Source organism: Pantherophis guttatus, chromosome 5 (assembly GCF_059756535.1).
Source record: "Pantherophis guttatus breed Tessera chromosome 5, ASM5975653v1, whole genome shotgun sequence".
Taxonomy (NCBI): domain Eukaryota; kingdom Metazoa; phylum Chordata; class Lepidosauria; order Squamata; family Colubridae; genus Pantherophis; species Pantherophis guttatus.
This window is the reverse complement of record NC_142067.1, coordinates 93,344,079-93,840,521: the sequence shown is the minus strand read 5'-3', so window position 1 is coordinate 93,840,521 and position 496,443 is coordinate 93,344,079. Positions and strand designations below refer to the sequence as shown.

The 496,443-nt window shown below is 38.2% G+C and overlaps 2 protein-coding genes and 2 long non-coding RNA genes across 7 annotated transcripts; 1 reads left to right on the top strand and 3 right to left on the bottom strand.

Moving 5' to 3' along the window:
* Window positions 1-151,785: 151,785 nt before the first annotated feature.
* LOC148113524 (uncharacterized) lies at window positions 151,786-155,577 on the bottom strand. The gene is made up of 3 exons (XR_015728312.1): window positions 155,240-155,577; window positions 153,962-154,119; window positions 151,786-151,909 (listed from the first exon to the last, which is right to left on the bottom strand). It is a non-coding gene; the product is annotated as an uncharacterized LOC148113524 (long non-coding RNA).
* A 93,452-nt stretch (window positions 155,578-249,029) lies between these two features.
* GABRB3 (gamma-aminobutyric acid type A receptor subunit beta3) lies at window positions 249,030-481,413 on the bottom strand. 2 transcript variants are annotated; one of them, XM_034431367.3, is made up of 10 exons: window positions 481,298-481,413; window positions 385,230-385,277; window positions 371,572-371,663; window positions 371,336-371,403; window positions 288,058-288,278; window positions 274,936-275,018; window positions 271,340-271,477; window positions 269,714-269,866; window positions 264,861-265,105; window positions 249,030-251,669 (listed from the first exon to the last, which is right to left on the bottom strand). In XM_034431367.3, exons 1-10 carry the CDS (start codon window positions 481,396-481,398, stop codon window positions 251,319-251,321), a joined length of 1,500 nt encoding a protein of 499 aa, XP_034287258.2. In that variant the 5' UTR covers window positions 481,399-481,413; the 3' UTR covers window positions 249,030-251,318. The 2 variants fall into 2 exon arrangements, with proteins under 2 accessions (XP_034287258.2, XP_034287259.1); XM_034431368.3 differs by lacking the exons at window positions 385,230-385,277; window positions 481,298-481,413 and adding an exon at window positions 372,053-372,512.
* On the top strand, window positions 412,269-493,758 carry GABRA5 (gamma-aminobutyric acid type A receptor subunit alpha5). 3 transcript variants are annotated; one of them, XM_034431370.3, is made up of 10 exons: window positions 412,269-412,800; window positions 414,653-414,807; window positions 428,788-428,909; window positions 437,525-437,592; window positions 437,690-437,910; window positions 451,493-451,575; window positions 478,382-478,525; window positions 485,707-485,859; window positions 488,608-488,819; window positions 489,768-493,758. In XM_034431370.3, exons 2-10 carry the CDS (start codon window positions 414,722-414,724, stop codon window positions 490,065-490,067), a joined length of 1,389 nt encoding a protein of 462 aa, XP_034287261.1. In that variant the 5' UTR covers window positions 412,269-412,800; window positions 414,653-414,721; the 3' UTR covers window positions 490,068-493,758. The 3 variants fall into 3 exon arrangements, with proteins under 3 accessions (XP_034287261.1, XP_034287260.1, XP_034287262.1); XM_034431369.3 differs by lacking the exon at window positions 412,269-412,800 and adding an exon at window positions 412,903-413,076; XM_034431371.3 differs by lacking the exon at window positions 412,269-412,800 and adding an exon at window positions 413,080-413,535.
* On the bottom strand, window positions 487,548-492,975 carry LOC148113523 (uncharacterized). The gene is made up of 2 exons (XR_015734529.1): window positions 489,847-492,975; window positions 487,548-488,451 (listed from the first exon to the last, which is right to left on the bottom strand). It is a non-coding gene; the product is annotated as an uncharacterized LOC148113523 (long non-coding RNA).
* Window positions 493,759-496,443: the final 2,685 nt, after the last annotated feature.

Genomic DNA, 496,443 nt, shown 5'->3' with positions numbered 1-496,443 from the left:
TTGAAGATTATGAATCTACTATCTGGTTTACTGTGGGTTGGTAGACAGATTTAAAATGTATCTACCAATCTGCATTTTACCAGCATTGTGCTTGTATAAATATCAATGAAAATTATGATTTAGATAATGCCATCTTTGTGATAAGCCATCTCTCTCTCTCCCACTCCCTCTCCCTCTCCCCCCTCTCACACACACGTTTAAGCTTTTTCTTCCTATTTCTGAAATACTAGATTGTTGGTCTTGGCAGGCAGCTGTTAATGTAGTGCTCTCTAGATACACGAGTATTACAGTATTCTTTGGATGGATTCTACCCAAAGATGATACTGTGTATATAGAACAGAATAATAGAGTTGGAATGGACCTTGGAGGTCTTCTAGTCCAATCCCGTGCTTGAGCAGGAGATCCTATACCAGTGATGGCTAACCTTTTTGCCGTCACGTGCCAAAAACGGGGGGAGTGCAGGGGGTCACGTGTGTGTGTACCCACACCCATAACCCAATGCGCCCCCCTCATGCATGCGTGCACGACCTCCCGCACTCTCCCCACTTTTGGCACGCGATGGCAGGGTGGGCCCCAGCTACAGACCCCAAAGAACACAGCACACAGGTCGCTGACAGGCCACAACAGCCCGGTAGGCCCATTTTTTGCCCTCCCCAGGCTCCAGAGGCTTTCTTGGAGCCTGGGGAGGGAAAAAACAGCCTCCCCCCTCTCCCTGAGGCCCTGCGGAGGCCGGAAATGTCCTTTTTGCTGACTTCGGTGGGACAGGAAGGCCCAAAAATCAGACATGTGCGCCGGAGCTGAGCTAGGGCAACACTTGCGTGCCCACTGATATGGCTCCGTGTGCCACCTGTGGCACGCGTGCCATAGGTTCGCCATCACGGTCCTATACCATATAAATTATTTTCCAGTCTCTTCTTAAAAACCTCCAGTGATGGGGTACCCAAATTTCTGAAGGCAAGACATTCCACTGATTAATTGCTTTCACTGTTAGGAAATTTCTCCTTAGTTCTAGATTGCTTCTCTCCTTGGTTAGTTTCCATCCATTGTTCCTCATCTTGCCTTTTGGTGCTTGGAAAATAGTTTGATCCTCCCTCGTCTTTGTAGGAGCCCCTCAAATATTGGAACATTGCAACATGTCTCTCGTAGTCCTTCTTTTCATTAGACTAAAATGAACAAAACAGCACAAGTAACTTCTCATAACCTGATCCTGGAAAAAAAATCAGAGAAAACATTGAAATATCTCACCAACTGACTCCCAGGACTCAGGAGATGTGGTTTGTGTAATTAGGTGTTAATCCAATCAAAAATGTGTTTCCAGATAATGAACTCATCAAGCTAAGGTCAAATACTTTTGAATAATACTTTTTTTCCCACTTATCCCACAATGTTCTCTTCCAGGATGCCTCTTTGTTTAAAATGCTAAAGCCAATCAAGCTAGTTCTTCTTCCTCTAAATGTTTTTATCCCAATATTTTTCAAGTGAACATGTGTGCTTAAACATGTGGAAATTGCTCCAAGAAGTTTCTGAAGTGGCGACGAGAACTTTAGAAATAATCTCCCTGCTCTAACAATTTGAAAAAGGTACATTATGACACTCTTTTGAATGCCCAAGTGGCTGCTGATAACAGAGGATTATTGAGTCTGTCATTTATACTTTTATAACTGTCTGGTTTGGTACAGCAAGTAAACAGGACAGGCACATACTTCAACAGATAGTTAGAACTGCAGAAAAAACAATTGCAACCAGCCTGCCTTCCATTGAGGACCTGTATACTGCACCAGCCAGAAAGAGGGCTGAGAAAATAGCTATAGACTCCTCACATCGTGGACATAAACTGTTCAACTTCTCCCCTCAGGACACCACTACAGGGCATTGCATGCCAAAACAACTACACATAAAGACAATTTTTACCCCCATGCCATCTCTCTGCTAAACACATAATTCCCACAGCACTGTCTTATGCCTAAGGATATCTAACCATGTATTACTATTATCTTTCTCATCTTTCCTATTACCTACTCCTATCGGCATCTTAAGACTATGACTTTGTTGGTTGTATCTTATGATTTATGATTGTATCTTATGATGTATTTTATCACTTTGTTGCTTGTATGTACACTGAGAGCTTATGCACTAAAGATAAATGCTTTGTGTCCAATCACACTTGGCCAATAAAGAATATTCCATTCCATTCCATTCTATGACTGTTTGAACATTCAGGCCAGATCATTATCCCATGAATTGTCTGGGAGGTTTGAACCCTGGAGTTCTCCAGATATATCACCACCAAACATGCAAATGTAAGAGGCTATGTACAAAGAACTATAATAATTTATTGAAGTGCTTTAGGTCAGTGGTTCTTAAACTTTTGATTCTTAAATTACTCTTTATTACAGAAGCTTCTGTTTTGGATCCCACCAAGACAGAAACAAGGAGAACATTGAAACGGTTGCATACTGGTAATCTGTGTAGAGTTGTAACATGCTAATTGCATAGTGCACATTATTTCTGCTGCTGTATTTTCTACCAGCTTTAATCATCACCACAAAGCCCCCAATCTCCTCTCAAATTTATCTCCCTCAGAGAGATTGGTTCCGTCCTCTAAAGCAGTGGTTCTCAAACTGTGGACCCCAGGAGAGCCATGATGTTGTCACAGAGGGTCCGCGAAGGCTTGAAGAAATGTTATGATTTAAATCTTGAGGGGTCCATGTCCCTAAATGTGGGTCTGTGGTAAAGAAAAGGTTGATAACTACTGCTCTACAGGCTGAATTTTGTTACTTTTACTTAAGCAGTTACATGAAAATACCTCCATATTCTGCTGCCTTCTTTCTGCTTAAATCCCAAAACAAGAATAGAACAAGGCTGCATATGGCTTGATTTCTCCTTAACATTTCACCAAGAGTGAGTTTCACCCTCCCAAAATGATTAACTGATGATGCTGATGAAGCAGCTATCTTTTCTACTGCACAAATGCCTGAGCCAGGAGATTCTTCAAACCTTAGCATCCTATTGAGATAAGGAAAAGCGACTCCAAAATTAAGATTGCTTTCCCCCCCCCATTTTTTCCAAAGGGAGTCCTGTGCCATAAATTTCTTGGCAAATGAATAAAAATTTAATGGAGCAAGGCAGATCTTCAAAATAACTTTCCATTCCTCTGGTTCGTGGAGGGAACAAATTAGGACAGCCATTGAAAAGCTGACAGAAACTCATAGATTGTACCCAAGAAGGCTGTTAGTGACTATTAAGATCTTCAAATGTGAAATAATTTCCGAGATGCTACAGAGGTCCCAGTGTGCATCTACAAAAAGCTAAATTCAATGGCAACCTCCCAATCCAGTAAGAGCTTTATTTAAGTCCCATGCTGTGTCTCTATACATCTGCACAACTTGAATCTGGGTTAGACTCCCTTACAGTTAGTGCTTGTATTTCCTAATTCAATAAATTGGCATAAAATATTTTATAAGAAATTATTTGCTTGCTCTACTATGCTGCAATACTTTGATTTCAGTCTGGAAAATCCAACTACAGGCTAGAAGTCAATTTCACTTTCCAAGGCAATATGTTTCTGGACTTGTTAGGGCAAAACTGAAATTTAAAAAAAGTGATCTAGATATAGATCTCCCCAAAATATCAGGGAGCCTTTATTAAACTGTGTGAATTGGGGATTAACTAAAAGCTGCATATGCTAACAAATTTCCTATTTGATATTATGTATTTAAGCCATTACAGAGCTTTCTTCCTAGTTCATTTTAATGCTCTACATCAGTGGTGCTAGAAGGAAAATATAGTAATATCCTCTTCTAAGAGCTATATGAAATTGAAGCCTCTAATGTATGAACCTTTTGTATGTCCTCTTTATAGGATTCTCACTTTGCAGCCCGTCTTCTATTTAATGGTCTTTCTAGAACAGAAGAGCTTTGCATCCAGCTTCAGTACCTTTCCATGGAGATTTTGAGGTACCATAAATAATAATCCTGTGCTTTTTGAGGAAAAATATTTGTTATTATATTCTTTCTAATCTTCAGTAAAGTTTGGGTTTTTTTGAGATTGATCTGTCTCCCCAAGGCAGGCCTAGCTCTTCTAGCCACACATTTCTACATTATGTAGCCACATTATGCAGCATTGCAGAAATGGGTTTACTATTACTTTTTTTTCCCTTTCTCAATCAATAATAAGGCAATAAGGTTGCAAGGTCCCTTTCTTTTCCAGATACTGGAGTTAGGAAAGAAATTACTGGGTGAAGCATTGTATAGAAGATGCTACCAGAAATATGTATAGAAGATACTGCTATCCCCAAGCATGAGTCAGAGCCAAGATGTTAAAATCCAGATGGTTTCCAGGAGAGAAGACTTCAGATTTCCACTTTTTCAGATCTTCAGTAAAACAAAGAGACATTCCTAGTCCTCATTAGGCTGTTGACAGAATAACAGAACAGAATAGAATAACAGAGTTGGAAGGGACCTTGGAGGTCTTCTAATCCAACTCCCTGCTCAGGAAACCTGCTGTCTCACAGCTCAGGAAACCTTATACCAGTGATGGCTAACCTTTTTGCCATCGCGTGTCAAAAATGGGGAGAGTGCGGGGGGGTGTGCCCACACCCATAATTCTATGCGCCCTGCCCTGCCGTGCATGCACGCGCAACCCCCCCACATGACCCCTGCTTTTGCCACGTGATGGAATGGTGGGCCTGTTTTTCACCCTCCCCAGGCTCCAGAGGCTTTCTAGAAGCCTTGGGAGGGCAAAAACAGCCTTCCTCACCCCCCGGAGGCCCTCCAGAGGCCGGAAATGGCCCGTTTGCCAACTTCCGGTGGGCCTAGAAGGCCCAAAACTCAGCTGGCCAGCACGCGCATGCACGCCTGAGCTGAGCTCACATGCCCACCAATAAGGCTCCGTGCCATAGGTTCGCCATCCAGGCCCTATACCATTTCAGACAAATGGTTGTCCAATCTCTTCTTAAAACTTCCAGTGTCAGCGCATTCACAACTTCTGGAGGCAAGTTATTCCACTGATTAATTGTTCTAACTGTTAGGAAATTTCTTCTTAGTTCTAGGTTGCTTCTCTCCTTGATTAGTTTCCATCCATTCCTTCTTGTCCTGCCTTTGGGTGCTTTGGAGAATAAGTTTACTCCCTCTTCTTTGTGGCAACTCCTGAGATTACAAATAAATGTGTGCTGAATTAAAAAAATGAGCAATGGCTATAGAAGACATATCTTGAGATCATTGTGTCCTATAGGAGGAGCCCTGATGGTGCAGTGGTTAGAATGCAGTATTGCAGGCTAATTCTGCACATAGCCAGGAGTTCAATCCTGACCGGCTCAAGCTTTCCATCCTTGCAAAGTTGTAAAATGAGGACCCAGATTGTTGGGGGAAATATACTGACATCTGTAAACTGCTCATAGAGTGATGTAAGGCACTATGGAGTGATTCATAAGTCTAAGTGCTATTGCTATTGAGAGAATAAGGATGGTATCTCAAATTTTATATATGAAGGAAGAATCAGTAGGTTGAGAGGAAAAGAAAACCTGAGAAAGTTGTGGTTGGAAAAGATTTTTAAAACATAGCAGTGACGATACGGAATAAATGGCAGTGTATGAAGCAGCATGTGGGTGTGGTAAATGTAAAGATGGGTAACAAAGATTGAAAGGCTTTGAGACATATAGTGAAAGCTGTTAGCATACTGTAATATAACACTTTCCTTCCTTGTTCTGATTCCATGCTTTTAATTTGTGGAGCTATTTCTTTTCTCTCCCCCCCCCCCAATGCTCTGAATAATATGACTTACCCCAAAAGAGAACAGCGTGATGGGTCTGTATGTATATATTTATCAGTCCACTAGATTTATATTTGCCACGGTCACAATGTAGTGCAGCATTGTTTGTTTCAGCACAAAAGGAAGTTCTACTTAACTATATTAATTTATAGCCATGCCCCCTTAAGCCACTTGCACTACTAGCTATAAATTTATCTGTATGAATTAGCTTTCGTAGACCTTTCAGATTCAATCAATATTTAAAAATGGTAAGCAAAGGAGTCAGAATTGGTCAGATTGTTGCTGCAGAGGATTATCCTTGGGCAGGGCGATCCAGAGCTCACAGAAGAAAACTCTTGTGGCCAGAACAAAGCCTAACTCTGATTAAATCTATTTTATAATTAAATGAGATGCAACAAATATAGTCAATATAAATACTCTTACGAATTCAATCTACATTTAATAATAATAATAATAATAATAATAATAATAATAATAATAATAATAATAATAATAATAATAATAAAAAAACACCTTACTCGGAACAGCTTACATCCTCCAAAGATATCTTAACAGTTCCTAGGTCCTTGGTTAGGACTCGAGCTGCTGAACTATTAACCAGCCTCAAAGGCTGTGAATCTCACTAATGATTAAATAATAATAATAATAATAATGATGATGATGATGATGATGATGATGATGTGGGGACTTAGGGAAGAAGCTGCAGAAGCTTCACGAACTTTTCACAAACTTGAAATTCTCCTATTTTCTCTGTTACATAATCCCAACCAATTTTATAATCCAACTATAAAAGTTCCTGATATTTTAAGCTTTTAGATATATATATATATATATTAATTCCATCTTTATCATGTTTATAAATAACTCCAGATTATGAAGAATGGTAAAAAGGCGCCGGGCCCCGCCTTCCCCTTTTAAAGCAGCCGATAAAACCGACGCACGTAAAAGGCAGATCTGGAAGTCGTCAGAAGACGGGCGGTGACGAAGAAAAGGATTGGGTGGGCGTGCAAAAAAATAAAGGAGGGGATGAGAATGCTGCCTTTGCACAGGCTTGGAGTGTCGGCGAGTAGAGGCTCGAGGATCGTAAAACGAGGAGTAGTGGAAGAGGGTCGGTCACAGCATCGAGAGCCCAAGAAGGGACAGAATGGTCGCGAGCAGGGAAAAGTGCCAGCGGGTCAGAGCAGGACAGGGACGGAAGAGGAGTAGTAGCAACAGCAGCAGCGGCATTTTCCCTCTTCAGCATCAGTAGTCGCTGCGACAAAGCCACCCTTTTGTCGCAGCGACTGCAGAGCGACCCCAGGAGCAAAGCAAAGGCGGCCCTGCGGCAGCCAGATGCGGGAGGCCAGCGGTAACAGCTTCCGCAGCAGCCATTCCCACACACACACACACACCCACACCCATTGTTAATGCCGGACAGAGTTGGCTGAAAATGTCTGGTGGGGCAAAAATATGATCTTTCCGCCTCTTCCCGCCCCTCCCCCCTCCGTCTCCAAAGGATTTGGGGGGGGGGAGAGAAAAGGGATGACAATCAGAGCTCCCCCCCCCAAAAAAGTCAGTCCTTGCTTATGAAACGATATCGTACAAGTAATTGGAATCTGTTTTACCGTGTTTTTCAAACTTGGCAACTTGAAGATGGGTGGAGCTCTTAAGAATTCTGGGAATTGATGTCCACCTAGCTTCAAGGTGCCAAAGTTTGGAAAACACTGGGCATGGCATTACCAAAACAATTCCAAAGATTTATAAAATAAGAAAAAAAAAAAAGAGATACATAGGAATAGCACTGTAGAATTAAATTTCCCAGATGGGTGAGCTATGAATACAGTAATGGATTGAGTAAGAAAAGTAGGAGAACAAGGAACGCATTGAAAAACCTACGATAACAGTTTATAGAAAACACCCACGTAACAAGCAAATGTATTCTATAAAGAAACACTTATTTGGGTATTTAAATAATAAAACTCAGTGTCAAAAGTATTTCCACATTCTCTTGGGGGCGTACTGCCATTCCCTGAAAGCTTGTACAATAAGTTGTAATTCTAAGAGATGCCAATTCTGGAGTAGTGATCCACCATTGTTTTTTGTCCCACTGTTGAAGCACAAATAATTTCTACCCTTCAGTTACTACTGGTCCTGCAAGATTGCAGGTTTTTTACATTTCGCATTTATTATTTTCATTTCATTTCATTTCATTTCATTTATTGGATTTGTATACCGCCCTACTCCCGAAGGACTCAAGGCGGTGAACAGCCACAGAATAAAACACATAAATACAAAATTTAAAAACATTATTATGAAAATAGTCAGAAGGGACACATTTGTACAGGATGCAAATACAGAGTTATCTTTAAACAGAGATATTTTTAAACTGAAACTTGTAAGCATAGGCTCAACGTCACTTGATAGCGAGATGGGTGGCATATAAATGTAATAATAAATAAAAAACAATGCCAAAAGCACTTGCATCATCACACACTTGGTACATAATAACCTTTGCCACAATAATGTCTAGGATGTGTTGGATTTCAATACCCATGGTCCTCTGTTTAAAAATAATAGTAATAAGAGTTGGAAGGGACCTTGGAGGTCATCTAGTCCAACCCCCTACTCACGCAGGAGACCTGTACTAGGGATTTGGACCGCCGAACTGCCGACCTTTCTGATCGACAAGCTCAGTGCCTTAGCCACTGAGCCACCTAGTCAGGATAATGTCTGATTTGTGCTATTAATACGACTGGCACAAGGAGCTTGCTTATTCTGATAAAGTCTGTGGTGCTGGGTGTGGCCTGTCAAAAAATATCCATTTATTAGCAAATTCATTTTTGTTCCTTGCTGCTTCTTTTTGGGATCAAGGGAGATGGTAAGGAGTTGAGCAACTGCCAAGAAAGGTGTCGGTGATCACATCAGTATCATGCTGCCAGCCCCTGACTTAGCTTTAACATATCAATCCAACCCAACCATTATTGCTTAGTGTTCTGTACTAATGAGCATTTACAGCTTGTTCAGTAACCATGGTGAAAATCAGTATTGGCAGGCTTAATGCATTAGTGCTTTCTTTGGGTGCAGAATCACTGTGACTCTTAGAGACACGATCCTTGTTATGTCAGTTGCAGTTCATCACAATTCATTCATGAACTAAGGCATCTTTTGTTCATGCCAAGTTTTTTTTTATCATTATGATGGATGAAGGCATTAATATTAATTACAATGATCTGCAGGATATAGGACTAGCATTAGCAAGAGCACTTAAGCTTATTTACTGCCCCATAGTGCCTTATAGCAGTCTCTGAGTGGTTTACAGTGTCAGCATATTGCCCCCAACAATCTGGACCCTCATTTTATTGATCTTGGAAGGATGGAAGGCTGTGTCAACTATGAACTGGTCAGGATTGAACTCCTGGCTTTGGGCTGTTAGCCTGCATTCTAACCATGCACCACCACTGCTCTTTGAGTGATTCAAGGATACTGTATCTTTGAGTGAGCCTGTTTATGTGTGTATGTGTATGTGTATGTATGTGCACACACTCTTCACTTGCCCTCAAATACAAATCTTAGAAGTTTGTTCTATGCATTCTTTAGATGCATATTTTTAATGTATACTGTATTATTTGATATGGTTTTAATGCAACGTTGATTGCCTGTTCATTGTACCACACTTGCATAGGAAGCAGTATCAAATATATCAGAGAAATTTCAACTCATGTACTCACTCATTCTCTATCAAATGCTCTCCTATTATTCTTATAGGGCAGAATAATATAATATAATATATAATATATAATAATATAAAATATAATAATATTCTTATTATTCCTGAGACAGCAAAGCTGTCTCAGGAATTCTGGGAGTTGAAGTCCACAGGTTGTAAAAGAGCCGCATTTGCCCACCCTTGGCCCAGGATAACACAGTCCTCCCCATTCAGGGCTCCAATATTTTCTTTTTTCTAACCTTGGATAGAGATGCAGCTTCAAGAAAAAGGTACTGATTAATCCCTATTAAATCCTACCTGCTAGAGGAATAATGTCCATCCTTTCTCCTGGAAACCAACTTTGGGAATTTCCAAAACTAGTTTGGAGGATTAAGGGAATCTCTTGGACAGACTTGGGGGAAGTGAGAAAACTACTGAGATGGAATAGAAATTCTGCTTCATCACAAGGAGACTATATGTATGGCCTTGGATTTTATTCCAATATATGAAATTTCCAATTGAAAAAACTTTACTTTTAAATGAAATATTATTTTCCAGTTTACGGTAAGATACAGGTCTTATTTTTAAAAACCATATACCAATCACATGAAACTAAGGATGCATTCTGAATATATATTACAAGCATCTATCATCTTAGTGGGGTTTTTTGTTGTTGTTATTTAGAAATCTTAATATTCAGGTACTGATTAGTTCTATAGAGAGCTGTTGCTGCAGGATTGAATTCATACACGGTCTCCAGTTTTTTAACCATTTCATTAATTTGAGGGCTTTATGCTCTTTTCAATACAAGATTATTGGGGTTTTTAAAAATCTCTTGAGAATTCATGTACATCAATAAATGTCAAAGGCCTCACCAGAAACACCTCTCCTCCAGCAATTTAGATCCCAATACTATAAGCTTTTCAGCTTAGAAGAATGATCCTGGATTTGATTTCACTGATGTTTTCCTTTAATTAATTGTACCCAGCCATTCCTTTCATACTGATCATTCTTACTTCAAAGTAAATGGATGAAAGAAACATCTTTTTGAAGCAGTCGATTTGTACAAAAGGGCTGCTTTAATTTCCTTTCAAGGGAGTATGTATCTGAACTATTGTAACAGCATCAAATTGTAAAGACTTAAAACTATATGAAATTGAACCCAAATTAGTCTATCTGATATTAACGAAGAGAACTCTACTAGCACTTGTGAGGGAAGCCAGAACCTATTAAAAAAACCTTTTCTAATCAACCTTTCCCATTTTGATATGAATAGGTGGTGGACATGGGTTCAAAAGACAAGTGATGACTGACCAACGTTCTACTTGTTTTTTATGTGTGTCACACAAAAAATGAAGTATGAGAAATCATGGGGAAAAGTGAGGCATGAGCAAGGAGAGGTACAGAAAAAAAGAATAGAGTATGTAAGAATAGTTCAAGGGAATAAGTATGTGATGATAAACTGAAAAATAAATAAGTGTTGCTTGGATTAAAAAAATAACCACATACAGAAAACTCTTTCCCCCGTCCTCTAAAGAAAAGAGAAGAAAAATCCTGGCTAACAATGAATTGTGATTTCAGTGACTGCAATTTTATATATGTCACTTATTTGCTTCCATTTTCTTTCATCTTTCCCTACTATTTTGCTACTAGTTCAAATGGCTATAAATAGACCAGACTGATCATAAGAATACTCTGATTTTAGTACAGTCCTATTGATCCCTGAATCCAGTATTCCCTGTTCCAAAATGTGCCAAAAGATGAGGCCAAAAAGCCCTCCTTAAAAACATGATCAAAAAGTCAACTTAGTTTACAATTTAATCATTTAATTAGTTTTTCTTTAATTTTTTTTTATTACAACTTGGTAAGATACAATAATCAGTTCTCTATCTCCTGGGCTGGAGTTCATTTTATTTTATACTAAGAAAAAAAATTGATAATGTTTTAGTTCTGTTGTAACCTTTGGCAATGGATAATAGAACTACTACTCATTTAGGATAGTTAATTGGTTCGATATTCTTGTCCATAGTGAAACGGATGGTATATACAGTATTAATTATAAACTAAAATCTGCCTCCTCATTTTCTAAATGTGTTTTTCTTGGGAAAGATAATGTATTTTTTAATCTCATTCTCAGGGTGCTTCAGAAGGTTTAGTCCCTGTGTCTTTCTGCATCCCCTGAGCTGCTCATTCTTTGTCTATTATAAAGGCCTTGGAATATAAATTCCCTAATTAGTAATTTAATTGGAAAGTACAGAGAAGTGAGATGATAGTACAGTAGAAGACAGGATACTGAGACAATATTACAGAGGGTGGTGAGCACAGCACATAACATCATGGGCTGTCCCCTGATACTACTAGATGACATTGTTAGGGTTTGCTGCCTTAGAAGAGTGAGGAAAATCCTCAGGGATGACTCACACCCTGGTCACGCTTCTTATTCTGCTGCTGTTGGGAAGGAGATATAGAAGCATTAGAAGCCACACAAACAGGCTGAAGAACAGTTTTTATCTATGGCAGTGGTGAAATGTAAAATTTGTTACTACCAGTTCTGTGGGCGGGGCTTGGTGGGGGGGTGTAATATGACTGAGTGGGCATGGCCAACTTTTTTTTTTTAACTTTTAAAACCATTTTTTCTACAACCTCTTTGGCTGAAGAGGTTGTAAAAATATGCTTTTAAAAGCCTCTGATGATCCCAGCTGACTTGCCTGATTGGCAGAGCTTTTTCTTTTTTTTTTAAGCCTCTGACGATCCCAGCTGACTTGCCTGATAGGTGGAGCTTTTTCTTTTTCTTTTTAAGTCTTTGACGATCCCAGCTGATTTGCCTGATTGGCAGAACTTTTTCTTTTTTTTTTAAGCCTCTGACGATCCCAGCTGACTTGCCTGATCGGCAGAGGCTTTGTTTTTACTTTTAAAAGCATTTTTTCGGCCGAAGAGGTTGTAGAAAAAATGCTTTTAAAAATAAAATAAAAAGCCTCTGATGATTGCGTGGCTCAGCTGGGCATGTGGGTGGGGAGGGATTTTTGCTACCGGTTCTCTGAATCACTAGCCGCCATAGCTACCAGATCAGGTGATCCGGTCCAAACCGGGAGCATTTCACCCCTGATCTATGGGCTGCCAGACTCCTGAATGAAAAATAACCACAACAACATAGTACGATTGACTTGCGGGGCCAGCGTGACGTGCAATAAGTTCACATAGTGCAATAGGATTGTGTGTTTGTTAGCAGGATTCACTGGGATAGGGATTTTCTGTCTACCACTGTGAGTTGTATTGTGTTGGGCAGGGGGCAGGTACACGAAGGGAGGCTCAGCCAATCTCATAGTTCACATGAGATAAAGGACAATAAAGGATTGAATTGAACTGAATTGAACTCCACCCACTTGGACTATTCTCTGAGTGCTAGAATCCTGCTTTCACTCAACATAATTTTATTTGAGGGTAAAAAAAAAAAAAGAAGAAGAATCTAATAATGTTTTCCTTAATAAAGTAAATCAAAATGGTTGAAAATAAATGCAAAAGATATTTTGGGCATCTATAGCTATATCACCTATATCTGTATCTCTTTTATTAGTTGCCACCTTTTTTACCTAAAAGTAACTGCTGTGGTTCAGATATGCAGATGATACTAATGGCAGAAAGGGAAGAGGAACCAAAGAGCCTCTGGAGGAGGGTGAAAGGGGAGTTGGCTTGAGACTCAACATTAAAAAATTAAGATCACAATATCCAATCCCATCATTTCCTGGCAAATAAAAGGGGAAGAAATGGAAGCTGTGACAGATTTTATTTTCCTGGGCTCCAAGAGCTCTGCAGATAGTGACTGCAGCCATGAATTTAAAAGATGATTGCTCTTTGGAGGAAAGCTATGAGAAACCTAGACAGCATAGTAAAAACCAGCAACATAACCTTGCCAACAAAGGTCCATATAGCCAAAGCTATGGTTTTCCCAGTAGTAATGTATGGTTGTGAGAGTTGGACCATAAGAAAGGCTGAGTTCCGAACAAGTGTTGTTTTCAAATTGTGGTGCTGAAGAAGACTCTTGAGAATCCCTTGGATTGCAAATCAGTCAATCCTAAAGGAAATCAACCCTGACTGTTCTTTGGAAGGAGAGATACTGAAGATGAAGCTCAAATACTTTGGCCATCTAATGAGAAGAGAGGGCTCACTGGAAAAGACGCAGATGTTAGGAAAGACTGAAGGCAAAAGGAGAAGGGGATGGCAGAGAATGATATCAGAGGTGGGTTTCAGCAGGTTCTGATCAGTTCTGGAGAACCGGTAGTGGAAATTTTGAGTAGTTTGGAGAACTGGTAGTAAAAATTCTGACTGGCCCCGCCCCCATATATTCTCTGCCTCCCAAGTCCCAGCTGATTGGGAGGAAATGGGGATTTTGCAGTAACTTTTCCCTGGAGTGGGGTGGGAATGGAGATTTTACAGTATCCTTCCCTTGCCATGCCCACCAAGCCATGCCCACCAAGCCATGCCATGCCCACCAAGCCACACCCACAGAACCAGTAGTAAAAATTTTTGAAACCCACCACTGGATGATATGGTTAGATAGTGTAATTGCATGATGAATTTGGGCAAAGTCTGGGACACAGTGATGGGCAGGGGGGCCTGGTATTCTAGGAGTCCATGGGGTTGTGAAATGTTGGACACGCCTTAGTTACTAAACAACAACCAGTATAATAGTGTTTTTCAATGGGGTTGACATTCTCATAGTCAATTTTCTACCCCACAGTACAGCCATGCTATTTTGTTAACTTTAGTTTACTTGTTAACTTGTGTTGAATGAAAAATTGCTGTGGACAGAAATTGGCTTGCCCTTTAAAAACAAACAATTCTCATGCAAAAAAAATAATAAAATTTTTCTTTAAGATGAGAGTAGTTAAGAGCAAAACATACATACCTCTGAGCTAAAGGTTTATAATCCTTAATCTGTGAGGTTTAGAAAACTATTTATTTGGTTAAGCAGTGGAGAATTTATGTGCATTTGTAACCTGTCAGTACAATGTCCAATACGACTCCTAGATTAACAAAGCAATTTAAAGATGTCAGAATGTTCTATTGCAAGATGCTTTACATTTTCACCAAATACTTCACTGAGTAACTTTTCAGGTCTTTTAGATCTACTGTATGTATGTAACTTGCAACTGTCCTGCATGGCATGAAGCTGCGCTACCCAGCAGTGCTATTCAGCAGGTTCTGACAGGTTCTGGAGAACTGGAAGCGGAAATTTTGAGTAGAACCGGCAAATACCACCTCTGGCTGGCCCCAGGAGTGGGGAGGGAATGGGGATTTTGCAGTATCCTTCCCCTGCCATGTCCACCAAGCCACGCCCACAGAACCAGTAGTAAAAAAAATTGAATTACACCACTGGCACTACCTATGGAACCATCTTCATCCCATTACATCAGCCGATTACAACTGGTCAGGCAGGGAATGTTGCAGACCCCATCAGTTAAAGAATTCTGATTGGTGAAGCCTAGCAAGAGAGCCTTCTCTGCTGCTGCCCCCACTTTATAGAATATTCTTTTCCCAGAGGTGAGACAGGCCTCCACTCTTCTGAACTCTCTGGGCCCTGCATATGGAGCCCGGGGCAGCAGACAACTCTGGGTCTGTTTAGCCCTACGAAAGCCCTCCCTTGCCTTTTAACTAATATGACTGATTAATTGATTGATTGATTGATCGATTGATCAAACTTCTATGCTGCCCATCTTGCCCAAGGTGATGCTAGGTTAGGCTTAATTTTAATCTCTTGCTGGCTCCTAAAATTTTTAATTTTTACAAATACTTTTAATATTCTATTTCATTGTACATTGGCCAGTGACCAGAGTCCTCCTTTGAGGGAGATTGGTGGTACAGAAATGTGAAAAATAAAATAAAATAAATAAAATATAAATAAAATAAAATAAAAGGCATGAGTTATTTATCTAGATGAAGCTTAAAATAGAGTGAACACATCCAAAATGGGTCTGTGAGTTGCATAGCAAGATTTGGTTTGAGCTTCTACCTTCTACCCTTGAAGTGAGAAGCATGTCAATTACATTTATACTGATAGAAGAGAATATCAGGGTCGAACTGTTGCTGAGTTTGAGGTGAAGTGTGAGGAGATCTTTGTTGATTCGGTCTAGGAGGAATCTTTTTGTGTGAAGTTCATTTCTGATTGTTGCTCAAACTCAGCAACAAGATCCACCCTGCACTTTGGGACAAATCCAAACAACTCACCGTCTGAAGAGCCGAAATACAGACCACCCTCAAGACAGACACACACACCAACAAACTCCGAAGACTACAAGAATGCCAGAAACAAACCCCTCCCCCCCCCACAGCCACACATGAAACAAACAGTGCATAACATCTCAGATAGGATCCTCACCAAAGCTGAAACCAATGTCCTTTCCAAAGGATTCAACTTTGCAGTCGCTCCCAAACACATCCCCACTGAAACCATTATATGCGGAGTTGAAACCAGCCTGACCAAAATCAACTCCCATGACGCTAACAGAATCAGACTCGAAATCACCAACACCCTTTGCACCAGCAAGCCAGCCAAAAGCAACTTACCTAAAGAGGAACAGACAGCACTACTTAATCTGAAAGAAGACACCAGCATAATAATCCTACCAGCAGACAAGGGCAACACCACGGTGGTTATGAACACATCTGACTACCAAACCAAATTAACCAACCTACTCCAAGACTCCACATACAAACCCCTAAACACAGACCCCACCATCTACCTGGAAAAAAACCACTAGATCCAAAATAAAAGCCTCCCCCATCAGCGAAGAGATCCAGCAAAGAATCATTCCCAGAGAGAAATCATCCAGATGCCCTAAGCTCTATGGTCTCCCCAAGATACACAAAGAAGGAACCCCACTTAGACCCATAGTCAGCTCCATAGGCTCACCTCTACAAAACCTAGTCAAATTTCTCACCAAACAACTACAGCCCTATGAAGAATCCATCACCTCACACATAACAAACTCATTCCAGTTCATAGACATCATAAAGAAACAAAACTTACAGCCCAGCGACCTACTCATGAGCTTCAATGTCATATTCCTCTTCACCCAAGTGCCAATCAAAGAAGCCTTGACAGCTATCCAAAAGAAATAAGCACATCCTAGATCTAACCAACCACTGCCTATCCAACACATACTTCATCTATAACGGACAAATATACAAACAAATAGAAGGAGCACCCATGGGATCACCCTCTCACCTGTCATTGCAAACCTCTATTTATTTATTTATTTTATTTATTTATTTATTAGATTTTTATACTGCCCCCTCTCCCGAAGGACTCGGGGCGGTAAACAGCCAAAGTTAAAAACATACAATATAAACAATTAAAATACGTTTAAAACAGAATTAAATCTAAAATGGCTCCCCAATTTAAAATGCCTTACCCATACCCCTATAAAAAGACGAATTTAAAATTTAAAAATTTAAAATTTCCACATTTAAAAAGGGGGAAGATTTAGGCCAGGCCAGCTTGATAAAATAGAAAAGTCTTAAGCGCGCGGCGGAAGGTGCGCAGATCCGGGATCCTACGTATCTCCGGGGGGAGCTCGTTCCAAATCGTAGGTGCCCCCACAGAGAAGGCTCTCCCCCTAGGGGCCGACAGCCGACATTGTTTGGCCGACGGCACCCGGAGGAGCCCCTCTCTATGGGAGCGTACTGGCCGGTGGGAGGCTATTGGTGGTAGCAGGCGGTCCCGTAAATAACCAGGTCCTAAGCCATGGAGCGCTTTGAAGGTGATAACCAGAACCTTGAAGTGCACTCGGAAGACCACCGGGAGCCAGTGCAGCTCGCGCAGGAGAGGTGTCACATGGGAACTCCATGTCGCTCCCATCACCACCCGCGCGGCCGCACTCTGCGCCAGTTGGAGCCTCCGAGTGCACCTCAAGGGGAGCCCCATGTAGAGAGCGTTGCAGTAATCCAGACGAGAAGTAACGAGGGCATGAGTGACTGTGTGTAGGGAGTCCCGATCTAGATAGGGACGCAACTGGCGGATCAGGCGAACCTGATGAAAAATCCTCCCGGACACGGCCGTCACATGCTCTTCTAACGACAGCCGTGAATCCAGGAGGACACCCAAGTTGCGAGCCCTATCCGTGGGGGCCAATGATTCGCCCCCAATAGTCAGCGATGGCATTAGCTGACTATATCAGGACGTCGGAAACCACAGCCACTCGGTCTTGGATGGGTTGAGCCTGAGCCTGTTCCTCCCCATCCAGATCCGTACGGCCTCCAGGCACTGGGACATCACTTCAAGGGCATCGTTGGGGTGGTCCGGGGTGGAGATGTACAGCTGGGTGTCATCCGCGTACTGATGGTACTTCACCCCAAAACCACGGATGATCTCGCCCAGCGGCTTTACATAAATGTTGAACAAAAGGGGCGAGAGGATCGATCCCTGCGGCACCCCATATATGAGGGGCCTCGGGGTCGACCTCTGCCCCCCTGTCAACACAGACTGCGACCGGTCGGAGAGAAAGGAGGAGAACCACCTTAGTACGGTGCCTCCCACCCCCAACTCTTCCAACCGGTGCAGCATGATACCATGGTCGATGGTATCAAAAGCCGCTGAGAGATCTAACAGGACCAGGACAGAGGAGCAGCCCCTGTCCCGAGCCCTCCGGAGATCATCAACCAACGCGACCAATGCCGTTTCCGTGCTGTATCCAGGCCTGAAACCCGACTGGAACGGATCCAGATACGACGCTTCATCCAGGTACTGGGGAAGCTGTCCCGCAACCACACTCTCAACAACCTTCGCCACAAAACGAAGGTTGGAGACTGGACGATAATTAGCCAATATTGCCGGGTCCAGGGAAGGCTTCTTGAGGAGGGGCCTCACCACCGCCTCCTTAAGGGCGGCGGGGAAGACACCCTCACCCAATGAAGCATTTATAATCCCCTGGAGCCAGCCTCGCATCACCTCCAGGGAAGCCAGCACTAACCAGGAGGGACACGGGTCCAACAAACATGTGGTCACGTTCAATCTACCCAGAATCCTGTCCACGTCATCTGGGGTCACAGGATCAAACTCATCCCAGATAACAGTCTCAAGACCTGCCTCCGTCACTCTCGCTGGATCTACCCAGTCAGAGTCCAGACCTTCCCGAATCTGAGTGATTTTGTCATACAGATACTGAACAAAGTCCTCGGCTCTTCCCTCCAAGGGGTCCTCCCGCGCTTCCTGGTGGAGCAGGGAGCGGGTCACCCTAAACAGGGCGGCCGGGCGATTATCTGATGACGCAATAAGAGCAGCAAAATGCTCTTATTGGAACACTTTGAAACCCAAGCTCTAGAAAAATCTGATCACAGACCCAAACTCTGGCTCAGATACGTAGACGACACCTTCATAATCTGCCACACGGGAAAGAAAAACTGGACAACTTCCTCACACACCTCAACAGCCTACACCCCAAAATACAGTTCACCATGGAAATAGAAGCAACTTCCCTTCCTGGATGTCTTAGTCTACAAGAAATCCAATGGCTCCCTAGGACACACCATCTACCAGAACAAAACACACACAAACCGCTATCTGCATGCACTCTCACACCACCACCCAGCACAGATCAACTCCGTAGCCAAGACACTCATCTCCAGAACAAAATGCTTAGCTGACGAACAACACCTAAAAACCGAACTACACACTCTCACATCCAATGGATTCCAAAGAAATAAGATTACCAACCTAATCCAAAAAGAAACCCCCACTAAAATCCAAGACAGAGAACAAGAAAACGGCAAAGCCCTCCTCCCATACATAAAAGGCATCACAGACAGAATCAGCAAGATCCTCCACAAACACAACATCAAAACAGCATTCTGCACAAACCGAAAAATATCCACCATCCTAAGAAACCCCAAAGACAAAATTGAGTTTGAAAATCAAGGAGTATATGAAATCCCATGCACCGCCTGCTCCACCACATACATCGGACAAACCAACAGAAGAATAAGTGCATGCATTGAAGAACACAAGAACTCAGTTAGAAAAAAGGAACCAACTTCTTCCCTGGTCCAACACCTTAAAGCCACAGGACATGAAATTGACTTTAAAAAGACCAGAACTATCGCCAAAACTGAACACTTTAACAACAGAATAATCAGAGAAGCCATCGAGATAGAAAAACGCCCACACAGCATGAATAAACGAGATGATACTTCCCGCCTACCAGCCATTTGGAACCCCGTCCTTATTGACAAACGAGTCCTTAACACAAAGAATGACACCAGACCCACACTCACAAAAACCAAACAGGATGTCACCACCACACATCCACGCAAAAAGCAAACTTAAACCCACACCAATAATGAGGCACAACCACAAACCAGAAGCCAGACCACAGCTGCATCATTAGCCACTTTAAACCCCTCCAATCCATACACGAAGTAAACTGACACCCACCATGAAGATGTGGCACAACCATGAACGCGAAGCCAAACAACAGCAACGCAGCTCACCAGCTCAAATCCCCCTGCAACTCAGACTAACCCGAGCACAACCAAGCCCCCACCCAAACAGAACACACCCCCAACCAATCAAAGCACAGCCAACCCCCCATCCAATCAGAGCACAGCCAAGCCCCCAACCAATCAGAACACACCTCCACCCAATCAGAACACAGCCAAGCTCCCACCCAATCAGTTCACACCCCCACTGGGAGTTAAAAGGAAGAAACAGCTGCGATCACACATTGCTCCTAGAAGCACGAAGTCGAAAACACCAGCCTGAAGATGACGGATGAGACTTTGTCAAAACATCGCCAAGACACTTGCAATTTTACGTTGGAGAAAACCCAAATAACCAAAGACCTACATACAAACACCCGTGAAAACCTCAGAAAACCACACACACACACACACACACACACAAACACACACACACACACAATATTACTTTTATTAATATTTTATATGTAATATTATTTTTGGTAATGCAATATCTGCAAGAAAACATTCAAGCTCAGAAACTAGCAAGAACACTACAATTATGTTCATTTGAAGAACTGGGAAATTGTTAACATTACAGCTTTTGATACCTTATTTCATCTTCTTATATGAAACTCAGTACCAATTTTCAGATGCATTTTCTAGATTCTTAAATTTAGAACTGTTGGGGTGATCTGTAGTCATATGCATCATGCTTTGTAAACTCAGTGTTAATTTACTTAGCTGGCTAAACCACTGCTTCTACATGTGTAAAACTAAAGATTATTGTTGCATACCAATAAGAAAAATCTAATAATGTTAAAGGAAAAATACAAGAGAACACTTCTAAAGAGGTTTGCAATCATTAGTGTTCACTAGCATTGATCACAAACTCTGTTCTTTACTTTGTGATCTATTTGGAAATTTGGAGATTAGCCCATTTCCTAGGAAATTAAATGCTGAAGTAATAACTTAGATTTTAGTTATCATATATTGCATGAATAAAAAAGAATTCTTCAGTGACAATCCCTCCACCCTCAAAATCAGCATTAGATCAATGCAGACAGTATGCAGATCAGGTAGGGCCAACTATAGGCTTTTGCTACAGCAAAATTCCATAAAAATGCTATTTTGGTGCTCATTATTTATATATGAGCCTTCCCTGGATCCAGCAGAATTAAAGAACTTTCGTCCAGTCTCCAACCTACCCTTTGTGGGAAAGGTTGTAGAGAAAGTGGTGGCACTTCAGCTCCTGCGGTCATTGGAGGAAACAGATTATCTAGACCTTTTCAGTCTGGCTTCAGGCCTGGCTACAGCATGGAAACTGCTTTGGTCACGCTGATGGATGATCTCTGGCGAGCCCGAGATGGGGGTCATTCCTCCATCTTGGTACTACTTGACCTCTCAGCGGCTTTCAATACCATTGACCATGGTATCCTTCTGGGACGACTAAGGGAGCTGGGAGTGGGAGGCACCGTGTTATGGTGGTTCTCCTCCTATCTCTCTGGTCGGTCACAGTCGGTGTTGGTAGGACGACAGAGGTCAACCCCTAGGCCCCTCGTTTGTGGGGTGCCTCAGGGCTTGGTCCTCTCTCCCCTCCTATTTAACATCTACATGAAGCCGCTGGGTGAGATCATCCGATGACACGGGGTGAGCTATCAGCAATATGTGGATGATACCCAGCTGTATATCTCTACGCCGCGTCAATTCAGTGATGCGGTGGATGTGATGTGCCAGTGCCTGGAGGCTGTTAGAGTCTGGATGGGAGTCAACAGGCTCAGACTTAACCCAGACAAGACCGAGTGGCTGTGGGTATTACCTCCTAAAGACTATGTTGATTGTCCATCCTTGGTTCTGGTGGGGGGAGAAATTGTCCCTCTCAGAACAGGCTCGCAATTTCGGTGTCCTCCTAGACTCACAGCTAAGATTAGAGCAACATCTGACAGCTGTGGTGAGGGGGACCTTTGCACAGGTTCACCTAGTGCACCAATAGCGACCCTATTTGGATCAGGAGGCTCTCCTCACAGTTACTCATGCCCTTGTCACCTCACGGTTAGATTATTGCAACGCGCTCTACATGGGGCTACCCTTGAAAAGTGTTCGGAGACTACAGTTGGTCCAGAACGCAGCTGCGTGAGCTGTCGGTGCACCTAGTTACACCCACATTACACCAATTCTCCGCGAGCTGCACTGGCTCCCTATTGGTCTCCGGTCACAATTCAAGGTGTTGGTTATTACCTTTAAAGCCCTACATGGCTCAGGGCCAGGTTATCTTCGAGACCGCCTTCTGCCGCATAGTTCCCAGCGACGGTTAAGATCCCATAGAGTTGGTCTCCTCCGGATCCCGTCAGCTAAACAATGCCGGCTGGCGGGCCCATAGGGAGGGCCTTCTCTGTGGCAGCCCCAGTTCTCTGGAACCAGTTACCTCCTGAGGTCCAGACCATCCCTACCCTATTGGCCTTCTGAAAAGTGGTGAAGACCTGGCTTTTCTGGCAGGCCTGGGGCCGTTGATCTCACTCTTGTGATTGGGCGAGATCTGGTCATGAATGGTGTGAATGAGTTTTTAATGTTTTTAATGTTTTTAATTTTTAAATGTTTTTTATAATAATTTTTTAAAATGTATTGTGAGCCGCCCTGAGTCTTCGGAGAGGGGCAGCATATAAATTGAATTAATTAATTTAAATTAAATTAAATATTAATTATACTCTGATTGAATGCATTCATTAAATAAAATATATGAAATTGATGCATCCTGAATCTTTCCAACTAACTTATCTGATAGCCTTTTAGAGAAGTATCCATGGTCTGTATTTTTATTTATATTATTATTGCCAGAAGATACATCTACAAAATATGTATTTTCATTTATATCATACTATTTTTAGTCCATGGTTAGCTAATTTCAATAAAATGTGTACAAATAAAGGCAAGGTGGAAATATTGCAAAAAATATGTTGATAGTTATGGACCCCAAATTCTGATTACAGAAGTCAAGTAATGATTAGTCATTTCGATAACCACTGTTCCTAGCTATATAATTTTGGTTATAATCTTTCATTTAGACTGCAAGAGATATGTATTTGTATAGGCTGTTTAAAACCTTCTTCTAGAACAGGGGTGTCAAACTGGGGGCCCGCAGGCCGGATGCATCACGCGCAGGCCACGCCTATCCCAGCTCCGTGAAGGGAAAAATGTCACGATACGTCACATGATGGCAACATGTTTGACACCCGTGTTCTAGAACCTCTTAATCTGGCTTTCCCTGTAGAGCTTCCATGCCAAGGTAGGTTGCTTAAAAGTCCTCCTAATAAATTTAAATGCCTACCACAAGCTAGAATACTTTCTCAAAAGTTCTTTCCCCATTATGTCTGTTTAATGCCATTTAGATGCTTAAAAATGAGCCATTGCTCTCCATAGGAAACAGGCAATTTCTTTTGGATACGGCTTTCTAAAAGGTTACAGCACTTTTAAAGTTGAACTGTTCTCTTTATACCACATTTAATTAAAGAACAGAAAGTACATATTGTTCAGCATCTTAATAGGGGTATCTATTATTCTAAAGAAAAATAAATGGAATCCAGACTTCATCAGAAAAGATTGCAGGGGGAAATCCAGTTTCATATCTTTAAGTAAGCAGTTTGATTCTTTTCACCCCGCAAATATGTTTTAACTTGCTATGCTTCCTTTATTTCCATTTTGGCAAGATTAATTCTGGCAAACTGGCACTAGTGAATACATTTCCCTGCTAATGTAAACATTTGTTAGAGCTGTCCTGTATATACATATTCTAGCAACAACATAATATTTAGTAAGCATTTTTCAGCCCTTGTGTAGTAACTTGAGCCAAAGTCATTTAACTGACTTTTTTACCACCAATGTAGAAAATCTACTCTAGAAGAGTCATGGATATAGCAATTATTTGTTTGAACATATTTATTTATAAGATGTTGCAATTTAAATGTTCTGTATTTTTTTTTACAGAAATGCTCATTCCTCTAATTGTGATTATACAAATTAATCCATATTAAAGCAAAATAAAAACCAAAACTATTCTTTCAAACCTTCGTTTTTAGAGGTTTTTTGCCAGTTAAATTTTAAGCTGCAGCAAATAACTTAGAAACAGTGGATAAGAAAGTGTAAGTTCCTCTGTCTTACACAGAGGGGGGTATACAAAAACAAGGGGGGGGGGAAATCCTTAGAAGATAAATCAGTATAGTTGAGTTGTTGAGGATCAACCAAATAAATTGATACTTTGAAAGCTTTTCTATAGGTTCCATTACAAAATAGTTGTATTACCTCTTTAAGAAGGCAAGACAGTAAATGAAGGAAGCTGTTAATTTATTATAACTTTTCATAAACAAGATAACAATGTTGCTTGTTCTCAAAAAACTTGGCAAATCTGCGAAAGTGAATTCTTATGATAATATTATTATCTTCAATTATGCCAGGATAATAAATACACCATGTGGAGCATTTTCTATAGAATTGAAAATACATGCTGTGATGTTTCTGGAAGGATAATTTTGATTAGTCATCTTTCAATGTTTGCTTCACACATGCTCATCAGCTGCTACTGCCTTCAAAATCAGTTTAATGAGAAAGTTAGTAAAAAAAAATCATGGAATATGAAAACCAAATTTGATCACGTCTAATTTGCCATCTGTTTCTGTGAAACCATCTGTTCAGTGTAATATTAAGATAAGATCATATTTGTGCTTTGTTTTGGTCCTAGAAGTTATAATTCTGCTCCCACATTCATTTTTTTCCCCTCAATGCTCGGAGACTACCTGGAGAAATCCTTGCAGTGTAGTTCAAGGTAAAGAAGAGTATTTTAAAGGGTATTCCATATTAAGCTTTCTAAGAATCAGTCAAATCTAGTGCCAACCCAACCCCCAACCCCCAAATCCAAATGCAGGAAAAATATTGCAGCCCTACTTTGTAATAATTGGACTCAATGGCAATAGTAACAGGTAGTCATCATTCAATTACCACAATTAAGGGCGATCAAACTGGTCAGTCCTAGAGGAGATCAATCCTGACTGCTCTTTAGAAGGCCAGGTCCTGAAGATGAAACTCAAATACTTTGGCTACCTAATGAGAAGGAAGGAATCACTGGAGAATAGCCTAATGCTGGGAAAGATTGAGGGCAAAAGAAGAAGGAGACAGCAGAGAATAAGGTGGCTGGATGGAGTCACTGAAGCAGTAGGTGTGAGCTTAAATGGACTCCAGAGGATGGTAGAGGACAGGGAAGCCTGGAGGAACGTTGTCCATGGGGTCGTGATGGGTCAGACATGACTTTGCAACTAACAACAACATAAAGCAGGGGTGTCAAACTCACGTTGTGAAGGTGGTGTCACGTTACGTATCGGGACTTTCCCCCCCTTCGCTAAACCAGACATTGGCGTGGGCAGCGCTTGACACATCCGGCCCACGGGCCAGAGGTTTGACAGCCCTGCTATAAGGCAATCACTAGGTTGATACATTGAATCTATTGCAGGATTAAACCTTCCAGTCTATGAATAAATATAAGTTAGATTACATGTGAAAATTATGCCCCAATTCAAAGTTCACTGTTAAGTACAGTATACATTAATATGTATTTCATGTGTTACTCTGTATTCCATGTATTTCTGACCTTTACTTGATAAGGAAATTCAAAACATATGATAGATTTTAAAGGTCAGAGTGAATATCCCACAACTTCAGCTATATTCACTAACCTAAAAAAAAAAAAGCAAAAAAAAAAAGCAGAGTTTTTGTGATAAATAACCTTTCATCCGAGGCAGAGTTTCAGCTCAACTTTCTCCAAACCACCATATGAATAGAAGATTATATCTGTTACCAGCATTATAAACTAACTGGTATTTCTTTCAGTAATACAAGCAGTTTTCACATTCCCACAGTCATTGGGTTAATCACTTTCACTATAGGGAAGGGACCTATGAATTTGGGTCCAAACTTCATGCTAGGTAACCTCAATCTTAGGTACTTGGTACCTAATATCTTATCTCCTATTTGGAAAGGTAGTTAGAGAGACTGGCGTTTGTCGGCCTGGGCCTTATATTTTTCCACTGATTCAGCTAAAGCTTTCTTAGTATTCTCCCAACCCCTTTTCAATGCGGTCATCCACATGGAAGTGGGCGGCTCTCTAAGCAACTCAGGCATTGGCACAAAATCCATGCCCATAGTTATCTGAAAAGGAGTCAACCCAGTACTGCTGTGTACTGCATTATTATAAGCCACTTCTGCGAACGGTAGTAAGTCAGCCCAGTTTTTTTGTTGATAATTTACATAACATCTAATGTATTGTTCCACCATTGAGTTTTTTCAGCTGATCCGTTAGTCGATGGGTGGAAAGCTGAACTAAGCCCCTGGGACGACCCAATGGACCATAGGAACTCTTTCCAGAATTTAGCGGTAAACTGGACCCCACAATCTGATATTATTCTCCTTGGAACCCCAGGTAGTCTGTAGATATGTTTCACAAAAAGCTTTGCCAGTTTCTTGGCTGATGGTCGTCCGTTGCAGGCAGTGAAGTGTGCTTGCTTGGAGAATAAATCAATGACAGTCCAAATCACCTTGTTCCCTCCACTGTCAGGGAGCTCAACTATGAAGTCCATTGCAATCTCCTCCCAGGGCTTGGTGGGTTCGGCCACAGTCTGGAGAAGCCCAGGGGGCTTCCCTGGTCTGGACTTCATGGTGGCCCAGGTGGCACAGCTTTTCACATAGTCTTCCACATCAGCTTTCATCTTTGGCCACCAGAATTGTCTCCTAGTCAAATGGAGGGTTTTTAAAAATCCAAAGTGGCCCCCTAGTCGAGAATCATGACTCCTCTTTAGCACCAGGAGTCACATGCTGTGGGGCACATAAACCTTACTCCCCTTCCACGCCAACCCCTCTCTTAGGGTTAGGTCCGTCTGGTTTTCCTTGAACCAGGAATCAGTTGAGAGCGCCGCTTTTAGCTCTGCTGTCAACTTGTCTTCGGGAAGGTTGGAACCATGGTGTGTTTGCGCTCTGGTGCGGGCTTGGGCAGCTGGCTGAGTTTCCGAGATCATGGCATGAACTATCTCTTCCCGTCAGTTGTCATACTGGGGCTTACGGGAGAGAACATCAGTTAACAGGTTCCCCCCCCCCGGGAATGTATTTCAGGTTAAAGTTAAAGTGTTTGAAATACTGAGCCCAGTGAATCTGCTTAGACGAATAAGTGTGCGTTTAGAAGAACATAAAAATGCAGTGAAAAAGGAAGAGCAAACTTCTTCTTTGGTACAACACATGAAGGCCACGGGACATAATATAGATTTCAACAAGGCTAGAACAGGGGTAAAAGAGGAACATCTTAATAAGAGAATAATTAGGGAGGCTATCGAAATTGAAAAGAGGCTGCAGAATATGAATAGACGAGATGACGCCTCTAGGTTATCAAGTATTTGGAAACCTGCACTGAGGGAAACTTGAATTTTAACATCAGAGGATAGGCAGAGAACCCAACAGGCAACCAGTGGTGTTGTAATGCATGCAAGAACACTTTCCTCTTTGCAGTTGATAGCTAGCAATAGGGAGAGAGAGAGAACCAAGCCAGAAGATATGCTAAGATCTCAACAGGCAACCAGTGGTGCTGTGATGCCTATTAGAATTCTTACCTCTTTGCAGTTGACAGTTGGTAATAGGGAACCAGAGAAAACTGGACCGTTAAAACGCATTCAGGCTGCAGCTAGTATAATGAAGCATGACCCACAGCTTCTAAACTGATAATAAAGGCCCGAAAATGACAAGGTAGAGAGCTTGTTGAAACGTTGCCTAACCTTTAAAGTGTTAGTTAGGATTTCAGCCAGAGTTTTTGAAAGACCTTACAAAGGGTTTTTGTTTGGGAATTTAGAGGATTCTGAGCTAGGATCTTAGCCAGGATTTTAAACATTTTCACTAACAAACTTATAATGACGCGGGAAAACATTCCAGATTTTAACTTTTTACATACGGGTGTTTGTATGTAGGTCTTTGGTTATTCGGGTTTTCTCCTGCGTAAAATTGGAAGTGTCTTGGCGACATTTCGACAAAGTCTCATTCGTCATCTTCAGGCTGGTATTTTCGGCTTCGTGCTTCTAGGAGCATTGTGTGATCGCAGCTGTTTCTTCCTTTTAATTTCCCAGAGAGAAATCATCCAGATGCCCTAAGCTCTATGGTCTCCCCAAGATACACAAAGAAGGAACCCCACTTAGACCCATAGTCGTCAGCTGCATAGGCTCACCTCTACAAAACCTAGCCAAATTTCTCACCAAACAACTACAGCCCAATGAAGAATCCATCACCTCATATGTAAAAAACTCATTCCAGTTCATAGAGATCATAAAGAAACAAAACTTACAGCCCAGCGACCTACTCGTGAGCTTCGATGTCATATCCCTCTTCACCCAAGTGCCAATCAAAGAAGCCTTGACAGCTATCCAAAAGAAATATACTCCCCCCAAGCACATCCTAAATCTGACCAACCACTGCCTATCCAACATATACTTCATCTATAACGGACAAAAATACAAACAAATAGAAGGAGCACCCAGGGGAACCCCTCTCACCTGTCATTGCAAACCTCTACATGGAACACTTTGAAACTCAAGCTCTAGAAAAATCTGATCACAAACCCAAACTCTGGCTCAGATACGTAGACGACACCTTCATAATCTGGCCACACGGGAAAGAAAAACTGGACAACTTCCTCACACACCTCAACAGCCTACACCCCAAAATACAGTTCACCATGGAAACAGAAGCTAACAACCAACTTCCATTCCTGGATGTCTTAGTCTACAAGAAATCCAATGGCTCCCTAGGACACACCATCTACCAGAAGAAAACACACACAAACCGCTATCTGCATGCACTCTCACACCACCACCCAGCACAGATCATACGGAGTTGATCCATAGCCAAGACACTCATCTCCAGAACAAAACGCTTAGCTGACGAACAACACCTAAAAACTGAACTACACACTCTCACTAACGTACTAACATCCAACGGATTCCAAAGAAATAAGATTACCAACCTAATCCAAAAAGAAACCCCCATTCATGACAAACCATTTTATACCAATTTTATATTTCACTGAAAAAGAAATAAAGGGAGACTAGTATAGATCAAGCTATTTAGCTCTCATCAGCCAGCCATACCCTTGGATTCGAACTTGGGCTGCCTGCATGTTAGGCAGTTCTATTAACCTCTGAGCCACAAGTTCTCCTCCCTTCATCAGAAATATAAATTTGGTATAAAATGATTTGTCGTGAATGCGACTGCTTGAGGGCTCCTGGATTGGAGCTAAAAGGCAAAAGGGAAGCAGAATACTCCTTCCCACATGCTGGGGTAGACCAGGTGTCTCGATAGAAAAACACTTAATCTCTTCCCTCAAGCTGATGAAGGGAGGAGAACTTGTGGCTCAGAGGTTAATACAACTGTCTAACATGCAGGCAGCCCAAGTTCGAATTCAAAGAAGGGTATGGCTAGCTGATGAGAGCTAAATAGCTTGAAATAGATCTATACTAGTCTCCTTTATTTCTTTAATCAGCGAAATATAAATTATATATATATATAAAAAGCATATATATACAAGCAAAACTTTTACTGTTGTTTGCTCTTATTACATGTATAATATATGTATGTACACTGAGAGCGTATGCACCAAGACAAATTCCTTGTGTGTCCAATCACACTTGGCCAATAAAGAATTCTATTCTATTCTATTCGTTCGCACCGGTTCTATAGAACCGGTAATAAAACCGGCGGGAGGCACCGCCCACCGACCCTGACGTCACCAAAACGCTTCTGCGCATGCAAAGAAGAGCGCGCACGCGGCCCCAATGGAAACCGGTAGTAAAGGTAAGTAGAACCCACCTCTGATGTATATGTATATATATATACATACATACATTCATACACACACATACTATACACACACACACATACTGTACATACATACAGATATTATACATGTAATATTCAGATAAGAGCAAAACAACAATAAAACGTTTGCTTGTGGAGAAGATAATAATTGAATCTTTTCAAGCAATGCTTAGTCATAACGTGACTTAATTCAGGCAAAGCACCTCAATGTACCACCATCTAGTGGCAGCACAGAGTTGTTGCAGCCAGGCATCAAAGGTATATGTTACAGGGAAAGTCATTTCTAAATGGTCAACACAAGGGAAATATAATACCTGAACATTGTGCCAGGTCTGCCCATTAAACAAATTTGATTTCTGTTTGTCTTACTGACTCTTCTGTTGATGAAGGTTCGGCAACTTTGGGTGACCCTTGCATTCTACCAGCCGGAAAATCTGAGCTGCCTGTGGGGATATTTGTATGTATAAGCACATAGGTGCAAAGGTACTTCAATAGCTGTTTCAAAAACGATGCATCTTCATCAGGCTGAGTCATTTTGTAGGAGGAAAACTGAGGAAGTTAATCACAATGCTTTGACAGAAAGAAGACCTGGTGCTGATCAAACCGAGCTCAGTGTTGGACTTCTGCTAGAGAAAAATACAGTAGCAATTTAGGGCTGGGGAACAAAGTATTTGTTAAAATTAAATTAAATTAAATTGCTGTTTATTTTTGTGCTCACTTCTTTTCAGCAAATGGCCATTCCATGTTCCTGCAAAATAAATGCCATGTCATGGGGTAATTAAAAAGAACGGAATATGGGAGGCTCCAATTGTATTCCTATTCAGCTGTAAAAGATCCCAGTGACATGAGTTGGGCTTACATGTTCATTCATATAGTTGTATAAATTCCTTCCCAATAGTCCCTAATGTACACTGAGACTCTCACGCTGTCCTACCACTGATAAATTAGCACATCCTCCATAATTCATCTCGTCTCATGTCCCTCTGTTTCTTCCCTTCCCTTTAGTGTGTATTTATTTGTATCATGAATATGCAGCAATGTTTTGCCCAGATGCTCATTCAAATGAATATGGAGAAATGCTTTAGAGCAGGGGTCTCCAACCTTGGCCACTTTAAGCCTGGAGGACTTCAACTCCCAGAATTCCCCAGCCAGCAAAGCTGCTTTAGGGACCCCTGCTTTAGAGAGTATACAGATAATCTATAATTTGTTTTGTCTGGGCCAGGGCTGCATTGAGCAATTGTATGGTGTAGTAGATTAGAAACACAATTACTATAAATGTGAGGGGGGTGGGATGCAGAAAAAAGATCAGCATTTTTGGTGACCTTGGTTTATTAACATTCTATGACAGTCTCTAATTTCACGTTAGATTTCCATAAATTCTCACATTTTCCCATAGCCCAGGCTATAAAGCTAACAAATCTACCAGAGAAAGACATAGCTTTGGAAGCTATTAATTTTTTCATTCATCTTCCCAAGTGAGTAAATTAGTAGCAAGTAAATTAATTAGGTCACTAAAAATATCAGAAGGAGTGTGCAGGAGGATTTGGCAAAATAGCCCTCAATTTCATCAGTAACCAGCCAGCTGCATAAAAAACTGTCCAAGCAGGACAGAAAGAAAGATCCCAATTGTTTCCATACAATAGTTCTGATCCTTAATGTCGCTATATTAAAAAGTTCCATTTTTATTATTGTAGCCAGTATCTACTGCTCTTGAATTGATCTATTAATTCTAACATTATAATTTACCTGTTAGTAAATGAATACAACCGATTTGCTCAAAATAGCAAATGATTTTATTTATTTGTAGAATGTAGAAGCTGGTTCTCATTATCTCTAAAGAATGTAATTAAAAACCAAAGAACACAATGAAATTCCATTGGTTCCAGAGAAACCCAGAAGAGAAACAGAAGGCTAGGAGAGCAAATGCAGATTCAACTAAGGCATTTGATTTATGCCCAATGCATAAAACAGATGTGCCTTCAGCTGGTGCCAAAGTTTACAAGAGTTGGCATTAGGCATAATGGAGGAGGAGGAGGAGGAGGAGAATTCCAGTCGAAGTGCCACATTTAGAAAGTCTCAATGAGTGATATTGGTAGCTGTAACAACATGTCCTGTTTGTTATTTTGTTTGGTTTATTACAACTAAGTTTAATTCATTCAATCTGCATTAAGTTGGCAGGGAAGTCATCAACTTTCAGAGAACTACTTGTTACATTCAGAGGAGACCTCCTTCTGCATGATTTAGAAGCTATGAAATGTATGTCTTTTCAAATTGTAATGTCTCCCCTGACTTTCCTCTTGAAAATAGATCTTCATCCAGCTTTTGAGTTGCCTTAATAATATTGTGTTTTAATTCATTATATTTCATCTTCCAGTCTTATTTGCTTTGAGTACTATGTGGGTGAGAAAATTGTCTGGTAACTAAGATTCATAATTTGGTGTAGACTTATGGATTGATAAACCATACTAATTAGTCAATTTAGTTGTGGGTGGTTTTTTTTTTTTTTAAATTGGAATGTCAGCATTGGCCAATAATTATTTTAAGTAATAGAAGTTAATGCTGACATCACAAACCATTGTTTTTCAACCTTGGCCACTTAAAGATGTTTAGCCTTCAACTCTCAGAATTCCCCAGCTATTGGGAGTTAAAGTCCACATATCTTCAAGTGGTCAAGGTTGAAAAAGACTGTCCCAAACAGACCTGCATGGCTCTCCTTGCAATTGGGGACAACTTCTCTTTTCACTATTGGACGGAATATGATCTAGGATTTTAGGACCACCTTTGGAGCTCTTGCATCTCCAATCCTATTTCTGAGATAGGTACAATTGCCATCACTTGTACACAGTAATTTTCAGCAATTAGTCATCCAGATCTCCCAAGAAAGGGTGGCATTGCTAGTAAGGAATTGGCCCTTGCTCTGGATGATTTCCTGACCTTTAGGAATTCTACATCCTAGAGATTGAATTGATTCTAGGGAGATGAATAATTAGTTCAGGCTTTAGATGTCTATTAGAATCTATAGATTATTCTACCAAGCTCTAACTCTTTTTGGGAATAAATGGCATTGAAATGATCAGAGGATATTTTCTGCCTTCGGATATTATCTCCTAAAGCACAAATGGAGAAAAAAAATGTGAGAAAGGAGGAAATAAAGCAACAACAGTGGAAAATTGTTGTGGCAGTTTGAGGGCTAATCAGGATAGGTACAGGTTCAAAGAGATGAGGCTTCAAAAGCAATTTTTAGCAGAACAGTAAAATAGGGCTGCTTTGTTTCTTTTCCAGTTGGTTCTGTATCAGCTGGCTCCCAAGTTTCAGATAAATGAATTAAATTTGAGAAAAATATAATTTGTTCAATATTAAATGAATGGAGATGTTTGCCAACTACAGGCCTTTTTCACAAATTTATACAATTCGGCGCTGCAGGCTGTATGAGTTTATAAAAATAATGCTAGAAAAGGCCTGTCAGTAAAAATATTCAAAAATGAAAAAAAGTCGCAAACTTAATAGTCTGTTGAACAATTCTTCCAACCTTTAAATTTTCTGTTTCTTCCAGTGGTGAAGTGTGCATAATCAAACATAGTGATGTATTCATCTGTACTGTGCCACTCACAAACTCCAGAGTGCTTTGCAAAATTACAAACTATATACACTTCATTTATAATGGAAATTCAAGGACCTCTGGGTTAGAATCTGACAACCATGTAATAGCACTAGCAGCACAATCTATCAGGCTTAGATGATGGAGGGATGAGGAATACATTATCTGGAGATTTTTAACCAATGCATAAAAAATGTAATTGTCAGTGCTGGCAAATAGCCAGAATACTTGGGTTAGTATCTTATTAGAAAAAAGAAAAAGAAATGTAGGTCTTTCAGTGAATGCAATTAATAATACTTTATTCATAAAGGCTAGTTTAATATAGTTGCTCCAATCTAAGCCCTTTCTGCAGTAAATGATCACATCAAGAACTAACTGAAAAAATAACCTTCTGAAGATTGCAATTCTTTAAAAGCAAAAGGTGAAAAGGAAGAAGCCAGGGAAGAAATTAATGGTGTTTAGAACTGCAACCTAAATGAGAAAGACTTATTTGTATTAAGGAATAAGCAGCTCCATTAAATTTGATGGCACCTGTGTAAGTAGACAGGAATGGATGCTATTTGGAAAGGTCTTAACTGAAAAATAAATTACAGAAACAGAATGAGAAGGTCCAGGCTGAAAGATATGAGAAACATTGTCTGAAAATACTCATTGGGTTTAATAAAAGGCACACAAAAATACAGCTTTGCATAGATGCCATTAGTTTGCGAACCTGGGTTGAAGAAAAGAATACTCAAACGTTTTATCTTTTTTCTAAAAATGTACTGACTCATTTTTGCAAGTTGGATCATGCAAAGCCTTGCAGCTATCTGTATCTAAGGCAGAACTTTTAATGAACTATGGGTTCATTAAACTTACAAAACCAAAGCAAGTACACCCAATCTGGCTTGGCCTGCAGAAAAACAACCACGGTCACTAGTCCTTCTAAACTTCAGCATCTGCAATAGAAATCCTGATTCTACATGAATCATTAACCTGAATACTTCTACGGATGAAAAATTAAACAGCATAGTGCCATCCCCATTGTTGAAAATCTATTTATAGCATATGTTTCTTTCTAGTCTCCTTGGTTTTATTCACTATTACAAAGCGCTGGAAGGAACATGCTTATCCTACCAGATTACACAATTCGTAGGCAGAATCTCTGATCCTTTTCCAAAACCTCAAGGCTGCCACAAGTTAAGAAACTGCAGAAAATGAGTCCTCAACATGGTAGCTCATAAACCAACGTTGTATTTCTCCCCACACTCATTCTTTGATGGCTGTTGTATTTACCTGATGCATCTACCTGGAAGAAAGAATATTATAAGGGTAGTCCTTGAAATGGTATTTTAAATAGCAAATAGATTTTGCATGCTGGGTGGATGGTTTTGCAGGCGTTTAATATATGCCACAAGATCAAGAACCACTCCCAAAGATATACACAAAGTGGTACTGCTTAGACTGTGCTCAACTGTGTAGCCCAGGTCTTGATAACTGCCAGTCAAACAGTGTGACTTATGTAAGTAGTGTAATTTTGCAAAACAGAACATTTTTTCTGTTTGGATATTTTCTCTGAAAATTTGCCACCTTGACAAATTTTAGGCAAGGGGGAGCAACCAGAGTCCATAGCAAACACCTCCCATCCCATTTTTCATTCAGAGTGGGTCTGGCTGAGAATTAGTGCCATTTTGTTTTTGAGGAACAGGGGACTTTAGGGGATAAAATGTATGCATTATGCCTCTCAGTTTTAAAGCATGCATTCTACTCCTTAAGTACTTCCGAATGTACATATAAAGCATATATATTTTAAGGGGGAAAAAGGGCTACTGCCTTAAGATAAAGACAGTCCCAGGTGATATGGAACAGACATGGTGACCATCTCATATGTTGTTATGTACATATATATTTATTTATATTTCACATTTCTAAACCACCATCTCCCTCAAAGTGGGGCTATTTATTAGTTATTAATCTCAAAGTGTTGTGCATAATGCTCCCTTCTCCTATTTTCTCTATTACAACAACCAGGGAGTTGGGCTGAGAGAGAGCGAGAGGACTGGCTCAAAATCACTCAGTTGGCTTTCAAACTTTAATTAATTTAATTTAATTTAATTTAATTTAATTTAATTTAATTTAATTTAATTTAATTTAATTTAATTTAATTTAATTTAATTTAATTTAATTTAATTTAATTTATATGCCGCCCCTCTCCGAAGACTCAGGGCGGCTCACAATACATTTTAAAAAATCATTATAAAAAAACATTTAAAAATTAAAAACATTAAAAACATTAAAAACTCATGGCCAGATCTCGCCAGATCACAAGAGCGAGATCAACGGCCTCAGGCCTGCTGGAAAAGCCAGGTCTTCATCACTTTTCAGAAGGCCAATAGGGTGGGGATGGTCCGGACCTCAGGAGGTAACTGGTTCTAGAGAGCTGGGGCAGCCACAGAGAAGGCCCTCCCCTGCGGGCCCACCAGCCGGCATTGTTTAGCTGACGGGAAACCTAAGAGAAGACTAGAATTCTCAGTCTCCTAGTTTCTAGCCAGCACCCTAGCTGGCTAGCACTTGGTGGTCAGATTTGTTCAGCTGCTCTGAAATTTGGTGTTCCATAACTAGTGTCTAAATGAGTTCCCTCCTAGTCAGGTCAACATCTGCAGATGGAAAGCATTGAGGGGGGGGAGGGGGGAAAGTGCCATCTTGCAAATATACAATATTGGCTTTTGTCCAGTATGGCTAAGATGAGGGCTGAGCCAGTACCTGCAGTCTTGAGTATTACTGTACAGCAGCATTTCTTAACTCAGCAACGTTACGATGTGGGCATCAACACCCAGAATTTCCCAATCAGCATGCTTCTTAAAGTTGCAGAGATTGAGAAACACTGCTTCTGGAGTGTCAGTTGTCAAGATGTTTGTTTCAGACCAGAGACAAGCAACCTGAAGTTCACTAACTTTACAGGATTGTTGTTATAGGGGAAAAAGGAATAGAGGATTGTTGGCATGCTCCTTTGACTTCTTTGAAGAAAGAGGGCATAGCAATGCAGCATATAAAGAAACCAGGAAGAACGAGTGGCCTGAGAGGAAAATAAAACCATAGAGCTGAAGGGACGATTGTAATTCTTTATTTTGACAAACTGGGCATGCCAGTGTAGCTGATCAGCTGCAGATGTAAAGGATTAGATTTGTCCAAGGCAAGATCCTTCTTCATGAATTCCATTAGGAAGGAAAAAAGTAGAGAAACATAACTGGGAAAATATGTTCAAAGATGGCTACTATTAAGTAGGCGGGTGTAGCATTTTTCTAAATGTATACAGAGTTATTTGATATGTTAATGATCTTCCATACTGACTGGGAAATTCTGGGAGCTGAAGTGTTGAAGTTGAGAAGCACTGCAGTATCTCCTATAAGTATGACTGTTTCCATCTGTTCCAAATATTTTTGCCAGAAGAAAAGTTGTGTGACTGGAAAGAAGTTACAGAGCCAGGAAAAGACTAACTAACCTATTAATGCAAACCAAATTCTGTTACAAGAGAAATGATACAAATATCTTTGAATTACGTTCAAATCATGGTGATTCCATGCCAGTGTAGTTTTCTTTGGCATTAAAGAAGTGCTTTGCCATTCCCTTCTTTGTGGGTGGTTTCCCCTCCCACAATATAATCTACAATCTGTCTTGGTGACCCTCCATCCAAGCCAAGGTCAACTGAGGGCTACTATAGCAGTGCTTAAAAGTTTGTGAACCCTTTTAAATTTTCAGTATTTCTGGATCAACATGACCAAAGTAGTGACTTGTTCTCGAAGTCCTAAAACTAGATACAGACAAACCCGATTACATAAATGAATCAAAAACATGCTGGGTTGCTTCCTTTCAAGATGGCTGCTGCTTAGTAAGGTTTTCTTTTTCTCTTACCAATGATGTGCTGATTTACTGCTAAAGCTGATTCTTTGGCAGTGCTGCTCCCTGGTTTTGAATAGGAGCATTTAGGAGTGACCCAAGATGATTTTTGGATGATCATGGACCCAGTGGGGAAGGGGGGAGGAGTCTTGAAGATTCCAATTCCCCCTGGAAGTGATTGAAAAATCACTGGGTGTATCAACTTTCCTATCAAGCAACTTTGTTTTCTAAGCATGCTGGAATTTTAATTTTAATTTTTTGACTTATTGTTTTGCTTTTTGCTTTAAAAATTGAACAGTGGTTGAATGTTGATTTATTTCAATCCCTTGCTGGACTCTAATTGCTTTTTCTCATTTTTTCCTTTTGATATATGTCGTTTTGGATAATCTCTGTCTTTTCCATATGGAAAGCATGGCAACATTGGGGTGGTGGTGAAGAGACATTAGACTCTCAACATCTGATTTTGTATTTTTTGAATTTGCAAATTACCTGGAGTTTAATTCTACTGGATTTTTGTTATAATTTTGGATTGAAATTTAGAGGATTTTTTTTTGTTCTTGGTTCCCTGATTAAGTTCCACAGAATTAAAATGGCTGAACAGTGTCTGAAATCTAAGAAAGAAGGGTGGGAAAATACCTACTTTTACTTGGTTTTCTCTTACATAAACTTAATCAAACTTTAATGATTCTTCAAAGAATGTTACAACCTGAAGCTTTATCTTTGGATAAGGATACACAAAGGGACTTTGATCCAATTCCAGATCAAAGAGATAGAGGCTGAAGAACCAGTGAGGTGGATTTCATTTGTTGTTCAGAAGTTTTAAGTTTAAGTCTTTATACTTCTCCAATATTATGGTGTCAGCTGGAAGAAAGGGAGACAAATTCCTTTCCTCTATGAAGGAGTCTCTTTTATGTCTTCTTGGATTCTTATTGAGTTTTCTATTTTCTATTTTAACTTTGTTCTGAATAAAAAAATATTTAAAAAACCATGTTGGGTTGATCTCTTCCATTTCCTAGAGTCCTTGTTTTCACAGTTTTCACACTATCCTGCCAAACATAAAGCAAAGTTGTGTGGGCTTATGCTGAAGCTGGCTGTGGTACTTTATACATGGGCTAAAGAAGACATGGCATTGTAAGGCAGAGTTACTCTACCACAGCTGGACATTTTCCTTCTAACAGAACCAAGCAAAACACTTGAGTGAAGCTAGTTTTGCCTAGCCTGTTCCAACTATAGGGGTCTTTTAGAAGAGATGGGCTGCTTTGATTGGTACCCTTGAAGCTGCTGTCTCTCTCCCCGTTTCCCTCTTTAGCCTAGTGAATCCTTGGCTCACATACAGCAATATTCCTCTCTCATCCAAGCCTTGCCAAACTGGGCTCCACAGCTATGCATTCACTATTTGCAAGTGCATCAGCCAGCTGTGGCTGATCTTGCTTTAGTTGGAAAATCACTGTGGGTCATATTCTGTTTATTTTTCCCCAGTCAATTCCTGTATCCGTATCAGAGCAAGAACACACACCAGCTAACAAAAATAGAGCTTGATTATGTTTATTAAGGATTAGCAAACATCAAAAGCTTTTAAGTGGGGAAAAATCAAGACAAAAGGCAGGCAAATCAGAAAAAGCAACTATTTACATTATATATCTATTTAAATATAAAAATGTTCCAGTGTCATTGGAAACAATACTGTGGGTAAGTACCAGGGACTGTGGGTAAGTAAAGGGAGTGGTCTTTATTATTCCAGTTTTAACTCTTCATGTATACATGGGCAGCAGAACAGAGATATAAAGTAGCATGCCAACTGATCTATCTTGTTTTCTGCAGGTATGAAGAAAACAATTTAGAAGATGGGGATGAGGTCAAAACTTCTGATAATGGACATTTAAATCTTGGCTGCTTTTTCTTAAATTTATGGGTGACTTCTCCATCTCTGGAGGCCTTTATTCTCTGGTTGTTCAAAATTCTTTGATCTTGACAACAAATAAATATTGATACAATATTTCTTGCTTTCTTGCTGGAACTGAACATTTACTAGAACTTTTTACAACTAAGCCCACCAATTATTATATTGTTTTTTGAGAAATCACATATACCATATTTTTTGCACTATAAGATGCACTTCCCCCCAAAAAAAGTGAGTGGAAATGTCTGCGTGTCTTATAGAGTGAATATTGCAGTGGGGGGTTGGTGTGCCGCCTGTCACCGCTGCTGCCGTTCGTCAGCGCCAGGGACCACCGGAGCCTTTGCTGCCAAGCAGCTAATTGGTGGTTGAATCAGCCTCCTGGAATACCGCCAATCAGCTATTCTAGGTGACGGGGATTGCTGCCGCCGCTTGCTGCTGCTCATGGCCGCTCGCCGCCACCGCCACCACCACATGGTGATGGCGTCAATTACCATTGTCGTTGATCATCATCAATCATTGTCAATCAGCAGTGGTGGCGATGATTGGCGGCAAGTGGCAGTGGCGATTGCGGTAGTGGTGATTGGTGAGCGTTGGCAGCGGTGGCAGTGAATGGCAGTGATAGGCGGTGGCGATTTCTGCCACTGCCAATCCAACTGCCAATCAGTTGCACTGCAGCGAAGGCTCCAGCGTTTCCTGGTGGCGGCAGCATCAGCTCAGCTCAGTTGACCAGTGATGGACGCTACTGTTCTGTCCCCGTCTCTCACACACACACAAACAGACAGACGGGGGGTTAAATAAACTGGCAGACAACCAATTCTTCCGATAAGATGCTTGGCAGCAACCCAGTAGCTGCTTGCCAAGAACTTTTACTCAATAAACAAAATACCCACAGTCAAGAATTGTCCAGTTCGTACAATAAATCCAAGGCCGATAATGTTGTTTCCAAAGGTGCAATGTGACTCGATAGTAGTTAGTTTTGTCCGTCACAGAGTCTGAATGGCCACCTCACCCCCTTTTATACCCTGTGGGGTGTGGTCCAGTGACTCAGCCTAATCTCTGGCACGCCTTTTCTTCTGTTGCGCGCGCTTATCTCTGCGATGCTGCCGAGGATCCAGCCAAGACTCATTACCCTCATCACTGTCCACCTGTGACTGCGTGGACGTGCTTGACCCCGGCCCTATCTCTTGCCCTTCAGCGGACACCGAAGGCATTGCCAGAGAGGAGGGTCCTGGAGAGGGAGGCCTTGCCAACTCCTCTCCTTCACTCTCGGAGTCCTCTCCTGCCAATGACACAGGCTCAGGTAACAGAGCCACAATAGCAATGGAGCAGAGCTCTGATGAGCCACATGCTGGGGCTGAAGCTGACCAGGCTGTTTGCTGTTTGCTGCAAGGACACTAGCCAGATGAATACCAGATGGATGGTGGGAGGCAGAGGCAGATTTTTTTTTTCTTGTTTTCCTCTCTAAAGCTAATATGCATCTTATGGTCCGGTGCATCTTATAATGCGAAAAAAAATTGTAGTTTGTCTTATAATCAACCTACCTGCTAGCCAGTAAAGAAATCAAAAGGTGTTTTTCTCAATTGCCAAATTGTTTCCATGGAATTGTCCTTCTAAAACTAACCATTTACTGTTTTTCTCTGATTGAGCATTTAATATTTAAATATACATTTAAATATAAACCCACAGCTGGGAAGGTGCTGCTATATCCTAGCTAGATTTTACCTAGCAGGTAAATAGAGCTGCCCATTGTCGTGGTCAACAGTCCTGCAGATCATCCTGAGACTTTATTATTGCTCCTGCTGCTGTTCCATTAAACAAACGCTTTTTGTGGCTGCAGGATCCTAGGCAGACATACAACGTGTGCTACTTCCCTTCCCTATTAAAATAGTCCTCAGCACAGTATGTTCTTTTTCGACAGAGCACTGATCATTTGTTGCTCCGACTGCAGAAAAGACGTTAAAACAATGAAGCAACTCCTGGTTTTTAAGATGGTTTGCTTCTCCTTCTGCTATTTCCCCAGGCAAACATAGTCAGGTCATTGCCTTGTGCTCTTCTTTTAACCAAGGTGTCTTAATTCACCTTCAAGGTACAAAAAGAACCCAAAGGCTATTGAAGTAAGATATGACACAATTTGTACAGATCCCGTACTCTTTTTAACAAAAACATCAGTCAATCACACAACAGCTTGTTTCATGGGACTGAAAGTGAAAAGTGACTGGTTTAGAAATTCTCTTATTTATAATGAATTATATTTTTGTTTCCTGTCTTCCTTCTATGATCTCAGACTGCAAAACACGTGAAGATCACAAAGCCCAGAATGGAGTGGACAGAATAAGGACACTGCATCTCCATGGCATGGTATTCCCATGGTTGATAATGCTTCAGATCACATTGAGAAACAATAAACTATCAATATATTTGTTCACTGATGTCAATGTATCTTATTCATTGATCATAGAAAAGAAATTTAGAAGTTGACTTCAAAAGATGCATCACAAGTGTAAATGGCCATAGTGATTTTTTTTTTTTTTGCTGGTGTAACTTTAAGCTCCCAATCATTGCTTGAGAGAAGGGGAAGGTAAAGTGCATGCAGATCTGATGTTTTTCAACCATACATGCAATTTTCTACTAAACTCGAAGGATAAAAATAGGACTATATAAATGCTGCTATTTGGAGGAAAAGAAACATACTGGTTAACTAACAGAAGCAATAACTGATATTAGAAGTTAGCTACTTTGCCTTGGGAACATTGCAGTAGCAGTCTTTTAATGGGAAGGCCATTCTATAATTTTGCTAGCAATTATGTCATCAGGTGACTTGATTTCCCCCCTTTTGCTTTCTAGTTCTTATACTTCTATTCTAGTAATAATAATGTACATAATTTATGAATTATATACACAAAAAATGTAAGGTCACAGCTGCCAGTTCTTTAGGTGGTGTTGGTCTTTATACACACTGAGTTCTTCTCAAGAACCTAGAAAGTTATACATGTATCAACATAGTACTGTATGCGAATCCAAGCAATCTGGCCTTTTGTAATTGACAGATGGACAATGGACAATTTCATCAATGTGGAAATTTTCTAAGTGCTGTTTTTTGGTATGGTACCCTGTATGCAGAAAACCACTGGGTCCATCATGGCTGGTTTATGCCATAATCTTTCAATTTCATTTTTTAGATCTTGATATGTTGTAATCTTTTCCAATTCTACGGTATTATTGTTAGTATTATTTTAGGACAAACTAAAGCAAGCTAAAGGGTGAAAATGCTTCTTCATCCGCTGGAAATTTGGTTAAAAATTTCTTTGGCCTAGCACCCTCTTCCCAATATCCCTGGATAATCAGGTCAGTTTGAAGTCCTTCATCTCCACGCTTTCTTTTCTGGAGGCAGTCAACTGGCTGACTTGCTTATGTATTTTTATTTATTTATTTATTTATTTATTTATTTATTTATTTATTTATTTATTTATTTATTTATTTATTTATTTATTTATTTATTTATTCGCATTTCTATGCCGCCCAACTCCCAAGGGACTTTAATAAACATTGATAACAAATGGGCATTTTCTTTTTAGATACATTTAATTCTGCAACATGTCTGATTAAGATGTGGAACTAAGAGAAAGGGAACTTGGAACAATTCAGGTAATCTAAATTTCTCATGTCATACTTCTTAATCTAAGAATTCTCAGGGTTTTTATTCTGCAATGATGCTCAGCTCTTTTTTTATGGCCAGGATTTAACACTTGCAGCTGTACTATAAACATTAGAGAGTTGGGCCCTCTGTTATGACAGTAATAGCTGCTCTGGAAGTAGCTCAGATAAGGGAAAATGATAGAAATTAATCAACTATTATTCAATTTCTATTGGTTGAAATCAGTGGTGGAATTCAAATTTTTTTACTACCTGTTCTGTGGACATGGCTTGGTGGGCATGACTTGGCTTGGTGGGTGTGGCTTGGTGGGCATGGCAGGGGAAGGATATTGCAAAATCTTCATTCCCACCCCACTCCAGGGGGAAGGATACTGCAAAATCTCCATTCCCACCCCACTCCAGGGGAAGGATACTGCAAAATCCCCATTCCCTCCCCACTCCTGTGGGAAGGATATTGCAAAATCTCCATTCCCACCCCACTCTGGGGCCAGCCAGAGGTGGTATTTACTGGTTCTCTGAACTACTCAAAATTTCTGTTACTGGTTCTCCAGAACCTGTCAGAACCTGCTGAATAGCACCCCTGGTTGAAATACATTTCCCTCCCTTCCTCCCTTCTGGCTGAATTACAACAGGACGTAATTTTACTCTTACAGTCCACCCTGGTTTTATAGTTGACACTACCCCTTCTGACGCCCCTCCATCTCATGCTTTCTGCAGTTCGGCCCCAAACATTTCAGAATCTCATCTTTTCAGACTAACATGTGATTTTGGGGCCAGGCACTTTGCTGTGGAGAAAATAGAAGAAATAAATATTTGGTATGTTTGCCACCTTTGGTCATTTATAATTTATAATAACCCATTTATATAATATATAATTTATATTATAAATGTAATTTATAAATTTAAATTACAAATTTCTAATTTATAATATTAATTGATTTAATAAAGGCATGATAAAAATAAGTAACTGAGTAAGTTCTTAAAAGACATAAGCTTCATGAATTATGTCCACCAATGGGAAACCCAGAAGGGAAACTTTTCACATTCTCACCTTAAAATGATTGTCACTTCTGGCAGTTTTCTGCTCAATTCCTCTGATTTACTAGAGGATATATTATATAGTAGCCTTAAATGTACCCCAAACATTCTGAGTTCCGGAGAGAACCCAATCTCATAGATTAAAACTGTAGATGTATCATAGATCTCCAGCAGCTCTAGAAATTATAATTATGAATTTTCCCTTCTCTTAATATTCAGAGCCTGCCAGAACCTTTGGTTATTTACAACTGAGATACAGCATCACTGAATTTTCAATTTTTTTAAAAAATACTCATTTGTGCATCAGTCACCCATGCATGGTCATGCTACAGCCCTTCAGATTTATCTGTGAATGCTTTAAAGAAGGCTGGCTGTTTCATATTCAATAACCGCACTAAATGGTTTTAATTAATATGTTGATTACTTCAGTGGTGCTGCTGTAGGCACTACAGATTCTTTTGTCCTGACTCAAAGTGAAGAATGGAATGGGGTAGAGAGATGGGAAATGGGAAGGCATTGAATTTATACCAATGATGGTGTCAAGCTTTTGGCTATTACCTTAAACCAAAATTAATTCCTCTTCCAAGCTTGAGTCTTAGCAAAATTTATTAAGAAAAAAGGAATGAAGTTAAAAGAATGCTGGCAAATGAACTATTTTCCAATATCCACCAATTAATCTATGACATATATTAGGAAGAATCTTTCTTATTGTCCTTTTTACTGCTTGGTAGATCTCTTCACTGATCAAACAAGAGTTTGAAGATGGTTTCTAAAAATATCTCCTGAATCATTAGCCTGGGACCTGGCAAAAGACATGAGCTATTGATGCAAATTCCATCAGGACTGATATCCAGTTCTAGGAAGTAAGAGCAATCTCATTATTTCAGGATTTGTAAGTCAAGAAGGAGATACTGTAGTTGCAAATTCCTGTGATTCCAGGAATAAGAGACAATGCAATACTTTTCTTAAGATCAATCTTATAACAGAGAAGTATTAGATCATTGAAACCAATGCTCTGATTGAGACCCAGTGCAATAATTAGTCATTAATCTGTAAGAGGTCTCTTCTTTCAGAATCCAGAAGTAGTAGTCAAATTAGAAAACTTTAGTTTGGCCCAAGACCAGCCAAGAGTGTATGTTAACTTTTGTTATGTCCTTATAAGGACATCCGCCCTGATTGGCTGCTAGCCATCGGGCGGGAGATTTGAATCCCTGTCAAGGGGCGGTGCGTCTGCCGGGAGCGAATATAAGGAGAGCTCCGGCAGCGCGCCAGCAGTCTTGACTCGTTACTTTGTACTTAATAAAGTTATTAATGTATCGAGCTGGTCCAGTCCTCTTTTCCCTGCGCCTGATCTAACACTGGCGACGAAGGACTAGAGAGAAGAACCCGAACAAGACTCTTGGCACGATCGCCCACCGAGCTGAAGTCACTACACCACAGCGACTTCCAGAATGGCTACCCCGCAAGCCCCGATGACCGCGCTGAACCCATTCAACCCATCCCGGGAGAAGTGGAGGTTATACATGGTCCGATTCCGGCAGTTCCTGCGAGGCAATGGATACCAGAACCTCGACGATGAGAGGAAAAGAGCCCTCTTCCTGGCTCATTGCGGATCGGACGTCCTAGAGATGGCGATTGACCTCGTGGCACCCAGGGACATTGAGGAGATGTCCTGGAACGACCTGCAGGAAGTCCTACAGGAGCATTACGCACCTACAGGCACCCCCATCGCGAACAGGTTCACCTTCCAGCAAAGAAACCAGCGGGAAGGTGAATCCGTCAAGGAATTCGTGGCAGCGCTTCGCCAAATCGCTGCCAACTGCGAGTTCGATAACGTGGACAATGCCATCCGAGACCGCGTTGTTTTTGGCATGAGAGATGTGGGGCTGCAGAAAAAGTTCCTCAGCCGGAAGAGGATCCCGCTCAAAGACGTCCTCGACGAAGCAACAGCGGCTGAAACATCTGAGCAAGCAGCCGCCGCAATGGTAAAAGCAAGAGGGATCCATAAGATCCACAAGTCGGGCCTGACCTCATCAGACGAGGCAACCACGCAATCCGAGTCTGATGAGGAAATGGCCGTCCACAAGGTTTCCCGCCCCCCCAGGCGGGAAAACCCACAGCATGGCGACCGGGGAGAACGATGCGGCAGCTGCAGAGGCGACCACCCCAGGGCAAACTGCAGATGGAGGGACGCGACCTGCCGCCGATGCCTGAAGAGGGGGCACATCGCCGAGGCCTGCAGAGCCACAGATCCAGCCCCGGAACCGCCCAGACCACGATTCCGGGAGAATCGCAAAGACAATCAGAGGACATCCAAACAGTCCTCAACCCAGTCCCGGCGCGGGGAGGAGGAATATCCCCGCAACAGAACGGTGCACCAGATCACCATCATTGCTCACACAAGCGACGAGGGGTCCACCAAATTCCACGTGACGCTGCTGGCAGAGGGGTCACCGTGCAAGATGGAGGTAGACTCCGGATCCGCCTACTCCATCATGGACTGGCAGCACCTAAAGCAGCTGAAGCCATCCTACAAAAAGGCCCAGCTGAAAACCCCAAAGTCGAGGCTTGTGGACTTTAACGGGAACCCCATTGGAATCCTGGGCAGAGCCACCATCCACATCAAGTACAACGAGTTCAACGGAGAGCTGCCCATCACTATCGTGGAGCACAGTCGACCGAACCTGTTAGGTGTGGAGTGGTTTAAGCCGCTGGGGCTTTCCATCGAGGGCATCCACGAAATCCACAGGGACGAACTCGACACCATCATCGAAGAGTTCAAGGAAGTCTTCGATGGTAAGCTGGGGAGATTTGTGGGGAGGCCAATCTCGTTTAATCTGGATAAGGGAATCACCCCAATTAGGCTTAAGCCCCGCCGAGTTCCGTTCGCCCTGCGGCCTAAAGTAGACGAACAGCTGGATAAGCTGATCGCCCAGGGCATCCTGGAACCGATCGATCATGCCTCATGGGAGACTCCCATTGTGACCCCACTGAAGCATGATGGGTCTGTGCGCATCTGCACCGACTACCGTTGTACCATCAACAAGGCGTTGGCACAAAGCGCATACCCAGTCCCAGTGGTGCAACACCTGTTGCATTCCCTGGGGTCTGGCTCAATTTTCGCGAAACTGGACCTGGCCCAGGCTTACCAGCAACTGCCAGTGGATGAAAAAACGGTGGAGGCACAAACAATTGTCACGTACAGGGGGGCATTCAAATGTAACCGCCTCCAATTTGGAGTCAGCGCTGCCCCCGGCATCTTCCAATCTATGATGGAACGCCTTCTCCAAGGCGTTCCAGGGGTGGTGCCTTACTTCGATGATGTGCTCATCTCCGGTGACTCAAGAGCTCAGCTCCTTGAAAGGCTCAGGCTTGTCCTGCAGCGATTCAAGGCCAAGGGCTTGAGGGTCAGACGGGACAAGTGCATCATAGGAGTACAGGAAGTCGAGTTCCTGGGCTATCTCATTGATAGCACTGGCATTCACCCCACCAAATCAAAAGTGGAAGCAATCCATGAAGCTCCAAGCCCAAAAAACAAAACGGAGCTTCAGGCTTTCCTTGGGTTGCTCAACTTCTACGCCATTTTCTTAAAACAGAAAGCCACAGTTGCTGAGCCACTCCACCGCCTGCTGGGGAAATCGGCTTCCTGGAAGTGGGGCCAGGAAGAGGAAGCAGCGTTCCGGGCCATCAAGGGACTATTGACGTCCAAAAGCGTCCTCATTCAATACAGTGAGACGCTGCCCATCAAGCTGACCTGTGATGCGTCGCCGTATGGGGTGGGGGCAGTCCTCAGCCACGAACTGCCCAATGGCACGGAAGCCCCCATTGCCTACTTCTCAAAGACCATGTCCGGCGCAGAACGGAACTACAGTCAGCTGGACAAAGAAGCCCTGGCCATCGTGGCTGGAGTGAAGCACTTCCACGAATACCTCTACGGAAGACGCTTCACCATAGTCACCGACCACAAGCCACTCCTGGGACTCCTTGCAGGCGACCAACCCACCCCGACCTTCATGTCTCCACGGATGACGAGATGGGCCATCTTCCTAGCCGGCTACTCCTACCGGCTCGTGCACCAGCCAGGCACAGCCATAGGAAACGCCGACGCACTCAGCAGATGTCCGTCGAAAAATCCAGTCAAAGACCCAGCCCCCACGCTCCACCTATTCCATATTGACGACGACGCCAGCTGTCCGGTGTCATCCGCAGATGTGGCCGTTCACACCCAAAAGGACCCCAAACTCCGCCAAGTGAAGTCCTGGATCCTCAGAGGGTGGCCATCGGAAAAGCCAGAGGAAAAGTTCAGCCCGTTTGCCAGGAAACAGAAGGAGCTGTCCACCATAAAGGGCTGTCTGCTATGGGGAGACAGGGTGCTGATCCCAAGCACTCTGCAACGGCGGACGTTAGAGACTCTGCACAAAGGGCACCCGGGCATCGTCCGCATGAAGGCCCTGGCACGGAGTTACGTCTGGTGGCCCTCCATGGACAAAGACATTGAGCAATGGGTCTCCAGATGTGACCCGTGCCAAGAAGTTCGCCCAGCACCGCCGCAATCCGAAGTCGCAAAGTGGGAGACCCCCAGCAACCCCTGGTCGAGGATCCACATCGACTTCGCGGGTCCGATGCAGGGGCGACACCTCCTCATCGTGGTAGATGCCTTCTCCAAGTGGCTCGAGGTGGTACCCATGGCATCTACCACAACAGAAGCGACGATCCGAGCCTTGCGCCGCCTGTTCGCCACACATGGACTACCGGACGTGCTGGTCTCGGACAATGGCCCCCAGCTCACATCCTTGGCCATGGAGTCCTTCCTGGCAGGACTGGGCATCCGCCACGCCCTGTCCGCCCCTTACAGGCCGGCCGGAAACGGACAAGCCGAACGCATGGTCAGACTGACCAAAGAAGCCCTCACCAAGATGGGCCCGGGAGACTGGCAAGAATGCATAGACAACTTCCTCCTCACCCAGCACATCACGCCACATGCCACCACCCACAAGAGCCCGGCCGAAATGCTGATGGGCAGAAGGTTGAGGTCACCCTTGGACCGGCTGCACCCCCAATACAGCCCGGAAGTGACCGCAACCGCCAGCCGCCCGCTTCGCGCCTTCAGCAACGGAGACTCAGTTTTCGCGCTGAATTTCAACGGCTCTCCTAAGTGGCTGAAGGGGAAGATTGCCAGCACAACCGGCCCCAAATCCTACATCGTCGAGTTGGAAGATGGACAGGTCTGTAGACGTCACATCGACCAACTCCGGAAAAGGTGGGGGGGAGCACACGCAAACCAGCCTGACGAGGGAGGCCTACAACACCCAGACGAGGTAGGCCTACAACACCCCGGCGAGGTAGACCTACCACACCCAGACGAGGTAGGCCTACAACACCCCGGCGAGGTAGGCCTACAACACCCAGACGAGGTAGGCCTACCACACCCCTGCGAAGCAGAGCAACGCCATCCCGACAAGGTCGGCCCGGCACACTACCAGGTACTGTCACATCGGCAGTCCAGCGAGGTAGACCGGGGCCAACCGCACGGGGGATGGCAACACCAACCCAGCCAGGTGGGCACCTGGCACAACAGGGCCAGGGACTACCAACCCAGCCCGCAAGTAGACCGGGACCTGCCCAGAGAAGGAGCAGCGCACCCCACCAGTGACGACAGCCGACGCCAGCCCAGCCAGGGAGACCGCAGTCCCAGGCGAGTAGACCGGGACCCAGCCAAGACGGGCAACCCACTACCCATGGGCGAGGGTGGCATACGACTCCCCGGCGAGAGGGACCCCCGCCCATCGCAGAAGACAGCCAGGAAACAACAACCCGACCCGGATGACCCCAGGCACCACCCGACGGTAGACCAGGGACTAGGGGGAAGGGAAAGCCAACAACAACCCAGCCAGGGAGACCTACACCACCCCGGCAGGGGAGACCTCCGCCGCTCCGCAGAGGTAGTCCCGCAACAACGTCCCGACCAGGTCGACCACCACCAACTAGACGGGGTAGACCAACACCAGCCCAACCGAGGGGACCAATGCCACCCCTGCGAGGTCGGACAGCACAACGACAACCAGCACCACCCACAGCTGGTGGACCGGACCCGAGGGCACCGAGCGGAACCACCACCCAACCGGCAGCAGGCCGGACCGCGACCGAACCGCAGCGCCCGGGAGACCAGGGAGGAGCAAGCGACAGACTTACCGAGACTCAGACGCTCTTCCCGGGTCGGAACCGAGCAACCGAGACGAGGCGATAGATCCACAGGCCAGGAGGGAGACCAACAGAACCAGCCATCCAAGGTCTGCGGTCCGGCCGGAGGCGCTGGGGGTGACCCCGCTCACTCGACAGCCGAACCGAGCCCGGTTCCGGAGAGGGAACCAGGAGACGAAGGAGCCCCATCCATCCAGGCCGGAGACGGAGAAGAAGTGAGACTGCGCAGGTCAGCTAGGGTGCCGAGGCGTCCTACATACCTGCGCGATTACGTGACTTTTGTGGACGAGATTTGACAGTTCGGACTAAGGGGGGAGGAGTGTTATGTCCTTATAAGGACATCCGCCCTGATTGGCTGCTAGCCATCGGGCGGGAGATTTGAATCCCTGTCAAGGGGCGGTGCGTCTGCCAGGAGCGAATATAAGGAGAGCTCCGGCAGCGCGCCAGCAGTCTTGACTCGTTACTTTGTACTTAATAAAGTTATTAATGTATCGAGCTGGTCCAGTCCTCTTTTCCCTGCGTCTGATCTAACAACTTTTATCACCTATGCAACAGGGTGAGGGTGTCTTCCCATCCGCCTTGAAAGAGGCGGTGGTGAGGCCCCTCCTCAAGAAGCCTTCCCTGGACCCGGCTGTATTAGCTAATTACCTTCCTGTCTCCAATTTCCGCTTTGCGGCGAAGGTCGTTGAGAGTGTGGTGGTGCGACAACTTCCTTGATTCCTGGATGAAGCTGTCATCTAGATCCGTGCCAGTCGGGCTTCAGGATGGGTTACAGCACGGAAACGGCATTGGTTGCATTGGTTGATGATCTCTGGAGGGCCCGGGACAGGGGTTGTTCCTCTGTCCTGGTCCTCCTGGACCTCTCAGCGGCTTTTGATACCATCGATCATGGTATCATGCTGCGTTGGCTGGAGGAGATGGGAGTGGGGAGCACTGTGTTGCAGTGATTCTCCTCCTTCCTCTTTGACCGTATGCAGTCTGTGTTGATGGGGGACAGAGGTCAACCTCGAGGCCCCTCACTTGTGGGGTGCCATAAGGGTCAGTCCTCTCGCCTCTCCTGTTCAACATTTATGTGAAGCCGCTGGGTGAGATCATCCGGGCCTTTGGAGTGAAGTGTCAACTGTATGCCGATGACACGCAGTTGTACATTTCAACCCCAGGCCACCCCAATGATGCCCTTGACGTGATGTCCCATTGCCTGGAGGCCGTGTGGAACTGGATGGGGAGGAACAGGCTCAGATTCAACCCCTCCAAGACTGAGTGGCTGTGGTTTCCGACGTCCCGATATAGCCAGCTAGAACCATCACTGGCTATTGGGGATGAGATCTTATCCCCCTCAGAGAGGGCTCACAACTTGGGCGTCCTCCTGGACTCACGGCTGTCGTTGGATGATCATATGATGGCCGTAGCCAGAGGGGCTTTTTATCAGGTTCGCCTGATCTCCCAGTTGCGTCCCTTTCTGGATCGGGACGCCTTGCGCACAGTCACCCATGCCCTCGTCACTTCCAGTCTGGACTATTGCAATGCTCTCTACATGGGGCTCCCCTTGAGAGGCACCTGGAGGCTCCAACTGGTCCAGAATGCGGCCGCGCGAGTGATAATGGGGGCGACCCATCGCTCCCATGTAGCACCTCTCTTGCGCGAGCTGCACTGGCTCCCGGTGGTCTTCCGGGTGCATTTCAAGGTGTTGTTTACCACCTTTAAAGCGCTCCATGGCTTAGGGTCTGGATATTTACAGGACTGCCTGCTGCCACTGACTGCCTCCCACCGTCCGATACGCTGCCACAGAGAGGGCCTCCTCAGGGTGCGGTCGGCCAAACAATGTTGACTGGCGACTCCCAGGGGGAGAGCCTTCTTTGTGGGGGCTCCTGCCCTATGGAACGAATTGCCCCCGGATATACGAAGGATCCCCGACCTCCGTGCCTTCCGTCGTGCGCTGAAGACCCTGTTATTCCAGCAAACTGGTCTGATGGGACAATAATTTTAATTGGGTTTTAAATATGGGTTTTTAACATGGTTTTATAAGGGTTTTAGAATGGGAATTTTAAATTCGGCCAAAAATTGAATTATTTTAATATGGTTTTTAAATTTGTCTTGTATATTGTTTTATTATGGCTGTTCACTGCCCTGAGTCCTTCGGGAGAAGGGCGATATAAAAATATAATCAAATCAAATCAAAATCAAATCAAACAGGAGAGGACTAACAGGAGTTATGGTAGCTTGTCATGATATGCATAAATATTTTTGCAATGTTCATTCATTTGGTCATTCATAGCAATAGCATTTAGACTTACAGATGGCCCCATTGTGCTTTACAGCACTCTCTGTGTGGTTTACAATGTCAGCATATTAGCCACAACAATTTATATGGCCACTATCTGATCATGGTGACTTAGGGTAGCTAAAATCAGTGAAAATAAAAACAACAGCAAAGAGCAATAAACAACAATTAAAATAATCTCTTTATTTTATGCATTCAGATAATTTTGGGGAAGGCTATCAGAATTAAGGCCAATCTAATCTCCAGGGCAATGATGAGCCCAAGAATAGGTGCCATAAGAGAAAAGGCTCAGTTCCTGGAAAGATAAAAATATCCCATCAGATGAAATATCCCATAGAGAAGATTTTGGACTGTGCGGAAGCAGATAGATTGACAAAAAAATTGAAAGATAGAGACCAAACGCAAACATGTTTATCCTGGAAAAAATGGTATACTTGGCTATCGAAAAGAAAATCAAAATCAAAATCAGAATAACATAAATAGCATTGTATTTATCGAAAATATTTTATTATACACGTAAAGTGAGGTCGGATAAACCTGATTGATTTACAAATTTAAAATAGGTTGTTCTGTCTCCCCCAGAATGTAGTATGGATTTATTGTATAGATTTGTACTAAATATTAAGGTATTAAGGTATTACTTATATGCATATATGTTCTTTGTTTTGTCATTTTGTTTTGTTATTTATCTGGTGTGCTGTCTTCTTTTTTAATTCTAAATGTAAATAAAGATTTTTTTTTTTTAAAAGAGAAAAGGCTCAGTTCCAAGGTCCTGTAAGATGATACTCCTGATGGGATCCTGTCTTCTTCAGGAACACATACCCTTTCTGCAACAGAAAAGTTTCCCAAATGTGTGTAAAGATCAGTGAAGTCATTCTGTTCATGTAAATAGTACATATGAATGACCTTGTAGGAGGGAAGAAGGAGGAACAGCAGCGGTAACAGTCTAGGTCAGTGATGGCTAACCTTTTCCAGACCGAGTGCCCAAAGCACGTGCTGTCCCCGCACATGCTCCACCCCACCCGTGCATGCGCGTGCCTCCCACATGCATCCCAATCTTCCACACAAGCATGCACAGGGCCCCCGCATGCCCCCCGCCCCCCACGTATGTGTGGCAGAGACCCTAAGACCAGCTGGCTGGTGGAAGGTGCGCACACATGCACTGTGGAGCTGAACTGGGGTGATGGCTCGCGTGCCATCAGAGAGGGTGCTGTGTGCCACCTCTGGCACGCGTGCCATAGGTTCGCCATCACAGGTCTAGGCAATAGCCAGATAAGAAGCAGCTTAGCCTACAGGAAAAATGGGGACATGGTAAACATTTTGCAAGGAACCCTGGCAAATGGGGGAGGAGAGATGTAGTTGGGGCTTCTTGTCTTGACTACTTCTAGGGGCTGAGAATCCATCTGTTTTGCACAGAGGAAATATAGGTAAGAAGACTGCTTTTATCTCTGATATCTTGTCCTGTCACCAGCTTACCATCCCCAGTGATAGCATTAACAGGTCAACCTCAGTGTCTTAACAATGAGGAGTTTCCTACCAAGTCATTTTTTTAAATTTTTCAACCATCTGTTCCTGCTAGATTAAAATGTCTCCAAAGTCCTTGACAAACCCTAAATCACTACTGCAAATATCTTTTTTTTCTGCTGAGACTTTACTATTAATTACCCAGCTGCCTTATTGGGAAGCAGCTGAAGAAGCACACTAACTATATTTTACTGTCATAGTCTGCCTCACCCTTTGAAACGAAGCGGATTTCTAAGCTTTTTTCAGGATAAATTCTTCCCCTACTCAGTCCTCATGGCAAGTAGCAACCTGCTTACACATTAAAAACATATTTCTGATTACGAACAGCGTATTTTGGTATCATACATCAACATCAACTAAGCTTAGCTAGCATTTGAACATTTAGGCAAATCTTAATATTCCAGAAATTAAGAAAGGATCAATTTACTATAACAGATTAATAAAAATAAAAGGAGGACCATAAGAAGTACCATCTTGGTTTAGGTAACCGCCATTTTATTTGTCACTGTTGCCAATGGCTAGCCTTCACAATTAATTTGTGAATAGATTTAAATCAAGCATACAAACAATTTTAAATAAACAAAATAAACAAAATCGCAGGATGAAGGTGAATTAAGAGTAATGAAAAGGATGAAAAATAGGACAGGGATGTAGGATCCAGCTGACATGTAAAGGATTCAGCTACTTCCTATGCAAGGGATGAATGTGTGAATGCATTTGGGGTTGTGTATGTTTCAAAAATGATTAAGAAGAAATGCTTTTATCGTGTACGAGGATGAACGTAGTTTATGTCAGTTGTTTTTTTAAAGCAGTTTTGTTAGCCTGGTGAGCCTTAAAAATATGCCATTGTGTTAAAGACTCAATGTAATTAGCACAACACTTAAAGCAGGATTTCCTTTTTTTCCCCTAGTCATACATGGAAGCCTAAAAAGGAAGTGCATATATTTGCATACACAGACCTACCCATCCATTAAAAAGCAGCTGATTTGGACTATAAAGTCCCGCTTGGATCAAGAATTGCAATGTAACAGTTGATTTCTTATTGACACAGTAGAAACCCAGGAGACCATTGTAAGAGCAACCAGCTATAAAAACCTCCATTTTCAGGGGCAAGACCTGCCATTTCGCAGGATGGCAATTATAAAGAAAATAAAGAGTCCTGGTCCTAATACATTTTGAAATATATTTCGGAAGCAAATTAATAATTCAGTTGCAGAATATTTGTAAACCCAGTTCTTCTCAGTAATTCTGAATAAAGTGATAATATAATATATGCTTGGAGGAAAAAAATCACTTTTGACAAAGAGCCTGGCATGTAGGGCCATCTTCAATATTACAGGTTCATCTCCTCCAGAAAGTCCATGCAGTTCACAGATGACTGAGCCTCATATATAAGAAGTGATGCTATTTACTGGAATCTCCCATCCTACCCCAACCCCCAAGATATCCCTGCTGGTACTAACTTTGGCATCTCTCCAGAAAATTGTTGTTCTTTTGAAATTAGTGTGTTGAGGGATGAGTTAATGTAATGATTATTTGTAATGATGATTTTTAATTATCTTATTTATTATATTGGTACTTTCTTCCTGCATTCATGACTTACTGGACATTGATATAAGTCACCAGATTGGCTGATATATATATATAATGAATAAATCCCTAAATTCAAATTTTCAATTCAGAATAGACCTGGAAGGGACCTTGAAGATCTTCTAGTCCAACCCTCTGCTCAAGCAGGAGGCCCTATATGTAGACAAGTGGCTGTCCAGTCTTCTCTTACAACCTCCAGTGATGAAGCACAACTTCTGAAGGCAAGCTGTTCCACTGGTTAATTGTTCTCACTGTTAGGATGTTTCTTCTGAATTCCAGGTTGCTTCTCTCCTTGATTAATTTACATACATTGATTCTTGTCCTGCCCTCTGGTGCTTTGGAAAATAGTTTGACCCCCTCTTCTTTGTGGCAGCTCCTTAAATACTGGAATACTGCTATCATGTCACCGCAGTCCTTCTTTCTCTAGACTAGCCATACCCAAATCCTGTAACCGTTCTTCATATGTTTTAGTCTCCAGGTCTTTAATCATCTTAGTTGCTCTTCCCTGCACCTTTTCCAAAGCCACAGCAATAAATAACAGCAATCTATATAAATAAAAATGTAAATGTCCGTTTGTACATAACCTCACATCTCCAAAAGTTCTTCACCGTTTGCTTTCAAATTTTGACACAACGTTGCATTCGACTATGTGTTTTTGCATTTGACTACAGTGTTTTTATATACCTATATTATATACATGTCACACCTGTGACAGGTAAAAACATGAAAAACATTGGAAAACATTGAAGACATTGAGAAACATTGAAAAACAGCGCCATCTGCTGGACGTAAAACCAACATGGCAGCCTCCCAGCCCTGATTACGCTCAACAGATTTCTGCTCCTTATATTTAGACTTTCCATATTGCTTCCAAGAAACTGCGCATTTGGAAGGCAGAGACGCCCGAGGGCCATATCCTGCCACCAGGCTCGGGAGGTAGGCAGCCGGCTCCCCGCCGGGAAGCTCTCTCAGCCAGTGCTTCTAGGGCTGGACGGGGCCCGCCGGAGCCTGGCTCTGACCTCCCCCTCCCCCAGCCACTCCGTCTCACCTGCCACTGCTCCCCATCCCCCTCGCCAGCCGCTCTCGTGGCTCCCTCCAAAGAACACCTGGCAATGAGGCTGCCTGGGTCCGCTGAGCAGGAACCCTCCGTCCCTCGCCTGGCCTGAATCGCGCCTGGCCCAGTGCTACCATGGGCCCTGAGGTCAAAAAGACCAGCCACTAACCGGCGCTATGCAAATCTGGTCAGTAAGCGGGAGATGGAGGCAACTGGAGGCTCGGGGTCGCCTTTGAGCAGTGCTGCCTTTGATTCCCAGGTGGGCGCTCTGGCAGTTCACGGAGCCTACATGAAAATTTCGGCCTCTGGCAGAAAAGGGGCTCCGGGAAGGCTTGGGGGGGGGGCAAAAACGGGCAGGAGGATGGCCGGCCCTCCTCCGTTTTGCCTGGAAGAGCAGGGGATTTAATCATTCCCCTGCCCTTGGCAGGTGTGGGGGGGGGGTGAGAACTGCGCAGCCACACCCCCAGTGGGGTGTGCATGGCTCCTGGCTTTGCCACTTTCTTCCTTCGGGCGGGAAGTCGCAAACCAGCCTCAAACCCCTGCCGCTCCCCCTCCTTTCCCTTCCCTTCCCTGCTATGCGTCTCCCCATCGAGCCCCCAGAGAACATCTGTGTAGGGAGGACAGAGGGGCCCCCCAACTTTCTGCTGTGGTGCGGAGAGCTGCGAAGGCCTGGCCTGAAAAGGTAAGGGCAGTGGCGGGGGATGCAGAAGAGGCCGGGCCAGAGACATAGATAAACAGAGAGAGAGGGAGAGAGAGACATAGAGAAATACAGAGAGACGGGGCGGGGGGGGAGAGAGACACATACAGAGATACAGAGAGAGAGGGTGGGAGAGAGAGACAGAGAGATAGGGGGGAGGGAGAGAGACATAGAGATACAGAGAGGGGGAAATAGAGACACATAGAGAGATACAGAGGGCGGGAGAGAGAGAGACACATAGAGATACAGACGGGGGAGAGAGAGACATAGAGAGATACAAAGACACAGGGGGAGACAGAGAGAGAGGATTTTGTGGTTCCCATTGTTTTTTAGCAACCGGTTCTCTGCCCTAATCATCAGCTGCGTAGGTGTGGCTCGGGAGCTGTCATGTGACTGATGAAAGTGAGTGAAGTCGAGTTGGCCACGCCCACCAAATGTTTGTGGACAGTTTGGAACTTCAGCCTCGCTCTTTTAGCCCAGCAGAAGCACCAGACTGGGCCACAGCAACACATGGCCGGGTACAGCTAGTAAATAAATAAAAAATGATTAAATATAGTATGGTATAGGGGAAAAAATTCTTGGGTACAGCAGGAAGTAGAGACCCAATAAAGTTAGGGCACATTTAGTACTCAGAATCAGCCATTGGTTTAGAACAACAATAGCATTTAGTAAACTTCAATTTTACTTCAGTTCACTGGAGTAAAAGGAAACCAGGCAATCTTCTCAATCCAACTTCTAACTATTGTCCTGCATCCAATGGGGCCATGATTGTGGTTTTGGTGGGGTCTAAAAAATTGCATTCTTTTTTTTTTTTAAATTAAAATTATTTTAAAAAGTAAGTATAGATAATAGGGATAGATTCAAGTAAAGGGGCTAGGCAAAAAGGGATTATATGAGGATTAATAAAATATGGCTTTCTCCAATTTACCATACTCCAAAATGTTGGATTATGATTCCCAATATTTCCTGCCATATAAGTAACTCATTTCCAAGAAAAAAAGTTATTTTATTACCAATTGTTACTGTTTAGATAATAATTTTACATAAGTAACATACTTTTACATACAGTTTAAAATATAGTTAGTAATGACAAGTCTGGTATTTTTCCATTTTGAAAGACACAAATGACTTAATTTTTAAGCAACCAATTTATGTAAGAAGCTGATATCTGAATTTCACCCATCTCTTTCTACAATTTTGTTATCTTTTCTTCTTTTAAATAACTTTCCAGAATTGGAAACTGCATTTGGAGATTAAAAGAAATTATACCGTGGTTTATCATTACAGTGTTTTGCCAGAGGACCCATCTTAGGGATCGATGAAACTAATAATTTAGCTTTAATCAGATTCTCATTTTAACAAAGGTTCATTTTATTTTCAGTACATTTTTTCTAAAATCCACTTTAATGCATTCTTCACGGTCTATGTATGTTCTGTTAATGATCATCTCCATATAATCCATGTGTATGCATTTTTGTGTACATGTTTAGCTCAGACCATAAAACCTACAAACTACAAAACCCATGTCTTGTAGAGTTTTCAAATAAGAAGACATTTTGTTTATGTCAGTTACTGTTTGGAACTTATGAATTGGTTCCTATTATTTCTATATGGTATTACATCCCTGCAGAAGTCCTATCATGGATCAAGTGAATCATTCACTAATTTTGTTGTAATTTTATACAGCTGCAAGAACTAAGACTGGAATCAATTTACTCAACTGAAGTTTATCATGTCTGGAAGCAAATCTCCAATAGGTTTTTGTTTTTGCTTAAACTCTAATATTTTGCCATAAAGGCTTATGCAAAATCCATGAATATATTTTTGTTTCCCCATTAGCCTAGATCAGGGAAATGTTAACGAGGCAAAGTCCCTATCTAATTTCTATCAGTTTTATAAAGGATAGTTGTACAGTCATCCCAAGTGATTAGAAGAGAACAATGATGGTGATGATGATTCTCACCATATATAGTTTTAAGAAGTTTTGCTATTTTATTCCTCTATTATTACTGCCATATTTATTCTATACATTCATAAGGTCTCCATATTTTGTGAATAAGGTTTCATTCTCTCTATTAATGTACACCAAAAATATAGATCACGAATGTAGGATTCTAGCATTCTTACTATAGCGCTGTTTTTAAAAACTTGAATGTAGTTGGTCCCTCTCTCTCTCTCTCTCTCTCTCTCCCTCCCTCCCCCCTCCCTCCCTCCTCCCTCCCCTTCTCCCTTTTCAGTAATGGAAAAGAATGTGAAAATTAATCTGCTGCAAAGGGTATCACTGCAGGAATAACCTTGTAAGTAAAGATCACTTGGCCCAATTAATGACCAGACTTCATTTTGCAGCACTTTTTTTCTGCTTTAAGTGCAGAAAAATGCTACTTGTTATAACCAGTGTGAAATCATACACCTTGGGGATGCTTCTTGCAGTTTTCATTGTTGTTAGCTTTATCTTTTAAAATAAAGTTCAGCTAAATGTTTCAGGATAATTTCCACCATCCTCCACACATAACAATAGGTCACATTCCCTGAACAACCTTAAACAACCTTGAAGAGGTTTGTTAAAAATCCTAACTAACTAACTAACCTTGCGAATTTTTTTTCAGAAAACGATGAAGCTTGCAATTCAAATCAGCATGCCTTAAACTTACAAACCAGCATACCTAACAAAGGTCACAGTCATGCAGATCAAACAAGATAAAAGTTTGCAAAAGCAGGACATCTCTGTCTTTCCTCTATCTTTTCTCTTGAGCAGGAAAAAGGCATTACATCCAATGTACACAATGTTGTGGCCCAAACAATTTGGATCTAATGTCTTGCATTTGAAGTGGAGGTCTGTGATCTCTGAAGAAAGGTCACAGTTTACCTACATGGCATCTTTGTTCTCTTGCCATAGCAAATCCAGGCCTGCTCACTAGATTAAGGAAGTAGTTTTGAAGATGTTGTCCCAGAAATCTCAGATCCTTTTACTTGGTGTGCAGGCCCAATGAAGACACATTGGGCCTGCACACCGATACATGGAAAGGAAAAGAAATTGTTTATTTGCAGTAAAAAATTGCCCAGAAGCAAATTTCAAATGGACACACCTTTGCTTGGAGTGGATCCCTTTTGTACAATTTTGAAAAGGATACATTTCATTGAACCAATCAAGGAAACACACACCGTTATAAACCAATCATTAAGACCAACAACCTGCAAATGTCTTCAGGGGTCATAATAATACTGTTCAGCTAAAGGTTACAAGTTAAAGATTACAATAGCTAAGGTAGGCTAAGCCCTTTATCTTATCAGTTACATTCCTCCTTCTTATTAAAAACTTTCCTAAGCAACTTGGTAACATGGTTTTGCCCAGCACTATTATGGTCCGGCATTTCTAAGCAGGAGATAGTTGGTTTGCTCTACCATTAAGTAGAATGATATCATTTCTACTTAACAAAGCAGTTCAAACAATGGCTAACCACACCAATAGATGCAAAGTACCACCTCTAAAAGCTATTGCTATATACTAAATAATAATGTGCTAAATAATAAGCAATAGCTAAAAACATGAATTACGAATAGTTTATCAATACATAAATACACTTGGGTTAAGGCTAAATGAATTGGGCTATCTTGTGTTATTGGTATGCCATCCTAATGGGCCAGTTACTGGATGTCAGCTGTATACTACCATGTTTCCCCAAAAATAGGCCCTATCCCAAAAATAAGCCCTAGCTTTATTTTTGAATTTTTACACATGCACCCAATATAAGCCCTACACCCAAAATAAGCCCCTGCCTACTCCATTGCACCTGGTTGCACAAAGTGGGGCATGGTGCATGGGTAAAAATCAAGCTAGGCAGGAATGGCGTGATGGTGCTGTCCTACATGCCCTGCACCCACTTACTTAGGACAGTTGAAGCCAGGCCTCCCATGCCCCGACATCTGCATTGCCTTGCTGGCCTACTTCTTCTATGTCTTCTTGCCGCCGTTTGCAGATGGTGCCCTCGTCCTCCGTTTTGCCATCAGAAGCCTTCCGGAAAGACCTTTGCAGCTGAGAAACGAGTTGCAGATTGATGTGCATGGCATTCCCCCCCCACCCCCCCTCCCAGCTTCCCTTTAGCCATCAGGGATGCTGCACATGTCAATCCAGAACTCATTTCTCAGCTGCAGAGGACTTTCCTAAAGGCCTTTGATGGTGAAATGGAACCAGGGGCACCGTCTGCCAGCAGCGGCAAGAGGCCACAGAAGAGGTGGGATGGCCTCACAGGCTCCTGCTGGGTGGGGCTGTCAGTGCCACCACCACAAAGTGAGACAGTGGAAAAGACATCCCCTGAACATAAGTTCTAATGCCTCTTTTGGAGGCAAAAAAGGTCTTATTTTTGGGTAAAAATACAGTAATTACCGTACTTGGCCATTCTCTGCATCAGTTGGACAGCAGTCCCCAGCATCCTGTCCTCAAAATCCCAAATCCCCAAAAGACTGAAAATAGTTAGAGCAACTTGGAACAATATCTAGTAAGGTATTATTTGGAATCAGAAGAGTTTTGGGATGGCAAAGTTGCTTGTCTGGAAGTTCAGCTGTCCTTCCTATCTGCAGCCTTCTGGAGAACCACAATTTCAGGAGAAGCATCTAGATCAATGAACTTGAGAAAGAAGAGGGGTGGACATGTAGCTTTTTTTTTTTTTTTATAGAAACTTTATTGAGGTTTTTTACAAAACAGAAAAAATTAAAAAAATTTAAAAAAAAAGAGAAAAAGGAAAAACAAACATTCAAACAGAAACATAAAACACATAAGTATAATAACACTTTCAATTTGTATCGGATGTGCAGTGTTTTAACTATTTACATAAATAGTACTTGGTGACATTTCAACTCACTTTTAACCAATATTTAACACACCTTTAGATCTTTCTTTCATTTTGTCATGCAACCACTTGTACCACCTTTCCCATACCGTCTCGTTTGTTCATGTTGTGTGGGCGTTTTTCTATCTCGATGGCTTCTCTGATTATTCTGTTGTTAAACTGAACACTTTAACAACAGAATAATCAGAGAAGCCATCGAGATAGAAAAACGCCCACACAGCATGAACAAACGAGACGATACCTCCCGCCTACCAGCCATTTGGAAACCCGCCCTTATTGACAAACGAATCCCTAACACGACGAATGACACCAGACCCACACTCACGAGAGCCACACAGGATGTCACCACCACACATCCACGCAGAAAGCAGACTCAAACCCACACTGATAATGAGCCACGACCAAGGACCAGAAGCCAGACCGCAGCTGCATCATTAGCCACTTTAAACCCCTCCAATCCATACATGAAGCAGACTGACACCCACCATGAAGAGCTCGCACGGCCACAAACACGAAGCCAAACAACAACAACGCAGCTCACCAGACTAAGCTGAGCACAACCAAGCCCCCACCCAAACAGAACACATCCCCATCCAATCAGAGCACAACCAACCCCCCATCCAATCAGAGCACAGCCAAGCCCCTAACCAATCAGAACACACCTCCACCCAATCAGAACACAGCCAAGTTCCCATCCAATCAGCTCACACCCCCACCAGCAGTTAAAAGGAAGAGACAGCTGCGATCTCACATTGCTCCTGGAAGCACAAAGCCGAGAACACCAGCCTGAAGATGACGAATGAGACTTCGTCGAAACGTCGCCAAGACACTTCCAATTTTACATGGGAGAAGACCCGAATAACCAAAGACCTACATACAAACACCCGCGAAAACCTGAGAAAACAAATATATATATATATATATATATATATATATATATATATATATATATATATATATATATATATATATATATATATATATATATATATATATATATATAAATATATAGCACAAAAAACAGAAACTAAACAATTTTTGTGGAAAAATTGCTTTTCAAAATTTATGAGTGGTAGAAAATTTGATTTCAAAATTGTTTAAAATTTCTGATGTTTACATTTTTAAAAAGTACCATACATACAACTTGTGTTCCAATATGTGCATTAATGCAGCATACAGAATATAATACAGTTTTCTCATTTACATTTTTGCACTATATACTGTGTTTTCCCGAAAATAAGACCCTGTCTTATATTTTTTTGAACCCTGAAATAAGTGCTTGGCCTTATTGCCATGCGCTCAAAAGCCTGATTGGGTTTATTATCAGGGGATGTCTTATTTTGGGAGAAAAAGGGTATGCATTATTTTAATTGATGTGTTCATTATGAATATAGTCATATAACTCTACTTAGAGGGTGTCTGTAATTTTGTATTAAAATGCAAACTGAAAAAAAATCATCCTCTGAATTATTACATTCACTTCAGCTGTTTTTATTGATCTTATTTTTTTCTTAGCATTCTACTTTGCAATACTTAGCACAAAATGATATTTAATTATCACTGATAGTAATTAATGGTCTACTCCTGCATGAAAGTATGCTAAATTAGCACTAATTTTCATTTAATGTATCTAAATGATAGTTGAATATTATTGTCTCATCTATCTTGCTTGTCTTCTTCCACTACTATAAATTTAAATGTTTAACTGAACACTAAAGACAAATTGACCTCTGTGGAATGTAAGTATACCCAGAAATCCATAACAGATATAATAATTAGAAACTTGACCTAGGATTGTGGAAATCTGGGGTGAAATTTCATCCATGACTAAACCTATGACCAGATACAGTATCTAAATCATTTAGCCATTGGACAGCAGTGCCCTCAAGATGATACATTTCATGCAGGAATCCAGGAAATCTTCTTAGGGGCATTCTGTTGCAATACGATGTAAAATTTGTGAACATTCACAGAGTTACACAGAGTTGGGATTAGCAACCAACCTCCAATTAAACTGATTCGTTGCTAAACAAACTATGTACAGGAAACTTTTCAGGTAATGGTTAGCAGCTGCTTGGAATTAGATAAGGGCACAAGAATTCAAGAGTTGATTGGACTTAGTCCACTTGTGGCTACGTAGAGATTCTAGGCTGATCCCTTTTTTAACTCTGGCCCCTGATTCTGCCATTCCTTCTCCTCCAATTTGGATTTTAAAGCTAAACTAGCTCAGTTTGAACTTCCTAACCACAGAATCACTAGGTCTAGTGTGGTTCCACATCCCTGCAATCTATGAAGGTTGCGTACATCCTTACATCCTCATAAAATTTAAAGTACTGCCGTTCTTAAACTGAAAAGACACCCACTTAAAGAAAATATTCTTGCTAGTTTATCTTTGCTGATTTATTTAATCTCCACTGGGGTGTGACTCTGATACCACTGAACAAGTGTGTCCTCGTTGCTTAGATTCTGAAGCTGCATTTCCCATAAATCTTCCTGTTGTGACTTGCATTTAATAGTTCGTCAGAAGAGGGACAAGTTATGTCCCACCGAGCACAATTTGCTGTTTTTGGAAGCAGGCTAACTAATCATACAATTCATCACTGACTTTCCCACTTCTGTAAAATGGCTTCCTATTCTTTCAGTGAATAATTCTATTACAATGACAATTTATCACTTGGACACTTTGGCTAACAGGAGGGCTGCGCAGTTTAGAAGCAAAGGTACTTACCACAATATGACAGAATTTTAAAAGTAGATACTGAATGGCTAGAATAGTAGCAGATGTCTGAAACAGACTACTTAACTTATCATCATCATCATCATCATCATCATCATCATCATCATCATCATCTTGTAAGATACCATCTAATTTCTACAGGTAAGAGCAACATATCCCATTCAGATTGAACCAGAGTTCCAATCAAATATTTCTAACTAATAAATTTGATAAGAGTAATGAAACATGGGCAATCTTTCAGTGAACAATGGTTGCATTTTTGTAATCATCATCATCATCATCATCATCATCATCATCATCATCATCACCACCACCACCACCACCACCACCATCATCATCAATAGCTTAGGGATTTCTGTGAGCAGGGCAATGATAGCACCAGGGGAAATGGAGACAGGATTTCCTTATGGGTGATTTCGTTATTGTTTGTAGATGCCAAGAATGTTGAAAATCTGATTGATTGATGATTATGTGTCAGCAAGTTTTTGATCCCTAGTAGCCACATAGATAAAATTTCCCCAATGAAGAGCTCTCCTTAAGCTGTGCATTCTTCTCTACTATAAATGAGTCTATCCATTTTGCTGCTGGTCATCCCCTTCTTCTCTTTCCTTCCACCTTTTCCACCTTTATAGCCTTGTCCAAAATAGAATAATTTGAGCCTGATCATTTATGCCTTGAGTGAGAACATTGAGTTCATTTGTTCAATGATCCATTGGTTTGTTTCCTTGGCTATCCATGATATTCTCAAGGATCTTTTCCAACACCTGAGAGTCCAAAGGAATCAATACTCTTTCAGCTTTCATTTACATAAGAATCTAATTTTGACTTATTCACCAACCACTATATTTTTGTAGGATGTGAGACACTGGGGTTTTTTTTTGTGCTTGGAGTGGGGAGAGCTGGTCCTTTGGAATTTATAAAGTCTTCTCCAGATTAGTGCCCTTTAAATCTCTTAGGCCTTTAGTTCCCAGGGGAAATTATGTTTGCTGCATCTGAGGTAGCTTTGGGGAATGTGATCACAGCATGACTGAATGGAATAGAGATAGACTAAGAATATGAGCGACAATGTTATACAAAAAAAATCCATGCAAAAGCAGCCTTAATATATGTTTTTCAGCTAATGGTACGATGATATTAGTCTATTGCTCTTCAGCCTGAAATTAAAGCCTTGGTTTGACTCACCAGTCGTCCTTTGATCATTTGTGATACAAATTATAATCAGCTTCAATGCACAGCCTTTTTATACTGCTGACTCTATTTAGTATATGCTTTTTTTCTTGTAAATCTATTGGGGTTTAACCCAGATTTATTTTAATTTAGCCAGAGTCTCACACACTTGCTGGAAACCTTTTTATATTTCAGGTAGTCCTTGACTTACTATTCATTTAATGATAGTTTGAAGTTACAATGGAGCTGAACAAATGACTTCATTAACTCCTCCTCGATGTTATGACCATTGTACCATTCCCTCAGTCACATGATTGTGATTTGGGCAGCTGGCAATTGGCTTGCATTTATGATAGATGCAGCATCCTGGGGTCATGTGATCAAAATTGCCACCTTCCGAGCTGGTTTCTGGCAAGGATTTTATTCCACCAAGCCGGCCTAACCTAAATGGTTCTTAATTGGGATTTTAAATTTTATGGATTTGGGGGTTTTAAATTGGGAAGCTAATGATTTAATTCTTTTTTAATTATCTTAACTTTTGTATTTGTATGTTTTTTAATTTTGGCTGTTCACCGCCCTGAGTCCCCTCTGGGAGAAGGGCAGTATACAAATTAAATAAATAAATAAATAAACAAACAAATAAACAAACAAATAAATAAATAAATAAATAAATAAATAAATAAATAAATAAATAAATAAGGATTTAATGGGAGAAGCCAGTTTCATTTAATGATTACATGATTCACTTAATATCTGTGGCAAAAAAGGTAATCAAATTGGGTATTTGTTTATTTATTTGTTTATTTATTTATTATTTTTCATATTTCTTAATGGCCCATCTCCTTCAGAAAGGGGCTCTGGGCAATGGTCATATAATGCCTCACTTAACAACCACATTACTTAACAATGAATTTTCTGATCCAAATTGTGGTCATAAGTTGAGGACTACCTATACTGAGATACAATCAGCAACTATCCTATTAGTAAGTGTACCATGACTTGAAATAATGTTTTAGTTACATTTCGATCAAGGGCAATATTTATTACAGCCATTGGAAAAGAAAAAGAGCACACATTTAACTTTTGTAGCTCCCTCAAGATCTGAGTCTTATCTGTTAAGTGTTATAAATAGTTCTTGGAGAGTTATTATAAAAGTCTCATAGCTTCAAAAGAAATATTTGTGTTCCCTAACATGCACTTTTTCCTTTATATTTTCCAATCTTCCTTTTTCTCATTCCAGAACAATTTATTTTATAGACGTTGTTTCCCTGATGGGGAACTTTGGTATTGTGATGGCATGGCTGTTTCCAGCAGACTGGAAACAGGATTGAAATGAAGCTTCCTAATCACAAGCACCCAATACAGATAGTCCTCAACTTACAACAGTTCATTTAGTGACCATTCAAAGTTACAACAGCACTGAAAAAAGTGCCTTATGGCCATTTTTCACAGTTACAACCTTTGTAGCATTCCCGTCAGGGGTGGGTTCTACTTACCTTTACTATCAGTTCGCAACGGGATCGCGCACGCTTTGCTTCTGCATATGGGCAGAAGCTTCTGTGCATGCGCAGATCACCAATGACGACATCCGGGGCAGTGGGTAGGGCCTCCCGCCGGTTTTACTACCAGTTCTTGCGAACTAGTCCGAACCAGGGGCAACCCACCACTGATTCCCGCGAATCATGTGATCAAAATTCAGATGCTTGACAGCAATGATCATTAGTATGAGCCAGTTGTGCTCCAAGGTCATGTACTTTTTGCAATCTTTTGGCAGGCAAAGTGAATGGGGAAGCCAGATTAATTTAATCTGGGATACTAATTTATCAACGGCAGTGATTCACTTAGTAACTGTGGCAAGAAAGATCATAAAATGGAACAAAACTCACTTAACAAATGTGTCACTTAAGAAGAGAAATTTTGGGCTCAATTGTGATCATGAGTCGAGGCTACCTGTAACAACATATATTCTAATATTCAACAATATTTTGGCTGTTTTTTTTTAAAAAAAAACAATAAACTGGTACTATGTGTCTCTCATGCAAATTCCATTCAGCAGAATCCTTTCAAATGTTAATTAAAAGCTTCCTATTTTGAACTTCAATCCTGTTTACTGGTTACTGGCTCAGCATGCTGAGGGAGCTGTGTTGATTGAATGGTCCTTTAATTGCAGCTAATAAGTTTTTTGCCCTTCTTGATTAGAACGGTTTTGCGTCAGTGGAAAGAAAGTAATATTTAACCCCTTGCCGCTTGGGACTTAGCAGCAGACAAAAGTGCAATTCAGCACACCTTCCAGCTTCTCCAAGTTTGAAATTAACTAGAGTCCCCCTTCCCCAATAGGTTTTAGTCTAAAAAGAAACGTTCAGCCTAAAAATAGCACTTTGCGTCTTCAGATAATGTCAGAATTGGATTCTCAAAGCCGCAGGAAAAATGAGGATGAAGAAACACAATTGGCTGCAACTGTCCTGTGAGAGTCTTGCATAAAAGGTGATGGTATTGTGAGCGCAAGAGACTCAGCTGGAGATAACTGAAATCTTTCTAGAAATAGCTTCTCTTCACACTATCAGGCCACTTTCTGTCATCTTATTTCTCTCACCTTCCATTTGCCATTTTCAATTCAAGATCATTTTTTTCCCCTCTGTGATACGCTGATTGTAAGCCCTTTGGACCGAGAATCTTGTACTGTTTTCTAAAACCCTTAGTGGCTTTATGTAAAGCTATTGTGCCTGCAGTATTTATCCAAAGCCCCATAGACGTATAAAACTTAATCATGCGGCTTCTGAATCCTATATCAAAGGCATATTTTATGTTAGTCTTTTTTTGGTTGAGTTTTTCCGCCAGACAAAACTGAAAATAATCAATGTTTAATAGGGCACAACCTTACTAATTTACACTAATGATCTATTGCAAACTATGACATGAAATAGATAAACAGTAATGAATCTAGAGAGCCTCAGGAGATATTTTCCGCATTTATTTTATCCTGTTCAAATCACAGTAGCCTAGACTGTAGACGATACTCAAATGAATGGCTTAATGTCTTTTTCGTATATAAAAAAAGAAATCTTCCTTTTGGTATAAAAAAGAAATCTGTATAAAAATGACAAAATCTATTCCCTCTATTATTGAACAAGTCATGGATCTTCTGTGAGTATGCTTCTAAACATTTTCAACCAAAATAAATTTAAAATCTTTTTTGTACATAGCTACTTTTCTTCTGTGGTTTTAATGGGAAGTATTAAGTTATTCTGATTTCAATATTTAGTATTAAATTGAAGAATTAAGAATTCTTTTATTTAATATTAAAATGTATTATAAAAGGCACAATTGGCCAAGCCCATATCCCATGCCATAAATAGTGATTATATAGTATTTTTTAATACAGAAATTATCCTTTGAAAACAACAAATTATTAAGTTCCAGCAAAGGTTAAAATACAAAAAGGGGAAAAAAGGAGGAGTTAGGGAAAAGAAATGTTAATAAAGAAGCAAAATCAGGAGTACAACAGCAAAGTAAAAAAAAGAAGAGGGAGAAAGAGAATAACTTTCAATTTTCTTCACTGCAGACATAAAATAACTTAAAGTCTTACTCTAAAATCAACAATAATATGCATTCTGTCTACAATCATATGCAGTTCTAATCTAGAAATTAATTTTTCATTTCATCCTAATTTAACTTGGTCAGGTTTTATGCCAAAGTAATAAAATAAAAGGTAGGAATCACTGTTAACCGTACCAAATTGCAGAAAGATGTTTTATAAAATGTTCCTTTAAATTATCATGTCCCTTTTCAAATTGTAATCAAAAGTTGAAAAGAGAGAGGCTATTAAAAAATACACTGCTTAGATGGTGCTAAACAAAGTAGGAAAAGTCAACTTTGTGCATATAGAAACTTTAAAGTTATCAATTCCATTAAAAAAATTAAATGTTTGTTATAGCAGCTTTAGAAATGAGAATTAACAGGTCGTAGGTATTTTCTCTCCTCTACATTAGATTTGAAATACATACTCCTGTGTGTTTATTCAGATAAAATGCTTTTCTATGAAAGAGAAGAATGGGGACAGTGAGGGGCCTATGAGTTGCATGTGTATTAGAAAAACACATTTGTAAACATTCCTTATGATGATGGGTTTGATATGCAAGAGCCGAGGTGGCGCAGTGGTTAGAGTGCAGCACTGCAGGCTACTTCAGCTGACTGCTAGCTGCAGTTCAGCAGTTCAAATCTCACCAGCTCAAGGTTGACTCAGCCTTCCATCCTTCCAAGATGGATAAAATGAGGAGCCAGATTATTGGGGGCAATATGCTGACTCTGTAAACCACTTAGAGAGGGCTATAAAAACACTATGAAGTGGTATATAAGTCTAAGTGCTATTGCTATTCATCCATTTCATGTTATTGTCTCATTGCTTATACAGATAGTCCTCAATTTACAACTGAGTCCAAAATCTATGTTGCTAAGTGAGAAATGTGTTAAGTGAGTTTTGCTCCACTTTACAACTTTTTTGCCACATTTATTCAGTGAATCACTACAGTTCTTAAATTAGTAAAACGGTTGTTAACTGAATCTGGTTTCCCTATTACTTTGCTTGTCAGAAGATCGTAAATGAAAGGGGATCACATGATTCCAGGACACTGCAACCATCATAAATGTGAGTCAGTTGTCAAGCAACCATTTGTAAATCACATGACCATGGGGATGCTGCAATTATCATAAGTGTGAAAAATGGTCATAAATCACTTTTTCGGTGGCGTTGTGACTTTGAACAGTGTTGTGGCCCGCCAGCGGCCTGCATGGATCATGGCTGATCCCGATGATGAGACTGGTGTGGTGTCGCACCAGCAGCCTGCGCAGCCGGAGCTCACGTCAGACAGCGAGGAGGCCAAAGAGGATGTGATGCCAGAGGCAGAGACTCAGCCAGGGCCTTCAGAACCTCCACAGGCTCCTTCCAGTGGAGAGAGCGAAGTGGAGGAGCCTCTCCTCAATGCTCGGGCATGCAGGGCTGCCAAAAGGCAAGAGTGGCTACTCAGGAGGAGAAGGTCTACTCAAGAGTAGGGCTTGAGGATAATTGGCCACTCCCTTAGCCTATTTAAGTCGCACGCAGCTAGTGCTTTCTTGCTAGAAACAACGTCTCATTACTATAGAGCATCTTGGAGAGCGAGTGACTTTTCATATCTGGTTTTCTGGGCTGGTTGCCAACCTTTGTCGAACTTCGTTCTTAATAACTTTGATAAGGATCCTTTGCACGGGAAGTCTGCATTCTTGAAAGGGGTTTGTTTGGAATTAAACAGTGTTTACGAAGCTTGGTGTGTGTCACATTCTCTGGGAATCCGAAGAAGAAACAGTCACTAAATGAATTTTTATAAATTGAGGACTACCTAAACATGCTGCAGGCAACAGTGTCAGAAAAATGGGCAATGAAGCACAAGTACAACGAACGATACATACATACATGATGGAACCACATTAAGATAATTTGAATAATCTCTGGTCATCTGTGCCTTGAGTGAGAACTCTTGAGTTGATTTGTTCATCCATCAGTTGGTTTCCTTGCTGTCCACAATATTCTCAGGAGACTAACACTCTCTCTCTCTCTCTCTCTCTCTCTCTCTCTCTCTCTCTCTCTCTCTCTCTCCCCCTTCAGTACATAATTTTAATATATTTGTATATAAATAACAATTCTTCAACATAGAAAACTCTGGATATGGCATTTGTGTTCTGGAATGTTGGCTTCTCAGCAAAAGACATTCTTAAATTTAAGTTGCTAAATACTGCATGGTGATTGTAGGCCCTCTTTCTCTGTTGCCCCTACTGGGCAACATTCCAATTCAAACATATTAAATGAAGGGCTTCAAATTACTCATGGGAAATTGAGGGCAATAGAGGTAGCTGATAATCTCCTCTCATTTCTGGTACCATATTGGTTTCATATTTCACTGTGTAACCCTGTAATCTTTTTGTACTGGATTATAGAGTTGGCCATTAAAAGTAGCCAAATGATTTGTTGTTTTTAATTACATCTTCATACATTTATCAACACTTCTGTTTAGACTAGAATTTTTTTTTGTCTTGTTTAAAAAGTGATGGATTTAACTTCATTTTAAAAAACCAGGTGAAGGCTTCTGTAATATTAAAACTGAATCCTCTGGAGCATTCCAGCAGCAAAGGTCAAAGTGATTTCAAGTAAATAGATCTGTTCCTAGAGTTGAGATGGAGATCTTTTCATGCGAAAGCTAAAGTTTTGAGGTTGTCTCTTTATGAGACATTGAAAATATTACTCTTAGCTATTCATGGAAGATGGTATTTCCACAAAATGTTTTATGCAATATATGAAAAGGGATTTGCATTCTGAGAGTTATGTTCTTTTCATTCTCTAGGAATGAAAGTTCTGTTCTGCTTGTCTTTTCCAACTGATGTATCATTTAAATTAACTCTAATTTGTGAACACAGTAATCATGGCTTGTAAAAAGGTCAGAAAAGCCACTAAGCAGGATTCTTGGTTAATTTCTGGATAGTGCCCCTTCTTATATTTAGCTATTGTGTCATTTTTCTTCTGTGTATGGATTAGAGTTCTGAAAGAGCTTTAAAATCAAATCAGAAAAAAATCAAGAAATGTCTCTGCATTTCCTCATATGTCACAATAAACCCCCCAAAAAAACAATATTATGGATCTGTGGATCAAAGAGAATCCTGTTCTTTTCTTTTCTTTTCTTTTCTTTTCTTTTCTTTTCTTTTCTTTTCTTTTCTTTTCTTTTCTTTTCTTTTCTTTTCTTTTCTTTTCTTTTCTTTTACTACTATTCTCTGGCAAGGGAGGATTCCTATAAATTTTCCTTTAAGGCAAGAAGCAGATTTGAGATGACCTTTACATTTTCAGAAATTGCTTCCTGGTTCAGCATGCTGAATGTTATTTGAGAGCTGTGACATTCTGCAGATTCCAAGCCATTTTGGCCACAGTTCATGTAATCTGAGATTTTAGTCCCAGTTAGGAATGCAACATATCTGCCTGATCTGCAATCACCATCTTCAAACCAAGTTTGTCAAGTCCAACATAACTGCAACATTTGGCTTAAAATAAACTAAAATTCTTCTTTTAGAAATTCTCTCTTTCATAAAGCCCTACACAGGCTAGGTAATTTGAGGGATCCCACTCCTGATTATATCTACCCATTCCATCAGGTCCAGTAGAACATGCATTCTATGGGCTCTGTCTTTTAACGGAGAGGAGAGCCATTTCTACTGCAGCACCCACCAAAGATTATCACACCCACACCCACACACCCGGAGGTTAGATTGGGCCTAACCTTGCTGGCTTTTCAGAAGGGCATGAAGCAGTGGTGGGTTGCCCCCGGTTAGGACCAGTTCGCAAGAACAGTAGTAAAACCGGCGTGAGGCTCCGCCCACTGATCTGGACGTCATCATAGGCAATCTGCGCATGCGCAGAAGAGCGCACGCGTGCGCATGATACGAACCGGTAGTAAAGGTAAGTAGAACCCACCCCTGGCCTGAAGATCTGGTAGTGGTGGCGTGGAGCCTGCTAAATGTCTGGAAGTTTAGTCATGGCAATTGGACTTATTTTTCTATTTGGTTTGAAACATTTCACTGCTTATCCCAGTAACTTTTTCAATTTCTTCTACTTGGATAAGCAGCAAAATATTTCAAACCAAATAGAAAAATAAGTCCAGTTGCCATGACTCAATTTCCAGACAACTCTACCTGAATGACCGAAAGTCTTCATCAACGCACAGCCTGCTCAATGGTGATAGTGTTAGCACATTGTATTGCAATCTTGCATGATATGTTGTCTATGTTTTTAATAATTTTTGTGAGACCCCCCCCTGGAGTCAGGTGAGATGGGTGGTTGTATAAATTGAACAAGCAAATGAATATGAATGATTCTGTGGAATTCAAAAATCTCATGTGACTTCTTGATTGGTTTCATTAATATATTGCTTAATTATAATTTTGATTCTATTGGTACCTAATCTTTCTAGTCAAATGAGTATGCAAAGTGAATAACAATAATTAAAATATCGAACAAAAAGTTTTTTTTAAAAAAAAATCAAAATGCTAATATATTAATTTAGAATTTTGAAAGAGTGTAGCAGAAAAATAACTGTTATTCCCATGATGCAAAGCCCTGTTGCTGCACTAGGAACTTGCAAGAATAAACACACAGTGAACATGTATACTGCATTAGCAATTTTAAACGACTTAAAGTGTGATCATTTTTATGGACAGAAATAATCTATATAAAAAGTGGCCTTTAGGCTAATCTTACATGCAATGTAATTGGGCCATGGTTAAAGGCTTCATTTTAAAAGGACCCCGAGTTGCTGTTCCATTATTTTAGAAGAGGTCAAATATGCTTTACTGTTACAAAATGTGGGGTATAACTATTAGTTTTAATTGTTAATTAATCACAGTGATTTTTTAAAAAAGAAAACAACAACAACCACCAACAGGAAGCAGAAAAACTACGAATAATTAATTCCTATTAATGGAATAGGAAGTGGAAAATATGAATAAAAAGTGGAAACTTTTTTTTACTCCCCATCCCCACCCCCCCATTGGCAGCAACTTACGCATCATCTCTCACACCTGAATGGCACAGGATACCTTTTCAGGCAGGCTTTTCTTGCACAGAGCAGCTAATTGTAATATCACTTTATCTCACTTAAATCCACAGTAGGTATAGCAGAAACCAGGGGGAAGCTGGAAAATATTTATCCTTCTTGTGTTTCTGCTTCAGTGCCAAAGTGGAAATTGTCAGACATTTCTCAGAGCATTGCAGTTTTAAAAGATCTATATTTTTCACTATCCAACTCCCAGATCTTCCCAGTCTGAAAAGATTAATGTAATCTGTCGAAGATCAAGGGTTTCTGCACTTTGTACTGATACTACAAAAAAAGGAAAAAAACCCCACAGGTGTAAATTATGTATCTTAGCTGATGCAATATTGCAATATGCCTACATTAAAAAATGTAAACATTTGGGACTGACCTAGTCTCTCTAGTCAGAGTCCAGTATATTAGCACTTTGGTCCTGATAAATTGATTAAATTATTTTCAGTAGAAAGATAGTCTACTCTGGAGGATATATAAATTAGTTTAACAATATTTTATGAAAAAGATGAAAGAGCAGATAAAATGAGCTAAAATGTCAATAATGCATGCAACATTAAAATCAAAATAAAAAAAATAAAAAAATGTTTCTAGAATATTGTACTATTACTTGATATTTTAAAATTCCTAGGAAAAATAGACTCATATGATACCAAAAAGTCCAGTGAATAGACACTGGATGGGAAGAGTATTTCATAGTGTCACTATCTAAAAAGAAATGCTCTTTCATTTTGTAGATTTCCATGTTACATTGCCATTTGGTTTGCTTTCTCTAAAAAAATGCCCATTCTGAAAAAAGATCTGATCAAAGCTCTATGGCTTCCCTAAACACTTGATGGGCTATTCTGCTCTTTTGAATGCCTTTAATTCAAGCAAATTAACCTTAATTTATACCCAGGTAGTCCTTTTTTCCAGAAAAACTTACAATTTCTGAGCCAGTTCTGCGGATCAATAGGCCTATCCCAAGAGAAAAACAATAAATCTTTTTCTTAATATATTAGATCTCTTCCTCCATATTAATCATATAGTGTTTAAATTTTATGTTTCTAGGTGAAACTTGAAAAATTAGAATATCGTGCAAAAGTTCATTTATTTCAGTAATGCAACTTAAAAGGTGAAACTAATATATGAGATAGACTCATTACATGCAAAGCAAGATAGTTCAAGCCTTGATTTGTCATAATTTTGATGATTATGGCTTATAGCTCATGAAAACCCCAAATTCACAATCTCAGAAAATTAGAATATTACATGAAATCAATAAAACAAGGATTGTACACAGAAAATATCAGACCTCTGAAAAGTATAAGCATGCATATGTACTCAGTAGTTGGTTTGGGCCCCTTTTGCATCAATTACTGCCTCAATACGGCGTGGCATGGATGCTATCAGCCTGTGGCACTGCTGAGGTGTTATGGAAGACCAGGATGCTTCAATAGCGGCCTTCAGCTCTTCTGCATTGTTCGGTCTCATGTCTCTCATCTTTCTCTTGACAATGCCCCATAGATTCCCTATGGGGTTCAGGTCAAGTTACATGCAAAGCGAGATAGTTTGCTGGCCAATCAAGCACAGTAATCCCATGGTCATTGAACCAGGTTTTGGTAATTTTGGCAGTGTGGGCAGGTGCCAAGTCCTGCTGGAAAATGAAATCAGCATCCCCATAAAGCTTGTCTGCGGAAGGAAGCATGAAGTGCTCCAAAATCTCCTGGTAGATGGCTGCATTGACCCTGGACTTAATGAAGCACAGTGGACCAACACCAGCAGATGACATGGCTCCCCAAATCAACACAGACTGTGGAAACTTCACACTGGACTTCAAGCATTTTGCAGTGTGTGCCTCTCCATTCTTCCTCCAGACTCTGAGTCCTTGGTTTCCAAATGAGATGCAAAAGTTGCTCTCATCAGAAAAGAGGACTTTGGACCACTGAGCAACAGACCAGTTCTTTTTTTCTTTAGCCCAGGTAAGACGCTTCTGACATTGTTTGTTGTTCAGGAGCGGCTTGACAAGAGGAATACGACATTTGAAGCCCATGTCCAGGATCCGTCTGTGTGTGGTGGCTCTTGATGCACTGACTCCAGCCTCAGTCCACTCCTTGTGAAAGTCCCCAACACTTTTGAATGGCCTTTTTCTGACAATCCTTTCTAGGCTGCGGTCATCCCTGCTGCTTGTGCACCTTTTTCTTCCACACTTTTCCATTCCACATAACTTTCTATTAATGTGCTTTAATACAGCACTTTGGGAACATCCAGCTTCTTTTGCAATTACCTTTTGAGGCTTTCCCTCCTTATGGAGGGTGTCAATGATGGTTTTCTGCACAACTGTCAGGTCAGCAGTCTTTCCCATGATTGTGATTCCTACTGAACCAGACTGAGAGACCATTTAAAGGCTCAGGAACCCTGTGCAGGTGTTATGGCTTACTTAGCTGATTAGAGTGGGACACTTTGAGCCTAGAATATTGAACCTTTTCACAATATTCTAATTTTCTGAGATTGTGAATTTGGGGTTTTCATGAGCTGTAAGCCATAATCATCAAAATTATGACAAATCAAAGCTTGAACTATCTCAATTTGCATGTAATGAGTCTATCTCATATATTAGTTTCACCTTTTAAGTTGCATTACTGAAATAAATGAACTTTTGCACGATATTCTAATTTTTCGAGTTTCACCTGTATGTCCAGGATGTGAGGGCTTTGTAGATATTTTCTCAGCCCTCTTTCTGACCCATGTAATAGAAAGGTGCTCAGTGGAAGAAAGGCTGTTTGCAATTTTTTTTTCAGTCCTAACTATTCATTGAAGTCTGCATCTGTCCTATTTGGTTGCTGTACCAAACCAGACAGTTACAAAAGTACAAATAATTCCTCTGTAGAACTATATTGACTGGAGCAGTCTGAACTGTCTGAGTTGATGCAGGAAGAACATTCTTTGTTGTGCCTTTTAATGATGGTTCTGATGTTAGTTGTCCATTTCAAATCGTGGGAGAATCCAAAAACTTGAAAGACTCTATTATTGATACTGTGTTGTTTAATATAGTAAGACGTGGTAGAATAGGTGGGCTCTTCCTAAAATCCACTCTCAACTCTATAGTTTTAAGTGTGTTAAGCTCCAGATTGTTCTGGGTGCACCACAGGGCCTGTTGTTCAATCTCCTGGCTATATGCAGACAGGGGTGCATTCTACTTACTTTTACTACTGGTTCCCAACTGGAGCACATGCGTGCTCTTCTGCGCATGCACAGATAATCCATTATGATGTCCGGGCGGGTGGGCGGAGCCTCCCACCACTTTTACTACCAGTTCGCAAGAACCAGACAGAACCGAGAGCAACATACCACTGATGCAGACTCATTACCCTCTTGAATGAGACCAATGACTGATGTATCATTTGCAAACTTTAACAGAGGGATCGTGAGAAATGCAGTCATTGGTATAGAGAAAAAAGAGTGCTGGACAGAGTACATAGCTCTAGGGGCGCTTATGCTAATTGTTCGGGTATTCTGTGTGATTTTCCCAAGCTTCACCTGTTGCTTCCTATTTCTCAGAAAATAGGAAAATACTTTCGAGATATATATAGAGAAATGTGTTTTATACAAACAAAACACAAATTGCGCTCCCCTTGGAAAAGTTTTATTAAAGAGTCAGCTTTATATAGCTCTCCCTCTATGAGGGAACTAGGCAGTTTAAATGAATAAATAAATAATTGCAGATTCTGTCAGAAATGGGCTTTCTGAGGCACATTTTTTTAAAAAGCAAAACTTAGATACAACTCAGACATTTGCTCTATTACATCATGAGTAGGAAATCAATATTTCATAGTCAAATTGAAGCTGAAGCATTTTTGCAGCATACATCAACTATGGAGAATACCAGACTCTGGTCTTCCTTTGTGTCGAGAATATGATTTATGGGGAAAAGCAACAAAGTCCAGTTTATATTAATTTAGGATACCTTTAGGCAGCTTACTGGAGGATCCATTGATTAATGGTAATGCATCATGATTGCTAATTGGAATCTTTATATAAAGAGGGAGCAAATCTCCAAATATAAATTGCTCCTTCCAGTTTATGAGGAGATCCCAGAATTACCATCCTTGTGGCTTTTGCAAAACAGTTGGCCTCTGGGTCTAAGCATATGGCCTCAAGCACTTATGTTACAAGTTGCATTCTAAAAGTAATAATTATAGAAGGTGGAAAGTATACATGGGTTTTAGATCAGATTTTTGAACACAAAGCTGCCTCCTTTGGGCATTACTTTATGCATCCATAGCTCATGCTTGTGTGGTTCTTTTATTATGCTCTGAACTGTGTCCTGAGCTTGAATTGAGAACAATCTGAATGTAACAAAGATGAACAAAGGACAAGGAGAAGGAGAAACATTTCTCAATAGCCCAAGGTCTTCCTGACCTTTTCTTCTGTTCAATCCCCATTTTAGAGTCAGTCTCTAAAATAACTCTTTTTCTGTCAGTTAAAATATCTCCAGCACCAGATGTGGCCCACCACCACTACTGCAGAGGTAGAATCTCTTGTCTCCACCAGATCTTCTCTTCTGTAGACTGGCCATTTTAATTTCCCACAATATTTTAAATATTGAGCCATTTCTGGTTATAGTAGTAAATTACAAAGCTGATCCTCACTTGAAAGTCGGTTGTGTGTCAGAGATATCATTTTAAGCTTAAACATAAGTGAAATAATGGCTTGAGTCTGGGTTACCTGAGGGACCATCTTTTCCCATTTGGCTCTATCCATTCAATCTGGTCTGGAAGGATAGGCATGCTTTGGGTGATGTTAATCAGAGAATGTCATCTGGCAGAGACTAGCAGATGTTCCTTCTGGAACATTCTCCTTCCAGAAATTAGGATGGCCCCAATCTTATTGACCTTTTGTAAGGCCTTAAAGAACTAGTTATATCTTTGTATGATGTCTTCAATTGCATCAATTGACACCTTTGCCTAGAGTGAGCTTTTCATTGTTTAAACAAATGGAGATGAATGAAACTGGTCAGAAGAAATATATTCAGAGCAATAGTAAGTTTGGGAAAGATTATAAGATGTCCAAATTTTTTCCAGTTACAAGTTTTTTTTTCTTTCCCCTGTCTTTCTTACTACTTCTGTCAGTTTCATCTCCTTCCTTATTCATTTTAACAAGGAGATAAGGCATCTAAAGTTGAATAAAGGGAATGATTATATATGCAGGAAACCTTTTCCTTTCTTTGGTATTTTCCAAACTATAAACAAGCTCTAATCTATGTTGATAAATTTTACATTGTAGAATAGTATGATTAAGAAAGGAAACCAGGGTTGAAAGAGAATAACAAGAAAGAACAGGGGCGAGGTCGAAGACACAAAGAGAAATGAGACTAAGGAAAGGAACTAAGGCCACCATTAGAAGATAACATTCTAACACCATTAGAAGAGATCAAACTAATTTTGATCAACATAAATGGTTTAAACTGTCTGGCCAAAAGGAGGCAGGTACTATCTAGATTTCAAAAATACAAGATGGACATTGCATGTTTGCAAGAGGTCCACATTAAAAGAGAACAAGGATACTTATTAGAAGCCCCAAAACTAGGAAAATTTTATTCAGCTCTTGCATCACAAAGAAAGAGAGGAGGAGGAGTTTATATCAAAGATTGGTTACACTCAAGACAAATTTTTGCTGATGAGGAAGAAGAATTTTATTAATTGAAATAAAAATAAGTCAAAAAAAGATTTTATTGGCAGCTATTTATGCACCGAATACCAAACAAGGGAAATTTATCATAATTTACATAAAAAAATAATAGAATTGGAGAGCGAAAATGTGTGTTTACCGGGAGATTTTAACGTGGTCGTAGATTCAAAACAAGACTATCGGGGGGGGGGGAAATAAGAAAAAGAGGAAAATACTACTGGCTACTTTTTTTTGACATGATGCAAGAGTTGAATATAAAAGATATCTGGAGAGAACAAAATCCACATAACAAACAGTATACTTTTTATTCTAACCCACATGATTCATGGTCTAGGATAGATATGATTTGGATGGATTCGGAATTAAGCAAAAATATAGATGAGATAGAAATATTTATTTATTGTTTATTTATTTATTTATTTATTGGTTCGATTTATATGCTGCCCTTCTCTCGAGACTCAGGGTGGCTTACAATGCGTTAAGCAATAGCCTTCATACTTTTGTATATACCTGCTTAGCAGGGCTTTTGGCCCCCCCCTAAGTGGTGTTCTTTTTTATACAAAGTCAGCTTATTGCCCCCATAATCCGGGTCCTCATTTTACCTACCTTGGAAGGATGGAAGGCTGAGTCAACCTTGAGCCTGGTGAGATTCGAACTTGCAGTAATTGCAGGCAGCTGGCAGCTAAGTGCTATTTAACAGCGCTTTAGTCCACTGCTCCATCAGGCTCCTTGTATAGCACCTAATTCATGGGCAGATCATAGCCCATTGATATTAAAGTGGAAAGGGAGAGCAAAAACAAGGGGAAGATGGACCATGAATCAAAGGGTGATAAAAGAGAAAAAGTATACACAATGGATGGAAAAAGAACTAGACTTCTTCTTGAAGGAAAACTCAAATGAAGATATGACTTTGCAGAATCTTTGGGACACAACTAAGGCCTACATTAGAAGTTTAACAATAGCATATGGGGCGAGGAGGAACAAAGAAAAAAGGAAACAGCAATTGAAATTACAAGAGAAATTGGAAGAATTAGAGCGTAAGATGCAAGATTCCCCAGATAAGAAAATTAGAGAGGAAAAATATTTGGTCAAACATAAAATAAATTTGCTTGCCCAGGAGGAAATGGCCCAAAAGCTTAGAGCAGCGAAACAGGTACATTTTGAGCATGCCAATAAGCCAGGGAGATGGCTGGCGTATAAATTAAAAAAGGACAAAGAAAAAAGATTAATAACACATCTGCAGGATGAAGAGGGGAATATCCATCATTGAATGGATGAAAAAAAGAGAATAGCCCAAAATTATTTTGGAAAACTATATAGTCAGGAGAAAATAGAAGAGGAAGAAATAAAGAACTACTTAAGGGATAGAAATCTCCCGATAATAACAGATGAAATGAATGAGATGTTAAATAACAAAATTACAATGATGGAGATGAAAGTGGCTATTCAGAAGCAAAAAAATAAAAAAAACCCCAGGACTTGATGGTATCCCTTTTGAGTTCTACAAAGAGATACAGGGACCTGTGGAAACGCTACTCTTGAACATATACAATGAAGCTTTAGGGCAATCCAAACTACCAAAGACATGGATGGAGGCACTGATATCACTCATCCCAAAAGACCCCACAAATACACAGCAAATCAAAAACTATAGGCCAATCTCACTACTTAATGTGGACTACAAAGTATTCGTAACTATAATTGTTGAAAGAACAAAAAAAAAATATTAAATGAAATTATTGATTCGGACCAGAATGGATTTTTTGCCAAACAGACATATAAGGAACAATACAAGAATTATCATGAATTCATTAGAATACTATGAGGCCCACCCGGATAAGCAGCTGGCATTAATGTTTGTGGATGCTCAAAAAGCATTTGATAATCTAAACTGGAACTTTCTTATTAATCAATTGGAAATTATGAATTTTGGGGAGAAATTTACAAATATGATTAGAGCAATTTATTCAAAACAATCAGCTAAAATAATCATAAAAGGGGAAACAATGGAGAGGATTAGTATAACTAAGGGGGTAAGAAAGGGATGTCCCCTGTCACCCCTCTTATTTATACTATCACTGGAAATATTATTAATACAAATTAGACAAAACCAAATGATAAAAGGGTTGAAAATTAAACAGGAGGAATATAAAGTTCAAGCTTTTGCAGATGATCTGGTTTTTATTATAGAAGATCCTTTGGAGATGGGAACCATCTTGATTCATGAAGTAGAAGAATTTGGTAAAGTGGCTGGATTTAAAATAAATAAGGAAAAAACTAAGATATTAATCAAGAATTGTACCAAAAGGCAAGATGAGGGATTGGAAGAGAAATTGGGGATTCAAATTGTTAAAAAGGTAAAATATCTGGGAATTTGGCTAATGGCAAAATGTTCTACATTAAAAGACTATAATTATAAATTATAAATTGGTACAACAAATACAAAAAGATTTAGACATTTGGGCAAAAGTACAGATATCTTTATTTGGTAGAATTGCCGTAATAAAAATGAATATACTACCAAAATTGCTATATTTATTTCAAACAATCCCAATAAGATTAGGGAAAGTATTTTTCGATCAATTGAATAGAATAATAGGTAAATTTGTTTTGTTGGGGAAAAAAAGCCCGAATAGAACACAGGTTCTAGTTACCTTTACTACCGGTTCGCAACGGGGCCATGTGCGCGCTTGCTTCGCACACAGAAGCATTTTGATGATGTCCCCCGCTGGTTTTACTACCAGTTCTATAGAACCGGTGTGAACCAGGGGCAACCCACCACTGGATGGCAAGCATTTTTATGGGAAGGAAAAAACAAGACCCACACATACTTCCAGAGATATCTAGTGCGAAATGCTTTGTTAAATATTTGGGACAATATAAGAAAAAATCACTATATGAAAGTTCCAGTTTAGATTTCAACAATGGAAGCCATAATCTATCTCGATGTGTTGGACATAAACAAAGTAGTGAGATACTCGGAACTTTTAGATGAATTTGGAAACTTAAAATCAGAGCAGGACTTAAGAAATCAGGGGATAAAATTTGATTGGTGGACATACCTGCAAATTAGAACAAAATACAAAAAAAACCTGGGAACAATATGGTATCTAAACAGAACAATTGGAACTTGATAAGATATTATTAGGAACGGGGAAAAATGATTATAAAAATGTATAATTTTTTGTTAAAATTCAAAACAGAAGAAGAAACGGTGAAAGAGACAATGATTAGTTGGGCAAGAAATTTTGGTCATAATATTCAATTAGAGCAATGGGATAGATTGTGGGAGAGAAACTACAAACTAATGATGTCAGCTGCTTACAAGGAGAACCTCTATAAAATGTTTTATCAATGGCATCTGCCACCAGCGAGATTGGCCAAGATGTTCTTGAACAGATCCCCGGAATGCTGGAGGTGCGGTCATAAACAGGGAACATTCTACCACATGTGGTGGACCTGCCCTAAAATCCGAAAATACTGGTGTAAGATAAGAAAGTGGCTGGAGGAGATCACAGAACAGAAAATAGAGATGAAGCTGGAACTTTTTCTCTTGGGCATTCTTGAAGGGAAAACGGAGAAAAAATTACAGTATATAATAATACACATATTAACTGCAAGTAGAATTGTTCTAGCATAGAACTGGAAACAACCAGATATTCCTCCAGACCAAATTATAATTTAAAAAATCTATCATTGTGCAGAAATGGACAGATTGTCCATGGAAATGAAGGAGAGAGAGGAAACCGAGTACTATCCAAATTGGAACAGATGGTATTCCTGGCTTGAAAGGAGATGGAAAAAAATAAGAGATATCTTGTTAAGTATAATATATAGAAGGTAAAACTGTTGAAGAAATATAGTATATGAAATTGATTTATGAATAGAAATAATTGTAAATATAAATCAGGATGTAATTTAAGCTAGAGATATATAGAATTAGAAATTTTGTAAATATGTATGTTATGATAGAGATACCGATATAGAAAAGCTGTTATTAGTGGAAATTTTTTGTTATGTTATTTTTTCTATGTTTTTTTCATTTTTTTCATTTTGTGTCATATTTTTGTATTGTGTTTTTAAATGTTGGAATTTCAATAAATATTATATTTTTTAAAAAGAAAGGAAACCATCATACTGTTATATAATTGGATAGGACCATAAGAATCCACAACAGTCCCCAACCTTTCTGGATTCCCGGACCAGCAGGGGTAGAAGAGATGGTTCCTTGTGAGTGGCGGGTGAAGATGTTCGTATGCATCTCCATTTGCACAAGCATGCCGGTTCTGAATGGGCTACGGCCCAGGGGTTGGGGATCCCTGCTCTACAATGGGCAGGAAAACCAATTAAACCATCTGTGAGAGATGGTGTCCCACCTCTCTTTAAAAATTGCCCAATCCTAGGTAGACCGTAGGGGATGTGGTGGTTCAGTGGCTAAGATGCTGAGCTTGTCAATTGAAAGGTTGGCAGTTCAGCGGTTTGAATCCCTAGTGCCTGTTCGGTGAGTTCCCATTACTTGTCCCAGTTTCTGCCAACCTAGCAGTTTAAAAGCATGTAAAAAAATGCAAGTAGAAAAATAGGGAACACCTTTGGTGGGAAGGTAACAGCATTCCGTGCGCCTTTGGCGTTTAGTCATGCTGGCCACATGACCACGGAGATGGCTCTTTGGCTTTGAAACAGAGATGAGCACTAGACTCGTGAACGACTAGCACATATGTGTGAGGGGAACCTTTACCTTTACCTTTAGATAGACAATTCTATTCTTTTACAGATCTTACCATCACATAAAGTGTCTATTTATGTTTAAATGCAATGTAGATGAGTGAAACTCTACCCACTGTTTGTCTCCCTTATTTCTGTAGGCAGGGCCGGATTTAGATGAAAAGAGGCCCTAGGCTATTCCACTTATGAGGCCCTTTCACCTATAGTGAAAGTGTAATTTTAATTTTGCTAACAATTTGAATGTAGGCCCCTCTTGATCTTGAGGCCCTAGGCTGAAGCCTAGTTAGCCTATAGGAAAATCCGGTCCTGGTCTGTAGGCAATGAAAATAATTTGTAATGTTTTTTTATGGATTCTTATATATTTCTCAAGGTGGTCTACTTGCATTGACCACTAGGTGGCACTACATGGGGATTCATGCAAGTCTGATGTAATTCAATGGGATTCAAATCCTCTATCAGGTCTTTATAAGAAATGGATTTAAGCATTTTAGTTTACTTTCTACAGTGCCTTAAGCTTTAAGAGATACCTAGGTTCAGATACTTAGTGCTTGCAGAAAGAGATTACAGACGTTCTCAGAATAGCCTTACAGTCTCCCTTCTTTTAAGCTCTCAGAGCAGAGGGATACAGAGATTACATTAGGTTTATCCACAAATATGGGTCATATGGTATCTCTTAGTGGTCAATCTAGCAAAAATACCACACATTTTATTTAGTATAATGTGCACTGTATAAAACTAAAGAAATTTACCACCACTACCATCACCACCACCACTTCAAGAAGGGAGACCGAAACACTGGTGTGCTGGAGCTGGTTTGTGAGAACTGATTGTTAAATTTTCCAAAATGTTGTAAACTAGATGAGCGCAGAGCTGAGCCACAGTGGCTGGGGTGCCGATCCACCATTTGGTAACATGCTGTGCCTGCAATGGCTCCAGCAGTGTCTATGAGGAAACTATTTGGGGAAGGATGGAAGGAGCTGGTTGTTAAGCATTTACCAGCGCACCACTGAGTGAAAGTCATGTAAAACCCCAAACATGACAGAGAGTATCTGAAATTAGAAATTGAAAGTATGGATTAGAACTATGCAGATTTCAAAAAGCAATCCATTTTGGATAAACCCCTCCAGCATCATGATCAATGCCAGTTTCTTTTATGTGGAAGGGGCATATTTAGTTGGACATCTGATGTTAACTGTTAAATGCTCTTAACATAAGAAGAGGGAGGGAAAAAAAACCCCAAACCTTTCAACCAGGAATTCAGAAAACAAAAGCCTGAACATTCTTTTTCATTTCAAAGTACTCAAGTTTTATAAGCTCTTTATATTTTTTTAATGAGAGAAAGAGTGGGAGAAACATGTAGGCTTCAATGTTCTCTCATACTGTTATTTCTTTTGGGGTTTTTTTTTGTTCCAAATTAAAATAGCAGACATTAAAATTTCATGATTCACTTTGAAGAAAAGTGGAATAATTAAAAGCTTGTATGATCGATGCAGCAAGAAGCTGTGGAAACTGGAAATAGGAATTAGTTAGGAAAAATTGTTTGCCTTCTCAACCAGTTGGGATCCTCACTCAAGAGACTTACTGAAATTTAGTATTCGGGAGAACTGGCAACTATTCCACCTGGTCAAACTCTATGAGGATTTTTACTATAAACTACTGCAGAAGCAGAGAACTGCCATGAATGAGCTACAAGGCTGGTTTTAAATTCAAATGAAATAAAGCTTATTTTTTATATTCTAGAGGTGCCTACTTTAAAGAAGCTGCACCAAGGAATGCAGTTTTCATAATAATAGGTTTCCTTTCACACAATGTCACCATTAGCTTCTCATAAACACATTCCTAATAAATATGTTCGGGTACATCATGAGTATGGGGGAAGTTACAGTTTGGGAAAAGCTAATTTAGATAAAAATATGGTCTACAAAGTCCTATTCAGCTTGGCATTGAAGTATCTTTAGAGGTTACCACTAATTCTACGTTCTTCAACTAGAATGTACCTCCAATGTTCATTTGATAGCTAGGGATTTTGGGGTGGTCCAGACCAGTGGTGGGTTTCAATTTTTTTTACTACCGGTTCTATGGGTGTGGCTTGGTGGGCGTGGCATGACATGGCTTCGTGGGCATAGCAGGGGAAGGATACTGTAAAATCTCCATTTCCACCCCACTCCAGGGGAAGAATACTGTAAAATCTCCATTCCTTCCCCACTCCAGGGGAAGGTTACTGCAAAATCCCCATTTCCTCCCGATCAGCTGGGATTCGGGAGGCAGAGAATAGATGGGGGCGGGGCCAGTCAGAGGTGGTATTTACCGGTTCTTTGAACTACTCAAAATTTCTGCTACCGGTTCTCCAGAACTGGTCAGAACCTGCTGAAACCCACCTCTGGTCCAGACCACGTGAGACTCAGTAAAGGAAGTTGGGAACTATATTTTTCAGCATATCCTCCATCCTTATCAAACACATTATCACTAAAATTCATATTTTACCACTAAAATTCAGATTTATTGATTTGATATTTTTATCTTGCTTTTACTTTATAAATAAGTCAAGGAGATGAACGTACATAATACTCCTTTCTCTTCCTATTTTCCTCACAGCAACAAACCCAGTGAAGTGTGTTGGGTTGAGAGAGTGAGTGGTCCAAAGTCACCCAGGCAGCTTTCATGTCTAAGTCTCTGATGACCATATAAAACTATTGCAAAGAGCAATTTTGTTTTCAAATTGGATTAAAAAGATATTATTTTTATTATTGATTTAGCTTAATAGTTAAACCTATCTTTATTAAGGAATACATTGATCAAGAGTACTGAAGCTACATTGCCTTGAAATAAATCAAAATAGTTGCTAAATTTGACTGTTATGATCATCTGCCCCACCCAATAATCATATCTGCCAAAAGCATATGCTTATCTGCCCCTAATTATAAATACATAGTGAAATATTCAACCATGATAGGGCAAACATTTATTCTACACTTTTTTATGTGGACGGGGGCATAGGAAAATGGAATTTATTCATCAATTTGATTTGAAGAAATTGCCTTGCATTTTTTTCTTCCTCAAAATATTTTAGCAAAATCATTTTGGATGGGACGGTTTCCTTGTAAGTACTGTGTTCTTGCACTCACGGTAGGTGCAAGAGGGCAAGGGGTGTGTCTTTCCTGGATTAAGTATACATTAGTTTCAATTTGGAAAATAATGGAATCCTTTGCTGAATTTTCCAAAATGTTGGAAAAGTGGTGATCAGATTTTTGATGGAGTATTTGGCCTGGAATAGGTGACAAAATCAATATAGTTGCTAAATTAATGGCCAGTCATCTTCTGCCTGCCTGCCTGCAGATCTATCTCTATCTATCTATCTATCTATCTATCTATCTATCTATCTATCTATCTATCTATCTATCTATCTATCTAATGTATGCATTTCATTAGTTCAGATTGGGATATGTAAAACTCACTTGTATTGAAGAGAAATGCTAATGAAGAAGAAGCCCAGACTGCCTAAACAGAAGAGGAAATCCTGAGGCATCAGGCTGGCTGAAGGTCCTGTAGTCTAGAACAAAACCAGAATGGCAGGAAACATTTTTGAAGAGGAATCTGAAGAAAAAGGTAGCTAGCTGGTTGGCAGGTGATAGGGCAAAAGGCTTTGTTCAGTTTAGCATGTGGCTCTTCAAACATTTCTATAAGTCCATCAGTTTTCTGAGGCTGCATTGAAAGAGAACCTTTTTACTTTCACCTGGATTCTGCTCAAGTAAGTTGCTTACCTGCAACTTACAGGCTTAAGTAAATTGGCTTCCCTGAGTCAAAGCTTGCAAGCAATACTTGCCAAAGTTGAGTTCTGTCTCTTTAATACAGGATACACCAAGCTCTGTTTCTAGAATGAACGTACCCATATTTTTCAGTGTATAAGACGCACCTTTCCCCCCCCAAAAGGGGGAAAAATTTAGGTGCGTCTTATACACCGAATGTAGCCCTGCCCACCTGCTGGCCCCCACCCTTTGGCCTCTGCCTCCCAGCAGTTTACCTCCTTGCAGCAAGCAGCAAGAAGAAACAGCTCATTTCAGCTTCAGCACATTCTAATTAGCACAAGTTGATTGTCCATTGGATTGGCCTCTCGACCCTCAGCTGTTTTGCTCTCAGTTGTTTTGCGTGGGCCTCTGCTGCTTGCTGCAAGGAGGTAAATTGCTGGCAGCAGATTTTTTTTTTCTTGTGCTAATCAAGCTATGCTGAAAATGAAAATGAAAGTAAAGCAGGCTATTTGTTGTTTGCTGCAATGAGGCAAAATTGCTGGAAGGCAGAGGCAGAGGCAGATTTCTTTTTCTTGTTTTCCTCACCAAAAAAAGGAAGGTGCGTCTTATAGTCCAGAGCGTTTTATACTCCGAAAAATATGGTACTTTATGAGAGGTGCTTTTGTTTGGGGAGGACTGAAGCTTTAGGAAGATGATTGTATAATTACTAATATCCCTATCTCCAAGATTTAAAGGGACAGGTGAAAATAAAACCATCTTCAAATCTAGTGTCAGCTCTTCAAGTTAGACCAGGCTAGGAAACCAGAGTATGAATGCCAATATTACTTTTATTATAAGGTTACAATAACAGAATCTTCCAAGTCTGAATGCACTTCTCTTGTTCCCTTTCTGTTCATAAGTAGGGAGGGTCATTTTTGAGACTTTCTCAAATTACATTTCTGCTCTGGACTCAGATTCTATTTATCTGACTGTTGCCTTGGTTGCAGCTCTTCTTCCTGTTCCTCAAATCATATTCCATTTACTTCTCCTCTGATATCATTAAAGAAGTCTTGTTTCTACAGCTTAAACTGCACTCAGGTGCTTCCCACATCACTGAATGTTTGTTCCCTGTCCATTTCATGCAACAGCTCCTCCCAGTTCAGTAGTTGTCAGAAGTAAGTCTTCTAATTGGAAATAGCTTCAGGTGCCCAGAACGTGGGGCTATGGGCACCACTGAGAGAAAGTTTGGGAGGGAGAACAGAATATTCCAGAATTCTTTAGAACAACCAGTTCCTGAAGCAATGAAGTTTTACACATATCTGCTATAGAGAAAAAAGAGTAAAGTTGTACAAATCCATATATATATACACAGAAACATGGATAAAGCATCTCATTTTTAAATTTCAAAAGAAACCAGATTTTTTCCCCAATTTTCAGGGGCACTTAGTAGCTTTTGGCTGTCTCTGCATGCATATTGCCTGCACAGCTTGCTTTCAAATACATATACCTGAAAACAGTTGGGGGCAGTTTCCAAGGAAGCTGAATCAGCCAGGACAAAGGCACAGTTACTTTAATTATTTGAAAGGAGAGGCTCTACATGTATTACTTTGCGTTCTAAAGAATTCCACATCCTGAAATCTTCTAAATGTGTTCTAATTCTGAGACAGCTTAGCCAAATAAGTTGTAGTGGTAAAGTTCAAGGAAGGCACCCAGTTAGGGGAGGCCACTAAGTCAAGAAGCAGGCATGTGATACACTTGAAGTTGTTGAACAGAATATCCTTCTTCTGATAAATTTAATTGTAAACTATATGGACCAATGGGTTTCTCTTCTTAATTAATCTTACAAGGTATCTGAATCAACAGGAAGAATTTACTGAAATATTAAAGAGACAAAACAGATATGGAATCAATTTTGTGGATAACAACAGGATAGTGACATAACTAAAGCGAACAAGAATGACTTAATTCTCTTCAGTTGGAGAGAGAAATACATCGAGAGTAACAATATTATGTTACAAAATTTAATTAGAGAATGAGTTGCATACTGGAGAGTTTTCCTGATTAATTGGGAGATTTATTATGTTCCTCCTGCCTCTAGTTGTGGAAATTAGCCTGTGTCATTATGACTTACTATTATAACGCAAATTTGATTGACATTATTACAATATACATAAGGATATATTGTAATACAATAGGGCTTTTTCCAACACCCTATTCATGTCAAAATAAGTTAACAATGTATACATTAATTAATAAACCATGTATCAGTATACTGTATTAATGACAGTATATTATGACCAGCATATTTAATGCAAATCATATGCTAATTGTAATGTTAATCATGGTACTATGATAATATGTAGTTGTACATTATGTATTAGTACGAATAAACTTGGATGAAAAATAAGTATATGAGATACTTCAAAAGGGGCCTCAAAGAAAGAAATGTTTGTCTAGGAAGCTCTTATGCAGCATATGGAAAATGACACCTTCAAAGAATTTGCAACAAGATCCAGGAGATGCAGTTTATATCTCCTGAAAAGCCTACTTCCTAAAACACCAGGTGATTCCTATGTGATCAGAATGAGGCAAAGGCATTCTGGTGGAAAAGTTGCAAGAAATGTGAGGAAAGTGTCAAGGTAGGACTATGAAAGTTTGATGGACTGGAAAAATCTTCTTCAATAGTTCTATATACAGGTAGTCCTTGACTTACGACCACAACTGAGCCCAAAATTTCTGTTGTTAAGTGAAACATTTGTTAAGTGAGTTTTGCCTCATTTTACGACCTTTCTTGCCATGGATGTTAAGTGAATCACTGAAGTTGATAAGTTAGTAACATTAAGGGTTGTTAAGGGAATCTGGCTTCTCCATTGATTTTGCTTGTCAAAAGTTTGCAAAAGGTGATCACATGACTTTGGGACATAGCAACAGTCATAAGTATGAACCAATTGCCAAGCACTTGAATTTTGATCACATGATCATGTGGATGTGCAAAGGTCATAAGTATGAAAAAATGGTCATAAGTCACTTTTTTTCAGTGCCATTGTAACTTTGAATGGTTACTAAATGAATTGTTGTAAATTGAGGATTACGTGTATTGCATAGAATGAGACACCCAGTGTATCCTTCAAAAATTTAAAGTAATCTTAGCAACTAGATTTTGCTAAGAGTATGCACAGGAATATGAAGAAATGGGCCTTATAGTTCAGAAAGCGAACAATAGAAGCTGTCTATCTTGCATTTATTTCCATGTGTCTATGTAAAGCAACAAGTACCGGTAGTACCATGGGCCAGGCTAGAAACTGGGAGGTCTGCTTTAGGCAAAAGCAGGGGTGAAATCCAGCAGGTTCTGACAGGTTCTGGAGAACCAGTAGCGGAAATTTTGAGTAGTTTGGAGAACTGGCAAATACCACCTCTGGCTGGCCCCAGAGTGGGGTGGGAATGGGGATTTTGCAGTATCCTTCCCCTGGAGTGGGGAGGGAATGGAGATTTTGCAGTATCCTTCCCCTGCCATGCCCACCAAGCCACGCCACCAAGCCACGCCCACAGAACCGGTAGGAAAAAAAATGGATTTCACCACTAGGCAAAAGGCTAGTCACTTCTCTCAGTACTAGAAAGAAGGCAATGGCAAACCATTTTCAAAATCTTGCTAAGCAAATAGGAGTAAACACTAATTTAAAGCATGCATGCATATGCACATACACACGTGCCTGAGTCAGACATGATTGGGCAGCGATATAAATGGATCTAAAAAATAAAGAGTAAAAATTATAGTGGCCTTCCGTCTACTCACCTCAGAGGTATTTAGTAGTCTTCGTATGAAAAAAGAAGAAAAGCAAACAGGCAGATGTTTTACTATGAGCAATCTATCAACCTTTAAAAAAAAAAGATACATGATTACTAATTATTTTTTTAAAAATAAATTATTTGGGTTTTTTCCAGATCAGAATTTAAAAATATTGATTGAAAACCAGCCGTCCCTACTGATATTGTTAGAGAAATCTGTACAAAAGTAGTTAATCATTACAATTCAGTAAGTTATGTCTGCTTTCTTGTATAATTGCAAATGGTAATATATGTGCCATGTGAACAGAGCCTTAAGTCTTCTTTTCTATGGAAAATTTATGACACTTGCTGCATAATTGCCAGAAGCAGTCCTCTATGTAACTGCAAGATCTGCATCTTCCCTTGAAATATATTGAAATAGTTTATGGCTAATTTATTTATATCTCACTTGAGGGAAATGTAATTGATAAACTATTTCCAATACTTAAAAACGGAAGTGTCTTATTAAGCGCCTGACTGGGAAAGATCTTTTGTTATTTCTTTGAATTTATCCATTTCTTCCAAGCTACTGTATAACTCCTATAAGAAAAAAAAAATACAGAGATGTAAATTTTTGTGCAAATTATTGTTCCATTAAGCATACTTAAACAAATTGTTCCGAATTAGCTTCCAGATATAAATATCTATGCAGACGTGCCCCTCCCAATCTATCCCCCTTAAGCCCCTCAACTATTAAATACACTAAATATCCAGTTAAAATGAAAGAGACGCATATGGACTTAGATTTTCTAATTACTTTACTTAATGATGGGTTGGCAAACACAACCCATTGACTTAGAGCTCTGATAAGAGAACCTCCTCCTTCTCCAAAATCCTGTTGCTGGAGAGAAAGAGAGAGAGAGGAAAAAAATGGTTTCAGAAAAACATTCAAAGAAAGAAAGGGTCAAATCCTTGGGGGAAAAATACATGCCCCATTGCCACATTTATGTTAATGCAATATTCTGAAAGTTACAGAATATAAATCTTGTGTATGTACAGCTGCTTTCTATTATTTTTCACCATCTAAATTGCAGATGGAGAATCAGCAGTTACATTCATTACCATGAGGCCTTTAAGGAACAATTTGTTTGGAAGAAGGAGCTTTCTTCCCCAGGATCATCTTCTAGGTGGAAAGAGAAATTGTCAGGGAAAAAAAGGAACAAAGAAAGTGGATTAAAAGAGAGAGAGAGAGAGAGAGAGAGAGAGAGAGAGAGAGAGAGAGAGAGAGAGAGAGAGAGAGAGGCATTTGGATTATTACAGCTCTTTTACTAGACTGCCCGAGTTCCCAATTCAGTCTTTGAAGATGAAATTTGGGATCTTGCACATGTCATACCCTCTCGATCTATAGTTACACCCATAATAATCAAAATTCTTTCTTAGAAGACTGATAGGGCATAAGTAAATTTCACAGAAAACACTCAAAACCCCTTTGAGTTACTACTTGAAGATATAACATGGAAAATTTCAAAGGGAGAAATAGTTGATAGGCTGGAAAGGTAAGATTCTTATTCTGAGGCAAATTTTATTTTATTATTCTTTAAATTATCCATTTATCTACTTTGATCATGAGAAGCACTTAGCTTCTGATTATCTGACTGGAGTAAGATTGAAGGGGTGGGCGGGAAAGAACCAAATTATCCAAATATAATTAAGGTGAAAAATTTAATCTTTGATTGTCAAGCCAGAGAAATTTACTGATTCTTTTTAGGTACTAATGCTCTACTTATGTTTTTCTAATTGTTCCATTATACAAAATTAAGCCACTGAAATTCATGTTAAACTATATCGAGGATTTCGATTCAAACCATCAAGACTTTAAGAATCACTACAGGGCACAAATATATCCATGTATTATCTATGTTGCAGTGTGACAGAGAAAATCAAGAGTCGAAAGCTGCAAGATGATCATCATTAACTGCATCATATTTTCTCCAATATGGACTGCGTGTCCAATAGTCCATTATCACTACTGCGAGAACAATCATAGGCACTATGAGACCAGGTTGTCATCATATTGACAAGCAGGAGTGGCTATGGAAAAAGCAAGTACAGCAAAAAGTATGGCAAAAGAAGGTGGCCTACAAGAATTGTCAAATGAGGAAAACTATCAAAACCTGGCAAAATTAATCGTTGCAAGAAGAGTACAAAGAAAGCTGTTGCAGAGGCCAAGGAAAATCACTATTGGGACTTATACCAACAACTGGACACAAAAGAAGGTGAGAAAGAAAGAAAGAAAGAAAGAAAGAAAGAAAGAAAGAAAGAAAGAAAGAAAGAAAGAAAGAAAGAAGTCATGACAGTCGGCTTTTCTCAGTCGTCTAGGTCATGGTTGTCCCAAAGGTGCTTTTTCAGGAAGCAACTGGACTTTCTTGTTTTTTCTTTTGAAGACATTTTGCTTATCATCCAAGAAGCTTCTTCAGCTCTGACTGGAAGGTGGGGAATGGAAGTATTTACATTCCTTGCAGACAGCTTTCTTCCCTGTGTCCCATCCTGCAGCCAAGAAGGTTCCACTCCCATTTGTACTACTCAGGTGACCCTGAGGACACAGATAAACCTCCAAGTGGCCTCAATGATTCTCTAAAAAGAATGCAAATGACCAGCTGTCTGCAAGGAATATAAATCCTTCCATTCCTCACCATCCAGTCAGAGCTGAAGAAGCTTGTTGGATGAGAAGTGAAACATCTTCAAAAAAAAAAATAAGAAAGTCTAGTTGCCTCCTGAAAAAGCACCTTTGGGATGACTAGGAAAAGCTTTTGACTATTTTTTGCATCAACTGATAAGGCAAGCAATATATGACCTTGGAATGAGGGGTCCTTGGTGCTCTCTGAGCTAGCTTGTTTTCTTGAAGTTTCATTACCCAAACTAGGTAACATCATCAGTATTAGCACTGATGATGTTAGTTAGTTTGGGTAATGAAACGTCTGCAAGAAAACAAGCAAGCTCAGAAAGCTCCAAGGACCCCTTGTATCAATCCTGAGCTACAAATATTCTCCTTTATTAGTGAGTTTAGTATGGCCAAGCAACACATAAAATGGAACCAGATGCTCTATGATAATACCGAGTAAAGCTGAGTAAGATGTGGTGCTGGCCGTTCTGACAGCTTTCGTGTGAAAATTGGTATGCCCTAAGGCACAGCATTATTACCACTGCTGTTCATTCTCATCATGGATACCATCATGTGAGATCAGCATCACAGTGTCCCCTGGTCCTTGCTCTATGCTGATGATGTCCTACTCGCAGCTACCACCAGGGAAGAACTGCAGTGCTGTGTTCAGGCAAGGAACAACTGCTTTCGCCAATTCTGTTTGCAGCTCAATATCAAGAAGACCGATATCTAGAAGCCAGCTGAGCATTTTCACTATCCAGTCAATGGTGAAGACCTAGTGAAGACAAACTCCATCCATTATGTAGGATCCCTATCATGGGTGGGTTCTAAAAATTTTTACTATTGGTTTTGTGGGCGTGGCTTATTTTGTGGGTGTGGCTTGATGGTCATGTGACAATTCTTTAGGATTTAGCAGAGGTACTGGTTTACTAGGCTTTTAACTGCTTGCAGAGCTGTATTGGTCTACCCATTTATTTTTGCAGGCACCAGTCTACTCATTTGTTTTTGGAGGCACCGATCTACTCATTTGTTTTTGGAGGCACCGGTCTACCACCAAACTGCCTTTTACCACTGATCAGCTGTAGCGCGGCCCTTTGAAGCCCTGCGGCAAGAGTTTAAACAGTTTTTTTCCTTCTAGCTGATCAGCTGGGACTCAGGAGGCAGCAATAAATTGGGGGTGGGGCCAAATAAAAGGCAAGAATAATGCGGAGGGGGGAGGGCAGAGCTGGTGACATCATATCATCACTGCTACCAGCTTGACGGAACTGGGAGGAACCCACCACTGATCCCTATGCAAAGTGATGGCAACATTAATGGAAAAATATGCATGAGGGTGAATACAACATGGCTGCAGTAGAAAATTACTGAAGTGCTGTGCGTCAACACATGCCAATTCACTTAAAATCAGAAATGTATAGCATAATGGTTCACCCCATAGCACTGCATTGTGTTGCTGCTGGCCAACCACCAAAAATGCTGAATGGAGGTGCATCTGATCATTAGACCTCTCCCCTTTTGACCTACATCAGCAATGAAAGAGTTTGGCAACAGATGGGTGTTGCACAGATAACAGATAACATGTGGGAAAATTGTCTATACTATATGGCCCACACCGTCATCTTCACTACCTATCACTTTTACACCAATAGTTGTACAGAAGACCAAAGCAAAGGTGGTAGAACACAACTGACACAGACACAAAGTGCGCACAGTTGCACCTGGTTGCTGCATTCCATTGTATGAAATGGTGTTTATTTATCTGAAAAGTGGAACCTGCATCTACTGGAAAATGCTAGGAAGAAGACCAACTATGCTAGATTATTATAGCCAGCAGAGTCAGCAGTAAACTGCATTGACACAAGAAGACATGGGTGGAACATTCTCATCAAGTAGATGCTGTCATTAGGTTTCTTGCATCTCAATAATTTGACCTAAATAATGAAATGTATATGATACTTTCATTATGCAGATTATCTGATGACAGCTCGAATCAAATGGCTCTTAACTTTTCATATCTTAGGTCCCTTAAATCATCCTATGAAAGAACTTGGGTCCGTCCAGAATACGAAAAAACACACACATATGCATGTATGTTTGTTTATAGGCAGTCTGTATTACCTGTATCAGTTGTGATAGTTTTAAGGATGTAAGAGACTTAACCAGGGGTAAAATCCAGCAGGTTCTAACAGGTTCTGGAGAACCAGTAGCGGGAGTTTTGAGTACTTTGGAGAACCAGCAAATACCACCTCTGGCTGGCCCCGGAGTGAGGAGGGAATGGGGATTTTGCAGTATCCTTCCCCTGGAGTGGGGTGGGAATGGAGATTTTGCAGTATCCTTCCCCTGCCACGCCCACCAAGCCACACCCACAGAACCAGTAGGGAAAAAATTTGGATTTCACCCCTGGACTTAACCCTGTTAATAATTTTTACTGGTACAACTAAAATAATGATTGAGAAGTAGTGTTTTCTCCTATGGTCAAACTGAAGAATATAACCAATAAAAATATTGAACTAAAAAAATGCTACTTTATTCCACCTCCAAAATCCAAATCTTTCAGAGATTGCTTCAATTATAGATTCCAGAAAACATTGCCACGATGCTGTTGCCTTTGCTATGACATTTTCAATGGGAAACTAGAAGCCCTGATCTTCTTTTGCCCCTCTCCTTCCTTGTGGGCTCTTTCCTGATTTGGGATGGAGAATCTGCTCCCATGTTGTCTATGTGTATCATCACACATTTTCAGCTGGTTTGGTCAACCACCTTTCCTAAAAGTCATTTCTGAAGCTGGAATAGAAATGCTGACAAATGCAAAGTAGGTTTTCAGGGATCTAGTGATCCTATTTTGGAGAGAAAGTATTACTGCTGTAGCTTTTCCCACACCTTAGAAATGTCCATTTCTATTTCTATTTCTTTTTTTTTCCCCAGCAGAGTCCTATGCTTTACAGTAGTAGGAGGAGTACATAGCAGTCTTAAGTTTTTAGTAGTAGGAGGACCAAGGGAACAATAGTCAGAGGGAAAATAAAGCTGTCTCATGTCATATAAAAGTGAATAAACACAAAATTCCAATTTTGCAACTCTGACAAGCAAATGTTGATGGCTCACCAGAGCAAAACTGGTAGATTCAAACTCAATGTAATTCACTCTAATCTTGATTGTAGGAAATATGACTTCTGCAATAGAGTAGTAAATGTCTGGAACACTCTACCTGATCCTGTTTTAGTCTCTCTAACCCCCATACCCTTTACCTTAAACTGTCTACCGTGGACCTTTCACGTTTCTTAAGAGGTCCCTAGGGGGGCGTGCATAAGCGCACCAGCGTGCCTACCACCCCTGTCCTACTGTCCCCATTTATATGTACTCATTCTATGTGTTTATGGCTATGTTTTGGTTATTTATATTCTTTTATTTGTGCCAAAAATTTATTCATGTGTCCATGTCCATGTCTATACTGTTACTTGTTTCCTTGAACTTGTTGATAAATAAATAAATAAATAAATAAATAAATAAATAAATAAATAAATAAATAAATAAATAAATAAATATAAGATGTCCTCCAAGTACACCTCACTGCAACCTATAGTTGAATTCTATAGCCATAGAATATGGTTAAATAGAACCATATAACCAAGGAGCAATAGCCATAAACTATGATCAAAACTTTGATTTGTGAACTTTGAAAGAGAATTAAAGCCCACTGAAACCAGTGGGACTTACATACAAGTATCTCTGCAAAGACTCTCCCTTCTTATAGTGCATCCCAAAGTAAAAAAGAACAAATCTGTGTTCAAACATAAAGATTATCAAATCCATTTTACTATTATTTATTACACTATTTCTTCCAGGAAATTTGATTGAGCAAATGTACAATTTAAAGGAGAAAATGTATTTTAGGTCTATCCTATCTGGGCTGCCAAACTCCAGGTGATATGAAATGGCAGCAAAGAGATACAGGAAACGCCTGTCCTGCAATCTACTGGATGTACAACTTCCTTCAGAAGTTGATTCCCAAGTGTAAAAAGCAGATGTATACTATTGATATACTCACTTCAGTGTCCAATGACACTATTCCAAGCTAACTTTGAAACATTTCCCCTCTTTTTCCTTCTCCTGCTGTGCATTTCTAAGTTGTCCTTAAAAGGAAAAAACATCCCCATTATTTATTAATCTCACAATCTCAATTTTAGCTTTTTTTTAAAAAAAAGCTAAACAATTTACAAAGCATGCATACCACTTGGCTGCAGTCATCTTTCAGAAAATTGTCCCTTTTATATTCTCAGACCTTTTGTAAATGTCTTTTGATTAATATCAACATCAATTCACAAACAAAGAAGAGGGTAGATTTTATACACATTTTTTCCTAGCATGCATTTTTTGCAAGCCTTTATATCAATTACTAAGGATTTGTCTATTTCCATATCTAATTTTCCTTAATAAGCATATTTTAATCACACTTTTTGAGCTGTGAATTTTATCACAAAAGCCTAAAAAAATGAAGCTTGGCAGACAAATATATTGTAGTATGTTTAGACAGGTAAACTTGGATAAATTAGGTTCTAAACCAGTATCTTTTTTGTTCTTATTTATCAGTATGGATATTTATTCAAGTGTCCCAGTGTTTTGAATAGATACCAGTTGTTACATTTGCAAAATGGTTTCTAGAGTGGAATTGAGTCAAATTCCAGATAGGCAGGCAGTTAAATTAAGCAGAGATGCCATTCCTTATTTCTGTGCTCCAGTCTTTAACAAACAAGATCCAATTCCATTATCTTTACCCTTTTTCTTGTTCCTCTTGACATTCTGCTTGAAAGACAGAAAGCAGTTCCCAGCGTGCATTGAAAACTTCCATTCTACTCAAGAGAGATGCTGGATTTAATATTCTGTTTTGTTTCTCTTTGAAAACTGAATACAAGGAATAGAGGGGAAAGGATTAAGTCGGCATTTGATCTTAAAATACAGCATGTTGCCCTGAGCACATGGACCAATTTTCATTCTGATATCTTGAAGCTTGATGGAGTTATAATGCTACCAATTAGCTCCTGAATAAACTTAGAAATTAAATTCTCCTCAATGGACAGTTAATGCAAAGGCCAAGTGTGCTCTCCAGCAATACTCAAAATATCCCTGTTAAGTAGGTCAGCTTCAGTCCTATTTTAGAGGTGGGGTACTAATTTTTGGAGACAGTTACTTGCCAGAACCATCTAATCCATATTAATTTGGGCCTTGAAGGAACATATCTCAACGAGAATAATATGTATAAAAATGTAGAAGAGCATTTACATTTGACTTGCCTCTGTTTCTATTACTGTCTTTATAAAAATAATCAACTTGCTTAAGAGAATTATAAGAAAATATTTCTAGAGACTTTTTGCAAAAATGAATCCATCACAAGGATGTTTTGCTCTTGTTGCATTTTGGATTGAATTAGGAACAGGGGTAAGTCTGTGAGCAATTAATGTTAATTTGAACTGAAATTAGAATGATAGAAAAAGATATAAAGTGCCATCTATTCTAAAAGACTCCTGAAACAGATCATCCTCCATAATCTAGACCAGGGCTGTCAAACTCCCGGCCCACGGGTCAGAAGCATCATGTGCTGGCCATGCCCACACCTGGTTTAGCGAAGGGGGAAAAAGTCCCGATATGTCACGTGATGCTGCCATGATGATATGAGTTTGACATCCCTGATCTAGACTAAAGGATAACATAAGAGACAGAAAATCTGCTGCAGATTATATTATTTTCTATTGAATTCTGAGAAACTAATCAAGCTTCCTATGCAAAAAGGGTCCAAAAACATATTCTAGACATATTACAATTACTGTGCTAACCTTTTAGCAAAGAAAGGAAGGGAGATTGTCTCTACTTTGCTTTTCTGATGAAGCAGCAGAAACATTCATTTATTTGGTCTCCCTGTCTCCTTATCTCATAAGATATTCTTGCAAACCCATTCTTGTATCTTTTTGTATATCTATGTGCCTCATGTTTCCAAAGAATTCTGGATTGAATTCTATGAAGCTATGTCAGGGGATCATTTCAACAAACTCTGCATTCCCTATACCAGTGATGGCTAACCTTTTTGCCGTCGTGTGCCAAAACAGGGGGAGCACAGGGGGGCCGCGCATGCGTGTGCCCACACCCATAATTCAATGTGTGTGTGACACCCCCCCACACTTCCCCTGCTTTTGGCACACGATGGCACGGTGGGCCCAGTAGGCCGTTTTTCACCCTTCCAAGGCTCCAGAGGCTTTCTTGGAGCCTGGGGAGGGCAAAAACAGCCTTCCCAATACCCCCGGAGGCCCTTCGGAAGTCAGAAACAGCCTGTTTCCCAACTTCTGGTGGAACCGGAAGGCCCAAAAATCAGCTGGCCAGCACGCACATGCATGCTGGAGCTGAGTTAGGGCAATGCTCGTGTGCCCACAGATATGGCTCCACATGCCACCTGTGGCACCTGTGCCATAGGTTCGCCATCGCGGCCCTATACTTTCTCCCCCCCTTCTTCCTAGCAAGTACTGAATCCACTTGTTTTGGATCAGATGCATTTGTTGTGACAGGAATTGACCAACTGGCTTGTTGTCCAAGCTGACATTGTGGACAGAGAGAAAGTAACTGTCCCAAAGTCACCTAGCTGGCTCTCATGCCTAAAGTGGGACTAGAATTCACAGGCTCCTGGTTTCTAGCTTTAACCACTAGAGCAAAATATTTAGCAGACACTTGGTGATGGTAAGACAGAAATAAAAAGACGACAGAGTCAATAGGATCCTGGAATGGTTTAGTCACTCAAAAAAATAAAAAATCTATGATTTCTATACCTACCTTTTCAAGAAAACCACCACCTCCTCCTCCTCTCTCCTCCTCCTCCTCCCATTAATAAAATTTACCCTCTCAAAAATAAAATATATTTGTTCCATTTCCAGATGATTGCATATTATCATGGTTGGTTGTATAGTCAGCCAGAAGTTAGTTAGTTAGTTTATTTAAAACATTATTTTTTATTTATTTTTATCTCACCTTTATTATTTTTTATAAATAACTCAAGGCAGTGAACATGCCTAATACTCCTCCTTCTGTTTGAACAAAAGGATTTACCGGGATGTAACTATGAATAAATATCTAGGGGTTCAATATGACCCCCGGTTAGTCCTTCTTTGTGGTTGTCTTTATGTGTTGTGTTGTGTACCTATATATAATTTATCTCTGTTTGAAAATTACATTATATGTTTTTTTATTTGTAAATAATTAATAAAGATCTATTTAAAAAAAATACTCCTCCTTCCTTATGTTTTCCCTACAACAATTCTGTAAGATGAGTTGGGCTGAGAGGGAGCAACTAGTCCAAGGTCATCCATCCAGCTTTCATAGTTGCCCATCTTATAATCAACTCTGGGCAATTCCCAATCAAAAGTTAAAACAGCATAAAAGCCACATTAAAATTGTAAAACTAAACACATTTACAAAACAACAAAACTGTCAAACTTCAGATATGCAATCACTTAATCTCATCCCAACACTTAGGAGAAAGTCAAGTCTTCAGTGTTTTACAGAAGGGTAGAGGGTAGAGGCCTGCCAAACTTCAGGATGCCAATTGTTTCATAGGGAAGGGACTGCCGCAGAAAAGGCCTATGGAAACATTTAGATTGGATTTGCATTTTTGTCCCCCTATCGAGTCCTTCTCAGAGACCTGGTATAAGCATATTTATTTTATTTATTTATTTTAAATTTATATACCGCCCTTCTCCCTGAGGACTCAGGGCGGTGTACAGCCAGAATTAAAAAACATAAAATACAAATATTAAAAAACAATTAAAATATATATAAATTTGGCCCAAAATTAAAAATACAAACCAATTAAAACATTTAAAATTTCTTCTTAAGCCAGCCCGGCTTGCTGGAAAAAGTGGGTTTTAAGGGCACGGCGGAAGGCACTAAGGTCTTGGATTCTCCTTATCTCTGGGGGCAACTGATTCCAGAGGGTAGGTGCCCCCACAGAGAAGGCCCTCCCCCTGGGGGTCACCAGCCTACATTGATTGGCTGATGGCACCCTGAGGAGGCCCTCTCTGTGGGAGTGCACGGGACGATGGGAGGTCGTTGGTAGCAGCAGGCGGTCTCGAAGATAGCTAGGCCCGATGCCATGGAGCGCTTTAAAGGTGATAACCAGCACCTTGAAGCGCACCTGGAAGACCACTGGGAGCCAGTGCAGCTCGCGCATATGTTGTTTGATGGTGTTATTATGGCAGGATTTAACCTGGTTTTAACCCACTTCACCCTCTCTGGATGATATTGAACAGAATTAGGTGTGATACTGGAAGAAGTGCTTCTGCCTTGTATCAGTGGGGATTATTTTACAATTGCTAAAGAAAAAGAAGGGGAGGGGGGAATTACCATTTTCAAGTGAAGTAAAATAAAATGGTCATTGGAACAGATATACATATTTCTATATAGTATATTAACTTTGCTTTTTAATATTCACATGACTGAATGATGCCAATTGATTTCTTTTTTTTTTTGGTCAATCATCTTGAAGAAAATTTGGGGGGACGAGCTTGTCCTGAACTGCTATCCACACCTTTACTTCTATATCAACTTTGCTAGGCTGGAGAGTAGATTAATGACAGAGGGCAATAAATAAAACCTGAAACAAAAGAGAGACCATTTATGACTTTGCACAACTTGTGCCTTGTAGTTCCATGGCTGTGAACTTCTAGATACATAATCAATTAATTACAGCCGATTGCTGCTGGCAATGAACAGTTGTTTGCAAGAAAGAGTGCCAGTTTTGGAAACCTTTAAATCAATGTTTCTCTAATTACGTTGCCAGAAAAAGTGCAAAATGAAAATATATCCTGGGGGACTAACTGATTCCTAACTAAGTCTGCAGAGGTCTGGATTGTAAGGCTATGGAAACAACTCTTCTGTTTCAGATGCATCTAAACAATAGGTACAATAAAAAGACAGTTCAGAAGCATAATTTCACATATACGCATAATAAACCTCCCATGGTTGCTTGCATATGTGAAACAACCATCAGAGAGCAATATCATGGAGGAACTTCCGATCCTACCTAAATCACTGCAGTATAGTATTTTTCAAAGGAAGGAATTCATGTAATAATGAATGAAAATTTAATGCTCATTAAATGTTATTATTGTTACTATGAATCTTCTTGCATTTGTTTTCTCCCTGCCCATATATGCAGTTCTGCTTGCCTTTTTAAGCCCCACATTTATAGCCCACATTTATTATTTATATATATTACAGGTAGTTCTCAACTTACAACCACAATTGAGTCCAACATTTCTGTTGATAAGTGAGACGTTTGTTAAGTTTCCCATTTTATGACTTTTCTTGCCACAGTTGTTAAGTGAATCACTGCAGTTTTTAAGTTAGTAACATAGTTGTTAAGTGAATCTGGCTTCCCCCTTGACTTTGCTTGTCAGAAACTTGCAAAAGGTGATGACATGACCCTGGAACACTGCAATCATCATAAGCAGTGGTGGGATTCAGCCGGTTCACACTGGCTCACAAGAACTGGTAGCTAACATTTTGTGCAGTTCGGCAAACTGGCTGAATGCCATGCCTGGCCCCTCCCCCTCCCAGCCACTCCTCATCTGGCCTCGCCTGACCTGAGAATGTAAGGCTAATGGCGGGGGAGGGAGACCCGCTTCGGGTCTGCTGAGCTCGGCCGAAGGGCCACTGGGGGGGACATGGAGAGTCTTGGCTGCCTTTCAGGCTGGACTCTAGGCTTCCACGGGAGGCCCAAGAGAAAGCACCTGATCCGGGCACATAGCCCTCCACAATGGAGTCCTTCCTGGTGAGCAAAGCCTTGGATGACCTGATCTGTCCTGAAGGCCTCAAGGGACTCCAGAGTTTCCATGTGTCTCCACCAGCCTGAGCTGCATGCCCTTCAGATCCCAATGGGGCCAGCACCCAGTGGCAGCAAATCTGGCAGGTAGGCAGATGTCCTGGGGCTGCATGCATGCACCGTACTGTATCCAGTGGAGCAGCAGCCTGGAAGCAGCATGTCACCCTGTCATGGGGTGGATGCAGGAACCTGAGGCAGAGGGGAGGGAGAGCAGGTGGTGGCCACCTGGACTCCCTGTGGAAGCCAAGAGCTGGGTCTGAAAGGTGGCCAAGTCTTGCTCTATCCCCCCCCCCCAAGGTGGCCCTTCAGTCAAGTACAGCAGGCCCAGAGTGGGTCTCCCTTCCCTGCCGTCAGCCTTACCGTCACACATTACAAGGTGTGCGGCCAGGAGGCCAGGCACTCCACACTCAGCCCTGACTGGGAGGGCAAGGGAGGGCCGGCTGTCACAGGGGCGATGTGGGTGGTGCAGCATTGCGGTCCTTGGCTGCCCCCCTGCCCACTGGCAGCCATGACAGGTAAAGCCCAGCAGCTGCGGAGAGATGGAGGTCAAGATGCAGGTGGGGGAAGGAGGCTGAGCAGTGGCAGCTCAGCCCTGGATTGCCTTCCTCTCTGCCACTAGCCGTGGGAGGAAGGGAAGGGCAGGGGATTGGGGTTCATGGCCAGCTGTGACAGCCAAACTGCTGCCCAGCCCAGAGCTGCTGGCAGGGGTGGACGAGGCAGGGGCTGCAGGGCACACCTGGCTTGAAATTCCCAGCTCTTTCTTTGTAAATCTGCCCAAGAGAGGAGGCAAGGAAGTCGTGGAGTTCTTGCCCACCAGGGGTGACGCAGGGCCGGGTGCAATCTTCCCTTCACATGCGGTTCCTGGGAGACTGCCCAGGAGCACCTGGTGGGCTCGGGCTAGGCTGGCTGGCTCGTGAGGTGGCAGTGGCCAGGGCTGGGATAGCCACTCGGGAGATGCAGCCAGGCCTGAATGTGGTGGGCTGACCTCGCCCGGGCAGCTCCAAAGTTAAATGTTTCCTTTTCTTGCAAGTACTTCCAAACATCATTAAAGGGAGAAATGATGAATGAAGGAGAAGAGCATACTTCCCACTGTTCTGTAATCAGAAAAGCTGAGAATGAAAACAATGTATTCTAGTTAAATTAGAAGTGGTTGTTTGTGAAGGATCTGTGAAATTTTTGGAATATTGCAACAAAGCTCAAGGAAAAAAAAATATAAAGCAGAAAGATTTAATTAAAAGAGAAAACAAAGAGTGGTAAGACATCCACTAATTGACTGCTTTGAAAATGCCTTTCAAATATGTTTTCATTTACAATGGATTGGAAATATTTGCTTGACTATATACTTTAATGTTCAAAAAGAACAATCTTTATCAGTATATTCAGTATATTCTTCAAGCTTTAGCGCATTTTGCAAAAATCATTGTAGTAAACTGAGTACCACTGTAGAACCTCATTTCTAACCAAAAATGCAATTTAATGGAGACTAAAGTAAGTTTTTACACTTAAGCAAGAAAAAACCCAAATGCACAGGTATAGAACAGGTGGTGCCTGGCTCAACAGAAGTAACTGTGAGATGGATCTAGGAGTCCTATTGGAGCAACCTTTTAAGTATGAGTCATAGGTGTACTGCAACTGCCAAAAAAGTCAATGCAGTCCTTGACTGCATCAACAGAGGAATAATGGCAAGATCACATGAGGTATTAGTACTACTATAAACTGATTTATAAAATCACACTTGGCATCTTGAATCCAATTTGGGTCACCCCGATACAAAACAGATATCAAGATTTTAGAAAGAATATAGAGACATCAAGTTGGTCACGCCCATCCAGTCACATGACCACTCAGCCACACCTACCCAGCTGGTCATTAGAGAACCTGTTGTTCAATTATTTGAATTCCACCACTGGTCATAAGTATGAGTCGGTTGCTAAGAGTCTGAATTTTGATCACATGGAGACCATGGGGATGTTGCAACAATCATAAGTGTGAAAAATGGTAATAAGTCAGTTTTTCCAGTGCCGTTGTAACTTTGAATGGTCACTAAATGAACTGTTGTAAGTCGAGGACTACCTGTACAGAAGGCGGCAAACATATCCAATGCACTTTTCTCCTAATATTTTCCCCATAACAGCAATCCTGTGCGGTGGGTTGGGCTGAGAGACAGCGACTGGCCCAAAGTTACCCAGCACACAGAATTGCCCCCTCTTTTTTTTATTCCTTTCTGTGTTTACATTTTAGGCAGGAGATTTACCAAGGTGTGCATGTGTGAATGGACCATTTCAAACAGGTTATAATGATCAGATAATCATTTTATCTCTTATAGCCAACACTCCAAAAGAAATCACTTTACAGTATTTGACAAATTCACTTTGTCAAATTCAGTGCCTTAATACATAGATATCATGTATTCTGTGGTTGCAGGTAAGGGAAGGCATTTGTTAGAAACCATCACATTGAAGCCAGGTCTCTGAGTGATCCTTCAACTTTCATGAGTCTTTCCAAAGAAGATGATCATTTTAAATACTGACTTTGCTTTCCCTCCTGCCAGAATGTTACTTCACAATAAAAAGCTGAAGGGTGACCCTCTGGCCCTCAGAACAAGAGCAGACTTCCTGGGAGAATGACTTCTGTTGCAGAAGCAAACAGCATGTTCTTGCTGGATACCATCCATTGTTTTCCTGTTAGTAGTAGCTGATGGAAAACACTAGAACAGGGCATCCTATGAAATGGGAACAGCCAACTTTGGACACGTTTGTGCCAAAATAATTTTGTTTTCCTTGGGATAGGCTTCATCTGAACTCATCTGTTCTATAAACTTGAAGATGGCACATGGAAAAATTCAAACATGGCCTGGCCAATTCAGCACCACAAATGTTAGAATTCTCTCTAAGGTTTTGCTTGCATTAAGGTTGGTAGCCATTTGACATGGCAATCGAATTCTGGATAAGAGATTGCCTGGGTCCATTTCTTATGTTGAACACTGTGAAGGAAAGAGAGAGTGGCATATGGGTAGTAAATATAATGAATTCCTCTTATTTAAATAAAATATCCATTCATTTATTTCAATGTTTAACAAAGAACTAAATTCTGCCCAGTTTCTTTGAATATGTAAGAGTTGCTAACCCTAATTGATTTTTAAAACATTTCTGACTGGAGGGTATAATATATGTGATGATATATATGGGCCTTCACTTATTTTATAGCTGCCAATACAAATATACATAATTCATGTGTTCCAGCACTATCAAAGAAAATAAACAAGTGACATTCAGGAGCAAATAGCACATAGCATGTTTCCCATTTATAAGTCACAACAGGCCATGTGGGAAATGACACTGCATTCTCCAAACACAACAGAACAAACGGCATAACAATGGTGCAGAGATCATATTTAAATCTTAGGTGAAACGTTATAAGAATGATAAATTTAGAAAAAAATGCTTTCAAAACTCTTTTTGATTACTGTTTCTGATGTTCAGGTACTGAAACAAAGAATTCCTACAAATGCCCTTTCTGAAGTTTTAACTAAAGTTTTAAAAGGCTACGTTATAAATTTAAAACTTCTGGTAAACTTTCCAAAATAGCATAATTATAGACCTATCAGGCAGGAGACCAACTCAAAATTTAATACATTGTAAACTCTAGATAGGAACTCTGTAGCACCTGCACTGCTAATAAGGCCCTATGGGGCAACAGGAAGGAAAGACACTGGGTTATATACCAATAGTATTCAAGGAATGTTGTGATGAATACAATGCAGTTATATAATATACAGTAGTGGCCAAAATTGTGGAAACCTTTTGGAAAAGTGTATTTTCTAAAACTAGCTAATAACACCACTTTTTTTTGGAGCAGTACCATAAAATTATATATCAATGGAAGGATAATTTAATCAAGAATGTAATGCAATAACTTTTATGAAGTATTTGCTATTAGAATAACAGTAACAGTATAAAGAAGAAAAGTGAAACACGTAGAAAAAATGAGATATACAAAAATTATCACCATAGAAAAAATGAGATATACAAAAATTATCACATCAGCTAATATTTAGTTGGGTAACCTTTAGCATGAATTACAGCCTTACAACGTCTTCTCATGGAGTGAACGAAGTCTTTTAGTTCTGCAGCTGTTATAATGTGAAACCAAGATTGAATGATTGCTTCTATTAACTGGGTTTTATTGCTGGGTCGCTTCTGACTAACAAGTTTCTTTAGTCAGCTCCATAGATTTTCAATTGGGTTAAGGTCTGGGCTATTTCCAGGCCATTCCAGCAGTGGAATATGATTATCTTGACACTCCAAAAAAAAAAAAAAAAGTAGTGTTATTAGCCATCAAACATCAAAAACACACTTTTCCCAAAAGGTTTCCACAATTTTGGCTACTACTGTATGCAATTCCTAACTGCAGCCTGCAAATAGGTCCAATGGATCCATTTAGAATTACTGTGGTACCTTGCTACTCAACTGCTTTAAACCTTATCTAATTTGGTACTAATTTGATATGCATTTTGACATTAAATTTTTTTCTGGTACTCATAGTTTGTTTGGTACTCAAATTCTAGCAAAATTCTAGCAAAAAAAAGCTTTCTCTGTGGGTGGTCCCACCTTCTGGAACCAATTTCCTCTGGGGCTCTGGTTGGCCCCTGACCTCAGCACCTTCCACCGCAACTTAAAGACATGGTTGTTCAGCCTGGACTGGGGGGGTTAACATGTATTTTAACATGCTTTTATTCAGTTATTTTATTGTTGTGAGCCGCCCTGAGTCCTGTGGAGATAGGGCGGCATATAAATCAAATCAAATAATAAATAAATAAATAAAATAAATAAAATGCAACTTCCTTAAAATTGGATTTCTTGATTCATTTCTATGGATAATTTTCATTTCAGCTTCATTGAGACTGTCTTTTCTATACAGTTCTTTGGAGTAACTTGATGTGAAACAAAGGGGAAAGACAACCACTAGAAAAATCAGGAACATTGCTAATTATGGGACAGTAGGAGACACAACTCCTAAGTTTCCTGCCAGAAGTGGCATCTTTTTGATGTGACCACAAAAGAAGCACTTGCAAAAGGAATACATTTTGAGGCTGATACTTGGCAGGTTACACTAGCTAATATTAAGAGACGCTTTATTTTAATGGATTATTTATCAGCTCCTTTCAAATGAGAAACTCAGGCATAATGTAATAATGAAAAAATGCCACATTTTTTCACAGTATAGTTCATACTGCAAATGACATACTTGAATCAGGAAAAATTCTTCCACTCTGACAGTGAAATGGCAATGCAAATTCCTTGAAGCATAAAAATATGATTTGGATGTGTCTCAGTGAGACAAACTTAATTATTTATATTTAAACTTGGGGAAAATATTTATATTTAAATTATTATTTAAATTATTTATATTTAAACTTGGAAAAAAGACAATACATAAATGGAATAACTGTAATGGAAATACTGCTTTTGCATAGTTTTAAACTCTAAAGCCTTAATCAAGCACTTAATAAAATTGGAGATCTGTTCAAAAGGTGTCCGTGCTGTATTCTTGAAAAAAATCCTTATCATAGGTGATTCCTAATTTCTTGCTGCTTTTATCAAACATCCTGTTAATCATATCGTATATGGAGGCATTCAAAACTCTGAAAGACATCACATTGTATTCCCACAACTCAAAAACCTAGAGATCTTCAATATTTGCAAAATAAAGTGGGATTGGTTTGTGCCATAACAGCCTTCGTTTTGCCTTTCTCAACCAATTTTTAACAGAGTTAATTATTCTTGCCTCCAAGTATGTATGTTTATGTGTTAAGTGTATGTGTGTAGATACACACACACACACAGAAGAGGAATAGAATACAACTTGAAGGGACCTTGAATGTCTTGCATATACATCATACATACATACATACATACATACATACATACATACATACATACATACATACATACGGTTGCGGTGGCTCAGTGGCTAAGACACTGAGCTTCTTGATCAAAAGGTCAGCAGTTCAGCGGTTAGAATCCCTAGTTCTGCGTAATATGGTGAGCTCCCATTACTTGTCCCAGCTTCTGCTAACCTAGCAGTTCAAAAGCCCATAAAAAATGCAACTAGAAAAATAGGGACCACCTTTGTTGGGAAGGTAACAGTGTTCCATGCACCTTTGGCATTTAGTCATGCTGGCCACATGACCATGGAGACGTCTTTGGACAGCGCTGGCTCTTCGGCTTTGAAACGGAGATGAGCACCGCCCCGTAGAGTCAGAAACGACTAGCACATATGTGCGAACCTTTATCTTTATATGTATGTGTGTGTGTGTGTGTGTGTGTGTGTGTGTGTGTGTGTGTATGCAGTGGTTAGAGCGCAGTACTGCAGGCTACTTCTGCTGCCTGCCAGCTGCTTTAAATTTGGCAGTTCAAATTTCACCAGGCTCAAGGTTGACTCAGTCTTCCATCCTTTTGAAGTGGGCAAAATGAGGACCAGATTGTTGGGGGCAATATGCTATATAGTGTTTATATATATATATATCTACGAAAACATCTATCTATCTATCTATCTATCTGTCTGTCTGTCTGTCTGTCTGTCTGTCTGTCTGTCTGTCTGTCTGTCTGTCTATCTATCTATCTATCTATCTATCTATCTATCTATCTATCTATCTATCTATCTATCTATCTATCTAATCTATCTATACAAATATAAACAAGATATATATAAATAAGCAATAATATGACATGTACCAGATCTGAAAGAGGCCACAAAATACTGTACTTTTCAGAGAATATGATGCACTTCCCCCCACCCCACCCAAAAAGCGGGTGGAAATGTCTGTGCATCTTATACAGCAAATGTTGCCGAAGCCCCACGCACCCGCCTTCAGCCTCTGCCTCCCAGCAATTTACCTCCTTGCAGCGAACAGTGTGGTCAGTTTCAGCACAGCCTGATTTAGCATGAGCAGCTGATTGGCGGTTGGACCGGCTTCCAGAATACCACCTATCAGCTGTTCCAGGCTGCAGAGATTGATGCCACCCATTGGCACTGGCATTGCCCATCGCCACTGTCACCTATTGCTGCCTCCATGTGCCCCATTTTCAGCCTCTGTGCATCCTGTTTTTGGCCTCCATGCATCCCATTTTCAGCCCGTTCTAAGCGGTGAGGATAGGTGGCAGTGGCAATCCCCACCACCTGGAACAGGCCAAAAATGGGTGCATGGAGGTGGAAATAGATGACAGAGATGATGGGCGGCAATGGCACTGATGGACGGTGCTGATACCCGCAGCCTGGAAGAGCTGATAGGAGGTATTACGGGAGGCAGATCCAACCGCCAATCAGCTGCTGATGCCAAATTAGGCTGTGCTGAAGCTGACCACGCTGTTTGCTGCAAGGAGGCAAATTGCTGGGAGGCAGATTTTTTTTCTTGTTTTCCTCTCCAAAAGCTAGGTGCGTCTTATACTTCGGAGTGTCTTATAGTCTGAAAAATACGGTAATCACTAACAGTAAGTGGCAACAGAGTGTAAAATATAACCTCTGTTTTTACCACTGGATATCAGTTCGTACAGGCAGAGATGGAAGAGTAACCAGAAAGTGAAGTTATTTTTAAGTCCCATTTTGGAGTTTCTTTTGCTTTAAAAGTGCAGCTTGTTTTTGCATGTATCTGTGTTTTAAGGCTCAAGGATATGTATATTTGTTATCTGATTAATATTTATCTCAGTACATTTAGAAGCATTATAAATATTTCTTTGAATTTCATATAAACAAGTCTTCTAGCCATATGTTGCAATTGTCAAATATTTAGCTTTTTCACACTACAGCTGGTATTAACCTAAATGCCAATGATACCTAGAGTTTATCCAGATATGAACATTATATTCACATATAAAACAGTCCTTCCAGTAGGGGGATGTAGAATGCTAGTTTCAAATGTTGCAGAAGCTTTCTGGCATAGAAAAATATATATATATAGAAATTCAGCCATTTAATATGCCCAAAGACAAGGTGGGTGAGAGAAGACCAGACAATGTGAAGAATTACAGTGCCTGTGTGGCTGTAAAATGGTTTCTCTGCTTGCAGCCTGAATAAATTAGGGCACTGGAGACTGTGAAGCTAAATGGCTGATGAATGCCCAGAAAACATTCTAGAAAAGATTCCATGAATCTATTTAAGTAAAAATTTCATGCAATTAAAATTGACTTCGGAAAGCATGGAACAATATTTTGCCCTAAGTCATCAAGAATCAGTTTCTGCATACCATGCTCTGTAGCTTCTGATTATCAGAAGTTATCCCAAATGCAAAAAGCATTTGATTGAAGCTAGCATGCTTCAACATAATGAAATTAGAACTCCAGCACATTTAAATCTGTGTTGGTTTGTGGCCACTTAGCTGTGCTTTCAAAAGCCGATCACAGCACAAAGAGAAATGCTGATATATCAGAGAGCTGCTGATTAGAAGGGATTCTTTTGAAGAACTAAATCTGTCTTTCCCCCTCAAACCCTCCAAAAAATACCATAAAAACAAGACTCAGATTTACTCACTGGGAGGGAACACTGCCTAACAATTCAAAATGAAAACTTGCTGTTACCTCTAATAAAGATGGTTTTGTCATTGTTCCAATCATTGTATCAAATCACCCATTTCTCCTTCTTCCCCCTCTCTAAAGGGGGAGAGATTCAAGATCATGTGAAGTGTTAATGCTACTTTATAATGGCATTATAATGCCTTGGTAAGACCATACTTAGAATATTGCATCCATTTGGACGTCAGGATGTAAAAAAGATGTTGAGACTCTAGAAAGCATACAGAGAAGAGCAACAAAAATGATTAGGGGACTAGAGGCTAAAATATATAAAGAACGGTTGCTGGAATTGGGTATGTCTAGTTTAATGAAAAGAAGGACTAGGGGTGACATAATAGTAGAGTTCCAATATCGAAGGGGTTGCCACAAAGAAGAGGGAGTCAACCTATTCTCCAAAGCACCGGAAGGCAGGACAAGAAATGATGGATAGAAACTAATCAAGAAGAGAAGCAACCTAGGAGAAATTTCTTGAAAGTGAGAACAATTAACCAATGGAACAACTGCCTCAAGAAGTTGTGGGTACTCCAATACGGGAACTTTTTAAGAAGAGTTTGGACAACCATTTGTTGAAATGGTATAGCGTTGCCTGCCTGAGCAGGGGGTTGGACTAGAAGACCTCCAAGGTCCTTTCCAAGGTCCCTGCCATTATTCCGTTATTCTTTCTGGAAACGCTAGTAAAATTGGCTCCAAATGTATGTGTATAAGTTTGCGTGATTGCTAAATGCTTCGTGGAGAGATGGCCATCAAACAAATTTAATAAATAAAAATAAAATAAATGTTGCCATAATGTTTTAAATTCTGGTGAAGTCACTTCCAGATCAGATTTGATTACAGGCCTTGCTGGAAGGAGAATCAGAAAGGTGAAGATTAAAGAATTTCACTCTCTTGCAAGCATGCCTGATCCAAAGCTGCTTCATATGACCGAGAACTGCCACAAAATTAAGATGCTTTAATTTCTTGCCTTTTCTAACAGAGTTATCTGTTCAGTATTCACCTTTGTCTTCAGGCTAGTAGGAGTTATTTCCTGCAGTCACTTATTAGTCTTCCGTGAGTATTAAGGCAACCCAGCAGTGCTGACTTCTAACTGATCCAACACAACTGCTGGATGTAAGGCTGCACAGAATCTCCTTAACTAGTTCTGTGTTACTTTGAGGAGTCTCATCTTTTCAAAGCCTTCTTTTATTTCCTTAGCAGGAGCTTTGCCTCTCAATATTACATCCCTTTTCAGTCTTTTGTAGGTACTCTTATCTTGTGCCAGATTCAGGAAGGGAGAGCAGATGCTATCATTGCACTAAAAGACACCTAAAAATACTGATACTTTGATCATAAAAAAGCTGTAATAAGAAATGGCACTCATCATTAGAGGTCCTTAAGCTGCTTTTCCTGGTGTTTCAAATGAAAAGATATTAACTCTGAACATCCTGAAATAACAGAAGACTCAGACAAGAAGAGATAGTTTGTTGTGCCTCAAAATCAAACTATTTATATTTATTTATTTATTTGTCAAGAAAGTATTAGGTAATAAGTATAAATATGGATTGGATAGATAAAGTAGATACAAATAGAGGAAACATTAGGACAGGGACGGTAGGCACGCTGGTGCGCTTATGCACGCCCCTTACAGACCTCTTAGGAATGGGGTGAGGTCAACAGTAGCCAGTCTTAGGTTAAAATTTTGGGGGTTTTGGGATGAAACCGCAGAGTCAGGTAGTGCATTCCCGGCATTGACCACTCTGTTGCTGTAGTCATCTGCATGTTGTTACATGGTACCTATGTTTAAGGGACTAAGGATGCCTGATCAGCCTGTCTTTCCAGATGGCTCATAACATGTCTCCACCTAATTGGTCTACAACAGACAAGCCCTGACTAGCTGCATGGCCACCAACCTGTCCTATTGTTTGCATGCTCACTCTTCCTCTTATGCACGGGTGTCAAACTTGCAATGTCATGTTGCCATCACGTGACATCCTTTGTGGAGTTGGGGTGGGCATAGCCTACGCATGACACATTCAGCCAGCGGGCCACCAGTTTGACCCCCATGTCCTTATGCCTCATAATCATGGCAACTGCATTGCCATGATTTAGGGAATTAGATGGAAGTAGCTCTGCTCAGTTATCTTTTCAGCTATGGATTACAGTAGAGTTCTTACCTCTCACATTATTGGATAGCTAAACATGGCCTTACATTTGGGAAACAAGTGAAAGGACTGCATTAAAAGTTGACAACCTTTGTGGCAGTGGTGGGTTTCAAATTTTTTTACTACCGGTTCTGTGGGTGTGGCTTGGTGGGCGTAGCATGGCTTGGTGGGTGTGGCTTGGTGGGAAGGCAGGGGAAGGATACTGTAAAATGTCCATTCCCTCCCCAATTCAGGGAAAGGTTACTGCAAAATCCCCATTTCCTCCCAATCAACTGGGACTTGGGAGGCAGAGAATAGATGGGGGTAGGGCCAGTCAGAATTTTTACTACCGGTTCTCCAAGTTACTCAAAATTTCCGCTACTGGTTCTCCATTCCCAACATTTGTGACGCAGCTGAGATTGGTTGAGTAGAAGGCTAGAAAACCCCTGCTACTTCACTAGTTTGCCTCTTTCTGATTCATCAAAGAAGTGAATCTGCCAAATTTCTAGAAGCATTCTACAAAATGCTCTGCTTTTAAAATATGTATATAAAAATATTTTCACAGAGATAATTCTTTTGCCATTAAACTTTGCATAAACAAGACCTTCTAAAAAAAAAAAAAAAGGAATCAGCTCCAAGTCTGATAACTGAAGAAAAACTTGGAAAATTGGGATGTCTCAACAAGAGTTGCACCAAATTTGTCCACAAATTGGAGCTTTTCTTTAGCTTGCTATTTGCACTGAAGACAGTGATGAAATTCCTGCTTTTTCAGTTCATAATATGCTGTCTACCTGTTCGGTATTAATAATATTAACAATTATTTCCCACCAAATAAATACGTTCAATTTCAAAGTTTCTAAGCTCTATCAAGGGGCTATTCTAAAATAGTTACTGGTTAATAAAAATTATCAGAAGAGTAAGTTTCAAAAATCTGCTTCTATGGCCATCGTTGTTTAAAGGACAGCCAAATGATAGGCAATGCTATCCCGGATCAATGAAGAGAGCTGTGGAGAGCAGGCTAGCAGAAAAGAATGTCCTAGTTTATAAATTAAGGTATAGCCTTATGACTTAATTGTCCATTGAGTTACATCATAAGATATTTTATTGATTTCAACAAGGTTCCTGGGACTGAAAATTACTCATTTGGGGTCTGAGTTTCCTTAGAAACCAGGAACACATTAATTCTTGGTAGGGGAGTGTGAATAATGGGTCAGCAGCATCCCTACAAAAACGTAGCTTCACAGGATGTTTCCACATTTGCTTTCAAAGCTCTCTAGTATTTAATTTGTATCTAGGTTAGGGTACTTCAGTTCCCTGTGCCATCCTATTATAGGTTATCTTGAACATCCATTGGTGGAAAAAAATCTCATAATCTTCCTTCAATAAATTTATAATGAATGCTTATGGTGATGTTAGAGTGTGTTTGTGTTTGAATACATATATGCTTTTGTATGCAGGGATGCCATGCTGAGGCTCAGAATCTGAAGTGCTGCACTGCACTATTAACCTACTATCCAAGTGTGCTGTGAACTACAAATTTGATAGCCTAAAGGATGGAAAAGAAGGAATGCTTATTAATAAAGTTGTTGAATAGCACTTTGCTAAAAGCCAGGCCTTAGGGGACCCCACAAAATCAGGTTGTAGTGACATCTAGCCCACATTTATCTTTCCTAGTCACAAACATATCATGAGAAATCTTGACAAATGTATAACAAAGAATGTTTTTCTTTGTTTCTTCTAAAAAGAAAGCTATACTATAGTGGAGCATTCCTTTGATCTATAAAACTAGTCATTCTATCATTAAAATGTATGTTGGTATTAGACTTGTACAAATAAGTTCTGATTTGATTCATAACTGGTGAACTGAGTTCTGAAGAGGCATAATTTGAGTTTCTGATTTAAGGTTTGAGAACAATCCTATTTGATTTATGCTGCTTTGAGATTTGAAATTCTATTGAAAACAAATATCCATCCATAGTGTCAAGTTCTTAATTGTCCATCTCTACAGAAAGCAAGATTTCACAATTTCACAATTTCTTTAACAAGATTTAAGGGAAAGATGAAGTTATAGAAACTTTAGAAACTGGATTGTTTTTCCTTTGGTATTCTGTTTATTTCCTAAAGGAGAGATTTTCTCAACTGCTTACTCACAATGCTTGTGTGAAGTGATGAGGAGGCTACTTGTTTATTTCACTAGATTTTAGATGCTGCTCAACTCCAAAGCAACTCTGAGTGGCCCATATTTAAAACAAAGACAATATGCAAAATATAACAGAATATAAAATATTTTTTTAAAAAAAGAGGAGTACAATGGTCTAGAGGTGAAGATGTTTGCCTCCCATTCAGAAAGTTGAGAGTTTAAGCCTAGGCAGCAACAGATGTTTCTCTATCAGGGCGTAAAGGGAAAACATATATTGTGACCTCTGCATAAGTGTCAGGAAGGGTATCTGGCCAGTAAATGTTCAGCTCCATTAACTCGCCCTGACTCCACCCTGAAGCAAGGAATTAGAGGGTCATAAAAAGAAAAAATAAACAAACATCCATTTGGACAATATGATCTGAATAAAAACAACAAACAAAAAGCAATTTAGCAAAAGGACCACATCAATCACATCCCAACACCTGGGAGAACAACCGGGTTTTCAAGGCCTTCTGCAATACCCTAAGGATAGGAGCAACACCAATCTCTGGATAACAACAACAACAACAACAAAGGCATACTTCCCAAATCCCCAAAGATGCTACTGTTATATCAAAAGGATCTATATTATGTCAACACTATCAGTTCTACTTCTAGCTATATACTGTAAACTCATTACGTGAATTTGGCTTACTCCTCAGCTCAACAGGATTGTTGTTATGGGAAAATATTGAAAAGACATTCCATATATGCTAACTTGAATTATTGAAGGAAAATAGGGTAGAAATCTTAACAATTAAATTAAGTTTGTAAACACTTCACATGAGTATGAAATGCTTCAGAGCCATCTGACATTTCCGGAGTAGGTCTCTACTACAGAATTGCCTGCAATGATAAAATTTGAAATCTTATCAAACAGAAGCACTATTTTATGCTAGAGCTACACAACCCTAATGTTGTGTACAATCAGTGGTGGGATTCAGCAAGTTTGCACCACTTCGGGAGAACCGGTTGTTAACTTTCTGAGCAGTTTGGCAAAGTGGTTGTTGGAAGAAATCATTAGGGCAGAGAACCGGTTGTTAAATTACTTGAATCCCATCACTGTGTACAATACCTATAACACCCAATTGTACAGAAATGTGGTAGTCCTTCAGGTTTGAAGAAGACATGCTGTTGTGCAATTGATTTGTAGACATGGAGGTGTTGCTGCAGTCTTTATGGTAGCACAGAATCTAGCACAATGGAGGCACTGGAAGTCCATTGTTATAATAATTATGAATGTTATTTTGTGATGCTGCTCATAGTTTTCTATGAGCTTTTGGCAACATCAGTCTTCAAAACTGGTGAAGACGTCATACCACAGCGCTTGCCTTCTGACTCTGGAGTCAATTTTGTTGTCCAAAGATCCATTGCTTGAGATAACGGTAGCCAAGTTTTTGAAGCCGTTTACATTTGTCACTGGATGTTGTGAACACTGATTTTTGGTTCTGCAAATTTTGTATTTGGCATGGGCTGGTAAAGTACTTTAGTCTTTTTCAGACTGATAGGTCAAAGAGCAGAGCAGCATCTGAGAATTTGTTCACTGTCTTTGCATGCCAGGAGCACACATTAATCAGCAAAGAGGGTTTCCTGAATGACTGATGGGGGCACTTTGTCTGGGTGTGAAAGTGGTGAAAGTCAAAGAGAGAGCCATCAAATTGGTACCTGAGTACACTTCCTCCTTCAGACCTTGGGCAACTGAGACAACATGCAAGCGAAGAACAGACTGAGTAAGACTAGGGCTAGCACACAACCCTGTTTTACCCCTTTGGCAAATGAAGCTGTCAACGTATTAATGTTGTAAAGAACCTGTCCTATCATTCTGTCATGGAGTAGCTAAAGCAATTTCATACATTTCTTTGGGGATCCATAATGTCTTAGGGTGATCCAGAGAGTCTCTCTATTTACAATGTCAAATGCTTTTGTTGGGTCAATGAAGATAGTGTAAAGAGATTTGTTCTGTCGTATGCACTTCTCCTGGACTTGACTCACAGTGAACATCATATCTGCTTTGCTCTGTTTTGTCCAAAAACCACACTGTGCCTCTTTTCAAGACAGTGATAAGTCTATTCAAGAAAATGTGGGCAAAGGTCTGCAGTGGATAGCAATATGATACGTCTGTAATTTCTGCAATCTGATTTGCATTCCTAGTTTTATAGAGTCTGTGAGCCAATATCTTCCAAGACATCTTGGAACAGCTGCAATGTGTTTGGATCTTTGTAGATTTCCACACTGCCCTGTTACTTTATTTATCTGTGACATCACTTTCTTGATCTCATCAGTAGGGGGTGGAAGGTTTAAAGCAACCAAGGCAGCTGATGAATCTGCTGTAAGATATCAACTGTGGAAAGCTTATTGAGTAGGTTGGAAAAGTGTTTATCCCAGCGGGTTTTCAGTCTGTCTTGACTTTGAACAGATTTGACCCATCAGATAATAGCAAACGGGAGTATTCTGATTTAGAAAGACCAAAAACTGACTTTATGGCACTGAAAAACTCTCTGATGGCATGCATGTCTGCATAGTGTTCCACCTGCTCATCCTTCTTCTGCCACTGCTCATCCTGGATTTCTCGTAATTCCATTTGTATTTTGGACTGCAGGTGCTTAAACTTGTCTTTCTTTGTGATAGATCATAGATTGTTCTGCCAGTCTGCATAGGCTTTATTCTTATCCTAGAGGGCTACTGAAATGGTCTTGTGGCTTTGATTAACCAGTACAAATAGTACAGATAAGGACAGCTTATATCACAAATTTTCCGTAGTGATTAATTATTTCTATAGCCTAGTCAGAACAGATGCCCTAGGAACTCTACCTCCTCAAGGACTACATGATACTTTTCAAAGGAAGTAGTAGAATTAGTAGAATTTAATTTTGTGTGGAAAGATAAGAATGGGCATTTAGTTGGGAATATTCCCTAAAATCTTACTGGAATAAAGCTAAACAAAAGAGAAACCTGAAATATAAAACAATCTGAAGTAGCTGGTGTCAAGAGATAGGATCTGATTAAGGTCATCTGATGGCCTAAGAACAACTCAACAGTGGTTGCCCTTGTTGGAAGTGAAACTCTCACTCCATGATATGGAAACAAATATGATATCTGACCAAAGTTTACTCATTTCATCATTCCAAAGAAATCATTTAAAAAAAATGCGGTTCAAAATTGAATGCGGCAGATAAGAACACTGAAAAAAAAATAACCAAAGCTGAGTGTGGCAGTTAAAGAGTTCAGAGTATGGGAAAAAGCTCTGTGGAATTTTCCCAGTTTAGTCTGGATTATATTTTTTATATGTGAATATGTTGAATCAATGACCTAATCTTAAAATTTAGACTCTTAGTTGTGAGTTAGAACTTCAAGGATGGTTCACTCCAGTGTATAAAGTAGAATTTTACACAATTTATGATGCTGGGAATATTTTTCAAAACTCATGTCCAATTCTCAGAGACTGTCTGGACAAATCCCTGCAGTTTTCTTGGCAATGTTTTTCAAAAGTATTTTGCCCTTGCCTCCTTTCTAAAGCTGCTAGAAAGTGACTAGCCCAAAGCCAACCATCTGGCTTTGTGCCTAAAATAGGACTAGAACTCACAGTCTTCTGGTTTCTAACCTAACTTAACAATCACTACATCAAATTGGCTCTAGTATCCAATTATCATTGTCCTAATGTTTGGAATAGAATTGTGTTGTTTGTTGTATATAGAGATCATTTACAGTTTGTAATCTTTTGTCATTTCAACAAGGCATGCCTTATTGGCAATAGCAATCTATGTGGGGTTTTTTTTCTAGTATTTCGCCTTGCACAAAACCAGGTGCAAGCATGCTTTCATATTTCATCTGGAAGAATTCCTCAATAAAATCATTTTACAATTAGAAAAAAAAAACAACTGTTTACCTTATAATCTTCCAGTTGCAGAATATATTTAGGAATGTTGCTATTTTTTCAAATTCTTGAAGGGACACAGATAATACTTGATGAATCCCAGAACCTAAGCAGTGTTTGAAGACATTAAGTTATGTGTGTACTTTGGGTTTGTGTGTAATTTTTGGAGCTTAACTAGTTTTTGGGCCATCCTCTGTGGCTATCAAAAGTGCCTAAGTACCCAATGAGTACCCACTCAGTCTCACTTAATTCTTGGACTGTTACTTTTGTACATTAACTCCTCTTCAACATTTAAGTGAATAACATTTTATGTAAAATACATAATTCCTTTGTAATTCAAACTGTCATTAAGCCTGATTATTCCACTACATTATTAGCTTAGTCAGATGCAGAAAGGAAAAACACATTGTCCTTGACAAGAAAGGGAGAGAGAGGGAGCAAAGAAGAGATTGCATAAGAAAAGGCAATATTAATTCCACTTCTGCTTGTCTGTATTTATCATTGTCATGTCCTGCACTTTGTTGAAGTTACTCTCACTGTTGTTTCTGCAACTAAGGGCATGATATGGCCTACTCCTCTATGCAGCCAATCTGCATCAGATGTTGTTATAGCAACCATAGCTTGCACAAGGAGGCAAAGAAAAGGCAGGAACTGTTGCATTTATCAGATTTGAAGAAATGAAAGCACATATAGTAGTCTCTCATTGTCACAGGTTCAATTGGGGATGATGAGTTTGGGGTGGAAATTTCACCCAGTGGAGGAAGGCTAATGAAAAAGAATTTTATTTATTTATTTTTGCTAAATCTTTGACATTTGGATATTTACTCCAGAGGGTAAAATAGGAGGACTGAGTTGACTATCTGTCCTGATTCCAAGATGGGAGGGAAAGATTGGATCCCTTGACATTTTATGGGCAATTTTTATGATTTTTCTTCCTTATTTTTAGTTTATGACATCTCATAGGCTGATGACAGCAGGTGGGTTGTAATAGAGCCCCATCTGTTTCTTTATCTAAGGCAGCAATCCTATGCACATTTGCCTGGGAACACACCTATTTTAATATAATGAATTACTTCGGAGTAAACATGCATAAGGCTTAACCTACCTACCCTCCCTCCCTCCCTCCCTCCCTCCCTCCCTCCCTCCCTCCCTTCCTTCCTTCCTTCCTTCCTTCCTTCCTTCCTTCCTTCCTTCCTTCCTTCCTTCCTTCACAACTGCCTTCCACACAAATAAATCATTCTGTTTAATACAAGTGGCAAAAATAAAAGTAGATATCTAAAAACTTCACTATCAGTCATTATTGTGGATAAGCCACCTATTTATTAATTTTCATGGCTACCTAGACCAGGGGTCTCCAACCTTGGCAACTTTAAGCCTGGAGGACTTCAACTCCCAGAATTCCCCAGCCAGCATTTTTCCTCCTTCCCATGAAAGTCCTCTGCTGTCTGAATCTGAACTTCTTATGTATTTACAAAGCTGAGGGGCAAAACATCAAAATAAATTACATATTCAATTTGCCTGTGATAGATTTTCTGACGTAGGCATAGCTAGCATTTGGCAGTTATTACACCGCTATAGGCTGTCTGAAGGAAGGATCCAGCAAGCATAAAGAAGATAATGTTTGGCTGAGAGACTCAGATTCAAGTCTTTGCCCTGAAGAATGGAGCGTCTAAGATTTTGATCTTACAACTTACTCTTGTACCAGACTGCTAAGTATGGCATGTGACAGATTGCATTTGTACATGACATTCTTACAGAAAAAGGAGGAAGATGACAGGAATAGAAGGGTTTTATTTCTGCCAGGACTTGCTAGAGCCAATTCCTGCCATCTGCTTTCACTGCCAAGACTTGTCCTAATAAAAAATGAAGTAAGAATGGATGAAAGGATCTCTGAGCAATTAGGGATGCATTTTTTTATTTACCGTTGAGTAAAGAAGAGAATTTTTTTAGAATAATTTAATGGAAGGTTTGGATCTGAAAAGATAAATGTGAAAGTAGGAGATATATATTGTAACATGGTATTTGTTAGGAATATGGATCTGCACCAGAGGTGATATTCAGCAGGTTCTGACCAGTTCTGGAGAACCGGTAGCTGAAATTTTGAGTAGTTCAGAGAACCGGTAAATACCACCTCCGATTGGCCCCGCCGCATCTATTCTCTGCCTCCCGAGTCCCAGCTGATGGGGAGCAAATGGGGATTTTGCAGTAACCTTCCCCTGGAGCGGGGTGGGAATGGAGATTTTACAGCATCCTTCCCCTGCCACACCCACCAAGCCATACCCACCAAGCCATGCCACGCCCACAGAACTGGTAATAAAATTTTTTTGAATCCCACCACTGATCTGATATGAAGATATCCAACACAATTTACATAGTTTTTTTCCTCAGAGCCCTTGGCAAAACTTCAGAGCCTATGACCATCAATTCTCCTTCAGTAGTTAGGCCTGTTTGTAAAACTTCAACTTTCAACTTCAACAGGAACATTGCATTCTACTGGTTTTCGAATGAAATAATCAATGTGCAATGTGCACATCAGATCCTTGATGGAGGGTTCCTTCTGCACTGGGATGATAGTAAAGTGTTTGAAGCAAGAAGGAACATAACACATCACTAGTAATTTATTAAACATGCTGGTTAAGATGGGGGCCAGTTGGTCAGCACAAGCTTTCAAGCAAGGAGGAAGTTACCTTATCTGGGCCTGGTGCTTTTCCAGGCTTTTGTCTCTGAAATAGATCTTGCACATCTTTTTTCTGTGATCACCAGAGGTGGAGGGCCCAAAGGGATGGGGTCAGTTTTAGGAGGTTTAACTGTATCTGAGATGGAAATGGTGACAATAGTTGACAGTGGTTTCCTCTCAAACCTACAGTTAAACACATTCAGGTCATCTGCCAGTTGCCTTCAGCATGGAAAGGAGGTTTGCTGTAACCAGCGATATTTTAAAGAAAGCAATTATATATATGTATATGTTAAAATGTCTATATTGTAATGCCTGTATTTGGTGTAGTGATTAAGGTATCAGGTTAGAAATCAGATTGTGAGTTCTAATCCCACTGTGGGTATAAAGCCAGCTGGGTGACCGTGGATGAGTCACCTTTTCTCCCAGAAAGGATGCAACTTCTTGACAAGAAAGATGCAGAGACTTGTCCAACAATGTCTGAGAATTGGACAGGATTAAATATACAAGTATATATAAAATATCCCACTTTATACACTACTAAATGATCTCCCTCATCTGAATAAATCTGAAAAACATACAGGTCTGGGCAACAAAATAAAACAGTAAAAAACCATTCACTCATGCTGCTCAGTAGCTGGCACCTAAAGAGAATTAACTGCTAGTTCAGAAGACAATCTGCCACATGAAAATCAGTAGGCAGTGATTATCTGTCTGCATCTCCTATTTTAAGCTGTCATGTGTGTGAACAATTAGTCAGGGAATTCTGGGTTGCAAGTCTGATTTTTCATTATATGTGTAACCTGTAACTGAACAATCGCTAAGTAAAATAATAATGATAAGCTATGATTTGATGGTATGAATGATGCAATTGGATGAGAATTGAAGAAAAGAGCAGGAATTGTAGTCCTTGTGATGGTGAATCAACTAGAGATTTCCATTACATTTGGATGTTAGGAGACCATTACAGATTTTTTAAAAAATAATTGGATTGTGCAAAAGCCAAAAAATGGTTCATGTCAGATTTCTGACAATTGTTATCAGTTAAAGTCACTTTCAAAGGAAGAAGTTGATAAGAAAAAACATCCTGGTTGACTTCTAGCAACATAGATGCAAGTAAATAAATAACTTTATTCTTATAACAGTATATTGGAAATATACTACTATCCAATAAAGAAAAGGAGCCTTATCTAATCTAATGATTCAATAGTATCCCTTATTCTTTGCAGAGGTAATGTTGTGGCTAGATATGTTGTTTGAATCTGAATAATGTTTGTAGGATATATTTTATTCAAAAGATATTCAAGTAGTTGAATGTCAAGTGGTTGAGATTGTCTGGAGATTGTAAAAGGGAACCATAGCTATCACATAGAGTAGTCTTTGACACTCCTAACTGATATCATTGTCCATTTCTACTATCCTGGTGATCAATGGGATGATAGATGCTATAGACATATCAGTATCACTATAGCATCTATACCAGTAACACAATACAACTGACTCACCCACAATGTAAAAGCAGTTGCGCTTGACCCAAAATGGCCCCTGCAACAAGCAGGAACCTCACACAGCCACAAAAGCCCAAAAACCAACTTTCACACTTTACACACACACAACACAACACAACACAACTGACTCACCCACAATGTAAAAGCAGCTGTGCTTGACCCAAAATGGCCCCTGCAACAAGCAGGAACCTCACACAGCCACAAAAAGCCCAAAAAACAACTTTCACACTTTTTCCACACAAAATGCCACATACAGCTTTATGAGATTGTGTGTTTGTGTAGTTAGAGTGAAACACCACAAATCTCAGAAAGCTGCACAAATATTTTATTTTATTATTTCATTTTTATTTTTAGATAAAAGCAGTTAAATTTAAAACTTCCTAATCTTTAAATGGGTATGTCTAAAAAAAATACTCCTAAAAACCCCCCCAATTAACTATTTTTTTTAAAGCTCCCAAAGGGGAAAAAAAACCCCAGTTACTTACCCAATTGAAGGGACAAGGCAGACAGATTGAGTTGCTCACCGATGAGTTTGATTGCAGGCAGGCAGATTCAGTTGCTTGCTGATGCAATCGATTGCAGGGATTGCAGCAAGCAAAGCAAGGTAGGCGTTGAGACCAGCGGCTCGGGATTTGGTCCAAAGAGTGAAGGTAAGCAAGCTGGAGGCTGGGGGGGAGGGGAAGGTGGATGGTTAGCTAGACAGCTTAGCCAGGCCAGGCAGGCAAGCACGGGGATCCAGGGACCAGGAGGTAGCACAAGGCCCGCAAATGATCCCAGCAACTGCATGAACTATGTGAGCCCAGGGATTGGGGGGGGGGGCATGCTAGGTCGCAACTGGCAATGCTTACCTTTTTGAGTGAGCAGCAATCAGCAAGGCATCCGAGTGAGGCGAGGAGAAGCGAGGCGAGGTGAGGAGAGGTCCAAGCAGCCAGATGAACTTCTGGGAGAAGTAGCTGGGCCACGTAGAAAGGGGAACTTATATAGGCCAGGGGTGGGGTGGGTGGGCCGGAAGCGCCGAATGGCTGGAAAAGCGAATGGCGGAAGCGGAAGCGTCAAGTGGCGGGAAAAGTGAATGGTGGAAGTGGAAGCACCAAGTGGTGGGAAAAGTGAGCAAGCCTGAAAGAAGCGACAAATGACCAAGTGGGCAAGCAGGCGACCGGGCAATTGGGTGGGCATGAGCGGGGAGGCCAGGGATTTTTGCTGCCGGTTCTCTGAACTACCCGCTGCCATCGCTACTGCATCTCCTGATCCGGTCCGAACTGGGAGCATTTCACTCCTGCATATCACCCTTACATCCAATGCCACAGGCTGATTAAACTCCATATGAGCATAAAAACAGTATACATGTAGTCCTCTTTTAGTGATTGCCTGGTTGATCAACTGTTCACATTTATGAGGATGATAAAAAAGTAATTTTATGACCAATCCTCACATTTATGACTTTCACAGGTCTGTAAAGCAAAAGAAATCCAAAGTAAGAAGCACACTCCTGGTTTCACTTAGTCATCACTTAATCACTGAGTTGTTGGTTCATACTACTGTATATTTCTAATGAAGGTTGTGTTGTATAACCACTCAAATGTTTCTTACTTTATCTTCCAAATTTTTTATGATTCAGTTTGATTTATCTTTTTTTTTTGTCAGAAAGTCAATCATCTAGTCATAAACATATGACTTAAAAGATGCCCACACTGTATAATTTTTTACATTTGCAAAATTTGTATTTTGGAAAACAACAGCAGCCTCCTGAAACACTTGTTTCATCTGCTTTATAAAATGTGAGCCTTTTAATATTTAAATACCATTTTGGAATAACAGTGTTTTCCCATTAAAATAAATGATAATGGAAGTGAATAGTGCATGGTCACAGCCTGTAAAATTACAATCAATTCAAAATTGGACACCTAATTTGTGATTTCTTAAATCCCCAAGAACTGGGATTAATATAAAACCTTTCTCAGAGGCAGAAGGGGTTTCCTGAATTATAAGACTGAAGAGTAGGAGGTAAATTCATTTTCTGACAATAACAGAATAACAGAGTTGAAAGGGATCTTGGAGGTCTTCTAGTCCAACCCCCTACTCATGCAGGAAGCCCTGTACCACTTCAGACAAATGGCTATCCAAACTCTTCTTAAAAACTTCCAGTATTGGAGCATCTACAACCTCTGGAGGCAGTTGTTCTATTGGTTAATTGTTCTCACTTTCAGGAAATTTCTCCTTGGTTCTAGGTTGGTTCTCTCCTTGATTAGTTTCCATCCATTGTTTCTTGTCTTGCCTTCTGGTGCTTTGGAGAATAGCTTGACTCCCTCTTCTGTGTGGCAACCCCCTAGATGTTGGAATACTGCTATCATGTCACTCCTAATCCTTCTTTTCATTAAACTAGACAATTCCCTTCAACCATTCTTTATATGTTTTAGCCTCCAATCCCCTAATCACCTTTGTTGTTCTTGTCTGCACTCTTTCTAGAGTCCCAACATCAATTTTATATTGTGGCAACCAAAATTGGATGTGTCTTAGGATCCATATGTCTTAGGATTCATATGTCACTACAGCAGTTGAGAAGACAAAATAAATAGTTATATATTTGTCTGATGCAATAGTCTAAAATTAGGAGACAACTTCAAAAACTGAAGAAGGAATTACAACTGTAGAACCATTTCTCATTGTCATGAAAAACTGAAATCCAGAATGGCATCAGATATGAGCAGAGGTTGTTTACGAGATCAAAAACAGTAGGGACAACTGAATGTACAAAAAAAAGCATTGGTCTGGAATTAATTCTTTAGTCATTTACAACAACCAAGTATTGAAAAGATAGGGGATTCTAAAAGTAGAGAAAGATAAAACAGATATTTGTCTCAAGGGGATTGAAAATCAATACCGTATAAAGCAGCTCATGTCCTGCCACAATTGCTACTGATTCGATATTGATTAGTCACAGATAACTGTCTTACTGATTATAATGGCTTGATAAGTAACTGTTGGCTAGGTTCAGCCATTTATTTTACCCTCTTAGACAAACTTTTCATGAATCTTTTCAGAGAGGATGGGAAATTGGCACGATTGTAGTTCATGCAATCTCCCTTCTTCTCTTGAGACTAATTAACTATATACTGTACAACTTTGTGAATTTCAATATCAATGAACTGATGTGTGAATGGGTTGATCATGGCAGGTGCTGGGAAATGTATGGGCTTAGAAAACAATATTCTACAAAGTTAAGGCTCGGTTGATATGGTCTTGAACTTTCAAGGACTAATTTGGTAGCCTCTCACCACAAACATAGATATTGGAAACAAAATCTGAATTTGTTCTGTTTCTTGAACTTTTTCTTAACCATTGCATTACAGTTAATTCTTCACATTTCTTGGTGTATTAAAAAGTAAATTCTAATAATCCTTCCTTAATTCGATACACATCAATTAGATTTCATGATGTATTATGAAAACATTCTGGACAGAACACTGAAATAAGTAAACCATATCATAATGGTCAAGTTTACATGAGTTTGTTTCAGCAGAACAATTGAAGCAAATCTTAATAGTTGACAACACACCGGGGATCTGATATAATAAGGCTGTTCTTACTGATTGGTTGGATTATTTAAATTAAGGCAAATCCAGGAATCAAAACATCAAAAATCTGCAGTTTTTGGCAATATGGCAAAAGAAAAAAATCCCTGTTGTTTGAGTACAAGTTTTCTTATCAACAGTTTAGAACTGAAAAAATAAACACTCTATTCATATTTTGAGTATGAAATATGTATTCAGCATGTATTTAAGGATGCATTTGTAAGAAGTATCATTTAAAACAGACTTCCTTTCATTCTTTAGGTAGATTGTGGCTATAATTGTCTGCAGCAAAATTCCCACCAAAAATAAAGATTTTTGCCCTGCAGGCTGGCAATACTGTCATCCAGTAAATCTAGAAGCCATTACTCAGGCAAGCTTAATTCAAGGTTACCAGATGTAGTATGCTATAAATTCATTCCATGCTTTTGAACATATGGAATGGAAGGTTGATATCCAGGAAATCTAAAAGACCCCACATTGAGCAATGTTCACCTAAATTTTAATATAGATCTTGGTTTTGCAGGCATAAATATTTGTGTTCTTCATTTAGGTATGAGCAAGAGGTCTGGATAGATATCAGAAAAATGGCCCTTATAAAATAAAACCTAACTTTTGTATTTTTCAAATATGGCCAAAGAAACCAGTACTATAATGGAAACCCAAAGAAATAGATCATTTGTTAAAATGTAACACTTAACTCATGGTTAGCCTACAAATTACTACTGAAAGCTTCAAGTCTTTTATATAAAATGTCAGAGTTGATACTCCAATTGTTCTTTCATCCATTTTCTGATTTGGATTCTCTTTAATGAATGCTTTTGTGAATGCTCCAGTGGTATTGTAACAGAGGTGGGTTTTAGCAGGTTCTGACCAGTTCTGGAGAACCAGTAGCAGAAATTTTGAGTAGTTCGGAGAACCGTTAGTAAAAATTCTGACTGGCCCCACCCCCATCTATTCTCTGCCTCCCAAGTCCCAGCTGATTGGGAGGAAATGGAGATTTTGCAGTAACCTTCCCCTGGATTGGGGAGGAAATGGAGATTTTACAGTATCCTTCCCCTGGAGTAGGGTGGGAATGGAGATTTTACAGTATCCTTCCCCTGCCATGCCCACCAAGCCATGCCACACCCACCAAGCCACGCCCACAGAACCGGTAGTAAAAAAATTTGAAACCCACCACTGTACTGTAAGGTACCTATGTATATAATGCAATATGCATTGTCCATTCCATTGCCTTTCTAATTGCTATGAGCATATATCTCTATGAGATTAGAATGTTAACCTGGCTGTTCCACCAATTTTTTTCTTAAGCAATAAGAAAAAATTGATATGTAGGAAAAATCTATGCACAAATTTCTATGGAAATAATTAGCATGTTAGCAAGAATGCACCCTGAAATTTTAGCATTTATTTCCAGGACTGAATTTTTTTATATATATATATTCAGAAAAATCTTGGAAGTTATAATTTCAAGGTGGACACTGCTACCAAAGAGACTGAAGAAATATGGTAGAAGGAGAATTGGAGTCAATAGCCTGATTGATAATTCTGTAATACTAAAGATTCCTTAGTGAGACCCAGACCTAAGTGTCAGTGCAAATATTGAGGTCTTGATACTATATATGAAATTCATACACACAAGGTGTTTCCTTGTCCTTTTTTAGGCATGGTTTCCTCTAAACAAAGATCAGAAAGACCTTGTGACATTCTTGTAATAATTTTCAATAACATGAAACCTTGAAAGTCCGTCCGGTGCTCAGTAAGCAAAACGTCTGATTAATTCTCCAAAGGCTTTTCCATAAAAGCCATTTATTCTTATAGTGCAAATAACAATTAGCCCTTTCTCAAGCTTTTCATTGGCCCATTTGAAGGTTATGGTGTTTAATTAGAAACATCAATACTTTTCTCAGCAGGGAGCATGCTTACAACTTGTCCCTTTGATGCTACTTGTGGCAAAGAGAAAGTACCAATATCATTAAGGTTAATAACCTAGCAGTTTACCAGAAAAGCTCTGTGTCTTAATTTGAATTGATTATCTGAGTAGATTCATTTGGGAAAGGAGGCTAACTGCACCCAACTCATTGGTTTACAGTGTCTAAGATGAATGTATTTCCTGCTCATTGCTGATCATGCACATATTTACAAACTAGTTTGCTATTACTAGAGTAGAATCAGGCTTTCTCCATAAATCCTCTTATTACTGAGTATCTACAGAATCCTCATCATGCAACATTTGATGATAAATTTTTGTATTCAAAAATATTTGTTGTGCAAGCAATCTGAGGAAAATAACCTTTTTCCTATGAGGATGCTTTTGTTGCAGTTGGTAACTCAAGAGTCATCCCCATTTCAATAAATATTGGGTTGAAATCTGTCTTCTGGTTCCCACAAAGTTTTTTTTCTCTGAAAAAAAAAAAAGCATTGACTTTTCATCATTCCCAGAATGCTTCTGAATCTCTTCCTTTTCCCACTTTTCTAATCAACCTGCTTCCTAATTTTCTTCTTTATTGAAGTGTAGGAAAACAAAGAAGCTACAGACAATGGATTAATAATTGTTGGGTGAAAGACAAGGCAGTCTTAGCCACTTTGTAATAAACAAGAGCAAGAACTGCCTAACCCAGGAGGATTAAACTGAAATTGTTTCCTCTTTTGAAAAAAAAAATCCTCTCAAATTCATGTAAATTGTTGAAAAATGCTAATCAACATTTCTACCCAGTCTTCATTTTAATCACATTCTTCTAACCCTTGGAGCAGAAACCTTGTTCTGCAGGTGTTACCACAAGATAATGCTTATCTCCAAGTTGTGAATATGTTTCATCTGATGATTTCTATGATAATATAGTGCTAAAAGCCTGCCAAATTTGCCCACCCTCATCTAATCTGTTGACATGTCCACGCAATGACAGATTTAAAAAAAACCCCAGTAAAAAGGGTGCTAGACTTATTTTAAAGACATATTAATATTTGGAAAGCAGGACCGCGTAGATCAGGAAACAACTTTGTAATTCAGAGAAAAGATTCAATTAAAGAGTGGGCATCTTTTTTTATGGAACAGGATCATAGTGGGAATAAATTAGAGGGTGGCAAAGGAAACAGCTAAATTTTAAAACCAGCATTTGGGATTATTGCTTTGTCTTTAGCCAAACTGGCTGGGTTTGATGTAAATATCCAATGCTGGTGTGAATCACTCATTGAATATTATGATCTAGTAAATTCATTCGTTCTCAGATAAAGGGTCTATCTCAAAGCCTGTCTCTATCACTGAACTGTGGCCTATGGATTTATTAAGAGTTTCCATATTTTTTGGTATATTTCCCAGCAATATATTATGTTCTCTGGCTTGATCCTCCTTATCTCCTATGAGACAGCATAGAAATCATCCTGTGCTGATTTTGGACCTCCCAGAACAAATGAGAATTGTAATTATCTGTTGAAAAGAGTATTGGAACTCATTTATATATTCATTAATGTGAGCATTTTTCCTCTTTTTTTTCCTTTTGCGTGCTTTTTTCTGTCATTCTTTTTTGTCTTTTCATTTATCTTTTATTCTATGGAAAAATTCTTAATAAATATAAATAATAATAATAAAAAAAAACCCAAACAAATGGGAATTATCAAAGTGAGATAGGGAGATAGATATTCACATATGCTGCCCTGAGCAACTTGAAGGAAGACCAAGATACACATATAAAAATATTATTGTTATAGAACTTAGTGCCAGAGCCTCACTTTTATTTGATATCATATGTGCTTAATAATAATATTTCCTCAGCTTCCAATTGCTTTGGTAGAGTTTAAAAGGCTGCTCAGTGACTTGCTTTTTATGAATTTAAATTATACCAATTAAAATGTCCTACTTACTGGATAAAGTCCTGTGTTGTTGCAGCTCTTAATATTATTCCTGAGATTTACAAGGTACCTGCCAGCATTATTGGCCCCTAATTATCAAACAAAAGTGTGGGTGGTGCTAAGGCAACTCTTGCTGTTTTTCAGTAGATTGTTTCCATGTAATATCTTTTAAAAATCACTTAAAATACAATTTTAATACTTTATGATTTTATGCATATTTTGGGGGTTGTGTGCAATTTTGAAAAAGAAAATTACACCATGAATTTAAATTTTCTTCCTTCTAAGTTTACATCTGGAGTGAAATGGCCAATTAAGCATTGTCACATATTACGAGAGCTTTTGTCCAATTTTAGACTGACACAACTTTTTGCATTCTGTTATTACACATCCTCAAACTAGTCATACATTGAATAATTTTATATTGGCCTTACACAATCCAGAAGCTTTTTAAAAGCATGGGTGCACATTATTGGCTATCAAATTACATGAAAGAATAAACAAGTTCTTGCTTTTAGCTTAATACAGTTTCAAGTACAAAAGAATTATGCTACTACTACTTCAAAGGAAAATTAACTGGAATATTCCATTACACAAAAACCTGTTGAAATGGATGGAAGCTATGCCAGCACATTTTTGGAAAACTGGTGCTTTAGCCTATTCTCATTCATTTCAATGGGATTTTACAGATTCTCTTTAATATTATTTATGAATGTTAGGAAAAGAGATCTGTGAGAGAACAAATCAGTTTAAATAACAGTAGCTGGAAAGAGTGAATGGAAGAAGAGAGATATAGTGGTAAACATTAGAAGTTAGAAGGAGACACAAGGGCCGGCTATTTTTGATTTGCCATTATAGCTAAAACTTAATTAACAAATAATTTATTATCTGTCATCTATCTATCTGCCTGCTTGCCTGCCTATCTATCTATCTATCTATCTATCTATCTATCTATCTATCTATCTATCTATCTATCTATCTATCTATCAATCTATCATTTATCTATCTCTATCAAATTTATATAGCTTCCCATCTCCCTCAAAGGGACTCTGGGTGGTGTACAACAATAAATAAAACAATCAATATGAAACTGATAAAAAAGACACAGGATTAATAGCATTAAAACAAAAATACTAACTCTGGGCAAAGAGAAGATTAAAATGGCTTCCTTAGCAATGGAGCCATTAGGAGAGAAATAACAGGAATGTGGGGGAAAGTGAGCATGTAATGGAAGTTTAGGGTTTAAGGGATCTAAAACTGAATCAAATACATACCTTGCTACTCAAGAAAGTTGATTTGAAGAAACTCAGAGCAATGGCAGTTGTATTTCATGTCAAGAGACGTCCTGAGAAAGGAGCTCAAGAAGGGTGGAAAATCATTTTTAAAAATAGCTACCGAAAACATAACTGCAACATTTCTAGTAAAGATAAAGAAATGAAACAGCAAAAACAGCCTTTTTGGTTGTTCAAACAGCATCCTGAAAATCTGAAAAGAATATCTTTAGAGGCTACAAAAAAAGGATAGGTTCTTAAGGACAGATAGCCCAGAACTAAAGAGTTGATTAAAGATACAGGTTTCCCTGTCCAGTTGTGTCCAACTCTGGAGTGCAGTGCTCATCTCCATTTATTGATCGAGGGAGCCAGCATTGTCTGAAGACATTTTCCGTGGTCATGTGGCCAGCATGGCTACATGCCAAATGTGCACGCAATGATGTTACCTTCCCACCAATGTGGTACCTATTAATCTACTTGCATTGCATGCTTTTGAACTATTTTGAACCCCAGGAGCTGGGGCAAGAAATGGGAGCTCATCCCATTTTGGGGGGCAAGAAATGGGAGCTCAGCACTTGGGTCTTGAGCCCAGGCCATCAGCTTTACAAGCTCAACATCTTTAACTGCTGAGCCATCATGCCCCCTCAAAGAGATGATCAAAGAAAGGCTAATAATACTCAAAATGAACTAAGGTTTGGGATGAATATCAGTAAGAGTTTCTTCAGATAGGTTCAAAATAAAACAAATAAACAGAACATCACCTACTTTGTGAGCATGCAAGAATATTCTTTGGGAACAAAGAAAAGGTTGAAATATTCAACATATGTTTTGACTGATTCATTTTCAACAGTAAAGTTCCACCAGATTTACGTGAACAGCAAACTGGTAAAATTAGACCATAATTCAGATTGACAGAAACTTGGTCAAGGAAATTTGGGTAAGTTACTTTATTTTAGCCCTGCTAAAGAAACAATAATAAAAATTTTCTGGTCCCTGTTCTGCATAAATGATGAATTTACAACGGAATCAACATTAAAATTATTGTGTCCCTTTCTGCCATTCATGTAATAAAATGCACTAGAAGCCTATTTGTTTGAAGTGGGAGAATGTCTACCTGTGACTTATTTTGGTAGTAGTCTTATCTGGTATCGGGCTGTTTTGCTGTGAGTGTCAAAGAAGTGTCTCCCACACAAAAGCACTCTTTTTTCTCATTCAGTAAGAATTGGAGGAATCACAGACTGGTCTGTTTAGAGCATAACCCAATAAGGTCAGTCTGTAATTCCTTGTAAACAAAATTGCAATTATTAAAAGTCAGTATTACATCTCCAAGAACAAATCTTTTTGGACTAATTTTATTTCAAGTTTTAGTTGAGTAATTTATTTAATAGGTATAACAATGCTGTGGACATAAGATAACTTGATTTTACTATAGCAATGTATCCGGAGTGAAATTCAGCAGGTTCTAGAGAATCGGTAGCGGAAATTTTGAATAGTTTGAAGAACCGGCAAATACCATCTCTGGCTGGCCCCAGAGTGGGGGGGGGAATGGAGATTTTGCAATATCCTTTCCCCAGGAGTGGGGAGAGAATGGGGATTTTGCAGTATCCTTCCTCTGCCACACTCACCAAGCTACGCCCACTAAGCAACACCATGCCCACCAAGCCATGCCCACAGAACTGATAGTAAAAAAAATTGAATTCCACCACTGAATGTATCCCAGGATATTCTGAACAGCAAGAAGTGCATTGAATGGATTCAGAGCTGCTTCAAAAATCATACTAAAAAGTATTTGTCAATAGATTCCTACCAAACTAGAGAGAGATGTTGAATAGAATTTCCGGTTTTTGTCCTGGGTCACATATTCTTAAGCATTTTCCTAATGATTTAGAGCAGTGTTTCTCAACCTTGGTAGCTTGAAGATGGGTGGACTTCAACTCCCAGAATCCCCCAGCCAGCAGCTGAAGCAGTTGAAGTCCACCCATCTTCAAGCTTCCAAGGTTGAGAAACACTGATTTAGAGGAAAAGGTGATTTTCAACTCTTCAGATAACAGAATAAACTAGAATAATAATAATAATAAACCCAATCCCTAAAGGTCAAAGAAATAACAGAATGAAATGCTATGAGATAAATACTAAATTGGTCAATAAGGAAATTTAAATCAAATGCACAAGCATGGAATAGGGATCACTTGTCTTGGCAGCATTTATGGAACTATAGCTGATCACAAATATACATGAGTCAGCATTGTGATTTAAATTAAAAAACAGTTTTATGATACGTCAAAGAAGTATAATTTCCACATGATTGGAAGTAATAATTATCCTGCTTATGGTCTCTGCCAGCCATAAACACTAATACCCGCTGACTGCAAGAAAGTAGGAAGTCCAGCAGTCACTGAAGCCAAGAAATCAAACACAAATACAATTCTTAAAGTCAAGTTCAGGAATATAGACTCCTTAAATAAAAAGAAGAACTGGCCAATGGAGATATCAATTCCATGCGGCATTAAACAGCTGTAAAAGCTTATCTGCTGAGATCTGAAGCATTTTTCATACTGACACAGCTAATTCCAATTTATGACAATGTTGGGTGATTTCTGGGTCTCAAAGTTTCTGCTTTTAGTGAGCAGTGCACTCTATTAGATTGCAAAGATTGCACCTTTAGGAGTATTCCTAAGGAAAGTGAATTCAACATTAGTAGCTATATTTTCCTATAATACTATTTGGCCTGGGGGATTACAGATTTCTCCTGGGCTGGATCTTTTGCCCTGCTCCTTTAGATAAGGCACAGCAGTTGTTATCTCGTCTGCATTGCTCAATTCCTCTCCTCAAGCCTTGCATTCTAGGCTCTAACAACAAGGTTAAAGTAAAGAAAGTTCACCAATGAAATTTGTAATTTAGGGAAACCATAAACTCCCCTTCAGAAATGTGGTGAAGAGAGAACTGAACAACCATGTGTCAGGCATATTTTAATTTGGAGTACTGCTTTAAACAGGGGATTGAGCAGAACAGACTTCATGTCTCTACCTACTCACCCTGTAATTGTATGAACTATGTATGGCTATATGGAGAATAAAGTGTTGGGCTTAGATACTTGGAGATTGGCAGGAACCAAGTGTTAGATAACAAGGTTTAGAGGAGCTTGGAGGACTGGGTGCCCCAAGACACTAGTTTCCCAGTTAGCAATAGCAACACCAATAGCACCAGTGGTGGGATTCAATTTTTTTATTACCGGTTCTGTTGGCGTGGCTTAGTGGGTGTGGCATGGCTTGGTGGGCATGGCAGGGGAAGGTTACTGCAAAATCCTCATTTCCTCCAATCAGCTGGGACTCGGGAGGCAGAGAATAGATGGGGGCGGGACCAGTCAGAGGTGGTATTTACCGGTTCTACGAACTACTCAAAATTTCCGCTACCGGTTCTCCAGAACTGGTCAGAACCTGCTGAATACCACCTCTGAATAACACTTAGATTTATATACCACTTCACAGTGCTTTACAGCCTTGTCTAAGTGGTTTACAGACTCAGCATATTGCCCCCAACAGTCTGGGTCCTCATCTTACCAACTTTGGAAGGCTGAGTCAACCTTGAGCCGAACTGCTGGCAGTCGGCAGCCAGCAGAATTAGCCTGCAATATTGCATTTTAACCATTGAACCCCCACCGTTCTTTGACTTGCACAACAATTAGAATAAGTTACAGTCACCAACTAGCAATCTACGTGATGAAACTACTCGTCCCTATGTCAGAACATGCATTGGGAGGCTTAATTAACCAAACACAGTTTGGATTGTAAACATTTAAGCTGCTCTCACTTCCATTCCAGAGCTATATTCTTACTTTTCAGTTTTCCTCTGAAAAACATCCTGGAAAACCAAAGGCCTCCTTTGCAAGGGAAGAGAACGGGATTCAGAGATTACAAATCTGAGTACTCTAGATAGAAGAGCCTTGGTAGTACAGTGGTTTAAAGCACCCTGTTATTAAGACCAGCTGCCTGCAATTACTGCAGGTTCGAATCTCGCCAGGCTCAAGGTTGACTCAGCCTTCCATCCTTTCTAAGGTAGGTAAAATGAGGATCCAGTTTGTGGGGGCAATAAACTGACTTTGTATAAATATACAAAAGGATGAAGGCTATTGCTTAACGCATTGTAAGCCGCCCTGAGTCTCTGGAGAAGGGCGGCATATAAATCAAATAAAAAAAAAAAGGCTGTATGGGTGTGGGCTGTATGGGTGTACATAACAGAGCTTGAAGACAGGCTTGGAATGCAGCAGTTAAGTATGTTAATGTTTTAATTGTAAAAATAAGATAAATGTAGAGTCAAAAATTCCTCTGTAAAGTTTTCTGATCAATGACCTTTTTCTTTTTTTTGTTTAAGTCATCTTTGTGGCTTAAAATCCCTTCTTGATGTGGACTTGATGTTATTTGCCCTGGGCAAATAACTGTTGTGCAAGTTAACGTTTCAAGTGATTTAGAAATGTTAGCCCAAGCTTTTGCATGTTTACTGGGAATTCTGGAAATTGCATAAGTCATAGTTGCAAGAAGCGTGGAGAATACTTGAGGGAAGAAGGCTTGTCTATAGCTACTGTACCTTACCTATTGTATGCTCCTGGCCATTCAGTCAGGAACATTAACTTTGATGGCATCTCTATTTCTTAAATACTGTATTAATTATTCAATCAACTGTAATCTATTGGATGAAGGATATGTATAAACATTTCAATCATAATTGCACATGCATGCTGCTTTCACACAACTCAGCAATGCTCAAAATCTATATTCAGTGAAATATAAAAATAACATAAATAACACAACCCAGGAATTTCTGTCAGCTTTAAGATAATCTGCCATGAATCACAGATATAAACATTACCTAAAAAGCAGAATGAGAAGGTTGACTCAAGAGAAGGGACTGATCTAAGCCTTCTATTTTTTATGCACCGAGCAGAAAAAGTGTCATTTAAGCATTTCTATGCAGTTTGGTGATTAAGGTTGCAGTCCTATGTAGAAACTAGGAGTAAATCCTAATGGATAAACACAGTGGGATGTATTCCTGGGTAAATGTGCATGGTAAAGTTCTACTGAAAATCCTCTGCTTAGCTGGGAATCTCACCAAACTCAGCCAAATCGCACTGTAGGAGTCTGCTCCTAATTGTATAATTTTTGCTTATCCTTTACTGCAGGGGTCTCCAACCTTGGCAACTTTAAGCCTGGGGAATTCTGGGAGTTGAAGTCCGCCAGGCTTAAAGTTGCCACGGTTGGAGACCCCTGCTTTACTGTGTGCAGACAAACCTAAAATCTAATAATATGAAAAATAATGTATATTTAAATCCTATGCGAGTAGGCATCTGTTTAAATTGATGAGAATCAAGGTAGCAAGGGTGTCCATATGGTGTGATTAAAAAAAAAATTAAGATGGTGGCCACAGTACTTCAACCAAAGCTCCACCTGTTTTTTAATGTCCTTTAAAGAAGATAAACAGAAAATAATACATCAAATCCCCACTTTCCCTGCTCTATTGCTCAGGGGAAAGGGGGGAGGAGGAGGAGGAGGAGAGAGAGAGAGAGAGAGAGAGAGAGAGAGAGAGAGAGAGAGAGAGAGCGAGAGAGCACCTCTTAACTCTTTACTGCCATCTATTGGTATCACAGGTAACACATTCATTCAAGCATTCCAAGAAAGTCATAAATAGCCAGCACTCAGAAAATACCAATTGATGGTAGATTGAAACTCATTGCAAAAGGACGGCAGGCAATCCATTTCTTTTTTTCCCAGTCTACCTTTACAATTGCCTAGGTTTTCAATTTGCTGAAGGCTTGCCAGGCTGCTATGTTTGCATTTTCTTTATTCCTAGAGCCCTTGCGCACAGGGCTTTAGAGAGAAGAAGAGAACAGAAATATTCCACCTAAAATTCAACACAGAAAATTACAGGGAAGCCATCTAGTGCCTGGATAATTTTAGAGGGCTCTAAAAGAAAATGGGTTTGTTCTACCATGACATTTATAGAAGTGAGGATTTGAGCTAGTACAACTTAACAAGCATTCTGTTAGGTTGAGTTGGGATATATTTGTTAAAATGAGCTCTTCTTTCTTGTATGAGCTGAAAGAAGTCCCTTGCTGTAGACATCTTCCTTCTAATGTTGGTCAGAATTTTCAAAACTCAATTTACACTCCAGAAATATATTGGAACTGCTCATGTGTTTCAAATTGTTTGGTACTAATTGCACAATATAGATTTTCCTTCAGTAAGGTAGCATATGAATAAACAGCGACAGGTAAATAAGTACTATTGTACAGTCTTTTATTTGCTGAGCATGCTTCATAATTCAAAGAAAAAATATGGCTACACCATTATATACTTGGAGGCATATGAGTAATTTTGGTAACCTGATCATGGTCAGACTTACTTGGCTATGCTGTTAAGTGAGCATTTTGCATTTCTTGGAGTATGCAGTTGCAACAGGGAAATGGACAGTGCTGGAGAAATGTATGCTGCCATAATTTCTTATGAAGCTCCTGTTATTAGTAATAGTCATAGAAGGTTGTAATATTTAGCTGTCCCAAACAAAACTGAGAAAAGCTAAAGTGGCTTAGACCTTGTTTGTTCTTAAAGATTCTTAGGAAATCTTAGGAAATTTCATATTGTTGCTAAGTAATGACGTGGATGTCACCATGAGCTGAGCTTTTATCTTCCATTACAATTCTAAATTGGCTCTTAAATTAGCTCACCATATCCAGAATGCAGTATCTTCTAATTTGTAAAATATAAATGCAATCCAATAAAGGTTGTGTTGGTTTTGTCATTAAAAGTTGCAGAAAAGAGCTGTACTATTTGCTGAAATGGAGGCCTGTGATTTGAGAAAGCAATAAAAAAGTAAATAATGAGGACAGAGTTTTACAAGGTACAGTGAAGCTCATGTAAAAGGGGTTCAGTGCTTGCTAGTTAAAAAATCATCTCCATCTAGGAATTTCTAAAAGAAATATTCATGGAAATATACCAAAAAGTAAGGGAGTAAAACAAACGCCCGAACCAAGACCTTCAAAATATCAAGGCCACCAAACTAAAGTAACTTTCCTTAATAGCTTGTTTAGACCCTTGCCGATGCTGGGTCATGAGTTATCTTAAATCAGCACTTGTAATTTTAAATGGAAACTAGGAAGTAACTAACACAAAGAGTGACCTTTGCTGAGCTCCATTTTATTTACTGTCTATTTTCACTATAAGCAGAAAAGCTAACCCATGTTATCAAAACTAAGGTGATTGGCATTTGACATTAATGCTAATCAGCATTTAATATGCAACTTTATAAAGCTTGTTTGTACCCTTAAGTGGCAGATCCTTGTAATCTGTTCCCCAGCGCTATTCAAGTAAACTTGGTTCAAGCAGATTGCATAGTTTCCATTTGTAAATTGGGTCATGGAAAATTTTCCCCTTCAAAAGGAATGACTACATTGTATAATCAGGAATTTAAAAACTCAGAAGATTAAAAAACCTCGCGTTAGTTGTGGATTGCAGATATTTACGTTTCTATCAAAACTGAGAATTTCTTTTAGTACCCAAAATTAAAGCCACCAATAGGACTACCAAATGAGGAAGAAAGGTGAACTCTGCACATGCATTTATGTGTCAATGGACAGCTGCTTGTCTGAAAAATAATGTTTAAAATCAGCTAGTTTTTCACAAACTGTTATACTGCTTAATCCCTGAGATGTGATTCTAGGTGTTGCTGTGAAATTGTAAAATATTTGGGATCAGAAAGATCTCATTCTAAAAGGTTGCTATTGGGCACAATTTCTTGCAGGGTCACTTGCATGTTTATATTTATATACAGTATCTCATAATTAGGTTTATTTTTCAGGGGGAAAGATCAACTAAAACTAAGGGGTTTGAGTGTTATGTGTTCATCCAAACTACATGGAGGGAATTATGGGATGTGTAGCTCTCCATATCTGATGATGCCAGGTTGGGGAATATGGGGAACAGTGTTATTTATGAGAATATATATTCTGGCCATCCCTGCTTTATAATGCTCATGGGAACAGCTAATGTTGTATAGCATCTGCAGTATTTGCATCTTTTTTTAAAGTATTAGGACATTTATTAGGATGCTTGGAAAACAAAATTATACTAAGACAACACAGCTGCCAGTTTTCATTCCTAGCCAGCATAGTCTCTGGTGAGAAATTTTAGAAGTTGCATCTCGATAATATTATGGAACCGAATGTCCTTTTTCCTCATCCACACCGGTTGTTTATCTCTTTTCTCACTTTCAAACAAGAGTTTCCTTGCCAAATACTGGCCCTATGACATTTCTACTCACAAAGCATGAGATTCAACTCATCTTAATTTTATATGTTGTCTGACAGTGCTGTTATGTTCTGAATATATCATAGATGCATCAAAGTTCATCAAGGAAATTATATGCAATGATGAAAAAAAAAAGACAAAACCTGTTGTACATCAGGACATAAACCTGGTCTTTGGTACTCATGTTCTGACTTCAGAAACTAGTATGTGAACCATGTGGCTTGTGACAAAGCCTTGAGATATGAGTTCATTATTTTCCCCATTTTTCTTGGCTGCCACCTTGTGATTATCTGGATTTTAGAAGCCAAGGCCTGGTAGTTATGGTGTAATTTTCTTCCTCCATAGCTGTTCTAACAATGGGTGTATAAATAAAAGGGGGAAAAATCCTAAAATAGTTCTTCTAAATAGATTAAATAATATTCTAAACACACACTCATGATAGAGAAGCTGAAAGGAAGAAATCCCAAGACAGTTTGTAGCTGTTGTTGTAGGGCATGCTTTTAGAAGGTGGCCTGGTTTTTTTTGTGTGTATGTGTGTGTTTGTTAAACACTCCTTATATAGCCTGGGGGTTAATTGTAGTAGGCTAGAGATAGCATTTACACCCCGCTAGAGAGTCATGATTATCACAGCAGCAAGAAAGAACCAGCAATAGCTGTCTTATATAAGAACTGAACTTTTATCTATCAAACCACATCTTTTTAAAAGTCTTTCTGTATTTTTAAAAATTATTTCTCCATTTTGATGAATGCAAACTTTTTTTAGGTACATATTATAACACAGGCAATTTTTAACTTAGAACTGCATTCATTTTACAAGGGAACTCTTCAAGTAAAGGTGTGTTTACTGCAGGGTAAAGGTTAATTGGAGGATTTCATGCCACCTCATTGATCATGTAATTATACCAATCAAAGGCACTGCATGGTTTTTCAAAGGAGACTAGAAAATGAAGAATTGCCAATAAACATACACTGACAATACCTATGTATTTTGAGTTTATTTTTATGACTGGACAATTATATATGGCACTGTATATAAAGAAATAGGAAATGTAGCAGCCTCTTGTAGAATTTAAAGTGATTATTACTGTTTTTCTTCTTTCTGAGTCAGGACTAAGGATTCTCATATTTTGTGGTGCCTTGATCCCTTGAATAATCAACAAAATTATGTGATATTTCCATTAGCCATTAATACAACTACCAGCCCATATTCAGAACAGGCTGCTTTTCTACTTGGACAAGCTATCTGTTTGTGTAATCTTGGACAAGCAGCCAGGGTAATCTGAAACCCCTAAAATCAAATTTTATTTGATTGATGCACTCTTTTCAAGCTCTCCAATCACCTTGGCCTGGGTCATCAGGCCAATTGTTCTCCAGCAGGACAGAGAATAAGAGTGACATTCAGGCTACCTGAATGGGACATGAAGGCTGAGTGACAAGTTCAGTCTCCCAGGGAGAAGCCCAGGAACAACTGCCCTCTGAAGAGTCGAAGATGATAGCAGGCAACCAGTTGTGGGTTGCCCCTGGTTCGGTCTGGTTCTTGCGAACCGGATGTCGTCATAGATGATCTGCGCATGTGCAGAAGTGATCCCATTGCAAACCAGTAGTAAAGGTAAGTAGAACCCACCCCTGCAGACAACTCTACCTCAATCCTGGCCAGAATCATATTGGACAATGATCACAAGTTGAATAAGATTGTTGAAATAGGCACTACTTTGAATACACAAATGTTGTCCTAAAGAGCATCTGGATTGAAGTGGGCAGGAGTGAATGTGACCCCATCAAATTTGTGATGTGGGGGCTATCACCACTCACAATTTGGGATCCTTTGTCCTATAGTTGTTGTGCTCATAATGAGGATGCCAGATGCAAGTCCCAATCCCCCCCAATGTTGCTCGGGTGGGGCTGGAGGATGGAATACTTTCATGGGAAAAAACCCCCCAAAATACTAGTATTTACAAAATGACTCTGAAAAATGGAGAGTGTTGGAAAGTGAATCTGTGGGAAATGCTCTACAAAATGTTCCAGTAATTATAAATTCATATCTGTCTCCCAATCAGCAACTATTTGACATCCTTGAAGTCTACTTATACTTCAAACATTAGACAACAGCCTCCTTTGCAGGCACATGTCTGAGACTGGATTCACACATCATGCTAAACCTTATGCTGAGATGAGGCTTGCAAAAAATGATCATAATCTAACATGGCCTAACCTCCCTTTTAAATTGTTTTTAAATTTTTTTTAAATTTTTTAAATTTTAAATTTGTCTTATGAATTTGGGGTGTTTTAAATTTCATTTTCCGGGCCAATTATTTAATTGTATTTTAATGGTTTTTTAACATTTGTATTATATGTATTTTATTTGGCTGTTCACTGCCCTGAGTCCTTTGGGAGTAGGGCAGTATACAAATTCAATAAATAATAATAATAAATAATAATTTTTTGAGGGAGGAGTAGATTAGGAAAAGGCTTTTACACAAAACTTGTAGAGTGCTCTAAAATGTAATGGGGGAGGGGGAGAGGGAGAGGGAGAAGGAGAGAGTACGAGAGAGAGAGAGAGTTTCTGGGGTGCATGACTTTTTGATATGAAAGGCACAGCTCAATTTCTGTGGCATAGGAAAAGCAGCATTCCAAAAATAAGCAGACCCATTTCCAAGTTTCAGGAATTTAAAAACAGAAATGATTTCTTGATTTCTTTTTCAAGATGTACGACCGTAATTTAGTTCCTATAAATAGCTCAAACTATGGTGTCCACAAGATCTCATTGCTTTCATCAGAATAACAAAAGAAGCACCATGGCATAGAGATCCTTGGGGGCGGCGTGCATGCCATGTCATGATATATGCAAAAAAAAAAAGGTGGGACTAAGCATTCCAGTGCCACAACATTGTGTTCATTGGCCTGATACTACTAAGCCTTCTTGGATGCTACTGTACCCACATTCCTCTAATTTTTTTTTAACTTTAATTGCTCACATTTTAGACGTAAAAAATTGGGAAAACACACAGACACAAATCCAGTCCCACAACGTTACCTTTGCTTGCGCTTCACAATGGATTTACTAAATTGATATTTAACACATCCTTCCACAAATATAATCACAGTAAGATTCTGGAATTTTTGATTTAGACAACTCAACTAAAAGGGAGAGGGAAATACTAGTATACAGTGATCTCTCTGGTGTCAGTGCAACATGAGTAATGCCACACTAAAGCCACAATTAGTATAATTACATTCATGAATATTTAACACAGGCTTGAACAAAGAGTTTCTTGAAGCGAGCAGCAAGACATGGTTAATTATACTAATTAATAATCTAATTCCAAATGACACTTGCTTGAAGTATTGTCCACTTATCTATTAGTCTGAAGTGCTTGTGCTAAAAATAACAGATGCTTTTAACTTGCCATGGTTTGTTCAATTACCAGTATATAGGCCAACTTTAGATTCTAAAAACACATCTGGGGGGGGGAATCAAAGGCAGATTACTGTTGGCACGAGGGTGAGATTAATTTTGCCCTGTAACACTGACAACAGTGTTTCTAAATGCAATTACTGGAACTAAAGAAAGATAGGCAGATTTCCTAAGGGTGTTTTCAATATGTTGCTGAACTACATCTCCCAGATTTCCCTGCCAAAATGGCCCCTGACTAATGGCGGGAAATTCTGGGAATTACACTCCCAAGCCTGGAAGGCACCAGCTAAAGGATGCTTTCTACGTCTGGCTTTAATACAGGAAGTCCTTGAGTTACCACAATTGAGCCCAAAATTTCTGTTGTTAAGTAAGACATTTTTAAGTGAATTTTGCCCCATTTTCCATTTCTTGACATAATTGTTAACTGAATTACTGCAGTTGGTAAGTTAGTAACATTGTTATTAAGTGAATTTGGCCTCATTGACTTTGCTGTCAGAAGATAACAAAAGGTGATCACATGATCCTTGGACACAGCAGTCATAAATACGAACCAGTTCCCAAGCATCTGAATTTTGATCACATGATTGTGGGAATGCTGCAAAGGTCGTAACTTTGAAAATGGTCCTAAGTCACATTTTTCAGTGCTGTTGTAACTTTGAACGATGATCAAATAAACTGTTGTAAGTTGAGGACTATCTGTAACAGGTTCATAGATGAATCATCCTCTGCCACTTCAAAAGAGATGTTACATTCCCTTCTCACCTAATTTTTAAAATCTAGTATAGCTGAAAGTATGCAATCTTTTTTGAGATGAGCACTATTTTAATACCATTAAAATTAGATGCAAATTCAGGCACTCCTGAATTTATGACTGTAATTGAGCCCAGAATTACAGTCGTAAGTTGTGCTGGTCATTAAGCGGGTCACCCATGTGACTGTTCCTGATTTTACAATCTTTTTGTGATAGTCATTAACTGAATCACTGCTATCATTAATTAAAACCATGTTTGTTAAGTGAATGCATTTTTCACAATGGGTATAAACAGAAAGGAAACACTGGTTTCTGGAAAAAATAATAAATTGAAGTCATGTGATCACAGATCACTGTAAACAGCCATTTTTGAGTTCCTGAACGCTCAAAATGTGATCATGGGGAAGGCCATCATAACTTTGAACAGTCATTAAGCAACCAGTTATGAGTTAAGGTCTACCTGTATCATTAGGGTTTATAAATATAGTAAATAGTTCCTTTGTATTTAATGATTTTCTTTCTGTCACATTTAGAGGCACTTCTGGAAGCTTTGTTGAGCAACACGTAGAATCTTATATGTAAAAGTTTCATACCTCTACTTCAGCAATTGGCTGAAACTGCATGATTCACCAAAATGAAATTCACAGCAGCGTGAATCAGCTCATAATACATAGAATCTGCTGAAATCTTTCTTGCAACAGTTTTCTGCATGTGAACTGCATCTTTTGCATAGAAAAAAAAATGCCAAATGAAACAAAGCTAAGTAGAAACTCACATACATTGTGGAAAATTGCATACAGCAATGATTACACATTGATTTATTTTTATCCTTGGAGAATTTGATGTAAGGATTAATATTTGCTGTACTAATATGACCTGGCTTTCTATCATCCATCACCAGTATTTGAACAAACCCCAACAGTGGCTCTCTTTACCAACAGAGTTTTGAAAACTGTACTGCTCTACTAAGGCACAGTTAAGTTCCATATGTTATGATGGAATCTTGGATGAAGTGATCAGCTGCAGCTTGTTGCTTCTGCATGAAATGGCAACCAGGTAGTCTCCATCCAATCTTATCTTGAAATTGGGGGATGGAAATCTTTGAATGGGATTTGAACATGGCTAGCTTATGATGGCAAAGCTATGACATAGTTCTGTGCCTGGAGCATGAATTATGAAAAAGTGTTGGACTGGATGACTAGGAATCCCAATCCTACCTATCAATTTAGGGCCAGTCACTTTTTCTCAGCCCTAGGAAGGAGGCAATGGCAAACCACTCCTGAAAAACCTTGCCAAGAAAACTACAGGAACTTCTCCAATCAATCAAGTCTCCAGGAACTGGACATGCTTGAATGGAAGAAAAAATATTTTATTAAAAGTTTTGATTATAGTAGTAAGATCTAATTTAAACTAAACTTAAAGAAAGCATTAAAAAGGAAAAGGGAAAAAAAGTTTAAAAGGAGAAGAAAGAGAAACAATTCTGGAGAAGTTCTGAACAGCCAGTCTACTTACCAGTTCTTCATTCTTTGCTGTGGTTATTGCCTCCACTTTCATGGAGATGTCTTAGATTAACCATTCCACCATTGGAAGCCATGAGCTGGTAACTGAATCCTATCAGAAATGTGATATTAGACTGCACATTTTTCACCTTCTGTGAATGGGTCACTCCAATACTTGGGTTTACATGGAAAACATTTCCAGGAATTTTTTCAAGAATCTTTATCTTTGATCTTATCTTTGATGTGTAGGGAGAAGAGAAATAATCTGGACCTCAAACATAAATATTGTGCATCTCTGAAAAGTTAATAGTTGAATGGAACAAGCTCAAAACAGGGTTGGTGAGAGCTTTGTTTGTCAGCCATTGCTTATTATTTATCATCCCTTCTAATTTTGCCCTAAGTGGTTTTTGAAAATACTACATTGTTCTCTGGTCTTTAATTCTTTTTTGTAAGCATTCATATTTAAATGCATATTTCATTCAGAATGACTGGAAGCCATTAAATGATATTAGCAATAATGCTAATAGAAGCAGTGTTAGCTTCACGTAACAATGGCATATTGATTAATTTTACATTAACCTCACTGATTTTTTTTTTCTCTCTGATTAAACTCCACCCTGAACTTCCTTGATTCACTTCAATGGACAAAAAGGTGCTGTACACATAACTTAAGAAATGGATAATCTTTTCTTTGGAAGAATGAATAAGGTCCATGCATGAATTTAACAAGGCTAATCAGGAAATTTAACAAGAATCAGGAAAACATGAGATGGAGATTTTAAGAAATAATGGGGAAATGAACTGTATCTCCAAGTCCTCCTGATCTCAAAAGGGCAGTAAATTCATCTATATATCTAACATACAATGATGGGTAGGACCGCAATCTAAATGTATTGAAAAGAACCAGAATAGAAAATTCTTTTCTACACAGGATGACATTTATCTCTTTTTCAAGGCACTGATTCATATATTTTAATAAACATTATTGGCTCTGTATCTTTTTGTCCTATTGCCAGGTTTCTTAATGTGCTGGAAACACTCTCTCTGTCACTGTGATTTTCCATAACAGAAAATCAGAAGCTTCCAAAGTATAAAATTGACTATTTCTTTCTCATTTGCACCTCCCAGAACTTGGCAGCCACATTTTTCTTCCATATTTAGATAGTATGAAGTTTGCTGAGTTGAACTCCTCCTCCTCCTCCTCCTCTTTTTCTCTAGGGTGCATGTTTGTGGATATATAAGTCTTTTATTAGAGCATGCATTAATTGCAAATGGAGTGCTTATTAGGTTTAATTTTGGAAATTCCTGTCTAGGCCACAATGTTCCTTCCTGCATCTATGGTGCCTTCAGGACCAATTTGTCAAGAGATGTAACTGTGCTTCAGTTTTATCTGTAAGCAAAACCCATATGGATTTCAGGATCCTCTATTCCCACTGATGTCATATGGTCTTGTCCTTATAGTGATTATTCTCTGGAGAGAAATCTTTCAGGCAACAAAATGAGTCTACATTAGGGCATGCAAATGCTTAAATTATAATGCAGGTCAATAACAAGAAAAAGGCCATCTATTTCTGGAAACTTGGGAAAGATTTATTGTTATTAACCAAGATGAATGCAAGGTGAAGTCTCCTTTATGAGTTGCTCCACAAATGCATTAGCTCATCTGTGAATGTAAAAAAATCAACTTTCAGGCAGTTGGGGAACAACATTCTGGCTTCATCCTTCAAAATGTATTCCAGTTTTATTGCAGAACAACATTTGTTTAACTTTTCAAGAATGTTTTGTTCCATCACCCCTAGTGATTATTAAATCATATAATTTTCTCAGTATAGTTGGCTGATGTTGCTTTAGACATGATTGCTCCCCCCCTTTTCATAAAGTAGAGGAACAAGCTATTTGCATCTATTTTCTCTGTAAATTATAAAAAAAACCCAATGATTCCTTTTAGGCAGGGGGTATTATCTCTACAACACATCTGCTCATCCACACAGAGACAAATTACTGTTAGGTTTCAGATTAGGCTTTATGAGGTGTTACTCATATCAGCTCATCAGTATGCTACCACATCATTTAACTCCAGCCTGCTGGTTTCCAGGTGGATCGGACTGTAAATTTCATCATATTTCTTTTCAGTAGCATTCTGTTTTAAGTCCCTTTTCTCTAAGAAAACTGCTGGATGAATATTATCCCAGGATATTTATTTATTAATTAAATTTCTATGCCACCCATCTTACTAAAAGAGTGACTCTGGTTGACTTACAATATAATAATAATAAAGTTAAAAAGTACTAAAAAAAATCAAAATGAGAAAAATTGCATTAAAAAAGTTAAAGTAAAAAGTTAAAATATATTAAGTTCTGCATGAGACCATGGTTCCATTCATGCAAGCAAACTGCATTTAGGGCTTTTTCATAGTCAGTCTTCAGCTGTTGCATAAAAGACCTAGAAATGGGTTTGCCTGAACAAACTCCTGTCTGGATTTCAAACCCTTCCTTCACTATGGCCATACTATAGCAAAGATTTCTGTCCAGTCTGCTGGTAAAACATGGTTCTCAACTGGTGAATTTCTGTGTTTCTCTTCCTCTCCCTCCCATGCTGAAAAAACAGGAACCAATTGTTTTATTTATTTATTTATTTATTTATTTATTTATTTATTTATTTATTTATTTATTTATTTATTTATTAGTTTGATTTATATGCCGCCCTTCTCAGGAGACTCAGGGCGGCTTACAATGCGTTAAGCAACAGCCTTCATACTTTTGTATATACCTGCTTAGTAGGGCTTTCGCCCCTTCCCCCCAAGCGGTGTTCTTTTTTATACAAAGTCAGCTTATTGCCCCCACAATCCAGGTCCTCATTTTACCTACCTCGAAAGAATGGAAGGCTGAATCAACCTTGAGCCTGGTGAGATTTGAAGTTGCAGTAATTGGAGGCAGCTGGTATTACTTAACAGTGCTTTAGTCTGCTATGCCACCAAGGCTCTTTCTGTGGCTGGTTCTTGAGGAATGGTAGAAAAAAAATTCAACACTTTTACAACTCTTCCTACCATTTGGCAGAACTATTGTTAATTTCATCCATTTCTTTTTTTCCCCCTTTATTTAATAAATATATATGAAGTCCCAGTTTGTGCAATTCTGGGACGGTTAAAAAAATACATCAACAAAAATTATAGTAAAAACTCAGAATACATCATCAAACATCCAACAAGAACAAGAGTCATAGGAAAACAAACATACCAATCACATCACAAAAGGTGTCTCTCATCCACTCTGAGGACTTGGAGAGGGTTAGAATAAATTTTTCAGGGTTTGTTTAGAGACGGCCATGATGTTGCCTGTAGAAATCTCAGGGGAATGTCAACTAAGAGGGCAGGTGTCATGACAGAGAAGTAAAAAAACCAAGAAAAGTTAGCATCTCACCACTTTGCTGAAGAACACATTAAAAACAAATGGCCAACATTTTGCAACAACAACAACGACAACAACAACAATTATTATTATTATTATTTCAATTTATATGCCGCCTTTCTCTGGAGACTCAGGGCGGCTTACAATGCATTTAAAAAAAAACATTATAAAAACATTTAAAAATTAAAACATTAAAACCCATTCATACCATTCATGGCCGGATTTCACAAGATCGCAACAGCGAGATCAATGGCCCCAGGCCTGCCGGAAAAGCCAGGTCTTCACCATTTTTCAGAAGGCCAATAGGGTGGGGATGGTCCAGACCTCAGGAGGTAACTGGTTCCAGAGAGCTGGGGCAGCCACAGAGAAGGCCCTCCCCCGCGGCCCCGCCAGCCGGCATTGTTTAGCTGACAGGACCCGGAGGAGACCAACTCTGTGGGATCTTACCGGTCGCTGGGAGCTATGCGGCAGAAGGCCATCTCGAAGATAACCTGGCCCTGAGCCATTTAGGGCTTTAAAGGTAATAACCAACACCTTGAATTGTGCCCGGAGACCAATAGGGAGCCAGTGCAGCTCACGGAGAATTGGTATAATGTGGGTGTATCTAGGTGCACCCACGATAGCTCGCGTGGCTGCATTCTGCACCAACTGTAGTCTCCAAACACTTTTCAAGGGCAGCCCCATGTAGAGCGCATTGCAATAATCTAACCATGAGGTGACAAGGGCATGAGTGACTGTGAGGAGAGCCTCCCAATCCAAGTAGGGTCGCAATTGGTGCACCAGGCGAACTTGTGCAAAGGTCCCCCTAGCCACAGCTGTCAGATGTTGAACCTTTTTTTAAAAAAAAGTTCTACCTTTTCATGGAAGTCAATCTTTCAGCTTAATATGAAAAGCTGAAGGACTGTTTCTTCCCGGTAACATCCATCCAACGCACTAAAGTGAGGAGACAGGGAAAAATGAGGGTCCCATCTTCTAAGGAGGTACATCTGGTGGGACCCAGAAGAAGGGTCTTCTCTGTGGTGGCTCCCTCTCTTTGGAACATCATCTCCACAGAGATTACACTGGCCCCCACTCTTTAGCAAGAACTGGTTTTGCCCATGGAATGGCAAACGATGCAGCCCATCATTTGACTGCTTGTTGTTGCCATGGGGTGAGCAGTTATTTACTCTTTTTATATTGGGTTTATTGTTTGTAAACCATCCAGAGTCACTGAGAATGAGTGGATGGCCATATAAATCTTCTAAATAAATAAATAAAAAGCAAAGGGTGGGGAGAGCCCTCACCAGCCAATTGTAACAGAGACATTTGTGTAGCATCTAGTGAAGCACAGTTGGTGGGAAAACTACATTCGATGAAAGCTGGAAAATTCAGATGAAGATTGGTGAGAGAATGGTGTCATTTGTTCCTGCCCTCCTCAAAATGATAGGTAAAGAGGGAGTAATCAGCTCTTATTTACACCTGCATTATCTTACTAATTAATAGGACAGGGCAATGTTATTTAGTTTTTCTGGATCTGCCTTCTGGAAAAGGTGGCTACTCAGGTTGCTTTAGGTTAAAAAATGCTAATGGTGAAAAGAAACCTGTAACTTGTTAGTATTACACAAAAGCACAATAATAGCTTTCTTGCTTAAAAGTTCTGTCATTCCCAAACAATATGGCCATTCATCAGCATAATGAACAGCTATAGTTCAATTCATTTTGAGGTTTCAAGATGGGAAAGCCAGTTCTGTAAGAAACTGCATCTACTTCAGAATTAATTTTGTAAGTGGATCACTAAATACAATGCACCTAAGAATTACCCTGTGGTAAGATGGGTGGCCAATATATTTTACAAATAAATAAAATATAAATTAGAAATATCTTTTGTAATCAAAAGGACACTACATCACCATGTAAAATTTTGTTCACTCACATACCCTTGTCATTTTTCTCTAATGATGATATTTGCCACCCTCTATGAAAGGGCACTGTTTTTTCCTCTGCTGTTAGGTTAACGTCTTAGTACCTTTTTGCTGACTTTTCATTCCAGGGTCTTGGGTTCAGCATTTTCAGGGAAAACTTCATGTTAGGCACAAAGTGCTGATGCCCAGAATTCTTTAATTAATGATTCAAGTCTCTCTTGAGTTGCTTCTGTGGCAGAAGCAACATCTTGCCCAAGACAACCTTCAAGAGAGAAAAAGGAATTCTGAAATCAGACCTAGACAATGATAGGTTATATATGGAGCATTTCCTAAGCAAAGTCTGAATAGTCTGGGGACAGGACTTCTACATAACCATTTTCAGTCCAAAAACATTTGGAAGCAGCTAAAGGTGATTTGTGATGGATTTTGTGCCTGCTAATGTAAAATGCTGAAGACAAGGAGGGAAACTCTCTGCCTGCCTGCCCTTAGCAGTGCTCCTTAAATCCATTCAGAAGAGAAAAGACAGAAAAAAAACACCATCCAGAACATTGGATGCTGGCATGTTTCATGCCAGGGAGACAAACTGCCTAGAATAGAATAGAATAGAATAGAATAGAATAGAATAGAATAGAGTAGAGTAGAGTAGAGTAGAGTAGAGTAGAGTAGAGTAGAGTAGAATAGAATAGAATAGAATAGAATAGAATAGAATAGAATATAGATTAGAGTAGAGTAGAATAAAATAGAATAGAATGGAATGGAATGGAATGGAATGGAAAATAGAGTAGAGGAGAGTAGAATAGAAAATAGAGTAGAATAGAAAATATAGTAGAGTAGAATAGAATAGAATATAGAGTAGAGTAGAGTAGAGTAGAGTAGAGTAGAGTAGAGTAGAATAGAATAGAATAGAATAGAATAGAATAGAATAGAATAGAATAGAATAGAATATAGAGTAGAGTAGAGTAGAATAAAATAGAATAGAATGGAATGGAATGGAAAATAGAGTAGAGGAGAGTAGAATAGAAAATAGAGTAGAATAGAAAATATAGTAGAGTAGAATAGAATAGAATATAGAGTAGAGTAGAGTAGAGTAGAGTAGAGTAGAGTAGAGTAGAGTAGAGTAGAGTAGAGTAGAGTAGAGTAGAGTAGAACAGAACAGAACAGAACAGAACAGAACAGAACAGAACAGAATAGAATAGAAAATAGAGTAGAGTAGAGTAGAATTCTTTATTGGACAAGTGTGATTGGACACACAAGGAATATATCTCTGGTGCTGAAGCTCTCAGTTTACATACAAACAACAAAGTGATAGGTCATAAGTCATAAATCATAGTTACAACCATTAATCATAAGATACAAACAACAAATGATAAATTATAACTTACCAATAGGACAAGGTAGTATGAAAGATGAGACGATGAGAAGGATAATAGTAATACAGTCTACTACATGGGTAAATTTCTTTAGGCCTAAGACAGTGCTGTGGGAATTAGTTGTTCAGTTCTCAGCCCTCTTTCTGGCTTGTGCAGTTACAGATTCTCAATGAAAGGCGAGCTGATTGCAATGTTTTTTTCTGCATTCCTAACTATAGTTGAGAGAGGGAGATCCTAGAGGAGAGGGGAAGTATAAGAGACCCATCTCTCAAACCTGTTCAGCTAGGTCTTCCTCTCCCTTTCCTTCTCCTCCCATTGTAATGACAAAAAGATGTGTTGCAGTGTCACAATGAAAGCATTGCCCTTTTGCAACTCAGGTACCTAAGGGCTGTAATTTACATTGTGATGCATGTTACTTTATTTGATGGTTTATTTATTCAATTTATAGAGCTGCTGACTCAGCCCACAATTGCTAAAGCACTTGTTAATTTTATTCCTCCCTCTGGGCTATGGAAGGGGACTTGCAAAGCCATCATACTAGCATTTCCTTTTCAGAGCCTAAAAATTAGGAGCTGGAACAGGGTTGAGTCAGAAGTTATTTCTAAGTATAAATAGAATCATACTATCCGAACAAACACCTAGCTTTTCAGAATTTTTAATCCCACTGTAGCACTGAACTGGAAATAAATCAATTTGTTCTTCAACACAGCTAACATCATGAGATCGAGAAGAGTTGGGATTGCTTTCTCTTTCATGAAGAAATCCAGTTGTGGTAGTTGTGGAATCCATGGTAGGCCTACCTTTCTCTGGTGTTGCTACTGCATATAGAATTCTTTCATGATACATAAGTCAATTCTCATTCAGACTAGCTATGACCATCTGAGAAAAGAGACAATTTTCAACTTACAGTAAATGAAATGTCCCAAAAGACCTTTTTCAAAAGGCAACTAGACTTGCTTTGTTTTTTCTTGAAGATGTTTCACTTCTCATCCAAGAAGCTTCTTCAGTTCTTCAGTTCTCCATAGACAGTAAAGGAAATGCTCAAAAATATACTGGACAATTTGGGAAAGTGGATGTCCTCCAAACTATCCAAGTCAGATAGATTCTGGTTTTATTTTTAATAATGTTATCAAGGCTGTCCTTTTTCTTCTAGCCATATAGCTTTCAGAAGACAAGTAAAAGGAATTTATGAGTATTTCAGATTAGTAAGGTTAAAAATAAATTTATTCAAAATAAAGTTATAAATTGTTCAATCTCAAAGTTCTGGGCCATTTACAAAAACATTGTAATATAGTACAATGGTAAAATTAAGAAAACATGAAAGCTTGACTGAAAAGCTATGTTTTGAGCCCATTCCTAAACCATAATTAGTAGAGGCAGACAAAGGCTCTTTCTCTCAGGCTTGATTTGAGGTGACTACAGGATCACATCAATCAAGTTCTCTTGGAAATGAAATTTTATTAAGATACAGGAAGACTATGTATCCAGGGATAAACTCTTCCATAGAAAGGGAACCATCACAGAGAATGGTCATTCCATAGTCACAGTAGATGGCATTGCCTCAGAGAAAGGACCATCAGTTAAGTCTTCTCTTGCTAATCTCAGTGGGTCGGCAGATTCAATCCAGAGACAGAAATATGTGTAGGTTATTTGTCATTATCTTTACTATGGTGGTTTTTTTTTTTACTTTACAGTTTAGCCTACAGTTCGGGATCTTCTTGGCCCATTCATAGAATCATGGTGCTGAAATGGACTTTAGATGTCTTCTAGTCCACTCCACTGCCTCATACTATCCTGGTCAATTTTTTTTCAGTCTATTTTTGAAGATCTCCAGTGATGGAGCACCTATAACCAGGGTGTAAACTAATCCATTGATTAATCGTTCTACTGCCAGAAAATTTCGCCTTACTTTTAGGTTGGACTGACTCAGGGGTGAAATGTAAAATTTGTTACTACTGGTTCTGTGGGTGTGGCTTGGTGGTGGTGGGGTAATGTGACTGGGTGGGCGTGGCCAACCTTTTTTAAAAAAAAAAAAAACTTTTCAAAGCATTTTTTCTGCAAATGCAAAAAAATGCTTTGAAAAGGTTCTGCCGATCAGGCAACACAGCTGTCCTGCCCTATAGTGCCCTAGAAAATAAACCAATCTCTTCTTCTTGGTTACAGCCCTGCAAGTATTGGAAAACAGTTATCATGTCCTCCACAATCTAAATTCCACCAATAATTTGATCCTTAATACAGGTCCCGATGCAAAAATGGGGTTAATTACATTTTGTTAGAATGTTTGCATTGTAGGACCAACAAAAGGTGTCCTATTAGTAAGCATGCACCATATAGCAGTAAGTGCTCCTGCAGGAACTTCGGATATAGTTTCCTAAAGCTTTGAAAAGCACAAGGAGAATTTTGAATTGTGACCAGAAAGAGCAATTGGCAATTAATATTGCTATTTCAGCAATAAAGTCAGTGCTCTCCTAACATCACTAAACTCTGAGCCAGATACAATACCTGGGTCACTTTCTTACAATATGCTTCACTGGTATACAGTTTTTCTTCCCCAAAAAGGATTCTGCCCCATCCAGGAAAATTCTCAAGACTACAAACCAGTGGTGGGTTGCCCCCGGTTCGCACCGGTTCTATAGTAAAACCGGCAGGAGACTCCGCCCACTGACCCTGACATCATGAAAATGCTTCTGCGCATGCGCAGAAGAGCGCATGCGCGGCCCTGTTGCAAACCAGTAGTAAAGGTAAGTAGAACCCACCCCTGCTACAAACTGATCCTTCAAGTAAAACACAATCCCATACAGGACAGGTCTGTTTTCTGGTCTCTTAAATCCAGCTCACAGAACGAGTAACAATTTTATTTTCTCTAGATTTAGTATTAGACTTTATCTGAATCCAACTTATTGTATGTATTCTTTGTAGCCAACAGGTACGTATCGGCTCTTGTGATGTCCAAGCCTGGATTGCAAAAAAAAAAAAGAAGAAGAGAAAATAAAATAAAAGAAACAATCTATTTGAAGATTACAGAAAAGGAAGCTGAAGATCATCAGCACCTTTATGCAACTCATTTCAAACCTATGGAAAAGTGAACATGGAAGTCAGGATGGAGTATTGCAGGATTCCCCCAATAGCATTCCCAAAGATCCAAGCAATAGTTTACCATTACCATTTTATAGGTAATCTCCATAGAGACATATGTGGAATTATTACATATTCCCAACCAGGGGTGAAATCCAGCAGGTTCTGACAGGTTCTGGAGAACTGGTAGCGGAAATTTTGAGTAGTTCGGAGAACCGGCAAATACCATCTCTGGCTGTTCCCAGAGTGGGGTGGGAGTGGAGATTTTGCAATATCCTTCCCATGGAGTGGGGAGGGAATGGAGAGTTTGCAGTATCCTTCCCCTGCCATGCCCACCAAGCCATGCCCACCAAGCCACACCCACAGAACCAGTAGTAAAAAAAAATTGGATTTCACTACTGTTCCCAATCCTTCAAGCATTGCAACAGGATACAGTGATCAATCTAAAGGCACAGGAAACTACCAGAGTATATCAACAAGATCACACATAATTTAGTGCTTAAAGTGCCAAACTGAGCCCCAGGACGTTCTGTCCTAATCCACCCTGAGCCACAGAAGTTGATTAGGTGACTTTGAGCTAGTCAAACTCTCTCTGCCCATTCTATTTGAAAGAGTTGTTGTTGTAGGGAAAAACCAGAGAGGAGAGATCTGGTATGCCTGACCTCCTGAACAAAAATCAGGATATAAATCTAACAAATAAAATAAATGCAGATCCTTTATTAGGATGATCATAATTATTTTCATCTGAAATGCAGTTCTAATCTTTGCATTGGAAAGATGTATAAATAATTTGTTTCCTTACAGACTATGATGTTAAACCAGCATCCTGTCATATTGGCTAAATATGGAATATTGGAGAGGGCCAATAGTTTACTTGCACAAATATTTCTTAGAGACATCTGTATGAGGAATGTTATTTCCTTAAAAGCTAGCCTCCATGCCATATTCCTCCTTCTTCTCCCAAAATAACATCTCTGCCTAACAGAAACATCCATGCATATCTCTGTCTGAACAATTGGTAACATTTATACAATATGGTCCATTTCCATATTAATGTCCAGAAATGTGTGTAATTTTTAAAAATACGCTTACCTTTCAGGTTTGCATGTGCCAAGCACCATGAACCAATCTCACAAAGCTTTGGTAAGTTAGGTTTTCAAAAGTGGGAAGCAAATATAATTATGTCCCCCAAACTCTCCAAGAACAGGATATAAAAAATGCCAGTATCTTTCTGTAACTTCCACCTGCTGGTTTGCATCTGGTAGGACACTGAAGACTGTTGTTTGTGAAAACAACTACGGGCATCTTAGTAATAATGTTCACACATACTGTTTTTTTTACTACAAAAGAAGAAAAAATGGAGTGTGTTGTGTAGGATTTGTTTTGCTCTTGTTTTATTTGAATGGAATTTCTTCCATATTTTGAAACAGAATCAGTTTTTATGTCTTATTAATCGAGATAGCAAATCTTTGTGCATTCAATTTCCAATTCTATTTTCCCATCTCCTATAGTAGGAGGAGAGTTAACATCCAAATCTCATTCATATTTTTAACCTTAGATGGAAACACTGTTTGTTTGTTTGTTTGTTTGTTTGTTTATAAAAAGTCCAGCTTTGATTTTATTCAATTGCAAAGAAATGCCCTGGTCCCTCTGAGCTAGGGAACTCAATGCAGCTGGTTGTCTTCCATATCTTCTAGAAGCCACTGACCAAAGAAGGTTAGATGGACTGGTGCAGTATCTAGACACTTACTCATAGGGTCAGGAGCTGGATTCGCACATATCTAAGCAATAAGCAATATGGTTTGGAAAAATACAGAACTGGCCCATGTACTACTTTAGATTAAAAGGTAAAAAGTGTTGTGTATATTTAAATCAAAATATATTTGATTCTTTATACTGTTTCCATCTTCTCTTAAAATATTAACAGAATCCACATTGGACTGAAAATCAGTGTCTCCACTATGGAAGATAATTGATTTGTTGTTAGTTACAAAGTCATGTCCAACCCATCACGACCCCATGGACGATGTTCCTCCAGGCCCTCCTGTCCTCTATCATCCTCTGGAGTACATTTAAGTTCACGCCTACTGCTTCAGTGACTCCATTCAGCCATCTCATTCTCTGTCATCCCTTTCTTCTTTTGCTCTCAATCTTTCCCAGCATTAGGCTCTTCTCCAGTGAGTCCTTCCTTCTCATTAGGTGGCCAGAGTATTTGAGTTTCATCTTCAGGACCTAGCTTCTAAAGAGCAATCAGGGTTGATCTCCTCTAGGACTGACTGGTTTGATCGCCTTGCAGGAGTCTTCTCCAGCACCATCAAAGGCCTCAGTTCTTTGGCGCTCAGCCTTTCTTATGGTCCAACTTTCACAGCCATACATTGCAACTGGGAAAACCATAGCCTTGACTATACACACTTTTGTTGGCAGGGTGATTCCTCTGCTTATAGTCAAGCTAAAACTAAATTAATCAAGTAAAAATAGCAAATGGGAAAATCTTTTATTCAAACTTCCTCTAAACCCCAAATAATCAAAGGATAAGGTCTGTAAATACAAACAGAGTTAATTAAATTAATTCTCCCAGCGGAACTGCATGTTCACAAGAATAATCACTATAGACATACCTACACACACACACACACACACACACCTCAAGTATCATGCTAGAATCAGCATGTAGACACTTCCACAAGCTCCCCTATTTAATTGGATTGCTGTGCCCATTTCTCTACAGATGCCCATAAAAGCAAACTCCTTGCTTTTAGGAATAAGTATTTCTTCTTTCCTCGTAGCTGCCTGGATCTAATTTTTATTTGTTCTTGTGCAAACCCGGCTCGAGTTGGAACCCCAAATTATTCTTCTGACAGTGTTATGTTGAAAGCAGATGAGGTGTGTGTCCTGATGATATGTATCCAAATCACTAGAGGATTGGGTCCACTATTTCACTGTAGTGATTGTTAGATCGTGGGAGGCAATGAAGAGGCACGAGGACAGACAGTAACTTCAGCTCTTTATTTAAGTAAGTGACTTCTGCAAAGGCTTAACCGGCAGCACTCCCTTTTAAAGGGAGCAGTCCCACCAATTCGGCCACTGATAACGCTTTACATTTCCCTCCGTTTGAATCCACCAATCAGTGGCGGGCCCCATTTGAATCCACCAATCAGTAGTGGGCATGCAAATGTCCAGCTAAACCTGGACCTGAGTGAAGCCTACATCCCTGGCTTCACTTGTTGGCCGGTCTCCCGCAATAAGTCCCAGTAGCGGTTTATGATTGGTGACCACAACAAAGTCCCTTCCATACAAATATTCATGGAAACACTTAACCGCTGCTACTATGGCTAGTGCTTCCTTATCTAATTGACCATAGCTCCTTTCTGCTGCTGACAGTGTCTTTGAGTGGAACGCAATAGGTACTTCTGTTCCGTTTGGCATCTTATGGCTGAGCACTGCCCCTACTCCAAATGGTGATGCATCACATGTTAGTATTAGGGGCAGTGTTTCATTATACTGAATGAGAAAACTCTGTGCTGATAATAAGTTCTTTACTGCTGTGAAAGCGGTGGTTTCCTTCCATCCCCACTTCCAACTGGCTTTCTTATCTAACAGTCTATGCAATGGTTCGGCCACCGTCACGTTCTGTGGCAAGGAAATACTGTAAAAATTTAAAAGTCCAAGGAACGCTTGCAACTCCATCTGATTTTGTGGTGTGGGAGCTTCCTTAATAGCTTTTATCTTACTTTGAGTGGGGCGTATCACTGACCTATCAATGAGATATCCTATGAATTTAACCTTAGGCATGCTATTTTACATTTTTCCTTATTTACCTTCAACCCAGTTTCTTTAAACTGCCTTAAGGTTTCCCTTACCCTCTGTAATAATTCTTCTTTGCTGTCCCTTGATATGAGGACATCATCGAAGTATAGAACTACTCTGGGAATGCCTTGTAACAAGCATTCCATTATATTTTGGAATAGCCCGAGGGCCACACTTACCCCAAATTGTAATCAGTGGCATTTGAATGCCCCGCGGTGAGTTACAATTGTTCGCACTTCTGCCATAGCATTATCTACTGGCAGCTACTGATATGCTTGTGCCAAATCAAGCTTTGCAAAAAATTTTCCCTGGTCCCAGCGAGTGTAACAGATGTTGAACCACTGGGACTGGGTATGCATGTTGTTGTAGGGCTTTATTAAGGGTACATTTATAGTCAGCGCAGACACGGACAGACCCATCTGGTTTCATGGCGGTGACTATCAGGGTCTCCCATTTAGTGTGATCTATTGGTTCTAAGATCTTTTGCACAATTAGCTTGTCTAATTGGGCATCTATCTTGGGCCGGAGAGCAAGGGGAACCCTCCTAGGCTTCATTCTAATAGGAGCTACATTTGGGTCAAGGTTAAAAGATATGGGTTTCCCCATGTACTTGCACAAAGTCTCATCGAACACCTCTGTGAACTTCATTAAGGTGGACTTCATTAAGGGACTTCATTAAGTCCTCGATGTCATCATCGTGGATGGCATGGATGCCCGTCACGCCCAGGCCCAGGGCCTCGAACCACTCCAACCCTAGCAGGCTCAGTAGGTCATTGTCCATGATGGTCATCTGCAACTGGCCAGAGAATTCTTTGAAGCTGATTTTGAAAGAGCTGCTTCCCAGCACAGGAATCCAGTTCACTTGGTAGTCTTTTAAGATCATCCTTTGAGGTTTTAGCTGTGTCTTTCTCACCCTGGGGACTGCTTCCTTGATTGTTAGCCAGGATACGATGGTCAGGTACAATCCCGTGTCCACTTCCATCTTGCATGGGTGTCCTTTGATGCATACCTTGACGTGGATTTTTTTTTCCTTTGTTGCCGCTGGAATGGCTGATAGTTGTCTGATCGGCTTCCTTGGTGTCTCCAGTTCTCTCTTTTTGGTGGCTGCTCCTTTGGAACTATGCTCTCCTGGGTCTGTCTGGGTTCTCAGTCTGCCACATGGTCTGTCGAGGTCTGTACATGGCTGGATGGCTGGCTCGACATGCTCTGGCGATGTGCCCTTTCCTTTCGCATATCTGGCAAATAGCATCCCGGAACCTGCAAGTAGATCTGGGATGATTCTCTCCACCCTGCGCACATCTGCGGTCTATCCCTTGTCTCGGTCTTTGCAGGTCTCTTCTCAGACTGCATCCGATGTATGTCCTTGTCATTATTGGTAGAGTCATCAGTTTCCCAGCGCTCCTGGTTCACACTGGTGGTTTTCAGCTGCCCGTTGGTGCTTCCTGTGTTCTGGATTGCCACTGCCATTCGATCTGTGGCTTCAGCTGCCCGTGCTTCTTCTAAAACGATTTTGAATGTGAGGTTCAGCCTGGATAGTAATCGCCTTTGCAATTGCAGGTCTCTGAGTCCGAAAACCAATTTATCCATCATGGCCTCCTCTATGTTGCTGAATTCACAGAGCGCTGCAGTCTTCCTTAGGGTTGCAACATATTGATGGTCTCACCTTCCCCTTGGTTCCGATGGTAAAACTCATGCTTGTAAACCATCGGAGAGGGTACGGGAGCATAGTGAGCCCGGGGTGCTTCTTGCAACGTCAGCCATGGCATGGTCTGCAGGTCAACGGGTTCTGAAACAGCTTCGGCCATGTTGAGGACTTCGGGTCCACAGTAGCTCAGGAAAAGTGCCCTTTTTCAGTTGTCTGAGAGTCCTAGCAGGTTGTTGGCTTCCAGGAAACAATGGAATCAAAGCATGTATTTCTTCCATGTTTCCTTAGCCAGATTGAATGGAGCTGGTGGAGCGTAAGACGTCATCCTGGAATCGATGCAGTGGTTCAACTGCTGGATAATGGTGGATGCCACATGTTTCTCCTTCTGTTCAGCCTGAGTCCTTCGTCCTCTTCGATCCCACTTTCGTTGCCAGTGTTAGATCGTGGGAGGCAATGAAGAGGCAGGAGGACAGACAGTAACTTCATCTCTTTATTTAAGTAAGTGACTTCTGCAAAGGCTTAGCCGGCAGCACTCCCTTTTAAAGGGAGCAGTCCCACCAATTCAGCCACTGACAACGCTTTACATTTCCCTCCGTTTGAATCCACCAATCAGTGGCGGGCCCCGTTTGAATCCACCAATCATGGTGGGCATGCAAATGTCCAGCTAAACCTGGACCTGAGTGAAACCTACATCCCTGGCTTCACTTGCTATTTACATATGTAACAGTAATGTTGAAACATTAGGCAATGGGTTAACAGTAAATCTCAAGATGGAAGGATTCATATCATATACTTGCCTTTCCCAAATACTTGGACTTTAAATCTCAGTATTTCCCATCCAGTGGTTGAAAAACCTGGGAGTAGATAGACATGTCTGGGCACACCCAAATAAGGGAAGATTGCTGGATGCCATGCTAAACTTTCTGTTTGGTATCAAGAAACATTGTGTATTATCTCAACTAGAGCTGGAGTGGAATTAGTTTCTTCTTTTCCCTCTGCATTCAATACCTTTCTTTAGTGCTGTTGCTGAAAGTTAATTTTGTTCCTATTGTTATTGCTGTTTGCCCTGAGCCTTTTAGATGGGCATATAAATCAAGCTAAGTAGATAAGACTTCCTCTTTTCTTATAAAGGAAAGACCCAGGAACTGTGCTACAACTGAAAAGTGCAGTCAGTGCAATCTATTCATTGCTTTCAACATACAACAATGCACACGGAACTAAATGATTCTCATTGCCTATTGATGAATATGCTAGCAATGTTCCCTCTTCCTTAGTCTCGGATCAGAATGTGAGCAGTGGAGCAGCAATGAAACACAAGGTGCACAGGAGAAATCTTGACGGCTTTTAAAAATTCAGAATGAAATTGAGCTGAAATTATTGGCTCACTATTTCTTAATAAATATTCATGCTTCAGTAGCAGGCTATTACAATTTTCCCATAAATGCATCATGCTCACGACTTAGCTTTAGTGTGTCTTTTTTTTTTTTCAAGAACTGCTCAACGTCCATTTTAGCCATAAGGCACATAAATATTTAACATGCATTTATTTAATAACAACAGAGAAGAGAGAGAGACAGACAGAATGCAGCATCAATAAGGCAATGGAGAGGGCGGGAGAGGGGGAGGAGGAAAGCATGAAGTTAACCAGACCAGTAAATAAAACTGGGGAACATAACATGTTCTATAAATTGGTTTGCAATGGGCAGTTATTGCACTATTCTATTATAAACATTCTCTCCATTTGCAACTAGGCCAATTCTGGATCCAGACTCACTTAATAACTATCGTCCTGTCTCCAACCTTCGCTTCATCATGAAGGTTGTTGAGACTGTAGTGGTGCAACAGCTCCCACAATTCCTGGAGGAAACGGAATACCTTGACCCATACCAATCGGGCTTCTGACACGGACACAGCACGGAAACGGCATTGGTCGCTCTGGTGAATGATCTCTGGCGGGCTCGGGATGGTGGTTGTTCCTCCATCCTGGTCCTACTTGACCTCTCAGCGGCTTTTGATACCATCGACCATGGTATCCTACTGCAGCGACTTGTGGGGTTGGGGGTGGGAGGCACTGTCTTACAGTGGTTCTCCTCCTACCTCTCTGGTCGCTTTCAGTTTGTATGGGCGGGAGGGCAGAGATCCACTCCGAGGCGCCTAAATTGTGGGGTGCCTCAGGGGTCGGTTCCCTCCTCCCTACTCTTTAACATCTATATGAAGCCACTGGGTGAGATCATTCGTGGCTTTGGGGTGAGATATCATCAATATGCTGATGATACCCAATTATACAACTCCACCCCAGACCACCCCAGAGATGCCCTTTCCATGATGTCCCATTGCCTGGAGGCAGTACAGGCCTGGATGGGCAGAAACAGACTCAAACTCAATCCCTCCAAGACTGAGTGGCTGTGGATGCCGGCATCTCGGGTTTCAGAGGCCCTATCACTTTTGATAGATGGGGAAAAACTTGCCCCCATTGATAGGTATCGCAGCTTGGGTGTCCTCCTGGATGCTCGGCTGTCCCTAGGAGACCATCTAACGGCCGTGACCAGGGGGGCCTTCGCACAGGTTCTCCTGGTGTGCCAGTTGCGCCCTTTCCTGGACCGAGATGACCTTCGCACAGTCACTCATGCCCTGGTTACTTCCCGCTTGAATTACTGCAATTCCCTCTACATGGGCCTGCCTCTGAGATGCACCCAGAGACTCCAGCTGATCCAGAATGCAGCCACACGGGTTGTTACGGGAGCCCCTCGTTACTCCCATATAACACCCCTCCTGCGTGAGCTGCACTGGTTACCAGTGGTTCTCCGGGTCCGCTTCAAGGTGCTAGTTCTCACCTATAAGGCCCTACATGACTTAGGTCTGGGATATTTGCAGGACCTTCTCCTGCCTGCCTCTTACCGTCCTGTTCGCTTACATAGGGCCGCTCTCCTCAGGGTTCCGACAGTGAGCCAATGTCATCTTGCTGTGCCCAGGGGTAGGGCATTCTCTGTGGGTGCTCCCACCCTCCGGAATGAATTACCTACCGAGTTCCGGATGGCTCCTGATCTCTGTTCCTTCCATCGGGACCTGAAGACTTGGCTGTTCAAACAAATAGGCTGACTCTGATTCCGGGTTTTATTATTTACTATTAATTAGTTATTTGGTTTAAAATGGGATTTTATTGTACTTGTTTCTTAACTTGTGTTCACCGCCCTGAGTCCTTCGGGAGAATGGCGGCATATATATACATGTAATAAATAAATACATGTAATAAATTCTGTACCATGTGGCAACTCCAGCCATATTTGGAAATATGAATACTAGCTTCAAGCTCAAGACATTTATTATCAGATTAAGTTGTTGCTTACAGAATTGTGGCTAGTTTAAAGGTTTGAGAATGACCAGCTGTGGTAGCAAAAGCTCAGAATGACAATACAGACTCTGTTCTATTAGCATAGCCATCTACAAAGTTATTGCTCCAGCTTTAACTGCTGAGTGGATCAGAAATGTAAAATGGTGATGAATGATAAAGAAGAAGAAGATAAAGAGGAGTAAGATCTGAAGACTTATCAGTTGGCATAAAATGAAACAAAGAATTTAGGAGAGCTTCCCTTGACCTTCTGGCAGCAATTTTGTAAGCCAATCCAATCCTCTAAAGAGGCTCAAAATTCCTCTTAAAGAATATGTGATGGGGTGTAAACAAGGTGTGGCAGGAAGAATCAACCAAAATTGGGATTATTTTATTTATTTATTTATTTATCAAATGTATACAGCTGCCCATCTCACGAAAAGTAACTCTGGGTGGCGTACCAATAGTTAATTAAAAAAATAATACATATATAAGAACTGATATTACAAAAAGAAAAGTCAGCGTTAGAAATGAAGATGAATATATATATATATATATATATATATATATATATATATATATATATATATATATATATATATATATATATATATATATATATATATATATATATATATATATATATATATATATATATATATATATATATATATATATATATATATATATATATATGCTGTATATATATAAACCACAAGTAGAGAGCAAGTGAGCATGTCCACTTCAGTGGTGGAACCATCTAAAGAAGTCTTCAATTCCCTGGGATCCCCCAGGCTGGATGGCATAAGTAGGTGTTAAGAAACTTCTGGAACATCAGAATGGATGGATTTAACCTAATGTCCAGAGGGAAAATGTTTGATAAGGTGGGCACCACAGCAAAGAAAGCCCATCAATTGAGATATGCCAAATGCTACCTTGAATATGGTATCCACAGCATGTCCTGTCTGCTAGATCTAATGGACTGTGCTAATGGAACAATTGGTCCTTAACTCATGCCATGAAGGACTTTAAAGATTAAAACCAGCACTCTGAATCTAGTAATGAACTGAAAAATGCATAAAATGGTAATAAATGGATGAATGTATACTAGGCATACAAACTGAAACATACTATTTGTAGTGTGCAACACAGATATACTGTTTTACCATATGCATAGCAAGGAATTATGCATAAAGTGCATTTTAAATAAATAAAAAGCATATATTTTTGTGAGTTTATGTGTACTGAATGAGCAATAGCTTCCAAATATAAACAAATATTCTTGCAGAATATTTTTTTTTTTTTTGGAGGGGGCAAAATCATAAATGGAATAGGCCTGAACAATTCAGTAATAATGCCAGTATATTGAAATGCCAATTAAATAAAAATAATGGAACCATCCCATCTGTTCATCATATGATTCTTGCAGACTCACATATTGATTTCCAGGTGTAAACAATGAGAACATACTGGATGAAAGGCAATTTTTGGCACCATGACCAGAATTAGCAAAGGAATATACAACCAATTAAAAAAATCAGTAATAAAATTTCCCAAGAACAATTTTGGTTTATGTGTAAAAAATGTGCACATTTACATAATTGGGACCTTAATTTCAAAAGCTAGGCATGGATTATTGAGCACTCAGATGTAGAAAAATCAAATGAGGTTCATAGATGAGTCAGTCAAGTGTTGGCTTGTTCAGAAATTCTATTTCTATCCATGGACTATTCAAAAAATTATACATATAATGTTGCTCTTGATAGGCATTAGAACATAAAAATACTTCATTCAACAGATGTTTCCTTGAACATATACAAGATCAACGAACTAAAAAAGGTGCTTGAAATGTGATATTTACCAGAAAGACCTGCACCATCAGGAATCAGACCGAGTTCAGGCAAATGATTTTTATTATTAAAAAAAAGTGACAAATTAAAATTTAGTACATTTGGGATCCGTAGACTAGATGTAACCCAGATGTTCCATTTGAGATTTGTTTTAACTTCTATTTCAAGTTTAGTTCCAGGACAAGTTAGGAAGAAATGATATTTAAAGCAGTGGAAAGTTTTAAATGTTCTTACTTTTAATAGCAGAATAACAGTTGGAAGGGACCTTGGAGGTCTTCTAGTCCAACCCTCTGCTCAAACATACCATTCTAGACATGTGGCTGTCCAATATCTTCTTAAAAACTTGTAGTGTCCGAGCACTCACAACTTCTGGAAGCCTGATTTTGGCACCTTTCAACAGTGATTTCTTTCTACAACAGAGTCCCTAGGGAGTTGGGTGGCGTAGAAATGCGACTAATAAATAAAATAAATAAATAAATAAACTTTCCTCACATGAATTACATTACACTGAGATGTTATAATATACAATTGACAGCTTGAAAGTAAAAATATTATGATGGCTAGTGAAATATCATAGATACAAAAAAGCTAGAAAATCAATTGATGCTTATGAAGGCTATATCCCATGGCTAAGAGAAAGGCTCTTTGCTAGCTATTATAAAATGACATAATGTTGAACAGTTTCTTACTTTAAATGTAACTAGCATACCATCAATTAATCGCATACAAGTGTATTTTATAAGAATATCAACATTCAAAATGGGAAATCCAAAAATAACAACTCCCAAACAATCCCCAACTCCTAACCACTTCAAATCCAGAAGAACTTCTAAAAGTAATAAGAATGTCTTTGTAACTGAGTAACATGTAAGACCCACCAAAGTAGGAGTACCCCTGGTTGTCTTCATTAAATTTGGGGGGGGGGGGGGTTTCTGGGATTTTGCTGCAAAAAATAAGGGCAGGGATGTTTTATGTCCCTGCTGGGAAGCTGCAATGCTGACACTTGTAAGCTGAATCATTCTACCTGCTGTTTCCTAAGCACTATAATGTGGCTGAACATTCAATTAAAACCATATTACTGACTTACAAAGAACGATGTAAGAGAGCAGCGTTCTAAGTACTGAATTTTTTTTTCTCTTTATCCTGGTTTATTCTATTAGTATGTTTAGCACAGTGTGCAGAGCTTAGGGCTTGGTTTTACTTACTCTTCAGTCAATTTGAAGTCAATCTCATTAATGATCTAATTAGAAAAATGTACCATTTTTGGATGGTAAATCTCAAGATTTATTCACATTTTAGGAGTAATCAACATTTTATTGTACTGTGTTGGATGCAGTTACTTGCACTATGCGCACAGTCCTGTACTTCTGTTCTATTTGTTTGTCATAGATCAGTGATAGATCCAAGTTAATGCACCAGAAACTTTATTATTATACAACCTTTCTTTTCTTGTATGTGCTTGTATTTTATGACATTTATTATGCACTGGGCATATGTTATATCTCCCGACATTTTTAAGCACCTTTGTTTTGTGTAATGTATCTTTAGCAATAAGCGGTCTAATTTTAACCATACAACAATAAAGATACTGACAATCTATATACCAAGATCTTACATTCAGTACTGAATAACCCCCCTGTTCTCCTGCTACAAATGTTGACATAAATCTTATCAACAATATGCATTAGGATGACTCCTTTAGACTGAATCCTAAAATCTGTAGGACAGTTTTAAAAAAAGAAACCCTGTTAATGAGCAAATGCATTTTTACTCAAGAGTAAGCTCCACTGATGAGTGCATAGTGATATGTCTTCCAAGAATCAGGTCCCAATGAATTCAGTGGAACTTACTCCTGTGTAGGAATTAATTTGAACATTTTATCTTATTAAGTGCCCATCAACTGTGGGCCATAAACTTCAACCTAATAACTAGATATGAATACAGTATGCATTTGCTGAATGCTGATATACATAATCAATATGCATCATGTTTATTAAAGCTGGATCATTAACAATAAAATTTAAGCAAAGGTTTTATCTTGCATGCAAAATGATATTTATATTCTTCCGCTATAGTCACAAAAGATTAACAGACAACATATATTGTGACTATGTGTGCTGTCCTTCAATCAAGACTCCAAACCAGCCAGATGAAGCAAGACTAGGACTTATATTTCCAGCAAGACTTCATCCCAGTTCTATCATCTCATGTCTATATATACTAACATACCAACCTCAGCAACCAATTACAACAGTGTGTTGTATTTTTAAATACAGATGGAGACCAACAGCACATACATGGACATGTTTATCATCATAATATATAATTCAAGAGATCAAACCAAATTTTCGAGGTTAAAACAACAGGAGAAGCTCACCTTCTATTAGGAAAATGCCATTCACTATTGGCAGTGGAAGTTACTCTGCTCCTTATTCTCCTTTCTCTACTGTGTTGTGTTGTGTAGCTTCCAGCACACCATGCAACCCAGCCAGAGTAGTGCCTGTGTCCTGGCATCATCAATCCTGCCATATGCAACTGGGAGTCAGGAAGGCAAAAACAGCATAGGATTATATTCTGTAAGAAAGATGGAAACTGAAAGAAAATCTCCATTTCCTCCTATGAATGTATTATGCATCTTAGGTCCTTGAAAAAGAGACAAGGCTCTTTTTAAACAAGGTGTCATTAAGCATCTCTCCAAAAATTGCTTCTTCTTTGGACAGACCCTTCCAGGTTGGGGTGAAAATGCTCTATAAATGTTCCTGTTCAAGAAGCATATCAAATGGAGGATTTGGAGGTGGAGAACTGAGAGTTCTTGATCCACAGTTGTGCTTTTAACAGACACCCCATCATTCATTCTTTCTCTGATTGAAAAAAGCTAACTTGCCTTCCAGTACACTTGATCTTAGCTAGAAGCATAGCTAAGGCATTCTCATGGTACATCAGCTTTATTTGCAGGTGTATAATAAAATCTAATAATCTTCCAATAGAAGATAATATTTGTGGCTCAGTGTTGAACTATGGAGTTTTTGGTGCTGGCACACATTTTATTATCCAACTAGGTAACATTATCAGTACTAACATTTTGATGTTACCTACTTGGGCAATGAAATAAGTAAGCTCAGAAAGCACCAAGAACTCCACAATCTTGTAATAGTTTTCTGAAAATGGAACACTGAGTATTCTGAGTTCCTGAAAACAAGATCTGTCTATGGGAACCATCCGAGAGCGCCAGGTAACAACTGTCCTGGTTGCCTTTGCTGATTAAAATCATTCTCTGTTAGTCAACAAGTATCTACAGTATATACTCAGCAGTTCCTTGTGGCTCAGGGGATCCCTTTGGTTTCAGAAGTCAAAGTAAGATCCCATGAATATGTAAATTATTTTCTGGGTACTAGAAAATGGATTAGGAGTCAGTCGCTTAAACTCAGCAGTGTCCCAATTCTGCATGAGGGCTAGTTGTTCAAAACAGATAAAAGTGCTTTCTATCTACCACCAAAATCATATGCCTCTCGGCAAGTTACAATCATAAAAACAATGGAATCCAATGAGAAGTTGACCTACATGTTTTATGCCTAGATTTTATTAAGGATATGATTATTTTGCAAATAGATAGCTTCATATACAAATCCAGAAACCACACAATGAATAAGTAGGGCTGTAAACAATTAAATGGGCTATGTATTAAAAATGCATGTAAAAAGCCGAAAACCCATTTCCCATTTAGAATGAGCAAATATAAATGTCACAGCATACTTGTGAGCCACTCCTCTATTCTTTCTTGTTAGTCATTTATATTAATACTTAAGTTGTGTGAAACATTAGGTGCAAAAGCAGAATATATCACTTACTGTGAAACAGAGGAAAAATCAATTTGCATGGAACTGACCTCTTTTTTTCCTCCAAATCAGAAACTCATTTCTCATAACCAGTGTCATTTGTTTCTATTATTAGCAAGATTAAAGCACATTTAGGTGAGCTGCAGCCCAGCTATTAGATGCAGATAAACATTCTAGGTGGTGTCATACTTATTATGCAGAACTAATTAAAAAATGAAGTGATGAATTACCATGGCACCATAATCTTCTCCAAATAATATTAACCTATTATTCCACTACTGATTTAAAGTTGGAGATGGGTGACTAGGTGTTTTAAATTTGATTGCATTATGCTTACTTATTGTGTTAAATATACACTAAGGAAATAACTGAATTATAATTCATTTTTATTATTTTTTTCAAAGTACGAATAGATTCTAAGCAATGAATGTCTTGGGGGAAAGTGTCCTTTGGTTCAGACATTGGTTCAGGGAGTTTCTGGATTAGATTGAAAAAAATATGCAGATTAATGTAGTTTAAGCCATACCAATTCTGCATTTGCTCATATATTCAACATTCTATCCAATTTTTCAGCAAATCTTTAATAAACATCTGTGGAAAATCTGCAGTTCCTGTTGTAGCATTTTAAATATATCTTTCTGCACTGAATTAGTTTTTCTATCAACATTCCTAACTATTAGAGGGTACAGGGAATGAGACAGAAGGAGAGAGAGAGAGAGGGAGGGAGGGAGAAAGAGTGAGAGAGAGGGGGAGAGAAAGAAGTTTATATGACATGAGATCTTGGTATCTGTGAAGATACAAAGATATGTAACAGAGTCTTCAAACTTGGCAAGTTTAAGATTTGTGGACCTCAACTCCCAGAATTCTTCAGCCAATGGTGCTCACTGGGGAATTCTGGGATTGAAATCTACAAATCTTAAACTTGCCAAGTTTGAAGACCCCTGATTTAGAAGGTTCTATTGGGGAATGGTTTATCCTACAAAACAAAGGTAGCTATTAATCTCAGGGTATTCTGGAGATTGGTAAAATTTATTTGTAGAGATTGAACAGTGATTAAGCTACTATTTCCAGAAAAGAAGTGCACAATTGATATTGTTTTCATTGTATTATTATTATTGTTACCCTCCTTATCCAGACTGATGATGTCAGTTAATGAGACAGGACTTTGACAACATTACTAAAGTGGCTCAAGACTGGGATGTAAATTTGCTTAGATCCTTATGGAAGTAAAGTGTGTATGTATATACACACTCATATATATATATGAGTGAAAGAGAGAGATAGAGTGTTTCCATGCAGCTTACTGCTATATACATTTTTTCTAAATTGTCTTTAACAACTTCAAATTACTACTGATTTTGGGGTAATTTTTTTAACTGCATACCAGTTTTCATATGCAATGTTTCCTGATAGACACTGATTTGTATAAATATGTCCAGATTGGGGGACATCCATTCTATGATGGAGACTCATTTTGTAGGTCAATTATATTTTATAGATAAAATAAATTCATGATGGATTTCATTTGTAGCCTCAGTTAGAAGCCAAGCTTTTATGCATGGATTGCTTACATTCCTTTGGAGCAACTTTGCAGGGTGCAACATTCCGGGACTACTGTATAATCACAGATGAATGAGAGGCCTTATTCTTTATCTATAGATGCTTAATAGGCCTCTGCAAATGATAATGCTATAAGGCAGGGGTGGGCAAATGTGGCCCTTTTACAACCTGTGGACTTCAACTCCCAGAATTCCTGAGACAGCCAAGCTGCCCAGGAATTCTGGGAGTTGAAGTCCACAGGTCATAAAGGGGCCATATTTGCCCACTCCTGCTATAAGGTATTTACATACCGTATTATAAGACAATCATATACAGCACTTAAAAACTACACTCCCCAAAGTACTTCCGGCCAATGATGTCAATCTGGCTAAGTGAACCATAATGCTGACTGCAAGGGGAAAAAATTAAATTAACACAATCAGAAAATACTGCCATTCAAGAAATGAGCAATTCCATATTCACAAATATTGGAATATCACGATGTGATCTGCTGAATCTTTTATTCAGTGAGTATCTCATCTGATGTGATTAAAGTGTTACAGCGGCACCTTATTTTAAGATTCTTTTATTAACTTTTACCATAACTACAAGGAGAATTATGCCTTTGGGGAATGTCTGTCCACATGAACAAAAGAAGCAATTGAATTATTAACTTGTTCTTTGTTTTTTTCTGAACCATCAACCGCCTCCCCCATCCTCACTCTATAGAGGATTCATTACACTTTTGCATTGATTTTATGTCAATCAACATATATATATAAACAAAGATTGGGAGAATTCCTAAAATTACATGGAAATGTAGATTCAAGATCATGGCCTTTGCTTTCCCTTACTACCAGAATTATAGCTTGCACCTTGCCATATAGGGTGGACATGACTACCAGTCTCTGGAAAGATAGCTTAATCTTATGCAGTGAGCAGCAGAAGAATTGAGATTCAGCAACAATAAAGCTTTATTGATTTCAATGTTTTTTAAAAATACAAACATACATTATTCACTCATACCTACTGACATATTTCCTGCTGAGAGTTGAGCTCAGCCTGGTTTCAGGGAAGACAACTGTGTGAGGGTCCAAATGTCTCTTCCAAAAGAGAAAATATATTGTCTTTGCCAGCAGGGTCTATTGTATATTCCGTTCCACATCATCTTTTGTTGAGCCACTATGTTACTGTTATTTACTGCGCCAAATATTACTTGCTACATAGAGGTTAGTTATTAACTTATTTATAGGTGGTTGCTATACTCTGGTCTTTGATCTTGATGAATCATCCACACTTTCTGGCAGTTCCCATCAGACAGAGGCAATGATATCTCCAGTATGGCTCCCACTAATGTTATTTAAACAAGACTTAAAACCTGATTCTTACCCTAGGCTTTAGGCTACAGTGAGAGATATACTCCTTGTGGGATGATGTAGTTGTTAGAACTTGTGCTATTTTTCCAGACATCTGTTTTCTGGGGGTGGTGAAGGTGGTGGTGAAGGTGGTGGTATTGTTTTGTATTTCATTATTTTAAATTATGTCATATTGTATGCTGCCCAGAATCATAACTGAGTTTGATGGTTAAATAAATAAGATGTAAATCTTATTTACATCTCATGGATGATCTCAGTAACTCTGCAGTTACTCAGCTGCAGAGACCATTTCCAGGCAGTTGCTAATGTTGTTTTCTTCTCACATCCCATGTGCCTATTAGTTTTAACTATCAGTAGTGACTGATTGCTCGCTATCACTCAACATTTTGAAAAAGATCAAATAAAGTTGTTTTCTACAAACGTATAATGCTGACTGAATATATTCTCAAGGGTTTGAAGCAAAATGCAACTGTAATAACAATCCTATGTACATTTAGGGATAAATTCATCATCTGTCCTTCCTGCCATTTTGTTTTGAACAACAATCTTAATTATTTTTGATCATTACCACAGCTTGTTTAAAGTCCCCTCTTTATTGGGGAATCGCTGAGAGTTGAAAAGGTTTTGGATCTGAGGAGCTGGATTAAAATTTCTCAAACTTGGCCACTTTAAGTTGCATGGACTTAATCTCCATGGCTTGCTGGAGAATTCTGGGAGATGATGTCTACCCATCTTGTGGCTGAATTGAGAAGTGATGATCTAGACCCACGAATGTTTCACATTTTTCTATTTCTCCCACCATTAAACTATTTGTATCTAGAACATTTTATGTGGCTCACCTGGCTGGGAATAAATCCCATTGAACATGATTTGTTTGCCTTTGCAGTAAAATAGTCAAAGGATTGTACAGTAAAACCTGAACTGATATTTGAGCATCCAGAGATTCTGGAAAACAGTTTAACAATGCAATGCACGTAGGAGGTTGGGTGGGGTGTGGGAGAAAAGATTTGTCACTATTCCTTGAAATCATTAAGATACTCGATCACAGGCATTAACAAAGGAAAGATGAGTTTGCCTCCTGTTTGGCCATCTGGATAGGGATGAAAAAGTAGTAAATCAAAAAAGTGAAAATTCTAGAAGATGAGGGTCATCAATTTTCAGAGTGTTAATAACAGAAGTAAATTTAGATGCCAGAATGAAACCTTGCTTGCAATCTATACCACTCTTTCTCTCCAAACTGTTAGTGCATTTGAGAAAATGCTTTTAAACCTAAATTCAAAAGCTCTGAAATCTAATACCAGTGTAGCTATTTATGCTCCATTAATGAATTAGTAGAGCTTTATTTTTATTCTGCAGACTAAAATAATGCCTAGGCTTCAGAAACTGTTTGAATAGATCCAAAATAAGGATGGAACACAGCTAAATCTTATGTATATTTACTTAGAAGAAAATCCTACTGATTTTAATCATAATTATTCCAGTGTAATTTAGTTTAGGAATGAACTCTTCAACTACCCACTTGTTGATTAAAAATAGAGGAGTAAGACTTTTCAACATATACCATATATAAAGTCAATCAGGATTATTCAATGAGTTTAATCCAGTCTTTCTCAATTTGATGCCTTAGAGGTGCCGGACTATAAATTCAATACCATAGCCTTGCAAAGGGCTCATCAGGAATCATGGGAATTTTACTTTAATTAAAGTAAGCTTACAAGTGTTAGAATGCTGTGCAATCAAGAAATGATCCACTTTTAGTAGTTCTTATTGCCTACTAATATCTACTTGTGTGACACATTGGGTTCATAGGAAATCCCTCTCTCTAGGGACAGAAGACACTAGGGTTAGATTTTCTTCTTACCCAATCAATCACCTCCATCTTACTGTTCTTCAGCAGGAAACAATCTTTCAAGATGTGCCCAATAGCTAAGATTGTGTAAGCACATAGCAGCTAGATTGATGGTCACCCCAGGAACATCAGCACACTCTGCTCATCACACAGCAGCCACCTGCTTAACATCTGTTTATCCTACATCATGCTGACTTTGATATCCCATGTCTTCCACTAGCTGACAAGAAAGCAAGGAAAACAGGACAGTCCTCCTGCCCTGTATCTTGGTGTCAAAATGTTTGTCTAACAGTCTCTCCTGGTTGAGCTTGCCTTTTTTTTTGGCTGGTTCATTCTGTTTGTCCCAATTAATATTCAGCGCAGTATAAATTCATGGTTCAAAGAACCCATTTGAGAAAAGGCATACTACATAATCCTAGGGGATCTTACGAACTCAGGTAGAGTAATGGGACCTGTTTCTTTCTTGAAGCATCCTTATATCAGGTTGCATCTTCCAGATCAAAGAAAGAATTGTGGTCCTTCCTGAATATGTTTTATTTGCTCATTAACTGGCTATATACTATTCAGTATTTGATTCAGTATTTCCCAACTATAGGCTGTTTGTGTGTTATTTATTGATGGTATTTTAATATGTCCAACAATGAATTAATTTTTAAGTTGATGTCAAGAGGTATAAATCATTCAATGACACTTAAAACAAAACAGTAAAAAGCAACAGAATGTATCACCAGTATAGAAGAAAAATGGCAAAGTAAAATATTACCGGTACAAAAAGATAGCTTCACCTGTATGTACTTGTCCAGTAGCCTCAAGCTTTGTTGTTGTTGTTGTTTTCAATTCCAAGTCTCTTAGTTTCAGTGAACATTTAATAAAAGAAAAACTGACCCCAGGATGTTATTGCAAAAATGAATCTGTCCTCAAATATTTGGTGCTGACCTGTAGAACAAGCACAAGGCACAAAGCCTGCCAAGTCTTCAAGTCCTAATAATTCATACAGTAAAACACTGTTGAAATTATTAATAAAGCAAATATAACAGTTCTAAAGGGGGAAAAAAATCATTTATTTACCCTCATGCATGATAAAACTCCTGCAATTTCTTGGCTAACTTTATATTTCCACTGAATAATTCATGATAAAAGTACTTGTTTAATAAAGTAAGAAACACCAATAGTAATGAGCCTAACAAAGAGCTGTATAATATAGTACTGTATAGTTAGTATAGCTTCCATACTAACTTGCTCACTAATTAAATGACTTACCTTAAAAATGCCAAGCCAAACAAAGAATCAGATAATTCCAGGGAGATGAGGATGACATGATTTCCATGGGATGGGGGTGGGGGACCACTTTGAAGTCATGAGAAACAGACTTGAAAGACTAATAAACGTGGTAATTTAAGTGCAGAATAGAAATCAGTTTGCTTTGATTCTTTTGCAGAATCAGTTAAATATCTGCTAAAACAGGAGAATATGGAACATTAAAATTGAAACTGTATCTACCACATTAATGAATTAGCATTTTACATGACTTAGATAAAGAAAGCTCAAGATGAAATAAATTGAAATAAATGAAATGAGATAAATTCCTAAATAAATTGTAATAATTTCCCAATATCCAAAAGAATTCAGCAACTTCCAGACATGATTTTGGCTTTCAGTGCATTGATTATGATTGTTGGTTGTTGTTGGTGTTGATTTTGGTTTCTTTTTATTATTTATTTGTACTTAATACGGATTGGAAACAGTACTGAAACCTGGAGATTTCCAAGGATTGGTCATATGTTTTCCACCTGAAATAGAAATTTTAGAAATTGGATGGAAATTTTCTGAGAAAAATGTCTGAAATGTTTCTTTTCCATTTTTCTGGAAAAAAATCTTACATATTTATTTTTCAGAATACTAATAACCTTTTCTCTTCTTGTGCCTGTTCTTCCTCATTTTTATGGTAATGATAAAGCTTTAAACCAGTTGTTCTCAGAGTTTTGATACTGTAATCAACAACCCCATGAATAAAAGTAGTGATTTCACTGGAGTAGTGCTGTGCAAGAAACAAATACTTCAATAGTAAATTCTCATCTGTCATAGCTCCCTCCCTCCCTTCCCCCCCCCTCCAGCCAGCTAGCCAGACATCTTAGGTTTACTTAGGTTTAATTTTATCAGCATTGGTAATAAGTTTTTCTCTTGCAATCTCCTTCCCACCCACTCCCTCAAAATCTGTTTCCATTTTAAAAGGCTACAAATTGAAAGTAAAGGATAAAAATACATAATTTTACTAACACCCATAAAAAGAACATATATTACATGTCTTGCCAGAACTTACAAATGAGCAGGAAAACATTTGCCAATTGCAGACCTGCTCTAATTGATTGATAGTTTTGACAGATGGTTAGATTCATAGGTTTAGCCAACTCTCAGAACTTATTCCTACTCCCTGTTTTGCCTGGGCAAGCCTGTAAATTTTATCAGGCAAAACAGAAGCAACTTTTAGTAGCAGTCTCACGTTGTCACTACAAGCCCGATCACCTTGTTGGACTGTTTACTCCTGCTGTAAAAATGTAGTGAAATAACTTGACAATGTAATTAAAAGAGAAAGGGACAAGAAGAAAATGGAATAGTATAAAGGGAAACAGGGGAGAATGTAAATACGAGAAGATGACCACCATGAAATAGTTGTAAAAAAGTGTGTGTGTGTGTGTGTGTGTGTGTGTGTATGTATAGATAGATAGATAGATAGATAGATAGATAGATAGATAGATAGATAGATAGATAGATAGATATATTTGTTTTCTTTCCTTTTCGTAGGCTTTATGTGTATTTCTCTTTAGCCAGGTTCTTCCTACGTAAACCAAGATTTTTATGCAGCCCTAGTTCAGTGAAATCACAATCCACTAGTTTCTAGGCTTTTTTTTTTTTCTTTCTGGCAGCAGCAAACAATCTGCTGCTTAGTCTCCCAATGGGCAGCAGAGTGTTTGCTGGCTGCCAGAAAAAAAAAAGCCTAGAAACTAGTGGATTGTGATTTCACTGAACTAGGGCTGCATAAAAATCTTGGTTTATGTAGGAAGAACCTGGCTAAAGAGAAATACACATAAAGGCCTATGAAAAAAAAAGAAAACATACATACATACATACATAAAAATAAAGGGAACACAAGCAGAAGACAGCCGAGATCTAAATGAATGAAATAGCCTTATTAAATACTTTGTTCTTTACATACAGTAGTTTATATACTGCTCAAACAACTAAAGGGAACACAAAACTACTGTATGTAACGAACAAAGTATTTAATAAGGCTATTTCATTCATTCAGATCTTGGATGTCTTCTGCTCGTGTTCCTTTTATTTTTTTTTGAGCAGTGTATGTGTGTGTGTGTGTATATATATATATATATATATATATATATATATATATATATATATATTCTCAGGTTTTCGCGGGTGTTTGTATGTAGGTCTTTGGTTATTCGGGTCTTCTCCCACGTAAAATTGGAAGTGTCTTGGCGACGTTTCGACGAAGTCTCATTCGTCATCTTCAGGCTGGTGTTCTCGGCTTCGTGCTTCCAGGAGCAATGTGAGATCACAGCTGTCTCTTCCTTTTAACTGTTAGACATCGAGATAGAAAAACGCCCACACAGCATGAACAAACAAGACAATACCTCCCGCCTACCAGCCATTTGGAAACCCGCCCTTATTGACAAACGAGTCCCTAACACGACGAATGACACCAGACCCACACTCACGAGAGCCACACAGGATGTCACCACCACACATCCACGCAGAAAGCAAACTCAAACCCACACTGATAATGAGCCACGACCAAGGACCAGAAGCCAGACCGCAGCTGCATCATTAGCCACTTTAAACCCCTCCAATCCATACATGAAGCAGACTGACACCCACCATGAAGAGCTCGCACGGCCACAAACATGAAGCCAAACAACAACAACGCAGCTCACCAGCTCAAATCCCCCTGCAGACTAAGCTGAGCACAACCAAGCCCCCACCCAAACAGAACACACCCCCAGCCAATCAGAGCACAACCAACCCCCCATCCAATCAGAGCACAGCCAAGCCCCTAACCAATCAGAACACACCTCCACCCAATCAGAACACAGCCAAGTTCCCACCCAATCAGCTCACACCCCCACTAGCAGTTAAAAGGAAGAGACAGCTGCGATCTCACATTGCTCCTGGAAGCACGAAGCCGAGAACACCAGCCTGAAGATGACGAATGAGACTTCGTCGAAACGTCGCCAAGACACTTCCAATTTTACGTGGGAGAAGACCCGAATAACCAAAGACCTACACACACACACACACACACACACACACACACACACACACACACACACACATATATATATATATGTTGTGTTTTGTGTATGTCATATTGTGTTATAATAAAAATATTTTTTTAATAATAATAAAAAAGAAATAACTTGACAAAACAGCATTTTCTTAGAACCATTATAAAACAATTCAGTCATTGTACTTCTCTGGCCTATTCCATTGCAAACGTTATCTCTAATGAACATCACATCAGTGTCTCTATGTGTTGCTAAAACTTTGGCTAAACTTTCCTGTGGGAAAGTTCAGTCTTCCAGAGTCAAAAGAACAGCTAGGAAATAATAGGAAGATCAAAATCAAAGACAGCGGTCTGTGGTGTTGGCAGTGAGAAAGATGGATCAAAACCGAAGATGGGCTTGAGATGCAAGTGCTATACCTTTTGTGTATACTTGTTAATGATGTCACATGTACGTACAAAAGGGAGAACTTGCATTGTAATACTGTGTCTTGACAGAAGAGATCATTTGTAGCTCAGAGTTGGGAACTGTAGGGTCCTTGGTGCTCTCTGAACTTGGTTGTTTTCTTGCAGACATTTCATTACCAAATTTGGTAACATCATCAGAGCTAGTAAGGAGTGGGTTTTGCTCTCATTTTATATTGTAGTGAATTGTCCTGTCAAAGTTGATGGGAGTGGACTTTGTGGTTCCTTGATTAGGCTGCTATTTACTGTGACTTTGGTTGTCTGAGTTGGTGGTTCCTTGATTGGGTTATTATTTACTTCTTGATTGTTGGTTAATGTTAATCCTGGTGTTAATCTCTGCTCAAGTGGGTGTTGATTGCTAGTAAGAATGAGTTTTGGGCTTTTTAATTGTCTCTTTAGAATGGCATATAGATGTTGTTCAATTCTATATGTCTGAGGATGGCTGATTCATCAGCCAGGCTTCCAGGAATTCTGTGGTGTTTTTGGTCTTGGTTTGGTGTAGGATGCTCAGTTTCCTAGTTGAGACTATAGTTATGTATATCTGTGTTATGTGCTATGAAATTAAAGAGCTTTCATCATGTCTTCTGACTGCTAGTTGGTGTTTATAGATGCACTCTTCTAATCTTCTGCTTTTTTGTCCTATATAGTGGTTGTTACAGTCTATGTTGTAGATGACTCCTGTTTTTTCTTCTGGATCTTCTGGGTCTTTTGGTTTACTTGGGATGTTTTGAAGAACTTTAGTTGGTGCTCTCTGAACTTGGTTGTGCAGACATTTCATTACCAAACTAGATAACATCATCAGTGCTAGTAAGGAATGCGATTTGCTCTCATTTTATATGCTAGTGAATTGTCCTGTCCCTTGCTTTACAAAATACATTAAATGCACTTCAAATTTTTCACAGAAATGAGCACTACTTTAGGAGACAAAAGACATTTTCACTGAACTCCTGGCTCCCATGAGCCACGAAACACCTTATATAATAGGATATATAAGTACAATTCATTCTTCCTTCTCTTATGATTAGAATTGTGATCATCTCATTATGCAGTTCAGTGAAGCCAGAAGAAGTTCTCCATTCCTTTGTGAAAGACCCTTGCTTCAATAACTTAAAAAGGGAATTGCTTTGGTTTTTAATGAACTGCAATTGTAAGGGCTAAGGGTGCAGGCTGAGGCTAGGGAGACATGAACCAGCAGTTCTCAGTCTGGAGAAAATGTAGACATATCTCAGTTGCTTCCTAAATCCAACAAGCAACTTGCCAAGTATCCATTAATTTGAACAGGTAGGAGGAGAAAGCCTTCTGTTTGAACTCTGGAGAATAATATGAGAAAGAAAGAGGGAGAGACAGAGAGGAAGAGAGAGTGTCCCAGCAATCAACTGCTGTGTTTGAGGCTTCATTCTTGTCTATGATAAAGATGTCATTCTAGCTGAGACATTCTTCAAATCCAGCTAGCAGCTGAATTTAGGATTAAGTGTCTAGAGACCTGTGATTTACTGCTGATTCCTGGTGTGAAGCCTGACACTATGTTTAGCAATCTGAACATATTAATAAAGCTTTACCTTGTATCACACTAATATTTACCCAGATTCCCTACCCACTTCCAACCTCTTCCTCATGTTCCCTTAGATGAGTTGTTCAGAGTTAGTATAGGATTTTTCATGGACTTTAGATTACTTTGGATTTTAAAAGCAAACAAAACTAGACACATTTCCTTAAAAACATAGGTCATGTTTTACCTGCTAAAATATAGTAGGCAGACTGCCTTAATATTATCTTAAACAGTAACTTTGTGAAGTACTACTGTTGAAAACATTATTCAAAACAAACCAAAGATGAACAAGATTTAAAAAGGAAATCCTCTCAAAGTGTGATTTGGTGCTCATGCTGAATTCACCTAGGGAAGACACAATCAAATATCCATCTATGGCTTCTCTTCCTCTGGGTTACACTGCTGAAAATAGCATAGACTTTTCTTCTGGAACATATTATGATGACCCGTTTGGAGTAATGGTAAGAGCACCAGACTGGGAGACTGGGAGTTCTAGTCCCATCTTAGGCACAAAGCCAGATCGGTGGCTTTGGGCCAGTCACTCTATCTCAGCCTTGGGAAGCCAGCAATGGCAAACACTTCTGAAAACTTGCCAAGAAAACTAAGTTAATTTAAGGGAGAGATGCTGATTTTTTTAACATCCCAGGTTCATTTAGTTGAAATCACCATCTCCCCACCAATTGCTTTTTAAGATCTCCAGGAAAACGCCTTGGAAGAGGCCTCAGTTGCCTCACTAGATTGCAAGATGACAGGTTCTGTTTTTATGTTTCCAGGCTAAGATGCTTTTGTGAGAGCTGCTTTTCCTATTTTCTTAGCATTTAAGAACTCTGTAGAGATGCCCCTCTTTCACCAAACTTTTAATTGTAACATGATTTTATTGTCTATTTTAGCATAGTTATAAAGTGGTTTTAATTATTTTGCCCACAAGCCATCTTGAATTTTTGCCGGGGTATAAATGTCACATATAAGTCATGCACAGGCATCTTACAGTTAAAGGCTAAACATCGTGACATCCATGTTATTTTGGCAGATGTGTTTTTTTCATGCTTATATTGATTTAAATTATATTTTAGCTTTGTCTTGAAGTTTTCTAACATGCTGTACTCTGTCATCCTATATTCCTTCCCCTAGATTGTGCATGCATTTAAAGCAGTAACACCTCAACTTCGTAGAAATAACTCTGACATTTTATGCCTTGGCACCAAGTTTAATTATATTTAGTGATGTAGATGTCATCCTTCATTAACTGGTAAAAAGAAAGGGAGAAATCTTTCTTTGAGAGTTTCTTGGTGAAAAGGCAAGATATAAATAGAATAAAGATGAAATAAAAATGCAAATTTCTATGCTACTTGGCAAGATAAAAATCTCAAACTTTCTCTAACTTCCTCGTCAAAATTTCTCATGTGCAGTCAGAAGAAAGTTGATTGAAAAATCTATTACTTATTCTAATTATTGAAAAGTATCCCACTAGAATAGAAATCAGAGTACACCTTTTTGCTTATTTCCCTAGAAAATATGTTCCATGAGGCTTGCTTCCTATTACGTGATTAGCAAATAATTAAAATTGGTCCAGGATCAGCACTGCTTTATCACTAGCTCAACATTACACTTAATGCTTCAGTTTTGGTTTTTAAATGAGCAGAGGTTTAATCTAAATGAGCCTTTCTAATTTGTTGGTTCAGGTCCAGAACCAAAATAAAACAAGTTTGATCATTCCTCTTATTTCAGCTGATTTAAAATTCCCTCATGTATTTTTTTTTTATTACATTTTGTTGAACTGCCATACTTGACTGGATCATGGCATGACTAAACCCAGATAGCAGCAGTATAACTCTCATGTTACCTCATCTTATCCTTTTAAGAAGTTCAAAACATTCTTAAAGATCCATCTCATCCTGGGCACCCTTTTTTGAACTTTTACCATCTGGCAGACTGTACAAAACAACTAAAACAAATAGGCTGAAAAACAGTTTCTACCCCAGAGCAGTAACTATATTGAATTCTACTGTATAGTGCAATACAGTGGTGGGTTTCAAAAATTTTTACTACCGGTTCTGTGGGTGTGGCTAGGTGGGAGTGGCTTGGTGAGCATGGCAGGGGAAGGATACTCTAAAATCTCCATTCCCACCCCACTCCAGGGGAAGGATACTGTAACATCTCCATTTCCTCCCAATCAGCTGGGACTTGGGAGGCAGAGAATAGATGGCGGCAGGGCCAGTCAGAATTTTTACTACCAGTTCTCCAAACTACTTAAAATTTCCATTACCAGTTCTCCCGAACTGGTCAGAACCTGCTGAAACCCACCTCTGGTGCAATATTAATGCAATATCAGGGGTTTTCAATACAATTGTATAGAATGTGAAGGATGTGTGTTTGTGTTTTATTTTTATAGTTATAATGTACACTGAAGATGGCATTTAATTTCATTGTATGAGGTGCAATGACAATAAAGTAAACCAAATAACTAATGTTGGTGTGGGATTTTGGAAGTGGCTAATGGAGAAAAGAACACCCACTCCTCTCTATGCACACTTTGGGCTCTCCCTCTCCATCTTGTTTAGCTATACTTTAATTGATGAAAGTATAATTTTATACTTCCAAATCTCTATGATAATGTTTTTTCAATGTTAAAACAAGAATAAAAAGAAAGAAAAGCAACCGTAATATAATATTTAATTCTGACTTTCCCCCTTCTTTGTACTCCAACTAATGTGCAATATCTATTGGCCTAAACTTTAGAAACCACATCCTGTGTGTTCTTACCTTGCTGCAAAAGATATAATATATATGGAAGCCATTCTGATCTGGGCTATGTTTTCACTTTGGGGCGGTGGGGGGTGGAACCCATAATAGTTTTATCAGAGTCTTCAGGACGATGTGAAATTGGATTGAGTGCTTGCAAGGTAATTTTGTATTTGATACTGCATCTTATTTGACAACAGGTGAAGTGCTTTGCCACTGAATTCTTGCTAGCTCCTCAGATTAAACTAAAGGGGGAAAAATGTGCTGCTGCATTATTTGGAATTGTTACTATGAATGATATTTATTTGCTTCTTGCCAAGCTCTATTTTCACATTCCTGAACATTTTCTTTCAAATAGAATGTCTTATAGAAAGACAGGGAGAAAATCCATCTGGTGGACAGATAATTCAAAATAAGATTGCCAAAGCAGCTGGGTTTTTAAAAATAATGCCTGTCAGAAGCCCATAAAAAAGGAAGACCCAGAAGGACACATATGGAATAGGTAGGATGTTTATGATCCTTCCTCATTCTCATCTCCTTGCTGAGTTTCATTTTACTGAACCCATCTCAGGGGAATGCCATTAAATCCATAAAAATTGGTTCTTACTAGCTCTAAAGCAAGTTTATTATTGAAAATAATATGCTCCACTTCCCCTCTATTAAACAATCTCATGAGATGGGATTCAAAAGATGCTACTGCTCCTTTCCAGTAGAACAGCATACTGTACTTTGCAAGATCTAGATGGCCTTGACTTCACCAGCCTTTGCAAAGCACTAATGGCACTGGCTGTTCCCTTGGATTTTGGGCCAGAATGCTAAGTGAACCCAACTTTAACAGTTAGGTTGAAAGATACAGACTCAAGTACAGTGTGTTTTATAGATTTTTGATATTATATGTGTTACTTTTGATTCCAATGTTAGCTACCCAGAATAGCAGTGGTGGTTCCTCCCGGTTTCTCCCGGTTCTGCTGAGCCGGTAGTGGTGACAATATGACATCACCGGACCGGTTCTGCCTCCCCCACCTCCCCAGCCCCCAGCCCCCCACGTTATTCTTACCTTTTATTTGGCCCCATCCCCAATCTATTGCTGCTTCCTGAGTTCCAGCTGATGGGCTATAAGGAAAGAAACTGTTTAAACTCTTGCCGCGGGGCTTCAAAGGGCCGCCCTACAGCTGATCAGTGGTAAAAAGCAGTTTGGTGATAGACCGGTGCCTCCAAAAACAAATGAGTAGACCGGTGCCTGCAAAAATAAATGGGTAGACCAGTGCCTGCAAAAATACATGAGTAGACCGGTGCCTGCAAAAATAAATGGGTAGACCAGTGCCTGCAAAAATACATTAGTAGACCAGTGCCTGCAAGCAGTTAAAAGCCTGGTAGATCAGTACCTCTGCTAAATCCTAAAGAATTGTCACATGACCATCAAGCCATGTCCACAAAATAAGCCACGCCCACAGAACCAGTAGTAAAAATTTCTAGAACCCACCCCTGCAGAATAGGCCACATTAAACAAACAAACAAACAAACAACTACTACTACTACCCTGTTTCCCCCAAAATAAGACATCCCCTGATAATAAGCCCAATTGAGCTTTTGAGCGCATGGCAATAAGGCCAAGCGCTTATTTCAGGGTTCAAAAAAATATAAGACAGAGTCTTATTTTTGGGGAAACATACTACTACTACTACTACTACTACTACTACTTTTTCTTCTTCTCCTCCCCCTCCTCCTCCTCCTCCTCCTCCTCCTCCTCCTCCTCCTCCTCCTCCTAGTGTGTGAATGGGGCTAGTTAAATTTCATTTTAAAACTAGGCTCTATTTCTCTTCAAAAATGATTGTTAAATGCACCTGTATTTAGTCACATTTTAAGATATTATAGGCAAACCTGAGACCTGCATTATAGCCAAGAGAAAGTGTAGCATTTAAGAAAAGCTATGCCAGTATACATTGCTTTAGGTTAATTGAAAGACAGAACATAGACTTATTCAGGTGTAATGAGAACACTCTTCCAAACTAGGAATGCACTGCTAAATATGTGACTTAGTTTCAAATCAGTATTTGTAGTCAACCTATACAGTCATAGTTTGGTGTCTCTGGAAGTCAATCCTTCTGTCTCAACCAGCTTTGTTGTCTCTTTTCTGTTCTGTAGCCAGAAAACCCTCAAACAGATTTGTGTAAGGCTTTCCATTCAAATGAACTTTTCCTTTCTATATTATTTGTCAATGTGTAGGCACCAAAAAGCACACTCACTTTTAGTCTGATAGACCAGAAGTAGCAACAAATTACATCTTGTTTTCAGAGACTGGTAGAGACCTTAGATGCCTGATTTAAAGGTCAGGAATAACTCCCATTCTAATTTCTTGGCTGGCAGAAACTGTTGATTGTGAGACTCCCTGCCACGATAATGTATTTAATGCCTTGTATGAAAGAGTCCAAGGCTGAAATTACAAAGTCCATAGGACTAAGATGATGATATTTCTTCTATTAAGTCTTGTTCAAAAGATACGATTTTGCCCCCTGACTAGAAGTAATAATTATAAAATAGAAGCACTTTAAAACCAGTCAAAGTTTCATTTTTTTCATCACAAGCACAAAATCTAGAAGTGATACCCAAATAAAAACCATAATTAAATATATTCTCCTCTTTGAATTAAAAAAAATCAATTTAACAATTTTTGCCTTATCTTTCTTGCTGTAGAAATAATATGTATTTCTATTTGCACTTAATAATATTTCTAAACTGTCACTATTTATATCAACAATATTCACTGTATTCTTTCAGATTTTTTTAACCTTAAAGGGAAAAATACTTTTTAAATCCATTTTAAAATACTATACTTTTCTTTAAAAACATTTCTAAAATCAAAACATTCTAGTACATATTTTTTAAACTTTCTCTCAACATACATACTTTAAAATTCACTTTCACCTCAATAAAATTCCAACTAATTCCAATTAACTCATTAAATTTAGATCATTTCCTCCAGGTTACCTTTATAGAATAATTTTTTCTTCTTGTGTACACCCTTTTTAAAACTCTAAACTTTTCTTTAAGCTAATACATTTTTTCTTTAATTTTCTGTTAACATAGATACTTTCAAATACACTTTCAATAATATTTTGCAAACTTTAGGAATTTTTTAAGCATTATATATATAAAGGAAAAATACATTTTCAAACTGTAGATTAAGACTTTCTTTCAATTACAAATATCAGACTGATAAAATCCATCCTAATTCCAATTGACTCATTAAGTTTGAGTCACTTCTTCCAGCTTGTCTTCATGGGATAAGATCTTTTTCTTCTTTGGAATGTTTATCAAGTAGTTATAAGCTTCTCTTTTTCTCAAGGATTTCTCAACCTTGTTAATGTCCATGAAGAAAAAGTTCCAAACTTGTCTTGGTGGCTTGGTAACTTTCTACACATATTTGCATCTCTGAAGTAGTTTGAGAAGGTCTATTTCCTTGGAGCATAGCTGATCTATGAACATGGATTTTATTTGAAGATTTTTCAAATACATCTTTAATAATTTGCTCCTCCATCTTCTCCTCTTTAATCAAACAATAGCTTTTTTGTAAGTCACTTTAGAATTGCTGGCCAATCAGGAATCATAAATATTGGAAAGTTTTAGTCACCCACAGCAAAGCAGGTCAAGCTAGAAATTACTAAAAATAATAAACTAGGACCACGACTTTCTGTCTTTATATTTCTCCAGCAACTTTTTTAAAGAAAATACTCCACATTTCCTTGTTTTAGCTTGTCTCAGCATTCTTCTTCCTTGTTGTTTAACAATGTAGAAATCCCCCAAATGATGCAGATCTTCAAAAAGAAATAACAGGCTGTAGCTAAAGAGAGACTCTTTCAGCTTAATAAAGATTTAGTCCTTAAAAATGATTAAGAAATGAAAGTCACAATATACTCTATATTTGAAAAATATATTCCAAAACAGCTGCTTCTTCAATAATGAACTGATTGCAGCCCCATCCCCCCAGCCTTTGGGATGCAGGCTGCTTTGAAACACAGCCCCTGAAGCTCCTGCGAGATCTTCGGTGTATCAGAGGATCTTGTGGGATAATTCTAGGACTTTCCCTAACTCAGGAGAGTCATATAAACTAAAGGAATTCTAGTACCTTCTGTTGAAAAAGTTACTCCAGGGGAAAACCCCTTCAGGGATCCTTTCCCGGGCGCATCATTAGTTGGCCATCTTTTCACTGGACATGAAGATCTTGATTGAAGGCTCTGCTCTTGAGGTGCTTGAAAGAAAAATAGGCACATACTGAAAAATTGAGTCTTTCTCTTGTCGTTGAACCTGCTGTTCTGTTTGACAGATGTGAAATCACCTCTTCTTACTCCAAATATAGAGACAGATGAGTTGTATGGTTTACAAATTGACAAATTGATCTCTTAATAGCACAGTTGTGCAGGCAGTTATGAAGAAGAAAGCTCTTTTTTATCACTAGTTCTACAAATGGCTTCGCCAAACTTTACTGTCTACAAACATTTTGATAACAAACCTCATTATTCCTAGTAATCAATCATCGAAAACAAAGTTGATGCAAACTGTAATCAGAAACTTGATTATGGTGTCACCTTCCTACCCCGCATATACCATTTTGTATTCATTTTACATCTATTGAATTCCTATACAACTTTTTTTTTCCATCTGTTACTTGTTGGAATAAACTGGAAGGGAAGCATCATATTTACCATTTTATTGTATTTACAAAACCGTGTCTGACACGTTATTTGATTGATTAAATGAAAATTATACTGCTTGCCATTATTAGACTTCATTGTCATGGTTACTTTTAACAAAACTGTTTCAAAAGATCAATATTTCCCCTGCATGAGGTCCCTAGTAAGAAAAGATGTGTTACATTTCCATGACACTTTTTTCCTATATAGATATCAGTGTTTTTCAACCTCAGCAACTTTAAGACCTGTGGATTTCAATTCCCAGAATTTCCTAACCGGAGTGCTGGCTGGAAAATTCTGGGAATTGAAGTCTACACTTCTTAAAATTGCTGAGGTTCAGAAACCTGCTATAGATATATTAGTATACAGATAATCCTTGACTGACAATCCCAACTGAGTACAACCTTTCCATTGCTAAGTAAGATAATTGTTAAGTGAATTTTGCCCCATTTTACAACCATTTTGCCACAGCTGTTAAGTGAATCACTGCAGTTAATAAGTTAGTAACAAGGCTGTTAAATGAATCTAGCTTCCCTATTGACTTTCCTTGTCAGAAGATCGCAAAAGATGATCACGTGATCCCAGGACACTCCAACCATCATAAATAAATGCCAGTTGTCAAGCATTTGAATTTTGATCATGTTATCATGGGAATGCTGCAATGGTCATAAGCCTGAAAAATAGTCATAAGTAATTTGTTCCAGTGCTGTTGTAACTTCAAACGGTCACTAAACAAATGTTTGTAAATTGAGGACTATCTGTACCATGTTTCCCCAAAAATAAGACCCTGTCTTATATTTTTTTGAACCCTGAAATAAGCGCTTGGCCTTATTTTCAGGGAGGTCTTATTATTTTGGGGCGCATGGAGGAAACCAGAGGAAATGGCAGGGACTGGATGTGCATGTGTTTAAATATTTTCAGGGAGGGCTTATTTTCGGAGGGGGCTTATTTTAGTGCATGCACTCAAAAGCCCAATTGGGCTTATTATCAGGGGATGTCTTATTTTAGGGGAAACAGGGTATATATACCCATAGTTACAAATCCTAACTTTGCCTTATGGGAAATGCATTTGTAAGAAAAAACAACTTTTTTGTGAGAATCAGCTTAAGAAGCAGTGAACTCTAAACTGAAGTAACTACTTTCCCGGTAAAAGAGGCATTAAGCTTTGATAGCAAGTTACCAGCAACTGATATTTCATGCCTTCCACGAGTGAACAGCCGCTCTTGAGGAAAGAGCCATGAGAAAAGAAACAAAGCTTGAAACCACCAATTATTTCCTTTGGCTTGTCCTGCACTAAATCTGTAAGAAAAGTGCCATTCATGGCCTTGTTATTGTGGAAGGATAGGACTTTTTTTTTTTTGAATTTTTTTTTATTTTAAACAAAACATAAAACATAAATCCATCATCCATTACAATTGCAAACAGTGTGTCGGTCGGTTACAAGTCTTTTGTGCTTCCTCCCCATATTCATAATTAACTAATTATCTGATTTAACTATGGCTTTATCATTTCATAAAAATTATTTTCAAATATTATATTATAAAATTCATTTTATATTTCATATTTCATTTCCATGTTTTATTATCTAGCCATTGGCTTAGGACCTGGTTATTTATGGGACCGCCTGCTACCACCAATAGCCTCCCACCGACCAGTACGCTCCCATAGAGAGGGGCTCCTCCGGGTGCCGTCGGCCAAACAATGTCGACTGGCGGCCCCCAGGGGGAGAGCCTTCTCTGTGGGGGCACCTACTATCTGGAACGAGCTCCCCCGGAGATATGGAGGATTCCGGATCTGCGTACCTTCCATCGCGCGCTCAAGACGTTCTTGTTTCATCAAGCTGGCCTGACCTAAGTTTTTTCCCCCTTTTAAATGGAAATTTTAAATTTGGTTTTAAATTACTGAGGTTTTAAATTTTCAGCCAAATTATTTAATTCGTTTTACTCTGTTTTAAATTTTGTATTTATATGTTTTATACTATGGCTGTTCACCGCCCTGAGTCCTTCGGGAGTAGGGCGGTATACAAATTAAATAATAAATAAATAAATAAATAAATAATAAAATAAATCCCATATCTTATTGATGGAAGGAGCAAATGTTATACCAGCTCGGCCCTTTTTCTGTGATCTGGGCACTATCTGCACTTGTTTTTGTGGTCGCTGCTTTTGAGCCAGTGTTGATTCCTGGCAACTGCCTAGACATACTATATTTCTGCAGTTTTCTTTGCAAGATTTTTTTTACAAATAGCTCACCATTGCCTACTTCCAAAGGCTCAAAGAGAGAGGGGGGGGGGAGGCATTGGCTCAGGGTCACACAGCTGGTTTTCTGCCTAAGGTGGAACTAAAATTTACAGTCTCCCAGTTTCTAGGTTGGTACCTCAGCCACTACACCAAGCTGGCTTTCTGTGGAGGCACATAACCTTTTTTTCTGGGATAGTATAGAAAGTGAACAATGACTCACGGTTGGGAGTAGCCAGTATGCCTAACAGAGGATGAAGGCTCTTTGAATATGGAGACAGCCTTCAAATCAAGGCTTCCTTTCTTAGGGTAGCTGAGCCTTTTTTGTATGAATATTATATTATCCATTACTTGATGGTTCAGAAGTTTTAGCAACACTCTTGCATATCACGCTAAATGTGTTTGGTGAGGATATTGATTCATAAGCCATCTTTCCTTAATATACAGAATTCTTCTTGCTTTGGTTAGAAAGTGCAGAGACAATCCCTCCTCCCCCCGCAGTGTATGGTTATTTTGGGAAAATGGGAAGGTGAAGTTCAAAGGCTCCTGCATTATGGGACTGATTTATAAACTGAAACACAAAGAGCCCAATTTACTAAAGAGCTATTTAATTTGTCCCTTTGGCAAACTGAAGGTGTGCCTTTTCTTTGAGGCTGAGGGTAGCAAGATGATAATGGGAAGGCAACATCCTAAAGCCGGCAACATGAAAAGGGAAACAGTTCAAAGCCGTAATGAATGGTACATGAAAAAGAATAGCAATGACTCAGAAGAATGAGTCATGGCATGAGAGGCCTCTGAAAGAAGAATCCTCCTTTCTCTTTGCCTTGTTAGAAAAGAGAAATAATCTGCGAGGGATGGGAAGGATTGATCGAAGTGTCTCTGGAATATTTGAAAGAAAGCCACAACTAGACCTCAGCACTTTACACTGAAACAGAACTAGCATTAACAATGAAATATGTAACCATAGAAATCATTTTAGATTGGATACCCAATTCAGGAATTTAATGTTTTAATGCATTATTATTATTATTATTATTATTATTATTATTATTATTATTATTATTATTATTATTATTATTATTATTATTATTATTATTATTATTATTATTTAAAAAAGCACTGCTACTTAGCAATTTCATGCACACAGTCTTCTTCTTGCCCAAACAAGCAAACACAAACAGAATAATTAAGCATACATTCATCCCATTTTTATTTTTACATTTAGCACAGTTATTAACCGCTTACGTTAAAACCTGAGCACCGTATAGCAATAATAAAAAAATAAGAGACAAGCAGAAAGAGTGGGAAAAAAAAGTTTAAATGGCCAGCAAAAAAAAATAAAAAATAAAAAATAAATGGGGCTTTATACCCAGCAAAAATGAACATGAATTACAAGTTTGAATATTATATCCAGATTATTCACTTTTATATGTACTAACATTTCTGAATATGAATATATTAATCTTGTGGCTCTCTACATATGTCTCTTTACCATATTAGTCTTAGGAACAGCAAAGGTCATGGTGCTAATTCAAAGAAAATCCATACTTTTACCTTTTTCCTTAAAACATTCTTCCTATTTTATGACCCTCTTCAGTGTACAGTCAAGTCGGTGGGATGGAGCTGAGCATTTACTGGCCAGATGCCCTTCCTGATGCCTATGCAGAGTTCACAGCAAATATTTTTCTTTGTGCCTTAGGAGAGAAATATCTGTCACTATCTCTTGACCTTCTGAGTGGGATTGAACGCTCAACCTTCTGAGTGGGAGGCAAGCGTCTTCACCACATACATCTTCAGGTATTCTTGAAATTGGCAGATACAGTAACCTTCCCTAATCAGATGATTCCCAGATATATTTAACCTCTAGTTAAATAACAACTAACCAGTTGTTACTGGTTCTAGCTTTTTGAGTTGGAATACAATAGATCTAAAAGCCTAAGATTGGGGAAAGGTGAAATATAATTGTAATGCCAGGTGCTACTATGTACTTTTGCAGTTTCAAAATGACTGGGAGCTAAACCGGTAGAGTCATAATGTGGAAAATCCTTCTGATTGTGCCACTATGAGAAATGGAAAGAATCTGGCATTATGTGATTAATTTTTCATATAAAATCCTTAATAATTCAGATCCATTTGGATATAATACTTAAAGGAATGCTTAACAAAACAATCGTAAGCTATTCTGTTATAAGGAGGTAACCAGAAATAGTTCCTGCTGCAGTATATAACATAGTCACTTTTCCCATTGAATATTAGAACTTGAAGCTCAAGTATCTGAAGTTCTGTTAAATTCTTAACTATTTAAGAATTAATATTTCTCTTTTAAGCAGCCCAGTGTTGTACTCAGTGCTAATGCAAGATTTACTCATGAACCCAGAAAAATAATTTAAAACATTCCTTCATAATCCCATTCCATCCTCCCCGTGGCAGGCACAGAAGACAACTGAAAACATGCAAATATAATGTACTTATCAGAAAGAGAAAAATATCTATTTTTGAAAAAGCTGTAAATAACTATTATTGTTTTTAATTGGTTGATAAAAAAATACAACCTTTTTTTCATCACTGTAAGAGAAAACTTTTTCTTCTACAGCTTTCTCATGTTTTCATCCATTTGAATTCTATTGTTTTCTTCTATTTGGTTTGTGCCTTATGCAGTCTAACCAGTAGCTGTACACTGAAAGCTAATAAAGAAGCAATATTAGGAGTAATATTTGCAATAGATTAATATTAGTAGTAATATTTAAATTGACCCGGTTTGATGTGGTGATTAAGACACCAGTGCCAGGGTTCCAAGTAACACCCCCAACCAAATAAGACTCCGAGGCAAGCAGTTCCTCAAAGTTCCATTTTATTAGAGATGTCATATTGGCACATCTGGGAAAACTTGAATCTGAAAGCTCCTGGGTTTTCCCCACCCAAAGGAAAGTCAAAGTCCTTCCCCTGCACCCACATGTCCATCACATGGTCCAATCAATCCACTGTCCCAACTGGAGATGTCCCCCAGTCATGCCTCTACAGGTGCAGGCAGAACGTCCTTGATTCCCAAAGAAAAGAATGTTGTTATGGCTATATATCTCTATCCACTCCATACAACCCCCCCTCCCACATTCCCACAGCACTAAGTGTGGCAGCCCTGAAAACCCAAAGAAAAAGAAAAGAAAAAGGCCTCCAGGGCTGACAACCAGGGTAGAAAATTGGAGACTATAAATTGTAGTACCACTTCAGGCACAAAACCAGGTGGGTGACCTTGGGCCAATCACTCTCTCTCAGCTTTAGGAAAGAGGCAATGGCAAACCACTTCTGGAAAACCTTGACGAGAAAACTGCAGAGACTAGTCCAGTCTGAGAATCAGACGGGACAAAAGGGACATAATATTTATTATGTATTGACCACCCAATGCCAGTGAACTCTTCTATTCAGGTTGGTTTATTCCAGGATAGAGCAGCACCTTTCAGGGAAGTCTGAAAAGTTCCAGGAACAGACCATGCATACCATTTTTTAAAATATTTATAATCAGTTGGTTACATTGATTTTGAATTCAACACCTATTAACCTTTACTGTGTACGTTGAAGAAAAAAACCTGAGTAGTAGCATAGTAAGAATAACAGAAGAAGTCAGAGTAACTTCACCAGTTCACTCACTTTCAGTTTCTTGGGTGGCTACCATAGCTTCAATAAAAATGGCTGCAGAGGTTTAATTACATCTTTCCCTCAGAACAGCCTTCAACTTCTTTGATCAGATCTTGATTTTTAAAAGCCAAAATTGGGAGCCAACTGAGAGCCAGCTGGATGTAGTGGCCTAAGTAGAAACTAGGAAATTGTGATTTCTAGTTTTCACTTATGTATGAAGCAGCGGTGAAATCCAATTTTTTTTTACTACCGGTTCTATGGACATGGCTTGGTGGGCATGGTGTGGCTTGGTGGAAGTGGCAGGGGAAGGATACTGCAAAATCTCAATTCCCACCCCACTCCAGGGGAAGGATACTGCAAAATCCCATTCCCTTCCCACTCCTGGGGGAAGGATATTGCAAAATCTCCATTCCCAGCCAGAGGTGGTATTTGCCGGTTCTCCGAACTATTCAAAATTTCCACTACCGGTTCTCCAGAACCTGTCAGAACCTGCTGAATTTCACCCCTGGCATGAAGACTAGTTGGTGGCTTGGGGCCAGTCACTCTAAATCAGTCCAACCCATCTCACAATTGATTAACAATCACAATTGTGATTAATAACTGGGCTGTTTGGGAAAAAGAGAAGATGAAGACATTCTATACCAGAGTTGTATAAAAATTAAGGTGGACTTAAATCTAATAAATAAACTATTTTTGTTCTGAAGCCTAGGATGCTTGGAAGCCAGAATGTAGGCTCCAGAAAGTACAGAAATCATGAAAATATATTTTGTAATTCCTACTTGCATGATGTCACAAGTGGATTTATCCATGCATCATTAGTCTAGTACTCAGTACTCAGAGGGTCAGATTAGGTAATAATATCTCTTCAGTCCTTATTCTTAACACTGGTACAACACAGGGTTGCGCGTTGAGTCCCTTACTCTATACTCTTTATGTGCATGACTGCATTCCCACTCATGCTAGTAATACTATTACTAAATTTGCAGATGATACAACAGTGGTGGGACTCATCTCCGGAGTCGGGGGGGATGAGTCTGCCTATTGAGATGAGGTGGATTGGTTGCTTTCATGGTGTGGAGACAATAACTTGGTCCTTAACAGCAATAAGACCAAAGTGTTGTGGTCTGCCAGCAGCCTGAGGAGCTGGCAGCAGAGTTGGACAGCGATGAGGCTGAGGAAGAACATGGGTCAGTCCTGGAGGCTGGGGAAGGCTCTGTGTAGGAGGCAGAGATGGGGCCAGGGCCATCAGGGAGTGATGTGCGGACTCCGGAGCCTCCAGAGCTGACAGTAGAGAGGCAGAGGAACAGGAGGAGCCTGTTCCTAGTGCACGTATGAGAAGAGCTGCCAGAAGGCAAGAGCAGCTACAGCAAAGAGGACGACTTGGGAGTAGGGCCAAGGGATGATTGGCTCCTCCCATAAGGCTTAAAAGACCAGCAACAGTTCTTTGTTGGAAAACAACGTTGACAGACTTGTTCTTGTCTTGCTGCACTTATCTCTGGTCGGCATCTTCTGCTTCTGAACTTTTGCCAAGAGAAGCCTTTGGCAGTTTGCCTAATTATACCATTGATGATTAGACTGAAGAATTTGTGTTAAGAAGAATTTGTTTTAATTTAATTTGGACTACGCTGAGAATGAGTTAATTCTCAGCTGTTCTAATAAAGTCTGTTTGTTTTGGAACTGTTTGCATCTAATACTACCTACTTGGCCTGGGTCACAACATAAGGAGCTTATAGTGGACTATAGAAGGAATAGATCAGACATCCAGCCCTTGCTTATCAATGGAGATGGAGTGGCGCAAGTGGCCAGTTTTAAGTTTCTGGGTATTATCATAAAAGAGGACCTGACCTGGGGCACTCACATTGCAGGACTGGTCAAAAGGGCCCAGCAGAGATTATTCTAACTGAGACTTCTCAGGAAACAACAACTGAATGAAAAACTGCTGGTGACCATCTATCGCTGCACCTTAGAGAGTATGTTAACTTACTGCATCTGTGTATCGTTTGCCAATTGCACAGTGAAAGATAGGACAGCACTCCAGAAGGTTAATGTCATTGCCCGGAGGATCATTGGTTGCCCTCTCCCCTCTTTGGAAGAGCTTTATAGCTCCAGCTGCCTTAAGAAAGTTCAAAACATTCTTAAAGATCCATTTCATCCTGGGCACCCCTTTTTTTTTTTAACTTTTACCATCTGGCAGACAGTACAAGACAATAAAAACAAGGACAAATAGGCTGAAAAACAGCTTCTACCCCAAAGCAGTAACTATATTGAATTCTACTGTATAGTACAATACTAATGCAATATCGGGTTTTCAATTCAATGGTATATAATGTGAAGGATGTGTGTTTGTGTCTTATTTTTATAGTTATAATGTACACTGAAGATGACATTTAATTTTGTTGCACGAAGTGCAATGACAATAAAGTAACTTAACTTAACTGGGGTCTCCAACCTTGGCAATTTTAATACCTGAGAACTTCAACTTCATGCTGTCTCAGAAATTCTGGGAATTGAAGTCCACAGGTTGTCAAGGTTGGATATCCCTGGTCTAGTATACATCTATGCATAATGCTAAACTGTGGAATTAAAAAAAAGGAATGTGCCGATTGAGGCAAAAATGGTGAGTGGACATACTGAAGGAATCAGATATCAGAAGTGAGGCTGGCCGAAAGAGAAGGTCTAAGCATCAGCTTTGAGCATGAAACAGGCTTCAATATTAAACCATTAATATGTATTCACTGCATTAAGCTACCCTTCCTTCCTGTAAGAGTTCAAGGTATGTTACTGGTACTTGTGTTTTGTTTAACTGTCAGATAAGTTAAGATGAGAAATTGTGGCTATATGAAAGGTATACCTTTGGAGAAGTTTTTACAAAACAACTAGGCTATATGAAAACTAAATGGAAGAACCTCTTCATGGTATGCTTCCATATCATGTTACGTATTCATACAATTGTAATCAAGTTGTTTATGCAAAGATTTACATAGAATAGAAAAGGCATTAAATTGGCCAGACATACAGTATTTTGTTCTCTGCTTCTATTTTATGAGGGAGGTTTTAAAGAACCCTGACAAGCTTCTCAGATCTTTTTTGCCATGGATTGCCCTATGAAGATTGTTCCATATCACAAAAATCCCATTAAAATGTGCTTTGAATCAAATTATTGAAATATTGCAGAAGATTAATAAATTAGATGGCTATGAAAGGCTTTCAAATTCAATGAATAAGTTTCATCACCTCCTGAAGCACAATGAAGTAATGTCCAAATGAATTTCATCCTGAATTAACACTAAAGGGTATTAAGCTCCTTTCCATTAAGCAACTAATCATTTTTGTTGATTAATCAGTTGGATATTGGCCTATAAACAGTAACCAATATAGGAAAGCCAAAAATTATATGAATTGATTCTTACTATTCTCTTCCTTAAAACCCTGCTCATAAAGACACAAGGTATAAATCTTTTGTCATCTGTTTGGCTCAGTCCTTCTCAAGAATATAGGTAGCTCAGAGCAAAACAAAACAAAAAACAAAGAAAACGTGGATTGACACTTGTGAGAAGTGACCTCTATAACCTCTACAGACAGCTCAATAGTGAAAGCTTATTGTTCCCTTGTGAGATTAATTTCACTGTCTAATTAGTTGTAGATCACTGGTTGATAAGGACACCAAGATTTAGAAGAACCTTTCCCAACTTGGGAAAAGGTATTTAAAGCAGGGGTCCCCAAACTTGGCAGCTTTAACACTTGTGGACTTCAACTCCCAGAATTCTCCAGCCAGCCAGCTGCCAAGTTTGAAGACCTCTGATTTAAAGGGTCATTTCCCCCCACCCCCTCAAGAGTTTGGCAAGTCCTTCGAAGCAGAAACAGACAAATGGCTTGATGATAACAGCTAAGTACCACCATGCACTTGTCATTATTAGGCTTGTTTCAGCCTTCCCAATTTCTCTAACAATTTCTACCAGGTAATAATTTTCAGAGCTATTCAAAGTCTCCAAAAGCATGCAATGAATCCAAATTAATGCCTGCAAGAGTAGGCAATACAGTATCCTCAACAATTCTGGAGGATAATTTTTACATTTGTTGTCCATGCTGGGAGCAGTTGACAAGATCTACCCACCCATCAACCTACCTACCTACCTATGCAGAAATCTATATCTAAAAGGATCCCCTACAGGCATGCTTACATTCTCTTATTCATAAAGGAACCACCAAATTCAACGAGGCTTGCTTTTCCATAGGAATAGGACTGTATTGTTAGTATTTTCATTAATGATGAAGCCAAAATCCTTGCCAGCAGAAACCTGAAAGCAATTTAGGCACTAATTCAATTTACATTGATTGGAGATTGAATAAACCAGTATAGAATTATATCGCTTATCTAGCAAAAGGGAATATTCTAATGTAGTCACTCTTCATTTTTCTGTTTGATGTTTTTTTACCCAGTCAGAAGTTCCAATAGAATAGAATAGAATAGAATAGAATAGAATAGAATAGAGTAGAGTAGAGTAGAGTAGAGTAGAGTAGAGTAGAGTAGAGTAGAGTAGAGTAGAGAAGAGTAGACCAGACCAGACCAGACCAGACCAGACCAGACCAGACCAGACATTGGAGGTTTTCTAGTCCAACCCCATGCTCAAGCAGGAGACTCTATACCATTTCAGACAATTGGCTGTCCAGTCTCTTAGATGGTGTGAACAACCTTATGGACAAATGTGCTGAGCACGAGGTTCATGGTGATGGCAGAGTGGGTGTGCTGCCCTTTGGAATACCTGATCTGCTAATTTCCAATGTGTTTTTCAATGGAAATTGGAACTATTCCACTATGATTTGGGAACTCTTGCATTTAGTATTTCAAACCCCACATGGATAGATCTCTTCTAGTGCTAGAGTAACATCCCTTATTTTATCATGCTTTACCTGTCCCATAACGTTCTCTTCCCCTTGAGAAATACAAGGCTTTTTGTTTGGCTTCATGATATTTGTACAGTTAGCAATCAAAAGCTTGATAGCCCTTCAACTAAGAGGATTGGAGCTAAATCTCCCAAAGCTTTGAGAGAGAAGAGCATACCTTTATTTCACAGAAATTGCTGGCAACTGCAGAAGCAAGTGAAGCTAGCAGAAAAACAGCCCACTCTGTTCCCTGTTCCATTTTGGGTCCTTCTGAGAAGTAAATAAAATGCACCAGCCACTGCCATCATTACATCAGCCTGATAGATTCAATCTGTTTCAAATTGTGTCCTCAGCATGGTGCTTCTTCCCCTTGGAGAAAATACAAAGCTAGGGAAAGAAAAGGGCACTGTTCTCCTTTACCTGCTGCAAATCACATGTGCATTTTGGTTTATGTGAACGAGGCTTTTACCTGATATAAGCATCCTCTTTATCATTTGCCATGTTTGTTAAAATTAAAAAAAGAGCTTCCTTATGCCGGAGGTTTTGAATATGTCTCTAAAATATTTTAATTAACTGAAGACATTTATAGACTTGCTTCTTTGTGCTCTCCAAAATGCATCTGTGTGAACAAGAATGGAACGGGCTCTCCAGATGATTGCATCACAATTTGTGGATACCATCATCAGAACTCATTTTGGCTCTGAAATGAGGAATAGGCGTGCCAATGGGAGCAATTGCAGCTGTTGCCACTGCCTGAGAAGTAACAGTTAGTTAGGTTTAACACTCTTCAAAAATGATATACTTGCAATGACAGATGAAATATACATGTATAAAGTGCTAAGGCAACAGTTGCATGAGCTATGTAAGTTAGAGCTACCTAGATTTTATTTAAATATAACTTAAAAAATTGTGATGGTAAGATTTGTATAATAGTGGACCAGTCTACTTATGGATCTTGTGGGTTCTCCATCTCTGCATTTTATTTTATTTATTTATTTATTTATTTAAATAATTAATACAGTCATCCATTTCACAAAAGTGACTGGATGGCATACAAGGTTTCAAAACAAGAACAACACTTGAACAGCATCCATAATGCTCAAGGTGACAAACACAACCCCACTCATTAAAAAAAAAAAAAACACCACAGTATTAACCAGCAGAACTTGACTAATAATCTTGTCCAAACTCCTGGTTTTCAAGGATGCTAACAGAGTCAGAGACATCTGGATGTCTAGAGGGATGGTATTCCACAGGGCATGCGCTGTCACAGAGAAGCCAAGATGCTGGGCTCCAAGAAGATGATATTGATGAATAGAACATGTTTCTCAATGTTGGCAAATTTCAGAAGTGTGGGAATTTAACTATCGGTAAACACTTGAAGGAACTTCTTCTTTTTTTTTAAAAAAAAGGTTTTTTATTTTTTAGACAAACAAACATTTAATACATGAGTTTTCTCTTCCCTGTGACATCTCGGTGTTATCTTCCAAAGTTCTTTCTTTTTCTGTATAGTTATCCAATCCACAATATCAATTCATCACTAACATAATATTCAACTCATCACATATTTTACATACTTATATAATTAATCATTTATATCTTTTCTCCAACCAATAATAAAAATCATTCCATATTTTAAAATATTCTGAGTCTTCTCTATCTTTAATCATCAAAGTTAATCTATTCATTTCTGCACAATCTAAGATTTTTTTTTATTACTTCTTCTTCCAAAGGTATTTTCTCCGCTTTCCAATTTTGCGCATTTTTGACAATCCTTGCAGCTGTTATTACATGTATTATCAGATAAACTTTTTCCTTGCTAATTTTTTCAGGTAGAATACCCAGTAGGAACAGCTCTAGTTTAAATTCAATACGTTGATTTATCATTTCCTCCAACCAAGTCTTAAATTTAATCCAATAGTTTTTAGCTTCTGGACATGTCCATCACATATGATAATATGATCCTGGTAATTGATGACACTTTCAACATTTAGCTGATTTTTCTTTAAACATTTTTGCTAATTTCTTAGGTGGCATATGCCACCTATAAAACATTTTATATTGATTTTCCTTATATGCAGTGGACACTGTTAATTTGTAATTCCTTTCCCATAGTTGTTGCCATTTTTCCAAATCAATTGGATATCCAAAGTTTCTTCCCCAAGCTATCCTTGTTTCTTTTACTTGCTCCTCTTCTAATTCAATACTAAGCAAAAAAATATATTTTTTAAAAAAATTATCGTCTGTTCCCATGAGTATCCTATCCAACCCAGTCTTTTCCATATAAAAACCATATAATTTAGCATCTTTCTCATATCTTGTTTGTATCTGCATATACATATACCAGTCTGTCTCAATCCCCTGTCCTTCTAGTTCCTGTTTCCCTTTCAATTCTCCCTCATCTGTTAGTAAGTCTTTATATCTAACAATATTGCCAAAGTTAAAAACATTGAGTGTATTAATGCTTCCATAGTCGATAATCATGTTGGTATTTTCACATAGTATTTGTCTCTTACTTTCTCCCAGACCAATAACAATGCATTTCTTACATAGTGTCTATGAAAATATGTGTGTATCTTATTTCTACCATACCACAAGAAAGCATGCCATCCCAGTTGCAAGTCATACCCTTCCAATGTTAACAACCTTATATTTCTTAACTCCACCCATTCCTTCAACCATGTCAGAGTGCTGCCTGGTAATATAGTTCCCAATTTGGTAACCCAAATTCACCTCTTAATCTTGTATCTTGCATCATTCTTATGCTTATTTTTGTCTTTTTCCCTTGCCATATATATTTCCTTATTATCTTATTGAGATATTGAAAGTAGGTCTTTTTAATTTTTATCGGCATAGTCTGAAATAGAAACAATAATCTTGGTAATATATTCATCTTTATCAGTGCAAACCGTCCCATGAGTGATAGTTGAAGATTCTTCCATTTTTCCAAATCTCTTTCAATTTGCTGTTTTAATTTATAATAATTATCTTCATTTATTGTTACACATCTTGAGGTTAAATATACTCCAAGGTACTTAACTTTTTTCACTACTTGTATATTCAAAGTTTCTTCCATCTCTCTTTTTTGTTTTTCTGTCATATTTTTAGCCAAAATGTTTGTTTTGTCTTTATTTATTTTCAAGCTGGAGACTTTCCCATATTGAAGGAACTTCTAATGGCCTTAGTCATTCAATAATGGGTCAGTGTGGCTCAGAAGGCAGTAGGCTGTTAAGATTTTTAAGTAGTGATTAGATGGCAAGCTAGCAGGCATATTATGGTGATACATTTCCTGCATCAACCAAGGAATAGATTAGGTAACTTCAGAGGCATTCCCAACTTTAGCTGACAATCTACTTTTTCCTGGTTGAATCTGGTCATCCATTTAGATTAGCTACAGAAGTACTTTATATATATCAAAAGGAACGTGTCTCCTATAGCCTGACCTAGCTTGGATCCAGGTTATCTTGAAGACCATATCTGCCAGTTAGATCTGCCTATCCTGATTTAGTCATCACCTACAGAATCCTCTCTCTGACACCAGTCAGGAGAAGAGGAGCCTAGAGCCATGTTTTCTCTAGGGCAGTCTTGACCTTGGGCAATGATGTCATCCAGAAGATATTTCAATAGTAGATATTTAGAAAAAAATCTGTTTGTTTAAATTATGTTTAAATTATGACATCATTGTGGTTGTTTGGATTTGAGGTATATTAGCCGCTTCAAAATGTTTCAAAGTGGATCAGAGAAAGATATAGTAAATATAGTACTTTAATATATGGCTGTAAACCTCTTTGATCACACATTGATGATATATTGCTATTGTTTGAAACCATTTTTGTTTATTCCAGCAGATTTGTTAGTGAATCATGAATCTCCATCAGCTTGCTATATGATAAATTGTGTCCATATGCAATATTTATGCAGTCACACAAAGCCCAAAAGACCAATAACACTGGTATATCAAAGTTGTCTTCAAGAAAGTCTGTATACAGAGTTATGATAATGTTGGTGTTTTTATGCCTTCATTCACCCGATCAAGTTTTTAAATCTAGTAGAGTATTAGGCTGCAATAGCCTTCTCCAGCCAGATATGGCTAGATACATTAGAATTCAAGTTCTACATTGAGTATGGAATTGAAGCTCCAAAGCATTTCAGAAACACTAGATTGGGAAAGTTTGCAGATTATGCTGCAATTTTCTCTATCAGTGGGATTATGCTGCAATCTTCTCTATCAGTGGGATTCTTGGAAATATTACAGAAGGAATATACATGCTTCCTTTCCCTCTCTTCCAGCTTCATTTCAAGATTACAGTGAAGATGAGAAATTCTTTGCAAATCACCAGGAATGCTGACATGCATGACAGAAAATGTCTAATAAAGAACACTTTTTTTTCTCATGGAAATGTCTTCTGTTATGTACCATATAAGGAGTGAGCCATAGGCTTCACTCAGGTCCTCCAAAACAGCGGGAAAATACTTGAAGCTCATTGGTTAAGCTGTCTGGCAGCCCTCTATAAAAGGAGACGTTGCCAGACAAGCAGGTTGTTGGCATGAACTGGTCTACTAATAAAGAGCTGTTGTCACTGAAAGAGCTGTGTCTGTCTCTTCCATCATCAAATCCAACATCTTTAATCCATTTATTGAGGGAAATATGTTGTATCACATCTGGAGGCTCATAAGAAATTTGAGATGAATTGAACAAAATGGAGAAAAAGTCCTTTCTAGTTCAGAATTCTGCTGTTTATTTCATGGCCACGTAGATGCTAACGGAAAGCCTATAAGCATGGTATGAATACAAGAGCCTCTGTGCCTTTGTATTCTGCAGTAATTGAAGTTTGAGTTGTATTTTCTGATACTAGAAACAATTTATAGCTGTGGTGACTAGTAACCAAGACCCAAAATCTTAAATGCCTTGCTGCTATAACAGTCCAGCTGTTATTGGCTGTTTTGTCATGCTAGGAAAGTAAAAGCAAAGTGGCTATACATACCCACACTTGTGAAGACAGCTGGGAGCTTCTTCTAAAACAGCTGCATGAGCTTGGAAAAAGTCGTAATTACTTGTATGATTTGAAAAGCACCTTTTGTTTTGAAGGCAAAACCTGTTTTGAAGCCTTTGTATGGCCCTATTGCTTTTCAAATTTGAGAGCAGATTTTGGAAGGGAAAGAGTTAATTAAATTAATTAAGGTATATGAAAACAGCTCCGGTTTAAATTCTATTTTTTGTTGCGTAATGTTTTTATTAGGAATATTAGACTCGCGAACGGAAAAGAACTTGCACTATATAGTACTACATATATTAATGGTGGCTGGGATTGCCCTCGTGCAAGATTGGAAACAGAGTAATACGCCATCAGAGGAAATAGTGATCCGAAAGATACTTGAATGTGCAGAAATGGACAAAATGACTATGGAAATAAAGGAAAGAGAAGATTCGGACTTTTACAAAGTATGGAATAGAATGTATAAGTGGCTAGAAAACAGAAACCTAAATAAGAAATAGGAGTTTGAAATAAATATTGACTAGATAATAATTAAAGTTATCAATTACTGTTAAAGTTAAACTACAGATTATGTAAGTAATGTAAATACAGTATATGGAACTAGTATGGTTAAAATGACTTATAGTTGTTATAAAGGATAGAAAGGTAAAGTAGAAGAGCAAATTACAAAAGCAGAATACACATGCCGACACTGAAGGCTGTAAAAATGTGATATATTGTTATGTTTTGTCTTGTTTTTTATTGGTTTTTTCCTGTTTTTTCCTGTTTTTAAAGGCGAAAAATGTTTAATAAAAACTATTTTTTTAAAAAAGGTATATGAACTCTACCCAAATGAACTCCAATATTTTACCATGGTGCCTCTCTTCATTTACAAAAATCCAATATTTGCCTGACAGATATTCAAAAGACCTTTCATTTTTGCACATGAACCATCAATCTGTTCTGGCACACACATAAGGATCACATAATCTTAACAATTTCATGCATATTGTCAACATGCTTTCCCTTTAAAAAGGGAAAGTTTTTAAAAAAGTTTTGAAATATTCCAGATTGAACTTTTGCCTGAGATGAGGTTGTGAATCACCCCTGTAATTCCATTCACAATTTAAAGCAACACGTAGGCAGGAATAAGGAACTCTGGTCTGAAAGAGCCCATGTAAGATAAAGGCATTTGTGATCTTTTCCTAGCAGTTCATCTCAACTGTTTGTGTTTAATGCTGAACTACTGTTCAACTGCTACTTCAAATGGCAGCTCAGCCTTGGCCCTGTCATTATTTGCCCAGCTGCTGCATTCAGTGGAGCAAAATGCTCTGCAACATGTTCTCTTATTAAATTAATTTGTCAGTGGAGTGACAGGAAGTTGAGCTGATGTCAAAAATCAGTTGTTAGTCATTGGTACCAAGTCAGAGTAATTAGTCTCAATGCTCTCTGTGTTCTGGTTCATTTTAAAAAAAAATAAAAAATAAAAGTTGCTTTCAGGTAAAGGAAAACAAAGAGGGCTGATGTCTGTATTTGGAATGGGAAATTAGGAAGACCCTACAAGTAAGAACTTCACTATTTTCTGACAAAGCAATCATGATTTGTCACCCACTCATGAACACCATTTTGAGCAAAGGCGAGACCTCCGTGGGCAGTATGATTTACAGATAAATTCAAAGGCCATATCTTGGCTATAGTGAAAAGCAAACAGCAATTCAGCCACCCACACAGACAAACTTTTTTTTAAAAAAGTGCATTTCTATAGCTCATAAACTCCTGAGAAATGTAATCATAAATGTGGTGGGAGAAATATTGGTGCCATCAGAGTAGGAGTTCAAAGCAGAAATCCAGGGTCTTGTTGGAGAATTCATAGAATGCATTTACCTCCAAATGCAGTGGGACTTTTTGAGGTAAATGCAGTATTAGGTTGAGGTCTGTTTCTTTTTAGAATCTGGTTAACCACAATAGGAACAGAATGCCAGATTAAAGGGTTTTAGGATTGATGTATGTTTCTTCCTATGTTTTTCTATTTCTACTGTACGTACAGGTCTACCACTTTAAAATGTCTAATATTCAAAATTAAGAGTTACCTAATAGGATCTCCTAATGGCATTGTCCTTATTAGTTCTGTATTAAAATTTCCCCTCAAACTCAAATTCTGACATTCAGTTAAATAACAATATATATTATCTTTCTTGGGTTGATCTAGTTTATTTGTTAAATTTTCCTAGGATTTTTTTTATCGCTATTCAAACATTGCCATATTAGCCCGTTTTTCAAGAAAGCATTATGAGTCATCGACACATGTTCCATTCAGGAATCAGATATTACATAAATATTTATTATTTTTCATACATGCATACACGCACACACACATACACAAGAGACAATGCTCGGTTTTCAATACATACAATGAAATATTTGATTGTCACACAATTCTGAATTTTGCAAAACAATTCTCTAATTTAAGAAACAAAAACAAAACAAGATTCATCCAGGTGAGTATATTTGCTGCTTACTTTGCACAAATTCAGACCATGTCTAAGCTGTTCATATTGATTAAGTCAACCTGTTATTTATATTTCTGAATGTTCTTTATACTAAATAGAAGCAATGCAACCAATTGGGTCATTTATTAAATTAGTTTGTGGGCTCAAAAAGGGTCTTTCTTCTAGTTTTTTTTTTTTTTTTTTTTTTTTTTTGGTGCCAGGCAGTGATAGTTACTGTGGAATAAAATATCAGAATTAATGCCATTCAAACATATGGGTGCCATTGGGAAGTGGCAACAATCAAAAACTTTCTTCTTTGTTTTGTTTTGATGATGTCACAGCTTTGGACAATTCTCTAGATATATAATCAATATTCAAAACCCCAAAATAATTACAAAACAGTTAACATAAGGAGAAGAATATAGCTTCCAGATAATGCACTCAGTGAAATATCTTGATTTGCATTTGACAGGTAACATTCAGAAAATATATCAAAACAATATGTCAAATTATGGCAAGAAATTAAAAGAGAACTTGAACAGTGGAAAATTTTTAAAACCTTCATAGTTAGAACCAATTATAATAATTAAAATGAATATATTATGCAAGACAGATTATCTGTTTCAAAAGGCACCATTCAGCAGAACCTTTACAAGAATGTCAAAAAATTGTTAGCAAATTGATAAGGAAAGTGTGTGTGGGGGGAGGGGGAGAGTTAAACTCAAACTTTTTCAAGTCTCAAAAGTGGTTCTCTGGCTCTTCCGAAACTTATACTTTATTACAGAGCAATACATTTTTTGTGGTTAATAGATTGGATAAAATTCCTGAACAGTAGAATATCAAGACTGAAAGGAGACAGGGACTTTCAGTGGGGAAATGATAGATTGAAGAGCATTTTAGAGGGAAGTTCACCAACATCTATTTTTTTTAAAGGCCCAGATTGGCTTTTCATATAAGAACTGGATAAAGTTAGGGGAATGAAGTGGAGTTGTTTGTCTACAACTTGATAGAATCTCCACTAAAACAATTAGAGTTAACCAACCAAAGTTCTTTTTTGAGTTGATGGATTATTAATGGATTCTTGGAGACATAAGAATGGAAATTCTAGAGGCTATACTTTTATCTCAGAAAGATATTAATTTTTTTCAAGAATTGATATGATATAGGTTTCAAAGTGTTTGGCAAATAATCCAATCAATTTAATAATTAAGAAGAAAATTGCATCTTTTATATGGAGACTAAATGATGCAATATTACAAAAAGGAAAGATGGTAGAGGACTATAAAAAGAAGTTACACGAACCTTTTGACAATAAATTGAATAAAGGCACAAAATTATGATATGGGATGCCAGTAAGGCTGTAGTGAGAGGGTATTTTATTTAATATAATCATAAAATGAAAAAGAAATCTCAAGAAAATATGCAGAATGTAGTATGTGAATTTAAAAGAAAACAAGCACCAACATAATCTGTTATTTTATATCAAATTAAATTTTTACATAAATAATTATGCTGACTGTGTTAGAAATAGAGACTCAATTAAAATATGCAAAACTGAAACATTTTGAATTTGCAAATAAACCAAGGAAGTGCTTGGTGTATAAACCAGGGGTGAAATGCTACCAGTTCATTCCAGTTCAGGCGAAGCAGTAGTGATAAAAACTACCTGTTCAGGCTAATCGGTAGTAAAAAAAAAGCTACCGATATGGGCAAACCGGTAATTTAAAAAGCTACCGGTTCGTCCGAACTGGTATTTCCAATGATCAGCTGTGCCGTGCGGTTTAGCTACACTAGAAAGCAGGAATCCTGCTTTCTAGCAAAGCTAAATTGCGCAGCACAGCTGTTCCCCCCCTCGCTGTTCTACTTACCTAGTGAAGTCTTCTTTTTCTGCGTGAAGCGTGCATTTAGTGTGGACTGAGCATGCACGTGCAGTGTGCTTTTGGCATGCACTGCTTATTATTATTATTATTATTATTATTATTATTATTATTATTATTATTATCAGACTTATATGCCGCCCTTTCTCCACAAGGACTCAGGGCGGCTCACAGCAATAAACAACAACAAGTCCAATTAAAATTCAACAATAAAAACTAAAATTCCCATTAAAACCCCATTCAGTCCAGGCCAGCGAAACAGCCATGTTTTAAGGTCACGGCAGAAGGAACGAAGGTCGGGGGCTACCTGGAGCTCCAAGGGGAGCTGATTCCAGAGGGTAGGTATGCCCACAGAGAAGGCTCGCTCCCTAGGGGCTGTCAGCCGACATTGTTTGGCCGACGGGACCCCAAGTAGGCCTTCTCTATGTGAGCACACGGGGCAATGGGGAGCTGTTGCTGGCCACAGGTGATCTGCCAAATACCCCGGGCCTAAGCCATGTAGGACTTTATAGGTAATCACCAGCACCTTGAACCTCACCCAGAGGGCAACCAGTAACCAATGCAAGTCATGCAGGAGGGATGTAACATGGGAGCATTGGGACACTCCCATCACTACCCGCGCGGCTGCATTCTGCACCAGCTGAAGCCTCTGAGTGGTTTTCAAGGGCAACCCCATGTAGAGAGTGTTGCAATAGTCGATCCAGGAGATGAAGAGTGCATGGGTGACCGTGCGTAGAGCATCTCGGTCCAGGTAGGGGGGCAACTGGCGCACCAGATGAATCTGGGCAAATGCCCCCCTGGTCACAGTCATGACATAGTCTTCTAAAGTCAACCGTGCATCCAGGAGGACACCTAAGTTGTGCGCCCTATCCACAGGGGGCAATACCTCTCCCCCTATGACAAAGATGGAATATTCTCTTGGAACTGAGACGCCGGTACCCACAGCCACTCCGTCTTGGCAGGGTTGAGTCGGAGCCTGTTCCTCCCCATCCAGAGCTGCACCACCTCCAGGCATCGGGATATCACGTCGAGGGCATCACTGGGCTGGTTCAGGGTGGATATAAAAAGTTGGGTATCATCAGCATATTGATGATACCCCACCCCAAAACCACGGATGATCTCCCCCAGCAGCTTCATATAGATGTTAAACAGCAGGGGAGAGAGAACCAACCCCTGAGGAACCGCACATGTGAGGGGCCTCGGGGTCGACCTCTGCCCCCCACCAATACCGCTTGCAAGTGTCCCGAGAAGTAGGAGGAGAACCACCATAAAACAGTGCCTCCCACTCCCAACCCCTCGAGGCACTGCAAGATACCATGGTCGATGGTATCAAAAGCCGCCGAGAGATCCACAGGACCAGGGCAGAGGAATATCCTCTGTCCCTAGCCCTCCAGAGATCATCCACCAGTGCGACCAATGCTGTCTCCATGCTGTACCCGGGCCTGAAACCCGACTGGTACGTGCCAAATGCACATGCACAGTGCGCATTTGGCACATACGTGTATGCACAGGCAGCGAACCAATGGCGATTCAAGAGGATTTCACCACTGGTATAAACCAAGAAAGGAAAAAGAAAGGAACATGATTTGAAAGATTCAGGAGGTGATGCAGTTTTAATAGATAATGTGAAAATTCAGAAATCTTTCCATTATTTTTTACTCAAATTTATGTAAGAAAAAAAATTCTTTTGGAAAAAATCATGAGTATTTGGGGTGGGAGAGAAAGAAGTTATCAAAGCTCTCATGATATCAGAAAAAAATTATGAACAGCCTTATAACAACTTTTGAAATATCAGACACCATGAAAAAAGATTAATATAGGTGAAGTACTGGGTCCAGATATATTATCAACTTTATACTATAAATGCTTCGAAGATCAGCTTTTGTTGCCACTTAAAAGTGTGATGAATTCTATTTTGCAATGCTGTGCTATTCCAGAATCTTGGAAAGAGGCCAAGATTGCTTTATTGCCAAAGGAAGGATAAGACCTAACTTTAGCTAAGAATTATAGACCAATTTCCTTGTTGAATAATGACTATAAAATATTTGCAGCAATATTGGCTGACAGACTAAGGAAGATGTTACACATTTTTTTCCCCACAAGGATCGCTGTGTGTTTTTACGCAAAAGACAATTGAGAGATAATATGAGAATTGTATTGGATCTGATAGAATATCTACAAGGCATTGATCCTTCTAGGTGTAGAGAAAGCTTTTGATAATTTGAATTGGTCTTTTATGTTTAAAGTTGTGAAAAAAATATGGATTTGAGGGTGAATTTTATACAAGGGATTAAATCAATATATGCATCCCAGAAGGCACATATTATGTAAATGATGAGTTAACTAAGCCATGCAAAAGTATACAGTACAAGTGGACAAGACAAGGATATGTCCCAACTGTTTTTTATTTTAGTTCTAAAAATGTTGAACAGAGATTTTAGGCAGGATGAGAAAATAGTGAGTTTGAAAATTAGAAAAGATACTTATAAACTGGGGGCTTTATCTAATTTTGATTCTACAAAAGTCTAACAATGGCATTTTTTTTCATTTATTTACATATCATATTTGGAAACTGCCCAGCTCCCCCATAGGTTGTGTACAAATAGACATAACACCCCCCCCCCACAGACACACACACACACTGTAGCAGAATGGGCCTTCTGCAGATCCCATCAGCCAAAGAGTTCAGGATGGGCTTTTTCCATGGAGGCCCCTGCTCTATGGAACATCCTCCCTTTGGAGAACAGAATGGCTCCAACTCTGTTAGCCTTTTGTAAGGCCCTAAAAACCTGGCTATTGGGCAAGACAGTTCCTCCCATGAAATTAAGACTCTACTTCTGAGGCTAACCTCTGTGAGCATCCCCGCTCTCACTTCTGTGAGAAATCGAACTACGTTGTATCCCCAGCTTCTCCTCACCAGTAAAACTAATGCAAAGCATTTGTTTCTGTTTATATTTAAACAACCAGTAAGCAGATATGGCTGAATGCAGGCTGTCTACTTAGGTGATAATGCTGTCTGTCTCAGTTTTCACCTCCATACTTACAGGAAACCCTACTGTCACATTGAGGCCAATGGTCAGCATTCATTCATTCATTCATCATTCATTCATTCATTCATTCATTCATTCATTCATTCATTCATTCTTTCTTTCTATAGCCTCCCATCTCAGCCAATGACTCTGGGGAGCTTACAATTCAGAAAATACTAAAAACATTTTAAAACAATAAAAATACTAAAAATGTATCAGTTAAAGATACTTCAACCAACAGCACATGCTAAGGATCAAACCAAAGACTTTCCTGTGTGCAAAACACATCCTCTTTTGTTGTGCTGAACATTTAAAAACTCAGTTGTGGCTGCCACACTGGATCCCTCATCTTCCATTCCATGGCACTGAAAGATTACCTGTGCTGCCAATGGTCACATTCTGTTGCCACATTCCTGGCATACTGGCAATCTGCACATGCTCATTTTCATCATAAACCAGCCACTTATGACAGCTAGCAACTCTAAATCTCAAAAGGGTGCTTGACTCAACACTGCCATTCTGCACTCAATCTGCAGTGCAAAGAATATTATAGCAGCTCAAAAGCAATAGACTGTATGTTGAAAACCACATCAAGTTAAGTTATTAACATCATAGTTAAGTCAGATTTTTCATTGTTACTTTTCAATAAGTATAATTTAATAGCAGAGAGAGTATTATTTCTACTAATGCACCAACAAAAAGTGCAAAATGTTGCTTTACTTTCAGAGAGCATTCTGATTCTAAGTAGATTCAGCTGCAGATGCTGCTTCATTCTAAAACTAAGCTATTCAAGAACTGCTCAAGTTCCCCTAGTGTGCTATTAACATTAATTAAGCGAAGTCTTCTCCTCCTTCCTTCTCTGTTAAAGCTCATATAGATAATGGAGTAGAGACAAAAATAGAGAGGATCTATAGGATTGTAAAGAAAATTGGCTCTTACATCAATTAAGAGAACTCCACATCTGGTTCCAACAATGACATATGTACATTTTTGGATCATCCACTGTTAAGATGTTGGTGGCACTCAGCCCAAAAGGGTGGATAATCGAGGGAGCTAAAAGTTCCATCACTGATTATGAATTAGTGGGTGGCTAATTACCGCACATAAGCCATTATTTCATGCTTTACGAACTTATTATATATACCTTTGTGAAGTATGTTTCTGAATTATTTTAATGAGGAATTAAGAGGTGATGAAGCAAATCCACAAAACTAACAGAAAGTAGCTGGTATTTAGATAACTAACAAAGTTAAACAATAGTTAGTTATATTAGAAATGGAAGAACTCCAAAAGAAGATAAAATACTTCAACATCGTTTTGAAAATGCAAATAAACCAGCAATAGTTTCAGAATCAACTCGGGAAGGAGAAGGAAAAAAGGACAATAACAGCAATAAAGGGGATTAATTGCTGTATATGAAAACCACAGAAGAACACTCAGAATCTTTTAAGCAAAAAAATGAACAAAGAATGTTTGAAAACATACTTTGGAGACTCAGAGTTTAAAGAATTTACCCATACCATGCATACATACAAATATTAAGCAAGCATATAACAATCCAAGAGACCAAAGAAGCAATGGAAAAAATTTAAACTGAAAAGAGCCAGGCCCAGCTAAGGGCTACAGAAAGTTATAGGAAGAATTGTTGGAACCATTATTACGGACGATAAACAAAATCCAAGCCACAAAAATAATTCCAAAGATATGGGAAGAAGCTAATATAATGTTGATTATAAGTCTTACCTTGGGAAAAATAGGGTAAATACAAAAAACACTGACATTTTGGGCACCAGGGACCATTTCCGTGGTTTTTCCGTGGACCAGAGGGGGCATAGTTTTGCATGCTGCCTGCATCCCATGGATGGGGCTTCGCTTGTTTGCGCAGCCTGGTTTCTGGCATGCCACAGCCCAGTGCCGGTCAATAGACCAGGGATTGGGGATCCCTGCAGTAAGATATTCACCATAATATTAGTTGAATTTCTAAGGAAGTGCAATGTAAATGAAAACTATCACACTTTATTAAGATACATACTGACAGCTGCAAGAATAAATCTTGATAGAACATAGACACAATGATAGAAAAATAAAACTTTGCTGACAATACAAGACTGGGATATCAACATTACAGAATATGTAGCAATGACAAAACTGACAGTACATATTTGTAATAGAAACCTACCTAAATTCAAGCAGGAATGGCTGCCTTATATTTACAGATTACACAGCAAGAAAAATTCAGACATTTGAAATATGAATTTAAGAGAAAGTATTAAGAGACCAGTAACAAGCAACAGATGAACGAGGTAAGGTGAGGTCTTCTATCAGTTTGGGGTATCATCAATGAACCATTAGTTCTTAGGCTACCAGGCTAGAAACCTAGAGATCATGTGTTCTAGTCCCACCTTAGGCACAATGCCAGCTGGATGATTTTGGGCAAGTTACTCAGTCTCAGCCCTATGAAGAAGGCTGCAGTGGAAAACCACTACTGAAATCTTGCCAAAGAAACTACAGGGACTAACTCAAAGGCACAAAGAAATATGTGGATGATATTCAATTATATATTTCAGCATTAGATTATCATAGTGAAATTGTCTAAGAGTTGACCCAGTATCTGGAGACTGTATGAACCTGGATGGGGAGGTTCTATTGGGGCAAGATCAGTCTGATTCTTTCAGTGTAAATTATGAGCACTGAGATGCTTGATGGGGCTTGGTATCATCTTACTGCACAGTGATGATTTTGCAGTCTAGGCAGATTGGAAATTCCAAAGTCTCTCCATCCTGAAAACACTTTAGAGATGAATTAAGCAGCATGGTGAAAGATCCAGCCAAAGACTAGGTGGGTTCAAGTGTGATTCATGATTTATATTAAGATATAATAATTTTCTTCCCAGGACAACTTTTACATTTTAATCATGGTACCTTAATGAAGGACCATGATAGTACCTCAGATTCTGTGGCTCTGTTGAAGAATTTTTGGAAAATAATTTAAATATAGGCAGTGATTTAAGAATGGTTTGGTATGCAAGTAAAGTCTTTATTAGAGGTTACTTGATACAATATAATTCTCAATTTAAGAGGAAAATGCAAGAGAAAAGATAAAATATTTCTGAATAGATTAAAAAAGAAAAGAAGAACTAAAGAAAGGATTAGAAGTATTTCTTAACAAATAAAGATTTTACAGCAACAGCTATCCAAATTAATGATAAAAGAAATAAAAGTAAAATTGAATTATGTGAAACAAAGAAATTTTGAATTTGTGAATAAACCAGGGAGACGGTAGGCTTATAAATTATGAAGAGAAAGAGAAAAGAAAATGATACTGAATTTACAAAAGGGACATATGATATTAATGAATGATGTGACTACAAAAAATATAAATATTATTCTAAATTGTAGAAGACATGACATTTCAGTGGAGAAAACAGAGAAATGTCTCAGAAAACAAAATCTGCTGAAGATACAGAAAAAATAAAAGCAAATTATGGATGGACGTGTAATAACAAAAGAAATTTCAGAAGCTCTTAAATAGAGTAAATCAGGAAAGGTACCTGGACCAGATAAGTTATATTTAACAGAATAACAGGGTTGGAAAGGGCCTTGTCAGTCTTCTAGTCCAACCCCCTACTGAAGCAGGAGACCCTATACCATTTTTGAAAAATGGTTGTCCACTCTCTTCTTAAAACCCACAACTTTGAAAGGCAAATTGTTCCACTGGTTGGTTGTTCTTGTGCTGTCAGGAAATTTTTCCTTAGTTTTAAGTTGCTTCATTAAACTTCGTTGAGTTTCTACCTATTGCTTCTTGTCTTGCCTTCTGATGCTTTGGAAAATAGATTGACCCTCTCTTCTTTGCGGCAGCCCCTCAATTATTGGAACACTACTATCATTTTACCCCTAGTTCTTCTTTTCACTAGAGTAGACATACCCAATTCCTGCAAACGCTCTTCATATGTTTTAGCCTTCAAACCCCCCACCCCCAATCATTTTTGTCGCTCTTCTCTGCACTCTTTGTATAACACGGATGTCAAACTTGTGCCGTCATGTTGCCGTCACCGTGATGTTTTGCGGTGTGGGATGGGCATGGCCTGCACATGACTCATTTGGCCCGTGGGCCACCAGTTTGACACCTCTGTACTAGAGTCTCAAAATCTTTTTTATATTGTGATGACAAAAATTGGATGCAGTATTCCAAGTGTGGTCTTATCAAGATATTATAAAGTGGTAGCATCACTTCTTGTGATCTTGATTCTATAGGTCTGTTAATACAGTCTAGGATTGTATTTGATTTGCTGGCACATTGCTGGCTCATATTTAAGTGATTGTCCACTAGAACTCCAAGGTTCCTGCCGCAATTACTGCTATTGAGCCAAGTTTCAACCTTACCTTTTCATACATTGAATTTTATTTTGTTAGATAGGGTCCAGTGTTCAAGTCTATCAAGATCCATCTGGACCTTAAGCCTATCTTCTGGAATGTAGACTATTCCTGCTAGTTTGGTGTCATCTGCAAATTTGATGAGTTTTCCTTCTATTCCCTCAACTAAATTGTTTGTGAAGATATTAAAGAGTATTGGGCCCAAAACAAAACCTTGTGGCACCCCATGCCATATTTGTTTGCAATATAAGAGGTTTGAGGATAAATCTTTACATCTTCCAAGTATGATCAATTCTTCTTAACAGGGAGAAAAGGTACCAGAATTTGGAAAGATGCTCATATACCATTAATGCCCAAGGAGGCACAAGATTAGCAAGAAACTGCAGACCAGTATCATTACTGAATAATGATTGTTAATTTGTTTACAATTATTTTAGCTAAAAGACTGAAAATATTTTTGCAAGAATTTATTGATGAGAATCAATGTGGGTTTTTACATAAAAGACAGTTAACGGACAATGGATCTGTGTTGGATATTTTAGAATATCTGGACCAACATAATGAAAAACAAGCCACACTGATCTTTTTAGATGCAGAGAAGATTTTTGACAGTTTGAACTGGATGTTCTTGTTAAAAGTTCTAGAAGATACGATTCTTGGAGAGAATTTTATAAAATGCTTGAAATTGTTTTATACTTTACAGACAGAATAAATAATAATTAATGGAGATTTAACTATGCGGGATACAAAAAGAAACAAGATTAGGTTGTCCAGTTTCCTCTCTTCTCTTTATTTTAATTCTTGAAACTTTGGATAGAGACATAAGAGAAGAGGAAAGGATTGTGACAGGTTTAATAAGATTTATATAAGTTAAACGTTTTTGTGCATTGAATTTACTTTTAATTAGTAAATTAAGAAATTTGAGGGCATTAGCAGTTAGATGTTATCGAAGATCAAACAGAATTAATAAATAAACTGGGTTTTAATATTGAAAATAAGGTAAAATACTTGCGTATTAATGTGACAAATACGAATTGTATATTATTTCAAAATAACTATGTTAACACATGAAATGAGATTAAAAATGTTAAGATGGGATAAAGTACAACTGACACTGCTGAAGAAAATTTCTGCGATTAAGGTGAATGTTTTACTTAGAACATAATTTTTGTTTCAGACAATAACTGTTTTGACAACACATTTACAATTTAAACACTGGTAGTAGGAAATAACTTGTATAGCGGAGGGGGGTGGAACTTTGAGGTTAATATAAGTATGACACAATGCAAAGAAAAGAGGACAATTGGGTCTACCAGGTTTGAAATTATACTTTGCGGTCTGCTGTTTAATTGGGATTAAAGAGTGGGGCTTGCTAAAAAAAAAAATAGAAGGGGCTGTTGGAGTTAGAAGGACACAATTTGAGATTTGGGTCTCATAGTAGTGGGAGAGATGGCTAAATTGATTTTCTTAGATTAAAGACCATTTCTATGTTTATGGCTAACAGGAAAGCAATTTTTTTCAATGAAACAGAAAAAATTGCACTTATGAATTAGTGATTTTGGTGCTTAGAAAAAAGTATATAATAGAAAAAAGTGAGATTATTTGTGTAATCATAAAGTAAAAGATAACTATAATGATACTGATATTTTATGAAAACGAAAAAGAAAGATTCCTCTTTCTATTTTTTATTTTTCTTTCTGTACTTCTTTTCTCTTCTTTGTTTTTTTTTATTATGTGTTAGCTTTATCTTTAAAACTTTTTATACATATTTATAGAGAGAAAGACAGAGTAGACAGGTGGATGATCTCTGGAGGGCTCGGGATAGGGGTTGTTCCTCTATCCTGGTCCTGTTAGATCTCTCAGTGGCTTTTGATACCATCGGCCATGGTATCATGTTGCACCAGTTGAAGGGGCTGGGGGTGGGGGGCACCGTTCAGCGGTGGTTCTCCTCCTACCTCTCTGACCGGTCGCAATCTGTGTTGACAGGGGGGCAGTGGTCAACCCTGAGGCACCTTGCTTGTGGGGTGCCACAAGGTTCGGTCCTCTCACCCCTTCTGTTCAACATCTATGTAAAGCCGCTGGGTGAGATCATTCGTGGCTTTGGGGTGGAGTTCCATCAGTACCCTGATGACACTCAGCTGTACATCTCCACCCCAGGCCACCCCAACGATGCCCTTGAAGTGATGTCCCAGTGCCTGGAGGCCGTGCGGGCCTGGATGGGGAGAAACAGGCTCTGACTCAACCCTTCCAAGACTGAGTGGCTGTGGCTTCCGGCGTCCCGATATAGCCAGTTGGTGCCATCGCTGGCTATTGGGAGTGAATCACTGGCCCCCACAGAGAGGGCTCGCAACTTAGGCGTCCTCCTGGATGCATGGCTGTCTTTAGAAGAGCACATGACGGCTGTGGCCAGGGGGGCTTTTTATCAGGTTCGCCCCTTTCTGGATTGGGACTCCCTACGCACGGTCACTCAAGCACTCATCACTTCCCGCCTGGACTACTGCAATGCTCTCTACATGGGACTCCCCTTGGGGTGCACCCGGAGGCTGCAGTTAGTCCAGAATGCGGCCGCGTGGGGGATTATGGGAGCGATGGGGCACTCACATATGACACCTCTCCTGCACGAGCTGCACTGGCTTCCTGTGGTCTTCCGGGTGCACTTCAAGGTGTTGGTGACCACCTTTAAAGTGCTCCATGGCTTAGGGCTGGGGTATCTGCAAGACTGCCTTCTGCTGCCAATAGCCTCCCACCGACTGGTTCGCTCACACAGAGAGGGCCTCCTCAGGGTGCCGTCGGCCAGACAGTGCCGGCTGGTGACCCCCAGGGGGAGAGCCTTCTCTGTGGCAGCACCTGCCCTCTGGAATGACCTACCCCCTGAGATACGCACGATATCAGACCTCCGGACTTTTCGTCAGGCCCTGAAAACACACCTATTCCATCTAGCCAGGCTGGCTTGATCCCATCCTCTCAGTTTTAATTGAATTCGGTTTTAATTGGGTTGTTTTAAATCTGGGCCAAAATTATTTAATTGTTTTTTAAACTGTTTTTAAATTTTATATGCAATGTTTTATCTTGGCTGTACACTGCCCTGAGTTCCGCAGGTGAAGGGTGGTATAGAAATAAAATAAAATAAAATAAATAAATAAATAAGTAGCACAGGAGACCCAAAAGAAACTTCTGTGTAATATTTGATAATATGATTGATACTTTAAAAAGTTTGTAAATGTAAATATGGAAGCATTTGTTTTTTGCTGAATAATTTTTCTTTTGATTATCAAGAATATATAACATAAAGAAGCTTTGCTTTATTCCCTCTCCCAACACTTGGCAGGAGAGTTTCTAGAATATGTTCTCTTGGGAAAAACACATTCTAACTTTTTACACAGCTATTTTTCATTTTCCCCAAGTTATACATTTTGCACTTGCTCACTGGAATACTGAAACATTAATTAACACTTGCAGCACATGTGGAAGATTGAAAAAATGCTATAAAAAGTGTTGAGGATTATAAATAAAAGAGTGGCTTTATAGGGATAGAAAATATACAACTTAAAATGTTAGGGTTGCACATAATCTTCAAAATCCTTGGATATATCCCGTAGAGCCCCTCCACAATATAGCCACAAAAAGATAAGTTTTAATGTGACAAAATTACTGGGACATTACTGGATTCATGGGGAATTAACTTATTTAATTCACTTAATTTAAATTACATTAAACTCAGTAAAAATAATAATTTTTGTCTTGACCTTGTCACTATTGGAATGCAGCCTGTCCTATACCCTTAAATGCCAAGTATGCTTCCAAATGGTAACTTAGCTCTGTTGTTGGCTTCAAAATGTTGTACTATCTGAATATTTATGCTTCTGGATTATCTTGGTTTTAGAAAAACCTGAAAATATCCACAAAAGCAGTATTGTAGATTGATATTATGTTGTGCTGATTTCTTAAGCTCTGGGAGCAGGCAGCAAGTGTAGGGGAGTTTGCTGAAGTAATGCTTAGGTTTGACTAGGGTAGGCTAGCACCATAATTAAAATGGTGCTGTACATTCTCCAATCATCACAAAGTATGTCAGTAGGACCATGGGAGTGTCTTTTCTTGGCAATGGGAAAAGACTAGGAGGATTGAGTAGATAACCTAAAAGTTGTCCTCCTAAAAGTTGAACTGAGACCTCTGAGTGGGGCAGGTAAAATTAGAATTCCTTAGCAAGTGGAACTTTCTTTGAGCAACTCAAAAGAGCCAAGGAATTTCTTTCCTCTTGTTCTTTGACCATTATTCAGGGATGTAAGGAATATAGTTAATACCAAGTATGCCTGATTTCTCTTCCCAGCATTCTGTGAATGTGTGTGTGTGTGTGTTCTCTAATATGCTTTCAGGAATATTGTGCACTTCCACAATAACCTGTTGCTGTCCACCAACTCTCCAAAGGGGCTGAGAAACCTTTCCTCATCCATTCAGTGATGTCACTGACCACATTGCCTGTGGCCCCTAGGAAGTCCTTCTCCTCCAAAAAATGAAAATGATTCCCAGTCACAAGATAATTCATGTCTATTTATGCTTTAGACAAATCACCTCAATGCAGTTGTGATAAACTGGGCTCCATCTCCTCTTCACATTGTTTCCTATTGGTAATCATTTGTACACTGCAGTGGTGAAAGCAGGTTTAATCACTGAAGTGCAATAAATAACTAGCAATGAAACTAAATCAATAAGCTTTCTCCAATTTGTTTTTTTTTCTTTTTAATGTTAAATACTAATATATGAATATCAAGGAAACTTCTCTCTAGGGATTTGCTAAAAATTAAATGCTTTCCCCTTATTAAATATCTTCAAATCATTCAATTGTTTTGATTGGTATATTTGTTTACATGTAGAAGCTAATGTTCATGGTTTGTGGACTTTATTTCCAAACATGATATGGTAATGATTGGAATGCATTGCCTTACAGACAACAAATAATTAAGCTGAAATGTTACCCTCAAGCAGCATTCTTAAGAGTCATGCCCTCTGCCAATCTGCTAAAACGTACAGAAGACGAAATAAAGAAAAACCCAAAGGAAAGCTTGTATTTAGCTATCATAGAGAATGAATTAAAATACTTTTAAAATGTTTTTAATTATGAGATGGGAGGAAGAAGTACTAACAGAAAAAGTGAGAAGTAGGCCACAGAAGAAAACATAGTTGATCTTAAGTGCTCATTCTCTTCCTTTTAGCATATGGGATTAGAAATAAATATGAGCTGGGCCTCTGAGCAACTCTTAAGAATCTCAGAGGGAGGGGAGAAGGCATGCAAGAAGATGAAGGAATCCTGCTGTGTGATTCAAATGATAGATGTTCAGAAAATCAGTTCTTTGTCCCTAAACTGAAGAATATTTTCTTGATTTATGTTGACCAACTGATTTAGCAAATAGAGCTGAGCTAGACCTGTCTGATAGAGCTGGGCAAATACTTTGACAGAAAAAAAAGTATTTGGAATCAGGAGATTTTATGAAGCACCTCTTTGCAACCACAAAAACCATCATATCTTTTTTATGGCTGGTTTGGAAGCTGGTCCCAGTTAATTTCACATCAACAGGAGAGTCATCATTCTAACCTTTTCTTCTTCTTCATGGTCTTCAGTGTATAGTCTCTTCAGCATATGTAATGAAAGGAAGGAAGTTATGAGAAGGGAGGGAGGGAGGGAGGAAATGAAAACTTTGAAAAAAAAAACCTAATTGAAGGAGGTTCACCTGGTTATGAAGATGGTGAAAAATAACTTTCTTGGTCTCAATCACAATTCGCGAGAGAGAACATCATCACACAGAACCATTTGAGATGAGACTCTGGAGAACACTGAATCCCGCTTGTAAGCAAAAGAGGCTATTTATCTCTTTCTCTCTCCACTTCACAAAATTTCAAAGGTCTGTAACTAGGACAACCAATAATGACCTGATTGCAAGGGTCACTATTATCTGTGGACAGCACTATCAGTCACTACGCATAATATTTTCTTTTTCTTCCCTTCCCTTCTCCACAAGCCATTTTATATGAACAAGTGTCAGAAGGGGGTGTATTTTGCTTCTTTTAGACAGTTGCTGTAGCAACTTCCCTTGTGCTGTAGATGACACTCACAAGCTACAGAGAGGATGTAGAGCTTTATAGAGTTGCTTTAAAGGGGATGGGCATGTTAAAAAGTAAAGGTAAAGGTCCTCTCGCATGTATGTGCTAGTCATTCCCAACTCTAGGGGGCGGTGCTCATCTCTGTTTCAAAGCCAAAGAGCCAGTGCTGTCAGAAGATGTCTCTGTGGTAATGTGGCTGGCATGACTAACTGCCAAAGGCACACGGAACGCTGTTACCTTCCCAGCAAAGGTGGTCCCTATTTTTCTACTTGCATTTTTACATGCTTTTGAACTGCTAGGTTGGCAGAAGCTGGGGCAAGTAATGGGAGCTCAACCCAGTATGCGGTGCTAGGGATTCGAGACGCTGAACTGCTGACCTTTCTAATCAACAAGTTCAGCATTTTAGCTGAGCTAAACTGCATCCCTTGGGCATGTTAGGGATATGTATATTTCTTTGTGGAATTATAACATGTCCTAAATTGTCCCAGGGATATGGGCTTTTACTTAAACCAGAGTATAGTTATAGTAAGTCATTACAGGGATCAGACGTCCTTCTAACAAATATTCTGTAGTGTGGGGAATAGCAAATAAACTGGCAGGACACTATCACTATGAACTGCCAATGGAAGAAGATGCAGTCTTGCTGCTGCTGGACTGTTGAAAGCATCTATCAAATCTCCTTTTACAAATTATGAATTTATCCAAAGGGACTGTGTGCACTGATGTGTATGCATAATTCTGTTCCACTTGATAGGAATAGAGTTTCTCTTTGTGAAAAATATCTCTACATATGTACAGATGGCTTCTGGTGAGAAACAGAGCTAGTCCATGAGATAGCAAAAGACCTTCATATGTTCTTTTAGGTCATTAATACGAGAATACAGTATTTTGTTCCATGCCATTATGTATTTATCAATGGCCATTTTGTCATTACTGTCTTAAAGAATCTTCATAGGGTCTCCAGAACATTCAATATAATAATATAAAACCTATCTTCATTGTGATTTTGGCACAATCAGGAAGGACCTTATATCACTAGGAAAATGACCAGTACATGTTTAAAGAGCCATGATTAAAATGATAAGAACAGACCAATGTTTAACCATGTAAAAATAATAAATCCATTGGACAGGTTGCACCCAATGACATGTCAATGGAACTACTTGTATAAACAAATTTGTTAAGAAAAAATATGTAATGTTGTAGTATATGTAATGTATTCCTGTAATCAGAACAGGAAAACAATGTGGCGACTCCTAATAAAGCATTTATTCTTTTTGGCTCAATAGTTTTTCTTGAAAGATGAGCTTTCTTCTGAAGTTCTTCTGTCAGGTGTAGCTCTGCACTCTCAGTGTTGTTGCCTGCAGTATATTGGCAATGCTCCAAAGCTAACATACCATTGACATGTAACCCTGTCTATTTAGGGTTTTGATAATGTATTAAAAACTCAGTGCAAAAGAAAGCTCTGTATCTTTAAACCTTGGCTTGAAAGTATTGCCAGCAGATAAAGTTCAATTACAAAATAAACCCTGCATTTTCAGAGGTTTCTTAACATCATTCCAAAACAACATTGAAACAGGAATAGATTGTCCACTATTCCAAAAGAGACATTGACAAAGACTGATACAGAAGACTGGGGGGGGGGATGTGAGGTTGTGGGAGGAGCCAAGATGGCAACAAACCAGCAGCATCCCAGTTTACAATTGTTTACAGAACAATTAAAACTCGGACCACACATTTTCTGAATAGTTTTTATCCCAGAGCTATAATTGCACTCAACAATGAACTAAAGGGCCACCATTAGTGAGCTGTTGGACAGTATTACTTGGTCTGTTGTGTGAATGTTTGGGTGGTTTAGGGGTGGAGAATTGTGGTGGATGGGAGTGTTTTTGGGGATTGTTATGTGTGTTGGACCTGGTCTTTGGGTATTAAGTGAATTTCGTTGTATGGGTATACTGTGTATACACGTACAACGACAATAAAGTTATTTATTTACAACAGGCCTTACCACTTCTGCCTTTACACTCCCAAATACAATCCAAGGGCAAGAAAAGAACCTGGACTAGCCCATCAACATTACTAGAACTCATAAAACTAATAAGACAGAAAAATAAAAGAGGAGCAACTCTTATCTCTTATCCCAGAGACAACTAAAAATATGAATAATGAATTTACAGCCACAGGATCCCTTTCACTTCTAATGATTATAATAATGCAGCACTGGTCAGAATATTGGCCACCTCTTCAACTGACCAAAGATTCTGCTTCAATCATCTCCTCAAACAAGGAGACAGCCTCCTGGAACTAGCTCTAGGTATTCCCCTAACAACTATATCACTATAGTTGTTTCCAGTAGGCTTGCCGTCTATCTGCAGAAATAGAACATAGAATAACAGGGCTGAAGTTCTTTTAATCCAATCCCCTGCTGAAGCAGGAAGTCATATACAATTCCAGACAAATGACTGTCCACTCTCTTTTTGAAAACCATCAGTGATGGAACATCCACAACTTCTAGAGATAAGCTGCTCCACTGATTAATTGTTCTTACTGTCTGGAAATTTCTCCTTAGTTCTAGGTTGGATCTCTCTTTAATGATCTTCCCTTCTTGTTAGTGGTTTGGTGAATAGGTTGACCCCCATCTTCAATGTTAATGTCAATGACAGTCCTTCAATGTTTATGGAGATTCTCAATAATCCAGGTCATGTGAGCTGAGGTGGCGCAGTGGTTAGAGTGCAGTACTGCAGCTACTTCAGCTGACTGCTAGTTCAGCAGATCAGTGGATCAAATCTCACTGGCTCAAGGTTGACTCAGCCTTCCATTTATTTTATTTTATTTTTATTTAATATAACTTATATGCCGCCCTATCTCCACAGGACTCAGGGCGGCTCACAACAATTAAAAAGCCAATAAAAACATAAAATACATACATAAACAAATATTTTAAAACCTGTTAAAATAATCAAAAAACCCCTCAGTCCAGGCTAGGTGCCGCAAACAGCCATGTTTTTAATTCGCAGCGGAAGGTGCAGAGGTCAGGAGCCAGCCGGAGCCCCAGGGGGAGTTGATTCCAAAGTGTGGGCGTGCCCACAGAGAAAGCTCTACCCGTGGGAGCTGCCAGCCAATATTGTCTAGCTGACGGTACCCGGAGCAGGCCCTCCCTGTGGGAACGCACTGGGTGTTGCTGGTTGCAGATGGTCCACCAAGTATCCTGGGCCTGAGCTATGTAGGGCTTTATAGGTTATTACCAGCACCTTGAATCTCACCCGGATGGCAACCGGCAACCAATGCAAGCAGCGCAGGAGAGGTGTTACATGGGAGTATCGGGATTTTCCCATCACAACCTACGCGGCTGCATTCTGTACCAGCTGAAGCCTCCGAGTGGTCCTCAAGGGCAGCCCAATGTAGAGAGCATTACAGTGGTCAATACAGGAGGTGACTAGCACATTAGTAACTGTGCGTAGGGCATCTTGGTCCAAATAGGGGCGCAACTGGCGCAAGAGACGAATCTGGGCATATGCCCCCCTGGTCACGGTTGTTATATGATCTTCTAGACTAAACCGCGAATCCAGGAGGACACCCAAGTTGTGTGCCCTGTCTATGGGGGGTAAAACTTCACCCCCTATAGCCAACGATGGAACCTCTCCTTCGGACCGAGATGCCGGTATCCACAGCCATTCAGTCTTGGCAGGGTTGAACCGAAGCCTATTCCTCCCCATCCAGAGCCGCACCGCTTCCAGGCACCAGGACATCACATCGAGGGCATCACTGGGTTGGTTCGGGGTGGATATAAAAAGCTGAGTATCGTCAGCATACTGATAGTACCTCACCCTGAAACCACAGATGATCTCCCCCAGAGGTTTCATATAAATGTTCCATCCTTGTGGGTGGGTAAAATGAGGACCCAGATTGTTGGGAGCAATATGCTATTTAGTATACTGTCTTTGATGTAAGCCACCCAGAGTCCTCGGAGAGTGGACGGCATAGAAATATGACTAATAAAATAATAAATAATAAATAAATGATTGTCCCAAAGGTGCTTTTCCAAAAAACAACTGGACTGTCTTGTTTTTTTTTTCTTTCAAAACATTTCACTTCTCATGCAAGAAGCTTCTTCAGTTAAGAACTGAAGAAACTTCTTGGATGACAAGCAAAACGTTTTCAAGGAAAAAAAACAAGAAAGTCTTTTTGAAAAAGCACCTTTGGGACAGCTGCTCAAGTACTGGAAGACTGCTATAAAATCTCACCAGTCCTTCTCTTCATTAGACTAGATTGTGTTATCTGTACAGTAGGTCACATGGTCATTCTGGAGGGAAAGGTGTTTTTTTTTTTTTTTTTACAAAAAAGAGTCTTCTATCTCTGCATAGTTTGCTTCTCTTGCAATCTCCCTTTCCAAATCAAAATTGAAATTGTTCTTTTCTTTCAAAATAGACTAACTGAATGTGGTAGGCGAGCTTGCTTTTAATTGCTTCAAGCCTGTTTATTATGCAACTCTACTCTTTTATTTTTTGAAAGGATGTCAGTTAATCTTATTCCTCAGGTCCTTGCTTCAAGAGTATGTGGGAAAAATAAAATAAATAATCAAATATAATAGTCTTTTATCAAAACAGTTTCTGAAAAACAGTTTAATTTTCTGATTCCCCATCACTGCTTTTGAGCATCTGTGAAAGATTTAACTTGACAGCTACCATTTTATTGTAGACAGACAATTCTGTGCTTGACAACTAGAATTTGCATGGCATTTGCACAACACTATTTTATTGATCTGCCTTAGTCCATTAATGAGCAAGTATGAAGCCAGCCTCTTTTTGAATGTAATAGTGATATTCTGTAATAGTGAGAACAAAAACCAGAAATGGATCCAGAAGAAGGAAAAATGATCTGGTACATTCTTAGAATGGAAATCTAAGCAAGACCAATTTTGGGCATATTTATATTTTCCAGCTCTTTTGAATATAAATTAAATTTGTTCCATACTTCAATCTGGTATGACACAATTTTGTAGATTCAGCAACAGCTATTTCTTTCTTTCTTTCTTTCTTTCTTTCTTTCTTTCTTTCTTTCTTTCTTTATTTATTTATTTATTTATTTATTATTTATTAGTTCAATTTATATGCCACACTTCTCCGGAGACTCAGGGTGTCTTACAATGCATTAAGCAATAGCCTTCATACTTTTGTATATACCTGCTTAGTAGGGCTTTTTGCCCCCCCCAAGCGGTGTTCTATTTTATACAAAGTCAGCTTATTGCCCCCACAAACTGGGTCCTCATTTTACCTACCTCGAAAGGACGGAAGGCTGAGTCAACCTTGAGCCTGGTGAGAATTGAACTCGCAGTAATTGCAGGCAGCTGGCAGCTAAGTGCTACTTTAACAGCAGCAGTTTAGTCTGCTGCGCCACCAAGTCTCCTTGGTGTTTAGGGGAAAGAGTCAATAGAAATAACAGCGATAGCACTTAGACTTATATACCACTTCACAGTGCTTTACAGTCCTCTCTAAGCAGTTTATAGAGTCAGCACATTGCCCCCAACAATCTGAGTCCTATATCAACCTATAGAAGCTGTGAGTTCTTCATTGCTGAAGCTTTCTAAGAAGCTGGCAAATGGTTGAATTGGTTTTCCTGCATATTGCAAAGAGTTAAAGTTGATTATGCTTTTGGTTCCTTCCAACTCAACAATTTATGTTAATTATATGATTTTCTTGGAATAGAATTAAGTAAAGAAGAAAGACACTTCTACCTGAGATTATTTAGGCCAAATTCACTGCGGAAAGTATTTCCTGTATAGTGTTGAATTCTAAATGTACCATCCTCTTTAGCCGCAGCACAATAAAGGTTGAAACTAGGGCCTGGATGTGGACATATTTTTTTTATCAAAAGGTTTCAATTTCTTAATTGTTACCTTTTGGGGCCTCAGGCAGTTGGGGCCTCATATATTGGCCCCAATTTATGGATTCCAAAGGTTCAAAAGGAAGCTGGGGGGTTTCATTAAGGATTTGGTGGGGAATTTGGTCAAGGTCTTAATCATAACTTAGAATAGTGAATGGCAGAGGCTTTGGACTGCATTGCCTCCTTATGGCCTCTCCTTGTGCATTTTGATTTTCCAAGTTGCTCCAGAAGGTGAAGCACCAAAAGAGATGCCAGAAGCATAGTTAGAAGAAGATAAAGAAGTAAACTGACCAATTTGGGCATATTTGTTCCTTAAAAAATCCTTGGAAGGGTACTAAATTGGACCTTCCAAACATAACTCTGCCACTCAGAGTTGTTTTGAATCTGGTGGTGTGCAAGTTTAAATTATGACTATGATTGTGATTCAGAGTCACATAGACGATTAGCCCTGAATCTGCCGTAACTCTTAGAATCTGTACGTCTAAAAGAGCTTTAGAAAATTCCATGAAACAAAGTCCTGCATGCCGGATGATGCAATGATATTTCAGTGAGCTACAGATGTCTATGAATATCTGGAGGCAAGTAACCAGCATCCTAATGCCCAGAAAACCACGAACTTATTTGGGTTCTAAACAGGATTATAAATGAGATGAATACCACATTAATGTATGTTTGAGCTTGTTATGGAGAGTCCTAGTTTAGTAATGACAGTCTGTATAAAATCAGCCTGGGTGTCATATTTAAAAAGGTTGCTACTTTGGGGTGGTGCATTATGCAATTTTGTGTGCATGTGTGCCTTTGAGTCAGTCATGATGCCTAAAAAGTACATGAACTTGCTTTCCCGGTAACATTTTTTGGAAGTGGTTTCCCCCTGCTCCCTTATTAGGGTTAAGAGACAGTGACTTGAACCATGTTTCATGGGCAAGATTGGAAAAAGTAGAGAGGGAGGAGCTCCATCTCTTTGAATCAGCAAGGAATAAGAAGCCATTTATTCAGTGAAAAGAATCTTATGTACAAAATATGAACACATTTCTGCAAGAATCTCTGGCTGAAGGATTATAATCATAGTCTATCTGAAACAGTAAATGGTTTTCTCATCAGTGACTCTTTATTAAACTAACTGCTTCTCAGATAAGTGTCTGGTTTGTCTTATTTTGGAATGTGGCTCAATTTATTCAAAAAGAGTTTCATCTGTCCTGGCCTCTACATTCTAACAATGCTGTCTTCTGCTGTTGATGCTGAACTGCTGTGACATCTCACAAGGAACCAGGACCTTGTATGGATCTATAAACATGCTCATAGGGAGCAATTACGTCTTGACTGTGAATGATGGAATCGATACATATATACACATTCTGAAGAGCCTTAGCTTGCATGCCTACTAGGTGGTGAAGACTATTTGTGGAGAAATCAATTTGCTTGTCAAGATGGAATTTTCTGAGTAACCTGAGGCCTTGAAACCTGGAATGAAACATGTGGGCGTATAAAAAAAGATCAAATATGGAGGTCACCGAGTTCAAATTATATTGGTTTTTTACCATTGCTTTTATCCCTATATAATGCTATTTATTTATAATCTAATGAAAATATTTACATGTAGAATGGGGAACTAGTAGTTTTCCAGACCATTTAATTTCTGAGCAGATTATCTGAGGGATGAAAGAGCCAGGCTTACTAATCAGTCCTGCAATGCTTTGAATTTTACTCACTTTCAATAGCAACCACCAATTTTCTGTATATTGACATATTATCATAACAAAAAGTTTCCCTTCAATGTTTACCAATATCCCTTTGAAAGTAATCACCTAGAAGAGAATAGATGAGAAAAGTTTTTCTACATAAACACAATTAAATGTATGATTACAATGAATGATTTCTAGATTGTAGCTTTATTATGGATTAAGACCATTATAAATATGGAAATTATAATTGTATAAATCTTAGGATTTACATAAAAGAGCAAGAATTTTAATCAAACAAGCGAAGGAGGAAAGTGACTAGAGGTTCTGGCCTTCTTTTGTCCATGAAATATAGAACAATCTCAAAGAATTTTTTTAAAAATATAAAACTTTACAAAAGAAAAAAAGAAGAGAAGAAATATATATCATTTATTTTTAAGTTTAAAATCTTAAAATTCTAAATATGTAGGAAATAAAGCAAAGATCTGCACAGTTTACAAACTTATTAAATGGAAAAAGAAATCCAAATGGCACTAATTTATTTCATTTTCCCCCTGACTCCAGAACTTACCAGAATTTTTCAGAAAAAAAATATCTGAATTGATTTGAAAGGAAACAATTAGCTTCATGAAAATTTGAAATATACATAAAAACTGAAGTGTATGCAATCACTGAGTTTGTATAGAATTATAAAGATTATAATTATTTTTTATAAATATAAAAATTATTTCACATCCTGAAATAAAATCATTTGCTTTTTCCCCCCTGAACTTCATTGAGCTCTTGAAATTTTTTTAGAATTTTATCTAAACTATTGGGAAGATGGTACCTTCCAACTAGGCACAACAACTTCTTTTTCTGTCTTTCATTTTAAAAGAACAAAACATTTTCCTATCAATAGGTGATAAGACAAAAACCTTGTCTCCCTTAATGTTGATTTTGATCAAAGTTAGGGAATGCTTATTCCTAGTCTAGGAAAGTAGCTGCCATTCTTGTGAATGCAGGTTGGGACATTTCGTTGGATGAAACCAATTAGCTTTTGTTATTCCACTTCATTTAGGAAGACATCTTAGATTTGGGATAGAAAGATTAAACCAAGGAGTGTGCAATATGCCCTGATTCTCTATGGCCGTGATGGTGAACCTATGGCACAGGTGACACACGGAGCCATATTGGTGGGCACACGAGTATTGCCCTAGCTCAGCTCCGGTGCACGCATCTGATTTTTGGGCCTTCCAGGCCCACCGGAAGTTGGCAAACAGGCTGTTTCCAGCCTCTGGAGGGCCTCCGGGGGGGGGGAGCCCATTTTCGCCCTCCACAGGCTCCTAGAAAGCCTCTGGAGCCCGGGGAGGGTGAAAAATGGGACTTCTGGTCCCACCAGAAGTCAGCAAATGGGCCGTTTCCGGCCTCTTGGGGGGTGGGGAAGGCCGTTTACACCCTCCCCAGGCTCCAAAAAAGCCTCTGGAGCCTGGGGAGGGCGAAAAACTGGTCTACCGGGCTCACCGTGCCATTGCATGCCAAAAGCAGGAGAGGCATGCGGGCATGCATGGGGGTGGGTGGGCACATTGAATTATGGGTATGGGCACACTACCCCCTGTGCTCCCCCTGCTTTTGGCACGCAATGGCAAAAAGGTTAGCCATCACTGCTCTATGGTGTAGCTCATTGTGTGTTCCTATAAGTCGTTTCATCCCCTTTTCATTGACTGAAATCTGTTAAACTCATTTTGGCCCTAATTTTGGCAAATCTATGTAGTCTTTTCCATAAAGTTCTGACTTTTACAATTAAATTCAGTTATGAATGCTGGACCTTGCAAAACTAGGTTCTTTGCTGAGTCTGGCCAACAGAGCTTTAATCTTTCTTCCACATAGCCAAGTTTCTATCTTATAATCTTTTTGACTCATTCATTCTTTAAGACTATTTTCTTTATAAATTGTCCCCATTATATATAGATAATATAATATATTTATATGAATATATTGTCCCCTATTGATTTCCTATCAAAAGTTCACAGTGTAATAGAATTGCTGTAGTCTAATGGTTCAGGCATTTGATTAAGATCAGGAAGACGGCAGACCATCCAGACTAGCAAGTTTTATCGAAATAACTGAATAAATTTCCTTGAATCAGTTAAAACAACTAGTTTAACGATACGTTTAAAGTTTTTTATTATTTTTTTTTTTGAATATTGAGCAAAAGATCGATTATTTTATTGGATTTGGAAAGTTTTACATGGGTTAAGAACTCAAATGGGCTTGATTTAAGACTTTCAGCTTGATTGAAAATATCCTCTCCATGGGAAAATCCTTTGTTTACATAATAAGACTTTGAAGATTAGACACTTCAGAGCACCAGATGGCTACTTAAAAGAAACATTTGATTTATGATGACAGGAGCTTTTTGAACTATTTAACTCTTTCATAGAATCTACTGGTGTTATTGCAGAGGAGCAAGCCCCAATGAATAAAACTGAAACTGATTTACAGATGAAATTAGAAATTACAGTTTAGAAGGAGATGAAAATAATGCATTTACAAATAAAAAATGGTGACTTAAAAACTGATAAAGAAATAAATCAGATGAACCACCTTGATCACTTCCTTATATTGAATTTACAAGAGAAATTTGTTGGAGTTGCTATGTTAAAAGTACAAAGGGAGCTTGATAAAGATGACAAGAATTTAGAGATGAGAAAAATGGAGCATGAAAAGACAAATGTCAGAACTTTGAGGATTTTAAAGATCCTCTGTTTACAGAGAGAAGAAAGAATACAAAATTGGTTTATTCAATTAAGGTTAAAATAATGGATTATTATTTGGGGGGATGTTTAATGCCTTCTTGTTTGGAACTGGATAACTATGGTTATTTCTGGTAATTGTTAATTGTTCTGGTAAATGTTTAATTGTTTTTTGAATTTGAGTGGAGTGATTTGTTTAAAAGGAAAGGAAAGATTCAGACTGCGTATAGTAGATATAATTTGTAATATGTATATTGTTATTTCTGATAACCCATACTGGACTTTTGCTGTTTAATAGGGGGTGATGAGGTTCTAGGGATACACCCACACACCCACACACACACACACACATACACACACACATATACATACATACATATACATGTATGTGTGTGTGTGTGTGTATTAGTGTCTGCGTGTACACACATACACAAACACACACAAATTTAACTTATGCCAACTATAACTTGCCACACCATTCTTTTTTTAACTTATCAATTCCATCTAGGAAAGTCCTTTTCTCTCAATCCATTTATCTCCCTGATTCAGTTCTCATCCATTCTCAGTTACAGCCAAACCAATTCAATGTATTTCTTTTGTAGTCATCATTTCCTTTTTATTTTCAAAATCCAGTAGAAGTCCTACATTCATTCAACACCCATTCACTGTTAACCTTCTATTTTCTAGTTTTGCCATATATACTCAAGTTTTCTGTTCTCATTGCATTCAGCTTACTTTTATTTTTCTTGTGATATTCCCACCTCTCCCTTTCATAGGTCATATGGAGAATCAAAAAGGCTCATACAACTACCTTGAACTTTCATCCAGTGATTTCCCCTCTCATACGGTCTCACATTTATCATTAATGACTCAGGTTTTCAGCCAACACTATGACATCAAACTCAAAGAGGAGGAAAATTAATTACTTAGATTTAACATTAAAAAGAAAGACAAAAACAAAAACAAAAACTTACACAAGTCTTTTGCCCAACTTTAATTTACTCATTGTACATTAAGATTGCCCAAGAAATAAATTCAATATCCTGTTTGTCTGACCATACATCTTTCAGAAGACCTGTCTAAGGTCATTGGGCCTCAATCATATTATTTTAAACTTATTTTTAACTAGAAAACTTAGTATAGTTGAATACTTCCTTAATGTTACCATATATGTATTTTAAGTATTTTTTTTTCATAAATGAGTTCAATAAACAGGTACATGCACACATGACAAGCCATTTATTAAAAACATCATTGGTTGCAAGATTGAATCTAGGTCGGTCACCAGGATTTACTCTTCTGAGCTTTAGGACTCATGCTGGAGACCAACTTTGGGGGGAGTCCTCTCTACTGGAATATGTGCTTTGGACTATTCTGTGAATTGTATTTATGCAGTGCCTTCCTATTGGTTGATTGGTATGTTGATGGCTGATGATTGACTGTTGTTTCCTTGTGATGCCAAGCAGAGGTGGAATTCAAAATTTTAGCAATCGGTTCCCTGCCCGGTTGCTGGGTGGCTGTGGCCATGGTGGGTGTTGCCTACTCTGCCTCCTGCACCATGGCGGGGTGTGTGTGTTTTCACCCTCCCCAGGCTCCAGAGGTTTTCTTTGAGCCTCTGGGAGGGCAAAAACAGCCTCCGACGACCTCCGGAGAAAAACGGGCCTATTTCCAGACTACTGGAATTTCTGGGAGGCTTGTTTTTCACCCTCCCAGAGCCTCCATGTGGGCCCTTCACTTACCTGGCATCCAAAATGGGCCACGTGGAGACTCCTGGGAGGGGAGGGGTGCAGCGGACGCAGCCAGTCAGTCCTTGCAACTACCGGTTTGGTGAACCAGATGTAAAATTAGCATCAGGTTCACCCGAACCAGTCTGAACCAGCTGAATCCCACCCCTGATGCCAAGCCCACAGGTCCTAAATACTTGATAAGCTGGTGGTAAATCAACACTCCTGTTAAGGCGCCCATTTCCCAGGCTTCAATCATTTCCCTGCCTATCTTTGTACCTGGATGGCCAACGATCTTAGTAATATTGGTTGTTCTAGCATTGTAAGATATGTTTTTCTTGTAAGAGTTATTTAAACTTTTGGCTTAGGCAAATATTTACTAAATCATTCTTTCATTAGGAGCTGCGGTGGCGCAGTGATTAGAATGCAGTATTGCAGACTAATTCTGCTGACTGCCAAGGGTTTGATCCTGAGCGGCTCAAGGTTGACTCAGCCTTCCATCCTTCCGAGGTCTGTAAAATGAGGACCCAGATTGTTGGGGGCAATATGCTGACTCTGTAAACTGCTTAGAGAGGGCTGTAAGGCTAAGTGCTAAGTGCTACTGCTATTGCTATTCATTAAGTTATCAGCAGAAAGACCAATAGTACAATTAGAATTTTTCTTAGATTTTTCTGAACATTTGAAAAAATTAAAGCACTGGATGTGTTATACCTGAACTGGAACAGAAAGTGGCAAACAGCAGAAGACTGCATCAATGAGCCAGATTACAGGCTCTTTATTATTGCTTGGGCTTATTTATTACCAAGTTCAGGCATTTGATATGAACTGGACTATAAAATGTACTTCAGGGAAGCTCCTGGATATGGAAAAAAAATCACATTAAAATGTTCCACCTCAAAGAAGAGGCTTACCCATGGGATGTGGTTATACTGCTGCATGAGAATAGAAACCAGGAATTGGCTTGTACATGCATCATTATATTGAACACGCTTCTCGGTTGAGTGGAAACAGAATTGGGCTTTCACACCAGCTTGGCTGCAGCTCCCATCCACCTCCCCTCCTTACATCTGCTCTTTTGCATCTTGTAAATAGTTGGCATGATTTCCCAGTGTGGTGGAATGGGGAAACAAACATCTTGGCATGGCTTCTCTGTGGGGAAAAAAACAATCTGTGGCTAAAAGTCTCAGAGGTACAAGATATTGCATTCAATTCCTGCATAACTAATCAGGCTGAAAAACTGGAAACCTGGAGAGTTGCTGTCAGTCAGTGTAAAAAATACTGAGTTAAATGGCCCAGACACTTCATCTAATATAAATGAGCACCTAATGTTTATATGACAGGTCTAATCACCACTGAGCCAAAGGAAAAAAAAAAACAGAAGGACTTCAAATTACAATTAGAGCTAGCCAAAATCAGAGCTCTCTGGAACATCCTGGGAACATGTTCAAATCCATCTTATCAGCACAAGGAAAGAAGACCGTGCAAGGTCTCCTTTTACAAAGGTCCCTTGTACAACTCATACTCGTACTTGCTTTCGTTTGGAGGAGTCACCATTTCTTTGTCATTTTCTTCTTGGCTGCGGCCAATCTTGGCTTTGGTATATATGAGTAATAAAAATGCATTCTTATGCTGCGGGGAAGAAAATCATGCTGGCATATGCTCTGTTTCAAAACATGGATCAGTAAACCTAAGAACAAACTAAGGGCAATTTGTTCCCATCCACTCTCTGCTTACAAGAGTGGTGTTCTCTTGTACCAATGCCGTTAAGATGTTTGTTTTTGCCAATTTTACCCTAAGGGCTATGTAAGTACAACAAATTTTGTCAGAAGCAGAATGGAGTGCATTATTCTCATTCTCTCTTCAGATCCCTCTGGTAACAATAAACTTAAAATTTTATGAGCAAATTTCATCTGTTTAGCTGAGCTGGTTAAAAAAATGTGCTTGAAGCAGTCATGAGGACGATTACCACCAACCATCATCCTTATGGGGCATTCTGTACATTAAAAAAACAACAACTAATGATCTAAAATTTGGCTGCAGTCAGAATTCATCCATTTTTATCAGTTTCAGTGACAGACCATTGGATGTACTATTAGTAATCTTCATTAGGAACCACCACTTGTGACATCGTATCATATCACATCACATCATTATTTTAAAAATAATTTTCAGCTTTAAAAACAGAAGGAGAAGTCTCCCCTGTGCTGGCTGATGATAATTGATTTTTATGTTTTAGAAAGAGACCCTACAGAAGAAACATCAATACATCAGACTTACTCAGTTGAACAACTCACCTCTAGCCACTGCTGTTTCTACTATTGGACACGTTATTCAAAAGAAACTGTGGAAAAGATTATAGGGCCTAACAAAATCTAGCATAAGGATCATCAGCCTTGCACATCAAGGTACACATAAGTTGAAAAGGCTGTTTGCATTCCACTGGAAGGACAAGAGTATGGATTTTCCTCAGTTTAAATGTATTTTAGCATATAGAGATGCTACATATCTACATATAGGATGGACTTTTTGCCTTAGCTTGGCTGCACAATATTGAAATGATTTATTCCTTAATAATAGCCTATTGAACATTCTTGAATTTGAGTTATAGTGTTTTCTGTTATCTGGAAATATATTTGGTGCCAGGTGTAAAGTTTTAAATTTATTAGAATACCCATTCATTCTAAAGCATATATAGGAAATTTGGTTTTTATTTTCTAATGTAATAGCCATGGAAAATTGACATGCAAATGGTTTAGCATACAGTACCATTGATCCACTGCTTAATCAAATTATTTCTTTTTAAATGATTTTCAATTAGTAGAATATTTCCAAATCTTAGATTAAAACTCAGGAACATTCTTCTCTTTCTCCTTTTCTCCCTCTCCTCCTCCTTTCTCCTACCCCCCAAAACACAGATTCAGATCAAAAGATTATTGATTCTGATACACGGTGGGTTTTGGGGAGGGGGTTGGAGGAGAAAAGCCTAACATTTGTCATGGTTTGTAAAGTCATGTGGCAGTTGACTTGGAGATTGTTCTGCCCCAGCTCCAGATTTCCGAGGATATTGACACACACCAACGGTCCTTATCAAATTTATTAAGTAGCAAGAATAAACAAGACCAGCAAAGGTTGGCAATCAGCCCAGAAAGAAAAGATATGATAAACCAAAATACTCTGATTATAAATACCAGTTGTTTCCAGCAAAAAAGCACTAGCTGCGTGCAACTTAAATAGGCTAAGGGAGTGGCCAATTATCCTCAAGCCCTACTCTCGAGTAGACCTCCTCCTCCTGAGTAGCCACTCCTGCCTTTTGGCAGCCCTGCGTGCTCAAGCATTGAGGAGAGGCTCCTCCACTTCGCTCTCTCCACTTGAAGGAACCTCTGGAGGTTCTGAAGGCCCTGGCTGAGTCTCTGCCTCTGGCACCACATCCTCTTCAGCCTCCTCGCTGTCCGACGCGAGCGCTGGCTGTGCAGGCTGCTGGCACGACACCACACCAGCCTTCTCTTCATCGGGATCAGCCACGATCCGTGCAGGCTGCTGGCAGGCCATAACAGATATGCAATGTACATACTGTAGTTCTTTCCTGCCCTTTTCGTGAGAACTTTACTGAACCACTGTATATTACTGATAAATATTCCCCTTATATCGTATGTACAAGTACAAGTAGACATGATTTAGTACTGAAGTGCTATCTTGTAAAATTGCAGTGCCAGGGTAGAGCAGAACATGGTCAAGAACTTTCTTGTTCTTGAAAACAAGTGCTTGTTGTCAAGAGCAACAAAATTGCATTCTCCTCTCTCCTATCTTAGGCAGTGGAACATTGTTTATCTGGCACTACAAGGGGTCTTCATTTAGTGACCACAATGCTTTATAGATCTGCAAAGGAAATAAATATGATTGATTGCAAAGTTATTTTTCATCACTTTTATAACTTTGAATGGTCACTAAATGAGACAGTCACTAAATAAGGACTAGCTGAATTAAATCTAACTGGCCTTGTGAGTTCATGATGTTATCATGTTAGGTGTGTTACCGCTAAGTGGTTTTATTCATGTAATGAAGGAAAAAAAACTTTAAAATAGTGCAGGAATATATAGTGATATTTTGTGACTATAATTGGGTAGCATAAATGTTGTATGGAATCTCTGCTTGTCTAAATAAAAAGTAAAAGACACCCTTCCAAAAATCCCTCCAATATAGGGATTTTAGAAATATTATTTGCACTTTTTGAAATGTCATTTTTTTCACCCAGGAAGTAACCTGATCAATACCCACAACAGCTGTTCTATGCAATCCATAATACTGTCCTTTTTACAAGATACTAGAATCCTGAGCAAATTTTTGAAATTCTTTTCATCCCTTTCATCACTCAAGTGATGTATAAATATGAAGTAATATTTTATTTCCTATCTTAAAAATCAGTTCTACCTGATTTTTAGGTAGAAACCAGAATGTATTCCAATTCCAGTGCATTCTTTGACATAAATTCTTCCAACATAGTACAACTAAGATATATTTTAGATCTTAAGAATATAATGTATAGTGTAAATGATATATCATTTCCAGCTATTCCATTTTTACTGTTGAACACAAATGAGCAAGCTCTAATGAATTAGCCATTCCAGCAATAATAATTTCGAGACAAAACGTTGGATCATCATTTAGCTCCAAAGTATAATACTGCCGCCACCATGCTTTACTGTGGATATGGTATGCTTTTGGTGATATGCAGTTTTGTTTGTGCACCAAGCATACTGTTGGAAGAAACTTCCTTCTGGGTTCTGCTCCAAGTGGGGAAAACAGACACTGGAAACATGGAGACTGCTTGGAAAGATGGTTTAATGGTGGACAGGATCACATGGCTTGAGTTCCTGAACAGAAAAAGGGCAGATACAGTAAAATCCTCGGGTTTTTATGCTCTCTCTGGCTCTGCATTCCTTGGGGCCCCAAAAGAGTACCCTGATTGGTTGTCAGACTCCCAGGGGGTGGGGGCCTTGCTGGCTGATGGTCAGATGTGCTTCCCAGGTCACATGTGGTGAGTTTCTACTGCTATTGTGTAGAGGGCTAATCCTATCTTTCGCAATTCCTACTATGGCTCTGCCTGAAGGAGGTAGATCTTTGTTATGTAGAATAGACTGGCCCAAGCCTTAATGGCCCATTGACAAAGGGTGGGGGGCAGGAAGGTGGGAGCTGCTTTGTCTGTAAAATATGCTTCTCATATTTCTGCCTTTTTCATATTTCCTAAAATATTTCACTCTTCCAGGAAAGGGGTGGGTGCTAACTTCCTACAATCCCTACTCTTTTTTTTTTTTCAAAACGTGAGTTTTGAAACAAGTTCTTGGCAAAAGATTAAAATTGATCAGATCAGGGAGCCTTAATGGGTGCTTTTAATTGCTCTAATGCAAAGGGGAGGCATTGATAGAGGCAACAGAAAAGGATTCCTTCAGTGGCTTCCAAAAGCTTTCAACCATGAAGGTCTAGCAGCCAGGAAAAAATTTCTGGTAAGAATTTTACAGTATCCAATTTTCCATGCCAATTAATTTCAGACTTCAGATATTACTTTCTGTGAGCTTCCAGTCAGGTTTCAAGCAAACATATGTCCCAAAATTTTTCACAGCCATGATTTTCCTTTAAATTGCAGGCTGCCCATTTCCAAGGGTTGGTTACTGAACCTGCCCTAGCTCTTACTGTGGTGCATCCAGGATTTGTGAGTCCAAATTGAGGTTAGCCAGTGTACAATATCCATTCTTTTTTTTTTCTTTTTTTTTGGTGTTACACATGAGCCCTGGGATTTCTACTCATGAGACCACTAGTGCAATATATCTTCCTTTACTGGGCAACTGGGCAGCATCATTTGAGTCACAGTCAGGGCTTGGGTTTTGGAGATCACTTTTCTGCTATCTCTTCAAGTGAGGGAATTGCCTGAGGGGTATTGCTTCCTTCCCCATCGAATTAGCAGGGAGATAAGACTCCTTGGGCTTTTAGTGCCACAGAGCAAAAATCAACCTAGGAGAAGCTTTGTGTGGAGGTAAGTGAAGGGAATAGTTTCAATCTAATTCTGAATAGTGTGTGTCTCTCTGTGTGTGCATGTGTATGCAGCTACTTTTACAATACAGGCAATACAAACATTTTGGACATATTTCTCCTCTCCACCAGACAGAAATCTAGAGTGTACATAACTTGCTGTGGCAGTCACTCCCAAATACAATTTTTACAATAAACTGATTACAATATAAATGAGACAAGAAAGAAAACCTTACAATGAATTTCCACCCTCCCCCATAGTCTTTCCAGCTGTCTTCTGGGAATTGAAAAGAATCTTTTGGTCTTTACTTGTACATCTCAGGGTCTTTTCTTTCATGTCTGCTGGGTAGCATGCTTGGTGGTAAGGCTGGTCAGTCAGGCTTGGAAAGGTCTGCTCCACTCTGGTTGCTGTGCTGACTTTCAGTGGAGGCTGGATTCAAACCCAATTCCTGGTTCAAACAGATGGAGGGTCTCCTTTGGAGGCAGCATCTGGATCCATGTGCTCTGCTTCCACAGGTTGCAGAGTCCTTTGTGCAGGGCTGAAAGACATTAGAACAGGGTCCCCTCCCCCCTTTTGTGGGTAATCTTCCCAGGAAAGGCAATGTAACAGGATTAGAGATGGGGGGGTAGATAGCTTGCAGGCAGAGTTTGAAAAGAAACAAAACACAACAGTATTGCAGTTACTAAACAGATGATACAGTTCCAACAAAATGGAGACACAACAGATAAGAAAACTGGATTCACATGCCTCAGGAAAGAGATGAACAGGTAAACCTATTTAAACACATACAGTAAATGCAAGACTGATTTTTTTCTTGTAAACAAACTTAAAACGTTTCCTCATAAACTTGAGTTGTTACTTTAAGATACAGAGAGAAGGAGAAAAAAAAACCAGAAATGAAATGAAATGCTCTCTTTAATCTGTGTTTGTTGGCCAGACAAACACAGGGCAAAGGCTCTTTCTTTCTTTTTTCTCTCTCTCCCCCATTTTCATTGCTTCAACCTTTTTTTTTTTCCTAACAATTTAAAATTCTTGTCTCTAGAGATCAGATACATTTTACAGTTACAATTACCTCGAGGGCGCACAAAGACTTAGACACACACACATAAAACAAGGAAAACAAAGAGAAGAAAACAGAACTCTGAGATTTCACACACACTGATCATTCCCACATAAATCTCAGTTAAATTAGGGAAGGCACAAATCTTAAACATACCACGTGGTTGCATAGAAGACAGAGAGACAAACAAACAAACAAAACAAACAAACAAAACAAACAAAATCCCCAACATTCCTATTTATATATTTCCCTTTTCTTTTAAGTACCTTTATTTAGCCAAATTTGTCTCCCGGTGTTGTCTCTTAGCAAAGCCCACTTTTGACACAATTTTCCCGCTCGTTTCCGATCCATGCCATTTAAAATGGCATCCGCCTGGCGTCCCAGGCCTCGAGCACTTTTTCCAATCGGGGTTCCTGCCACCCGCGAACTACCGCTACCCATGACCCTGTCTTTTCACCTGAAGGATCACTTCGGCTTAGCCGGGTGGCCCGCCTCAAGTTTGCAGAGAAAAAGCTCTGGGAAGGACTTCGATTCCCTTACGAAGTACGGGCCCCTTCCATAGGGAACTCGCCACAGTTTTCAGATCCAAAAAGGGGATCCGGGAGGACCTGCTGACCCCAGCAGTGAGTACTGGCCCCTCCTCACACTATCTCCGTGTCTGGGCTGGACACACCGGGATTCCCTTTTACAGTTTTATTACCCCCCCTTCACACGCTTGGCTTTCGCTCGGCTTCCATTCCTTTTAAACACAAAGTTCCACATTTGGTGACCCCCCCTTGCTTTCTCTATCCTACCGGTCATGGCTCGGTGGAGCTAGCAGTAGGCAGAGGTGCGGCTAGAGGTCACTCAAAGAGGTGAAATCAGACTGTTTTCCAGGTGGAATCCCACACACACACACTTCCTCCTTCCCTAACAGAAGGTCCTGTGCTCTGGCAAAACCCCCATGCTCTCCAGACTGTTAGTCTTTCTGCGGCTAGGAAATGCACAGAGGAAGCAAGATCCAGATGTAATTGGGAGAAGGGCCTTCACTCACACACATGCAAGCATACACAAATTTCCCATGCTTTTCCATACTTCAAAATTAAAATTTAGAGGTACTCACCTTCTTTCCAAGCAGCCTTTGAGCACAAACTCAAAACCCCTTTAAAACCTAGTTCCAAATGGCCAAGGTCCATGAAAACATACCCACAGACTCAATGGGTCTGCTGCTAGCAAGGGAGGCTTACCTGGGCCTGGTCCATTGGTTAGGTTAGCTTGGAGTCCCTTCGTGGTCGCCAATTGTTGGAAGAAACTTCCTTCTGGGTTCTGCTCCAAGTGGGGAAAACAGACACTGGAAACATGGAGACTGCTTGGAAAGATGGTTTAATGGTGGACAGGATCACATGGCTTGAGTTCCTGAACAGAAAAAGGGCAGATACAGTAAAATCCTCGGGTTTTTATGCTCTCTCTGGCTCTGCATTCCTTGGGGCCCCAAAAGAGTACCCTGATTGGTTGTCAGACTCCCAGGGGGTGGGGGCCTTGCTGGCTGATGGTCAGATGTGCTTCCCAGGTCACATGTGGTGAGTTTCTACTGCTATTGTGTAGAGGGCTAATCCTATCTTTCGCAATTCCTACTATGGCTCTGCCTGAAGGAGGTAGATCTTTGTTATGTAGAATAGACTGGCCCAAGCCTTAATGGCCCATTGACAAAGGGTGGGGGGCAGGAAGGTGGGAGCTGCTTTGTCTGTAAAATATGCTTCTCATATTTCTGCCTTTTTCATATTTCCTAAAATATTTCACTCTTCCAGGAAAGGGGTGGGTGCTAACTTCCTACAATACTTTTGGAATTATGGCCAGAACATTCAACCTTGGTCTCATTAACACATTTTCCACATGCTTTTGTCAGACTTGATATAGGTGTTTGCATAATGTTGCAGTTTTTCTTTGTAAAAAAAGGCTTCCAACTTGCCACTTTGCTACACCCCAGGTATATGAAGAATATAGGAGATTGTTGTCACATGTAGAACACGAAGAGTACTTGCCAGCAATTCCTGCAGCTCCTTTAATGTTGCTGTAGGCGTTTTGGACCAGTTTTCTTGTTGTTTTTTCATCAATTTTGGAGGGACATCCAATTCTTGTTAATGTCACTGTTGTGTCATATTTTCTTCACTTGTTGATGATTGTCTTCACTATGTTCCATGTTATATCCAATGATATAATATATAATAAATAATATAATAAATATGTCATAAGATCCATAACTTTGTATTGCTTTTTCTATGCAAAATTATATCATATACATATAAAAGAAGTCTTGCTGATTCCTTGACTAACTTAAAAATAGAATAGACTTTAAAATTTGGGTAAATGTATTAGAACAATGGAAGGATAGGTCTAAACTGAAGGAAATTACAATGAAGTCCTTGAGTTGTTTTAGTACTTCTTGCTAATATTTATGAATATTATTTTTGATGGAAGAGTGAAGTTTTTGTTCTAAAATATTTTTCTGGTGTTGATGCATGCTTCTTACCTTTCTTAGGGTCTTTTATTGAGGATCAACACAGCTGCTAAGTTCATATATAAACTCAATTTCAATTTCCTAATTGAAACTGATGACCAAGGTGGTGAAAAACCATCTTGGAAGGCAGAAGGGGAGAGCTTATGCTCAAGCTCTCCAACTGTATCTGTCTTCCAATATTGCCATAGGAGGTGTTCTGGCAATGTGGTGAGGCCCAGTGGTGGGCTGCAAATTTTTTAACAACAGCTTCTCTGCCCTAATGACTGGCTGGGTGGGCGTGGCCAACTCGATGTCTGTTATGTCGAGCTTTGCCTCACCCGCCCTCTCATAACCGTGGGGATGCTGCAACAGTCATAAGTGTGAAAAACGGTTACAAGTCACTTTTTTCAGTGCCCTTATAACTTTGAATGGTCACTAAATGAACTGTTGTAAATCAAGAATTACCTGTACAAAAATACAAAAAGCTTCTTTGCTTTCAAAAAGCTGCCCTAAATACCAGTCATTAGATTAGAAATGGGGGAATACACACTGAAGATCAATGAGTCACAGCTATCATGGAAACCTAAACCATTTTGTCTGAATACCTTCCTTTTCCTCAGCAATACCTGCAACCCGGAGTTACAAATCAGGCAAGTTGCCAGAGCACATTGAAGAATTAAAATAGTTAAAATATAAGGATAACTATCAGCAGCCAAGTTACTCTTGCTCATAAAGTGAAACCCTTTAGCAAAGAGGTTATTTAAGCTCTCCAGAAAGTGGGTGGGCATATTTAGGCTACAAAATGCCAAGCTAAAGAGACAGATTAACAAATTAACATCTTGAGTGAGGGCTAATCCCATTCTGCCTTTGTTCAGCTCTTGCTGCAGGGAATTTTTGCCTATGAATGTAGCTATCTATCTTTTTATCTCTTAAGTGCTGACATCTTCTGTGGGCTATTAAGGAAGGCGAAGGCTGCTTTCTCCCTCTAAGAAAATGTTTTTCCATTTCTCATTCAGGAAATATATTCTTCCTTTTTAATATTTCTCAAAATATTTCATTCTTCTAGGCGAGGGGTGGGTGCTAACTTTCTACAATTGGTGCCATGTTACTATGCCATATTATCATGAGAGAAAACAAGCAAATTGGAAGGAGGATCCACTTATTATCAGTGAGCAATCATGTGCCTTGCCCACTCCAAAGCAATGCAAGAGACTCCTGTCTCAAAGGTACATTTTTCAAGAGGCAACTGGACTTTTGGGAAACCAAGAAAGTCCAGTTGCCTCTTGAAAAAAGCACCTTTGGGACAAACATGACCTGGATAACTGAAGAATCCCCATAGACAAGGACTCCTGTGCCTAGTGAACTGACAAAGCACAGTTTCCCACCCAGGAAAAGCAATCATTAGATCCATTTGCCCACTGAAAGATACCAGCTGGTCTCACTCACTCACAAGATATCCTTAGGTAATCATCCAGATTTAAGGAAAGATCACATGCCCCCAGAAAGGCAGTAAAAAAATCAGACAGAATGCCAAGCTTGTATCCTGCCTCTCAGCCATTTCTTCTATGGCTATGCCAACCCTTCTGTAAATTAGCTGTTCCAGCAGTGTTGGGAAGTATACTCCAAAAAGCTTAAAACAATCCTTTAACAATCTTTAAGAAAGTCAAGCCCCAGGAATAAAAGTACCACAAAAAACTCTGTGTAGGGGGGACTCCAGAGAAGCTCAGTCTACAGAAAAAAAGTCTGGGCGTAAGGTTTACAATGTAGCAAGCTTAAACCAGAGGCAGTTTCTGAAAACACTTAAAGCAGCAGGGCAATTAAGATAAGGATTAGGCTAGAAATACAGGCATACCAGAATGTTTTCTTCCTGCCTCCCTTGTAGGATTAGCCCTGTAAAGTGGGAAAAGATTTCTTCCAACAACCTGTTCTCTGAAATGCTCAGAAAATTAACCTCCGGTTCGGGAGAATCAGTGTGAACCAGTAGCAGCCAACCTCTGGTGAGGCCATTTGAAAGGTTTCAGCCTGTCTTTCCAGTTCTTGAGAAGGGGTTAAAGGTGGGGGCATGAGCCTTTTCTAGAATCCTCAAATATTTTATTACATTTTAAACTTTACATATTTTACTTTACATTTTAAACATTTAGAGCAATATACGTGCTATAGGTTACAGTTCTGTTTCTTCAGCAGGCTGATTTGGACTGCAGTTTGAATGATCAAAGTTTTATATCATCTATGTATTTAATGTACAAGTACTTGTTTGTTAAATTAAAATACTAGCACTTCACTGAATATTCTTAGTTTGAGAAAATCTAATAGATTTTGAAAGATGTTTTAATGCCAGTATTGGCATATAGCAAAATGAATAAGAACATTAACAATCTTTTTGAAACAGTTTTAATTTATAAGTATTCATCCAAGAAAGCCATCTTTGCCCCCCAGTCTAGATACTAGCTCATCTTTTATCTTACCGTCAAAATCAAAAGTATATCATCTGAAAACAATAAAATGGTATGATTTTGAATCACACCCAAATTTATTCTTTTTGACGCAGTAAAAAAAATCTAGTACATCACTGGACAAGTTCTTAAAATATTTATTTCTTCAGTGTTGCTTTTTACTAAAAAGATGACTGTTTACCAAAAAGATTTAAAATGAAAACCAAAAGTGGATAACTTAGTCAGCCACAACATAACCTTTGGGTGATATCCAATTAAGTTTCCCACTACTGGAATGGCAAGACAATGCCCACTGCAGCTCTATTTTCAAAATCTCTAAAGTATTGAGAAGAGGGAAATGGTATATCCTATACACATGGTGTATCCTATACACAACCTTCACTAGTTGTTGGATTTTCTCCCTTTCTTAGAAGATATTATGAGATAGTGACATGCAGAAACATTTACGTAACATGATACATGCTATTCCAATTGTAGAGTAGGCAATATAAAAATTGGTTCTTTTCATCCACACATATAAATCTATTAAAGTTCCATATGAACTTACACACCATTTTCACAGTCCAAGTTGCTGTTGTAAAATTCACAGGAATCAGAGTTTGATGGACTGTAACCAAAAACTTCACATTTCTCTGCAGTTTTCTCTAAACCTGTATGCTAATTTTACAGCACTGAAACATTTGTGCTCTAATTCCAGAAACTGTTAGTAGGAAAAAGTTTGGAACTGATGAAAATATGAATAAGAAGAAAAACAAAAATGGTAACGTTTTGCCAAAGTAAAATAATAATGCATCACACTTAAAAAAAATACATTTGTTCCTTATTATTTATGTTTTGTGAATGTAGCACATCAGCTATATTATCAGTTCCAGTGTATATACAAAATAGATCTGAAAATGTTCTGTTATTGAATCTATACATTAGAAATCTTCTATTGACTTAATTCTAAAGAAAAAAAATCTTATAACTTCACAGAAACAAAATGATATAGCATGCTATCACAATAGAAAGCACTAAAAATTAAATAACGTATATATATATATATATATGTGCATATTGTGCAAATATATTTTACATTGATCTTGTTTAAATAATTTTGATAATATGAATGTATTTTTCTGTCTGTTAAAAAACAAAATTATTTTCTAAATTATCTTTGGAATACTGTTTTTTATAAAACTTTGAGCTAGAATTACCAGATCATCTCTTGGTTAGCATCATGGATTTTTTTTTTAAAGCTGCATAGTAGCAAGAAGCTTAGAAAGAACTAATTTCATCTATTCTCATATATTTTTTCTAATCCATAGACCTGCTGCCTTTCAAAATCTCCTGTAATCTAGCTATCTCCTGGAAATTTGAAAATGTTGAACAAGTACATAAAGCTGCCTTTCAAAATCTCCTGTAATCTAGCTATCTCCTGGAAATTTGAAAATGTTGAACAAGTACATAAAGCACATGAGAGTTAAACTGGCCATACAATAAAACCTTGACTTGATAGATCATGCAGAAGGAAAGTTATTCTCATTAAATCTGAATGTTCATAATTTGGATCAATTTTCATTATTGAGGTACATATATTGTATAAAAACTAGAGGTAATGAACAAACCCTCCTTGATTTCATCAATTTTAGTTTCATAAATGGAGATTGGATTGAATTGATTGAGACTTCATTGGCTGAAGTCTGTCCAATAGATTTACTGCAGTTTAATCAAAAAGAATCTCCACACATAGTATCTCCTAATTTTGAATAGATTATTAAATAATCCCATATTTTTTAAAAAATCCTGAAAATGTAAGCAGTTGTTCAATTTCAAATAACATATTATAGCAATATCTAAGAATGTTCCAAGGACAAGTAAAAGTGATCAAGAAAATGCAAAATTAAAATATTCCATTGTGAACAAAATATATTAACACAGTAAAAGTGTCTCTGAGCCTTTCAAGTTGATATGAAACAATTCAATTGGTCAGTATTAAACAAATGAAACTAAAACCTGTCTTACATAACGGACAGTGTAAATGACAGTAATTAAAATAAGGTTTTGCAAACAATAGGACAGAATTTTGATGATTTAAATAAAGATTTGGTAATCTTACAGAACTATATTTCTCAAAGCATACTGCTTCAAAAAGCTGCCTCTCTCATTTGAAAAGTTTATTTTAAAAGGCATTTTGTGTACAACATTACATAGTGTGTGTATGCATGTTTATGCACAATGAGTATAATACATATTCTTTCACAATATATGTACACATAGGATTTATATATATATATATATGTATATGTAAGTATGTATATATTTTATATAGTGTAAAAGGTCTTCTGTACATATACAAAATAACAGGCAAAATAGTATTTGCTTGTTACAGTCTTTTTGTTTAAAAAAAAAAAACGAAGTAAAAGTCAATTTAGTTGACATAGTATAGCCAGTAGATTAAGTTGAAAAGAGAAAATGTGAAAGGAAACACTATCCTTGACCATCTGTCAATTGCATTCACATCTGTTAGATCAGGAATTTTTATTTTTAGTTGAGAAGATCTTCTCCGCAAATGACTCTTCTTAGTGTGAGTGCCAGTTCTGTCTAATGTACGTCTCCCAAGAGTTTCTCGGCGGGAACTCTGCTTTCTGTACTGGATTCCTGAGTTATCAAAGGATACTGCTGAATTCTGTGGATCAGTGACACTTCTTGTGACTTCATTGCTTGCAACTTCATTGTGAATTTCAAGGGATGTTAACAATATGTTCCCATGCATGTCCACCTAGTTAGAAGCAAATTGATAGTTAATTAATAATTAATTTAATAAATCAAAAGTAATATATCATATTCAGAATTTTTTATATTCATATAAATACACACAGAAATAAAGTGGTCTATTTTAAAAGAGCATAAAAATAAAACAAACTGAAACAAATGCAGTATTTTTCCATCTTATATCAGAAACCATCCCCCTTCCTTTTTTGCTCTCCTTCATGCCACTAAACTTGCTATGGTACTTGATTACAAAAGATCTGAGTCATTGTTACATTATTATCTTTGTTGCTTTAATTTTACATTTGCATACTAGGGGTGGGGTATGAATTCATGCCTTTTATTGCTCAGTAGCACTGTTTAAAGCAAACTGAATTACCTGAATTCATGAAAGTACGATTGCTTTAATTAACATATTTCACAGAAATTATTACTGTATTTTTCAGAATATAAGATGCACCGGACTATAAAACGCACCTTAGATTTTGAGGAGGGAAATAAAAAAAGCTGATTGGCAGGTGGATCGGCCTCCCGGAATACCCCATCAACTCTTCCCAGAGGTGAATTTTAGCAACAAGTTCCTTGGTTGTGAGTTCTGTGCCATGCTTTTTTTTTTTGCTTTTTTTTTTTTCTGCCTCTGAAACTTCTGAAACTCTGTTTCAGAAAAAACTTTTTCCTGCCTCTGAAAGCCTCCGAAGCAGCTTCAGAAAAAAAGCCTCTGAAGCTCTGTTTGGGGGTTTCTTTTCTGAAGCTTTGTTTCTGATGCTTTTTTCAGGCTCTGAAACCTCCATTTGAGAAGCTGGGCAGGGCTACATTCGAAGTATAAGATGCACCCAGATTTTCACCCTTTTTTCACCCTATAAGACGCATAAAAGATGTGTTTTATACTCCAAAAAATGCGGTACTTGTGCAAATATATTGGTCTGAAAATAGAGAAAACAGAGAATGAAATCTGGAGGATGAGGTTGTATCTTATGTTAATATTTTTGTGAAATGATATAGTTATGAAGACTGTGATTGAATTGTATTTTTGATTTGTGTTTTTCTAGTTTATAAATGAAATAGTTTCTTTCTCAGTTTTAGTTATCAAGACACTGAAGTTACATATTTTAAAAACTTTAAGTACCTACTTATATTTTAAAAGGGGTGTCAAACTTGATTTCATTGAGGGCACGATCAGCATTGTGGTGGTCCTCCAGGGGCTGGAGGGGGGAGGAGCATGGCTGGGATGGCCGCAGCTGACTGGACATGGCCCGGAGCTTTGAGTCTGACACCCCTGATCTATAGCAAGAGGCAATCCACATCCAAAGTGCTATGGCTACCTTGCAAAAAATGACAATTTTTTAAGCTTTAGTGATTGGTTTGGTAGCTTCCTAGAGACCTTTGTGTGGCACAGGTGTAGGTCACAAAGGTGGAGGAGCAGGTGCCCTCTGATAGGAGGAGAAGGGAGGCCTTCATCCCTGCAGGCTAAAGGGTCGGTTACTGTCAGTTATCTGTTATCAAAGAGAAGATGCCTTCCTAGAGATAAGCTGCCCTTCAGTGGGGCTCCTGGACTCTGGGGAAGCTTCCCACATTTTACAACCCCCTCTTAGAGGGTGAGTGACAGTCTCGGTTAGATTTAAGGTGGGGGCGAGGGTGAGAGGGTGAGAGACAGGATGAAGGGGAGGGTGAGAGGGTCAGGATCAAGAGAGTGGGCAGGGAGGGGGATGGGAGAAAGAGAGAGTAAAAAGGGGATGGGGAGGCGAGGGGAGGCAAGGGGGAAAGGAAGATGGGGAAAACAAGGGGGGCAAAGAGGTTTTTTAAAAAAACACTTTTCTGGAAAATATCACATTAGGAATTCCAGAAACTGCTCTTCCGTAAATTTGCCTCCTCCATTTCAGAGGCCTGAATGCGAACAGCTGATTTCCAAATGGGCATGAACTTGCTGTGCCCCACAAGCCAACCCCTCCCCCCTTGGGGCTTCCAGATGGCTCCCTCTTGTCCTCCCCCACCTCACACGGACATGTGGGAAAAACCCGGCTGTTGGAGGGAGCTGGAGCCCAGGGCGAACTGAGCGAAGCACCCATCAGCCAGTCCTGCTGCCCTGTGCGAAGCCCTCTACCACCTACCTGTGCAGCTCCTTCACCAGCCCCCGCAGCTCTGAGAGCAGCTGGTAGTGCTGCATCTGCTGCCATGCCAGACGGTCTCCACTCAATCCACCTCCTCCGGGTGGGGTTCCACCCACCTCACCCTTTGGGAAAGCGAAAGCAGCCCTGAAGCACTCTATGGATGGCAGGGGCAGGGGGAGGGGAACACAGGTGTTGGAGGGCAGCTTCTCGCATGAACCTGCAGGTGCCCCTTGCCCTTGCCCCACCCCCTCCACAGAACCAAGATGGAAGGGGGCTTCCTCTGCCTTGTGGGGCTCACCAAGAAGGATCCCCCCCAGTGCTGCTTTCTCCTCTCTTAGCTGCTGCTCCTCCGGCGCCACAGCCAGAAGCAGCCTTGGGGCTACCCAGTGGCCACAGCATCCCCCACCTCTCCCTCTCCCTGAGCAGGAGGCTGCCACCACTGCCAGGTGCAGAACAGGCAGGTGAAAGCGAGAATCATGGGATAGCAGTCAGAGAGGGGGGCCCAGCCATCCAGGTGGATGGTTGGCATGATGGGGGCAATGAAGAGGGGGGGACCATGAGTCTGCCTTCTCCTCCTGGAGGGGAAAGGGCTGCTGACAGTGGCAGCAGTGGCAGCAGCAGCAGCTGCGTCCCCCTGATCCATGAGGAAGAGGAGGAGGCAGCGGCAATGGTGGCTGAGGGGCAAGCAATGGATGAGGCAATGCTGGCACACTGCCTCCCGTCTGTACGCATGCACACCAGGATGGGGTGGGCTGGGCCTGTGTGAGCATGTGCCTACTGCCTCCTGCACACATGCACACATGCTAGGATAGCTTGGACTGGGCCAAAGCAACATGGGCCAGCCCTTACAATTTCCAGGACTGCTGCACAGGCCGAATCCAACCATGTTGCGGGCCAGATGCAGCCCACAGGCCTTGAGTTTGGCACCCCTGTTTTAAAATATTTGAAAGAGATATGTTTTTTTTTAATGTTCCTATCCCACCTCATTACTAATATCTGCAGTAAGACTGACCTCATTGCTGTGATTAGATTAAATGTGTTATTCCAGTTCTTTTCAAGAGAAAAACATGAAAGTGTGAATTGTACTTTCACTAATGGGCAAATCTTATTCAACCTCATTAACAATTCCAAATTGTACTGTCTTTATGGTTCTAACACAGATTGATTTCCTTGGTGCTGGTTAATGAACACATAAAGTTTTTCAGAGTTTCAATGTTTTTAACACAGGACCAATTAGGAAAGCAACTGGTTATACCTTAAACTTAATTTCATCTTCTCATTAAACAGCTCATAATATTGAGAAAGAACAACTACCACCCTCTCTCTTTTTACCCAAGTGATGTAGGCTTGGTGTATCTGAGGCCTGAGATGTGTTATTTTTCCTTCAAGAAAGTACCTGATCCATATCAAAAAATACGCTTGTTTAACTGACAGGTCACATGAGCAGAGAATCTCCATTCCCCCAACCTCACATTTGGACTAATCATAGAATCATAGGATTGGAAGGGGGTCTTGGAGGTCTTCTAGGCCAGCCCTCTGAATGGAAAAGCAAATCCCTTGTCAATTTTTCCCCAGCTCCTTTAATTTGGGCTCCTACGCACCCTGGGCAAAATAAATTAGAATGGGCAACAGACATGACAGACAATGATATGGAATTAATTAAGATTCCAGAAATATGAAGATAATAAATTTAGCATCTGATTTATCTCAAACCAGTAAGTATTGTAGTGGTTGTTGTCATTGTCAGAACCCAGAAATATCTACTAAAGTATACCAAGATGGTTATGAATAGGCAAAATGGTATCACACAAGAAATAAAAAGAAAAAATGTATAGCTTTGTGAAACTCTTTCACAGTAAAAGCAGTGGAAAGCCCATGACTCATGCATTTTGAGAACAACTAGCAAGAAAACTATTTTCCTAGATCTTTTGTACAAGATTAGTTCTTTCTAATAAAGTCTGTTTTCTGAACACAGATCTAGCACTTCTCCAAAAAAACACAAAGCCTGAATACGTAGAATCCCATATAATGCTGATTATCAACTGCTCCCTTATGCTTGCTTGTTCTTTGCTGCTGTGAACTGTGGGGAGGGGGGAATGAAGGAGGGAATGCTTAGGGAAACTAAAGTAAGTGCTGTATCTCCTTAAGACACTGCCTCAGGGTCACTCAGCTGGAAGAAGGAGGGAGACACATACCAAACTACCATGCTTGACCAACTGTTATGAAAACCTCTAGCCTGATTGGTTGGGGGGGGGGCAATGAGAGACAGCTAGGAGAGGGAAGAGGGGTTTTGGCATGCGATTCTCGGTTCTGACTTAGCATTACTGCAATACACTTGACTTCTAATAAAATTATACCTTTCTTAACCAATGAACCAAGGATTGTTTCTATTCAGAGGTTTAAGTTGTGGCAGGGCTGACATTGATTCACACTTTGAAATCAGGCATTATGTGAACAGATGCCTCAGGAAAGGAGACCACTTAGAGCCCCTTCTTGATGGAAATGGGAAGTCTAAATACATGAAATGCAAATAAGTAGATAAATGGATCAGGTCTCTGCTGCAGCTGAAAGCAAATGGCTACGTATAGCAAAAACCAATAATTGGAAGGAACATCTCCACAATAGCCTGATATGGCCAATAAATCCTGGGTGTTTCCTACCTTTGACCTCATCAACAACTCATTACTGAGGAAATATGATAAATCAAGCTCATGGCAAAAATTGTATCATAAGAGGGAAAATACTACTTAAAACAGGAACATCTAAACACAACTTTAAATTTTCTCTCCTATGTTTTGAGATGATATAAAGGTAACATTGTTCATGATTTATCAACTTCTAAGCTGCTTCAGTCACTGAAGTAATTCTAAGAAACTTATATATTATTATTGCAAATGACAAAATGGAAATAATAATATTTTTTTATCCATATATATATATATATCAGGGAAAACTCAATCAGGGAATACTCAAAACTATGCCTATAACTGTGTTTCAACCAGTCGTACAATAGCTTTCTGGCAGCTTTCAATAATAGAGTGCGCTATAATTGTCTCCATGAGAAGACATTTCATTTTTTCTAATTCTGTAATTGAAGGTGCATTATCTATTCAGTGGTGGGATTCAAGTAATTTAAAACCGGTTCTCTGCCCTTATGATTTCTTCCAACAACCAGTTTGCCAAACTGCTCAGAAAGTTAACAACCGGTTCTCCCAAAGTGGTGCGAACCGGCTGAATCCCACCACTGGATCTATTCAAGTCTTTCAAAACTGACCTTCTGTTTCGTGAGTTCTTAAGAGATGGCTTTCCAATTTCTGTCTGAATACATCCAGCAAAGGAGATTGGTTACATTGTTGAATGTTTTTTACTATTAGAAAGTAATATAGGAATAGGAATAACTTTCCTATTATATTCAAGTGAAACCTGTATTTTACTGTAACTTAAATCAATTATTTCATGTCCTAAACTTTGAAATGCTGGAAATGGATGCTGACTTTCTTTCTATATTATTCTCTCAAGTATGCTAATCATATTTCCTTATAGAATGTATACCCTCAAGTTGGAAAAGACTGAGACGTAATAAGAGTTGAACAGCCTCAACTGTTAGCCTTCTCTTGTCTTCCGTGAGCAGCTGGTATCTGCTTTTCTCTTTTATTTGGAACATATATTAAGAATAGCCTTTGAAAGGGAAGCTTCAAAGGGTGCAGAAGTATATATAAAATGTTTTTTTCTAATTATTAAAGAATCAATATCTTTGGCAAGGTTTGCAGAGCTATTTTGAAAGTTGTCAGCTGTACACTTCAGCTTTACTGGAAATTAAAAAAGGATTCTTAAAAATTTTTCAATTGCCATTCAAGTGAAAAATTGACTTGCTCTTTGTTACTTAAGAATATGATAACTAACAACATTTAAAACTAACACCATTTATATCTTGCTGAAGCTTTACTGTATATTGATCTTGATTTGTTCTAGAAAGCTACCATAACACTGTGGTATTAATGAAGTAGATATTAGTAACACTTTATCTCACCAAAGACAATAACAAAATTGCCATTGTCCCCCCCCCCCCCCGGAAGGATTAGATATCAAAAGCCTTTTCTTGCACACTTAGCAAGCCTTAATATCATACTTTTTATGGTCTTGCATACTAGGAAATAATTCATATTGCCTAAAATATTTTATTCCCTTTTTATTCTGTATTTAATACTAAGAATCATTTCAAAGATTCTAAAACAATTTTATTAAAAATATAGTGCATATATTTTATATAATATTAAATATAATTTTAAAAAATCAATCCACCTGGCATTGATTTAAGAGATCTAATACAATAACATGGAGATGACTTTACTTTTTACTTTATAGAGCTCTGCTTTTCATCCAATTGATGCTTTTGAATGAGCTATACTTAACTACCGTATTTTCCGGCATATAAGATGACTGGGCGTATAAGACGACCCCCGATTTTTCCTGTTAAAATATAGGGTTTGGGCTATACTCGCCATATAAGACTACCACTCTTCCACCGCACACCAAATAAAAATTAAAAAACATCAACTGGCTCACCCACAATGTAAAAGCAGCTGTGCTAGACCCAAAATGGCCCCTGCAACAAGCAGGAAACTCACACAGCCACAAAAATCCCCAAAAACAACTTTCACACTTTATACACACACAACACAACACAACTGGCTCACCCACAATGTAAAAGCAGCTGTGCTAGACCCAAAATGGCCCCTGCAACAAGCAGGAAACTCACAGCCACAAAAAGCCCAAAAACCCAACTTTCACACTTTACACACACAAAATTCCACATACAGCTTTGTGAGATTTTGTGTGTTTGTGTAGTTAGAGTGAAACACTACAGAAACACACTAAATCTCAGAAAGCTGCACAAATATTATTTTATTTTATTTTATTTTTATTTTTATATGAAAGCTAAATTTAAATGGCTAGGTCTAAAAAAGAACAACTAAAAAAAACCCCAATTAACTATTTTTTTTAAAGCTCCCAAAGGGGGGAAAAACTTACCCAATAGAACAGGGGTCTCCAACCTTGGCAACTTTAAGACTTGTAGACTTCAACTCCCAGAATTCCTCAGCCAGCTTTGCTTTGCTGGCTGAGGAATTCTGGGAGTTGAAGTCCACAACTCCCTGCCTGCTTGATTGCAGGCAGGGAGTTGCTTGCTGATGGAATGGATTCAGGCAAGCGAAGCAAGGCAAGTGTTGCGACTAGCAGCTAAGGTAAGCAAGCTGGAGGGGGAAAACTTTTTTTCTTTTAAATGGCTCTGGCGATCCCAGCTGAGTTGCCTGCTAATCAGGCAACTCAGCTGGGATGGCCAGAGCTTGGCTCGTCAGAGCCTTTTGGGCTGGTCTGCCTGGTCACAGGAGAACGACACCCAGCGTATAAGACGACCTCCAACTTTTAAGAAGATTTTCATGGGTTAAAAAATCGTTTTATATGCCGGAAAATACGGTATTCACTGAGTCAATTTAAGCACATTAGCCAATTCTGAAGCCCAGGATCTAGGTGCAAATGAAATATGGCAATTCTTGCAAAACCTTGCAAATATTAATCATCTGCCATACTGTCATAGCTTGAAACAGCAAAGATTTGCAGCTTGTTTGTGTAAATGGTGTAACCATTTACAAATCTACTATCAAATGCCAATGTGATAAAAATTTTGGACCAGCTATATTTATCAATCAATCTACTCTATTTTGGCAAAGAATTTCTAGAAGGCATTTAGTTCATTATCTAATTGATGTTATTAGTGAAGGATTAATGGCTTAGGTACTACAGAATCACAACCTATGTTACTTTTCAATAACTTAAAATGTAGCAATCACTGATGTACTGATTACTTTAGAATATGTTTCTGAATTTCAACAACACACCATTATATAAATTTGCTCAGTGATAAATTGTCTTCATTTAATGAATCTCATAAAACTCTATATATTCTAGATGTTACAGAAATTTGGCTTTTCACCCACTTCAGCTTGTGCTCACTTGTGATTACCATTTGGCTTTTATCTAGCAGAATTTTGTTAATGAACATTTTCTAATTAAAGTTCCTGTTACAGATTGATGCTGAGTACAATACAAAAGATCCTGCTCAGGAAAATCTGAGCACAGATAAACATTGCAAAGAAACACCATGTATTTATTTATTGATGAGATTTCCAGATACGTGCCAGTTTTTTAAAACCTTTCATTTCTAGAAAGCCAATCCCAAATTTTAATTTTAATCTTATACTCTTCATTGCATCATACAATCTGTTTAACATTTGGTGCAATTTATTCATGAACTCAACCTATACAATGATCCCCAAATACATTAAACAACAGTACACTGTAAAATGAACAGGCCAGAACAGAATAATAGAATTGGAAGGAACCTTTGAGGTCTTCTAGTTCAACCTCCTGCTCAAGCAGGAGACCCTGTACCATTTCAGAAAAATGGCTGTCCAGTCTCTTCCTAAAAGCCTCCAGTGATGGAGCCACCCATAACTTCTGAAGGCAAGCCTTTCACTTATTAATTGTTTTCACTGTCGGGAAATTTCTCCTTAGCACTAGGCTGCTAGGTTGCTACTCTCCTTGATAAGTTTCCATCCATTGCTTCCATTGCAATCAATAGTAAAAATTCTATTTACAGTAATAGAAAATGCCTAAATGGTTTCCCATTTATCCCCTCGTCCAAGTCATTGATGAAGATGTTGAGTACTGGGCCTAAAACAGAGGCTTGGGGTACTCCACTGCATACTTCCCTCCATGTAGATGCAATTCCATTGAGGACTACACGTTGAGTGTGGTTAGTAAGCCAGTTACAAATGCATCTGGTGGTGATGCTGTCTATCCCACATTTTTCTACTGGTAGATTATGGTCTACTTTATCAAATGCCTTACTGAAGTTCAAGTAAATTATATCGACAGTATTCCTCTGGTCCACTAATTTTGTCACTTTGTCAAAGAATGCAATAAGATTAGTCTGGTATGATCTGTTTTTGACAAACCCATGTTGGCTTTTGGTTATTATTTTGTTTGCTTCTAGGTGTTCGCGGATTGCCATCTCTAATTTCTTTAGATGAATGCATAGGCTATCTGAATCCTGAGAAATATTAATACCTATATTAATGACCTATACAAATGAAAAAGAAATCACATTAAAAATGCAAAGTAGGAAAAAGGAAAAAAAAGCCTCCAATTTAAAATGTAAACAGCCTCCTATATTAATTAACCAAAGGAAACCAATTTTTGTTAGGGTAAGCCAAGACATCTCTCCACAACTAATGAACAAAGAAGTATTGAAACACTTTCCCAGTTTTAATTTTCATACATCTTGCAGCAGTGGTGAAATGTAAAATTTGTTACTACCTGTTCTGTGGGCGTGGCTTGGTGGAGGGGGGGGGGTAATGTGACTGGGTGGACGTGGCCAACTTTTTTTTTTAACTTTTAAAACAATTTTTTCTGCAACCTCTTCGGCTGAAGAAGTTGTAAAAAAAATGCTTTTAAAAGCCTCTGATGATCCCAGCTGAGCCGTGGGATCATCAGAGGCTTTTAAAAAAACTTTTAAAAGCATTTTTTCGGCCGAAAAGGTTGTAGAAAAAATGCTTTTAAAAATTTTAAAAAAAGCTTCTGATGATTGTGTAGCTCAACTGGGCATGGGGTGGTAGGCAGGGATGTTTTCTACTGGTTCTCCGAACCACCTGCTGCCTTTACTACCGGATTGGGCGATCCGGTCCGAACCAGGAGCATTTCACTCCTGTCTTGCACCATCTGTTTCATGTAGTATTTCTTTCCCTTTTACAAATGTGGCTACTTTCCTTGAAACACATGTAGACCCAAAACAATCAGGAGACAATAGAAAGGGAAAAAATGTTAACAGTAAAATATAAAATGAATCCTGTTGGATATAAGTCCAATGATCAATCTTCCACAATGACCAAGTAGCTACAAGAGAAGTCCTTCTCATTTGCTTCTTAGCAGGTCCTGGAAATAGCATAGAGCTTTCAAGACTAATAGCTATTAATACACACACACACACACACACCACGATGGACCGAAGCCTTATCATGGGCTGACTCCCTGAGGTCAGTCATATTATTTGCCAGTCTTGAACTAGTGATTTATCTTGGTTGACAAATACATCCCACAACAGTAATTTGAATTGATTTATATTTCAGAGCTCTTAATTAAAGAACCCGGGGGCTCAAAAATTACATAAAATTATGAAGATATGAAGATATTAGAGATCTAACAATCTAGTTTCAAATTATGAATCTAGTTCCAAATTCATTCAAATTAGAGACGAAGTCTGAAATTAGATGTGTCTTTAACGCCTTACATTGGAATATGTTTCTTATGTTAAAAAGTAAGATAGAGTATCATCTTCTTCACTGAAATCAAGTACCATGAAACAAGCTGTCTATAATGAGACACTAGGAAAGAGAGAGCAAGGTTTATATAAATACAAGATCTCTTGATTCCACTTTACTGTGTGTAAGAGACGGGGGGGGAGACAAACAATTCTAGGGATTGTGAGAATAACCTCTCCCCCACTCCTTATCCTGGCATGTTCCAAAGGGCCCCCTCTCTCCAGGGTTAAAGAAGGCTCATCTGCCAACCATCCTTGCTTCCAGCCAAACCTATTTCACCAACAGGCATCCCAGTCCCGCCCTTGTCCTTCCCTCACCACCCAGTGCGATTAAGAGATTTCAAATTTCAGCCTTGGTTCCAAAGCAACTAATCTTCACTTATCTGTTGGGCCCTTGTGGTGTAGGGGCCAGAGAGAGAGGCAGGAAAGAGGATGGGGGAAGGGCCCTCTGATCTTCCCTTGTACCACACAAACTATGGATTTCTGGAAAGTGTAGTCAGAAGGCTTGATGATACTTAAGTGGCTACAACTTTACCAAATGTCATTCCCGCATTCTGTAAATTAGCCCATTTGATTCAATAATCGTTGCCCTATAGCTTCCAATTTTGCCTAATTGAAGATTACAAACAGACATGAGAATTTTAGTAGTACACTGTATATGGTGTGCAAATAAGTGATTGTATGTGTGCATATGCATAAGTGCATTTCCAATTTTAAATTAGAAAATTTGTAGCTCTGGAAATTGTAAAGCTCATTCGTACACCAAATACTGTATTTTTCAGAGTATAAGATGCACCTTTTTCCACCTAAAAGAGGCTGAAAATTTGGGTGCATCTTATACTCTGAATGTAGCTTTTTCGAAGCTTTTTTTTCAGCCCCTAACGAGGTGCTAACAAGGCACTAGCAAGATCTTCCCAGCTTTGCCTGCTCCCTCGACTCTCTGCTGTGCTTTAACGAGGCGCTAGCGAGTGAAGCGATCTCCATGCTTTGCTCCGACTCTCAGCTGTTCTTTAGAAGCTTTTTTGATCTCCTTCCATGCTTTGCCTGCTTTTCTCATTGCTGCTTCCTCTCAGTTGTGCCTTAGAAGCTGTTTTTTATCCCCAAGCAGGGGATGAAAACCAGCAAACTAATGTGCTGAAGCTCACCAGACTAAGGACGCTAGCCAGATGAATACTTGGTAGGCAGATTCCCCCCCCTCTATTTTCCTCCCCAAAAACTAAGCTGCGTCTTCTACTCCAGTGTGTCTTCTACTCCGAAAAATACGGTATATGTTTTTTTACTGCATATGTTTTGGATGGAAGTGTCTCCAATTTCCCATTTTCTTATACTCAAATTCTTTACATCTTTTTTTACCAATTTAGTACATAAATGAATGTATTACTGTATGAATTAATACTGAATGTATTAGCTAACATTATTGAATCAATTAAAATTATTATTATGTAAAACTTTTAATTTCATATATGTCCTCACTTTTAAAAAACGAGCTCATTTTTGTCTACATTAAATTGCATCTTTTAAGTCATGTTGCCGATCTCCTAATATAATCATTTCTGTATATATTTTTCTTAATATATACATTGTAAATATTTTTTCTTAAAATGCAAATTATGCAATAAGTATAATTTTAGTACTATATTCAAATATATGTTTTAATTGGAGAAATATTATTTTTTAATAATATATGTAAGGTTTAGTTTGCATTAATTTCAACTATTAAAATGCATATTAAATATTCCTACTTTTAGAGCTGTCCTTTCCTGTTAATGTAATTATAGTAGTACTTATAAATGCAATTGCAAAAACAAAATATCAACAAATTCTACTGTTTATTATTCTGCTGTGCTAAGTAATGTAAGACAAGTAGGACTAGTCTTTCTGACATATTTTTCTTCTTTTTGATAAAATAAGTTTCAATTACTTCAGAAAATATAGACCTTAAGGGAAAAATCCTTAAGATTTGCTATCTTGATCACATATTATTTCTTTTTCTTTTTCTTTTTCTTTTTCTTTCTTTCTTTCTTTCTTTCTTTCTTTCTTTCTTTCTTTCTTTCTTTCTTTCTTTTTTTTTTGATTTATATGCCGCCCTTTTCCAGAGACTCAGGGCGACTTACAATGCGTTAAGCAATAGCCTTCATCCTTTTGTATATTTATACAAAGTCAGCTTATTGCCCCGACAAACTGGGTCCTCAATTTACCTACCTTAGAAAGGATGGAAGGCTGAGTCAACCTTGAGCCTGGTGAGATTCGAACTTACAGTAATTGCAGACAGCTGGTGTTAATCACAATGCTTTTAGTCTGCTGAGCTACCAGGCCCACTGTGATCAACCCAGAATTGCGGAAGGAAGGAAGGAAGGAAGGAAGGAAGGAAGGAAGGAAGGAAGGAAGGAAGGAAGGAAGGAAGGAAGGAAAACTATACTAACACCAATGATGAAAAGACAAATTCCTGTGCCTATTTTTCACTATTGTGATTTTATGAGTTTGTCAAATTTGTACACTGTTTTTAGGAAATGTTGTCCTTACTGCATTCTGGTATATGCTATATATTTTATATTGATAAACTGTAATAAATATAAAGTGGTGCTAATGACTATGCTTTCTGTATAATCTAATATGCAATCCAATTAGCAAGGTAATAGTACTTAATTTCATTGATTGGAACTATCCCTTGAAGCTGAAAATAAGACAGACTTGTAGAAGATATGAAAAATCCTACCCGGTTGCTTTCAAACTTAGAACGATCATTGTTTGCTTTGGCTGTCTTTTCTGCAAGTTTCTTCTGCCTTTGAGGGCCCTTTCCAAAGAAGATATAGTTGACAAAGGCATATTCAAGTAAGGCCAAGAAGACAAATACAAAGCAGCCCATAAGATACATATCAATGGCTTTGACATATGGAATCTTAGGCAAAGTCTCTCTGAGATGAGTGTTGATAGTTGTCATAGTAAGCACAGTTGTAATACCTAAAAAGAAAGAAAAACAAAAATCAGTAACTTTTTTGCATTATTTTTCTAATTTACTTCTGTAGTTAATTTCCAGGAGTTTTCCAGTAATATATAAAAAAAACCTAAGTAAAATTGCAAGAGAGACAACATTCTATCTAATAGAAGAAAATATATGTAGCTCAGTTGAACTGTGGAGTCCTTGGTGCTCTCTGATCTTAGTTGCTTGCTTGCAGATGGTTCATTACCCAACTAGATAACATCATCAGTATTGTAAGTGTGAGATGCCTGGCAGTGTTGATGGGCTGTGGTTGAATCTGTTCATATGTTGTGAGATTAAGAACTTTTGTTATGTGTTCTAATTGCTAGTTGATGTCACTGTTTATGGATATGCTCTGCTAGTCTTCTTCCTGTCTATTCCTACATAGTCTTTTAGCTTATACAGTTTTTACCTTTTATGATTGTAAGCTTTCTCTCCCCCCCTCCCCCTCATTCTCTTTCTCTCTCTCCCCTTTCTCTCTCTCCCACCCACTCTTTCTCTCTTTCTCTCTCCCCCTCTTTCTCTCTCCCCTCTTTCTCTCTTTCTCTCCCGCACACACACTCTCTCTCATTCTGATTCTCTCATTCTGATTCTCTCTTTCTCTGATTCTCTTTCATTTTGTCTCTCTCTCTCTCATTCTCTCTCTGATTCTCTGATTCTCTCTTTCATTCTCTGTCTCATTCTCCCTCTCATTCTCTCTCTTTCATTTTGTCTTTCTCTCTTTCATTCTTTGTCTCTTTCTCTGTCTCATTCTAATTCTCTCTTTCTCTCTTTCATTCTTTGTCTCTTTCTCTCTCTGTCTCATTCTGATTCTCTTTCTCTTTCTCTCTCTCTCTCTCTCTCCTCTCTCTCTCTCTCTCTCTCTCTCTCTCTCTCTCTCTCTCTCTCTCTCTCTCTCTCTCTCATTGTCTCTCTTTCTCATCTCATGGGCCAGCCAGTGTCTTGGGGCTGAGAGGAAGTCAAGCATCTTCCTGAGAGACAGACATGCGCGGAGCACCAACAGGGCTGGAAGAAGTGTGGGAGCAAAGCACTACTTGAACTTGCATGACATGAGCATTCGCCTTGATATATTTGTGCCAGCCGGTGGTGCAAGGCAGCTCTCATCTCCTGCCGCTTGGGACTCATAGCGGTAAATGGTGACTTGTTTGGTGAGCAGCCGGATTTTGCTCTCCATTGCAGATGCCAGATTGGCCCCCTGAAAGCTCTCATCTCTCGCGGAGCCCTCCCTGAAGCAGCGCTGGAAACTTTGGTCGGGCTCCTCGAGAGATGAGAGCTTGCAGGGGGCCGATCTTGAGTCTGCAATGAAGAGCAAAATCCGGCTTCTTCTCTCCACTGTAAGTGCAGCATCAGGATTCCACCTTGGTATATTTTCGGCGCAAGGCAGCCCTCATCTCCTGCCGCTTGGGACTTGGAGCCACAACAGCACTATTCATTCCAGACGGCGAGGGCTGCACTCCTTTTTCCATATTGCACCACCTGCAAAAATACGAAAATTTCTCTGCGGACCACCAAAATTTTCTCATGGACCACCAGTGGTCTGTGGACCACCGGTTGGTGACCACTGTTGTAGATGACTCCTCTTCTTGAGCTGCTGGATCTTATGGTTTAATTAAGATGTTTTGGAGGGATTTAGTTGATTTGTGTGCTACAGTAATGCAGTAATGTAGCTAGTAGTCTGTTGATTGTTTCTGAGATGTTTTTAATGTATGGTAGTGTTATCTTTTTCATAGCTTATGTTGGTTGTGCTGTAGGGTTGAATGGTCAGGTACTTTTTGATAAAATTGAGTGAGTATCCGTTTTGTTGGAAGTTATTGGATAGGTGGTCTGTTTCCTATTTCATGTGTTCCGGGTTGCTGCAATACATTTGTGCTCATCTGAATAATGTTCTTACACATGTTATAGTAGTGGAGCATTTGGTTGGTGTGGGTGGTTTTTTAATAGAATTGTATTTTGTATTTCGTTTTCTCTGCTGATATCCAAGAAGAGTAGTGTGGTGTTGTTTTCATTTCCTTATGACTTTTATTCTTTTGAAGAAGTTGATTGTTTAATAAGTCTTCTCTACTATCATCCCAGTGTCAAAGAAACCCTCCATCAAAGAACTGAATGACTACAGAGCGGTTGCTCTGACATCCATAGTTATGAAAACCTTTGAAAGGTTAGTGCTGGTCCACCTGAAAACCATCATGGATTCACTGTTAGACGTCTTGCAAACAGATTGGCAGATGATGTTGTTAATATGGCTCTGTACTACATCCTACAACATCTTGAATCTCCAAGAACCTATGCAAGAGTCCTTTTTGTAGACTTCAGCTCAGCATTCAATACCATCATTCCAGATATTCTTCTAACTAAACTAAAACAGCCAGCTATGCTTGACCACACTTGTAAGTGGATCATACACTTTCTAACAGATAGGAAGAAGCAAGTGAAGCTAGGCGAAATCTCATCAGATACCTATACAATTAGCACAGCCCCCCCCCCCCCCCCGGATGTGTGCTTTCTCTTCTCTTCTCTCTATATACCAATGACTGCATCTCAAAAGATCCCTCTGTTAAAGTACTAAAGTTTGCAGATGACACAACAGTGATTGGTCACATTTCGAGACAATGACAAATCTACATACAGACTGGAGGTTGAACAATTAGCCTTGTGCTGTGCAGTGGAAAAATCTTGAACTAAACACACTCAAAACTGTAGAAATGATAGTAGATTTTAGGAAAAACCCTGCTATACTATCACCTCTTACGATACTAGACAACACAGTATCAACAGTAGAGACCTTCAAGTTTCTAGGTTCTATAATATTTCAAGACTTAAAATGGACACCTAACATCAAAAATGTCATCAAAAAAGCACAACAAAGAATGTTCTTCCTGTGCCAACTCAGAAAGCTCAGATTGCCCAAGGAACTGCTGATACAGTTCTACAGAGGAATTATTGAGTCTGTCATTTACACCTTTATAACTGTGTGGTTTGGCACTGCAACCAAACAAGACAGACAGATTTCAATAGATACTTAGAACTGCAGAAAAAACAATTGCTTCCAATCTTCCATTGCCTTCCATTGAGGACCTGTATACTGCATGAGCCAGAAAGAGGGCTGTGAAAATATCTACAGACCCCTCACATCCTGGACATAAACTGTTTCAACTTCTACCCTCAAAATGATGCTATAGGGCATTGCATGCCAGAACAATTAAATACAAGGACAGTTCCCCCCTCATGCCATCACTCTGTTAAACAACTAATTCCCACAACACTGACAAACTATTGTATTCTATTATTCTTCCCATCTTTCCTATTACCTATCTCCTTATCTTCTTTTGACTATGACTTTGTTGCTTGTATCTTATGATTATATTGTTTACTTAGTATCCTAGTATGATTTATGTTCATTGCTTATTTAGTATCCTATGACTAAGTGTATCTTATGATTTATGATGAATGTATTTTTATGATCACTGTGATCATGATTTATCACATATTGCTTGTATGTACACTGACAGCTTATGCACTGGAGACAAATTTCTTGTGTGTCCAATCACACTTTGCCAATAAAGAATTCTATTCTGTTCTGTTCAGTACTCTACTCATTCCTTTTTTACTATGTTGAAGAGAGAGAAAGGGAGGAGAGAGAGAGAGAGGAGAAAGAGAGAGAGATTGAGAGAGAGATTGAGAGATTGAGAGAGAGATAGAGATAGAGATAGAGAGGGGGGGGAATATCTGAAATTAATGAAGCCTAGAGAAATCTTGATTTTCTGGAAAAATAACAGAAATGTCTTGAGTTCTGGTACAACTCTCACAGAAAGAGTTCATAGCTGTAACATTTTTTCCTGAAATATGTAACCCAAAAGTAGTATTCAAGTGTGATCTAGGTACATGCATTATTACTATTAAAAATAGTGAGAAGCTTCGAATACTGCTGACAATCTCACAAATTGAGAAAGTGAATACTAAAAGTCTTTAAACTAATGTCTCTGGCAGATGTTCTGAGCAATACTTCTGTACGTGTAAAAGCTGTCCAACTTTAATCTCCCTTGGTGTATTCTGAGTATCCTCCAGGGTAAATTGAAGCTATAGTACATTAAATTCAGAAGCTACATGCCTGAAGGCACTTTGACCAGCATTTTCAGCATTTTCAGCTCTCTCACACAATGCTGGCTTTAAGGACTTGGCCTTAACCAGACTTTCATCAATTGTGTCATCAAGTAAATCAGAGGCCTCTAAGGGAAAGACTGATTAGAATTGGAAGAAAAAGAAGGTATAACCCTTTTTATTCCACTATCTTTGCATTCTTCCTTCAAATTTAAATTGTCCTTAAATTTAAATTTAGGGTATCGCAACCTTTCTCTAAAGTCAATTCTTCCATATCATTCCTAGAGTAATAAGAAAACTGAGCTCCATTTGGAGAGTTCAATTAACAGATTTTATAAAAATTGTTATATATTTAAGATGAACCATTACTGAATCAATCCAAACTAATACAATATTTATATAAATGATATTGACCTATTAATATGTTGCAAATTCTAGTAATTGATATTTGATATTGCAAATGAAGTAAAGTCCTACTCATCACCATTTCATACCAAGAGCCACTCTTGCTGCTGATGCATCATAATTTATCCAGAAGGATACCCATGATAAAATGGTAATCAATATTGTGGGCATGTAGGTCTGAAGAATAAAGTATCCAATATTCCTCTTCAACTTAAAACTCAATGATAGTCTTGGATAGGCACCTAATAAAAAATAGATAGGCATTAAGTTCTCATATATTTTCTTAATAATAAAAATAAGTTGGAATACTTTTACCTTTTATCTAAAAATCATACATTTAAATTACTTGCCTGATATTTAAAATATAATAAATAAAATATACTAAATATGTTACAAAATTATTAGCAGAACCTATCACTCCCCAAAACAAGCATAGGGTAGCCCATAATATGAAATTTTGTGCAGAAAAAAATATAATATAGGCTATTGTCAAAACACAACTATTAGTATTAAATATTTTAACTCAATAAATAATAATTGATTAATTATGTGGCATTGGCTATTATTAGCATAATTATTATTGATCTTAGTATAATACAGTATAATAAAATATTAATGTTTTCAATTAGCATAATAAATACTATAGTGGCATTTCTCAAACTGTTTTAATTATGAATAATTTGAATGATAGCTTGACTCAGAACAAATAACTTGTTCTGGAAAGCTGTTCCTGAGTTTCTGCTCTCTGTTCAAAATAAATTATAATCCTCAATTTTATCACTCATACTGCCAACTGACTGCTTTGTATAATCTATTACCTGCAGCTTAATTAGAGCACACATTTCTATTCACGTGTTTATTTTTTAGAATTTCCCATTAAAAATATTTTATTAGATTGGAAGTCTCTTGACCCAACTAATTTTCTAAGTCACATACTATAGGTAGTTCTCAACTTTTGACCACAATTTAGCCCAAAATTTCTGTTATTCAGACACTTGTTAAGTGAGTTTTGCCCCATTTCACAACCTTTCTTGTCTCAGTTGTTAATCACTGCAGTTGATAGGTTAGTAGCCTGGTTGTTAAGTGAATCTGGCTTCCCCACTGATTTTGCTTCTCAGAAGATCTCAAACGGTGACCACATGATCCTGGGACATAGCAACAGTCATAAATATGAGCCAGTGCTCAAGCATCTGAATTTTGATCATATGATTATGGGGATCCTGCAATGGTCATAACTGTGAAAACAGACATAAGTCACTTTTTTCAGTGCCATTGTAACGTTGAACTATCACTAAATGGACTGTTGTAAGTTGAGGATTACCTATACCAGTGGTGGGTTGCCCCAAGTTTGGACCGGTTCACAAGAACCAGTAGTAAAACTGGTGGGAGGCTCTGCCCACTGACACGGCATTATCATAGGTGATCTGCGCAGGCACAGGAGAACGCAGGTGCGCGCACGATACAAACTGGTAGTAAAGGTAAGTAGAACCCATCCCTGACCTATACGTAGTTTCAGATATAAATATTGTTTTCTTTACTTAAAAATCATCAAACTAATCAGTTTTAACATTACAGACCCAGTAACACAAAATATCTGTAAAGAAAGAATGAACTAGCACTACCCCCATTTTAATTACCTCTTATATAAACACAAAATATAGGCATGCATTAGAGAGCTAGGAATAATAGAAATTCAACAATTAGGAAATACATGCCTGTGGCAAAGACAACATTTTTGGACACAAGTTTATATTCCACAATAGAAAATTGCGGAAGCTCAATTCTTTCTACTCCAGTAACTGCATTATCTCCACCTCTCCAATAAAATTCTATGTCATCCTTTGTGTATCCATCTGGAAACAAAGCAGAAACATTTTAATATCTTGTTCTCAAAATATACTATAGCCTCACTTTTCTTAAAATTTTCGTTCTGCCCTAAATAAGAAAATAAAATTTCCCACTCCTAAACTTTCAATGAGTCAAGCATATATTCTCCAATATTATTATTAATATGTGTATATATCAATTCTAAACCATGTTATAGGCTTAGATACAGTTTGAGGAACAGACTAATTTTTCTCCTTGCTTCATGACAACAACCCATGTTGTTTTACATGAAACTAATAAATATGTGCTATATGATTATCATAAAAATGTGAAAATTAATTTTGAAAAAATAATTTAAGCTGTGTATAATAATGCAATAAATGTAAAGGTATTGATAGTTAAAATGAGATAAAGCTAGATAATTTCACAAAATGTAAAATATAAAATATAATATTTCACAAAATGCGGCATATAAATCAAATTTAAAAAAAAAATGTCGATCATTACACCATATATCATAACATCAATTATCCAAATGAGCTTGTGATGCTGTTTTATAGATTCAAACAGTTGAATACACAATATTATCATAATTATATGTTGCCGACTTATACAGGTCATGATTGGCTGGGATGATTAATCTGTAAGAAATCTATTATGAAGTAATACCTGTAAAAATGGATAGTGATACTGACAATCAAGCATTGAAGGTATGGATGGCAATAAAGGATGTTTGATCCAGATCATTTGTCAGGTAATGCAGGTGACTATTTTTGCAACAAAATACTTGGGGACTTACAGATCAGTTCTAGATATAGATAGACTTGAAGACCATTTTGGCATGGTATTTCAATAGAGTCTTTGCTATATTTTTATACACTTTAGTAAAATGGTCAAGCCATTTTAGCCATAGAAGGCTGGAGTTCGCAAAAGAATTGTAATAGAATTCTTTAAATCTGGAAAAGAAAAACTATGTTTCCAAAACATGGAGATGAAAACCAAATTGTCTTCCAATTCTGTCTTTTAAATGAATCATTAGCCTAGCTATTAAGGAATCTGAAAAAGGATCAAACTAGTCCCAGAATTGCTGTCTTGCCGTACTCATTAACAATAAGACCTATAATACAGTTATCAAGTTTCCAAAATTCTATAACCTATTTACAGTGGTGAAATCTAAAATTTGTTACTACCAGTTCTGTGGGCATGGCTTGGTGGTGGTGGTGGGGGAAATGTGACTGGGTGGGCATGGCCATTTTTTTTTAACTTTTAAAACCATTTTTTCTACAACCTCTTCGGTGAAGAGGTTATTAAAAAATGCTTTCATCCCAGCTGAGTTGCCTGATCATCAGAGGCTTTTTAAAAAACCCTCTAATGATCAGGCAACTGAGCTTGGATCGTCAGAGGCATTTAAAAGAAAAAAAGCCTCTGATGATCGCATGGCTCAGCTGGGCATGGGAGGGGGCAGGGATTTTTGCCACCGATTCTCCGAACCACACACCTCCATCGCTACCGGATCAGGCGATCCGATCTGAACTGGGAGCATTTCACCCGTGCCTATTTACCTTTACTTGAATTTAACCAAGGAAAATTCAGTGTACGTGACATCTAGGATGGATCATTTTTTTACATACATGCCCTCTATATGGCAAATCATTTACAGTAAAAACCATGTTGTGAAATGGATAATAAAAAAATAACCAGAAAAGAATGGATCAATACTTTTTAATTACATCAATGCATTTTGGAGATAAATAGTAAATATCTAATACCTACATAATTAGTAATTCACTAGCAGCAAGGAATAATAATTTGGTTTTTCTTTTCAAGCTTTTAACTGCAAATTTGTTAGTGACTTCATCAAAATTGATCTTTGTATATTCACATTCAATAGCCAGGATATACAGGTTTGTCAATATGTCTTCACTTATAAAAGAACACTTTCCATTAATTTTATTTTTAAATTTAAAACATTCTTTCACATGAGGCAACAGATGTACAATACTTAGGAAAAGGCTTAAACAGATGGATAAGTGCAGAGATCCATTAAAATTCAATTTCACCAAAAAATCCTTATCAAAGATACTGTCCATATCTTTGTTTCAATAAAGGAGAATATTTGTATCTCAGGGTTGAAATGAGGGGTCCTTAGTGCTCTCTGAGCTTGCCTGTTTTCTTGCAGATGTTTTATTACCCTAACTAGGTAACGTTATCAGCGCTAGTAAAGGAAAACTGTTTGCTGTCAGTTTATATTCTAATGACTTGTCTGTCTTTGGGGGTGGGGATGGTCTTAGAGGTTCTTTGGTTGGGCTGTTTACTGATGGCTCTTTGACAGTTTCTTGATTGGGGTATTGATTGATCAGACCAACAATCAAGTAAACAATACCCCAATCAAGAAACTGCTAAAGAGCCATTAGTAAACAGCCCAACCAAAGAATCTCGAAGACCACCTCCACCCATACAGACAGGCAAGCTCAGAGAGTACCAAGGACCCCTCATATCTTTGTTTCTTTGCTATCAGTTCTGGCTACTTTCAAAAATTTCCATCAAAATATCTTCAATAGTCATCATACCTTTCTATTATATTTGGTAAAAACTTCTAAAGATTTTCTTCTATGCAAAAATGATGGAAATGGCTTGATGATAATGAACAGTGGCATTATTTGACACATTACTTTCAAACAAGTTTCAGAAGAGGTAGGATTCTGATAACTCACACTCAGAGCAGTGGTGGGTTGCTCCTGGTTCACACCGGTAGAACCGGTAGTAAAAAATTTTTAGTAGTTCGGAGAACCGGTAATAACATTGGCTGGCCACGTCCCTGAACTGGTTCCCGGCCCTGTCACTGCTCGCTTACCCTGCCCACCTCATCAGAGGCTGTTTTTTTTACCATTTAAAAGCATTTTTTCTTCAACCTCTTCGGCCGAAAAAATGCTTTTAAAAGTTTTTTTAAAAAGCCTCTGATGATTGCGTGGCTCAGCTGGGATTGTCAGAGGCTTTTAAAAGCATTTTTTCTGCAACCTCTTCGGCCAAAGAGGTTGTAGGAAAAAAAATGACTTTAAAAGCCTCTGGCGATCCCAGCTGAGTTGCCTGATCGTCAGAGGCTTCTAAAAGCATTTTTTTCTGCAACCTCTTAAGGTTACATATTTCACAATAGATACAGACAGTGCTTCAATCACCTCTTTTGCTTTTTATTTTTTTGTTGAGCACCAGTGGGTCAATGTCATTTCATATGAATACTTTAAATTTCTTTTAAAGAATAATTATAAGACAGTGCTGCTGACAACTGCAAGTTGCAACTGCAGACCACTGCAGAAGATTAAAAAAACAGAAGTTGATGACATGAAATACCTCAAGTGAGCATGAATGATTTTGAATATTAAGAACTCTATGCATATAATGGGCATGAGAAATTAAAAAAAATATTAGTAAAACAACTATTGTGCACAACATATTTCATATACCTGAAATTAATAGAAATACGTACAGCTTTCTATTTCCAATGTACAATTTTGTTCATCTAATGGGTATCTTCTCAAGTCCATCATGCAAGCTGCAGTAGTTGTGATTCTAAAACAAAACACAATAAAATGAATTACTACAGAAACAAGGAATAGGAAATCAAACATTTAAATATATATTTTGAAATAAAAATAAGAGGCAATAATAGTAAGAACTATTAATTAAGAAAAGATACTTTTACTAGAGTAAAAGTAAATTACTTAATGCTTTTCCTTCTCCACAAGTACAAAAATGTGTATGAAATGCATTTTATTATATCTATATTTTCCTTTGCTTTATCTAAAAGCTAATATTTTAGAAAGCTAAAAGTACTAACAAACTATTTTAGCTAGTATTTTAATAGTAACTATTTATTTATAGTTCATTTATTTATAGTACTATTTTTTCAAATTCTTTAATAAAGTGATTTCATCAAAAAAAAGGTACACTAAAAGATTCTAAAAACACCGATTAGATTTCCAAGCTAAACAACATAATTAAGCAGTTTTCTAAATAAACATGGGATCGTCAAACACAAAACAAATGAAGGACAGGTTTTTTACATCTTTATAAAATAAGTTATAAATGAGGCTGAGTATACAGTACCATATATCACTATTCATTGATCTGCAGAGAAAATTAAATATTGCTTTACACCAGGGGTGAAATTCACTTACCTTCCCTACCGGTTTGCAAATGTGTGTGCACCATGTGTGCCCTCACTCTGCTCACCTGCGCTGTCATCTGCGCATGCACAAAGCCTTCTGTGCATGTGCAGAGGCTTAAAATCATCGCAAAAAAGCGACATCATGATGTCCGTGTGGGTGGGCAGAGCCTCCCGCAGCCACCGCTACCGGTTTGCCCGAGCCGGATAGAACCGGCTGAATTTCACCCCTGCTTTAGACCACAAGTTATCATATTGTTCTAAGTTGGGATGTTTAGTTCTGTTTGTATGCATGCTGGAAAATGGGAGAAATAGGACTGTTTAAGTTTAAGTTTAAGTTTAAGTTTAATGTGATTTATATGCCACCCTATCTCCAATGGACTCAGGACGGCTCACAACAGTAAAACACACAATAACATAATACACTATTAAATTAAAAAGTCTGAATTAAACAATTTAAAATCAGTTTAAAAACTATTAAGAAAAGCCCCCTCATCAGTCCAGGCTACGAAATAACCAGGTCTTCAAATCACGGTGAAACGAGTGAAGGTCAGGGGCCATCCGGAGCTCCAAAGGAAGTTGGTTCCAAAGGGTGGATGCGCCCTCAGAGAAAGCTCTCCCCCTGGGGGTCACCAGCTGACATTGTCTGGCCGATGGCAACCTGAGGAGGCCCTGTCTGTGGGAATGCACCAGGCAATTGGAGATTATTGCTGGCTGCAGGGGGTTCGACAAATAACCCGGCCCTAAGCCATGAAGGGCTTTATAGGTGATAACCAGCACCTTGAACCTCACCCGAAGGGCAACTGGTAGCCAATGCAGGCCACGCAGGAGGGGTGTAACATGGGAGTGTCGGAACACTCCCATCACAACCCGCGCGGCTGCATTCTGCATCAGTTGAAGCCTTCGAGTAGTTTTCATGGGCAGCCCTAGATAGACAGCGTTGCAGTAGTTGAGACGGGAGGTGACTAGCACATGAGTAACGGTGCGTAGAGCATCTTGGTCCAAATAAGGGCGAAGTTGACGCACAAGGCAAACCTGGGCAAATGCCCCCCTGGTCACAGTCGCTAAATGATCTTCCAGAGACAACCTGAATCCAGACGGACGCCCAGGTTGCAGGCCCTATCCACAGGGGGTAACACCTCACCCCCGATGGTCAACGATGGAATATCTAGATTGGACCCAGATGCCAGTACCCACAGCCCCTCGGTCTTGGCAGGGTTGAGTCGGAGCCTGTTCCTCCCCATCCAGGACCGTATCACTTCCAGGCAGCGGGACATCATGTCGAGGGCATCACTAGGCTGGTTCGGGGTGGATATAAAAAGCTGGGTATCATCGGCATATTGATGATACCACACACCGAAACCACGGATGATCTCCCCAAGCGGCTTCATATAGATATTGAACAGGAGAGGCGAGAGAACCGACCGCTGGGGCACCCCACAGGTGAGGGGCCTCATAGCCGATCTCTGTCCCCCTGCCAACACCGCTTGCGTACGGCCCAAGAGATAGGAGGAGAACCACGTTAAAACAGTGCCAACCCCACGAGTTGTCGCAGCAGGATACCAAGCTATGCTAGAAACTGGGACAGTACATTAATTTGCATTTAATTTCAAAATCAATAAGAAGTGAACATAGTATTTGTTTGAACTTGTCAACTGTCCCAACTAGGTCAGTTAGAGAAGGAAGACTCTCGGATCAATTATTAACAAAAGTACACTTTACTAAAGCCAAAGTGGTTACAATGAGGCAAAGCCGGATCTGAGATTTTTGCCCACAAAGCATGTGTTTAACTTTTCCCTTCTTCTCTCCTTCCTCTTTGTTTATCTCGAGCTGTCCAATTACATTTAAACAAATTGTTTTGGTACCAGCCCCTACCTTGGCAGGCTGGATGGTGCTGCATTCCATGAGGTGACCTTGGAATGGCCAGCAGCTCTCACAGGATAGCACAAGTAATTTCTATTCCTTTCCTGCTACCTCTCCTTATCCCACCTTACAGTTCCCTCCCCCTGTTGCTTATGGCAGACCTACAGCAAGTGAAGTATGGCTGGAGAAGTGGCAGTCCTGAGAGAACCTCACTAAAGTGGTGGTATTTTTACTCAGATTGTATGGGCAACTATAGAACCTGGGAAAAGCTTAGGTGTCTTAAACAACTGGATTTGAATCTGAAATGATGTATAACCTGAAGCAGTATTTCTCAACCTTGGTAACTTTAAGAAGTCTGGACTTTAACTCCCAGAATTTCTTAGCTAGCTAGGGAATTCTGGGAATAGAAGTCCAAATCTGCAACACATCTTAAATCAAGGTTGGGAAACGCTGGCCTGGAAATTAACACATCTATACTGCTGTTAAAAACAGCATACAGATTAAAATATTATAGGGTAAATACAAATGATAAAATATGACTAATATTACAGAGATTAAGTAGTAATAGCAATAGGAATAGGACTTAGACTTAAATACCACTCCATAGCGTTTTACAGCACTCTCTGAGCTGTTTACAAATGGCAGCACATCGCACCCAACAATGGGTCCTCATTGAGCCAGTCAGTAGTCACAGTTATATTTGTCTTACATGATTTTACAGCTGTATTCTTATGTCAGTTGAGAAGGCTACATCATATAGATTTTTATTTTTAAAGTACTTTTGCTTGTTGCTGATGCTATAATGAATTTTGTTCATTAAGTTTATCTGGGTTAAAAAAAAAAGCTGCTATACTATTACACAATTCACATAGATGAATCCTGAGTTCAGATCCAAATCTGGTTCATTTGGAAGAAACGGCTGATGTCTAAACTAGAATTGACTTTGTACAATCAGCACCCATCTGAATCTTCCCTATTTTGACATATAAGGACTCTAAAGTAGGAAAAGGATTCAGTAGATGAGGCACTGTAATTTGGCAATTTAGTTTTATTTTTCAACCATAATGCACACCTTTATACCACAATTGACAACATATTAAACAAATAACCAGATATGTGACAACAAATTGCACGATTAGGTCGTGTGAGTAATTTACCACATGATTAAAAAAAAGAGAGAGATTCCAAATCATAATGAAATGCTGTCCTTCACTGAAAAAAAAAAGTCTGTTGATTAAGGCTAGAAACTAGGAAACTGGGAGTTCTAGTACGACTTTAGGCATGAAACCTGGCTGGGTGTTTTTGGGCCTATTTTCACAAAACTAAATGGAATGTCATTTAATAGTGGGGATGCATACTTTTCCTTGTGCCCATCTGAATTCTGAGACTAAACTTTTGATTATTCTGAGACTAAAAACATTGGCTAGTCAAAACAGAAAATATTTTAAAAACAGATAATTACAACATCTTCCAAATACTGGATAGAAATTATTTTTATATACAGTAGGTAATGATAAAGAAACAAAATATTTGGACATAATGAATGATTATGATTTGGTGTCATGGAACTAGCAAAAGAAAAAAATTAGGATTTAATCCAAATGGTCAAATTTAATGTATTATTATTAATCCAATGAATAGTAATCACTATACTAGTATAGTGTGGTGTAATTAATATAATATAATATAAACCACAACAGTCAATTGAAGCTATGGAGTGCTCTTTTAGGCCTGGAGTCATGATGTAAATAATAGATATACTTTAACTTTCTTTACTTGTCATCCATATTAAGACATAAGTGTGTCCTATTTTCACTGATGTTGGTGTGATTTTTTTTCACCACAAAATAAGTAATAAACACACTAGTCTAATTTGGATTGTAATAACATTACAAAAATGTAGAGTAGGGAGAACAATCCCACTCCTCTTTCCTGCTATTCACTATCATTTGAATATTTTTGTACATCATGAATCTGGGAATGTAGTATGAAATATAAATGTTGTTGACCTAATTTCAAAAATTGTTATCTCAATTTCAAATTCTACATACAGTACATGAATGGTCTTTTTAAGATTATACTTTCACAGTTAATTTCAAAAGTGAAAAGTGCAAATGTCTGGGAGATGAATTAGGATAAAAGTACTGAACAGCAATGTGCATTAGTGCTATTAAGGATATAAAATTAACTTTAGTGTGATTATCAGCAGATTTTAGACCTGTGCAGTGGCTCAAACTCTGAAAAGTCCTTGGAGAACATAGAAATGAAACATTTCAAATCGGGTACATCTTTTTGTAAGTGTTGTAGAGAGGTGCTGCACCAGTGGTGGGTTTCAAATTTTTTTACTACCGTTCTGTGGGTGTGGCTTGGTGGGCATGGCATGGCTTTGTGGGCATGGCAGGGGAAGGTTATTGCAAAATCCCCATTTCTTCCCGATCAACTGGGACTTGGGAGGCAGAGAATAGATGGGGGCGGGGCCAGTCAGAATTTTTACTACCGGTTCTCTGAACTACTCAAAATTTCCCCTATTGGTTCTCCAGAAATGGTCAGAACCTGCTGAAACCCACCTCTGGTTTGCACTCCTGCCTACTTTGAAGGAGTCTTTAGAGAACTGAAGTGCTACAAACCTTTGTTGGGTTATCAACTGTAAATAACATTGAAGAAGCTACTTGTAAGTTTTCTATGCATTGAAGAGCAAGGTATTAATGCCAGAAATACTATAGAAAGAACTTTGCATTCATTATTCCTTATTGAGAAAGAATGTATGAAACAGTGCCAATTTTACTTAGGGCTGCTGGTACAAAGAGGCTACAGAAGTACTTTATTGCGCTGTTGTTACACACAATAGAGGCATTTAAAGATATGACCATTACATTAGTACTATTTACCACTGGACTACAACATTTTGGTGTGAAATTGTTGATTTCTTCTAAGTCTCTGCACAAGTTCTGAGAGTGTCAGGGCCAGAGGATTGAGCACAAGCACAATTGAGCACAAGCATCAATGTGCTGTTTGGAAGTTTCTTTTTTTAAGCTGTGATTTTGACATTATATCTTAAATTTTAAGCAGGTAGTTTTAATGGAGGTCCAACTTTTAGGAAATATTCAAAAAATACAATTACACAGTTATAGAAAGTGGCAAAAAGGAAATATTGATAATTAACATAGCAATATGTCTCTTTACACAGCAGTAGCTCAGCTCAGATCTTTCTTTTAATTGAAAATACCAAAGACTTAACTTTTGAGTTGAAAATCATGTGTTTAACAACATATTTATAGACCTTCAGGTAAGATAATTTTCTTCAGGTAAGGCACTGATTTATCAGTTTCCCTCTGATAACTAGAGATAAATTGAAGGCAAATTGATTCTGGTTGATTTAGTAGTAACTTACATTTATTTATTTTATTTATTGATTAAATTTATATGTCATCCATCTCACTCTCAAGCAACTCTGGGTGGTTTATAAATTCATTTATTCTAATTTTAAAATAATGTGGATAAGTGTATCTTGATTTCTATGACATTTAAATGATAATAAATATTCCTAAACCTGCATATGCACAAAAATAAACCTAAAGTATATTTGGGCCTTTGAACAAGTCAACCTTTTTCAACTATTTTATTTTTTGCCTCTGGCGGAATCCTTGAAATAATTTTGAAGGTTTTAGGGAACTTCTGCATAATAATTATATCATCTACAATTTACACTGTATTAGTGTGATCAGTAAACTGAGTCCTGGCATGTAAAATTTATCAGTATTGTAAGTGCTAGCTGTTTTATTTTTTTTATTTTTTTAAAAAAATACTATCTCTTGCTGAATCCCTAATGAGCTCTCATGAGACTTAGAGGTCTAGGCTGAGAAAGTTGAGATTGGCTGCTTTAAAGCTACATAATTACATATCTAGCAATTGTGTGCATAGACTGAGAAATTTGTTAATCTGCAGATGGATCATAAGATAGATAATAGATTTTATTGACAATTTTAATAACTAATTTCATGATAAACAGTTTTATTGAATGTGTATAAAGAGACTGATGAATATCAACAAAGCATAAGCTAAATGGAAGATGAATTGGATTGACACAAGAAAGGGTTAAATATTTCTGAAGAATTTACATTATAGAATATGGATGAATGGATAAATTTATAAAAACTGGAATAGCTTCGCAGCTGGTCTATGGCTTCAGGATATATTTTTTTTAGTAAACATCTGTCAATGCCTGAATAATTCTCTAGGCAAGGTGCTCAGACATATTTACCATAAGGAGAATGCATGTTTTCAGTATAGCAGCAACAACTGTAACTTAGAAAAGACATTAAATAATCAAATAATAACCATGCCCCAAATCACAGCACATTAAACCAATGGACAAAGTAATTTTAAAAATGCATCATTCTGGTTTATAAAAAATACCTTATAATACTCTCTTGTTATTAAACAGGAAAAAAACAACAACCTAATAATACCCAATTGTTTTAAGATAACCTTAAATCCATGCCAAAGATAAATGTAATGTTTCATTTTCTAATTACTCGAGAAAACATCATTTTCAAAAATAGAGAAATTGCTTATTTCCATAATCCAATCTTTAGTACCTGGAATAATGTCAGTTTTTCAAATTCTCCAAATAATTTTTAGGCAACCCTTTGATATAACAATGATTCTTCCAAGATAGTCAGGTTCGGAGATGGGTTTGACATAATTTTACCACCAGTTCACCGTGCACCCAAATGTGCGCGACCTTCTATGCATGCGTTTTGCTCGCACACACTGCTTCTACGCATGCGTGTTTAGGAAATGTGGCTAAATAGGATGGCAAAGCTCGGGGTTGGGTGGGTGGCGCGGGCGGGCGCCACTATCATTCACCCGAACCGGTCCGAACCAGCTGAATATCACCTCTGGTCAGGTTCCAGATTTTAAAATACAGAATAGAATTCTTCCCTTGCTGAAAGCTGAGTGATAAAGATATCTCTCTAATTTTATATTACATACAGCATAGCTTACAAGTTTGAAACAATTATCCCCAAATTAATTATAGTTAAATAATAACTTTAACTTATTAACTCTAATCATGTGACTGTTACAAAACTTACAATACGCTCTTGTATAAATACATTCCTGTATTTATGTGTTTAGAATGAATTATTGGTAAATAAAATAAAACAAAAAAATTTGGGGTTTTTTTTTTTTGGTATACTATGTCTGATGTCCATTAATAAAGGTATATGAATAGAATTCTCAAATATAGTGGGAAAATCATGTCACAATTTCTAGATTTTATAATAAATTTAATTAATTTCATATGGAACAGAAGACTAATGGAAAACAGGGTGTTAGTATGGTATGGTTTGAAAAAAATATTTCTATTACTCCATATATTTAAAAATGCTACTTAAAATTGAAATTATATCTCCAAACCACTTATTTAGGATGGCCTGTGATTTTCAGCCAACTGAATGTTTTACCCATAGATAGTTATGCAAACTTTGTGAAAATCCTAAACTACTTTGTTAATTTAAGTCAATTAATAGAAGTATTGTCCAAGGTAGATAGGAAGATAATATGCTTGATTGATTTCTACAGGTCCAATTCATACACTACTCTGCATAATTTGTTGGTTTAAAAATTATATAATGGAATTAATACAAGAACAAAAATGGTCATGGTCAGACGTCATTTTCTTGTCAGTTAACAACTTTAATGCAATAGTGGGTTAACATAATATACTGACCTTATGCCTAAATTCTAGAAAGAGTCAGGACTTTCTAGTTAACATGCTTTTCTATCCATATAATACTATATCATAAACCAATGTTAACATTTATTCTAAATTGGTTATACAATGTCTTTCAAGTTGAGCATCACTTAAGTCCATCATTATTTTCAGGAAAAGGTAGATGGTTGGCAAATGATGAAATGCATGACACAATGTCATGATAGGAACCTGATGTACTTACGTGCAACATTGCAGTGCAAGAAAAGACTGGAACCAGAACTGTGGCATCATGACACATTTTTCATCACTGTCTTAACCAAAACTGAAAATGGACACGTATAACTCACCAAGAGAAACACAATAAGTGGGAAAAATCAGAACAAAAACAAAATAGGAAAACTAATAATATGGTACATATTTTCAATGTAAAAACTCCCACATTCAACTATGGCAGCAGAGATTGGGGAAATCTGCTGCCTGAAATTCTGCAGAGGTAAACAGTGTACAAAATATTAAACTAAATTGTTTGATTCAACATTAGAAAGTAGTTTATAAAGTTTGTCTCAATGAAATGTTGCAAAGATTGCAAAATATTTGCCAAGGGATGCAAGAACAAGGACAATGGATTGCATTAACTACAAATAAATAGAGAGGCTTTCTCATTCTTAAACACATGCATGCAAAAGTTTTCCCCATTCTCAGTACAAAGTAAGGGAAAAGTCTGGAATGCCTTTTGATGAATTAAGCTACCTTACAATGTATAGCAAAATAGAATGTTCCAGTGGTAATCAATGTAAGTCTAATATTCAAAACTTCTCCTGCTGAGATGACAAATTCCAGCAGATAGAAATTACATTATTCCAGTGGTGAAATGTAAAATTTGTTACTACCGATTCTGTGGGCGTGGCTTGGGGGGGTAATTTGACTGGGTGGGCGTGGCCAACTTTTTTTTTACTTTTAAAAGCATTTTTTCTAAAATCTCAGTTGTAGAAAAAAAATGCTTTTAAAAGCCTCTGACTATCCCAGCTGAGCCGCGCGATCATCAGAGGCTTTTTTTTTTCCTTTTAAAAGCATTTTTTCAGCCAAAGAGGTTGTAGAAAAATGCTTTTAAAAGTTAAAAAAAAAGCCTCTGATGATCACTTGGCTCAGCTGGACATGGGGGGGGCACAGAGATTTTTGCTACCAGTTCTCCAAACCACCTACCGCTATCGCTACCGGATCGGGCCATCTGGTCCGAACCGGAAGCATTTCACCCCTGCATTATTCCCCCAGAACAGAATGATCCTCCTACATTTATATTATTCTCAGTCACAATGCTGATGTAAAATGTACTGGAATAATGTGATGTCTATGGGAAGAAAGGTACATAGGAATCATTTTACTTGTGCATATTGCTCCTATTAAATAGGGTGGCATAGTTATGTTCCTGCCTTCCCAATGCATTTTCCATGAAATTGGTTGTAGATGTGAAGACCTTGGCACTTATTTGCTCTTCCATGAAGCTCTAGGTTTGTTCATATGCAGCCTACTTTTCCAAGAACAAATGTAGACCTCATTGACTGTAGAAGTAGAGAAAGGTTATGAAAATGAAAATATTAAAACAAAATTTTCCTAGTTAAACTTTTTGTATCGGTTCTTGAAGAATTTAAAATTTAAACTTAGTCACCTGAAGAACTACTCTCCAAATTTGATGAAATAAATAGAGACAAAGAGAGAGATAAGTACGTTGATTTACATGTTAAACATATGGCCCAGTGGAAGGCCCATATTAAAACAACATACCTCATGTGTGGCCAGAATCTGAAGATGACATTTAATACAGCATAATTTCTGACTAAAATGGTCCAATTGAGATCGGCATATGTGGGCCTGATTGAGGTAGATTGCAGGGGTGATAAAGAAATATAATTTTATGCCATTTTATTCTATTGTACATGTTTATATATTAAATTATTGTATTTTATCCTATCACTATTGTATTTTACCTTAGTCTCATTTTAAATTGTTTGTTTAGAATTTTATTGGTAATATGTGTTTGAACCTGTATGTTGATATGGTCTATAGGCTAATCAATCAGTCAATATATATATATATATATATATATATATATATATATATATATATATATATATATGTAAGTTTTCACGGGTATGTATGTGTGTATAGTTAATATTTCGGGTTTCTTCCCGTGTAATTGTGGATATATCCCTAAAAGGGTAGAAGCGACGTTTTGGCAGAATCCCATCTGCCATCATCAGGCTTATGTCAGCAGTCATTTTGCACTAACTGCCGTTGGTATTTCAAATCTGGTGCTGGTATTCTGGGATGGCTCCACCTATTCATTCTGATTGGTTGGGAGTCCCAGTATGTGTTTATTGGCTTGGCTTCGGGTGTATGGTCGGTTTTTCTCCACTAGGTGGCAGGGCTTCATCTTTGTGGCCAATGCCTTAGAAAAAACTGTTAACAAACCAAAATTATGGCTCAGATACGTTGATGACACCTTTGTGATCTGGCCACATGGAAGAGATAAATTGGAAAACTTCTTAGTATATTTGAACAGCCTCCATCCCAAAATAAAGTTCACCATGGAGATAGAATCAGAAAACCAGTTACCTTTCCTCGATGTATTAATTTATAAAAAATCTGATGGCACTTTAGGACATACCATCTATCAAAAGAAGACACATACAAACCGCTATCTCAACACCAAATCACACCACCATCCAGCACAAATAAACTCTGTTGCCAAAACATTAACCACAAGAACTAAACGTCTGGCTGATGAAGCACATTTACAAACAGAATTATATACACTAACTAATGTACTGACATCAAATGGGTTCTGTAGAAATAAAGTCATCAATATGATCAAACATACAACACCAAGACAGAATAAAAAACAACAAGAGGAACAAAACAATGGGAAAGCCATCTTGCCCTATATAAGGGGAACAACAGATAAAATTAGCAAAGTACTACATAAACACAACATCAAAACCATATTTTGCACAGATAGAAAGATATCGTCCATTCTGAGAAACCCCAAAGACAAAATAGAAGATCAAGGCATATACGAAATCCCGTGTGCTTCCTGCCCATCAACATACATTGGACAGACCAACAGAAGAATGAGTGTGCGCATCGAGGAACACAAAAACTCAATACAAAAGCAAGAACACACATCATCATTAGTTCAACATATAAATACAACAGGACACAACATTAATTTTAATAAAACAAAAACAGTTGCAAAAATAGAACATCTCAATGGCAGGATAATCAGAGAAGCAATAGAAATAGAAAAAAGACCATATTGCATGAATAAACGGGATGACACTTCACATCTGCCTACTATTTGGAAACCTGCTCTCATAGATAGACGAATCTTAACACCATATATAAAACATAAACCAAACATTAAACAAAAAATCCCAACCAAATCATATTCAAACCAGCCACAAAGATGAAGCCCTGCCACCTAGTGGAGAAAAACCGACCATACACCCGAAGCCAAGCCAATAAACACATACTGGGACTCCCAACCAATCAGAATGAAAAGGTGGAGCCATCCCAGAATACCAGCACCAGATTTGAAATACCAACGGCAATTAGTGCAAAATGACTGCTGACATAAGCCTGATGATGGCAGATGGGATTCTGCCGAAACGTCGCTTCTACCCTTTTAGGGATATATCCACAATTACACGGGAAGAAACCCGAAATATTAACTATACACACACACACACACACACACACACACATATATATATTTAAAGAATGAAATTTATATCAAAAGGAGCTGGCCTTCTGGAAAAGCCTTGAAACCTGATTCTATGAGTTAGCTGGCCAGCCTGAGCGGGGATTCTATGTTGGAGGTGGTTGGTGGACTGACATAAAAGATGCCACCACTGGACCAATCTTGGTTTCTTTGCTGATCTCTGTACACAATGTTTTAATATTTTTATATTAAAACATTTTTTAAATTAAACCATATTAATTATGGTTTTAATTGTAAGCCAACCAGAGTTGCTTTACAGACTTAGAAAGCTAATATATACTTTATATTTAATAAATAATAATAATAAAAAAATCTTTACTGAGAAGAATCACAATATTTTAGGCTTGAAACATTTACTATACATATTACTATAGTTACATAAAATTCTATCTCCTAGCTGCCATCTATTTGGTTGTCCACATTTGCAGCATAGATATGGAAGCTCTAATTAATGCAGGCCTTGCTATGTAAACCAGGAGAGAAAACCCTTTTTTCTGTCAATACCCAGGTCGTTTTCCAGGATCTGTATTACCAACAAACAGGATCAGAGTTAAAAATAAACAAGATTGCCTGCTGCTCTCAAAAATACCAAGTCTCTTTTTCACACATGCACATAGAAACCATATAGGGGCACAGTTTTTCTCTCTATGCTTAGAAAAAGAAAGATACAATTTTTGTGTGTGTAGTTCTCTAGGTCTAATCATTTCTTTCAATATAAAATCTGGGAAACATGCTTTCAAACATGGACAGAGCCTTTGCTTTACTGTCCACAAATCAGGAAATTAGAACTCAAAGGCAAAGCTTACACCAAAGAAATCCACTTTTCCTTCTTGGTTTAAAATTTTCAGCTCCTGTATAACTTCTATTGTGAACAATAAATTCATTGGCAATTGAAAAATAAAACATTGACAATGTTTAGCTTCTAGAGACAACCTTTTTAAAAGCAATGAAATGCATAATATGTTATGCATATTATGATTTAATCTAGTATTTAATGTAACAACCTGTACCAAATCCCCCACTCCTCAGTGATGATCAATAAAACATACAAGAGTGAATAATTCTTGATTACATAGCTACAAACCTGAGGCCGTATAATACTGTGCCATCTGGATGAAGGCGAATCATTCGATTCTTAACAGTAACACCGTGCACAAACGATTTCTTGTCATTCAGAAAGTAAGTATCAGGCACCCATAGTTGATCTGCTACTCTGTTATCGAGTGTAAGGTTGAGAGGAATCCCAGCATAGGCTAGTCTTTTATCTCGCCAGTATTGTTGAAAATACATTGTTAATGTGTAATCCTGGTGGAGAGAAGAAGAAAAACTGAAGTTAAGTCTTGGTTTATGCATTGAACTTCCAGAATCAACTTTAATATAATCTTAGACTTAGTTAGGTTGCTCCAAATAAAAAGATAATATGAATTTCAAAATGCATATAATTTTTCTTCCTAAAGGCCTCTTTGCCTAATATTGTATAAGCTTCAATGAAACAACTCTGGATTGAAATAACATACTAGCAAGAGCGATACTAATGTTGCTGCAGCATTTTTGTTTTTAGATTTTTTTCATAACCAAAAGAAGAAACAACTTCACAAAAATATGCCCAATACTTTAGAAGAAAAGCTATCTTTCATGGGAAGTAAATGTCATTACCATTCAGAGCTACAGCAGTTATATTTTACTTTCAGTGCTCATGAACAGTTTCTATTAGGAGCATCATCAAAAGGACAATATACCCCCTGGTGTTTTCTGCAATTTTCTGATGTGGAAGTTAGGAATAAATGCACTCTTTACTAGTGATGTTTTAATTAAAGCTTGGTTTTAGTAGTAATAAAACTGGAAAGTATATTTATTGACTTGTAATAAGTGACTTAAAAAAACTAACTTACTAAAACCCACAGGTATAATATAATGTATAATACCAGATAAGAAATTATAGTACAATATTAACAATTTGGTTAAACCAAAAGCTGTTGCTGTTGTAAAAGAAAATATATATTTAGAGAAGCACGCCCTAGCTATATTGCACTCTCCTTGAATTACATCAGATTTCCCCTTTAGAAAAGTCTGATCCAGAAGTAAAAAAAATTACCTTTCCAACTCAACAACTGAAAACAGAGCTCAAATGCTGTACTACAGAATTAGAGCTAGTTAGAGAAACAGTTGTGGGGGTTTTTTTTGGACACATGCCATTCTATAAACCAAATGGGAAAATAAAGAATGCACACATTCTCACCTATATAAGCTCTGCCTTATTGTAACCTTCAGAAATTCTGCACAAATTATTGACTTCGTTTATTTGCATCAGAATGCATGCTTGGCTAACTTTGAAAAACTTTGCATGTTATCGTAAATTATCTGCCACTACACAATAAAAGCTGTTATTTAAAGCCTATATTTCTTTTTTGTGTATATAAATATATTACTGAAGATGTATTTGGTAAGTATAAGCAGAAAGTAATAGATTCTTATGTCAAGCAAGTAGAGCCATTGCAAATAAAAGGAAACTTACTGACATAGAAGCTAAAGGCAGAACAACTTCATTTTGACATTTGAAGACAAACTGACCATAATAACACAGAAAACTAATTTCCATTCATAGGAACATACAGAAATGAAAGATTAGATAATCATTAATTGATTAGATCCCATACTTCAGTTACTATTATCTTAAGAAATCAAGGCTTCAAATTCAAATGCAGAAATAATTTAAATGAAGAAACTGCCAATAATATTGAAAGATATTAAAAGATTTCATTCCATCAAAGGCATGTACCAATGTTGCCCCTATAGGACAATATTATTAATATCTATTCATTAGTAAATAATGTGTAGTGATTAGCAAAGCAGGGTGATGATTTTAATGCCTTTGGTGGAGAGACACAATACATTCATTAATTCATTAATTAAGGTATCAATTATTTATAGCATGAGTTTTAAACTGATATTTAACAACTGAGAGCCAAATACCCATTATGTCTTGAAAGTCATATACCAACTAAGCAGAAGTAAGCTTTTTACCATTCTGATCCACTAACTGAGAAGAAACCCTGAGGATATTGGACTATTTTTTCCTCTACTTAATAGAAACCTTTATGCTAAGATGCAATCACAAGAAAATGAATGTATGCTTATCCTGCAGTAGTTTTTATTTCCAAATAAATATATTGGAGAGTTCTAGTCCTGTTCAGTTGACATGCTAGCCAGAGGAAACTGTTCACTATAGACTCTTATGCTCAACATATGGAAAGAAAAAAAAGGAATCTGATGTTTGTGTATTCCCATAATATGATTGGTAACATTTTTCCCACTCTAGCACTTGGTAGAACAGCCATGAAGGCTCAATTAGTTAAATTAATAGCTTGAAGCACTCCATAGCTTCAGTTGACTGTTGTGGTTTATATTACATTATATTAATTACATCACACTACATTACTATAGTGATTACTATTCATTGGATTAATAATATAACCATTAGATTTGACCATTTGGATCAAATCCAATTTATTAATAGAGGTTAACAAAGGTGTGTGTATATGCATATGTATGTGATGAATGATGAACTCAAACAATTGCATTTTAAAAGAAAAATACATTTTTTAAAAAAATGTTTGTTTAACTTAAATTCCTGCCTGAAGTTTTTGAGTCTGCAATGGGCAGTCTCAGCCTTGGCATTTGCATAAGGTTGAAACTGTGAAAAACGTATTATCTCATTCCATATTTGAATCCCTCTATTCCCAGATTAACATCTGAAGATGTAAGATTCAGAGGTAAAGCAGATGAGTATGAATTAGCCTTTAAAAAAAAATCAGGGCACTGCAATGCTGGCATGCACATTCTACTTGATACAATCTTTGCCCATCTTTTCACAGATGGTAAATATTGTCTTTGATTTTCAAATGGTTCTTTGAAATCTCTACTAATTTTTCTATTTACAGCAAGAGCTTGCGTTTCATATAATCTATTGAACACTTTAGTCAAATGAGGATTTGGTTCTCAGCTCCTTGTCCAACACCTTATCCACTACGTTAACATTACTGGATTTTTCTTATAATGTGCCAAGTACTATATCCTACAACAATTTTACTCAACTTAAAATATTTTTGGTATACAACTTTCAAAATTCTCAGGTAATTATATTCAAATCTTACAAAATTAGTATCAATATTTGATATATATCAAATATATACATATGATCAATATATCAAAATTGTCATTTATATAATTTATCATTTTTGTCATGATAATGTACAATGGTTTTTCTCATCTCATTGTAAACATGCTGGGAGACATAATATAAATTGGATTAAAAATTGATTTCATAATGAGTTCAGATTACAAAACAATTTGTCATAAAATCCAAGCAGAATTCTGTCCTCCCAATTTATATTACTAGTGCATTCTCTGATGTGCAGACTATTTAGGGGAAAAAATACAATTGTTCCACAAGAAATAGTAGGCTACTGAATATCTCTGATATGTGTATACAATGCAATGATTGCTGATTTATATGTATTCAAAGTCTATCTCTAATTCATAATTGTAAATGGGTTAATAATGTAACAATTTTGTTCAAAAAGTCATATGTGTGTGTGTATACACACACATATACATACACACGTGTGTGTGTATACACACATACATACATACACATACATGGACACACTTATATATGCATATACCAAATGTACTAGAACTAGTGTTTAATTCTTTGATCATTTTGAAATTACATGAGGGATAAACCCATATAATCTGAAAAATGTTAACAGCTGTTTCTAATTATTATCTTTCAAAGCCAGTGTTTCCATAATATGACCACATACATGATAAATTACACTTGCCTGAAATGAAGGTAAAATAGGCAATACAAAAACAAACAGTATGTGGTTGATTAAAATAGTATGCTTTCATGTAGAAGCTAGAAAATTAGTCACAACAAATGCTGTCACTTTAAATGCAAAACAAGACAGATGTTTTCATATTCTACTGAATTTATAGACTATCCCCAGTGTAATTTGCAATAGTTATAATGTTTAGAAAACTTTTCCATTCATCCTTTTATCACAAAATATTGTTGCAATATTCTTAACTAACTACTGATATGACATCACTTTTTTTTTGTCAGGCAACAAATTACAGCTAGTTATGGTAGATGTGAATACAGTTGGTATAAACACCCTTGAAAGGCTACATTATTGTACAGGAGTTTATTATATAATGCACAATAGACATTTCCATATTTGGATATACATAAGTTAACACAGAAATTATTTCTGACTTCCACCTATGAAAATAGTATCTACCACTGTTAGTGAAAAGGTCAAGAAGTGATAAAAAAAAAATGAACATCTGAATAGATAGAACATTAGTCATAGATCAAAATACAAGGAGCAACCAAATATTTACCAAATTTACAATAACATTTACACCTTCCTATCTCTCCATTAGTGCAACTTTTTCCTGATTGTAGTTCAATTTCAACAACAGTAGCCAAAAACATACTAAAATATTTACTCTTTGGCATTTCATTTCTAAATTTAAATTGTAATTATTGAGTAGTATAGTAAGCTTTAATTTCAATGCACTATATATATTTTGACTTTTAGCTACAGCTTCAGGATTCAAAACAGATTATACTGATAAAATACAACAGTATAAAACTGACAAGCTGAAATTATATGACTAACAAGCAATATTAAGTACAGGATGATTTTAACCATCCTAGGAAGCAGCAAATCAAAGTCTAATTTATTTAAAAAAAAAGGAAAAAATTGAATTAAAATTGAATAATATATTTAAAAAATTTTAGCCAGGAGAAGTTAATTAGAAGTAGAGAATTTTTAGGAGTGTGCCTCATAATTAAAAGTGATCTAATTAACTGGCTACTTTTTTAAGGCTAAGAAGTCTGATTCTTCAAGGTCATTAAAGTTATTCAGTATATTCCAAAATGAAATATGTTGATTATATAATGAGGGTTAAATACCAGTATTACTGGATTTAGTCTGGTTTCTAGTTTATACACAAAATTAGGAAATACTCTGAAGTCAGAAAGAGGTCCTGAGAATCATTCCAGATAGAAGCATGTGAATTTGGAAATTCTGAGGATTAATTAGAATCATATGAAAGCTTTCTATTAAATATTTCTATGAAGAATCATAGAAATATGTATGATTATAAGAGGACAAGACAAACTTATTAATCATTGCATGTTATTTTAAAAACTACACAAATGGTGTGTAACTAACACCAGGATGATAATGACCTAGAGCAGTGATGGCTAACCTTTTTGCTGTCGCGTGCCAAAAGTGGGGATCATGTGGGGGGATTGCGCACACATGTGCCCATACCCATAATTCAATGCACCCCACCCCCACGCATATGCGTGTGACCCCCCCTGCACTACCCCCGCTTTTGGCACGTGATGGCACGGTGGGCCCAGTAGGCCTGTTTTTCACCCTCCCCAAGCTCCAGAGGCTTTCTTGGAGCCTGGGGAGGGGGAAAACAGCCTTCCCTAACCCCCCTCACGGGAGGCCCTCTGGAAGCCGGAAACAGCCCATTTCCCGACTTCAGGTGGGCCCGGAGTAAGGCAACACACGTGCCCACAGATATGGCTCCGCGTGCCACCTGTGGCACCCATACCATAGATTCACCATCACAGACCTAGAGCTAGATTGGAACTATAATACCAAGAGGTCCCATATTAACAATGCATTAATAGCAAGAGATAGATGGACTCAGAATCAATCCAGTTTGCTACTACTCTTTATCTCCTCCAAAAGTATTTATTTATATCCCACCTTTATTATTTTTACAAATAACTCAAGGCAGTAAACATACCTAAAACTCCTTCCTCCTCCTATTACTTCCATAATAAGCCTGTAAGGTGGTTGACTTGAGAGAAATGATTGACCCAATGTCACTCAGTTGGCTTTCATGCTTAGGGTAGGACTAGAACTCATGGTTTCCTGTTTCTAGCCTAATGCTAGACCAAATTGGCTCTCCCTATTGTGCTTGCCTTAAAAAATGAATTTTGATACAGCTAATTACATTACAAAAAAAAATGAACCCTTGAACTAGGTATTGTCTGTAAAATAAGTCCAACATAGTATGTTGGCAACAGAATTGCCTTTAACATTTTTACATAGTCAAAACAAGTTTAATTGTAACTTTAATTTTAACATTAACAAGAGCCCTGGTGGCACAGCAGACTAAAGCACTGTTATTAACATAAGCTGCCTGCAATTACTGCAAATTGAAATCTCACCAGGCTCAAGGTTGACTCAGCCTTCCATTCTTTCAAAGGTAGGTAAAATGAGGACCCAGATTGTGGGGGCAATAAGATGACTTTGTATAAATATATAGAAAAAGTATGAAGGCTATTGCTTAACGCATTGTAAGCCGCCCTGAGTCTCCGGAGAAGGGTGGCATATAAATCAAATAAAAAAACAAAACAAAACATACTGGTAGTCCTCAACTTATGATCATTTATTTAATGATGGTTGATGTTACAACGATACTGAATAAAATGACTTATGACCATCATCAAAGTTATGATCATTGTACCATGGATACAATCACATGATTGCAATTTGGATGCTTGGCACTGGCTCGCATTTCCAATGGCTGCAGTATTGATTGATTTATTGCATGACACATTCACATCATATTTCAGTAAAAAGGAACATGGTTGCAGTGTACTGTGGTCACATGATCACAATTTATGACCTTCTAGCTGGTTTCCAAGAAGCCAAAGTCAATAGGGGAAGCTGGATTCACTTAATGACTGATTCACTTAATGATTGTAATAAAAATGGTCAGAAAATTAAATCCAGTCATGTGATGGCTCACTTAATGACTTAGCAACTTCCAATCCTAATTGGGGTTATAGGGAAAATAGGAGAAGGAAGGTGTGTTGGATATGTTTGCTACCTTCAGTTATTTGTAAAATAATAAAGGTGGTGGATGGATAAGTAAGTAAGTAAGTAAGTAAGTAAGTAAGTAAGTAAGTAAGTACTACTTTTACTTCCTTTCTTTCTACATAGTATGTGGAGTTTAATTTGGATTAGCATTCTGTAAAATAGCAGTCTTTATAGTATTCAAGGAGATTGTAGCTGAGATTTCTGGCCAATATAATTAAGAGGGTAGGAATTCAGCACATTCCAATAGATAAGGAAAGCAACTGACAAAGGAAGGATTTATGTAAAAAAAAATCAGCATTTCTTTAACTATGATTCCATTGCTAACTATTGCACTCTCTCTCTCTCTCTCTCTCTCTCAAACTGTAACAATATTCTTGTACTTCTTTTGCCAATTTACTTTTGATAATAATGCTTTATTATCATTATGAAAGGGAAAAGAAAATACATTCTTCAAATAGTAAATCAATATATGAAACACAATTACAGCACCATAAAATATGTTGTCAAATTAATTCAGAATGCCACCAAGATAATTTAATCATATTGTTACCAGCACAACTGTTACAAAAGCAAAAATTCATGACCCCCATAGTGCAACCCAGCAATTGTCTTATCAAGAACTAAAGGCACAGACATCTCTCAGGAGGAATGGTGTGGAGGCAAGGGGGTTTGGCATAAGTAATCAAACATACCTTGCAAAGTTGTCCCTCAAATTCTGTTTGTCACTTACAATTACAACACAAATCTATAAAGGCAGTTTGAAGATCAGCCATTGTGCTAACTGGGAAGTGAATTGATCAGTATATTTATAGATAAGTAACTGTTATGTATAAATTGTTAAGTCCTCATAGAAGTGATTATATAAAAGGAATGGTTCTGTATTTAACAATGAACACTTTCCATTATAAAATACAAAGTAATGCTATTATAATTAAATTTAATAGTACTATACAACAATATTGTTTTGTGTGACTCAACAGGCCAACAGAAAATGCAGCAGCATTATAGCAGATTTAGCTACAGAAACAGCTATTAGCCAGTTCATTACCATTCCTCAGATATATTTAAAGGTTATTTGAATTTTTATATACCTTAGCAAATTTTTCCTATACCCTTTTATATAAGTAACAATATATAACGTGTTCTTATTTTTTTAAAGGTTATGTAAAATATACCAACCTTTTTGGAATCAACTTTTATTATGCTCATTATGACAGTTCTAAATATCTTTATACTTCAGCTGTGTTGACACATCCAGAAGGCAAACATACAACTTATGTAGAATGAAGAACTGGCCAATCAATCATTAAAATCATTAACAAGAGCCTTGGTAGTACAGTGGTCTAAAGCACCCTGTTATTAAGACCAGCTGCCTGCAATTACTGCAGGTTCGAATCTCGCCAGGCTCAAGGTTGACTCAGCCTTCCATTCTTTCTAAGATAGGTAAATTGAGGACCCAGTTGTGGGGGCAATAAGCTGACTTTGTATAAATATACAAAAGGATGAAGGCTATTGCTTAGCACACTGTAAGCCGCCCTGAGTCTCTGGAGAAGGGCGGCATATAAATCAAATTAAAATAAATAAATAAATAAATAAATAAATAAATAAATAAATAAATAAATAAATAAATAAATAAATAAATAATAAAGCAAGCCACCAGCACTTGCTATGATGAAAAAAGTATCAGTGCTATCACAGGAAGCATTTCTTGTTTCATTTATGGCAATAATAATTTTTCATGAATATGAATTAGAATATATATATGTGTGTGTGTTTGTGTGTATGTGTGTACAGTTAATATCTCGGGTTTCTTCCCATGTAATTGTAAACATATCCCTAAAAGGGTAGTAGCGACGTTTCGACGAAATCACATTCGTCATCTTCTGACTAAAGTTCTCAGTTTGGTGCTTATGGGCAAACTGTGTGAGCGTAACTGACGTTTTTCTATGAAAAGAGGCAAAGGTGCATTTTGATTGGTCAATAGTGCCATTGTATTCTGATTGGCTGATGACGTAGCTGTATTTTGATTGGGTGGAAGTGCTGATGCTTGGTTGTGGGTTAATGGATAAGTTATGCTGGAAATGGTGGCAACACAGGCATTATGATGAATCTTTGATCTATGGTTTAGATTTTGTGTTAAGATTCGTCTGTCTATGAGAGCAGGTTTCCAAATAGTAGGCAGACGGGAAGTGTCATCACGTTTATTCATACAATATGGTCTTTTCTCTATTTCAAATGGCCTCTCTGATTATTCTGCCATTGAGATGTTCTATTTTTGCAACTGTTTTTGTGTTATTAAAATTAATATTATGTCCTGTGGCATTTATGTGTTGTACTAATGATGATGTGTGTTCTTTCTTTTGTACTGAATTTTTATGTTCCTCGATGCGCACACTCATTCTTCTGTTGGTCTGTCTAATATATGTTGAGGGGCAGGAAGCACACGGGATTTCGTATATGCCTTGATCTTCTAATTCTATTTTGTCTTTAGGGTTTCTCAGAATAGACGATATCTTTCTATCTGTGCAAAATATGGTTTTGATGTTGTGTCTATGTAGTATTTTGCTAATTTTATCCGTTGTTCCTTTTATATAGGGCAAGATGGCTTTCCCATTGTTTTGTTCCTTTTGTTGATTTCTCTTCTGTCTGGGTGTTACATGCTGGATCATACTGATGATTTTATTTCTACAGAACCCATTTGATGTCAGTATATATATATATTTACTATATCTTATATTATATTTTTACAGAGTCATGGTGGTAAATAATTACATTTCGTATTACAAATCCTAGACAGATATGGTGGGCTTTTTATTCTCATAGCAAACAATAGGATTTTCACATAATCAAGTCACTTTGATATCAGTGAAATATATCTATACCTAACGTTTATGATAATAGATAATATGTATGGTTCAAAGTTGCTGTGTTATGTGGGTAGAGTTCTAATATGAACTGCAACCACAAGCATTTTATTACCATACCTGGTAACATCATCAGTACATATGACGAGGGGTAGTAGAATTTATTTGTTGACAAGGGATATATATATACCGGTATCTTTCTTTCACAGAAATAACACATACTGGGGGTAAATGACTACTATAAGTGACAGTTAATTTGCATGTGGATGAAGTCTTTGGTTATACACTGTATTTTGATTGGTCCATAGCTTATGTGTATATTGAGATTATTTTGGTTTAAAGTATATACTTCTAAGAACTCTTACATTTTTTATCTGACTTGCTCTAAAATTTCTACAGTTGACTTTATATATACTTGTCTGTCTGTAGATATAGCACTATATATTTTGACTGCTTTTTGGTGCCTGTGGATATATTCTACTAGTCTTTTGCCTGCCTATCCTATGCATTCAGTCTTAGCATTTTATTTTTTATGACACATGTTTTATCTTGCTTGGTAATAGGCAGAAAAATGTAGAAACATCTACTTTAATGCCTGATAAAGGACTTAACTTTCTTCTGAGATCATTATTTTTATAATCTGATAAAATATTTTGTATGAGGTTATTATATCATGATGGACAGGCATGGGATGATTCACACATTACACCAAGTCATGTTTTAAATTGTGGTTTCTTGAATGTACTATATGACTTGGATTACACATAATGCAAGGCCATAATCCAAGATTTATAAACCATACCATTTGGGTTTATACCATACTAGACATAGTTAAACATTATGGTTACAGTATATTTATTTATTATTTCAATTTTGAGGCCACTTCACTGCATAATGCCCTTTGGGTGTCTTTCACACAAAAATTAAAGCAATTTTGAGGCTGAGAAACTGATTGACCCAAAGTTACCCAAACGGCTTGCTTTCATTTCTGAGTGAAAATAAATTGTGTACAATTTTAGGAAGTTTTATACATGTGCATATATAAAAAGCCCTTATATTGTTTTTGTTGCTATTTTCTCCTGTTATTTTCTTCTATTCAATTAAGTAAACAAATCCAAATTAAACTGACTGATTAAAAGAAAGTCCCAGATTACTACGCTATACATTTTAGAAGAGTCATCTGTAAGTCAATTCCAGGATATTATTAGGCTAGAAGAGAAACTGAGACTAACTTAATTCTGAATCAGTTCTTTAGAGGAAAGCCAAAAAACAATATATTAAGATACTGCATATTAAGATAAAGCATTTAACACATGAGAGCAAGGATTAATTGCTTGGGAAAGAAAGCAGTGCACTTCACTACTGGAAGACTGCATGCCACACAAATACTTTGGCATCCAGGTGTGTCTCAATTAGTAATTTCAAGATGCTACAATGCTGTTATTTTAAAGGCAGTGCCATTTTCATCTTGCCTGAACTGACTTTTAATTCATTAGTTGTCACTTTGTTCTTATCAGCAGTGTTTATGCAAGGAGGAAAATTATGATAGCAGCCTATCTTTACATATTAATGGTCGCTTGTCCCGAGATATAACTATACTAAAGAAATTCTGTGATGTGAACTTAGAGACATTAATTATCAATTGCAAACCGTTCTATTCTCCACGAGAGTTCTCCCCATTTCTCCTAATTGCTGTGTATGTTTCTCCACAAGCTTGTGTAAACAATGTATTACAAACTCTATCTGACCAGATTATGTGGGCTGAAGTTAAATACCCAGATTCACTTCCAATCATTTTAGGAGATTTTAACACAGCCAACTTAAGGAAAGAGCTACCAAAATATTTTCAGCATGTCAATTGTCTCACGAGAGGCAAGAATACTTTAGATCATTGCTACACAACATTAAAAGATGCTTATCGCTCTTTACCATGAGCAGCTGTGGGATACTCTGACCATTGCATGATTCACCTTGTACCTGCTTACAGACAAGGACTTAAAACCATGAAACCAACAATTAAGTCAGTGAGGACTTGGACTGAGGAGGCAAAACTAAAGCTACAGGCTTGCCTTGACTGCACTGATTGGAATGTTTTTCAAAGATATCTGCAGACTTGGATGAACTTACAAATACTGTAACATCATATGTTAGTTTTTGTGAAGACCTATGAGTGCCAACCAGAAACCTGTGAATATACAGTAACAATAAACCTGGGTTCACAGCTAAACTTAAGCAGCTACGTCATACCAAAGAGGAAGCCTACAGAAAAGGCTATAGAATGCTGTACAATCAGGTCAAAATGTATTAACAAGGGAGATCAGAGGAGTAAAAAGAAGTTACTCTGAAAAGCTAAGGAATCAGTTCTCAACAAATGAACCAGCAAACATGGGAAATTCTTAAAAATATCACCAGTTACAGCAAATCTCCTTCCCATGCTGAAGGAAATCAGCAACTGGCAGATGACCTGAATGTGTTTTACTGTAGGTTTGAGAGAAAACTGCCACCCATCTCTACAATCCCCATCTCAGGCATACCAATAACAGCTAAGCCTCCTACAACCTACCCCATCCCTTTGGGTCCACCACCTCTGGTGATTACAGAGAATATAAGTGCAAGGTCTATTTCACAGACAAAAGCCAAGAAAAGCACCAGGTCCAGACAAGATAACTCCTTCTTGCTTAAAAGCTTGTGCTGACCAACTGGCCCCCATCTTCACCCACAACTTTAATAAAGCACAAATCACTAGAGATGTGTTATGTTCCTTCTTGCTTCAAATGCTTTACTATCATTCCAGTGCCGAAGAAATCCTGTATCAAGGAATTGAATGACTTCAGACTGATTGCTCTAACATCTGTAGTTATGAACACCTTTGAAAGGCTAATGCTGGCCCACCTGAAAACCATCACGGATCCGCTCTTAGACCCCTTGCAATTTGCCTACTGAGCAAATAGATCAACAGATAATGCTGTTAATATGACTCTGCACTATATCCTACAACATCTTGAATCTCCAAAGACCTATGCAAGTCTCTTTGTAGACTTCAGCTCAGAATTCAATACCATCATTCCAGATATTCTTCTAACTAAACTAAATCAGCTAGCTGTACCTGACCACACTTGTAAATGGATCATAAGCTTCCTAACAGACAGGAAGCAGTAGGTGAAGCTAGGCAAAATCATATCAGATACCTATACAATTAGCACAGTTTCTCCCTCTCCCCGGGCTGTGTGCTCTCTCCACTTCTCTTCTCTCTATACTCCAATGACTGCATCTCAAAAGATCCCTGTTAAAGTACTGAAGTTTGCAGATGATACAGTGATTGGTCTCATTCGAGACAACACTGAATCTGCATACAGATGAGAGGTTGAACAACTAACCTTGTGGTGCAATCAGAACAATCTTGAACTAAATACACTCAAAACCATAGAAATGTTGGTAGATTTTAGGGTAAACTCTCCTATACTACCACCTCTTACAATACTAGACAACACAGTATCATATCAACAGTAGAGACCTTCAATTTTCTAGGTTCTATCATATCTCAAGACTTCAAATGGACACCTAACATCAAAAAACGTCATCAAAAAAGCACAACAAAGAATGTTCTTTCTGCTCCAACTCAGAAAGCTCAAACTGCCCAAGGAGCTGCTGATTTGGTTCTACAGAGGAATTACTGAGTCTGTCATCTGCACCTCTACAACTGTCTGGTTTGGTTCTGCAACCAAACAAGACAGACACAGACTTCATTTTTTTTTAAAAAAAAGTTTTTTATTTTAAACACATTAAAAACACATTAAAAATCAAACATATACATACAACAAAAAGTAACACAAAAAAGAAAAATATCACTTTTCTTTCAGCTATACACAGCGGTCTGCTCTTTCTATACATCAGTATTTACAAATATTTAAATTTATACTTATTTGATGTTCATTTTCTACTTTATATCATTTCTTCTTTACTAACTTAAGATCATACACATTTTCTCCCTCCTTCCTTCCTTCATTTAACTTATTTCCTTATGTTTCAACCATTCATACCATCTACTCCAAACCTTGTAATACTTTGATTCTTCTTTCCCCTTAATTTCTTTAATTAATTTATCTAATTCTGCACATTCTAGAATTTTTTTAATTAAATCCTCTTCCGTTGGTAGTGTTTCCTTCTTCCAATATTTTGCGTATACAATACGTGCTGCAGTCAATATACGCAATATAAGGTACTGTATTTCTTTAGTATAATTGTCTATTGAGATTCCTAACAGAAATTGTTCCGGTTTTCCCTCTATTGGGTTCTGAATTATTTCTACTATCCAAGTTTTGATTTTCTTCCAGAATTTTTGTGCCATCGTACAGGTCCACCATTGATGATAGTATGTTCCGTAGCCAGTCTTGCACTTCCAACATTTCGGGGAGTTGGTAGGGAACATTTTCGCAATTCTGGCCGGTGGGAGGTGCCATCTATAAAACATTTTCATCTGGTTTTCCTTGTATGCCATTGCAATTGTTAGTTTCATGTTCGTTTTCCACATCCTCTCCCACTTCTCTAGTTCTATCACATGGTTAAAGTTTTGTGTCCATTTGATCATCAAAGACACAGACTTCAATGGATAATTAGAACTGCAGAAAAAACAATTGCTACCAACCTGTCTTCCATTGAGGACCTGTATACTGCACGAGTCAAAAAGAGGGCTGTGAAAATATCTACAGACCCCTCACATCCTGGACATAAATTGTTTCAACTTCTACCCTCAAAATGATGCTATAGGGCACTGCACACCAGAACAACTAGACACAAGAACATTTTTTTCCCGAATACCATCACTCTGCTAAACAACTACTTACTAATACTGTATTGCTATTATTCTTCTCATCCTTCCTAGTACCTATCTCTTTCCACTTATGACTATAACCATGTTGCTTGTATCTTTACAATTTATATTGTTTTATTTGTTTCCTAATATGATTTGATTGCTTATTAGTAACCTATGAGTATCACTAAAAGTTGTATCTTATGATTCTTGATGAATGTATTTTTTTATGTACTCTGAGAGCATATACACCAAAGACAAATTCCTTGTGTATCCAATCACACTTGGCTAATAAAGAATTATATTCTATCCTGTACTGATGCAGAAGAGATGCCCATTTTCTACATGTGTTGAAATAGTCTACATCTAAGGCATGTATGTGCCATTTTACAAGTGCATTTTAGAATTTTTCTCTTTTCTGTCTATATGCTCTTGATTGTGTAGTGAGTCATCTACATTTTCTAAAAAAATACATGACCTTGGCACTGATCCAAACACTTTCTTTCAGTACAGGTAGTCCTCAATTTACAACCACAATTGAGCCTAAAATTTATGTTGCTAAGTGAGACATTTGTTAAGTGAGCCTTGCCCTATTTTTCAACCTTTCTTGCCACCAAGAATAATTGCAGTTAAGTCAGTAAGATGGTTGTTAAACAAATTGGCTTCCCCATTTGCTTGTCAGAAGGCCGCAAAAGGGGATCACATGACCTCAGGACACTGCATCCATCATAAATATGAGTCAGTTACCAACATCTGAATTTTGATCATGTGATCATGGGGATGCTGCAACAGCTGTGAAAAATGGTCATAAGTCACTTTTTTCAGTTACGTAACTTTGAGCAGTCACTAAATGAACTGTTGTAAGTAAAGGACTATCTACAGGATATTTGTGAAAACATCATTATCACTGTATCAACTGAGGTTATTGTTTGTTCCTTAACAGAAATGTATTGGCAGAAAATTCCGAGGTGGCATTTATCCTTTTCCCCAAAATTCACATTATAATTATGCTAAGCACTAAACTCCTGACATTGATATCTGCAACATTTAATAGTTTAATTTGACATCTAGAGCAGTAATTCTTAACGTGGGCCATTTGGCTTCAGTAAACCATGCCATATTTCTATGGGAACACAAGGTTTAGCTTGATAAACTTTGCAGATGGGTAAATACATTTTTTGCAGCTAACAGCAACTACAAGGGCATAACAGAAGTAAATGAGGCTTAGAAGGGAGTCATGAGCAAAAGAAATCAAGAAACCTTGATCTAGAATGAATTTTAATGAACTGGAATCGGCAGATATGTTTATTAGCTGACATTTTTTTCTGGATATGCAAAATACCTCTACGTTCTTACTCTTTGTTTCTCAATTTCATTCCCAGGCCTACTTCCATCACTTACAAAGGTATTCACCAAAAATTATTAATTATGTAGCCAAAATCATACTTATACATGAGATAAATATTACAAGCCTTTACCTTTTCCAAATTTCCAATTTTAAGTGGGAGAAGTGGACCATAAATGTTTTCTTTCAAGTATAAATTTACTCAGTAGCCATATTTATTTACTATTTATACTCCTTCTATGATCGGGGCCTTGATGAGGCAAAGGGGCTTCTGTGGGTAAATGAAATTGTGAGTTATATTGTCAGAGATGTATATGTCCAGAAGGGTCACCCAAGGTAAACAGGCCATGATTGGTACCCAAGACTAACACCGATCACATCTGCCAACCTGCATTGGACTCACATGGCAGATTATAATCTATCCCTTCAACATGTCCATACAACTTCAAAAATGGCCTTCATTCTCCAGAGGCTCTAGGGCATCTATTCATGGCAGTGGGAAGACCTGCCTGAAGGCAGAGGATAATCACCAGGATAAATTAAGCTGCCTTTCAACTTTGTACACAGGAATGTTCAACATTTGAACAATGAAAAGGGATGCTCGACTAGGAGAACTGTTTACTGAACTCAACAATGTACATTGTGATATCATTGGATTATGTGCAACATGACAAAAAGGTGAAAATTTAGTTGAACTTGATAGGATTGGGCATCTACTCTACACTAGGGGTACCGAGGATGGACGATGTGGCAGAATTCATTTTATCACCAGCAAAAGCTGATAGACTCTGTAGTAAAATTTGAAAGTATATTGGACAGAGTAGCCCAATGTATCAATCAATTGAACAAACAATACAAGCTTCAAATCATCCAAGTTATGCGCCAACAGTAAGCTATAGTGATGATGATGAGGTCGAAGAGTTTCACAATGATGTGGCCTGGCATCAAGACAAAGATAAATGCTGATACAAAATATTAATGGGTGACTTTAATGCAAGAATAGGAAGAACAATACCTGGAGAAAAAATTACTGGCCCATATGAATTGGTGAATGAAACAATAGAAGCAATAGATTTTGCTGAAGGACAGGAACTTTATAACATGAACACATTTTACATGAAAAAGGCTAGCAGAAAATGGACATGGAAGAGATAAAGACATCACAAAAAATGAAAATAAAGAGTGAAAAGCTATTGTAGAAGAACAGCGATTTTGAGATTAATTTATCAAATAGCTTCACTCTATTGCAAGATTAGAAGAGATGAAGATTACGGACCAAAATGAAGAAATGATCAAATATGTTCTTGAATCTGCTATATCTATAGCATTGCTGGAAAAACACTTGGTTCAGTCAAAAATCTCTGATAAAACTATTGATTTAATGAAAAAACAAAGGACAATAAAGAATATTGCACATTCCACTAATAAACTGGAGTACATTAAACTTTGCAAGACCATAAGAAAAAGCATCCAATAAGAAACACATCAGTTTAATACAAAGCTTGTGAAAAAGGCAATTGAAGAAAACAAAGGGATTAATAGAGCAAAATACAAGCGTATAAATACAAGAAATAAGGTTTTATTATTTAACAGGAAATGTTAAAAATAATTGGAAAATTCTACTCAAGAGATATACAAAGATGAAGATCACTCAAATATAACACCCATGAAAGAGTAAATGCCAAATATCCTAGCAGAGGAAGTATCAAGTGCCATAAAATCAATGAAAAATGGCAAAGCTTCAGGAAATGACTGTGTTACAGTTGAAATGCTGAAAATTGGCCATCACCATTTACACAAGATACTAGCAAAACTATACTCAAGATGCCTCAAAGAAGAAAAAATACCCAATGCATGGAAAAATGCAGAAGTGATTCTGATACACAAGAAAGAGACCCAATATGATTTAAAGAACTATCATCCAATAAGCCTCCTTTCAGTCATCTACAAGGTTTCACCAAGATAATAGCAAAAAGAATATTGAGAACATTAAATGATGCACAGCCAAAAGAGCAGGCAGGGTTCAGAAGAGGCTACAGCACAATGAATCACATCCAGGTTGTTCAACAAGTCATTGAAAGGCAACAATGAGTACACCATGCCTTTGTGCATTGCTTTCATTGACTATGAAAAGGCATTTGACTCATTATTCCAGCAAGCAATAACCAATGCATTGCTCAGGCAAGGCGTAGACACTGCTTACATAAACTTACTGCAATCAACATTTTAAAAAAACAATTCAGACAATTTGCCTTAATGACCTTAAAGTGAAAATCAACAAAAGAAGAAGTATTTTGCAAACTAGACTGGGCAAAAGTTGGAATATAAATCAATGGCACATATTTAAATCACTTAAGATTTGCAGATGATGTTGTTCAAGACCCAGAAGGGTTTCAAAGATACATACAAGAGGTTGCACAAAGCAGGAGAACCATTTGGCTTAAAAATAAACCTGAAAAAGAGCCAGGTTATGTTTAATAAATTCATTAATTTAATAAATTAATAAAGAAATATTTTTTTTAATCTGGAGAAGAACTATATGTAATGGACCACTGCACATACCTTGGCCAATGGAACTCAATGGAAGGTGATACAAAAAGGTAAATTGAATGGTGTGTTAAATGTAGTTGGCAGACATTTGACAAGTTAAGCATAATTTTTAACAACAATCCTCCCTATGCCTGAAGAGAAAAGTTTTCGATCAGTGTGTGCTACATGTTCTAACATATGCCAGCGAAACATGGACACTAACTTCACAATCAGTTAATTAAAACTAATTAATTGCTTAACAATTAATTCCCACAACACTGTCAAATAATTTACTAAGACTGTATTACTATTATTCTTCTCTTCCTTACTAGTATCTATCTCTTTCCACTTATTACTATAACCGTGTTTCATGTATCTTTCAATTTATATAGTTTTTGTTTCCTATTATGATTTGATAGCTTATTAGTAACCTTGACTATCACTAAGTGTTGTATCTTTTATTCATGATGAATGTATTTTATTCTCTTTATGTATATACACCAAAGACAAATTCCTTGTGTGTCCAATCATACTTGGCCAGTAATAGAAAGAATCCTATTCTAATTGAAATGGAAATGATGATGATATAAAAGGAGATGATATTACAAAATGTCAAATATAAAACTATACATATATATATTACACAGAAAAGCATGAAGCAATTAATAATGTAAAGGATGCACCAAATTATGATTTCAAGCACAGCTACTGTTGAAAATATAACTCATGACTTTTGTCTTTGATTTACTATATAGAAGCTACTTTAGCAATACATATGAAGCACATTAAACTTTTACATCAAAACATATACAGTTTTCTAAGGAATATTGAAGCATACAAGATTCATTGCTCTTATAGATAATTTGCCAATTCAGAGCAAGATGAAGATCTATGTGAAATATGCAAAATATTATTAAAAAATCTAGGATGAGACAGGGGAATTTACTGAGCTATAATGGGAAACTCTGGTTTTATCTTAGACCTTTCGAGATCTATGTCCCTCCATTGAACTAACTAGCCCTATATTGCTTTTGGTGAAATGGGAGAATATATAAATTTGATATATAAATAAACTATAGCTTTATCAAGGGTGAAATCAGCTATTGATAAATGAAAGCTATAGTAAATCAGATTGAGAATGGTTTATCTTCTTAGGAAAAGTTAAAACCTATCTAAAAAGTGAGGTAAACTGAACATATATCTCAAAGAATTTGTTTCAATCATTAACTGAAGTGATAGACCTCCAGAAAGGTCTAATTCTGGCTGGATAAATGAGTTAAAGTGGGATAAGAATGCTGGATTATATAGCCTTTAAACTTTGGGTTGAATAGCTAATAATTTAGAAATATCTTTATAAATGCATAAGTGGTGCTAGTAAGAGATCATTAGATAGTTGTTGATATGTTGAAATGCATTTTTAATAATTGCAAAGGGCATTTTGAGGTCTCTTATAACAAGGTCCTTTCTTTGATTGATTGCTGTTTGAGAGTGGATATCTAAGTACTTAAAGATGGAAACTTGCTAAATAAATTTAGCCTTTCATATCCCACCTAATCATGATGTGAATATTAAGATCTTTGTTTTAGACTAACTGATGTCAAGGCATTCCCCACAGTACACTAACACTTTAAAGCATTATCATGTCCACCTGGGATATAGAATAGCCATATTATGGTGCAGGGAAAATTGGGAACAAGGCAATAGGCAAAGAAATAGAGAGTAAAATCAGCAAATATTTCAATCATATTATTAATATATAAATTAAATAATAATGACCTAGAATACATCTTTGTTTTAGTCCTTTTATGATAGGGATAGTTTCAATTAGCTCTTATTTACAAATTTCCTTAATTTTCATGGTGGTATCTGAATGCAGTGATACCATCAATTCAAGAAGGTGATGATTCAATCAGTGTTGTTGCTAGTTTTCATAAGAAACTTTCATGTGACATAGCATCAAAACCATCTTTGAGAAGGCCATGGTAACAATTGCTTATAGGAATGTCCAAATACATAATGTTCAGGAAAGCTTTTATAGAGTTGCAAGAAGCTTATCAAAGAGAAGAAACAAAATTATGCATTAAAGAACTGGGCTAAATTCCAACTGGCTATACTGTAAGATGCAAAGAAGCCTGCTGGTTCTGGCACCTTCAACAAGATAGAATCCAACTAACAATAATAACATCGGCTGATTCTTGAGATGGATATTATTCAATACCTTTCTAGGTGGAGATCCCTACATTTTGTCATTTGATGGCCCCCTTCTTGATCCTCCCATCCTAGTCTCACATAATGAAGGATATCTGGATATTTCCTTTGGATTATGGCTCAGTTACTGGATGTGGTAACATGAAATATACTGGCCGGCGTTCAGTATAAGAGAAGGATTGCATCCTACAAGATCTTCTTGTGAAAACTATTTATTTCTATTATGCATTAGATAGTGCTGATAAATTATTTTTAAGAGCTGTGAATTACTGAGGAAGGCTTTAGAGAAGTACTGATCACTTTAAAATATTCATGGGGATTTCCATCATGCTTACAAATGTGGAAAGCAGTCTTTCAGCAGTGTGTTTTGGAAAGGGGATTCATGTACAGTCACAGAAATCCCTCCTCACTAATGTTAGTATTAAGTTATCTAAGATCCTCCATCTCCTCTAAGGTCTCGCTTCAATCGTAATACTAAGGATGCCAGCAGACAAAAGATCATGTAACTGTGGGAATAGTAACATAAAACCACTTGTTCCACAAATACTTTCCAACTGTTCATTAATGATAGTTTAAAGTTACAATGGCCTCAGAAAGAGTGACTTATAACTTGTCGTCACATTTATGACTGTCACACTAATCTTAGTCACGTAATTGCAATTGGGCTCTTGGCAACTGATTCACATTTATGGCTAGTTGCAACATCCTGTGGTCACCTGATAATAATTTGCTACTTTTTTGCTGATTCCTGGCAAAAATCACCTATTGTGAAAGCTGGATTTGGTTAATGACCACGATATTTGCTCAACTGATTAGTTTGATGACCATAGTGATTCACTGTAAAAATTATCATAAAATCAGATCTTACTCAATTTACAATCACAATGACTTACAACAGAAATTCCAGTCTGAATTGTGATTGTAAGTTGAGGACTACCTATAACTTTCTCAGTAGCATACAAAACAGTTACCACTGAGGAAGTCAAAAGTGCATCAGAACTTTAATTACAAGGAACATATCTCCCAAAAATATGATTTCTTAGAAATAAACAGTAACTGTTTTGAAGAAAATTCTTTTTTTTAAATAAATCACAGGTGTATTTTAAAAAAATCATAGAAATTACAAAAAGAACTGGTTGGAGAGAAGAATGTAAAATGCAATCATTTTATATCCTTTCTTTCAACATATTTCAGCTATCACGCAGATTCACATATTGATTATTATCCCATTCTGAAATATTTATTTTAAAATGTTCAATCATCATTCTCTTCAGAATGCATACCTATTTATTCTTAGACTTTCCTTTCGCTCACAAGTTTTCTTTTGTAGCCTTCAGGCATCGTTCTTGAATCTCCTTTCTGACATACACCAGGAAACCTTCAATGAAGTCACTAGAGCAAAGACTAGTTTTCCCGAGGCTAGGTTGCAATTCTTTTTAGACTTCTTTATATCAACATATATGCCAAAGCAGTCGTGGGTTGTTCCCGGTTCGCACCGGTTCTCAAGAACCGGTAGTAAAAATATCTCATTGTTCGGAGAACCGGTAGTAGTTGCTGGCTGGCCACGCCCCCGAACCGGTTCCTCGGCCGCCATGTTCATCACCGCCATGTTCTTTGCACATACGCATCCTATTGCCTTGCAAGTCCAATGGAATATGCATGTGCAAAGAACATGGCGACAACAGCAGATGCTTTTTGGCAGCCTGCAGAGAAAGTGGCTGGCAAAAAAGCCTTTTCGGAGGCTTTCTGGCCAGCCACTTTCCAGCAGCGGCGGCTGGCTGGGGACTGCCAAAAACCCAGGTTAGTTTGCCTTCCTGACTCTGGACCAGCTGCCATGGAAGGTAAGCAGCCAAAAAAAGAAGCAGTGGTGGGGGAGGAAGGTAAGCAAATGGGCCTGGCCACGGGGACCACCGGGAAGGCAGGCAAGCATGTTGGGGCCGCTCAGCTAGCTAGCTCCCTTCCCCATGGCCCTACCATGCTTGCCTGCCTTCCAGTCTGGCCAGTGGGTGGGCGGGTGGCCCTTCAGGGAGACAGAGCCACTGTGCTGGAGGTGAGAGAGGCAGGAGCAGCGGCGGTGCTGGGGGAGGGTGGCTGGATGTCTCCCTCTCTCTCTCTCTCTGTCACACACACACACGCCCTGCCCTGTTGCCTCCACTGCTGCTTCTTTTGCTTTGGCTTTTCACCTCTCTTAAAATTGATCGTGAAGAGCTGGAAAACGTTTCCTTAGATCTCCTCCAAGTCATTGTGCAACGTCAGAGATCTAAGGAAACGTCTTCCAGCTCTTCACGATCAACTTTAAGAAAGGTGAGAAGCCAATGTAAAAGAAGCAGCAGTGGAGGCAACAGAGCAGGGCATGTGTGTGTGTGTGTGTGTGTGTGTGTGTGTGTTTATCCCTTCGCAAGGACTTGGAGGCAGCCCCTCTGAAGGAAAGAGGAAGCGGCGAAGCCCTGGCTGTCCCCTGGAGAGGACCACAGAAGGACAGACAGACAAACAGACACACACACACACACACACAAACCCCTGTCAGCTCCGCTGCCCCTTCTTTTGCATTGGCTTCTCGCCTCTCTTAAAGTTGATTGTTAAGAGTTGGAAGACTTTTCCTTAGATCTCTGATGCTCCAATAATGACTTGGGGGAGGAAACGGCGCCTGGTTCCACTTCCGGGAGAGGCGAGGAGCAGCAGCTGCTGCCATGTTGGAGGCTCTTGGAAATGTTGAGAGGGAGGGCGAGAGGGAAATGAATCTCTTCTTGGACTTGGGGAAGAAGTTTGTCAAAATTCCACCCTTTTTTTACGTGCATCCACGTTAAGGGGGCTTTGTCCCACTCTCCCCCTTTAGTCACTTCCCCACTCTTCGTCCAACCCATTACTCAGAGACCGAAGCCCTGATCGGAGGAGTTTGTGGTTTGATGAGGCGATTAAAAGAAAGGCTGTTTTTCTAGACATGAAGCGTCTCCCCACTCCCTCATTTTCCAGTTTGGGCTGCTAGGCAGACAGGCTTTTATTTTGTCAGCCCAAGGGTCAGGGCAAGGTACATAGGAAATCACTCTGTCTCTGCAGCATCAGTCATGTGACTGAGTGGGCATGGCCAACTTTGTGTCACTCACAGCAAGGTGCCGCCCCACCTTGCTGTGAGTGACTTCGAGTTGGCCACACCCACTCAGTCACATAACCACCAAGCCATGCCCACCAAATAAGCCACACCCACAAAACCGGTAGTAAAAAAATGTGGAACCCACCCCTGTGCCAAAGCAATAGAGAGGGTCCATCAGTATAGCACATTATGAGATGATATAGTTATTAAAAAAATTAAGCTTACTACTTACTATCTTTATTGAACCTTGAATTAAATGAATATAAATTCTTCTTCCGTAAGAGTATTGTAGGAGAAGGAGTGATAGAATCTGGGAGTGGAGTTAAAAGAGGGATCTGCCTAGAATCCCTATGTAGCCACTAAGTCCACCACCACAAACCCTTTGAATTCTGTGGACTCTTATCTAACTCCAAGCAGCAATAAATCAGTTTAATTGGACGTTCATGTGTGGACCTGGTTTTTTGTGCCTAACGCATACCTGTATTATCAGTAATTGTTCTTTGCTGAGGATTTCCCAAAATCGGCCACCTTCCCATAACAAGAACTACCAGTCACCTTTTCCCCTTCTCCTAAATTTAGATGTTTCCTATCATAAATATTAAGTCTAGTATTCTAGTTTACTTGCCTAACATTATAATAGATACTAATAATACAAAAAATATCCTAACTTCAAATGTTCATTTTAAATTTTTGAACTTCAAACTAAATATAAAGTAAGAAGAAACCATATAATAAAGAAAATCTGCTTTCTAAAAGAAAACCAGTTTTCTAAATTACTATAAAAAGGCCTTTGTTATGGAGAAATAGGAATTTATATAGCAAATGTGCTACAGATACAGTTCAGGTGGAATGGTTATAAATATATTGTACTTCACAGAAATGTATTACTTATCCTGAATGGTGTACATACAATGGTTTCATTATTAATTGAATTTCAATGTACTATAAGTGAACACTCTGTAGATCTCAATTATATTTGATGTTGAACTTCAGAACTTATTTAAATATGCAAAGCCAATGTAGTTCAGGTCTGATTTGTTAAGTTTTGTTATATCTGTGCATGATTGTGTCTTTGTCAGCTGTCCCACTCAAGTTAGTTATAAAGAAAAACCCCTGGGCCATTGTTTTGACCAAGAGTATACTCTACTGAATCAAAAGTGATTACAGAAGTAGCAAAGTGGAATCTGTCAAATTGGCGGGCAAATGATATACTTAACTTTCTTTTCCCCCAGGGGAAAGTCCCGTTATCAGTCCTGACCAATTGAAAAATTGCAGGTTGTTTGGGTAATGGACCCCCTATGCGCATCTGCTTTGTCTCCACTTTCTTTTAGGTTACCTTGAACTGGATTGGTGCATCTCACTTGCTGGGATGGCACTGCTTGGCTCCAAACTCCCACATGTCCTCCCACATACCATTCTCCTTCCTGCCCCCCATTGCAAAAAATGTTAGGCTGGCAGGATGCAAAGCGATGCTAGCAGAATGATAGCCATGACAATCTTCTTGTTTGTAATAATGTTATTCATGCAGCCAACAGTAAATAAAAGCTTAATGAAAAGCGTTTGCTATGTTTATCTGGAAAAGTTTGAACAGTAGAATGACAATGCCTGTAAATAAAATAGTCAATGGGATGATCTTTTATTCTTGAGTGAAACCATTAAAAACCTTCATAGAAGACAAAAAAAATATAGTTTTGCTTTTTGCTCCCTGCTTGGATAATCTTAAAACTTCAAGGAAAACTAAATGAAAGAAATGTTAATGATAAAGGTGCTTTGTGCTAATAATATGCTGATTAGGTCTAAGGTTTATTTAAAGAAATTAAAAAAGATTTCTGAATAAAGAATCTGAATATTCATACAGTATGTATGAGTGTATCTCATAATAGTTGTAAATTGAGCTGCATTGTCACTATTTCCTGTGGGGATTTAATTCCCCCCCACCCAAAATGTTTTATAAATAATCCCTTTGACTGTTTTTTTTTTCCCTGCAGATTGGCTGGTAGTATTGCAGAGATCTCTGTAGACAGATAGGTCGGGGATGACTAGTAAGTAATAAAAAGCAAACTCTATTGAAGTTTATTCTTCCTAATCTCTCGGAGTCCAGCAATCCAAATCAAGAAAACAAAATAACATTCAAAATTAAATATCTAACCAAGTAAGTTAAAGGATCTGGCAACAGCAGTTTCAGGTTTGCTTTCTTGCTCTCACACCAACAATCTCCATAAGCCAGGGGTGGCCCTTTTACAACCTGTGGACTTCAATTCCCAGAATTCCTGAGCCAGCTTGGCTGTCTCAGGAATTCTGGGAGTTGAAGTCCACAGTCATAAAGGGGCCATATTTGCCCACCCCTGGCATAAGCCGTCTGTCCTTAGCTGTGAGCATATAAGCAACTTTTTACTTGAGCGGTCTCTGGACCCTCCTGTTCCCTGAGGAAGACTTTCCACTGTGCCAAACCAGCTCCCTTCTCTGCTGGGAATAAGCTGAGTTCCAGCCAGGCAGCATAGAAGGATGGGAGAGTTTGGTTGCATGGTCCTATAACTGTGATGGCGAACCTATGGCATGTGTGCCACAGGTGGCACACGTAGCCATATTAGTGGGCACGTGAGCTCAGCTCTGGCGCGCATGCACACACCAGCCAGCTGATTTTCGAGTCTTCTGGGCCCACCAGAAGTAGGGAAACAGATTGTTTCCTGCCTGTGGAGGGCCCGTTAGGGTGAGGAAGGCCATTTTCTCCCTCCCAAGATTCCTAGAGAGGCCCTTGAGCCAGGTGAGAGAGAAAAACGGGCCTACCAGGCCATCGCATGCCATGAGCGGGCGGGAAGGGGGTTCGTGCATGCATGTGTGGGGGCGGGGCACATATGGGTGTGGGCACGCTTGCATATCAGCCCCCTGCCCCCCCCTTCTGGCACGCGATGGCAAAAAGGTTAGCCATCACTGTCCTATAAGGTTAATTTTGCCAGTACTTTTTTTTTTTTGTAGGCTTGTCTTTGTCATCATATGACATCTTCCTCATCCTCTTCTACCTGAACTTTCTTCACAGTAGTCTTTCATCAGCTACTGAGTTTGCAGACACTCATACTGTGCTACCATAGCTTACTCACAAGACTGCTAGTGTTTTCCCTTCACCACAGGTAGTACAGAACTTACGACCACAATGGAGAGCAAAATTTTTGTTGCTAAGGAGACAGTTGTTAAATGATTTTTGCCCCATTTTATGATCTTTCTTACCACAGATGTTAGGTGAATCATTGCAGTTGTTAAGTTAGTAACCGGTTGTTAAATGAATCTGGCTTCCCCATTGACTTTGCTTGTCAGAAGGTCACAAAAGGTCATCATATGACCATGAGACACTGCAGGCATCATAAATATCGTTGCCAATCACCTGAATTTTGATCACATGATTATGCAGATGCCACAATGGTTGTGTGAAAAATGGACATAAGTCACTTTTTCAGTGCCATTGTAACTTCAAATGGTCACTAAATGAACTGTTGTAAATCAAGGGCTATCTATAGTCAATCCCTCTACTTCTTGAGCTGTAATTTTGGCTATGATCAGCTAATGTGGTTGTTGCACAGTTCTAGTATCTATTGGGTTGGTAAAACCTGATCTCATTCAAGAATTCAGTCGAGTTTAAGAAAAAAAAAACTCCATCTGATCTAATTACCTCATAAATAGTCAGATCTAACTGAATCCCGAGATCTAGAGTTAGATTTTGAAAAATTTTCATAGTCTTTTCATAGAACATAGTCTTAGAACACAAGTGACTGTAACTTTTCTTTTTTTAATGCAAAATTGAAATGTCACATGTTTGAAGATTATGAGAAAGGTAGTGTATCAAATTTCAGATAAATCAATTCTATATTCCTCCAGTATTACTTAACTTGTAATCATCTGCAGCTTTATTGTGACAAAATATATGTAATTTGTACTTGTAACTTTCTACAGTGGGGAATAAACTTGGCAAATTTTAGAAGGCAGCATATATAGAAATATACTTAGAAAACATAATGATGTCCCATATGAATGTAACAGAAACAAATAGTGGAGCTGAAAGGGAAGTGTAATGAATGTATTTCTATGGAATAAGTTTATCACTATGCATTTAATTGCAACTTATAAAATATGATCACCAACTGCTCAAGAGAAGAGATTGTCTGAAGCAAACTGTGAAATGGCACAACTTTTGCAGCAAACTGAAGTTTCAGAATAACAGACTAGAAATGGAATTTCAAAATGGAAAGGAGTAAGGCGTATCTGGTTAAATGAAAAAAAATTACCTTAATACACATTGTGATGCTTAGATTTGCTGAAGTTAAAAGGAATGAAATTTAACTTTCTTCATACAATGTTTGTAAGATGCTTGTAAACTGTCCATATAATTTTGTATCAGTTATGTGTACAACTTTAAAATTTAAAAAGAGGAATAAAAAGAGGAAAAAATTTGGCAGAAGTATATTTCAGTGTCAAGCATTTTGGGGGGGAAAGGTAAACTAGAATGATTAATAGAAATTAACTGAGACAATATTGCAATGTTGGTAAGTTGCTTTATAACCTACATTTTCCATGAAAGTTGCTGAACCAGCAGAACAGCTGATATAATTACTGCACTGCCACATTTGTAGTATTGGTTTGGGTAAACTATTTTATTTCCATTAATACTGTTCATGAACTAGAGTGAAATGGCAACACATGTACTACATAGTGGCCTTCTACATAAGGCAGTCTGTTAATTCATGCTAAAGCTATAATGGAGTAGTAAATAAAGTTTTTTGAAAGGACAATTCTGGGGGGCAATACATTTAACTAATCAGTACCAGTATATTGTTTAATCTATAAAATGTAAATTTATGTCCAATATAGAAGTTTTAGTCAGAGAAGGGTTGAGGCAGCAGAAAATAAGCAAAAGTGCCTTTTTCAGTAAAACAGAAATTACATGCAAGGTTTTTAGGACTGACATATCCATGGTTTTTGGTTCTATCGCAAAGTTTACCTATAATGGCATTTGGGGATCACCTTGGGAAACAGGGCAATGGCTTAGGTCCAGGATATTTGTCAGACCATCTGCAACCAGCAACAGCTTCCCATCGCCCGGTGCGCTCTCACAGGGAGGGCCTACTCAGGGTGCCGTCGGCTAGACAGTGTCGACTGGCAACCCCTAGAGGCAGAGCTTTCTCTGTGGGTGCTCCCACCCTCTGGAATCAACTTTCTCTGGGGCTCCGGTTGGCTCCTGACCTCCGCACCTTCCGCCGCAACTGAAAGACATGGCTGTTTAGCCTGGACTGGGCGGGTTAACATGTATTTTAACACATTTTTATTCGGATATTTTATTGTTGTGAGCCGCCCTGAGTCCTACGGAGATAGGGCGGTATATAAATCAAATAAATAAATAAATAAATAAATAAGCAAGCAACCAAGGGAACAGTCAGATGGCAGCTGAGTCTGCGGCAAGAATGTTGGGGGAGAGAGGCACTTAGAAAAGACCCTCCCTTGTTTCTTGGGCTGTAAAGGAGACAGGGGAGATAAATACTTTCTTTTCAGATTTGCTAGATTCTATTAATATAGCCTTAAAATCAAGTAGAATTAATCTAGTCATGTTTCCTGTCTGACATTATTCCCAAGGTTTCTGATACTTTCTCTATTTAAGGTACAGGAACTGTTATGTATTTGCTTTTAAGAAAAATTAACAACCACCTAATATTTATTTCACTTTGTTTAATTTCCCATACCTGAGTGAAAGTGGGGCTCTTAATTGGAACTATTTCAGCACTGGCTGTTAGGCTCTGCCTTAAGTCAGGAAATGAATAAACCAAACCACCAAAACCAAACCACTGTCAGGCAAGGCACTTTAAAAGTGAATTTTCTTTATTATTCCATAAGAAAAGGTGCAAACATTTGCTATCAGCGTATTTTAGAGGCAATGAGAGAATTTATACAATCATCTCATTAATGTTTATTTATTTATTTATTATTTAAATTTTTATACCGCCCTTCTCCCGAAGGACTCAGGGCAGTGCACAGCCAACACTAAAACACACATATACAAAAAATTTAAAAGCAATTTAAAAATATATTAAATAATTTGGCCCCGATATTATTAAAAAAAAAAACTAAAACAACCATTAAAATTCATGTTTAGGCCAGCCCAGCTTGTTGGAACAATAACATCTTGAGGGCATGGCAAAAGGCGCGTAGGTCAGGGATCATCCGATCTCCGGGGGCAATTCATTCCAGAGGGCAGGTGCCCCTACAGAGAAGGCTCTCCCCCTGGGAGTCACCAGTCGACATTGTTTAACCGATGGCACCCTGAGGAGTCCCTCTCTGTGGGAGCGTATTGGCCGGTGGGAGGCTATTGGTAGCAGAAGGCGATCTCGTAAGTACCCAGGTCCTAAGCCATGGAGCGCTTTAAAGATGGTAACAAACACCTTGAATCGCACCCGGAAGACCACTGGGAGCCACTACAGCTCGCGCAGGAGAGGTGTTACATGGGTGTGCCGTGTCGCTCCCATAATCACCTGCGCGGCCGCATTCTGGACCAGTTGGAGCCTCCGAGTGCTCTTCAAGGGAGCCCCATGTAGAGAGCATTACAGTAGTCCAGATGGGAGGTGACAAGGGCATGAATGACCATGCACAAGGAGTCCCGGTCCAGAAAGGGACGCAACTGGTGAATCAGGCGAACCTGTTAAAAAGCCCCCCTGGCCACAGCCGTCACATGATCTTCAAGAGACACTAGGCATCCAGGAAGACACCTAAGTTGCGAACCCTCTCTGAGGGGGCCAAGATCTCACCCCCAATAGTCAGCGATGGAACGAGCTGGCTATACTGGGACACCGGAAACCACAGGCACTCAATCTTGGAGGGGTTGAGTCTGAGCTTGTTTCTCCCCATCCAGATCCGCACGGCCTCCAGGCACCAGGACATCACATCAAGGGTATCAGTGGGGTGGTCCGGGGTGGAGATGTACAGCTGAGTATCATCAGCATACTGATGGAACTTCACCCCAAAACCATGGATGATCTCACCCAGCGGCTTCACATAAATGTTGAACAGGAGGGGCGAGAGGACCGACCCTTGCAGCACCCCACAAACAAGGCACCTCGAGGTCGACCTCTGTCCCCCTGCCAACACAAACTGCATGCGGTCAGAAGGAAGGAGGAGAACCACCGCAACATGGTGCCCCCCACTCCTAACCCCTCCAACCGGCGCAGCATGATACCATGGTCGATGGTATCAAAAGCCGCTGAGAGGTCCAATAGGACCAGGACAGAGGAACAACTCCTGTCCTGAGCCCTCCAGAGATCATCAACCAATGCGACCAATGCCATTTCCATGCTGTACCCTGGCCTGAAGCCCAACTGGTATGGGTCTAGATAGACAGTTTCATCCAGGTATTGGGGAAGTTGTCGCGCCACCACACTCTCAACAACCTTCGCCACAAAGCGAAGGTTGGAGACTGGATGGTAGTTCGCTAATACAGCCGGGTCCAGGGAAGGCTTCTTGAGGAGGGGCCTCACCACCGCCTCTTTCAAGGCAGAGGGGAAGCAGCCCTCACTCAAAGACGTGTTAATAATCACCTGGAGCCAGCCTCGTGTGACCGCCTGGGAGGCCAGTACCAACCAGGAGGGACACGGGTCCAATAAACATGTGACAGCGCTAAGCCTACCCAGAATCCTGTCCACGTCCTCGGGAGTCACAAGGTCAAACTCCTCCCAGATAACACTCTCAAGACCCACCTCCATCACCCTCCCTGAACCCACCCAGTCAGAGTCCAAACCTTCCCGAATCTGAGCGATTTTGTCATGCAGGTATTGCACAAAATCCTCAGCCTTACCCTGCAAGGGGTCTTCCTGCGCTCCCAAATGAAGTAGGGAGCAGGTCACCCTAAACAGGGCGGCTGAGCGGTTATCTGCAGATGCAATAAGAGCGGAAAAATAATTAGATTTTGCCACTCTTATCGCCACTAGGTAGATCTTAATATGAGACTTCACCAGTGTTTGGTCAGATTCGGAATGGCTGGCCCTCCAATCGCTTTCCAGGCATCTTTTCCGGCACTTCATCTCCCTCAGCTCCTTAGAAAACCAGGGAGCCAATTGGGATCGGCACCGGGTCAGAGGCCGCAAAGGCACGACATGGTCCAAAGCTCCAGCGGCCATCCTATTCCAGGTGGCCACCAGTTCTTCAGTTGAGTTGTGAGCCAGAACCTCAGGGAATGGCCCAAGCTCCATCAGGAACCTATCCAGATCCATCAGGCTCCTGGGATGGAACCACCTGGTCGGTTCCGTCTCCGTGTGGCGGTGGTAGCGGCTCGAAAGTCTAGTCGAAGGAGTGAATGATCTGACCATGACAAGGGCTTGATGACTATATCCCCTGTTTCTAGATCATTCAGCCACTGACCAGAGACAAAAATCAGGTCCAGAGTGTGTCCCCCCATGTGAGTAGGGCCTTGAACTAACTGGGACAGGTCCATGGCCATCATGAAAGCCATGAACTTCCGAGCTGCCTCTGACGTTTCACCGACAGATGGCAGGTTGAAATCCCCCATGACCATAAGTCTGGGGGTATCCACCACCACCCCAGCTATTATGTTGAGCAGCTCGGGCAGGGCCGCCGCTATGTGGTAGGGAGCCAGGTATTCAATCAGCAAGCCCATCTGCATCCCACGACCCCACTTCACAAGGAGGGACTCACATCCGGCTATCTGAGGTACAGTGGCCTCCCTCGGACAAAGACTTTCCTTTGTAATAGCCACCACCACCACCCCCGCCCCTATCTTGAGCCCTTGGCTGATGGAATGCGCGGAAGCCTGGTGGGCACATTTCAATGAGGGGAACTCCCCCTCCCTGCCCAACCAGGTCTCCATAATACCCACCAGGTCAACTCCCCCCTCTTGAACAAGGTCGTAAATGAGGGGGGGCTTTATTTATCATGGACCTGGCATTGCACAACATCAGCTGGAGGCCCAGGCCCTGAGGATCTGTGCAACCCGGGGAACGAGAGATGCATTGGGAACTGGCAATACATTGCATAAAATCAAGGTCCCTTCTGTTGCATGAGAAAACAATATAAAACATTTCATCATTATCCTCCTCCTCCTCTTTAAATTTGTATTATTTTCTATTTTTTATAAGAAACTTTATAACTTTAGTTCACATGGTGCTTATAAATAATATGTGGCAAATTATCATGTCCCATAACTATTTATTTTGCTTCTTGACCCCATAATAGAGCAAATTTAATGAATCCTATGAAAAGTCAGATTTCTTAAAAGGAGAAAGTTATACATATTTACTCAAATTATAATGAGGCCTAATTATCTGGAATAGTCATAAAGTCTCATAATTCCAGGTACACATCTTAAAAATATATCATATTTCTTGCAGTACTGCTCAAAACAGAAGCTTTTTCTTACAGGTCCTTATTTCCTTCTGCTTGTAAATTTTTCCATTCCAGTTAATTGACCCTGAGAGAGTCCATTTTGGAGCAGACTGCCTTTGACTTCTTGCATAAATCTATCTTGTACAGGTAGTCCTCCCTTATCAACTGCAACTGGAACCAGCAACTCTGTACGTAGTCTACGTAGTCTAGAGTGAAAAGTAATGTCAGTATGTCTGACTTATAATGTCGATTTGTCAGTTTTAGTTGCAGCTGTTAAGCAAATCAGTGCAGGTTATATGCAATGTCACTGCAACTTCTTGCTAGCTTGCCATTGATTTTGCTTGTAAGAAGCCAGATGGCAATCACATGTCTACAATACATTTGAAACCAGCCAGATCAGTCTTCTCATCCACAATCAAATGAGAGAAACTTTATTACAAATCAATCTGGAATTTAAGAATAACAGCTGGAAGCCAAGGCCTCTGATAGTATGTTGTCCAGGTATACAGGCTGAGATGAAGAAACTAGAACATGAAACAGGTATAAAATGTTGGTCCTGTCTTCCCCAGAGGTGGCCCTCTCCTCATCTCCCACCATATCGCCCTATACTTGTCACTACCACAATATGCCTCACCCATATCCCCCCAGTATCCACATCTTCTCTAGTCCCCCCAATTCTAAAGGCCCAGGACCTTCCATAATGACTAAACTAAGTACCCTGAGGTACTTCAGCTCTATGTCTCTCAGCACCCTAAAGTCTCCCATGCACTGCCAATACTCCAAGCCCCAAAGTCCTGGTTGGCCTCTGCAGATGCAAAGTCCCATACAATCTCATAGTCTATGTGATGAAGGACACTGACAGCAAAGAGATGAAAATACAATACAGCCCAACAGTGACCACCAGCACTAGATCCGCAAAAACAGCCAGCGTGGCAACAAACCTGATGCAGTTCCAGTCCATCCTCAACTTCTTCAGCTTTGAGGCCCGGAAGCACAACAAACACAGCAACCCAGGGGTGTGACCCAACCTTGAACCCATCCATGGACTGTTCTGCTGAGCCAGCTCTATCCACCAAGTGTCCCAATATTGTCAGATTACAGTCCCAGCCTCCAAACCTCATAACACACCCTAACACACATCAGGTTCGCCTGATCCACCAGTTGCGGCCCTTTCTGGACCGCGACGCCTTGCGCACAGTCATTCATGCCCTTGTCACCTCCTGACTGGACTACTGCAATGCTCTCTACATGGGGATCCCCTTGAAAAGCACCCGGAGGCTCCAACTGGTCCAGAATGCGGCCGCGCAGGTGGTTATGGGCGCAACTCGTTGTGCCCACGTGACACCCCTCCTGCGCGAGCTGCACTGACTCCCAGTGGTCTTCCGGGTGCGATTCAAGGTGTTGGTTACTACCTTTAAAGCGCTCCATGGCATTGGACCTGGATACCTTCGAGACCGTCTTCTGCCACCAGTAGCCTCCCACCGGCCAGTTCGCTCCCACAGAGAGGGTCTCCTCAGGGTGCCATAGGCCAAATTATGTCGGCTGGCGACATCCAGGGGGAGGGCCTTCTCTGTGGGAGCCCCTGCCCTTTGGAATGATCTGCCCCCAGAAATTCATAAAATCTCTGATCTCCGTGTGTTTCGCTGTGCCCTCAAAACCATGTTGTTCCGCCAGGCTGGGCTATCAATGTAAAGATTTTTAATTGGTTTTAAATGGGATTTTAAATTTGGGGTTTTACAAATTGGGCCTATTATTTAATAATTTTAATTATTTTTAAATTTTGTCTGTCTTTGTGTTTTTAATTAGGCTGTACACCGCCCTGAGTCCTTCGGGAGAAGGGCAGTATAGAAAGAAAATAAATAAATAATAAATAAATAAAAATCACAATAGTGTATGCTCCAACTGACTCCAGTCTCCTATGCAATTCCAGGCTTGCTCAGGCTCACTCCTCCAGCTGCAAAACTTCCCACTGTGTCCAATTCCTGACAATTCTGATGTGGATAGGTACAGGCATAGACATGGGCATGGGCATGGCAATGTAGTACTATAGCTACTGGCCAAGAGCAAACTGGCCAAGAGCAAACATAGTCTGCCTATCGGTTCCAACAGCTGAAGGACACATTTAAAAAGCCTATCTAAGGTCGAATCCAAGCCCAATGTCATGTCTCAAGTACCAAAAATGTTAATAATTTTTAATCAAAATACATCTCTGAGAGGATAATCGACTGGCTCCTGTTTTCCATTAGTTTACTGCTAGCTGGGGAATTTTATGTTAGTGCCTAGATGCCACAAAAATATGTTATTTAAGTTTTAAGAGAAGAATATTATTGTATCCATTATGATCTCATAGCTATAACTAAAAATGCACTTGACTTAAATACTATTTAAAGCAATTTATTATTTATATACTGTATTTTAATCTCAATTCTTTTTGGTATATGAGCGCATGATGTAACACTTTACATTGAGATTAATCAAATAATCCGCTCTGGATACCAAAATAGGCGGCATATAAATTTAATAAATAAATAAATATATTTCAGATTTGTCCCCATCTCTATATTGAAGTTTTTATAACTCACATTTAAAACTGTTTTAATGAAATCTATTATTAGAGTAAAAGTAATCTCAAGACTGGGAACTGAAAGAGACTGAAATGTAAGAAGCAGTTTTATTCTGTGGAAAAATGCATTCCCTTTAGAACCAAATGATGTGAAAATCAGGATAATATGGAATAAGCAAATAAGTAAAGCACAAGCTTCCACTAATGCAATGGAATTTGAAATGAAGCCCCTCCTCAACTTTTCTCTGCCAATAGATTAAACTAGAGGTGCGTATCAACTTCAATAAATAAAAAGTACTTAAATAAATAATTTTTTTCTTTCCCACCTAAGCACATTTTTATGAAGAGCCAGAAAATAAACTCCATCCTTATTCTTTTATACTGTTAAATGGATTTACATGAGAGCAGTTATTAATATGAAGATGAGGACAAGCCTCACCCATCAAGAGGATACAATTTCAATAAACAATGGTCCTATTAAAAAAAAGAAAGCAGTGACATTAATACTTTAAGTAAAATTTGTTTACCTTAATTATTTGAATTCTACCAGAGTCTTTAACAGTATATGAAAATTCATACTTTTAGATAACAGTGGTAACCTTATATCCAATGAGATATTAAAAGAGCAAGGGATCCATATAGATTGGTGGCCTTATTTACAAATTAAATCCCGATATAGTAAAGATAAACAAGAAAAGGGAATAGAGAAGGGGACAAACAGTTTGGATAAGGTATGGCTAGGTAGTGAGAACAAACTATTAGCCAAATTATACTCCTACCTGCTCGAATATGACAGAGAAGGAGAAATATTAAAAGACCAAATGATCGCTTATGGGAAAAACATCGAATCAAAGATAAATCTAGATGATTGGGAAGAAATATGGAATAGCAATCTTAAACTGACGAGAGCAACAAGCTATAAGGAAAATCAGTATAAGATGCTATATAGATGGTACTTAGCACCATCTAGAATTGCTAAGATCTATCCAAATGCAAGCCCCAAGTGTTGGAAATGCGGCCAACACCAACGTACCTTCTACCACATGTGGTGGACGTGTCCGGAAGCAAGGAAGTTTTGGAAAAAAATACAAAAATGGATCCAAGAAATATTAAAGGAGGATATTAATTTCTTGCCAGAAATCTATCTCCTGGGAGTGCTAAAACGAACATTTAATAAGGACAAGAAATATTTGATCATTCATATTGTCACAGCTGCTAGACTCTCCTATGCCAGATATTGGAAAGAGAAAAGAGGTCCAACCGAGGAACAGATAGTCAATAAGATACTTGACTGCGCAGAAATGTGCAGATTAACGTATGTGTTAAACGGAAAGGAGGATTCAGAATTTTATATGATCTGGGATCTGTGGTATAGGTGGTTGGAAATTAAATGCAAAAGTTAACACTCATGAGGAATAATGCACTACTATTAGACAATCCTATATATTATTGTACCTTAACTAAACAGTAATCAATTTTATATATAAGAATTTTTGTATAAACCGTATAATTAATTAGATAACTGATTAGACACCGCACTTGTAAATATACAATATGACTACACGTTGCCGAACCGTATAATTTGAATTGTAATATATCTTTAATTCAATAAAATTTCATTAAAAAAAAAAAGAAAGAAAGAAAATTCATGCTTTCAAATAATCCTGGTTAATCATATGATTGATCCTCATAATTTATACCTAGTAATACAATCTGTAATACAATTCCTTTAAACTGTAAAGGGTTTTGAAGCTATCGTGGAGAGTGAAGATTTGGCTTTTTAGGATTCCTTTCATTGTTCAATGGTCTTTGTCCTACAAAACATAATGTGTCTTACTGTTCTTAGTGATATTAAAATATCATTCATTTATGCCAAAGAAAAACTGTGCACTGTAGTAATAGAAAATCTTTACAGCATAAACGGGGATCTCAACAGATATTTTCAGAATATAAAAAATAAGTGCAACAAAATTCTATTCAAAAGCCCAGATTACACCATGGAGATATACTCACATATTGATTTGCAAATTTACTCCTTTCTTTGAAAATAAAAAAAAGATATCCAAATATAAAAACTATACTGGGATATTTACAAAAAGCTGGAATATTATACTAGCAATGTAATCTTTCATATATAAGCAAAAAAGGAAGCAAATTAGGAAATAAAAAACAATCTATATATGCTTTTGTAATGAAATGTCTTTTTTTAAACCAGCCTACTGTTAGAAGTGCCATTTTGCCTATAACCCCTTTATATAATAAACAGACTCTAAGCCTAATATTAAGATTCTATGAAACTACAAGAAAAACACCATGTATTATGGCCAATGCACTAAATTTGTAATAAAATTCATAGCAATTCATTCGTTGTTACTGCCTTTCTGAGATCCAGATGATGACCAATCTATTTTTATAATAGTTCAGAGTAATCCTTCCCTGTTTTGTGGATTATTTCCACTCTAGGTCATTGTGGATACTATTACCATAATAGACCAACTCCTGCCACTTTGTCAAAATAATAGTCAAAAGTGGAACCTGAAGAGACAAGGGTCTTAGAGTCATTCTGTCATAGCATAGAAATTAGTTCAAAACCTGTAAGAGGCTATCTCATGATTTGCTAGATTTTATACTTTGGAAAATAGGTATGAACATTAACATGAGAAGACACATTTTTGTGAATAATCTTTTAGAAGCTGATTTGGGAGAGAATATGGTTAGATAAGTCGATGAACTTATGGTTGTTTGTTCAGAGGTGGCTGAGAAGGTAATATGATCCTTTGATGCTGAAGCAATCAGTAATGATCCCTATCTTTCTACCTTGTGCATTGTGGCAAGACAGCCCAACTTATCAATGTGTTTTGTCAGGTAATAAAATAATCCAGCATACAGTAGTCCAGGAAAAGTGTCACTTCATTTCCTCTGCAATGCAGAGAAATATTGCCATCTCACTGACTGAGGGCAATGCCATTACTGATGATGCAACTTAGTGAATCAAATAAGATAGTAGTATCCCATACATTATATGATTTCTAATTGACTGCAATAATTCAGTAAGAGAAAAAGGTTTCAGAAAAGCATGAGATGGCCAACATTCCCTTTCTTCAAGGGCTATTATTTCTGTGCTCCCCTACAAGGATTTACAAGCATAAAATCCAGCCCACTCTAATAACAATTAAAAATTATTAAGGGCACAAGTGTGCCTGCAGATACAGTATTTCCCTTGGTGATGCCAGGGTGTATGACCCACCTGATTTTATTATTTTTCCAAGTTTCCTTCAATGAATATACTGTAATGTGAAGCTGACCTACGTCGAAGCAAAGTGTCAGCATTTCCAAAAATTCTTCTATTTTTTTAAAAAAATGGAGCTGCAATGATACTTTATTTGGAAATGTTTTTCCTATCTAGAGAAAAGAGATACTATGGGTTTGTAAGATATATTAGAAAGCTGGAAAAAATTTGGAGAGCAACACCATTGGTTTTATTTTCTGGTAAATGAATGTTAGTTATGGGACCATAATATGTTCTTTATAGAATAAGGAAGATAGAAATATGACAAGAGTTGTTACCTAGGCAAAACTAGCTGAAATGTTTTTATGTCCAGAGTAAAGTGATAACGTTCAGAATTCAATGGTGTATAAAAAGGGAAAATAAGTACAGCATAATAGATTTGTAAGATTATGTTGTTATAGTCACACTCAATAACAATAGTTTTAATCTCCCTGTGAGTTGATTTCCTGGTCTGGTTTATCTATGGTAGTTTATGTATCTATAAATAATTCATCCATTGAGACTCTCAGATGTGGATACTGCCCCCACCCACAAAAGCATCAGCCACCTGAAACTACTTCATACATTTAGCAGAACCCAGTAGTAAAGCTCTTTCTGAACTATGCATGTATGCTGTGTGGCTATATCAAAGTGTTTGCTTTCATGATAAGAACAGACTACCCCATTGAATCTGCTTCATGAAAAGTGAAATAAAGCTACATCTACCATGCCTGTTTAGATGGCTTCTTCCAAGCTATTGCAAATTGAGCCTGAACAGCAAGACAGAGGAAACCATGTCATCCCCTAAATGAGGATTATTATGTTTCCTGATGGTGTGAAATTTTTGTTGAAGAAAATCCAAATTGTGCAGCACAGAGTTACTGGACATACCAATTCAAACATAAGTTTTTTAATTTTACATTTTCTACAGACGTGCATCCCCACAAAAAAGACCGTCACAGAAAAGTTTAAGCAGAAATACCATCTATAAAAGAAAGCGCTGTGTATTTGTTCCAAACGCTTCTGTTTCAGACATATAATTATGCTTTTGATATAACTACCTGTACTGACTTCTTTTGTAAACAAATAGTTTAAATACAGTTCAATAAGAGTCACTTATACAGTTGTTTCATCAGCTTTGATAATATTGCTATTAATGCTACTTATTTTTTAAAACTTTAAAATATTAAAACTAAATATTAACATCCATTTAAACACCTTGCCATTTGATAATTTAACCTCCCTAATATTTAAGCATAAGATTAAACCTGGCTAACAGTAAAATTCTATGTATATTTTCTCAGTAGTAAGTGTTGTAGTCTTCTGTAAAATTACGGGCTCATTTGGGTTCAAACCTTACTGTCGTCTATAATACTATAATCGTCGTGGTTTCTTTTAAACCAGTTTGCACATCCGCTGATTAATACCAGGCATATTTATTAACTAATAAATATAAAGAAACAAATAATTGAAAAATATCGGCCTCCTTTCAACCCATTATCCAAATAATCCAGATCACTATCCCTCTTTTTTTAAACTATAGCACTGCAGTGCAGTTTAAACATAGTTTTAAATCTCCTCAACTGATAAATCTATGTCACTATATATTTTATGAACCCATATTTTATTGCAGCTGGTCTTTACTGGAGTATCTTCACTCTTTTTCTTCTGTGCATAATAAAAGCTATTGCTGTTTTAATGGCACAAAAGGAAATGAAGAATTGTATGCTATTCTCTGTGACACTGGCAAAATGCTGCAGAAATGCCCAGGTGTGTGGGGGGCCCCCCCAGAAATTTAGAATGTTAGTAGGCTTATAACTCTATGATATGAAATTTTCAAAACATTATTTTATTTCTCCATTTTCTGTATTTAAAAATAAATGGTCAGCTGGTTTGACAAAAGAGAATTAACACCTTTTGAAAATGGAACCTTTCCTGACATTATAACCAGTACAGGTAGTCCTTGATTTACAACCACAATTGAGCCCCAAATTTCCATTGTTAAGGAGAGAGTTAACAGTTAAACATATTCCATAGCTGGCTCAAGGTAAAGAAGGCCCTGCTCTCTGTATCCTATTTCATTCCCATGGATTCTATTCAAGGATTAATTATCTTTGTAGGATATCATTCCTTAAAGATATGATTGTACTGAGAAGGGTTTTTTTAATGCAAAAATGTTTCTACCTTGAACCAGATAGACAGTTAAAACAAATATTAAAGATCTTCAAATATGATCTGAAACCAAGCTCAGAAGTACAGAGTTCGAGTCTCTATATTATTCTGTGCAATACAATATCTCTCTATACTCTGAGATTAATACTCAGAGTATTAATAATTAATACTAATTTGAAACTTTCAAATAAAAATCAGAATTCAACAAAAACCTTTCTTTAAGATTCAATATATAGCTGTTAAGAGAGACTGGTAAAAAAATAATATATCAGGGTAATGGTTTTGGATGAAGGATGGGTATTCTTATCATTCATTTGTAATATTTATATAAAACTGTAGTAGTCAAAACAGAGCTTAACATCTTCTCTTGACAGAATAAATTTAAACTTTAAAAAATGTTGAAATTATTATTAATCGAAAGTCAAGTCCCATTCTCCCTGCTGCTGAATAGTTAAAGAAGAGATTGGAATACAGGAAGAACATACGTGAGATGAAGAGAAATGAGAAAGAAAAAAAAATATGAGTGCTTATTTGCTTTTAACAGATTTCAATTATGTAGTATGTAGAAATAGAAGTGAAATTAAAATGCTAGGAATGCTTATATTCAGCATGCTGTCTCATATATTAAATAAACTATATTTTGAATACATACAAAAATACTGCTTTATAATGAATGTCATCAGTTTGGCCACAGGCTGGGCAGTAATTTGATCAGTACAATTCACAAATTGAATGCTGCATCGTGTTCATTGTGCACCACCCAGAGACACTTTTTGTGAGAAGGACAGCCATATAAAGTTGATAACTAAATAAATATGGCACAAACCTAAAACAAGAAGTTAACATACTTGCACAATTATGCATTCATATACAATTTTGGTACAACAAGACACATTATATAGAAAGATCAAATCTATAAAAAGCACATGCAGAGTATTCATGAAGCCCATTATTGATTTTATTAATTTTTGATTGACTTGCTGAAGTTAACTCAGTACATTCATGTGAGAATATCCAGAATTCTAAAGCAGCAATGGTGATGAAATAATAGGAGACTGTTATAAGCATTTGCGAAGTGCTTTTATCTCATCACTTAGGAATTATAGCCTCCTGCTTCCTCATAAACTTCAAAGTAGAAAACAGGAATGATGGCATATTTCCCAAACTGTAGTACATTAATGCCACCAGGACTGATGGAAAAAGGAATTGAGCTTGTACATCTCACTTTTCTCTAGCATCCAAGTCCAGGAGATTAATATAAGCAGCATAATCAAGTCTTTTGTTACTGAATAATCAACCATTTCCTTTGTGAAATAATTAGTTAATTTTAAAAGAAAAATATCAAGATTAATGTAGTTTGCTTACAACACAGGAAGGTTTATAGTTTATGGAACAAATAATAAAGCAAGGAAGGAAACCTGAGATACTCAAGTATGCAAAAGTGTGGGTGTATGTGTGCTTGTGTTCAAATATGGAATGTTTAATAAGCATCAGGAATTAATTTATGTATTTCCAATACACAGATGAAGAATGAACATATAAGGTCACCCACTGCACTGAGCAATGCAAATATTACCTCCTACAAGAAATTTTGCTTGTCAAAACCCCACCTTCCATGAAAAAAAAAAAAAACATTCTCAGCTAAAGGGAAGTCCACAATATTATTTAGCTCTTTAGCTACCTATTCACTATTTTTAAAAAGTTTACTTGGTCATTGTTAAAGTCTTATTCTTATTATTCCTCCTTTTTACTCAAACAGAAAAGAGAGGCCAGATAATTTTAAAAGAATATTTACATTTTATTGTTAGCTATTTATTTATGAGACAGGGCACCCCAATCTGTTTTGACTCAGTTCCAGGAATATACACAGATCTATGACTTCAGATGATGAGTCAAATGATGAAATAAACCACCTGAAAAGAATATAAATGTAATAGTATCATTTTTTGTTCTCATTGCTACATGGGGGGGAGAGGGTAGAGAGAAATGTTTTTCTTTTAGCAAGTTTCAACATTTTTTCAACATTTTTTTCTATTTCATGAAAGGCATTAACATTTTAATGTTAATGCGTTTCAAAAAATAACATTAAACAGAAAAACCTCTTGAACTTTCACCATTTAACATTCTCCAAAGCTTTAAACAACCTATGATTTATCTCTGTGCAGAGACTTAATCTTTGAAACAGGTGATATACAGGGATTTTGTTAGCTATGTACCAAAAGGTCTCCTATAGTCAAATATACATAGGGGCATACATGTGCCCTATATGGAAGCCACCAGAATGTAAACTTACTGTGTTGTTAATAGTGATGCTATATTGTACAAAATTACTTCAGGTAGAGAGCATCTGTTATGCTATTACAGACAGTTCTAAGATTATTGGCAAGGAGAGTAGGGAGGAAAATAAGGTTATGCATGTTATAAAAACAAAACCAAAGTACCCAAGCAATCAGACAAGCACTACTAAGTAAACCAAAGCTATAGGATTATCAACTAATATATCAATATATAATTTGCAATACAGAATATGATAATTTTGAGAAGAATCTCAATTTCCATTAACATAACATGTAGGAATCACACAGTGTAAAAACTGGAAGGGATCTCGGTAAACCTTCTGCCTGTTGCAAGAATCCACTACTACAGAATCATTGACAAATAGTCATCTGGCAAAGAACAGATCACAATTTCCCAAGAAAGTCTATTCAATTGTTGAACAGCTCAACAGCTTAAAACAGACTTTTCCCCTGATGTCCAACTTGTGTTTTTCTCCTTAACAAATAAAAGATACAACAGGTAGACTTTCTTCCCAAGTTGGTGCATGTTGTGAGACCTGTGGAAGATGGCCACCAGCTGCCTTGTAAAGAGCCAGGCCAGGCACACCTCATTAGCATGGGAGCAAGAAGTCAGTGAAAGTCAGCTATGATGGTGGCAGGCAAATGTAACTGCAACTTATATTTTGTGAATATATATCTCCACAAACAGGAATATGTAATACATTCAGCAGTAGACCATAGATTAACCACTGTCAGTCCATTGCTTTTGGGTAGTTATAACAAATTCTAATGAATGAATGAATGAATGAATGAATGAATGATTTGTTTGAGAAAAAGCATTACTGGTGGTAATTTAGGAAATACTTAAGAAATAATGGTCTTGTTTGGGAAAGTGTCAATGGTGGTAACTTGGGAAATACAAATACAAATACTAATCACACCTGTCTTCTTTAGCTGGTTAATGTATATAACAATGTTCAGCTGGTTTAGCTGTTTATATTGAAATTTCTTTTCACTTCAGTTTACAGAAAATCTAGCTTTGGACAAGTTTTTTATTCCATGTGATTTTTGATATAGATATTGCTCACAAAATAGTCCTGAAATTTTGAACAATTGTTTCAGCTTTGAAAAATACTGCACAATTAGTATTGCAATAGTATATTCAAGAATCTATGATCATGAAAGTTCAGCCAACTTTCCATACTTGAGATCTTCTAAGAAAACTCCTAAGCAATTTTATTAGCATTTTCATTTATTTATTTAATTAAATTTTGAAACTACTAATTTCCCTTGCAGAAGGATTCTGGGTCGTGTACAAATAAAATATTAAAACATGAAATTAATTTATAAAAATTAAATTTTAAAAGAGGCAAAAGGATGGTTAAAAATCACTGTTAAAAGTAAATTAAAAGGTGGGATTAAAGCATTCAGGACACTAACCAGCTCCATGATTGTGTCTCCTCTGTGAACCCCAAGCATGTTGTGGCCCGCCAGCAGCCTGCGTGGATTGTGGCTGATCCCGACGACGAGGAGGCTGGTGTAGTGTCATGCCAGCAGCCTGTGCAGCCGGCGCTCAAGTCGGACAGCGAGAAGGCTGAAGAGGATGTGGTGCCAGAGGCAGAGACTCAGCCAGAGCCTTCAGAACCTCCAGACGCTCCTTCAAGTGAAGAGAGTGAAGTGGAGGAGTCTCTTCTCAATGCTCAAGCACTCAGGGCTGCCAAAAGGCAGGAATGGCTACTCAGGAGCAGGTCTCCTTGAGAGTAAGGCTTGGGGTTAATTGGCCACTCCCTTAGCCTATTTAAGTTTGCACACAGATAGCAAACGCTGCTGGAAACAACATTTGGTCCTATGCAGAGCATTTTGAGAGTGAGTTTTTTGTTACAACTTGGTTTCTGGGCTGATTGCCAACCCTTGTTGGACTTTGTTTAATCTCTGTAATTCATAGCAGGCTGATAAGGACATTGGTGGTTAAAAGGGGGGTTGAAAGGGGTCTGTTTGTATTAAACGGAGTTTTTGGAGCTGTATGTGCGTGCTACACTTCTTGGGACCTGTAGCTGGGGCAAAACAAAGCAAGATTGCAGAGCCATGTTTTCAGAACTTTCTGGAAGTGGGGGCCTGCAACACCTCCATTTCAGATTGTTCCACAGCGACAATGGCAAAGAAGCCTCTCTTCCTGGAGTCAACCACTCAGAAGTTTTCAGTTGATGGAATCCTCAAAATACCTTTCCTGCTTGACCAGGTGGGAGAGGCTGAGGTAATGTAAAGATAGTTCGGTAGGTAGCCTGGTCCTATGTCATGTAGGGTTTTAAAAGTCATAAGCAACACCTTGAATTGGACCCAGAAGCAGATTGACACCCAATGCAGCCCACACAGCAATAGAGTTACGTGCGCCATTCTTTGGATGCTTAAGATTGCCTATGTGGATACATTTTGTATCAGCTGAAGTTTCCAGATTCTTTTTGAGAGAAGCCCTATGTAAAGCACATTGCAATGTCCAAACAGGAGATAACCAAGGCATGAGTAACCAAGGGGAAAGGCTCCTTATCCAGGAAAGGGCATAACTGGCAGACAATACAGTTGCAAGAAAAAGTATGTGAACCCCTTGGGATTACGTGGAGTTTTGCATGAATTGGTCATAAAATGTGCTCTGAACTTCATCTAAGTCACAACAATAGAAAAACACAGTCTGCTTAAAATAATACTACACAAACATTAGATGTTGCCATGGTTTAATGGAACATAACATGTAAACATTCACAGTGCAGGGAGGAAAAAGTATGTGAACCTTTGCATTTAATAACTGGTTGACCCTCCTTTGGCAGCAATAACCTCAAACAAATGTTTCCTGTAGTTGCAGATCAGACCTGCACAACTATCTGGAGTAATTTTGGACCACTCCTCTTCAAAAACTGTTTCAGTGTAGCAATATTCTTGGGATGTCTGGTGTGAATCGCTCTTTTAAGGTCATGCCACAGCATTTCAATCCGGTTGAGGTCAGGACTCTGACTGGGCCACTCCAGAAGGCGTGTTCTGTGATGTTGAAGCCATTTTTTTGTTGAATTACTTGTATGCTTTTGGTCATTGTCCTGTTGCATCACCCATCCTCTGCGGAGCTTCAGTTGGCGGACAGATGGTCGTACGTTTTCCTGCAAAATGTCTTGATAAACTCTGGAATTCATTTTCCCATCAATGACAACAATCCGTCCAGGCCCTGAGGCAGCAAAGCAGCCCCAAATCATGATGCTCCCTCCGCCATGTTTTACAGTGGGGATGAGGTTTTGATGTTGGTGTGCTGTGCCTTTTTTTTCTCCACACATAGTGTTGTGTGTTCTTCCCAAACAACTCAATTTTGGTTTCATCTGTCCACAGTATATTTTGCCAGTAGTGCTGTGGAACATCCAGGTGCTCTTTTGCAAACTTCAAACGTGCTGCAATATTTTTTTTGGACAGCAATGGCTTCCTCCGTGGTGTCCTCCCATGTACTCCATTCTTGTTTAATGTTTTCCTTATTGTAGATGTGTCAACAAAAATGTCAGCATGTGCCAGAGATTTCTGTAGGTCTTTAGCTGACACTCTAGGATTCATCTTTACCTCATGAAGCATTCTGTGCTGTACTCTTGCAGTAATTTTTACAGGACAACCACGTCTAGGGAGAGTAGCAACAGTGCTAAACTTTCTCCATTTGTAGACAGTCTGTCTTACTGTGGACACATGAACATCAAGGCTTTTGGAGATACTTTTGTAACCCTTTCCAGCTTCATGCAAGTGAACAATTCTTGATTGTAGGTCTTCTGAGAGCTCTTTTCTGCGAGGCATGGTTCACATCAGACAGTGCTTCTTGAAACCAGTAAACCCAAAACAGGTGTGTGTTTTAAAGGGCAGGACAGCTGTCAGCAACACATCCAATATCATCACACTTGTTGAGGGTAAAACTGCCCTCTGCAAAGTGGTGCAACGGACCAGACAGCGAATAGATACGTTGCTTAGCAAAACACACAGAGACTCACAGACTCTGAACGTTTAAAGAAAAATAAACAGTCTTTACTTATAGTAAAAAAACAAACTTGGCTTCTCAAAACAAAGATAACACTTCTTCAAATAATCACGGTTCAACACAAAAACATAGTTTGCTTACAATTCCAGTTCTCTTCAGTAACACAGACACGGTTCCTTTCAGCAGTTCAACATTCTAATAGCAGGAGCAGAAGTGAATGAACTTCCTGCCTTCTTTTATGTCTGCTTAGCACAGCCAATTAGTCATCTTGTAGCAGTTAAAGTTACAGAACATAGTTTTCTATATATTACCTACCCAACCGTAGGATAAGCATCCAACAACACTGATTGGAGTCAAGGTTGGCTCACTCCTGGCTCCAATTAGCTCTTGGAGACGTCATTAGGCTAGGGGCTCAGATACTTTTTCCTCCCTGCACTGTGAATGTTTACATGTTATGTTCCATTAAACCATGGCAACATCTAATGTTTGTGTAGTATTATTTTAAGCAGACTGTGTTTTTCTATTGTTGTGACTTAGATGAAGTTCAGAGCACATTTTATGACCAATTCATGCAAAACTCCACGTAATCCCAAGGGGTTCACATACTTTTTCTTGCAACTCTGCAAGGTTGAGCAAAGTTCCTCCCAACCACAGCTGCCATCTGCTGTTTGAGCAGGAGCCATGATTCCAGGAGGACCCCCAGATTATACATTGGGTTTGTCTTCATACACAACCTAAAATAATAAACTCCATGACACAGAGGGGCCCACCCACAACAACTCCATTTTGCCAGGGTTCAATGAAATCTGTTGTTCCCCATCTAGGTTCCCACAGCCTGCAGGCACCACAAGAGAACTTCCACAAATATCACCCATTTCATCCAGGACAGAAATCTGTAACTGGGTATTATCAGCATACTGATAATGTGACAGATAATCTCACCCAGTGGTTTCTTGTACATGTTAAAAAAGGAGAAGCATCGTGCTGTGCGGCACCCCACAAATCAGAGTCTGTGTGCTGGATCTCTTGCTCCTTACCAACATTGATTTGGACCAGTCTTAGATGAAGGGGGTGAACCAGCAGAGAACTCTGTGACCCACCCTAATTCCCTAAATTATCCAAAAGGTTAATATGGTTGATGGTATTGAAAACCACCGAGAGGTGATGAAGAGCAAAGATGGATGCATCACCCATCAAAGATCATTCATGAGTGCAACTAATAGTATTTCTATATTCTATATTTTTATATTCATTAGGAGTTATTTCTTAATTATTCCAACATGCTATCCCGTACTCCAAGAAATAAGATACCTTCTCTGTTCCAAGCACTTTCCATGATTTCAAAGGCAAAATAATAATTTTCCAACTAGGTCCATAGGGGATAATATTCATTATATTTGGTGGCTGATAAAATATCAATCCAATTATATTTTTGAATACCAGATAAATTAAAACCACCTACCTCAAATAGTAATCTCAATTTAGCTAAGGAAAACTTTGGTGGTCCACTATCCCAAATAATTTTCCTAAATAATTTATCAATCCAAAGGAGACTTTATTCAATCTTAACATAGGACTAGCTCTAAGAACACAAATCAAATGGGAGACAATACCATATTAATTTTAATAACATTAATTTTGCCTTGCAAAATTACAGATATTGATATATTAGGGCCTAAGAGGAGCAAGCAAGTTTAATCCCAATTTATCTTGCACCCAAAATACTTTCTAAAATACTGGACAACCTTTATAAAATTAGGCAAAGAAGTATAGCATTGGTCCCAAATTCCCAAAATACAATAGAAATAATTTTTAGCCATGCTTTGCCAATGGATTATCCTTAATATCTAAAGATTGCCTTACCATGGTAACCAAAGATTCAAGAATTAAATTAAATAGCAAGGGATAAAGAATCAAAGATAATTTGGCCATCTTCAGTAACTATTTAAGAAATTAAGCTCTGCTGATTTTGTTGCTACAGACAATGTGTCAGCAACTTTCTAGGTCTTTCACCAGACACCCAATACTTTAATTTTAATCTGCTCAATGAAAATTCTACCTTCTCAGTATGGAAATCCCCTTAACTGGCAAAACACAAAATCTTTATACTGCAAACCTGCTCTTAGATTTACATAATCTAAGAGTCTTTTTTTAACCAAAGTTTTTAAGCTGTTGATGCCTAAGATTTTTTTTTCTGGTTTTCTATTAGAGACATAAGCAATAACATAACCTTACATACAATCTTATAAAATTCCATACATTCTGAACAGAATATGAGTTATGATTTATTTTTTAAAAATTGGGAAGTTAATTGTATAAGAAAACTTAAAACACTCTCCTCCTGTAACAAAGAAGTATTAAAATATTGCCTTCCACAAGCTAGCAAAATTTTTAAAGGGAAAGGTTAAAGTAATGGGAATGTGATCTGAAATGACAATAGAATGAGTAGGAGAATCCAGGACATATTCCATAAAGTAAAATATATATATATATATATTCTAGTGCATAATATTTATTAGCCTAAGAAGTAGATGTAAAATTTCTAACAATGGGTTGAATGTTATACAATACATCTATCAACTGAAACTCTTGCTTATAAACCTGAAATACTTTCCAATTTTGATTATAGCTATATTTTTGTATTTCTATTCATTTTACATTCATCAAAATATTTAAATCACCCCACAGAATCAGGTAGTCAGAATACTATATTATGTATTCTTTCCATTATGAACATTTATTCCATATGTAAGGGACTCATTAAAGAATATACTTGAAAGAATAGACATGTGAACTTTTAGTATGGGGAGGAGAGAGATAGGATATTAGTGTATATTGTTTTGAGAGCAGACAATAGAATTTCATTTTTAATGTGGGCCAGAGTGCTCACAGTAAAAAAAAATGACAATTAAGGTGTCGAGCCGAAATTTGACATATGTGTAGCCATTTTATTTAGCTCTCTATTATACTCATTTATCCCTTTTGTCTTTACTATGTAAGGGGGTTTTTGGGGCTCGCCACATTCTTAAGGTGGGGGGAAGGAGCAAATAGATAGTGAGGATTGTTTTGGCTAGGTGACTTTCTTTCCCGTGGGAACAGAGGCTGCTCCTGGTGAGAATGGAAGGTGGAGTTTGAAGACACTGGAAAATGTGGATTGAATTTTTATTGGAGAATGTGACTTTTGAGGGATGTTTCTAACAATATTATGTGGTGTTATTCCGGTTTGTGTCAGATCCGGAATTACAACAGTCTTTGCCAATTTGATGCCTACCTAAATAAAATAAATTTGTTTTGGAAGATGGACTTTGTCTATTTCTTTTTGAATGGGTTTCATCACTTGGAAACCAGACAAAAGGTTATCCTATTCTATCCTACCCTACCCTACCCTATCCTGTTCTATCAATAGAGTTATGGAAATATATGTAAATGTTAAAAGATGTTAACATAATGATAATTATATATCAAATGTTTGAAATTTAACTGTTTTATCAGGAATTATTGCCTAAAAAAAGAAGCAGAATGACCAAGAGTGGGCAAAAAAACCAGTGGGAGCAAGTCAACAGGAAGTTGCAAGTTCAAGGCCAGAGGCAGGTAAGTGGCTGCTACCTGGTGTGGGAGGGAGCATGGGATTACAGGGGGAAAGTAGGTCAGGAATGGTATATGGGGTGTATGAGAGGAAAATTGATAGAAATGGTTATATTATCCCTTTTTGTTTTAATTCCATTCCACAGTTTTCCCCACTGTAATTTCTGATTGTATCTTTTCATCTCTTTTTTTCAATCTACTCCCTCCTTCCCCCCATCCCCACCCCCACCCCCGCAATATTTCCATCTCATGGTTCTGACAAGAAGAAAGCATAATCCTTCCAGCCCATTGTTATTTTGCTCCTAAATTTCTTTTTTATTCCACTTGATTCAAGCTTTTCGTTTTCCTTTGATTCTCACTACACTTTATCTTCTTGTTTTTTTTCCCTCACCTTCAATGGGGGGGCGGAAGAGAAACAAACAAAAAAACAGAATTGCTTTTTGATAGATAAAGGCCTGCATACAATAATGCAAATGATTGCATTCATGCAAGAGAAACTTAAATTTTAGATGACTTCACTTTCATTTGCAACCTCTGCAAGTGATTCTTCATGGACACTGCATCAAGGAAAGAATTCCATTTGTAACCACTGTAATCCATAGCATCTATCTTCATGTGTTCAAGTGCAATGTATTTTAATTCTTTACTAAACCCTTCAGTACCCAAGATATTGGGAGAATGATTTAACTAAAATGGAATGATTTTAAATTAAATGGAACTAGTAGTCCATTTTTCAACAACTGCAGTTCCTTGCAGATGCAAAAATTATGCTCCTACAGCCTGTCTGATGATCTGTTCATTTAAAAAATGCAGATCCATCAAGTTGATTTTAAAAGGGCAGATACCATGGAATTTATGTCATCAAAAAATCCTTCCTAAGATTTAATGAAATTTCATTTCTTGTAATTGAAATATGCTAAGAAATAAATATATTTTCTGAAACACTAATTTAACTTTTTTGAAAGATATTTGAAAATAGAATTACCTTCTGTTTATCTCTTCTTCAGAGCAATCATACCAAAATATATAATCTTTCTTTCCAGAACCTAGTGTCTAGGTCCTCACTCCCCACATTTCTCAAAATTCTTCTATCATTAAAGTGCTTAAAATGGAACATAGTAGCCAGGTCTGTTTAAATCCAAATAGAGGTTTAAGGTCTGATTTAAATCCAAATAGAAGTTTAAGGTCTGATTAAGGTATTATATGGCATTCATGCGGTAATTGCACCAACCTTTTTAGCATATTACACTGCCATTTCATTTTTAGCTTGTGGTCAATGTTTTTTTGACATGGACTCTTGTCAAGCCAGGCATCTATCTATGCTACAGCATGACTTACCCTTCTTTTATTGTCAGAGGGAAGATAATCAAGTGAGTGAAAATGGGTCTTCTAATTTCAAGATGAAGCACTATAGCCTTTTTTAAAATGTAAAGATGAAAAACAAATATCTTGTTAATGGATAAGAACATTATTTATGTAAGCTCTTGACTTCTATTTTGAAGCCTAAGCTCCTTTATGTAATTCTGGAAGCAATTTGCAATGCCTACTAGACAGATGTGCCAGGAAAAGAGGATACAGAAGGAGCCACTTACAATGCATCAAAAACCTCAATATCTACTTTTTAGAAACATCATACATTTGGTTACCAAGTTAACCACAAGTAGATATATTTTGAAGCAGCTTCATCATAAAAGGAATTTTCTTTTTTTAAAAAAATTGCTTAGGATATTTTTTAGAACAAACATTATTTTTCATTTTTGGCTTTTAGAAATATGTTTTTTTAAGATGGAAGGTATTAGAACTTTTAAAAATAACTTAAGAAGTAGTGGATGCAAGTTTGCCTACATTCAATCTTAACTGCCTTTTCATTTATGTTATGTATGTAGATTTTGGGCGGGCAGTTTGAATTAACTGACGGTCAGCTGATTGGCTGACCACCACAGCTGCAAGGTATATAAAGGGAGCTGTTTCCCCTGGTCAGTTGCTGGGTTTTCATCCTACAATAAAGAGCTGTTGTCACTCACTGCCTGGCTTGCTGCATCCTCATTCACCCAATTTAACATTGGCGACGAAGGTGGGATTTTGAGGCCAGAAGCCACGGAAAGAGCTGAAGTCATGAGCCGACAAGAGAGCTGCAGACCTGAATCCAGCCAGGCGAGCGAGCGGAGCACTTGGAGAATCTACCGAAGATGTCCACCTACATGCAGCCCGCGCCTTTCAACCCCGCGAAAGAGAAGTGGGGATCCTACATGTCCCGTTTCGAATGCTTCCTGGTGGCAAGCGACCAACAGGGGCTGCCCGACGTACGGAAAAAAGCCCTGTTCCTGAGTCACTGTGGAGCCAAGGTGTTCGATAGGGCCGAGGCCCTATTGGAACCGAATTCGGTTCACACCATAACATGGCAGACACTTCAGACACTGCTGAAGGACCACTATGTCCCAACGCCATCGAAGTACGTCCAATGTTTCGACTCTTGGCAACAGCTGCAGCAGGAGGGAGAATCAATCAACGAGTACGTCGCTGCCCTGCGTAAGGCTGCAAACCAGTGGGAGTACAGAAACCTCGATGAGATGCTGCTAGAGCAACTAATCTGCGGAGTGAGAGATATTCATTTGCAGAGGAGGTTGCTTGCAAAGACAAATCTCACACTACACATCGCACTGGATGAGGCGAGGGCTCAAGAATCCTCATCCAAGGCAGCCGAGAGACTACAAGGGACGACGCAGAGCAGAACGGCACAGAAGTCAGCCCTGGTTCACCAGGAAACTGTGGGAACAGGGAGCGAGGGAGAGTCAGACGAAGAAGTCTACAGGACTGAACAGTACCGTCAGAACCGGCGAAGTCAGCGAGATGCCTGTGCGAGTTGTGGGGGACCCCATCCGTGCCCCTAGACCTGCAAGTTCCGAGATGCCATTTGCCGGCAATGCGAGCAGAAGGGGCACATCGCCAGAGTCTGCAGAGCCAAGCAAAACCACCACTACAGGCCACGGAGCAACACTAGCCAATCAGAGACAGTGCAGCGAACAAGAACCAATCTGAAGGGCAGCTACCGGAAAAGCACGAAATCTGAGGATCTCGAGGCCTGCACCATCCAAATCGGCCAGACCTGCACATCCCCCGGGGAGAAGACCTACATGACAGTCGGCATCGAGGAGCAGAAGTGTGTAATGGAGATCGATACCAGATCCCCTATTACCATCATGTCCTGAGACAAGATAAAGAAGACCGTCCCCAGTATCCAGAGACAGCAACTATGGCACCAGCGGCTGGGACTGCGTGATTACCAGGGGAACTGCATCCCCGTGGAAAGAATCGGCGAGTTCCAGGTAGAGTACAGGGAATTCCGGGAGAAGCTTCCCCTCACTGTCATCAGCAGAAAGCTCCCAAGCCTCCTGGGCATGGACTGGTTCAGAGCCCTGGGCATGGGATTCACCAGAGTCCGCAACGTGTGAAGCACCCTGAAGGACGATCTGATGCAGGAGTTCCAGGACGTGTTCGACAAGCGGCTTGGCAAGTATGTGGGGACTCCTATCTCATTCAACCTCGACCCCAACATTGCCCCCATCAGGCTGAAACCCAGGAGGGTACCCTTCGCCCTAAAGCCCAAGATTGACGTGGAATTGGACAAATTGATAAAGCGGGGGTTTAGTGCCAGTCTATCATGCTCGGTGAGAGACCCCAATTGTGACCCCCATTAAGCCGGATGGGTCTGTGCGCATCTGCGCTGACTACAAATGTACGATCAACAAGGCCCTGAACCAGAGCGCCTATCCAGTTCCGATCGTATATCACCTTCTGCATTCCCTAGGGCCAGGCAAGATCTTTGTGAAACTCGATCTTGCGCAGGCGTACCAGCAGCTGCCGGTAGATGGCGCTACCGCAGAGGCACAAATTATAGTAATGCACAGAGATGCCTTCAAGTGTACCAGACTCTAATTCGGAGTCAGCATAGCTCCAGGACTATTCCAGAGCATCATGGAGCGACTGTTACAGGGGATCCATGGGGTGGTTCCGTATTTTGATGATGTGCTCATCACCACAGAAGACAAACAGCAGCTAGGGGAAAGGCTGAGACAAGTCCTAGGGAAGTTCAGGAGTGCAGGACTCAGGGTCAAACGCAACAAGTGCATGATCGCAGTCCCTTCCGTGGAGTTCTTGGGGTACCAGGTAAACGGAGCTGGCATTCACCCCACTGAAAGCAAGATTAGGGCAATCCGAGAGGCCCCCACCTCCAAAGATAAGGCGGAATTACAAGCATTCCTGGGACTATTGAATTTTTACGCCATTTTTCTAAGGGACAAGGCAACAGTAGTGGAGCCCCTACACAGACTGTTGCCCAAAAAGTCCAAATGAGTTTGGGGGAAGGCTGAAGCTACAGCGTTCGCGGCTGTAAAGAAACTCCTGTCGGCCGAGAGTTTCCTAATTCAATACAATTCTACACTTCCCCTAGTGCTAGTCTGTGACGCATCCCCTTTCGGCGTGGGGGCTGTCCTGAGCCATAGACTACTGAACGGTCTAGAGGCACCCATCGCCTACTACTCCCGGACTCTTTCAAGCACCGAATGGAACTACAGTCAACTTGACAAAGAGGCCCTGGCAGCTGTCTCAGGAGTCAAGAAGTTCCACGAATACCTGTTTGGCAGAGACTTCAAACTCATCACAGATCATCGCCCCCTTCTGGGTCTCATCGCAGGGGACCGACCCACCCCGGCAGCCCTATCTCCCAGGATGACACGCTGGGCCATCTTCCTGGCAGCATACTCCTGTCGCCTGGTACATCAACCAGGGGTGAGCATGGGCAACGCTGACACCCTCAGTCATTGCCCATTACCGGACAGGATAGAGGACCCCACACCCGGGGTTCCAGTCCTGCTGATTGACGTCTTGGACTCAGGGCCCATCACTTCAGCAGAGGTAGCGAGAGCCTCAACCAGAGACCACATGATTAGGAAAATTGCGAGTTGGGTCATGAGGGGGTGGCCGGAAAAGTCTGAGGGCAGGGAATTTAAACATTTCGCTAACAAAAAGGGCGAGCTGACAATGCAAGGGGGTTATCTTTTGTGGGGTGATCGGGTTATTGTTCCCTTGTGTCTAAGGGAAAAAGTTTTAAAGCTATTGCATGAGGGGCACCCCGGGATTGTAAGGATGAAGGGGTTAGTTAGGAGTTACGTATGGTGGCCCCTAATAGATAAAGACATCACTGAGTGGGTGGGGAAGTGCCAACCCTGCCAAGAGTCTAGACCAGACCCCCCCACAGCACCAGTCAGGGAATGAGAATGGCCCCAGGGTCCCTTGTCCAGGATCCACATAGACTTCACTGGCCCATTCCATGGGCAGGTGGAAGTGGTTGGAGATCAGATTCATGAAAACCACTACCACCGACGCCGTCATTAGGGAGCTAAGGCAGTTTTTCACCACCCATGGCCTATCGGACACCTTAGTCTCAGATAATGGGCCCCAATTCATGGCCACACAGTTTGAGGGGTACCTAGCAGAGTTGGAGATCAGACATGTCCTCTCCGCCCCGTTTCATCTGACTAGCAATGGATTGGCGGAGAGATTTGTGAGAACAGCTAAGGAAGCCATGTCACGCCTAGGCCCCGGGGACTGGCAAGAGAGGATAGATAAATTCTTAATGGCCCAACACGCCACACCATGCACCACCACAGGCAGGAGCCCGGCGGAACTTCTGATGGGGAGGAAGCTCCCAGGAGTCCTAGACAGGCTGCACCCCAGTTATTCCCCTGACAGTTTCAGAGGGGCAGAAAAAAGGCTGAGGGAGTTCATAATAGGGACACCAGTCTTCGCTAGAAATTACAGGAAAGGGCCCCTCTGGGAAACCGGGACAATCACAGAGGTAACAGGGCCCAAGTCGTATAGGGTAGACATGGGAGATGGGAGGATTTGGCACCGACACATTGACCAGCTACGGAAATGTTGGGCCGCCGACACAGAAGATGCATTCGAGGAACCGCTCCCTAGCTACCAACAGGACTCTCAAACTGACTCAAACCCGAGTCTAGCAGAGGACTTAGTTGTCAGCCCCGAGATCCAGCGCCATCCCATCACGGAAGATCGACCAGCCACAGAAGTCGCCACCCACAACGAATTCCTGGAGGTTCCATTGGCGGAGCAGGGAGAAACAGGGAGTTCCTCCGACCTGCTCGACGCCACACCTCTGACTGAACTGCGCAGGTCAACTAGGGTGCGGAAATGCCCTGGTCACCTGAGACACTTTGTATGCTAATGTCTGCCCCAAGTGACTTCTGGGAGGGGAAGAGTGTTATGTATGTAGATTTTGGGTGGGCAGTTTGAATTAACTGACCATCAGCTGATTGGCTGACCACCACAGCTGCAAGGTATATAAAGGGAGCTGTTTCCCCTGGTCAGTTGCTGGGTTCTCACTCTACAATAAAGAGCTGTTGTCACTCACTGCCTGGCTTGCTGTGTCTCATTCACCCAACTTAACAGTTTACCTTCTTCACATGGCTCTAGCAGTTGAAAATGGGAGTGGAAATCAGTAATGAAGAAAAGCTGTGGCTTTCATTACCTTAAGATAAACTGCTTTCTAGAATATTATTCACCTGAACAATATTACTGATTGACAGTGGTTTGAGTGAGGGTGTCCTGCCGGCCGCCTTGAAAGAAGCGGTGGTGAGGCCCCTCCTCAAGAAGCCCTCTCTGGATCTGGCTGTTTTGGCTAACTATCGTCCAGTCTCCAACCTTCGTTTTATTGCAAAGGTTGTTGAGAGTGTGGTGGCGCGGCAGCTGCCACAGTACCTGGATGAAGCTGTTTATCTAGATCCGCCCCAGTCTGGCTTCAGGCCTGGGCACAGCACGGAAATGGCATTGGTCGCATTGGTGGATGATCTCTGGAGGGTTCGGGATAGGGGTTGCTCCTCTATCCTGGTCCTATTAGATCTCTCAGCGGCTTTTGATACCATCGACCATGGTATCATGTTGCGCCGATTGGAGGGGTTGGGGTGGGGGGCACTGTTTTGCAGTGGTTCTCCTCCTACCTCTCTGACCAGTCGCAATTTGTGTTGACAGGGGGGCAGCGGTCAACCCCGAGGTGCCTTGTTTGTAGGGTACCACAAGGGTCGGTCCTCTCGCCCCTTCTGTTCAACATTTATGTAAAGCCGCTGGGTGAGATCATCCGTGGCTTTGGGGTGGAGTTCCATCAGTACACTGATGACACCCAGCTGTACATCTCCATGCCAGGCCATCCCAACGATGCCCTTGAAGTGATGTCCCGGTGCCTGGAGGCCATGCGGGCCTGGATGGGGAGAAACAGGCTCCAACTCAACCCTTCCAAGACCGAGTGGCTGTGGCTTCTGGTGTCCTGATATAGTCAACTGGTGCCATCGCTGGTTATTGGGGGCGAACCACTGGCCCCCACAGAGAGGGCTCGCAACTTGGGCGTCCTCCTGGATGCACGGCTGTCTTTAGAAGAGCATATGACGGCCTCTCCTGCGCGAGCTGTACTGAAGAGCATATGACAACCTCTCCTGCGCGAGCTGTACTGGCTCCTGGTGGTCTTCCGGGTGCGCTTCAAGGTGTTGGTGACCACCTTTAAAGAGCTCCATGGCTTAGGGCTGGGGTATCTACAAGACCGCCTTCTGCTGCAAATAGCATCCCACCGGCCAGTACACTCACACAGAGAGGGCCTCCTCAGGGTGCCGTCCGCCAGACAATGTCGGCTGGCGACCCCCAGGGGGAGAGCCTTTTCTGTGGTGGCACCCGCCCTCTGGAACGACCTCCCCCTAGAGATACGCATGATACCAGACCACCGGACTTTTCGTCGGGCCCTGAAAACTCATTTATTTCACCTAGCCGGGCTGGCTTGATCCCATCCATTTCGGTTTTAATTTGAAATTGGTTTTAATTGGGTTGTTTTAAATTGTGGGCCAAAATTATTTAATTACCTTTTAAATTGTTTTTTAAATTTTGTATGCTCTGTTTTATCTCAGCTGTTCACCGCCCTGAGTCCTGCTGGAGATGGGCGGTATACAAATCAAATCAAATAAATAAATAAATAAAATAAACAGAACTAGGACAAAAAAAAATGACCCCTTCCACAACACAGGCTAAACATCTCAATTACATGGGATTAATATGGAGAAGACATATTTTTTTTATGCTTCACCTTATTCTATCAATATTCTACTTTCTCATGCTGCTATTGTCGTTGACATTCACCCTCCCCAATTTCATTTCTGCTACAAAGGGTATTGGCACTTGTTTTTAATTCGTTTTCCTATGCTGAGCATTTGTCTCTTCAAAAAAAAAAATCCTCAGTGCTTTGGTCAGTGTATACGTATCACAATGGATTAGATTCTTTTCAGTGCATGTTTTTAGCTGACATAACAATTTTAAGAAGCAAACTAGAAAAAAGAGCAGCAGGAGGGAGATGAATACAAATATAGACAGCAAGTATGAATGCATGTATGATAAGAGAAGGAGAGACATAGAAAATAATGAGTGCTATTGGGCAGATAAAAACTGAGTCCCTGATCTAGAAACCAAACTTTTTTTGTTCAAAAGAAAAAAAAATTCTACATGTAGATTTATTCTCTTTAAGTCAGATGAATATAATCCTAACAATGTATCTTGGTATCTAGAGCCTTGGTGGCGCAGCAGACTAAAGTGCTGTTAAGTAATACCAGCTGTCTGCAATTACTGCAAGTTCAAATCTCACCAGGCTCAAGGTTGACTCAGCCTTCCATCCTTTCGAGGTAGGTAAAATGAGGACCCGGATTGTGGGGGCAATAAACTGACTTTGTATAAAAAAGAACACCGCTTAGGGGCCCCCGAAAGCCCTACTAAGCAGGTATATACAAAAGTATGAAGCCTATTGCTTAACGCATTGTAAGCCGCCCTGAGTCTCCGGAGAAGGGCGGCATATAAATCGAACCAATAAATAAATAAATAAATATCTCCTACAGCTATGGAGAAATGATGGCTTCATCTACTGCAGTTTAACATAAAACCATAGAACTTCACTTGAATTGCACAAATTGTTAAAGAATATAACAGATTAGGAAAAATAATCAGTTTAATACCAGCACTCTGGCATTTACTCATGTGGTATAAAAATAAAAAGTTGGCACTATTAGGAAATAGGCCCAGTGCCGTGATAGATACATAAACTAGTCTTGTAGATATTAATTTGCTGGTATTGCATATGTGTAAAAAAATTAATAAATGATTATTCAATCACACATTGGCATTTGATCTTGTGGAAAAGATCCAGTGATCATTGTTAAAGAAACATCTAATAAAGCTTTTTTTGGTTGGTATACTTTAACCAAGTAAAGGAATAAATTTTTCCACAATAGTTTAGTTAGAAGTGAGATTGGAGAAGAGGATAGGGTATTGATGAAGCAAAGTATCTCCATCTTGTCAATAGCCATAGATGCTCAATATGACATATATGAAAGAAGATTTATTTGTCTTGAAGATGTTTTACATGACATGATTAGGTAACGCCTCCAATAAAACAATTTAGCAGGTACAACAAACTGTCGAAGAATGTCTCTTTTTTTAAAAATTTTTTTTTTTAAAAAAAAACGTTTCTTTTTGTACGAGTCAAAAAGAGGGCTGTGAAAATATCTGCAGTGCCCCTCACATCCTGGACATAAATTATTTCAACTTCTACCCTTAAAATGACAGTATAGGGCATTGCACACCAGAACAACTAGACACAAGGACAGTTTTTCTCCCAAATGCCATCACTCTGCTAAATAACTAATTCCCACAACACTATCAATTTATTTACTAAGACTGTATTACTATTATTCTTCTCATCCTTCCTAGTAACTATCTCTTCCCACTTATGGCTATAACCATGTTGCTTGTATCTTTACAATTTATATCGTTTTATTGTTTCCTAGTATGATTTGGTTGCTTATTAGTATCCTATGACTATCACTAAGTTTTGTATTTTATGATTCTTGATGAATATATTTTATTTTATTTTTTATGTACACTGAGAGCATATGCACCAAAGAGAAATTCCTTGTGTGTCCAATCACACTTGGCCAATAAAAAATTCAATTCTATTCTATTCTATTCTATTCTATTCTATTCTATTCTATTCTATTCTATTCTATTCTATTCTATTCTAAAGATGCATTAAAACTGAAAGATCAATGAGACATCAATGATAATCTAAAGAATTTAAAACTACCAGTAAGTACATAACTAAGTTTTTTTTTTCTGATTAATAAGGTGAAAGTTTTAATCAAAAGGAATTTCAGGTGAGGAGTCTTAACAAATTCCCCAAAAGTAAATATGTCATATATTTTAAAATGCAAATTAAATGTTGGCTATGAAGTGTTTGATCTGATTGGCATTGCTCTGGAAAAGAAAGCTTTAAATATTTATTTATTGTTTGTTTGTTTGTTTGCTTGTTTGTTTGTTCAATATATATGCTGCCCTTTTCCGGAGACTCAAAGCGGCTTACAATGCATTAAGCAATAGCCTTCATACTTTTGTATATACCTGCAATATTTCAAATGTTTATTTCTACACAAGCACATATTTAAGTTTATTAAGGTGGCTATAAAATAATGGGTCACTTCTTTTTTCCTATTAATCTTCAGTATTATGACACTTGTTCTATGTGCTGATAATTTGTATGACAAATGAGGGTTAAACCACACGGCTTTAGATCAAATAGCAGTAAAAGATGTTTGCTGATGCTTTGAGAGTCACACATTTTAACTATTGTCAGATAATGGGGAATGGCATTATCTAAAGGGCATGCTACTGAATGCAGATATATAACTTTCTTCAGACCTTCAGTTCATGCTAATAAAGAAGCATGTAACAATATATCAAGCCATGTTCAAGCTCTATTAACAATATTTCAGATAGCTTATTATTATTTAGTATGGATTTCCCAAGGTTGAAATAATCAGTATAAATAATAAATAATAAGAGTTTTTGGCTATGTGAAATAACGATACTAAAAAGTTTACTAAGAAGTTTTTATGATACCTGAACATTTTGTTATATTATTCCCTCATTAATACTTCACAAACATTTAATTGCCATTAATAAAAAAAATCTAACTATTATTCAAAAGGAAATTGAGCAAATACACAGCATACTGTGCTAGATAATCAATCTTAGATTTATTTTTAGCTGATCAAGAGAGGTTGCAAACTCATACATTCATCTTCTTGTGTATGGATTAATGCCCATGGAAATATAGAACACAACCTTGATTTTATCCACCAACAGATTTCATTTGTTACTTCCAGTTTCATCACTCTGGTAATTAGTTACTTTCTTTATTTCTTTTTTTTTTTTACAAAGTTGTAGTTCTATTTGTCTTACTTTGCATTTCTTTAGCACTAAACTTTATGTGTTCTTTTTTGTGCAAAGCCATTAGATCATTTAAATCAGACATGCAAAATATAACACAATTTAACCCCCTTTAAAATTTAATCATGCCAGTCATATTATTAATGGTTTTAGTCTTTTTTTAAACTGTGGAAATATTGTAGAGAAATATGTCAGCATTATTAGAAAATATCCCTATATGGAGCCATTATACTTAAGTTAAACAGTCACATAGACATGATGGACATAGGAAACACTCTAAATACTCGTATCTATAGATTGTTTTCACTTAAACTATGAACATACATGTTGCTTCAAAATAATTTTCTAAAAGAAGAAAACCTAGTAGCAAGACATTATTTCCAGAAATATCTGCAGGAAGGAGGTAAACGATGAAACAAACATCACAGTGTTGCATATGTAATTAATCATGCTTGCACTGCCACACTAATTTCTCTATCTACCTACTTATTTACCTACCTACCTACCTACCTAACTAACTTATATAACTACCTATTAAGCAAAAGTGATTCTGGGCACATACAACAATGAGATAATAAAGTGAAAACCTCTACAAATATAAAGTGTAAAAGTCCATGTTAATAAATAACATAAAAACCAAAGATACAAGGTTGATAAAAATGGCCACCTCAACAATAGAGCCATCTCAATAAGTCTCCAGTACCCTGGGAGCTTCAGGTCTGATAACCAAGTCTTGACGGCCTTTTTTGAATATCAAAAGTGATGGAACTAATTTAGTACATCTCCTGGGACCAGTAGTGGGTTGCTAGAGGAAGTGGTGGGAGTCTCATGCCATGAAGAGGTTTAAAGTTTAAACTGGCATCTTAAATTGGACCAGAAGCAAACTGGCTCATGAAGCAGGTGTGTAACATGCACTATTCTAGGAGCACACATAACTGCCCATGCTGCTACATTCTGTACCTGCTAAGGCTTCTGGATACTCTTCCCTTATAGAAAACATTGCAGTAGTCCAATCTGGAGGTAACCTGGGCATAAGTACTTTAAGTAGGCTCTACTGATCCAGGAATGGGCTGAACTGGCCCACAAGCTGAAGCTGTGAAACGGTCTTCCTAGCCAAATTTGTCACCTGCTCCAAAACCACCTATTGTTCCCCATCCAGACTCCCATAGCCTCAAAATATCAGGATGAGATGCTCATAGTGCCATTGAATTTACCAGGGATGGAGACATATAATCCATGGTGATGGATGAGCTCACCAGCAGTTTCATGTAGATATTAAACATGAGAAAAGAAAGCATTTTATATAGTAGGTGCTTTCTTCCCCAATCATCACTGACTGGAATTGGTTCTGAAGAAAAGTGGCAAACTAGCACAATGCTGTGCTACCCACATCCAATCCTCTGAGCTAACTGAGAAGGACACCATAGTCAGTGGCACTGAAAGTCACTGAGAGGTCAAGTAGGGCATAAATTCCCTAGCCCCATTCTGTTCATGGCAGAGGCTATACATAAGCATGATCAATGCTGTTTCTGTCCCATTCCCAGGTTTGAAATCTCTGAAACTGTTGCACCTTTTCTACCATTCTACCACAAGAAAAGGTGGTGAGATACTGGACTAAATAAACTTTTGTATTAGGAAAACTTACTAAAATTAGTATTTTCTTAATACATGTATTTTCCTATTGTTATCTAAAATATGCATTTTCGCAAACAGATTTCTATAATATAAAAAATTTGTACTTTGTAACTATATGTTCACAACAATATAACTTTGTACACTTTTTAAACTGGAAAAGTAAAAAGAACAAGTTCATAAATACTACTGCATTTTGATTTATATGTCTTGATTCATCAAGCATATAATTTGTGAGCTCATTTTAAAAGTAGAAGATAAAGCTTTCCCCCATCCCTTCCAAATATTTGGATTGTAAAAATAGGGAGGGCGTGTAGAGGAATTGAAGTAGGTTAATGCTATGGAGTTTATATTTAAAATAAATCTCTCATCTTTAAAATAAATAAAACAATTTAAGCAATCTCAGAAAATATTTAACTTCAGCCTTTGACTGACAAGTCCATGTATTTCTTCATTATCCAAATCTTATCACTTCTTCACAGCTCTGAAATCAAACCCCATATTTAAAAAAGTGCTAACTGTAAAATAGTTCATTAACTTAGCAAGTGATGACATTGAAAAAAAATACTAATGGCATCTCTCATATAGAATTTTAGAAAATACCGTCCCATGTAAATGACAAGTCCAGAGCAACAACAATAAGACTGAAATAAATCCTGATAGTATTTGCTTGTGAAATGTCTATGAATGTGGATAAAATTCCTTTTCTTTGGGCCAACATATAGTTGTCCATGTAAAGGAGATACATAAAGTGTTTAATAAATTGAACATTTTATCTGGTTAATTTAAATACTGTACTCAGAATCCATATATAACATTTTAATTTAAATTAAAATTTTATAATTTAACATTTAGTTGATGAAAAGACCATTTTTAATAAAAAAAAATAATCTACCCAAATCTGATTCCAGTTTAAGACTATAACATGCACAGTTTAAATCTTGTATATAAACAGTAACATAATAAATAAGTAGCAGTAGCACATACTTAAGGTTAAGCACAGAATGTGCATGCTTGCATTTTCCTACCTCTGTGCCTAACTAACAAACAGCCTTTGCTGATTAGTTTAGCTTAATGTGTTTCCTAACACAGTTACTTACTAATCAAGAGAAAAGAGGGAAGGAATCCATGGATTAAGTCATGTTTTGCTATAAACACATAAGTATAAAGTGACTTTTTAATATTTTCTGTTCTAGTCTTATTTTCCCCCTTAATGTTGTGTACATGGCTGATTTCAAATTAGAATAAGAAAACTAGATCAGGAAACGTGGCAGATTTTTAAAATGTTTTCTTTGAAAGATCAGGCCACATTTTAAAAATACAGATTTTTCTCTTTTTATTTCACTGGAATACATTTGTATACATAAAATGAGTTCTCTGTATTGCATTATATTTATATGATCAAAATGCAGAATCTACATTAGGATGAATGAAAAGATCATATATATATATCAGGGGTGGGTTCTAAAAATTTTTACTACTGGTTCTGTGGGTGTGGCTTCTTTTGTGGGCATGGCTTGGTGGGGGGTAATGTGGCTGGGTGGGCGTGGGCGACTTTTCCCCTCCCCCCCTTTTAAAAGCATTTTTTCTACAACCTTAAGAGGTTGCAGAAAAAAATGCTTTCAGGAGCCTCTGAAGATCAGGCAACTCAGCTGGGATCGCCAGAGGCTTTTAAAGGCATTTTTTTTTCTACAACCTCTTCGGCTGAAGAGGTTGCAGAAAAAAATGCTTTCAGAAGCCTCTGACAATCCCAGCTGAGCCGCACGATCATCAGAGGCTTTTTTAAAAAAAAACTTTTAAAAGCATTTTTTCGGCTGAAGAGGTTGTAGAAAAAATGCTTTTAAAAGGGAAAAAAAGCCTCTGATGAGGTGGGCAGGGTAAGCGAGTGGCGACCGGGCCAGGGACTGGTTCGGGGGCGTGGCTAGCCAATGTTATTACCGGTTCTCTGAACTACTACAAATTATATATATATATATATTTCTCTTTAACCAGGTTCTTCCTACGTAAACCAAGATTTTTCTGCAGCCCTAGTTCAGTGAAATCCCAATCCACTAGTTTTTAGTTTCTAATCTATATATATATTTGTTTTCGTAGATTTTCACAGGTACAGGTATGCAAGTCTTGGTGTATTCGGGTCTTCTCCTGTGTAAGATTGAGAGCACTTTGGCAACGTTTCGGCAGAATCTCATCTGTCACCATCAGGCTTATGCAAGGGGTCTTTTGCAGCAACTGCCATTACTATTTCAAATCTGGTGCTGGTAGTCTGCTTTGCTGGGATGGCCCCACCTCTTCATTCTGATTGGTTGGGAGTCCTAGTCTGTGTCTATTGGCTTGGCTTCGGGTGTATGATTGGTTTTTCTCCACCAGGTGACAGGGCTTCATCTTTGTGGCTGGCTGGAATGTGATTTGGCTGGAGCTCTCGGTGTGTGTGTGTCTGGCTTCTGGGGTGTAGATTTTTCTGTCTGTGGGTGCTGGACTCGTTTGTTGACAAGGGCTAGTTTCCAGATATCTGGTAGGCGGGAGGTATCGTCATGTTTATTCATGTTATGGGGGCGTTTTTCTATTTCAATGGGTTCCATAATTATTCTCTTGTTGAAGTGTTCAGTTTTCGAGATTAATTTGGTTCCTTCAAAGTCAATTTCATGTCCTGTTGCTTTAAGGTGCTAGAAAACTCCCTGAAATAGTAATGGCAGTTGCTGCAAAAGACCCCTTGCATAAGCCTGATGATGGCAGATGAGATTCTGCCGAAATGTTGCCAAAGTGCTCTCAATCTTACATGGGAGAAGACCCGAATACATCAAGACTTGCACATATATATATATATATATATATATATATATATATATATATATATGTATGTATGTATGTATGTATGTATGTATGTATGTATATATATATACACATACATACATACATACACACACATATATATATATACACATACACATACATACATACGTATGTATACATACATACATACATACATACATACATATATATATAATATTAGTCAAAGCATGACTTGTTTAGTATTTCCTTCCCTCCATGTACTGTTTTATAATTCATTACTTATTCATTCTTTCTATATGGTCAAACCACTCATCACACTTCTTTGATATTAAATCCACATTAATTTAATACCCATTAATTCTTGACCCTGACTTTTACTATTTTACCTCATACATTATATTCAACTGACTTTTACATTATTCCAGACTTATTCAACTTTCACTTCATATAACATAGCATATTCTTAAACAGTAATTTTTGCTGCTTCAAAAAGCATTATTCTTGCAGTTGACTACACTCATTATCTTGCTATTCACCTATTTGTATCTTAATGTTTGATCATCCATTTCACCATCTTCAGTAAACATTCTACTGTGGCATGAAACATACGTATATGCTCTTTTTAATGATTTACTCTATATTCATTTTCCTGTCAAACAAAACTTTTCTGGTCTTCAATAACATTATTTTATTATCCTTTACTCTTTGTGGCAACATATAATCTAGCTAATATTTGTTACAGATTATTCAGATTCTTGGGGAACAACATGGCATTGTATGTATGTATAAATTAATATTGCTAATTAACACATTTCTAATATCTGTACAATAATTTATTATACATTTATCAATAATACATTACTAAAAGCATTACATAATCAAAGCAATACAAGAATTTTATTTCTGCTCAACACCAAAACATTTGCTAATCATTACATTATTTTCATGCATAAAATACTACACTTAGCAACCAATTTGTTCAAAACTTTCCATAATTCAAACATACAGCAAGTCCTCAGTTAATCATAGTAATAGGGACCAGGTACTCCATCGCTAAGTCAGAAAGCCTGATGTCACATAACCATGCTGACTTATGACAGCTGTGCTGACAGTTCCAATTGTGGTTGTTAGGTGAATCCTGTGTTGTGAGTCATGACCATCATTTGAGATATCTCCTGCCAGCTTCTCCATTGGCTTCATTCATCAAAAGTCAGCAGCAAAGACTGCAAATGGCAATCACATGACTGCATGATACTGTGATCATCATAATTGCAAGCTGGTTGCAAAGTGCCTGAAATGTGATCATGTGATACAAAGATGCTTCAACTGCCACAACTTCAAGGACTTATACTCAAGGAATATTTCACAGTATTCCAATATTTGAAGGGCTATCACTGAGACGAGGAGAATAACCTATTTTCCAAATCACCCAATGGCCAGACAAGGAACAATAGATAAATGGAAATTGATCAAGGAGAGATTCAACCTAGGAATAAGGAGAAATTTTCTGACAGTGAGAACAATCAACCAATGGAACAGCTTGCCTTCAGATGTTGTGGGTGCTTCATCACTGGAGGCTTTCAAGAAGAGAGTGGACAGCTGCTTGTCAGAAATGGTATAGGGTCTCCTGCGTGAACAGAGGGTTAGACTAGATGACCTATAAGCTCTCTTCCAACATTGTTATTCTATATTCTGTATTCTGGCTGATCATAAATCCAATTGTTCACTGCTGTCATAGCTTTGAACAATTGCTGAATGAATGGTCATTAATCAAGGACCAACTGTATTCATTTTATTCTACACTTTATCTAAATCAATTATTGTAGAATAAATGTTAGCACATTTGTACATTTCTTAACAGTATTTCAAAAAGCAGAAATATGGGTTGCATATTCCTGCCCAAAATAAGTGCTCCTTCACCGCCACCAAATTTATTCACATAATCCCTTGCATACTTTTATTCAGAATTTTGCCAAATACCTTCCAAGGCATACTTAGCAAACTAATGGGGTACATCAAAAATTATTTCATCACATTTATTTTTAATTTTATTCATTCTAGTGAGATCTTCTTGTCTAGCTCTCTTCATTCACTTCCAAAACAATGTTTGGTTCCTATAAAATCATGTTGATTTTTTCCCTATCTTATAATATTAAATGTATGTTGTTTTCTTTCATCACTTTGCTCATAACTACCGTATTGTTGTATAAGTTACACAGTATCTTTGTCTTGGTTTCATTTTTGCAATAATTTTTCTCCTATATATATTTTTCTCATCCGCAGCTTTCTGCATTTCACTATTCCATGAAGAATCCTTTTTTAATGTTTCCCACTAAAGCAGTCCCATACACTTCTGTGCCATCCTATAATATTATTTTCATTCTCTTCCATGCATTGCCCAAATATTTTTGAATACTTTTGATACAGAATTTGACTTTTTGCATTCTACCCTTGACACTACCAAAATAGTGTCACATTCAGAACTTCTCATCATTCTTGTACCCCTCACTAATTCTATGTAACTTTCATTTTTTAAAAAAATCTGATCAATCATGCTTTAGCTTCATTCCTTTTCTGTGAATATGCATGAACAGTTATTTAAAAAAACCAAAACTCTCCAAGCATATATTTAAAAAATGATAACAACTGTCATTCATTTGAGTATCTATGAATAGTCCAGTCACTTTTTAAATAACAAGGTATTTAAAAAGTGACTTGTTGCGTCTTTCCTGCCCCTCCATTTTTGTCATCTGACTGAAAAATGTTTCCCCCTGCCTTTGTTCAGAATGTTACACAGATTCTCCCACCACCCAAACTCATCACTGGCTCTTCCATTATCTTTTGAAGGTCGAATTGACCCTTTTGAAGGTCGAATTGACCCACTTCTGATAAATGTTTTAGTCCCTTCATTCACATTTAAGCTAAGTTTTCATTTCCTGGCATACATTCATAAACTAGCCCAAAAGTTCAATAACCTTTATTCAGGCCTGTTATATCCTTTCCTTTCCCTTTTTTTTTTAGTTTCAAACACATATAGCATTTTTCTTTCAAATGAACAGGTTTGCTTGACAAGTAAGGTGTCTGCTTAATGAACACAGCATTTGCTTAACTGCAGCATTCAGTTAACATCTGCCATGAAAATATCTGGAAAATTAGTTCTGGTCATGTGGAAGTCTTGACTTATGACTGCAATGTCTTACAACCATAATTCTGGGTTTAGTTACAGTTGTTAAGTCAAGAATTACCTGTATTCTATTAATCATAGCCTATGCTCCAATCAACAATGCAAAGGAAACAGAAGGTGCACATTTCTATGGCAACAGGCATCAATCCACTGACACAATATCATCCTTCCCCAAAAAGTTTTACAAAACAGAGGAAGCTGAAAAACTAAAGTTATAGGCAAAATAGCATAAAGTAGACTAGTTTCAGTGTACGTAATAAATCATGTGATAGACTAATAGAGTATGCCAGAAAAATTCAGTGTTTATAGCAAATATTTTACTCCAACAATCAGAAAGATAACTCAATGCATGGACATTACAGGATGGACAATACTGAAATAAAATTGATTATTTATACACTGTACACAAATATGGAATGCTCTATTCAGCCAGCAACAAGACTGTCCCATAAAACTGCAGCTCACAAAGCCCTGCTTGAAAAATTACAACTTTATCTAAAAAAGTAAATAAAATAATCAGACCAACAGGATATCATCTCAGCAATATTTCTTATGATTATGCAGTGAAAGTATAGATTTATTGCATTAGATTGGATAGAATAGAGCATATTGCACTGAAATTTGTGACATCATTAAAGAAGAAGCAAATAAAAATACCTTGAAATGCAAAAGACAGCAAAATCATTATCTGCTGAATGTACAAAATAGCAAAACAAAGGCAAAAATAAAAAGGAACAGAAGACAAGGAAAAATTGCCCAACTATGCACTGAATATGAGAGAAGAGGAAGAAGTGACAAGGAGTTATATCTAAATCAACACTGAAAAGAAACGGAGGATAATAAATAAATGACAAAGCAAAATAATTATAAAAATCAGAGAAATTAAAGAAAACTTTAATGGAAGGCATATTGAAGATAATACATATTAAGATTAGATAAATGAACTCTAGCGATTTACATTTTGAGTTAGGAAGATCTAAAAATACTGATAGTAACAAACCTTCAAGAGTTGCTGTTAGCACAGGGACATCTGGCTGATGTCACAGCAAGATCGGAAACAGAGAGCCGGTCTCTGCACTTCCATGCTAAGTTCTCCTCATTGTTGGGCTCCAAAAGGAGCCAAAGTCACCTTGGAGGGGCAGTGAAGCAAAGAGGGATGCCCTGCGAGGTCTCAGAGTGTCACAGCTCTCCTGCCTGACCTAGGGCTTACTTTCCCTCTTAGCCACAACGAGAAGAGAAAGCCTAAGATGGCTGCCACAAAGCTGGAACAGCCAATGACCATATAAGCTTGGAGCTGGAGTGGACTTTGGTGAACAGTGTGGAACAGGGTGAGAGGATTTTTTTTTTTACTCAAAAGTTAACTCCAAAGAGAAATCTAGTATTTACTCAGAACTATTTGTTAAAGCGGTGATCAAATACTTTGAGAAAGCTACCAGATTGGAAGGAAAGGATTAAAGAGAGATTTTTTTTTTTTAATGCAGGAAATTGGACTCTCAAATTGGGAAGATGTGACATTGGGAAGGCAATTTAAAATGCTGGAATTACGGATTTAAAAAAGTAACACTGCTTCTATAATTGAATTACAATTTAAAATAATTAAAAACAGATTTCTAGTAACAATATTGAAAATTACAATTACAATGCTTAATGCATTATAAGCCGCCCTGAGTCTCTGGAGAAGGGCAGCATATAAATCGAACCAATAAATAAATAAATAATAAATAAATAAATAAATAAATAAATAATAAATAAATAAATAAATAAATAAATAAATAAATAAATAAATAAATAAATAAATAAATTTAACCTGAGATTGCCACTTGCTGATGAAAGGAAAAAAATACAAGCCTGGGAATACCCATTTAAAGGACTGTGAAAATATTTACTGGATTATATATATCTACCCTATGGCCACTGGAGATTTAAATGTGAGAACAAGTAAGACATTTAATTAAAGTGACCCCTGAATGTTAATGTCAGCATTCCAGAACAACTCAAATCCAATCAAAAACTTTGAGACAGGCATTATCTCAAAATTTCTATTTATTAGAAGTCATAAGTTATATGACTGAATTATATGACATGTTATATGACTGAATCCATAAAGGTGATTTAAAGAGGCTTGGATAACTCCCTTCACACCTGGACTATGTAAATGCAACTGACTGACTACTTATGGAACATAAAGAACTCTGATTAGTGTATACTTTGAAGAGTAACCTCAGGTTTCAACAAATGGTTCTTGGGCTATTGGCCAAAAGTGGAATTTATTAAAATGAGATAAGATGCAACATAAGGAGAAAACGAGTGGAACTTTGAACGAGATGGACTTGATGTTTCAAAGCATAAAGGATATGATATAGAAAGAACATAAGGCGATTATGGAATTAATGCATGGCATAGATCAAAAATTGAAAAATATTATACAAAGGACAATGAGTAATGACCAAGATGCCCAGGAAAGGAAGGAGCTAGCAGAAGGAATAGAGGAAAAAACAAAATTGAGGGATCAACAAAAAGAAGATGAGGAGTCATCAATAAAATGAATAATGTTTGTAGGGATGGGAGAAACACTTAGATTGACTAGGCAGGATGTAGACGCAGATACAGACAGAGATAAAGAGTTAAGGGAAGAATATGGGAGGCAAGTTAAAAAAAGAATAAGAATTAAAGTATTGCTGCAGGCAAGAGATGACGGATAAAAGGTAGATAGGAAAAAGAAGAAAGAAAAATCTTTTTTTTTTCTTTCCTTTTTTTATAATGGTGGCAGGAGGAGAAATTAGAATAGAGATAGGAATGTGTTCAATAAGAGATTGAGAGACTACTTGTACATATACCTTTACATGATGAAACAAAAGTAGTAATAAAATGGGAAAATTAGAGATTGAATGATGGTATTATTAAGTAAGCTTAAATAACATTGTGATTGGTAAACGCTGAGCAATTAAATAACGAAAAGAACTTTTAGTATAAAAATATATTATATTAATAATACTAGATAATGTATTAATAATGTATTAATAATGTATTAATACTAGAACCCTATAGATTGGATAAAAGCAAAGAATAAGAATAGAGTTATTTTGTATGTTTAAATAATATCTTGATTGGCATTAGATAGTATATTGAAACACTGAATAATGAAACAATGAAGGATAGAATTTTAATATAAATAGATTCAAAGAGTGAAATATGGGAAATATGAATAAGAACTAAGTATTAAAAAGGGGAAAATTAGAGATTGAATAATGGTGTTATTGTATATGTTTAAATAATATTATGATTTGTAGTGGAATAATAAAGTGAAATAATGATGAAAGAATATATTTTAATATAAACAGGTGTATTAATAGTGGAATCATATAGATTGGATGAATGTAAAGAATATGAATAGAATTAATTTGTATGTTTAAATAATATTGTGACTGGTAGTAGAATTGTATATTTAAATATTGAACAATGAAATAATGAAGGATAGTATTGTAATACAAAGGTAACATCTTTTAATATAATGGTGACATGAATAAAAGTTAGAATAAACTTTTAGGAATAGAGGAATAAGAGAAAGGGGAAATATTAGCATACACATTTTTATAAAATAAGATAAATGCAATGATAAGAGGGAAGTTTAGAAACTGAACGGCGGTATTATTATGTATGTTTAAACAATATGAAATAATGAAAGATTAAATGTGATATAAATATAAATGTGAATAAATGTGATATTGATATAAATGTATATTACTACTAGAAATATATAAGCTGGATGAATGTGATAACTATGATTAATAATATTATTTTATCTGTACTGAAATGTATGGCACCCAAGTGTCACACTGTTCACACACTGATATGTATATGTAATATAAAATAAAAAACCTGAAGAAAAAAAAAAGAGTTGATGTTAACACTGTAGAACTATTTAAAATTTTACAAGAAGGTACAATTAAAGTGCTACCCTTTTTATTAAATAGAGGGTGGCCAAGGAGTTGATGAATTTATATTCCAATATCCAGAAAAAAGAGAGTCAGTCTGATATAGTGATTAAGGCACCAGGGTAGAAAGCAGGAGACTGTGAATTTTAGTCCTGCCTTAGTCACACACACAGCCAGTTGGGTGACCTTGATCCAGTCATTCTCTCTCAGCCTTTGGAAGGAGAGAATGGCAAAGCACTTCTGAAAAACCTTGCCAACAAAAGCAGGGACTGTCCAGGCAGTATCTGAGAATAAGATATGATTGAAAAGAAAGGAATAAAAAATTCAGAAAGGATAGTACTAGCATGATCAAACTACAATCACAAGTTTACTGATTCACAGGGATTATGACTATAACAATGAATTTTTTTAAAAAAATCCTCTCAGGGACAAAGATTATGACAGGTCTAAACAAAACACTGAGAGTCAAAGGCAACTGATAACAAATTTATATAGACCACGAGTTTCCAATTGTGAAAATAATAAATTAATTGTGATAAGAGGAAAAGGCTGGTGCTATATAAACTTGTTGAAAATATGTTAGGCCACAAATGAAATAATGGAATACATTGCCCATTGGAAGTGCTAATAATGAAACTAAAACTTAAATCTTTTGGATACATAGTGCAAAATTAAGATTTCCTGAAGAAAATCATGATATTTGGAAAAATGAAAGACAATAAAAAAAAGAATGACAAGATGAATAGGGACTGTCACTAATGATACAAGTATGATTTTAGAAGAACATAAATAAGGAATTACTAATACAGTCTTTGCAAAATGACATCCATCAGGTCACAAAGAGTTCAAAGCAACTGAATTCCTTAAAAAACAGCTAGAAGAGTAACATACACATTGCACTAAGCAGGGCTTCCAACCAAATATGCATCATTACCATCAGCCAATTGGTTATCAATGCATAATTAACATTTTTTGAGGTGGTTATTAAGCAAATTACAAAGTTATTAAGCAAACCAATGGTTCACTAAGGGTATGGTTTTGCTGACAACCAGAAAGCTGCCAGATTTCAGCAACACCATTGTAAAGCATGGTCATGTGAATGTACCCTGTTGCTGAGCAGCCAAAGTGAAGTATGTCACCACCGGGGTGTGTGTGTGAGGGGGGGCTGGGCAACCATTGGAACTTTGGATCTGGGTCTAAGTCCTTTTTTTCATGTCTGCCATAACTTCAAAGACAACTTGTACCTTGGAGGGAAATGTGTGGGAACTGGAAAAGACTATGATAATCAGTTCCATATTGTTGCCAAGAAATTCATAGAGTTACAAGAAATCAAACCCAAATTGTATACTCTTGTCTGAAGATCAGTGCAGTCTTTCTCTCTGAAATGGTAGGCCTCTTTCACTGAGCACATAGTTTTAGGAGGAATGAAAAAAAAATGATATAAGAGGAAGAGAACATTCTCTTAGCCAGCCAGATCAGCCAAATCAACTGTGGTGATCAATGGGGTGACAGATACCTCAGCCAGATTATCTTCACTTCAAAATCTGAATCAAGGGAACCATTTCAAAAACTGCCCTTCCCCAGCCATTAGTGCAAAATGTATTTTACTAGTTCCAAAATAAACCTGAACTCACTAGTCTCATTTTGGCATTCAGTAGACTGTACAATCACAGGAATTGTTACTGTAGCATACATAACATTTCAACTAAAATCACGATCCATGGCACTGAACAGAGTAATTTGGAACAGATTTTCATTTACTCAAGCAGAGGGGAAAACATATGAACAAACTGCTTTCCAACTGCGAGTTTCCTTGAATCTCTGTCCCTGATCTATTTATTTATAGCTTCAGTATGCTGTGAATGATAATGTTGCAGCAGTTGCATCAAAAAGAATATAAATCTTTCCACTTTTGCTGTATGCAAAATGATGAGGAAGGGAAGAATAAGAAAGAATACTGGATTTGGTATCTACTGGTCTGATTTCAAATCAGAGTGAAACTTGTGATCAGGATCACAGTCACAAACCTTTAACCATGAAAACCATCTCTATCTTACAGCAGCTACATAAGGATCTTTTGTGAGCTATATTAGCTACATTAGTTTATTTTACAAAAAAAGATGTATAATGCCATTTAACTGCCAATCTTCAGCTACACTGCATATATAAAGAACATAATTACGCTTTACAAATACTGCTTTTCTTCCACTCAACATTTTATATAATTTTTTTTATTTATTTTTTTGCAAATTTTACTATATTTTGTAGCAAAGCAATAATATGACTTTTGGAAAATCAGATTTTAAAAGGGCATTCTTTGAAAACGCTGGCATCAATTTTTGTCAAACCGCACATACTTCACTCACCATAGCTCTGTAGCTTGCTTACAAATTGTGCTCAAAGGCTAAAAATTATGCTAGGGTTTCTTTGGCTAGATTTTAAGAGAATGTTGCTCCGTTTTTCCAAATACTTCTCCAGATCCATATTAAATTGACCATTTCAAAAGCTCTTAATGTAGTCAGGGTATCAGACCAGATAGTCTCATCCTATCCTATCCTCTGCCTAGAAATTAAATGGCAAATTTTGTGTTTTTGCTGTCATATGACAATCATTTTGGGCTGAGCCAATGAATTTGATTACCTAACATAAAGCAGGCAACCATTTGCATTGGAAATTTCAATCTGTATTTTTAGCTGTCAAGAGATCAATTAAGTTGATGGAAGACTAGTTAGAGTATATGCTCTGTGCTTGTGCCATGTTTGCATTCATTATTTTAGATAGTTATTTTAAATTTTCCATTTATTATGTGGCCTAGTTTAATGAATTAGGTGCCTACAAAATGCCAAGCACATCTGATGAATGAATGTGATTAAACAGTAGTTATCTGACAAAGACTAGGCTTGAGAAGACCTCAGCCATGTAAACTCTTTGGGTGACTCACAGCACATCCTACCTCACAAGCTGACATTGTAGGGCTAAACGTAAGACAGCTGCCCATATATGTTATCCTGATCTCCTGAAAAAAGGTAGAATGGCAGAAATACTTATTCTAAATTACAGTATAAATTGCATGTTACAACAGGAAAAGATTCTAGGGACAAGTTAGGAAAGTATACCAGGCAACAATATATGTCAGTACACCATATGTACCCTCCCAGATGGTGGAATGACAGCAACAGCATGTCGGCTTTAATTTGAAGAATCTTTCATATGAACCAGCATAGGCATATTTGGGTTTAAGCAACTTTATAAAAGATAAGGCTATGAATAGCTGCTATTCAGAACATTTACATATTGCCTCCAGAAACAGGCCCCAGATATTTTGATATCACTTCTCAGGAGAACATGAGTGGAAATGTGCTACTTTACTCAGGTTCTGTTGATATATTGGTATTTTGTTGGCCATGGTGGAAACAGAAACATACTAGGGTCTTTGATCTGATTCGGCATGGTTCTTTTAATGCTCTTATTGTGTAACTTTGTAGACCAAGAATAAACAAGGTATGGTCTTCCACTGCAATTCCCAGGAGCCCCAGTCAGCATTCTAATTATCAAGAATAGTAGGAATTATCTACCAAGAGCAAAAGGCACAGATTATTATTAATGGAAGTTTAACAACAGATTTTAATATTGAGAAAGGAACAAGACAAGGTTGTCCGTTATCCCCTTTGTTATTTATTTTAACATTAGAAGTCTTGTTGAATACAATACGGGATTCGAACAGCTTGAAAGGTATAGTGATAAGGCAAGAGGATTACAGACTAAGGGCATTTGCAGATGACCTGGTTGTTACCCTTTCACAGCCGATGGAATCAATAATCCAGATGAAAGACATTATAAAAGATTATGGTACAGTATCAGGATTTAGACTGAACCAGAAAAAAACAAAGATGATAGTTAAAAATATGACACAAGATCGAAAATATGAACTTGAAAGGATGGCAGGTTTTGAGATTGTACCAAGGGTTAAATATTTAGGAATTCAGGTGGCAGAATCAAATATGAAATTATTTCAAAACAATTATGAGGTGTTATGGCGAGATGTACGAAAAGATATGGAGACCTGGAAAAAGTTGCAGCTCTCGTTACTTGGAAGAATAGCAGCAGTTAAGATGAACATTTTGCCAAGATTTCTTTTTTTGTTTCAAATGATTCCGGTGCTTAAAAGTGATAAACAACTGAAAGAATGGCAAAGTGGAGTGAATAAGTTTGTTTGGAATGAGAAAAAACCGAGAGTGAAACTAAAAATTATGCAAGATGCTCCAGAGAGGGGAGGCCTTAAACTTCCAAACCTACAGATATATTATGAAGCAGCAGCTTTGACTCAAGCAAGCGATAGGTTTGGAAGGAAAAAGACTGGAATACTGAACATAGAAAGCTTTGACCTGGATTTTGGTTGACACGCTTACTTATTTTATGAAAATAAAGTGGATAAAGTGTTCAAAAGTCATATACCTAGAGATTCGCTGATGAGAGTTTGGAAGAAGCACTGATTTAAATGGGATTATAAAATACCGCTATGGCTGGATCTTGGTCATATTTTGTGGAATACAAATATAATGTCACTCGGGGGGGGGTTATATAAAGAGGTTCTTTTTACAGATGCGGGCAGATGGCAGCTGAAGACACTACAGACACTGTTGGCTGAAGGGATTAATATAACCTGGCTACAATATAATCAACTTCAACAGAGATGGAAAGAGGACCAAAAAACTGGTATTATGTTGCATGAGGAAGAGTTGGTTAGACATATAAAAGAGAAAGGTCCAATGCATATCAAAAGGCTATATAATGTTTTGTTAGAAAGGGACTCAGAAACTGAACTGGTTAAAGATTGCATGATTAAATGGGCACAGAATTTTGCAGAACCAGTAATGTTGGAAACATGGGAGAAAATATGGGTTCAGAATGTTAAATTTACGCAATTGCAGAATTTGAGGGAAAATTTTTACAAGATGTTTTACAGATGGCATTTAGATCCCAAGAAATTATCCTGTATGTATCCTAATGTTCAGCCAAAATGTTGGAGATGTGATTGTTTAGATGCTACATATTATCATGTTTGGTGGAATTGTAAGAAAGTTAAGGCTTTTTGGATAAAAATATGGTGGGTTATGCAGAATATTTTGAAGAAAAAAATTCCATTTTCTCCACAATTGTTTTTATTGGGTATAGTAAAGGGTTTTACACAGGATGAAATTAAGTTGATATTGTACATGATAACTGCAGCGAGATTATTGATAGGTAAATATTGGAAAAATGAAGCTTTACCCACTATCGAAGAATGGATTTTGAAGATGGCCAGTTTTGCTGAGATGGCGAAGATTTCAGCATATTTAAAAGATCGCTCACAAGAGACTTATGAATGGGAATGGAAAAAATGGATAAATTATGTGCAGAACAAATATCAAGTTAGAAAGTACCAAATAGTTTTTCATTGAAAGTATTATATAAAAATAGAAATGTATGAAAACTGTGAAGATAAAAAAAATTTTTTTAAGGGGGTTTGAGGGGTTCAAGTTTTATAAAAAGGGGATTTTGATGGGATTATATTTTGTGGAAGTCAGGGGGGAGGGTTGGGGGGTTTGGGGGGGCTAGGGTGGGGTGTGGGGGCTGGGATGGGGGGGGGAAATGGGGTGAAAATGTAACTGTAAAACTTTTGCAATAATAAAAAAAAAAGAATAGTAGGAATTATTATAAAGTAACAGTATCGGAGGTACAAATCTAGGTGCTGAAAAAAATTAAAAAGAAAAGAAAGGTAACAGATAACCAACATAATGACAGCATCAAAGAGATTATATCAACAAACTAGGGTCAAAGTAGAATTGAGCCAGAAGCCTTGAAAACATATTTGTACATCTTTATCTTTCATATAGTATTTTCCAATTTATTGAGTACTCTTTGATCAGTTGTCTTCTTTAGTTTGTCAGTAAAAATATGAAAATCATGGCCCTAGGTGGAGTAAAAAGCTGATATATTTAAAGAGAGCCAGATATTAGGTTTTTTAAAAAATACATATTGGATGGACCACTGCAAAAGCAACATGAGCCTGGGAATGTAGAAGAAGAAAAAAATCTCTTAGTAACAGAGTGACCTTAAAATAATTATACCCATAATCACAGATGGATTACCATATCCTGGTTTGTAGACTTAAGTAAAGTCTTACTAATTATCAAATATTTTCCTCAGAACATTTATTACTATTGTGATTATTACTTTCCTACTCAGCATTTTTAATGTAAAGTAGCTAACAACAGCTAATAAAGGTAAAGATAAGCACTCTAGAGCAATTAAGAGAGAAAACAGAACATAAATTTTCCAAGGAAGCAGTGTAAAAAAAAAGTTAAATCATCTGCTCCCTGTCAAATATACACATACATAGTCATACATATCAGTCAGCAACAGATGAAACATATGTAAGGGAACAGACACATTTTTAAAAAAAGATATTCCATAATACTGGCATATCAGTTGAAAAGCCTCTATCCATTCGACTTACCCTGGCAACCCCTAATGGCAAGGCTGAATTAGGATCTCTGATAAGAAACTTAAAAGAGATGATAGTCTTTAAGCCATATAAATCTCCAGAAGCTTGGTGTTTTAAAGTAAAACCAATATTCTAAAGGATACAGTATAACATATATACTGTAAGTGATTATGTAGCATGCAATACATGTTTTTTTATCAACCATCCTCAGAGAATACTCAAGCTATATTATTTTTGATCCACTAACATTTCAGGTCAGGCTATCATTACAGGGTCAGTCCCTCCATGCTGAATCTGGTTATTGCTACTACATAACTGATTACAGCCAATCAAAAGAATACATTTAAAAAGGGAACACAGATGATGTATTAGCCAGAGCTTGTTATAATGCATTCTTAGTCATTCCATTGCCAGTAAATTTGCAAACAACTTTGAATCAAGGATCAAATATCTTAAGAGAAAATGAAACCCAATATAATGAAAGCTGTATATTTATCCATAAAGTGACAATGTACAATATTTTCATATTCTGTTTCATGGAACTATTATATTTAGATTTTTTTTTAAAAAAAAAAGCCTTTTAAATTTGCTAATGGAATTAGGAAAAGGAGACACAGAATGTCATATGTTCAGAGGGTTGGTGGCACTTATACAAGAGTCAGCAGCAGAAGAAAACATTTAAATTTGCTACCCATCAATTTTTGCCTAATTCCTCAGCAGGCTTTAATTCTTTATCTAGCTGTCTCCAGAACCTAGGGGGAAAAAACTTTTAGGAAAGCTTTTTCATGCAAGGTTTGTTGTTAGGAAAATCTAAGTACTTCTCCTACTGTTAACTATTTCCTTTCCTTGATTGCTTTTTTACTTCTGAGTTGCATTATCATAATAAATATAGTGTAGTAAAATGTGTGCTAAAATAGTGTTATTCTCTGCTATGAAAGCAGATAAAAGTATACAATCTTTTTTAAAAATTTGAATTGTAGCACAATGTTTTATGTACTCCAATATCACTAAAATGGATATTTCAATATGTGCTTTCCCAATATTTTAAAGAAATATAACTTAAAATATATGCTAACTTTTTGTGAAGAATAAAATAAAACAGGCATGTTATTAGAACTTTAGGTTGTTGTTTATACATATTTAAGTAGAAAAAACTCCATTAAAATTAATAGAATAGGCAGTTCTTGCAGAGGAATAATGATAGAGGGACAGGAAAAAATATCGAGTGATTCTAGCTCCTAGTGTTTATCCTATCCCATTTAAAAGGGTCCCTATTCTAAAATAAATTTGGTTAAGTAGTTTTCTTTTTCAGCCAGAAAAAACTGTGTCTTGATCTCTTATTAAAAGTCACTGTCAGTTATATAAGAAAAAAAAATCTGCCTTCTTTTTTTTAATTCACATGTAATGTATCATTAAGAATCATGGAGACACAAAAAATTTAAACGTTGTTATTAAACTTCAGGCTCTTAAGGTCACAAATCATTTAAGGTCTTAAAAAGTACATATATTACATCAATCATTTGCTTTCTTTACTTAGTAACTATTAATGGGCTGACATTGTATAGCATGTTTCCTTTCCACAAAATATACCTTTAAGTTTTCAGACAAATTTTAAAATGTAATATATACTTTTGGAGCAGAGAATCAATCAACAACAAATACTATAAATATGATTTATATAAATGTTAAGTAATAGGAAATTTGTTAATTTAATCCAGTTTTATAACAGACTGTGCATTATGTTTCTTGAAGAATTTTAAATTGACAAATTTCTGAATATTTGTTTCATTTATTTTTCAAAATTATGTATGTAAAAGAGAAAACATTTATGTATGTTATTTCTACTTATATTATTTCAAGCACTGGGAAATAGGTAATATCCCTGCTATTAAAAATAATTATATAAAATAAGAATTAAGCAAAAGTAAAGTAAACAAAATAAAATGCATTGTGTTTTATATAGTTAAATCTTTATTTTTTAATATAAATATTCTATTTTCTAAACCAATTTAGACTCAGTATTAACAATTTAAAGTTGTACCTTAAGAGTGTACACTGCAGTTAATAGATTTTTTTTATGCATATACCATTTTCCCTTATAAACACACACACACACACACACACACACACACACACACACACACACCTGGAAAAATGTTCCTTGCTGTTAGTAAAATAAATCTTCTCATACAATTCTTCTTTCAAATAAGTGATTAAAACTTGTCCAACACTAAAGATCTATTGAAATCACTGCAACTTGCTTTGTATATGCTTATGTACATGACAAAATGAAAGTGAAGTACACTTAAATTGCTAACCTGGTTAACTATATGTAGCAATCTTCATTGGAGGGGAAGCTGGTTTTTTTATGCAAAGCTTTCACGTCAATACAAGCAGTAGAACTCTATCTGTAATGACATCTGCAAGCCCAACAAACAGTGAGAACGACAGATGCATCTAAGCAACTGAAGTTCCTTTTCAGCACCTGAGACAGCACTCTAAAATCTGGCTATATTCCCTCCAGTAGCTTCAGCATGCAGTCCACTCTGCTGCCATCCAAAAACTAGCTGCATATGGCACACCCAAGCCAGCCATTACACTTGATTTTGCTGCATTATAACTTCCCAAATCAAAAAAAGGTCTGTCTCAGCAGAGGAAATATAGCATCTAAAACCATCATGGGGGTAGTACACTAGATTGCAGTCAAGGGACCACCAGTAAACCTCAGGTTATCTACTGACCTGGTTTGCTTTAGACTCATGCACAAACTTTCCAGTCACTGAAGGAGATACAATGGAGGTGTTTTGCCAAAAGCTCTTTATCTGGGGGTCTTTATCTAAAGAGCCCCTTCTTCAACCTTTTTCAGCCCCCTCAAATTTTTTTTTAAAAAAAGCATTCTGCACTTGGGCTACCAAGAGAAAATTCAGAATCAGGTAAAAATGCATCCATTTGAAGGCAACACTTTCCCATTTCCTGGTGGAAATAACTAGAGGTCTATACTCACCATGTTGACTTCAGAGACCATGTCGATACTGGCAATATCTATGTTCATCCCGACATTCACTGGGGGGCCTTAATGAAGAAACAGACGGCGGCGTCATTTTGACATACGGTTGCCTGGCGCCCAGGGGTTGGGGGGGCTTTCGTCTTCCTCGGCAGAACCCCCACCCCCAATCCCTTTAACTCACACCCAGAACACCTAAGGGAGGGTTAGGGGAGCCTCCCCAGGGCCTCTCTCACCTCCAAAATCCGGTCTGAGGCGAATGTCGTAGCCTTTCAACAATTTATCCACAGTTTCTTTGACGAAGGACATGTTCCCCGGATCGTTCACACTGTGGAAGAAGGAGTTCGAGGGAAAGGGGGCAGGGAGGCAGGAGAAGCGGACATGAGCCAGGAGAGCAAGAGAAGTCGGAAGAGATGGGTTGGAGGGATAAGGAAAGTGAAGTAACGGGATGGGCCAAAGAGAGCGGCCGGGACAAGAGAAGGCGAGGAAAAAGAAGTCGAAAGGAGGCAAAGACAGCGAAGCAGGAGGCGTGAGGAAGGAAGGAAGGAAGGAAGGAAGGAAGGAAGGAAGGAAGGAAGGAAGGAAGGAAGGAAGGAAGGAAGGAAGGAAGGAAGGAAGGGGCAGAGGTTGTAGGAAAGCTCTGGTCAGTTCTTTTCCTCAGCGAGGCGCAGCCTTCCTTCCTTCCCCTCCCTCCTCCCCGCCAGCCGCTGCTCCTACCTCTGGGCGCAACAGACCACGGCCACCAGGACGGGAGCGGAGAAGAAGCCGAAGAGCCTGCCTCCCCCAAAGCCCCACATCCCTCCGCTCCCGGCTCCCTTGCCGCCGCCGCTGCAGCCGCCGCCGCCGCCGCGTGCGGTTCCGGCTGCCCGAGAGCCGCTGAGGAAGAGGCGGAGGCGGAGGCGAGCGTCCCCTTTCCCCTCCTCCGGCACGTCCCCCCTGCCGGTAGCGCCGCGAAGCTCCTGAGGAGAGGCGGAGGAGGGCTTCTCTTTCCCCACCCCCTCTCAGCCTCAGAACTGCTGCTCAAGGCACCGTCGAGAGGTGGCCGCAGGGCTCCTTCTCCTCCTCCTCCTTTCCCCCCCCCGAGGAGAGTTCTGCCGGCCGGGAACGGGCGTTCCATGGATTGCCGCGGAGGCACCCACGAGCCGTTTCGCCCGGACGCTTTGTCCTAATCGCGCCCACCTCCGCCTCTCTTTCCTCTCCAGCGGGATTCACCGCCAGCCTTCCCCGCCCCCACGGCCTCTCGCCGCCGCTCTGCTGCTTCCACTGAGGCGGCAGACCAAACTGTAGGCGCACGCTGGAGCGCGAAGCCGGCGTTAAGCGAGCCGCGGCCGTGGGGAGCACAAGCCACAGGTGAAACTGTACCTGAGGTGTTTGAGAGTGCGGGGGGGGGGCACAAGGGACCAGGACTTCGGGAGGAGTTGCTCTTGTGGCTCTCACATCGCGGCCTGGCTAACCCTGGCCGGCTGTGCTGACTCAGCAATGCAGGGCACCTTGTAAGTCCCGCCAAACTTATTAGTTCAGGGACTGGCCTACCTGCTCTTGCTCTTTCTTTTTTTTAAAAAAAATATTTTTTTTATTATGTTTTATCAATGGAATAAAAGACAAAACAGAAAAAAACACACATCCAACAGTAACAACAACAAAAATGTGTACAAAAGGGGGGTGGGAAATGACCCAAACATTAGATATATATAACATAAAACATAGAAAAAATCCAACCTGACTGGATGCTGAAAAGAATTTTTTTAAAAAAAAATCGATAAATTCTCCTCCCCTTACATAATGGGTCTGCAAATAATTATAAACTTGCTCTTTCTAATAAACTTTATCACCTGTGATTTCTTTCCATGTCCCTAATAAATTGGGTCTTAATATCTGGTTGAGAATATCTAATATCTGGTTACTTTTTGCAGCTCGCCCACTCCAGAAAATTATCCACCATAGATCAGCAATCACTCTTGGTTTCTAAATCCAAGCGTTTTTTTTCTTTCCTCCACCTTCCAGGAATGATGTTGACAGCACCCAGTCAACATCTGGGGACCTTATGGAGCTGATTCTCTTAAAGATGACCTTGAATACTATTGAATTGCAGCACTTTGACTGCTGCCTAAGGGTAAATTCACTGGAACACTCTACACTAGTTCAGGAGCTTTAGCTGCCCTGGCAGGTAGGGAAAATGTAACTTGGTGATTTTGCAGCTCCTCTTTATAGGAATGGCTTGGAATTATTATTAGCAGTCAAATGAAATATATTTGAATAGCAATATATGTACAGGAGGGATTGAGAAATATATCCTTTTGGTACTAAATGAAGAAGAGATGATATTTTTTTGTTTCTCTAAGAGTTGAAGTAGCTGACAGCAGGCCAATTATTCTTTGCATTTTGTCCTTGTATTACTTTGAATGTAATCACAAATTATTTTCCAACTTCTTTTCGGATTTGGGGAAAAGAAATAGCTAGAAGCACAGAAATGTCATATCAACCTAGCAGCAACACCCAAATTTTAGGAACAGTAAAACCCTGCACATATACACAAACACTTATGTACTTCTTGGTTAAGCATCAGCTCTTTCTTTTGTCTTACTAAACTCTAAATGAATATTTCTTACAATTTCTTATTGCTTATTGTCTTTGACAAAAACTCTGCTCCTCCATGCCCTTCTCGTTCATTAACCTTCTAATTATTTAGGAAGCTATCTTTTCTTTTCTGAGTCTCCTGAAAAGTTTTAAACTTAACTTTTCTTTGGCACAACATCTAATTTTAGAGGTAAATTAAAATGAATTGTCAGAGAAGTCCCTTTCATGAATTATGAGTGGAAGGACGCTATCCATAGGAAGTCTATTAATGTCTCTATGCTGGCTTTTTCCAGAGATCTCCATGCTCTGTGACTTAGTGGTAGAAATGGAAAGACACATGATTTTGGAGTAATGCCTTATGGCCTATTTATTCATATGAAGGTTTTTTTAAGCAATATAGTTCATGAAGGAGATTTTTTTGAAATTGAACATTCTGAGTGATGGGCTATCATGATTAGAAATGCAGATCTGGACACATAACTTTGTCAGCAAATAAATATGGTTGGAAAATCATGTATCAAGACAAAAATTATCATTGGCAGCATTCTATATTTATTTATTTAAAATATTTATGTAGCTGCACATCTTATATTGAACTCTGGGCAGCTCCCAAAGAGCAGTTAAAGGAATATCGATATACCATTAATACATACATATATCTATTAAAGGCACAAACATTAAAACCTGGCACCAAAATTAAACTTTCACATATGCAGCCATCAGTAAGTCCTCTGTCAATTTCACCCTATCACAATGCATGAGGGAAAATATAAACCTCAAGTGCTTTTCAGAAAGGGGAGCCTAGGAAGGTAGATTTACACTTTAGTCTAAATGTTAGAATCATGAGTATGTTCAGGGCTAAGAGACAGAAAGAAAATGAATATCCCACTGGATAATTCATGGAATATTCATCAATTCAAAGATAACCTAAGATACAGTATTTGGCCTCTCAAATACAAAATACTCAAGCACTTTTTTCTCAGTGACAGCCCAGACAAAGAGCTTATGTGTATGGCTTTAGGCTCAGTTCAGAATTGACTGTCCTGGCTTCACTGATGCAATCATCCATATATTGTACATCTAGAAAAGTATTAGAAATGGGGCCAGGGCATAAAAAGATAGGCAAAAAAGGGGTAAATAACGAAAACAGGAATGAAAAGATATAAAATGTGATGCAGAGAAATGGAAAAAGAAAATTTTCCACCTTTCAGTAGAAATAGGATCATACAATAAAAGCTAAATGGTAGGAGATTCAGGAAATAATAGGATATATTTTTATACATGCCGCATAAGCACTACTTGCACTATCACATGTTGCAGTGAAAAACTATCATCTCATACTTTTCTCTGTCTCTGTCTGTCTTTCTCTGTCTGTCTGTCTGTCTGTCTGTGTGAGAGTGTGTGTATGTGTATGGAGGGCCAGGTGGAGTGTTTATGAAAGGCAAAGCTATCAATATGTTAGTCACATTTCTATTTTAAAGAAACAAAAAGCTGCACTAAATGTAAGGTCTCCTTTTGCCTATATTTTTATGTATATTCAAATTCTTTTTGGAATTTATAATACATGTTTTCTTAAGTGAAGTATTTTTAAAAGAAAGTATGAGATCATGTTAAAGAGATGCACATAATCAAGCACTGTATTTTTGTCTAATGCCCTATATGGGCAAATTGAAAGGAAATGTAAGGTGTGAGCAAATCAACACTTAGGTTAAATGTGTAAAATCTGTTATATTTATCTAATTAAGATTATTTTCCCATTTAGCATTCTTACAAGATGTCTGTTTGCTGGAAATCTATGTGAGGGAAAATTACTTGATTATGGATATTGGATACTTGCTTCTTTCTTTAGATTTTTATTTCCTTGTTAATACTTTACATGTATTAAAAAGTCTTTGGGCAGAAGACAGTATGTTTCAATTACGTTGAAAACAAGTGAAATATTAGAAACCAACCATGACATGGAATTTTACTTTCAAATACACATTAATTTGTTACTTCTTATATGTCCTGATAAACATTATCAGCAATAAATCATAAACACTGTTTTGAAATCAAGCCCAACTGAATACAATGGAATTACTTTGTATAAAATAATGTAAGACTGCTCATATTTTTTATCATGGTACAAGTTAAGCTAGAGGAAACCTCCATAACTCTTCCTAGAATTTCAGTCAAAGTTGCATTCTGTCTTAAGTCTTTGACTTCCCTTTCTTTTATACTCCAGGAAATAATCTAATGTTAAAAAAACTTCATTTTTGCATAACTTTAACCCCAAATTAAAAATACTCTGAATTTATGTTTATAAATTATTTGCAAATGCAGGTAAGGTACATTAGTAATGGCAGTGGCCAATATAGTGATCCAGAATAGGTGCTTTTTCTTTAGTAAGGCTGAACCATAGCAAGATTGTTAGTTTTCTAAAAAGCTTGGAAATCAGTGATGTTGCTGCCTCTGTCCTTCATATTTTATTGTTGTTGTTGTTATTGTTGTTCTTCTTCAGGTTTTAGCTAAAATCCTTCTGTTTCAATGGAGGGGATAAATAACTGTGGTTTCAGTGAATGAGATAAAAAATTTAAAATGTTAATTAAATTTGAAAATATACTACATTAAAAAGTTAGTTCACCCTTCTAATGCCTAGTCATTGTGGCTTGCAATACTACAATATCAGTTCATGCATTACAATAAAATATTAAAATAAAAATATATTAAAATGTACCAAAGACATTATCTTATTAGTAAAAGGATTGGGATTTTTCTATAGTCCTCAATTTAAAATATGGGACAAAACTACAAGCTTTTTATAAAGTAACAAATATTTCTGCCTATAGTTGTCACTTAAATTAACTTTTAGGCATAGCCTTAGTACATAATTCCTTAAAAAGTACAATATTCCATTTGGAACAAATTTAAACCTATTCTAGAGCCTGTTTCCTTTATGAACTTCTTATAGCCAATTAAGAGCCTCATTAAATCAATTCAGAACATCAATAGATTCATTAAGTCAAGAATTACCCATCACCACATATAGGTGGCTATAGATCTCACAATTTTATTTCCTGATACTACTATACAAAGGTAAATCCATGTTAAATAATCCAGGGAGGAGTGGCATCTAACTTTTATGGATTTAGTCTGGCCTAGCAATAGGGACAATGGTAATGCTGGTAGAAATTATAGCCAACGTCCATGGGCCAAATGTTTACTGATACCTTCGCTACATACTTTATGGAAATGGCTCTCAAACAAAGGTAGAAATCGTAATAAAATATGTGTTTCTGTTACCACTACTCTTCGCATTCTATTTTTTATACATACACATGTGTATGCACATACAAACACACCAGAGTCAGTAGTGTCATATGTGCTAAAAGATTCAGTAGAACTAACAAGAACATAGATCTATTTTGTTCCCAGTGAATCTATCAAAGCGATTAAATCTGCTTCAGCATCAAATCTAGATAAAGGTGAAAGTTTCTAGATAATGTCTCCTAGCAAATAAGGCCTTGACTTAAACACTACTAAATGCCTAGAAACTTTATCCAAAAATTACAGTTTTAGAATAAATAGCATTTGTCTAAAATAATGGAGATCAGGATGTGTTTTTCTAAAAAATAAGGCATATTATAATTAATAAACCTGCTACAGTTTATTCTAAAGATGTATTTGTCATTCAACCCAGCCATATGGTTTATTGATCAACCATATGCCAGACCCAAGCCCAGATAAATGGGGAGGGTTAGAGAAAGCAATGGTGAACTATCCTGTAAAAAATCTCACCAGAATACTTTATGGCAATAACTCAACATGACTCAGATATGGATACAAACTGTGGATTCTCTAGGCTGCATGGTAACCTGCAAGCTACTGGAGAAGAGCGAGGACTAGTGTTAGTAGTCAAGGATTTTATGGTGGTGTTGGAGGAAAGCCTTCAGGAAACCCAGCAATTGATGGTGCCCATGATGAAAGAATTTGCCTACGCTGTATCAAATTATAATAATTGGAACATGGAATGTTAGATGCAAGTCTCTTGGGAAACTCAAAATTGTAAAAAAAGAAATGATTAGAGTGAACATAGATATCCTTGGCACCAACAGGACAAACAATGATCAATTAAAATCAGATGAGTTTATGGTTTATTTTTCTGGAAATGATATTATCAGATAAAAAGGAATTGCATTCTGCATAAGTAAATAAGTAGCTAAATGTGTTGAGAACTATGGGGCATACAGCAATTGCATAATATCTATCCAAATTTGAGGCAAGCCACTCAACATATTACAAATCTACACTCCAGCTGTAGATTCAAATGATGATGAAATTGAATTTTTTTTTATAGTGAGCTTCAGTGTGCTCTCAAGCAAGTACCACAAAGAATCTTTTGTACATTGTGGGTGATTTCAATGCAAAAGTAGACCAAGCAGAAGTTGCAAGAATAGTAGGCAAGTTTGGGCTAAGTGAATGGAATGAAGTTGGCGATTGTCTAGTGTAATTTTTCCAGAAATATCATCTCAGCATAAAAAACATATAGTTTGTTCAACACAAGCAATGTTTATACACCTGGACAGCACCAAATGGACAACATCGAAATCAGATAGACTTCATTTTATGCCAACAACACTTGAAAGGTTCAGTTGCATCTGTTAAGACACTTCCTGGTGCTGATTGTAGCTCAGACCATCAGCTATTAGTAGCCCAAACTGTGCAAAGTGAAAAAATATATTCTCCTCAAATGTAATGTAAACAACATCTCACCTATGTATGCCACAGAAGTTAAGAATAGGTTTGAACCACAGAATCTAGAAGTGAAATATCCAAATCAACAGTGGTGAAAGATCCAAGATAACATCATGAAAATCAAAGAGAATGAACAAGTGTTGCACCATCAAAATAGCTGACCAGTGAAGGGTTATTATAAAATAAAAAAGCTTCATAGCTTTTGACAGTGAAGAACACAATAAGCTGTGAGTGGCTTTGTATGATCTTCGTATCCCCACTTGATCAGACTTATCACTTCACTGTATACTGATCAGGAGGCAGAAATTAGAACACTCTGAGGTGACACGGATTGCTTCAGGATCTGTAAGGGAGTTAGACAGGGATATATTTTATCACCATTTTTGTTCAATCTGTATGCTGAAGTGAAATTAGATCCGGAATCGCCTGATGTTGGAATGAAGATTCAGGGAAGAATTACAAATAATTTGAGGTAAACAAATTGTACAATGCTATTGGCTGAAAATAAGGAACACCTGGAAAAAATGATCTGGAAAATCAAAGACAAAAGTGAAAAAAATAGGGCTGAGTCTTAACATCAGGAAAACAAATATAATGACAACAGCTGCAGATGGACATGAAATGTATAAAATCAACAAAGAGGAAATTGAATTAGTTCATTTGCCTTGGATCAAAAATTGTTCACGATGGCAGTTCTACTCCTGAAATCAAACACAGGATAATCTTAGGATGCACTGTAATGGTTAACATGAATAATATCTGGCAAAGCAGAGATATTGATATAAATACAAAAAGCAGGACAGTTAGAGCAATAGTTTTCCTGGTAATGTTGTATGGGTATAAGAGTTGGACACTAAGAAAGGCTGATCGAAGAAGAACTGTGGTGCTGGTGTAAATTATTGCATATACCATGGACAGCCAGAGCAACCAACAGAAAGATGCTGAATCGTATAAAACCAGACACATCACTAGAAGCCAAAATCAAAAGACTGCATCTGATTTCCTTTGGCCATGTCATGCATGCAAATTCATTGGAAAAGTCAATGATGCTAGGAATAGTTAGTGGAACAAGAAGAGACAACAAAAGAACATACTGGCTTGATAACTGATACAAAGATGAACGTACAATAACTGAAAGAAGCTGTGCTTGACTTATAGTACTTTCCTATAAAGTCAAGAAGAGTCTGAGACTACTGAATGATTAAAGTAACATTTGTCACTCTCCCTAATTAAATATCTTGATTACTTATCTTCAAGTAGATAAATCAGCCAAATTAAGAAAGGATAAACAATCCCAGAATTTTTAAGTTAAATATATTAAAATTTCCCATAAGGCTCAGACAAGCAATTAAAAAAAATACATTCTTTGAATTGTCTAGCATAGACTATTCATTCTTTGGATTATGTCTTAATTTGTTCCAATTTAAATAGTAACTTGATCTTTTCAGATATTAAAAGAGAATTTTATTATTTATTTTCTGTAGTATTCCATATTACTCAATCTTATACTCGTCAGGGTTGAAATAATATAAAAATTAGAGTTGATTAACATCTATTTATAGAGAGAGATCAGGGTTTTTTTTCCTTTAATATCCATGCAATAATCCAAATTAACTGCATTGAGAATTTTGAAAAAAATAACACTATGGTTCAATTACAAACTATTATAGTGAATAAATGTGACTTTTATTAAAGAAGGACTAAAACAAAAATCTGTTTCCTTTAGAATTTATCCTTTCAGAAATGCATCACTTTAGAATCATTTCCATCAGTGGTGGGTTTCTACTGGTTCGCCCCGGTTTGGGTGACCTGGTAGTGGCAGCGGCGGGAGGCTCTGCCCACCCGCCTGGACTTCATCACGGATGCTTTGCGCATGCACAGAAGGTTCTGCGCATGCACAGAAGTGCTGCTTGTATGCAAAGCATGCGCGCGCCCACTCATGCTCACAGTTCTGAACCGGTAGTGAAGGTAAGTGGAACCCACTACTAATTTCCATGCACTATGAACCTTAATTAGAGGACAAATTGAAGCTGCAGTTTGATACATATGTACAGTATCTCTAAAATTTATTTTTCTTAGAAGAATTTATCATTGAATAGATAAACATAGAATTTTGCTCCGCACTGAATTTATGGAAGAAATTTTATGAAGTTTAAAAGTAAATAAAAGATGTCACTGAACATCTCACTTTCAGTCAATTCAACACATGTAAGACTAATATCCTCTTGGTAAGATTATTCCAGAGTTCCATAATTTAGTGATTCTTGCATACAAATTTCTCATAATGCCTGAAACTTTAACTAGAATATATAATAATGTACAGTATGCTACCTCATTTAAGATGTGTTTGACTACTCCCCTCATAATTTCTAGACAATATGGACAATGACAATGCTGGCTAAAGATTATTACAATTGTAGAACAAGACATAGGAGAGGAAACCATACTAGGAAGAATCTACTGTACTTACAAGTAGAATTTTGTAATTATTTAAATCAAGGGAAAATTGATATCAGGTTGATTTTGCCTCATGATGCAGTAGAAGTGAGCAAGGCAGATGGGGATAACTGACTGTGAATATACCGGTATGTCCTACCTCAATATTTTCCATGTAGAGAGATACTTGTCAGTATTCCTTCATTAATTTACTTTCACACCCACACATACTACAACTAGACTTTTAAACATTTTCCATTGATAACAATGATGCTATTAAATTCTAATAGCAATAGAAGATGGGTAGTAGGGTTTGAACATAGGAGAAAAGAGAGAAAGAAATATATAGAAATGTCTATACTTGAAGAGATTCATTGCACAAAATGTCTTTTAAAAAACAAGATAAAATATTTTAAGTAAATATCTGGTTATCCTTATGTATCGGTTTAATTATTAAACCTTAGGGCAGGGGTGTCAAATTTGATTTCATTGAGGGCTGCATTAGGGCTGTATTTTACCTCAGGGGGGCAAGTGGGTGTGGCCAGCTTGATGTCACTCATGTCAGAGTGTCTCTGATGGCCCAAGCGCTTTGCCAGCAAAAATGGGCTCCTGAGTTCCATTTTTGGCTGGGACTCTCTTTTTGCTGGCAGAAGCACTGTGGGTTGGTCCTTCGCTGTCTGCAGAGCAGTCCCACGGGTCAGATCTCAGCACCCCAAAGGCCAGATTCGGCACTCAGGCCTTGATTTGACACCCCTGCCTCAGGGTATTGTGGTTGCGTATTGACAATTAGTGCTCTGGAAACCAAGAATTCTAGTCCCACCTTGGGCACAAAGCCAGCTGGGTGACCTTGTGCCAGTTACTTTCTCTCAACCCTAGGAAGGAGGCAATGGCAACCTACTTCTGATAAATGTTGCCAAGAAAACTGCAGGGACTTATCCAGGCAGTCTCTGAGAATCAGACAGGATTGAACAGAAGAAAAAAAAAATCAAATGACAATCGCTGCATAGAAATGCATAGCAATGAGGCTTTAAAATTTCCACTGAAATCAGTGAAGACAACAAGAGGAATTATTCTGTTGAGAGGCAAAGCTTAACTCTTCATTCTCTAGCAACAAGACCTTAAAAATTCTTCCAGAATGACAATGAAGAACTAAAATAGCATCCACTGTTAGCAAAACCTTGTTGTCAAAGCCTATTTTAAAGCCTCGTGGGATGTGGAAAATTCTGATCTCTGCTGATGTGTGATGAAAGCTTTTCCCCTTTCCCCCTTTTTTTAAGGATATAGAGTTGGACATCTAATTTGGAGGAGGGGGAAAGGCTCAGGACTGTAAAAAAAGAGGGGGGAAGAGAGATATATGGCTTTAGAAGAAAGGTAACTGTTAGGGTATATGGAAAGAACAGTTCTAAAAGCTCTGCAGGCTGGCTAAGCATATGGTCCAGATAACTCTTCAAGTCTGCCATAATGAGATAAGTAATTGCCAGCATGGCATGCATTTGTACAATTTAGTTATCACGATGGCAGGAATTGATATCGAAAGAGATGAAAGCCACATGCAATCCCCTTAAGTGAGAATCATTTCCACACGTTTGTCATTTCCTTTAAGACCTGTGATTCCATTCATTTTTAGATCAATCTGAATTTATCAGAAATTGCTTTGTGAATGCTAGTTTTTGCACTATGGTTAAACTGGAATGGACATAGACAAATCTGATACCCATTCATTCCTCTACTCTGAATACCTAAGAATTCAGATTACTTTTTAGTACTGATATAGAGGCTAAAAGGATGGAGTATAAATCTACGGTGTATGTTAAGAGAACTTCCGGTAGACCACTTTAAAAAGTACTACAGATCACAATGTATTTTTTTTTTTAACTTGCAGTAAGTATGATATACCATAAGACTTTCAAAACAAAATTATGTGTGCGTGAGAGGGAGTCAGTACTGCAGTTGACAAGTTGCCCCAACTTTATCAGCTCTTCTTTTTACAGTACTATTCACCAGAATTAAATCTGTATTTCATTATTTCACATCTTTGAATATTTACTTGATTCTGTTGTTTATGCTTATTGATGAGCATTGTGTTTGCTTCTCGGATCTTTAAAATTAATCAGTTACATAATTATCACTGATTATCTTATGATTATGCACATGAAATTTTCCACTGCAGACTACCTATTGAATGCATGGTAAGAAGGTCAAACAATGTGGCATAAATACATAGAACACTACATGGAATATTGCTGCAGAACAGTCCCTGAATATGCAGTTTGTGGCACAAATAAAAGACATATGTAATTAGAACCAACACTTTCTCTTCTTATATATTTCTCTCTGTCTCAGAGAGAGAGAGGGAGAGGGGGAGGGGGAGAGATGAGGGAGAGGGAGAGGGAGGGAGGGAGAGAGGGGGGAGAGGGAGGGGGGAGAGAGAGAAGGAGAGAGGGGGGAGAAGGAGAGGGAGAGAGGGGGAGAAAGAGAGGGAGGGAGGGAGGGGAGAGAGAGAGAGAGAGAGGGAGAGGGAGAGAGAGAGAGGGAGAGGGAGAGGGAGAGAGAGAGAGAGATGGAGATATAATAAACACCAACTGGATAAATAGCCAAAACCCTATTTGTCCTTATTAGTCAGGGAGGAACCTTCAGGAAAGGAAATGTCAGCTTTTATGAATAGCCATACATATGGATTACTTTTTTTAAAAAAATGCATCATTTTCAGTACTAAGCAAGGAATAATATGTATTGGTGTGCTTTTTCTTTCCTTGATATATTAAACACATTTTTAGTTTGAAGTGAAAAAGAGTGGCAGAAAGGTGGGTGGAGAAAAGGATAGGCTTAACCTCTTTTTCTCTATGTCCTATCCAGAGCTATTAACCCATCAGGGTTTTTTATGGGGCAGAACAATATGTTTGCTCATGGAGAATAAACAGCTGATACTTTAAGCAAAAAGCTGCTGGAGATGAAGAGGAAGATGAAATGGAAAATACAGCTTTTTTTCAGCTCTGCAGAAAGGACATCTGCATTAGGCTCCTTGTATCTCCAAACTGTACAGAGCTATTCATCACATAAAGCCACTGTATTATTTTAAGAACTGATTTCCAGTTCCTATATACATCTCTTTTTCTTTTTGTATGGTACTTCCTAGATTGTAAACTTATCAAAAGAGACAGGCAGAATTTATTAATGTAAACCTGTTTGGAAATCTTTTTAAATGAGAGTTAGATAAAAAGATGTTACTTTTATAATTATGCATTATCATGATGGGAAGTTATATAAATGTTGTAAATAAATATGTAATAATATTTTTAAAATGGATAGATCTTTACATATCACTCTCTTTATATCTGTCTCAACTGCAGAAGAAAGTCAAGATGAGCCCAGCCACAAGACATAATTAAGGCAAAACTTAGCCTAAGTTACACACAGAAATCTAATTAAGTAATTCAGGATTTTCGTTAGCTATGAATTGGCATCTGTCTTACCACTTTCAAAAAACAAAAACAAGTCAAAGTATTTTTGTGGAAGCTAATATTTTGATTAAGACCAACATGAGCGCTGTGAGTTGAGTCCCAATAATTGTTCACAAATATTTTTTGAGTTATTAGAGGAGTTTTTCCTTTGTTTACTACTACTACTAATAATAATTATATATCAATAATATTATTTGTAGATGAAATATGAAAATATTTGCAGACACAGAGAAATCCTATAGGATGTAAAATATATTTTTGTAGGAGAGGAAGAAGCAACACCTAGGCGTGGAGACAAGAGAGGAATCAGTCTGGGCTCTGGAGTAATTATGTTTCCATAAGCAATCCAAGTCCAGCTTCTCCCCTTGAATTCCATTGACTCTTATCTAGCACCAATATACTGCTGACCATTAGTTGACTAGATTCTTGTGTATAGGCATGAGCAATAAATCTTTTTAACTGAAAGTTAATTTGTGGTCCTGATTCTTTCACCTGACAATTCCTGGTTTTATGGTGGCTTATTTTTCTTCCAAATTGGCTAGGACATGATCATTCAAGTTTGCTATTACATTGTATATTCAGAGCAGCTTATGTTTATGAGTCATCTAAGATTATGCAGGTAGCAACATAAATTTGAAAGGCCTTATAGAGATCACTACAAATAGGAAACAGTTTTTAATACTCACCTTGCACCATAGATTGCATATAATTTTTTGTTCTCCTCAGCAGCATTCCTAAAAATAAGAAAAAGTATATATTTAATCCATATTATCCACATATTGCATATTACTTTTTCAAGACTGCTTGCTTCACTTGTCGCTTCTTTTCCCCAGTAGAGAGTAAGGGAAGAAAACTGAAGAAATGTTTCTACATCCAACAGTGTCTGATCCTGAAACCATTGTATTAGAAACTGGGTGATGTTGGTTTCAGGCAAGACTTCCATAATTATTAAATGAATGATAGTCTATTAATTGTTTAACAATTTCTTTTTTAACTAGTTTACACTGAATTCTTTGTTACTTGCGTTAGCGTTATAGAAAAACAGTTCTATGAATGAATTCCATCCCACCCCTTAAAGGACCTGACGGTAAAGAATGCAAAGATGTAGCAGTTAAAGCAAACCTCTTTAACACATTCTTCGGCTCAGTCTTTGTTAACAGCAATGGCTCATGCTCAACATTCCCTAGTGGTACTACTAATGACTACAATGATCTAACACAAATAGATTTCACAGAAGATAATGTTGAAAAGGCACTATGTAGACTGAAACCATCTCTATCTATTGGACCTGATGGACTATGTGCATACTTCTTAAAAAAGCTTTCCACTGCTATAGCAGAACCCCTAAGTATAATCTTTGAAAAATCTTTCAGGGCAGCTCCCTACCCAACCTATGGTCACTAGCCATGGTCATCCCTATCTTCAAAAAGGGAGACCCCAGCCTAGTCGAAAATTACAGACCAATCTCTTTATGCTGGGTCACCTGCAAAGTCATGGAATCAATCATCACCCAATCCATTACCCTCCACCTAGAAACAAACAACCTACTGTCTAATAAACAATTTGGTTTCAGAAAAAAATTATCCTGTAATCTACAACTTCTACACTGCAAAAACATTTGGACTACAAATCTTGATCAGGGCAAAGCAATAGATACAATTTACATAGACTTCTGTAAAGCCTTTGACTCAGTGGTACATGACAAACTACTTCTAAAACTAAAATCCTACGGCATCTCCGGACCCCTCTATAATTGGATAACTGTGTTTCTGTCAAACAGACAATAAGTGGTCAAAATAGGGAGCGCCCTATGAAATCCTGTACCTGTTAATTGTGGTGTCCCCTAAGGCAGCGTTCTAGGACCAACACTCTTCATACTCTTCATAAATGACCTTTGTGATCATATTATAAGTAACTGCGTTCTCTTCGCCGATGATGTTAAACTATTTAACACTACCAACAATGCTGCTATCCTTCAAAAAGACCTTGACTTTGTGTCAGAATGGTCAAAAAATTGGCAATTCCAAATCTCAACCAACAAATGCTCAGTCTTACACATTGGTAAAAAGAATCAGAACACTAAATACAAGCTAAGTGGACATGACCTTGTAGATGACCCTTACTCTGTCAAGGACCTTAGAGTACTCATATCAAATGATCTAAGTGCCAAAGTCCACTGAAACAACATCGCCAAAAAGGCATTAAGGGTTGTAAACCTAATCTTGCGTAGCTTCTTCTCTGGTAATATTACACTACTAATCAGATCATACAAAACATTTGCTAGACCAATTCTTGAATACAGCTCATCCATCTGGAACCCACACTGCATATCGGACATTAATACAATTGAGTGCATCCAGAAATATTTCACAAGAAGAGTCCTCCACTCCTCTGCTCATAACAAAATACCCTATGCCACCAGACTTGAAATTCTGGGTTTAGAAAATTTAGAACTAAACCGCCTTCGGTATGACCTAAGCATCGCTCATAAAATCATCTACTACAATGTCCTACCTGTCAATGACTACTTCAGCTTCAACCACAACAATACACGAGCACACAATAGATACAAACTTAAAGTGAACCGCTCCAGACTCGATTGCAGAAAATATGACTTCAGTAACAGAGTTGTTAATAAATTTAATAAAATGCTGTGGTCGGCCTATAAGGCCTGACTTTTCATACAGTCTGTGTTACAGGTAAAATTATCTGCATATTTACATTGAAGGCAAAAAATAAAATGAGACGCATAGTTCAGTTTATACTACAAAACAGCTTTATAAATAGCTTCAGGTTTTTTTAATCTACACAGGTGATTCCTTAAATCATCATCACTAATCTTTAAGACCACAGCTTTGCCATCTGGAGAAAATTAAAAAAACACAGACTCCCTATGTGCACACAATATTATTTCATAGTTTCATAGTATATATTGTCCATAATGTACTGTTTCTGGCAAATACGTTAGTTTCTTTAAATTGATATTAAAATCTGAAGACTTTTCAAGAGGATCAGCTCATATAATAGTGAAAACAAAAATATAACTTATAACCCTTACAACATATTAAAAATATCACTGGTACTGTTTGCATTATTTCTAAATAAGCTTAAATCATAAAATGGTTTTGCTTTAATACAAACTTACAGATTTCCCTCTTATAGACAAAACATGTTTAATGAGCCATAGTGGCACAGTGGTTGGAATGCAGTACTGCAGCTACTTCTGCTGACTGCCCGCTGCCAGAAGTTTGGCTCTTCAATTCTCACTGGCTCAAGGTTGATTCAGCCTTTCATCCTTCTGAAATCAGTAAAATGAGGACCCAGATTGTTGGGGGCAATATGCTGACTCTGTAAACCACTTAGAGAGGGCTATAAAGCGCTGTAAAGCGGTATATAAGTCTAAGTACTATTAAGAGGAAGTCATGAAATACTTTTATTTGATATTCAGAAAGCATTCAATTTTAAGTATCTTAGATATGATTATAATATTGTAAGATTCATTGTTGTTTTATTGCATTTCACATTTTCTACTCTCATAAACATGGCAGTAAAACTGTCTGACACATTATCACCAAACCATTGGTATGATATGCTTGGAGGCAAACTTGCAAATTAAAAAAAATCTCTGTTTGCAATAAGTTAGAACACTTCATGAGGAATTCAGGAGATTTAGGCAGTTTAAATGAGTATAAAGATTTATTGTAAGCTTAACCTCTCTACAAGAATCTGAAGTATTAATGGTCAAGGGAAATTAGCAAGAATTTCCTGGAGAAGGAATTCAAGATAGGCTGGATTTAGATCTCTTGTGGGTGGGAAGGGAGTCATGACTGATGATGCATTTGACTGCTTCCTTGGCTCAGCCTGGTCATCTTCTACAACCACTTTTGTTTAGAAATGGAATAAAAGGAGATTACATAATCATAACTGACTAAAAACATTGTTTGGATGAAAGCATAGTCATGTTAAAAGAAAGGAAAAGTATAGCTTTAAAATTTAAGTACCAGTATGTTTTAGTTTGTTATGGCCAAGTCTTTCCAATGTGCAAACATTTTAATCTGGATTCCAAAAATTAGAATAGGGATAATTGTTGGATAGTTCACAGTGCAGATGATTTTTCAGATTCAAATGCTTCCTTTCTTTTGTGTTGTCTGGCTTTCTAAAATGTAAGAGGCATTTTTTAAAAAATCATTAGCAAAAGGATCCCTAGAAATTATTTTGAAATATAGGAAATAAACATAGTTTACAACTTTACTCTATACTAAATATTCCCTAAATCAGCCTCAGATATTTTCATCGTATTGGCAAGCGTAATTTAAGTAGTAATAAGAATAATAAAGATAGAACCAGACACATAATATCAGTTTTCTATTCACAAACTATATGTTTCAGATGATTACTGTCCATTAGAAAATTTAAAAAATATAAGCATAGAAGATATAGAAGTAAGCTTGGGCTTTTGACTGTCATGTAATTAGATGTGCATTTTTTGAAGGCAAAAGTATTGTAACTGTCATTATGACTGCTTGTTCTTTAAAAATTGCTACTATAGCGTTATTAACAGCACCAGATGGAAGATGATTGATAACTGGTATTGCTATGTGTCTGAATGGAAGCCAGAGAGCATAAACCAATATGAACTGCACACAGCAACACAAAGACTGTACTAAAAAACTATATTAGAACATTTTCCCCCAATATAATGGGCTCAAAGGTTGAACCAGGAGCAAAAGAATATGACATGTTACTGCATTCTAAGTTCAGTAAGGGTGTTTGGTTATGTATTCATAAATGAGTATAGCTTGCGGTACTTTTTCATGGCTAAGTGGACTTCAGCTCTTTAGAATGCATTTCTTCTGGGAACTCCTAAAAGTCTCAGACCATAGCTGCAGGGTGTATGCTTTGTGTGTGTAGCACTTATTTAAACATTAAAAAGTTTGACTCTTGAGATCCTTCAACTTAATACTGTGTCAATAATAACATTATTTATTTCCTCATTCCAACTAGTTAAGACTAAATATTAGAACAGAGAAAAATAGCAGTGAACTTAAGTGCTTTTGGCACTGTGGAAGCAAATAAGAAAGTACTGTTGGAAAAGCCATTCAGTAAAATCTAAAGGGTTTTATATTTTATGGTTTCTAATACATGCTAGTGGGGATTTATGAGTTGTTATATAATACTTCTGGGTTGGATTTATGAATCAGTTCTTGCCATGAATGAATGATTGAACAAGAGTATTTAAATGTTATATTTAAATTATACAAATATAACACAACCAGCATTATGGGGCAGTAAATATAGTGGGCCTACAACCAAGCAGACCCAGGTTGATGTCTACCTTCAAGCATGGAAATTCATTGGATAAATGGGCCAGTCACTATTTTTCAGCCGAACTTACCGGTACTTATAGGGTTATTGTTTGAGAGAAAAAAACGGATGAACTACTATGAGCTCCTAGAGAAAAGGCAGGATATAAATCTAATATATAATAAATAAAACAAAAATGGATCCATATGGAGTCCATATGAATCAACATTGTGCCCTTCCATCTTCTGTAACTAATAGTACAAGATTTGGAGAATCTTATTTAAGAGAAAATGAATGAAAGAAGACTGACACTTCTTTCTGGAAATCATTCTTTGTAGTCAGAGGTAAATGGCTTACAGCACAGACAACCAGCTTTGGCCCACATGCTTGGAGTTCCTCCTTTCAGACTCCTTCAGAAGGCCCACATCTCTGTTACCATAGAACAGAGATGGGGAACCATGGTCCCTTTATGACTTGTGGACTTCAACTCCCAGAATTCCTTAGGCAGCAGGAAGTTGACGTCCACAAGTCATAAAAGGGCCATCATTCCTCATCCCTGCCATAGAATTATTATACATAACATTTCTATGACATAAAGATTAATGAAGGAAATTAGCACTGCTTCGGCCAGAAAAGAAAAAGACCAAACAGAACTGCTAAAGAGATAAGGATAACCCTGATTATATTGGGAACCAATTATAGTACAAGAAACATCAAGAAGAAAAAACAGCATAGATAATTATTACTCTTAGCAAGGACACCTGAAGATGACACCTGATTTCTCGATATATAATAAATAAAACAAAGTCCAGAACTGAACTTATTTCCCAGAATTGGGGAAAATACCATTAACAAGGCAATAGCATATAGTATTCATCTCATAGACAAGATTTATGAATGAATGGATGAATCCCTTGGGATTCCAAAAATGCTTTTTACAGAAACAAAGGATAAAAGATAGCTTAAGAAGTGAAGAAGAGCCCTGAGATAGCTTGTATACAACCTCATCTTCTGAGACACTTATGCAATTTTTTTTAAATGACAGAAAGTTATTCTATGCAAATTAGCCATTGTATTTTTCCTGAGCACATTTAGAGATTATGTTTATTTAGCAGAAGAATCATAGATGTTATGCTGTAGCTGCCATTGGTTGTCTTTGTCTCATTTCCCCATTTCCCTCTCTTTTATTTGTTTGTTTGTTTTATCTCTTTATTATTTTTATAAATAACTCAAGGTAATGAACATACCTAATAGTGATTCTTCTTCCTATTTTCTTCACAACAGCCCTTTGAATTGGGTTGGGCTGAGGGATAGTGACTGGCCCAAAGTCACTCACTCAGCTTTCATATCGATCCACACCAAGCCTATAATGCCTGTCTTTAAACCGTGTGCCTTCTTTTCCCAGAGAGAGGATCAGTAGAGAAAGGGGGAATCAGCAACCTAAGATGCAGTGGGATCAGAAAGAGATATCCATAGAATGGACTGGCTGCAGTATTTGGAAAACACAGACCAAAATCCAGCCAAAAAAGTTTGACCAAAGTGCTGGAATTCCAGATGGTTCGGGCAAGAGTTATTTTGTCTCCTTTTCATTCTCTTCTCTAAACTAAGAACAACCCTAAAAGTGAAAGTAGCTGTCTAATAGCCTGAGCTTTCCAAAGTAGTAATAATGAACACCTGTGCTGCCATGTCCCACCCCTAATCACTCCTCTGTGGTTTAAATAGACTTTATAACATCCTCCATGGACAGCCGGCCATCTGCTTTTGCACGATCAAAGTTTTCCAGCACTTTAGACCTGATCTGTATGCTAACAAGAGGCTATTTTACACCAATTTTCCAAATATCCAGCTATTTCATGTTGTTAACTCTAATAATTAGTAAATTTTCATATGGGCAACTTTCCCAACCTTACCTGAGAACTTGGAAATTAAATATATGATCCTGCCTGAGAAATGTAACTTGAACATTTATAGTAGTGAAATAACTACATACATTTAAAGAAATTATTCCTAACCAAATTAAGATTGTTCCAGTTAGGGATATATCACATATTTATTCTGATTTGGAATTTGGAATTTGAAACCTAAAATTGATTATTTTTCTATTATCTATTGTATTGTTTGATAAATGCATGACTTAGACAAACATACAATGTTGTCTTATGCCAATGTACTTGCTCCTATGTTCTAATAATGTTATTTCATATAGAACACAGAATCAAGCAAATCTGGAGAGAGACAAAGGGAGTAGATAATGTTTCTGGTTAATAGTATAGTGGTATCTTGCAATACTTATGATCCTTTTACTCCAGGGGGAAATAAAAAGCAAACAGTCCAAATGACTGAAGAAATAGATTTATTAGTACAAAAAAATATTAATCGTGCTATGATGGGTCAACTGCTGATAATGTTAGGGACAGAAAAAGTTTACTTCATCAGAAGCATGAAAAAAGGTACATTATGTACTGGGTAGTGTAAAAAAGATTGGGAATCCATATTTAAGATGCCATTAGATGTCTTTAATTTTGTATGTTAATGAAATAGATGTTAATATAAATCTTTCAATATTCTGGTATATTTCCAATGCTCCAATGTAGATCTTATTGGACAAACAGCTTTGTTCAAAGGGAAGGACAGAGGAATTCAAAAACCTTCTTTGTTTCATAAACTTATTACTAGTCTTCTGTAATTAAACTGCATGCAAAAATTAATTAGAAGTTAAATAGTGTGTACATTTTGCTCTGAAAAGTACTCAGGTTTAACACTATATTAAAAACTTTTTATACTACATTCATCCTTTTGTAAAGCTAATACTTTTTATAAATAATGACTCTCTTTTAAATTGTTTCCTTTTATTAACTTTTCATAAATCCTGTATGTCCATGTACTAATATTAAATGTTGACACAGCATTTCCTATACAAGCACTGACTCCACTTACCACATTGCTGCTTATAATTCTGCATTTTATCTCCACACTAGAAGCCAGTTGAAAGCCCACAAGGATACCAATACAATCTATCTTTCCATTTAAGTTTCTCAGCAATTCATGTCAAGAGAAGCACCTGGTGAGAGAATCTAATCCCAAAGTGATTGTGCCCACACAAAACAAAATTGCAGACTTTTTTTTAGTTTTTGAAATCTATTGTTAATGCCTTGCAAGTATTTCTCTGACATGGACATTTTACAGTACAACTCCTCACAGATAAAAATGTCATCCCATTTTATTTTAAAGTTACAACCTAATATCTGTAGCTCAGGGTGGAACTATGGAGTCTTTGGTGCTGTTTAAGCTTGGTTGTTTGCATTATCTTAGTTAGGTAATGTTTCATTACCCAACTAAGTAACAAGTGTTACTTAGTGTGGGGTTTGTTCCCTGTTATTTGCAGTAACTTGCCCTGTCAGTTTTCATAGGATTGTCCGTTTCTCCTTGGTATTTCCTTTATTATTGTTTTCTGTCTGATTGTCTGGTGTTGATCCCTGCTTATCTGAGTGTTGGTCTTCGTAAAGGATTAGTTCTTATCTTTTTGTTTTTCTTTTCTTTTTTGTCTCTTTTGAATGGTGTGTAAATGTGTTTATCTCTATGCCTATTAAAAGCTGATTTCTCTGCCACTTCCAGGAATTTCCTAGCATTTTTTGAATTTGGCTTGGCCTAAGATGTGAACAGTTTCCCTAATTAAATTGTGGTGAGTCTCTTCATGTATTGTGAAATGAAAGATACAATCGTTTTGCTATTTCAGTACTAGTGAATTTTGCTTTGCATTGGGCACTCCCCATATTTGAGTCAAATAGATGCCCATAATAATATTTATTCAATTTGGGAAAAAGATGGAAGATATGTGACATGAAGTCTAGACTATGAAGCAGATGTGATAAGATGGTGAGCACAATTTTGCTATTGCCTGTTTACTTTCTACAATGCCCCAGTGAATTGCTTGAGCAGTTTACAAATATTTTGTTTCTCAGAACTTAAAGAATGTTTCTGTTTTCTTGCACATTTCTATCAAGATTATCACCCATATTCTTTAAACTGCAGGTTTCCATTTTGTGAAAAATAGCATCACAACTTTTTCTTGCCAATTGATGTTAAAAAACAATGTCAGAGCTCTTTGTTCATCTGTATTGGTCACACAACATTGGAGTCATTAGTTTTCACTGAACCCTTGCATACATGTTATCAAAAAACTAAAATGGGCATTTTGGGGTCAGTTTAAAGAAACCCATTTTGCCCATAAGCATCCTTAAAACCACCTCAAATGCAAAATAATCCAAAATGCTTGTCTCTATTTGTTCTGGGAGGCTTTGGGAACATAAATGGGATGCTAAGAACTGTATCTGATCCTTCCATTACAAGAGAAACTTAAATATTCAGACCATTCAAGAAAATACTAATAATAATGGTACCTTGGGAGTCATCATTAATTGGTTCTGAGAGGCATGATGAGTACCAAAAATGATGAGTACGAAACAATTTTTTCCCGTAAGAAATAATGTAATGAATCATAATGCAGCCAACACTGACAAGTTCTACTTTGAGTAGCAAACAAAGAGTTACCGGTAGTACCAAGACAAAATTTTCAGGTCAAAATGCGTATCAAATGAGTATCAAATTCAATGAGTTTCAAAGCAGTTGACTACCAAGGTACCACTGTAGATTGTGAAAGCTACTTGTTCCACCTTGAATTCAATTCTTGATATTATTATAGGGATAGGTGAAGAGGGCAAGAAGACAAAGATTAAACTTAAGTACAGTGAATACTTTTAAAAACATTACAGGATGCACTAAATTCCTCAGAATCCACATCATGTGCAACGGAAAATGTGTATTTTAAAAGATAGTCTGCAATGAATATCAGCTATGGCAAAAATTGAGGAAAACTGGCCTGCTATGTCCTCAGAAGACAAGTCCAGCAGATTGGAAAAGCATTTGAGAGGAGTTACATCTCCATTCAGTAGTGAAATGAACATGTCTAGATAGAAGCTGAAGATTTGTTCATTTTCCAAATTGACTTGGACAAGTTTCCAGCCACAGGTGTTTCAGAATCCTTTGTAGAGGAATTAACAAGAAAACATTATTTGAAGAACATTCTTAAAACTGCTTTTCAACATCAACATCATGATGGGTGAGATTGAAGAGAGAAATCAAAATAATTTGTTACTCGTCATCTGGTTTTGTAGGTGTTCCAGGCAGCAAAATGAAATCACAACTTAAATTCAGTACCATTTGCAGATCCATATTGCTTTTTATAAGTCCCAGTTGACTGATACATTACTATGTGATATGATATTTTTAATGTACCTAGAAAAGAACTCTCTATAAAAGGAACTTTAATAAATTTAGAGGGACTTCTTCCTTTTAACTGCAATGAGTGAGAAAAATCTAGTATGCATTATATGTATACCAGAATTCTTGCATATATAGTAGCTACTAGATTCAGAAGATTTGAGTGTATTTCAAATGGAATAGGCTTTCTTGCTTTAATGTACTATTTCAGCAGTAACATACTATTTCAGCAGTAATTAAAGTGAATCATCTTAGCATGGCAATAAATATGGATAAAATGTTTTTCTGATATTTTACTGATGCTCTGTGCTTGCCCTCTACCCATTTTATGAAAGAACATAGGAGACCTTTCTTAGGTGAACTACTAAAAGTGACTAGTATGGGCAGTATAAATGCCATTTATTTATATTTAATTAGATTGTGACCTTTTTCTGTCTGAGAAGAAATGGCATTAAGGTGGGAACAAGATAGAGAAGGGGGAACCCATAATATTAAAGCAAAGGACAAACTACTTCATTGGTGAAGCTGTCCCCAACAATATGAGAGTTGTTATTTCCATTCTGTATAGGATTATATAAGGTCATTTATCACAGCACTACCTGACCACAATATTTTAATATGACTGTAATCCCTTAGATCTATGAGTCTGAGAGAAATAATGAAAACAAGTGACTGAATTTTGGGGAGAAGTGTAGTTACTGCCTCACTTCCAGAAGGATGAGGTGTACACTAGGCTCGCTCCCATCATGGGCCAAAGATTAATATTTGTTATGGAGAAATTGTCTGCCTATAAGAGTCTTCATATCTATTAGGCTTTCAGGGATTCCTGCTTGTTCTGCAGTGCTTGTCCACAGCCTCTTTTTCTCCTTAGAAAACTGTTTGTTCACTTTCTGAGGAAGAAAAATAACAAAGTTCTGAAACTGAACACCTTGTCCAGGATTTAAAGTTGAAAATGAATTGAGAGTGTATTTGAATTCACTTGAACTTGAACTTGAAATTTGAATTAATTGAAAGTGAAATTGAAAGGACTTAATTAATAGGAAAGGCAATTCTACTCCTCTACACTCCTTGCATAATAAGGCATTTTCTTCCCTGTGTTTGCTGCTTCCAGTGAAACCCTGGATCCTTTGTTCCTTTCCTAATCTAAAATTATTAGGATAGGGTTTTTTTTAATGCAGTTTATGATCAATAACAAAATAATGCAAAAATAAACAAAAAGGTGCCTTGTATGTGAAGCATAGTATAAAAATCAAACAAACAAAATTCTTATCTAGGAAGAGATAGTATATGTTGCTGGGTCAGAATTTAACATCTGATCTTGAATGAAACATAAGATAGAATTTCCCTACTGTCAAGGATGCTGAGATTTACTAATTAGCCAATAGTAGAAGAATGTAAATGTAAAATAAATCTAAAAACAATCTGATTTTAGAGGCACAGTGTACTTTATTCCTAATAAAAGAGGCAATATAATAAAACATAACCTAAGGATTACATTACTTTTGACCTGCAAAGAGATAATCAATCCTTAAAAGGGCGTGTTTTGAATTTTCTTCCTAGACAGCAGTAAGCAAGATGTCACAGTGATCTGGAAGGAAGGATTTTATAAACAACTAAATTGTTATATGTCTCAAATTGCTTGTTGATTTCCACATAGGAACAGACAGATACTAGGATAGGGATGCAGAATTATTTAGCCATTCTAAGTCCAAAATAAGGGAATTAAGCAACATAAATTAGCATAGATTAGCATGAACTTCCCAACATGGTTAATAAAGTATCTTTTCCATTATTGTTGAAATGTCTTTTCCATTATTGCAATAAGTGCCAATATGGACTTATTGCCCACAGAAACGGTATTCAGACCAGCCAAAGAGAACATTTTTGGGGGGCCAAACAAGAGGAAGGGAGTTCATGGTTTTCTTTATTTTTAATACTTTAGCTTTCCTTCATAAAACTAGATTTGGAACAATTAAGAGAACCTGGAAGGTTTTCATTTTTGAGTGAAATACATTGAGATAGTTTAGGGTACCTACAGCACAACCCAGTATACCAACTCTTCAACCATATTTATTTAGCAGCTAACTGCACAAATCTGGGTGACCACTGGATGGCAGCAGAAAAACATTAAAAACTATAATTTCTTTGCTGTTACTGAGTGGTTAAATGATCAAAGAACCCACTGGCTAACTATAAATATAAGGAATAAAAAAAAGTTCATTTGGTTTAGTGATGTGAGAGGGAGGGAGGGAGGGAGGGAGGGAGGGAGGGAGGGAGGAAGGAAGGAAGGAAGGAAGGAAGGAAGGAAGGAAGGAAGGAAGGAAGGAAGGAAGGAAGGAAGAGTAGCATATGGTATAACCAGAGTTTTGTACATTCTAACTGTAGGAGGTTTTCATGGCATCAATGACCTATTGGGCAGGGCTGGAATTTCAGCCAACCGAATCACCAATTACATGACTTGGAACATTGCATATTAAATTATATGGGTAGAAGTGCAGCATGGACTCACTGCTGAAGTGCATTAAGGGCACACCCAGGAGACAACATTTAGGGTGGCATGATTTTGTGCTGGAATGGGAGGAGAGCATAGCAAAGCAGTTGTGCAGATGTGGCCTGCATCAACCTTATTTATTTTATTTGATTTATTTGGAGGCCCATCTCACAAACATGACAAATAATTCTACAGGGCTATAAAGATGCCCTTAACAAGGGTATTCAATAGTTGTTACAACAATAGTTGTTAAACACCAACTTAACCCTTGTAGTGAGAAGAGAATGAGAAAGAAGCTCTAGTTTGCCCCACCTCAATTTTCTTTGGTATGCGGGAAAGGGAGGGATAGCAAATGTTTGCCATGGTGGGCTTCCTATATCTATAAGGCTCTTCATTCAAATAAGAACTCTGGAAAATGAGTTTCTGAATCATGGGGAATATCCATGGACCTGTGTACTGCAGGCACTCCTCTGAAGAGCCACAGTGGTTAAAGTGCAGTACTGCAGGCTACTTCTGATTGCCGGCTGCCAGCAGTTTGGCAGATCAAATCTCACCAGGCTCAAGGTTGACTCAGACTTCCATCCTTCTGAGATGGGTAAAATGAGGACTCAGATGGTTGGGGGCAATATGCTGACTTTGTAAACTGCTTAGAGAGGGCTAGAAAGCATTGTAAAGCTGTATATAAGTCTAAGTGCTATTGCTATTGCTATCTGTCACATATAGAGAGACTAAGATGATGAGATTAACATGCTGAATGAAAAAGACTAAAAGTCCCCAATATATTTAACAGCTCCCTGCCACAATGATCTTGCTAGAGCTTGAGAATGCAAAGATTTTCTTGTGCTTACAGAACAAAAGTCACTTTTTCTGTTGCCAATAGAAAGGGAAAACCAAACAAAGTACCTCAATACTTCTAGAATCTTTTGCCTGCTTTCAGCTGCAGCTTATATGGAGTAAGCTAGGTAAATAGCAATCTATACATAGTTAATTGATAATAAGATCACTGAACTCAATGAGGCTTTACACAAAGTAAACTTGCATTAGTTTATGTTTGCTGACTACAGTTTTATGCAGTCTCTTTTTCTATGATAGAGTGCAAACTTAAATGTGTGTGCAAAAAATAGTTCATGTGTAGGAGAGTGGCTGGTGTGTATATTTGCAGTTAAAAACTAACTTACATTACAAGTAGGGATGGCTTAAAATGTTACAAGTAATTAATTTTAATCAGTATTCAATATTTCATAAATTACAATGTATGTATCATTACCTTAAGCCACATTATACAAAACATAGAATAAAAGAAAGAAGAGAAAAGTCAGTTTGATCTAGCGCCATAATGGAAGTGGCACGCAGAGCCATCTCTCTGGGAACACGGAGCCATCACCCATTGTTCTTCTGGGTTCCGGTGTGCCAGCCAGCTGGTTTTCACATGCACCAGAAACCGAAAGATCAGCTGCCCATTGTGCATGCATTCTCCAGGAAAATGATCTTCCTGTTTACAGTGTGCGCATGTGCGTTGGCCAGTTGGTTGATTTCTGGCACACATGCGTGTGCAAAGACCAGCAGTGGCAAGAGCAAAGGCCCACATGCCAAAAGACGCAGAGCGGAGAGCCCAGAGCTATCAGCCAGGACAGGCGGACTGGGGCTTCCCTCCCTTCCCATCTGAACGGGCTTCTTGCATGCCCCAGGTGGTGCAGAGCACCTGGCCAGCTTGGGCACCCCACAAGAGCTGCCCTGCCCCCACACAGCCTCCCCTACCACTTCTGGATCCTCCCCACTGAGAGATGCTGGCTGAGCAAGTGTGCAGCTGGTGGGGTTTTGGCGGACCAGCAACTGGTGAGGGTGGGTGAGGGCTGGGCTGCCCTCACAGGTAACCCCATGCCTGCTGTCAAAGTGGGGCCGAGAAACCCTCTTGGCTTGCTCCGCTGGCTGCGCGGGTCCCCTGGGCTATGGGCGTCACCATCTCCCCCTGCAGTGGCCAGAGAGCCTGGGTCAGCTCAGCCGGTGGCGCAGCGGTGGTCGTGGTGGGGATCAGGCGGGGGTGCTGCGCTGCCTGCAGTTGGGCCTGTTGCCCAACCTCTGCCATGCCTGCTGCTGTGCCACTGGCTGAGCCAATGCCGGGGAAGGAGCAGAAGGGGTGGGAGGGAAGAGTGCCCCCTCGCCCTGGGGATTCTCACACTGCTGCTTCCCTGATGGCGGCAGGAGCAGCAGGCTGAGGCTTCCCTCCCTCCCAACTGGAGGCTTGGACCACAGAAGAAGCCAGCTGGCGTGGGGTGGGAGAGAAGTGTGCTCTCTCACCCCGGAGATTCTTGCACTGCTGCTTCCCTGATGCTTCCCTCCTTCCCAGCTGGAGGCTTGGGGCTGGCAAAATTTGGTGCAGGACGCTTTCCAGGTCCAAAACAGGCACGGGGGGGGGGTGCGTGCATGTGTAGGGGAGCATAGGGGGATCGTGCACGCATGCATTATGGCTGCCAGCACACGCGCGAGCTATTGCGCATGCACACACACTCTTTTGGCATGCAAAAAGGAAAAGGTTCGCCAACACTGGTCTAGGGGTTCAGGCACCAGACTAGAAACCAGGAGACTGTGAGTTCTAGTCTCAATTTAGGCATGAAAGTTGGCTGGGTGGCTTTGGGCCAGTTAGTCTCTCTCAGCCAAACTCACCTCACAGGGTTGTTGTTGGAAAAATAGGAGGAGGAAGGAGTATTAGATATATGATTGCCACCTTGAGTTATTTATAAAAATAATGAAGCCAGCAAACAAAGAAACAAATAAATAAAGGTAGAAAAATAATCTAGTTTATACTAACACTACTTAGTATAGCCCTACATGCTTGTTTATTTTTCAAAATTATTCTTCCTTGAATACTATTCTTGCTTTCAGCATATCCATACATTGATTTAAGGGTTTTTTTTTTTCTTGAAACCTCTCATTTCTCTTTCTCATCAACTACATCAAACTATGACTTTTTTGCCTTTTCTTTCAATGTACACACTTAGTTCATATATTTGCAGAAGATGAATAACAATCTTTGTCACGACAATGACAATCTTTCTGTATGAACTATCTATACATGAAATTCTTTTAACTTTCACTTCAATATTAAATCTATATTCATTTAGCCTTGGTTCCTTCCTTCCTTCCTTCCTTCCTTCCTTCCTTCCTTCCTTCCTTCCTTCCTTCCTTCCTTCCTTCCTTCCCTTCCCTTCCTTCCCTCCCTCCCTCCCTCCCTTCTTCCTTCCTCTTCTAGGGCTGTTTACTTACTAATGACTCTGGGAAACTCGGGAGGATTCAAAATAAAAGCAACATATTAATACTACTAATAAAAATAAAGATACCAAGGAAAAAACAAATATTTGTAGCATAAGCATCATCTTCAGCAGAAATGTACTTTATTCTAGCCTAGAAACTGGATACAGAATCAGACTTCAAGGCTGTCTTGATCTCTTTTTGTTTTATTACACACAACACATTCACTTACCTTCAATACTGTTTTTTTTTTCACTGCAGCATTACACAATGGGCAGAAGCACATTGTTACATGGAGCCATTTTTGCTATATTTCTTGCAAAAGACAACATTTGTACCAGTAGTGGGTTCCACTTACCTTCATTACCGGTTCGGAACTGGGAGCATGTGTGTGCGCGTAATGATGTCCGGGCGGGTGGGCGGAGCCTCCCGCTGCCGCCACTACCAGTTTGCCCGAACCGGGGTGAACCAATAGAAACCCACCACTGATTTGTACCAGCATTTGCAAGTCTTAAAATTCATGTTTCAAACCGGCAATCACCTTTAAATTCACCACAAGTTTATAAATTTGTCAATAAATATACTGCATTAAATACCAAGGATACATCGTATGTTTTATTCTCTGGTCAATTCTGAATCATTCAATAAACATTCCATTTATTTTCATGGATGCTTTATTTCTGCCCTATAGTTTTATCACATTCAACAGTCAATGTTACCTTTGGGTATAGTATGAAAGCAAACAACCAACTCATTTTCACTTTGCAGATCCTTCACTATATAGAAATGTATTTATAAGTATCTTGAAAATGAAAAAGTGAAAAAAAAATCAAATTTGATAGAATTTCCATTTAGGAAATTCAATAAAACAAACAGAATCTTAAGAAAGAAAAATCAGTCTGGCCCTGCCTAGTTTACATTTTCAAATGAGATTTTATTTTAAAAATAACATCTGATGGGAACATCAGCATATTATTTGAGGAATGGACTTTTCCATTACTTTTGTTCTTTTCAGCTTGCTTACATATCTTTGCAATTCCGCTGACCTATTAAACCAACTGCCAAAATGAAGGTATATCTGAAGCAAGCGTTAACACTGAATCCATTCCATCCCCCAAAGTAATCACTTTTGCTGCTGGAGAAGAAGGAGGGGAAAAAAATTCAGGTCAATAAGAGCCACAACATGACAATCACTTCTAATAGAGGAACAGTACTTGGCATCTTCTTAAGTTCCCATCCAAATTCAAAACAGGGACAGGAAGCAGTGGTGTCAATGACACAAATAAAAATAGCCAAGGCAATTTTGTCTTTTCTTGATTTAGGACAGAGAAAGTATAACACAAACACATATGTCATTCTAGCTGAGGTGAGGATTTTAGAAAGGCCAAATTTTACCGGTTTTGTCTCATAAAATGATAAACAGTTTTTCTCACAAAATGAGAAGCAGCCCTCTTTGTTATATCACACATGAGACAACAGCACTGTAAAACTCGAGAGCATGGCAAGTATTTCTTTCAAGATGCATATTTTATTTTAATGAGGCTATATGAAAGCTACTTTCATATTGGCTGCAAGCTCCACCTTTGCATCTTGGAATATTAGCAAATGGTCTATATGATTTAAATTAGAAATGTGAAAGGCCTCACCTGAATATTGGGCAGTGTGCCAGAAGCTGAATTTCAAAAAGTGAACAAAAATTCACTATTTTAAGTGTAATTAATATTTAAAGTTATTCCATTCTTAATAGTGTGTTTTCTCACAGACTACTAATAATGTTCACAGATACTCTGTTAGGTTCTTAGATTGAAAATCAGTTTTCACTTCAGATTTTCATGTAAAATAGAAGGATTGGCATTTTTATATCAGAAATATAGTAGTGACAGGACAAAGAAATCTATGTAACTGCATTATTTTGAAATTTAGATCAATCATCATCATCATCATCATCATCATCATCATCATCATCAAACTTTATTGTCATTGTACATGTACACACAGTATACCCATACAACAAAATTCACTTAATACCCAAAGACCAGGTCTAACACACATAACAATCCCCAAACACCCCCCCATCACAAATTCCCCACCCCTAAACCACCTAAACATTCACACAACAGACCAAGTAATGCTGTCCAACAGCTCGTTGATGATGTCCCTTTAGTTCATTGTTGAGTGCAATTATAGCTCTGGGATAAAAACTATTCAGAAAACATGTGGTCCGAGTTTTAATTGTTCTGCATCTTCTGCCAGAAGGCAACAGTCCAAAAAGATTGTAAACAGGATGGGAAGAGTCACTGAGAATGTTATGCAACTTCCTCAAACAGAGAGATTTGAAGATGTCATCCAGGGTTGGTAGCTGGAGCACGATGATATTCTGGACAGTTTTAATGATTCTCTGTAGAGCTCTTCTGTCCGCTACAGAGCTGCTCCCATACCATGCAAGAATGCCATATGTCAGGACACTCTCAATGGTGCTGCGATAGTAGGACAGAAGTAGATGCTGAGATAGATTTATCTTCCTGAGCATTCTCAGGAAGTACAACCTCTTCTGTGCCTTCTTCACAAGCATGTTAACATGCATAGTCCATGAGAGGTCCTTCGAGATATAAACTAATACACATTCTGCATTTTTTTTAAAAAAAAAAAGCCCACATGTCTTGGTAGGAGAGGGTAAATTCACAACTTAAATTCTGCAGTTGTTGCCAAGAAGTGTTGGTAATACTAGATTAGATGAGACAATGGATGGGACAGTCTCCTGCATTCACAAGTCTTTAAAATTTGATGCTTTCCAATAGCCATGCTTTCTGTTAATAATGAAAATCGATTTACAACATCTCTAACACTAAATTGGGAAACAACTATTAGTACCTCTGCTGTAACGGACTTTTGTTACACAACGGAGTTTGCTACTTTAAAAGATTTCCATTTGTCGCTCAAGTAATTTGAATGGGTGGGCAGCTGAGAGCCAATTAAACCTATTTTTGCAGCTCCCACATTACAGACTCTGGTTGACAAAGTAGCAGATTTTATCTTTACAATGTAATCTTTAAACAGATTACAGTTATTTACTAAGAGTTTTTTAAAAATCAAATCTTACACTAAACATGACACTGGATTTTGTTGCTTACTTTCCAGTCTCATTTACAGTTTCTGGACGCCATGGTATTCTTTCATCTAACTATTAACGAAGTCCAACCCAATTAGCTTTTGGAAATAATTCAAAATAAAATAATAAAATAGAGGCAGAAATCCCATCAGCCAGGACATAATAATATTGTTATAATACTAAAGGGGATCCTTGAAGGCCAATATTAACAATATTTTTAAAAGTGCAGAGCCTGCTATAGTTGATGGGAAGGACAGGAACACTGGTGTGAATTGAATTCAAAACTCATTATTTTTATATAATATCGTTATAAGATAGAATGCAAAACATTATATAATATGATGCTTGAATTAATGAATCTAATTTCATTCAGAAAAGGAGGTATCAGTAAATGTTTCATTATTGTAATATATACAAGACCTACACACACATCATTAACATCATTATTATCATGTATTAAATATGGCCACATAGTCACTCTGTTTTGATTTAGAGCCATATCACTTTTCCATTTTCTATAACTAGTTTGAAATATACCATATCTTAAATTGCAACTTGGCTAGTAAAGTTTATGAAAGGAAATCTAATTTAAATACTTGTAATTATGGATTGATTCATTTGAACCCTTTTCCCTAAAACTATATTAATTAAAGTAGTCCAATCTGTATGGCCTCAGTGGAATGTAAAACTGCAGAATGCATTCATTTTCAACTGAGCACATGCCAATAAATGAAAAATGAAGGTTCTATAAAGGGCTTTAATATAAATACCTCTGCAGTTTTACAAGTTATTTGTTCTACATTTTTTTCTAGCTGCAGCTAAATGCAGAATGGCAGGTCAACATTAAAGTTTACACAGAACATCCTATTTGTGGAAAACCTTTGTCACCAATTTTGATCAGCACTAATCAGCAAAAGAAATTAAAAAAAAACTTTTACGCTGCATCTGAGTCACAATTTAGCAAGTAATGCAATACAAGAATTATATTATCAAACCAACATGAGAAGTTTAATTGAAGCCTAATAGCCTTCCAAACATTAACAGAACTAATCAAGCAAAAGTCTTCAGAAACCCATAATGTGAAGACAAAAGAGATATGAGAGAACGCCCTGATGGCTGGAAAATAAAAGGCCATTCAAAAAGAGACTGCTAGATCATATGATGACAAGATACTGTCATTGATTCTTAAAGCAAAAGCCTACATGAACCCAAGAAAGCAATTACTTATCAGACAGTCCTGGCAACAATACCTCCATGGCTAAGAAGATTCAGAAGTTGGCAAACAATTGGGCAATAGCAGTGCTGACAAATAAAACAACCTTTCTCTAAAGGAACATCCTGAGTCTATGTACAAGATCTTTATATGAAACATTAAGAACCTTAGTGGAAGACCCTGATGTTTTTTTAAAAAGTTCTGGGAAAGGTTTTTCTAGCAGGCCTTGGGTCAGTATGATCTGTGAACCTGCATTAGATATGTAATACGTTAATCGTATTTATACAGCCTTTACCTGGTGTCCTTTGTTTTGTTATTGTTAGGATTGGGTATTTTTATCAATTCAGTTTTACGATGAGCTATTAAATTTTTTTAAGCATTCCGGAGTTGCTTTTGTGATTATAAATCACTTGAAATCAAATGGCATATGTCGAGACCTGGCTGGACAAAGAGAGGTCCTCACTTGAGATTTATCCAGCTGGGTTTCATGGCTTGGATTAATCCCAACCTTGGGGCAGAAGAGATGACATGGTAATTGGATACTGGAAATACTGGATTCCTGTTGTGAGGAATGCTATTTCGCAGGTCAGATGTGATCTATTACTGGTCCAAAGGACAAACTAGAGATGCTGCTGTGCACCATTCTTCCAGCTGCATGGTTCTATCCTGTATCCAGATGCTCATGTTTTATTGCCCAGATGGTTGTAGATTTGCCCAGGGTGAAAACAGGTTTCTTCTGGAAGGCCTTTGAGTTTAGCCTTATTATCAACACCACTTCTAACAATTTTATCATTTTTTCCCTTGTATTTCTGTTAATAAATTTAAGCTGCTTAGAATGCCAGGTCAGGCTCTGATTACATCAGACCACCCTATTTTACCCCAAAATATTATTGCACAGCAGTGGACCATACTTGTTGTACCATACTTTTTAAAGTGTTTTTTTTTTTCTCAGCAGCTGAATGCTACAGAAAGCAATTCAGTGACCTAATAACATCACTCATGGAAATCGGAACAGGATTTGGAGTCCACATCTTCATTTCTTGGGGGCTACATGGAAGTTGTTTCAAATGATTGGCACAACTAATCATCAGTTTTCCCCAGATGAATTGTCAACAGGCCCTTCCTTGACTCTGCATTCTTAAACTTCTTTGAAAGTGGGAAAATTGGAATTACGACTTTGAAAGTGGTGACTTCCAGCAGGGAAGGGGAGCTTGAATATCAAAATGGTTTTCACCCACAATTTCTGATATAAGCCTTCTGGCTCATATCTGACCACATTGTTGTTAAAATCTACTATCTAGCTAATCTACTAGTCAGGATTAATAATGTAAAAGAAGCGAATGCAATTTCCTATAAAATTCCAGAGTCTACATCAAGGTTCTATTGCAGATGGGTTTGTGAAATGATAAGTACAGTATCTGCAACCATAGACTTATCTTTTCTAAAGATTGGTAAGCCAGATTTTTTCTGTCAAGGGGTGCATGTCTTTGTGTCAATGAGAAATACTTATATTGAAATATTTGCACAACAACCCTCCCTCCCCGGAATTTTACTAATTACTATTAAATAGGCTTTTAGGAAGGAGAGTATCCTTAAAAATCAATAAATCAGAAAAGCTATGTAAATGGGCTGTTGGTGTTAGAAAGATTGGCTAATGAAAACAGTTTCTTTTTTCTTTTTTTCTTTTTTGCAAAATTTTGCTGCATTTTGCCTAATATAAACAGCAAAACAAGCCAACTCTTTACTAATCCATACACCCCTAAATAGGATGGGAATTTAACCATAACTGAGGAAATGCTGTATTTTTGGCAGAAATACCAGGATGCTGGAATATAGTTTTGCAGTTTAGCTTATATTATCTTTTTTTTTTTACCTGCTCTTGTATCTTTTACAGGAGCTAGGGCAAGGCACCACTTTTCTTTCTTGAACATTATGATCACAAAAAAACATATTCATTTCTCCTTAAACACTCAGATACGGCTACTGGCATAGAGGCAAATCAAGTGTTTCTGTTGTTGTTCAGTCAGTTGATCAGACTTTACTTTGTAGGATTATCTGTCAGTAGTTAAGTTGTTACTTTGGTATCAAAAATGAAGCCCATGTGGACCATATGGCCTCTGGCGGAGCAAATTTTCTTATCAAAACATCAGAGGAATATCATCCCATTTTAGAAATTCACAAATGTCACTCATATCTAGGAAGCGAAATAATGAAGCAAATGAATAACTCCTTGTCCATCTTAGTGTTATTTAACAAATCTCTGAAATAAATGTTGTATCATCAGCTGATGGGTTAAGAAAAAAATGTATCATGGCCAAAAGTTTTCTCCTCTCTTCAACACAACAACAACAACAACAACAACAACAACAACAACAACTTAAACTAAACTTAATGAAAGTATTTCATTTGACCCCTATTAGACACAGAAGTTATCCTCTTTTTTATGGTCCTTTTTTGGTGCTGTTCTGTCATATCTACTTTCTGGTGGCACAATGGACATATCAACAGGATTATCTGCTAGTGGTTGCTCTCATTGAGTTGCTGTAACCTTATGCCTGGATCAACAGGGTAGAATCCAGCCACTTTGTCTTGTTATTAGGCGCTTTCCGACTGTTTTTGTCTTCTGTTCTACTCTAGAGTAAATAGCTTGAAAACTGCTTCTCAATGGTTTTTAACGTTGTTGCCCTTTCTGGGAATCCATCCACATCACCTTCTGAATAAAATGTTTGAAATACAATTATCTCATGATAAAACAGCTGTCAAAAGCTACTTTAGAATGGAAGGGTTGAAACATAATGGAAATGTAAAATATACTGCTTAGAATCCATAGGCCAAAGCTATTCAGGCATGGTAATCTGTCATTCGAGTGCATGTGCTTAATGTATGAATGGCTTCCATCTAAGCCATAAACTTTTTTTTTCTTCCTAAGCAATAAATAACAAGCCATAAATGCCCAAATAAAAAATTGGAACATGTATTTTATCTCTAAGATTGGGAACAATAATCAGATGATATACAATGAAATGTATGTAGTATTCCTTTGACGTTGATAAATTGCTTTTTGTCTTTTGCTTGTTTATTGTCGCAATTATAGAGTGATATGCATGTCTGCACAGGTTTCAGGCTTCTACACAGAACAGATTAGCCACTGTAGGCAGAGTAAGTGCTCCACCACCCGTCCAAACAGTGTTACTGGCATCTGCAGCAGTCTCTGAGGAGCAAAACATCCTCTCTCTCTTTGTTCATCATTGGTTTCTATAGGACAATAGTACCCTCTAATGGTCCAGGTATAAACTGCATAGATTTATATGTCACGTTTCCGGCTAAGTAACAGGAGGAAAATGCGGACTGAACAGATGGGATTTAGCAATATGTGCCTGTAAGATGGTAGTAATCATGGCAAGAACAAGCTCCTAAAATTAAGTTGATATTTATCCAATGTTCTGTTTTGCAGAGGGGTGAACTTTTCCATTTTCTTTTAAAAGTTAAAAAATCCACAAGCTTTGACATTATAGCTGTCATCCAGTTTCTAGAATCTTTCTTGCTAATGGTTTCTTTTATTTGTCACATGAATATTCATCTAAACTATGTGCTTAAGAAAAAAAAAGGGAGGGGAGATCTGACACATTAAAAGAAGTGAAATGTTGAGACCAGATCAAAGTTGAAACAGACGAGGAGAGTTGAAACAAGACACTAGGACTCTCTTTTGATTCAGAAAACAAAATTCTAGGTCAACACCCTTATTTGCATTTTGTATTTAATGATTAAGGTCATTTTCTTTCTTACTATCTCATCTAACCTACATTTAAAATCTAGGATAGGCTCTGATTTACATTTATTAAATGAAGGGGAAATCTCATGGAAGGGCAAAACTAGTTGAAGATTCATTTGATCCCATGATCTAGACACAGAAAAGCCCTCATTTAAATAGTTAAAAAACTAGGCTTTTTTTTTCTTATTAGGATTACACAGTTGAGAGAATGCATCTTCCTGTTTGTCCCTGGTGGTTTGAATAACAGGAATTTGCCTCCTTAGAAGCACAGCTCCTGAACTACCTATAACTCACATGCATACATAATCATTTGCCAGTCTTAACTGCTACGTGGCAGACTCTGTAAACATTTAAAGCCATGAATGCTGCATACAGATTTGTTTAGCCCAATTGGTAACAAGGGCTCTTTAAGCAGGCCTAAGTATGACCTAGGTTGTAATATTTAAGCCTGTAAACTAATAATTACAGCTATCATGTCATTACATAAATGTGTAAAACTGCTATCAATTGTTTTTACACTTCAGGACATTCTATAAGAATGTCAAGAAATAGGTAAGATAATTGTGATGCAAACTGGATCTTGTCACTTTAACAATATTTTTTATTGTTAAAACTATTAACAATAATTCATACTTTCCTTCAGGAGATTTCTTTCAAGATTATACTATTAGGCTGCAAGCCAAAATGGTGTTTGCTTTTCAACTGGATAACTTACTTTTCACCGAGACCCTATGTCTCCAATTAATATTCAGAAATTAGTACACTTTACATAGAGCTATCCTGTATCCTTATGTCCTTTTTTTCTTTATAATTGCACTGTTGTTCTAAATGATACGCACTTGAGAGCAAGTTAATATTTTAAAGTAAATGTCTATGTAACAGTTCACAGTATTTTTCTTTCAACATGAATAATTTAAGTTCATACTAGAATATAAAATTGAGATATCTGTGTAGACTTTATTTTTAATTGTATAGACTTTAATATGTTCAGTTCTGAACATGCTAGTATAGAGAGTTGATAACACTAATAGTTTGAAACTGCTTCATTCACACCTATAAATTTAGATGTTTATAACTGTTCACCTATAGCAAAGATTCTTGCCTTCCTTGATTTTCATTTTTTTAAAAATAATACAATAGTGATGTTAGTAAATTTTATATATACATATTAGATAATGGAGCTTATGATAATCATATCTATAAGCAAGAGGAGAGCAAACTGAAACAGTAAGAATACAGGGACACCTAAATTAAGTCTATGCAGTCCCACAAAGAAATTAATACACGCTGAACTTTGGAAGAAGAGTAGAAGTTTTAATGTTAATCACGCAAATCTCCTTGAGGCCAATGGACAGTTTTACAGAAGAGATGAATATTCTGATCTTAAGGGATGCCATTATGAAAAAATGGTCATGGAATGTGTCTGATAGCAAGTTACTGTTAATATATATTTTGTATTGACAGGTGTATATGTACCTGTTAAACCACCATACCTTGGTGAAAGATATAATGGTGGATAGGTTCTTGCAGGATTCACAGAGATGAGGCATAGTTCATGGGCCAATTTGTCATAAAGGTGACCCAAGTGGCATCCTCCAGAATCCTGGTTCCCCTCAGAAGTGGTTCAGTGAGTAATTTCTAGATGTATACAGAGGGCTACAACCTTAGTGAAAAATAAGCATTTGGGGTTCAGTGCAATCATCAGCACTTTTTTCCAGAAATAATTCCAGTTTAAAGATGTGCATGCTTCCACGATGAATGGGAATCTATCCCTTCTCAGAACAATACTTTCAGTTCGTTGGACCAAAAAGTTATTCAATTGTCAAACCACTCAATGCCTGAGGACATGATGAACTTTTTTCCCCCATGATGAACCTTTTTTTCCCATTCATGCTAATTGAGATAATGTTTTGCTCTCCCTTCTTCCAGTTACAACAATTTAAAGCACCTCCTATCTTCTAACTGGAGGTTTATTGTATGCCGCCTCAATTCTGACTGAACATACATTGTCTACTTACTGGTAACAGTTTTCTGAGATTTCAGTGATGGCTCTTCCCCAAGCCTTGTCAGGGACCTTCTGTTTCTAAGGATGTGTTCTGTCACTAAGCCAGAGCTCCTGGGAGGAATGGTCTTTTCATGCAATGAAGTCAATTCAGATACTGACCATTTTGTATATATTTCTAGAGTTTCACAGATACACGTAAGCCATAGACAGTAAGACATGCTTTAATTAAATAAGGAGATCACAGGCAGCAAATTAGTTATTGCAGGGTAACATATCACAAAACATATGCAGTAACTGACTTCATCAAACACACAAGGTTTGTAATATGTGAACCAATTTGCTAGCAGAAGTAACCAGGAGAAAAAGAAAAGTGGGGACTAAAATATGTCTCAGGTTACTATACCTCCTGTGAACTGAGAGTTATAAAGGATTATTATACAAAGATGAACAGTTGGGAGATGCAAAGATGGCCAAAAGAAGAGCTATGCCAGGATTATATATCCTACTGTTGCTTTCTCTAGGAAGTCTGCCAAACCAGCTTACTTTGCTTTCTAAGGCTGAGATCATAGCATATGACCATAGCAAGAAATACATTCACCTTTACCCCTTTGAAAACAGGTTTGGTTATTAGACAATGCAACAATATTTTTAAGAAAAAGACTTTGCTGTTCAATGCAAAATACACTTCAAACAGGTCTGTCAAGAGATTCTAAGAAACTCAAGAATCAGGAAGCCCTGGACTAAAGGGGTGATGTAGTGTTGTTGGAGTAGCCCGTGTGGCTCACAATCTCCTTTGCTCCTCTCTGACCTAGAAGGAACAGAATTATATCTGCTGCACTTCTGAAGAAAGTGTGTCCAGATTTGTTTGAATTTGGAAATTTACATCCCGAATTTTGTCTGAAGTGCAACTGGAATGACAGAATACTGCTACAAATATTTACTTAGAACTAAATTCTAAGAATTTATTTAAAAGTAATTTAGAGCAAATTCCAATTTAACATACATTCATGGAATTCAATCTCCCTCAACTGCTTGGGAATGAGAAGCTGTTATCATTTCACCAACCATTCCTTCTGCCCAAGACAATCCACCAATCTGATCAACAATCTGCTGGGTATATTCGTTATCCCACTGACAGCACAGACTTGTTATGCCACATACACACATGCACACACCCCAAAGAGCGAACAGCCTCAAACGTGTGAGGACGTAAGAAAACGATATAAATCCAGCTCGAAAGGGCGAGCGTTCTGATTTCCTTTAGTATTTCTCTTATCGGTACGGATGCTCCGGATTCCTAAAAACCACCCTTCGGTCCTGTCCACCTGGATCTTCCCTAACTGAAGAATCCCAAACAAAGGGTGCACAAACTACCCTCCGCCTTCGGAATCCTCCGTCCTCGAGAAACAATAGCACTTCGGGAGCGCTTGGCTAAGCAGCTTTTACGTATGTAAAAATAGGGGCGCAGCAATTAATATGAACTATTTTTGCTCCTCTTGCAGCGGCCTCTGTCGGCGCCGCGCCGCGCGGCAGCCGTCCTTCTGCCAGTCCAGGAATAGCCATGTGGAGAGTACGAGGGAAAGGCTAGCGGGAATCGGGGAAGATCCGAGGCGAAGGAAAGCGAGCGGAGGAATCGCCGGGAGCCCTGGAAAATGGGAGGCCGCTCGCATCAAAGCAATTAACGCCCTTCCCGGGATTTCTTCGGGGGGGGAGGGCTGGGGGGGAGCGAAGATGTTTTGTCACCGGTAGTAGCGACCAGCTTCGAATTCACCGGCGGCAGCCCTAGCGGAAAGCGATTGCGGAGAGAGGCGCAATTCGCGCGGAGGAGCCATTGGTAAGCCGACCCATCTTTTTTCCCGGGGTGATGAATTGGCGGGAGCAGCATTTGCGCTATTCTGTCGGGGGATGGCGGCGGGCCACGAAAGGAGAGGAGGTGCGGACTCGGGCAGAGCCTGCGACCGGCAGACCTCCTCCGGCCCGAAGGCGAGGGGCGCGCGCCAAGAGACCAGCTCCGCGCATTTGAGGCAAATTTGGTTCCTCCAAGGGCCGTTTGGGTTCCGAAGGGGCCACTCCCTCCGCCAGCTGGGGAATCTCTTCGACGTTCCGGATGGTGAGGAAAGGCAGGTGGTGGTGGTGGGGGGGTTGGTCGGGGCGACTGAGGAGAGCCATTCTCTTCCCTTTGCAGAAGGGGGAGCGCAGCCGGGCCGCCCTCGGGGATGGCGGCGACCCTCCGCGAGTTGCACTTCTGCAGGAGTTTGTAGGAGTTGGGAGCGCCTGCGGGGGCCGAGGGAGGTTGGCGGGCAGGAAGAGTAAGCCGTCCGGGCGGCTTCATTGCAGCGCTGGGCGCTGGGGTGCAGCAGCAGCAGCAGCAACAGCAGCAACAGCAGGTGCAACCGCAGGATACCCCAAAGCCGCCAACCGGATTGTGGGACTGGATCTGGCCGCGGGCCCAGCCCGTTCCCGGTCGGTCCGAGGAGGTGCGTCCCTATGGGACGGCGGGGGAAGTGTTGGAGAGATTTTGAGAGCATAACCCGAGGAGGGGATCAGCCAGGGCTCTGGCGAGAGGCGGGTAAGTGAATTTTAGGACGCGGGGAGGGCTAGGAAAGAAGGCTAGGAAGGCTGCGGCTCTGCAAAGCCCTCTCCCTCTGGCCGAGGGAGGGGGGTGAAGGGGGGAGGGGGAAAGGGGGTGCCCGCGAAGCAGAGCGCGGGTGTGTATGTGTGGGTGTGTGTATGAAGGCGCCTACCCACGACTCCAGAGTGTGAAGGCGACAGAGAACTGGAGATCGTTTCTAAGCGAGGCAACGTCTCCGACAAGTAAACCTGCTCGGAAAAGCGTTTTGTTTTAATTTTAAGCGAGGCCGAGTCCTTCCATCAATCTCTGTTGTCACTTGGCGATTTCCAGAGATTGATGGCTGCCACATCACTTAAAAAAAAAAAAAAAAAACCGTTCGCGCACACATCCCTTGCATTCAGTACATAGTATCTCCAGCAACCTATGACAATTCTGGAGCCATTAAGATGTTTCTGAGCAACCCAGTTACAATTAGTCTGCCCCTTATGGATCAAACAAGTACAGAAGCAATGCCACTCAATTTTGGGATCAGGTATTGTCCTTTTCTCCTTTCCCCACCCTTCCTATGTAATACATTGCTAAAGCAAATACCAGTATGGCCTTTGTTTTATTTAAGACAACGCTATATGTTGGCATCCTGAATTTCAGGACAGATGAGCCACCTTTCTAAAACTGAGAAAATAAGAAAGACAAAAGAATGGTTTTTAGGTAGTGTGTGCACACACACAGCATCCATACAGAAAGAAAGACACATGGGATGGATTAAACAGACATGCCGTAGAAATAGACGTTCCAATCAGAAAAGGGTGTATTTCTTATTTACCTGATTGATGTGAATAAGAAATAACTTTTATATTGTATGTCTGGATAGTCATCTAGGTAGCCCCAAAGATCTAATTGTACTTGGGATTCCGGCAGACCAGGTGATTTAATTAATATATGGATTGTTCAGATAGGATGAGACTTACATCATCTTGGTCTGGTTTGGTCATCCAGATACCTTGAATAGAACCTTGATTGATTGGACAAATGCTGTAGTATGTATTGCTTGAAATCTAGCGTATTAATTGCATTGAACTAAGCATTTACAGTGTGCCACTCTTATTTCATGCAGCTCCAGAGCAAAGGTGATAAAGGCACACTCCAACAAAGTCAGCCAATTCTATTAACAATTTCACTGGGAATGGACAATGGGATGCTTCCTGATTTTATCATGATCAAAAACTGCTTTCTTCTTTGTATTTCCATGGATTTAGTCAGTCATTTTGGGTAAGTATTTGCTAAATGACTTTCTAAAAGTATAGTTTAGTAAATCTTTGCCAAACTGCAGCATTTCAAAGTTTTGTTTTTATTTTAATATAAATAAGAACAAGGGCTTATTTAAAAAAAAAAGACCTAAGGGGAAATATTCTAATATCTTTTATGGCCCTCAATGGCAGAGTGTTATATTTGGGACAAACTGTTTATTGTTTTTCTCAATAAGATGGGCATATTCTGAAAGCAAGTCAGATATATTGTAATTCATATAACTATGTGATATCAAATAAAATACGTATTAGTATTGCTACTCCAACATTGTTTGATGTACCTAGCTCATGGTAGCTATTAGAAACAGAATGTTAGTTAAGTAGTAGGTAATCTGTATTTTGGAAGTTATAGCAAACAAAATAGTATGACTTGCTCATTTGCTTTCTCTCCAACTTCCCTCCTGTCCAGAAAGGAAATTGATACTTTACCAAAAGATGCATGTTCTCTGAATATATGTATCACATTTTTTATTTTTATTCATTTAAAATATTTATATGGTCACTCTACTTATTCAGCAAATTGTTACAAGTTTTGTAGTAGATGTTTTAGTAGCTTATCCTTCACTTGTTGCCTACTAGTGACAGTTGCTTATAAATGCACTTTTTGTTCTTCTGGTGGTGAGCTCTGGTGATTTTCAAACGTTCAATGCAGTTACATCTGGCCCAGTTTCTCTCTGTTCTGTTCTCTCGCAATGTATTACTGTAGTGATTATGAAAACAGTATGGGACAGAGATGGAGTAAATCACTGTAATGAGGATACAAAAAACACCAATGGACCAACTTCCTTTTGTGTTCATTGCTTCTGTTGAGAGCATTTCTATCCACTTCTCCAGAATCAGGATTATTTTCTTGGGGGTAGGACAAAGTCTGGCTAGAAGGCATGGAAATTGTAAGAAGACAAAGGCTTAATGACTATGAGAATTAGTGTTTTATGTATAGAACAGTGAATTTTGCTTGAGTTTTGCCTAGCACAGGTGTAAACATGAATGATTTGTGGGATGGTAAGATAGATATTCACTGATTTCTGGTTAAGACACCTTAGGTATGCATTCCAGTATTTTACTGCATTGGGATTACAAAAGTCAGTGCTACCATATAAATCATCTGGATGGAAAAGTGTTGCCAAATGTCAAGCTTTAGGTTGAGGGAAGGAAGTTGTGATGTTGTTCAGTGAGCACTAATTTTTCTTTTTTTGTTCAATCATTTCCGATTCTCAGAGATTGCCCGGATAAGTCTCTGCAGTTTTCTTGGCAAAGTTTTCCAGAAGTGATTTGCCATTGCCTTTCTCAATAATTAAAAGAAATAAGCCTTAAACAAATGATGTTAGTAGATTTCCATACAGGTAGTCCTCAACTTTCAACTATTCATTTAGTGACTGTTTGAAGTTACAACAGCACTAAAAAAAGTGACTTATGACCATTTTTCACACTTATGACCATTGCAGCATCCCTATGGTCACGTGATTTATATTTGGATGCTTGACGTCTGACTCACATTTATGATGGTTGCAATATCCTGGGGTCATGTGATCAACCTTTGCAATCTTCTGACCAGCAAAGTCAATGGGAAAACCAGATTCACTTAACAACCCTGTAACTAATTTAACAACTGCAGTGATTCAGTTATCAATGTGACAAAAAAAGTCATAAAATGGGACAAAGCTCACTTAACAAATTTCTCACCTAGCAACATAAATTTTGGGCTCAATTGTGGTTGTAAGTCCAGGACTAACTGTACACACTTAAATTCTGAGTTCACTTTGATCTACCTGAAAGGAATGTTGCAAAAATTTTCCCTGGGGCTCACTTGTGAAACTGGGATTGTTGTGGAGGGCCAAACCAATAGGACCAATACATTACAGTGAAGGTGTGTAGGTGTGCACATATGTAAATTGAAAAAAGTAGCAGTCGCCTTCAAAATAAAAGCAGTTGTATTGCATGCATGGTGTATTCTTATTTATACTGATTTCTAATCTCTGATTAACCTCCTGTGGGCTGGACAGGACTGGATGTGGCCTGGGGGCTGTGAAATAACCAAGTCTGTTCTAATTGCTTTAAACAATCTCCTCTTTCCTCACTTCCTCATCTCCATTCCTTTCAGGTACTTTTCATTTTTCTCTACATTGATACTTGTCACAAACCCCTTAGAGAATACTTTAATTGTGTGATAGAAAAGAAAATGACAATCTTTAAAGCATTCTTACTTTTGCTGTCTTTGTTTTTTAGCAGGAAGATCTTGAATGGGCTTTATAATCAGAAGAATTTTAGTACAAATTTATGTTTTAATGAGAAATATATTGAAGAGCTTTTAATTTTAAAATAAATCTTTTTTTCCCCACTAGTTAATGGAAATCATAGTTTAAAAGAATAATAAAGATCGCTTGATAAGTTGATAGATAATTTGAAAAGGTAAACATATTTTCATTACACCTGGCTCGTCCTGTGACTTTTCAGCTGGTGAAAAGTAGATAGAATGAAAGTCAAGTGGCTGAGCACTATTGTCTCAGTGGAAGCCTACTAGAAAGCTCCTGTTTGAGAGTTAGTGAAATAAGCCATCATGAGATCAAGCAAAGTTTTCTATTGTTAGTGCACCTTGGTACGATGTCCTTATTCAACTGCCATCACTGGTCCCAGCTGAATATAGTTTATTGGTCTAGTTGCTTAGTTGTATTCTTGCAAGGAGAGTCATCTTCCATTTGTCCAGGAACTGGGAAGGGATACATGTAATAAAACATAGGCTTAAAAGAAATACAGTAACTGGACAAGAAAGATCACTCTCATGGTTGTCAAGAGAAAAATGTATCCGTGAAAAACAAAATGAATAAAGTTCAGGAAGAGTGGTCTGAGGTGAGCTGTGGTCCAGAGACAATAATATTTTTTCCCCCAAAACTGGAAAGAGTAATAAACCACATTCCGTTCATACTACTGGCATTATGTGATTACAAAAATGTATAATTTTATTACACAAAAATTAAAAAAAATTAATAAGTCATTTTACCTAACCTAAAACTGAAGGTTAGAAGTATCTTATCAAGTCTTCATTGCAGCCCCACCAAACCACTATTAGTAAGATATGTTACAAGAAGTCATAACTTTCAGTTCTGTACTGATTTTAATTGTTAGCTGCTGTGACCATTAAAAAGGCAAAAAAGAAAGGAGAATTTGATTTTTCTTCCACTTCACTATTTGAATACCATTTTTACTTTAAATTTGAGTATGTCTGCCATTTTTTAAATCAATTGGAGTGTTGAACAATTTGTTCTTTAGAGAATGTACTTAGTCAAAAGGAATTAAAAGTAGAGGACATTTGTGTATGGTTGACAAATTTCAAGAGGAAATCTTTAAAAACTAGAATAAGAATGCTTATTGACAATAACTGCTCAAGACTGGACAAGAAGCAGTTGATTTAAAATTGTTGAACAATAAATATAGTTACATATTTTTTTGCTGAAACAGTCCAGTAAACTATTTTTAATAGAGGCAAACATTTTCTGGGTGATGTTAAAATCTGGTTAGGTTCTGGAGTATGTAGCACTGTTAATATGGTAACAAATATAGTGATTCATAATAAGAAATGTAACAGATTATTCCTAATTCCCTCTAAGTATACTGAGCGTCAGTTTAGTATACTGGTAAAGGCATCAGGATAGAAACTAGGAGACTGTGAATTCTAGTTCAGCCTTAGGCACAAAGCAAACCAGGTGACCTTGGGGTAGCCACTTTCTCTTACAGTAGGAAGCAGGCAATGACACTTCTGAAATCTTGCCAAGAAAATTGTAGAACCTTGTCTAGGCAGTCACCAGGAGTTAAGACTGATTCCTAAATAAAAGAGTTAGAAGTGTCCTTGCGTAAATTTTGATAAAGAACAGTAAAAGGAAGTGAGGCTTTTCAGTATTTTATCAGCTTGGCAGAGATAGGCAATTGTAGTGTATGTTATTTGTACTTAAAAGTCTTTAGCAAAATCATTTTTAAATGGATAACATTTGCCAAACAGTTCCTCTTAATCCATTCCAGGAGTGAAATTCTCCATGCACTGCATTGTTGGCTATAGTCTATTCTGATGCGCAATTGAGCAATGCAGGAGTTTGTGAAAGTTTGTGTAACTGAGCCAAGGAATTTGGTTCTCTTTTTAGCTGCAGTTTAGTAACTAGCTTGAGAAATATTTGGGGATTCCATAGAAAAGCCATATAGATCTTCATAAGGGTTGCTCTAATAAATTGAAGCAGCATTTTCAATACACCAGTTGACACCAATTGTGTCCATTTATCACATCCTGACATTTCAGTAATTACTTTTTGTTTTATGGTGTATTTTGTAAAAGTAGTAAACAGAAAACTAATGTATTGTAAGCAATGCAATATATGATTTTTTTTTGTTTTCTTTTGTAGTAAGTGGAAATGCGTCTTCATTTCATAGGTGAATGTGTACACTGTAGGATAGTCTATTTTAACAATTAGGATAGAAAAGCAATAAAATACAAGTTCTGGAAATAAATAAATGCTTTGAAAAAAGAAAGAGTGTGTTATAGAATTGAAACATATATGCTAACTATTAATTTTATGAACACTGATTTCTTAACACTAGAAAAAAATATCCCCATATTCATTTTAGTTAAGTTTAATATCATAGCAATTAAAATAAAAGTTATTAATTTACTTTGATTTATCATGAAGGCCTCAGAAAATGCTAGCACCTAGTTTATATTGGGTGATTTTGGAAGCTAAACAGGGTTAATTCTGGTTAGTACCTGAATGGGGCATTCTTAGGAAATCTTATGTCTGTTAGCTCACCTATTGATTGTTTCAATGTTTCCTGGAATTTGGCAGTGATAAATTATAATGCTGCCAAAAAGCTGCATGGATGTAATCTCCATGTGGTAAGCTTGTATCTAGGGTATCTCTACATTAGTTATCATGCAAAATTAAAGCACAGTAATTACATATAACAGCAATCTTGTCTGGACTTGGGCATAAGAATATTACCATGTTCAGTGCTGTTGAGCTGCCATATTTGATAACCTACCAACTCACACCGACAGTAGCAAGCAAGAATCAAAATAGTCTTTTTTAGATTTTTGTTGTGGTGGTGGTTTGAATAGTTTTCTTTTTTTCTTAATCTTCCATTGATTTAAGTAGGAGGGCACTAAAATACCATTTTCAGGCTGGTGTAGTTGAAAATATAGTTGAAGATTCAAAGCTGCTTCTCTGCTGCTTTCTAAATGCCTTGTTTTGGAGGCACCACAAACACTAGCAAAACTACCTGTAGTATATCTATAAAGGTAAAGCCTTCAAGTTGAATTTGATTCTTGGAGACTTTATGGACATAATCATGCACATCTGTATCTTTTTCTAAGACCTCCCTTGGTGAGTGGACAGAAGTCTATATTGACTTGACAGTGCCACAGAAATATTGATAAACAAGTAAAGAATTTTGGATTGAAAGCTGAATTCCTTGCTGCCAAGATTTTCCTATTTGGAACCAGCATGAGCAGACGAAGAGTTCCTGGGTCTATATCTATACTTATATCTAAACATGGGTCCGACATCTATACCTAAGCACTATCTGTGGAAGTACATCTGTTGACTTTGTGTTAAGCATGTCTCCACATTAAAAAAGCATCCCTCCTTATCCTAAATCCCTATGTCTGGAACTGGAGGTTAGGAACATTTTTATGCCCTTAGTTTTGAGGATCAATAAAATTTGCTAGCCCTGAAGTTTCCAGCTAATTACTTAACCCTTTTATTTTTAATCTCCACCATACAAGAAAATTTATCTCACTCAATACTGGTAGGTTTTCAAGAGTGGGCATCCACACACAAATTCATTTGGAGCAAGAATGGCATCTAAGTTTCTTGACAATTAAGGAAGGAGGCAAAATAATACACAGCAATATTTTCTCATCCCTACTTAGAAAGGTTGGAGGTTAGACAGTGAATAATATACAAAGGATACTCAAAGGTCTGTCTGTCTGTCTGTCTGCCTGCCTGCCTGCCTGCCTGCCTGCCTGCCTGCCTGCCTGCCTGCCTGCCTACCTACCTACCTACCTACCTAATCTATCTATCTATCTATCTATCTATCTATCTATCTATCTATCTATCTATCTATCTATCTATCTATCTATCTATCTATCTATCTATCTATCTATCTATCTATCATCTATCTCACAAAACAAATTTCCAGAGTGGTTCACTTACAAGCAGTGGGGGAGACATAGAAGAAAAAGAGTATATGAAAAGAAGAGATTAAAAAAATTCATTGTGTGAATATGTAACAAAAAGCCTTTCAAATTGTAATTATATTTCCCATAAAAAATTACAATCCAAGGCAACCTTTGAAGGTTTTCTGGTGTCCATATCTGATATGTTGTGAGCAAACTTATTTGGCCCTGTTATCCTGATGATTAACCGAATAATTGCAAACTTTGTTGACTAGCCTTCAATGTGTCAAATATATTTTGTTGTCCCTGTTATAATCAACCTACACAATTACTCCTATGTAATTTGTCTCTCTCTCTGTGGAAAAATTAGAAACAGAAACATTCACCAATCTAACTATCCATTTTTTCCACGCCATAGAGATATTTCATGCATAAAACAGATGTTCCCTGGGTGTTTATGAAGCAAGAGCAAACTAAAACTTCTGCCTTAAGGTGACCTAGAATTCTGTTGATTTTAGAGGAGAAATGAATCCGATGAAGGTTGTGAGGATAGATCTGCTTTTCTAGATCTGCATGTATAAGATTTTGTCATAAAGAAGAGATCAGAATAGTGATATAATGCAAATCGACCTTTCGTCTTGGACAGATCTCCCATGACTTAATTCTGATGCATATCCAGGTCATTTTGCACTTGGATCCTTTTCTTTTAATTTCTGAGAAATAGTCAGTATGACTGTCATGAATTGGATATGAAATAGTATTAACAAACAGAAAAATACATAGTAATGTGTATTTTTGTTTTAGCAATTTTGCATTTTTTGCTGCAAAGGACTAGCACAGTTGCCTGTGCTAGTCCTTTGCAGCAAAACAAAACATGCAAGGAAGCTTTAATTTTAATTTTCATGATAGAGGCAAAAAGAAAGAAATGGAAAGAAGCGCTTCAAAAAGCAAAACACCATTCTTTCTTTATCCCGGTAGTCCTTCACCCATTGCTGGGATGAAGTACTCTTGAATTGGCATAAATCTCAATTGGTAGGAAATCTGCTGTCTATTCTGCCTCTATTGCCTTTGGTTCAATTCTGGCAACATCTAACTTCCTTCAAAGCAATGGGTGACAAAGCCTAACTGATTTTACACACCTTGAGGCTGGCCTTTGGCTGCTGGAAGCATAAGAGAGAAAAAGATATAATTTAACTGGTAGAGCCAGGCTACCCATTAGCCCATGAAATATAGAACACATCTCTCATTTCTACAAAAGAAAACAAACAAATTTGTTTATCTTGGATAATTTCCTATTTTTTTCTTTACTTCAGTCTTATAAAGCATGTTAAGATGGGAAATACTGATTAATCAGTGAATTTCAAAGCCGAATGGAGATTTTTGAATTTTCATAAGGAATTCTTATATCCTACATGGCCTTGAATTAGAAAGTTTTCAAATTTTTAAAAATTGTTTTAAAACCTGCAAACTATATTTGTCCAAAAGCAATAATCAAGTTATATATATATATATATATGGTTATTCCTCCCTGTGGGTAAACAATGCTTTGTGGAAGCTACTTTCTTCTTTCTTAAAAATGCTGGTCTATTTCAGGCTATTAAAAAAACCCAGTATCTTAGGTGATGTCAAATCCTGGTGACTACACAGACATTTCATGTAATTTTCTTGGCAACAACATGGAAGTAGTTTATCATGGCCTTTTCTCAGAATATATGGGATTTTTTTTTTACTTCCTAGTAAGCTTTTAGTTCTGGATCTGAGCCCAGCCATGACCAGCCCTGCCTTAGCTTTTTTCAAGGCCAATCATACTGGCTCCGTTACCTACTGTAGGTTATGTACATATCTCTAAAACACATATTTTAAAAGGTAACCTCTGCTGTTTATTTTACTTCAGTTCAAATTTATGTTAGGAACAAAGTCATTAAAAGCAAAACTTTCCCAATAATTTTCACAATGCTTCCTCATTGGTAGGTTCCTGAGACAATTGCAGAAATGTGGTACCCTATAGTAAATATTTTCCCTGTTTCCATATTGCTGGAAAAATATCTGTAATAAAGAGAATTTGCTTCAGAACCAACATTTTTTTGAAGTCTAAAGCAACTGATTAATTTTAATTGAATTTATGAAAGAAGCCCATTAGGAGAAGCCTCTGAAGACATTACAGGTAGTCCTCAATTTACAACCATTTGTTTAGTGACTGTTCAAAGTTACAGCAGCACTGAAAAATGTTACTTACGACTGCTCCTTGCACTTATGACTGTCACAGCATCCCCAAGGGTATGTGATCAAAATAGAGTGCTTAACAGCCAGCATGTATTTACGAAGGTTTGCAACTTTGTCGAGTCACATGATCACCATTTGCAATCTTCAACTTCAGGTTCCGACAAAGTCAAGGGGGAAAGCCAGATTTACTTAAGCATGTGATTGACTTAACAACTGCACAAAAAAGGCTGCAAAATTGGATGCGTCTCAGTTAACAATCACCTTGCTTAGCAATGGAAATTCTGTGGTTGTAAATTGAGAATTACCTGTAGATATTTAAAACACATGATGGTGTTTTAAACATTTAAATGACAGATCTGCATCTAAAAGCTCCAAGACATTTTATATGAGCAAACTGTTTGTTGTTTTCAATCAACCCATTCAACAAAACTTTACAAATTTCACTTATCTCATTGTAGCTAAATATTATGGCAAAATAGTGCAATAGGAATACATATCTTTGGGCTCCAGACTCATCTTCAATTTTTGGACCTTGTCAGTAGCCTGCTCAACCCTCCTGAGCAGACATGGGCATTTTACGGCTCTCAGGTGGTCCCAACTTGGCCAGCAGCATTGGTGGGGTAGCAATGGTGGGAGTGGGGCATTGGTGTGGCAGCAGTAGCATTGGTAATAGGGAAGTGGTGTGATGGCCTAACTTTCTCTTTTTAAACAATTTTAATATTTTAATGTTTTTAATATCTTTAATACTTAAAGTCTAAATTGGTTTTAAATTGATTGGGGTTTTAATCTGTCTGGGCCAAACTATTTAATTCAATTTTATTTCTGCTTTTTAAATTTTGTATGTATGTATTTTATTGTTGGCTGTTCACTGCCCTGAGTCCTTCGGGAGTAGGGCAGTATACAAATCAAATAAAAGTAAAAAAGTAAAGTAAAAGGTAGCATTGGGGATTGGGCATGGTGGGCCTCCACAGCATTCCCAGTTTCTCATGTGGCCCTTTGGGAAAATTAATTGCCCATCCCGGTCATAAGTTTGCTGTGCGGATAACAGAGATACATTTCTTCCTTGATATTCTTCCTGTTTAGCATTCCTATATTGGGTCAAAGACAAGTGAGATTTGGGAAGTGGTATAGCATAGCAATAAAATGGAATTTATGAGAAATCTTTGTTATGACGTTTGAACCTTATCCTTGGGTTTTCCATCCAAAATTTACTTGAGAGCAGTGTAGTCTTTGCTCAGGGAAACAGTTCGGACTAAGGAACATTTTACAGGATTCTCAATTTTATGTCTAAATTGCTGGAGAATACATTGATCATCTACTTTTCCTTAAAATGAAACAAGTAGTCTCTATTTGAGTTGGTTAGGTTGTGAAAGGCTTAGGCGTCTCCTTGAGACAACACCAAATAGGGTGTAGCCACCATAGGTAAAATTTGAGCAGTGATTTAAAAAGTGATTTATCACTTCATTATATTTCGAAATGAGGGTTAGCTGCTGACATGAATATGTGACTAATAACATCAAACAACATTAGGTTAGTCAGGCATCCGATGATTGTCTGGATTCAGTTTGTCTCACCTTTCATTGACAATTATGCATGTGTACATTTCACTTAACATATAAAGAATATGCCATTCTGAAAATTTTGTCTTTGCAGAAATTTTAACTGGTGAATTACGTGCGTGCCCCCGTGTGCATTCTGTATGTGTCATTCCACACTAATTCTGTTCAATTGATACGTTCCCATACTAAATTCAATATATGAAACAGCTTTTTCTCTTTGTCAGTTTGTCTGCACATAAGTGAATAACTGATGTCATCTATGGGGACATAATAGTTGTTTGTGATGGGATAAGATTCATATATACTGAATGCTTCCATGGGAATTGGTATTGTTTTATCAGAACAATATTATATTTACTCTAAAACCTTTTCATCAATTAATCATGGTAGTTGGTGGATGAAAACCATACTGCTTTAGATTTCAGTTATTTTTTTCTAAGGTAAATAACCTTTTTAAAAAAGTGTTAACATATTTTGCATTGGTATGTGCTAGATCAAACAAAGGTATCTCCCTGTAAGTGTTACTTCACTAAATTGATCAAAACTAAAAAGCTGAATTAAGCATGGGAAATCATTAAAGTATTCTAGGTCACACCTCCTCTTCCTGTTTTGTTTTTGTTCTTTTTTTTGTTGTCTAATTGTTTCTTATACGAAGCTAAAAATAGAATTAAAATTACAAGGAAACTCTACAAAGCATTAGCTGTTTAGGTAATAAAGGATTTCATCAGAAAGTGTCAGCAGTTCAGGTAGAAATAGAGCCATTGCAATTTTTCTTTTCTCACTAACTTGGATTCTTTATCTTTGGATAATTCTACAATCTATGTTTTCAGAAAAACAGAGAACATAAAAATGTGTGTAGAGTAAAGAAATATAAGCTTTAGCAATCTTAATATTTCCTCAAAGAAATATACCTTTCCTTCCCACCCTCATTATTTTGAAAAACAATATTTTAGAGTTTCCTTTTCCTGACTTTAGAGAAGTTATATTGCTCAGAGGATTTTAGTCCTCCCCATTCTTCAACCATACTAGCAGAACCATAATTACATTCACTGCTTTTGTGCGTGGTCTGCATTTGACAGTGTGCTATTTTTAACCTCTAAAGAAATGTCCAAGTTTAACCATTTCAAACAGATAAAATGATCAAAAGGGATTTTTTTTAGCCTGTACTCATCATTTAAATTGTTAAAATCACCATAAAATCACGGTTTTCATATATGCTCATTTAGGGCAGAGAACTGAGATCAACATGAAATTGAGGAGACATCCCTGCCTCAGTACAGATTTGTAAGATTTCAAAAGCCACTTATATAAAATTTACAGATACAAATAGGTTTTCGAGAAATGGCATGGTAACTCTCACTATCACTGTGTTACACCTGCAGCTTCTGTCTCTACCAACTCAAGTTCTTCAGCCTAAAGAAATGGCTAGGATTTGTGAAAGATCAATTAAAACAGAAAAAGTTTTGAAAAGGCCAAAAGGGGGTAGGTTATAAAAAGGAAAGAGAAAAAAGAAAGGAAAACAAGTAAATTTTTACATGGTCAATAGTTGCAGTAATGACAAAGTCCTACTTGTCCACTGCTCTTGGCTAAACTTGGCAGAATTGTGGATACAATTTGGCAGTGTTTTTCTCACATTCTTTATGGCAGATAAGAATGAAATAAAACACAATAATTTGAATGCTCGTTGCAGTCCACAATTTAAACTCTAGTCTGCTTCGTCCCATGCTGTAGAAATTAGTGATTACCCCATGGGTTACTTGGTGGCCTTGGGAAGCTGAGACATGTGTATAAAACAGCCTTCTTTTAATCTAATGACTACTAGTTCCAGCATCTACCTTGAACCAAGGCCAGAATTGTTAGACTCTTTAGCAAAAACTAAAAATTGACCAAGCAAGATTCTTTAAAATATATTTAGTAGTATTTATTGAGCTCAGAGGGATGTAGTTAGAATTCCAGCAGCTGAACTTCTTTCAATTTAGAACTGATCTGGCCTGATGTATTAGTACCTCTTATTTTCTTTCTAATGATCTTCCTGTAAAAGAAAAACTTGCATCTGACTTTTTACGTAATGGTCTCCAGAACCATTGCCAACCTGAGAAGTGATTTTTGCAGACTCCTGTAATGATCAAGTTTTTGGTTTGAAGGTCTGTTGAATATTTTTTTAAAGCTGATGTACAGAATCTGAAGCTCCTGAGCTACATGTGGCTCCCTAATGCCTTGAGACAATTTTCAGAAGTTTTTTTTTAAAACAGATAGCACCAAATAGTACTTTTACATGTATCAGAAAGTGAGAAATAATTGATTATATAACTGTGGGATAATCCAATTAACTTGAGTTAATTTAAACTAAGTAGAACTATCTAATCAAATTAGAATTTTGTTTGGCCTTATTGACAAATTTTTGAATGTAAGTTTTAAAGTATCTTTCAAAAAACAAGTACAACAACAGACATAGAAAAGCTGGGTGCTTCCATTGTACAGAGATGCCTGTCCTCCCACTTATGCATTACATATTTCTAAATTTATGTAGAATATTTGTATGCTAAATTGTATCAGTGGCCTAGGATGTCCCAGAAATACAATTAAAACAAAAGCACAATGTAAAACAAAAGTTAATGCAATATTAAAACAGTAAGACGCTTTATATTTATATTATAGAAACATAAGCTATCAAAAGAGAGTTAAAACAGTTAAAGCCTAGGTAAATGCTTTTATCTGTTCGAGTCCCTTTTCTGAAGTTTTGTGGGATATAATAAGAAAAGGGTTTGTTTCAACTCCAATGGCACTTTGTTCAATAACTTGAATCCGAACATGAAAAAAAGAAACATAAATAACTGTAGAATTATTTATTTTTACTGCATGAATATGCTGCTGCAGTCACAGCTAATTTTGGTGTCAAATGTAGCTACTGGAGCTGCAGTGATCTAATCATGCAAGACAGACTGTGGGATTAGGCAATCCTGCAAGATCCTTTATCTAAAGCTGTGTAAGGCTTTATACATCATTAAAAACATTTTTAATTGGCCCCAAAAAGCAACCAGCAACCATTGAAGTTGTGTCAAATGGATGTTGTCAAATCTCAAGAGATACTCACACTATCCATGCTGCTGGGTATTCTGGCCCAGCTGCAAGCTTTAGACTGTCTTTCGGGCTATTCACAGAGCATAATTTCTAATACAATAATTCAAACTGGAGGCTATCAACATGTGAGTCACCAAAGCTAGGCTTCTTCTCTGTTCGGGGTTGCAGCTGGTTTAACAATTTAACAATTGAAGTTGACTGTTTTCCTTGCCATTGTTTTTCCATGATTGTCCATTCTCAATGGTAGATCCAAATTGAGAAACTGATCTACAGGGAGAAGTCAATCAATTATTGTCTGCACTTTGTATTTATTCATTTCACGAAATCAAGACTGTTTAAGGTAATGGCAATTCAGCATGGGACATGATGCTATATATAAGAGTGTAACTAATAAGTCTAGGCTCCTGCTCTTCTGGGATTTTTATAGAGTTTCTAATGGTATCAACTGTTCAACATTAATGCAGATTATTTCAAAAAGTTGTTTGCAAACTGCCCTTGTTATTCATGAGTCTCAACCATGCATCACATTTCCTGAATTTGCAAGGATTGATGATTCCTGATGCTCTTTCCAGCACAGTAATTTCTGCTGATAAGGGAAAATATTTGCAGAGATGTGTATGTTTGTTTACAGGTTTTAAATTAAGAACAAATGCACAATGGTGGAATATAATGGCAGAAAGCTTCTATAAAACAGTTAGGTTTTCTATAAAATAGTTAAGACCACACATTTTTCTGTAATCTTCCCTGTGAAGTCTTCCATTATCCAGTCCTAGATGCTTACTATCTTTATTGTAAACCACCAGGAAATGTTAATAGCCAGCAATAAACCAATCTAAATAATTAAATGAAAATTGAAATATAAGTTAACCTCTAGCCAAGGTTGATTATATTTATGTTCTTCCTATACTCTCCTTTTTAACAGCTTCTCACAGATGCCAACAGCTTCAGGGAAACATGACACCAATGATAACATTACCATATTCACTCGGATCCTTGATGGCCTATTGGATGGATATGATAACAGACTTCGCCCAGGTCTGGGAGGTATGATAAATAATATAATTTTTATTTTATTTATTTATATCTCATCTTTATTATTTTTACAGATAAGGCAAGAATGATATTCTTTCTCCTCCTATTTCTCCACAACAACAACATTAAGTGATTTGACTTAGGCTGGGAGAGAATGACTGGTCCAAGGTTATCCTGGTGGCTTTAATGATTAAGACGGGAGCAGAACTCACGAAGGTCATGCTTTCTAGCTCGATGCCTTAACCACTAGACCAAATTGGCTCTCAATATACACCATACTGAAAGTGCAGTAATAATAAAGGAAACACTTTTTTGGTGGGGTTCCTTGGTTGTGACACATATTTTTTTGTTTTGTTTTGTTTTTTAATTTGATTTATATGCTGCCCTTCTCTGGAGACTCAGGGCGGCTTACAGTGCGTTACGCAATAGCCTTCATACTTTTGTATATTTTTATACAAAGTTAGCTTATTGCCCCCACAAACTGGGTCCTCAATTTACCTACCTTAGAAAGGATGGAAGGCTGAGTCAACCTTGAGTCTGGCGAGATTCGGTCTTACTTTAATTGCAGACAGCTGGTGTTAAATTACAGTGCTTAGTCTGTTGAGCTATCCAGGCTCAATTTTAAACAACAGCAACCTTCCTGCTGCCTTTCTTGCAATAAATTCAATGTTTCCTCCCTGAGACAAGATTTCAGAAATACTTTTGTTTGCTTTATGCCCTTGGTTGGTTCATTTTATCATTCAAGGTATGTTTTTGTTGTTACGTTTTAATGTACTGTTGTATTATGTATTATAACCATTTACTGCCCTTTGAATTAAGCAGAGTATACCAATGTTTTAAACATATAGATAATTGTAGGGAGCAACATGACAAGACAAGGGATTAAGCAAAATACATGCTGAGAGTATAGTACAACCTTTCCAAAGGGTGGTTTCCTTTCTTTTATTTATTTTTTTAATCTTAAAGATTGTTTTATGTCTTCCAGTCAGAATTCATGCTTGTCGTCTTGAGAACAATCACTGAGAGAAGCCCAGTTGCTGCTTTCATTTTTCATGGGGATAGAGGGGAGAAAGATTGTATTTAAAAGCAAGTTGTAGGGTCTGTGTTGCCTGACTATATGAAAATCACCTGCAGTCGCATTTAATATGAGGGCAATGGGCATGCAGTAACTTGTAAGAAATGTCCCCATTTTGGAATTGAGAGGCCATAAACCTCTTTCATATGCTGGATCATGGAGAAAACTAGGGAGTTCCAGAAAAACATCTACTTCTGCTTCATTGACTATGCTAAAGCCTTTGATTGTGTGGATCACAACAAATTGCGGCAAGTTCTTAAAGAGATGGGAGTACCAGACCATCTTATTTTTCTCTTGAGAAACCTTATATGCGGGTAAAGAAGCAACCAAGAGCCGAGGTGGCGCAGTGGTTAGGGTGCAGTACTGCAGCTACTTCAGCTGACTGCTAGTTCAGCAGATCAGTGGATCAAATCTCACCAGCTCAAGGTTGACTCAGCCTTCCATCCTTCTGAGGTGGGTAAAATGAGGACCCAGATTGTTAGGGGGCAATGTGCTATTTAGTATACTGTCTTTGGTGTAAGCCGCCCAGAGTCCTTGGAGAGTGGGCAGCATAGAAATATGACTAATAAAATAAAATAAAAATAAAATAGTGAGGACTGGATACGGAATCACTGATTGGTTCAAAATTGGGAAAGGAGTCTGGCAAGGCTGCATACTGTTGCCCTGCCTATTTAACTTATATGCAGAGCACATCATGAGAAAGACGGGGCTAGATTAATCAAAAATTGGAATTAAGATTGCCAGGAGAAATATCAACAACCTCAGATATACACATGATACCACTCTAATGGCAGAAAGCGAAGAGGAACTAAAGAGCCTCTTGATGTAGGTGAAGAAGGAGAGTGCAAAAGTTGGCTTGAAACTCAACATTAAGAAAACTACAATCATGGCATTTGGCCCTATCAATTCCTGGCACATAGATGGGGAAGAAATGGAGGTAGTGACAGATTTTATTTTCCTGGGCTCCAAGATCACCACAAATGGGGACTGCAGCCAAGAAATTAAAAGATGCTTGCTCCTGGGGATGAAAGCTATGGCAAATCTAGACAGCATACTAAAAAGCAGAGACATCACCCTGCCAACAAAAGTGCTTATAGTCAAAGCTATGGTTTTCCCAGTTGTAATGTATGGCTGTGAAAGTTGGACCATAAGAAAGGCTGAGCGCCAAAGAATTGAGACCTTTGAACTATGGTGCTGGAGAAGACTCCTGCGAGTCCCTTGGACTGCAAGGCAATCAAACCGGTCAGTCCTAGAGGAGAGCAACCCTGGCTGCTCTTTAGAAGGCCAGATCCTGAAGTTGAAACTCAAATATTTTGTCCACCTAATGATAAGGAAGAAGGCTCACTGGAGAAGAGCCTAATGCTGGGAAAGATTGAGGGCAAAAGAAGAAGGAGACGACAGAGAATGAGGTGGCTGGATGGAGTCACTGAAGCAGTAGGTGTGAGTTTAAATGGACTGCAGAGGATGGTAGAGGACAGGAAGGCCTGGAGAAACATTGTGCATGGGGTCGCGATGGGTTGGACACGACTTAGCAACTAACAACAACAACAACAACAAAACCTCTTTCAGCATGTCCCCAGCATAGACCCCTTTCTGCCTTTCCTGCTGTAAGAGGACAATCTGTTTTGTGGAAATGGCACTGGAAGCTCTTCTAAAGATGGATCACTTTTTCTCTCCACTCCTACTTGTTTGCATGCTCTGTGCACAGGATGGCCTCCCAAGAGTAATACTAACATTTCATAAAAACAGAGATAAATATCTATCCCGTGAAGTTAACTAATAAAATTGATTGTCCTCTCATACTTAAATGCCACCACTGAATTTCTAGTAAACAAGTTTCTACAAATGACCAAATATTTTAGACTTCAGTAAATAAATCAATGTCTCCTTTAATGAGTAAATCAAGAAAGCCAGTTTGGTGTCGTGGTTAAAACTGGATATTCTAGTCCTGTTTTAGGCATAAAACTAGCTAGATGACTTGGGACAATCATCCTCTCTCAGCCCTAAGGAGGCTAAGGAGCCTTGGTGGCGCAGTGGACTAAAGTGATGTTAAGTAGCACTTAGCTGCCAGCTGCCTGCAATTACTGCAGGTTCAAATCTCACCAGGCTCAAGGTTGACTCAGCCTTTCATCCTTCAGAAGTAGGTAAAATGAGGACCCGGATTGTGGGGGCAATAAGCTGACTTTGTATAAAAAGAACACCGCTTGGGGGGGGGGGCGAAAGCCCTACTAAGCAGGTATAAACAAAAGTATGAAGGCTATTGCTTAACGCATTGTAAGACGCCCTGAGTCTCCAGAGAAGGGCGGCATATAAATCGAACAAACAAACAAACAAACAAACAAATAAATGGCAAGCACTTTTGAAAAGTCTTGCCAAGAAAACAGGGATAGTTCAAACACTCAACAGGAATAAAAGAGGGAGAAAGGGAGAGAGAGAGAGAGAGAGGCATAAAACATGTCAGAAAACTAGGCAGAAATCATTATTCTATTTTCTAAAATAATAAGACTAAATTTCTTGATATATGAAATAAATCATGTGCAGATGTGATTTGAAGGAGACCACAACTTCAGAAGAAAATGTAATATAACCCAAATATAAGCTTTATTTATTGAACCTGATTCTCTCTCTCTTGTGTAGGTCTTTGTTATGCTTTGCTTTTTTAAAAAAACCTCACCAGTGTGGATGTGTGAATTTCCTTATTTCTGTTTTGTATATGTGTGATTTTCTTCAAAATCTCTCTCCCAACCTTCACACATTTGTACTAGAAGTAAGATAAAACTGAAAAGTCAGTTTCATTATTTTGGAGGAAACAACATCATGTGCATCCTGACTCTTGCATTTCTTTTATATTTTACTGGCAACAGCATGGGAGGACCACTTTATTGTATTACTTACAGAAGAGAGGGGGAAAAATACTTATAGAAATAAGTAGAAAAAGACTTCCACGAATCTGACACAAATCTCAACGTGTTCCCTAACTGGGCTTCAGTTACAGATTCTAAAATAACAGGCCTTATAAGACAGCTGAAACCTGGCATAGTCCCAGGTAATTACTTCAAGAGTAATAAAAGTTTATGCAATAATTTGGAATGGTGAAGCCCTGTGCTTTCTTTTCTCTTTGACCTATGTCTATCACTGTGGGCAAACACCAAAGCATTATAGTGACATCTATCTATAAAATGATGGTCAGCAGTTGCCTACTAACCATCAGCCTTTTAAACAGAATAATTAAGTTCTCTGCTACATAATAAATTGCCTGATTAGGTCAGTCTAGACTAAAGCATATTTTGGCAGGTAAGCAAAGATGTTTTAGAGCTGGACATTCTATATCCTTGACCATGCCCTCATACAGCAACATCTGGCTGAAAAATATTAATCAAAGCCAGGCTTTGCATTATATAATCACATTTATTCATTGTGTTTAGGGCTGCACTTCATTTTACTTCCAGGATAAGGTTGTGGCATAAACTCATAAATCTATAGGTAGCAACTACTAATGCTAATGCATAAACTTGATGAGAATTCTTGAATAAAACGTCTGATGATGTATGCAAGTTCATTGCACTAAAGAGATTCCAACTTGAAAAGGGCGGAGATATTTTCCCTCCAGTTGTTTAATTTATATATGCCTAGTGGTTAAAAGACCAGCATTAAAACTGTATTTGGTCAAAACACATATGTAGCTACTGTGGCCCTAAATGTTCCTCAAGAAATCTTAAAGAGAGAGGCAGGCTTGATCAAAATTGAGGCAGCTGAATGTATTTGCATTGATGTATATTGCTTGAATTTAATGTTCTTTTCAGAAGGTCTGGGTTCTCTGCTTAATGGGGCAATTGTGAATCCATAGGGAACAAGGCAATTTTGCAAAAATGGCAATATCTTCTTACATTGCATTTTTATAAGAATGCAAGTGTTCGCCTTATAACTCTATTTCAAAAGTATCCATGCAGTTCTATTCATTCTATGTTTGCTTCTATTATAAAACCAATGACAGTTTCTATGAACATGGCCAAATTTTGCTATCTTGTTTGTAAAACAGGCATATTTTGATTGCACATACAATCCTGCCATAAACTATGTTGTTTTATTTTGTTTCCTCTGCTGTTAATTTGCTGAATTGCAGTCATTGGTCATGAAATGCACCCAAATTATATCACTTATCTATCATGACGTGTGTGCTTCTGTCATGACTTGTAGCAGATTCTTTTGAAAATGTACATTTAAAATTATAGTTTCCTTCAGAATTAAGTGTGTTTCTAATCCAGAAATAAAAATATTAGGAATTTTCCTTTTAGTATTAAGGTGGGGAAAAATAGATCACATCAGTCTGTTTATAGTTAACATTGTTGTGTATGTGTGCCTTTCAGTTCATTATTTGACTCCTGGTGACTGCCTGGACAGGTCCCTTCAGTTTTCTAGGCAAGATTTCGGAAGTGGTTTGCTTCTTCCTAGGGCTGAGAGAGTGTGATTGGTCCAAGGTTAATCAACTGGCTTCATGGCTAAGGCAAAATGAGAACTTACCATCTCCTGGTTTCTAGCCTGAATCCTTAACCACTACAACAAATTGGCTCCTAATTAATTAATTAAAATATTTTTATTCAACATTAAAGGTAAAGGTTCCCCTCGCACATATATGCTAGATGTTCCTGACTCTAGGGGGCAGTGCTCATCTCCGTTTCTAAGCCGAAGAGCCAGTGCTGTCTGAAGACGTCTCTCTGGTCATGTGGCCGGCATGACTAAACACCAAAGGCGCACAGAACGCTGTTACCTTCCCACCAAAGGAGGTACCTATTTTTCTACTTGCATTTTTTACGTGCTTTCAAACTGCTAGGTTGGCAGAAGCTGGGACAAGTAACGGGAGGTGACCCCATTACACGGCGCTAGGGATTCGAACCACTGAACTGCCGACCTTTCGATTGACAAGCTCAGCATCTTAGCCACTGAGCCACCACATCCCTATTTAACATTAGGAGTCTCCAAAATTGAAAAATTAACTATAATATATGATAGTGGCAACTATCAACATACTAGGTATTTTTTAAAAAAGATTGTAGTAAAATACAACAAATCTTTCAACATTAAAAATAATATTTTAATGTTTTAATATTTTTAAATAATAAATTTTCAAAGTTTCAAAAGTTGTAGTGGATTTTCTTTCATCTTATGAAAATCATGGGATAAAATATGTAAGTATTTGTCAGGAATCAAAAATTGACTTGATAGTACAAAATCAATCAGTCAAGTCTCTTAAGCCATATTTGAATAGTAAATACATTCTTAAATAATGAGGGTATTTGGGGGTTAGGAGGTGTCCAAAAAAAGCAAGATGGCAGTCACAAAGCCCTGCTGCCCCTTTTTAATTCATACGTACTATTGAAGGTGGCTCAGTGACTAAGATGCTGAGCTTGTCAATCGAAATGTCGGCAGTTCAGCAGTTCGAATCCCTAGTGCCGCATAACTCGGTGAGCTCCTGTTACTTGTCCCAGCTTCTACCAACCTAGCATTTCGAAAGCACATAAAAAATGCAAGTAGAAAAATAGGGACCACCTTTGGTGGGAAGGTAACAGCGTTCTGTGGCCCTTTGGCATTTAGTCATGCCGGCCACATGACCATGGAGACGTCTTCGGACAGCGCTGGCTTTTCGGCTTTGAAACGGAAATGAGCACTGCCCCCTAGAGTCGGGAACAACTAGCACATATGTGTAAGGGGAATCTTTACCTTTACCTTTTACTATTGAAGACTATTTGTATCACATGATGCACTTGAAAAGGAATGTGGCCATGGTTACCTATTTGTGTCAACCATCTTGACTATTTTTGATCCCCACTCTGCAGAAGTCCTATTAATCAGCTCCTATTATCAAGATGATGTTTTCTGAAAGAAGAATAAAAGAGGTTAACTTTAAGTTGTGCTGAAAAATAAATCTACTTGATTGGTTAGACGATCAGCATTGGTTCTTGGCAAAACCATATATGCTGTGGCAAATGTAGCTACCTTGTAGAGTTACAGATATTTAGCATTCATACTTGAAGGCTAAGCTAAGTCTTGTAACAGATGTAAGCTATATTACTTATTCCCAGTGATTTGTGATGAAGTTGGGGCATCTAATGTCTTTCCCTGGAAATTTGCCCCTTTGTTTTATTTTTCTTTGTATGCTTACATATATTATTGTATAATGTTGCATGTATCCAGGAGCTGTGATAGTGCAGTGGTTAAAATGCAGTCTTGCAAGCTCTGCCCATAGCCAGGAGTTCGATCCTGACCAGCTCAAGGTTGACTCAGCCTTTCATCCTTCCAAGGTCGGTGAGGACTCAAATTGTTGGGGGCAATATGCTGACTCTGTAAACCACTCAGAGAGTGCTATCAAGCATTATGGAGCAGGATATAAGCTTAAGTACTATTGTTTTGTAACATTGTATGTTGAATCTCAACAGGCAGCACATTGCCCTATTAATTGAAACTTAATTTAGGCTCTTAGAAGAAACTTTTGTTTGGATCCAATCTTGCACCTATTTTATATACGTATTTCTATTTGTGCTCAGAACTTTTTCCCTTGGGTTCATCTACTGCAATATACATAGCACTGACAAAGATTTTGTGGTATACTTTATATAGACGTGATGAGTGATTATTGTATTTCTCAGAACTAAGATAGGCAATGATTTTCAGTTTTTTGGCCAATATGCCTACCAAAATTAAAATTGCTAAAATCTATGTTCAAAAATAGCTAAGTAACAGTTTACTGGTTCAGAGAAGCTCCAGACCAGTGACTTCGTCACTCTGCATTTTTCCAATGCACATTGGCATCCATTCAAGGTGCCAGTTTACAATTATCCAACCCTCCCCATCACATGTGAGGGATAGCAAATGGTGGTAGTCTTTTCCCCAGGCAGATGATACCTGTTGTGAGAGAAAACCAGGACCAAGGAATCTTGCTCCCCTTATAAAAAAACTGGAGGGAGAACAGCTGTTCCCAGGCTCACTTCAAAGCAGAATAGGGTGCTGATTGGGTGGTGCATATTATGGCAGCCTATAGTTCTGCTAACCTAAGGACAGAAGTATGCCAGTCAACGTGGTTCTAAAGAAGAGCTTTCAAGGAAAGAGGAAGGAAGAGAAAGAGAAATCAAGCCATCGTCTGAATTCAGTTTTCTAGTCTGCTGTCCTCATCCCTTGAATGTCATCCTAGAAATCTGTTTCACCACAGGAATTGTTGGAATACAGTGTTCTTACATGAGATTGAGATGTTGTTGTTTTCACTTGCTATTTTAATTTTAAATGTTTTAAATTATTTTGGGGAGATTAGTGATGTTTTTTAGAGATGTAGCAGGCATATTGCCACTTTTCAACCCAGGGTTTCATTTTGCACCCATATTACTGTCAAATGGTTTGATGTGGAAGTCAGGGAGATGAAAGCTCTTTTCTATTTGAGTCCCAGGTAATACTCTTAGTGCTGCGTAAGTTCTGTTATCAAGAACAAAGCTAAAGACAGCTCCCTAACTCATCGGCTAATACAGCAGCTGTTGATTTACTGCATGCTTTTCTTTTCCAATAGAGAGAATAACGGAGGTGAAAACAGACATTTATGTCACCAGTTTCGGTCCAGTTTCTGACACTGAAATGGTAGGTTGGACTGCACAGATTCTAAGCTTCTCCTGTTATTGTTGCTTGGATAATTTAACAATTGGATCCTTTTAAAATGCTCTCTTTTTTATACCAGGAGTATACTATTGATGTTTTTTTCCGACAAAGCTGGAAAGATGAAAGGCTTCGATTTAAAGGCCCAATGCAACGCCTCCCTCTTAACAATCTCCTGGCCAGTAAGATTTGGACCCCAGATACCTTTTTCCACAATGGCAAAAAATCCATCGCTCATAACATGACCACTCCCAACAAGCTGCTGCGTCTTGAGGATGATGGAACCTTGCTGTACACAATGAGGTGAGCCTTATGACAGCTGATGTACTTTGAATCTCATTCTATATTCTTTATAAAAGCAGGACAAACCCTCACACCTACATAGGAGAATGTCCAAAATCAGTGGAAATCACCATCACACTTTTCGGTTAGCAACTAATGTACAATGTTGAACAAAACTGTTTTTAATGAAACCCTTCCCTTTCCCCACAATATTCCCCATGGATTTACAGCTTAAACTAGAGAGTTTAATTTGCTCCTGCTTTTGTACATTTTTGTTAGTTGAAATGATCAAAGTTTAGGATGACTCAAATAACTTTAATTATATTTAATGAATTAAAACACATGAAGTTGAAGATGTGGCTGAATAGGTGTTTGAGCAGATATATTTTTCAGGTCCTGGTGGTTCTGGATTTTAAATATTAAATATTAAAAACTATCAAAAGTTCTATTTTTTAATAGTAAAAGATAACGGTTTCCCTGTCAGTCATAGGGCATAGTGCTCATCTCTGTTTCTTGGCCAAGGGAGCTAGTGTTGTCCGAAGACAATTTCCATGGTCATGTGGCCAGCATGGAACACTGTAACCATCCCACTGAAGTGGTACCTATTAATCTGCTTGCAATTGCATTGCATGCTTTCGAACTGCTCGGTGGGCAGGAGCTGGGACAAGTATCAGGAACTCACCCCATTGCATGGCTTCAGGTCTCGAACCTCGCATAATAGTAATTTAATACTATTAGTAAAAACAAGTGACACTGGAACAAAATAAAATGAAAAAAGTAGGTACAGAAAAGAAAGGGAAAAAGGGAAAATTAGACAAACGGAAAAGAAAGAAAATATACAAATGTAGTTAAAAAAAGAAAAATATATAAAAAAGGACTTCCCATCTTAATCACACATGAATAATTTTAGTAATGTATTACATTCTTTTAAAATACAACAAAGGACTTCTTCCCATATCTCATCTCTTCTGTATAAAATCCTTAAAGCCTCCTCATTTCTGTCAATGTCAGCAAAATGTCCATTACTAGTGATAACTAGTAATTTCTATTTCAACCTTGATCAAATAAACCAACTTGATTTTACTTCAGACCATCTTGATCTTTAGTCTCTCCAAATAATATCCTAAAACTTAATTTCTTTTCATATATTCTTGTCCCTTCTTACAAAATTCTTCCCAGCTTTAACAAGATTCTTTAGTAAATCTAATATAGGAAAATTATCCCAGTCACTGTCTTAATAATTAAAGACAATCTTAATAATTAAAAAGGATATACAAACAACAAAAATCAACCAGTGTCTTTTGTGTGTCCAATCTAACATCTTTTATCTCATTATTCTTAGCCTATCATTTTTAAATTCAGTCTTTATAATTTGTATTAAAATAATATAATTTTATAATGTAAGATTAATTTAATTTATAATTGAATAATAACACAGATACATATTTAAATAAAGTCAGACTTGATTTTGTCAACAGGTAAAATGAGTTTCTCTTCCATAACATATTTTAGACATAGTCTATCTATAAAGGCAGACACTATTAAAATTAATTTCTGGGTTCATTGTTCAAAAATAACATTCAGTATACCCAATGTGAAAATATTTTATTTCATTCTGTATTTGGAAGTCTAGTTTGAGTGATACCCCTTAATTGTAATCTTTAGTTCTCTTCAGTTCCCTCTAGTGTCCAATTTTTAAAGTCTTACCGTATTATTTTTAAAAAATGTAAAAACAATAGTATTTTCCATTTGAAGGGTTCTTTAAAATTAAGTTCAAAATCTTATTACAAATTTACCTGTACTCTTTACTCCATTTATAGCTTTCTAAAATCAAAGTTTTAATTACTATTTCTTCTGTGTATTAATTATTTTAAAGTTCTTAAACATGTAGTTAAAACTTCTTTTGCTATGGATTGAAGGAAACTTACCCAATGCTGTAAAACTTTTCCCTTTGGAAGAATCTTAATCAAACATTTTAAAATTTATATTCTGAGTTTCTTGCAATGTACCTACCTATTTCTTACGCTTAGAATTAGGGCTAGTCTGAGTATATTGGTATTTTTCAACCTTGCTGGGGAACACTAGGAGTTGAAGTCCACACATCTTAAAGTTTCCAAGGTTGAAAAATGCCGTGCAGTATTTGACGTGCTTGACTTTTCAAGAGAAAAAAAGGAATCAAATTTCTGTTTGATATTATAAGCTTTCAACCTAGTAGTTTGCTCTACTAAGCTTTGGAAGAGCCAGCTTTAAACTGAAGATCAACGTATCTTCTATCTCTACCAGCTACCAGAGGTTTCCTCTTATTAAAATAGGTAGTCTGAACAGTTATTCCAGATAATTATTTAACCAACATGTCTGATGTACCGGAAATACTTTTGTTAGCAAAATTTAATACTTTTCTTTCCTTCCTTCCTTCCTTCCTTCCTTCCTTCCTTCCTTCCTTCCTTCCTTCCTTCCTTCCTTCCTTCCTTCCTTCCTTCTTTCTCTTCCTCTCTCCCTCTTCTTTCCTTCCTTTCTTCCTTTCTTCCTTTCTTCCTTTCTTCTTTCAATTAAAGACCTCACAGAGTGACTCTATATTAGCAGAAGTGAGATGTACTGCACAATCTTCCAGTACTGCTAAACTGGGGAATATTGAGTTTGTTTGTTCTGATTGTCCTGCCCATTTTATACAGCTTGGCAGTGAGTCTTAATTATCCTCCTGCTGTTAAACTATTGTGGCTGGCCCATTGTGGAGAAAATTTGTCTCCTATTAGCCTGTGTGTCTGCAGAAATATCTAGAAAGATAGTTAAGTTTTATGCTGTTGATATTGCCATCAGGTGGGCAACTGTTATCCCTTCCCAGTTATTAAATATTGAACAGCTTCACATGCTAATTTATTTTATATTATGCCTTAGATCATCATGTTTTCTTAGATCCTTCTGGATTTTTAAGTTCTATTTCTAAATCCTTAAGTGTGTTCATAATTTTTCTATTATTGTTCCTCTTTGTGTCCTTATTTTTTGGATTAAGTATCCTTTTGACCATTGGTCTATGATTGTTAATAAAGCTGAACTTTAAAAATGTTGATGAAATGGTTTGGATTAGGCCATTAACAGTAAGAGAGCCAACTGCGTAATCACACTAACCAGGTGCCTAGCAAAAAAGAAGGCAAGAAGCACATTGCTGTAGTTCAGTGATCCACACTCCTTTGGAAGTGGGGCCCATTAGTTTAAACGTTCATGATATATCATATGTCCCACTGTCCACTGCCATTACTATGCCATTACCTATGTTACAGGTAATCATTGATTTACGACCACAATTGAGCCCAAAATTTATGTTGCTAAGCGGGAAAGCTGTTAAGTGAGTTTTGCTCCATTTTACAAGCTTCCTTGCCATAGGAAGGAATTGTTAAGTGCCAATTGTTAAGTGAATCACTGCAATTATTAAGTTAGTAATGTGGTTGTTAAGTAGCTCTGGCTTCCTCATTGACTTTGTATGTCAGATGTTGAAAAATCACACCGGGACACTTGCAACTACCCTAAATATGAGTCAGTTGTCAAGAGTCTGAATTTTGATTTCATGACCATTGGGATGCTGAAATGGTTGTAAGTGTGAAAAATGGTCATAAGTCACCTTTTTATTGCCATTGTAACTTTCACTAAAGGAACTGTTGTAAATTGAGGATTACCTGTATTACACCACTGGAAGCTCCCTCCCTCCCTCCCCACTGTAAATTAGAGCTTCAGTTTGCAAATGTCCTGCCTTCTGTACTAATCCTGCTCACTTCTTGTCCTGGTAGATTCTATTATGCATTTTATGCTCAAGAGAAACTTAATTTACTTTTGTTTTTTGAATGTAGATAGAAAACACAAACTTTAGATGTTGAATAAGTGACCATTCCCCTAGTCCTTCACATCCAAGGTTGTTATAGGACTGAGCAATAAATCACAAGAATTAAATCCTTAAGAAAGCATTATTGTTGAAAGGACAGGACAGTTCAACATATGACGTAGCGCATAAAAAGCCAGCTTTGGTGAACAACTGGTGTATCATTGCTACAGTGAACTTTAATTCTGAGATTGTAAAATGCTGGTTTTATTTATGGCGAAATATTTCTGTGGATTATGGTACAAACCTAATTAATTGCATAAATGACCTAGTCATTTATGACTAAAAATGATAAGCTAAATTATACTGTAAGTAATGACGCAAATTACATATTATTAATTAGAGAACAGTAGCAATTATAATTGATTGTGTAGTATGAATTTAAGATGGTTTCTTTGCTCTTGTCAGAAGGGAACCTTGTCTAAATTTGGTGGGGGGAGGCAATTTTCACAAAGGGTAAAATCCATACCTGAGCTAGGATAATGAATTGTACAGATTTGTATATGAAGAAAAAAACAAGTCATGCCTTGCTTGTGTGAAACTTTTTGGCCAGTTGTGTAGACTTGCATAAAGTATAAAATGAATGCACTATTCTTTCCTGTAGGTTAAAATATCATATGCCCAGATAATTAAAAAGCTCTGTTTTTTTATCTGTGTTTAATGATTGTATGTATGTAGGTGGATAGGATTGTTTGTTGCATTAGATTTTCAAAAACTAGATATTATATATTCCTCAGATTGCTTAAAGGCAAAAGTCTCTCTGTGTGTCTCTGTGTCTTTGTCTCTGTCTTTATCTCTGTCTGTCTGTCTGTCTCTTTCTCTCGGTGTATGTGTCTCTTTCTCTCTCTCTCTCTGTCTCTTTCTCTCTCTGTGTGTGTGTGTGCGCATGAGTGTCTGTCTGTCTCTGTCTCTGTCTCTCTCTCTGTCTCTTTCTGTGTGTGTGTGTGTGTGCGCAAGAGTGTCTGTCTGTCTGTCTCTGTCTCTCTGTCTCTTTCTGTCTCTCTCTCTGTCTCTTTCTGTGTGTGTGTGTGTGCGCACGAGTGTCTGTCTGTCTCTGTCTCTCTGTCTCTTTCTCTCTTTCTCTCTCTCTCTTTCTGTGTGTGTGTGTGTGCGCGCACGAGTGTCTGTCTGTCTCTCTCTTTCTGTCTCTCTCTCTCTCTGTGTCTCTTTCTCTGTGTGTGTGTGTGCGCACGAGTGTCTGTCTCTCTGTCTCTGTCTCTCTGTCTCTTTCTCTCTCTCTTTGTGTCTCTTTCTGTGTGTGTGTGTGTGCGCGCACGAGTGTCTGTCTGTCTCTGTCTCTTTCTGTCTCTCTCTCTCTCTCTGTCTCTTTCTGTGTGTGTGTGTGCGCGTGCGTGCGTGCGTCTGTCTCTGTCTCTCTCTGTCTCTCTCTCTATGTATCTCTGTGTGTGTGTCTCTCTCTGTCTCTCCCTTCTAAATATCTATCTATCTATCTATCTATCTATCTATCTATCTATCTATCTATCTATCTATCTATCTATCTATCATCTATCTATCTATCTAAAATGCAGGTTTTGAATTTATAATCTAAAAGCAGCAGGTGCCTCCAACTTACCCCAGAATTACACTATGAAAATCAATTTTTATCAGTGTGATTACTCCAACCCTCTTTTAAATGTTATGCTTGAAGCATCTGCATTCTTTTTCTGCAGATTCTCCTTTCAGTATCTAAACATTAAAAGAGGCCAGCTTTTTGGCTCTCTCAATAAGGCAAATAACTGTCTTATTGGCACAATATGTTGAAATCTTTATGGGACGAAAACTTTAAAAGCACGTTAAAAAATATCTCACACATCCTAATATTTAATAAGGAGATGTTCAACAATCGTCGTGTGGAGAATAAGGACCACATTTACAAAATGCTGAAGAAACAGAATATTTTTTTAGAAGTAAATGAGCTTTTACAAAATTGAATAAAATTATCTTATCCTAATTTTTTCATATATAGAAGCATAATGCACCTGTATCATTAACCTTGATATTGTAAGTAATCATGTAACACCATATCATGTACTAGTGTGAAGGTTCTGACAGGTTCAATTTATTTGTTAAAAATAACCCGCAGTACCTGAAATGTCCACTTAGTGGCGGCAGATCCTCATCTTTAGTTACAATAACTTAACTGAAGAATTGTGCTTATTAATAGAGAAAAACCTTTGATCATGAATATAAATCCATACAGCGAATCTGGCCTTTGATTTCGTGTCCCATAATATACTTAATAAAAAGACATTATAATTGCATTAAGTATTAAAATTAATTAGTATAAAATGAAAGAGTTCTTTTTGATTATCCCTGTAGAAGAGGCTGGGTTATTCCCTCTTAAAAAGAAAAAAAAAAGCTTGCCTTAATTTTAAATCTAGCAGATTCCTGCAGAGAGAAGCTAGTGTGCCAGATGTTGTGTAATGTCTGCACAGCTGTGTGTGTAATGTCATCTAAGGTATAAAAATGACTTGCTAAGATGCACCTGAAAAAACCTAACACCTTCTACAAAAGCCCATTTATTTAATTAGCAGGATTTTGTTTTGCTTTAGCTTTAATATTACTCTTTTGACTGTACCTGATATAATTACTGAGAAAGATAACAAGAAAGCTCAAGATACAGTAAAAAAAAGCATGAGTTAAGGAAGTAATGGTAACCTATATTATATTCCAGATCCATCTTGGAGATGATGGTTAGATTTTAGAAGAAGGCAAATTTTATCATACCAGAAATTGTAAGACATGATAGAAGAAAGTTGTTGATCTCTTTTGATAAAATATTTGTATTTTAGAAATTATTATTTACTTCCATGGAAACAAGGGTCCAAAATGCTATGTAAAAATTCAGTATAGCAGTGTTTTTATGCCCCAAGGATAAAGTTTTGAGTGACAAGAAGCCCCAAGAATCTGAAATAAGTACTTGGTTGCCAGTTTGTCTTGTAATCCAGTACTTTTGTCCCAATGACAGAAATAGTATTGTGTTTGCCCCTTTGGTACATGCATAAACTGTCACAACACGCATACAAATGGGTAAAGAAGATATATCATGTCTGCACAATCCAACTTTTGTTATAAGACTCTCTGACCTCTCTCATAGATGCCTCTTAGGAAACACACACACACATGTATCTTTTCATAAATCACTTCCACTGTCAGCCATAGCTTCTCTGCAAAGTTATCTTAAAACTACCACACAGTTTTAGTTGGAAATTATTTTTCTCGGAATACCTGTAAACATTTTAAAGCGATTTGAAGCCTTCAATACATTGGTTTAATTTCTGAGGATAGAAAAAACCCAGGGCAGATGAAACTTCGAACATTAATTTCAGAATCCTCTTGAAGCTACAAAGTCCTATCAAGGAGAAGAAGCTGAAATCAATAAGCTGCCTTTGATCCCATTACAGTGAGCAGAAAAAAATGAAAATAATGTCTTTCATCACTCACAGTGGGACAACCAGAACTGGTATACTTTTAGCTTTAGCTGGTGATTTTGGCTTAGGAACAGAAAGGCTTTGGATTTTTTTAAGTCATCACTGCTGAGATGTCCTTCTTAAGTTTCCTTTGACGCTATAATTCTGACCTTCCAGCAGAACCAGAAAGAATGGTCATATTGTACAGTCACACCTCTTCCAAGAGGATGATAGATAGATAGATAGATAGATAGATAGATAGATAGATAGATAGATAGATAGATAGATAGATAGATAGATGACAGACAAACAGACAGACAGACACATACACACACACCCAAATCTTAATAATCTGGCTTTGATCATCCGGCGGAGATTAGCAGCCATTTTCTTCATAAGAGGCCAAAGAAAAATGAGGGTGTGCTCCATAGATCTCACAACCCGTGGTTGGGGAAAGAAATGCTTAAATATATTTATATATAGATTCATAATACTATCCAAATTGTTACAGTTCATTAAAGTCATGTGGTTCTGTATCAGGCCTGAGAAAGATCTGAATTCTTTTTGGGGACAACTTGCAGGCTAGGTCGATGTATTTCTTTTGGGAGGTTACTGGGAACTACTGGGAGGTTCAGTTTGTGTTGCTGGCAGATTGTAACCTGATTGTATTAAATATATATACAAGTTTCCTCAGAACAGCCACCTAGAAAAAGTTATTTTAAACAATAAACCTATACGGTGAGATGTCAGTAACTAATTTTATGAGCCTGTGAAATTTTTTGATATTGATTTTCCCATGGAAAATGATAGCAGTGTAAAAATGTTCTACCACAGATTAGTGACTACATGTAGGCATCCATAATTATTCACTATTGATGATAAAATGTTGCCTGACCTACATATACAAGTTATAGCAGAACTTAAATAATAATATAAGCTTCTCAGAAACTGACATCTTAAGTACTAGAGGCATTTTTATATTGATAACCACAGGAATGGAGAACATCTGTCTCACCAGGTGTTTTTAAATTAACTCCCTGAAGCTATAGCAGTTTGGAAAATTAGGATATATGGGAGTTACAATCCCAAAGAATCTTGAGGGCAAATATTGCCAGTACCTGGACTTTTACTACTAGTGATTGTATTGAATTCTATTTTAAATTCAGAAATGAAGATCAAAGAACTTAAGAGTAAATAAAAATGCACCCATTTGTATTAAGTTGGATTCAGAACGCAGAGCTGCAGAGACAGACTGATTTCCTGGACCCTTTAGAGTTGAGCAGAAGACAGGAGGCAGAAAGTAGGGCTTATTATTCATAAATAGTAAAGGGAAAGGTGTAGGATGATGGGAGCAGGACAGCAAGGAGTTTCAGACGTGAGTAAGAGAGTACACAATGCTTCTGGTTTTTGTTTTTTTTGCCATAACTCCTGTGGCTTACCTACATAATTTCTAAAATACTTTCTGTTTTGGAGCCTATTGTTATTATATTCATGGAACTTGGGTGGATCTTCCATTATAATAAAGCCTTGTATAATGGCAATGGTAAATGATCCCATCTCCCCACAACCAGTAATTAAGGAATCTGGTAACAACAATGAGGATCATTCTTTTCCTTGCTCTTCCTTCTGCTATTGGAGATGATGAAAGCATTTCCCAAATCAGCCCAATAGCCTTTAAACCTTATTACTGTACTGTGGTCCCAAAACAGTAAAAATGTTCTGGGTAAAAAGTTTGCAGACTATCTATGAGCAGGAAATGAGTTATGGTATCTGAATTCGCAGTGTTGATATGTTCATCCACAATAAAGCTCTGCAGTGTTAAAGCATTAAATGCTGGAGAAAATCCATAAAGAGCTCACCAGAATTGATAGAGCAGAAGTCACTAAAGGCTGGAAGCAGAAAAGGAAGAAATCGTGTTTTCCAATGTCAACTTTAAATGCCAAACAGTGACATTTATTGAACAGCAGACTGAGTCCATAGGTTGTCTGAGTTTACAAACTCTGGCCCAATTTCCTGCTACGGTGTTGCTGCTTGGTACATTACCTATCTTCCAGGATGATCCCTTTACCTGGAATCCTCTCTCTTAATTCCAGAATATGAAGGAGAAAAAGATCTCATACCCTATACTATTACTGGCAAAGAGCAGAGGAAAAAAAATGAAATAAAGAACATAGTACCCTATAATGTGTTATGTGTGAGTAGAGAAATCAGCACATGATACCTTAGAGACAGATCAATCTCATTGTCAACGATTAAAATTATTTTATGCAAAAAGAGACAGAATGTACACATTTACTGCTTTAAGTAGTCAGGTAAAGAAACAAGGTTGGAGACAATAGACATGGAATGCTGCTGAAATCATACACACTTTAAAAGAAATCTCCATAAAATGCTATGAAGGAGAATGAAAGTTTGTGTCAGGCCTGCCATCTTTAGCTTCTTCACTTCGCTGGCATCCTGCCACAAAGTGCAAGGGAGTGGGGAAGCCATTTGGGAGGCAAAGGTTAGACATGGGAATGGGAATTAAAAGGGAAGAGATGACAAACTGACAGAAACCAGTAGTGTCGATCCAGAATAAACCAGCTGCCAAGGATACATAGCTTGAGAACAGAATGCGAAATTACATTGAGAGGCATCAAACCTCAAAGTCAGTCCCAAAACATCAAACATGAATACCATTGGTTCCTGATGGACTGGTCAAGGGGAAGGGCCAGGGGAAAGGGAATTGTAACCTTTGTGTGGGAATACTCGGATCCAGATTTACTTTCGCTGCAGCTGCTTGACTTTAGTAAAAGAACCTTTCAGGTCAACAAAATGAAGTGGAGGGTTTTTCTTTCCTAATGTCTATGTTGGGACAGACCTGACAATTTCAGGCAATTCACAGAATAGGAGGATTCTGCTGGTAATAGAGATACTCAAAAGCTACTAATATAAAGTGACTATGTTACAGGGGTGAAATGCTCCCGGTTCGGACCGGATTGGGCGATCTGGTAGCGATTGTGGCAAGTGGTTCGGAGAACTGGTAGCGATGGCGGCACGAGGCTCCACCCATCCACCTGGGTGTCATTACTTCCTGCTTTTAAAAGATTTAAAAAAGGCTCTGATGATCGCGCGCCACAGCTGTGATTGTCAGACCCTTTTTTTAACCTTTTAAAAGCATTTTTTACAACCTATTTGCCCGAATAGGTTGTAAAAAAAATGCTTTAAAAAAGTAAAAAAAAAAAGTTGGCCATGCCCACCCAGTCACATTACCCCTCCCCCCACCAAGCCACGCCCACAGAACTGGTAGTAACAAATTTTACATTTCATCACTGCTATGTTATATAGAGCAACCACCAGAAAATACAGTCACTTCCCAGGGTTATTTATAAAATACGTATGTAAAGAGAGATAACTGCCTAAAATTTTCCCCACCATGCATAGGCATGTGTGAAAAAGACCACATATTGAACCACAATAATGAATGGTTAACATGAAATCAAAAGAGATACAAAGGATGGCTAAAAGTATAGTACGCTACTTAAAAATCCAATAACATACTCTTAAAAACTCATTTTTCCTTTACTCTTAAAGTTGAGATGCTTCCCAGGTGAAATGTAACAGCATTATTATAGATAATTGGAGAAAAAAAGATCCTGTGCAAACAGGGAATACAAAGCTACCTGATTTTTTAATGCCTATTTTACTTTCACATCATACTGTAACTGTACATACATCATAGGATATTTGTAGCAGAAAACTCAGGAAGATTTTTCCTTGATCTGAGTAATGTTGGTGTAATTCTCTGTGAGAATATTCTTAAGAAACGGGGAGGAGGAGGAAGAGCTGCAGACTAGGTACAAGCCGTGGTGGCACAGTGGCTCAAATTGTAGGCTAATTCTGTTGACATTGCCAGGAGTTTGTTTCCTTCGATGCTGACTGGCTCAAGTCGACTCAGCCTTCCATTCTTCCAAAGTTGGTAAAATGAGGATCCAGATTGTTGGGGGTAATTGCTGACTGTAAACTGCTTAGAGACTGCTGTAAAGCACTGTGAAGTGGTATATAAGTTATACTGTGAAGCGGTATATAAGTTATACAAGTTATAACTTATATATAACAGCTAGTGCTGTTGCTAATGGTCAGACAAGCAGCAGTTGAGCTCACAGAAACAATGGGGGAATGTGGTAAACATTTTAGGAGGAAGTCTTCCTAATTTCTTGAAGTGACACTTGCAACCTTGCAACCTTGTTACTGTAACTTTATAGTAAAGGTAGTGTTAGTACTCATGATTGATACTTATTGTCTCAACTACCTCACAGGGCTAACATTTGGTTTACAAAACCATGACAAGGAATTTGTCTCGGTGCGTGTGCTCTCAGTGTACATAAAAGAATTATAATAACGCTCACATTACTCTTATATTACCACCGTATAATAATATTCGTTTACTGTATAATAATCCCCTGTTGCCTTTAAATGGTGCATCCATGTCAGGCAGCTGATTTCTGATGTCATGAAAAAGTCGCTGATCATAATGAAGCATCCTGAAAAGAGGAAATGGAGCCCTTCAGAGATTTTCTGCTAACATAAATTGATTGATTTTGGATACTGCACACCTTGACGCACATCAACAGTTCTGAAGCCATTTGCTGTTTAGTCATAGGAAGTAGATTCTTTTGGACTGGGTTTGTGGAATGACAGAAACAAATAGTCACTTCAGGCAACTAACTGACCTTGGGTTTCATAAAAGAGCTTTTACAGCTGGAAAGGGAAATGTTCTGGATCAGAAGCCCTTCTTACTTGTCCAGTAAGAAGAAGATTGCTCTGCTCCATCACCGCCTGACTTAATCCGCTTTATGTTCACCCAAATTAAATGCAACTTATATGATCACTTTCTAATTATATGTTTAATAATTTCTGTCACAAAAAAGCTATAATTTGGTCATAATTTTTGAAGATCCCCAGAGTTTGTTGATTTGCAAGTACCTCAAGAAACCTTAGAGGACTAAATTAGATGGCCAATTGTCTGTCCACCCATCATTATCCAGCACTAATATGAATTGCAATTTCCTGTAGCCCAATGCAGTTCACCACCCTGAAACCTTCTTCAAGAAGTAATTATCTACCTGATGCTGGCCTCCAGTGATAAAGATCCTGGTCACATTACTTGATTATTTGCTTGTGCTTGATGTGCTTGATGTAGTATGGAAGTCTTAAAGGAGTCTCTGTGGTCTTTGAATTCCATTTGACATTTCCTATAACTCATTTCATGTGGGCCTAGCTCTGAAGTGACATAGATAAGGAAGATTGCCAGGACTACTGTTAAGATTACTAAGCATTTACTGAGATTTAAAAATATAGTTCCTTCTTTGTCTGCATTAAACATTAAAATTCAGTGAAACCTCAATTTAATAGATCACTTAGAGCCGTGGTGGCGTAGTGGTTAGAATGCAGTACTGCAGGCTACTTCTGTTGACTGACAGCTGCCAGCAGTTTGGCAGTTCGAATCGTGAGGTTAACTCAGCCTTCCATTCTTCCGAGGTCAGTAAAATGAGGACCCAGATTGTTGGGGGCAATATGCTGGCTCTGTAAACCTTTTAGAGAGGGCTGTAAAGCACTGTGAAGCTGTATATAAGTCTAAGTGCTATTGCTATTATTCCCAATTATCCATGAAGTTGGAGAGAATATCATCCATGGCATTGCCATTATGCAATGCATATTTATATAAAATATGATAAATACTGGGCACGATGGCTCAGTGGTTAAAGACACTGAACTTTTCAGCTGGAAATCTAACAGCTCTGGTTCAAGCCTTGAGCACTACACAATGGGGTGAGCTCCCATTCCTTGCCCTAGTTCCTACCCATCTAGCAGTTCAAAAGCAGGAAAATGTAGTAGATTAATAGGTACTATTTAGGTGGGGAGGTAACAGCATTTCATGCACCTTTGATGTATAGCCATACTGGTCACATGACCATGGAAAATGTCTTCAGTCAGCACTGGCTCTCTCGGCCAGAAACAGAGATGAGCACTGCACCCTAGAGTTGTACATGACTGTACAGAAAAAACTTTACCTTTACCTTAGTAAAAATACTTCAGAATTTTTTGTCTGTTGAGTCCAAAATCCATTTCATTGATATGTGCTGAATCAAGGTTTTGCTACAGCAAGAAAACTGTTAATTATATAGCCTGAGAAAATGTTAATGTTCAGTGCTTCTGTAGCCTAGAAGTCATTTAACTGTCAAAATACAAATTCAAAACAGCCTGACACTGATCACTTGAAACAAAGGTTTTGATTTCTGAATCAGAGGAAAAACCTGAATTCTGTCTCTCTTCCTGTTAGATTAACCATATCTGCGGAATGCCCCATGCAACTTGAAGACTTTCCCATGGATGCCCATGCTTGTCCGTTAAAATTTGGAAGCTGTAAGTGCTTTATTCTCTTTAATACGATTTCTAAATAATGTTTTTATAGAACTGCTGTGTTTAGTAAGGGCAGCATAACTCAGTCAAGAATTTGACACTACTCTATGTTTTCCAGGCTTATTCCTAGCAACATACTTGAGGAATTTCTGTACTTTTAAAGGGGTTCATACATATTTTCCGGACTGGGATGTATCTTGGCATACTGTTGTCTGTAGCTGATCACATATTGTCAAATATTGCTGTGTGCAGCTTAGTTGGCAACCTTTGAATTTAGAAATGTGTATATTGAATGAACATACTAGCACATGATAGAGTAGCAGTGAATATACCAGACGCTAGAATGTCGATCTGTACAGTGATCAGAATAATGCAAGAAATGGTTTTTCCTGTGACGCTTTGTGGAAAGAAAAGTTGACCTTTGAAAAAGTAGGATAAAGAGAATTATTGAGGATTTTGAATTCTAGTGTTGGAGAAGACTCCTCAGAATAGCAGGGATAGCTAAGAAAACAAACAAATGGATAATTGAATAAATCAACCCACAATTTTCACTCAAAGTGCAAATGACTAGGTTCAAATGATCATACTTCACACATGCAGGATAAGATTTAGCTCTTTTTACAAGTCTATCACAGTAGGAAACATAAAAGGAAAGAGAAGAAGATGAAAGCAACAAGATACATGGAATGAAATACAGCGGTGATAGGTGAATATTGGAAGGCCTGTAAGATAAGGCTGGGGAAATTGCCAAGATTCAGCATGACTTGATGATAGATACATAATATACCAAGCAATCATATTGGGGAAAGTATACCTCCAAATATATTTTTGAACAAAAAGATTAATTGTATCTCTTCAAATATGTATTTAAATGCAGATTAAATTTAAATTATTTTTAAATGCAGTTTTCTTTAACAGATGTTTTTAATAGTCACAGATTAATATTAGAACCTAGATAGAACATAACCAAAAAAGACGATTTAGTCCTGAAATGTTGATAGTTGATTTCTGATCATCTTAGTGACAAATAGACATTCATTCTCTGTGCCAGGATGACTTTGTAGCCAGCAGCCAGAAGGGTGAATGGCTCTTAAGAAATGAATTGACTTATCCATAGTTTTGCTGTGAGCCACAAATAAGGATACTTGAAGGTTATAGGCAGTACTATTTGGAATATTTCAAATAGAGCAAATAAAAAGAGGCTAATAACCTATGTATTGTCAAGCTTTCTTATGAACCTTGTCAATGGAGGAAAGTGATTTTGAAACCTTTCAGTGTACATGAAAGAAAAACTACATGACACACTTATTTGTCAGAATTTGAAAGCAGAGGGTCCTGAGGTTTAGGATTTTTATGATCTCATTCATTCCCAAGAAACATTAGCACAAATTTTTATGTTATGGTGTTGTCGAACGTTCTGTGCATTGCATAGTAGAGACATAGTAGAAATTTTTTGGCTCAGTGTGCTTTTTGTCTTCCCTCAGGTATACAGGGCAGGATTTATTGTTCTTTGTACAGATGCAGATATATTACATTTTGGCATGCCATAATCTGAGGTTCAGTATAGGAGAGATATCATTGGTTCTCACTTGTATAGCAGTCATCCTGATACTGATGAATATATGCAGATAACCCAACACGGGTAAAACATGCCACTCGGGACACAATGTGGAGAAAATGTATCATTCTTGAAAAATATATAGCAGCAACTACATCAGTGGTGGGTTTCAAAATTTTTTACTACCGGTTCTGTGGGCATGGCTTGGTGGGCATGGCAGGGAAAGGATACTGTAAAATCTCCATTCTCACCCCACTCCACGGGAAAGATACTGTAAAATCTCTATTCCCTTCCCAGTCCAGGGGAAGGTTACTGCAAAATCCCCATTTCCTCCTGATCATCTGGGACTCGGGAGGCAGAGAATAGATGGGGGCGGGGCCAGTCAGAATTTTTACTACCGATTCTCCGAACTACTCAAAATTTCCACTACCGGTTCTCCAGAACTGGTCAGAACCTGCCAAAACCCACCTCTGAACTACATGTGGTGACAATTATACTCTCTCATCCTAAGGTTCTGTCACATGTTTCCTGCTTAAACAGCAAGAAACGGCGTGAGTATAAGATAAGGTGATTGGAGCAGAGAATATCACAGATGTTGAAAAGAGGTGTTGCTTTTCGGTTTGGATTTAATATTGCTATACATAAACTCCTTTCCCTTTTCATCTTTGAGAGTTGGGGTTAAAGATGCGGCTAAGTGTTTGTGCATTAATAAGCTTAAAAAGGTTAATGTGGATCTTTTGGGACAGCACAGAAGGGGAAAATAATGTTCATTTTTTAAGCTATAATTTTTCACTAAAAATCAGTGGGGTTTTTTTGTTGTTGTTGCTTTTGTGTTTTAGTGGTATGGTGTGGAAGTTTGCAATAAGTGAATGTGTTGCATGTGCTGGGCCTGCTTTTACTGTGACCCTCAGCTGCCTATGTACGGAGGTAGGGGGCGTGAATCATATATTTCTGCTAGTGCAACATTCTTGCCAAGGCCTTGACAGTGTATAAGTAACAGACAATTCAATCCATTTATTTATTTTATTCTGTTACTGTCAGAAGATCAACACTGAAAAGCACAGAGTGGAAGTTGGTGATAGCAAGATAGCAAAATCACTCTTCTCTTGCTCTTGCTCTTCTCCCTATCCCTATCTCCCTCCCTCCCTCCCTCCCTCTTTCTCTCTCCTAATTGATGAGCTAAGAATTGAAAGGAATTTTACAATGCCATACTGCATCAACTCTTTGAAAACCAACAGAGCCACAGAAGTCTTTTCTGATTTGTTGGCATGTTGGTTAATCCAGTCTTAACATGCACCCATTCAGCTCTATCTACTTAGGAAAATTCTGTTTATTTTAAGGTTTTTACCTTGTGCCTGGTGTTCTGAATATATAGCGGTTTTTTTTTTGTCATGATATAACAGCCACAGTTATCCATCATATAACAATTTGCCAGCAATTTACTTCATAAATAAACAGGATCATGAGGAGAGAGAAAAGTTTGCATACAAAGCCTTTAATTAAAGTATTCACTAGACCAGGGGTGTCATACTCACATCGTCATGGCAGCATCATATGGTGTATCACAACTGTTTTCCCCTTCGCTAAACTGGGTGTTAGGAAAGTGTTTTTAGTTAGGCTGTAGAGGTCAATAGGATCTTGGAATGTCCCAGCAGCTACAATTAAGCCAGATTTCTTTTATCAAGAAAAACTTTGTTTATTTAAAATCAATAAACTATTTACATTTTAAATCACAGAACATTGTCTCTTGGTCTTTATTTATTTCTTGGGTAAATGTGCCTAGAGCATAATCCCTTCTTCTCTCTCTCTCTTTTTCTCCTCTTCTCCGTCTGCTGTGTGTGGGTAAAAGGGGGTCATATTTATAGGGTGGCTAAGCCACTCCCCCTTCAGTCCCTTAGACAAAATGGAGGGAAAGTATAAACACAAAACCATCCTTCCAGTATAGACAGTATAGTTCAGTGGCACTATTTTAAATTATTATCTGACACTGGGCGTGGGCAGCGTGTGACACATCCGGCCCGCAGGCCGCGAGTTTGACAATCCTTCACTAGACTGGTTTATTTTACCAGTAGTTATGTAATCAAAACAGAAATTTGTAGGTGCTGTGTAATTCAGAAAGCAAGTTTATGTTACCAGTTTCCTAAATGTTTTATATCCTCAGTGGTTCCAATTTAAATATAACCATTTTACCAGACCTTAAAAAAAAACCCTGGCCATGCTAATTTTATACAAACCATACCCAGATTTAGGATTACAGTCACAACAAGTGGTAACAGTGGAGCTCATACATGCTTATGCAGATATAAAACTTATGGCTCAGTTAGAAAAAAATAGGAAAATATGGGGCTTGGACAGATAGGAGAGGAAGGAGCAAGAGAATCAGACAGGGCAGGAGAATAATGGTTCCCGTTTCCCATTTTAATTCCTGCTGCAGCCATTTTCCACTTCATGACCTTTGTCAATTAATACCTAAGTATTCTCCAGCTGAAGTCAAGGAAAAGAAAATGGCTGCTGCAGGGAAGTAAATGAAAAGAAATGAGTGGTGGTGTTAGTTATTTTTTTTTTATTTCCTGCCCACCAGGTCCACAATATTCTCCTCCTTTCATCTGGCCTGTTAATTAATGGTTATGAAGCTGACTGGTTGGTTTGCTGGACTTGTAGGGAGGAGAGTGAGCAGATGAAGATCAGCAGGCATTGAAAGAATTTAGAGATGAAAAAACCTGCTGTGAAAAAGCAGTCTCTAATTGTGTATGTGTGTTTTTTAAAAAAGTACTCTTCTCAAAACCAATGATTCATCTTAATGCTTCTGAGATCCTCTTTTTAAATGTAAATGATCTGAAACTAATTTATTTTCTGATTAATTTATACACAATTAAATGAAAATAACTAAGAGGGGAAATATTACATAGAGTTGCAAATAGGTTTGTGGAGAATCCTATCATAAAACTTCTCTTCTGAGGTTGAGAAACTAGTGCTATATGTTTAAAAGAAAATTCACATGTTTTTTCATTTCATTTAATTGAAAATAGATTGCTTTCTAACCCTTTATTTTCCCAAAGCTTGGATAAAGTTCTCCTATCTGGAGTTCTGAATGCTTACAGATACTTTAGTTTTGAACTGACCAAAGAATATGTGAAGGGGTGGAAGGCTGTATCATCTCTTCACATCTGTGAGTCTATTTGAACTGTTAGGCAAATGGCAAGTGATGGATGTGGGAAACTTCACATACAGTCCATTCATCTGCTTTATTGTGAATAAAATTAGTGCCTGCATTTATGAGACAAAGATATCTTCTCTTTGTATCTTTCTTGTGCTTCCCTCAGTTCAAGATGTAGTTTAGGTAGAAGTAGGTTATGGGTATTTGAATCTTTTTATTTTAAATATATAATGAATGTCTTTTAGCAGCATTCATTGATACCTGGGCTAAGCCCATATCAATCATACTCTTTCCAAAACAAATGAACTATAAATATTTTTTTCCTTGAAGTTCTGAAAGTATTTGATATTGTTTCAGTGTTCATCTAAGGACCCACATCCTCTAAAAAGGGCTTCCATTAAATTAAGATCTCCAATAGAAAGGACCTTGCTTTTCGTTGTACAATCATTCTGCCCAAGTGGCTGTACCTCTAAGGTTCCTTGTGGTCCATTTAATCCCCGAAGAAACTCACAAGTAAATTTCTCTTAGGACACTTTGCCAGATATAGCTCTAGTAGCTGCAGAATGTGATCAAACTAATGCAAGAAAGCAGCACCAATAATATCACTCTCCATCTGATAACAGTACCCCACCTCCATGAATTTTTTTAAAAAAATACTTTTCTAGACTTAAAACTCAGAAAAATATATTCTCTTCTGATCAGTGTTTTATCTTTCTTCCTGCCCCAAAGTTATTCTGTGGTATTGAATAAGAATTTCCAGCTTCTGAATAAAAGCAAGGGGTTGTGAGAGAATATATTTAAAGCAAAAAAGGTTAATTGACTTTTTTCCAAGGGCATTCAAGCAAAGCTATGTGAGAAGGAAAATTTTACCCCACTTTCTTTGTCTGAACAAATAGATATCTAGATAAACGAGACCCCTTGCTCAGGCAATTGGTGCACTTTCTAAATTACATTGTGCATAGAGTGTTAAGGATGTTGTATTGAAGATGGATTTCTTAATGCTTGCCATTGTTTTGACAATGATTGCTGTGATTGTAATCTTGCTGTGATTGAAACTTTTACATTCTTCTCGTTCTTGGTTTGAGACTTTTATAAATTTTCTAAACAAGTTGTGTGTGTGTGTGTATGTGTGTGAAAATGTTGTAATGTTGACTTTCTGGAATATATAACCTGGATTTATTTTGTGGCCATCCTCTCCCCCAAGAACACAAATATTTGTTGTGTCAGCTATAAGGAATAAGTATGATGCTTTATTATTAGAAGCCATTTTCCTCTGTTTATGCAGTTTTTATGCCCATTGAAGCATGACATTTTAGTAAACAATTTCCATCCCTCCTATTGAATGCCTAGAAAAGATGATTATTTTGATTAGATCTTTTTAAATCTATACTTGAAGTGTGTTTTCATAAATAGTACTAGATAATAGCTACTCTAAATAGTCTAAAATGGTTAATCTCCTGTACTTGTTCTGATATCATAACTCTAGGCAGATACCTTAAAGTATAGTATATGCAGTATATAAGTATGTATACTACTTAATCTTAACTGAGCCATTAATTGTGTATTAAAATTCATCCTTACAGCTTAGAGATGTGCATTGAAACAGTTTTTGTCAGTTTGAAGTCACCAAATGTACTTCAACATTGTTTTCTAAAAATCCACATTCGTGCTTAACAATTTTTGGGGTCGGTAGTAATGAATTTTTGAAATGGAGATAAGTATTTGGACAGCTGGAAAACTTTAGAAACAATTATTTTTCGATGGGAATGGTTCAAAAGGATGTCAAAAAAATGTCTAACATAACTGTAGCTTTAACAAACTTAAAAAATGGTGTGACAACGTGCCCCCTAGACCACATATTAACCCCCAGAATCACCTCCTGCATTGGGCAGCTCCTTTTTTTTTTTTTTACACTGCTTGTTATAAAATCCATTTCAGTTTTAAATTAATTTGTGGCATTTCAAGATATTCCTGCCCTTTCTGTTTTTATGACATTTAGGTTGAGGTTGTAAAGAGAATTGTTTCTTATCTCTTCAAAGACCTTAAAAATTGTGACTTGCAAGAACTTATTCAGATTCTGGTAATCAACATAAATTATTGCATTGGAAAGACCCAATTGGTAAACGTTTCAGCCCTAATACAGGTTAAGGAACAATGTTCTCTGCTTTTATCATGAGTTAATTGAAAAAGATTGAAGAAATTGTGATTAGAAGTTCGTCATCCCATTTGCCATGAGACTTTTCCTTCTGTTCTGAGAATAAAAAGGAAAGATATTAAAATGAAAATATGAATCTTAAACGGAAAGAATAAAAATGGTCACGTAATTGAAATGAAACTCCTGGAGGCACTTAGTTGCCTAAAACAGCATACCCAGAGCATTAAAGGAAGTTATTGCTCATTCAAATAATGGGAAATATTTCCAAGAATAAAATTTATATTCCCTGAAAGCATAACCACAATTTATTCCAACACAGGGAAAAGGATGTCATGCTAATGTGACTGTACAGATGTAGTGAAAATCTGAAACAAAAGGATGTGCATGTACTATACATATGGTGTGTGTACGATGAAGTATAATAAGGATAACCCAAAGGTTTCTTGCTATAGATATAAAAGAAAGAGAAAAGACATAGTTTATGTGATTAGTCAGGCTAATTGTGAAGAGTTAGTTGAAGCAAAAGGATTCCTACTGATACTTAATAGAAACCTAGACATGAAGGCCTGAAGGCCCAAATGTAAAAAATGGCTTCCTGGTCTGACAGGAATAGCTACTTAGCTTGAATGAGTTCAGTTCTCTTGGGTCAAGTGAACTGCATTGTAGGATATTGAAGGAATTTACTGAATTTTCTTTACTTTCTAGTTTAGCCTTCTAAATAGATATGCATTGCCTTTGAGAAATATTCAAATGATTAAAATACTGTATTACATAACTGCATCAGGTCATCCCTATCTCCCAAAAAGTAGAAAAGGAGAACCCAAATAATATTCACAGCCTGATGTTGATAGTTGGGAAGATTTTAGAATGGAACATCAGATAGTCCTTGACTTACAAATCACAATTGAGCCCAACATTTCTGTTGTTAAGTGAGACATTTATTGAGTGAGTTTTGCCCCATTTTACAACCTTTTGTGGCACAGTGGTTAAGTGAATAATTGCAGTTGATAAGTAAGTAATATGGTTGTTAAATTAATCTTGCTTCCCTATTGTCTTTGCTTGTCAGACATTTGCAAAAGGTGATCACATGATCCCCAATGTCATAAATATGAAACTAGTCACTAAGTGCCTGAATTTTGATCACGTGACCATGGGGATACTGCAATGGTCATAATGTGAAAAATGGTCATAAATCACTTTTTCAGTTCCGTTATAACTTCGAACAATCAATAAACGAACTGTTGTAAATCAAGGATTACCTTGACTTAAAAATACTGTGGCAATAATGAGATTTCAGTGGAATTTGTATAGGAAAATGTTTTATAAACTAAACTTATTCCATGTTTGAATCTGGTATCTTGCTTATTAGATTATGGAAATGATTCATATCTAATACCATTTTTATAAGCAAGCTAGTTACAAGCCGGATGGCATGTTTATTAGGTAGATCCACACAATTGGATCTACCTAATGCTCATTAAATATTATGCTCATTAAATATTATTTATTATTACACTGGAGATATTAAATAGAGCTCTGTCTTGGGCCTGATTCAACAATTAATGAATTGGATCAAAGGATTTGATCAAAGTCAAGGAGAGAACTGGTAATAAAACTCAGGTGGAGCATAATAGTATTTTTCAAATATCACATAGAAGAATATCAAAATCTCTCTATTGTCTCAGCATAAAGGGCCCAGAATAATCAAATCAAGTAAAGGTTCATGTAGTATTTCAATATTTCAATGTGAAAGGGGATGCGCATAGTTCTTTCTAGTTTGTGATTCAGTTTCCAGATTTCATAATATGTACGGTAATCCTCTGAGGAGGATTTTGATGTCTTTACTCTGGATGCACCTTTTCAGTGGCTGTGTTTGTCCTTATCACATCATCATTCATACTGAACTGTTAAGCACATAATGTCTTCTAGATTGTAAAAAGATAGACCACACTTCAATCTTACATCCTCAACATATGTGGAGTCTAAACATGGCAAATGTGGGTAGGCTGTGGTAGGTTCGGAAAGTCTGATATACAGTCATGGCCGCAAATTTTGTCCAATTTGCTTTTTGTCCTCCCTTTTTTGGTTTTGTTCCAATACACACAAAGGGAATAAACATGTGTACAGCAAAACATGTATTACTGCAATACTTTTCTGTGAGAAAAAGTTCATTTTCTGGAAAAATTTCAGGGGTGCCAACATTTACGGCCATGACTGTATATTGTTTTGCCTTCTAACAGACCAGTTTTCTTGGTCTGAATTGAAGACATTATTCATATTAAAATGGTTATTTCAGTGTCATATCACATCATCTGCTGTGGCCATTTGCTAGGCTTCAGAAAATAGCCAATCCTTTCTTCTCCAATTATATGTTTATAGATAGCAATAGCACTTAGACTTATATACCTCTTCACAGTGTTTTTACAGCCCTCTCTAAACAGTTTACAGAGTCAGCATATTTCCCCCAACAATATGGGTCCTCATTTTACCCATCTCGGAAGGATGGAAGGCTGAGTCAACCTTGAGCCTGGTAACATTCGATCCGCCAAATTGCAGTCAGCTGGCAGTCAGCAGAGTAGCCTGCAGTACTGCATTCTAACCACTGTGCTACTTATGCGCCCGTTAGCCATTTTTTCTAACACCAGGACCTCATTAGAGAAACATTATAGCTCATTCTATTGGAATACCTTATGTTTCAACCTTAATGAACTTTTTTATTCCACTGCCATTCCTTAGAGACTATTTTACAGATGCTGCTTCAGAATTACAGTCTAAATTCTGTTGGCCATCCAAAAATTGCTAACAGCTGATATTTTATTCTCATTCTTGGGCCTGTGTTCATCTCTAAATTGAATAATGCATCTCTTTTATTGCATTAACTTCTGTGGTGTGTTTATTAAAGAAGTAAAGTTCTGTGTACGATTCTCTTGCCTGTTTTCATTATTTAGTTTAGAAAAATAGACTTCTTCTTTAATCTCATATGACTGAAGACAGTGGCAGCATTATTTGGATTGGTTTCAGTTTAAATTCATTGTCCCTGATGATAGTCTCCCCTGTTAATCAATAGTCAGTCAAATTTGTGTTAGAATAAGTACCAATAGAGTTACAATTTAAGGAGGAAAATTTCATAAATATTCACACCATTTCTTTTAACAGGAAATGCAGAAGAAAATAAGGGTCTAAATGCTAAGAAGTATGTCTGAAATGTTACTAATGAAAAAGAAAAGTTTTCAAGATCAAAATAAAAAATATCACATGTAAATTTCAGCAAGTTTCAGGTGCTAATTTGTATCTTATCAGGGCTCAATCAAGAACCCTTCAGTACAGGCCTGTCAAACTGGCGGCCCGTGGGCCGAATGCGTCACACACAGGCCTCGTCCACCCTGGCTCCGCAAAGGCAAAAAAATCACAATATGTCACGATATGTCACGTGACACGATCGAGTTTCACACCCGTGTTTCAATACATCAAATGAAGTTTCATGATGATCAGCTGAAGTGTTTGTCAACCTTCACATAACTTCAAGTTGCTGAGGTTGACAAACACTATTCAGGTGCTTTCATCATTGTAGGCAAAATAATATCAGAATTTACTAGAATTTCTGATTTGGTAAGAGTTTCATAGAGCTTCTTTTGACATGTCAAGGCCAAGTACCAGATCAGTTTATAGCAGTGGTTCTCAACCTTCCTAATGCCGCGACCCATTAATACAGTTCCTCATGTTGTGGTGACCCACCAGGGGTGGGTTCTAATTTTTTTTACTATCGGTTCTGTGGGCGTGGCTTATTTTGTGGGCGTGGCCTGGAGGTCATGTGACTGGGTGGGCGTGGCTAGCTGGTCATGTGACCGGGTGGGCATGGCTATGTGTATAGGGACTACTCAGAGGGCTGAAAAAAGTCATTTCTGACAGATCCTTGCACTTTTGACTGGTCCTCACACTTATGACCATCCTCACATTTATGCCCATGCAGCATTCTTAACAACCATGTCACTCATTTTACAACTGCTTCTCTTCACCATGGTGATAAGATAGGGCAAAAAATGTAAAATGTGAGGACAGTCGTAAATTCGAGGACTGGTCAAAAGTGCGAGGACCAGTAAAAAATAACTTTTTCAGCCCTCTGAGTAGTCCATATGCACAAAAGGACTACCCAGAGGGCTGAAAAAAGTGATTTCTGACAGGTCCTCGCACTTTTGACCGGTCTTCGCACTTATGACTGGTCATCTTGCCCATTGTAGCATTCTTAAAAATCGTGTCACTCATTTCACAACTGCTTCTCTTCACTATGGTGACAAGCTAGGGCAAAAACGTAAAATGTGAGGACAGTCGTAAATTCGAGGACTGGTCAAAAGTGCGAGGACCAGTCAAAAATAACTTTTTCAGCCCTCTGAGTAGTCCATATGCATAAAAGGATACAGCAATAGAGAGGGATGAAGGAAGGGAAGGTAAATTAGAGTAGGAGTGAGGGTAAGAGAGGGAGGAAGAGAGGAGGAGAAGGAGAAAGGAAGAGGAAGTAGGAAGGAGAAGAAGAAGGGGGGGAAAGAGAAAGTAAGAAGGAAAGAAAAGAGAGAGGTGGTAGGTTTGAGGAGAAAGATTGCTGTACAATAAAAAAGATGAATGGGAAGAAAACCAACCCCAAACAAATATAAAGATATTAAGATAAAGAATGAATTGTTAAACTTTAAAGAATAAAAGAGAACAAATATGAATAAATAGCAATAATTAGAAACACACATACAAACATACAATGTATTTTCTTTGAACAGAGTATTTGGCTGGTTCACAAATTTAACCAGTGTTTAGTCATTTCAATTAAATTTACAATTTCTATATTTTCTTTTTGCCATATTTATTCCTCATCTATTTTTTAAAAAAACCAATATTACCCTTCATCCTCATCTCTAATCTTAATCAAATTCAATTTTTCCCTTCTATTCTATATTATACCCCTTCCCATTGTCATCTATTTTTATATCCATCCTCACATTGTTTAATTATGTAATTATGTAATACAGTTGTTTAATACAAATTCAACATTTTAATATAAATCAATTAGTTATATAACTATCTTTTTTGTATATCAATCAATATGAACATGAATATTCCAATTATTTCCATGCAATCCAATTTCTTACAAATCAATTAATTATATTTACCAATAATAATAAACCAAATAATTTCCCCCATATATTCCTCCAAACCACAACTTAACCATTTCTGCTTTCAACACAATATACAATTAATAGAATCTCAATTATTATAATTCCCTAGTTAAATAGAGCTTTTTTTCTTTTGTGTTTTAAAATCTTGAACCTCCTCTTTTGTTCTAAATTTCCCATTGTTTGCAGTTTTGCACCTACCTTTTTTGGTGAGGAAAAAGAAAAAGAAATCTCTCTCTGCCTCATTTTGTCACGTTGCAGCAAAGATCCTGTTTTACTTTCATTTTCGTTTTTCAGCATAGCTAGGGAAAAAAAAAATCTCCTCCTCTCTTTGCAACTAGCAACAGAGCCCTCCACAAAACAGCTGAGAGCAAATCAGCTGAGAGTCCGGAGGCTGATCAAATCAATTTATGGTATTTAACCTATGCTGAAGCTGAAAGGGGCTGTTTTTTTTCTTTTTTTGCAGGCACCGGTCTTCTCATTTGTTTTCTTTTAACACTGATCAGCTGTAGGGCGGCCCTTTGAAGCCCCGTGGCAAGAATTTAAACTGTTTGTTTCCCTCTAGCCATCAGCTGGGACTCAGGAGGCAGCAATAGATTGGGAGTGGGTGGGGTAAGCGAACGGCAATCCAACAGAGGCAGAGGGTGAGGGTGAGTGAAGGCATTGGGGGGGGCGAGAGAGGGCTTTGGAGACCCCTGTGAAATGGCCGTTCGACTCCCAAAGGGGTCGCGACCCCCAGGTTGAGAACCGCTGCTCTAGCCATCAGCTGGGATTCCGGAGGCAGCAATAGATTGGGAATAGGCGGGGTAAGTGAACGGCGAATGGCGATCCAACAGAGGCAGAGGGTGAGGGTGAGTGAAGGCGTGGGGCGGGGCAAGAGAGGGCTTTGGCGACCCCTGTGAAATGGCCGTTTGACCCCCAAAGGGGTCGCGACCCCCAGGTTGAGAACCGCTGATCTAGAAGATCTTTGACAAACTGCAGCCTAAACCACACATGAATGTCAGATGACAGATTTTAACTTGGCAGAAGATCAGACATCAGCTGTTGCATCAGGAATAAACTGTAGTGGTTCCTGAGCCAAATAGGTATTCCAGAAATAGTGGCTCAATTATGGATTTTAATAAATTAATCTCTTTTATTTACCATATATTGCTAATTGTTCACAGTAGAATAGGATAATATGAACTCTACATTCATCATATTCCTGGGGAAAATGCACAATTTTCTACAAACCCTAATCTCAGAAGCCATGAATATAAAAACCTGGGTATAATAATTTATTCAAAAATATGGCATATGAAAATAAAATAAAAGAGTCTGATCCAGAGAAGTATATTGACATAGCAATTTCTTTTTACTAAAAACAAAGTGTTTCTCAATAATAGTTGATTTTGAAAGAAAATAGCTTAAGTAAAAGTATTGCTTCTTGCTTTCAAATCTTTCTGATAAAATCCTTATTGTGTATTTTCTTATAGCATATGAAATTTGAAATCCTCTCTGATAAAGCAGTTTTTTTTTTAAATTTGATTTATATGCCGCCCTTCTCCAGAGACTCAGGGCGGCTTACAATGCATTAAGCAATAGCCTTCATACTTTTGTATATTTAAACAAAGTCAGCTTATTGCCCCCACAAACTGGGTCCTCATTTAACCTACCTTAGAAAGAATGGAAGGCTGAGTCAACCTTGAGCCTGGTGAGATTCGAACTTACACTAATTGCAGACAGCTGGTGTTAATCACAATGCTATCAGTCTGCTGAGCTACCAGGCCTGTAGCTGGCCCGTACAGAATGACTTCACTGAAGTCATTCTGTAAAAGCATTTAATTATTTGTGATTTACAACATGCCTGACTAGGTGGCTCAGTGGCTCAGTGGCTAAGACCCTGAGCTTGTCAGTCAGAAAGGTCGGCAGTTCGGCGGTTCAAATCCCTAGTACAGGTCTCCTGCATGAGCAGGGGGTTGGACTAGATGACCTCCAAGGTCCCTTCCAACTCTCTTACTGTTAAATACTGTTAAATACATAACTGTTTGTGTTTTTAAGAACACTGTATGGGGAAACAAAGGAATATCAAGACTGGAAATGGTATGCAGAACATTGTATGACATAAGAATGATGGAATATAGGAAATAGTAGAACCAGAAGTTTAATAAGGGAATAGTAAGAAGTGGAATATCATTTAGGAGACATTCCTGAAATTCCTGGTGGAATAAAACTCATGAATGGAATTCAAAGACTAAAGGGTATAAATTAGGCAGAAGGAACATATGAGATGAAAAGTGAGAAGGAACATCATTGTATGTGAAGGAGTTACATACTGTACAGTATATGCATTTAGAGTCAGAAATTTGAGGATAAGTTCCAACTAAAAGCATTTAGGTAAGAATATAAGGAAGAGGAAACAATACATTATTGTGAGGATATGCTGTATTATAATAAAATGGATTGAAGATCTGAATAATCGCTTCCTGGAGCTTACTAAAGAAATTCATCAAGAAGAAACATCATAATAATGGGAGAATTCAATTATGTAGACATCTATAGGAAAGCTAACTCAGCCAAAACTGCAGTGTCCTCAATATTACACATTGATCCTGTTGACTGCTTCATTTTCCTGAAAGTTGAAAAAAACAGGATCAGTTCTTCCTAATCTGATGCTACCAGTAAATAATTCCTGGTTGAAGATTAATAAACAGTGGGAATTTTGGGACAAACAAGCTGTGTCATCCTAGAGTAAGATCCCATAGAAAGACAGAATGGACTATAGCTGCATGTGCAGATTTTGGAAAGCTACTTTCAGCAAGTTTAAAGAAGTACTAGGCAAGATACTGGAAGTGTTACAATATTACACACCATTCCAATGAAGAAAACCAAATGGAAGATTCATTAGGAAACCATTGAATGGATGGAGAACTGTAAACAAAGCAAAAGATTTCTTTGGGTTTACATTGGTTAATATAAATAAGGCTGGAAGTAAAGCATTGGTTGCTACTAACTATGCTCACTATCGTTAAATAAAATTTTAAATAAAATTTAAAATTTAAATAAATTTAAATATTTAAATAAAATTTAAATAAAATTTAAATTCCAACAAATCTCTGAATTTTTACAGAATGCATTATCGATTTATAAAATTCCCACCTTTTATTCCTCTTTCAAAAAGTATAACTTTGATGCATTAAAATATCTAAATAGTTGGATGCAAACAATTTAGCATTTGTGACTATGAAAGTTAGATTAGCCTGCTCACACAAAAATGCCATTTATGCTAAAATATATTCTACATAATCCCTACTGTGCTAGAAAGCAACCCCAACTTTTTCTATTCAAGCACTTGAAATAATTTCTTTCTCCACCTCCTCCAATACATGTGGAAAATCTATTGTGTTCCTGGTAAGAAGTGGTATCCTTTCAATAATGCGTGTCAAGCGCTGGAGATATCAGGAAATCCAGTTGAAATTGGTATAAAGATTTATTGCAAGCTTAAGCTCTCCACAAGAATCTGAACTACTAACAGCCAAAGGAAATTGGCGGTAGATAAAGATAGAATGAAGTCAAAGTGAGCTGGATTTAGATCTCTTGTGGGTGCAAAGGAACTCATAACTGATGACACATTTGAACTCTCTCTTGAGCTTAGCTGGTCATCTCCTACAGTAAAAAAATTTTGCTCCCATTGAGGCAAATGTCCAGGCTATTTAATATCTACAATTTTGCTTTGATTTCACTGTAGAATAATAGTCATATGGAAAAGAAAAATTAATGCTCAGCCTTGGGGGGAAAAAATAAAGTTTTGAAATCAAGTAAGAGACTAATATAAAGATGTTAGCATCACATTTTAATTTCATGCTGCAGTATCCGAAATAATTGAGAACAAACAGGAACAAATGCTGTGCAGGAACAATAGGAAGATTTCCATAACTATCACGTCTCCCAGACAATCTTTAGCAATGGCACACAAAATTAGACATATGTTCAGCTTTTGTCAACAAAATTAAGGAAACAGAAGACATCTTCAAACAATACCTGCACTGTTGCTTGCTTTTCAAAGATACTACATTTCTCTTGATTCTACTTTAAATAGTGCAATAGCATCATGGAAACAATCAGATTTAGCTGCATGATCCTGAGAACACTTGAAGTCAGTACTGTATTTTTTTATGCAGAGTAATAGGGAAGAAGACAGAGATGGCTTTGCTGAGAGAGAATCATGCCAGCATCCCAAGCAGAAGACTTGGATTGTAATAACAGGGAGCAAATTATTAAATGTATTTTATTTTATGATGACTGGGGAAAGCTTTAAAAGGGTGCTTCATGAGGCATGTTAGTACAAATCAAGTACTCATTAGACTATATGTTCTAGATCTAGAACACTCAGTGTAGCTGCTTAAATGGGTTTCCCAAATTGTCTGTGCATGCTTAGAAAATGCTAAGGAGTAATTTCTGTTACTTTTTTTAAAGTCATCCTTGTTTAAAAGTTTTACCAGAAGACTTCCCACGGTCTTAATGGAGAAGAATTATGATTAAATCATAAAACTCTTGATAATAAAATCATGAACATGTTTACATCTCAGTTACTTTTAGTCAGTCTGCACAGAATTACTATGTAAAATAGAATAGAATAGAATTCTTTATTGGCCAAGTGTGATTGAACACACAAGGAATTTGTCTTGGTGCATACACTCTCGATGTACATAAAAGAAGTAGAATCCCTAGACTGAATTGATAATGACACTAGTAAAAGCAGAAGCAAGAATAGAAATAGTGCTATCAAAAAAGTAAAAATAGCAATAAGGACAAAAACAACCGATGCAAAAGCAGCTGTGTGTTCCACTAAAAGCCTGAGAAAGCTTTTTAAAAAGCATTAGCTTTTCAAGGCAGCTAACCAACTGACACTGCAAGAGTGTGTCCCACAACTGGCTCCCACCAACATAAAAGAACAATTGCAAGATCTCACAAACTGAAATTCAGATAACATCAAGAGCCTCTCAATTGCTATGGGCAAAAAAACTGAATAAATAAATAATGAACATCCTAGAGAAGGATCTCTGACAGGGTTCTTAAAAATTAAGTTCGTTTGGGAATATTTTTAAATACATTACTCCAAAGCTGGATAGAGTTTTTTAAGTGTAAATCAGGTCTGTGAATTGCATTCGGGGAAAAATTCCCTTTAGAATCTCTTAAAGAATGACTGCTGCTGGGTGACCATTACATGTTATGATTATTGCTTGTTAATAGGCACGCAGAGTACACTTTCATCATCCATGCATGTACTGGGACTTGTGTTCTCTGATAGTTCATTTGTATGGTGGAGTTGAGGATAACTAGAAGAAAAGATTGGTAACAATTTGTAATTGGGATTAAGAGAATAGAAGGATGTCTAAAACTATTCTGTTTAGAATTTTGTTGTCTGTTGTTATTCAATTAAGAATTGCTTGTCATTGTAGACATTGCATAGATATTATAAGTCTCCAGTGCTTAGACGTCTCATCATCGTATCACATAGGAAGAAATATATACAGTAGCCATTCTGTTGTGGTAATTCTGGACATTTAGATTTTGTTCTGGTTTTATTTTATCTGAAAACAAAACCACATTCCAGGACTGCTGCTCACTTTGTGAAAATTCCACAATAAAACTAAAAAGGCAGCCTAAACAGCCTACACTCAACTTGAAGCAGCATTGATTCTATTCTATTCTAATTTTTCTAAACTTAAAATATAGTATATACTTAAGGATTCATCATCACTGTCCTCAAGCCTCACAAGCTACTTCTCACATGGATTGTTGCCCTTTGAAGTATTCATTTTTCATCACTAGGAAATTACAGAATGTCTTTCACTAGTCTATTGATCCTGAATGTAATAAACCCTTTGTTCTTTTATGATTATGAATATTATTTTAACTTCCTCCTGATATTGATAAATGCTTTCATTTTGTCTCCAAAATTTTGGCCCATTACATAATCTTTATTTATCTGTTTCATTGGAACGAATGCTCATAACATTAATTCTTAACTCCCTTACTGCTGTTCCCTCTTAGGACTACATGCGGGGTGTATGTAGATTTAACAATTCCAAGTTTTTCTTTATTTCTTGCAACAGATTTTTCAATGCAAATCTGGGAGCTAAAATGTTGTCTTCTTTCTAGTTTGACTTGTTAGGGCAGCTTTCTTCAACTTGGATCTAATATTTTTTGTGAAACAGGTTCAGGATTCCTCACCATTGGCCATACTGATCAAAGCTAATGGGAATTATAATAAAATATCCAAAAGAATCAAAAGCATAAATGTTGGTGTATGAGTTAGTGTATGATACAGGAGTCACAGGACTCAGAAGTGGGTAGATTTCTCTGCAATAAAATATTGATGGCTTTTTGTGGATGGCTTGGTTTTAAAGACAGCTGCGAGAGATTTGCAGCAGTTCTGAAGCAGCTCTCACAATATTGCCGGCTTTGGAGAACTGATTTCTTCACTTGGTTTATTAAAAACTATTAGAAAATTGGGTTTACCTCTATAACACTGCAGCATTGTAGAGCTAGTTGGGCTGTTTTTCAGTTGGTGCAAAGTTTTGTTTTACTATCTTTTCTGGTTCCTATACTCAAGTCTTTGTTCTTCCTGAATTAATTCCATTATTGACGTCACAATTTGAAATCTCTCCTTGGTTTTATTATATTCTTTCTAGTCTTACAGGGTCTGTTGACCATGTTGAAAAGGTCACCCAACTCCATAAAGATTCTGGGTGGCGTAGAATGTTAAAAATAAAAATATAACAAAGAAAACAATGATGATGTCCAGAAGAGAAAAAAGCATTAATATTAACTAACTTGTGCTAAAGGTTTACTAAAAGTTTTACCACCTACACTAGCCCAACACCTGGAGAAAATACTAGGGTTTTTTAAAATATCTTTAAAATATGATTTAGGGTAATGACCATACCAATTTTAACAGGAGAGTAGGAGGATACTATCCTAGAGGACAGATGCTATAGGTGTCAGGGCTATTTTCTTGTGTTAAATCAGATTATTCAGTTTAATTGGTGAAACCTGAAGTGTGCTACTTCTGTCCAATCATACTGGATGGACAGAAACTATCAGAAATAGATGATCGCTCAGACAGTACCACCATAGTCCTTCAATATTATTTATTTATTTTACTCTAGTAAAGCTCTGTAAGTGAATATGCCTTGCATGTTTGTTGACTGCTTCTGAGTGGTTTAAAATCCTGCCATATTTCAACAGCATTAAAAACACCAAAAAGTACAATCTCAAATCAAAAACAGAGGCTCACATTAATACATTAATAATATTCTTATGCAGAAGAACCATGTCAAGTAGTATCAATATATTTCATTTCCTGTTGAAATTCTGAAACCCAATAGAGTTGGGGCAAGTCATATTCTTGATGGGGATGCTGTTCCAGAGAAGAGGGATATGGACCGAGAACTCTAACTCTGAAGAAGCCGCAGGGAATCTGGAGGGAGCACTAATCTTCATGATGTAAATGGGTGGGCAAAAGCTTTTTAGAATGGGCAGTTCCATAGATATCCATGTCCTGAGCCATGAAGGGCTTTAGTTTAAAGGTGACAATGAGCCTGTTGAATTATATCTGAAAGCTAACTGATAACCAGCTCTGCTTTCAAATTAGAGGTGTTATGAGTGATTCAAGGATTTGGGCCTTCTACAGCCAGAAATATAAATTCTAACATGTTTACCTGCTCTGCATACATTATAGAATCTCTACAAAAACCATATTCTGTCAAGTACTTTAGAAATTAAAAAATTAAAACTGCATAAGACAGTATCCTGACTCCTAGCAACATTCTAATTCTCTAAGTTTGTCTTCTTCCATTTCTCCCCTCTTTCTTCCAGGATGTTAGATAAATTGCGCTCGGACATGTTAATATCCAAGCTCAAGTTGGATGTAATTCCTCCTGATGCCTTTGCAGTTTGTAGTCAATAAAGCTGTCAATAGTGGCAGGAGACATTACAACAATATAAAATGATTTTGAATCCTTGGCTGTATCAGATTGGCCCAGGGTTTTGGTTTTATTTGTCTTCCATACAAGAACTCCAGTCTATGCAGTACTTCTTAATTGTTTTCAGTTTTTAAAGATGTTTCATCTGACTAGTACTATTACAATGCTCAATGGTGTCTTTTTAAATATATATATATACATATATACATATACATATACATACACATACACACACACACACACACACACACACACACACATATATAGACTAAAAGTTGGCAAGTGTAGCAGAAGAGCACACAAAAGAAAACAATAGTGGCTGAAATAGCGAATTCTGGCAGCTTTCTTTTGAAGGATAATTATGCAGCAACAGCAAAGCACAGTTCAAAATAAACTTTCAGGCTAATTCCAGATCAAGTGTTGCATCCCAAAATAAATATCCAATATAAATATTAACATAACTGAGTAGGGACAATTAAATTGTAAAGAAATAGGAAATTCTTGCAGACCAGGTAAAAGTCAGACCCAACTTCCAAGCAAATGCTTTGTTAAAAGTCTAACTGGAAGGGCTAATAGTATCCCCTGTGGAAAGCAGAGCAAATTATGTCACACAGGAACAATTTATCGCAAAATTATTGCCACAGTCCAAACTGTTTTTATTTGCTCAGTTTTACTTTTTCACTCAATGTCTAGGACAATACATGATCCAAGAGAACAGTTGCCTATTAAAAGGGAACATCATTTTGAATGCATTGATAGTTAATATGATGTCAAGATGTTTCTTGGAAAATAATTACTCACACCAAAAAACAACATTTGAAATAAGAACATGGTCTCTTCAACAAAAACTGGTAGCAAAAATTAAATAGAATGTATTTCTTAAGAACTATTTTTTTAAAAAAAGAAGAAGAGAGAAACAAGATTTTAAACAAGAAAAATAAATAGCTTTTCAAAAAAGGAAACACTTTTGCATATTCCTACATAATATGGAAAATAAAAATCTATATCCTTTGGTGATATAAGGATTGTTGAGATAATATTCTGAAATAATTGAATACTTGAAATGTATTCCACTGTAGGGTTTCCTGCCTAGGCAGGGGTTTGGACTAGAAGACCTACAAGGTCCCTTCCAACTCTGTTCTGTATTCTGAAATGGTAGGTATCATCATTATTACTGGGAAGATCATCTTGCCTGTAGGTTTGGACAGCTCAGATTTGGTTTCTGCCAGAGAAGGATATTCAATGGCATTCTGCCTTCCTTTCCCCAAATCGCAGCCTTCCTTTTAAAACAAGCTTGAATACATTCCTACCTATGAAACTCATAGGATAAGTGTTAGATTTAGGACTGGGTTAGATTTGTAATCTAATTGTAGAATTCTGGAGAACTCTTCTAAATTGTAAACATTGTTTGTCCCACCCTTATCCAACTTCAGAATCCCTTCAGCTATAAAAAATATTATTGGAAATATTCACAAGGTCAGGAAGAGAGTTTCCTGACCTTGTAAATCTTTATGACTTGGCAGGATTTTTTTTTTTAAATGATTCCTGGTTCCTTTTCAAAGAGCAGTGATTTCCCTGAAAGGAACTTTATAACTGAAATCACTTGAAATAATTCCAAACCTTCCAAGAACTGACTAAGTGTGCTCAAGTCCATTGCAGGCTGAAGAAAAAATCTTACCATGCAAACATATCTATAGTACAGGTAGTCCTTGACTTACCACCATTTGTTTAGTGACTGTTCAAAGTTACAACAGCACTGGAAAAAGTAATTTATAACAATTTTTCACATTTACGACCATTGCATGATCACGATCCCCATGATCAAAATTTGTCTTAACAGCGAGACTAATTGTCTAGAAAAACCATACCTTCTGGTATGTTCAAACACAGGTTGGACAACCATATTTAATATGGAAATTCTATACCGAGCAAAGTATGGACTTGATGGTCCAAATTTCACTTCCATGTTCATTCTATGCAATATCGCATTTACAATTTTGCTAATGTGATCCACCCAACTTCTGTTGTTTGCTTTATGTATCACAGATGCCCTGTCTCCTCTTCAGCCTCTGGTTGTGGTCCTCCATATCTATTTTGACTTGGGTTTCCAAAAGAACCAGACACCTGATACCTTCAGATTTATCTCCACACATAATGTCTTTACTGGGCATTATACTGGCTCCTTATATTCAGGTGTTTTGTGCCATTCTTCTGGAACAATGATAGATCTGTCTTAAAATGTCTTCAATAACAATACAATAGGTGCTAGACTTGTCTATTTAAAAAAGATAGCATTATGATTTATTTAAACCATGAAATAAGTCAAGTTTTTGCCAGTTATTCCTTGTTGGTTATGTCCCAAGTGAGCATGTTACAGTTTTTCCATTGCTTTTGCATGGCTATATTTATTTACTTCAGGCAAATAAAACATGTTGCTTTGTATACCCCAAAGTGCTGCAGGCTACAGCCACCACATCATTCTTTTCCAGGGCTATTGATTATTCACAAGAACTTTGCTCGTTTCTGCTTTTAAACTGAATTACAGATCACAGATACAGTTGAGGGGCACGGGCTTAATTTGATACTGCCAGGCACTTGCAGTACACTGACATTCACCTGCAAGTCACTGATCCTTCCCTGTTTATTCATTCCACACCAGCCTACGTATCAATAAATGGAGGAGAGATGCAGGGCGATGTAGAAAAGTCTTCTCTGAAAGTTTTTTCAGATTTCAGCCTGCACCCCTTCAACATGTGCGCAACCTATCACTTAACTATTTTTGGTGATGTGGCTTTAACACTCTTCTGGAAGAGCCTTAGCAGACATTTAAACAAACAGGTTTTACAGACCTGCAGATGATCAATAGACCTATGCTCAAAAATAGCTAAGTAACAGTTTACTGGTTCAGAGAAGCTCCAGACCAGTGACTTCGTCACTCTGCATTTTGCCAATGCACATTGGCATCCATTCAAGGTGCCAGTTTACAATTATCCAACCCTCCCCATCACATGTGAGGGATAGCAAATGGTGGTAGTCTTTTCCACAGGCAGATGACACCTGTTGTGAGAGAAAACCAGGATCAAGGAATCTTGCTCCCCTTATAAAAAACTGGAGGGAGAACAGCTGTTCCCAGGCTCACTTCAAAGCAGAATAGGGTGCTGATTGGGTGGTGCATATTATGGCAGCCTATAGTTCTGCTAACCTAAGGACAGAAGTATGCCAGTCAACGTGGTTCTAAAGAAGAGCTTTCAAGGAAAGAGGAAGGAAGAGAAAGAGAAATCAAGCCATCGTCTGAATTCAGTTTTCTACTCTGCTGTCCTCATCCCTTGAATGTCATCCTAGAAATCTGTTTCACTACAGGAAAACACAACAAAAAAAGAAAAATCATCAGAGGGAAAGCTTTGATTTCATTTTCCAGCCATTTTATAATTTAATTAATAAATATGGTTTTATGATACAGGTGTTTCTTGAGTCAACTGTTCCGATCCATTGTAAAATATGACTCCATTCACACTTTTACACGATGAAACAATTTGGCCACCTAATGAGAAGGAAGGACTCACTGGAGAAGAGCCTAATGCTGGGAAAGATTGAGGGCAAAAGAAGAATGGGATGAAAAGGAATGAGGTGGCTGGATGGAGTCACTGAAGCACTGGCGTGAGCTTAAATGAACTCCAGAGGATGGTAGAGGACAGGAAGGTTTGGAAGAACATTGTCCATGGGGTCGCGATGGATCAGATATGTCTTTCCAACTAACAACAACAACAACAACACTTTTACATGTATCTGCTTATAGACCAAAACTTACTGTACTTTTCACACTATTCCTGGGTTGGGCACAGTTTTACATGTTGCTAACCAGAAAAAGGAATAATATCCATGTGAAACCAGGAAATGTATGTATTAAGTGTTTTCAACATTACAAATTGCATCTTTTTATAAGTCTTTTTATGCTGTTGCTACTTGCTAATGTTCCCCTGTTAAACACTTATATTTTTGCAAGCACGTAATATAAAGATAAGATAAGAGGTTCACAATCTAACAGATGAGAACATATACGAAAAAGAAAATGAAGAAGAGGAATGAAAGAAGTGGAAGAGCCACATCAAACATTTACTCTATTCAGGAATTACCAGATTAGTATGGAGGACTTGGTTTGTCTTTGTAGTGTATGTAGTAGTATTCGCATTAACTGAAATAAAATGATGTGAAATGTGTCAGGGATTCTCTATTACTCTTTTTCTCTACAGCTTTCTATTGTCATTGACTTAAAATATCTATTCCAGGGCTGTAAAAAATTGGGCTGTAAAAAATAGGTAATGCAATAGGTAATTGTGTTACCTATTTAGTTCTGTGCAACTTTAGAGATATTTTAAAGGGTTCTTTTGGTGGAATGACGACCATAAATAAGGAGAATCTTTTTTTCTTCCCCTGCTTCGTTGCACAAAGAGCTTGTTATACAAAAATAACCATTCTACTATAAATAAAACTAATGATAAATCCATTTATTTCTGAATTTCATTACTATAACTCTTACTGTGTGCCTATAGGTGTAATTTTTATGTTATGTATTTAACTTTAAAGATTCTTAGCCACAATTTGTATGACTTTGTATTAACTCCTTTCCCTCCCCTCCCATTTCTTGCATTGTCTAGCTTTGCGTAAATTGAGAACCCAGATTGTGGGAGCAATAAATTGACTTTGTAGAAACACCGCTTATGGGGGCCAAAAGCCCTAATAAACAGGTATATACAAAAGAATGAAGGCTATTGCTATAAGTGCATTGTAAGCCGCCCTGAGTCTTCGAAGGGCGGCATATAAATTGAACTAATAAATAAAAATAAAATTACCAGGCTCAGCTACTTTCCCAACTCTAGATGGTGGGAAAACTTTGCAGCCTGAGTTCAAGCCACTGTGTATTTGGCTGTCTTTGTGTCAGGCTGGCTGGAGTTTTTAGGCTTTACAGCCAAACACTGGATGCTGCTATCCTGAACAGCTGGAGGGAATTTAGCATCTCCCAGCTGTTCATTGTTGGCTCTTCTGGAGAAGATGGCATGGTTTCCAAGCTCTGCCACTCCTTTCAGCTTTCCTCTTTTGAGCCTCTGAAGCTGCCCCTACTTTTTCAGACACCGGCTGAATCAGTGGCTCCCTGATTTATTTTGTGTTGGCCTTTCCAATTGCCTCTTCTCACACCTTCAATTTTCTCTTTCTCTTTTGCACACCTGCAACTTTCTCTTTTCTCTTTCTCTTTTTCTTTCATGGGGTCCAACCCATGAATCAGGGGTGGGATTCTACCGGTTTGGACCAGTTCGGGCAAACCAATAGCTCCGACAATCATCTGGGAGTGAACCGGTTTGCCCCAGCGTTCAGATGGGCCCACCCGCCCACCTGTATTATTTTCCGACATTTATCTTCTCAGCTGATTTGCACGGTAGAGCAGATTGCTGCGCAAATCAGCTATGTTACTCCTCCAAAGAAACCAGGAAGTGAAGATTTCTTCAAACTGCTCGTGCACGCAAATTGTGCAATCGCCAAACCAGTTGTTAAACCAGGAGAATCCCACAACTGCCATGAATGCATATTGTGTGTTGTGGACAATACACAGACTGCATCAGATGCAGAAAGTACCTTTCCCTTATAGCAGGAGCACAGGAGTACTCCAATAATTCAACCTCAAAATCCAGGTGAAAAGAAAGGAGGAAAGGCTCTGGCAGATCACTACAAAGCTCTGTTTCCACAGTTAGTAATGTAAGCCTGTGCTAATACTAATCTTTTGCTTTTTCCTGTCTCCTTTACATTGCATAATTTGTGATCAGGCACATTTAGACAAATCCAGTCCACAATCTGGATTTTATGATGCTTGATAATGCTTCTCATTTGGTAATACCAGGCAGGTGCCAACCCAAGACATTCAGAGGGCTAATGCACTAAGCAAACTGAACTGGTTATGCTGCAGGCAAGATTGTGGTAGTTGCTGGTAAAAGAGGCAAGCAAGCATCAATCATAAGACGATCTTTGTCTACCATCTTGTATTCATGCTTTGATGTGCACATAATGCTGCAACAGTGAGAAAATCTTTTCAGAAGGTTTGTATATATGTGTAATATGGCAGAGAGGGAAGCCACTCCAACCTGCACCAACTCTGGTCACAATCTATGCAGACACGACGTCTGTTCATTTAATTATGGTACATATTAATTATTTCTACTTTTGCTCTGAAATAATCCCTCCCTTTATGTGTGTGTGCATAGATAATTATTCCAGCCTGTTCTGTACATGCAGAGTGGGATAACACAAAAATGAAAATGTATCTGCTTTTTTTAAATATTCAGAAGCTGTCCCTTGACTTTGGGTTAATGAATGAATCTGTGAACATACTATTTCTCAGTTTCTGATTTCCATCTATAAAATATCATAGTAATTGAATCTCACATAACAAATGGGGAAATAGAATCCTTGTGGATATTGAGACCTAAGGCAGGTTATAAATTTGTAAGACATAAATGCTTTTCTGTGCTTTTGTTAATAACCAAAGCTTCATTTCCAGGAAAAGGGAGTGAACATAGGCCAAGTACTTTGAAAGCTCTTCTTTGTGTTTCTTGTTAAATGAGAACTATTTTTAGTTGAAGTGAACATTCTATTATTTTATATAAATTCACATATCCAAGAACTGAATCTTAATAATGATATGAGAATTTGAAACTGAACTTTGGCAGAAATTAAGCTTGAGTTTTCAGGTAAAAGTCCAGTATATGAATATTAAAGTTCAAACATCACTTGTCTACTTTTTCTTTCTTTATTTTAACCCAGACGCTTATCCCAATTCAGAAGTGATCTACGTGTGGACTAACACCTCAGCAAATTCGGTGGTAGTGGCAGAAGATGGTTCTAGGCTTAACCAATATCATCTGATGGGACAAAGTGTAGATTCTGAAAACATCAGTACCAGTACAGGTAACAGAATTGTCCTTTGAACTGCAGTATTCAGTAAGGAAAGGTCTAAAGTTCATGCTGACGGGATGGTCCTTTTTCAAAATAAGTCATATTGGTTGGTTTGCCCTGTGGTGACCCTTTCTCTTTGCCCAATATGAATCTTCCTCAATATTTTCATACATGTTTGATTGTTACTTATGCGTGGCCTGTTTCATTCATTCCTGAACACACCACATTCGTGTATCTCTTTTACCCCATTGATAAAACTATCTCAAACTGGTAAGAAAATAATAAAACAGACAACAATTTTTAAAAATCTTATCTCAGTAAAAGCAATAAACTATCAATAAAACAAAACTACAAGTTCTACCATAGTCATTCATTCATAAATACCAGATGCAAAGGCATTTAGTTGCCCGGAATCTTTAGACAAAGTAGAATGCAAGTACATGTAAATAAAATAGATATTTTACCACTCGTAAAACTTCATCATGAAAAGTCAGTCAATTTGGCATTAGATGCAAAGAACCCATCTTACATCATCACTTAATGCAATTTCCTTTCCATTCCGTTCCATCCTCAGATTACAGCAGATTAATATAGGGAGAAGCATTTTTCCGGGCAGTCAGTTTTTATTGTTTAGGACTCTCTAGATAAGCAACAGAAGCAATACTTCACCATTCACACTTTATCAGTCATAATTGAATTGCTGAATGATCAGTATTGAGACAGGAAGGCTAGTATAGAAGAACTATTTGTGGTATTTGACTTAGGATGGCTCATTCTTCTGTACAAGTTACTGTGGGATGCTGTTCAGGTGATAATCATGTATATCTTTTACCCACCCAGTGTAAAATCAGATTGTGATTCAAATTTCAATAAAACCATGATAAAAGTCACATAATATAGGTTGGACATTTTCTCTATAATAATGTTCACCATGTGACATTCCCTCTTCATTATGGTCTGATTTTCAACTTATTATTGTATTGAAATAAACAAAAAAGGAGACGCTTCATGCTGATTGCATGTTTTGAGATGCACAACATTAGGGCGTGCAGTACTTTGGATGCAATTCAAAATTTGAATGAATCATGAAAATAACTCTTTAAAGCAGTTCCATCTTGTCTAGAATATATGGTTGCCCTTGAGAATTGCTGTGTGGTGCTGGAGAGAAAAACCAGGATGGTTTTAAAGGGATGAGAATGGGTATATCGCCACAAGCTCCTTGCTGTGTTTTGGGAATTGGATCTGAAGTGCTGCACAGCCCTGATAGATGTTGTCATTTAATTCGTACATGCTAAAATGATTTATGCTTGACAATGTACCCAAAGGTAGCTATAGATAGGATGGTTAATTGGAAGTAAAAAAGGTTTCATTATACTTGATCAATAGAACTATGCCTAGATGTAAGAAAAATTAATGCCATTTAGTATAAAAGTACAATGAACAATTCTCAGATACCTATTAAAGTTGCCACAATTTTATAAATGGATTGTTGGTTAAAAAGCACATTCATCAGATGCAATATTCCTTTGGTTCTGAAAAGCTCTGCCTCTTACATTCTGCTAAAAAACATTTCTTTCTGCTGGATAAAACAGATGTAGCAGACAAACTATCCAAGCTTGAAAGAAGTACTAGGAACGGAGAGCTCCTTTGCAGTTACTTAAACTGCTATGTCTTTTGCCAGCTTATTTTCCCACAGGAGCCAAGCAAGCATCTATAGATTGATTTCTTCCTCCATCTCAACAGTATGTTCAATAAAAACTTTGGAGCAAAGGAAAAGGGAAATGTGGCAGTTATGGCCTTGCTTCATAGTATGTCTAGATACCATGTGTGGGGAAAGGGATGCTAGGATTCACATTTCTGTACCTGGAAGAAAATATGCTGAACATTGCAGCACTATAGGCCTAAAGAGCTTTCATGCCAGCCCAGCCATCCACATGAGGATTTCAAGGCAATGGTTTCTTGTTGTCTCTGGAGAAGCGTGCATGAAAAAGAACAGGTGATAAAGAGGTGTAGGACCTGATTTATGCTCCCCTTTCTTCTGAGAATGAAGTAGAAATTGAGGATCCTGGTAATTAGAGACAAAAGACCCTGCCTGAGAGCATGGAATCAGGTGGCTCCATGCTGCGTTTTCCTCTATAGGTTTTGAAGGAATGCCAATAAATTGATGGAGCAACCCAAGAAAACACTGGATTTATTTGCTATTCGTGGCCCAGGCTCCCATAGCAAGCCAGCAGGGTTCCCTGCTAATTTGAAACTTAGGGAGAAAAGGGGTCAGCTGCCTGTTACTCTGTAGGGAGAATAGATATTTAAGTGATTTGTAATAGACCCAGAGGCATGCATGTACACACACACACACATACACATCCCCTAGAATCTGAAAAGATTAAAGAATGGCAGTGCTTAAAGTCTTGCCTGCTCAATCAGTAAATGAACAAACTGTTCCCAAAATGACAGCCTCCTGAGAACTCAGCCAGTTTTTTCAGAAAGTCCACACAATCTCCAAAGTGCAAAAATAAAGAGAAAGGAGCAGCATTGTGAGAGACGGTGCAAACATCATAGTGACCTTAACACAATCAGATTAAGGAGCACAATATCTCCCTTCTACTGTATTTCACAGAGCACTCTAAAATCGAGAAAGCTATAGCACTCATTTTCTTTTAGGAATGGTAATGAGAAGGAGAGAAAGACACAATTCTAGATCACTCGAAGACCACAAGATCTCACCGGGGGGGGGGGGAGGAAACATTGACCAGTAAAATAAGTTCATCGTAAAAAAATTCTTACCAGTTCACCATTATAGCAGCATTATTCTCTGCAATGAATGGCAGCTCTCCTTTCACTTTCACTGTCACCAAGAAAAAAGTCCAGAAGGTTTCCTGAAGCATCTCCTAGATCTGTGTGGAGAAGCTTTCTAAGAGCAAGATGTCCACAGGGAATGTGCCAGGCTGCCAGGCACTCATCCAGTTCTTAGCAGTGCTTACCAAGGCTTCTGGCTCACGCTGCACTAAGGACCAAAAGAGATTCTGAGGACAATCCACAATCAGAGCTTTATCCAGGAATTAACCTTTCACAGAAATTTCCTTAAGAATGGCAGATGCTGAACATCAAATATATATATTTTTATAGCTTGCTTTCTCCCCCCCCCTCCTATTTTGCTTTGCAATTGTCCCAGGTTACCTCTGATCAGGTTGAGCTCTCAGTACAGCATGGGTCAGAAATAGTAGGACACAGATTGTAACCGAGGATTAACAAAATACAGAAATCCGATTTCACACAGGGAAAGCATTAGTCAACTAAGGATTTTCTGGTCTTTAGCAAGCTTTTGGGATGCCTGTAATCAGGATTTCTAAGATGTTATTTCCTTTTCTGAAGCTGAGAATATAAAAATAACACATACAGTTTATGTGTTATTTTTATTACAATTTCTTAGTTAGACAAAACCATATAAGTGTGTATATGTGTATATGTGTGTTATATATTAAAATTGAATCAAATCAATTTTATTGTAGTCACAGACATGTACAAAATCCTAAAAAGGAAAAAGAGAAAAGACAAGGATAAATTTCTCATTTTATTTTCACTTTGCTTCCCACATTCAATTCCTACATCTTCATCTTGGTCCAACTAAAGAGAACCATCTCTGGATGCAGGCTTCCCCTTGCTTGAGGTTATGAATTAAAGACAAATCAGTTGCACCATGAAGCTTTTAATGCAGTATACTTGTAGTATACTTGTAGTATAAAATATGAGGCTCATAAGTATTTAGATTTAGTTGCTTTGTATCACAGTAGTATTGATACAAAAACAGGAAAATCCACAATATACTACTTAACTTTTCCTAACATCTTCCTGTAAGTGACTTTCCATAAACTACACTTTTTAAAACCAGAACTACTTCATGCATTTTTAAAATTTGCATTAAGCATGTTTTTGTATGGTTTTCCCCCATTTTTAATATATGTCTTTATTAAATATATATATTTCTTTGTGAATTTTTTAAAGGTGCCAATCCCTGCTAAGGCACATGTTCTGTGAGATACTTTTTAAAATCTTACTAAAATTTGAATGTGTGTTTGTCATCAGTTTTTTTCTTTTTTACATTTTTTACATTTTTACATTTTTATATAGATATAGTTCTTTTCACCCAAACATTTCAGTTTTGTTAAATAGGCAGCTTTTATCCATCTGTTCTTAAAATTCAGGTTTCTAATGCTGTTGTGGAGATATTACACAGTTTTCCATCATAATATCCAGAATTCATTATTTGTGTCATATTGTTCATATCAGGTCCCACTTACACCCAGCCATGGCTGGTCATATGTAAAGGACAATGGTCTTGAATTCTCTTTCCATGTGTTTGTTTATTGAAGCTCAATCTGGAGCCTCTTAACATGGGAAGAAAGAGTGCCACTTTGAGTTTAAATAATCTTTGTGTGTTTGGGAATATGATGTCCATTCTATACAGTAAATTGTAGGGCTGTGCAAGTGCTTTTAAAGAAACGCTTCACAAAACACAAAGCACTATAAAGATCATTACAGCAACTGCCTCTTTGCTCCAAACTTGCATGTTGCTGCTTCCAGCTGTCTCTACATGCAAACCAAAGGGGCTGCTTTAATAATTTAATCCTTTTAATAAAGGGTTCATTTGAGCAGACGTGAAAATTTGCTTTCTCTCATCCTCAAGGCAGGTTGAAAGTATGTTAGTATGTAAAGTGTGGTCTTCATAGCATTGTCTTACCATGTTAAGTATAAGCTGCCATCATCTAATGAAGTAGGTACTGATGCTGCTTTTGGGGCTGTGAGAGTGCTTTTGTACCTCAGTTCAGGAGTGAAATGCTCCCGGTTCGGACCGGTAGCGATGGCAGTGGGTGGTTCGGAGAACCAATAGCAAAAATCGCTGCCCCCCTCCCCCCACCATGCCCAGCTCAGCCACAGGATCATCAGAGGCTTTTTTTTTAACGTTTAAAAGCATTTTTTCTACAACCTCTTCTGATGAAAAAATGCTTTTAAAAGTAAAAAAAAAAAGCCTCTGATGATCGCGCAGCTAAGCTGGGATTGTCAGAGGCTTTTCAAAGCATTTTTTCCTGCAACCTCTTGGCTGAAGAGGTGATTTTAAAAATGCTTTGAAAAGTCTCTGATGATCCCAGCTGAGTTGCCTGATCGTCAGAGGTTTTTCAAAGCATTAGAAAAAATGCTTTGAAAAGTTAAAAAAAAAAGTTGGCCACGTCCACCCAGTCACATTACCCCACCACCACCAAGCCACGCCCACAGAACCGGTAGTAACAAATTTTACATTTCACCCCTGCCTCAGTTGTACAAAAACAGACTGTGTAGAAAAACAGACTTGGTGTCAATCAATCATCAACATGCAACATGTTGAATGACTGCAACCAACTCTCGTACTACAACCACTATGACCCTGCTCACCCTTCCTTTCCATTATGTCAGCTCTTTGTGATGCAATAATGCAGACAGGATCCAAAACCGTAAGTGACTAATACATTTATTATAAGGTTACAGTAACCGAATCTGAGAACCCAGATTGTTGAGGGCAATTTGCTGACTTTGTAAACCGCTTAGAAAGGGTTGTAAAGCACTGGGAAGCAGTATATAAGACTAAGTGCTATTGCTACTGCTAGCTTGAAAGCACTCCCCTTCTCTCCTACTTTTACTCTCCAGCCCCTGAAATACTTTGTCCACTTCACCCCCCTCCTTTGGGTTGGTCTTTTTTATCATCAAGGAAAGAAGCAACCTAGAACTAAGGAGAAATTTCCTGACAGTTTGAACAATTTATCAGTGGAACAACTTGCCTCCAGAAGTTGTGAATGCTCCAACACTGGAAGTTTTTAAGAAGATTTTGGATAACCATTTGTCTGAAGTGGTGTAGGGTTTCCTGCCTAAACAGGGGGTTGGACTAGAAGATCTCCAAAGTCCCTTCCAACTCTGTTATTCTGTTATCAGACCATTAGGCAGCAGTTCTTCATCCAGTCTCCCAAGGTTATTCTCCCAGCCTATTATACCATGGGTAGTTTTGATGGATACAACTAAGGCAAGGAAACCTTACCAAAAGGCCGAAACCAAATCTGAAGCCCATTGCCTTATTTTTACAGCATTTATACAGTGAATACATGGAGAGACACAATAGTTTTTTGGGGGAAAAAACTTATCAAGTTCCACTTTCTCCAGCAGCCAAAGCAATAGCAGCCATGGAGGAACATAATCTCACAGCTGGCTGGGAAGCGGTGGTTGAAGCCCAAGAGATTGCTGATCCACCAAAGATTTCTCTTGTGTGCAAAATAATATTTACACAAGAGATTTTTTTTTTCATTTTCTTCCTCCTGCATTGCATGGCATTCTTTTAAAATATTTGCCCAGTTTTAATAAATCATTGCCTGTCCTTGCCTCTGTTGGATGTAGATTTAAAAAAATGGGATTAATCTGGTCTTCCAGAACTTGCACAAGAGAACAAGTTTCTAAATAGCACCGGTTCCTTTAGCTCTGGTTCACAACAGCCACCTGCATTCCATGCGGCTATACAATTATAAGAGAAAGAGCCTTTCCCTGGAATCGTCATGTTTCTTGAAATGATTTCTTGGGGCAGTACCTCCTATGGGGAGTCTCAACATGTAGTGTCACTAACACAATGAACTTCTGCCCCATGCAGAGAGACCCTGGCAGTGCTGATTGGCTTGCTGCTAGGAATGTGCTAGACTCTCCATGAGCTGTGTTGTCTTCCATCATAAAGAATCCGTATGGCATCTTCTTTTAATGAAGAAGCTCTTTCGTGAAAGCCTTTCCCGCAGCCTCAGCAGTGGACTGTAACATGCAGGCTGGCAAAGGTTACAGAAGTCAGTGTTCTTGTTGACAAATGTGCAAGTAGCAAGTCAGAGCCTCTGCTCTGGATTATTTATGAAGCTTGGATACAAGGTCTGTGATCTCAAGGCTTAGCAATAAGATCAGGTATGGAGGTTTACCTTTTGGGAGAAGAAAAACGGATCTTGTGAATCAATCTCCAGTCCCCAGCCATTTGCTAGCATGCAGCTTAGTGACTGATGATTAGCATCCTCAAATCAACATTCTGTTTGGGTATTCTAGGACTGCTGAAGTGGCTTGTGGAATAGCTACTTAAATGGAAGAGTTCATAATTCTGTTTTTTTTCTTGCTAAGATACATCTTTATTTTTTTCTACCTAGGGGAATACACGATAATGAGGGCGCATTTTCATCTGAAAAGGAAGATTGGTTATTTTGTCATCCAGACTTACCTTCCCTGCATTATGACAGTAATCTTATCACAAGTATCATTTTGGTTAAACAGAGAATCTGTCCCTGCTCGAACAGTCTTTGGTAAGTACTCTCCTTCATCCTTAAAAGATCCTTTATTCTGGGATTTCCAAATGTAATTTCCTTTGCAACAGAATGCAGGGGGAATCTCTCAAGAAAGAGGCAATGCTTAATTCTTCCTGTCAGTAAATTCCCTCTGCACCTCTACCCAATCCAAGCATTTTATCACTTCTTTCTTCTTCCCCCTCCAAGGAAGATACAAAAGGAAAAGTAACTCTAGATAGTGTGAATCAATTCATGTCCAGTACTTTACCTGCTTTTCTTTTTCTCCATAGAAAAATTGAAGCCTAGAACAACGTAGGTGTTGCAGAATAGAATAGAATTGAGTATTACTACAGAGCCAGTAGAAGGATAATGTATATCAATTAGTTTGTGGTCCGATGATGGTTACTTGAGAAACCTAGCTACCAGTAAGACCAAATTCCAGGTATACAATTCAACAATCAGAACTGTCAGCAGACGGCAGATAAGAAACACAACCAGATGAGCTAATTCTACTTTATTGTAAGGCTACCTTAACAGAATTTTATAAGTCTGAAAGTAGAATTCTTCTCCCATTTCTTTACACCCGAGAGATTAGGGAGGGTCTCTTCTGAGTCTCCCCCCCCATTATCCAGCTGAGGTCTATGCTGTCTCTTATCTGACTGTTCCCTATGTGTGTCTCTGGGCCCACTCTCCCAAGGTCATTCCCACATATCATTACGGAAGTAATAAGGCAACATTCAGTTATGCAAGGTAACCTTCTCTCCTTCTCTGTAGTCTCTTTTGTCCAATTAACTGTCTACAGATCACCTGGGTCAGTCTTTTCCAAGTAAGTGCCAGTTGTATTGGAGCACATGGCAGAATTTCCAGCTTCTTTTTCCCATGTGATGGCATCTATTAATTAATTAATTAATTGAATTTATATTGCCGCCTATTCACCCATGGCGACTTGAGGCGGCTTACAGAATAAAAGACCACATTTAAAACAATAAAAACCAACAAAAAGAATCAAATAAATTAATATAGTACAATATAACAAAATCACCTCCCACCCCACCCCAACGACAGCAGATCACACGAGCCATTTAATGGGCTCCATCCCACTCTGGATTCCCCAGGTCCACTGGCAGAAGAAGGTCTTCAGCGTCTTCTGGAAAATATTAGAGTGGGGGCCATTCTAATCTTTGGGGGAATGATGTTCCAGAGAGAGGGAGCCACCATGGAGAAGGCCCTTCTTCTGGGTCCCACCAGGTGTATCTCTGTCAGGGATGGGACCCATAACATTCCCTGACTCCTTGCTCTGATGGGTCAGGTAGATGTGACCAGCAAGAGACGGTCCCTCAGATAACCTGGTTCCAAGCCATGAAGGGCTTTAAAGGTGACAACCAGCATCTTGAATTGCACCCGGAAGCAAATCGGCAACCAATGCAGCTCCCGCAGGAGAGGTGATACATGTGCACACCAGGGTCTGCACAAAACCATGTGGGCCACTGCATTTTGCACCAACTGGAGTTTCCGGATGCTCTTCAAAGGCGTGTTGCAATAGTCAAATGGGAAGTGACTAGGGCATGAGTGACTGTGAGTAGGGACTGTTTAGATGCAGTACAGTGCCCCTGCTAGGATACTTTAAGCAAGCCTGGGATAGGTTAGTATGTAATAGCAAGCATTCTGTCTACCCTACAGGATACAACAGATTAAGAAACAGACAGTGTGCACACCTAAAGTTATTTTTATTACAGTATAGTAATAGTACAGTAACAGAATCTTGCAAGTCTGAGTATGCTTCTCTCCTCCTTTGCTTTATCTTCATGTTTATTAGAGACAGGTCTGTCTGAGGGGGTTTCTCAACTTAGTTTCTTGGAATTGACTTAAATCATGTTTGTTGTCTTGATAGTGGATCTTTCCACTGTCCTTCAAGGTAGACCCCCTATGTGATCTACAAATTCACTTTGAAGGTGACCCATCTGAAAAAAAATTACATATTACACATTTTAGGTAACAGTGAGGCATGGTGGTTTAGTGGCTTAATGACACTGGAGATGGTCTTTACTCTAGTGGTTCAAGTCCTAGCACTCGTGGTGGGGTGAGCTCCCATTACTCACCCCAGCTTCTGCCCACCTAGCAATTTGAAAGAATGTTCTATGTGAGTAGATAAATAGGCTACCACTTCAGTGGGAAGGCAAGCCGGCGCTTCATGCAGACCGTTAGAATCCCACCGGCTCTGGATCTTCCCAGTTGTGATGCCTGTTTGTGGCTTCAGTGGAGGGAGAAGGTCCTGGATAACACTGCAGGAAAGCTTCTTTCTTTCTTTCTTGTGCAGAGTGTGGTGCACTTTGGAAAGCACGTGAACCAAACAGAGCTACTTATTAGTTAGGCAGCCAAACTACTACTTTGTATTTTTTTTTTAATTTTGATTTATATGCCGCCCTTCTCCGGAGACTCAGGGCAGCTTACAATGCGTTAAGCAATAGCCTTCATACTTTTGTATATTTAAACAAAGTCAGTTTATTGCCCCCACAAACTAGGTCCTCATTTCACCTACCTTAGAAAGGATGGAAGGCTGAGTCAACCTTGAGCCTTGGAGAGATTCGAACCAGCAGAAATTGCAGGCAGCTGTGTTAATAACAGGGTGCATTAAACCACTGTACTATCAAGGCTGTATTACCATTATAGTCTCCTGACTGATTTAACATCGCTAAATAAATAATAAATAAATACATTTTAGGTAACTTATATCTTTTTCTTTCTCTCTCTCTCTCTTTTTTAAAGGTGTGACTACAGTTCTTACAATGACGACCTTAAGCATCAGTGCCCGAAACTCTCTACCCAAAGTGGCTTATGCTACTGCGATGGATTGGTTTATCGCTGTATGCTATGCCTTTGTCTTTTCTGCCCTGATTGAATTTGCCACGGTCAACTATTTTACCAAAAGAAGCTGGGCCTGGGATGGCAAAAAAGCTTTGGAGGCTGCAAAAAAGAAGGTGGCTATTACAACTCCTTGAAGAAGTAAATTAATAAATATCAAGGGGGGGGGGGTGTCACAACTATTCTAGACTTCCTATTGGATTTTTTTTTTCTCCATAATCTGTTTGGATATTTACATTCTTCTACTGCCCGTTTCTCGATTATGAGTTGTCCTCATATCTGCTACACTTAATGCTTCCATAATTCTTTGGCCACTAGTGACAGATGTATATTTACATATATAGCATAAACCATGAGAAGTAAAAAGTCAAAACAAAACAGGCCATACAGAAGCAAGAAAAGTCCATAAAGGATTTTATGGTAGGCACAAACAATCCTGGGGAAAGAAAGAGCAGGAGGACAAAAGAAAGGGAAAAGTGAAGTTAGGAGAATAATATAAATAAAAGCATTCATATGTTGTTAGACTTTGTTTCATATGAAGTTGAGGACTAAGAGACTCAATCCAAATGTTTAATAAAAGCAATGGAAGCTGAAGTAGCATAACAGATGCTCTGAAAAAAGGTTCCACGCTTAATGGATGATAAGAAAGAACTTTCTTTATTCTTTCTGGGTTTAAATGTTACGATAAATCTTTCACCCCCAACCTGATAAGCCATTCTCAAAAAGAATTTAACCCTGTATTAGGAACCTCCTTTAGATGTAACCAGAATGGTGATACTTCCGTCACTACTACTCCATGTAAAAACAATGTCTTTATGAAACCATTCTTAAAGGCTGTGCCACATCATGCTTGCAGAATGGGAAAACACTTACCCATTTAATAAACTAGGATGCTGTAAATGACAATGATAAGAATCCAATGAATATTTTATTATACATAGTATAACCAGAGATTGTAGGGACTCTGTATAAAATGCATTTTTAATGACTCAAGCATCTCTTTTTTAAAAAAAAAAATTACAGTTTTCCAATGTTGTTGATGTTGTTGTGTGTGTGTGTTTCAGAAAAAAGAACGTGAATTAATGGCAAATAAAGCCATCAACAGCTATGCTGCTGGAAAGATGACGCCCACATTAAACATACCAAAGGACTCCACCCCTTCAGTCATCTCCAACTCTGTTTCTTCTCCAGCCATACCCATTGAGAAACCAGCTGAAAACAAAAAGACGTATAACAGCATCAGTAAGATTGACAAAATGTCCCGAATAGTTTTCCCCGTCTTGTTTGGAACATTCAATTTAGTTTATTGGGCCACATATTTGAACAGGGAACCTGTTATTAAAGGTGCTGCTTCTCCAAAATAAATGGACGGACTTCCAAATCAAGTGTTAGCCATACTTGCAAAAACAAATGCTACCAAGGAGAATTTGAGGTTCCAAAAGATTTTTGACCTTTGGGCAATATTCTTCAGGAAGTTTTTGCATGTTTAACAATATGTACAAAATTATTCTTGCCTTGATTATTTCTACATGTAACCTCAGATGTTTGTGACAATTACATAAATGGCAGCAGACACTAATCTTTTTAGGACAACAGAAGACTTGGAACATGGTTTCTATGCTGCTGGGTATCCTGCATTGATAGTTTACAAATGAAATAGGGTATATTTTTTAAACTGTTTGGGCATATAGCATATCTGCCATTTTTTTATATTTCGAATGTACATTCATGCAGATAGTGGGACTGTGAACTTTGCAACCTGCAGAGGTATTCTTACAAGCTGTTTCAGAGTTTGTCCATGCTGGAACACTCTAGCTCATAGTCATGCTGAATACACATGAAGTGGATTAATAGCACCTCTTAAGAGCACATGCCCACAAGCAACTTTTGGCAGACCACTGAAGTCTACACTCCTTCCCTGATAACTTGGATGTGTGGAACAAACATTACTGCTCTGAATGCAGCATTTTTTTATGAAGGCCATCTACACTTTGAAATACAAATCTCTGAAAACTGGACTAATTTTCCAACCTATTATCTGTCCTCAGCTTTGATACGTGGTAGCAGTGCTCGGTGTGTAAAACTGTCTAACACTTAATACTGATGAGAACTGCTAAATATTACTGGTGCCCGTGACATACATATCATAGGGGACCTTGAACCCTGTGATGACTGCCATGGGTAAGACTTTTCTAGATAATGTCAAAGAATGCATAATATTCAGCAGTGTACAGGGACTGGCCCTTCTTTTCTTTGCATTGTAAAACTTGTGCAGTTTTGTTGAACCAGGTGTAGCGCTTTGTATCGGTATATCAGCCACATTCTCTTGATTCTGGTCCATGACTTGGCATTTGAACTGAGTTACTTTCTGCAAATCAAGTGGTCCCTCCTTAGTGGCTTCATAGTCTCAAAAGGCTCAGGTAGCTCCAGAACCTAGGACTTCGAAACAGTAGTGGCCTAAATGCACTGTTGTGCCTGAAATGCAAGGTAAAGACACTGCAAGCTACTCTCCCATCTGCCCACCTGGACCAGTTAGTTCAAGCAGACTCCTTCACTTCTATGATAAGGCCAGTCCTGGCAATAACACTGTGGTTGCCTTCTCCAGACACCACTCTCGATTCACCCATTTTCACAATTCTTTCTTTGCCATTCTGAGAATCTTAACAACTGCCCCATGGCTACCCATTCTAGGCCATCTCAGGTTTTACAAAAAGCCACAATAGTGACCATAACAGAGGTTAGTCATGTGTAATTTAGCAGATTTAGCCACTTCATTTGACTATGGGATGCTTGCAATGAAATGGTATTATTTCCAGTATATTTATGATATTATTTATTTGGCCTACCTACAAATTGCTTCTCTTTTTTCTGTTAATAGTCATATTATAGCACCCTTCCAAAAGTGCAACATGCCACGGTCGGTATGAAAAATTAATATAAAACTGTTAATCAGTCCAATGATGATAAAAGGTTACTCCAATGATACTACTTGCATTGTAGCAGGCCACAAGAAGAGCAACTGCAGAACCCCCGTTGACTACCTAGAACTTTGGGTATGGCTAGTCTAGAGAAAAGAAGGATTGAAAGAATACTGTATTTGTGGGACTGCCATATTCCAGTATTTGAGGAGCTGCCACAAAGAAGAGGGGGTCAACTTACTTTCCAAAGCACCAGAGGGCAGGACAAGAAGCAACGGATGGAAACTAATCAAGGAGAGAAGCAACTGGAATTAAGGAGAAATATCCTAACAGTAAGAACAATTAACCAGTGAAATTGCTTACCTTCAGATGTTGTGGGTGCTTTATCACTGGAGGTTTTTAAGAAGAGCCTTAACAGCCACTTGTCTGAAATGGTATATAGTCTGCTCGGTATAGGGTCTGCTGCTTGAGCAAGGGATTGGATGAGAAGACCTCCAAGGTCCCTTCCAATTCTATTCTGAGTTGAATTGAAATTTACAGATGTACTACGCTTTCAAAGTCTGGCACACAAAGGAAGATTTATTTATTTAACTTGGTATAATTCGCCTCATCCCAAATTATAAAGCAGTTTTAAAAATGAATACAAAACAGCATGAATTAGAACAATGTTGAACCAGTTTACCAATTTACCAATCTACCAAAATTACCCACAGAGTCTGAATCTTACTAGCACATAAGAACAAAATCATAGCTCATTAAAGCCTTGACAGTTTCTAAAAGTTTGATTTTCCTGCATGAAGGATAAAAAATATATGTGCTATACAAACTATATATCAGTTAGGATTGCCTAAATTGTTAGATCTCTGCATAGAGGTACACTAAAATGTAAAGCAAAAAATTAAAATTGTTTTACCCTGATAGTGTGTTGGAAATAAATCATGCAGAGAACAAATATATTGCCCACCTTGCCATGACAGTGGGAGGACAATTTGGTGTAGAGTTTAAGACACTACTTGGCTAGAAACCAAGAGGCTGTGAGTTTAGTCTTGCCTTGGGCAAGAAGCTGATTGGTGACTCTGGGCCAGTCTCTCTCTCTCAGCCCTAAGAAACAGGCAATGGCGAACCACTTCCAAAATCTTTCCAAGAAAACTGCAGGGACTTGTCCAGGCAGTTACCAGGAATCAATTTCAGATTCAAAGGCACATGTGTGTATGTGTGTGCGCACGTATACACACACAAAGACAATAGACTTCATCATAACAAAATGTGCATGGACCACAATTTTTTTTTGCCTTTTACTGCATTTCAGTGACACTTGGCAGGGTGGAACATCTTTCATTGATGCCATTGTCCCAGGCTGTCAGTCACTGTGAAAACAGGCATTTTGATATCCATGGAGCTGTTTTAAAATGCACTTGCTAAGACTCTGTTCACTGATTACTTGAATTTTAAGGCCATTACCTACAAACCCATTAGGAAAATGAGGAATTTTACCTTTCAGGGAAATACAAACTTTGATTCAAATTTAAGCTGCTTCCTGGCTTCTTAATCATCATTGCTCCTAAACAGTCATATATTGCATGAGATTACATTTTAAAAGTAGACTAGAACAATACCCAGTTTAATTCTTCATTTTTATAAGAAAAACATAAACATTTTTAGAACATTTCCCTCTAGTGTTCAGACAAAATCATTCTACAATATTTCTACTATAATAAAGACAAAGAAATGACGTTCCGTTACAAAATTCTTTCAATCAACTTCACCAGTATTTGGTTTGGTACCATGCCTTTTGGATAACTTATATTTCCAATGTTGTTTGCTTTGTTTGTGAATGATTAACATGCAGTCTTACGCATGTGTATCTGGGATTAATTCCCACTGAGATCCATAGGACTTCTGAGAAAATGTGGAGATTACTTTGGAAAGCTGCAGTCCTATGTACACTGAGTTGGAAGAGAACACAACACAACATGTATTTTTGTGTAACTATGCCTAGTACCAGGCTGCGTATGTAATTTGAGTTTACTTCAATGGGTTGTTTTTTTTTTTCCCCTGCATAGAGACATTGCTTCAGAAGCTTTTGTAATTTTATCTTACTGTTTAAATTAAAAAAAGAAAAGAAAAGAAAGAAAAAGTCTGTTTAATGTCATCTTTTCCCAAGTTTGTTTGTGAGGGGAACAATTAGGACCTACCACAACTGTTATAAAGTAAAATATTCAGGTCTGGTTTTCCATTTCTTTTCAATAGTCCATTCATGGGAACTGAATACTCTTAATTCAGTTTGTAGGTCTTTTCACTCCCTGTGCAGTTTTGGAGATCTTTTCACTCCTACCCCAAGTTTATTTTACTTCAGGAAGTTCTGGTAGTGTATTTCACCAAGCCTGTTGATACCACCTTGTGCTAGGTAGTGATACTTTGGTTATCAGAAGCAAACAGGTCCCTCTTTCTTCTTTTGCACATTGGATTATGATTCAGTTGATCGCTTACATGTATGCATTGGCAACAGGAAGGGCATTTGGCCATTAAACACTCTGCTTGCTCCATTCAGTTGTTCAGACTCCACCCTGCACAAGATTATAGGGTCGTTAAAAGATTATGATGATCACTTACATTTTACATCACTTACATACCCCTAATATCCTAGTACAATAGCTAAATTATCTGGCCAATAAAAGGACAGGAAGAGAGTAGGCCAATAAAAGGACAGGAAGAGAGTAGTCTTCTGGATTTATTTACTTATTAACTTACTTGAGATAGCCAAATACAATATAAATCAAAATCAAAAACAAAGTAGTCTGTTTGAAATTTCATTGCAATTCTACCTAATAAAAGAAGTCAAAGGTTTAAAAAAGGTAAAGGTTTTCACTATCCAATCATGTCCGACTGTAGGGTGCATTGCTCATCTCTATTTCCTAGCTGAGGGAGCCACCCTTGTCCAAAGATGCTTCTGTGATCATGTGGCCAACATGACTATGCTGTACACCTAACAGAATGCTGTACACCTAACCCTAACTCTTCCCACCAAAGTGGTATCTACTTGTATTTGCCTGCTTTCAAACTGCTTAGTTGGTAGCAACTGGAGCAAGAATGGAAGCTGACCCCATCATGCAGTATTTCGGTCTTGAACTGCTCACCTTCTAGTTGACAGCCCAGCATCTTAACCACTAGGCCACCATATCCCCTTAATAAAAATATAAAATAATAATAAAAATTATTTTTTATTAATTATAAAAGAAGTAGCACAAAATAGTGTCATGGTAGCCTAGAGGTGGAGCTCTCACCTCATAATCAGGAGGCTGTAAGTTTGATCCTAGGTGGCGGCAGATATTTCTCGGTGCAAAGCAAACTCTGCATAGGTGTCAGGAAGGGCATCTGACCAATAAACTCTCAGTTCTAGTCTGTCATGCTAATTCCATCTAGATGCAAGAGATTACAGGGTCGTCAAAAGAAAAAGAAAAAAGAAGTAGCACCTATCAACTCAGCAGTAGCCTATTTAAATCCCAAAGGTCAACCTGCCAGCAAGAGGAGAAGAGAAAGAATTAAGAAGACCTCCGGACTAAACATTTCCAAAGACTGGGAGCAACTTCTAGGGAAACTAGCATAGATTCCCATTAAACAGTTCCCTGGGAATGCAGAAGATGAGACCAAAATTTTTTTAAGAACTTAAAAGTACCAGTTAACTTAAATAGAGAATACAGCCTTTAAATTATCCTGGCTTCAAGCTATATAAGATGTTATAGGTGCAAACTGGCAATTTATTCCAGTCAGTAAAATAATGTCATCTAATAACATATCATTCTTACTTGTGTAAATTATATTCTAGGCAACCACTAAAATCTGAACTACTGAATTAAGGGCTAAAGAAGAGTTACCTTAGCTGTGTACCTGACTTTTTCAAAATGCCTTCCAATACAGATGAAATCCTTATTCCCCCTATCTACATTTTGTCCTCATCAGCATCAGATACGGGTTTAGAATTAGAATACTTGCCTTGGATCTTACAATACTCAATGTCAAAATGTTGAACAGATTCGCCAACAGCTTCATACATATTTAAATAACACAGGAAGTGTTATCAATCCCTCTGAGGGTTGCCATAGGCTAATGGTAATTGTGCAGAATAGGTGCCTCCCAGAACTAAGTGTCAAAATGTTCCTTTCGAGAAAGACCAAACAATGCCACTAGGTCCTATCTCACTCTGGCATGGAGGTACTCACCCTCTCCCATCTAGTTTCCAGCATAAAATGCTTACTAAGGGGACAAAATTTGACAGAACGATAGCTAAACCTGAATAAATTTATATAATCCACATCCTTCAGATGTCAAGAACAGAAATAACTAAATTCTCCAGCATTTTGTGCATCATTGGAAATTAGTGACTGGATCTAAATGATCAAACATGTTTGGGTTTTTGGAGGGATTCTGTTAAGGAAAGCAAAAGTCAAAGTAGCAAGCAAGAAATCAGATCCACTAATTAGTACTCACACAACCACATGGCCATTTTAAAAACCATTCATTAGCAAGAATGAAAGAACATTGAAGCTGACTTTGTCATGGTCTTGATACAAAGTTTTCATAGCTGTTGAAAAACCAGTAGCGTTCTCATAAGTGACCTCAGGACTTCAAATATTGTTTTAGTCAATCTGAGGCTTAATTAAAGCAGTCATGGATATTTACTGAGTTTGACTCGTAGCCCAAACACTCACTTCCTAGACTTCATTCTGTTATATAAAAGCCTTAAGGAATAGCCCACAATTTTGTCTTACTTATTTATCCATATACTCTCAAGAGCTCCAGGTGACTTACAAAAATATAATTA

Excerpts from the sequence above, each read along its gene's own strand:
- GABRA5 (XM_034431369.3), top strand. Across the intron at positions 437,593-437,689 it reads CAGTTTCTGACACTGAAATG|GAGTATACTATTGATGTTTT; the intron begins GTAGGTTGGACT and ends TTTTTATACCAG. Across the intron at positions 488,820-489,767 it reads TGGAGGCTGCAAAAAAGAAG|AAAAAAGAACGTGAATTAAT; the intron begins GTGGCTATTACA and ends TGTGTGTTTCAG.
- GABRB3 (XM_034431367.3), bottom strand. The coding sequence starts at position 481,398 with ATGCTTCAGGAAACCTTCTGGACTTTTTTCTTGGTGACAGTGAAAGTG. Across the intron at positions 371,664-385,229 it reads TATGCAATCTATGGTGCAAG|TGTGAACGATCCGGGGAACA; the intron begins GTGAGTATTAAA and ends CTTCTTCCACAG. Across the intron at positions 271,478-274,935 it reads TACATTGGAAATAGAAAGCT|ATGGATACACAAAGGATGAC; the intron begins GTACGTATTTCT and ends CTTTGTTTCCAG.